Source organism: Arvicola amphibius, chromosome 3 (genome assembly GCF_903992535.2).
Source record: "Arvicola amphibius chromosome 3, mArvAmp1.2, whole genome shotgun sequence".
NCBI classification, from domain to species: Eukaryota; Metazoa; Chordata; class Mammalia; order Rodentia; family Cricetidae; genus Arvicola; species Arvicola amphibius.
Genome location: NC_052049.1, coordinates 140,446,218 through 140,997,066, shown reverse-complemented (window position 1 = coordinate 140,997,066; position 550,849 = coordinate 140,446,218). Strand labels below are relative to the sequence as shown.

Sequence of the window (550,849 nt, the reverse complement as noted above, 5' to 3'; positions counted from 1 at the left end):
AGCGAGCTGCCCAACTGTGGGGGCTGGGAGCTGAACTTCCTCTGGAAGGGCAGCAAGGGCTCTTGGGCATCCTGCCATCGCCAAGTCCTGATAAACTCATTTTAAAGATGATATATTTTGAGAATTCAGAAACACGGGTGAGACCTATTTGCTTAGATGGATCAGAAGCCACTGGATAGCGAGGGAAGCTAGTGGGAATACATTTGATTTCGAGACACTGCAAGAGATCAACGTGAGAACCGAGAAAGCGCGGAAAAGCAGAGCAGGTGTGGCTGCCCCCCTGCAATCCTAGTGCTCTGGAAGGCCGAGACAAGTGATCCCTCGAGCAGGCTAGAGAGCTATCCTTCTTCTACAGCCCAGGCCCACCTGCCTATGGATGGCGCCACCCACTATGAGCTAGGCCTGCCTACATCAATTAGCAATTAAGAAAATGCCCTACAGGCCAATCTGATGGAGGCAATTCTTCAACTGAGACTCCCTCTCCCCAGGTGTATAAGGTTGACGACCAAGAGAGGCTATCATGAGTAGTCAGAATATATTGTATAACTCTTTTTTCAAAAAAGAAAAAAAGAGCCGGGCGATGGTGGCGCACGCCTTTAATCCCAGCCCTCGGGAGGCAGAGGCAGGCGGATCTCTGTGAGTTCGAGACCAGCCTGGTCTACAAGAGCTAGTTCCAGGACAGGCTCCAAAGCCACAGAGAAACCCTGTCTCGAAAAACCAAAAAAAAAAAAAAAAAAAAGATTGATCATCATTATTATGTATAAAACTGACTGTGGGGCACATACAATGCAATATGTTTTTGAACTCAGGGTGCAACTAACAATTCCTTGGGAATCTACACCAAAATATTTTTTTAATTTTAAATAATATATAAAAACAAAAAAATGTGTGTGTTATAGAATATCATGTAATGACCTGATGCATGAATGTATTGTGTAATATTTAAATTAATAAACATACATCAAACGTTATCTCCTCGGGGTGAGACTAAAATATTTTTCTCTGGCTTTTTGTAAATGCAGAGCATGTTACCGTTGTACACCTGCCTTGCTGTGCACACCTGTATCTCTGACTGTATCTTAGTAACTGCAGTCCGGCCTTTCCCCATTTCTCCCCGCCCTCCCTCTGCCCAGCCTCTGTTGTCAGTATTCCACTTACGATTTCAACACTTTTTTTAAGACTCTCACAAATCATGCATTATCTTCTTTTTGTCTTGCTAAGAATTTTTTGAGATTTTTTTTATGTGCATGGGTGTTTTCCTTGCATGTGTGTCTCTGCACCACTTGTATGCCTGATGTCCACAGAGACCAGAGGATGGTATCAGGTCTCCTGGGACTGGAGTTGGAATTACTAGAGCTGCCGTATGGGTGCTGGGAACCAAACCCAGGTCCTCTGCAAGAGCAGGAGGTGCTCCAAACCACTGAGCCGTTTCTCCAGGCCCATTCCAGTCATGCAATATCTGTGTCTAGCACCTAGATTATTTCAGCAGACATGTCCAGTTCCATCTACACTGTCATAAATGACAAGGCTTTGTTCTTCTCTGTGACTTTGTCCATCTCTCAGTTGGCACAGGTTGTTACCATGATGTGTGAGTTCAGAGGCCTCTACACATACGGATTCCATTTTCTTTAGATAAATACCTACTAGAGATATGGCTAGATCAGACAGTGGTTCTACTTTTAACTTTGCAGGATCAATACTGTATTCTGCAGTGACCATACTAATTCACATTGCCATCCTGAGTGTACAAGTGTTGCTCTTTCTCTGTGCTCTCAGCAATGTTTATCAGCTTTAGTCTTTTTGAAAACCATTCTTGCTGCGGTGAAGTGACCTCTCATTGCAGGATTGACTTGCTTGTCCCAGATCATTAATCATTAGAGATGTTGGGACAGACACGTTTCCATGGTGGCCTCTTATGTCTTTGTTGTTAGAAATGTCTACTTAGACCCCTTGTCTTTTTTTAAAAATAGGTCTTGTGTGAAGGTGCTATTGATTTTTTTGAGTTCTGTATTATCCAAGTTTGTTTCTGTTGCTGTGATGATCAAAAGCAACCTGGGGAAGAAAAGGGCCACTTGACTTACTTGTTACAATCGGTCATCTAGGAAAGTTAAGGCTGGAACATGAGGCACAAAGGCAGGGACTGAAGCAGAGACCATGGAGGACTGTGGCTTGCTGGCTTACAAGCACTTTTGTTACACATCCCAGGCCCACTTGCTTCAGGATGGTCCCACAGACATGTCCATAGGTAAGTATGACCGATGCAATTGAGATTCCCTCGTGCCAAGTAACTCTAGTTTGTCAAGTGGGAAAAAAAAAAAACATGTTGTATATTCTGGATGTCACCTCCTTGTCAGGTGCGTAATTGGACACTGTCCCCAATAACACACATTTTGCATGTTATATCTATATTCTGATTCTGTTCTTTGTTTCCTTTGCTGGCCAGAAACCTTTTGATTTGACATAAGCAATTCGATTGCTTTTGCTTTGGTTCCCTACATATAACGGAAATCATGCAGTATGTGTCTGCCACCTTTAATTCTTTTTTTCCCCCAGTAGCACCATGGTTTCAAGCACATGTGGTTCTTTAAACCAATTTCAGTTGGTTTTCAAGCCGGTGGGTGACAGCAGTCTAGGCATGTTCTTCTGCACATGAACACCTGGTTTCCCGAGCACCCCTACTGAAAAGACTGCTCTTCAAGCAGTGGATTGGGGTGGGGGCTCTCATGTTGAGCAGCAGTGGCCTGCAGATGGTGGGCTTGCTTCAGGCTCTCTATTCTTTTGCATTGGTCCGTAAAGCCGCGCTGAATGACAGTTCCGTGTCGCTCGATTACAGGAGGTTTTCAGTATGTCATGAAAGCCAGGCGTACGATGCCCCTGCTTTCTTCGTTTTGTTTCTCATGACTTTGGCTTGTGTAGATTCTCATAAAGCAGCTTCTAATTAAACTGTGTTCACTGACCTGTCACCAGCAAACTATCTCTTCAACCCTAACTATTCCAGGCAGTTAAAGCAGTTCCCAGAACTTATCAGTGAACAGATGGTTGAGGTGAGATTCCTGTTTTGCATGTAGAGACAGCACTCCCTCGAAATCACTTTTCAGGGGCAGTGGTCTTTACTAACCTAGTGAGAATTATAAAATTGATAGCAATTTTATGAAGACATACTTTTTGTTTCATTTTTCTATTTCAATTCCGATTTCTCCTTTATCATCAGTATTTCCTTCCTTCTGTTTGCTTTTGGTGTGGTTTTATTTTTACAGTTCCTTAATGTAAAGGCTTAAGTATTTGAAAACATTTATTTTAAAAACAAATATTATTAATTTTTCTCTAAACTTTAGCTACCTCTCATATAGATTTTGGTAGGTTGTGTTTAACACTCATTTGTTTAAAGTATTCAGGCTTCTTAGTTGATCATTTAGTGTCTTAATAACTTTTTTATTGCAATGATAAAACACTCTAATCAAGGTAACTTATAAGAAAAAGTATTGCCAGGTGGCAGTGGTGGCGCACGCCTTTAATCCCAGCACTCGGGAGGCAGAGGCAAGTGGATCTCTGAGTTCAAGGCCAACCTGGTCTACCTGGTCTACATAGAGAGTTCCAGGACAGCCAGGGCTACGCAGAGAAACCCTGTCTCATTAAAATGGGGGGGGGGGAGCATTTAATTTGACCTATAGTACTAGAGGGCTAGAGTCCATGCTTGTGAAGAGAAGGCATAGAGGCAAGAAAGGCTTAGGGCTCACATCAAGATCTGTAAGCAGGAGAAAGAGTGAGCATGCTGGGGATAGTCACACCCCAATGACACACCTCTTCCAGAAAGGCCACACCTCCTAAAAAGATCCTTGCCAAACAGCTACTGACTAAGGACCAAGCATTTAAATGCCTAAGATTTAGGGTGAATACCTCACTCAAATCACAGCACTGAGTTACGTAGACATGTCCACTCTTCCCCTTGGTTTCTATTCAACGGCCAAAGTACACATTTTGTGTGGCTTCCACTCTTCTAAATCTGTGCTGGCTTGTCATGCAGAGTACAGTCCATCCTTGGGTCTGGTTCGTGTGCACTGAAAACTGTATTCTGGATAACAGGATGTTCTGTTGCCGGGTCCAAAAGGTCGAGTTGGTTAAAGACACATTTCAGCATCTTCACAGTGTTTCTGCCTGTCTTTCAGTTACTATGGTGTGTTAAAGCTGTTGGGCGTGGTTCCGGATTGCTTCTCTTCTTGGCTTTTGTTTTGCTTGTTTGTTTCAGCCACAGGTCTTCTGGGAGTCTGTGAGTGCACATATTTTCGGATTATCTTCATGTACTGGTAACATTTTGAAATAGCCTCTCTGGACTTGATAACAATGTTGGCTCTGAAGTCTGTTTGATGCTAGTCATCCAAGTTTTTTTTTTTCATATTTAGATGATATTCCCACGCATAGTTATCTTTACATTTTACTTTGGATCTGTTCCTTTGTTCTTGTTCAATGGGAACAGTGTACACATCTTTGTGGTTAAAGTGACTATGGCCAAGGTTATTTATTTGATCTGACAACCTAGCTTTCAGTTGGTTTGTGTCCGCCATTTACATGGGATGTCATTCTGGGCATACATGGACAGAAGCTACATTGTGATGGTTTTTAGGTATTTGTTGGGTCAGTGTTGGGGAATATTATTTTAAGGTGTGTTACTTTTGTTTATGTTACATTTGTTTGACTCTGTGAAGCTGTTATTTTGCCTGTCTAAAACACCTGATGGTCTTAATAAAGAGCAGAATAGCCAAAAGCAGGGCAGGAGCAAGGAGAGGCAGGGCTGGCAGAAAGAGAGTATAACTAGGAGAGACGAGGAAGAGGAGGAGCAATGAGAGAACAAAGGGAGGAGGACGTCGGGGGCCAGCAGCCCAGCCAGCCACGGCATAAGAGCGAAAGTAAGATGCACAGAAGTAAGAAAAGGAGAAGCCCAGAGGCAAAAGGTAGTCAGGATAATTAAAGTTAAGAAAAGCTGTCAAGAAACTAGCCGGGCAAGGTCGGGCACTCATAACTAAGAATAAGCCTCCGTGTGTGATTTATTTGGGAGCTGGATGGTGGACCCCTCAAACATCCTAAAGAATAAAACATCACACACAGGCCAGTGAAATGCTTCAGTGGGAAAGACACTGGCCACCAAGCCTGATGACCTGAGTTTCAGTCCCAGGACCCACATGGTGGAAGGAGAGACCCACCTCCCATCCTCTGATCTCCACACTCACGTTGAGACACAAGCATGCACATGCACACATAGTGAATGTAAAATAGTTAACCTAAAATAAGGGTATTGTTACATTTATCCTTTGTTCATTTTCTTTATTATTTCTCTGATTCCATTTTATTTTTACTATTGCCTTATCTTACTTCCTTAAATATTTACCGGTAAGTGACATAATTCTACCCTATTTGTCTTCAAAAACCATAAGACAATACACTTCTAGTGCTTCTGAGTCATCTTGGCTTTCGACTGCTGTTCTGCATTTTACTTCTATATATGTTATAATCCACAATATATTTTTCATGTTTCCAAAAATGTTAAATTATTGGGTTTTTCTCAACATCCCCAGGTTATGCATGCATTCAAATGTGTTTGTCTTCTGCCTATGATGAACCATTGCAGGTATTCATCTTTGTTAGTTTTATTTTCAAGATTTATTTTACGTGTATGAGTGTAGAAGGAACTGCGGGACGCTTCCAACAGCCCAGATCCCGGCTGCCGGCTAGCTTTACCCAAAATAATTACACAGAAACTGTATTCATTTAAACACTGCTTGGCCCATTAGCTCTAGCCTCTTATTGGCTAACTCTCACATCTTGATTAACCCATTTCTAAAAGTTTATGTACCACCATAAAGTGGTGGCTTACCAGGAAGATTCTATCCATAGTAGTCTCCTGTAGGAGAAGCATGGAAACTGCCTGAGGTGTCTGCCTGACTCTGCTTTCTTTCTCCCACAATTCTGTTCTGTCTACTCTGCCTACCTAATTTTCTGTTATATTAAAGGGCCAAGGCAGTTTCTTTATTAACCAATGAAAGTAACACATAGACAGATGACCCTCCTCCATCAGTATGAGTATTTTGCCTGCATGTATGTATGTGTGACATGTGTGTGCAGTGCTCACAGAGGCCAGAAGAGGGCACTGGCTCTCCTCAGCTGGAGATATGGACTGGCATGAGCTGCAGTGTGGGTGCTAGGAACCGAACCCAAATCCTCTGCAAGAGTGAGTGCTCTTAACTGCTGCCTCTCTCCATTCCCTAGTTTTGTTTCTTAGCTGACAAGTCCATTTAACCCTTTCTTATGGTTACTGTCTTCTCAGCTGAAATTGCCCATTTTCCCACATAAACTGTCTGCCTTTTCTACCAGATCATTCCTGCATTCTGCAATTAGAATTTTCCTCTATCTGATAATTTTGCTATTTGACTCATATGCTGATCACCCTTTTACATTTTGATTTTTTTGTTGTTGTTGTTGTTTTGTAATTTTGTTTTGTTTTACTGGGGGTTTTTTTGGTTTGGGTTTTGTTTTTTGGGTTTTTTTGTTGTTGTTTTTCAAGACAGGGTTTCTCTGTGTAACAGCCTGGCTGTCCTGGAACTTGCTTTGTAGACCAGGCTGGTCTTGAACTCCCAGAGAGATCCACCTGTCTTTGCCTCCTGAGCTGGGATTAGGGATCTGCACCACCACCACCCAGTTGTTTTATGATTTTGTATTGAATGTTAGACATCACATGTGAGACGGAAGCAGATTACAATAAACCAGAGCCACAGAGGAAATACGCAGCCTCTGGCACTAAAGAGTGCTACTGTAAGAGGCTGTGGCAGTGTAGCCTGGAGTGAGGCTGGATTTGAGTGATGTTGTTGCCATGGTTACCTTCAGCATACTTCTACCTTCCGATTCTCCCGTGTCACCTTCAGCCTACTTCCCAAGTATCCCTTCTCTCCCCGCACCCCCCCCCCACCGCAGTGGTCCTGATCCTGCCTCCACTGTCTGCCTTCCCAGTGCTCCTGCCCCTCAGAGCATCTCTCTCCACCTTGCCGCTTCTCCTTGTAGCAGTAAGCAACACTTTAATTGTGCAGGTTTACAAATAAGGTGGGGGAGGACAATTCTCTATTGTCCTGGCCAAGTCCTGATAGGAGAAAGGCCCTGTCACAGAGTCCTGGAATATATAGAAAACATTAACAAGAATTCCCTGCTCCTAAGAGCCTTCTTTAAAGAAAGTTCAAGATCCTTACCCCAGTTTATAAATATCTGGATAGATCTGTTCAGATTTCTTCTTTGATCTTCAGGATTTCTTTGAGCTCCTGTCAGCCACAAAGCCTTTGCAAGTGTGGGTCTGTCTGCCCAGTAGCTGCTTCCAGCTTCTCTGCCCCCATCCCCATGTTTTTAAAAAAGATAATTTTACAAAATTTACTCTTTTTTAAAGATTTATTTATTAATTATGTATACAGTATTCTCAGTATTCTGTCTGCATGTACGCCTGCAAACCAGAAGAGTGCACCAGATCTCATTACAGATGGTTGTGAGCCACCATGTGGTTCCTGGGAATTGAACTCAGGACCTTTGGAAGAGCAAGCAGTGCTCTTAATTGCCAAGCTATCTCTCTAGCCCACAAAATTTACTCTTATTTTAAATTATGTGTGTGAATGTGTATGAGCGTGTCCTTGAAAGTCAGAAGTTGTCAGATCCTCTGGAGCTGGAGTTATGGGCAGTGATGAGGATTCTGGGAACTCCCGAAAGGCCAAAAATTACCCTTAACTGCAGGGCCACCTCTCTAGGCCTTGTACCCTTCTGTCATGAGAATGTGATGACTAAATCCCAAGTTCATCTGTCCACTAGGTAACTCATACTACCAGACGCAGACTGGAGAAACAGGCATCCACTGTCCAAACCACTCCCGACTTCATGCCACGTGAAAGAAAAACAAACGCTTGATTTACGTAGCATCTTACGTAGCCTCTAAACCATCCTTTCTGTTACTCCAATGCAACCCTGATTTGATACAGCCGCTTTTGCTCCATCTCCTGGGAGAGACAACTGAGAAAAACAAACGTTCTGCGGCGTGGTTTTTCAGCTCAAACTTGAAGATTATTTGTCCATAGAGTGAAAACCTCCAGTTTCCTTTCTCACCTTTTCCCCTTCCTGCTTTCCATTCTGAAGCTACAAGCCAGTTTCCTTCCTTTGGGGGGTGGGTGGGGTGAGACAGGGTTTCTCTGTGTTGCTTTAGAGCCTGTCCTGGAACTAGCTCTTGTAGACCATGCTGGCCGCGAACTCAGAGATCCTCCTGCCTCTGCCTCCTGAGTGCTGAGATTTTAAAGGCGTGTGCCACCACCGCCCGGCTTCCATTTTAACCTGTCTTATAGCAAAAGGCAGACTAGATCTGGAAGAACACAGCTCTGACCTACATCAAGGGGCATCTTTCCCAACAGAAGCAGGCCAGCAGCCTTTGAGTCTGTCCAGCCAGTGGGTGCTTTGACTTCAACAGTGTGCTTCCAGGATGTCTATACAATTTTACTAGGAAAATGTTCTAAAAAGACTTCTCCAAAGCCCAAGTAAGCCATGCTTTCTTAATTCCCTTTATCTAACAAGACTCAATTGATTTCTCAACAAACAATTGATTTGCCATCCTGGCCATGTGCAGTGGAATTGCCACTGTTCCCTTGAACGTCCACAGACCAATATAGATGTCTTTTTAAAAAAAACTGACACTGAGGGAAAGAACTGCAAAGGAGGGTAGGGGATCAAAGAAAATTTTAAAAAATTTAAAAATTGACATTGTATAAATCTTGTCACCACATACTTTAGGGGAACACAGTGCCATGTATTGCTAACTGTAACAAAGAGACGTATGAATGGTACTCGTGCGTTACTTTGGCCAGGAAATAGTTTTAACTTAGAGACCAGATCATTAATCAAATGTACACAGTACTTCACTCATCAATACACAGATATCAGCTCAGTCAGGCAATTAAATATATCCATAACATTCCCTTTGTAAAAATATGTGGCTAATATTTTAGAATACTATCCACAATAGTCAATAGTTTGACTGCATTGCTAATTGTCGGAATTTATCAAAAACATGCTTGGCACAGAGCCTTAGGCATAAAATATCTTGACAAATGTAATTGAAGGATTGACTATATATAATCTGCGTGTTAGGATGATCAGAGGTATAAATTCAGAAGAGGAACCTGTGTGGGAGGAAGGAAGGGCGTCATGTGTAGGGTTATGGAACTGAAGAGCCAGAAGAGCTTTTACAGAGCTGACCTACAGAGGGGATTTACAGTCACAGAGAGAAAAGCCAGAAGACCAGTGGGGTCTGACCAAGTGGCAGTCTCAGAGTGCTCACACGGGTAGCAGCAAAATGAGACAGTGGCCTTACATAAGCAAATGTGAGCCCCGGTAGAAGGCCCACACGTGAGGACTTGAGCTGAATCTCTTGAACCCACGTAAAAGCCAAATGCATTGAGGGAACATCTGGAATCCAGCACTCCTATGGGGAGATGGGGCAGAGCCAGGAGAATCCCTACAAGTTCATGGGTCAACTGGCCTGGTGAACACAATAAAAACACGTAAGAGGGTCTCAAACAAGGTGGAAGCCAAGGACTGACACCTGAGGTTGTCCTCTGACCTCCACACGTGCCCTTGTACTCACACAGTCTGTATACACACACACACACACACACACACACACACACACAACATGTATACAAAAAGAAGGAAGCACTAAAGGTGAGGCCATAGGCAATTGGGAGAGCACATAGATGCACTCGTTAAAGAGCCTTTGGGGTTGGGGATGCACGAAATGTTAAGACAAGTGTGAGAGGAAAAGGCCATAAACAGTTAACAAAGCTAAGCTGAGCTTTCAAACAAGGTCGAGAGCTACAAGTCTCTGGTATCTTATACCTCTGTTCTGAATCCGCTGTTCACCCTCTGTGTAAAAGGATGCAGGGTGGGGTCAGGCACACAGCCTGCTGCATCCTTCTCCCGAAAGGGTCAGAGTCTATAGTGATGAGCCCAGGTTTAGGGACAGCAAGCATAACACAGGCACTTGAGTGTTAATTAGAATTTAATACCCAGCAGCACTGCAAAGCCTTTCAGCAAACACGTACTCTTCCGTCAGTATTTACCTGTCTCACTGAAGACTTTCAGCTCGCAAAAGGATCTTAGTCATGGCTGCTTACTTCTAAACATGCCTGGGTGTTACAGGAGGATTGGAGGCATAGCTGAACCGTCCAAGAAGAGAAACTGGGAAGAGGTCTAAACAATGATTACACTTTCTCGAGTTTGTGGGCTGTTGTGAAGCAGTTTGGAGTTAACAAAAAAAGTGGGAGGTATGTGTGTGAGCCCCCTGTAACCCTACGCCGACACAGTTTCTCCTACCATATGTTAACATTATCAATCTTATAATTAATAAACCATTACTGGTACATGATTGATAATCAAGGCTAGAGCCTGATCTTAGGTTGGCATTGGTCTCCTGGCTGGGACCAAGGCATACAGGTCAAATTCTAGCACCAATAGTATCATGAGCGATAGATTCACTAGCATCTAATTCCTCCGTGCTCCACCTACTCAGCCTCTTTCCCTCCCTGCTGCTGAAGCCCTGGAAACTGCTTGTTTTCTATCTTATCTACTGCTGGCCTTTTCCAGGATGACATCATTGGAATCAAGAGAATGCAGCCTTTCCAACTGGCTTTCCCTTCTAAGCTTTGTGGTAGCTTGAGAGCTCATGTCTTCTTATCCCAGAATAAGATGTCATTGTTTACCATTAAAAATAGTTACTGGCCAGGTAAGGTGGCTCACCAGTAAAGACACGTGCTGCCAAGCCAGATGATCTTAGTTTGCTTTCCCCAATGATGTACATGGAAGAAGGAGAGAATAGAATCCTATAAATTGTCCTTTGATAGGGAAGCTCAGCCAATCACATTTGGCTAGGGTGTGGCCGCCTGGGGCCAGGGAGGAAGAACCTGGGAATCTAGGTGCCCACCCCCTCCCTTGTTCTCTCTCTCTCTCTCTCTCTCTCTCTCTCTCTCTCTCTCTCTCTCTCTCTCTCTCTCTCTGCTGCACGTGGTGCTCGCTGGATCTCGGTCGTGTGAGTTTCTCTGTTTTCCAATTATTAAATTACATTCCTTGTTTTTGAGCTGGTCTGGTTAATTCTAACTACCGGTCGACCACGCCCCTTCAGTCCTTTGACCTCCACATGTGTGCAATGACACACAAACTCACACACATACATACACACAGAGGTCTGATCTCCAAAGTATGCAAAGATCTCAAGAAATTGGTCATAAAAAGAACAAATAATCCAATAAAAAATGGGATACAGACCTAAACAGAGAACTCTCAACAGAGGACTCTAAAATGGCTGAAAGACACTTAAGAAAATGTTCAATATCCTTAGCCATCAGAGAAATACAAATCAAAAGAACTCTGAAATTCCATCTGACACCGGTCAGAATGGCCAAGATCAAAAACACTGATGACAACTTATGCTGGAGAGGTTGTGGAGTAAGGGAACACTCCTGAATTGCTGATGGGAGTGCAAACGGGTATAGTCACTTTGGATATCAGTATGGCGATTTCTCAGAAAATTAGGAAACAACCTACCTCAAGACCCAGCAATACCACTTTTGGGTATATATCCAAAGGATGCTCAATCATGCCACAAGGACATGTGCTCAACTATGTTCATAGCAGCATTGTTTGTCATAGCCAGAACCTGGAAACAACCTAAATAAATGCTAGTTGACCGAAGAATGGATAAGGAAAATGTGATACATTTATACAATGGAGCTAGAAAACATTATTTTGAGTGAGGTAACCCAGACACAGAAAAACAAATATCACATGTACTCACTCATAAGTGGCTTTTAACATATGGTTTTAGACATAAAACAAAGAAAAAACAGCCTACAAATCACAATCCCAGAGATCCTAGACAACAATGAGGACCCCAAGAGAGATATACATGGAACTAATCTACATGGGAAGTAGAAAAAGACAAGATCTCCTGAGTAAATTGGGAGCATGGGGACCATGGAAGAGGGTTCAAGGGGAGGGGGGAGAAAGAGAGGGGAGCAGAGAAAAATATATAGCTCAATAAAAACAATTTAAAAAAGAAAATACGTAAAATAAAAACAAAGTCCATAAACATAAAAAAAAGATAGCTTATGTTCTCCCAGCCTTAACAATAAGCTCTGGTTTGTCTTTGTCAGGAAAATAGCTTTTCACCTACAAACCTGCATGAAAGGTCTAGGCTACTGCAGAGATTTCCCCAATAACAAATGGCAGCTCACACCAATCAACTCTTCCCTATAGTCACAGTGCAGCGGGGCTGCACACGGCAGAGTTACAGGTCTAAGATCAAGCATCCAATAGGTTCTCACTACAAGTTGGTACTACACAGTAGAACTTACTTCCGAAGTTGCATTGCTTTCTCAAACGAAGCAATTAGAATCAAACAACTCTCTTTCATTCAGAAAAATGCCCCAAAATGATCTAATTTGCTGCATCTGGACCCCCACCTGCAGAGGATGGGTAAAGCGCTCTGAACATCACACACTTATCTTCTCAATATTGATAATGCCATTTTTCATTTCCTCGACATGAAATCCCACAGGGAATAATTATGCTAATAAACCTTAATGATTCTTGCAAATAAATGATCAAACCAAATTGCTGCTGCTGATTTATATTAATGGACGCCTTTAGGAAGAGCCTGCCAGCGAGGCGCTGCCTCCTGAATTCTCAATTCATCTTATTTAGCTGAAGAGCATACAGAATTTGTTAAATGGATGAAGTGTTTAAAATATAATGTGTTTGCGCAGATTTCGCACTTCATAATGTTCGCGCATTACCATCGTGCCTTGTGGCAAATTCGCACTTAATGGCTCCGTGGTACATAACTTCCTTTCACACTTTGTCTCCAAGCTGCAGCGACAAAGCAACAACTTTCTGATTGGCTTGGGATGAACCAGCTCTCCCACGCCGAAAGCCGCTACTTCACTCTGCACCTGGGTATTCCGGCCACGGTCTGAGATCAGTTTGGTGACCTAACGATGTCGTGACCCAGCACTAACCATTCTCTTGGAGGGTGAGAGGACACGGGTAAATGCTTCATCCGTCATTAGTGGCCTTCTCTCTCCACCTCTACGCATTCGCACCAAGTCTACAAGACCACGAGGGGCTTCGGGGCCAGTCTGGTCCCCACAGCAAATTCCAGCTCAGCCAGGATTACATAGGGATCTTGTCTACAAAACAATAATAGACAAACACATGGGGATTGTTGACTTTAAATTATAACTGGGGTCTGGAGAGATGGCTCAGTGACTAGGAGTACTGAGTACTCACAGCTCTTGCAGAGGACATGGTTGGATCCCCAGCACCCACGTAAGGCAGTTCATAACCTCCTGCAACCCCAGCTCCAAGAAATTCAACTCTTTCTTCTTACATACATGGGCACCTGCACACATGGGTGTACATGCATGCTCACTCACACACACGCATACACAAGTAAAAAACAAATCTTCTGATTAGAAGTGAATGACAGGATTGCTGGGACCTGGGAACACCATACAGAGTCCTGGCCTCCCACGGATGGGAATATAAATGTATCTGAGAAATTTTGTAAAAAGTCACTTTCATTTAAAATACCAGGCAACTGAGAAAAATGTCCTTGTTCCAGACAACTGCTTCATCTATCCAGACAGCTGCTTCAGCTATTCAGACAGCTGCTTCAGCTATTCAGACAGCTGCTTCAGCTATCCAGACACCTGCTTCAGCTATCCAGACAGCTGCTTCAGCTATCCAGACAGCTGCTTCAGCTATCCAGACAGTCAGCTGCTTCGGCTCTCTTTCTTTGTATGTTCAAAGCCACAGAGGAAAGACACGGAGTGAAGACAGAACAGGTGTAGACAAGGGAGCTGAAAAGCTCCAAGTCGGTAGGACCACTAGGATGGGCACATTCCTCCCTCATGTCCAAATCCAGGCTATGGCCCATGCAATCCAGTGCCAGATGCCGCAGGACTCACTCACTGTGCTCAGAGACTGAAGCAGTGGGGGTGGAGGAGGGGGGTGGTCTGGTTAATCTATTGTTAAAGGCAAAAGTGTTCACCTCAGATTGTGCACATTCTTCAAGCCCCTCTCCTCAGGGCTCACTGTGTAGTCCTGGCTGGCCTAGAGCTCGCAGAGATCCTCCCGCCTCTGCCTCCCATGTGCTGGGAAAATCCTTAACGGTTAAAAAAAATGGATGTTGGGGCTGGAGAGATGGCTCAGAGGTTAAGTGCATTGCCTGCTCTTCCAAAGGTCCTGAGTTCAATTCCCAGCAACCACATGGTGGCTCACAACCACCTGTAATGGGGTCTGGTGCCCTCTTCTGGTCTGCAGGCATACACACAGATAGAATATCGTATACATAATAAATAAATAAATATTAAAAGAATGGATGTTGTATATACTTTCTTTTTTCTTTCAAAGCTAACACCTGAATAAAGAAAAATTTGATCTATTTATGACATTTTTCTCTTATAGAAAAATTAACCTAATCAAAAAAATTTAAACTAGTTAGTGTAAATTTTTATTTATTGTGGAATTTGTTACTTAGCAAAAATGGGAAAGAAGTAAATACTCAGGGAGCAGTTTAGCTAGTTGCAGTAGATGAGCCCTGTGCTAAAACATGCAGCTGCAGGGCCAGAGGAACAGGCCTTGGAGCAGTGCAGGGTGAACACTGTCACGGGAAGCAAGGCTGAGGTTTTTGGGAAGAGAAGGATGCGATCACTCTCTGAGAAGAAGGGCAGATGGGGAAAGTGGTCCTCACTGAGGGGACTGGAAGGTACCAAGCTTGCCAAGAGCACAGAGGCAAGAAAAACATTGACACCAGCTGTTGATGTCACCTTCAGACCCAGCACCGACTTCCATCATTGCTAGATATTGGGGAGAGGGGCCAAGTTAACTAACTACAGCAACAAACAAGAATAGGATGGCAGTACCAGATGTCAAGACCTGTGCAGAAATGAGTGGATGATATCTGGACATTAGAAAGCTAGCATGCTACCTTAGCATTTACTGTGCACTGCCTGCTGGTCACTTTATATATAACGACTACTTTACTCATCAGAACAAACTCACCCACTTTACATGGAGCAAGCTCATTCACAGGGAAAGAACGAGCCAATGGCACACACCAGTCTCTTCAGCTCATAATCCTTCCCAGAGCCCAGGGATTTCCAGAATGGGGATCAGAGCAGAAAATAACGGAGTGTGTCCAACCTCGTAAGTGAGGCATCATTTCCTGAGATGTTTTAGTGAGCCTTAGAACTCAAATATTGCATCGATGGGCTTCTTGCTGCATATCCGATGTGTTTACTATTTTAAGCATGTATGTGTCTGTGTATGGTATGTGCATATGAGCGCAGTACCTGCAAAGGCCAGAAGAGGGCATCAGATCCCCTGGAACTGGAATTACAGATGGTTGTGAGCAATACACGTGGGTGCTGGGAACTGAACTCTGGTTCTCTGTAAGAACAGCAAGTACTCTTAACCTAGGCCTGTGGGGGATAAAGGGCGAGAAGAAGCAGGGGAAGGCAGGAAGAGCCTTCAGCATAACTCAAGTGCTGACACCTGTCACACACAGGAGATGGGAAGAAACAAAGGAGGAGTCTCAGTACAAAGTACAACCCTGAAAAAGTCTCTGCCGGGCCACCAGGAAGTCCCCATTCATGGTTTCCTGGTAGAAGCTCCCATTTAGGGGCACTGATGGTTGTGGGCATGGACTGGCGATCCTCAGGGGGAGGATCGTGGCAATGGACTTAGCAATGAATCAAAGGGGCTCCAGCTAGAGCTTCCTGAAGGAAAGTGGCCATCAGGTTCTTAGGGTAGAGTTGTCTGGGACACCTGTGTGACTGTGGTGTCGGCGTGGATGGCCACCACGCTCTCCTGGGTCCAGCTGCCTCTCCTGTACCAGTCTTATGCGTCACCTCCATTGTCACCGATGCCTCACCGAACGTCTCTCTGAAACAACTGTGTGGGCAGGTTTGCTCTGCTCACAGCACGCAAGCAGGAAGGTGGGATCCCTGGGGGACAGCACAGCCTGCAGCGTGTCACCAGGCTGAGACACCACACCCCCTGTTTCTCTAGGAGTCCGCCCAGAGTTTCCCTTTGGCTGTGCAAATAAGATAATCTCCACCGTCTCCCTCTCCCCTCTTGTGACCCTGGCTGCACAGGGAGTATGGAAAAGCCTTCAGAATTTGAAAATGGAGGCTTGAATCCTGCAAAGCAGCAGTCATGAGATAACTCCCAGGTGACTTTTCTGGAAGGCTGTCACACAAGGACTGAGTCTTAGCCAGGTGTGGGTGTGCACACGGTTAGTCCATGTAGGTGTGTGGGTGCACATGGTTAGTCCATGTGCCAGGGAGCCTAAGGCAGCAGATCTCTGTGAGTTTGAATCCAGCCTGGTTTATATACAGAGTTCCAAGGCCAGCCAGAGCTACATAGTAAGATCCTGTCTTATGAAAGAAAAAACAGTAACAACAAAGACATCCAGCAGTATTTCACAACGGAACACAGACAGACACTCACAAGGGCCCTAGGATGCAATGCTGAATCAACTTGCGGGGAACAGCGGCAAGGGTAGAAGTAGCTTTGACCTTCAACAAGTCATTTAACCTTTCTGACATCTGCTTCCTCCTCTCTGAAATGGAGAGGCTGAGCTACGCGATCCTTGAGGCCTCTTCGAGCACTAACATTCTTTGAAATAAAAGTCAGCTCACAGATTAATTGGGTTTCTGAACCTCAAGCAATTAATTCCGCCGCGGCTGCCCTTTAGCAGCCCCATCGCAGGAGAAAATGAGATCAGCCGGCAGAATGTAATCTACACCAACTCGCCTTCGTTTTAAGTTCAACGCTGTTTTTAAAATCTGTAAATTAACATGTTGGCAAGGACTTCCAGGCAAGGAGTCGGGCCTGGTGGATAAATGGTGACGGCGAGTCCTCAGATCTTTCTGTTGAAACAGCGACTGTGCAGACACAGTGTTCCAGACCTGGGAAGGCACTTGAGAGGTCTGTAAGAAACCATACGGTAGCCTCCTGTAATTCTTCACCAGTTTCTCCAGTGCTCGGGGCTACGGGTGCCCCAGGAGGCCAGTCCTCCTACGCCTGCCTTACTATGCTTTCCTTATTCTTTGCTTTTCTGTGTTGTCTGTGTGTGTGCTGTGTGTATTGTACACAAGTGTGAGTGTGCAAGTAGCTGTCACTCCACACACAAGTGGAGGCCAGGATAACCGATATCTTCCTTTACCATACTCTGACCCAGCTGCAGGCTTCCTGTCTAGGCGAGGCTAGACGGCCAGTAAACTCTCAGGATCTGCCAATGTCTTGGCTCCTCAGTGCAGGGGTTCCAGACACAACCAACTGTGCCCAACTTTCATGAGGTGCTGGGGATTCAAACTCAGGGCCTCATTTCACAACCCGCACTCTGTGAAGACCCAAAAATGTGAGCCTGATTCCATCCTGATAGATGGTCAGAATACGCAAACGTGCTCCTGCTCCTTCTTTTGTAATGTGAGGTTGCCTGGGGAGTGACTGCCTTCAGGGTACTTGGTCTAGGGTAGCTTCATGGCCTAAACAACATAATGATGATGACTTGAAGTCTCAAAGTGTTAAAGCAATTAACCGTTAGAGTTGTCCTTTGTATCACGTTAAAGAAGTCTTTTGATGCCTTCTTCCCCTTTTGTACTGAAGTATAAAAGTGTATGGAAAATTAAACACGGATGATTTCATTACTCACTTATTGTTTTGGTTTTTTGAGACAGGGTTTCTCTGTAGCTTTGGAGCCTGTCCTGGAACTAGCTCTTGTAGACCAGGCTGGCCTCAAACTCACAGAGATCCGCCTGTCTCTGTCTCCTGAGTGCTGGAATTAAAGGTGTGCACCACTGCTGCCCGGCCCTAAATCTTTTCTTTCCTTCTTATTCCATGTCTGGCTGGGTGGCTAGCCCCTTTTTTTCTCACTCTTTGATCTTTTCCTCCCAGATCTTCTATTTATTCTCTCTGCCTGCCATCCCTGTCTATCCTTCCTCCTGCCTTGCTACTGTCCGTTCAGCTTTTTATTAGCCCAATCAGGTGTTTTAGACAGGCACAGTAACCCAGCTTCAAAGAGTTAAACAAATGCAACATAAAAAAATGTAATACATCTTTGCATCATTAAAACAAATGTTCCACAGCATAGACAGATGTAACACGTCTTAAAATAATATTCCACAACAGACTGGTATCATCAGTAAGCCGCTCTCAGCTTTGCTTCCTAGAGGAGATCAAAGTCATTCGTGCTCCATGTGAAATACGACTCCCTTGCATGTAATAACAGGTAATAACAGCCTAGCATGGTGGTGCACACCTTTAATCCCAGCACTCAGGAGGCAGAGGCAGGCAGATATATGAGTTCACGGTCAGCTTGGTCCACAATGTAAGTTCTAGACCATCCAGGGGTATACAGTTGCCCCTGATTTAAACACACACACACACACACACACACACACACACGCACGCACTTTATTAAATAAAAATGTGCTATCATCAATACTTTTACCATATTGTTTCTTTTTGATGGCGGACAGTCTTGTCTTAGTGTTGATAGCTACAGACTTGAAGGCTGGGATTGTCAGTGGCATCCTCACAGGCAAGAGGGAATTACCACTCGTTTCAACTCACATAAAATCTGTCGTCAATTACTATTTTAGTAACTTAGTTGTATAAATTCAAAGTGCTTTCAGACTAGCCAAGGCTGGATGGATGCTCCACCCTTACCCCAGAAATGGTACAAGTGTCTCTTGACATCGTCCTATTCTTCTAAACTCGGTCTTAGCAAATAGCGACCCGTGTTTACTGGTTTTACTACTTGCTACCAGCACTCCATCTTTATTATCTAATTTTACCCCCTAGCCAGGCTGCGAATAGGTAGCGTGGTTGTTGTCAGTTTAGAGCTGCAAAGAAAGGCTGCAGATTTAGCATGTCTACGCTTACTCACCCGTGAGGTGATAACGCTAGATCTGAGGGTCCGCATGTCAAGCCAGTGGACCACACTGCCATCTAACAAAACACTGACGGCAGCCTGGACAGGAGTTGGAGGGAAGCAGATTAACCACTAACCTCATCTCCAAAAGCTTGGGGCGGTTCAGAGAGAGGAGCTTGGGATGAGGAAATGCTAGCCCAGATCAGAATTAGCTTTTTCTGGCAAGTAGATCATATCTTCATTGATTCTAGGTCAAAAGGAGCAGAAGTTACTAAATGAAGCCACACAGGACTGTGTCAACAACCAATATGGAGTGTCAATACAGAAACCCTGGGTGGCTTAGGTCTGAGGACTACCCTCCCTGTACTGAAAGTGCTGTTGCTGTCAGCTGCCTCCAGACACTACCCTTGTTCCTGGGTGCTCTCTCACTGGGGGTCGGTCAGCTTACATCCAGTGTTGGTTGTAGAAGAATGATCACCCAGACAGAACCAGTTCTGAGGGGCTGCTCGACTTTGGGGCTCCCACAGAGATGGCCTGAGGCCTTCAGTGAGGCTGCACCGAGCCCAGTGAGCCTCCTTCCCATCCATGGATGCCCCATATTGCACATGTTCTGCGTAGTCAGCTTTTTTCAGGGGTTATGAATGAATGAGTTTGGGTTTGGATTGAGCCCAGATGTTCAGATTTCAACTCCTCAGTAATTCTACCCTCTCTCCTTCAGGATGGACTCACGTAGCCCAGGCTAGTCTCAGACTTACTACAGAGCAGGGAATGTATTTGAACTTCCGACACTCCTGTCTGCATCTCCTGGCTGCTGTCGTAGCAGAACACGCCACCACCTGTGTTGTGCTGGGACTCAAACCCAGGGTGTCACAGATGCTAAGCAAGAATTCTGCCTGTTAAGCCATATCCCCAGCCCCAGCACGTCCCTGTCAGAATTCTCCAGTGCAGCCAAGGAGGAAGACCACTGGTCTGTAGAGGGGTGATGAAGCCCGAATGGTTAGAACAGGAAAGATCCTTGAAGAGACAGAAAGAAAATGAGTTCAGCTGTGTCCTGAGACTTTAAGAGGCCCGTGGAGACCCAAAAATGTAAGCCTATTTCCACCTTGACCAAAGGTCGGCGAGTTGGAACTTACCTCTATTCCTGCAAGGCTACTGTGTTCCTACCTCAAACAAAGGTCCCACCTAGGTTCAGATCAGAGAGTTCCGCTCGCTCAAGGTTATTGTCAACAGATGTGACTAATAGCCAGACCTTGTATTTCAGGAATTGAGAAGTAGATATAGTTCTACCTCAAACAAAAGTCTAAAGATTCAACTAAAGTTCCAGTTCCTTAAGAAGATAACACTGGATTCCACCCAGGAAGTGGTTTGCCTAGGGTGTGAATGTGACTTGTTTTGTCCTAGCAACAGAATATTTAACTATGGATGTAGCCTGCAACTTTCAAGTGGTCTATTCAAGTGGTCTATCCATTTCCTTGTATTATGTTAATTCAGTTTTTTTTATCTTACTCCTGCCTCTTGGTTTCAGGGTATTTTAAGCAATTGAAAATTAAATGTGGGCGATTTCAGTATTCACTGGAACTCCCACCCGGTACTATTCTATATTTTTCTGTTTTATTATTTTTCGTGTCTTCATATTCTTTACTACTATTTCTAAATCCCCTATGCCTCTACCCTTTGAAAGTGGTATTTTTGTTGAGGCTGGTTTACAACAGAGGTCTTTTCCATGGATAAAATGGTAAACAGAGCCAGACAGATGTTGAGGAGATGCTAAATACAGCAAGGAGGTCAGGTGTTGTGGACACAGACATGCTTGCCCGACGTGAGCGCAGATCCCCTTTGGATCTGATAACAAAACTCAAGACAGATACTGCTGCTGAAGCAGGCTCTGCATCCTCCCGTCAGTAGGGCACAGACTCTGAATGCTTTAATCCTGAGGAACAGAGGCTGAGCCAAGGACACTAGAGGGAGCCAGGGTACGCGAGCTGGAGAGAAGGCTTCCAGCTCCGTGAGCCTCAGGTTCACTGACTCCAAAACATCCACTTAGATTGGCCAGGAAAACCCTCATTGTACATTCAAATGCTTGTTATTTGGGTCATTTTTATTTTCACTGGTCCTGAACCTCTTATGAGGAGACAAATGTTAACTATTTGATGACTGTGCTGTTCATGATGGTTTGACCAATAGCTAAACCATCCTCCTGAATCTTAACCATTAACTAATCAGACATTAAACAACACCCTGCTAGGGGTTGTGAGGACTGGGAGCAGTCACTGTACCTCCCCATATAGACTAGCCCAGAGCTGGGCTATCCCAGTGTGCCTAAATCCTGGATGGCTGTACCCTATCAGGCCGGGAGTCCAGGATGCGTTCTGAAATAAAGCTTGCAAGACTAATGGCATGTCACCTGCAGGACTGATGGCGTGTCACCTTGTAGGACTGATGGCGTGCCACCTTGCAGTACTGACGGCATGTCACCTTGCAGGACTCTCCACACTACCCAAGCCCACAGACAGCCCTAGGCTGTCAATGTTTCTAAGGACCTGGGCAGCAGATAAGGTCAGCCTGTCCATCAGCACCAGACAACTCTAGTTCCAAGTCTTAATGGACAGCTGAGACCAAGGTTGAGGCTCCTATTCATGGTCAAGTAACGTAAGTAAAGAGCACTTGGAAGGGGAGGAAAATAATTGAGCAAATTATTGCCCTCCTTCAGAGAGCCGCCTTAAGCAACAGAAAACTGTACATCTGCTAGAGCCTTCGATCATTATTTTTCCAACTGTATAATAAAGGTGGATTTGTCCTAAACCTTGAGACATAAAATAAAATATAACATGGTACTCGGAGCCAAAGTCCAGCTTCTTAAACTGTGGGTTATGACCGCCCACACGAGCGTAACTGAATGTGGGTGATTGTGAACAATGAGAGGTTTCTCTTATGCAGCCGTCAAAAAATAACTCACAGGTAAACATGTATTGCATCCACCTGTTTCTGGCAGTGATTGCCTTTGTTGCTTCATGCAACTTTGTCATAGCCTCAGATCTGAACACACAGGGTGCCAGTCTACCAGGTGAACTTTATGCGTCACCTGTAATTTCTGTCTGAGTCACCTCAGCTCAGGTTAGAACTGTTGTATGTTCTGAGTTCTGTTTTTTCTGTACCCATACAAGGTACCCATAAAGGTCTCTTACAGAGACATAATGGTTTGATTATAGGAAACAAGGACATTTAATATTTTTGGTCCATAATTCCTTACCATGCGAGTATCAAATTAGCATGCTGTTAGACAATATTGTGTCAGAATGCTTGACTTTAAAACCTATTCGTATCAATTGCTGGATTGAGTCTCATAAAAGAAACTGACAAAGAAATTTTGGCTTCAACAACTTCTGAAATGGCTCTAACGATGCGTCTAACATTTTGGGCTACACATTTATGCAAAGTGACATTCTCAGCTTTTGACAACGATGAAATCAAAGGATTCACTTCACAGAGCAAAGCCTTCGTGACAGAGTTCAGATACCACTGTCCCCATAAAATCAACCAAGTCCCTCGGCTGATCTGTCATTCCCCTGCCTGAGCGCTCTCTGGCTGTCTTTGCCTTCCCTAGAGGGTTTCTCCTGTGGTTACTACATCCTCTTTGTCAAGCCTCAGAGAAAGGCCTGAGACCTTGGCTCACCTCTCAGGTACCTCTGTATCCCAGCAGCACCCAGCAGAGAAACGGTTCCTCATGCTGCTAAAGGGAAAAGCTGCATAAACACTTCCACAAATGCTTGTGGAATGAGCACCAACCATATATTGGCCCCGTGTGTTTCTGATGTCAAACAAGGGACAATTCGATATTAAGACTGAGAAGAGTAAAGGACAACCCTAAAAGGAGACAAGAAACAGGAGCAAAGCAAGTGGTCCAAGGGAAGAGCCAGGTGCTGAGAGAAAGAGCCGTGAGCTGAGCTTTGGGTGTGGGAGCTGCGGCAGCCCTTGCCTCTGCTGAGCTACCAGTCCAGTGCTTCCTTGATCACTGATGCCCTTACCACTGAGAAAGTCGAAGGGCAGCCGGGAGCCCAGGGCAGCCCCTGGCAGAACAAGACCCACATCCTCGGGCTGGGTAGTAAGCCCAGTTGAACTTTTAGCAGTTATTGGAGGGGTCCAGCCTCCGAGGCTTTCTTGATTTCTCACATTGAGATCTTGAGGAAACTGGCAGGGTCTGATACTCGGTCAGCGCGATGAGAAAGAACCCAGTACAGGCAGCATCTTCGTCTGCAGTTTCTAGCAGGAAGCCTAGTCTTCAGGAAACAGCTTCTAGATGATACTGAATCCCAACGAAAATGCCTGGCAGGTGAATGACACCAACCAACGCAACCTGAAAGGCCTTGCACCACGCAATGATAAAAGTAAGTATCCTCTGCCTCACTTCAGACATTTAATCTGAAGCCTGTCTTCTGGAAAAGCATCATCTCCATTGAGAGGGTACCAACGCTCCTCTTTAACAGATTCTGCTGTGCGGGTGTGGGACGGGCACCTCCAGGTCACCTGTTTTCCCAAAGGAGTTCAGTCACATTCAGTCACGTGCTCGGCTTGCAGCCTGTTTATCAGGATGAAGCCTGCTCTCTGGAGAGGGCCCGACAGCAGGATGGGCCAAGCTCGAATGACAGTTTGCCCTGTGGAGATTGACTTTAATGAAGCAAGAATAAACAGGAAGATTAAGTACAAGCAGAAACCAGCGACACGCTCTGAGCTCACCTCTCTGCTGGAATTGAAGGGCTTTCTGCAGCTGAGCTTAGTCTCTGCTGGAGGGAGGCATCGTGTGATGGGCACTAATGATCCCCTTATCCACATCGGCCCCTGTGCGAGCAAAGAGAAGTTTTCTTTCAAACATTTGCCGACTCTTTTATAAACGCCGGTGTGGACAGCCCTACGGTGCCCACATTTAGCAAGGTAACCAGAAGGCCAGAAACCAGGACCCCACTGTTTCTGGCTCTTCATTTCATGTATGATTTTTGAAAAATAAACTTTTAAAAAGCTGTTTCCAAACAGCCAGTGGGCAAGTCCAAGATTCCCACCCACCTTTTTGAGCTTGAGGTTTCATTTACCTCCCGAGTGGAGGAGGCCCCTGAGCTGGCACTGCTTGGCGTTGGTGCCAGTAGATGGCACTCCAATCCAGACTGATGCTCTAACCTCCCACTTAGGGTGTTCAGGGATGGTAGCTAAGCAGGACTCTGTTAGTCTGTCAGAGTGGACCTAAGTGAACACATGTGGCAATCCCTACGCAAATCAAACATTTGCCGACTCTTTTATTAACGCCGGTGTGGACAGCCCTACGGTGCCCACATTTAGCAAGGTAACCAGAATGCCAGAAACCAGATGGGACCGGCCAGTATGCCTTTCCCGAAGGGCTTGGCTAACCAGCCTTCTCTGGATAGAACAGAAGGGACGTGAGACTTCAAGGCAGACATTCTGGGTAGTCAGGGCTTCTAACAAGGTTCCGTGAAAGCCAGAGAAGTACATGTGAGGAAGATGGAACAATTCGGGCCTGCTCTGAGCAAGCCACAGGGGACTGCTCACAGTAGCTACGCTTCCACTAGAGAGAAATGCGTGGAGAAGGGAAGGGAAATACACTCGGATAAAGTTTTGTCTTTCATTTTCGTTTTTGATTAGGAGAAAATAAAATTGAAATTAGCCAAAAGTACTTATATTTTTACTTTACATTATATAACTGGAATATATACATGTTATATTAAAAATTAAAAAGTCTAATGGATGGCTGGAGATATGTGTGGGGGGGGAAGGTTGTTACCCTAACAAATGATTTCCTTCTAACTGCCTCCTGCAATCTTCACGGGTGCTTTTTTCTGTGTGTGAGAGTATATGCACATACATGTTCATATGTGTTCATATCTGTGTTAAGAAGTAATAATAAAACAGGAGCTGTCAGTCCAGGAAAACGGCAGATAGACAGTTCCCTTCAGAAGACCCGTTCGCTCATTAGGAGAAAGGGCCTAGAAGCCAAGCTCAGATCTAGAGGTGAGGGAAGAGCATCAGCCAGAAACAAGTCAATGTAGAGAGCTCGAAGCGTGATGGAAAGGAGCCTCCCTTTAAAACTGAGAAGGGCAGGCTGGAGGGTTGGGTCAGCACATGGGAGCACCTATTGCATCTGCAGAAGACCCAGGTTCAGTCCCAGCACCCAAATGGTGGTTCTCACCATCCTTAACTCTAATGTCAAGTGGGTACCAGGTGTGTATGCAGTGCCCAGACATACATGCAGGCAAAACATTCACACATATAAAAGAAATGGTTTTAAGGAGCTTCGTTACGAGTTGGGGTGTGTGAGATAGATGGGGTGGGAGGAGGGGGGTAGCCTCACTGGAATGAGTCTCCAGAACGACTCCCCTGAACAAATTCTAAGGAAAAAAATCACGCTTTTACAAGTTAGGGGAGCAGGCAGGAAGTTTCACATCATGTAATTTAGTTCAGCATACTGTATGTGATGGAGACCCTGGAGGAGGTAGTTCTCACAAACTAAATGCTGTCAAGCTACTGCACAGACCTTTGTCACCTCTCCATCCCATGGAGAGAGCCGTAGGGAGGTGTCCCCTGAGCTCTCCAGGCTGTGGATCTGGCCCTTTAAAAGCAGCTATTGTCTCTCAGGGGCAGGCCTGTGTTCTAACAGTGTAGTCAGTGTGTCTGTGTGCACAGGCACCTGTGTGTGTGTGTGGGGGGGGGGGGGGGTGCAGGCCAGAGGTCAGTGCTCAGCATCTTTCTTCTTTTCCACTTGCATTTTTAACACCAAGCTGTCCACGTGGAGTTCAGAAGACAATTTGCAGGAGTCTAGTCTCTCCACCATGTGGGTCCCCAGGGTCACACCCCGGTCATGGCGCTTGGCACTGAATGCCACTACGAGCTGAGTCATCTCACCACGGGTCCACTTTATTTTTTGTGCGAAGGCCTTGCCGGACCTGGAGCTTGCTGATTGACTAGACCGGCTAGCCAGCAAGGCCCAGGGCTCTTCCTGTCTCTGTCTTCTCAGTGCTGAGATTTCAGGTGTGTGCCGCTTACCCCAGCTTTTTACATGGGTGCTAATGTAGGCCTTCACGCTTGCACATGGCAAGTCCTGTATGTGGTTTATTTTACCTAAGCTTGGGACAACAGAAAGGTCACAAGCAAAGACAGGTGCCACATCCAGCATGGGTCGGGGGATTGACCTGACTGGGGTAGCGAGGTAATGAAGATAAGACAAAACACACACAGGCTCACCCAGAAAAGCTGGGATCTGAGGGACTGGGTGCTCTGATGGAGAAGCTGCAGCACACGGTACTCAGCGTGTTTATTATCCGCAGTTGAACAGGAAGGTGGGGCTGTTGCATACAATACAGCTGGACAAGGAAGCAGGTCTGTGGTATGCAGCTGGATCAAGGAGACCAGTTTAGCTAATTGTGGTAGGAACAGTCTCTGTAAGGGAACAGGGTTCAGGCTGCAAACACCTGGGGGAGAAAGCAATGGTGGACACTTTCTGCACATACTATCATTAACATGAATATTAACACTATCAATATTACAGCCCAGAAGAAGGTTTTGCCATTCCTCTGAGCCTCACTGGGTCACAGAGGGGCTTTTCCCATGGGGTTGAAGTGCTGGGGCCCTTAACATGGTCATACTTGTCAATAGAACGTTCACTCAGGACTCCATTCATGCAGGGCTTCATCTGTTCCCCATAGGCATGTGTGTGTGGTTAGGATTAGCCTGCTCTGGTTCTGAGAGCCCTCAGGGACTGAGGAGATCTACTGGTATGGTACTCTCTGATGCAAATTCAAAGCCAAAGCAGGAAGGTGGGGCTCTAAATAATTCAGCAGAAATGACTGGTGAAATTAGCACCGAATGAACTGAAAGGCTAGAGAAATGTCTTTAAGATTTCTAGGGCAGCACAGAGTCAACTTCATCTTCTACAGGAAGGAATTTCTATTCTCTGTGAAACCGAGACTATTGTTAAAGTGGTCACTTGATAGAAGCCTGAAAAACGCTGTGCGGGAGTGGGGTCAAGTTCTAGAACCACTAGCTAGGTCAGCATTTGGCTCATGGTTTTGAGCAGCGTTGTGTTTTTGGTAAAAGAAAAAAAAAATGAAGATCATTAATTTTTGAAGCACCTCCAACTAAGAAATCTGCTATTTACCCTTCCTTTAGAACAGGGGAAAGCACCCTTTAATGGTCATTAGTTAGCCTCAGGAACAGCAGCCCCCTGAGGTCGAAGGGATACTCCATGTTGGTTTGCTGAAGGGAGGGAGAGATTCATACTGCCACACTGTGACCAAGAGTCTGCAAGAAGCAGCAATGTTCGTGGAGTTTGGGAAAGGGGAGAGGAGACAGCTGACACACCCAGGACCTTCAGCCTTGTCAGCCATGCTCCCTTGAGCTCAGGTTCTCCCCGGCTGCCCTTGTCCTGTGTGGTCGCTGCACTAGGCATTCCTCACAGTTACTGTAAAATACCCACAGGCCTACAATATGGAGGTGCAGGATTAACAGATTAACAGAGGTTCCATCCATTATCATCCGAGTGCGAGAAGGCAGCATGCAGGCAGACAAGGTGCTGGAGAAGGAGCTGAGAGTCCTACGTCTTGACCTAAGGCAGCAGGAAATGCACTGAGACCCTGGGCATGGCTTGAGCATACATGAGACGTCAAAGCCTGATTCCACAGTGACACACTTCCTCCAACAAAGCCACACCTCCAATAGTGCCATTTCCCATGAGCTCGTGGGGCCAATTACACTCAAACTACCAAGAACCAAAAGATCATTAAAAATTCTTAAAAAAACACAAAGATGTACTTGCTAATGGGTGGCAGACTTTTGTTTTAAGATGGCAGTTTTCCTCAAGGTAACCATTTTAAAAAAATATCCCATCTAAATTTCAGCAACTGTTTTTGAGGAACTTGAAGAGCATTGCAAAGCGTACAACAAGGCTCTCTTTTGCGTTATTTTATACAGAGCCTCGGTTTGCTTTTCCCTTTCATTATAACACAGGTGATATTTAGAAAAAATGTTAATGTGTTCACATCATTTGCTTTGTAAATATAGACATCTGCCTACCTTGCTTGGGATGCGTGTGCATAGCTCCTGCATGTGTGCTGGGGAGGAGCTGTGGGCACTACAGTCAATGGCGTCCTGTCAGTCCCCCCCCCTCCCCCCGGAACTCCAGCTCAATGCAGATCCTGCCACATGAGTGACACAGAGGGTCCCCTTCACTGCCTCTTTTTTTTTTCTTACTTATCCACTCTGGATTGCTTTTGCATTTTATAAACCCAACTTCCATGTCAAAGTTGCCCAAATCCACTGGGCGGTGGTGGTGCAGGCCTTTAATCCCAGCCTTTGGGAAGCAGAGACAGGTGGACTCTGTGAGTTTGAGGCCAGCCTGGTCTACAGAATGAGTTTCAGGATAGGCTCCAAAGCTACAGGGAAACCCTGTCTTTAAAAAATCAAAATCAAAAAAAAAAAAAAAAGAAAGAAAGAAAGAAAGAAAGGAAGGAAGGAAGGAAGAAAGAAAAGAAAAAAGTTGTCTAGATCCTCCAGGCCTCTCCTTCCTATTGAAATCAGCACAAGGCTCAGCAAGCCCTCACAAGCTGCTGAGATCCATCTTCCTAGTCACCCGTGCACACCATCAGGCCAGCCCCATGAGTTCATACCACGCACCATCTCTCTGCTCACTTCCCTCACAATCACGTCTAGTCCTCCCCCGTTGTCAAGTTCTTTCCACGGGCTGTGGGACATTTGTTCACACTGACACTCTGAGACTGTCAATGAAGTTACCTTCAATCAGAGGGCAACCTTGCGGAGTTGGCAACTAGTTGACCAGAATTAGCCATAGAGGTTTTGGAGGAGCCAGAATACAGATAGACATAGGAAGTAGTAGGGAGGGACTTAGATTCCAGAGCCCTTTGGAAGGAAAGAGGAGGTCACAGGCCACTTCTCTGACACTTCTCTGATCAATGATGTTTTTACCCTGAAATCTGACTCCCAAGTTTTATTTAATAATGGAACAATATAAATAAATGCTTCAATGGGCCAGGTTTTGGGGTCACATGAAGTGTCAAAACAGAAGTATAGCATGGTCTTTTTTCTATGTCGCCTCAGCGTTAAGCAACGACAAGCCAACATCTCCACTCCTTGCTTCCTTTTCTTCCCCTGATGTTGTCATTTCAGGGGACTGGGGAAGGCTTTGTGTCTCTTTCTGTGTTTTATACCAGCAAGACATTTCTAGGCAGACAGCTCAGTCTCAATGGATGTCTTCCTCACAGTGGGTGCAGTGTAATGTCTGTCTGAGCTCCCTGGCAACCTTGCTCCCTACGCTACGTTCAGAAACTACAGTGTACTCTCTGGTCCATCAACTGTTCTCAGGATGGTGAAGCACAGCCATCAAGAACACATAGGTCTTAGAGGAAGATGACCCCACCGAAATTTACCCCATGGACTTCCCATCTTCACTTTCCCTCTGGGAAAGTGGCCTTTTTTGCGTCATAGCACCCAGTCAGGTCAGGGATCAACAGGATTACAGAAAAAGACACTCCATTCCACACTGTGTGGAGGAGGGGAGGATGGTCATGCTGGGATTCCCTCTGTGTATGCTCTACCTTAGCTTAGTTTTAGGGACGTGTCTTATCTCCCACAGCAGGAACAAAGTACCTGCTTTTCCCCAACACATCTGTGGCTCTGTCCTTTCCCTATCTAGGCACCAAGTATTGCATAATCCTGTTCTGGATAGATGTAAAACACTCATTCACCCCAAATATAGGGTACCAGTGACAAACCAAAGGATTCACCCCAAGTCTGGCTTAATGAACCAGTGAGTTTTTTGGGTTTCCTTACAGGAACCGAGTGACCAAAACAACTGCATCACCAATTAACCCAGTATGGATAATGACTTCTCCACAGCTTCAGTAGATGGCATTGTCCCCTCCTCCTAAATTAACTCCCACACTGCGTCAGTGGTCCTCAGCCTTCCTAATGCCGCAACCCTTCAAAACAGCTCCTCATGTTATGGTATGTCCCCTCCAACCACCAAATTATTTTTGTTGCTACCTCATAACTGTAATCCTGCTACTGTTATAAATCACAGTGTAAATATTTTGGGGGATAGAGAGAGTTGGCATAGGGGTCCCGACCCACAGGTTGAGAACCACTGCTCTACATACTGTATAAGCACCTCCCAATACTACCTGTAGCTGGGCCAGAATTACATAGAGCTGGACGCTGGGGAGGGACAGGACAGAGTATCTGGAGTCTCAGTTGAGGGCTTGATGGCCCTCCCCAGACTCTCCTAGGAGGAAATGTCAACAAGTTCAGACGTTGAGGACCGCATGTGGTAGTGGTCACAACTGCTTTGACGACAACAGTAACTGCTGTGCTCAGAGGCCAACATAACACATGATAAGGTATGTAGGACACAGGACACACAACACTCATAACACGTGACAATGTATACAGAACACATGACACACGACACTTATGACACATGACAAGATATATAGAGCACATGACACACAACACTAATGACACAAAACAAGGTACATAGAACCACACAGGGGACTGCTCTTGTTACCATGTGACCTGGCTCTGAGTTGGGGCCCATGAGGATTTACTTTGGAATTTTAGAGGTGAGCCAAGAAGCCTGTAGGGGTAGATGAAATAATGCCTGTGGGTGAGACCCATTTCTGTAAACAAACACCCCTCTTTCCATGCTATGGGCAGCTGCTCTGGAGCTGCAGAATTAGGTGATTTCAGCAGAGACCATATAACCCTCCAATGCATAGAATCTCTCTTCTCTGACCCTTTGTGCCCCAGGCCTTATGAAAGTCAGCAGAACAGACAGACAGGCGAGAGATGGGGCCTTGGAGAGGCAGGAGCCAAAAGACAGAGCAAGCTAAGGAAACTGACATTCTAGTCATGACATCACATAACAGATGTCGGTGCCCTGCTGGGGACACACAAGTCTATGAGGAGAGAAGTCTATGACGAGTGCTGTACCCTAGAGGTCTCAGAAGGGAAGAGGCCGTTTGCACATCACAGAAATGGGGATGTTTATTAGACTCTTTGCAAAGCATACTCAGAGTGGAACTGTGTGCAGGGCGTGCAATAGAGCGGAGTTTTAACATGTTGGGAGCTAAGAAGGGGGCCATTACCCGAGGGGTATGGGGGTACTTAGGAGGGAAGGCCAACAGGAGTAGAAGAGCACAAAGTAACTCATCCACGAGGGAAAAACCAGGTGCGTGTTTGGGGGCTTCGCTCTGTTTACACTCCAACATTCCTGCTGTCTCAGTTTTCGTTAGCTGAATCCAGAATGCGTAGACGCTCTGAAGAGCAGACCACAGAATCCAGCCTCCCTAGATACAAAAGGATGGAGTTGCACCGTGCGTGCTATGGAACCATGCGAGCCGCGACTGCAACGCAAGAGACACGCCACTGAGACACGCCACTGTGTGTTGCGGAGGTGGGGTGGGGGTGGGGGGAGGGGGGAGAAGGGGGGAGAAGGGGGGAGAAGGGGGGGTATTCTACTGATTAGGAGACTCTCGCGAGGTTTTGTGAGATTGTTGCATAGTACAACGTCCAGCAAACAAGCCACTAGTCCCAGAAGCAAAATCCTGGAAAAAGACGTTTCTAATCCTTTTCTTTCCTTCTCTTCCTCTCTTCCTCGTCTCTTTCCTCCTCCATTCTCTGTCCCTTTCTCCCTCCCTAACTTCATTTGCTTTTGTTTGTTTGTTTGTTTTGAGACAGGCTTTTGCTATGTAAGCCTGGTTAGCTTAGCACTACTAGCTAGCTATGTAGCCCAAGCTGGTCTTGAACTCTAGGCAATCTGTTAATCCTAAAAATTTGAGGAGAAAGACTACCGACACAAATCATCATGATCAAATTAATTAAAGCAATCAATTAACTAAAGAAAGAATTTTTCTTATTTGTTCATACGGACTCCTTCCCTTTAAGGTAGGGTTTGAGAGGCCAGCCACGGGTGTGAGGAAGACAAGGTTTTTGTAGCTCAGAGGTAAGGGTTTTCAAGTGGGGAATTTGCGGGTCAAAATAGGCAGAATTAGAGAGGCAGAAGATAACAAGGTAGTCTAACAAGGTGGTGGTAACAATGCTTTGAACAAAGGTCATCGCAACTGTTTGAAACAAAGACACAGTCGCAATTCCCTGGAACAGGAAGTACAGAACCATTTGTAGTTAAGGTTACAGGTGGGACATAGCCCAAACCATGGGGGGTGGGGGAGATTTAATCATCAACAGAAATGAGCCTGGTTTGTCTTTACTATAAGATGACTTTCGAGCCTAAAATGGAGGCAGGCTGGTTCACCAAACCCTCCAGCCTCAGCCTCCTGAGTATTGGGATTATGAGCATGTGCCACCATACCCAGTTTAAGTCACGGGCTTCAGATTCCTGACTGGGTTTTTGTTTTCTGTTGCTGCTGAACAGATGGCCACTAAGGGACTTAGATCAACAAGACTGTGTGGGCTATTGGTTTGTGTGGGTTAGGAATCCAGGCACAGGTTAGCTGTACTGGATTTTTCTGTTCACTGCACAAATCAAGATGCTGACTCCAGTTGGTGGGGGGGGGGGGGATCTCATCTGGATCCCGGGGTCTTCAAGCTGTTGGAGACTTTCATCTCCTTATGGAGAGAGAGCTCTGGAATGGTCACCCAATCCTCCCCTGCAGCTCCTGCGTACCAGGAGAAAGGGCATGGATCAGAAAATGTGGCATTTTCTCTAGTTGCAAAGGATCCATGTTCTGGGTTGTCGTAGGTGTGGCTTCTTCCGCTGCTATGTCTGCAGCTCTCTGCTCAGCTTCTCTGGTATCTCAGGCATGTCACTGGCTCACTACAGAGGGTCCCACCGCATCAGAGTCTAGAAGCTACAAGCGACAGTAAAGAAGTGGTTGTCACAGGATGATGAATAGCTGTCCTCTGACATTTTGATTTGGTTCTGAAATGACAAAGCCGGACCCACCAAGGCAACTTGGTCATTTTCTCCTCGGCTGCAGAGAGGCCTGCTGGTGAATACTGGGACACAGCCACCAACCCTCTGGCGGTGGCTGAAACAGCAGCTGTAATTATAAGAGGCAGAGAGGAGACTCTAAAAATCTCTTTCTGGGTGGCAAGAATTCTGAAAAAAATCAAGATAATTACAAGCCGAGCTTCGCCCTGATTTGCATGGCTATTTATAGCTGGGAAGCGCTGCTGCTGGGGCGCTCTCCCTTCCTCCCGACTTTCCGGTTGCATGAAGTCCTGTGTGGCTCTTCTCTGAAGTGTGTGCATATGCTGAGTCCGTGTGAGATGCCACCACGGGCACTTGTCAGAAGAATTAAATCCCTCTCAAGGTTGTTTACAGCTCAGTGCCTGTCATTCTGCTCCCTGGAGCTTCATGGCTGGCTGGGCTCTCCCCCACCCCCAGCTCTGCGGAAGATTTAATTTCTTTTTTTTTCCTTTTTTTGTTTATGTGTGTACTTACCCCCGCAGGTGCAGGCTAGAAAAAAAATTGCTGTACCCAGATGTTTTGAAGCTGCGGCAGCATACATACAGCTCAGATTAAATAGAAAAATTGCGTAAGATACAGCAGGCATTTCTAGAACAGTAGCCTACAGGGTATTTAATAAACGCATCGTGTTTTCTTGACAATAAGACTCTCAAATATAAGTTCGGCAGCAGAGGAATAGTTTAAGGCGTCATTACTTCTATTCATTTACAGGTGACTTTACAATGAAATTTGTCATTTCTGAGTGGGGCTCATTACACGGACCCCATTTTCACTTTGCAAGTATCTTCCCAGAACAGAACAGCCTGGGAATTGGGTGGAACCGAGGCCCATCAAGCTGTCGCGGTTCATTACTGCATTAGTTAGACCGCAGGGACCCCAGACCAGATTGCACCTTTGCTTTGGAACACAGCAAACATAATCCAAGCTCAAACAGCCCTCTTGCTGCTTGTTGGTATCTGCACTAATATGCGAGAGCCGTGGCCAAGCCGCAGATGGAAAATGCTTCGTGGATCCCGCTTGGCTTTTCAGTCACCCAAGGCGCTGGGTTAACTTACTTTGTACATAGCAACAGTCAGATAAAGGGGGAGACTCGTTCCGGAGAGGAGAGGCAAGTTTAGAATTCTCGAGGCGGTCTGCCAGCTTCCAGAACTGATTTCCCAGGAGGCGTGGAGGAGGGTGGCTTAGCCCCCGCAGCTAGTGGTGGTGAATATTCCCTCACAGCGGAAACCTAAACCACGGGGCTAGTCAGCAGGCCTTTCGGAGAACCCCGCCCCTCCCCCATGACATGCTTCTGTATGGAATTTCTCCAAGGGGACCTGTTTAAGGTGTTAGTTTAAAAGATAGCCCTTTGCTTGTTAAGCAAGGACCTTCAGGAGTACTGGGGAGTGAGAATTTTGGACTTCCATTTCTTTGTAGAAGAAAGGTGGCGGGAAAGGAGGAGAGAGGCGCTCACATTTCAACTTCAGCCTCCGTCCCGAGGCCCAGCTGGAAAATTTGTTATTGTCAGTTCTTGGCCCACAGTTCTGCTTCTGCAAGATCAGAGTTAATTAGCATCATTTCTTACTTGTGCCTCCCAGTTCTGCCAACCAGAGAGCACGCAGGGATCAGACTGCAGACTGAATGTCCCCTCACTGTCACAGAGCGGGTTTCTGCTTGCACTGAGAGATCTGTAGTCTCCACCCCTCGCATCCTAACGACAGTACACACCCAGAATCTCCTCTAGGCATCTTCTAGAACTTCACTTGGGACTCACAGATGTTAGGAATCTACATCTCCTGAGGTGGCCACATGGGGACTATTATTTAGGGTTAGTCAAAGATGGCAGGATGAGCCAGGCGGTGGTGGTGCACACCTTTAATCCCAGCACTCACGATGCAAAGGCAGGAGGATCTCTATGAGTTCCGGGACAGCCAAAGCTGCACAGAGAAGCCCTGTCTTGGAAAAAAACAAAACAAACAAAAATCATCAACAAAAAACCAAGATGGCAGGACATGGGAAGCATCTAAATTCTGGCAAAAATCCTTCTGGCTGAAAACCATGGATCAAATATTGCAACAAACACATCATATACATGTGTATGTTGTGTGCACATGTATGTTCAGATACATGCACCCAAGTTTGCGTGTCCTCAAGAGTTGCTCTCTAAATTGTTTTTGAGGTGGGGATTCCCATACTGAACCCAGGGTTGCCTTTTTAGACTGGCTGGTCAGTAGCCTCCAGTGAGCCTTCTGCCTTTGCATCCCAGAACCGGGCTTACAGATCCACACCCCTGTACTCAGCTTGTTCATGGGTGCTGAGGACCCAACCTCAGGCCCTTATGCTTGCTTAGGAGGCATAATCACCCATGGGGCCATCTCTCCAGAGCTTTACTATAGCCTGAATAGAGCCTATTATAAGGATTTCAGACATAAGAACCTTTTACATCAAAAACCCATTCAAGCATAGCTATTTACTGCCAGACAGGCTACAGGTGACTACAGTCTACAGGTGACTGGCTACAGCCAAATTAGACATCAAGATGGCAGCAGTTAGAAGGCGGCCAGCTCCTCACTGTGGCATGCAAATCCAAGTGATGGATTTAGACCAAGAAGTATCTGTTTCCCTGTCCCCAGAATATCTGCATGGCCACATGCAAAACCTTGCATGCACCTAATTGCTAGATCCAAAGTTCTATGCAAAGCAGCAAAGACTCTGCTAAGATTCAAATGTACTGACTTCAAAGTAGCACGGGGAAGCCACTGTGTTTCTTAATGTGCTTACCAGATTCATTTCTTCCAGAGCAATGGAAGCCAGGAAAAGGGGGGTCTGCAGTTAGCTGACTCAGACCACAGAAGAAAAGGACCAGGAAAGTAAACTGGAGACAGAGGATACGCTTGGGAGGGATGGAAGGAAAGCAGAGTGGGACAGAGGTGTCACTGAGCCGGGCAGGAGCTTGCTGATTTGGCCATCCAGCCCCAGAGACACACCTATCTCACCTCCAGTGTGTTGCAATGAGAGGTGTGCTCTACCAGGCTTTGTGGGCGTGCTGGGAATCTCAAATCTGGTCCTCGTGCCGGCATCATAAGCACTGATCTTACTGACTGAGTCATTGTTCCAGCCCCCACAGTGCCCTTTCTAAGAGACAGAGGATGAGGTATTAACAAGTGAGAAAGCATCGTTAAGGTGCCAATCAAAGCTCCAGCTTCTTTGCTACAGCAGTTCAGTTTTTATCTCCAGACAGGTGATTCTCAACACTTCCTTCCACTTCCATGGCAGAACTCAAACCCTGGCAAGTGCCACACGACCTGTAAAACCAGGGGAAAAGCCTTGAGATCCTAACAGCTTGGAGGTGGACGCAGCAGCATTGCCAGCTCGCGTTGCTTCTTCTTGCATTCGATGGCGTGCCTGCCCCTCACACCTGGCTGCGGCTTCGTCTCAGATCTCCTTCGTCCTTGCCTCAGCACCTGTTAACCACAATGGTGTGGTTCCTGTCTTGGCCTCGTCTTGCTCTCTGACTGTTGTTGCGGTGGTTTAACCACAGCTCTGCAGCTGTGATGCTGGCCGTCATCCCAGGTACAGGGACGCACAGACTTGAGGGCAGTAGATGTCTCCCTTCCTCTTTGATCATCCTTACCCGGGGTGCTCATCGCACCTCATCAGTTAGCGTAAGTAAACCTCCTCCTCCATGATTGTAAATTGTGTGAGGGAAACATCGTAACCTCTCCAGCTTCTTTTTCCTCTCACACGGACTAGTGATAGGAGGAGGAAGGAAGAATGAATGAATGGATGGACGAATGAATGAATGAATGGATGGATGGATGGATGGATGGATGGATGGATGGATGGAAATGTCCTCAGAGACGTTTGTCAAAACTATGATAACTCTTCATTCCTCCCAGCAGAATGCTGTGGCAGATTGTTTTTAGTTGCTTTAGTTTTCCCTTTGCTCTGGGAAACAATTGCTTTGATTATTGACTACTCATACCAATAGAATGAGGACAAAGGCATGTGATTATCTCAGTATAGGCAGAGAAGGCATTTGATAAAAATTGAACATTTCTGTATGATTAAAAAGCGAAGCAAAGCAGGAATGTAGCTCATTGCTTTAAACAAGGCCACCTCCAGTAAGTCAGCATCCTGCTGAATGCAGTGAAAAGCTGAATGCTTTCTTAATAAAGCCTGGACTGGCAAGGATGCTGTTTTCACTGCTAATGCAAAACAGGACTGGAAGTGCAAGCCAGAGCAATCAGCAAAACAGAAAAGAAGGCGTCCAAGGTGGAATATAAGAAGTCAAGCTGTCATACTGCAGTTGACAAGAACTCTGAGAACCCCACCAAAGAATTACAGAACTAATGCATTCACCAACATTGCTGATGGTGAACTATCTGGAAAATAAACAAGAAAAGCAACCCCATTTACATTATCTACAAAATGTATCCAGCTTTAAACTCAGCCAATAAGGTAAAAGACGTCTGGTGTGGGACAATGGTCTGTATTCTGTCAATTATATTTTAAATAAATGCTGATTGGCCAGTAGCCAGGCAGGAAGTATAGGCAGATCAACCAGACAGGATCAACCAGACAGGAAGTAGAGGCAGGCAACAGGAGAATTCTGGGAAGAAGGAAGTTCCTTCTGCAGTCCTGACCCAGCCACAGAAGAAGCAAGATGTGACTGCCTCGCTGAATAAGATACCGAGCCACGTGGCTAACATAGACAAGAATAATGGGCTAATATACATTATAAGAGTTAATAAGAAGGGGCTGGAGAGATGGCTCAGAGGTTAAGAGCACTGATTGCTCTTCCTGAGGTCCTGAGTTCAATTCCCAGAAACCACATGGTGGCTCACAACCATCTATAATGAGATCTGGTGCCCTCTCTGGCGAGTAGGCATATATGCAGACAGAACACTGCATAATATATAATAAATAAAACATAATAAATATATATAATATATAATATATAATAAATAAAACATAATAAATAAAAATCTTTTTAAAAAGTTAATAAGAAGACTGAATTAATGGGCCAATCAGTTTATAACTAATATAGACCTCTGTGTGATTTCTTTGGGACTTAACAACTGTGGGAACCGGGCAGGATAGAAACCCTGACAACAGATGTCTTCAATGAAAACTACAAAAACATTGATGATTATTAGGAATATACATGAAAACATGGAAAGACCTCCTGTGTTCATGGGTTGGCAATGTTGTTAAAATATTCATGCCACTTCAAGTGTGAAGCACAATTAATAAAAACTCAGAGGCAGAAATTGGGGTTCAACCTGAGGGTCAGAAAAACAAAACAGCCAGCCACTGGCTCTTACCTCTACCTCAGTCTGAAAATAGAAATCCTGCCTCCATGAATGATAGAATGAGACTGAGATCTGTCTCCTCCAGTTTTATAATCCTTTCTAGTTCTGGATTAAGGGTGTGCACCACTTCTGTAGCCTGGTTTCTATGGTAAAATAGTGTGGCTTCTGGGATTAGCGGTGTGTGCCGTTGTTGCCTCATCTGTAAGGCTGTCCAGTGTGACTGTTTTACTTTTCTGATCCTCAGACAACCTTTATTTATTAAAATACTAATGAAATGCCACTACACAAGTGATCTATGAATTTAATGAGATCTCTATCAAAATACCAACTACATTCTTCTCAGAGCTAGAAACAACTTGCTAAACATTGTATGACATCACAAAGCACTCAAATAATTAAAGCAATCTGGAGCCAAAACAAAGATGTGCCATTACACTATCTGATTCCATAATATACTTCTTCAAGATATGGAAATCGCAACATCATGGTACTAGTGTGCAAACACTCAGGGCCCAATGGAAGTAAACTCACATCCCTGCCACCCACAGATCTTAAGGAAAGGTGGTAAGAATGTGCACTTAAGAAGGGCAATTTCTTCAAAACGTGTGCTGGAAAATCAGATATCTAATCTACATGGAGAAGAATAAAATTAGGCACCTATCTCTCATCACATGTAAAACTCACCTAAAAAAAGCTTTAAAGACTTAAGACCTAAGTCTATGGAACTACCAGAAAAAAAACAAGGACTGAGTGTTTCAGAACATTGGAATGATTAAGAATTTTTTGCATAAGATTCCATAATCTCAGACAACAAAAATGAAAATACACAAATGAAAATTTTTATCAAGCGGAAACCCTTCTGTATGGCAGAATAGGAGAAAATATATAAACTATAAACTAGATAGAGGGCTAATACATAGCATGAACCATACTCAATAGCAAAAAATAAAAACAACAAATAACCGGAATAAATAATTATGTAGAACTAAATAGGTATTTCTCAAAAAAGTTATGCAAATGACCAGCAGGTCCATGGTAAAACCATGTAAGACCCCCAGTGTCGTCATAGACATGCTGGGCTGGCCAGTGTTAGTGTAGACAGGAGAAATGGGCTCCAGTATTCTGTTGCATGGAGTTACACTGTATATTTAAAATAACAAAACAAAACAAAATAAAAACAACCTAAAAGATGGGGCTGGAGAGACATGTGGTGGTTCAGGGAACTGGTTGCTCCTGCAGAGGACCCAGGGTCAATTCCTAGCACTTACATGGACACTCCCAAGTCTTTAACTCCAGTTCCAAGTGATCCAATGCCATCTTTTGTTCTCTGTGGACACTGGGCACACATGTGATACACATGCAATCATGCAGACAAAACACTCCTCCTATGCATAAAATATGAAACATTAAAGAAAATAAAAAATTGAGTATTTCATCACAAGAGAGCAAGGAGTCCTGGGGACAGATGTGTGCCCTGCTTTGAACATTATACAATGTAGACAAATGTTGAAGCACCATGTGATACCCCATAAATCATATCAATTTTGTATACTCATCAAATTAAAGCCAAGTGTGGTGGCTCATGCTTGTAATCCCATCATGCAAGAGGCTGAGGTAGAAAGATCAGGAGTTCAAGGTTGACTTCAACTACATAGTGAATTCGAGGCCAGCCCTGGCTGTATGAGATACTGGCTCAACACACACACACACACACAAAATAAACACACAAATCAATTACTTAATAGAGAGCTATTGGTTTTCAGTTTGTCTAGATTTTTTTCCTTATGTGAATTGAGTGATATTGTCTAAGATAGTTCATGTCTTGCCAAAATGCTACATCTTGAACATTTTTATGTACTTAGAATCCATTTGCATAGCTTCTTTGCTTACAATTTTTCTATCTATCTATCTATCTATCTATCTATCTATCTATCTATCTATTATGTATACAATATTCTGTCTGTGTGTATATCTGCAGGCCAGAAGAGGGCACCAGACCCCATTACAGATGGTTGTGAGCCACCATGTGGTTGCTGGGAATTGAACTCAGGACCTTTGGAAGAGCAGACAGTGCTCTTAACCTCTGAGCCATCTCTCCAGTCCCTGCTTACATTTTTTCTAATAAATATGTCCATATTGCATTTCACTACTGAATTGTAAAATTTTGCTTATTTTACATGCATTATTTAGAAATATTTTACCAAGCTTGTAGTAAGACTTTTTCTTTTTTAAATATTTCTTAAAGAAGAAGTTTAAAATATTAGCCCACATGACCAGTTTTAAAATGAATTGTGCTTTAACCACCCTTTCTGATAAGTCTTTGCCTAACTCAACATCACAAGAATCCTGCCCGTGCTTCCTTATAGAATTCTATAGCTTTAGTTTTGCATATAGGCCTCTGCCTCTGATTCCTTTGAGATGATTTATGTATGTGGCATGGCTCAAGTTCTTTATCCAGGAAAGGAAATTGATGAATACAGGTTGATATGTAACTAGCTCAACTCCATTTCCTAAGGAAAAAAAGACCACCCTCTCTTCCGAGAACCGTTTTAGAATGCTGCTCAAAACTCAACTGACAACAGATACACATATCTATTTCTGAACTGTCTCTTCCTTTGCCTTGATTTTGGTGTCTGTCTATGCCAATACCACACTGCATTGACATAAATATACAAAAAAGGAAGTGGACCAGACGAACAGCATTCATCTTGTTCACAGTGAAGCATTTTGTTCTCATTCTGAATATTAATTCATGGCAAAGACAACTGTTCAGCCTTATGCAAATTAACAGAAGGGAATGATGTAGCTTTGTCATTTTTCGTCTATCACATTGGAACTACACTGGAAAACGGTAAAAGTCTGCATAACTATACTATTAGGAAAGGTCACATGGACAGACATCACACAGATTGGACCAAGTAGCTGAGTACCCAAGTGTAATTTCCAACTGGTTTCCAGGAGGCTCCCATGGATATTCTTACTAATACCCCAGCCCTTTGAACTTCTTTGATGTTCAAGTCAGCAAGCCTTAGAATGATGTGGGAGGTCCTTCTGTGTGTGTTGCTTTATTGATTGATGAATAAAACTGTTTGGGCCAATGAATTAGCAGAGTAAAGCCATGTGGGGAAATCTGAACAGAGATCTATAAAGAGAGTAGGCAGAGTCAGAGAGATACCACATAGCTGCCAAAGGAAAAAGATGCCACCAGAACCTTACTGGTAGGCCGTAGCCTCGTGGTGATACATAGATTAATAGAAATGGGTTAATTTAAGATGTAAGCGCAAGCTAGGAAAACGCCTAAGCTATTGGCCGGCCAAGCAGTGTTGTAATTAATATTGCTTGTGTGGTTATTCGAGTCTGGGTGGCAGGGAAACAAAAGATCAATCTCTGTTAACACTGGAATCTCCATCAAGCCCTCATGCTCATTCATAGGCCGCAGTGGCGATACTGGGACTCTGAGCCTGCCATGGGGTTGTGTTGTGGAGGCAGAAGGAACACAGTCTTCATTTCTCTAGGATAAAGGTCCAGGACGACAATCACTTAGTTGTATCTCTGTGCATGTTCCATTTGTTGAGATGCTGCCAGGCTGTTTTCCAGTGAGCTCCACCATGCTAACTCCCACCATGCTATTCCCACTAGCAGTGGAGGGGCCAGGGTTCTGGTTGGCATCGGCACTTTTTAGCCAATGATCAGATGCACGGTAATGCTTTATTGCGGCTGGAATGTGCAGTTCACTACCAATGACTGGGGCTGAGCACACTGCCACTTGCTTCTTGTCACCCATGTATGTGACTCTTGAGTGAAACCGTTCTTTACGTAGATATGACAAGGCTGTGGCCTCGCGAATTCACAGCAGCGGCAGTGGCCTATGTAAGAATGAGTCAGTAAACTTTCAGTCCTGCTCTGGGAAGTGTATCAGCTGAGGTGGGCTGCTGGAAAGGGAGGGGGGAGAAAGGGCGTGACCAGAATGTGTTATAGACATGCACTAAAATACTGAAAAATAAACCAATGAGAAAATGAAACAAAAAACTAGAAGTATCCCTTTATGTGCTTGAGCCATTTCTGATTAGACATGTTCGTTGCTGACACTTGAGCATTCTTTATACATTTTAGGCACCGGTACGTTGAGGGAGAAGCCGTCTCCAACACACTCAGCTGCTGTTCTGAGGAGGGTTTCATTGTCCAGGTTTCGGAGTTGTGAAGAAGGCCGCTCAAGACAGGTGTCTCATACACTTGTAATTTTGTTGTTGTTGTTATGACTCTTGCTGACCAAACTTTTCCTTGTGCCTGGAATGCAGCCCTCGCTGTCCCTGTCTGCCTCTGGACATCTGAAATAGTTCCCGCCTTTGAACTGAACTTCGTCCCAGATAGTCAAAGCTGACTGTTGGCTTGAGGTTCTGATTCTTTATTACAGTGGTAAAATCCTTGTGCGCCCTGCCCAGGTGTTGTACCTCAACCTCCTCAGTGTTGACTTTCACACCAAGGTTTGCACTGACTCCCATCACTCTGCTTACCACGGCCTGCAGCTCATCTGGACGTTCAGCAAGCAGTGCTGCATGATCAGCGAAACGCAAGTCATTGATTGGCACGCCACCGAGGTGCACGCCTATCTCCTCATCCTCCAGAGCTGTTGCTGTTATTAATTCCAGGATTATATTAGAGTGTAGTGGCGAGAGGACGCGTCCCTGCAGCACTCCTACGGTTATCTTAAACCCATCACTTATTTCAGGTCTCAGGAGGATTCTGGGCGTCCCACGGAGAGACAGGCTGTGCAATGATGACATTAAGAAACATCTCCATCTACAGAAGGAAGTAAACTACAGGATACGGCAATAGCATTTGAGAGACTTTGGCCATGTCATGAGAATGAGTGACGGCAGATACCTGAAGACAGCACTGCTGGGAGGAGAGCATGGGATAAGGCAAAGAAGAAGGTCCCAAAAATGCTGGATAGACAGCTTGAAGGAAGACTGTGGAACCTTGGGTATGACAATAACACGAGCATCTAGGACTGCCCAGGATGGGAACAACTGGAAAACTGCCATAAATGGGCTGCCCATGCATGCTTAAGCATTGCTGGGTCATAAATAACGCTGAGGGCCTTGAGGTCCGGGAATGACTCTCTTCCATTGTCATTTCTTCCTCAAGAGATTTCTAAGAATAAAACTTTTGCATTTTAATAAAATTAGGCTAATTTTCCCATCATGGATAATACTTTGGGTGGCAAATCTAATAATTCTATCCTACGTGCTGAAGGGTTTCTCTTATTTTTCCTAAAAGTCTTTTAGATTGTGCTTTATATTTACACGTGAGATCCATTCTGCCTTAATTTGCCTGAATTGTGACTTCATCGCTATTTGTTTAAAGGGCTGATGATGTGTTCATTGAGCTGGCTTCACACATTAGTCAGAGCCTCAAGGAAGGCGTGTGGCTCTCTAGCTGGGCGTTCCTTTCTTCCCTCTTAATCTAGGTGACTACCATGCAGCAATGCTATGAAGCCATGATTGTTTTCACTAATCCATCTTTTCATTCCACAGAATTTCAGAAGAATCTTATCTGCTTCTAAAATGCATCTTGCTGAACTGTTGATAAGGACCAGGTACCCCTTCACTCAGACCCTCGGAAGACAGATAAGGACCAGGTATATCTGCACACAGACCCTTAGAGGATGAGTGAGGACCGGGTACACCTGAATGCTGTAAACAGAAGTTTCTGTCCTTCCCAGACTGCAGCTGTTCAGTCCCAAAGAAACACACAGAGGCTTATAGTAATAATAAACTATTTGGTCTATTAGCTCAGGCTTATTGTTAACTATCTCTTACAACTTACATTAACCCATAATAGTTATCTATGGTGAGTCGTGTGGCTTGGAACCTTTATCAGTAAGGTCTTCTCATCTTACTTCTTCTGTGTCTGACTGACAACGGCTCCTCTGCCTTTCCTCTCTCCAGAATTCTCTTAATCTGGTTGCCCTGCCTATTTATTAAACCAATATGAATGACAGTGAACAAGGTGGTGTAAAAGAGCATTATCCCACAGCAGCACGCAGATCCGTGGAACAGATAAGGATTGGATCCACCTGCACTCAGATGCTCAGAGGACAGATAAGGACTGGGTACACCTACATGCGATCCTCGGGGGCTGGATAAGGACCAGGGACACCCACACACAAGCCTTCGGAGAACAGACTGGGTCACCTCTTCAAGTCAGGGGCTGCAGCTTTACTCCTCACTGTTCAGCACTTTCTAATTCTCGGTCCCTAAGTTCTGCGCATACTTTGTTGAGATTCCACATAAGTATTTTTCCTGTGGTTGTAAATAAAACTTTAATTTTTAAATTTGGTGTTTGCATGTTCATCTTTGGAGCATAAAAATAGCTAATTTGTTGATATCCTAAACTTTGTTGATATCACATATTAGCACTTGATGCGATAAAGATACCCTTGCATACATCCCACCAACAATGGATAACTAACGAGGGCATTTGGGGTCCAGTCTCAAGTCCTCTTCAGGGTTCAGATTGGAAGCTACGGGAAGCAAAGGAACTCTTTTCTTACGGCATCTAAGGGCAAATAAAATCTCTCACACCGTGCTTCTCCAAACAAGTCTGTTTATTCTTCTGCCTCTAATGTGATTCACCTGTCCTAACTCTAATTCCTCCCAGCTTCTTCTCCTCTAGCCTAAAAACTCTCTCCTTACAGGAGCCTTGAAGTGATAAAAAAAATTATAAGAGTTACCTCTCATTAGTCAAAAGCACCATTTCTAGGGTAAGCAATAAGGAGTTGAGCCATTTACCATGGCAACATGAAGGTTTCAGGAGTAAGACTGTGACCAGACCAGGGGGCAGGGGCTGCAGTGTCCAGTGACAAACTTGAGGCATAGGGTCTATTCTCAGCAAACTTGGCAAGCAAATCATTGGCTTATTTTCTTAGGGTGCTTTGTGTAGTAACCTTCGTTGGACATCTGCAACTCTGATCTTGTGCATAGCTGTAGTTTTAAAGTCATGATCTATTTACAAAAAGCCTTTATTCTAGTTTGTACTTGATCTGAGGTTAAAGTGAGCAAATTGTGTGCAGTTAGTCTGAGCAGAAGGAACAAAGCAGGCTTTTAAGTGTCCACAGTTCTGGTGGGACAATAGATCTAGTTATAACATGTCCTAGTATATTTTCTATATACCAATATTATACAGATAAATGAGAAGTCATCTTCCTGACCACTCACAGATACATGTGTGCCTAGGAAATGGAATATTTTCATGAGATAAACACAAAAGCAGTGGGAAAACACTGGCTCAAAAAACAAAAACAAAAAAATGATATGTTGGATGAACACATAATTTTATTCATGCCATTTTACATATAAAATATGTTGCTGCCCATATTTCTTTCTTTAAGATTTATTTTATTTCATGTGCATGTCTGTGAACATGTGCATGCCCATGCTTCACAGACAGGAAGAGGACAATGGACCCTGTGTAACTGGAGTTACAATAGCTGCGAGTCACCATGTGGGTACTGAGAACTGAAACCAAGTGCTCTGGAAAAGCAGCCAGAACTCTTAAATGCTGAGTCTTCTCTCCAACCCCAAGGTTTACTTTACTTTTGCTTGTCTGTGGACTCTGGAGGCCAGAGGTGTTAGATACCTCTGGAGCTGGAGTGAAGGCAGCCGTGAGCTGCCCAGCACCGAACCTTCTCTCCAGGGTTACCAGCACTGCTATTGCAAAGACTGCAAAAAAGTGGGTGAGAGCAAGAGTCGCTACTGGCCACAGAAATCTTTAATTAGAGAGGAAAGATTTATACGAGGTGAAGAGAAACCAGAACAAAACTGGGAAGTTCTTATAGGACTTTTTAAACTTTTTTTTACACTTGAATTAATCTTTCTTGTGTAAAATCCTGGTTTATGAAGCACATTAAGATTACTCCAAAACAACATGGAATGAACTGGTTCTTCCTGTACCTATAGAGTTTTTATCTTTATTACGTTTTACCGCATGTATGGTTTACTTTGGCATAGGTTGTCTGGCTTACTGGAGACCCCATCTTTTCCTTATAACCCATACTCATCCTATACTAAATTCCCATATTTGTGGGACCTTATTGAAGGACTTCCTTCAACCCCATTCAAGTGTTGATCAACGAGCATGCCTCTCTATATCTTCTGCTCGTATCTTAGAGACAATGAGGAATTTCTCTAATCTTCTTCCCTCCTTTCTTTTTAAAATTTTGAGACAGGGTCTCACTCTGTAATGCTGGATAGCCTGGAACTCACTGTGCAGACTAGGCTGGACTCGATCTCATAGAGATCTGCCTGCCTTCTCCTCTGGAGCAGCTAGAATTAAAGGCATGGGCCACCAATTTTGTCCTAGCTAAATACTTTAATAAACTCAAAGCAAAACAGCAGCCTTTGAAATGTACTGCTCCATAGCTAATTATAGTCATGTTCACAGTCAATGAAAGTAAAAACTCAACAGCAAAAACTGTAAAAACACACACAGGCAGAGAGAAAGCACTTATTGCCTGACATCAGCAAATGAACTGGTAGCATAGATTATTTGCTAGAGACCTCTAACATAACAAAATCTTTTTGTTGTTTTTAATGGACCCCTCCAGGGGATGAGAGGTGATTATGTTTAGTGCAGCAAATGATGCTTCTCTGCTTTGCCACTCTAATCATTAGCACGGGGTTAGAGCAAGCTTATGTGCTTTGAATTACTCTGGAAACATGCATTCAAGTAAGTGGACCTTGGCAGCTTTTCCAGACTGGTGTGTGAAAACCCCAAGGTGCCTTTATCCAGAACTGTTCCTTTACATACCAAAAACTTAGCCGTCTACCTCTGTCCTTGAGAAAGTGAAGGCATTAAAATAAGGACACAGGAGGAAAGAATCTTTTTTTTTTTGTTTGTTTTTTTGTTTTTCCAGACAGGGTTTCTCTGTAGCTTTGGAGCCTGTCCTGGAACTAGCTCTTGTATGATGGAGGAGAGTTATCTGTCTATGTTTCTTTCATTGGTTAATTAATAAAGAAAACTGCCTTGGCCCTTTTAAGAGACAGAAAATTAGGTAGGTGGAGTAGACAGAACAGAATTGTGGGAACAAGGAAGTAGAGTTGGGGAGACGCTTGAGGCAGTCGCCATAGTGAGGCTCCATGCTTCTCCTCTCCGAGATGGACACAGGTTAAGATCTCTCCTGGTAAGCCACACCTCGTGGTGCTACATAAATTACTAAATATGGGTTAAAGCAAGATATGAGAATTAGCCAATAAGAGGCTGAAACTATGGGCCAGGCAGTGTTTTAAAAGAATACAGTTTCCGTGTAATTATTTCGGGTGTAAAGCTAGCTGGCGGCTGCCACTTCCTTCAACACTTGTAGACCAGTCTGGCCTCGAACTCACAGAGATCTGCCCGCCTCTGCCTCACAAGTGCTGGGATTAAAGGCTTGTGCTACCACCACCCGGCTAAGAATCTTGTTTTTAATAATGGGGTGAAAATATATGAATTCTTTGCCTGAAGAGCTGCCGCTTGGGATTTGTTGTTGAGTTTAATTGTGGTGGTGGTGGTGGGGTTTTTTGTTTGTTTGTTTTGTTTTGTTTTTAAGACAGGTCTCATGTAGTCTTGAACTAGTTGTGGCTCATCTTGGACTACGGATCCTCCTGCCTGCACATCCTAAAAATTGGGATTAAGGCGTCACCTTAATTGTGCCATGCTGGGGATGAAACCCAAGGCTTCATGCTTGCTAGGCAAGTACTTTCCCAAGTGAGTCACGCCCCAGCACCAGCTCTATCACTGAAAGTAGACTGTTTTCCATGGCCTCACCACCATGGTGCCACCGGAGGTAGCCCCAGTATCCACTGGAAGTCCTATTGTGTTGTCATCTTGTGTTCTGTGGATTTTTTTTATAAAATATGTAACTAGACCACATTTTGAAATTCATTTGGCAATCTGTTGTAGAGAGAGAGTGGGACCTTTGTTTGTCCCAGCTGCCCAACTAGCTTACACCCAAAATAATCACACAGAAACTGTATTCATTAAAACATTGCTTGGTCCATTAGCTCTAGTTTCTTATTGGCTAATTCTTATATCTTAATTTAACCCATTTCTACTAATCTGTGTATCGCCACGTGACTGTGGCTTACTGGCAAGATTCTAACCAGTGTCCATCTCAGGCAGAAGATCCATAGCTTCTCTCACTCTGCCCTTCTTCCCAGCATTCAGTTCTGTCTTCTCTGCCTACCTAAGTTCTGCCCTATCAGGCCCAAAGCAGTTTCTTTATTCATTAACCAATGAAAGCAAAACATGAACAGAAGAACCTCTTACACCAGCAATTTTTGTATTTCAAAAATCATTTTAAATCCTCATTTCTTGTGATTATTCATATCTTAAAATTCCCCACCACAATCATACTGGTTTCTATTTTATTGATTTTATTAATCTATTGGTTTGTTTTTTGATGTTTTAATTGATTGAGATTTACTTTTTCTTCTTTTACTGATTTCAACTTCTTGAGTTCCAGGATAGAAAAACTAAAATCAGCCGGGAAGTGGCGGCACATGTCTTTACTCCTGGCACTTGGGAGAAAGAGGCAGGTGTTCTCTGAGTTCATGCCGGGGCTACACAGAGAAACCCTATCATAAAAAAATAAACTAAAAAGAAAAGAAAAGAAAAACTAAAAATCAGTCTTGTTTCTTCTTTTTAAAATTATTTTAGGTTGATTTGAGCTTTTTTGTTTTTGTTTTCTGTTCCCATGAGTATGAATGTCTTGCCTGCATTTATGTTCATGTACTATTTTCCAACCTTGGAGGTCAGAAGAGGGCGTCAGATCCTGGAACTGGAGTTAGGTTGGTTGTGAGCTGCCATGTGGCTCCTGGGAACTGCACCTGGAGGGGCACTGTGCTCCTCACTGCTTAGCATCTCTCCAGCCCCTCACTAGAGCCTCTTAACAATGTAAGCCTCTGTTGCAGTGTAAGTTTGAACAACCCCATATGCTCACTGTTTGCACATCTGGTCACAATCTGTGGAAGGCTGTGAAAACCAGAGGAGTTAGAGCCTTGTTAGAGTACGTTGGTCACTATTGATGGGTCTTAAGCCTTTACAGCTAAAACTACAATTTTTAACATGTGAATACGTTTTTTATTATATTTTTATAATCTATTTCATTGCTGGTTATTAAAATCTTACTGTGCTCAATGTATTAATTAAATTCATCATAGCTATCTATTCATGAGGGAAAGAGGAGAAGGCAGAATCTGGAACTAAACCTTTGTGGCTTCAGGCATCCACTGTGTGACTGAGAATATGTTCCCTGACAATAAGAGAGGACTACTGTCCAGGGAGACATCAGCAGACACAGAGGGAGGATTTACTCAGCACATGATTCCTCTTAGAGATAATGGTTAGGGCAATGGTTATAATCCTAAAAATGTAGTCAACTGCCACTACATTTAACAAGGTTTTGCATACAGTGGTAAAGTTTTTATGGCATATATTTTATCACACACACACACAAAATTATTAAGTTAAAAGCAAATCTGATTAAGGTCTAGACTGCATTGCCAAATTTTAAGAAAAACAAGAAACAGAGTAATGTCTTCATTAACACTACTGGGGATGGAATCATTTGACAGTTGAAAAACCCAGTACAACTCCTCCAACCAATCTGATTTCTTTAAGAATAAAAATCCATGTCAGAAAAAGGAAGTTAAGCAGAAAATGATAATTTTTTAAAAATTGCTTATTTTATTGTATGTGTATGAGTGTTTGCCTGCATGTACATATGTGTGTTGACAGAGGTTTCTGTCCCACCTGGTTCCGCAGTTGTTCAGTCCCAAAGAAACACACAGAGGCCTACATTAATTATAAACTGGTTGGCCTATTAGCTCAGGCTTCTTATGAGCTAATGCTTATATTGTACATTAACCCATTATTTTTGCCTGTGTTAGCCACGTGGTTTGGTACCTTTTATCAGTGAGACATGATCATCTTGTATCCTCTGTGTCTGGGTGACGAAAGTAGACCGAGCCTTTCATCTTCCCAGAATTCTCCTCTTCTGGTTGTCCCACCTATACTTCCTGCCTGGCTACTGTCCAATCAGCATTTTATCAAAGCAATACAAGTGACAAATCTTTACAGGGTATAAGACCACTGTCCCATAGTATATGTATGCCATGTATGAAGTGCCCCAGGAAGCCAAAAGAGTGTCAGATGCTCAGGGAATAGAGTTATAGACATGTGTGTGTCAGCCTGTGGTGCTGGGCACTAAATCAAGATCCTCAGCAAGAGCAGCAAGTGCTCTTAACCACTGAGCCATCTCTCCACCCCCGAGCTAAAACTGTAAAACTCTTAGAAGAAAAAGTTTATGATGCCAGCTTTCACCATAATGACATAATGACAAAACACAGGCAACAGAAATAAAGACAGACAAACTGAACTATCACAGTTTAAATTTTCTAGTCATCCAAATCACAATCAGCAAAGTAAAAAATTAAACAAAACAAAAAAACTCAGCCCATATAATAGGAGAAAATAGTTTAAGTAAGTTATGTGATAAACTAGTAATACCTACAATTCAGAAATAATAAGAATTGAAACAGACTTGAGTAGGGATGTCTCTAACAAAAATATAAAAGTGGTCAGGAGATACTGAAAAGATGCTCAACATCATTAATGATCTGGGAAATCATAAGTGTAGGGTAACATCTGATTCACTAAGGTAACCACTACTGGAAAAACATTAACTGGCTCTTACCTCTACCTCAGTCTGAAATGGCGATCATGCGTGCAGGGATCTCAGGATGAGACCGAGACTGAGTGCTGTCTCCTCCTGTTTTATATTCCTCTCTAGTGCTGGGATTAAAGACATGAACCACCTTATTTCTATGACAAACTAGTGTGGCTACTGTGATTAAAGGCATGTGTGACCACTGCCAAATCTGTAAGGCTGAGCAGTGGGGCTGTTTTACTCTTTGACCTTCAAGCAAGCTTTATTTATTAAAATACAAATGAAATATCACTACAATCATTAACAACCAAAAAGTGGAAACCACTCAAATATCCACATGAGTGAATAAAATAAACAAAATGTAGCATGCCTAAAGGCATTTGTAGTGGTTTGAATGAGCATGTAACCCCATCCCACGTGGGCTCATATATTTGAATGCTTGGTACACAGTTGGTGGAACTGTTTGAGAAGGATTAGGAGGTATGTCTTTGTTGGTTGAGGTGTGTCACAGGGGGTGGGATTTGAGGTTTCAAAAACCCACACTAGGTTATTCTCTCCCTCTCCTCCATAACTTCTCTTTCTCTCTTCTTCCAACTTGTGGATAAGACATAAACTCTCAGCTACTGTCCAGTGCCATGCCTGCCTCTCTGCTGCCATATTCTCTGTCTTCATGATGGTCATGGACTCAACCTCTAAAACTGTTAAGCAAGTCCCCAAATAAATGCTTTCTTTTATGCATAACCTTGGTCATGAAGTTTCTACACATCAGTAGAAAAGTAATTAGGATAGGAAATGAAACAAGCCAGTCTGAAAGACAAATACATGAGGAATTTGGTGAAGTCACTCATAGAATTGTAAAGAGAACAGGATTTGGGGCTGGGAAGATGATAGTTTGATGTGGGATTCCCTTCTGTATGCTATGAATATGTTTTATTACCATTGGTTATTAAAGAAACTGTTTTGGCTAATGGCTTAGTAGAGTAAAGCCAGGCAGGAAATCTGAACAGAGATATAGAGAGAAAGTAGGCAGAGTAAAAGAGACACCATGTGCTGCTGAAGGCGAAAGATGCCAAATGCTTACCAGTAGACCACAGCATAGTGATGATACATAGATTAATAGAAGCGAGTTAATTTAAGATGTAAGAGTTAGCTAGAAATATGCCTAGGCTATTGGCCAAACAGTGTTGTAATTAATATAGTTTCTGTGTGATTATTCACATCTGGGCAGCTGGGAAATGAACAAGCAGTCTCTTACTACAAAATGGTGTGCCAACATGGGGCAACTGCATCCACATAAAACCTGAGAGAGCTGGGGAAGAAATTCTAGACACAAAGAACAGAGTTTAGTGCAGCTTCTTGGTAGTCACATTTTTTTTCAGATGGGTTTTGTTTGCTTGCGGTGAGCAAGGGTGCCATGACTCCTTTAAGAGAGGTCTTCCTGACTCAGTATTGGCAGCAAAGGCTGCATGGTTTCTTTAGGGGAGGGCTTCCTGGTTCTTGCTGGCATGAAAAGCGCTGGCTCTTTTGGGAGGTTCAGCTATGGAGCATTGGGGTTTGTGAGCAGACTTCTACAAGTTGTTTAATGGCAACATAGACCTGCTTTGCCCTTGAAGCTGGGGCGGTGAATATGGTTTGATCAAACAAAGATAGCCCAGATGGACCAAAATACATGACAGCTTCAAGACTGCTAGTTGAGATGGATCTACCACACAGGATACACTGTTGACAGAGATTTCTGTCCCACCCAGTCCCACAGTCATTCAAAATCCCAAAGAAACCTACAGAGGTCTACATTAATTATAAAGTGGCTAGCCTATTAGCTCAGGCTTCTTATTAACTCTTATATCTTACAGTAACCCATAATTCTTGTCTGTGTTAACCATGTGGCTGGGTGCCTTTTATCAGTGAGTCATTCTCATCTTGCTTCCTCTGTGTCTGAGTGATGACAGCTGACTGAAACTTTCCTCTTCCCAGAATTCTCCCATTCTCATCACCCTGCCTCTACTTCCTGCCTGGTTGCCCCACCTATACTTCCTGCCTGGTACTGGCCAATCTGCATTTTATTAAAACAATACAAGATCATTGTCCTGGAGCAATTCCTTTTTTTTTAAAAATCTGATTAATAGTGTCCCAACAGCAGGAAGTAGTCTAGAGAACAATGCCCAAATTCCTTAAATGATTGTTTACAAATGTTTGTTTACATATAAAGGGGGATATGCTATAGAGATGAATACTTTGCATTGATATGGATCTTGGTTTATTGACACAAATTTGAAGTCAATTTTGTTATATGTACATTTCTGCTCTTGATTAAGGTATTGTGTTTGTGCAGCTCATTTAAAAATGTAATGTATAATTAAGAAATACAGATTAATAGATGGTCATCTATAATAGTCAAACTATAGTCATGTTAGTTAGGTTTTCTAGATGTACAGAGATATATTTCAGTTAGATAGGTATTCTTCAAACCTTTTAAAGACTAAAAGAATATGCCATTTAAAATGTTTTAAGAACTTAGGACTTTTCATGACAATGAGACTCATCTGTTCCTGGCAGCACCAATCTACTTCAAGAGGATAATGGGCATCAAAGAGGCTCCTTATGGAGTTTGTTAGCCATTTGGGCAAGAAACTGCTCTTGCCTGGACTGCTTGATGGTACGCTGTATGAACTGGACTTGAAGGACCCACAGAAAATTACTGCTGAATTTTTCTAAAGGTGAGACTATCTTTCAGGGTTCCTGTTTCATCAAAGAGTCTGCTAAACATTCTGCAGGATACAGAAGAAAGTGACTGACAAACTGCCAAAAGAGCCAAAACAGTCTTTCTAATTTCCTGCTTCATGGAAAAGTCTGCTGGAAACTATGGGCCTGTAGGCTGAAGATGCATGCCCCAATGTTACAGAGGAACTTTGGGTTACTGTCCAGGCAGTGAGATGTCTCTGTCAATTCTAAAGTTTTGGAAGTTGCTTACAATGCACTTTCTGTTTATTTAGGTAATATATCCTTCTGGAGTCTTTGATGGAGTTGAAAAATAGTTATAATTATAGTTTTCCTTAGTTATAATAAAAGATAAAGTAGATATAAATATTGTAACTATAATTTGTGCTTGATACCTGTTTTGTTATATGTAATTTTACTATGTTAAAACCTTCCTTTTTATTTAGAAAGAAAAGGGGAGATGATGTGGGATTCCTCTCTATATGCTATGATTGTGTTTTATTACCATTGGTTATTAAAGAAGCTGTTTCGGCCAATGGTTTAGTAGAGTAAAGCCAGGAGGAGGGTCACTCAGGATATATTGGAATTAGGTAATTGGTCATATGGTCTTTAAAATTTCAAATTTTTTTATGTATCACGGATATCTCACCCCAACCCTCCTGCCTTGCTTATTTTGAAAAAACTCAAATTGTCTATAATTTAGCTGTCAAGTATTGTCCCCAGCAGCCACCAAAGCTCCAGACAGAAGAACATTTTTTTAGATGCCTGGGTCCCTCTGGAGTGGTTTCATTGTTAAGGGCGTCAGTAATATGATCACAATGAGAATTTCAGAGCTTTCATTGCCTACAGATCTGGAAACGATGCTGGGGATACAGAAGGGGACGGAAAGAAATCCTCTGTTCTAGGTCCAGTGAAACAAGAGCAGCTGTGTGCAGCTGGGAGAGGACTTTCCCACCAGAGGCTCTATAGACTCTTGGGTTGGGTCTGAATTTCTAAGAATTAATTTCTTTTGGGGAATTCAAATAACTCTGCTCACAAGGGCAGTTGAATAGTTTGTTATAAAACTAAGCTAAAACAATTCCTCCACAAGGGACTTGTATTCCTGGGTCAACCCTGGCCAGGCTAAGGAAGCAGACAATTCTATTTCTCCATTACTCCTAAGAGGTCTCTCATGAGCACCCACAAGGCACCAACCACTCAGTTTTAAGAATTTGGACAGCATGAATCTAAAGTCCTTCTGAATTTACAGACTCCAGCCCTCCTCAGCTTCACTTCCTTTCAATACTAGAATTTGGTTTGGATTATTTTCATCTCCAAAATTTAGTTCAACCTCAGGTTCATACTGGATTACTATCCAGTACTACCCATGCTATAGGTTCAGAAGGTGACAAATTTGGAAAAGTGACCATGACATGAAATTGCCAGCCATATGAAAAAAAAAAAAAACAAGCTGATAACATCTTTAAAGAGGGCTCCACGTGTGGACTACATGTGACCGCTTACCTAATATGCACAAAGTCCTGGGTTCCAGTCACAGTACCACATAAAACTGGGTTTAAGAGATCACACCTTTAAGTCTAGCATTTGGGAAGTGGAGGTGAGAAAGTCAGAAGTTCAAGATCATCTTCAGCTATGCAAACCTACTATGGAATACACAGGTTCTGCCATGTAATATTTGTGATAATCCCATGAGGTTTATACATCTATATAATGTGTATATAATATGTGATTTATACAATTATTTCCTTGGAAAGTTTTAATTATTCTCAGAATTAGTTAATTCACATGGAGTGAGAAAACACTTCAAACTGTACCTGGTTGTTTTGATGCTTCTGTCCTTCCTGGAGCGGTCAAGTCTGAGTGGATGACACCCATCTTAATTGAGCTGAGAATATACTGCCCACAGTTCCCATTTTGTCTTGTACATCTCAGTTAGGGTGGTGAAGAGGGTCTACCCTTGACCAGCAGGAACCAGGACTGGCTCCACAGCTTGGCTTCAGTTCTTGCCTTAACCCAGATGACAAACAGATATAAATTCTGTATTTTGAAATTTAGGGTTGTAGAACAAAACATCACAAATTCAATAACTATGTTTATGTGTTGAGTTTATTTTTGTTGCCAAATGACGAAGAAAATGGTGATGATCATTGAGTTTACACCAAACCAGACTTGGTGCTTACTTATTCATGAATGCTACACTGAGTTTCCCCCAACTCATAAAAGATTTATAAGCATGAAAGCAGGAACATACTGAAATTTTTTAAAATATTTAGTAATCGAATGGCAAGTTTTCAAATTGTGCTGGAAAATTAAAGTCATCTTTCTTGTTTCCTACACCAAACCTGCATTAGGATTCCGAAGTGGTTCTTTTGTTTATGTTTTTAGAATCTTACCTTTCATGAGGATATGCCACTAAATTCAAGAAGAATGAAGCTTCACCAGTTCCCTTCCTCTGATTTCCTCATCCCAAATAATCTGTTCATTCATTCTTTAATTTCTACTTTAAAAACCACCCAATTGGGGCTGGAGAGATGATTTACCAGTTAAAAGTGCACACTGCTCTCCTTGTGAGTTCTGTTCCCAGCACTCGCAGCAGGCAGCTAACTTACAACGCTCCAGTAACTCCGGCTCTGGAGAACCTGAACCCCTCCTCTGGACTCTGCTGGGCACCTGTACTAGATGAACACACCCCATGTGCACATATATACACATTTTAAAAACATGCATCTAGGCCGGGCGGTGGTGGCGCACGCCTTTAATCCCAGCACTCGGGAGGCAGAGGCAGGCGGATCTCTGAGTTCGAGGCCAGCCTGGTCTACAAGAGCTAGCTCCAGGACAGGCTCTAGAAACTACAGGGAAACCCTGTCTCGAAAAAACCAAAAAAAAAAAAAAAAAACAAAAAAACAAAAAAAAAACATGCATCTAAACATTTAGATAAGTATTGGCCCCTTGAAAACAGGTCAGAGTCACGTCCTTGTCAGAGTCTTAATGGTGGTTCTCAGCATGGCTGATGGCAAGAACTAGTAAAGATAACTAGTTAATTTTAGATGTCTGTTTTACTGACCATTAGGTACCAATAGCCTTGGTTACATATTATTTCCGAGTGTGTCTGGATAGGATCAGATTAGAATGAAGAGAGCAGGCTATTCTCTCAAAGGTGGGCAGGCCTCATCCAATCCAGTGAAGGCATGAACAAAAGAAAGTGAGTAAAATAATGCTTTCCCCCTATTGTTCTCATCTCAGATCAGACTGGAATTTTCTCCCTTAGGTACCTGGTTCTCACCCTTCAGATGTATTCTGTATCGTTGCCTCCTGGGGTTCCCCGACTTGTAGATCACAGATCTTACATTTGTCTGCCAACTGTTTCTAGTTTCTCAGTGTATATATGTACAAATGGGTGGTTGGGGTTGGGGTAAGATGAAAGAAATGAGAGAAGAGAGAGATGACAGAAAGTACTATATTCATGGTACCATCCTGGCAGCAGGTGCAGTTTGACAGTGGATTGCTTGTCTAACATGCATCAGGCCAGACCCTGGGTTCAATCCCAAGCATTGAAAAAAATCTGAATTGTGATACTAATATAGGGAGAAACATATAGACCAAAGGAATAGGTTGTAAGTTCAGAAGTAAGCCATATATTTTTGATCATTTTCAAATTCCAAATTGTGATTAAATATATATTTAATATAACATAAATTCAGTCTTAACTGTTTTGAGGTATAAAGGTCACAACATTTGTTGTTGTTAAATTTTCACAAGATTTATCTACAGAATTCCTTTTATCTTATAAAACTAAATCTTTATATCTTTTAAATAATAATTCTAGAGGCTGGGAGATGGTTTAGTGTGTCTACCAAGCATCTTCTGTGCAAACATGAAGAACTGAGTTCAGATCCCCAGAACAGACATAAAGTGTCAGGCACAGTGGTGCTTGCCTGTAACCTTGGGCTGTAACCTCAGGGCGGGACTGTGGAGACAGGCAGAAAAACAGAGGCTCATTGATGAGGCAGTCGAGCTGAACTGCAATCTGTAATTTCAGTAAGTGACATCATCTCAAAACAGATGATGGAAAGGTGGTTAAGGAAAAGCATTGTGATGTCAACCTCTGGCTTCCCCACTTGCATGGGTAAGTGAACACACCCACACACCCACACACCCACACATATTAATTACACAAAATTAATGTTCCTTATTATTCTTTTTCCTGAGTGCCTTGACACCACTGTTTTATTCATGCCCTCTATGAATTTTAGTGCTATGTACCTCATACAAACGGACTCATAGAATATTTGTATCTTTGTGACTGAGTGTCTTAATTACTATCGTTTTGCTGTGAAGAGACACCATGACCAAGGCTACTTATAATAGAAATTATTTAATTGCAGGCTTACTTACAGTTTCAGAGATAGTCCATAATCACCATGGTGGGGAGCATGGTGGCAGGCAGGCATGGCATGATATCGCAGCAGTAGCTGAGAGCGTACATCCTGATTCACAGGCGGGGGGGGGGGGAGGGTGTACAGAGACAAACACTCTGGGCCTAGTGTGGGTTTGTGAAAGCCTGCCCCCAGTGACACATACCGGGATCGCATTTCCTAGTCCTTCCTAAACAGTTCCACTAACTGGGAACCAAACATTTAAATATATAAGCCTATGGGAACCATTTTTTTTCCTTCCTTCCTCCCTTCTTTTTTTCCCTCCCCAAACAGGGTTTCTTTGTGTAACAAACAGCCTTGCCTGGCCTGGAACTAACTGTGTAGACCAGGCTGGCCTCAAACTCACGTAGATACACATGCCTCTGCCTCCGAGTGCTGGGGTTAAGGGCATGCGCCACCACACCTGGCTGTATGGGAGCCGTTTTCATTCAACCACACCTACTTATTTCACTGAGCACAGTATCTTCAAGACTCATCCATGCTGCAACATGTGTCAGAATTTCCTTCTTCAATTCGTTTTTCTTAAAAAGTCCTGTTGTAGGTGCTGGAGAGGGAACAATGACTAAGAATGTTCACTACTGTCTTTGTAGAGGTCTAGAGCTTGGTTCTCAGAACCCATGTGCTCACTGTGTGCAACTCCAGCTCCAGGATCTAACACTCTCTACTGCCCTCTGCAGGCATTGCACTCAAGTGCACACATGCATGTGCACACACGAATGCACGCACACATAATTAAAAGTCAAACATATCTTAAAAAATCACTGTTGATGTAAAATTAACACATACCAAGATATGAAAATGTTTACACTTTAGTGAGGTTGAGGGTGCTTACTCGTGAAACCAGTGTCACAGTGTTACTCTCTTATTGTAATTGGTTTGTATGTGATAAGCATACATTCTAGAAAAACATTGAAGTTTACAACTTGGCATTGCTAGTTATAGGTGTTATTCTGTACAGGTGCTTACTCTATTACTCATCTTAATTCTAGCATTTCTGGAACTTTATACACTTTGGGCAGTATCAACACATTCTGACATCTTTCTATCCACCTGGGAGATCTCTTTTCTTTTTCTACAAATTCCCTTATTTTAGATTCCTTATGAAAGGTATGTTCCATTATCTTAAATGCATGGAACACCGAAAGTTTTCAAAATACTTGTATACACATGAGCTATCTGGAAGATGAGACCAAAGTCTATATATGAAATTCACTGATGTTTTATATATACCTTACATGCACAGGCTGAAGATACACCTTTGCTCACCTATACATTAAACAAACATATATTGCAGTTGATGGGGCCAGGAGGCCTTTTATCCTTTGAGGGTGCTTAGAAAGCCACGCAGTATATTTGTATTTTATCCTGTGAGATCAGGCGTGAGACTGCCCATCTAAAGTGCTCTATCAGTTCGGATGTTTGGTTTTAGACCACGGCTTTGATACGCAACTCCATCTGTATAACTGGAATTGTATTTGTCCTCTGTGACTGGCTTATTTCACTGAACATGTCATTGATGTTTTCACAAGTAACAAGATCACTCCTCCTTTTGAAGTATAATGGATCGAAACCAGAGCACACTCTATGCAGGCGCTCTACCACTGAGTTACTTCTCCAGCCTGAGAGAGTTCTTAAATTTTGTTTTGTTTTGTTTCAGACAAGGTTTCTCTGTTTAACCCTTATCTGGAACTTGTTCTGTAGACCCGGCTGGCCTTAAACTCAGAGATCTGCCTGCCTCTGCCTCCCGAGTGCTGGGATTAAGGGTGTGTGCCACCTGGCTAAATCATTTAATTTTGAAAATGAGTATGCGCACACATGCCATAGTGAGGATGTGGTTTCAGAAGAAAGCTTCTGTAAAGTCAGCTCTTTCCACCATTACATGAGTTGTAGACATGGAACTTGGGTCATCAGGCTTCAAAGCAAATGCCTTTACCTGCTGACATCTCCCTAGCCCGAGAGTTCTTTCTTTGAAAGGCTCAATAATATATCAGTGTATGTATATATCCACATTTCTCACCCATTCATCTGTCAATGGGCATTTAGGTCGCCTCCATGTCTTCAGCACCGTGAACAGTGTTGCAATGAACATGGGGGTGAAATTAGCTCTAAGACCATGGCTTTGAGTGCTTTGTGTATATGCTCAGAGATGAGTGTGGGGTCATGTGGTAGTTATGTTTTTGATGTTTTTAAGAAGCTCCATACTGTTTTCCGTAAAGGTTGTAGAATTCACACCCAACAGTGTACAAGGAACCTTTTTCTTTTCCCTACATCTTTGTATTTACCCCTCCCCCAACAGACATGAGGCACTACCTCCAGTGGCTTTGACTTGCATTTCCCTGATGATATCTTAGTTGTATTTTCTGTTGCATTGATAGCACACTCTGACAAGAGCAACTTGAGGGAGAAATGGCTTTTGTAGCTCACAGTTCAAGGTTACAGTAAATCACTTTAGGTTAGTCAAGATGGCAGGAACTTGAAGCCGTTAGTCAGATTATCATCCCTAGTCAATAGCAGGAAGTGCTTGTGGTCAGCTGGCTTTCTCCAAAAAATAAAATGCAAGATCCCTTGTCCAGGGAACGGTGTCACCCACAGTGAGCAAGTCTGCCCACTAATCAAGACCATTCCCAACAGACATGTCCACAGTCAAAATCTAGACCATCTCTTATGACTCCCTTCCCACAGGCTTCTAGATAATCTCATTGACAAACTAAGCATCACAACCAGTGATGTGCAGAGTATCTTTCCATTCATCTGCTGATGAGTCAGATGTCTTTGTTCACACACTTTCTACACAGCTCCTCTGTGTAATGTCTGGTCACAGGGGGTGACTTCAGGGCACTTGCTACTCTTCCAGAGAACCCAGGTTTGATTCCCAGCACCCACATGGGCGCTTACAGCTGTCTCTAACTCCAGTTTCAGGGGATCTAGTGTCCTCTTCTGACCTCAGTGAGCCCTGCATGGATGTGATACACACACATGCAGACAAAATACCCATACATATAAATAAGACAAAATAATTTCTATCTTCAGTAGATAGTATTGGTGCTTCACTGTTGAGTTGCATCAGCTTTTTATTAGTGTCTTTCATTTTACTGTCTCCTTTGCTGTTTAGGTTCTAGTCTGATGTAAATTCACTTGGTTTTTATTTTGTTGACTGTGCTTTTGGTACCATACCCAAGAAATTCTGTCAAAAACAATGTCAAAATTTTTTTTGCCTTCAATAGTTTCAGATCTTACATTCCTACATTTTTGAATATTTTATTCTCTGAAAATTCTTATAATGTATTTTGGCAAAAGCTACTCCCAACTTCCCCCCTCATCCACCCACTGCCCTACCCACAACAACTCTGCCTTTTTGAAATTTAAAACCTATTAAGCCCAATTTAAGCTGTTCACATACTTCTGGTTGTGGGGCATCCACTAGAGTGTGCTTTACTTGCTAGGGCCTGTACCCTTAAAAAAACCGAAATTCTCATAGAAGCCATCAACTGCCTACAGTTCTTCAGAGAGGGTGGGAACTTGCATTCAGTGAGGTCAGGTCCTGTGTCATGACTTTGCATGCAGATTTTCATCTTCCAAGCATGGTTTACTGAAGACAGCCTTTTTTCCCTTGCATATTCTTGAGAGATCAGTTAACTATACATAGGCACATTTATTTTTGAGTTCTCCATTACTTTGAGTTTACACAGCATATTATTTTGATTACTGTAGCTCTGTAACATTTTGTGAAATTAAAGAATACAATGCTTCTAGCTTTTTTTCTTGCCCAAAACTGCCTTGACTATTCAGTGATATTTGTGGTACTATAGATTTTTTTTAATGTCACTGGGGTTTGGCTAGAGATTTCATTAAATCTGTTTGGGGATTATGAAGGTTTTGATAGCATTAACTACTGATGAACATAAGATACCTTTCCAGTTATTTGTGTTTGCAGGCTGCAGATGTAGCCCAGTGACTCCAAAATGTCACTTCTTGTATGGTTCTAAGACACCAAATATCCAGAAAAGAAAACAACTCTACAGCATGGATACTGGCGGTTTCCAAGATTGTGGAAAGTGGGCAATGGGGAGAAGCTACTTATTTGGTAAGACAGCTTCACTTTGGCTAGAAAGGTTGGGAACTAGGTGACAGGGTTGCACAACCCAGGAAACACAGTATGTGCTATTTCCATGTTTCCACTGCTCACCTTAAAAAGCTTAATTTCCTGTTGTATGGTCTCACCTTAAAAATTTTAAGGACAGCCAGGGCTACCCACAGAAACTCCATCTCAAAGACCAAACAACAACAAAAAGACACTCTGTGTGTATGTGCAGGTGTGTGCAAGTGAGTGTTAAGTGCTCTTGGAGGATGGAGGCATAAGATCCCCTGGAGCTAGAGGTATCAGGCAACTCTAAACCACCCCACGTGACAGAAACAGAACTCAGGTCCTCTGGAGAGCAGCTTATGTGCTGGACCACTAACAAGCTATTTCTTCAGTCTTCACCTTAAATTTTCAGTGCCACTCATTGTTGATGTAAGACAAGAGTTGAGCTTGCAGAGTGTACATAGGCACTGCTACCCCAAAAGAATAATGATGCATCACTGTCAAAAGATTATTGCTTCATTGTTTCTGGCTCATTATCTCAGAGTGATGGAGGAGCACACCTACTTAACTGTCAAATTCAAATGCCCACACATCAATTCAAGGGAGCTGGTGAGGCGAGAAACTCTAATGTTTCTACACACACACACACACATATGTATATATATATGTATATACATGAAGGTAGATAGATAGATAGACAGACAGACAGACAGGCCTTGCAGAAGTCATAGGTCAAAAAAAATTTACAACAGAAGCCTTTCCCTTCACAACAGTAAATGGGCGCCACATGTCCAACTATTTCAGGGAACCCATTTTGATACCTAGCACCCAGTTTATGCAACTTACTATCTGTAAAAATTCTAGATCTATGGATCCAATGCTCCTCTTATAGGCTCTAGGGGCACTCACTCACACACTCACACTCACACACACACACCACCACCACCACCACCACCAACAACAACAACAGTTTCTTCTTCTGAACTTTAGAAATGGGCATTTCATTTTTTAGCTGAACAGGCACTGGCATTGTAATAATCTAGTAAAGTCAGAGATTTATGATCCCTCTTTAAAGCCTTTAATGTTTGATTTATAGTTAATAAAAGTGAATGGTCTTGAAGTTAACGGGTGTGTGGGTGTGTATGTAGTGTGAGTACAAGCACGTGTGCTTGTGGGTGTGTGCATGTGTGAAAGACCAAAGGGCCTTTCAACTGAGCTCAGAGCTTGCCAATTTGGCTAGTCCAACTAGCCAGCTCACTCTGGGGATCCTATCTCTGTCACTCCATTCTGAGAACTAGAATTCCAGGCTGTGACCACACCCACCCTGCATTTATGTAGGTGCGAGAAATCTGTCCTCTGGTCCTCATCCTTGTGCAGCAGACGCTTTACCATGGAGTCCCAGAGGAACAATTTTGATGGGAACAGAAATAATCATGTTAACCACAAAAACTATATAACAGATGGCTATACTAGTGTAATTATGCTAAAATTTCAATAAGCTATTCAAAGTGTATCTTTAAATTACATACTTTCTTTTCTAAATATAAAATTATTTGAGGCAAAGTCCTCAATAGCTAATACAAAGTACCACCCTTTCTTTCATTTTAAGACTTGCTGTTCTTGTTTTGTGAGACAGAGTCTCACTAGAGAATTAGGCTGGCCAAACTTGGATCTTGGTCCTCCTACCTCCTACCTCAGATTTAACCAGCCTCTGCTACCATACACGGCTGTTTAAATCTTTGATTTCATATTTATAACTACTGTAGAATAATAAATGAAGTTGTAATGACTTGCCAGTAAGAGTTATCAGTAAGGAAAGTAACAAGAAAAATAAAAGCTTAATAAGAGAATATTTAGTGCTAGAGATTGTAGGTGTGGTGGAAACACCAGTTTTAGAACCAGGTAAAGTTAGGCCCAAGTCCTAGCATTGTGATTTTATGCAATAATTGCCCGGAGCATTGGTTTCTTCACTTTTGTGTGTATAACCAACATAACATATCTTATTAGCTTCTTTTGCAAATGTTTAGAATAATTCTTTAAATATTCATGGGATAAGAATTGGAGAGATAGCTGGGCGGTGGTGGCGCACGCCTTTAATCCCAGCACTCGGGAGGCAGAGGCAGGCGGATCTCTGTGAGTTCGAGACCAGCCTGATCTACAAGAGCTAGTTCCAGGACAGGCTCCAAAGCTACAGAGAAACCCTGTCTCAAAAAACAAAACAAACACAAAGAAATGGAGAGATGGTTCAGCAAGGAGAGGGCTTGTCGCACAAGCCTGATGACTTGAGTTTATCCCCGAACCCACATAAAGGTAGAGATCTACTTGTTTCCCGACTTCCACACTCCCACCAATACACGAACACCCCTGCAATCCTGCATCATACACACTAAATATCTATCTATTCATATCTATTCTTAAATTCATAGGTGAAAACCTTACAAGGCCTTCTGTAAAACACTGAAAGGACGCAGAGGGGAAGAAACAACACAAAGTGTTCAGTTTTAATAGAAATTTAAAAAACCCACAAAGCAATATAATGCTTCTCAATGTCACTGAACTGTACCCACAAGGTAAATGATCAACTGAACTTGAGTGTATCACTAGCCTTTACCCAAACTCAAAGCAGGTGTAAGTGAACTTATGGCCACATCTATCCGATATCCTTTGCAAAAAAGTTATACTGGCTCACAAACAGGCTCAGTATTTACATACTCTCCACTGCAGTTTCCATGCTGTAAGTCACATAGACTCAATCTTTACTGTGCTTCTTGATTGCTCACCACTACTCAAAGGTTTGTTTTGTGTATCTGAATTGTTAGTTCCTGACTGGGAAGGGGGGAGGTTACAGAAGGATGAACGGTACTTTATTACCAAGTACAAGGCTTTCTGTCATTACCTTCCCTCCCTGGCTGTTTTACTTTCTCCACAAAGAACAGCTCAGCACCAGTCCCTTCTCATCCACGGCAAGCACAAACAGTTCACTCACCAGTGACTTTGAATACTACCCACTCTGTATATGAGACAGAAGTGCAAACTCTACAAGGCTTAAGGGGTTGGGTAATTTGGAGCTTTACTTTGATTCTAAGGGTTTTGTACACCAGAGTTTTATAGCATAGGGAAACAGGTTTGACAACATACTTAGTGCTACTGAGAAAGTGGTCCTCATATAGACAAAACTTCCTTCTATGTCCTGGCTTTTCTATAGGTTTATATTATTTCAAAGCAATTCCCTAAAGATTTGTTCAACTTGTCTGAGAAGCAAGAAAGATGAAAATATTCTCTTCAAATATTCAAGAAAACAATTCTATTATTTTTTTTTCTATTTAACTTCTTTTAAGTTGATGAGACGACAGTGTATAACAATACAGTTTCTCATGATGTGAAGGAATGGCTCTAATGATTAGCAGTGCATCCCTTGTGTTTTAAGTTCTCGCTGTGTGTCAGGACAGCACGCAGAATGGAGCCTGCTGTACAAAGGATTACTGCATGTGACACGCATAACAGCACCAAACACAGGCTGAGCAAGCAAGCATCTGAAAATAAAATTATCCAAAGACAGGTTTTTATTGTAAATACTTATTCAAAAAACTACTATATACAACAGAATTCTAGCAGGCGTTGAAAACATTAAACATTCAGTGAAACAGTTTAAGAATTCAAAGCACATTTTAAGAAGTAAAAATGCAGCATTTAAAATAAAAATTTATTAGTATGTCAAAGCAAATTATTGTTTGCTATATTCATTTCTATATCTTAAAAATAAATTTAGTAGCTGACGTAGGGATAAATTAGGCTAATTTCCGAATCCAATTTTTTTTTTTTTTAAATCTGCTTTAGGATCGCATTTGAATTTCTACTTTTAGAATTAAGGAGTGCATGCCAAGGCATGTTTTCAGTTCAATGCTTTCTCCTATAACATACCATACTTTGGTTTGGCTTCCAGGCCATTTTATGTGTCTACTGCCAAAAATCATTGAAACAATATTAAAAGCATAGTAGCTACAAGAGTTTCAATAACAGATTTCTACTTTATACAACTAGCCCATGGGGGCAAGGTGGGGTTCTGCAGAGCTTATACACTGACTAAAAGCACAAATATAAACTTTATTTTTGTAAGTTCACTTTCACTGAAAGTTTTATAAAGGTAAGCTGACAGCCTGGCAGGCTAATACTTGTATGGAGGTGCAGTTTCTAAAATTCTGTTTGCATGCTTCTGACAGACTGGAATGTTATATTAAATCCAAACTTAAGTTTATATTCATCCAAATTCTCAACAGATCAATTTAGCACTCTAGGCATGCTTCATTACCAGGACTGCATTAAAAAATAAAGCCTTAAAAGAAAAAAAAAAAATAAAGTTTTTTTTCATTAACAGTAACAATTGATAGGTGGTTTAAAGGTATTCCCAAAAAAATGCATGGTTTCAAATCTCTTCCTTTAAGTTTATTAAAAGGAATATACAGGTGATAAGAATTTTAAGTTCAGGACTAATGAAAGTTTGAAAAGTCTGATTAACATAACTAATATATTTATAATAATTTCATATTGGAGAACAAGATTTCTTACAAAGTGCTAAGAGACCTTTGGATGGCAAACTTAGTTTTCACTAAACTTAGTTTTCTGCTCAGGTTTTTAAAAAGTTGGAAATTCATACTAACCATGCTATTACTGGCAAACTGACTGAACAAGATAAAACATACAGGTGAGGTGTATGAAGGCCCTCCCTCAGCTCTCACTGCCGACCTCTGCACTGCGCTACTGTGCTCACCGGACAGCACTGCTCTAAGTGCTTTCTGCTGGGAACCAAACTTGGAATGACTACATTGCTTCAGCTTCTTTCTTTCCATCTGCCAGGTCTACTGCTGTCTCTGCTCTACTTCCTCCAGGACTGCCACCTGTTTGATCAGACATCGCGTCACTGATGTTGGCTGAAGAACCATCCCCCTTATGAAGAATCTCTGTGGCTTCATACTCAAGTACCTCTGATGGCGTTAAAGGTTCCAAACGAACACTGCCTTGCTCACTAGCATCAGAACTCACAGTTTCAGGTTCATCTCTTTGCCGTAGAAACTGATCAATGCCAACATCCCCTGACATTAACTGCAAATCCTGTGCAGACTCTGAAGAAAACTCAGCTGCAGGGGAGTCATGCTCTTCACTCTGATCACACGAATCTGTGTTTTCTGAACTCTGGTGTGCCTTTGGCTCCATGTCCTCACAGGTGTTCTGTGTCTGTTCTTCCTTTTCTGTATTATCTGTTCCAGCATCTGAATCGTGACTGAAGATATTCTTTGAACTGCTTTCCTGTTCTGTATCTGAAACTGTTTCATTTCCTGTACAGTCTACTATTGCTGCAGCTTCACATACACTTGCATCACGCCCAATGTCTTCTTCTGATGAAGGAGCTTTATCCTGCTTACTGAAAAACAAAGCTGCTTATTATCCATTCAATAAAGCAATATAACTCAAAGCTATCAAAACCTAAGCAATCTCTAAGAAGTGAAACAACTTAAAGAGACTGCCTGCCCAAACAGATAGCCCTGGTTGTTCTCTCACAGCTCGGGAGGGAGAGGTTTGCTAGCAAAACTGTAAGAAATGCTGAAGGCACAAATCAAAAGGAACTTGGAACCTGAGTGTCTGCAGCTGCCTTTGTCATAGCTGTGACTGTTGCTGTCTGGTCAAAGCTCTGCCTGTGTCCAGGTCAAATTTAAATGTCCCTAATAGTAAGTAAAAGTATCTAACATAATGAATCTATGGAAAAGTTAATTTCTTTTGTTTTATATATTCTTTGCTTTCCTATATAAAATCAAGTGTCTTTCCTATATAAAAATCAAATCATCACTCACAAACATTTTCCTAATTTTCAATAACCTCATATACTTGAAAACATGCAAATACATACATGCATAAATACATGTCTATCTACATACATATTTAGGTATGTTTTCTCTGAGCTTGGTGTGTAAACTGGAATAATTCAATGAATCATAAAATAGTAGTTACAGCTGTGTGATAAGGATGATTGTTATGGAATATTATTTGAAGATGTACTACATTTGTTTATGCTTTGGAACATTTGTTTAAAGATGCAAAGATATGTTGTATTCTTTTATGTTGGATTTGTTTAACTCTGTGAAGTGGTGTTACTGTGCCTGCCTAAAACACCTGAATTGTCTAATAAAGAGCTGAACGGCCAACAGAGAGTCAGGAGAAAGGGTAATTGGGGCTGGCAGGCAGAGAGAATAGAGGAGGAGGAAAAATCTGGGAAGAAAGACCAAGAAGCAAAAGAAAGAGAAGGAGAAGAGGACATCGGGGGCCAGTCACCCAGCTACACAGCAAGAAGTTAAGAAAGGTATACAGAAATAGAAAAAGATAAAAGCCCAGAGGCAAAGGTAAATGGAAAAATTTAAGAAAAGCTGGCCAGAAACAAGCCAAGCTGAGGCCGGCATTCAAAAGTAAAACTAAGACTCTGTATGTGATTTGAGAGCAGAGTGGCAGGCCCTCAAAGAGCAAAGAGTAAAAAACAACCAATAGCAGATGATCACTGTAATAAAAGTGAGTCAGCACACATTCCTGTTTACAGTAATTAAACTATCTGGAATTGAGACTCTTTCTCAATGTGCTGAGTGTCTAACCCACTGAGGATCTCAGGTGTCATCTATTATGAAACCACTGAGCATAAAAGCTAGTTTCTTTTTTTTTTAATATTTATTTATTTATTATGTGTACAATATTCTGTCTACATGTATGCCTGCAGGCCAGAAGAGGGCACCAGACCTCATTACAGATGGCTGTGAGCCACCATGTGGTTGCTGGGAATTGAACTCAGAACCTTTGGAAGAGCAGGCAATGCTCTTAACCACTGAGCCATCTCTCCAGCCCAAAAGCTAGTTTCTTTACAATTTACTTTGTTCTATTGATCTGCATTTAGACTGATCTCGGGGGGGCAATTCTCTTAGTTTACAAACAACACCCCACTGAGATTTTCAACTAAATATTGATTAAATGAAAACAATTCATTTGGAAAATGGTCGACCATGAAAACTAGCTTAGTAAACATTTGCTGTTCTCCATGAAGTTCTCATTTGTGTTGCTACTGTGAAGGATTTTTTTCTGTCCACATAGCATGCAATTATATGCTATTAGTTTCAGGAAGATTCTGACCTTTACATCCAACCATCTCAATTAAAACCCAATTAACTGCTCTGAGCTCATTTTCTTATATTCACTAGTCATAGATAAAACCCACCCTTTTCCTCTTTTCATATCTGTAAAACTAATTTTTTGTTCAGATTATATGGGACAGACTATAATTCACAGAAAGTCTGAGGAATGTATACATGATGCATTTATTTCACTAACTGCTTAGATGACATTTTGTTTAACTTGTTTGCTCAGAACTTTAGAACAAAGGGGTAAGTAAGGAGGTTAGATCATTTTACTAGTGAAAGTGCAAACACCTTAACAAGGCTTTTACTCGACATTTTACTTTTTTGGGAGGGAGAATGATTATTCATGACAGATTAACAAGTAGTCTACTGCCAGGCGGTGGTGGCGCACACCTTTAATCCCAGCACTTGGGAGGCAGAGGCAGGCGGATCTCTGTGAGTTCGAGGCCAGCCTGGTCTACAGAGCTAGTTCCAGGACAGGCTCTAAAGCTGCAGAGAAACCCTGTCTCAAAAAACCAAAACCAAAACAAAACAAAACAAAAAAAAACAAGTAGCCTACTATAAAATATAAAGATAGAAATGAAAAAACTACATAATCTAACTGTCTAACTCATAATCTGTAGTATCTTGTAACTGTTTTAATGTAACAGGCAATCATTTAACAGATATATCTAAAGGTTAACATTTTACTTACAATAAATACTTTAAGAAATTTAATTAAAACATTACAGATATTTTAAAGATTTAAAGATTTTTAAATGTCTTGCTAAGTTTGAAATTTCAATTAAAAGTCATTACAAAAGCTGTATCATATACAAAAATTCAAATAACTCTTTGCCAGATGTCAGTGAAAGTATTAATTTATTTCAGTAAACTTGATCAAGAGACTCATTTGTCCCTTATTCTTACCCTTCAGAATGTGATGTTCCTGTTTCTCCTTCAGCTGTATTATGTCTTGCTGTTTCCTGAAACAATAACACTTTTACATTCATGGCTAAACTTAAGTAGTATCATAATACTAAACATCCTGGATAGCAGGAACTTATATGTACAAGCTAATAAACTAAAGGAACAGAAAATGACCTTTCTGATCTTAAGTGTAGACTATAGTATTTTTAGAATAGATAATAAGCAATTTTTTTCAAATTCATTAACAATCTCAATATACCAAAAAGTTTTGAGCAAAGTCAAGAAGCAGAATACAATTTTATTAAGAGCTATTTATTTACCAGTTAAATGTACTGGTGTACATTTTTAATCCCAGCATGGGGGAGGCAGAGGCAGGAGGATCTCTGTCAGATCAGACTGACAGAGATCACCTGGTCTACAGAGTGAGGTTGAAGTCACTAAAGACTACATAGTGAGATGGTGCCTATTTTCCTCACCAGGTTTTTTAAATGTGGACCATAGTTACTTGGGCAGAAAACTAGTTGAAACCTGAATATAAATAACAAGCCCCAGAATCTCATATAAAATGCAAATATTTGGAAAAAATACATTTGACATTTTTATTTCATATTTAAGAATTATAAACATTTTGATAATTCTACTGTCAAGTCAAAATTGAAGAAATATTTTGCTTATTTCAAATGCTGAGGCCTTCCTAAAAAACCTCGGTATACTGGAAGCCGCTCGGCATTCCCTAACAACCACCACTTCCCAAGCACATATGCTGTGTGGAGTGTATTAAGCACTTCAATTTCATTTAGCCCATAGTTGAGATCACAAATGATATCTGTACAAATGAGAAGTAACTGGAGGAAGCAGAACATCCAAGCAATACAGCAAGGTGCTGACGAAAGTCTAGGTCTTGGTCTTGCTCTAAACCCACTGCAGATTGACTGTAACATGAGTAGCAGCCTAACTAGTCACACACAATTAAGTTATTCTTCCCTAATTCTGCTAAATAGAGCCAAGAAATAATAGATCTGCACTCATAAAAAACAAACAAACATGTATTTCAAAACTGTTTTTAGAAGACAGAAAGTGGCTCAAGTAGTGGAAAAGACTTAAGGTGGTAGAGGTGACAAGGAGATGTCTGAAGCGGGGCAGTGCAAGGAGTAAGTCACTTTGGACAAAACCTAGTCTAATGCTGAGCACAGCAGAGAAAACTGAAGCTCGGAGTCCAACTGCTCTTTCTCCAGTGCACACAAAGGTAGTGAGTGATTCCTTCCATCCCTTCCCACAGAGACCCAGTCAGCTCTCTGAACCACTAGGAGTACCAGGAGCAGTAAAGGCCAACATGAGGGACTGAGAAAAACAAACAAAAATACAAACAAAAACCAGAAAGATCTGGATTTCTCTTTGTAGAAAATGAGTCCCAAAGAAACATTTCCCATAACACTGTGGAAAAATCTCTTTATAGAATCCCCCAGCTCCAGCACAGCACACCTGACTCACGTCAACAAAGTCTAAATAATACCCATGCATAGTGGAGATTTTCTGCACACAAACTGACATTAAAATTTACATCAGCGGGTCTAAAAGTGTGATTCACAGATACCCAGGGACTCCATATGACTTTTTAGGAAACAAGTTATAACTCTTAGTATAATATAAGAGGAGTGGGGAATAAAAATGCTGGCACCGTAACACAAACCAAGACAAAAGCACAGAACTGTACCAGAAGTCACTGTATTCTCCATTACTGCACACACATAAGCAGAACTTACTATTATTATAATACTATTATTATTACAGTGCTGAGGGGCAACCCATGGCATTGTAGGTTATAGGGTGGTGCTCTACTGAGCTATAGCCAACAGCCTCAGGTTTCAATCTCAATGTTCTGTGTATGTGTTTAAAGCACCAGGGTCCATGACTGACTTGTGGATTTAATATAGAATTTCCCCCATAGAAAATCACTTTTGCTTTTTGTTTGTTGGTTTTCTTGAGACAAGGTTTCCCTGTGTAACAGTTCTGACTGTCCTGGCATTTGTTTTGTAGACCAGGCTGGCCTTGAATTCACTGAGATTTGCCTGCCTCTGTCTCCCAAATGCTGGGATTAACGGCATGCGCCACCACCCAGATATCACTTTTGTTTTGAATGAAAGCCAAACTATGCATATTTTGATTTTGGTATTCAGTAGATATTTTTATAGTAAAGTTTGAGTTTGTCATATGAAGGGAAAAAATCATGTATTTATTGCTAGTCATAAAAAAACAAGCAAAAACCTCCTACTTCTGGAAAACTGTGGATCACAAATAAACTTTGTGCTGGTATTAATGAACGAGACTGACATACAATGGAGCACGTCAACATTCTGTAGGTCTAAGTCAGAGAACAAAAAATTTCCAGTCAGCAGTACAAAATTTACCCATAGATAAAAGATCTATTCAAAATATAATAGGGGATATCTGAACTAAAAATGGCAGTGTTCTTAGAAGCAACCTACATGTGACTTTCTTCTTTTAATTATAAGATAATTTTATAAACTCTGTTGGTTATGATGGCTTGGACATGATTTTGACTCCATAAATGACAAGTAGATTTTATTCTAGAGAGGACGCAAAACATTAGGAATTAAAGATGGATAGCTGTAGAGCTGGTGACACAAAGGCTACATAAATGACAGCAGCCAACATGCCCCAGTGCTAGCACATCCCTCAGGGAAGAGAGCAGAAGCTATATCCTCAAAGCCAGGCAGGCAGGCAGGCAGGCAGGCATCTTGTTAAAGATAGGTTAGCCTAGTCACAGGGTAAACCCACAATTCTCACAGACATTAGTGGAATACAAACTCGAGCAGTAAATGGAGAAAAAAAATCCATTCACTAAACCCCATACTGCATCACAATAGAATAATCTTGAGAGGGAACCTACTTTTGGGGCCTGAACTAGTCTGAGGACCTAAAACAATGGACAATCAATAACAAGTTAGGGCGAGTGGAGACACTACCACAGACAAGAGGATGGACGGTGGACATGTTAAGCAGTTTAGGCAGCAGGTAGCTCATGTTAAGAAGGGCCAAAGGTCAGAGACCACGCCCCCCCCCCAATATCACAAGTTTGGGAACCTGCAATTACTGGGGAGGTGATAGTCCTCCACCTGTGGCTGGCAGACTGCTCAGACTCTAGACATGCCTCCTTGCTATATGATCTAGAAAGAATGAGAAACTTGAAGTTTCCTTTCCCATTCCCAGGGTGGTCCACTGCAGGCTCTTAAACTGTTGGATTCCCTCAGATCTCTTCGGCACAGGTCAGTTTGATTGTTTCCTCTACTTTTCGATGCCCTTGAGAGGACTCCTTTGACATGGATGCTCCTCACCCAAGGGTGCACAGAGCTGGAAATCTCTGGAGAAAGTAAGAACCTGCCTAGCCTTTAGTCCACAAAGCCAAGACAGTGAGAACAGTGGTGATGGAGGATTCTCATTGGTTAATAAAGAAACTGCCTTAGCATGATAGGGCAGGATTTAGATAGGTGGAGTAGACAGAACAGGATGCTGGGAAGAAGGGAAGTTAGTAAAATGCCATGCCTCTCCTCTCTGAGACAGACACCATGGAGCCAGCCGCCAGGTCAGACATGCTGAATCTTTCCTGGTAAGCCACCACCTCGTGGTGCTACCAGATTACTAAATATGGGTTAAAGCAAGATGTGAGAGTTAGCCAGTAAGAGGCTGAAACTAATGGGCCAGGCAGTGTTTAAAAGAATACAATTTGTGTGTTGTTATTTTGGGGCATAAGCTAGCCAGGTGGCTGGGAGCTGGGCGGCAGGAACACAGCCTGCTGCTCCTCACTACACAGTAGTTCCTCATGAACAAAGAAAGGAAGCTTCCGAGGAGAATGATGCACTGCGCAACACTGGGCTCAGGACAGAGCAGTGGAAAAGAGAAGGGACTCCCAGTCCATACCACAGCTACCAGTCTGCAGGGTCAGAGGATCCAGAAGAAAGGCTCTAAAATTCTTCATTCTTTAAAAAACTTGTATTTATTGCACTCTATTGCTCTATTTTTCATTCTTTTCTCATAGCCACTTAATTGTATTCATAGCTTTATTTTTTCCTGTGTAATCAGATTCTCTTATTTTGTGCTCTTTTTGCTTTTATTTACATCATTCCATCATTTGGTATAGGAGTTCCTTCTGTTTATGTGTTGCTTTCATTGGTTAATCAATACTAAATTGCTTGGGCAGAACTTAGGCAGGCGGAGAAGACAGAACTGAATTCTGGGAGGAAGTAAGCTGAGATTGAGAGCTGCCATGGATATGCCAGGCCAGACATGCTAAATCTTTCTGGGTAAGCCACGACCTCGTGGTAAACACAGATTATTAGAAATGAGTTAAATCAAGATGTGAGAATTAGCCAATAAGAGGCTAGAGATAATGGGCCAAGCTGTGTTTAAATTAATACAGTTTCTGTGTGATTATTTTGGGTGTAAACTAGCTGGGAGGCTGGGACGAAAAGCAGGCCCTCCCTCCATCAACAATCATTTTTTTCTTTAACTTAAGCCTACCGCTTAAGTAAAAGGTAAATTTTATTTACACTATTACATGTCCACTTTTTAAAAATTAACCCTTTACTTGCCTGAGTCTTTTACTTCATTTGTTTATTCTTATTAACAGACTATAATTTCTAACTTCAAGACCTACTCAATACTTACCCATGTGTATGTGCATGCATGTGTATACCATGATGCAATACTCAATATTTATCCACATGATGCATGCATGTGTGTATCATGATGCATGTGTTGAAGTCAAGAGGACAATCTGCAGGAGTCTGACCAAGGACAAAACTCACTTGTTATTTGTGCTTGGTGGGCAAGCACCTTTACCTCCTAAGCCACCTTGCTGGCCTGTGCCATTTTATTTTCTATTTAGTTAACTGGTGGCATAGTATTTGGCTTTAATTAATCTAAATTATATTTTCAGGAGGCCTGGTTTTGTTTGCTGTTTGTTTTCTTGGAGTTGTACTACATACTGAGCCTTCAAAGAGAAGACACCCATCCCAATGGCTACACAAGCCACAACTGAGAAACACAAGAAACATTAAAGAGCAAGGGAACATTAGAAATGCAAAACATAATAAAATAAGAAACACAATGCAACTTATCACAAATAGACTAGATCCAACAGAGGAAAGAATAGAAGGGATGAAAAACAAGACTTAGTAAATATTACAGTCAGTTATCATTAAGAAAGAAAATGAACAAACAAAAAAAAAATAAAAAGCTTTATCACAATTTTCAGTAACTCCGGGACATGAACAAAAGACCAAACCTAAGAATCCATAGGTTAGAAGTAACTGAGATATAAACAAAAGACACAGAAAACTAGTCAATGAATTTATAGCAGAAAAAGCCACAACTGGAACATTCCCGTGTAAGACAAGTTTAGAATTCCAACAGACAAGACCAGAAAAAAAAACAAACAACTTTGTCACATTATAGTTGAAATGCCTTCACTACAGAACACATAAATAACATTAAATAACTACTAAGAGAAAAATCAACTAACAAGGTTAAACACACAAGAATCTCTCAGTAGAAATTCTGAAAGCTAGGAAAGCATGACACATTATGCTAAACCCTGAGAAAAAATGACTGCTAGCAAAGATTACCATGCTTAACAAAGTTACTGCATAAAATTAATAGGGGTAACAAGACCCTCCAAGAAATTCACATGCTCAGCAGTCAAGAGAGCTTGCTGTTCTAGCAGGACTGGGGTTCTGATTGCGGCACCCACAATGAGTGACTCTTAAATGCCTCTAAGTAGCTCCACGGATTCTGAATCTGCCTTCTGGCCTCTGTGGGTACCCACGCATGTGAGTACACACAGACACAAACACACATAAATAAAATAAAACATGACAAAACATTCAATATTCATATATAATTTAAGAATATTTAAGAAATATTATTTGTATATTTCAAAAGTGACTTCCCTGACACCAAAAGCAAGGAAATCAAATAAAATTTTAAAGTTGATGATTTATTCAAATTAAATATGAATGCTAGCAGGATTGGATTGATGGAGTTTCTTCATATTTACACCTTCACATGTTTGGAAAGCAAAGGAACAAAGCCTGTTGCCCTTGAAGGACAGGGACTAACTACAGCTATGGAAAAGAAGAAAAGAAATCCCAATCCTCAAGGCCTCAAGACCCAGAGTTAATTTAAGAACTCAAGCCAAAATCCTTACCATCCATCACCAAGCTAACGAAAGTGGTAGGTACTGCTATAAACAAGTAATAGAATATAGAAAGACACTCCAGGAGGCTCAGCTCACAGAAGCAAAGAGCTGAGTACGTGAGCAAAGAAAGTCTACAGCAGTATAACCCTTACCCTCAATGTATGGACTTACTAATAAATTGAATCTAATATGGCGTTGCAGTAATCATAGCAATGAAAAAACTCAAAAGGTCAATCCCTGACTAGATGGACACAAGTCTCACACGAAAGGCATAAAACAGGAAAAGAAAGATATGTAATACACAGACTGTTTTCTTTAGTCCTAAACTTGTCTTTTAACCAAATATGTTATCAGAAAACAAGGGAAAGGTGCACAATCCAGATACAGGAATTACCAGAAGGACGAATTTCACTTTTGTGCATGAGAACGTTCATGGATGAAGGTATATATGTATGAGCAAACATGTGGAGGCTAGAGTCAATATCAAGTGTTTTCTTCAAATGTTCTCTATTTTTTGAGACAGAGTCTCTCTTTGTGACCTGGGGCTTACTGATGAGGCTCAAAGCAAGTCCCAGGAATTTATCTGTCCCTGCCTACCTTGAGCTGAGATTAGAAGTATGCAATACCATGACTGGCTCTTTATGAGGCTGCTGGGATTAAACTCTTAATTCTCATGCAAACCTGACAAACACTACACTACCAGGCGAGCTATCTTCCCAGTACTTCAGACAGAAAATATATTCATTCAAGATTTATTTATCTTTTATGTGCATGAATGTTTTGCCTACATGTATGCATATATACCACATGCATGCTTAGTATCCAGAGATGTCAGAAAAGAGGGTTGGATACCCTGGAACTAGAGTTATAGATGGTTGTGAACTGCCAGGTGGGTACTGGGCAACAAACGCAGATCTTCTGCAAGAGCAGTAAGTGTTTTCAAGCGCTAAGTCATCTCTCCATTCGTTACCACCTCCTTGAAAACTTTTAAAACTTTTTAAAACTTTTAAAAATGTGTATAGGTATTTTACCTGATTGTATGTCTGTGTACTATGTGCATGCCTGGTACCCATAAAGGCCAGAAGAGAACATCAGATTCCCTAAAACTAGAGTCACAGATGATTGCAAGACACCGTGTGGCTGCTGGGAAGTGAATGTAGGTCCTCTCCAAGAATAGCAAGTGCTCTTAACAAGAGCTGAGTCATCTTTCCAGCCAAGGAAAGTTTAAAATACTACAATTAATAGGCTAAATGCTTAGCTAAGAAGGCCACAGTATGCATGAGCAGAATGTAAATTTCAGTAGAGAATCATAAATGACAATGAGAAAATACTCAAGTCAAACATTGCAAGTTTTTACAGATAATGGCACAAGTGAAAATTCAGTTGCGATTGTGGGCGGTCAGGACACAGACAATATCCAAACTGAAGAACAAAGAAAATTAAAAAGAATGGATTGAGTAATAGAAACCAGAACAAGACTTTTAAGAATAGGGGCTAACATCAAATGGCTTTAATAAATAAAGCTGGAAGCCAGCATGTAAGGACAGTTGAAAAAAATATCAGTTAACATAAATGCCAAAAATAATTGAAGATATGAATCAGCCCATAAATAAGCAAATACATCGAACAGACTCAGGCACCTGAAATTCTAACGGTATAAATAAAGATAAAATTATGAGGGAAACAAAAGAAAAATGCCAAGTTACATATGCAGAAATAATCAGGCATCTTGTCAAGAACCAGGAAGTAAGAAATTCTTTAAACAACTGAAGAAAATGACGAAACATTCCATTCAGAAATCTATACCCAAGCCGGGTGGTGGTGGCACACACCTTTAATCCCAGCACTCTGGGAGGCAGGGGTAGACGTATCTCTGGAGTTCGAGGCCAGGCTGGTCTACAAAAGCTAGTTCCAGGACAGTCTCGAAAGCTACAGAGAAATGTTCGTGAAAAACGGAACAAAACAAAACAAACAAAACAAAAAGGAAATCTATACCCAACAAAAGTATCTTCCAAAATGAAAACTTTTTTATTAGCAAAAAGCTATTTAACGAGATATATGAAAGGAAGAAAGGTCTTCAAGTAAAAAAGAGGGGAGAAAAGGTTTACAAAGAAATGAAAAGCATTAGAAATGGTAAAATAAATAACAAATTATTTTTAAATTTTTAATAACTAAAAGATTAGCCACGTCAAGTGCAAAATTTCATCCTTTGCATTTATAGTGGGTAAAATATAAATATGGCAATACAAGGTTAAATTTTACTACTAAGAGCAAAAGAACCATCACACCACATAGGTATTAAAAAAGACAAAACAGAAACACCGCAAGCAACACTGCATTCAACATAGCTCAGCATTTTAGGGAAAAATGTACTTATTCCTTGAAAATCACCATACAGAAAGTCATTCAAGATGAAGCCAACTTAAAAAATCCTATCTAATAAAGAAACATATTTGTAGCAAAAATCTTTTAAATCAAAGAGCATTTTCTATAGTTTAAAAAAATGCTATTCAAACCTTAAAACCCGACTCTCTTCATTCCACTCATAAAGAGGTAAAAACATTCAAGGATTAAAAACAAATCACCATTAAGAAAGCAAAGGCTAGCTCAAAACTACTTCTATATTTCTGGTTGTGAGCCTAGCTAGCCCCATTAACGGCTGAGTCATCTCTCCAGCCCCAAAACTACTTCTAGATGATCAGGAAGATCCAGACTGTCTAGCAAAGATGCTTACATGATGACTCTAGGCGTCTATCCATACTGAAAACATAATCTACATGCAAGATACTTTTATTCTAAAAATGTTATATGCTCTTGCCGATTTAAACGTCCCAAAATATTAACTCATCTGGAAATACTAATTTCTCATGGTGTCAAATGTCTGAGGTTCTCCTGATGCTGGGATTCCACTCACAAATTTATTACCATCACTTTACAGTTAAGCTAAGCAATAGACAAATCAAAATAGATGATCTCTTTGTCAAAACAGAAACATCTTACAATTTACTTTAAATGAGACACTTTCAGTCTCAATTATTTTCATCCTACTAACAGCAATAATTGTTACTGATATCCATTTGCAGTTGAAGTTTTTGAAAAATTGTGGCAATAATTCTTTCAAATGAAAAAATTATGAAGTTATAAAATAAAACAAACTTTACCTTAGACACAGATTCTTGTCCCTTAGTGGGAGCTTCAGTTTTTAATCTTGAAAACAAAATAAGTATTGATTATTTTATATTATACTTACAATTAGAAAATATGAAATCGGTTTTTGGCATGCTTAATTAAAATGTAAAATCTAAAGCAACATACAATCTATAGTAGAATGAATGGCATTGTAAATACTTAATGTAAAAATAAAATACTTAGAACAAACAACAGGCTGAATGGGTATGTAAAGTAAATGAATGACATGTACTTCAGGATAGGACCCTGGCCAGGGGTAGAGTGCCTGCCAAGCCTAGTGTGAGGCCTTTGGTGTTATTCCCAGAACAAGAAAAAAAAGACATGTATTTAGACATCTCTTTAGTAACAACAGAATTTAAGAAACTGTCTCTCTGATAAGTATGGTTACCAAAAGAAAGAAAATAAAATATTAGTAAAACAATTTCAAAAAAGTAAGAATGAAAAACAAGCAAAAGACCTGGATGTGCAATTTGCACTAACGTTTACTGATCTTAGGATTAAAAAGTGAGAGATGATTTTGATTTATTGAAAAAAATCAACGTGACAAACCTTCTGCAATATATATTAATTACAATAACTTACTCTGAAGGCAGTAAAAAAAAGTCAAAGAAAAATAATTTTGAAGGTAAATCCTCACAAAATTGCTATTAAAAACACATTTTAAAACTTCTTGAGTGCCAAAAACACTTTAACATTCTAATTTTAACAAAGGCATGTGTTATTTCTATCATTTTTTTAAAAAAATTGACTTATTGGTAGGCTGAGGCAGGCAGATCTTTGTGAGTTCAAGGCCAGCCTCCTCTACAGAACAAGTTCTAGGACAACCAGTGCTGCACAAAGAAAGCTTGCTCGAAAACAAACAAACAAAATCAATTTAATATAAATTAAATTTTTCTTAAGGACCTTTGTTTCAGAAACTTGAGAACATTGAATTTGATTTTAAAATAAGTCGGGTACCTGACTGACCTGAAATATATTATTAAGAGTTAACTGATTTGTAATTTTAAAAAGACAAGCTACATACAATGAATAATATACTTAACCTAAAGCTATTGTAAAAAAAATTCATGTGTAAACATGAAAATATCTAACAGAACTATCAACTACCCTAATGATCTTTGGCATGGTTAGTCAATGAAGCATGGAGTTAGCATACACCTTCCTTTGTAAGGATGCAAGTTAAAAACCAGGGTATATGCAGAAAGCTACAGTTAAGTGCTAAAGAATCTGCTTCAGATACACAATTTCTGCACTTAGTCCATAGTGCAAAAAAAGAGAAAGTTTTAATAGGTTTCCTAGATATTAGTAGTGAAGTATAGAAATTACTTATCTATATTGTATTTATTAAGTAAAATTGTAACAAGATGGATAAAGAACTCTTTATGTACCACCATGTTAGAAGTATATTATAACAAATTATAATTAGCTTTAAATTGAAAAAAAAAATTGCAAAAAAAATTGAAAAACTTAAATTTCTATTGCTTTTTTGGGTTAATAATTGTTTTAAATACTTAAATGTGAGCAACAACATGCATAAAGATATTGTGTAAATTATATATAGTATAACTACATTGTTTTAATGAAGTACATAGGAAAATATAGGTTTTATGAAAACTATATAAAGATAAGAAAATGAAACAGTTACCTGAAAAAAGCAAAAAATTATATTTATGAAGTTTTGAAATTAAATATATCTATTGTAACTGGTTTCCATTTCTAAGCATTTAAACACTTTAAATTCAGTCTGCAAAACTTAATCTGTTCAGAGAATATTTAAAAATATTAAGGTTTTTTCCATTTTACTCTATTATTGAAAATGCTAGCAAATATCATTGTTAATCACCTTGACAGGTCTCTAGCATTATACTAGGTCAAAATGAGTCCTCTCATAACTTTTGCAACAAAGGCTGGTGAAAGACTATTCATTTTACTAAGAGACTACGAGGTCAGAATATAAGAAGATATTGAAATAACTGGCACTAAGAGGCTTATTATCTCAATCTTGTTTTGTACCTTTACCAAACTAGCTAGTGGTCTCTTTACAGGACAAAATTGCAACAATTATTAGGATTCAGAAAAGAACTTTAAAATAATTAGAAATGTACACTGTAAATTTCATCACTATAAACTTATCAGTGAAAATACACTATAATTTTACAACAAAAGAATACTTTAAGATTCATAAACTTAAATATACATACTAATATATTATTCACATTTATAGAAAAAGAATTATACCTAAATTAAATATATTAAAGATACTTGCTGAAATAGTTGTAATTTGAAATGTAGTCATTTTCCTAAGCTCAAAGTTCTGAGCTAATGACCTGCTACTAGGCAATTACATGGCTCAAATGTAAATGTGCACTGTTTTTAGAGAATGTAGTACAGTGTTTTAAAAAAAAATTAAGCCTTCACTACAAGGAACAGAAGCACTGATTTCATTATTAGTAACCAGATTTGCAAATAAGTAATATTTATTCTCCATGGAAACACATTGAAATAGATCTTGTAATTTCTACAGGTTAACCTCCTTTCTCTATTTTCTGCTCAACACAAAGGTACACATAAAGTGAATATTCTGGATCAATTTACTGTGTTACGCTCTTCCGAGATTTCATTCATATTATAAATATGCCATGATGGAAGGGAGAACCCACAACAAAAACACTCAGGTTTATTCTAGTTGTGTCACACTCTTTGTTTCTAAAGTATTTTAAAACTCAATACTTTTATGCTAGTTTTATAAAATGTAAATTTCAATGTGAGGATTTTTGCTAAAAGAGGGCTGTGGCTCAGCGGGAAGATGCTTATGCACAAGCAAGAGAGAACTGAACTCAAGACTCCCAGCACTATGTTAAAAACAAAGAAACACACATCGGTAGTAAAGTGAACCAAGTCAGTCAGGACTAAATAGGACAGCAGCAGACTATGGAATAACACTATAAGAACATCTTTCTGGTCATTTTCTCTAAGATGTGTCAACAAACAGATGTATGAACTAAATGTCTTAACATGACATTTACCATCTTGTGCATAAACCTGTGTGGTTCTAAGGGTTCTGGTCACAAGAAACAGTCTCTCCTCTTGAGGAGGCCATTGTCAAGGAAACTACTGAAACAAATACTTTGAAAAATGCAAAGCATTAGAAAAGAAACATCTATGTGATATACGGCTTCTAGCAAAGCAGAAGACCAATTCAAAAGAGAAGGGGAAAATAAAAGTAACATAAAGCAGACACCAGTGACATAACTCCAACAGTGAGAGAAAAACATAGGACAGAACGTAAATAAAACAGTGGGTAAAGGACAAAACCGAACAAAGAGCAGAGCTTACTCACTTCAGGGAAGAAGACCATGATGGTTAAGTGTATGCACTAAACCTAAGATTTTGGGATCCAATAAGTAAATTGGAAACAACAGAATTTAAGTTAACCAGACAAAGGTATATCAGGAGTAAGAAACACAACCCAACATAAATGTCTGCCTTGACTAATCAGAATAATAATAGAGGGATTAACTAAGATAAGAAATTCAGAGGGTATGAGTCATTTCTGCCAAAGATAAATTCAGTTTTGGGCACAAAGATATGATGCCTACAGAACATCCACATGCAGGCACTAATCACACTACCAAGGTTATTTCTATCCAGGTAACTTCAAAATCAACACCCAGAGCAAGATGTCTCCATTTTTCTTAGTTTTCTAATCACCTGATAATTCAAATTAAAAATATAGAATATTACCCTGGAGTCCTAAGATTTCATTATACAACTGCCTTAATCTTACAGATGAAAGAATCGGAAGCTTAACATGCTAAAGCTGCAAAGCCACAAAATCAGGTTAAACACATGGGCTGCACATCACACTCTACAGCACTGCTTCCCAACAATCCTCCCTACCCTAGTTAAGTAGGCTCTCTTATGGCCACACCAGGAAAAATGAAAAAATTTCTCAGCCTCAAACATTTTTGACTCTAAAACATGAGTGTGGCTGTCAGATTAATCTTGCCCAAAGACTGGTTCTGTGTGGCTCTTTGCTCTATTTTGTTGTCATGCATCAGAAGTGCTGCCCTTGACATGGGGGGGGGGGGAGATTATTGTCCAAGTGCCACAAATTTGTCACTTGTCACCTGCCCTTCTGTTGAAAGAGAAACTTCTTATCTAAGAAGTTTCCTTGGCTAATCAACCAAGACAGAAGAAATGCATAATCATAAGTACAACCAAATAAACAACAGTACCTAATAGTTAAAAGACTGTCTGGCATAGTTAAGGCCATCAATAAATAAATGTTACCTATTATTACCACCATGGAGAAAGTCTAAAACCAATTTTATGGCTCAGAACATGAGAGTGTACAACAAAGGCTACTTGAGTATCTTCACTGCTTGATTCTTTGGCAATGCTTCCATCACACCCTCAAACATATTAGGCATTTATTTTGATTGATACTCCTTAGGACTAGTCTTATTTTCTCTAGTACAAAATGATCTACCCGTGTTCAACATGAGGGTTGATCTGACCATATAAAGCTAGACCATCCCCTCAGCTACCCAGTAGGTGGGAACATGACCAATGGTGGAGCACTTTCTCTAGCATATGATGCATTGGGGCTACTGCTCAGTGGTAGAGACATGGCTCTGGTACTTGACTGGGAAAAGTTGGCAGTGTAGCCAGCATGTTCCAAACTCTAGATTTGACCTCCAGCACAGAAATAAATACATGTTAAGGAGCAGAGCTATCATTCTATGTAAGATTTTTTTTAAAAGTAAGTGACATAAGGAACAAACAAAAGAAAACGGGCAAACAAATGTAAAAAATTAACATCACCAATGTAGGCACAGTTAATGCCAGGGCATAACTCCAAATTACTTTCCCCACTAAGTGAAATCCCATTTACCATCTATAACAAAGTCTTCTACCAGATGGCTAAGAGTGGACTGACCTCAGAATCAATGGTAGAAATGGGAAAGATTGTCTAGTGGCTTGATTACAAGGAAGTTCATTTATCTTTCCATTTAACATGGTCTCTCATTCTTCCCTGCTTATCACAAGATGCCAAGGCAGAAAACTGAGCTGCAGAAATCATTTTACAATTATGTACATTTCATACTATTTCACCAAAGCCCATATGCATTATATCTACTTTGATTAGGAAACATAGCTTGAGTTTCTCAAGATTTTGTTTCAGATTGAGAGCCGGAAGGAAGATCTTACAGTATCTCCAATCACAGTCACCACAAAGAGGTACACAGAAGAGAAGAACCCCAAATGACCTCATAGATCATCCTGGTTTGCTTTTTACCCCACACTAATTTAAATACATGAAGTGAATATGACATTAAAACTCTACAATTTAGATTATGACTAGAGTCAGAAACTTCTAACCTCCAACCGAGGTTAACATTAATAAGAAATAATGGACTAGCTTCATACATATTATTCACCAACCACAGACTCAGAAAGACTGCTTTTAACCAACTCTGTGTTTTCAAATCTAAGTCTTAAAGAAAAAGGTTGCCTCTACCAATAAAAGTTCACTATTTGCACACATGAAAAATGATGATTACTGATTTAGTTGACAGTAGTATAACAAAATAGCATTTCACTTTGGGTTCCTGATGTAATATTACACAGAAATCATACATGTAACTTACATGTGGTATGAAATATTTAAATCAAGTGCAAATGAATCAAAGACCTTAACATAAAGCCAGCCACACTGAACCTTATAGAAGAGAAAGTAGGAAGTACACTTGAACACATTGGCACAGGGAACCACTTCCTAAATATAACCCAAGCGCACAGATACTGAGAGAAACAATTAATAAATGGGACCTCCTGAAACTGAAAAGCTTCTGTAAAGTAAAGGACACAGTCAACAAGACAAAACGACAGCTTACAGAATGAGAAAAGATCTTCACTAACCCCACATCAGACAGAGGTCTGATCACCAAAATATACAAAGAATTCAAGAAATTGGACACCAAAAGATCATATAATCCAATTTTAAAAAAAATTGGAGTACATACCTAAACAGAGAGCTCTCAACAGAGGAATCTAAAATGACTGAGCGACACTTTAGGAAATGCTTAACATCCTTAGTCATCAGAGAAATGCAAATCAAAACAACTCTGAGATTCTATCTTACACCTGTAAGAATGGTCAAGATCAAAAACACTGATGACAACTTATGCTGGAGAGGTTGTGGGGAAAAGGGAACACTTCTGCATTGCTGGTGGGGAATGCAAGCTAGTACAACCCCTTTGGATGTCAGTATGGCGATTTCTCAGAAAATTAGGAAACAACCTTCCTCAAGACCGTGTGTGTGTGTGTGTGTGTGTGTGTGTGTGTGTGTGTGTGTTTATCCAAAGGATGCTCAATTGTGCCACAAGGACATGTGCTCAACTATGTTCATAGCAGCTTTGTTTGTCGTAGCCAGAACCTGAAAACAACCTAAATGCCCCTTGATCGAAGAATGGATTTAAAAAAATGTGGTATATTTACACAATGGAGTACTACACAGTAGAAAAAAATAACAGCATCTTGAATTTTGCAGGGAAATGGATGGAGCTAAAAAATATTATTTTGAGTTAGATAACCCAGACACAGAAAGATAATTATCACATGTACTCACTCATAGGTGGGTTTTAAACACAAAGCAAAGAAAGCCAGCCTACAAACCACAATGCCAGAGAACTTAGACAACAATGCGGACACCAAGAGTGACTTACATAGATATAATCTACATGAGAAATAGAATGTAGAAAAAGATCTGAGTAAATTGGGAGCATGGGGACCTTGGGGGAGGATTGAAGGGGGAGGGGAAAGGCAGGGAGGGGAGCAGAGAAAAATGTAGCGCTCAATAAATATCAATAAAAAATTTTATAAAAGAAATATTTGAATAATTATGAAATCAGCTGACCATGGGTCCCTGTGAGGACATGAATTCAGTGTAGACTTCCTGTTGACTGTTCTGGCTTCCTTTTTCTATATTACCTTGTGACACAGTATAACCTTCAGTTATATTTCCAATTCCAATTCCTGACGGTCTTGTGCACAGAAGGTGGGCCACTAGTAGTGCCATGAGTATACTACCTGTATCAGCCCATGAAAGAGCTACTGAGTACCACTAGTCCTAAGCATAAAACTTAGCACTCAGTAATTCTAAAATTAGAGAAAGGAATTCAAGAAAAGTCAGTTTTCAATTTTGATTTCTTTCTAGTAGTAATTACATTTGAGGGGTTAATAAAGTATAATAAACATATTTGTATCTGCAAGTGCATTTTACTTCATTTAAATCGTCAAAACGAAAACAACTTTCAATATAATTTGGTTTTTTTTTTTTTTTTTTTTTTTTTGGGTTTTTCGAGACAGGGTTTCTCTGTGGCTTTGGAGCCTGTCCTGGAACTAGCTCTTGTAGACCAGGCTGGTCTCGAACTCACAGAGATCCGCCTGCCTCTGCCTCCCGAGTGCTGGGATTAAAGGCGTGCGCCACCACCGCCCGGCCAACTTTCAATATAATTTGAAGAAACTAAAGTAGCCTTCCAACAGCAGGAAGACAGTGGGGTTTCTGCTTAACACAGACTTAGTAACCACACTCACAACTAAGCAAGCCTAGAAAACTATTTCAAAATGTATTTTATAGGGCATTTTATTCAATGAACTAGACTCTCTTTATAAGTTTGAGTTATAGACAATATTTTACTGTGGGTTCCTCTGCTATGAAGAAGGTTAAGAGACTTTCTTTCTCCCTTCCTTCCTTTTTCTATTTTTGAGAAAGAAAACCATTTAACAGTCCTGGCTTCTCTGGAACTCGCTACGTAGACCAGACTGCCCTCAAACTCACAGAGATCCACATGCCTCTGCCTCCTGCCTCCTGTGTACTGGAATTAAAGCTGTGCACAACCATACCAGGTGAGACTCATCTTTCTATTATTTTTTTAAACATTTATTTATTTATTATGTATACAATATTCTGTCTGTGTGTATGCCTGCAGGCCAGAAGAGGGCACCAGACCTCATTACAGATGGTTGTGAACCACCATGTGGTTGCCGGGAATTGAACTCAGGACCTTTGGAAGAGCAGGCAATGTTCTTAACCACTGAGCCATCTCTCCAGCCCTCATCTTTCTATTCTTAATTTTTTAGTAAGGACAAACATCTTAGGAAACAACAGTTGACATCAGTTCTGTTTTATAGTTAGCCTATATAGGCACACTGGAGAATACAGGAGGAGGAGACAGAAAATGGGTAAACAGCAGCAACTTCATCCCTAAGTTCAGTATTGACCTAACACAGGAAAAACATGTACTACATTTCAAAATCACTTCAGTGCTACATAAGAAAGAACAACACAACTACTGCAAACTAATACAATAAATGTATTTTAATAAAATTGGGTTGTATAAGCAGCTAGGAAATCTTGAAAATGCCTACTTGAAGTCAATTAATAAAAAAGGCTATCTTTAAGGACGGAAATGTCAGTTTAAAAGGACTGTTGTCCTAAGCAGAGAGGTGCTGTACTAGATTTCAATGAGGCAGTGTTGTTCCACAGTCTTCAGAAAAAAACAGGAAGAATCACACTCAAGTCCGGTGTTAGATAATCCCACGATATTTCATTAAACACTGTGATGCCACTGAGAAGAAGATATTGTAAGAATGAATTATGAGTTAAAACTGTAAATAACTACAGTACAGGTGGACTGTCACTAGAACTCTCAACCATGAGATTACACAGATAACCAGTCACCAGGGTCTCCTGTCATCAAGAGATAACAGCAACAGCGGCAATAACAGCTGGAGCAGGAGAAGCAGAAGTAGAGACAGCCGCAAAGGCAGCAATGTACATTTACTAAGTGCCTAGTCTCTCCAACCTGTACCTAATAATTTACATGCTTAAGTAAAAATTAGTAACAGGACCCACTGACTTCCATACATTGTTTCCACTTGTTATAGAATTAGTGTTTCTTTTAGTGATAAGAAACCTGAGACTTAGCAAGGGTTAAATTTTATTGGAGCTCTAGAGTATTTAACTTGGATCTCAGTCTGTATCTGTCTACTTTTATTCAGGCAGACATTCCTTTCATAGCACCATCTGTCACAGTGGTGTGCATAAACAGATTTGCAGTGTGGGGGATTAAGATCACTAGGGTTTCATATTTCAGTCAGATACAAAGAGGAGCAGTAAGCCTCTCCAAGGAGTCAAATACTAAGCTGGTAAGAGTAAGGCTGAAGAAGGCTCTCAAAAATCACAAGTGCACTGAAAGTATGATATAGGCCATAAAGTATCAAGAACAAGGCAGCACAGTTTAGAAGACTGTGATCAAATTTAAAAAGATAGTATTATCAAAAATTACCCTAGGATATTCATAAATATTCCCTCAAAATATAATGTAGTGTGCTTAAACACCAAGGTTTAATGATGTGACACAATAACACATTCTGCAACACTAACTTGGTACAAAAGGAAGAAAAGAGAATTAACAGCAATGGCTTGTGAAATGATATGGGTGGGCTAGAATGAAAAAATGAGTTGAAAATCAGGGTGATTATCTTTCAGTAAAATGTAGACAAATCAAACCATGTGTGCTAACGTAAGAACAGTAACAATCGCACAGCCATTTTCACACTGTCTCCTATCCTTTCAGAGACCATAAACCTAGACTAATTCCTTTAATTCCCTCAACCTTTGTAACTAGGCTCTTTTGTGTTTTACATTTTAAGAATGGGAATTGGGGCAGAGAGGTCAGGTAACCTGACCAAATCACTCATATCTAGTAACCAAGGCACAAATCCAAACTCTGCAGTCTACTACAAAGTCTGTATTCTTCCCACATGATACAATCTGTTCAACAGTCAAAGTTTAATGTGGAGTTGTGCACCAACTTTGGAAGCCACTTAGGGAAGAAGCAGGACTTTATAAAGTTTAAAAAAAAGGAAACCTCTTAATAGATGATGTAAATCTAGAAATAATAGTCTCAAAAGGTTACTAAAATAACCATGCCCTTGAATAACAGCATCTTTTGTACCTACAATCAGAGGCAGAATTAGCTAATACTTGGTCTGCCTCTGTTACGTACTACTTTGATTTTATAAATGAGAATAATTTTCCTGATATAAGTGGGAGCGTGCAAGTGTACTTGTTAGCAGTTAATTATACAATATACCTTATGGGATTCAGGAACATTTTTTAGGAATCCTAAGCCAATTATTTAAACAAAATTATTTTTAAGATGAAATTAACAAAAATGATAAATCTATATTAGGATTTTACATGACTTATTAGATTTTAATATCTGGAGATTAACGTCAAATAAATATTGATGGAAAAGTGGGTCAATATTCTCTAACATTCACTATAGAATTAAAAACATTACATTAATTAATCTTTTTGCCCTTTTTTCTTTCATTTCTTGGAGACAAGGTCTTGCGATGTAGCCTTAGAACTCAGAGATCTACTTACCTCTATTTTCCAAGGAATGGTATTAAGGATATATGGCACTATACTAAGCTAAGTTTAACCTACATTTCCTTGATTTATTTGACTTAGGCAGATTTTCCCCCAGACCATGTATAAATTATGGACAATTAATTATACAGTACAGATATGGAACTAGTCACCTTTCATAAATATATAAGAAGATACTTTCTATAATATATATTGGATCAGTAGTATTGAACTGATCCAAGACTAAAGCGGGCATTTAATTTCTCAACATCAAGCATCCTGTTAACTATTCTTGGGAAAGGGGATTCCAGATGCTGAGTTCAACTCCTCTGAAGACAAAAAAGACACAAGACATCACCAAGTTAGTGCCCAGACTTATGCTTGCTCACCTCTGTGTCTTTACTCAAATACTGTCTCAGTGAGGCCTTTTCTGATAGTCAAAACTAAAATGGCAACCCATTTGAAATGCCACTTCATATTTCCTTTATCGCCCTTACCCTAGTTCATTCTCTTCCTATTACCGAGCACATTCTAACATGCTGTTTTTCTTTTTCACTGCCCGATCTCACCACTGAAGTGTGAACTCCATGAGGACAGCAGCTCCAGTCTATACTCTGAGCACACAGAACAGAGACAGGCATAAAGTACATGTTCAATAAGTATTTTATGAATGAATGAATAAAGTCGAGATATGCTGTTCCAGAAACGTTGAGAATCCAAAGCTATACAAATCTAGGAGTGGCAATGGATTCCAAGTGTACAAACCACCTTTTATTCAGTAGTAACCCAAAAGCACACGGGCATGAGATGGCTTTATGTGACCAGTATATAAACTACTTTAAAAAACTTAACAGTAGGGGCTGGAGAGATGGCTCAGAGGTTAAGAGCACTGGCTGCTCTTCCAGAGGTCCTGAGTTCAATACCCAGCAACCACATGGTGGCTCACAACCATCTGTAATGAGATCTGGCGCCCTCCGCTGGCGTGTGGGCATACACAGAGTCAGAATGTTGTATACATAATAAATAAATAAACCTTTAAAAAAAAAACTTAACAGTAAAAACAGGTAAGAATTAAGAAACAGCTGACTAGAACTAAACAAATTTGACTGTCTGTAATGAAGTTTTATGTTGCCTTAAACATTTTTTTTTTAAAAAACAAAGTTACAGTTGTCAGAACTTTGAGAAAAAGTTCTGGGTATCATGGCCATGCTTATAATCCCAGCACTTGGAAAGTTGAGGCAGGACCATGAGTTCCAATTAAGCTACATAGCAAGACTGTCTTATTTAAATTGAGAGAGAGAGAGAGAGAGAGAGAGAGAGAGAGAGAGAGAGAGAGAGAGAGAGAGAGAGAGAGAGAGAGAGAGAGAGAAAGAGAGAGAGGCAGATAAAATGAACTTGGTGAACATTAAGAAAACCAGTTCTGTGAAAGAGGAGATAATATGCAAATACTCAACCATGACTAAGGAAGAACAGATTATCTTGTCTGTGAATGATAGAGAATTATTGTTAAAAATAGGAACAAGTTATTTTAAAAGTAATTATAAAGTAATAGAAACTAGTGTATCAAATTCATGACAACACAACAAGCTGTTATTAGGGATTTTACAAATGCTTTTATGTATAGTATAGAACTAATAAAGTTTTAATAAGAAGCTTAAAACTAATGGAATCCTCTTTTTTTATTGTTAATTCCAAGGAAAACAATAAAACAAAAGGCAGACATCTGAAAATGGCTTTATCTCTGCTCCAAAAGCAAACACGAAGCTCTGATATTGGGATGGATAAATAAATATTTTTAAGATGCAAGAAAAATAGGTTTTAACTATAATTTAGAGCCTGCAGACTCTGTTAAAATCATAAAAAGCACTTCATTTGTCTTCAGAATCCACGAAATCAGTGCTGTAAGAACAGAGACATTTTAGCTAGGCTAAGGGGAACACAAATGTACTAAGTGGAAATATTCTCAGTAGACATGTCAATCCACCAGACTCCATACAAACAGTTAATGTTCCTATTTGCAGATAAATTTAGTTTTATATAAAATTATTTATTAGGAAATAATTTCTAAGGCAAATACAAAATTTACTAAATAATAGAGCAGAGCAATTTATTTGAATTTAATGTAGCTAAGATAAGAAGTGACAAGTGTTAATATTTAAGTAGAAAGAAGCTCATGCATTACTGGTTCATACTGTATAAATAATATTACCTTTATCCAAAGGGATGATATTAATGACTTATCAGAGCTTACATATCAATTAAATGTTACTTTAAAACTTGTTTTTAGAATCTTAAAAAAGTCTCGCTAGTTTGTTATACCTTAAAACACCATTACTTAGATTAATAATCCTCAAATAGAGACAGAGGGCATAGTGTTGTAAGCAAGACCTTAATTAAAAAGGTACAAACAGGCAGCCTACATGAGCTTTGGAAGTTCTTGACAAAAATGAATCAAACATTAAAATTTTAGAGAATAGAAAAATAGACATCAATGAATTCAGAACAGAAAATCAAGCTATGAGAAGTAACTTAAATTTTATCTTAATTAAGATATATTAAAATTATAGTTAGTATGGGACAATATATTTCAATGAGAGTGTAACTTTAGAACATGGCACTGGGGATGAGACTCTCCCAGCACAGTGTCTTCGTGTCCTGCACTGCCTGCCTGGCTTTCTGCTGAAGCAACATTAAGGACAGCAGTCAAAATGGCTACATTTTAATTTGGCTATCAAAAGCACTGATTTGATGGGCTTTTCTTGTTCACAATTGGCCCATAAGATTAAGATCAAGAGCCAAAGCCACCAATGGGAGCCATGCTCAGTTTGGTGGACTTTGAGGCTGCCTCTGGCCAAATCAGTCAGCCTCAGCCTGATGTAGGCCAGAACCTAAAGCAGGTCCCACAGTCAGTTCATTCTCATTTCTGGGGAAGAGAGAACAGGCAGCACTTGTGTCCATCGAAGGGGACACTGTCCAGGTACACCCTGGACATGTTTTGAAATCTCTGGGCTGCTTCTGCATCTGAAAAATAAGAAAAATAGCACAATGACAGACAACGAATGAGGAAAAAGACAACCATCTGACCTAAAAACTCAAGGCATAAGGTATGAAGAAAGCAGACAAAACAAAAAAATAAACAGCTATATTATTTGGAATACACTATTCTGGAGGCAAGAATAGCAGAGAAAACAAATTGTTTTAAGCAAAGAAAAGACCACGGCAATAAAAAGTTATTTTTAGAGAGCCAACTGGAGGGGGAAGAAATATATGTTAAGACACGTGAGTCTGACACAAAGATAAGGCAGAGCAAGAATCTAGATGCATGCGAAAGCTGAAAAGAGCTGAGCAACGAGCACTGGTATCATGGACTTGTGAAACTGCCTTTGTGTAAGAAACATCTCAGAACTCTGAACTTAGGAAATCCCAACTTCTCTTGCACCAGGTCATGAGCTCCACAGAGCAGGAACCTATTTCAACAAGCAGCTTAAAAATAAAAACAAAAGACTTCAGTACTTTTTCACTCCTATTAAAGGCACACTTAAGAATGCAATTGTGCTAAAAATCCAAAGAAAAACACACTTAATAAAAATTAGACTTACTCAGAAAGACGTTCAGAAGTTGGGATACAAACAGAAACTGAAATTAGAAGAAAAGTTTCTCATTTACAAGAGTATATAAACAATGCTGAGTGAAATAAAATGACTTAGTAAAGAGTCCATATTTTGGCTGACCAAAAATTAATGATAAATACAATATCTGAAACAGTAGTTACGTATACGTACCTTTCTCTATTAAAACTTGACAAGTATGAGTTTCATGTTGATTTAAGTGTGTGGCCATATTATCTAAGCCAGAAACATCAGTTAGGAAATCACAATTAAGGCACACTAGAGAAATGCCCCTATTAAAAAAAAATAGCAATAAAAGGTTTTATTTTTTATGAAACTATACACAGATACTATACTATTTTTCCATGTTTTTTGTCATAACTTACATTTTGTTATATAAATTGAACATAACTTTTAGAAAATGGTGTAGCCATATCCAAATTATGATGTCATTTAAAGTATTCGTGTTTAAAAGATATGGGGAAAGCTTAGTGGTAGTAAAGGCCTAGAATACTCAGTCTTGAGTTCATTCTCAGTCCCTACTCCCCCCAAAAGTATTTTTTAGGAGCATTCACCTTTTGTACCAGCTGGAAAAAAGTCTACTGCTAGATAGTCTTGGCTCTGCTAAGCGCTTGCATTAATACAGGTAAGCAGCACTGTTCCTCCATCATCAAAAGTGAGGATATAGCATTCATTTACTTAATATGTATTTAATAAGGCTCTCTTTATACATCATCCAATAGGTGTTATGAATATAACAGTGAAAAAAGTGTAGTCCACGTTCTAATGAAATTTATAATATATGGTTTCATTTAGTCAAAGATAAAGTCAGAAAAACGATGTAAAGTCTCTAAGAATGGATCACGTGACAGCTACTACCAAGTGCATGGTATGCTTAAAGTTCTCACAATTGGTGCTATCTTCACTTAATACTGAATTAGCTAAAGTAACTAATTAGACCCTAAATCATACATGCCTGAATATCTCAAGTCTTAATGAAATGTGATTACAATTTATTAATGTATAAACAAATTTCTTGATTTGGCAAAGCATGGGAGGTTTGAAATGTTATATCTGGGTCTTAGATAAAGTTGGTATGCTGAAGGTAAGAAAATCTAGGCAAAGAGAAAGTAAGACAATGCTCAAAGGTCAAATTACAGACTTTGTTTCCCTTATTATATCTTGGTTTGGGAGAATCGTCTGTATTCTGTCAATTATATTTTATATAAACGCTGATTGGCCAGTAGTCAGGCAAGAAGTGAGGCGGGTCAATGAGAAAAGGAGAATTCTGGGAAAGAAGCAGCCCATTCCTTGGCAGTCGTGAGTCCACCACAGAAGATGTGACTGCCTCACTGACAAAGGTACCGAGCCATATGGCTAACATATACTAGAATAATGGGCTAATATAAGTTACAAGAGTTAATAAGAAGCATGAGCTAATGGGCCAATCTACTAATGTAGGCCTCTGTGTGATTTCTTTGGGGCTAAACGGCTGTGGGACCTGGTGGGAGGCCAGAAACCAGGCAGGACAGAAACACAGACAACAAGATCTGGCTGTAACTATGCTATGAGGGGGACAGTAACACAAGATTTTTTTTCAAAACCCCCCCCCCCTTTTTTCTTTTTTTGATTTTTGAAACAAGGTTTCTCTGTGTAACAGCCTTGACTGCCTGGAACTCATTCTGTAGAGCAGGTCTGCCTCTGTCTCCTAGGGTGCTAGGACTAAAGGCATGTGCCACCATGCCCATCCTGACTGTAAGATTCTTAAAGAATCTCATTATTTTTGCTTAAGTGAAAAAAAATGATCACGCAATGTGATTGATCATTGTTACTGTCATTTTTTTTTTAAAATAACAAAAACAAAAAAGCGTGAAACTAGTGGCAGCAGAGATAGCTCAGCAAAGGCATTGGCTACTCTTCTAAAGGACCTGAATTCAATTCCCAACACCCATATGGAACAGACACCATCTTCTGGCCTCTGTAAGAACCAGGCATGAACATGGTGCATAGACATACATGAAGGTAAAATATCTATACACATAGTAAAGTATTAATTATTGGAATGTGAAAATAGGTCAAACTATTTTCCCTGAAATTCTAATAGACTATGCATTACATCTACAGGTTACTCTGGTCAAACAAACTGAAATCCCCAAATTAGTTCATCCTGGCTGATCTTTTTTTAATGATATTTTATATGACAATAAGGCTCCAACTAGACTCTGACTCTCTGCTTTCCTAAAATATTTACTGTGAAGCACTTCATGATATTAGTAGTGGTATGCTCTATGTACAATTGGTTTTAGACATCATCTCATCAAAATTTTACAACAACTTTAAGAAGCAGATGCAATAATTACCATCTCTTTAGCTAGTATTAGCTTAAATACTTGATCTTAGCTGAAAGGCCAAGAAGTGGTATTACTGGCATTTTAATAGAAAGAAAATGCTTTGTCACTGTGGTTTGCTTTATCTTTTTAATTAACTCAATGCCAGTGTGTCTGTCAGTTGGCTGCTTGTGACTGGATGTTACAGGGTACTGTAACTATCATTAGATCATAATCTACCAAAGACAAAGCTGGTGAGGATAATTAGGTTTGAACTAAAGCACAAATTCAGTCCATTAATTCATATCATTACAAACTTGGTCCTAACTAGTTGACAGTCCTAAATTACATTACTGATGCACCTACAACTAACCTCAAATACAGCTGAACTCAACCGTATTTGAGTAAGAAAAGTAAAAAGACTATATATTGATGCAAGCATTCCAGTGCTTTAAATTTACTAAAAACTGAAGGTTGATGAGATAGTTTGGCAAATAAGAGCATTTGCCATGCAAAACCAATGACCTGGAAACCATCACAGAAGGAGAAAATCAACTTTTGAAAGGTGTCTTCTGACCTCTGTGTATGTGTGCATGTGTGTTTTTATGCAAACACACACAAAAATATATAAAATAAAAAACATTATTTACTTTCATGTATCTTTTTGTTTTGCATTTTTTTGAGTCGGGATTTCTTTGGGTAATGTGGAAAGGCTTTATTTTTGTTCTCACCATAAAATGAAAATGTACTTTATATGGTCCCCCTCTCAAACTACTACAATGAATTTACCACGGGACTATGACATACCTATGATCTAATGATAGTTAACACAATCCTGTAACATCTAGTCACAAGCACTAAACTGACACACTGGCATTGGGTTAATTAAAAAGATACAGCAAACACAATGGCAAAGCATTTTGTACCTATTAAAATGACTGTAGTACCATTTCTTGGCCTTTTGGCTAAGAACAACTACAGAATGCCTATAATAAAAAAAACAAGTAGCAAGTGCTAGAAAAGATGCAAGAATTTGTGACTCTTACACAGCACTAGTTGAGTATGTAAAATAGTGAAACTATGGTGGAAAACAGTCCATCAGTTTCTAAATATGCTTAAGAGGGAATCAGAATTTAACCAGCAAACCTAATCCTAATTACACACAAGAGAAATGGGTCTTTGAAAGAACTTATACAAGTGTTCATATCAGCATTATCTATAATGACCTCAAAATGCAAAACTAACCAAATGAATAATCTACGGTATATCCATAAAGTAAAATAGTGTTCATCAATTTAAATAAGTATCGCTATATTCCACACCATGAATAAACCTTGGAAGTCACTAAGGCCCAAGAGAATACCATCCCATTTATTGACAAAACACCCAGAATGTACTAGTCTACACAAACACAAAGTACATTTATAGCTACTTGGGGATGGGCAGAGTTGAAAGGAAATGGGAATGATTCCTAAAAAATGGGATTACTTTTTAGGGACTGAAAATGTACACATACTATGACTGATACACAATTGAACATTCTAAAATTAAGATTACATGTTAAACACGTGAGGAATATGGCATGTGTAATGGTTAATCTTGATTATTAATCTGAGGGGTTTAAAAAACCTCCAGCATTTCTATGAGGGAGTTTCTAGGTTAAGTGAACCAGAAAGTTCCCCCACCCCCTAAATAGAGCTGTGCCATCCCACAGATTGGGTCTTGAATAGAGTGAACAAAACAAAGGGAATCAAGTGGCAGGATTCAGCAGGCTCTGCACCCTGACTGCAGACACAATGACACCGGTACTCCAATCGCTTGTCACCTGACATCCCTAAAACAGACTATACCCTTGAATTGAGCCAAAATAAACTCTTCCTTCCTTAGTTGCCTGTCAGGTATTTATATCATAGCAACAGGAAAAGTAACTAACACAGTATGTGAATTCTAGCTTTAAAAGGTTATCACTTAGAAAAAAAATTACAATCACTATTCAACAGAAAGATTTTACAGAAATCACTCATTTACCTGAGATTTTCCGAATGCTTCTTAAATATACAAAACCTTTTACTTGGACGGTTACTATGAAAGCTGGAAAGACAAAAATGATTACAATATTTTTATTGGACAGAAAGTCACACTGATTTATAAACGCATTTAAAGCCTATATTTAAGTTTCTAACAAAATAGCATGATGAGAATACTACTCTCGTTTCTGTTTAACTCATTGTGTTCCCCCCTTTTTACACACTGGTCTCAAACTTATGAGCCAAGGGGGTCTCCTACTTTGACTTCTGAGTAGCTGAAACTAAAGGTTTGTACCACCATGTGTGACTATATCCTTTGCTTCATTTTAAGTTTTTTAGTTTATACACATGGACGTTTTGCCTGTATGTATGTCTGTTAACCATATGTGTGCCTGTTGCCCATGGAGGGCACTGAGTCTCCTGGGAAGGAAGGTACAGATGGATGACTGTGACTGCCATGGATGCTGAGATCACAACCTAATAGTATGAAAGAGCAGTGGGTGCTCTTAACTGCTGAGACATCTTTCCAGTCCTGTGGGTATCATCTTTGTATTTTCTCTATTAACATCTATTTTCCCAATCAAAAGCTCAAGGTTACATAAAAAGGGAAATAAAAAAAATACAGAGCAATAAACTCAAGTTTTATCTATTAAACATTGAAAACGAATTTGAATTTCTGCAAATGGTATTTTTACTATAATATGAACTGTTACCAGTCATAATTTACCACTTTTTAGTCTAAGCAAGCTTACATAAATGGAGGGGATTCAAACAAATTTCAAAAAATTTAAATGGTATAGATGGTAATTACTGTTTACATTTTAAAAGCCAAATATTTCAATAGGTTTTGAGATTACCAGCAGCAGTTTAAAAAACAAAATGAAAATAAGGACTCCTAGATTAAAATGATGCCATGCCCCTCTTAACACAGAACAGAAAAATCCCTAACCATACTTTCAGCCACATGAACAGAGGTCTTCTATGCCCTTTATCTCTTTCTTGTACTAGAAGCCAGGACTGGTTTAGCACAGTTATTTCTAAAAGTGAAATCACACAGAATAGTCCCAGTATCAACTGAGAACTTACTTAAAAACGTAAAGTCTTAAAGTTACCCCCAAACCTACTTAATTCATCTCTGGCAATGAAGTTTTAACATACTTTGTCAGTGATTATAATGCATGCTCAGGTAAATTTAATACAGGCTGTGAAAACAGATAACTATTCTGAGTAGCTGCAAACTTAGGAAATATTCTTCAAATATGCAAAGATTTCATATCTTCAGAAGAGATCAAATGGTTAATTCTTCAATTTGGGAGTAAGTATTACTAAAGAATTTACATGTATATGTATGATGGTATCACAAAAATTGTGTTTTTAACATCAACAAGTTGAGAATACTCATAACTACTTACAAAAATTTGTACACATGATTGTTCCCTTGAGAAACTAGTCTAAGATTCCGTCTGATTCATAAATTATATGAATCAAATATTACCTTAAAAATAAAATTCATAAATAAAAAATAATAAAATAAAGTGATATTAAAATAACATTATACAGTCTTTCTGATGCTTTCAAATGTCTACAATTTGTACCATTAAAATATTGATAACAATTTTGGAATTATCTGAGCCCTAGCGATAAATAAAAATTTCTATTTCTTCTCTTTGTATTATCTAAATTTAAAACACAAATTCTGGTGCTGGTGATAGCTCAGAGGTTAAGAGCACTGACTGTTCTTCCAGAGGTCCTGAGTTTAATTCCCAGCAGCTACATGGTGGTTCACAACCATCTATAATAAAATCTGATGCTCTATTCTGGCCTGCAGGCATACATGCAGACAGAACACTATATACATAATAAATAAATCTTTAAAAAATGATGAAAAGGGGCTGGAGAGATGGCTCAGAGGTTAAGAGCATTGCCTGCTCTTCCAAAGGTCCTGAGTTCAATTCCCAACAACCACATGGTGGCTCACAACCATCTGTAATGGGGTCTGGTGCCCTCTTCTGGCCTGCAGGCATACACACGGACAGAATATTGTATACACAATAAATAAATTTTAAAAAATGATGAAAAAATAAAACACAGATTCCATGATTTTATAATTAACAAAAAGTGGGGAAAGCCAGATGTGGTGACATACACCTATAATTCTATTACTTGGGAGGCTGAAACAAGGGAATTCAAGTTCAAGGCCCATCTGGGCTACACAGTAAAACACATGCCTTATTTAAAAAAAATAATAATAAGAAGAAGAATGAAAAATGTGCTTGGAAAGAAAGAAATCAAGCACAGAAACACTTTTCCTAAAAGCCTTAAAGAAACAAACAAAAATTTTAAAATGACCTAACAAAGGAACTGCCAAGACCTCTCCAATAAAAACTTGCAAACACAGAAGAAACGGAGGAAGAAACCTGAAGATGGAAAGGTTTTCCATGCTAATGAACTGGAAAAATTAATATTGTGAAATGGCCAATTTTACCAAAAGCAATATACAGACTGAATGCAATCCCAATAAAAATTCCAATATCATTCTTCAGAGAAGCAAAAAAAAAAAAATCTTAAGATACATTTGGAAGCACAAATAATCTCAGATAGAGAAATAATTCAACAAAAATAGAAACGCTGACTGTATGACTACACCTTAACCCATGCTCCCGTGAGCAACCTTAGTAAAACTCCCTGGTGCACCCATGCATGTGTGTGTACATACACACACAAGACAATAATTAAAATTTTATATTATGAAGTGAAACTAATATGAATGTCACATACATTTCAGAACTGAACATAATACAAAGAAAGGGAAAAGGAGAACAGTTTCAAAGTTATGCTGGCCTTTATGACATGTGAATATGACTAAAGAGTAAATGAGAAAAAAAACAGCATTGAAAATAATGACCTTGATGACCAGTGACAACAGAGCTCAGGATACTTAACATCATAGACGGAAAGGATTTCATAGCAATGAAGCACAGACAGGTATTGAAATGGTCCTATTAGGTAAGAAATAGGACAAACACGATGGAAGTGCTGAAACTGAATATGACAGGGTACCAGGAGGCCAGGCTGAAACCTACTGAAACCACCTTAAAGGCAGGATGACCTTTGAAAGTAGCATCTGGCAATAATCAAAAAGCAACAAGACAGGCTATGACCTAAAAGGAACTCAGTTACACATGAATTTTATCCAAAAAAACTCAAAACAAAACAAACAAATAAACAAAAACTCACAACAGCATCATTCCGAATAGGCAATATCAGGTTTATTTATACAAGGACAACTTTGGTTCTTGCTTCTCTCCAGAGAACCCAGGTTAAGTTCCCAGCACCCATAAAGACAGCCACAACTGCCTCTTATAACTCTAGTCCAGACACCCCCTTCTGGTCTCCACAGGCACCCACATACATGTTGCATACACTTACAAAGACAAACACACATATGCATAAATAAAAACAAAATCTTTAAATTTTTTTCTTTTAAAAATCAACCCTGGAAGAGTAATGTGTTCGGTAACAGTAATATCCCAATGTAGTTCATGAGAATCTAGAATCTATTATAGAGCAAATGACAGGTACTCAATGTAGAATGAATGCATTATTGGGAAAATTTCCGACGGTGGCATCATGACATTCATTGAATAGGTCTAAGCACATACAGTTTCAAGATGGACAGACACATGGCAAACAAAAGGATGGATTACAGAGAAAGACGTGGGGGAAACAAACCCAATAAAGTTCCTAGCATAACTGGAAATCTTCAAGACTCTGAATGCTTTGAAGAGAATGACAGTCATGGGAGTGCATGGAGTTGTTAGTTAAAACATTTAGATTTGTTGGGAAATAACCATTTTAAAACATTTTTGGGGAAGAAGAATAAATCTGACACAATAATTACTCCTTTAACAAGTATCTTAATTTCATTAGCTTAATTAACCATTTCACACAGTAATTTCTTGATTTGCTTTATTCTAACAGAAAAGACTACTAGGCTTCTAATACAATTTGTTTTCAAAACAAAAGCTTTTTCAATTATAATTATAATAGGCAAAACACTGAACTCATCTTACCTCATCATATGATTTACATAGGCTTTGCTACAGCTAGTGTTGTATCTGCAAAAACTACAGTGGACATATGTAGGAAAATGGTTTGCAAAATCTTTTATTTCAGAACAACACTCAATACACTGGTGAACACCTCGACGTAACCTTGTGGAGACATAAAAAAGATATTTAAAACAAAAGCAATCAGAGAGGGCTATTAGTAAACATAACGCTGCTAGGCTTGAGTTTGATTGGGAGTGTGCGTCAGAAGCAAAGCATACCTTAGGTTCCTCAATGCTGTGTTCACCTTACTTTTCTTATTACTATTAGCAAGTGTGCTTTGTTTCTTCTGAGTAGTACAGACTTTTGACCTGATTTTAGATTTATTTCCATTAGACTTGCTTTCATTAGGTTGACTGGGATCAGATACGGTTGTATTCGGTGTACTTGTATTCAATTTAGTGGGATTTTTAGGAGTTGTATTTTCAGTCCTTGGAGGTGAGAGCTGGAGGGTAGAAGTGCTTGCACTGATGGAAGGTACAGCTGAAGATCCTGGTTGAAGAGGTCCAACTGAAGCTCGAATAGTAACCTACAAAAATGAAGGAAATACTTACTTAAAAATTAACCACTGTATAAAATAAGATAAATCTTAAGTATTCTTTCAAAACCACAGATAACTAACTAGGTTTAGTCATCTATTTGTGTTAAATAGTCAACCAATTAAATTCAAGTCACATAAAATATCTATTCATATATTTCATATTATAATTTACTGTAGGTTAACATCATTATTAATAAATAAGATTAATACAAATTGTATGACTCTAAGAAGATCACATTTCATAGCTACTTTTATGATCTGATATAACTAAATGTAATTTCTGAATACAAGAAACCAAAGCTTACACAATAAAGACTGGAAAAAAAAAAACTCTAAAAAGGCCTGTTACCCTTTAAAATTACTAGCAATAAACAAATATTGGCAGCAAGAGTGACTTGTTCTTTTTGGATCACACTGCCTAGGATTTATGCAAGTGGTTTTACCAATTCATTATACTATAAGGAGATTATAACATTTAAAATTCTTGCTCGGCAGTGGTGGTTGCACACCTTTAATCCCTGCACTCGGAAGGCAGAGGCAGTGGATCTGTGTGAGTTCATGGCCAGGCTAATCTACAGAGCAAGTTCCAGGACAAGCACCAAAGCAACACAGAGAAACCCTGTCTCAAAAAAACAGGGTGGAAATAAAAGAACTAATAAGGTTTATTATTTACTATTCATAAAACATTTTACTGTATTTGTTGGTTGACAATGAAAATGTCACCTACCAACATCTGCTTTAATCATTTGACTATACTCTCCTTACATCTCAAAGACAGCCAATGCTGAGTCCTAACATGTGCTTGCTTATATGATGTACATAAACACTGGACCAAGTATCCAAAGACCTGAAGTTAATCTGCCTTCCTAACTATGTGACCTTGCAAAAGTAAATGAATCTTAAGCCATTTCATATCTTTCACACAGGGTAATGCTAGCTTTATGTACATAATTTATGTTGTATGGATTAAGCTAAAGAATACATGAAAAAGCACATTTAGAAATAGGTAATTCTAAGGTGCTAGAAAAACATTTAGTATCATTAATATTATTACTATTAACATGGGAAGAAAGGAGAGGACTGCACTGCTTACATTAGTATCTGCATGTGTAGTCCCAGCATGAAAGGAATGGTGTGCAGGGAAGGATGTTGGCTAGCTCCTCTCGCTCTAAGTCTTCAGAGCAGGGCTTTATATTATTTAGTCAATTCAAATAAAAGACATACCCACATTCAAAGGTAAGTACCCAAAGGCAAATATAAATGTTTTGGGGATTGTTTCACTTTGGATTATCCATGCCTCTGTTTTCCCTCCACTGGAGCAAATATTCAAGAGCTGACTGTATATAAAGAAGTCAGAGAAAACAGATGTATATAAGGCAAAAGGGGAACAGTAAATTACAATCATCAATTTACAGTCAGACAAGTGCTTGCTCACAATGCTGTCCAGCAGTAGAATTTGCTTCTTTGAGAGTAGACACAGCATTAATAACTTCAACAAACATCTGAGCACCTGTATCATTAGGCACTCTAAAAAGACACTAGAGATACAAAGATAATGAAAGAATATGATTCCTGATATCAAATGCCTTAGTGTACAGCTATTAAAACTAATAATACATATGCTACTAACTAGGAAAGTTGAAACCGTCATACAGAATTGAAATAACCCACTGATCAAGGGAGCAGTTTATTCAATTGTACTTTTTATGAAGGAATATACCCACAAAGGAACTCAAAACAATGGTTAGATATTTCTTTCTAAGCATAAAAGCAGTAAAACCTAAAATTAGTCTTAATAAAAATCAGAAGTCATTTTCTAACATATTTTGTTTCAAAGATAAAACAAGGCAGGAGTTAGTTTTTAGTATACAAATCAAATAATGCCATACACTTGAACGTACTTTTGTTCCAGGGGGCAGTCCTTCTAGCTGCTTGGGTTTTACAAATGTTCGATGATGTTGAGTCTTGTGATCCATTTTTTCCTTGCATGTCAAAAACTGCAATCTGCATTTGGTACAACGATGTATTCCCTTTTTCTATTAGAAAAAAGGAAAATAATTTCTATAGCTATAAATTCTGTTCTGAAGCCCTTAGTTTTAATGATATTTTATAATAAACACTATCAAAGAATCATTTCATTTTAAAAACTTGTATTAATTAGTACTATATCTCAAGAGTATATCTGTTATGTGGCAATCAAACACAAGGGTTGAAGAAATGGCTCAGTGGTTAAGAGCTCGGTCTGTTCTTCCAGAGAACCTGGGTTTAATTGCTACCACCCAAAGCTACAGAGAAACCCTGTCTCGGAAATAAATAGATAGATAGATAAATAAATAAATAAAATTATGATATGAAATGTCTTTTAGTCATAAGCCAACCATTTAACCTGACACTGTAAAATTTAGTTACTATATGTTTTTATGTAGAAAAAATGTTATTTAGAGGTTAAGTGTTCATACTTCTCTTCCAAAGAACCCAAGTTCAATACCTACCATATGCACATATCCACACACATACATATAATTTTTTAACTGTTATTTTTTAAATTTTGCTATTTCTGGACTGGAGAGATGGCTCAGTGGTTAAGTGCATTGCCTGCTCTTCCAAAGGTCCTGAGTTCAATTCCCAGCAACCACATGGTGGCTCACAAGCATCTGTAAAGAGGTCTAGTGACCTCTTCTGGCCTGCAGTTATACATGCAGACAGGATATAATATACACACTCACAGATACACAGAAATACACAAATATTATTATTACTTGATATAATGCAATCTTCAAGAAAAAAAATATAAGGTCCTCAAAAATACTAAATTAAGACACAGAACTTGCAACTGTTCTTAGTATCCAATAAGGCATTAGAAATGTCAACTCAATTTTAAGTTTATCATCTCTCCTGGCTATAACTTCCAGTTTTTCATAACTTTACAACTTTTAAATACACTGAAGGACTATTAACCCTTCAGATTAACAGCCTATTTACTACTATTTACTATTTACTACTGTCTACCCCATAGGTACTACAAGCAAACAAACAAAAGACCCATCACCTGCAACAAGTTAAGACAACTCTAGTTACAAAGACTTAATAAATTACACAGCATACAAACAGGGTCCATGTCATCCTGATCCTAATTACCTCTAGAACTAGGTGAAGTATTTGAGCGGATAAGATTAAAAGCCTTATAATGACTTCTTTACACCTATTCTCCTTTTTAAAAGTAAAACCCAAAGATGAAACAGAGTAACAAGAATAGTGTCTCCTGAACTCTGTTTATGAGGATTCACTAACAGCTATTCCTCAAATAAAGGGTCTGGTGGTCAGGTAAATTGGAAAATTATACATACCATACATTTTTTTAAGTTCTTGGAAATCCTATTTTAAAAGGATTTTAAAAATCTTTAATTTTATAAACCTGGTATTATCAGTGATAATATCTGAGGAAAAGCCAATGGAACAATGTGAGAGTCTAGACTAGGAGAACTTCCTGGGCTTTTCAATGATGTACAATCTCAGCCACAACACAGCTGCATGCCCCAAAGTGTTTTTTTTATTTATTTATTTATTTATTTATTTATTTATTTATTTATTTATTTATTTTTTAACAAAATTTATTGGAAATTCTACTTTTATATTCTCTACCAAGTAAAAACACAAGGTAATTTCCTGATTTTCTAACCGAACCCAATAGACAAGTACACGACAATGGGAAATACCTGGTGGGCAGACTTTAAAAACTACAAATACACTGAGCTTTGCAGTGAGCTGACAAAACCTGACCACACCATCAGATCCAGTGTAGACATGGGTTTCTGATTCCAACAAAGGCATTGTTGCTAAGGCAGGTTTCAGAGTTTCAGCAACATTTTTAGCTCAAAAGATGGTTTAATTGCTCCAGGAAAAGAACCACTAAGTATCACATCAGAGAAGTAAGGAACAACTAATGATGAGTTCCAGACATTACATAGCTAAAGCTAGCAGGAGTCACTCAGGAAACAAGCTATGCTCTGGCAGAGTTCCAATGCTGAGGGAGCACTTGTTTCTTTTGTCGTGTAACTGTGAAATGTTACCCTAGGTCTGTAATGACAACACCTCTTATCATAACACCAGGGTCTGGACAATGGGGTGAAAACATAAGACAAAGAAACAAACAAGATTAAGAATTCTCTATCTTGATTCTTTCAATTCTAACTCACTTATTTTTCCTCTTGAGAGGGTACTTCAAAATCATTCCCACATCTACTGAGACCCTGAAGTAGAAAATCTTTCCCCATATTCCATTTGCCTTTTGTTTTGTCTAAATTCTAGGCTTCCTATTCCTTGTCATCGTTGAGACTCATCACTATTTATAGGCCGTAAGAAAATTAGAAAAGAAGGAAAGAAATGGAAACTTTACAAGTGATTCTATACATAATTTAAATCACTTGTATACGCGGAACAACTTTATTTCCTTTAAAGAACAAACTGAATATTCTGAGTGATAATCAGGTAATATGAAAAAGTAAAAATTACTAAACTCACCTGATGCTTCATGTAATGATGCATATAGGGTGTGGCAATTTTAATAACTTTGAGGCAAAATGGACATAGCAAATTCTTAGTGTTTTCGTGGGATGTTCTAAAATGAGATTCTACATCAGAAAATAATGATGATCTGTAATTGCAAACCTAGAAATAAAAAACATTAAGTTGAAATGGAACGTTTGTAACTGATCTGAAAGTACAAAGTGACAAAGAATCACTTGTTAGATTATATACTACCAATCCAGCTCTGACGCTTATCCATGCAAGAAGCTCACTAACAAAAAGCACTAAATGTCAGAATAGGATGATCCTTCAGAACTCAAGACTGCTTCCCAAATATAATAGATACCTTCATTTTTATCACATCACTTCCCTGCCACCCCGTCTTCCCTTGAATTTTGAAGCTTTGGAACCTTCTGGAGGTTGTGGAGTCCTATAAAATACTTTATCTCTGCATAAAACAGTACTTGCCATCAGATTATAAATACAGCCTCCAAGCTGTGAAAGTGGCAATTCATCTCCCTCCAGCTTTCCTATTCCTTCAAATTCTGAAGAAATACTTGCACCAAAGCACATGACAGAGCTCTGTATAACTAAGCATTTTCACATTGGTCATATGGATGCACTATTCCCTGTAGGGTAAAGTAAACCGTAAATCCAATCTATTTTTCTGACCAGGCTCCTCTCTTTCTAGTGCTTAGGAGCAAACAGCAGCCTCTGGGCCAAATAAAGTTCTCTATCTTCCCTCATGTAATGTATGAAATATGCAAGAGACTTTACATAAGTAAACTAAGTAGGAGGGACTTTAATTGTAGCTACCCTTTTTACCTAAATGGTAAAAAAAAAAAAGACCAATGTATTTCACCACACATGAAAATTAGCTAAAATTCAAAAATCGTAGTCCTTAAAGTTTTATTAGGACATGAACACATCCATTCATTCTCCTACTCTCATTGCTGACTTGTCACATGGGAGAGTTGACTGGCTGTGAGAGACTGTAATCTCTCTAAAATTAAATGTTTGCTGTTGATGCCTTAACTAAAAAGATTTCTAACAATTTATCTAACAACTACAAATCTTAACACCAAAACAACAAATAGTTAAGAACACTATAAAACATGGATGGATGTACCTGGCAGATATACGGCATTTCACCAGGTTTATGATTATCCTTCATATGTTGTAAAAGAATCTGTTCAGTTTCAAACGATAGTTCACAGATTTTACAAATGGCTATAAATAGAAGGAATAAAGTTATTACAACATTTTAATACATAAATATAAAGGTTCATTTCATTTTGGGTAATAGTAAATGGAGCAGTAGTGAGAGGTCATGAGCAATCATACACACAAAAAAAAACCTCAGTGCAGTCCTCTAATTCCTCTTTTAGCACTACTGCAATGCATGTTCATCATCCTATTGTCTCAGTACCAAATAACCTGCCTGAGTTCATGTAGCAATACCTGACACACATCTGGGATTTCAACTGAAGCTGTTGAAGTAAGTTAACTTTTTCAATTTTGCCCCCAAAATTCAAAGTCTGTTTCTTGTTTCTACTTCTGCAATAGTTTTCTCAAGACTGCGTAGCTTCAACAGTAAAGAATCACTCGACACTGAAAGGCAGCTTTAACTCACTAGAAAACTCATGAAGCGTGTGTGTGCTCTCAATGTGGCACTGCAGCTGGAAGGGCGTGGGAAACTGGCGGTAGCAGTGCTGGCAAGTGGTGTGCTTCTCCCAGCTCTCACTGCTCTGCTTCTCAAGTTCCAAGTGGTGCTTCATGTGGTTCATAAACCTGTAAAAGATTGTCAACATGTGCAAAGATTCAAATTAAAACACTCAAAAGAAAATCTCAAACCCCATTATAAATAAAACTGTGAATACTATTCAAAATCTAGAATCTTCAATTTCTCTAGAAAAGTGCATGTCTTAAATAATGACCTCAAGTGGACACTTTTTCATCTTTGTTCTCAAATGTCACTAGTTTCAGATGACTGTTTTTAGATAAAATGGCAGGCTTGTCTACACTGCTAAGGACTTCACACTGTAAAATTTAATGGTGGAAGAGAATCCTATCAGCAAAAGCAGCTAGAGTCATGGGGAAAATCCTTTAAGACCTTGAAGATACACAATAAATTCCAGCTACTAGTATTTTTTTACTTGTATCTTTGTTTTAAAATGCATAAGAGCAGTTTTAACGCCTGCAATTGTAACTTTTCATTTTCTTTAGTGACATTGTTTATCGTTCACACAAACTGTTTATTTTGCATACTGTGCCCTTTGTAAGATAATCTCCATTTTGTAGTTTTACACTTTGCTATTTCAGCATCCCTACAAGGCTTCTTATGAGCAGAACTATGACCCTAAGTGCAGAGTATGGTATACTTATTTAAAGGTACTTACTTCTTAAGCTTTTGGCTGAATTAGAAAGTAATATTACTTGATCAAAATAATTTTCAGAATGGGTCAACTACTAGTAAATTATTCAGTTGGAGGCTTCAAAAGAAATGATCATTAAATTATATGAGAATGTTATCAATCCAGAGAACAGCCATCATAAAGCCTGTGACATCCTTTTTTTCCCCCTATCTCTAAAACACAGTATCTCTTCAAAGCAGGTTGAATTACACTTTGAGTCCAAAGTGATTCCCTCTCTAAAGGGCTGATTAGTGCCCCTCTCAGGAACGTAACAACTTGGAAGAAAACCTGGCATGCCTGAGGTCTGGGGAACAAGGGTTGCTTGTTGCCTTTGTCTGCCTACATGTACGCCTAGTCAATCTGGGTAGATTATCTTCTGACAGCTCTATCATCTTTCTTGACCTAGGCCAGAGGCACTGATGTGCAGCAGGTCTCCCTAGTCATCAATTATGACCTTCCCACCAACAGGGAAAACTACATCCACAGAACTGGCCACGGCGGTCGCTTTGACCATAAAGGTGTGGCCATTAACATGGTGACAGAAGAAGACAAGAGGACTCTTCGAGACACTGAGACATTCTACAGCACCACCATTGAAGAAATGCCCCTCAATGTTGCTGACCTCATTTGAGGGGCTGTCCTGCTACCTGGCTGTAGCCAGGGTTCCATCCTGGGTAGCTGAGGAACAGCTGGAAAGGGGGAGAGAAGGGAGCCAAGGGATGGACATCTTATTTTTTTTTTCCTCTCCCTCTTTAAATAAATACCACTTTTTGAGGCAAAAAAGGAAAAAAAAAAGAAATACACTTTGAAATACCTTTTTCCTTTGGTTTTACAGAAAACCCTAGTCTTGGTTAAATATTATATATAGGAAAAAGACCACAAACTAGTAAATTTTCAGCTAACACCTTGAAGCTAAATATACTAAAGTATATTTATATGAAGTAATGCTGGTTAATTTCTCATATGTTTACAGAAGAGCTAAATGGAATGTATAGTTCTCAAGTCAATATATGGAAACAGTAAAAAAGGAAAAATTCTTACAGTGACCTGCTTTTAATGACACCCAAACAGTAAAGAAAAACCTGTAATAACAACTCAGAACAGAAACCATTACATAAATTATAAACAGCTGCAAGGTTATAGGCATGGTGTCACATACCTTTCCTAGAACTTGGGAGCCGAAAAAAAGGCAGATCTCTGTGAGTTTTGGACTTGCCAGAGCTATATATGAGATTTTTATCTCAAAAACAAATGCAAAATTACAAAAAAAACAAAAAGCCATTTCATCTTACCACATTTTACTGAGAAAAATTCAATTCCTTTGGTCATGAGTTATTTACCATTAAGGTTACATTTCCCAGGTAATAGTTTTCAATATTCAGTTCCTGTATATTACTAAAGGTAATAGGTTTACATTTTATAAATATTCTAATAACATAAACATACAGAACTAATGTCCTAAAATAATTCCTAGAAAGTTACTTTTCAAATTGACTATTAAATAAGATAATCTTAAAAGATAAAAATACTTCTCCTAAAATCAATTGCAATACATACCATATTTAACAGGGAATGAAGACAGTGAATCACTCCTGTACAGTTTATACCTTATCTCCTGACAGAAACTTGTAATAGCAAGAATACGGAACTCGGTGGAGGTCTACTTCAATACTGCTTCAGTATTACATCCAAAGCACAATTTCTCTGCTAAACTACTGGGACTACTAGCTCTTGAAGAAGGTGAAGTAGTGTAAGAGCTTGGGGAATATACAAAATCACACATACACACAAAAAGCCTGTGAGCATCATTGTATCAGCGAGCCACAGAAGCATAAAAATGAATGAACCCTGGAGCTGAAAAGGTAACTGTTGGTGTATAAAATGCTAATTCACAAAAATTTTTAATAAATGTAAAAGATATGGTAAATGTATGTGTATTTGTATACAATAATCTTTTCATTTGTTTTTGAGAATTGAGTTTTGTATATGTTATTATGTTCTCATCTCTCTCCAAATTTGTCCCATATCTACTCCTGAAGTACAACTTATCTAAAATAAGTATACTCAGGTCTGTATCTTATTGTGAAATGTACATAAAAGAAAAATCAGTTTTCATCAACAGCTTAATTTATAGAAAATAAGATTGCTTAAAAGAAAGATAAAGGAAAACAATAAAACAACTATAATAAGGGTAGAAGCAAGGTAGTAAGTGTCCAATGTAAAAATTTAAAATTCATGATGAATATTTGAAAGTTTTTATGAAAGAGTAGAAAAAAGTCTTACCTAATAAAAAATTTAGACTATATAATAAATAAAACCATCATTCAACATTTCTCTTTGCCACTTTCTTTTTTTTCCTCCTTCTTTTTGCTTTTTCAAAAGGGTTTCTTTATGTAGTTCTGGCTGTCCTGAAACTCACTCTGTAGACAAGGCAGACAACGAATTTACAAAGATCCACCTGCCTTTGCCTCCCAAGAGCTATGATTAAAGATGTGTACCATCAATGCATGGTGACTTCTTGTTATTCTTAAAAGTTTTTTTGGTTTTGTTTTCTGTTTTTTGAGACAAAGTTTCTCTCTGTAGACCTGCGGTTGTCCAGGAATTCATTCTACAGACCATGCTAGCCTTGAACTCACAGAGATGTGCCTGCCTGGCAAAGGTTATATTTTTATAACATAGGCCACTCAAAGAATACAAGTATAAATTCCTAAAACTTAAAAACATTTGTATGTAAAATTTTTAAATCCCATTGGGAATGATATATCTAATTTTTATTTAAATTTTAAAATTAAGAGACATGTCTTCTAGTAGGACTTCTCTAAAGCGGTCACAATTCCTATAAGATATATACAATAAAGATGACAAACATAAAGTGGGAGGTTTGAGCATCAAATCAGTAAGGAGAAAGTCAATCTGAAACCTTCTGAAGAAGTACTTCTTGTATTGTGAAGAAATTATACTATTCAAAGACATTAGAAAATTCAAAACACAATAAATTCCTAGATCACTAATAAGTTCATTTTGATTCAAATTATAATAATCTTTGTCCTTTCTTAAGCCATGTGAAAGAAAGACAAAAATAGCAGGATTTAAGAGGAGAATCTGAAAATACAACAAAGGAGAACATACTGAAACTGCTATGTAGAATGGCAAGACAGTGTATGATAAAGACACAAAGGTAACATCTTTAACATTTCAACTTTCCTTAAATAGAAATTCCTATTTACATACCTAATATTATTTTTGAGAACTTTTAAACAACTGAAGCATTTAAAGGTTGTGTGAGTCTTCAGTTCTTCTTGGACATCTCCTTCATGTTTTCCATAATAAAAGTCATTAACTAACATGATCAATTTTCCTTTCTCTGAATCAAGAGCTTTAGTGTCATTTGTTGTATTTGAAATTTCTTTTTTAGTCAATCCCAAAAAGTTATTTATCATGTCTGGACAACAATACTAGAAGAGGAAAAAAAAGATGCAAATTATTAATTACAAAATTATAGCAAAAACAATTATGTTTTCAACTAAGGGTAAACCACATAAAACTATGCTTGATAAGATATCTGGAAGAAACAGTAAAATTCTGTGGTGGATATTCTAAAACGTTTAGAAAAGTAAACATCTTTTTTTTTTTAGAGTAGACTATTTGTTTAGTGTGTGCATTATGTATATGGATATGTGAGTGCCACAGTGCACTTGTGGAGGTCAGAGGACAACCTGCGGACGTCGGTTCTTTCCTTCCACCATGTGGGTTCCAGGGATCAAACTCAAGTCGTCAGGTTTGGCGGCAAGCACCTTTAACAGCTGAGCCATCTCGCCAGCCCATAAACATTATCTTAACAAAACAAAAATTTAAAAAGAGATGAAAAAAACCTTAACACTAAGACTTGGCTATAGCTTTTAAACTTTTCCCATGCAATATGCCTGCTTAGATACATGTTTAATAGTCATTTGTTTCTTCAACCAAAATTCATTCATTTCATAACCATGTCAGTAATACAGGAGGAAGGTTAGTGATACATGCTTTGATGTATCCGGTTATATGAAATCTTCCTGCTGGACAGTGGTGGTGTATCCCAGCACTCAGGAGGCAGAGGCAAGCCTAGTGAGTTCCAGAAGAGCCAAGACAGCCAAGGATACACAGAAAAACCTATCTCAAAAAAAAAAAAAAAAAAAAAACAAAACAAAAAAAAAAACAAAAAAAAAAACCCTAGGCTGCAACTTCATAAACTAGCCAAAACTAGACTTTTACAGAGTTCAAATGCCATTCCCTAATTTCATGGGTACTAGAAATGGTTTGGGACACAAAGACAAATGCATCTGGTACATCTTGGAACCCAGAATGCTCAAATATTTGAAGGTGAAATTTACTTCTCAGTAATAAAATCAAGTTATCACATAAATAGTTATAATATGAAAATTTCCATATATGCACATTTTAGTAAGTTACTTATTGTATATAATTTTCAGTTGTAGGGCTTTTTCAGTATTTTTTCTTCAAGGGCAAACCTAGAAAAATCTGTATCAGAAAATTCAGAGGTGCTCATTAAAATGGTAATTCCTGCCTGATGGTGGAACACGCCATTAATCTCTACACTTGAGAGGCCTTTACTCTCTACACTTGGAAGGCAGAGGCAGGCGTTCAAGGCTAGCCTGGTCTAGAGTTCCAGGTCAGGCAGGAACCCTGCCTCAAAAATCCAATTAATAAATAAATAGAAATTCCTAGGACCGCAATGTCTACAGGAGAAGCCTAAGAAGTTGTTTTTGCTTTTTGTTTTTTAAGAAACACAGGTAATTGTTTTATAACACAAAGCTTCTTAAGTGTGTTATTAAATCAGCATCTGAAAATCTTAGCACAATTATTCTGTCCTATGGTTACAACATCCACTTCCTCTTTTGTCACATGTATGTCTTTAGATCATTATCATTCATGAAACATTCAGTCTAACATGAGGATCCAGGCTTGTAATAGACAGATGTACAGCATCTTTGGCAAGGTTACATTATTCCTGCTTCATTTCATGGTCAACATTTATGCTGTGTATGTAAATGCAGGTGTGCACATGAAGGTGTGAGCATTTATACATTCACATGTATATGCAGGCCAGACAACAAGCTTGCTGCCATTCCTCAAGCACCAGCTATCTAGCTTGGCACCTCAACATGAACACCACCTACATCTTTTAGAAACTCCTGTAAGGAACAGATTGCTTGAACTATCTTCACATATCATAACTTTTGAATTTCTATACCTACAAAAGTAAAAACATAAAAAAAATTTAAAATATATCTAGGAAGTAGGAAAAATACTGAATAAAACTGACTCAGCGAGGAACATAACTAATTTATACTCACGAGTTAAGGTTGTACTCATAAACAAAATTAAAATAAGTACATTAGCTGAGCACGGAGGCTTACACCTTTAATCCCAGCACTCCCGGGCAGAAGCAGGTGGATTTATGTGAGTTCAAGGCCAGCCTGGTCTATACAGAGAGTCCCAGTTCAGACAGGGCTATATAGTCTTGAAGGATAAGTATATTAGTATCCTAAAAGATGATCTTTTTTCCGCTGATAAAATGGAAGCACAACCCCCTGCCCCAATTTCTTTTAATTTACAAAGAGAGGCAAGAAGGGTTTTGTTATGTTTCTGTATTTCTTTTGAGACAGAACTGGCAATTTACTAAATCAACCAGTCTGGCCTTGATTTCACAAAGATTTGCCTGCCTCTGCTTCTGAGTGCTGAGTCTAAAGTTCCAGCCTTATTTCTAGATTTTTCCTGAGGTACATGTTAACATATATGAACTCAAAATTAGGAATATCAAGCTATTTCTAAGGACTTTCATAAGACTAGTAGAATAATGCTACTTTTAATCTTAAAGAAAAGAAGCACGATATGGAGCAATCTGACTCTACTATAGAAAATCACTAAAGAGCTGTGACTGAAGTCAATGGTAGAGAACTTGCCCAGCATGCACAAGGCTCTGGATTCAGTCACAAAAAGACAAGTGTCACGAGGCAGATTAAAAGAATAAACTTACTTAAAATTTATATATTATAAATATGTATCAATGGCATTATTTGGACAAACAAAGCACTATCTTATTTAAAACTCTCCTATGGGGAAAGAAAATCACAAATAACACAGGAAAATTGGATACAGAGTCTTCTAATTACTAATGGGTTAATGTTATGCCCTACTGTGCTACATTCTGAAAAAACGTAAGAACTTACCCCGTTAGAACTACAACAGAGTGTTAGCTGTTAATCTCTTCAATCCCATCTTTAACCTCCTTAGACTCAAAGAGTTCTACTTCTGAGATAACTTTTTTAGATCATGTAGTTTTTGTCTTTCTATCTAACTAAAATATTGCCCCATGGTTTTAAATTTACCCTTCCTAGATTTGATGACTGTATATATGCCCATTATGAAATAAAGAATATATACAAGAATAAAATATACAAGAAAATACATACATACACATTGTATGAATTATGTTACTTTCATAAAATGCTCTGGTGTTCTACTATTTGATTACATGGCATTTGGCAATTTCCAATAAAAGTAATCATAAATAATTCTAAAAAACACACACACACATTTAGGACAGAGGTCATCAATCTTTCCAAGTGCAGGATTAGCTTTTTGTAAACTTGACAAAAACTAGAGTTATCTGGAAAATGGAAACGTCAATTGAGAAAATGCCTCCATGACACTGGACTGTAGAAGTCTGGGAGGCAATTTTCTTTTTTTGTTAATGACTGATGTGGGCGTGTCTAGCCTAGTAGGGGCAGTGCCAAGTGCCATACCTGTGCAAGTAGTCCTGTGTTGGATAATAAGGTCAACTGAGCAAGCCAAGGGAGGCAAGCCAGTAGGCAACACTCTTCCAAGGTCTCTGCTTCAGTTCCTGCCCTAACTTCTCTTCATGATAGACTGAATGTAAGCTGACAGACAACCTTTCTTTTCTATATTACTTTTGATCATGATGTTTCCCTCACAGCAACAGAAAGCTAATTAGGCCAAGAAGATTATACATTATAATATAATCTGTACATATAATAGGGGAAAATAAAAACATTTTATATTTACCTGTAAACACAAAAAGAAAACCAGAATACATAAAGCAAACTAATATGAAGTTATTTTCTTTAAGGACTACCTTATGAATCAGGCAGATGTGAATTGGGGCTGGATTCCTCACTAGTATCCCTGTGTAGGCTTTTATAAATCATGATTATAATACCTGGTCAAAAATGAGTAAGCAGAACTAATGTACTCCCTTTTGCCCCTCTATCTCTAACATCAAACATATAAACTGTCGTTAAGTCTCATCAAAACATCACAAAGAACGTGGAAATTACATGAGCAGGACAATGTTCCTGTGTGAGTGGAGCACGAAGGACAGTCCACATCTGGGGGCTGGAAGTAGGGTAAATAAAATATAATTCTGAATAAAAGAGACCAGGTTTGGAATTTTTAAAGTTTTTTTGTCTATTAATCGTTCATAAGCATGGATTTCACTTCGACATTTTCAATATATTTTGATCACATTCAACCCTCATTATCCTCTCTTGTCCTTTGCCTGTTCCCAATAAGTTGTAAGTCGTCCTCCTGTCTTCAGCTTTCTTTCTGCTTACTTTTTCAAGCTCAATAAGTTTGATTAGGATTACTTTCATGAGGAAAGGGTTCTATACAGTAGTATGGGCAATTTAACCAGTGATGACACCACCGACAAAAATGTCTCCCCTTTACCCATGAACTGCCAGTGAGTTCCTCCTGGTTTTGTTTGTTTTTGAAAATGATGAATAAAAAAATTGTCAACAGGTACTTAATTCTTTCTCTCATTCACGTCCTTTCGTACTCTATATTGCTGTTCTTCTTATCTTCTTTTGCCTTCCAGTCATTTATAGTAGGAACAAGATTACATAACATTTTTTATAAAGGCACAAAAGAGCATAGTAAAAGCTAATATTTGAAGGAAGTCTTTTTTTCCCACACCACAAGAGGGCGTGGGAAACCTCACACACGGGACACAGGCGGCCCACGCCGCTCTGTGACAGAATCGTTCTGTAACAGAATCGAACATCGGGACCAGACCCGGGGTTCGAACTCGGGCCCTCAGACTCGCAAGCGCCGCGCTTAACAGGCTGAGCTACTGCTCAGCTTGCTTGAAGGAAGTCTTAATTAAGTTTATACTTCATAAATACTTTCAAATTTCCTTAAAATCGAAATCAAAAGCTTCCCATTAAACTTGAAACAAATCTGTAATAATTGTGCAAACTATATTCTGAACTTTATCAAAACAATATTTCAAGTAAAAACATGAGCATTTGAAGTTTATATCTAAATACTGACAATAAATGTGTATCTTAGATCTTCATCATCTAATGCAGAATATACACATTAGCGTATATACATACACACAGTATAGAATTTTTAAATTATAAAAAGTTTTTTACAAATCTGAATGACTTAATATATTGTGCTTAAAATCAGAATACAATAAGCAAATATTATAAATATATGAAATAAGGAATTTCACTATCTCTGTTTTTTTTGTTTGTTTGTTTTTTGAAACAGGGTTTCTCTGTGTAGCTCTAACTGTCCTGTAGACCAGGCTGGCCTTGAATTCAGAGATTCATCTGCCTCTGCTTCACAAATACTGGGATTAAAGGCATGTGCCACCATGACTGGCAGAATTTTATTATCTTATAGAATTATTTTGAATATAAAGTTTTACCTAAGCACTCACTAAGAATATATCCAATTTTTAAGATTTCATACCTAAAGTGTTTGAACAAACCGAAATTTACTATAAATTGGTCATTAACATTTTTAGAGATTTTCAAACTTTTTCAAATTAGAATCTAAAAAATTTTACCGTCATGTGATTTTTCAGAGGATCCAAAAGATTGAAGTGAATATTACACTTAGGACATGCTCTTGGAAAAGTTGTTCCATTTTTAGATTGATTTGATGAGCAATTTGCACCTAAAATGAATTCAGATCAATTATGAAATAAAACGCATCACTTTTCAGGGTTTTTTTCCGAACTATTTTTAATTATTTCTGGGTACACACGCACGTGTACATGAATGTCACATTTGTGTTGATGGCTGTGGGGTGGCCAGAGGACAATGTTTGGCACCCTGAAGCTCCATGGAATTAGCTGATGGTTGTAAGCCACTCAATGTGGATGCTGGGATTCAAACCCAGGTTTTCTGCAAGAGTTGTAAGTGCTCATATCCAATAAGCCATCTCTCCAGGCCCCAAATTCAGCACTTTTTAACTTTAAATAACCACTATTACGTCTCTGAATTTGTAACAGTTGCAAAACTTACCTTTAAATATTACAGTAAATTCATTCTCATTTACCTTGTGATGGTGTCACCTGCAGAGACATCACTGAAGGAGGCTTTTCTAAAGAGACTATAGAAGAGGAATCTGCTCCAGAAATATTGTCACTGGGTTTAGGCTTTTTTGGGTTAACACTGCTTATGTCAGAACCAGGACGTTTTGATGAAAATGAACTTTCATTCAAACCTAAAATGATTTAAACAGTAGAAAAAGATTCTAAAATATTGTAAAATACTGCTCATAACTAGTTAAGTTTATATGTGGGAACTAATATATATGATATAATGGAACTATACTATATCAATGATAAAAATTAAATGATATTTCTAGGCACAGTGGCACACACACCTTTAATTCCAATTCTTGGGAGGCAGAAGTAGGCAGAGGTCTGTTAATTTGAGGCCAGTCTGATCTACCTAACCAGTTCCAAGCCAATCAGGGCTACATAATAATACCTTGTCCTTAAAGAACAAATTATATGATACAAACTTAGAGAGTATAAGGAAGAAGAATAAAAACTTATTAAGGACTGCATTTATTCAATCAGTTTGTGAAACTGCCTTCCTATGCAAGTGTATTCTCATACGGCTTGAAAAAATAGTGACACTGAGGAAAGACATTCTGATTCTGAAGTTCCTAAGAACCAATCATCTTCAGATGCTTAAATACATTCAAGTTTGTACTACACACACACACACACAGAGAGAGAGAGAGAGAGAGAGAGAGAGAGAGACAGAGACAGAGAGAGAGAGACAGAGAGACAGAGAGAGAGAGAGATAGAGAGAGAGAGAGAGAGAGAGAGAGAAGCATACACAATAATTTGCTCCAAACATTTACAGATCCTATAATTTCTTTCATTTTTTTTCCAAGAAAGAGTTTTTCTCTGTGCAACCTGGAATGCCCCAGAACTCACTCTGTAGACCAGGCTGGCCTTGAACTCAGGGATCTGCCTGTCTCTGCCTCCTGAGTGCTGGGATTAAAGGGGTGCACCACCATGCCCAGATAAAATTTTGTAACTACCTAAAATGCCTAATGTGATTAGTCCTTTCCCACCTAACAAAGTGATCTCATAGCTTATGACATTACACGCTTATTGCTATATACAAAGTAGGAACTTCTATACTTGAATAATATTTTACTCACTCAAAAGAAAGGGCATAAGAGACGGGGAGCTGTGTCTCTTTTAAGGGACTATATTAAGGAGTGTCTGATCAAAAGTAAAACAAAAAAAAAAACCTCTTCCATTTGATTTATTAGAGTTCTGCATGAATCTTTCTTTACATGGATATTTCATTATTAAAAATAATTTTCCATTTAGCTAAATCACTGTAACACTAAAAGATTAAACCTTAAGAGTATCAGCAAGAGAAAGAGGGACAGTTAGACTCTAACTAGGCCAAACAAAGTCCTTTTTAAAAATAAAACATAATGTACATTGTAGCAAAGACTCTCAAACAGCACATTAAGTAGGCCTGTCTGTACACTAACTGTAGAAACAAACCCAGAATCTGTCAGTCTCTACTTATGCACTCTTATTTAACTTCTGAGTTTCAATTTCCATTTTTGCTACCTTATTTTACAGTTACTTTAAGGTCAAACAATGCATTCAAAGAACCTTAAAATACTTGAGACATAAAGAAAAAAAACAATTATCATTACTAACAAGACACTTTATACCTTAACTTGTTTTAAAGGATAAAATTATTCCAAAAGATCTGCTTATCAGTGTTTTTAATGAGGACAAACTTGCCAAGAAAATAAGAATATTATACTAGTTCATTTCACTGTTTCATCTTTTTTTAGTTTTTTAAATTTTTTTTAAAAGAAAACAAACTAACTTTTGGCATTTTACACACCAATTTCACTTCCCACTCCCTCCCCTCCTCCCATCCCTTCCACTTTTTCCCCTACCCCAACCCACATCCACTCTTCAGAGAGGGTAAGGCACATTGCTTTGAGGAAGGACCAAGGCCCTCCCTATATATCTAGGCTGAGCAAGGTATCCATCCAAAGAGAATGGGTTCCAAAAAGCCAGTACAAGCAGTAGGGATAAATCCTGGGGCCATTGCCAGTGGCCCCACGTCTGCCCCAGGCACTGCTTCATCTTTTAAGACAAAGTAATAATGGTTTCTCTCACAATCTTCAAAACACTTGATCAGAGACAGACAAACTGCACATATATGAACAAGATCTCTGGTAGTGTAATCATACAAACATGCTTATGTTACTTGGAAAACATATAGGTGATAGCATTTTTAATTAATCAACTAATTATAAAATAGATTATAACGTAAAAATAGACTTCTTCAATGTAAGAATTTAACATGAGAAATCTCAACAACATTAAATAAAACCACTGCATTCATTCCAATCTTTTTTACATTTATTCATTTATCTCTGTGAATGAGTGAGGGTATGCACAAGTCATTGTATTTGGGTGAAACTCAGAACAATTTGTGAGTCTGTTCTCTCCTTCCACCATGTAGGTTCCAGGAATCAAACTCAAGTTGTCAAGACTTGGAAGTAGATGCTTTTACCAACTGAGCCATGTCAATTGGTCCTGCTTGTGTTTTATATTCTGACCCTTTATCTGTTTTGCTAGGCTTGTGCTATTCTCTATCCCCAAATAATTCTAGCTCTGCCAGTAAAAATCCTACTTTCTTTCATAGTCAAACTCAAGCCCAATAATCTCCACAGACAGTAGTCTGTCAGTCAATCGTGCTACTGAAAGATCAACACTGACTGATACTGATACTTGTTATGAATATAATTCACATTTCACTTATCTTGTTTGGGCATTTAAAAAGCCCTGTGTGAACGAGAGCAAGAATCAAAATGCTATCTTCAGGTGCCTTGCTCCATGTGGAGAACTGAATGAATTATAGAAGAAAAATGAGTAGCCCCATCTCTTAATATGAAAAATCGAAACTATGAAGAGGTCGGCTGCTCTGATTAAAAGCTAAGTCTTAAGAGCAGAGGTTCAAACCTAAAACTTCCTAGTTATCCCACTTAATGAAGTTTCACTCACTGTAGCAGAAAGCTGAGAGGGAGAATAGGAGTCTTTATTGGTTCTTTCTTCCCAGAAATTTCAAGACTGTAGACTTTTTCTATGAGTAAAGTCTATGAGCTTCCTAATGCCAGATTTAATACAAATATTTTTTCTTCGTTTCTTTTCGCTTGTACCTATTTTATTAACAAGATATTAGTAAACAATTTAGTAAACTATGTATGTGACATTCAGAGATGTGTTTATCAAATAAGGTATTATTAAAAGGGAAAAGAACCTTAAGCCCTATTATGAAAAAAAAAGTGCAGGAAAGTCTGTTAAACACCTCATTAATCTATTTATTAAATAATCTAAACATTCCAAAAAATCTTATACATCTTAGTTAAAATATTTCAATAAATACAAATAGCTATTTGTCTAAGAACTAACTTGCCTTGATGAGGAGGAATTTTCACAAAGACAAAAATTCCTCCATGGTATGCTAATATATTTCAAATTAATAAAGAATGTTTATCATATGCACTAAAGGAACTTTATATCATCAATAGATAAATTTTATTACTCTTCTAAAGACCATTTTTTACCATGTCTAAGTCTTTGTCTTTCTGTTTTTGAGACACAGTTCCACTATGTAGCACAGGATGGCTGTGAAATCATTACATAGTCCAGCTTGACCTCAAACTGATAATAATTATCTGCCACAGCCTCTCAAATGCTGAGATTATAGATGTACACCACCACATTCAAAAACTAGTTTTTTAAATTACCTTTTAGTTACGAGAGGGGGGGAGGGAAAGGAGAACATGGTAAATACACCCATGCCACAGCACACATGTGGAGCTCAGAAAACAACTTGCTAGAAATCAGTTCTCTCGTCCCACTATGTTGAGTCCCAGGCATGGAACTCAGGTCAATATGCTTGGAAGCGAGTGCCTTTGCCTGCTGAGTCATGTCACTAGTCCAAAATCTATTTCTTTATTATAGCTACTTTACAGCACCATAAAAATCATACTTAACTATATAATGAAATCACTTACTGAACTAGAAAGACGCTAACATAATTAAGAATTCAATTACAACCATATACTTTTTTATACTAGGGGCAACATAAACTAAATTTTCTTAACAATGTTTATATTATCTGAAGCCTTCATTGATGTTTTTAAAGAATTTTTAAGGTTAAATTCATAGGAAAAATGAGTACAATGTGACTTTGTGAAATTTTACATAAAACCTCAAAAAGACACTTAAAAGCTATTTACAGCAGTCTTATACTTTCACATAAAGATGAGTTCCAAAACAAAAGTGATTCCATATGATTATGCATCAAGTTTAAGGAAAGAAAATAGTGACACCAACCTGCGATGGAAGGCGATGGTCCTGTCTCCTGGGTCAGGTCAAACAGTAACTCTGAAGAGTTACCAGACACAACTCGTGGAGAGTTTGTTATATAACCCTGTTAAATTCCAAGAAAGAATATGATGTGTACTGGATATAATTATAATTATTGTTCTAAACATATGTATAAAAGCAATTTAATGGAATATCTACATCATTTAAATAAAAATCTTTGATGGTTCAACAAGTTAAAAAAGCACAAAAGTAGTTACTAGCTGGGCAAAATTGTCAACTATCAAAATTGAAAACAATAAAGCTCATTTATTCCTGTCTGCCCAGCTAAAAATTGATCACCTAACCTGATTGGCAAACTCTAATCCTGTGTTTTTAAAGTAAAAGAAATGCAAGCTTACTTTATATCTGTAAGACCAATACATGCTTAGAGGTTCTAAAACAGCAATATTATCAAGAAGTAAATAGCAGAACTCAGTAAAAACACTGCATAAATAATAAACAAAAAAGAAAATATAGCAAATAAGAATGTGGGGTTTTTTGTTTGTTTGTTTTGTTTTTTAAGACAGGGTTACACAGTGTAGTTCTGGTTGTCCTGGAACTCATTCTCGAGACCAGACTGGATTCGAATTCACAAAGATCCACCTGCCTCTGCCTCTGCCTCTGCCTCTCTCTATAAATTCAAGGCCAGCCAGGTTTATAAAGTGAGTTCTAAGAAATCTATGACTACACAGAGAAACCCTGTCTCAAAAAACTAAATAAGTAAATTTATAAATGAAATAATTCATATTCATTAGTCATGACTCATATTGATTTTATTGATATTATCAGCAATATATCCCAATCTTGCCTGAAAAAAGTGCTGAGACACAAAGCTATTCTACGAAAAATTAAACAAACAAACCATGACATTAAATGTAAACTATAATTCAATAAATTAAAATTAAATCAATAAAAATAATTAAAACCAGTAATAGTTTCCAATATTCATGGTGAAAGCCCCTAAAATAAGACCATTCATTCCAGAACACAAGTCTGTGATTTTAGTTTTGACCAAAGATAGCTGAGATTTAAATGTATGATTTCTAGGCTCCCATACAAACAGACAAACTGGCTTTTTTCAAGTAAGATTCCAGGACTACAAACCATCGATTGAAGTGGTTTATGTCCACAGAAATAAAATATTCTTAACTGAAAAGATTCTAGTTTCTAATTTTTATAAAAGTTAAGACACCATCCCTTTGCTTTCTTCTTGAGACTGTGAGATTTATTTATCTAACTATATTAGTCAACTTTTTTCTCCAGTTTTCTACTCTAAGTGCCGAACAACTAACGACAAGTATAAGAAAACAAGTTAACTGTAACATTTCCTGTATTTAAGAACATGAATAATAATAGCCTTTGGAACCTTACAGGATCCAAGATAGAAAGTCAGTAGTCTCTTAACTGTTTTTTGTCTAAAGAAATATTTTAAGGATATTTACTATTCGCTAAGGCAATACTCACCTAACTTTCCAAAATCAAAATGATCTTACATATTCATTTTTGCTATTTGATTAGATTTAAGGTCCACACCTTTAGATGGAACCTATGCCTGACACTTATTCAGGGAGTCAAGAACCAGTTACCTTGTTTTGCTTTGTTTTTTTGGTCTTTTTGCTATTTTGTCTTTTTTTTTTCCCCTCGGAGCTGAGGACAGAACTCAGGGCCTTAGCAAGGACTCTACACCACTGAGTTAAATCCCCAATGATCTCACACATTTAAAAATAACTAACCCCCAAAACACTTTTTACAGTTACAAACTAGAAATTAAAACAGAAATATTAAATATTAGTTTATTTTTTAATTACATTAAATCCATTATGGAGCAGCATGAGGAATTTATAAAAAATTATTTGCAGATACATAAAAAGCAGTATTGGTTTTTATTTTTGTTATTTTTATTTTCATTTTGAGAGCCAGGGCCGCCAGTATCCCAGGTTAGCCTCGTAAAGTGATGATCCTGACAGTGACGATTTTTGTACTAAGCTGAGGACTGAATAACTGAATTCTAAAGTGGACTCCGTGATACCATCTCCTGCATGGATTCCCTTCCTTTTAATGTGGCTCGGACAGCTGACTTGATTCTTAACAAAATACCATGGTAAAGATGACAAGGTATATAACATCATTTCATGAACAGAATTATTTCTTTTTTTTTTTCTTGGTTTTTCGAGACAGGGTTTCTCTGTGGCTTTGGAGCCTGTCCTGGAACTAGCTCTGTGGCTGGTCTCGAACTCACAGAGATCCGCCTGCCTCTGCCTCCCGAGTGCTGGGATTAAAAGCGTGCGCCACCACCGCCCGGCCAGAATTATTTCTTAAGACTAATAAATCATGTCGGGCAGTAGTCCCAGCACCTGGGAGGCAGAGGCAGGCAGATCTCTGAGTTGAGGCCAGCCTGAACTAGACTGAGTTCCAGAACAGCCAGGGTTACACAGAGAAAAGCTGACTAAAAACCAAACAAAAAACACCATCACCTCCACCAACAAAGAACTCTCCTTTTCTTTAAGGAGGCAAGCAGTCATTTGGGGAAGACCCATATGGCAAGGAATTAGCCAAAACCCAGGATACTGAGACTCAGTCTGATAACCTTTTAGGAAACCAATGCTACCAATAAGCATCTGAAACTTGGGAGATACTTCCCAGTAATGCTCCTGATGAAACTGCTTTGAGAAGCACATCCTGAATGGTAGTCCTATTAAAAACTAAAGCAGAGGATCCAGTTAAGCTACGATCTGCCTCCTACCAACAGAAACTATAAGACTATAAGATAATATATGTTGTTGTGTTTAAGTCATATAGCTTATGGCAATAATGATGAAGAAATAATGTACTACAGCTTGTCAGCCATAATTTCAAGTAAAATGCAGAGGGTATTTCAGCTTACTAATCATGCTAATGCTTTTCCTAAAGACAATCATCAAGATAGTTCAGACATAGAAATGTTGTATGTATACTACCTACTTTGCCACACAGAACATTTAAAAGATACATATTTAAGGGTATAGTTAACAAAATAACATTAATGGAAGTTTATGTTTAATGTATTGAAAAATTTCATTGTGACACCGCCTGTAAGTGAAGTACTTCATTGAGAGTACATGGTAGGTGATTAATCTGCAAACACTGTGCAGACAAGTCCTGGCTATGACTCACACTAAGCCATCAGTGGCTTGGTCAATGTTATTTATTTCATCAACACTAATGTCAAACAGTGAAAAAGAACAAAGGTGTTGAATCCCAAACACTTGAAAGTGTCTCGAGAAACTCTCCAGGATTGTACGCCATCCTTAGAACTTCTAAATTGAGGCAGTATTTCCATTTTGCAAGCAATACACTCATATACAACATACACACATGCATATATGTATGTGTATATATGTATATGTATGTGTATAGCATATATATAATGAATTAGTCTATCCTGAGATCTGAGATCCACCCAGTTACGGGTCCTCAGTGAATCACTCAATCACTGTAAACCTCAGTATTTATTCAACTATAAAAATGGGGTAACAATGCCTACTTTCTAGGTATATTTAAGAATTAAATGAGATTAATTTATGCACAGCACTTAGTACAAATATTTATATCCATTATTAGCTTAATAAATTTTAATTATCACTGCTTATTACTTTTTACTAAAAATTTTTAACTAAAGTATGAAGGTATATTTCTCAGAATAAAATGCTATCAAGGCTTCTCAATTTCGAAATTAAAAATACCTGGCCGAGTTTGCAAACATATTTTTCTATCACATGACATTCATTATAATCCTTTTATTTACACTTTGACAGTCTTGGTTTTCAAAGCTATACCTAATCAGTTTAAACATATTCCCCATCTTACTAAGGTCATAAAGATGGTGACGTTAAGATACCCATTATGCTAACTAATAGGTGCTACTTGTTGATAATTGGTAATTTTACTTGAGTATTGTTAATATTTCCTGAGCTGGCTAAGGAGCTTCAAAAACACTTACAGGTTTAGAAAATGGTTGAACAATAACAGAGCTATCTGAAGATCTAGATTCAGGATGAAAATTTACTGGCAAGGCAGCCACAGGATTTGATGCTGGATTTGAGAAGCGTTGTTGACTTGTAGGCTTGAATGAAGTAGTAAAACCTGTATTTTAAAATTACACAACACATTGAATACATTTCTATATAATGAACTTTTCAAAATATTTTAGCTTAAAATTAAAGTAATACAATAATATTGTACCTCGGTTAAGTGCACCATTCTTTATTCCTCGTGAATGTGAGCTGGGGTTAACTCTGTTCAAAATATCTAAAAAAAATATAGAGATATTTTAAATTTGTTTGAATGAAATTTATACTGATACTAAAAATTATGAACTGAAAGTAGATATTAGGAATATTACCACTAATTTAAAAAGTTTCAGTATTAACTGTTTTATAGAATAAGCACAATCTTTCTTATTATAGCTAAATGTTCAAAGGCCAGAATTATATTAATAAACCCAAATGCATATAAGCCAAACATTCTGCAAAGCAAATGCAAAAATAGTTTTGTCCCTATAAAACCTTCCAAAAGTCAGACAAGGTGGTGCATGCCTTTACTCCCAAACTCAGAAGACAAAAGCAGGCAAATCTTTGTGAATTTGAGGTCAGCCTGATCTAGAACCCTAGGAAAGCCAGGGATGTTACACAGAAAAAAAAAAAAAACCTGTCTCAAAAAAGATAATAACCAAAAAACAAAACAAAACAAAAACCTTCTAAAAACACATTTAAATGAGGGTGCATGTGCTTTCCTTGGGAAGGTGACAAAACTGTACATACAGATTCTTATGACTTATAGTTAAACCCTGATCTAGCCTTCATAGTCCATTCACAATCCTAAAAGCCCTGACATTGTATAAAGGAGAATCTCCATGGACTATTTATCTTTATCTCTGAGTTTCAAAAGGGAAAACTAATAGAAGCTATAGTTTACTAGTATTCTTTAATAATATAGTATAATACTGGAATCTAAAGTTACCTGAATATCTTCTAAGTTAAGAGGATTCAGAGCCACTATCACATCAGAAGATTGGTATGACTTTGAGGGGATAATTTAAAGTTCTTACTCTTATATACATATGAATGTGTAAAGTTTTGTTTTTCTTTTGCGAGACGTTTCTCTGTGTATCCCTGGCTGTCCTGAACCTCTCTCTCTCTGCAGACCAGGCTGGCCTCGAACTCACAGAGATTTGCCTGCCCCAGCCTTCGGAGTGCTGGGAATAAAGGTGTGTACTACCTCTGCCTGGCTCATTTCAATTTTTCACAGTTCAGGGAAAAACAAAGACTCTAACGTCAATCTCTTTCTAACAGAATTATTTTAAAACTAGTATACATTGTTGTTCATCTATATTCGGTATAAATTCAACTAGAATCCTGTCATATTTTCATTGAAAGAATTTGAATAATAATGTTGCATATAATAACATTCAAGGGTAAGATAATCAATACCTAGGAAACAATAAATGAGAAAACAGACCATTTTGTTATTAGCCACATGTACACTAAACTCATCTTATAATCCAAATAGCATACCACTTAGCATTGCATGGGAAATTACCTATCTATCACAGGAAATGATACTGACATTTCAGTTGGTTAAATTATTCTCTCCATAAAAAACTGTATAAAGGTGCCATTCCAATACTACAGACAAGAAAAGCAAGAAGGAGGCTTTCAGAAAATTCCATAGTACTCTCTGTTAACCAAGGTAAATAAGAAATACTAATATGCTGGACACATTAACATTCATTGATAAATTTTTCTGGCTTAAAACAAACATACAATTAAAATGAGAAAGAATCTTTTTGTCTTTGAAATTGTACACTTTTTGATTTTTTTCCATCAAGACCAGGTCTCACCATCTAGCCCTGGCTGGCCTGGAACCCAGAGATTACACCTGCCTGTCTCCCCAGTGTCTCCCTAGTATTGTGAATAATGGTGTGTGCTATGATGCCTGGTTCCAGTTTAGACATCTTTGAATAGACAGCTTAACAACTATCAGTTTTCTTATCTTAACACTCTGACAATGTAAGTTCAAGCACTCTAACTCAAAGTTAACAATCCCAAGGCTGTTCTACTAAAAAGCCTGAGATGTGAGTGTACTAACTGTGACATGGTAAAAATACAATGGCTAGAGACAACACCCGCCATATCACATATGTAACTAGCTGCTGAAAGACAGCTGTGGTCAGAAGCTATAAGCCACTGTCACACATTCTACATTTTGTAGCCAGGTGGAGATTGGAGATGACACTACAGTAGGGCCTGGATATGAGAATCTCATCTCAGACTAACATAAAATATATTTAGTACATCTCAAAAGTTAAAACTAAGCATTCTAAATTTTTCCTTTAAGCTATTCTGGGTTTAAGAAAGAAGAAAAAAAAGAATCAGATAAACTGAGTTTTCAGTACCACTAAAATTAATTTAATTCCTGCTCTCAGAAGATCTCCAATGACACCAGCAAATCACTTGCATTTCCCAGTTTGCTCTGCTGATATTTGGTGTCTACCCCTTCTTAAAGCTCCAGTCAATCAACCCTAATCAGTCTCCCCAGGTAGTATCTCATTCCTAACTTCTTATGGTAGAATAGGGACATTTTCATAACAACCCTAAGAAATAACCTTATCCTACTGCTGTTTTACTTTAAGTAAATAGTAAATGCTTACTTGAAATTGCTGGTTTTGAACTTGCTATCTCTGCAACAAAGATGGGCTCATCATCATCCTCATCCTCTTCAACTTCTTTCACTTTCTTCTGCCATGGCTCTAGTTCCTCTTCTTCACATTCCATAAAGAGTTCTGCCATTTTTAAATTATCTAATTTTTAAAAGAAGCAACATTCTTTTAATTAAAAAATTATTTGCTATATATATTTTGAATCTACTTTAATAATCCTAGTAACAATTTCTGAATTGATGTTTATGGTGAGTACATGAGAACAGTAAGAAACTAGGATCTTACTTTCTAAGCTATAATAAACCAAAAGACTTCAGACAAGCAAAGGTAATTTACGGTACCTAGAAAATCCAGTCAAAATGAGTTTCAGTCATACATCTAGGATGATTATATCCACAGAAAGGATTATATCCTATCCACTGTCCAAAATAAAAAAAAAAAAAGACGTAATTAATAGGGAGGGGAACTATAGCAAGAGCCATAGGTGGGAAACAAATTAGAATGAACCAGATTTAGAAATGCAAGGCAAAAGAGCAAAAAAGAGAGAAGTAGTACTAGAGAAAAATATAGGAAAGCACTGGGGATTATCTCAAGTAGAACAAACTACACATTTCTCCCTAAAGAAACTGAATTAAAGCAATGCATATAGTAAAAACTACTTAGAAATTCTGACCAAGTAACACTTCTCTCTTAAGCATGAATGGATAAGCACCAGGAATGTTAGGAAGGAAAGTGTCCTATCTAAAGTTCAAAAGACAGGAAAAAAAAAATAAAAGGATTCTAGGGAAAAGATGACACAAAGCAAGAAAAGTAGAAAAGAAACTGGTATATTCAGAGGCATCAAGCAAAAAAATTAATGTTTGAATAAGAATGAAACAGGGTTCAGTGGGTGGGTAAAGGTACTCGCTGCCAAGTCTGATGATCTGAGTTAGATCCCTAGTCCTTAAGTGGTAGAAGAAAACCAACTCCCATAAACTGTCTTCTGATTTCCCATATATTTTTGTACATATGCACACTTATGGACATGCATGCACACATGCACACACACACACACACACACAGCCTAATAAACAAAAGGTGAGACATAGGGAGCAAAGGACATGGCATTCAATATAAAATAAAGTCCCAGAAAAGCATAAGTAAGTAGGTCTAGAGAACAACCAGATGTTCTTTCTAGTTGATGGCTGAAGGATAGCAACACTTCAAAAGGATAAAGATAAATTTAAGATCACCTCACAGGCCAAGAAATAGTGGAGCACACCTTTAAAGGTGATCTCAGAGTTCAAGGCCAGCCTGGTCTAGAAAGCAAGTTTCACAACAGGCAGGTCTACACATAGAAACCCTGTCTCTCGAAAAACAAAACAAAACAACATACAAAAAATAAAATGGGCTGAAGAAGTTGTTCAGCAGTTAGGAGCATGTACTGCTCTTGCATATGACCCAACAGATCTGGCACCCTCCCCTGGAATTTGTGAGCACCTCATTCATACATGAACATAACCACCTTCCCATACACACACTACACATAATTAAAATAATAAAATAAGCCGGGCGGTGGTGGCGCACTCCTTTAATCCCAGCACTCGGGAGGCAGAGGCAGGCGGATCTCTGTGAGTTCGAGGCCAGCCTGGTCTACAAGAGCTAGTTCCAGGACAGGCTCTAAAAAAAAAAGCTGCAGAGAAACCCTGTCTCGAAAAACCAAAAAAAAAAAAAAAAAAAAAAAAAAGAAGAAAATAATAAAATAAGAACATATATAAAAAGAAAGCTAAAACAGGGCTAGAAATATGGCTCAACAGTTAAGAGCACTTGCTGCTCTATCAGAGGATCCCAAGCTCTATTCTGGATATCCATACTGGGTGGCTCACGGTCCCCTTTAACTCCAGCTCCAGAAAGAAAATGTCAATGCCCTCTTTTGGTCTCTGCAAGCACCACATACACAAGACAAAAACTCAGACACACACATACACATAAATTAAAAATTGTGAAGAACACATTTTTTAAAAGAAAGCAAAAATATCCATCTTTAATTATATAACATTCTTAGTAAAATTGATGCAATATTATACATACATACACACACACAAACAAAACTTAAAAAAATTTTGACAGAGCCAATTAAAACCTTATGGTCTGATTCTTTAAACTACATGCATATATTGGTTCACACTGTAATGCAGAAAGAAGAAATACAAGAACAGAGGGAGGTAAGGTGGGGAAAGAAAACATGTAAGGTCCTCAACTAATATAAAAGGTATGTATATGAACATAATTGTAGCTTGTCCAGACATGAAGATAGTAAGACTACCAAAGAAATAATCTGAGGTTCTAGTTTTAATAATATCTTTAATTTATAATTTCTAAGTATTTTTTGTATTATACCAAAGAGCGCCATTTCTGCTTTTAAGCCAAAATTAAGACAACATTCTACCATGTTCTTAATATGCTCATAATTAATCACAGATGTAACATGGGCTAGAGCATTTCTTTCAGCATTCACAAAAAACATCAAGCCTAGCAATACTTTGGTCCTGACTTTCTACCCTCAAAAATTATCCAAAAATAAATTTCTACCAAATTAAACTAGCTAGTCTGTAACAGTTTGTTGTGGCAACCCTTGTAAACTAATATAGTTTATAGCACATGCACGCATATATATGTTTATGTGTGTGCGTGTGTATTTAATGAGGCTAAGCCATTGTTAATATATCAAAGACTATTTAAAAAGCTATAATTCTTTTATATAATTTTTATAAATGCTTGTACAAGCATAGAAAAATATGTAATAATGTATACCACAGTGATAAATAGTAGCCATCTCTATTAGTAGAGATTAAATACTTCATTTCTACTTGACTTGTTAGTTATCTGTTACCTCAGCAATACCAAAGTTTAAGGCATGCCCCACCTCTCACCCTTCACCACAGTGTCTAAGAGTGCCCACCTCACCCTTCACCATAGTGTCTAAGAGTGCCCACCTCACCCTTCACCACAGTGTCTAAGAGTGCCCACCTCACCCTTCACCACAGTGTCTAAGAGTGCCCACCTCACCCTTCACCACAGTGTCTAAGAGTGCCCACCTCACCCTTCACCACAGTGTCTAAGAGTGCCCACCTCACCCTTCACCACAGTGTCTAAGAGTGCCCACCTCACCCTTCACCACAGTGTCTAAGAGTGCCCACCTCACCCTTCACCACAGTGTCTAAGAGTGCCCACCTCACCCTTCACCACAGTGTCTAAGAGTGCCCACCTCACCCTTCACCAAACAGTGTCTAAGAGTGCCCACCTCACCCTTCACCCGTTGCCTATGACCATCAGTCATTGAAGAAGCACTCACCTTTCTGTTGAGAGGAACTGTCACCCATCAAGTTGCAGATCTGACGTTCTATAAGTTGTCACCTAAGTATTGACATACGACATCAGTCAATTTTGAGTCATTTTAACTGCAAATATTGATATGTAAAGCTTGCGATCAAGAAATTCTCAGCCGGGGGCTGGAGAGATGGCTCAGGTTAAGAGCACTGTCTGTTCTTCCAAAGGTACAACATTCAATTCCCAGCAACCACATGGTGGCTCACAACCATCCGTAATGAGATCTGGTGCCCTCTTCTGGCATGTAGGCAGAACACTGTATACATAATAAATAAATAAATCTTGAAAGAAAGAAAGAAAGAAAGAAAGAAAGAAAGAAAGAAAGAAAGAAAGAAAGAAAGAAAGAAAAGAAATTCTCAGCCTGGCAATAATGGTGCACACCTTTAATTCCAGCAATAGGGAGGGCAGATCTCTGAGTTCCAGAACAGCCTGGTCTACAGAGTGAATCCAAAGCCACCCCCACATTGCCAAAAGAAGTAGAAGAAGAGGAGGAAGAGGAGGAATAGACAAATTCTTGATGAAGAAGTTGGGGAAATGGAACAATAGCTAAGAACATTTGTTGTGCAAACAGGAAGAATTCAGTCTGAATCCCCAACACCTACATAAGCCAAGAACAGAAACATGTGCCTGGTGCCTGTACCCTCAGTGCTGGGGGACAAAGGCAGGTATATCCCAGTAGCTTGCTTCCCAGACAGTCTAGCCCAAACAGTAAGCTTCAGGGCCAGTATGGTACTGTATAAAGGGAGTAAGGCAGAGAGTAATAGAACAGGGACCCCATGTCACTCTTTGACCTTTGGCCAAACACACAGAGCATGCACCTGCACTCACACTCCATAAACAAATACATAAGAAAGAAGAAACTGTTAGCTCTAATTGAAATATTTAAACTTACCATGTGACCACAAAAGGCAGCAAGTTATCTCAATTTGCCTTTCTAGAAAATAAAGATATCTACCATTAGGGCATATTACATAAAAGTATATACCATTTACCCTTTATATAAAAATCTGTTAGACTTGGACGTTTGTTATACACATAATTTATTTAAAATAACTGGTTCATTCCTGAATAATTCCAAATTTCAGAAATAAAATATATCGAGTACTTCCAGTTTCAATAAATCGGATAAATTAGTAAATTAAAGCTATTTGTGACAAGCATGTGAAACATATCTATAATTGTGACTGAGGCAACATTTGATGCCTGGACCACACAGTGAGACACTGTCTCAAACAAACTCACAACAAAATATAGGCATAAAAAGGAATAATTTCCTCATAATCAGTAATCAGTTTTAGTAAATGTTACTTCCCAAATGCTGACGCTAATCTGTTCCTATTCAAAAATATATTTCAATAACAAGACATAATTTTAAATATATTTTAGTGTTGTGAAATATTTGCGCACTGTGTGAAGATGTGTTGCTCTGATTGGTTTAATAAAGAGATGAACAGCAATAGCCTGGAAGCCAGAGATAGGAATGCTGGGAGGAAGAGAAGAGACACCAGCAAGACATGGAGGAAATCGGACATACAGAATGGAAGAGAGGTTAAAAAAGTCACGGATCGCCAGGCGGTGGTGGCGCACGCCTTTAATCCCAGCACTCGGGAGGCAGAGGCAGACGGATCTCTGAGTTCGAGGCCAGCCTGGTCTACAAGAGCTAGTTCCAGGACAGGCTCCAAAGCCACAGAGAAACCCTGTCTCGAAAAACCAAAAAAAAAAAAAAAAAAAAAAAAAAAAAAAAGTCACAATCATAATGTAGATTGATAGAATCAGGTTAATTTAAGTTACAAGAGCTAGTTGGAAAGAAGCTAAGCTAAAGGTCAAACTTTCATAATTAAGTCTCCGTGTCATTATTTGGAGGCCAGCAGTCTAAAGAAAGTCCAACAAGAAAGATCTGCTACATCTGGTACCCTACTTTGGGCACCAAATGATGTTTTTGTTGGCTTAGAAAGGCTGTGCATGAACTTACTGGTACTTTAGCATCTGTGGGCCCATGGCCACTCAGGCTGTGCCCTGGAAGGCCTTCCAGTCTCACAGCCCTACTAAGTCTCTATCATTTTATTTACCAATAAAGACTTCAGAGTTAGATGTTGGGGTGGAAACCTGCTAAATCAGAGAAGCTGAAAAGCAACCAGCTAAGCACGCTCTTGAGCCAGAAAAATAGCAAGAGACACGTCTCTTCACTCATTCCCAACAACTAAAGGAGCATTGGATGGTAGTAGTACAAGCCTTTAATTCCAGCACTCGACAGAGGACAGTGTATCTCTGTGAGTTCGAGGCCAGCATGGTTTACAGAGTGAGTTCCAGGACAACCTGGGCTGTTTCACAGAGAAACTCTGTCTCAAAAAAATAATAACAACGACAAATCACAATTATACTATCTGCTGTGGAATATTACTTTAAGTAGGCAAAAATATATTACATTCATTTATGCTGTATTTGAAAAAAATAACAACGAATCACAATTATACATTCTGTTGTGGAGTATTACTTTAACTAGGCAAAAAATATATTACATTCGTTTATGCTGCATTTGTTTAACGATGTAAAAATGTGTTGCTTTGCCTGCCAAAGGCACCTGACTAGCCCAATATAAAGCTTGAATGGCCAATAGCTAGGCAGTAGAGGGCTAGGCAGGGCTGGCAGGTAGAGAATAAGTAGGAGGAATCAAAAACGAGAACAAGAGAATGAGGGAGAAAGAAAAGAGAAATTCTCAGACCCAGTCAAGCAGCCACTAGCCAGTCAGACACAGAATAGGACATAAAGAATGAAAGAAAGGTAGAAAGTCCTGATGCAAATGTAGACAAAGAGAAACAGGTTAAGTTATAAGAGCTAGTGGTACAAGCCTAAGCTAAGGCTAAGCATTCATAACTAATAGTAAGTCTCCGTGTCATGAGTTGGGGGATGGTTGGGAGCCCAAAAGAAAGTATGCTACAACTATAAGACTCATATAATTCTATTAAGTGGTTATATGAATTCCATGAAATATGCTTCACAATTTAGGAGTGAAGGCATTTATTTCAATGAATAAGTCACCTGAAAGAAAAATAGAATATCCAGCAGAGGCATCAGCTTGGATTTTACAGCTCCAAAAGTTTTCTTGCCTCTTCAAGTTGCTTCTGAAATAGCCAGAAAAAGATTGCTCTACTTCAGCTACAGATTTCATGCTCATGTTGAAAAAATGAATTCCAAGTAACTGATTTAGTGAGGATCTCTCAGAGGCATAATGGTTCGGTACAGAAAGGGGCTTGGAGCAAACCTAAAATCTTCAACTCGATTCCTGGAATCCAGATGGCCAAAGAAAAGAACTGACTCATGCAAGCTGTCCTCCTACTTCCACAACATGTGTGTACAAGCAGGCAGGCAGGCAGGCACGTGCGCAAACACAAGCACACACGAAAGAAAGGAAGGAAAGGAGGGAGGGAGGGAAAGAAGAAAGAAAAGGAAGGGTAAAAAAGGTTAAGATTTGGGGGCTGGAGAGATGGCTCAGAGGTTAAGAGCATTGCCTGCTCTTCCAAAGGTCCTGAGTTCAATTGCCAGCAACCACATGGTGGCTCACAACCATCTGTATTGAGGTCTGGTGCCCTCTTCTGGCCTGCAGACATACACAGACAGAATATTGTATACGTAATAAATAAAAAAAATAAAAGGTTAAGACTTCAAAATACAACCTAACCTTTTGTAGATAAAAATAATTATGTCTATTTTATTAATTTTTCAGCTTTTACATAAATAAGATTAAACTATGCCTTAAAATTGTTTTTATTAGAAGTCAAGGGAAAATTTAAATACACTTAATTTCTTAATGTTTGGCAATTTATGAACTTCTGGCCTAGAGATACAGCTCAGGGGTAGAATGCTGGCCTAACATGCAGAGGGGACTGAATTCAATCAAACCAAAAAAACCTAAATCTCTTAACTATGAAAAAATACTAAACACTGAGTTCTGAAAAATGTGATTTACTGTGGCTGAGAGTAAAGCAGGAAGAGTGCTTGCTTAGCATATTTAACACCTTGTGTTGGATCTCCTACATCCCCCTTCCTTCTCAGCTTTTAATAGTAAGGTAAACTCTGAAATCAGTACACTTCAATACAGTTTTGTACTATCAAGGTGCCTCAGAAAGCAGAGTGCTTGCTATGTAATACTGGTAGCATGAGTTAAAACTCTAGAGGCCATATAAAGGTAGAAAGAGAGAACTGACTCTGCAAGTATATACATGCCATGGCACACAGGCACACATGGTACATACACAACAAATAAAAAAGAATGTCACAGTTTTAATTTTTAAACAAACCAAAAACACCAAGTGTAATTTTTAAAAAGTATACATTTGGAGATCTTAGCAGCAATAAGCAAACAGAAGAAAAGAGGAAAAGTTGGGACTCAGTCCTGACAAAATTATAATTATAATCCATTTGCCTCTGTCAAGTGCTAGGATTAAAGGCATGCGCCACCACCACCTGGCCATGATTATAATATATCATTACTTGGGAGGTTGAGGAAGAGGGATTTTAAATTCAGTGCCAAGCCTGAGCTACAGAGGAAGGCCTTGTCTCAATCATTATCATCTTTGAGTAAACTATACAATTTCATTCTTTTGTTTGGCTGGTTTTTGGTTTTTTGAGATAGGTTTCTCAGTATAACCTTCGCTGTAATGGAACTTATTATGTAGACCAGGCTGGCCTAAAACTCAGAGATATTCCTGCCTCTGCCTCGCGAGTGCTTGGACTAAAGGTGTGTGCCACCACCACCCGGCTACAAATTCATTCTCAATGTCAAGTTTTAACACAACTACTTCCATTCATTATATTTTTACTACAAATTATCGTTGTAATTTGTAGTCATAAAATAATTATAATCATTATACAATTATAGTTGCCCTAATTAAAAAAATTATTTCATCTAATGCTCAAACCATATCATTGTGAAAAGTGAGTTATAGAGGCAGGTAAGTACTTTCTCTATAGAAATACAACTAAGTGATGATGGGAGGAGATTCAAAGGTCGGGGAGACTGTTCGGCAGTTAAGGTACTTGTCTCGCAATTGAGACCTGAATTCCAGTCCCCAGAACCCACACCAGTATTTCCTGAGTAAACTGACAATGGAGTACTAGACTAGCTTATCAGTGAGCTCTTGGTTTGGTTGGAAGATTCTTCCTCAGAAAATAAGGTAGATGAGCAATTTAGAAGATTCCCAACATTAACCTTAGGCCTACACACGAGTGCACATAGAACTCTCTCTCTCACACACACACACACAAATATACAAAATTCAAGCACATTTATTTCAAAGGCCAGAGATTTCAGAAACAGCACTATTTCAGTATTTATAAGAAATAAGAGACAAAAATTACAGGGAGGGGGCAGATTTCATTGTAATAGAGCAATTAAAAGGTTTCAAAAGATGAATTCTAAAGAACACATATCACCAAATGGAAAAATATGGAAAATTCCACCATTATGAAATTGACAATGTCCACTTTCAAGATAGGATCCCCTCAAGGTCCATGCCAATTTTAATCTAGTACAGGAATATAAATTTTTGCCTAAACTGACAAATGAGGATCTTTCACTTGATCACTTTTAAAATGCCATACTTAGGACTTAAACATTTGGTTATCAAGCTATTACTTTTGTTTTTCTTCTAGAAGCTTCTAGGTAAAACATAATGAATGAAGAGGTAGAGTTGAAATCCAACACTATACCTAAATCTATTCAAAACAAGCAAATTCCTGAAGAGGAAAACAGATAATTCATAATCTTAAGTAAGCAATACAAATTTCATTTTAGCAAAGCTGTGATAGTTTAAAATACAACTATCAAAAGATACAGATATAGAACACAGAATTTCTCCATCAGGCATATGGCTAGGGTTAATGGCTTTATTAAATACTGTTCAGAGTATTAAGAGTGTTCCAAGTTCCACTTAGGAATTAGAAGTAGGGGTTTTGAGTAGAACTGTTAGCTGTTAAGCCCTTAGAATGACACCATCAGATCCTTTATGCTTCTCTACTGCCACCCATCCCCCTTTTTCATTAAGTGCAAGACCCTTCTAAGGGCTGTGAACCTTTTTGAACCTGAATCACTCTAAAGAAACCATTCTAGCAGCAACAATCAAGGTCTCAATGTTGCTGAAGCCACATCTGTTTCATGTCCAGACTTGCTGCAGCCATGACTACGTAATCTGCTCTAGAGTTAGAATTTCCCACTGCAGAAAAGAGAAAACTCGGCGAGCTTTTGAAGACCTTGCTCATTCTGCAGTTATCATTTGGGATGGGAGATGTACTACTCCAGTGATTCAATAAAAAAAAAAAAAAAAAGTCTATCATTGGTGCACCAAGAAGCTTGTGCCTGGTGGAACTGGCATCCATCCATGCACATGCAAGACTGTATTTGATGAAATTACAATCTGAGTACAAACATGTAACTATATAAACTGCTTTATCTAACAATATAAGCAGGCTATGTCTTAGTTTGACAGGCTGGTCTGGTCTGGGAGATGTCTACTCCAGTGTTCTAACATTAGACCCAATGATCTTTTTTTTTTTTTTTTTTTTTTTTTAATCAAGAGTAGATCAGGCCAGCACATGGCAGCACACACCTTTAATCCCAGCACTCAGGAGGCAAAAGTTGGTGATCTCTATGAGTTAGTTCAAGACCAGCTAGGTCTGTCTTCAGGACAGCCAGGACTATAGAGAAACCCTGCCTGGAAAAAAACAAAAACAAAACAAAACTTTTTATGAAGGAACTTCTTCACAAAAGAACAGGAAATCCCTTTGTATCAACTCATAAATAAGAAAAATCTTACAAACTTGATCTAGCCTATAAGCCATTTGTTCTTTATTGCTACTCATCAACCAGAATTGAACTGAGCAAGGCAGCCCAGCTACAATCCTTTCTACTGCACACTACTCGGCTAAAAGTATCCACCTGAAGACTCCCCCAAAACTCTTAACAGCCAAACTGTTACCTTTTAATGTTCATGTCTTATCTGTAGCTATTTTGTGAACTCCATTTCTTGAAAATAGTGCACTCAACTCTCAATCAGCTACTCCTTTGAACCCTTTACAGATTCTCCATATCTTTTCCCCCTGAAATCATGTAGAAATGGATTTTCTGTAGCATTTGAGACCTCAGACTGATACCCAAAAGACAGTGAATAAATTCCATAGCTCCAGCTGTAGAATTATCAAGTATGAGCCTCTAGCCCTGTCATCTCACCTGTGGTTTAGTCCCTACTGAAAACTGTCATCTGGATTTTATTTATTTATTTGAGACAAGGTTTCTCTGTCTAGTTCTGGCTGTCAGGGAACTTACTCTGTAGACCATGCTGGCCTTGAACTCAGCTCTACTTGCCTCTGCCTAAAGTGCTGGGATTAAAGGCATATGCTACTACCTTCACATTTGCCATTTGGATATTTAAATTCACCTGAATTCTGTTTTTCTCAATCCTTCCCTCATAATTGAGGTTTGAAGTCTACTATGTATTATTCATTCACAATAATCAAATAAGTGGTAACGACTCCAATGTTCAACTGCTGGATTTTTAAAACTGTGGTGTTCCATACAGTTTATTATTACTCAGCAATTCTTTTAAAAAGTACTGGTATATGTTACATGAGACGTTGAAAACATGTTAAATAATGAAACAATTCTTAAGAGCATATATTGCTATATGCATAGATCAGTGCATTACTCAACACTCAGAGAAGCTTCTTGTAGTAGATGATAATTAAACCCATAACTGACATTGTGTAGTATGAGACTTTTGAAACCGTCAGCCCTCAATGGGGTATCTTTATCACAACTCTCCCCTCAAGGCTCACCGATCTATGTAGAAGAGGAAATGAGGTAGAAAGACTATAAAAGGCAAAGACTATGTCAGGAAACAGCATTTTCCAGAAACAATTTGCACAAGATCTGCACAAACTCAAGCACAACAAAATCCTAGCTTGGAGAAGGAAAAATAAAGACTGAGTCCTGCCTGAACCAAGAAACCATTTGCAATTGATAGCTGCTAGGAGAGAGAAAATTCGTTTTTATCAATGGAGTGATACTAAGTATATCAACAACCCCCCTGGGCAGACCCCATAATCAGCAGTTAACCAACAAAAATCAGACTCCATGTGGGTTTTTTTTTTTTTAAAGTAATTTTTGTTTTGTTTTTTTCCCTAGAGAAAGAACATGAAGGTGGTTGGGTAGGGTCTTGGTGAAGAATCTGGGAGAAATTGGAGGGAAAGAATATGATCAAAATATAGTATATGGAATTCTGAAAGTCTCTTTTATGCCTATCTAGTCAATTTATTTAGTTTATTTTTTGAGACAGTTTCTCTGTGTAGGCCTGGCTGTTCTCAAACTCAGAGATCCACCCTGCCTGAGTGCTGGGATTAAAGGAGTACACCATCACCGCCCAGCATCTATTTGTCAATCTTACAGCTGCCCTTCAAATATGTATTCACTCAGCCATTTTTAAGTGCTTAGAATCTTTATATCAAAAGTAAACAGATTTACTTTCTAAGATTCAGTTTATACTCTGTCTCTTAACATACAGATCACACTGTGTGGATTTCAGTCATTTAGTACAGAATCTCAACTGGTATCAAACATGGATAACTTTATACCAACCCAGGCACAGCTGGGCTGTCTTACTGCTAAAGTTTCCAGTGTGCAGTGACAACAGACCACACACTCCAAGGGACCAGACTTTCAAAAGTGACTCATACTACTAGACCACTGTTCAGATGAAATGAAGAAAACCCAGCCTCACAAAACAGACGGAGGGCATGACAGTTAATGTTCACTGTCAGTTTGAGTGGATTCAAAATCTCCAAGTGTGTCTGGTGTCTGACAGGACTAGCGGAATAGGGAAGACCTATCCAAGATGCGAGTGGCAACATTCCAGGTGCTGGGAGTAAAAGGGAAAACAGAGCAAGCGAACTTGAACAAAGCATAGTAGTCAATTTCCTGACCTGCCATGAAGTGAAATGTTGTGTGCTCTGCTACACTCCCTCGGCCATGAAGGACTCAACACTCTGAAATCATAAGCCAAAATAAACCTTTCCTTTCTTGTTCTTGTAGAGTATTTGGTTATAGCTACACAGAACTACAAGTAGTAAAGGAACAAAGTCAATTCCTTCTAAGTGCCTCAAGCTTCAGAATCCTGGCACTCCTTGTTCCATGTAAACACAAGTCACAGACTTTGTGAGGGAGTTGGGGCTAAATCTATTATAGTGGTCAAAAATCCAAGGAATTGAAACAATAATGTTGTAAAACATTAGAAGAATACATAAATTTAGTTAATTCTCAAATAAACAAAGACATCCAAGTGGTAAAAGCAACACTCTACTATTATTGGTGTAAAAGCATAGTGTGAGTGTTTAAGTGTATATCCAAAATCATTTGTGTTCATCATTATAAGTTAAGTCAAAGCACAGTATTGTTTAAACTAAAAATGACTTTAAAAAAATATTTTGGCTTAGTCTCATTAATCAAAAAGCCTAAATATAACATCTTGATTCTAAGATTTCAGTTTATCATCTTTCACTACGGAAGACTTTTGAAAGGAAAGTCCATTTATCTTCAGAGGTAATAAATGAAGGGAAGGAAGTACTGCTAACAAGAAAAATATTTTGGAACAGATCTCTCAAGAACAACTTTCTAATACTGCCTGAATTTATTAGAGATGTAAACAAATTAGAAAAAAAAGCTAACATAGAAGGTCAGACAGACAGGTTTAAGTCATGCATTAGAGAGGTAGAACTCTGTACAATTAACTACTAATCATCCCCACACTATTAAGTGTCCACAGAACACTCTAATTTTTTTTCCTTCTTCAAGTATTTCAATTCATGACTTTTGTTGTTTCCTAGAGATTTTCAAACAAGAAGGGGATTTGCCAACTGATTTAAAATAAAATTTATGGCATTTGTTTGTGTATGCACATGCATCACAACATACACAGAGGTCAGAAGACAACATACAGGGTCAGATCTCTCCTTCCACCATGTAGGTCTAGGGAATCAAACTAACATCAACAGGCATGGCAGCAAATACTTTTACCCACTGAGCCATCTCACCAGGCTTTACTGATCTTAAATAGAATCAAACTCACTCTATCTTACATTGTTCTACAGAAGTATCTTTTTACATATTAAAGTACATTGTGGGACCTTACTGATTTGTATTTTTCCTACATCTTGAAATGTTTTTGCTACTTCCACCATTCTAGGTTACCACTGCTCAATCTTAACTATGCTAAAAACAAAGAAAACAAAAATTGAAGAATGATTCAACTGCCTAGAAAAAGGACAAGCCAGGCGGTGGTGCCACACGCCTTTAATCCCAGCACTTGTGAGGCAGAGGCAGGTGGAACACTGCAAGTTCGAGGCCAGCCTGGTCTACAGAACTAGTTCCAAGACAGGGAGGGCTGTTATACAGAGAAACCCTGTCTAAAAACAAACAAACAAACAAACACAAAATGAACAACAACAACAAAAAGTATTAGAAAAAAGACACAAGAGTGAACTAAATCTGACATGCAAGATCTTTCACTTTTTTCTCAGTTTTCTTATTGGTTTTCACAAAACATTACATTGCTTCTCTTCTCAGTAGGTATAGAGACTGACATGATGATCATTCTTGTAGTCAGTGTCTGAGAACTCAAACTTTTCTTCTAGTCATACACAGACTCAGTACCTAAAGGCCTGCAAATTAAACTTAACGAAAAATTAGGAAAAGGTACACAAACTTCATGCTCAAGAATTCACAGAGGATTGAAACTCACAGAAATGGCTAGATTTGGAGGATTATTTATTATCTTAACAGAAAAGTTTAGGATCTGAGCAAGAATAATTCACTGGGAAGCTGGATAAGGTATCACATGTCTCAAATTTCAGAACTCAGAAAGCAAGGTCATCTTGGGACATACTACCAGTACCAGGCCAGCCTGAGCTACATAAAACTCTGCCAAACAAAATAAAAAAACGAAAAACAAAAAGACTGGAAAGAGACTAACAAAGAAAAAAGCTATTTTAGCAAGGTATGTTTATGCAAATTAACCTCCTTCAGCTATAGGAGAGATATTTAAGTCCTGCCCTTAGCCAAAGAGAGCAGAATTCTTCATACATCTTTTCATTCTCAATTGCCTTTTATCTCAAAATACTCTCTACACCAAAGTGACATTATTTTGTGATAGTATGTCCTGGTCCGCATCTGTTGTTAGTTTTCACTGAATGTGGTTAAAATTTCTGGTTTACTACTCTTTGCCTATATAATGGGAAAAAACTGACAATTCACAATGAGATAAACCAGAAGAAAAGAGAGCAGCAACAGACTCTGACCGTGATACGTAAGTGTACCGTATAAAGGAAATCTTGGAGGCTTCCTAAGAGGTACCCAAGACAGATTTTCTCAAACTTAACAATCAATAAATAAGTAATATTTGTTTTAAGAAAGAGAGACTATGCCAGGCAGTGGTTGTGCACAGCTTTAACCCCAGCACTCAGGATCAGGAGGCAGTGGCAGGTGGATCTCTGGTCTACAGGGTGAGTTCCTAGACAGCCACGGTTGTTTCAGAGTAACCCCCATTTCAAAAAAACAAACAATTCTTCTATTGAATAAATACAACAGGTATGTTAAATATTTATTGTATTACTCTTTTCTACTTTTGGTCTTTCGAGGCAGTGTTTCTCTGTGTAGCTTTGTTGCCTGTCCTGGAACTCCCTCTGTGATCCCTTCGACTCTGCTGGGATTAAAAGTGTACTCCACCACCACCTAGTTTACTCTTCTCTACTAAAAAAGGAAATGTTGAGAAGAAAAAAACTCAGCTGAAGGAATACATACTAGGCTTAACTAGAGAGAAGTGAGATACTAAGATTTATAGTTCTCCCACAGCAAGCTACCTTAGATCTAACTCCAAACTTTCCAAGGCAAAATGTTTTCCAACTATTCTCTCTTTACCTCTTACTGGGTAGAAACAATTCCAAGGGTTTTGGTTTGAGGCAAGGTTTCACTACCCCACCCTGTTGGCCTAATCACACAGGAAGATCCACTTGCCTCTACCTTCCAAAGCACCACACCTGGCCAATTCCAAGTTTCTTAAATTGAGCACATTCTACTCTCCAAAACTGTTCTTCTTCCTAATTCTACTCATTTCTAGAGAAAGAATGTCTCCCTCTAAATACCAGACAGATGCAGGTAAATTCATACTAAGCACTAAAAGCAAGCAAACTGCAAAAGGAGGTTTCAAAAGTCAACATTTGAACTAAGAGACCAAAGCTATGATTACTAAGTCGTCTCACACTTTATGATATGAATTATATATCTGCATGATTTAAAAAATAGTGGAAAAAATATGTAACACATATAAATAGTCTTGATCTTCTTTGGTGTGACCACTGTAATGTGCTATAGTATAGAAGAAAATGGCCTCATCGTTTATTTACCGATGTATATATCCAGTACTTAGGTGCGAACTGTCACATCTGCAACAAACACATGTTCAGTACGCTGAGACAAAGCAAATGTGGCAAGATGTTTACAAAATCTCACACTAGGGAGACATCTGGATGTGCTATACTCAAGTTACCAATATGATCAAAAAACATGACCACTAATAACATCCAAAGAGAACATGATCTCAAAAATTAAAATGTACGAGTATGGAAAATTGAAGGATGTTCCTTTAATATGGAGGCCTATGCCTCCTTCCTACTCTAACCCATCTCACTTTAATGAAAATGGGGCACACAATGGTGAGGTGAGTGCTGAATGAGGAGTCAGAACACGCCAGGCTCCGTAATTGGCCCTGGAAGCCCAGGGTTCTCACTGAAGCCATCTCTGAGGCTGACCCTCCAGACAGCCCTCCCCTTTGGAAAGGGGCCCAAAGGAATACATTAAGTGACATCAGTGACAGATACAAATACAAAAATTAAAAAAAAAAAAAATGAATTACAACAGCGTTAGTGCGATTGTTGGACAATCAAAAGCACAAGGTCCTCAAACCAAAGCCTTCGCCGTCATATTATTTACATCCAAACAGCCAGAGTTGGTTCAGTCACCTCCCAGAGCAGGAGACCTTACAAATGCCCAAGAGGGGCTTTTGTACTTTCTACTCCCCTCGTGTGGTTATGCTTAAGGGCACTAAGAGACGTCCAATTATTTAGACGATTCAGTCCAAATTTGGGAACAATAAAGTCGAGTATCTAACTATGGCAGACTTAATAGAAAAACAGATCTTCGCCAAGCCAAAGGCCTGCATGCTGGCAGCAGGTTGCCGTCCATTTTTCTCTCTAGAATGCTTCCTAATGCTTTTCCAACGGCAGGTGAGTCGTGAAAGCACCATCTCTTGAGCAACCTAAAACCTCAAAGGGCAATCACTCGCTTGTGGTTTATTAAGTGAAACCTGCAAAGCTCGCTGGAAAATCTGTCCGACTCGACTCGCTTCTGCTCAAAGCCCTTCTCGTGTAGACAATAACGGGACTCGAATGACAGAGTGGGGACATCCCTTGGACAAGAGAGAAGGCTGTGAGCCTGCAAAGGAGCGGTCGTCTAGCAAAGGCAGGGCCTCTGTGGCTGTTACAGCGGACGCCATTGGGGTTCGGCTCTTGCTTGAAGAGTAGAGTGTGTTGTGTTGTGAGGAGATCGGGTCTCCGCCACACACCCGCGGACAGGGTACAAAGGACCGAGGGGGAGTCGCCTCCTGAGAGCGCAGCCCGGCCGAGGACAGCGCGACGCTCGGACGAGCCTGCGCTGCCGTGTGGCGGCGAGCCGAGGCGGAGGCCCGGCGGCCTGGACCGTGGGGGCCGCCGCTCTGCCGTCCACCTCGCCTCGTCGCGCCGGGATCCCTCCCGCGCCAGGCCCGGCAAGATGGCGGGCCAGTCACACGCACAGCCGGCCCGTGCCCGGCCCGGGCGCTCCTGCCGACGCGCCGCGGCCCGAGACCCCCACCCTGCGCCCCCGGAGTGCGGCGGCGCGGCCGCGCGGGAGGGCCTTCGCGGGCGGGCGGGCGGGCGGCCGCGCGGGGCGGGGGGCGCTTACCGTGAGCGGAGCGGCTCGGCCTGACTGGAGCCCTGAGGAGGAGGAGAAAGAGGAGGAGGCGAGGGAGGAGCGCGGGCCGTGCGCCGCAACCGCCGCGGCTCCCATCGCGGAGCGGGCTGCCGAACACCGCGATGGGGGAGGGGGCGTCGCGAGCCGCGGCGCGCTGCCTCATGGGTAGGCTCCGAGGCGGCCTCACGCGTCCGCGCTCCCCCGTCTTCCCGCCAACGCGGGAGGCGAGCACGGGCATGTGCGTCGCGTCGTGGGCCCTCGAAGGCCACGGGCCGACGGTGCCCTGGCAGCCCGAGAGGCCACTCGGGGACCGGGCTGAGGTAGGCCGTGCTGCCCTTGGGCCACCTCAGGCCTGGGAACCCGTGGGCACTCAGCCGTGGGTTCCGGGCTCCAGAAAGAGTGAAGAGGAATTCGGTTTCCATGTTACCGGATTTTTTTTTTTTTAGCATAACTCTTTTGTTTGGATTTATCTTTCATTCCTGTCGTCTAAATAGTAGCCCGTAATTGGAGAAAGAAAGAAAAATATCCAGTGCAGTTATAAGAACATTTTGCGAGTCAGATCTGTAAAGAAACTGCCCCGCGCTTGTCAGAAACGTAGATCGACGTTTGGGTGTTTTCACAATGTCAGTTTTTTAAAATAACGATAAATTCACGAGAGATGAAGAGATGCTCAAGGATTAAAATCCTTGCTGCTGCTCTTCCAGAGGGCCCAGGTTGGGGGTCTCAGCACCCGCATGGCTGCTCACAATGGCTTCTAACTCCAGTTCCGGAGGATCTGCCTCCCTCTTCTGGCCTAAGTAGGCCCCAGGCACTAAAGTGACGCACAGACAATTATGCAGGCAAAACACTAATGCATATAAAAATAAATTATAATACTATGAGACTTTCATTAGTTACTTTCTACCAAGTAGCCTATATATTACCATAGATAGCGGTCTGTTGGCATTTACAACTTCTTTTATTCTTTTATCACACAATATATTTCACACATAGAGAATGGCTACTAAAGGTTGAGAGGCCACAACAGATTTCAGAGAGAAGAGCAGAAAGCCGGTATCTATGCAAAGCGAGTCGCTGCAGGTGGTAAGGAAAGGTGTCTAGAAACCCAGCAGGATGACCACAGAGCTGGGGCTGCAGAGCCGGTCCACTGAGGCAAAGAAGGAAGCAAGGAGCAAGACCCATCGGAAAGACGGAAGGAGGGCACTTCAAGTGGGCTGAATGCAGCAGGTGAGAATAGTTATAAACAGTTAGGAGCTGCCTGCCTGGCACACCAAGTTGTCACTTGACAGGTGGACGGACAATCCAGTCCCGGGCTCCGTGTTAGGTACCTGTATTCATCAAGGTTCCCTAGAGTAACAGAAATTATAGAACGAATCTCTCTATGTGCAAAGAAAGGAGTTTATAGAATGGCTATGTACACAAAGGTCAAGAATCCAGGCCGGGTGGCTCAGCTCGTCTGTAGTATGCCCTGGAATTCCGCAGAAGCAGGCTGTAATGCAGTGAAGGAATGGGATTGCTGGAAGGGAAGGGCAAGCAGGCAGAGAGCCAAAGCTTTTTTCTTCCCTGTTCTTGGTATAGGCTTCCAGCAGAAGGTGCGCTCAGGGTAGAGGTGGGGTTTCCCACCCCAAATGGTCAGGATTAAAGGTGTGTCTTCCTATCTCAAAGATAAAGATTAGAAGTGGATCTTCTTACTTCAGATTAAGCAAAAGTCCCTCACAGGTGTGCCCTCCATTTCTACATTTTAGTTAACTCCAGTTGACAACCAAGGTAAGAACCAGCACCATGCCCTCCTTTTATAATCCAGGTGAGACTGTTGCTGCCTATTGACCTGGTGTGTTCTATAAATTCTCAGGACTGCTATTTTTTTATTGACTTTTAATTGTTTTAATATATGCAGACAAAACACCAATGCACATGAAATAAAAATACTAAAAAACAGACAAACAAACAAACAAACAAACAAAAACCCTGATTTCACTGTCTAAATATGGCAGCCAGGGCTACACAGAGAAACCCTGTTAGCATTCACCCATTATGCTGACCTGCATCCTATCAGCTGCCACTCAGGCAGTATTCTAGCCAGCCCAGGGTCCTACAACTGCTAAGTCACTATGGAGTCTAGCGCATGCGCTATACGTCCTTCCGCCCCTCTCTTTCCCTGCAGCTCCTCTGAGCAGGCCTTTTCGCCTGCTCCCGCACCCCGCACCCGAGTCTCTGCCTCCCTCTCTCTCTCCTTCCCCCTTCAACCTCCCTTGTCTCTCAGAGGTTGGTCTCTCACCTCCCCGCCCCCTTTTCCATCCCTTTCCCAATAAAAACTTCCATGCGATCTGTCGCTTGATGGCATCTCTTTCTCCAGTCCTTTTTGAAATTCTAACAAACCCTGTCTCAAAAAAAAAAAACATAATAAATGATAAAAAAATAAGTTTAAAATATCGGTCAGCCTCCCAACAATGTCTACCTATATGTGCAAATAAAACGTGGTGTCATTCTGCTGCTACATTCGTACTCAAGACGGAGCCAGTCAGGGCCGGGACAACGGGATGAGAACTGCAGTTTCCCTACACTGATAGTGCTGGATGCTCAATGACTTTAGTGGCCCAGGGTTCACGCTTGAATTTACATTCTAGCCTCCCACGTGTTCAGGCGGAAGTTCCATCCCAAGCCCCCTCCCCTGGGAGTTGCCTCAGTCCAGACTCCACCTCCGAGAAAGCCCGCCGATTACCCCTCCCCCCAGATGCTCGAGACCACGCCCACAGGGTATTTAAATTGTACTCCATTGAAGAAACGCGTAGTTTTCCGGTCTTCCTTCCTGGCTCCTTTCTCTGGGGATGGAAGCATTGTTATCCATTAAACCTGGGCTTTTACTGATTTGGTTTGACTGGGTCTGACTTGAATTATTGTGTCGGCAGAGAGGTTTATCAGGGTGCAGACACTCTTCACCCCATATTTAATTTCCACACCTATCAAACACCAGATCTTACAAACCTGTCTTCCTATGTTAGCTTTCTTCTCCAGCTCCAAACTTTTGGCTAGTAGTCCTCATTCCTGTAGCCAACATGCTGATCACCTTCCCATATTAACCTTCCCAAGAAACATTCAAATAATTTTGATTTCTGCATCCTTAAAATTCCCTCTTGGCTTCTAGTGACAGTAACAAGGGGGCACTGGGGATACAGGCAGGTGAAGGTGTGATTTTTCTATTTGCCCCCGAAAAAAATTCAGTCTGGACCAGTATAAAACAAATGAAGTTTTTTGGAAGAAAGTTTATCACACATTCAATCATGGGGGCGGGGTATTAAGAGAAAGAGGAGGACTTGGGGGCAAATGGCACTAATGTTAGTATTCAGGCATTGTACTGGCCTGCCCCTGGGGTCCCAACTGAGTATGTCCTCAGCTGCAGTCACTAGGAGCCCCTCCTGTGCATGTTCACTTTGTTCCTTTTACCTGCCTACCTCCTGTCGCTTTCTCTGTCTGTTTCTCCCCCCCCCATCCTTCTCCCTCTCTCTCTTCCTCTTCCGCCTCTCTTGTCCCCAGGGATGGGTCTCAACCCCCTTCTCTGCGGCTTCTCTCTCCTCTACCAATAAGCCTACCCTCTGAGCGCTGTTGCATGGCATGACTTCTCTTTGCGGCGTTTTTTAAATTACAGCTAGTATTGGAAATAACATAATAACAAGCTTAAGAGACTAGTGGAAAAGAAGCCATTTTTTAACAGACGATTATGCAGAAGGGATGTTGGTTTAGAGAAAAGGGCAAAAAATGGCTACTAGATTACGAATTTGGAAGAAGACCGTGGTTTTTAAAATCCTCCAATCATGAGAAATTCCTGTTCTCTTCTCCAATCCTGAACTGTTGTTTGTAATTTTATATTTATTATTTGTTCCTATTGAATATAGTTGTATTTGGTTTGGTTCTGTCTTATTTAGACAAAAGGGGGAGATGAAGGGGAAGCCTAGCCAAAAACCTTGTTTTGTAAGGCGTGTCCCCCCCTTAGGCGTGTCCCCCTTAGGCTAATATTGACTTATAAAATCTTGCGGGCCCGCCTGCTCTTTGTTTTCCTGCACTCCTTGCTGGAACCTTGGATTTGTAAGTTCCCTTTCCTTTCCTTTATTAAAACTGAATTATATATATTAAAGCTTGTCTGGTGAATCATAACTGCCGATCAACCACGCACCTTCACTGAACTTGCTCTTTTTCCAAACTCCCCATCTCATTGGCCCAGAACACAAAACCTTATTCAATGAACAGTTCGAAGTTTAGACTGCACTCCTCTAATCCTGGTTCAATTACAGAACTTTCTAATCAAGTTCTTCCATAGTCAGACACAGCTATGGAAGGAAAGTTCTATTGAAAATGGACTATAACAATTTATTTCTTACAGTAATATGTACTATGAGCCCCACACTCCAATGCCAGAAAAGGAAGGGTGTTATTTGAAACTGGAAGGTTAAAAAGAATTCAAGGAGTTGCAAGCAGAAAAGACAATTTATTGCTGGGTGGTGGTGGGACACACCTTAATCCCAGAACTCAGGAGGCAGAGATTCCTGTTATTCTCCGTAGTCCCCTAAAGAACACTGAAGTAGCTGGATGGTGGTGGTGCACACTTGTAATCCCAACACTCCAGAGGCGGATCTCTGTGAGTTCAAGGCCAGCCTGGTCTACACTGCAAGTTCCAGAACAGGCTCCAAAGCTACCAGAGAATCTAACCCGTCTCAGAAAAACAAATAATAATAATAATAATAATAATAATAATAAAATTTACTTACCAGCACACAGGTCTCTAGACACGCAGCTACATCAGGCACTCAGGCACACACAAGCACACAGGACAAGCACAGGCAGACATACACAGAGAGAGAGAGAGAGTCTTACACGAAGTCCTACAGGCAGGCTGGTCAAGGCAAAGGTCAATGCTCAGACATGAAGACATTTATACAGAATCACACAGATGCGCACACCAAGCGGCATCCTGCCAGGACTAGTTATGACAGATGGCATGCCTTCAGCACTGTTTGCACCCCATATGTGTCATCTCGCGCTGACTCCCTCCACTAACACCTCACACCCTTGCTACAGTGTAGCGCCCACCATTTTGGCCCACACTGAATATCTACACCAGTTCTGTGTGGTCTAAACCAGACTGGACAGACCTCTGTTAGTAGCACACAGACAAGAGCAAAAGCCAGGAAAGTCATGATTGAGTGTTTTACAGAAGCCATATGTACCAGTTTGGTGAAATTGCATCTGGAGAGCTTGCTAAGGAGCCTTTTCTTCTTTGGGCAAGTGAGCTCATAGGGTGTTTCTGATAGGAGTTGATAGGATCACAGCTTGATAAGGTGACCAGGTCGATCAGGTCACCTGGTTTGTGGGGGGGGGGTGGTAAACTGAACTAGTTTTACTGTAAACAAAGGATTAAACTTGTTTGTGGGATTCCTGGAAGGTCACACAGCCTTGGACCTTGAGTATGGCTCCTCCCTAGTTCAACATTCCTAGTCTTCCTTTAAAAGGAATGTGCAGTGGGGCACTGGTGGCTCAGTGTCTTCAATCCCAGCACTCAGGGAGGTAAGGGCAGGAGGATGTCCGTGAGTTCAAGGCAGGCCTGGTCTACAAAGTGAGTTCCAGGACAGCGAGAGATACAGAGAAACCCTGTCTTGAGAAACCAATAAATAAATAAAATAAATAAATAAGAGAGGGTGGTGGTGGAAATGTTGTATTTATGTGACCAGCCTTCCCAGAAGAAGCTGTTGCTGTTATGGAATTCTCGATTTTCAGCTGGTGAGAAGCTCCAGGCGACGAAGCCCTTTTCCCTCCCCTGCCCCCATCTTGCTTCACTAAAAAACCTCTCTCACTTCCCACACCTTTTCCTTTCTAAGGGCTCTGCTTCCTCTAACCACTACATTCACGCGCTGTGTAGTCAACTCTGGGTACCCAAACAGTACTCTCTCCTTTTGTGACGTCATGCTGCACCCCTTTCTCTAATCAATTGTGACAGATAGTTTTCTTCAGCCCATGAAGTTTTGGGGTGGAATTAATGCTATTCTCCTAAAACAAGCTTGCAGATGGTCCTGCTGTTTTTAGGGTAAAAACCTGGGATCCAGCAACACCAACAAGGTAGGTGTTTAGGTGGAAGCTCCACCTGACCTCACTCCTCCCATTCCAGACTGCTGCCCCAAGAAAGCCCACCAATGGTCAGCTTTTCCCCCTTAGATGCTCAAGACCACACCTACGGGCTATTTGAGATGTGGTCTCCCAACCTACCGCATGGTTTTTCCTCCCCTTCCCCAGACCACCTGGGAGTTGTTTTGCTCATTAAAACTGGACTTTTAATTCGGCCTGATCTAATTTTTTTAAAGATTTATTTATTATGTATAAAACATTCTGCCTCAGAGGAGGGTGCCAGATCTCATTACAGATGGTTGTGAGCCACCATGTGGTTGCTGGGAATTGAACTCAGGACCTTTGGAAGAGCAGCCAGTGCTCTTAACCACTGAGCCATCTCTCCATCCCGGCCTGATCTAATTTATTGCATCGGCGGAAAGACTTAATATTGGGTACAGAAACCTTTCACTAGGCTGACCCAACCACCCTAGAATGCAAATCAGAGAGATGAGTAATGATTTAAGAGAAAGAGAGAGATTTGTTGTGTGGCCACATTGGGAGGAGGAACAGAACAAGGAGTCCAGTGACCTCCCCCCATCCAAGTCCATCTTTGTAGAACTGAAATGAGCTCTACACTCTTAAATAACTGTGGCAGGACAAGGTGTATACATAATTATTCAGTCCTAGGAATGGTCTTACCGGTTCTTGTTTGCATCTAGCTCAATGAGTCTCAACCTTCCTAATGCTGTGACCATTTGATACAGTTCCTCACTTCGTCATGACCCCTATATTAGCCAGGGTTCCCTAGAGTTACAGAATTCACAGAATGAACACACACACATACATATATATACATATACACACACATATACATACACACATACAATATGGATTTTTTTTAGAAATGACTTACAGGTTGCTGTCCAACAAGGGCAAGTTGTGAATGGAAAATACAAAAATCTAGTAGTTTCTTAGTGCCACAAGGCTGGGTGTCTCGGCTGGTCTTCTGTACATGCTGGAGTCCCAAAGAAGCAGTCTCCAATGCCCGTGAAGGAAAAGACTTCAGACAAGGCGAGGGGAAGCAGGTAAAAGACAATCCCTTCCCTCTACTGTCCTTTTATAGGCTTCCAGCAAAAGGTGTGGCCCAGTTAAAGGTGTGCCTTCCAGTCTCAAGAGGGTATATCTGAGGCTTTGTTGTCCCTAAAATTCAACGATAATGACTTACACCTCTGCCTTCAACAATCAGGAGAGTGAGAAATGTTAAACATTAGGCTTTTTTCTGTCTCTGTCAAACACTACAAAACTTTTCAAATTCAAATCTTTTCATCTCCCCCCCACCTAGTAAAACGTTTATGCAAATGCATGAATTCTGCTCCACCCACTAAAACCTTTGTTTGCACTAAAACCCTACTGAATTCAGCAAACAAAAAGCGAAGACAATCTATTTTCCTCTTCTGACGCTTTTGAAGATCTATTTTTCTCTTCTGATGCTATTGACGATATATTTTCTTCTTCCGATGCTTTGACTATCTGTTTTCTTCCTTCCATCCATGAAACGCACATTTCCTACCACTCTCAATCCATCTCAGGCTCTTTGACTTCCAGTAGCTAGCAAAAAATGTAGGGATCACCCAACATAAACCTATTCAGAGTTGCGTTTTGTTTTTCAGCGTAAACCAGAATATAAAAGCATGCGAAGCTAGGGGGATGGCAGCAACACTAAGTGTAAGGACATTAGGTCTCTGAATGATTACACTGAACGTATCACTTACTCTCATTGGACTGACTACAGGAAAAAATAGTCCTTTATTGGTTTATAACGTTAATCCCACTGGCAAGAATAAGACCACTACCACAGTTTAAAGCCAAATTTGAGGGTAGTGGTGGTTCTCACGCCATTAATCTCAGTAGACAGGTTGATCTCTATGAGTTCAAGGCCAGGCTGGTCTACAGACCAAGTTCCAGAACTAGCTCCACAGCTACTGAGAAATCCTGTCTTAAAAAAACAAACAAAAAACCCGAAGATATCCAAGTTATGGGTTGGAGAGATAACTCAGAGGTTAAGAGCACTGACTGCTCTCCCAGAGGTCCTAAGTTCAATTCCCAGCAACCACATGGTGGCTCACAACCATCTGTAATGAGATCTGGTGCCCTCTTCTGGTGGGCAGGGATTCATGCAGGCAGAATACTGCATACAATAGATAGATAGATAGATAGATAGATAGATAGATAGATAGATAGATAGATAATCTTAAAAAAATAAAACAAAAGCCACATTTGAAGCAAGTTTTGATTAAATACTGGTCAGGTTGGGTGGACTTTGGACAGGTCCACACCCAGGATCCTAGGAAAATGGCCCAGAATCAAGTGTGACAAGGCCTTTAGAAGGAAAACCCATAATTCATTGTATTTCCCATTAGGTCTAATCAGGAGCAACCATACATCCTGAAGTACTTCCAGCCTGTGAACCTCTTGCCCACATATGATCAAGCATATCTAGTGTATATGGGTCAAGCAAATTTGTTTAGGGGGAGGAAAAACACATGGCTTGTTATCTCCCATAAACAATAGCGCCCTGAATTTCAGGAACTGTCCTTGGTCAAGGGGCTTGCAAATCAAAGGCATTTTTGCTTCATGGATCTCTTGGGCATAGTAATTAAAACTACTCACAATTTAAGACTGAGATTTAAACTGGGTAGTGCTGGCGCAGGCCTTTAAACTCAGAACTCTGGAGGCAGAAGCAGGTGGATCTCTCTGAGTACAAGGTCATCCTGCTCTACAGAGCTAGTCCCAGGACAGCTAAGGCTGTACACAGAGACCTCCTGTCTCAAACAAACAAACAAGCAAGCAAACAAATTTATAAGGCTGAGATTTAAGAGATATTGGCTATGATAGGCACAACGACTAATCCTGGTAAGTCATAGACGTGGTGGCGTACCGTGCACACTTGCATACACAACATACACACAGCATCGCAGCCCACTGACTACAAGCAGGTATTGCAGACGGGGCAACTGAAGACTGGTGTTGAGCAGTGGCTAACCTGTTACATTACATTACTTCAGAAGGCAGATACCCCACTTGATAAAGTATAACTCCAAAGGAAACACTAAAAGCAGCAGACGCTGGTGTTCTGCACAACAGCACATGTACTGAAATTGAAATGCCAGAGATGAGCCTAGCCCTTGTATAAGGCTGAAAGTCGAATTTGCAAACCATTCCGTATATTTTAGAAATGTATTTATGTTGCGTATGGCAGGGTTGGGGAAAGTGTATATATATATATATATATATATATATATATATATATATATATATATATATATATATATATATATATATATAGTGTGTGTGTGTGTGTGTGTGTGTGTCCAAGTCTGGAGGCCAGAGAACGACACTCATGATATCTCAAGACCAGCTATAACACCAGTTCTGGAGGATCCAACGCCTTCTTCTGGTGTCCACAGGTGGTGCACACATGTGTTGCAAAGACAGGCTGGCAAATCATCCAAACACATAAAATAAAAATTAAGCAAATCTTTTAAAAAAACAGAATGAAAGCTATGCCTACATCCTACTTCCCTGAGTAAAATACCACCTGAAGCAGGTGCAGGTATTGGGTTATAAATACAGGCCTACGGTCTATTTCCTAGGGGAGTTCAGCTGTTTGAATGTGAGTCTTTCTAGGGAAGTCTCCATGTGGCTTCTTCACATAGGGGTAGATTTCAGTGTACCAGGGAAATGGATGATGTAACCCTGCAGGCAGCTCGCCTCAGTGTTACTTTCAAATGAGTGTTGAGAAAATACTGTCAACTCTGAATTTGAAAATCACACCCAAGAAAAATCTAGACTACCAAGGTTCATTATTGTTAATTGAATATAGTGTTTTATGTTTTAATAATCACCAGGACTAGAGGAAGGATTAACATTTTCTACTGAATATTAAAACATGCAAAAAGCTAACTGGAGGGGCTGGAGAGATGGCTCAGAGGTTAAGAGCATTGCCTGCTCTACCAAAGGTCCTGAGTTCAATTCCCAGCAACCACATGGTGGCTCACAACCATCTGTAATGGGGTCTGGTGTCCTCTTCTGGCCTGCAAGCATACACACATACAGAATATTGTATACATAATAAATAAATATTTTTTTTTTAAAAAAAAAAAAGCTAACTGGATAGAAATCACTCCACCAGGTACCTGGAGTCATGCCAGGGTAATCAGTGCTAGGAATAAGGATGAGGTTGTCTTCAGAAAGTAATTTGTGTACCATTGTAAACTATAAATGGGCTGCCAATGTTCTAGAGTTCAATACCATAAACCATAACTATTGTAGGAGGTTGTTTGTTTGTTCCCGGCTGCTCAGCCCCGAAATAACCACACAAAATCTGTATTAATTAAGTCACTGCTTGGCCCATTAGCTCTAGCTTCTTACTGGTTAACTCTTACATATTAATTTAACCCATTTCTAGTAATCTGTATATTGTCATGTGGCTGTGGCTTACCAGGTAAATTTCAGTCTGGCTCCAGTGGGGCTACATGGCTTTTCACTGACTCCACCTTCTTTCTCCCAGCATTCAGTTTAATTTTCCCTACCTAGCTCTGTTTTACCCTATTAGACCAGGTCAGTTTCTTTATTCATTAACCAATAAAAGCAACACATAGAAGGACCTCCCACACCACATAACAGCAATAATTTAGCTTAGAAAATATTAAATAACACCTTTTCATTAAAATCTCCATGCCAGAAGTATCTGTGGAACATCAAGATCCTAATTTCTTTTTTTGGAGTGACCCACCTAAAACCAATGACAACTTTGGATACAATTTAGCTATGTTAAAGTATCCCCACATACACACCCATTTTGAGCCAAGGGTTGAGCCCAGTGCTCAGAGTTAAACTTGCCCAGAGTTAAGCTTATACTTAACTCTCTGTATACACTGTATGTCTGACCCAAAGGTGACTCAAAGGTAATATTTTTTTTGTTTTTTTGTTTTTTGTTTTTGTTTTTGTTTTGTTTTGTTTTGTTTTTTTGAGACAGGGTTTCTTTGTAGCTTTGGAGCCTGTCCTGGAACCAGCTCTTGTAGACCAGGCTGGCCTTGAACTCACAGAGATCCACCTGCCTCTGCCTCCCGAGTGCTGAGATTAAAGGCTTGCGCCACCACCACCCGCCCCAAAGGTAACATTTTTAATAGCAGGTAACAACATATAAATGAAGTGTATTTTCAGAGTGTGAGGATATTAGGATTTGAGGGTTTTATTTGTTTGTTTTTTTGTTTTGTTATTTAGAGACAAAATTTCTCTGTGTAGCTTTGGAGCCTAGAACTCCCTCTTGACCAGGCTGGTCTTGAACTCACAGAGATCCTCCTGCCTCTGCCTCCCTAGTACTGGGATTAAAGGCATGATCCACCACTGCCTGGCAGGATATCAGTATTTTAAAAATATAATAGCCTATGCCTGATAGATATTAGTAATTAATAGCATGACTAACCTTGCAGAGGACCTGAATTTCCTTCCCAGTATCCATATTTAGTAGCTCATAACACCTGTAACTCAAGCAGAAGGAAATCCAACACCTTCCTCTGGCCTAGGAGGATACCCACCCACAGACATGAATACATATATATAACTAAAGCACAAAGAAAGTCTTTAAATATATATAATTGTACACACATGTATATATGTGTGTGTGTGTGTGTGTATATATATATATATACATATATATATATACATATATATACATATATATATATATGTATATATATATATAAAATAGCCTGGGCCATAAATATTTGAGTGTTGTCATGAATGACCAAGTTGTTCTTCATTTAGAATATTCTTAGGTATTAAGGTATTTTCCTCATAGTATTGTTGTGGGACAATGGTCTTGTATTGATTTAATAAAATGCTGATTGACCAGTAGCCAGGCAGGAAGAAGTACAGGTGGGGTGACCAGAATAGGAGAATTCTAGGAAGAAGGAATCACCCAGATGCAGAGGACGCAAGATGAGAATGCCTCACTGATAAAAGGTACCAAGCCACATGGCTAACACAGAGAATTATGGGTTAAGATACAAGAGTTAATTAACAAGAAGCCTGAGCTAATAGGTCAACCAATTTATATTAATGTAGGCCTCTGTGTGTTTTTTTGGGACTGAACAGCTGCAGGACTGGACGGGAGAGAAACCTCTTTCAAAAGAGTATTGGCTCTGTGCTATTCCCTCCTACTCTTCCTTTACCATCTGGTTAAATAATTATAAGATCCCTCAGACTCCTCTTTATCTGTTGAAGGGGTGTGGTTGATCGGCAGTTATGATTAACCAGACTAGCTTTAATATATAATATTCAGCTTTAATAAAGGAAAGAAAAGGGAACTTACAAATCCAAGGTTCCAGCGAGGAGTGCAGGAAAACAAAGAGAAGGTGGGCGCACGCCCGCAAGATTTTATAAGTAAATATTAGCCTAAGGGGGACATGCCTTACAAACAAGGTGATTGGCTGAGCTTCCCCTTCAATCTGTGGTTCCCCCCCCATATGAGTGCCTGTGTTATGTTCTGCATAATTTTTAATGTTGCATCTTCGAATTGGCTGTTTCTTTATCCACCGAAAAGTTGAACAGAAAATACAGAGAGTCCCCTCACATTTCCCCGTATTCTCTCATTATTAACAGTTGGCTTCAGTGTATGGTACATTTGTGACAGTTATCCACAGTTTTCATCAGGATTCCTTCCATGTTGTGCAAGTCGATGGGCTTGACAAGGTCCCATATGTAACACAGTGTCAGCAGCAGTGGTTTCTACTAAGACCTCCCTCTCCTCTGCCTACCCATCCCTCCCTCCTACCAGGTAAACTTCTGCAACCCGCTGATCTTATTGTCTACATAGTCCTGCCTTCTCAGAACATGATATACACAGGATCATGTGCACTGTAGCCTTCCAGGCCAGTGTACTTCCGTGTGGTAGTGTCCATGAGAAATGTCCCCTGCAGTGTATTTGAACACTGAGTCCCCAGTTAATGGAAGCTTTAGGACAGCGTTTCTCAACTTGTGGGTCACGACCCCTTTGGGAGTCAAACAACATCTCCATAGGGGTCATGTAAGACCATTGCAAAACACTGATATTATGTTATGATTCAAAACAGTAGCAAAATTGCAGTTATGAAGTAACAATAAGGATAATTTTATGGTTGGGGGTCACCACAACACGAAGAACACTCTTAAAGGGTCGCAGCATCGGGAAGGCTGAGGACCACTGCTCTAGAAAGTAGCCTAGCCTTACTGAAAGACTGCTTCACAGCAGGGCAGGCTTTGAGGGGCGATAGCTTCATGTGACTTCCCCCTCAGGCTCCATTTCCTGTGCACAAATGAAAGTGTGACAGGCCAGCTTCCTGTTCCTGCTGCCATCATGGACCTGCCTGCTGCAATGGTAAGCCAAAATAATCCCTGTCTTTAAACTGATTTTGGTCATGGTATTTTATCAAGAGTCGTAAGCAGAAGTTGTGAGAAAATGTCAACCTGTGTTATGGCAAAATGTTGCTTGGAAGAGAGGGATGATGGTCACATGACGACACGTGTGTTATTAGCTAAGGTTGCTGAATTGTGAACTAACAGGAGTTAAAATGGTAACTGACATATTTCACTTTCATTAAAAAGCAAGATATTATGCCTGCTGATTTGTGGGTAGGGAAGTAAATTAATCTTACTAAAGCTAAAACTTTATTATGAGAAGGAGCTGAATATGGAAATTTAAAGCAAAATTGATATTAAATTTTATATTCCAAGGTCTTGAAGAATCACTGCAAAGTTGCAAGGTGAAAGACTGGTGAAACCTGTGATTTCAAGCAATGGAACTGCCGGGTGGTGGTGGCTCACGCCTTTAATCCCAGCACGCAGGAGGCAGAGACAGGCAGATCTCTGTGAGTTCGAGGCCAGCCTGGTCTACAAGAGCTAGCTCCAGGACAGGCTCCAAAGCTACAGAGAAACCCTGTCTCGAAAAACCAAAAAAAAAAAACCCAACCAACCAAACAAACAAACAAACAAACAACAACAACAAAAAAAACGGAACTGCGCTGCATCAAATTTGTTGGCGTGTGAACCGGCAGGAAGCTGCAAAGAGCTCAGCTGGGCCGGGGGAGCCCTTGCCCACATCTTCTCGTGCCTTCCAGCAGAAGGTGGGACAGTAGCTCTCCTGTCGGCATCATATCCATAAGAAAGCAAAGACTCGGGCTGGAGAGATGGCTCAGCGGTTAAGAGCATTGCCTGCTCTTCCAAAGGTCCTGAGTTCAATTCCCAGCAACCACATGGTGGCTCACAACCATCTGAAATGAGATCTGATGCCCTCTTCTGGCCTGCAGGCAGACACACAAGACAGAATATTGTATACATAATAAATAAATAAGTAAATAAATAAATACTTAAAAAAAAAAGAAAGCAAAGACTCACTCACTCTGTGTCACTAGTATCATGTAACAAACCGTTTTAAACTAGGTCTTTTAATTTCCAATTCAGTGGGATTTATAAGGAGGCAGAAACAATTCGGACTTAAGAAACAAAATGATCCTTAATTCTGACTCTGTCAGTAAGCTGTGTGACTTCAAGAAAATCCTTGAGTTTGTCTGAGCCTCAATTTCTCTTCTATGAAAATGTAGTTCAAAAGACATACCCATCCTCTAATAGTGAATCCTCCATAGATGGAGAACAAAGCCCAGCATGTGATCTCCGAGATGTGCTCAGCAAACGAATTTCTTTCTTCCTAAAAGAAATTGTGTTGTTAGTTCTGGTGGAACAGCTCAGCAGTTAGCTGAGTTTCTGCCCTTGTTGTACAAGACATGGATTCCATTCCAGATCTATGCCTGGTGACCATCAAGTAGGTTTAACTCCAGTTCCAGGGCATCTGGCGCACTCTTGTGGTCTCCACAGGCACCCGCACTCTCATGCACATACAGGCTGCCAGCTGCACATCCACACACATAAAAATAAGATCTTTTTTAAAACTGTGATGCTTCCCTGTCGTTTACTTTGCAGCACATACACAAATAGAATTGTTGATGGTATTTTTGATTTCTTATATATTAAATTTAGATTTTTCTTGCATTGACAAATGCTAATTTTCACACGTTAATCTTTTTCTGGCTAAGAGAAACGCACATCTTACTAATTAAAGGCACAGACTTCTAAAGAAAAATTATGAACATGATTTGGAAACTCGTGTACATATTTATTTAACACCATTTCATATCTTTAAGAATCCTTTTGGAAACTTATTTAGAAAACTGAAAAGTCCTTGAATACCAAATGGTTTAGCAGGAATTTTTTAATGAGTTAAGTGTAAATGAATCAAAAGCACAAGAATTCTATTTTCTGTAAATAACACATGGTTTAGAAAAGGGAAAACGCAGTTGGAAAAACGTGTCTCCTGTATACTGTTGACTCAGAACACAGAAGTGGCACCTCCTAAACTGAGGCAGGTCCTATTTAGAAGGCAGAGGACGATCTGTTGAGTCCCCTGGGTGATCACAGGAGTTCTTGTGAGACTGACTTCTTTTTCTGGGTATAACTTTAGGATGGTGTCCAAGGCTGCATCTAATGAGACTTCGGGCATTCCCATTTGAAAAGGGTAGGATTAATCATGCTCTTTGGATAAAAGAGCAATCAATTGTTTTCATCACCATAAATTGTTCATTTGGGGCAATCATAGCACCTTAGACATGAGAATAGTCGGAGGTGCAGGGAGAGGCAGAGGGAAGTGCGCGGGAAATGGGCATGGCAGTCCCCAGGAAGAAGTATTCTGTAGGAAAGGCAGGAAGATAAGCTGGATTCTCACCAACGTATTACAGCCTTTCACTAATACTTCCAAGTAATATGTCTCTAAATACTTCAGTTGTATTGTACCTGTGACCTCCTCCTCCTTGGGTCCCGTTTCTGTCTCACTTTCCCCGTTCTCTCCCTCATGGGAGATCTGAGATCCACATGAAGCACTTGTAATTTCAGTATTACTCTTCCTCTGGTTTGAAGCCACCCAGTTTTTTTTCTTTTGGTATTCAGAAGAGTTTCATTTGCTTGAAGTAGCAGACGTTCTCTTTCCTCATTTAAAATGGAGAAACTGACTATATTTTGTTAGTTTTAGAATAAAAAGAAGACCTTGCCAATAAAATGGCTTTGGGTGAAACATGAGTCTGTGCAGTGAAATTAATCCTGCACTATGAATAAGGAACTCTGGTGGGAAACAGACGTGTAGATCAAAGGATCAGAATTAAGAGTCTAGATTAAACCTTCAGGCTGGGTGGGCCCAAAATTCCAGTACTCAGGAATGGAGGGGTCAAAGCAAGCCCCTACTACATCCTGAGTTTAAGGCCAGCCTGGGCTGTAAGAGACCTTGACTCAAGAAAAAATGAAACAAGGCCAGAGGAGAAAGCCCAGCAGGTAAAGGCACTTGCCTCCAAGGCCTGAGTATGATTTTTGGAATGCACAAGGAGACATAGGCAGTTGGATTTTAGTGAGTTCAAGGCCACACTGGGCTATATGAGATTAAATCTGTCTAAAAGAGAAACAGAGCTCACACAAAGGTGACCCCAGTTCTTGGGATCCCATGCCTTTAATCCCAGCACTAGGGTGGTGGAGACGGGAGTGTTATGGCTGGGTGGAGAGAGGAATATAAGGCTGGAGGAGAAAGGAGCTCAGAGGCAGTCTGAGGGTGTGTAGAGACATGTGTAGTCTGAGGTTTCATAGAGAGGACGCGGTCTGAGGATTTGTAGAGACAGGATCACCACTTTGCTCTGAGCATTGGTAGAGGTAAGAACTCTCTAGTAGTTGGCTGCTCTGTTTCTCTGAGTCTTAAGCTTTCACCCTCTGATAGCTGACTCCCAATTCTTATTATAAAGACCAATGGCTACACCCCACCATCCTGAAACAGTGGGCCTGACAGAAAAATGGAATGGCCTTGTGACAACAATTACCATGCTAATTAGGAGGGCTGTGGGGAGGCTCTCTAGAAAGCAGTTTATCTTTGAACCGGTATCCAGTATATGATATGATTTCTCTCATAGCCAGGATTCACAGGTCCAGGAATCAAAGGGTGGACAGGTGAATGGTTCTACTCGCCATTACCTCTAGTGACCCACTAGGAAAAATTTTTGCTCCCTGTTCCCATGACCTTAAATTCGGCTCTCCTAGAAGTTTTGGTTCCAGAGTGGGGAGTGCTCTTGCCAGAAGACACAACAAACATCCCATTGACCTGGAAGCTCAGGCTCCCCCCTTAACACATTGAGCTTCTGAAGCCCTTAAACCAACAGGCTAAGAAAGGAATAACAGGCTAGGCGATGGTGGCACATGCCTTTAATCCCAGCATGCCTGAGGCAAAGGCAGGCAGATCTTTGTGAGTTCGAGGCCAGCCTGGTCTACAGGAGCTAGTTACAGGACAGGCTCCAAAACTACAGAGAAACCCTGTCTTGAAAAACAAAACAAAGCAAAGAAAGGAGTCTTAGGAGGTAATTGATCCAGATTACTAAGGGGAAATTTGATTGTTTTTCTGCAATAGAGATAAGAAAGTTTATGTCTGGAGTGCAGGAGATCTCTTAGGGTGTCTCTTGGTGCTACCATGTCCTATAATTAAAGTCGGTGGGAGCTACAACAAACTAATACAGGCAGGATGGCAAAAGAACACAGACCCTTCAGGAATGAAAATATGGTTCACTCCTCTGGGAAAAGAGCCAAGACCTTGTGCTTGCTGAGTAGAGGAATATAGAATGGGTAGTAAAGGAAATAAATACCAGCTAAGGTCATGTGATCAATTGCAGACAGGTAGATTATAATTGACATGAGTGTTTCTGCGGTGGTTTGAATAAGAATGACCTCCCCCTCCCAGATTTGAATGCCTAGCCCCTAGGGAGTAGGAACTGTTTGCAGGGATTAGAAGGTGTGGCCTTGTTGGAGGAAGTGTGTCACTGGGGGTGGTCATTGAGATTTCAAAAGCCTATGCAGACTCAGGAACTTTCGTTCTTCCTGCTGCATGCAGGTAAGGATGTAGAACTCTCAACTGCTCCAGCACCATGTCTCTCTGCCTGTGTGCCACCATGCTCCCCACCATGATGATAACAGACTAACTTCTGAAACTGCCAGCAGCCCCCAATTAAATGCTTTCTTTCGTAAGAGTTGCCTTGGTCATGGTGTCTCTTCACAGCAATAGAACACTGACTAAGACAGTTTCTGTTGTATTTTGTTAAGAATGTATTTGTGCAAGTATTTGTTTTATTTCTTTATCATGTAATATAACATCAATTGAGACAATATTAGTGATTATCATATTTAAGTTCTGAAATACTGAAAGAATGTCCCCAAAGGGACGTTGCAATACATTCTAAAATATATAATGCACTTGAGGTTACGTAAGGCGTAATTATATCATGTTAAGCATAATTTTGACCTGGTTATTCGTTTAGAAGTCAAGCCTGACATAAGAAGATATGATTGTGTGTCAGGTTGACAAGGGGTTGTCTTGTGATAGCTCTGCCTGGTTGTCAGCCTGGCTACATCTGGAATTAACTGAGAACCCAAACAGCTGGGCACACCCATGAATGCTTTTTCTTGAGTGGATCATGTGAGGCCTGAAGACCCACCCTAAATCTGGCCACACTTTCTGGACATGCAAGAAAGAAACTTTTGCCTTTTGTCTGCTTGCCCTCCTTCTCACTAGTGAGTTCATCGGGTCTGCTGCTGAGTAGACCTTCACTGGTCTTAGAGGCTACTTCTTCAGGACTCTGATGGATACTGAAGACCAGCTGAGAAGCCGTGTTGGTGACTGGACAGCTATTGGATTCCTGAACTTTCCATTGGGAGACAGCCATGGTTGGACGAGCAGGACCACATTCAAATAAATCATATTTGTATCCATATATAATATTCTAGTATATAATATATATTCTATTAGTTCTGTTCCTTTAGATTCTGAAATTTGATAATTCTTTTTGTTTTACTTATTTATTTATTTATTTATTTATTGTATCACAGTCATTTTTCAACCTGTGGGTTAATACTTCTTTGAGGCTCATATATCAGTTATCTTGCATATCAGATATTTACATCACAATGACAGTAGCAAACTTACAGTTATGAAGTAGCAACTAAATAATTTTTTGGTTTGGAGTCTCCACAACATGAGGAACTATATTAAAGAGTTGCAGCATTAGTAAAATTGAGAACCATTGCTTTAGAAAATTCTGACTAGGGCTGGAGAGATGGCTCAGTGGTTAAGAGCATTGCCTGCTCTTCCAAAGGTCCTGAGTCAATTCCCGGCAACCACATGGTGGCTCACAACCATCTGTAATGAGGTCTGGTGTCCTCTTCTGGCCTGCAGACATACAGACAGAATATTGTATACATAATAAATAAATAAATAAATAAATAAATAAATATTTTTTTAAAAAAAGAAAATCCTGACTAATACAATCATACTATCTAGACATTCAGTTCATGCCAAGCGACATGTCCCTTTTAAGATAGGTTCTCAGATGAGATTACCATTAAAATCAGTGGCCTTTGTCTTTCATAATATGAGTGAGCTGATGGGGGAAGAGAGAAAGAATATACAGAATATGCACATGGTAGATATATACTGTATATATATACATGGACATATACAAATGGTATGTGTATATATACATAGATGTGCGTAGTAGATTATATATATGTATATATTACACATGGAGAGAAAGAATATTCACCAATATGCACAGTCATACACATGCTTCTCTAGGTTCTGTTTCTCTGAAGATTTGCACCAACAACTTGGGAAGCACCAAGCCAAGCATTAATGTAGCAAAATCATTTTGTCCAGTTAAAAACTTATAGACCTTGTAATGACTATAGCATATTATATTCTCTATCAAATGCCATCAGATTTTTCCCTGTAGATATTGTCTCAAAAATGTGACTAATACTTTTTTTCCCTGTGTCTTTTTTAATGTCTTTAATTCTTATTTCTTTAGGATCTGGGAATTGAATCAAAGTTTCGCATGTGCTAACCAATACTCTGTCACAGAGCCACATCCTCCCCTGATTAATGGCTTTATTTAGGTACAGTTCACATGCCACAACAGTCATCTGCCCAAAGTATAAAACTGAATGATTCTTAGTATATTCACAGAGTGAACAACCACTTCGACTATACATAACATTTCTATTAATCCAGAAAGAGAGACACTTCTGCTCTTAGTAGTTCCCCTAGCCCTGCTTCCTCTGCTTACATTGAGGAAATCATAGAACCCTATATCTGTTGACTTACTGATTCCAATAGTCCAATAAAAAAAAGCATATAAGGGCTGGGAGGTGGTGGTGCACGCCTTTTATTCCAGCACTCAGGAGACAGAGGCAGGCGGATCTCTGTGAGTTCGAGACCAGCCTGGTCTACAAGAGCTAGTTCCAGGACAGGCTCCAAAGCTACAGAGAAACCCTGTCTCAAAACACCAAAAAAAGCATATAAGGTGTAGTCTCTCGTTACTTGCTACTTTCATTGAGCACAGTGCTTTCAGAGTTCATCCATGTTGATGCCAATGCTATTGCATCACCTCTTTTTATTGCCAAGTAATATTCCGTTTATGGATGTGCCATTTTAGGATTGTTTTCGCTTGGAGGGCTCTCATTGTTTTCCTTGTGGAGCGTCAGAAAAGTAAGAAAGAATTTTTTAAAAATTGAACCATGAAAAAGTTCTCAAGTGAGTGATTACTGAATCAATCAGTCTTTCAAGTACGAGATTCGTTAGAGGCACCATTCCTATTAGCAAATAATTTCCAAAGTCCTACTGTTGAAAATACGTCCTTATGCAATTATTTGGGTCCAAGTACTTTTGTTTATGGGAGAAGAAACTGAAATGAGTCTCTTGGCAGTGTCGCTGAGGTTGTATAAGCCAAGGGATTAAGAGTACCTTTGAGAAGGGACAGCGTGTGATCACTCTGGCTTTGGAAATAATGACAAATTCATACGTAAAATGTATGGATGATGCTTTTATTGTATCATTTGAGACTCTCAGTCAAAATTAGCCTGTGTTTGTCAGGACACAGTTTTCAGTCCACAAAACGGGTTCCATGTATCAGAATCCTTGCTGGGTTCAGATCATATGCAGTGTCCACAATTCCCAGTCGATTCGTTTTTTTTAAAGATCCTTTCCTAAAATAAAAGATCCATTTCTGCCGGGCGGTGGTGGCGCACGCCTTTAATCCCAGCACTCGGGAGGCAGAGGCAGGCGGATCTCTGTGAGTTCGAGGCCAGCCTGGTCTACAAGAGCTAGTTCCAGGACAGGCTCTAAAAAAGCTGCAGAGAAACCCTGTCTCGAAAAACCAAAAAAAGAGAGAAAAAAAAAAAGATCCATTTCTTAAATAAAATGCAGGCCTGGCACAGAAAAACTCAAATCTAATCCCAACATCATTCTTCATGTAAAATAAGAGCCAAGTGTTGCCAGGTCCCAAGGTAGAGCTCCTTTTGATTTCCTCGGAACGAACTGGTGCCCGTATTGCCTCACAGGGTGTAAACAGAGCAGTAACTGTCCTTCCATGGAGCAGACACATCCTCCAGAAAGAACAGAAGTCACAGGACCTTAGGCAAGCAGAGGCATTCAGGAAGGGCAGCTTAGACCTGCTTCCCTTCCCAACACAAAGAGTGCGCTCACCGGCTTTCGTGTTTGGTTTCCTGTTGGTTTGCTTAAACGATTAGAATGACTAATGACGTTTAAGTCCAGCCGGGCAGAACTGTTCGCTGGGCAGTGTTGGTCTCGGGTGCTGTCTTCGTTTCCTCTCACCACTTCCTTTCTCCGCGTTCCTTCCTCTTGAAACATCTTTCAAGTTTTACAGGAAAATTGCTTATTTTTTTTTCCCAAGAAATAGAGGTATTTAAAAGGTGATCAGAGAAACCCATAGAGGTAAATGCTAGTGATGAAATTTCACATCCTGTTCATGGATCAGAGGTGACCGGCAGGCTCTTCCTGCACCTGCACTTCCTCTTCCCAGGGATAGAGCGCGTCCTACACCCGTAGCCGTATCTCCCCGGGAAGGAGCACAGAGGACGGAGGGACTGGTTCTTAGGTCACAGACCCCGCTATCTGCCAGGAGTCCCTGTTCTCCTCCAAGCCCGAGGCCTGAGAGGAGGAACGTGTGATAGAGAAGACGTGCTGGTTCAGCTCCTGGGATTAAGAATATCAGATGCCGCACACAGAACAGACAACCAGGAATCAAGCAGGTGAAGTCTCTCATGCAGGTTTGTTTCCTGCTCTGCTCTCTTATAATTGTCCCGACAGCCATTGCCAGCCTGGGCATTCTGGCCCACATGTCCATAAGATTTCTCGAAAGGTTCTCTAATCTGAAGGTTTAAATAAGGACAAAGTGCTCATTTGATAGACAGAGGCTGTAGTGCAGTTGGTAGGTTTGACCCCTAGCACCACAGAAATGCAATCTGGGATACCTATGAAAATTTAAGCTACATGAAGGTAAAGGGCTTCCAAAAGCAGCAAAGAACAGACAGGATGTGGAGGAAGAACAGGAATTGCCTGTTAATGCCCCTAAAGAGCCTGCAAAACCAGGAGCACACGCATGGCCCCACCAGTCTTGTGCACCCTAATGGGCAGGGAGATTGTGAGAGACACAGAGGGTAGGACTGTGCTCATGGGAGTAGCTATAGAAAAGCAGTTAGTGGGGAAGAGGATTGAAAAATCGGCCTGATATGAGTCTTCCAGCTGCCCATCTGATATCGGGGAGAGGTGACAGGTTGGGTCTCACCGTTTTTGCTAGCTTTGGGCACAACTCTATTATCTCTCACTATCAACCATTTGTAAACGTTTGCTCAAAATCAGTCCATGGACCCAAAATGAGAAATGAAAAATAAGTGTGTCGTGTGTGTGTGTGTGTGTGTGTGTGTGTGTGTGCGCGCGTGCGCGCGCGCGCACTGATAGAAAGAGGAAAGAATAGAAAAGAAATGCAGGGGAGCACTGATCACAGACGGTTTCCTGGAACAGAAGAAAGCTTGAACCTAAGGTTTTCCCTCAAATTTAACAGTTAATAAAACAACTCACTTATAAAGCAAGAACACATACATACATATATGGATACTGCTCAGCCTTACAAAGAAGGAACTTTTGACACATTACTGAAGAATCGTTGAAACTATTTTATTGAATGAGATGAGATAAACCAGTCACAAAATGGCAAATAGCATAGATAAGGGCTGATCTTGGTTGTTAACTTGACCACATCTGGAGTCAACAAAAACCCAAGCATCTGGGTATACCTGTGAGAGGTTGTCTTGATTGGATCATTTTATATAGGAAGATCCACACTAAATACGGATCATTTAAAGTGGAACAGCCCCCCCCCCCCGCTCCCACAAGTCCACCTCCTGGTGGCAGCCTTTATAAAAGGGCATGGAAGAAGGAAGCTTTTTACCTGCTTGCCTTTACTCTTGATGGCAAGTTTATCTACCCTGCTGCTGAGGCCTTCCTTTGCGGGTACTAGAATCTGTTTCTTTGGGATTCCAGTGTATACTAAAACCCAGGTGAGACATCCAGCCTCACGAGCTGAACAACTGTCTGGTTCTTGGCCTTTCCACTGGGAGACAATCATTGCTAGACTAATTGGACCACAGCCTGTAAGCCACTCTAATAAATCCCCTTCCTGTATGTAAATAGATTCAGTCCATCAGTTCTGTTCCTCTAGAGAACCCTGATTGATGTACCTGGATGATTCCACTTATTAAATTCCTTGAACAGTCAAATACAGAGGCACGGGTGTGGAATGGTGGCTCAGGAACTGAGAAGAGGGAAGAATGGGAGTCTTTAATGAATACAGTTTAAGTTGAGGAGGACAGAAGAGCTCTAAGCTTGATGTTTATACAGTGTGATGTGTGTGCACTTAATTTTCAACCTAAACGAGAACATCAAACAGATACAAGAATCAGGAAGATGGAGAGATACAAGGTGGAAAATCTTTAGAAAGGAGCTGGGTGTGGTGGCACAAGCCTTTAACCCCAGCACTCAGGAGACTTAGTTCCAGGCCAGCCTGGTCTGTATAGTGAGTTCTAGGACAGACAGGGCTAGGTAGGAGATCTTGTCTCAAACACCACATCCCCAAAAAAGCCTCTAGAAAGGAGAGTGTCCTAAAAATGACATGAAAGAGAGTCAGGCCAGCACACACCTTTAATCCCAGCAAAGGCAGGTGGATCTCTGTGAGTTCAAGGCCAGCCTGGTCTCCAGAGCAAGTTCCAGGACAGTTAGGGCTGTTACACATAGAAACCCCATCTCTAAAAACCAAAATAAATAAATAAAAAGATATGAAATGGAATGAAAGTTTGTAACATGAGGGAAACTAGATTCTGATCTATAATAATCATAGCTACTCAGAGTACAAAGAATTAGATATGAGAAAAGCAAGCACAGTGAATGAAAAGAAATATAATTTAAAATAACTACAGATAGTAAGGGGCATAGTGGACATGCCTTTAATTGCATCACTTGGGAGGCAGAGACAGGTGAATTTCTGTGAGTTTGAGGCCTGGTCTACATAGCAAGTTCCAGTCTAGCATAGTAAAACCCTGTCTTAATAAATAGATAGTTACAGGTTAAAAAAATGATATCTATGGAAGATAGAGAAAACAGATCCAACAGACAAATATCTAAAATCTACTTTTAATGAATTAGAGAAAATATTGCAACACAGTTAATGTGACTTAGTCTCCAGTTGGTGGAACTGTTTGGCAAGGATTAAGAGGTGTGGCTTTGTTGGAGGAGGTATGTCAATGGGAGTGGGTTCTGAGGTTCCAAAAGCCCACATCATTTCCAGGAAGCTCTATAAATGGAGTTTCTTGTCCCATCTGCCTGCTCCCAAATACCTGGCAGCCACTTCCCAAATTACCACACAGAAGTTTATAGTAATTATAAATGCTCAGCAATAGCTCAGCCTTATTACTAACTAGCTCTTACATTTTAAGTTAACCCATATTCCTTATTTACTCTCTGTCTTGTGGTGGTACCTTTTTTTTTTTTTTAGCATGGCACATTCATCTCCTGTTCCCTCTTTGTCTGCCAGAAATTCCTGATTCCATTCTTCTCCTTTTCATCATCCTTTGTTTGGTTGCCCCACTTATATTTCCTGCCTGGCTACTGGGCAATCAGTGTTTTATTATGCCAATTGAGGGACAAATCTTTACAGTGTACAAAAGGATTATTCCACAGCGTAGTGCGCTCTCTCTCTCTCTCTCTCTCTCTCTCTCTCTCTCTCTCTCTCTCTCTCTCTCTCTCTCTCTCTCTCTCCTTGTGGGTCAGATATACACTCACAGCTTCTTCTCCAGAACTATGCCTACCTACCTACTACCATGTTCTCTGCCATGACGGTCATGGGCTCTATCCCTCTGGAACTGTGAGGCCCACTAATATTTTTCTTTGATAAATTGCCTTGGTCGTGGTGTCTCTTCACAGCAATAAAGAAGTAATAAAGACAACTGGAGAAAATAGTCCTTTTGGTGGGGCCTTTTGGACTGGCCACAGGTTAGTGGTACATACCCATAATCATAGCTACTCAAGAAGCTGAGGCAGGAAAGTGAGAAGTTCAAGGTCAGGCTCTGCAACTTGGTGAGACCCTGTTGCAAAACAAAAAGGTAAGAAGAAGGCTGGGAACCCAGCTCAGTGTTAGAATACTTGCTTTGAATGTTTGAGGCTCAGGCTTCAACTCCAATTACAACAACAATAATAACAACAAGTCAGGTGGTGGTGGTGCATGCCTTTAATCCCAGCACTCGGGAGGCAAGGAAGAGGCAGGTGGATCTCTGTGAGTTCGAAGCCAGCCTGGTCTACAGAGCAAGTTTCAGGACTGGCTCCATAGCTACAGAGAAACTCTGTCTTTAAAAACAACAACAACAAATAATAATAACAATAATAACAACAACAGAATGTCATATTTCAAGGAAAATTTGACATATAATGATCCACCCTGAAATGTAACCTCCTATAACTCAGGAAATTTGAAATTAAAAAAGAAAAAAAATTCTTTGAATAATAAAGTAAAACAACAACAACAACAACGAAATAAGTCATTTGTAAAATATAAAAACAAAATAGGCTGGTATAAAATTCCTTTACTCCTGCCAGGTGTAGTGGTGCATGCCTTTAATCCAATACTCCTGGAGGCAGAGGCAGGTGGAGATCTATGAGTGCAAGGTAGTCCAGGACCAGCCAAGGCAACATAGAGATACTTTGTCTTAAACAAACAAGCAAAAATATTTCTTTAAAAATACATTGAATTGTCAGGCAGTGATGGTGTTTGTCTTTAATCCCAGCACTGGTGGGGGTCAGAGGCAGGTGGATCTCTGAATTCAAGACCAGCTTCATCTAAAGAGCGAGTTCCAGGACTGGCTCCATAGCTACCGAGAAACCCTGCCTCAGAAAAAAAAAAAAAAAAAAAAACAAGCAGATACATTGAATTTTAGAGGACAGAAGGGAATGTCTCTAAATCCTCAAGAAAAGAAAAAAATATATAGATTTATATCTATATAATCCAATTGTCATTTTAATACACATTTTAAATATCCATAAGCTCTGTGTCAGTATTGGGAAAATACTTGCAATTCCTACTACAGTAAAAGTACGAACTTAAGAAATATTTTACGTGTATGAGTCTTTGCTTGTATGTAGATGCTGTACCTGCAGTGCTCATTCAGGCCAGAAGAGGGCACTAGATCCCCTGGAACTATGGTTACAGATGGATGTGAGCCACCATGTGGGTGCTTGGGAAACGGAGCCTGGTCCTGTGCAAGACCGGCCAGTTTGCTTAACTACAGAGCCATCTCTCTAGTTCCAAGTGCTAACTTTTGAAATGTATAAAGGTTCCTTTAAAAGGTGCTGTACAGCCGGGCGGTGGTGGCGCACGCCTTTAATCCCAGCACTCGGGAGGCAGAGGCAGGCGGATCTCTGAGTTCCAGGCCAGCCTGGTCTACAAGAGCTAGTTCCAGGACAGGCTCTAGAAACTACAGGGAAACCCTGTCTCGACAAACCAAAAAAAAAATAATAATAATAATAATAAAGTGCTGCACATGGTAGTCTTTTTGAGAGCCAAGAAAGGCGGAAGAAGAAATTTGAGGTAAATTTGGGTAACATAGCAAAAGCCTGACTTAAAGATTAAATTTTTTAAAAAAATTAAATTTAATTTTGGTTAGAGAATTAAAAAAACGTGGACTGGAGATGTGACTGCTAGCATGTGTAAGACCCCAGGTTAAACCCCGGCACCACAGAGCTACACACGAAGGTATAAACAAATCAATAACCTAGATGATAAATGTATAAAGAGTGTGAGCTATTTACATAAAAGGAAAAAAGTTCTCTCAGTCATGTTTGAGAGACAATCTCATGATCGTGAGAAATACAAATGAGGCCAAAGCCCAATGACTAGGAAAACAAACAACAAAGCTTATTGATTCTGGGGAGGGAGAGTGTGTGGAAGACATGATCATCCGACAGAGTTACAAGCACTCACCCTTGCATCTGTAATTTTACCTCTGGGAATTTTTCCTATGTCATATAAAATGTTATACATGGAAAGCAAGTCTAAAGAGCACTTAAATGTTCATTAATGTCAGCCTGGTCAAATAAATTATCACGTAGCTAGCCAGCTGCTAAGGAATGGAGATACTTTTCTTTTTTAACTGATAAATAATAATAAGTTCCAATTATTGTTTAGTGAAAAAACCAAACAAGCTCAAGTGTATAGAGCTTAGCATAAAAGTCAAACGCTGTAAGTTCACATTCACGAGTATCGCACCAAGGGATGTATAAGATTTTAGTAGCGTTAGTTGTCTCCGAGGACGTGTCTAGACAGGACCTGAATAGGATTTACCATGATATATTCTTGAGCTGTCCAAATGTGAAGACATGAATGCATTATCTATTCATAACTGAATAAGGAAGCCGTGTGTGGTTCTGTCTGTGGGATCTCTCTTCTAGGAGATCTGTGAGTTCCCTCAGCTGGGAGTGGCTACGAAGAGTCCTTTTCCTGCGCAGCTGTTGCTTTCGTCAGCGCCGTTCCGGGCTATCTGCCACCTTCTTCTGAGCCCTACCCTGTTCATATTACCACGGCAGTCTGAGTCAGGATGGTGCTGCTTGCCGCAAGGCTTTGAAAACTAGTTTCAGAAAATTCCTGGGCTAATTCGCAGGCAATCACTCAGAACTTCATACTTGAAACAGTGGTCTTCATAAAACCTGTTAGCTGCTTTTTTAATTGCATTGAATTTATGGAGGATTCCTTGTTTATCTGAGAACATGCCTAATTAGGAATACTTTCCCCTCTGGGGTAAGCCACATTTCCCTTCTCTTTCTTTCTTCCTGCCTTCCTTCTTTTCTCTTTCTTTCTTTCTTTCTTTCTTTCTTTCTTTCTTTCTTTCCTTCCTTCCTTCCTTCCTTCCTTCTTTCTTTCTTTCTTTCTTTCTTTCTTTCTTTCTTTCTTTCTTTCTTCCCTCTCTTTTTTAAAAGCATTTTTAATTGTTATGTGTGCATTATAGTGAGTTTTTGTAACCGCCACCCTGAATGTACCCGATTTCATCTTTCTTTCTTTTTATCTTATTTATTTATTTTTGATTTTTCAAGTCAGGGTTTCTGACTTGGCTATCCTGGAACTCACCCTGTAGACCAGGCTGGCCCTCAGACTCACAGAAATCTGCTGCCTCTGCCTCTGGAGTACTGGGACTAAAGGCGTTCTCTACCATTGCCTGGGTCCTTCCTCTCTCTCTTTCTCTCTTTCTTTGTTTCTATTTTGTTGTCTGAGCAGAATCTCATTATATAACCCAAGCTCACTGGAAGTCACCACATAACCCAGGCTGGCGTCAAACTCACTCACTGCTCTTCCTAAGCCTCAAAGGTGCTAGGGTGGCAGACACGCACCACCACACCCAGCCCACATCTCACCTCATTCAAAGCAATGAGGTGGACGTTTAGGACTCTAGAATAAACAAACCAACTAGCCAGAGATAATTGGTGTGCCTTTCTAATGTCAACCAGATTTTAGCAATATTCTCCTCAGCTGTTCAGAGACTGGAAAATCTTGATTGTCCAGGCTTCCCGAGCTTACTGGTATTTTCGCAACAAGACACAGGTCATCCCTGCAGGGTATTTTTTTTTTAGGCTATTTTGCGGCAGATTGCAGGGGTACCTTGACCCCATATTTTTAAACACATAATTTTTCATGAGATAGAGATTATGGCATCGTAATGAAATTTACTTGCAATCTCCTGATACCTTATTAAGCTTCCACCAATGACGAGGTCCCTTTAGACCTGCCTGAGCTAAAGCCTATTTGATATTAGAACACAAGGAAAGGTCTCTGCCTAAGTAGATTAAGGACACACAAATCAAGCAAGTCAGATTTCCAAACAAGGGAACCCTACGCACAGAATTTGCATGCATTATTCATCCCTGCTCCATGCAAACACGCAGATATTGCTCCGTGAACTTTGGCCCACCGTGCTTAAGAACAATGGCTAGAACATTAGCACAGGATCCCTCTTTCCATGACTGCTGCCAGAGGACTTTGAGGCTCCGCTGGGGGATTTGCACTGTAATTCCCTCCCAACACCCTCTGGTCTCCCTCGTCTGAAATGTCACTGGGAGCTTTGTGGGCAGGCTGGTTTCTTTACCTCTGTGTGGCAAGTCTCCACTTTGTGCATTCCATTCCGATTTCCTGTTGGCCCTTCTCCTACTGGCCTCTGGCTAAGAGAGTAACGTCTCCAGGTCGTATTTCTCTGATAAATATAAGTCTTTAATTTGCTTGTTATACACTGAAGAAGCAATGTGGTCCGGGCTCAGCAGGACTAAACCCCTCTTTTTCTTGGCCTTAGGCATGTACCTTTGTGATCAATTAAGTCTGTGCACGTTCTATAATGGGATCTGCTCCTTGAGTCACAGCATTCTCCACCTTCCTTGAGTTAGTGTCCTCACTGACCCGTGTCCCTGTCTACATTCTGTTTACAGAAGAAAAAGGATTCTACTATTGTCCTTAAAATTGTTCTCCAGGAAGGTGGGGTGAGAGGCCTGGGCCCACCACCAGGCGAAGCCTCCTTAGAGTTCGGACTACTCCAGGGAGTTAGGAAAACCTGTGTCGTCAGGTCTGGAGCTCATTGGTCGGTTTCAACTAAAGATAGGAGCCTTTGCCTTACAAACAGCGCTGAAAGCCGCAGGGCGGAAGGAGATAACCGAAGGAATGTGAGCAGATAAAGAAGAGCAGAAAACAGCTCCAGAGCCCTTCAGAGATTGCCACAAGAAAGGGCTAGCTAGGATTCCTACTCTGTAAAACTGGAGGAAAGCTGAGAGCGTGTAGCTTCCTTGGAGTCAAGTAAAGAAAGTGGGTTCTTTTTTTGGGGGGGGGAGGGGTAGATGTAATGGGTTTGTAGAGGACTTTCCTAGCATGCCCTGGGCTCAGCTCCAGCATCGTGCAAAACCAGGCCTAGTGGAACACACGTGTAATCCTAGCACTAGGGATGGCAGCAGGATGATCAGAAGTTACGGGTTATCCTCGGCTACACAGAGAATCTGAGGCCAACCTGGGAGACCCGAGACCCTGTCTCAAAAACAAAACTAAAAGAAAGAGGAAAGGAACAGTCTTTCAGGCCATCGGTGCCAACCCTTGATGAGGATGAAACGGTGGAAGAGCGAGGGCTGCTGAGGAATTTGGCAAGATGGGAGCCGCACACAGGAAGGCAGTGTGAGTGGAGGCGTAGGGCCGAAGCCTGAGCGGATAGCCTGGCACCTGTGGCAACACGTCACTCCAACCTCCTGCCACAGGGGGCAGACTTGACTGACAACTCCAGCTGAAGTGCCTGCAGATCCACCGCTAGATCTGTGGTTAAGACCAAGTTTACCCAGACAGCAACCGAACCCGGCTGGAGTGGGTGCAGACTCCTCTAACCGGCAACTTTGGCTTAAAGACTCACCTTGGTCCCCACCCAACCTTAGCACTGTGTGTGGTCTGAGAGGCCTCCTCAGTCTCTTCCCTCTCTCAAACGTCTTCATAGAAGTGTTCTCTTCCTCCATTCCTGCGTCCTTCCTCTCATACAGGCATGCCCTCCTGTAAATATCTTACTCATCTAATTCCTTCCTGATGACTGTTTCTTTGTTTTGATTTATTTCTGTTTAGTTTGGTGTTTCAAGACAGGGTTTCTCTGCATAACAGTCCCAGCTGTCCTGGATCTCGTTTTGTAGACCAGGATGGCCCTCAAACTCACAAGGATCTGCCTGCCTCTCGGTGTGCACCACCGCACCCGCTCCTGGTGGCTGTTTTTTAAGAGTATCTAAACAACAAATGGAACAAAAAGTGGGACATTTCAGCATCTTCTGTATTTCCCCCACAGTCCCACTAGCGCTTCAAAGTAAGAAGGGTGTCTCCCGGATCGTCGTCGGCACGCATTGCTCCGTGTTAGCGGTGTTAGAGTCTCTGTGTAACACATGAGAGAGCTGTTGTTGAGAGCTGGCGAGAATCGTCGGGGTCCCCGTGGTTAGTGGAGGGAAGACTGAAATAAGCGGCATGTGTTCCTTAAGGATGGAGTCCCAGGGGAAAAAAGCGTCATTCTGTTTGTTTCTGTGCAGACTCCATGGAGTGTGCTTACATGAGGCTAGATGGCGTGGGTCGCTTCACACCTCGCAGTATTCCAGTCTTCTGGGATCCTCATCGCGTGAGAAAGCCATCCTTGGCTGGAGTACTATGACACAGTACTGGCTCTAAGCCAGAGTTCTTTCTGTCACAGTATTCTGTAGCCCCTCTTCCTTTCCTATTTCCTTTATCTCGATAAATTCCACTCACAGTCTGCATGGTGTTTTTGTCTTCTACCGTGGTGAGATGGGACCCTTGTACAAATCTATCCATTGTTCCCACCAGTGTATAGGCGGGTCCTCCACAAATCTATCCATTGTTCCCACCAGTGTATAGGCGGGTCCTCCACTCTTCAGGAAGTTCTCACCAGTACTGACAAATCCTTCTCAAATGCCTTTGCTTACAGGACTATTCTCTGAGCCACACTGTCACCAGCCTCAGGAGTCCTGCTGGGTCTGTGCACAAAAGATCATTATAGAACCCTGCTGGCACACGCCTTTAATCCCAGCACTCAGGAGGCAGAGGCAGGCAGATCTCTGTGAGTTAGAGGGCAGCCTGGTCTACAGAGTCAGTTCTAGGGCAGCCAGAGCTACCTGTCTCCAACTGCCCTCCATCCACCCCCCAAAAAACCCATCATAGCTGGTCTTGTTGACTCAAGAGAAAAGACGGGGTGGAGATGGGGGTTCCAGGACTCTCACCTGAGTGTTCAGTCACCCCTTCTAACCAGTTGTGTGCAATTCCGCTTGTGGCCTCAAGTGTATTGTGTGGGCTAGAGAGTGTAGGTGCGAAAGGACTAGAGCCTTCTACACAGCTACGGGGGAGTCATCAACACTGGGTACAGGCCATCCAGTGTGACTGCCTTAAGGCCACCCACACTCCTGCCTGTCACACCTCACCCATTGCTCTGTCAGTAAGCCTAATAAAATCATTGGTTCCCCAAAGTGAACTTTGGTGAAATCCTTCTTCAGACTGTCACCGGGACCTTAGTAGGAGGGGATAGGCAAAGGAATTCTAGCAACATCCACCAACTGCTCCCAGCTCTTTGGCCCTGTTTTCAGGGGCTGCTCTCCAATGCTAGAATAAAATCAAATCTTGTGGAGGCTCAGAACAGGCTACTCTAGAATACAATATGTTCGCGAGTTGTATCAGAGGCAGCATTATTACAGCATAGTAAGGCAATGTGACAGCACAATGGGTCACCATGATGTCATAGTGCACTGAGGTGCTGGGAAAAGGGAGCATTGTGATGAGATCACAAAGCATTGTGATGTCACAAAGGAATACTGTGATGTCAAAAGGCAGCATTGTGATGTCACAGGATAGCAGTATAATCAAACAATGGATCACTGTGATTTACTACACTATGGTGCTGGGAAAAGGGAGTATTGTGATGTCATAGGGGAGCATTGTGATGACAGACAGCAATGCTGAATCACAGTGCAGCATTGTGATGCCACAAAGGGATATTGTGATGTCAAAATGCAGTATCATGACATCACAATATAGCAGTGTGATGGCACAATGGATCATGTGATCTCACAGTGCACAACAGTGATGGGAAAGGCAGTGCTGGCACAATGGACCACTATGACATAACAATGCATCGCTATGAGGACTCAAGGGATCAAAATAGAGTACTGTGATGGTACAGCTTATCAATATGACGTCACAATGCAACATTATAATAACAGAATGTATATTAAACAGGAGCACTGATTTCACTTGAAGAATTGCAACGGCAGTTGCAATGGGACAATGGAAGATTGTGAAGGCACATTAGAGCCCTGTGATGTCATTACTCAGCATTATGATGTCACAATAAAGCAAAATTGGAGAATAAAATATTATGATGACACAGTTCAGTATTGTGATGACATTATGGCACTTTTAATATCACAATACAGCATTGTGATGGCACAAAGGCAATTATTTTAACTGCATGCGCAGGTGCACACACACTGCAGTGTACACGTGGAAGTCAGAGGATATCTGCTCTCTGCTTTTACAGTTTGGGTCCCAGGGATTAAATTGTGGTCATTAGGCTTGGTGGCAAGTGTCTTAATCCATTAAGCCATCTCGCTGGACCCAGGGGAAAAAAATTTAAGAGATATTTCTGAAGGCAAATGAGACTTAAATGTGTTGGTGCTGTAAAAAGGCTGAGTTGAAGTTCTAGAACACTGTTAATAGGAGTCTAAAGAATGGCTAGGACAATTGTCTGGGTGGAACATCCAAAGGTAAGAACAAAATGGAGCCTTTTCTTACCAGATTGTGAATCATGGCTATTTCTAAACAGATGAGTGTCATAAATAGATGTATGTTTAAGGTAGATAATTTAACCTCAATGAGTTGGATGAATTAAAATAATTTGATCTCAATGAGTTGGATAATTAAAATGTGGATATGTAGAGACAGGAATAATGTAACATCTGGGTGCCTTTTAAAGGTGATATTCTCCTGCTTTTAAGCAAATAGCCACTCAATAGAATGGAGAAACTGGGAAAGCGAGCACTCAGTAGCTGAAGGCATTCTCAGCCCGAGCCTCTGACTCTCACACTCTGTGTTAGGGTACAGACTCAAGATCTGTACCCTCAGTTTATGCAATTATCCTCTCCCTTGCATAGTTGCTTCGGGCTTTGGCAAAAGCAGGAAACCTCAGAACATAGTGCCTAACACATGAGTTTGCTCGGTGAATTACTGTGTCTCTTTACTTGACAAGTTCGGAACCTTTAAGTATTTATTTCCACAACTAGCTGTTAATATAAGCTAAATTAGTGAACACTCACACACTCTGTATTTTCCATGGCGCTAAAGTCTGACACAGAAGGAAACATTGTGTCACATTTGCATTTGGGAGAATAAATTTACAGCCAGGAAATTAACAAGAACTTTGAGTTTACATGACAGTCTGAGTTTATTCAACAATCACTTGAACGGTGTCTGAGAAAAGAGATATAAAGACGAACATAACTGTGTTGGTGTCAAGGAGCTCAGAGTTAAGAATCAGAGATCAGTCAACACATGGCCATCAAAATGGTTTACAACAGCCAGGCGGGAGGCAGAGGCAGGCAGAGTTCTGAGTTTAAGGTCAGCCTGGTCTATAAAGTGAGTTCCAGGACAACCAGGGCTGTTACACAGAGAAATCCTGTCTCAAAAAAAAATTTTGGTTTACAACAAACCATAACACTTTATTGAGTGTTACATGGCACAATGGGCAATTAGCTGACTTTACAAATGGAAAGGAGACTTTACAAGGAAGCCACTGCTTTAGATAGTCTCCAAGTGTTGGCTGTAGACCCACAACACACATAAATGCGCGCGCGCGCGCACACACACACACACACACACACACACACACACACACACACACCTCTCATCCTTTTAATTTCCAGAAGATGCTTATAGGCAACAACCAGCTGGTACTTACTCTCTTGACTATTTTTTAAAAAAGATGTGTGGAGTGTTCTGCCTGCATGTATCCCCTCAGGCCAGAAGAGGGCACCAGATGACATTACTGATGGTTGTGAGCCACCATGCGGTTGCTGGGAATTGAACTCAGGACCTTCACCTCTGAGCCATCTCTCACCTCATCTTAACTCTATTTTTAATGTTGCCTACTAATTTACTCTCTGCACACATCTGATCTGTGATTCTACAGAAACCCAGTGGTGTCCTACTTGGGCAACTTCTTGCTGTTCTGTGGCCAATGAATGTTGTGACTGGCTGCTGCCGTCTTTCCTCGTATGTCTATAACGTTTTGTACTTGTTAAAGTAGCTAAGATGAACTTCTAGAAGTTTAATGGATAGAGTTCAGTTTTAATATTTTTATGAATATCATCAAATTACTTTCTTATAAGCTTGTGCCAACATATACTAACAAGACTATGTTTTATATTGATATTCAATCTAGGTTTAATTTTTCAACTTTGCCATATTATTATCCTGGTGGACTTTTTAAAGTATATATAAGCCAAACATGATATCACATGTCTGTGGTCCCTGCGCTCAGGAAGCTGGAGTGAGAGGGTCAGAAGTTTGAGGCTAGCCTGGGCTCAGTAAAGAGACCCTATGGTAAGTTAAACAACATGAATCAGAAAACCCAAAGCAATAGCAACAAAGGTAGATAGAAGCCGGGCAGTGGTGGTGCACGCCTTTAATCCCAGCACTTGGGAGGCAGAGGCAGACGGAACTCTGAGTTCTAGGCCAGCCTGGTCTACAAGAGCTAGTTCCAGGACAGGCTCCAAAGCCACAGCGAAACCCTGTCTCGAAAAACCAAACCAAACCAAACCAAACCAAAACAAAACAAAACCCAAAGGTAGATAGAGTTTTCGATATGAGATTCATTTGTCTGCAAAGTTGAACAAGTTTTTATTATTCATTTGCATTTATTTTGATATAAACCTTCTCTCTAAATGATTTGCCCATTTTTATGCAGAGTGCTTCAGTCTTCTCTGGTTGGTTTTTTCGGTTTTCCTGAACATTAAGGAAATTTGCCTTTTGCCTAATTTTTCACACACTGACATCTTTTCAACTTTTTCTCTGCCCCACCCCTCTCCTTTTGGACTTTTAAACACATTTCTTTACAGCTTGGGCTTGATGTAATACTTAGGTAGGTGTTTTTTACTCCATGGCAACAATATTAAAAGCTTCACTATGTTTCTGTCAAACACCCTGTGTTTTTTTGTTTTGTTTTTTTTTTTTTGTTATACAAAACCACCACAATGTAAACAGCCATTTGCTGTTAGACTCTTATGCTGTCTCTAGCTTTCTGAATGACACATCTTGAACCTTAGGCTTCCCTAAGATGCTAGAGAGCAGCTGATGCTCTGTAGAGCCTCTTCGCCTGTTTTACTTCTCTAGTTCAATAATTTCAACCATTTGAACCACATTTCATTTCTTTTTTTTAAATTCTTACTTCATTTTTGATGCCCCACTCTTAAATGCCCCCTGCCGCTTCATGTGCACCTTAAAAGTCAGTGCCCCAAATTGGCATGATACTTTAAGGCTATGACTAGTTCTAAGTTTAGCAGAGGGATAATTTCCTAGCTCTTGGATGTCATAGACCTATTAATACATCTCACTATCACAGTTAGCTTTATAAAACCACCTGCCTGACTCTGGCAGCTCAGAGGCAGCTGGCGGTCGCTGCCAGCTATTGAACCCATAAAACTAGAAATAACGTCAAATGTATCAGACGACAGGAAAAAAAAGATTTTAAAAAGATCCTGAGAATTTAAAAATTGGGTGAAAATGATCAGTAACAACACTACAAGTCTTGCATTTATACTGCAGAAAGTATAAGACAAATTTCATTTAATACTTAATGAAGCATTTTAGACTATCATAAACTTGAAATTGACCACGACATGAAATCACTGCCAAAAAGTTAATGCATTTTTGACTGGAAAAAGAATTAATAGCTGACTGTTCATAGCCTCTCCCCTCCCTCCTTTAGCCAAGGAAATTTTTTTCTTGGCAAGGTTAGTCACTTGGCCTCATTAAGAGATTAGTGGATTGAGTAAGAGAGAAAAGGTTCAATTGATCTCCTGGAAAAGTCAGAGAGTTGCACAAGAAGAGAGAGTCTGAAGAACGGAAGAGTTCCTAACAAAGGCAAAGCCAGTTAGCACCAGCTAAGAGAATAAGTTGGGGACGTTTACAACAGGAAGAAAGAAATTAGATTAGCAGCTGCCTTGTAGCACGGGAGGCTTTTCAGACGAGCTTTGGGGGCTACGGGAATTCTCGCCAGACATCAGGGATACCGCCCCACGTGGTATGTGTTCTAAGAGACATACGGAAAATTAATCTTCCCCCAGGTATTTTGGAATGTCTGAAATGTGTATCTGAGTGGAACTTTCAGCTGAGTTAAAAGCAGAGGCTCTCTCTACACACAGGTCGTGAAATCTCACGTTACGTCAGCGGAACTATCGTGTTCGCCACAATAAAAATAACAATCACGTCAGTTGGCCAGATGACGTCTGTATGATCTCCGGCTCTGGGCGCCACGTATTTATAAAGTGTGCCAGCTTGCTAGGGCTGCCTTTCTAACAGAGTCTGTAGCCTGGAGAGCTCAAACAAGAACTGATTTCTCAGGGTTCTGAGGGAGAGGAGTCCGGGGCCCAGGTTCAGCAGCGTGGTTTCTTCAGCAGCATTTCTCCTTGGTGCGCTCTGTCTATAATCCCACCAGTCATGTTGGAGTAGACCTTGCCACACCAACTCATTTTAGTACCCCTTTTTAAAAACCCTCTATCCAAATATGGTCTGAGGATTTCAACATGAATTTGGTGGAGAAGACACAATTTAACCCATAACACAGGCTACCCAAAAATTCACTCCGTAGCCTCATTTTATTGAGTTTTATTATTGATCTTTTAGGACTCTCAGCCAAACTCTTGCAATTTGTTAGTAGAATATGTCACTATTTTCATTAAGTAATTGCTCAGAGTAGTACATTAACCTGATTGGTATATGTTATTTTATTTTATCTATCATTTTTTAGTTCAAAGTCTTTAGAAATTAATGATACGTTAGTTACATGAAAATAGTATTCTGTAGGATGGTATTTTGGAAATAAAATATTTGGAGGCACAAAGAAATGAATTGCTTTTCTGTAAGATGAGGCATCTGGACCCAAGTCTCTAAGGCCCCACATAGTTGTAAAGACCTATAATTCTGCTTCAAGCACATAACAAAAGTATAACATGTTGTTAAATATAACTTTAAGTTATTAGATTGGGTTACAAATAAAAAGCAAGAAGGAAAGGCAGAAATCTGGTTAGGGCCTAGGGAAGGTCTTCCTACAATTCAGTTGGATGACACAAAATATCTTGGGAGAAAGTCCTTCCGATCCAACTACTGACCTCACTCAGGCTTTGAAGTCACGATAACTCACATTGGTGGTGTTTCAGATTTCATAACCTTTTCCTTTGATACAGGCTGACCTTCAACCTCCTATGTCTCTAAAGAAACCTTGAACCTGGGATGCTCTTGCCTCACCTTCAGCAAGTTGAGGTTACAGGTGTGCCATCATGTGGTGCTGGGGGTTGGTCACGGACCTCATGCGTGCTATGCAAGTACTCGGCTGAGTAATGGCCACAGCTAGAGTCTTAGTTTTGTATGCTTCAGTAGCCAGCGCCTTCTTTACCACTGCACTGTAAAATAGAATCAGCCATACACCCAAGTGTTGCCCATGAGCCACGCCATGCACCCCAAACCTCTGCACGGCTGCATGAGCAAATGCATCTTTCCTGAGCTCATATTTTATAATTTCTTGCAGAAATAGCACCATTTAATCATTTTTAACTGACTTTCTATTTAGGCAAAGAATAGATAATAAACTATACTGTATAGATAAGTAACTTTGCAGTGTTACACACGTTAAATTGGCTCATATTCTCTAGCTTATGTGGAAGTCGATTCATTACTTTTCAACAAGCCATGATTACACAGTAGATCTGCCAATCCCTATAAATTAGTTTTTAAAAAATACTTTGTATAAGTCAGAAAATATGGCTCATCTCTTTGAAGGTTGAAGACAGGTTTCATATTTTATTTTTTTTCTTGTTTTTTTTTTTTTCCAGGAGAGAAGATAAGACCCAGCTATCAGGAGGAGCTATGAGTATATGGCAGTAACACTCAGAGGCTGCTCTCTGTGGTGAATCAGACTTTGAAAGACCTTCTCAGACTGAGGCTCATTTCTGACATCAAGTTGAAATCACCTTAGCATGGATAATTTTTAAATGAAATAGTTTTTGAGGGTGGAAAAGAGCCATATTGGATTTTATCTGGTTATTAAATTCAAAAAATGTCTTGTATCAAGAAAGTGGATATTGTCCCAGCATTATTAAAATATTCTATTTAGAAAAATGACATTGTTACTCATATGAAACAGATGTTGGTCTAGATAAAGGTAAATGCCTTCATGGGTCTCAAACACATGCACGTGGGATTACAGAAAATAATTATAGCTCAAGCAGGGAATGCTGTGTCTTCGGCTGCGCAGACAGTGTTTGGGTGATCTGCTGCAGTCTGACAAGATACCCCAAAACTTTATGGCTTAAAATAAGGACTGGAAAGCTTTTCCTGAAAAGTAGAACCATTTAAACTCTCTGTGGCACCTGCTCACCCCAGGTGCTGCAAGTCAGAAGCAGTCAGAGACAGTATGTAAACAGGGGGCTTGGCTTCACTCTCCAGAGAGGCAGTGGGCATCAGTCTGTGGGCTATAGCTTCTTGGTTTCTGGTTCTTCAAGACTCATAATTTTATAGGTTGGTGTTGGGGCAGAATATGTGGCTTCTTGAGGTTGACCGTTAACCGGGGCAGGAACACTGGTCTCCATCACACACCTAGCAGTGGACAGGACTGTTGGCTGTGCACGTCAGTGTGCCTACACTAGCCTGTGTTGTTGATTAATTTGGGTTTCCTCCACAGGAGCGAGACTTCTGGGAGACAAAAGCATAAGCTTCAAGGCCCTTCAAGGTTTGGTTAATAAGTCACATTAGTTAAGAGGGCCATGCCTTCCTCATGAAACCCTCTTGGCCTCCCACACACCCAATATGCTTTTTATTCTTTAAACTCTCAGCTCAAAGAGTCCTCAAACAGCCCCAACCCCACTCCACTATTGCTCGCTCAAAAAGCACAGTCAAAATTTCATTTTGATAATGGTAAGTGCCAAACATTTGCATTTTGGGGAGATTATGTCATTTAATGTTTCTGTCACTTATATGAACAAGATGCCCCAAACTGTCTTCTCAATATAGTTCCTGGCATGCAGTAAGTGCTCAATTAATGAATCTGGAAAACAATCGAGAGGAAAAGGTTCTCAACATAACGGATTGATTTTCACACCAAATAACAACTTGCGTTGTATATGAAAGGGAGCAGAAAGCCACATTCAGTGAAAAGCAGGCCAGTGAAATTTATTTTAAAGCCAGAGAGAAGAAATTTTCCTGGTTATATTCAAACAGTTTCTAAAAACAGAAAAAAAAAAAAAACCCTTTACAACAAATGTATCAGACTATCTATTATTTTACCTAGAGATTAGATTAAATAGTTGGATTAATCTTCCCTAAAGGGTGAAAGGTTGAGAGATAAATTTGTTTTTAATACAGTTCAGCTAAAGGGGGGCAGAATACAAGCAATGTATTAATTTGCAAGCAGACGGGGCTGGTGTGAGGCCTGGCGTCTCCCTCTCCTGGTTTAGAGAAGCATGGAGGAGCTGAGGAAAGGCCTGCAATTGCGTCCTCAGTGTTGGACCCCGTCTCCACCTACAGAAGCTCAGCGTCTGCCACCGAGAGCTTGGGATGACTGTCACAGATTGTACGTGCCGTCTTCATCATCGAAAGAGCATCCTAGGTGGATGTCAGTTTTCAAAGGGTCCCATTTCTGCATCAGGATCTCCTTGTATTTTTCTGCTGATCCGTCTTCACACCAGAGAAACCAAAGCTGTGAGAGTGGAGACTGGCGATGTGTAGCGCAGCGAGGCGTTCTTAGACACAAGTCAGAGAAGAGCAGCGCAACCCTTGCTTGTTACTGTTGCCGTTTGCAGTGATGGTTGAACGAAAGTTTAGCAAAACTCCAGTTAGACTTGGAGTGAGTTATTGCAGACACCTGAGAAAGTAGAAGCCACTACTGTATTTAATCTTGTCTTCACCTGAGAACCTGGGACGCCCTCCCTCACACCGGCCTATCTAAACTCTTAGTTTTTAGCATTACACAGAGTTCACACCTTACAACCCTATTATCTATCTGTCTGAGCTGTTTTCCTCTGTACTTCCAGACCCTCACTATCTACCGTCAATGTTCAGTCCAGGGCTGGTGTAGTGGTTTGAATGAGAACGACTCCTCGAGGCTCATATATTTGAATATTTGTCTGCTGGTTAGTGGACTGTTTAGGAAGGATTGGGGACGTGGCCTTGGAGGATGTGTGTCATGGGGGTGGGCTTTCCCCACTCCCACACCTGCTATGCCTACAACTTGCTAATCAGGAAGCTCTCAGCGAGTGCTCTATCGCCATGTCTGCCCACCACTATGCTTCCCACAATGATGACCATGGACTACTAACCCTCTGAAACTGTAAGTAAGGCCCCAATTAAATGCTTTCTTTTGTAAGTTGCCTTGGTCATGGTGTCTCCACAGAAACAGAATGCTAAGACAGTATGTCCAAAAAGACATACTCCCAATCTCCTTCAGAATGCTTAAAATACGCCCCTCAAATTGCTCTCCACTGCTCCTGTTATACTTCCAAGATTTTGGTTCAGTAAATGAGAGAATATAATAAACCTGAAAAAATGTAAAACCTCTGTATGCCTTCATTTATATCAGCATTAGTCATAACAGCTAAAAGTGGAAGCAACTTGGGTAAACACAGATGACTGAGTAGATAAAGAAAATGTGGTGCATGCATGCACAGAATATTATGCATTCCCACAATGAAGGAAATTTCAACTCCTGCTACAACTTGGTCATCCATAATATCTTGGGGGTATTACATTATATCAGAAGTCACACAAGAAGGCTAAATGTCTAAGTCCATCTAAATGAGTTACATTGTATAGTAAGGATTGGGAGGTGTGGTCTTCTTGTTGGGAGTATGTAACGGGGGTGGGCTTTGAGGTTTCAAAAAATCTGTTCCAAACCCAGAGTCTCTTCATAGAACACTGATTAAGACAACAAGCAGGCTGGGCGGTGGTGGCACACACCTTTAATCCTAGCAGAGGCAGGTGGATCTCTGTGAGTTCAAGGCCAGCCTGGTCTACGGAGTGAATTCCAGGACAGGCTCCAAAGCTACACAGAGAAACCCTATCTCGAAAAACAACAACAACAATAAAAACAGAACCGCAACAAAACAACGACAAAAACAAACAAAAACCGATCAGTTGCCAATAAACAAGGAACTATTCTGAATTTACCTAAACGTGATCCCTGTCACCAAGATACCCTAGAACTGGAAGCAGAAATTGGCCAAGAATCTAGAGAAGGAGGGAATTTTAGGATGCAGGTCAGGAAAGAGTCCTACTAACATGGCTGTCACATTGCATGCAAAGGAAGGGAGGGGTGGGTATGGATATGGCTGTTGCATGGTCGGGGGGAGGGGATACACTGAGCAAGGACTAGGCTTTCCTTGCCCAGCACTCCAAGTTCTCATCATGAATGCTTTCTTCCCTTGTACTTGAGTCAAGCTGCTCCAGATGACCCAATGCTACACCCCTCACTCCTCCAAGCTTGGGTGGTTGTAACTCAGGACTGGCGTACAAATTTATCTCCCCAGGTATGTGAATGATTTAGGGAGACTTGGGTGGCCCCAGGCATAACCATAACCAGATCCATAGTTTTGATGGAGTGCCTGGAAGAGAGACACACTCAGCGCAGGGTCTGTTTAGATGGCAGGTGTAAGTTCTCAGGGGAGCATGGCACCCGTGCAGCCGGGAGGTGCTTGGGGATGGAGCCTGTGTGTGCAAAGACAAACAGAAAAGAAGCCAGCATAGGAAGGAGAATGAGAAACAATATCCTTCTTGTTACTCTTTGGGGTTGGTAGATGGGACACTTGTCTGGGGAGCACACCTTGTGAACTTGTTCCTGTTTGGTTAGGGAGTCTCTTTTGTCTTCAAATGAGAAATCAGAGATCACACTTTTCCTAGTCATCAGGCCCCACCAGACGCCCTTGGGAAATCTCCTTTAAGAGAACACGTGACACAGAGATGCCATGTGGAACCTGCTGGTTGGCTTTCTGAGTTGGTGCTTCTGGTTTCTAGTGACAGTTGATAGTAGCACCCGTGTCAGTAAAGGTTCCCGCTGGTGAAGCACAACGTGGCCCTAAGTACCAGGCATGAGAGAGCTTGGAGGCAGAAGCACACTCTTCATGGGAGCTCTGATGGCTGGAAGTTCAGCCTCTTGACCATTCTGTGATCTGCCAAATACGCTTGAATAAATATCTCTTTGGTTTATCAGCTAGTTAGGTTTCTGCTACTTTAAAAATACAGCTTGTGGTACTAATGTAACAATCAGCAAATATTTGATGTCTCGTTGTATACTGTTCTGATACAGGTGTTATTTGTTCCCTTTGTATCAGTCAACTATGCGGGAGATTAAAAAAAATGCCTACGGCAAGCATTAAGTGGAAAATGCTGATTATCTGACACTTGAGGACATTCAAATCCAAGTCAGGTAAGCTGTTGGTTTGGGCCTCCCTCGGGTGATATTGGCACATTATGACCAGAGCACAGCCAAATAAATCATGCACAGCACAAGCCCAGGGCTGCAGATCAAGAAGATGGGACAAGCAAGGCATGGTGGCACACACCTTCGATCCCATGACTTAGGAGGCTGAGCCAGGGGGACCTCTGTGAGTTTAAGGCTTGGTCTATATTACAAGTTCCAGGCCAGCCAAGCCTATCTACTAAGGTTAAAAAAGAAGAGGTGAGTTCCACAATCATCTTTCAATGATCCAAACATCTTTTATAAGACCCCCCTACCCCACTGCAGCTGGGCAGTGGTGGCACACGCCTTTAGTCCCAGCACTTGGGAGGCAGAGGCAGGTGGATCTCTGTGAGTTTGAGGCCAGCCTGGTCTACAAGAGCTAGTTCCAGGACAGGCTCCAAAGCTATAGAAAAACCCTGTCTTGAAAAACAAACAAACAAACAAACAAACAAACAAACAAAAAACACCCCCACTGCATAAATATTCCCCTACTTCCCAGTACTATACCTGGGCCCACGCACTTACATATGGGCCCCTGGAGGACCCTTCATCAAAACCAAAATGCTACTGAACAGGTGAAAAACAGATTTAGCAATATTGAGTACATCCTACTTAATAAGAATGATACTACTTATCAGTAACCGATACTGATAGGCCATGTATCTAATAAATCATAGAGCGGGGATTTGGATTCTCTCTTGTTCAAATCTCCAAAGTACATGGCTTTGCGGTATGTCATTGGAAGCACCTTTTACAACAGCCAGTGTGATTTCAGCTCCACCAGAGGACACACTCGGAGCTGCCACAAGGAGAGAAGGAAGCAACACTGAAGCTTTGACTGTGGTTAAACATCAGGTCCAGCACAGAGGCCAGCAGTGGAGGCTCCAGCTTTCTGCACTGCCGTCCTTAGGGGATGAGATCTTTTTTTTTTTTTTTTTTTTTTTTTTTGTTTTTCGAGACAGGGGGGATGAGATCTTGCAGTCCGCATGTGGCACCTGGTTGTTGCAGGGATGCTATTCTGGACAGCTATGTGACGAAATGCTGGGAGTTTTCCTGCAGGCCTGGCCTAGGTGCCTCCTCAGCCGGTACTTGTCACAAGGATAACCGACTCCCTACACCCATGCATTACTACTCGAAGACTTGGCTGGTTTTTGTGGCCTGCTTCTGAACCCAACCTAACACAAGCATGTGGAAGGGTCAGGCGCCATTTAACCAAGGGCAGAGTCAACAACTGCCAGTGTAACTTGTCGTGAAGAGCCCAGGCTGAAGGGTTTTGTGCGGCTGAATTTTCCCTAATGCTCACAGCCTGAGCTTGTTTGTTCTTTATAAAGCTAGTCAACACCACCTGTTCAAGTGGTGCGAGGGCTTTCAGCTCAGTTTAGCGCAGAGAGCAAGAAGCGGAAGCCCCTCAGAGATCTTGCTGAACAAGTTTGTTTCACAGATGAGGAGGCTCTTAGGAAAATGAAGCAAATTCTTCCAAAGTCACACATCCAAAACAGTTGCGGAACGAGAAGGCACACCCAAGGCTAATGATGCCTGCACCACACCGACTTCCGTGACATCAGCGATCCACACTGGACACAAACTGCTTGCTCCCAAGCGCCCGACCGTGATGCAGCTGCAGCCAGAGTCTTGCACATCCTCTGTCTTGCTTTTATTCTTGTCTTCATCTTAAACATTTGACAGAGAAGCTCAATTCCAAAGACGCCGTCCCTAAAAATAACTAAAAGACACGCTGGAAGAAATTAGCATAATGTATTTTTTTAAAATCTATAATTTACAGTGTAATCTAAAAATGTGTGACAAAGTAATTCTTGTGCCGAGAAAACTCCCCTGGGATGTTTGGTTCCTTTGAAAAGCATCTCCGGATGGGGGCTGAGGGAGCAGCGGCCTGTGGCACTCTTCCGCTAGGGCAAAACGTTCCTGTAATTCACGGCGGGAGGCCTGACAAACGCTGAGTCGAAATAGAGGTTCTTGCCATCAGGATAAAATGAGAATTGCAGTGGGTGGTCCCAGTCTAGCCTTCTGCTTCTGTCCTGGCTCAGGTGGTTGCCCTGGAAACAGTGGGGTGGCAAGCAAATCTATTTGGAACTTTTAAAGAGAGCCTGCCCGTGATTTGCCACTGGCTTTTCTGAAGGCTCTCTTCCTTGGAGAGTGCGTGTCCCTTGGACTACCTTGAAAGCTGGTTCGGTACAGCATCTTTGGCAAGGTCCAGTTGGCTGACTGGTCAGTCTGGCAGACAGCAGCGAAAGGGGCTCTGTCCATCATTATTTAGCCTTGGCTCCTTACACAGATGGTTCTGATTGTCTCCTCCCCCACCTAAGAATTTTTCTAAAATGACACCCAAGTTTTTCTTGGCAGAAGTATCATTCCTGGCAAACAGATCACTGCAGCTCTAATTATGATGACAGCTTTAATGGAGAAGATAATCATATTAAATGGTTCTTATTCCGTTCTGTGTGATGAATTAGTGATTGCCATGAAATGTGTTCAACAGCCAGAAGTAAAGAGGAAGGGTAACATGCCCGTGGGACAAGTTAAGTTTTTAAGGATTCCAGAAATGGGTGGGGGACACACAGAATGATATCTGCATAGTGCTGGATATGAGGGCTTATACCTCCCTCACTGATCCAGAAACCACATTCTTCTTATGAGTCTTTTATAGCAAATGTGATTCTGACACTTGGAAACATAGCAAGGAAGACTTTATTCAAGACAGTCTCAGTAGGGGTGGACTGTGCCCCAGAAGGTGAGAGGGATCAAATGGTGCTCAAATGTTTGGTCAGCATTGTCTTTGTAGGGGTTGATGGCCACTGAACAGAATGGCCAAGAGGGCACACTGGGCTGAGAAGACTCTCTAAATTGATTTACTTGCTTTGCTGGTGAGCACAGCCCACATATCAAAGGGAAGGGATAAGAACCTTACTCAGATTTCAAGAGTATTCAGGAGTCAAACGTCTCAACAAATTGATGGGGGAGTCTTACTAAAACTGGGCTAAGCAAGCCAAAGACAGGCAGATTGGCTAGAGGAAAGGCCCAGTGGAGAAAGGGATTCAGCGGATCCAGTTATGATATGAATCTAGAATGTTTCCCACAGGATTATGCTTGAATACTCAGTCCCCAGTTTGCGGTACTAATTTAAAGGCCACGGGAGTCTTGTGGTGGAGCTTGGCTGACAAAAAAAAGGGCAATCTTTGGAAGCTATACTTGTTTCTGGAGCCAATCCTAAGATCTTTGCTTGCTGGTTTGCATGCTGAGGGAGACTGTCATATGTTCCCACCACCACGAATTCTGCCACACCTTCCCCTAGGGATGCGCTTGACTGATCTGAAACCATGAGCAAAGTAAGACCTTTCTCCCTTCCGCCATCTCTGTAGGGTAATTAGGTCACAGAGAAGCCAAAGTAATTAATGTAGAGGCCAAGGGAAAACAGTTCCTGATACAGGAAGGGCAAGGACTTCCCGAAAAGAATTCCAATAGCATAAAACACAGCCCAAAGAGTTGACAAATGGGACCTCATGAAGCTGAAAGGCTTCTGGGCAGCAAAGGACACAGGAAGAGAGACAATTACCCAATAAGAGAAAACCTTCGCAAAATTCACATCTGACAAACGGTTAGCATATAAAATCTGAAAAGTGCTTCAAAACTTAAATACCACAAAACAATCTAATCAGTGCATGGCTAAAAACACTGCACAGACACGTCTCTGTGACCAGAAGATACCTGAAAAAAATGGCCACTGTTCTTAGCTATTAGGGGAATGCAAATAAAAACATTTAACTGCTTAGTCTTTTCTCCAGCATCCTAATACAGATTTTGAAATAGCCCTATTCATTTAGTCAAAGATTAATTTGGAAAGCTGGGAGTGGTGGCACACACGTTTAATCCCAACACTCAGGAGGCAATGGCAGGCAGATCTCTGTGTGTTTAAGGATAACTTGGTCTGCAAAATGAGTTCCAGGACAGCCAGAGCTGTTACACAGAGAAATGCTGTCTCAAAAATAACAAATAAATAAAAAGTCACTCAGACTCATATTCAGTTAGAAATAACTTTACTTAGATACTTTTATTCAAATACAATAGTGTTCATCCATAGACAGTCTATTTGCTAAAATACTGACGTACAATTATATGTTTTAATTTTAAATTAATGATTGTCTTTATTTTTTTTTCTATGAAATTTATGCTAGGAAAAGAAACAATCTCCTTTGTTGTTTAAGCAATAATTGTAGTTCCTGTGCGTTGTAAGTGAGGGCTTCTTTAGGGTAAGGGAGGGTGGCTCCCATGGTGGAAGCAACCACCTTTAGTCTCATCTTGTCTAAACCCAAATCCATCTGTACTTTCACTCATAGTCCCAAGAAATGCGCTGCTTTAAGAAGATATTTTCCCCACTGGAGTGAAAGAGATGAAGAGGGTTTCTTGTCAGAGTCCTGTTTGAAAAAACATCACAGTGGTTTTAACTCATCAGTTACATCTTAAGGATATATTATTTATCTTTTTATTTATTCATGTCCACGTTTGCGTGAGAACCTGACTCTCAAGAAAGGAATGTGGTAGTGGGAGCCTGGACCAAGTCTGAGTCTGGAGCTTAAGAGGCGGAGAGTCAAGGAGAAGCATCCTTGGAGGAGCTGAATTAATTACCTTTAGTACCAAAGCACTAAGGTGATGAGAAAGAACGAGAGGAGGGTGGGAGAGGAAAAATGGGAAAGGGCAAGGAAAAAGAGATACAGAGGAAGGGGGGAGGGAAGAAGGAGAGCAAATGTGAGGGCAAACATGTCGGACGCCATGACAAGCAGAAACCAAACAGCTGATTTTGTGACTTTTAAAAAATGGCTGCCAGCAGCCCTAGCCTATAAATGGAGACTATGCTTCTGATTGATGACTTTCCCAGGCTGCCCCGCCATTGATGCTCTGGGGAGTTTTCAGGTCCTGGAACACCCAGTCGATCTTTGCTAGTACAAGGCAAAACAGATCCTCAAATTTCCTGCTTCACAGAAAAGTCTGCCAGATGCTCTGGGCCTGCAGACTGAAGATGGATGTCCCAACATTACAGAAGAATTTTGGGTGACTGTCCAGGCAGCAAGATGTCTCTGTAAATTCTGGAGTTTTGGAAGTTGCTTACAATGGACTTCCTGTTTACTTAGGTAATATTATGTCCTTCTGAGGTCTCTGATAAAGTTGAAGACAGAGAGTTATACTTATAGTTTTCCTTGGTTATGATAAAAGATAAATTAGACATGAAACTTTAGACTCACAAAGATAAAATAGATGATAGTATATTTCCTTTAATTTGCCAGATACAAATAGACTAAATATTGTAATTGTAATTCTTGCTTGATACCTGTTTTGTTATATATAATTTTACTATGTTAAAGTTAAAGCCTTCCTTTTTATTTAGACAGAAAAGGGGAGATGATGTGGGATTCCCCTCTGTATGCTATGAATATGTTTTATTACCATTGGTTAATAAAGAAGCTGCTTTGGCCTATGACAGGGCAGAATATAGCGAGGTGGGAAAACTAAACTGAATGTAGGGAGAAAGGCAGAGTCAGGCAGATGCCATGTAGCTGCCCAAGAAGCAAGATGTAAGGTAACAAACCACGAGCCTTGTGGTAAGATATAAAATAATAGAAATAGGTTAAGATGCAAAAGCTTGCTAGAAATATGCCTGAGCCGTTGGCCAAATAGTGTCATAATTAATATAGTTTCTGTGTGATTATTTGGGTCTGGGCAGCTGGGAAATGAAAGTAATCTCCATTTACAAAAGCCGGCGGATGGAAACTCTAACCTGGCTATTCTTCCACTGTCTGTATCCTGTAGTTTGTGCTGCTTGAATGGGTTCTCAGCCCGGGTGGGGACATGTCACATCTCCTCATCCAGTTGGCTTCTTTCTTAAGAGAAGTACCAGAACAGGCTGTGGTAAAGCTGGGGATCCAGAGCTTAGACAACTGGGCTCTTCTAGCCCTGCTTCGGGATAAAGTGGAGGACATTAAGTCTAGGGAAATATCTCAGCACAAGACTAGAAGAATCTGGCAAAAACAAGCTCCATCATCCCTTTTATTACCAAAGCAGAAGCAATTGGAAGATGACTGTGGTGTTTCCCAGCATCACGTTTACTAATGCTTTCTTTTCCGTCCTGTGATGGCAAATCTATTCTGGATGCCAAATCCTCTTAGACCCTGCCACTTATGGCCTGGATTCCCTCTCACCCACGGAAAGACTTTCCAGCACCAATTCTCTCCAGCATCTCAGTATTTCCCTTTCCAGTCATTCATACTGGCAGCTGCCTACCTATCATTTACCCAGCATTTATATATCTGTTCCCCACCCACTATCTATGTATTCATCTGTCTATTCATATATTCATCTATCATATACCTACATTTTGGAGGGTTTTTTTTCTTTTTTGGTTTTTTTCGAGGCAGGGTTTCTCTGTAGCTTTGGAGCCTGTCCTGGAACTAGCTCTTGTAGACCAGGCTGGCCTCAAACTCACAGAGATCTGCCTGCCTCTGCCTCCTGAGTGCTGGGATTAAAGGCATGAGCCACCACTGCCAGGCTTTGTATCTGTGTTTTACTTCATCTTAACTATGTTCTCCTAGAATAGATGCTCTTCTCTATACTTCTCTACACTGCAGCTACTCAGGTTCTCCACATCATATGAGCAAGTCTCTTTCTTGACCTCTTAGTGGTCCTAGACCAGTGCTTCAGTTTTGCTGTACCGCGCTGGCTTCTTTGAAGTCTGCTGCCTCTTTTTCTTTCTTCCCCATTTTTGAGTCATTTAAACTCTTCTTCTTTAGATCCACATGCTCGCTTTGTGGGAGGTCTTATCCCAGGCTTTAGCTTCTATCTCTCTGTCAATAACTCCCATCTATGTTTTCCTGCCCTGACATTTCCCCCGAGCTGTAGACTTAGCAGATCTTTCTACTTGACATTTCCATCAGATAACTAATAAGCATTTCAAATCAAACATCTTCAAAATACAGTCTGATCTTCTCTCCCAAACTTGTTTGTTCCAGTTTTCTCCACTGCAGCGACTGGTTTATTTATCTTGGAGCTCAGCTTAAACCTATGCATACAAGCCCAGATATGGGAGCTCCTGTCGCTGGCCCAATGACCTCTTTGTGAAGACCGGGACAGAGTAACCTGGATATTCCTAGCAGATGATTGCCGAGCATGGTGCTGTAGTCTCTGCTTGAGGTTCTGCAGCATCTGAAACAGTAAATCCAAAGAGCCTGGGGAAGGTGACTGGTTCTGAATTTCTGTACCTAAATAACACTCCAGTCTGGTGGACGAACAGTCTTGTTCTCAAGAGAGTGAGCAGTTAAACTTTTCCAAAAGCCGATTTCCTAGAGAAGGAAACCCACGGGTGAAGTCATCAGGCCTGTCCCCCTGGAGCTGAATGTTCCCACTTCAATGGCTGAAGACATGGACTAGGCTGGGTGAGGCAGATTACGGAAGACTGTAGGAATCACACAGTAATTCTAATTACTTGTCAGAAGGCTTCATTTGTACCAAAACCCCAAGAAAACCCTTTTTCCTACTGAACAAGTCAAAGAGCAGAAACGAGTGAAGAATTATCTACTAAACTCTAGGACCCGAGCCATCTGGTAATGAGCCGTGTGGGCCCTGGCTCCAGGATTCTGAGTAGAGAAGCCCAGTGCAGCTCTTTTGGCTGAGAGTTTGGCCCAGGAACACCGCCATTTTCTTGGACATGTACTTTCAGGGCTGGCCTGCAGGTGGTGGTGCAGCCCACAGAGGACTGCACAAACAAGAGACTGATAGGATGTTAGACCTAGATAAATATCTGTATTAGGATTTCGTCCAAGTGTGTCTTGCCTACTTGCTTCCGGATATGATTCATTAAGCATGAGGGAATGACGATGGAACAGAACGAGACCTTAGCCTGCCAAGTAACTCCTTGCCTATTGATCTCAAAACCTCTTCCGTGTCCAGACCAGTGACAAAAGACGTTCCTCCCAGGATGTGCTTAAAATGTCCTTTCTTGTTAGGTTACAAATATCCACAAGAAGGCATCTGTGGAGGGAGATGACCACTTCTGTCACGATGCTGGTGGAGCTGGTCACTCCTTGTTCTTGCCCAAGCTAGCATCCATATGTCCTGGGGTCTATATGAGTTGAGAAGGCACAGTGCAGTGGAGGTGTCTTTCCTGGATTCTCATTGGTCAGTGATCCAGGGATGAGATTTTCTACTCTCTGAAGTGTTGTTTTCCCAGTCTCGACTTTTGAGGTAACCCCCTCTGACATTCATGGTTCTGGTCATCGGAATGTCCCCCCACCCATTCAGCTAACTCTGGGCTATGGCCACAGCCCACTGATGTATGTCTGTGTTCTCAAAACCACGGCGTCTGTCAGAACACTCAGGACTCACAGGATCTTCTGTGCAACCCCAAGCCATGTGAGCTCAGCAGTGGCGATGGCTCATGCTCATCTGTCACCTTGCCTCCCACTGCCACCTCCTCACCTGCACTCATAGCCAAGAATCTGGACTCTGGCCTTGCATCCTCTTTGTGTTCCTTTTTCCTTCCACTTAGAATCGGGTGGGGCAGCCTTTCGACAGTTTGCTTGCTCCTCATCTCCTTGCAGGCTACAGCAGCGAGCTCCATTACCTTGCATGGGCAGAAAGGCTCTTTTCTATACTTAAGAATAGTCACCAAAAGCCGTATCTCTCCCCATCTTAGTCATTAATAAACTTGAACCTAAGAAACCCTCCGGGACCATGTCGGAATCTTGCTGTGAAAACAATGGAAAATGGAATCAAGGCAGAGGTCAGAACTGGACCGTTCGGAGCTATGCTGTCCATCAAGCCCCAAGTGGGTCTTTACAGTAAAAACAAGCTTGGGGCTGGAGTTAAGAGCTCAGCAGTTAAAACTGAGTTCATGAGTTCGGTTCCCAGCACCCGCATCAGGCAGCTTTCAACTGCCAATAGCTCAGTTCCAGGAGAGTAAGACACCTTCTTCTGGCACCTGTGAGCAATTGCACCCACAAGCACATACCACCTGTGCCCCAGACACAAACACACATACACAAACACACACTTCCAGTAGTCCTCTGGGCAGCAAAGAGGTAGGCCATTACCATGAGAGCTCTTCCAGAGGACAGCTGCTCCCTCTGGAAGCTCTAACAGCCTCTACCTAGACGTGTGGGAAACTCCCTGGAAGAAAAGCTTCTACAGGACACGACACTACATCTGAAAAGATTTTCTCAAACAATTATTCCTGATGTTCTTGCTCTGGACTCCCAAGAGGTCGGCTTAGTTAGCCTCGCCCGCTTTCTCAAGGGCCAGTGTTGTTCTCTGTCCCTCCTCACACGAGGCTACATGAGTTCCGAGGCTTGGGTTAAACCAAGATTTTATACACGAGCTGTTTAGGATTTCAATACAGCAGCATCGGAACATTAATCCCAGAAGAGGGTCCTCTGAGTGTGGGACCTAGTGTGGCTGCCTAGTTTCATACCTACAGAGCTGGCCTTGCTCTAAGATAATCACACCCGAAAGAGAAATCAAGGCAGTCCTGTGGGCTTACTAAGGAATTTACTCACCAGCAGCAATGCCAAAGCCCACAGCTGCACCAATGCTGGCCAAGCTCAGATGTTAATTCAGACAGCTGCTCAGGGAATGTCTGTGGCTACAGCAAGCGGTCCGGCCAGAAAGAAGTGTCAGGAAGCAGGGCCTGAGGATGCATTGGAAGACCTGCTCCTGGAAGGTCTGAGTGTGCCAGGTGCTTCCAGCTGTGTGTTTCCGTCCCAGTCAGGGGTGTGCCCAGCGGGGAAGGCTGAGACTTGTCACATTGTTTCAAAAACTGGAGAACCAGGAAAAGAAAGAGCACCCGGGACCTTCAGCCCTGGGAACCGCATCCTGAGTGTGACAACCGGTGGCATCTAACCTGTCTCCATCTGAGAGGAGAGGTTTCTAGAAGAGAGCAGGACATCAGAGCCTCAAAACAAGTCATCAGTGCAGAAAATCTGCCTGTCTCTCAACCGGAAGGGAACCAGGAAGCCAGACAAAAAACGGAAGGACTGAGGTGGGAGGACATGCTCAGATGTTGCGAACACTTTTTTAAGGTCAGCCAGTTGACCAGACAGTTATTTCCCATAGCTTATTTGAGCGTAGCATATTGGAAGCTACGCATAGAAATGCTGGTGAAAAACAATAAAAAGAAGTTCAAAATGAACAGTTGAGTGCGAAGGATGTGGGAAATGGTTTAGAATATAGAGAGATGAAGCTGGAAAGATGACCCATCCTTAGCACTTGCAGCTCTTTCAGAGGACTGGTGTTGGTTCCCAGCATCCACATGGTAGCTCATCCAACTCCAGGGGATCTGTCACCCCCTCCTGGCCTCCACAGTCACTGTACTCACATGTATGCAAACAGTGTATATGTAATTTAAAATAAACACTTTCTTTTAAAGCATAATATTGGTTGGATGTGGGTGGTGCATGCCTTTAACCCCTGGACTTGGGAGGCAGAGGCAGGTAGTTCTCTGAGTTTGAGGCCAGCCTGGTCTACAGAACGAGTTCCAGGACGGCCAGGCCTACAGAGACATACACCCCATCCCACTCCACCCCGGCGCGGACATCAAAAAAAAAAAAAAAAAAAAAAAAAAAAAAAAAAGAATAACATGATCGAAATGCACTTCAGGAAATTCTCAAAGAATTGATAATAACATCTTAAATAAAAAGGACGAAGAGATAACACAAAAACAATAGGTTTGTTCGTTCTGGTTGACCTGTGGGTGATTTGATGGTCAGGTTGAATGATTACTGTTTCAATGTCTTTGTCTCTGTCTTTGGCCAGATAAAAGCTGACCCAGAGCCCACAGGGGTGAGGGCTGGATGCCTGCTCTGTGAAAGCCCAGAAGCTGCACACGGAACTCTGAGCTCTCTGAGATATGGACTCCAGGGACCCCAGAGAAGCCCTTAAAGGGGACCCTTAAAGTGCAATGCTTTTCATGAAAACAAGAAAACTTGAAGGCCAGACTTTTCTCAGCTCAAGGAGGTAGCATGGAAGCCCGAGACTTTAGTCTCTCTAATGTCTTTCTGTTTCCATCCTGATTTGTAATTCCAGTAGAGAAGAAAGGGAAGAGTAAAGAAGGAAAAAACAAAACAAAAAAACTGATCAATCCAACAGAAAGTAGTAAAGAAAATGATGTTGAAGAACATAAATATAAAACCCAAGATAAGAAATTTTTCAATAATAACAATGCATATTAATATTCCAATACTGAATTTGCCAGCTAAGGACAGAAATCTCAGAATATATATATATATATTTTTTTTTACACAGACATGGTCTTGTTATGTCACCCAGGTAGTCCTTAAACATCTGTGTTCAAGAGATCTTACTAACTCAGCTTTCATAGTAGCTGAAGCTATAGGCATGTGACATTGTGCTCAGCTGAGATTAATAGAGTTTTAAAAAATTAGCTATATACTACTTCTCAGAGATACACCTAAAACATGATAATTCAGAGAGGTCATTATATAAACAAATGGACAAAATTATAACAATATTATCATCAAGTTTTCATATTTTCAAGGAAAAAATATAATGGATAAGGGATGTCATTGCACAGTGTTAAAAAGAGTAAATGAACAATTCACCATGAAAGCATGTCATTTGGAGCCTCAGCATGCCTATGTGTCAGGACAGGGCATGTGTCTGACGTCAAAAATCGCAAAGAGAAGACAACAAATTCATGATCGTGTTGTGGACGGAAATGACAATGTTATACTCCTGAGTCACAGGGAACACATTCTCTCTCGCCCACGGGCAACTTGGACAGGAGCAAATTTCAAACAAATACTGATGACCGAAAAAAACATGACCACAGACATGTTTCAATGACATGTTCAATGAGCTTAAAAATCAACATAATCCTCACATTATTGCCAATCACTTCAGAACTCGTAACTACTAATGGAGAAAATTAATGCAAATTAGCAAATTTTAGTATGCCTCAGACAATGAATACACTAGTACCAAGGTATACAGAGCTTTAAAGGCATATATTGAAAGAAAAGGAAGCATGAGCCCTAAACAGTAAAAAAAAAAAATCTGACCTGGAGGAATAACTCATCAGTAAAGTGCATGCCTGATATATACATAATTCTGGATTCAATCCCTAGCACTGAGAAATAAATAGATAGGTAGACTGATAAATGTTAGATAGACAGACAATAGATAGGTTGAAACTGACCAGAGAAACTAAAAGAAAGAATAAATAACAAAGGAAAAAAGTTTGAAAGGGAAAAAAAGATAAGGATTCAACAGATCTAAAAGCTAACTCTTTTTTTGTTTGTTTGTTTGTTTGTTTGGGTTTTTCGAGACAGGGTTTCTCTGTAGCTTTGGAGCCTGCCCTGTATGTAACTAGCTCTTGTAGACCAGGCTGTCAAACTCACAGAGATCCGCCTGCCTCTGCCTCTGGAGTGCTAGGATTAAAGGCATGCGCCACCACCACCCAGTTAAAGCTAACTCTTTAAAAAGATTAGTAAAAATAGACAAACATAAAGCTGGAGAAGTGGCTCAGCAGTTGAGAGCATTTATGGCTCTTCCAGAAGACCTGAGTTCTGTTCCCAGCAACCACATGGCAGCTCACAACCTCCTGCACCTTTAGCTCTGGGGGATCCATGGCCTCTTCTGGACCCCAGAGGCAGCTGCACTCACCGCCATCCTCCCCCAATTAAAAATAAATCTTTTTTTAAAAAAATGAAATGTAGGCTTCAGATTGGGAAAAGTTAATTATAATAGTTTATACTTCTAATTATAACAATTAAAATGTTACTGAGTATTAGTCTCCAGAAAAATGAAAGTGCTCTACAAATCAACAAAAACAAGCAAATAATGCCATAGAAAAATTGTCATAGGGTCAATATTTGTCAGAGGGAACCTAAGTAGCCAAAATACATAAGAAAAATATTCAACTTCAGTAATTTAAAAATTCAACAACTTAAAACCATAATGAGGTCCTGTTTCTCAGATATCAGATATGCAGCATTAGGATATCTTCAAAGCATATCGTGGTAAGGATGGGGGAGGTACAACACACACACACACACACACACACACAGAGAGAGAGAGAGAGAGAGAGAGAGAGAGAGAGGAGAGAGAGAGAGAGAGAGAGAGAGAGAGAACACATGGCAGAGATGGGGTTAGGAAAGAGGAAAAAAGGAGAAAGAGGAAGAGGAAAGAAAGAAAAAGTTTGTTTAGGTTTATTTTTTTTATTTGTATAAATGTTTTGCCTTTGTGGTATATGTCATCATGGGCGTGCCTGGTTCAGAAGAGGTTGTCAAATGCTCTGGAACTGAATTTACAGATGGTTGTGAGCCACCACGTGGTTGCAAAGGAGTTGGACCTTGGTCTTCTAGCATAGCAACCATCGCTCTTAACGGCTGCACCATCTCTCCAGCCCACCCAAAAGAATGTTTTATACACAGCTGATTTGAAGGTATTATCATCAAAACTGATGTTGGAGACTAGCATTGCAATATCAGTTACAGTCGGGCACACAGTCCGTGCATGACCAGGCAACTCTACTGTGGGAATGTATCATTTAAAGAGTTCTCACCTGTGCTCTCACGAAGGCGTGAACCGCAAAAAGAAAAGCAACCAATTGGAATGCTCGGATATTGAACCGCGGATGCGTGTCATCACAGTCACACGGCAGAGTATCTAATACATACGAACAGACGGGGAGGATGGCTGTCCATTTCAACAGGCATCACCTTTGGGCAGAGGGCAAAGGGCTGACAGGGACAGGTGGGCACTAGTTCAAACAAAAAGCCCTAAAGCTGCTATGACAAGACATGAACCCGAGTGAAGTTTTCTAGAGACGACGGCTGTGGTTCCTACCTACAGACTAGGAAATGATTTCCAGACTTGCTTCGGAAAAGGCTGAGCTGCAGAAGAGGGTGAAGGAACATTGGACTACCATATGTAAACCGTTGTGGAGGGGCCTGGCTGCAGGAGCAATCCCTGCTGAGGAAGGGGAGACTGGAGAGCCAAAGTCAGCAATGGAAAAAAAATATATGTTCTTTGTACATCATCAGGCTGTTTATCATTTGCATGTAGTTTCTCCACAGGAAAGACTTAGCGTAATAATAATAATAATAATAATAATAATAATAATAATAATAATAATAATACATTTTAGTTGTGATTCCTACTACTAAGTAAAGCCAAAATCACTATTCTGAAGAATATTTTCTATAAACTGTAAGCGTAGCTTTATGTCTGCCTCCCTCCCAAGCGACTGCTTTTTGTCACAGGCATTCACTAATAAGTTCCAGTCAGAAGCCTACACCCCGCCTGCTGTGCGTGCCTTAACTGTGCATCTATTTATACGGGATGACGGGTACTTTCCCCAATAAATCTCACCGCTTCGCCTGCTAAGAAACCGAGTGCTAACTAAATGGCTTGGTCGACACATGGAATTGTTCCTCCCTTTCCCCACCAGTAAAGGAATCGACACACGGCAGCATTTGTCTATAAATGTGAACGGTTCTGGAGCATAGCAAAAGGAAGGGCGTGCAACAAAATCCATCTTTCTAAACTTGCCTCCCCAGCAGGCAGCTTGAGGAAAGGCGGGAGGGATCTGGACGGGGGTTGGGGGATGTTATTTCTGTGAGTGAATGATCAAGAAACGTCAAGAAGAGAACCCTGAGTCTGCCAGATCGAGAGCTCAACTACTTCCCACAGCGAGCCTTCCTGTGTTTAATAATACATTTCAAAAGTATTTATGTCTTTGTGAGCCATTTACCTTAGAGGCGTGACTTTAATTCTCATGAAATCGAGGTCCACACCGGGGACAAGGCAATCTAAAAACAACAGAATGTCCCCGCCCTTTGCTAGAACAGCTACACTTCGAGGGCCCCATACCCTCCGGGAATAAAGGGAAAGTTCTGGTTTCTACCAACTTTCAGATGCCGATGGTGAGGAAGCTGGGGAGGTTCAGGGTGAGGCACGCGTGGGGGTGGGGAAGCAGGTGGGTGGCAGGGTGGGGTCAGGGAGAGGAGAGAGGAGCATCATGCTCGCCTCTTTTGCGTGTCTTTCATTTCACAACTTCTTCCTTTCCATGCCTGCTGGTGCGCTTGCTTGCCTTGTGTCGGAGCCAAAAGACAGGTCAACTCCATTGCGTCTTATCCAAGTTAGCAGAGGCTGTGGCAGCAGGGTGGTAACTCTGCCCGATGTTCCCAAGCTGTGGCTGGGACGCTTCCAACAGCAAAGTCACTCAGTAAACAGTTTTCTGTTTCTTCCTTGGGTTGGCGGAGACATCACTAGGCCCTTGTACTACTCACTCCTTACTTTCCAAGAAGCCCCCAGACCAGAAACCCCAGGTGACCCTGTCTTCAAAGAATCTTTGGGTAGGTATGAAACACCTCCAACAAAACCATCACCATACTGGCATTTCAGCTTTAAACCCAATACGTGGCTTCCTGGGGATCTCTCCTTTGGGTCTTATTTCCTGTTACATCACTGAGTTCAATATTCAAAACTTTATTTAATGCCTGTATTAAGCCTAGCTTTGCTCCAGAGTAGGGTGGAGGCAGAGAGACAAATAAACACTGCTCTTATTGCCTTTTATTTTTAAAAGTTTTCAAATGAATTGGAGACAGAAACACCCATGCGGAACTTGTATGAAAAATGTCTATAACCATCAAAAGCGTGGGACTAAAGACGTGAGAGATGACATGGTGACCTCAACTGGAGGTGGGTTTGCAAGAAGGGCAGAGGATGAAGATGGACTTACCTAAAGAGGGGAGAGATGATCAAGGCTTGAGAGATTGACCTCAGTAGAGCAGACCAGGACTATCAGAGACCAGACAAATAAAGCAGCTTGGACCCCAGAAGACAGTAAAGCGCACCAAAGTGAGGAGCCAGCATAGGGCCATTGGCCACCAAAGACTCTGTTGTCTTCATATATGCTGAATCCCAGAGACCAAAGGAGCCTCTTGGGAAGCACACTTTCCATGCCAGGAGTCCACTTCACGGGTGAGAACTGAGGATTAGCGCACGATGCTATTTCACCATCTCGAGCAACAGATCCGAGCCAGAGTGGAAAGTCACCTCCAACACTCTTGACCCCACTGTTCGCACCCCACTTCCACACCACACTGCTCTACCCAGATGACGCAAGCCCTGCCAGGCCAGTGACATGCTAAGGGGAAGGATGTACGTTCTCAGGCAGAAGCATCGAGAAGGGCAAAGCTCATGCTGTGCATGGGTCTCTACTTTCCTTGACTTCCACTTCATGCTGTATCGTATTTCAGTGGCTCTGACTGACACTCGTGATCCTCCATGGTCCCCACCTGGTCTATATGACCTTCATTCCCCAAACTCCCTAACCTCTAGTCTCCAGCCAGATGCATCTAGTCAATGCCCCCAGCTTTTTCTGGGCCTCTGCTTGTGGCTGGGACACTTCCCTGTTACCACCTTCTTCTCCAATCTGTTCCCCCTATTATCACTTAGATGTAGAGCTCGGGGCTAAGGCTGCCTCAAGTCTCTACTACACCATTATTTAATCCTGTGTAACCTGATTTGATTCGTTTCAATAAACCTTACAAAGAGCTATTGTGTGTCAGGCATCCTACTAGGCACTTGAGATTCCAGGATAAGTAAAGCATGGATATAAAGAATCTAGAAAGGGAAGGAAGACACAAAAACAAATCAATCATAGGAATAAGTAAAAGAAATACAGTCTAGAACAGTGGTTCTCACCCCCTTTGGGGATAGAACAACCCTTCCACAGGGGTCACCCAAGACCATCAGAAAACACAGACATTTGCATTACAATCATAACAGTAGCAAAATTACAGTTATGAAGTAGCAACCAAAATTTTATGGTTGGGGGTCACCACAATATGAGGAATTGTACTAAAGGGTCACAGCATTAGGAAGGTTGAGAACCACTGGTGTAGAAGGAGGGGGAAGGGGCTTCATGGACAGAGTGGTATCTGAGGTCAGTTGGAGGAATGGGAACACTCAGGGGCTCAGTTTGTAGGAAGAATGGAAGACAAGGCCAGATGTGATAACTCAGGGCATCGGGTGACTCCGGTTTAGTACGTAACATTTTACCCTGCTAGGACTGGGGTTGGTACCAGGACTGGCTGTGTCTTCGGTGCAGTGTGCAGATACAAGACCTGGAAGAGGAAATGCACGAGAGGTGAGGAGCTTCTCCCCAGGCTTTGGTGAACGGTTGAAGACAGCCTGACTTCAACGTGGAGGAAAGTTCTGAAGACAGAGCTTGAAGCAACACCACCTTAGCGGTGGACACGGAGAGGAAGTCACCTTACCGCTGGAATGAGTGGTGCAGTCGCCTGTTGCATAATTATTTCGGGTACGTGACTTTCTCCTGAGACACCTTTCCTAAATTCTTCAAGGGCAAGAATTACCTTTCAAATGTCCTTTATACAGTTCCACGTCACTGGCACAGCTCCGGGTGCACAGTGGGCGTTTGATCAATCATCCAGCCTCTCTCGGGGCGTGGCAAAATTCTCAAAGGAAGAAAGGAAAGGAGAAAAATCCTCCTATTTGTTCATGAAGGGAACTTGTTTTTATTCCCTAAGTCTGTGACTAAGAATGAAAACTCATAAGCTTTTACAAATCCACATTTGAAGGAAAGATGGTGTGTATAATTAGAAGCTTATGCTCATCTAATAAGGGACAGAAGATTCCAGTTAAAGCCAACACCTCATCTCGGAGCAGCCTTTCTCACTGTGTGGGCACCCCAACTGCTAAGTTTGTTTAATAGATCAAATTAAATGGTTGACTGCTCGTGAAGGGCATCTCGGGGACTTGGGACTTAGCTTGGCTTTGGTGCTTGTTTCCCCAAGCTTGCTACTGACAGAAGTACTCAGTCCTGTAATCTTAAAAACCAAGCCACTTTAAAATCCAAAGCCTCATAGAAGACTGTGTGTACATACTGATTATTTTCCTTGAGGAGAAACAAAAAAGAATTCTATTTATTTATTTTATTTTACTCTACCAGTTCTTACCCCATTCCTCCAAAATCTGATCAGGCTCTGAAAAATGCCTTGACCATACATACATACATGCATGCATGCATACATACATATATACATATATGTTTTAAGTGCAAAAGGTTTTAGTTCCATAAAGACAGGAATCTGTGTGTGCTCATATTACAGCACATACACCGTTATTGTGGGCTGGCAGTGTGGCTCAGGGGTAGCGTACTTGTCTAATGTGTGCAAGACCCTGCAGACCCCAGCACAACGCTTGCTATTTTAAAACCATAGCTAGAGAGACACTGTAGTGTTCAGGTGGCATTCTGAACAGTTGACAATGGTACTGCATGTGCCTCAGCTATTGCGAGTAGACCCCTGAACGACCTGGATGGGACCAGTTGGTTCATAAAACCGACACGTAAGAAGCTCTGTGTCAGCCCTGGTACAGAGTGCTGTTAGCTTCCCTTGTTCAGCCTCTTCTCTCTCAGCAGCACCTACCCGCCTTCCCCTGGAGAGCTGCCTCCTCCTCCAGAGGACAGCGCCCCACACTGAGCCTCTGCTCTCCCAGGCCACAGGCAGAGGCATGGATCCAGAGTCAGTCAATAGGTGTGGTAAGACAAGGGAGGAAGGGATTTGGCCAATTAAAGTGTTCTGTCCTCCTCACCTCAGTAATTAACTGACTGAGGAATGGGTGTGACATTGGCTAAGACAGCACAGTCCTCAGAACCTTTCCTCATCAGTTAATGAGGATGAGTTCTCTCCTTGGGAGATTGCTAAACTTGAAGACTGTGAGCCTGAGGCAGCTGGAGGCCATCTTGCCTTTGTAGAGGAGAAATGGTAACTGAAGGCAGAAGTTGAGAAGAAATAAGTGAGTCTCAAAGAGGAAGAAACAAAAGGGCGTGATATCCCAGCTTGACTCTGGATCTAACTGCAGCCAGCTACAGTCTACTGGACTCTGGTTAATCAAATAGCCTTTTTTCCTTTTCCATTTTTTGCTTACATGAGATTCAATTAAACAATTTCTGACTTTATCATTCAAGTAAAAGCTGATTAATAATTTACCTACATAAGGGGGCTCTATAGAGTTTCTATTACACTGTGCTTATAAAATCTTGGACCTAATTGAAAAGGCTGCTTGTCCTAAGACTCATACAACCAGAAACCATCATGGGTTCTTAATCAGAGAATAACCAAACACAGATGCCGGCAAAAGACATATAGAAATAATCAAAACAACATATGCTCATTCAGAAGTGTGTGTATGTGTGTGTGTATTCTTAATTTTCAAAGATGTCAAATACCATTTCTTTCTGCTAGCATCACAGAAAAGAATTAACCTTAAAATAATTGGAATTATTTTAGTCTGTCTCTTTCTCTAACTATTTACGACACTGAACCATGGATTTAGCTCATTCATTTATTCTATAAGTGCATTTTAAGAAGTTGTACAGGCCAGATGGATGGTGGCGCACGCCTTTAATCTCAACTCTCAGGAGGCAGAGGTAGAAGAGTCTCTGTGAGTTTGAGGCCAGTCTGTACTGGCTACTGTTATAGACACTAGGAATAAAGCAATGCATTGGATAAATGCTCTACCACGCAGGAGCTCACTTTCTGGTAAGAGATGGGAATGCGGACAGATAAATGGCTTAAGAGCTGCTTTTTCCCAAAGAATCTTCCTTTTTCTCTGAGGCAGTTAGACCAGAACTTGCTCGTAATGGAGCCTGAGAGGTGCACACGTACTCAGTGCTCCAGTCAGTAATTTTCTGGCATTTCAGGTACTAGTATGTGTGTGTGTGTGTGTATGTGCGCGCGCATGTGCGTGTGTGTGTGTGTGTGTGTGTGTGTGTGTTGTAACGAACATTCTTACTGTAAAGACATACAGTGGTCGGTGAATAAACCTCTTCATGAGTCCAAATACAATAAGTTTTGGTTGATTCAGATTTCAGATTGAAAAAAAAAACTCTCAACTTTACGTTTCTGCGAGTTTATTTACAAACAGAATAGCTGAGTAAAGAGCAGAGCTGGCATCTGTCTCACGCTCTCCGAGCGCACTGAAGAAGCACTGCACGAAGTCTCAGAGGATCCTTGACCAGGAAGCCGTGGTGGCTGTGCTATTTCCCTCAGTTCCTCCTTGGAATTTCGTGGTATTTTAACACAAGCCAGTAACTGCTTCCTCATCCCCGTCCTTGGGTCTTTCTGTTTGGTTTTGATGGATGAGCCGTGTATCTAGGAAGCGAGAGTGAAGCAAGTCCCTCCTCCCTTTCCATTCTAGCTGGCTTTTTTAACTTTCCTCGTGGAGTCTCAACTTAAATAGAATCCAAAATGGCCTATGCTTTTTTGCTCCATAAACCCCTCTTTTAAGGGGAAAATAAAGTATTTATTGGGTTAGTTGACTTATGAGGGCTTTAGTACTGATTCTAAGGCCAGAGAGCTCTTCAGAAAATTTTAGACCAGATGTTTCATTCCAAAAATATTGGCACAGGTTAAATTACTTGTCCAATTCACAAGTTAGTTAGATGCCTGGCCAAGATGAGGACCCAACATTACTATTAAATCCCCCAAGTCCCAAGATGGCTCATGTACTCCTTTTGTGACCCTTGTAATGCAGCAACACCTCCGGTATCACCAGAGACATTCTTTTATTTTCATCAGGGCCAAACATGAGAGTTTCCATATTCGGCCCTGTTTGATGGTGCACATCTTTTGTTCCAAGAGGTGGAGGCAGGTGGATCTCTATGAGTTTGAGGCCACCCTGGTCTACATAATGACTTCCAGGTCAGCTCCATAGTGAGAACTTGTTTCAAAAATAAATGAATAGGGACCAGAAAGATGACACAACAGTTAAAGGCACAGGCTGTTCTTCCAGAGGACCAGGGTTCAATTCCCAGGACCCATAAACAACTCACAACCATCTGCTTAGCTCCCTACTGATGGATTTGACGCCCTCTTCTGGACACCAAGGACATTACAGGCAAAACACCCATAGATAAAAAATAATAAAATTTCTACACTCAATTGCTATTTACTCCTCCAACTTCAAAAATATGACTTTTTAAACTGTTTGTCAATGAAATATATGAGCCAAGGGCACATATGCTTTTTGAGGACATTTTCTAGTTCTTACCATTTCTTCTCTCTCATCTTCCTTCACCTTCTTTTATTGCTGTCTGTTTCTCTCTCCCTTCCCCACACTCTGTTACTGTTGTTTCCCAAGGTTCCTTTCTCTATGGTGACAGTTTCATTTATGTGCCAGTCCTCACACATAAATCAATACCACACACAGATACCATTTAAAAAAAAGAGTGAAGGTACTTTTATTATAATATCTTTTCCCATCTAGTGTAACTTTCCTTCCTTCCTTCCTTCCTTCCTTCCTTCCTTCCTTCCTTCCTTCCTTCCTTCATTTCTTTCTTTCTTTTCTTTCGACAGGGTAGCCCTGGCTGTCCTGGAACTCTCTTTGTAGACTACACTGACCTCAAACTCAAAGCGATCCGGCCTCTGCCTCCCAAGTGATGAGTTTAAAGGCGTGTACCACCACCACCTGGCTCAAGTGTAAATTTCTTTTTTTAAAAAATTTCTTATACTAATGTCCTACAGCTAAATTTTGTGAAATGGAAGCAAATAAAACTAAAAACTGTATAACTCAGAAAATAGTGCATTAATTTATGTAGCTAAGGTTTTTTTAAATTTTTTTTTTAACTACACTGTCAGTTTGCTTTGGGAACGCGGAAGTGGCTGCGGTCAACAGAGGCTCTTCTTTGAAACAGAGCCTTGTGCCATTTGATGACTCAATTCTCCCACCCCCTTGTCTCCAGCCAACACTGCCATGACACCTTCATTCACAGAAGCAAGCAGGCACACATTGACCCTTGACCAGATTGCATCATTTACATATTAAGCCTGACTCTGTGATACTTGGCACCAGCATGAATGGTAAACAGAAACACAAACGCAGAAACTAGAGGACACTAGCAACACTCATTCATAAGATGGCCATCCTGATAATCCAGGTTATTGCTGAAATCGAGACGTAAGTATAAAATCAATTTAGTGAACGCACAGACTATCAGACACACAGCAGAAGGATTTCAGAGATTTTGGAACCCCATCCATGTGAATTTGAATCTGCAGCCCCCAAGCCCTGAGCCTCTGCTCTGTATTTCCAATTGTCTACCAAAAATGTCTCTACCTACATGACATCTTGCACACAACATGTCCAAACTGAACTTGTTATTGTTCCCCACGCACACACCCACCTTAGCCTCTATTCCCAATCTTAGTTGATGACATCATCCTCTACCCAGATACCTAAGCCAAAAACATAAGTCTCATCCTAGGTCTCATCCTCCCACACGAAAGCCTTGTGGATTCTATTTCCTAAACTTTTTACAATTCAATCATCAAGCTTCTTTGGCCAAGAAACCCTATGAGAAATTACCTCAAAGCAGTAGTTTAAGTATGGCATGACAGCAGCAAAAGAGAAAAATGTCCATTCCACTGAAATACTAAGTATAGAGAAACAGGTTACCGAGGCGGGTGGTGGTGGGAACCGGTCGGTGGTGGATTAAATCTTTAATCCCAGCACTTGGGAGGCAGAAGCAAGTGTATCTCTGTGAGCTGGAGACCAGCTTGGTCTACAGAGTGAGTTTCAGGACAGTCAGGGCTATACAGAGAAACCTTGTCTTGAAAACCAAAAAGAAAGAAAGAAAGAAAGAAAGAAAGAAAGAAAGAAAGAAAGAAAGAAAGAAAGAAAGACAGCTTACCATTCTTGAGGAAAACAGAAAAGTATAATTCTTAGAATGTTGACTATCAAAAGAAATTTTTTGGTGGGGGTTGGGACAGTGAGCTAGCTCAGCAGATAAAGGCGTTTGCCACTAAACCTGATGACCTAAATTTTATCCCTGGAACTCATGGTTGAAGGAGAAAATGAACTTCTGCAATTTGTCCACTGGCATGTACACACACACACACACACACACACACACACACACACAAAGTATAATCAAAGAATTCAGGACCAATGAGATGGCTGAGGGTAAGGGCCCTTGCTGCCAAGCCTGACCACCTGAGCTTAATCCTGGGAACCCATATGGTATAAAGGGAGAACTGATTGACACAAATTGTCCTCTGGCTTCTACATATGCACCATGGCAAGTATACACACACGCACACACACACACACACACACACACATACACACACACACACACAGATATATTAATTTAAAAGATGAATGCTAAATATAAGATGCTTTTAAAATACTGGTTATATTTTTAGATCTGACCTTAGTCAAAAGTGAGTGGTTACTTTTTGTGTTTTTTTGAGACAGGGTTTCTGTGTGTAACAGCCCTAGCTGTCCTGGAACTCACTTTGTAGACCAGGCTGACCAGGCTTTTAGGAAAATGCTTAGATAGATCAAGAGCAGAAAAGAAATTCTCTGGAACTATAATGAAAAGCAAGGAAAACAGGCTCATAAAGAGTTAAAACTCCAGGCCCAGCTTGTGCCTGGGGTAACCAGCAGCCTTCAGTGGCCTGGAACTCTTGTTCTAAAGGCCCTGAGCAGGGAAGACAAGGGCACCTTCAGCCCGCATGTACACTATATGATGCTGGACTTTGCATAAAGCAAGAAAACTCAAAACAATGATGTTCTGGATGAAGGAGAACACAATCTACCCATGAAAAAAGATGGTAAGGAATTGCCCGCCTTGGTCTTGAGAATAAATGGAGACCAAGAAATGGTTTGTTCTTGATAAATCAAAACTATAAGCCCACCCTCAAGTGGCTTTGATAATAGGGTTGGCAAACTCTTTGTTTTGTTTTCTTCGAGACAGGGTTTCTCTGTAACTTTGGAGCCTGCCCTGGAGCTAGCTCTTGTACACCAGGCTGGCCTCGAACTCACAGAGATCCGCCTGCCTCTGCCTCCTGAGTGTTGGGATTAAAGGTGTGCGCCACCACTGCACGGTAGGTTTGCAAACTCTTAATGGTCTGAGAAAATGCAAGCAGAATTTTATATTCTGGTTAATACTAGGTTGGTGTGCTTCACATATTTATAAGAAATGGAACCATACCTCTCAAATTCAGTTTCACCTGATACCAGAAGTGGATAAGGGTACAACAACAGAAAGAAAGCGATAGCCTCATTTCCCCGATGAGTGCGGACACATACGGTTCAATGAAACCGAATTCAGGAACACATTAAGAAGATAATTTACCAGTAACCAAGTTGGCTTCACCTCCAGTGTGCAAGGATGGTTCAGTATCTGCAAATTGATCCATCAGTGTAACGCAGCACATGAATAGACTCAAAGAACAGAATCCCTGGGATCGCCAACTTAGTATTTTTTAAAAATCTATTTATTTATTTATTTATTTATTTATTTATTTATTATGTATACAATATTCTTTCTGCGTGTATGCCTGCAGGCCAGAAGAGGGCACCAGACCTCATTACAGATGGCTGTGAGCCACCATGTGGTTGCTGGGAACTGAACTCAGGACCTTTGGAAGAGCAGGCGGTGCTCTTAACCTCTGAGCCATCTCTCCAGCCCCGCCATCTTAGTTTTGTTCCCTGTTGCTGTGACAGAATACCCTGACAGAAGACTTAGAGGACGAAGGATGCATCTGGCTCAATCCAGGTTAGAGTCCATCCTGTCAGATGTCCAAGTGATGGCAGAGAGCCATTAATGCATGCATGTTTGTGCTCATCTGGCTTGGTTTCTTTTCCAGTCGGTCCAGGGACATGAAACGGCAGGACCCACACGCAGGGGCTTCCCACCTCAATTAATCCAAGCAAGAACATCCCTCAAAATCTCACCAAGACAGTTTTTCCCGGGGGCCCCCTTCCCCCTCCTCCTCCCAGGTGATTACAGATTATGCCAAGTTGGCCGTTAAAACTGACTGCCACAATCATGTCAGTAGTTGCAGAAAAGGCCTTTGAGAAAGAGGAACATCCTCCTTCATAATAAAATCCCAGATGGAACTGGGAACTGAAGGGACATACCTTGACAGAAAACAGACTACCTGGGACAAACCAATTGGGGAAAACAGAACCCATGGAACGAGACAAGGTTATCCACTGTCTACGTTATCCTTCCAATTGCGATTTGAAGTCTTAGTGGGAGCAAGAATCAAGGGAACAAGGTTACAATTAGGAAAGGAAAAAGTCATATTATCCATATGTGCAGATTACATAAGCTTATAAAAGACTGTAAAGACTATATCAGTCAGCCTGGTCTACAGAACCAGCCCCAGCACAGCCTGGGTTACACAGAGAAAGCCTGTCTCAAAAACCCAAAGCAACAACAAAACACAAAAACAAAACAAAAAATCCCCTACACCAGAAAACTCTCAGATAAACTTTTTCAACCAACTATCACTATACAGAATTGACATATAAAAATCAGTAGTTTCCCTTATACCAATAATGAACTTGGCAAGAAAAAAAAAAGGAAAATAAATGTTCATTGATTATAGCTTCAGGTAAATACACGAGGGCAGGGAACGGCTCTGGATGTAGAGCAGCTGCTGTGTTACCATGTACTCACATGAGAACATTTTCAGGCCAGGCGGTGGTGGCGCACACCTTTAATCCCAGCACTCTGGAGGCAGAGGCAGGTGGATCTCTGTGAGTTCGAGGCCAGCCTGCTGTACAAGAGCTAGCTCCAGGACAGGCTCCAAAGTTACAGAAAAATCCTGTCTTGAAAAACCAAAAGACTAAAATGAGAGACTCTAAATTTGTAGATGTATGGATTTTTGATAAGAGTGTCAAGATGATTCAACTGGTGAAATAGTTTCCGTGTTCGTGCTCTCCCCTATTTAAAAAAAAAAGAAAAACAGAAAAACCAAAAACAAAAACAAAAAACAAAACAAAACAAAACAACAACAACAAAAAACCCAAACATTTTTAGAAGCGAGGCATAGTGGGTGTATCTGTGGAGAGAAGAAAGCAGACAGATCGCTGGATCTTGCTGGTCAGCCAGTCTAGCAGAATTGGTGAGTTTATCTCAGGGAGAGACCTTATCTCAGAAAAGAAGATGGAGAGAGATTGCAGAAGACACCTGACTTTTACTTCTGGCCTCCCCACACATGCGCACACAGGCAGATACAGACACACACACAAACACACTCGAACATACACATTCACAACACATACATACCAAATAATAACCGTAAAATAGTACCTAGTAATAAACAGGACGTGTAAAATATCTCTATAATGGGGCTGGAGAGATGGCTCAGCGGTTAAGAGCACTGGCTGCTTTTCCAGAGGACCCAAGTTCAATTCCCAGCACCCACATGGCAGCTAAAAACTGTCTGTAACTCCGGTTCCAGGGCACCTGACACCTTCACACCAATGCACATAAAATGAATTTAAATAAACGATTTAAAAATAAAAAAAACTTGAAAAAATATCTCTATAATGAAACATTTAAAAAATGAAGAAATTAAAGGAGATAGCAGAAGGTGGAAGGCTCATGGGCTGGCAAAACCAATTCTGTAAAACTAGGGCGAGGGAGATAGCTTAGCGGGTAAGGAAACTTGCCACCAAGTCTGAAGATCTGAGTTCAGGCCCCAGAGCCCACGTGATGGAATGAAAGAACTCACTCCTGCAAGTTGTCCTCTGACCTTCAGATGCGTGCTATGTGCGTAGGGCTGCGCGCGTGCACACACACAGGCAGACACTAGATTTATTTTAAAAGACTTTGAAAAATGACTATAGAACCAAAATCAATTTACAGATTCAATGCAATCTCCATAAAAATTCTAGCAACATCCTTTACAGAAAAAAAATTTAAAGTGCTAAGTTTCATATGAAAATACAAAAGGTCCTAACAGCCAGTACAGTTCCAAGGAGAAAGAGCAATGCTGGACCTATCACTTAGATTTGATCCCAAACTATGCTATAAAACCAGCGTAAGAAAAAAAAATATAATAGAGACCAGTGGAGGAGAATGGAGGACTCATAAATAAATACGCCTGCATCGTTAAAGACACCTGATTTTTGACAAAGGTGCTAAAAACATACCCTGGGGAAAAGATGGCCATTTTAATGAATGGTTCTGGGGAAACTTGTATGTCTACCTATAAATTAAAGCAACTAGATACAACCCTACACACACACACATACACACACACATACACACACACACATACACACACACACTCAATTCAAAATGGATCAAAGGCCTAAATTGCTTGAGGAAAACATAAACAAAACACTTGAAGATATAGGCGGAGGCAAGGATTTACTATAAAGGATTCTAAAAGCACAGCTAACACTTCCAAGAGGGGCTGGTGAGATGCTCTGTGGAGAGCTCTCCAGAGGACCCAGGTTTGGCTCCCAGCATCCACATGGTGGCTCACAACCTTCTGCAACTCCAGTTCAGGGGGTTCAATGCCCTCTTCTGGCCTCCACTGGGACCAGTCACAGAAGTGGTGAACAGACATACATGTAGGCAAAGCACCCATATACATGTAATTAATAATAATAGTAATTCTAAAAATTGATGAAGGAAAATGTAAAATATTTCTGCACCTCTAAGTAAACAACAGATCGAAAAGATAGCTTACTGAATGGGAGAAAATCTTTGCCAACCATATAACTGAGAGGGAAGTAAAACTTGGATTTTATAAAGAACTTCAAAAATAAAGAACCAATCATCCTATCAGTAAATGACCTATGAGCTGAATAGACTTTTTCTTTGCAAAAGATGAAATACAAATGACTCATAAATGTGTGAAAAACTGCCCAACATCTTAGCCACCAGGGAATTACAAGTTAACCAACCTGAGATTCCTTCCTACTCCTTCCAGTGTGGCTATTATCAAGAAAACAAAACTGGACTGGGAGAGGTGGTGCATGCCTTAAATCCCAGCTCTCAGAAGAGGCAGGCAGATCTCTGTGAGTCCAAGGCAGTCTGGTCTATATAGAAAGGTCTGTACAGCCAGGACTACACAGAGAGACTGGAAAAAAATGAAAGATGTTGGATATGAGGGACTGCTACAGAGATCAGTATGGAGGTTCCTCAGAAACCCAAACTAGAGCTAGCAATGCTCCATTAGCATCACTCTGGGTAGAGGGCTGAAGGAAACTAAGTCTGCACATCTCTGTATTTTTTTTTTAAAATGAATGTGGGTGTTTTGCCTATATGTATAAATTACACACATATGCATTGCCTGTGGGGGCCAGAAGAGGAAGTCTGATCCCCTGGAGCCTATAAATGGTTGTGAGCCACTACGTGAGTGCTGGGACTCATCGGCTGGAAGGGCCCTTAGCTGCTGAGTCACCACCAGTCCCTGCACACCCACATTTAATTGCTGCACTATTTGAAGTAGCGAGGATATGGAAGCTGCCTAGAATCCACCAACATCTGCTTGGGTAAGAACAATGCCGTAGACAATCACAATGGAAAGCGTCCTTCAGCTGTAAGAAGAATAAAACTGTGTGACCTGCAGGAAAACACATGGAACTGGTGACCGGTATGTTAAGCAAACCAAGTCAGACTTAGAAAGACAGACACATATTGCATGTTTTCTTTTATATGCAAAACCTAGAGTCGAGATTACAGGCAGGCAGGATAAGAAGGGGTAATGGGGGGTTGGAGAGATGGCTCAGAGGTTAAGAGCACTGACTGCTCTTCCAGAGGACCTGAGTTCAATTCCCAGCAACCACATACCACATGGTGGCTCACAACCATCTATAATGAGATCTGGTGTCCTCTTCTGGTGTGTATATACATAATAAATAAATCAGAAGGAGAAGGAGAAGAAGAAGAAGAAGAAGAAGAAGAAGAAGAAGAAGAAGAAGAAGAAGAAGAAGAAGAAGAAGAAGGGGCAATGGGGGAAACTGATCCCAAACTCTGAGAATGCTAGTGGAAAAATATATGCATAGGCCAGGGCTTTCTGTAAAGAATTCCTAAAGCAGCCTGGCAGTGGTAGCGCCCACCTTTAATCCCAGCACTCAGGAGGCAGAGGCAGGAGGTTCTCTGTGAGTTAGAGGCCAACTTGGTCTACAAAGTGAGTTCCAGGACAGCTAGGGCAGTTATACAGAGATAGCCTGTCTCAAAAATAAATAAATAAATAAAATAAAAATAAAAAAGAACTCGAAAGCACAAAAGGGGTGCTTCATGGGATACTTCATGTTTTCACTTAGTGGAGTACGTGTGTGTGTGTGTTTGTGCATATACACACACACATATACAACATGAAAGCACAGGGACTATTTGGGAGAAGGAAAGGGGAGCAGTGGGATTGCTGAGAAGCAAATGTGAGCAAAATGTATTGCTGTATGAATGAAAATGTTAGGATGAAACCCCATTATTTATTTTGTATACTAAAATAATGAAAGAATAAAAAAGTTCAATTTCTAAAAATATTACTAATACTTCAAGGAGTATGAACACTTAATAAGAACAAGACATGAGGAAACATTACACCAAGCATTAGTCTTAAAGATCTTGTTGAGGGGGCTGCAGAATTGGCTCAACCATCAAGAGCACTTGTTGCTAAGAACCAGGGTTCTAGTCCCAGGGCCCACATGGAGGCTCACCCAGGCATGTATGCTGTGCACAGACAGACATACTTGCAGGCAGAGCACTCATCTGAATAAAATAAATCTATGAAAAGAATTTTTAAAAATCTAATTGGAAAGATTCACAAAAGCTTGATGTAGAAAATTATCCTCACACAGACTATAAAATAAGAACGGGGTGTGATGGTGTAGACCTGTAACCTCAGCACGTGGGAGGCTGGGAATGGAGGTTTTTAAATTCAAAAACCGCCCAAGACTACACACACTGAGACATTGTCTCAAAAACAAAAGAAGAAGAGGAGGAGGAGGAGGAAGAAGAAGAAAAGAAGAAAAGAAACAATACGAAAGCCTTTCAGAAAACCTTTTTTTTTTTTTTGGCACAGGGCTTCAGTATGAAGCCTTAAACACGCTATGTATCTCTGGTTGCCTTAAAACACACAATCTTCCTGCCTCGACCTCACAAGTGTTAGCCTTAAAAGTGTGTGCCACCACAGTCCCCCCCCCCGCCCCCCAGGTTTGTATTTACCTGTGCGGTCACCCGGACTAAAGCTCTTTACCGGGGATTGAACTAGGGCCATGTGCAGCGAGGATTGCACTGCACCCGTGAACTGCTTCTTTGGACCCTTGGGCTCGCGCTCCCTGTTTGACATCCCTTTGTTTCAGCCTACAGTACTTCTTTTAGGACAGTTTTCTAGGAATGAACTCTCAGGTTTGTTTAATTATCTGCCAATGTCGTAATATACACCTCGTTATTAAAGAATAGTTTTGTACTTCAAGGATTTTGGTTGATGTGAAGGAAAAGAAAAGATTCAATGAGGAAAAAGAAAGAGCGAAGGGAGGAAAAAAGAAAATCTTTTTTTCTCGCAGTCGTGTAGCCTGCCTAGGTACTGCCATACTTCCTCAGTGCTTAGTCGAGCTGTGATTCCTCTGCCTTAGCTCCTACTTCCTGTTTGCATCCTGCCTAGAGGTCAGCCAGGTGTCCGTCCCAGCGTGGAGTCTTCTCGGATCTTTTCTTCCGCGTGTCCTATTATCACTGGAGAACATAAGCCCCTTTGCAGGTCTTTAGCGTCACAGATAAAATAATCTAAAACCGACCCGGAAGGAAACGAGGACAATTTTATTGGAGTTTGAGCGAAAGACACAATGCAGTGCGACAAGCGGGCTGGGGGTCTCTGCAGAACAGAAGGACTGGATACGAACGGGAGGCGGGGAGGGGAGTTGTCCCTTCTAAGCCAGGGGTCAGGGAAAGCAGGCGGTGTTCAAAAGAGGGAGACAGAGGAGGAAAAAGGGAAAAGGCTGCAGTTTGCGGGTAGTGGGCAGGCTCAGCAGTGAGGGTCTGCACCAACTGCAAGGGATGGGAGTCCCGAGGAGAAGAAAGCACATAGCTCATTAAGGGGGTGGTTACTCCTGTCAGCAGATGTCCTCTCTTTATTGGCAGCTTCTGGCTTCAGGCTGTCCGCCTGAGGGTGTAAAACAGGATTTTTCTCCTTATCCAGGAGGTCTTGGAGGCAACTGCTGCCTTCTTAAGTGGGCGTTATCAACCACTGGCGCCATTTACAAATGGACTACTGACCATCAACTCTCTTATTTAAATTCTGGGGACGAGCAGTTTCCCCCTTCCTTAAAAATTTATGTCTTTCCAGCATATGGGGTCCAATGCTGACTGAAGGAAGAAGGGTCCATCTTTAATGATCTTCAAACCTGTTCATTTCTAACTAGCTATGTAACTTCCCCAGTTTGTATGCTGTGTGTGGCTTTCTAAGATCCTGAGTGGTGTGGCGTGTGTGTGTGTGTGTGTGTGTGTGTGTGTGTGGTGTGTTGCACTTTGGGTTGGCTTGTTTTGTTGCACTGGGGGATGGACCCAAATGCTTCTTGTCCACACAAGCGCTGCCACCAACCTTTAAAATGTCCAAAGAAATTCTCTGTCATTGCCAGGCTTTTGGTGTGTCTGTTTTTATTTATTTTTGCCTCAGGTGAAATCTTGAGTCGCTCATAACAGTAAGAGGCAATTGATCGTACACTGTTTTCAGGGAAAGCTCCTTGCACAACTACCTACCTGACAGGAGTAAGTCTGGGTCTGAGAACAAAGGCAAGTGCTTGTGTTGTCTTTCAGAGGACAGACCCCACTGCTCTTTCTTCTCGGACCCAGAGTCCCACATTGAGAAAGTCACTGATGTCTTCAGGTTTACCAGCAAGCCAGAAAAAGGGTCAAGGGTGAGGAAGAGCCAGGTGAGCAGCCCTATAATGTCTTCCTCCTTCTTTCCCCTCAGCTGTGCATCTGTTTGGTGGTGTGTGTGTGTGGATGCACATGTGCCATGACTTGTGTGCGGAGGGCAGAGAACAACTTCCAGGTCTCTGTAAGGAGGTTAGAGGAGACTTTTTTTTTTTTAAAAATATTTATTTGTTATGTATACAATATTCTGTCTGTGTGTATGACCGCAGGTCAGAAGAGGGCACCAGACCCCGTTACAGATGGTTGTGAGCCACCATGTGGTTGACTGGGAATTGAACTCAGGACCTTTGGAAGAGAAGGCAATGCTCTTAACCTCTGAGCTATCTCTCCAGCCCCTAGAGGAGATGTTTTGGGAGCTGGTCCTGGCCTTTCTTCTTGCACTGGCTGGGTCTCTTGCTTGCACTGCTGCTCGGCGTGCTTCAGGAGAGCCTGTGAGACTTGGTGAAACCTGTGACAATCTTCAGTTTCAAAAAAGCTGGCTTCAACTTTTCTTTCCCTTCATCCGTAGGTTATTTTATAATGGGAGAAGGCAGGCCTTGGCGCTACTGATTCCAGCATGCAGAGTTTGCCAGCCCAGCCCAATCAGCAAGCCACAGGTCCCAAGGAGAGATTCTGGGGCAAAGCACAAGATGGGGCAACTGAGAAATGGCAATTAACAGCACTTGCTGTCTTTCCAAAGGATCCAGGTTAGGTTCCAAAACACACACCAAGAGGTTCACAATAGCCTGTTATTCCAGTTTCAGGGGAATCCAGGACCCTCTTCTAACCTCCACAGGAACCTGCACACACATGGCATTTATACACACACATACTCTCTCTCTCTAATAAATAATAATAATAATAATAATAATAATAATAATAATAAATCTTTTCTTTAAAACAGAATTTTGATGTTGTAGTTCTGGCTGTCCTGGATCTTGGTCTGTAGATCATGTTGGCCTCAAACTCACTGAGATCTGCCTGTCTCTGCCCTGCAAGTGCTGGGATTAAAGGTGTGCACCACCACCACCCGGCCTATAATAAATAAATAAATAAATAAATAAAAAACCATTACGATGTCTAGATCCTGAAAAATGATCTTCAAGGTTGACTTCTGGCTTCAACATGCACAGGCACCCATGTGCACATGCACATATCTACACATACACAAACACACACAACACACACCAAAATAAGAGGGACAAAAACATTGACATAACTGAATAGAGAAATACAGATTTTGTATCGATTTGAAACTATCAAAGATGGTTAGACCATCTAGAGTAAAAATCAATTAGAAAATAAAGTGCTTTTGAGTGGCATAGATCACTTAGTGGTTTATACGCTAATCAGACAGATCTCCAGACACACGTCGAGCATTGCTTGACAACAACAGATTAGCTACTCTTCTTCAGCATGATGGGAACTTTATCTACAACAGATCCTATCCTGAGCCACAGAGCCCAGTCCAGACATTTTTAAAAATTAAAAGCATAGAAAGTTCATTCTCTGCCGTAACTTCACTACTGCGTAAAAATGATTTAAACAAACAAACAAACAAAACCTAACAACAACACTCAAACCATGAAGAGACCAAAGAAGAAATCAGAAGGAACATTTAAAAATAGAGATGGCACCAGGTGGTGGTGGAGCACACTTTTAATCTCATCATATGGGAGGCAGAGGCAGGCTGTGAGTTCGAGGTCAGCCTGGTCTACAAAACAAGTTCCAGGACAGCCAGGACTACACAGAGAAACCCTGTCTTGAAAAACCAATAAATAAATAATAAAGATAGAGATGAATGAAAATGGAAACACAACACAGAACTTATGGGACTCCACAAAAGCGGAAGTAAGAGAGAAACATGCAGGAGTAAAACATCTGTGGAGTCCCCTTGACGTGTCAGGGCCCCACAGAAGACTGAAATCATCACAAATCAAAAGCTTATCAAGCCCAGTGGTGGTGGCACACGCCTTTAATCCCAGCACTTGGGAGGCAGAGACAGGTGGATCTCTGTGAGTTTGAGGTCAACTTGGTCTACAGAGTGAGTTCCAGGACAGGCTTCAAAGCTACAGAGAAACCCTGTCTCAAAAAAACAAAAAAAACAAAAAACAAAACAACAACAACAAAACATCCCCCTAAAAAAAACAGCAAAAAACAAAACCCAAAATAAAAACCCAAACAAAAGAAAAAAAGGCTCTGAGAACTTGGGTAAGTCAAGCTCTCAAAACTTAGCCCAAGTTGTCCTGTTCCAGAGTTTGCAAGGATTCACTATCTTCGTGCTTCCTCCATCATAACAACAAAATAACAACACCCACTTTATAAAAAAATAAAATAAAATAAAAATAAAAGGTATATGGTGAGTAAGTTTGGCATTTGTTCGTTTTTATCCGGACACAGCTGGCTTAGCAGCGGTTTGGGTGGCCCTCTCTCTGATCCCCGTGGCTTTTGCTGAGGGTAGTGGTTAGTCATACAGTTTCAAGTAGCTAATTCTAACATCCTCACATGACATATCCAGATAGGTGATGATCACAGAAGTGCTTCTGTGTACATTTCTCGATTTTTCCTAGCATTGGAATCTCCCCCAAAGCTCCAAGAATGACCTACATGTTTCATGGTCCTGACGTAGACTGGCTGGAACCCTAAACTAAGCAGACCTGGGGTTCCCTTTGTCGCTCTCAAGCCACTCCCCCGACTGCATCTGTGCTCCCTTTCCGCCACCCAGCGCCTGAGAAATGGAGAAAGTGTCTCTTAGGGTGGCAGCCCAAGGAGTTGTCAACAATGAGTTTTGAGTTGTATGTGTGTCCTGTGATTAAGCAATCCTACACCAATAAATTGTTAATTTTCTGAGATTATGAAGCATGCTGAAGTCAACATATTTCTAGCTTTTTCACACTTCCAAATCTTTCCCCAAGACAAATTCCTAGTAGAATTATTTTTTGCATAAAAGCTAATTTTAAGGTTTGAAATCGTCACACATAGATATATATATATATCTAACAAAATTACCATCAAGCATGTTTATGTAAACGCACATGCTCACCAGGAGGAGGGCAGCTCCCTTCACACTTTCAAGGATGTTAATTAGCTTTAGAATTGTTTTAAATATTTGTAAATATAAACAAGAGTTGCCCGGCTGTCTTCCATTCAACAGCGCACTGCAAATGTCTGTCTATATTTTGTACACGTGACCTGCTTTGCTTAAAAGAGCAAATGCCGAGCTATCCTTGCACCATAGTACTGGTCTACCACGCTCCTGCTCAGATGGTTCCAACGTCTCACCTCTGACTCCTTCCTCTTGTCCGCGTCCTTAGGACTCCTCAAGCCTTGCCCCTTCCACTCTTCACGCGGTCATTGCTCTTTGCGGGCTTTCTCACCCGTGGGTGAGTCACTGCCACAGTCTCCTGCGAGCGCTGCCAGGCTCCGGTCTCACTCCCTCTGTGACCGGAGACGCATCTACAAAGCCAAAGCCTGACCATGTGACTACGAGTTTGTAATTCTCCAAAGTGAACTCTGCCCCCTGTATTTGATGACTTTGCCTACTTATCACAGGAGGTTCTGTTCCCCTCCATCCCTATACTTCCTTGGTGAGTCTCTTCCTTTTTCTTTATGGCTCTTCTTACTCTGTAGAGCTGTTTCATTTGCTTCTTCGCCTAATTATCTCTTCCTCCCCTAAACACTCAGCTCAAGCTTCATCTTTCCCATAAGCAGCCTTCTGTGATGGCACATCTAGTGCATATATACATATATTCCTTAATAGCCATCAAACCACTCAATAGCAATTGTCCTCATGCTAATCAAGACAGTTTAAATGTCCATCAAAAATAAGGTCATTTAATAAGGTAGGGCTTTTTCATGCATTGGAATGATAAGCATCAATAAAAGCAAAGAACAAACTACTGAGAAACAAACAAGATAAAAATATATCTTGCAGACATAGTGTTAAGAAAAGGAATAGACTCAAATGAGCATAGTACCATCCCACAGGCTATGCTGGAAAGCTGAATGGATCCTAAGACACCGAGCAGACACAGGAGACACACGCCTCTGAAGTAAGAGGTAATTGTCTGTAGATTGACCCATGTCTCATTCTGTACAACAAATCTTTAAAATAAGACTAGACGGAACCAAACTATTTCACAGTAATTTACTTGTGTTCCTAGACAAAGACAGGAATGTTTGTAGGAATGCAGAAATAGCTAGAACCCAGCAAGATAATACCACAACATCCCAATAGAAAAGTGGTGTCGGATATTCAAAACAGCAGAGAAAACCACTCAAGAATGGCCACTAATGAGAAAATTAAGTCACTAAAACCAATCCCAAAGGTGTGGAGCTGAAAAATTATTACCAGGCATTAAAAGAGCTGAGGGAACTGCGCACAAGATGCTTAGGATAGTAAGTGGAGACACGGATGGGCCTGAAAAATGTCTATAACAGACGAAAACCACGATGGGCAAAGGAAAAACGAACCGGGATGACGCTAACAGCGTGCTGAGCATCGCACATGCGAGATCAGCACACTGGATGCTGAAGAAAAGAATAAACTCGAAGGCAGAGTAATAGAAATAGCAAAATGAGACACAAACATGATGTTTCACCCATCACAACAAAGGTGACCCACAGAATAACTTTAAAAGCTTGACATGTGTGCAGGTTTTCAGAGGAAAGGATAGAGACAGGGTAACTAAAGAAAAATATTTAAAGAAGAAAAGATCTTGAAATCCTAAAAACTTTCAAACCAAATGAAAACTATGAGCCCACGTGGTCAAGACGTTTAGCCAATTCCCCAAAATAAGCAACTTTGGAAGCACTGTGCCAACAAACACTGTAATTTAATTACTCTAAAAACAATGATAATGAGACAAAGTTTAAAAAAAAACAGCTAGAGGAGAACAGACTATCGTGGAGAAAGGAGATAAGGATAATAGTAGGTTTCTTATCAGCAATCTGAGGAAAACGGGAGGAGGAGCGTAGTTAAGGTACTGCAAGAAGGAAAACCCTGTCAACTTACAGCTCCGTATCTAATAAAAATCTTTCCTTAAAAAGGTAAACCAGAGGCTGTTTACAACAAATACGAACGCAGCATTCCTCCTGAGCAGGCTGGGACTGTGAGTAGTGTTACAGGAAGTCCTCTGGGTAAGAGAAAAAGATGGCAGCTGGAAGCCAGAGTCTACATGAAAGAAGGCAAGGGAACAGAAATCTAACTCCCTGGACAAATATTTAGAAGTTAACCTTACTTAATAATTTTAAAAAGCAAGCATTGGAACAAAATAGGAACAATGTATTGTGGAATCTATAACGTGTGTGGATGTGTGCCAGCAACACTAATACTATAAGGCAAAAACAAACAAAGTAAAACCAACCCTCCCCCCCGCCCAAATAAAACAAAAAACAACGAAAACCACCACCACCACCACCACCAACAAAAATGTCCGATGGTGGTGGCAGTGGCACATGCCTTTAATCTCTGCACTCAGGAGGCAGAGGCAGGCGGATCTTTCTGTGAGTTTGAAGTCAGGCTGGTCTACAAGAGCTAGTTCCAGGACAGGCTCCAAAGCTACATAAAAATAGAGGCTGGAAAGATGGCTCAATGGTTAAGAGCACTTGGCTGTTCTTCCAGAAGACCAGAGTTCAGTTTTCAGAACCCACACTGAGCAGCTCCAAACCAAACAGTTCTGATGGATCAATTTCTGGCCTCAACAGGCATCTACATACATTCACATATACATAAAAAAATAAAGGAAATATTTTTAAATGAAAGCATTTATTGATAAATGTATGAAATATTTAGAAGCAAATATGATAATCTTACATACTGGGAGCTATAGATCATTTTTGAGACTAATTAAAGAGAATCTGAGAGAATGAGGAGACATGCTTCATTATTGATCTAGAAGCCTCAATATTGTTAAGATGTCAGTGTTTCCCAATTTGTGTTCTGCCTCCTCACCTAGCTCTTGGTAGGAGTTGGTTATGGTTAAACAGAAATGGAATAAGTCTTTAATATTCAAAAACAATTTTGAAAAAAAACCCAAATCAGTTCAACATATCATTATAAAGATCAATCAATAAGGTCTGGTATTAGTGTAAAGGCTGACAAAGACATTTTTGGAAGAAAGCAGAATGCAAAAAGATACCCATCCTATGTCTATGGAAAAGTGAGAATTTTATGGCTGTGATAAAAACCATGACATTGTTTTTGTAACTTTTAAGTGCAAAGCGTGGTGGTGTTAGAGGTAGAAGCGTAGGTCTGTAGCTCACCATTGGTATAACTCTGAGCCCAACTCTGCACATTCAACTCTGACTTTGCAGGTATCCATTTGGCCATTTGTAATTCTGTTGTTATATTACCCATGATATTGACCCATTTCATACCTGATTCATGTGACTGTCTTCCCAACCAATGTTTAGTGGTCACATTTTAACCACTGACAGCCTTCCAGTAATTATTTGTGTGTAAGAATTTCATCACAGGAGCCGGGCGGCGGTGGCTCATGCCTTTAATCCCAGCACTCGGGAGGCAGAGGCAGGCGGATCTCTGTGAGTTCGAGACCAGCCTGGTCTACAAGAGCTAGTTCCAGGACAGGCTCCAAAGCTACAGAGAAACCCTGTCTCGAAAAACCAAAAAAAAAAAAAAAAAAAAAAAGAATTTCATCACAGGAGAAAAAGACAAGATCTCTTGAGTAAATTGGGAGCGTGGAGGTCACGGTAGAGGGTAGAAGGGGAGAGGAGAGGTAGGGAGAGGAGCAGAGAAAAATGTATAGGGTAAATAAAACTTAAAAGAAGTCTAATAAATGCCGGGCGGCGGTGGCGCACGCCTTTAATCCCAGCACTCGGGAGGCAGAGGCAGGCGGATCTCTGTGAGTTCGAGACCAGCCTGGTCTACAAGAGCTAGTTCCAGGACAGGCTCCAAAGCTACAGAGAAACCCTGTCTCGAAAAACCAAAAAAAAAAAAAAAAAAGAAGAAGTCTAATAAAAAAGAATCTCACCACACCTATTTATTTAATAGATAAAAAATTAGAAAGATGTGCAATATTAAGAGCTGACAAAAAACTACAGGCAGCAGTCTGGTCAGGAAGACAGCATGCCAATGATTATTTAACAGTGCTGTTTAGTCTAGTGATGGCTTTAATCCCAGAACTTGAGATGTAGAAGCAGGACGATCGAGGTTCAAGGCCAACCTCAGCTACATAGCAAGTTTGAGGTCAGCCTGGGCTACGAGTCTAAATAAATATCTATATATTTATAAATAACCAAATAAATAAATACTATGCAGAGTAAGACCCAAGTTAGTTGTGATGGCACACACTTGTAATCTCTGGACGCTAAGGCAGGAGTTACTGGAGTTCAAGGCCAATTTGAGCCTCACAGGACGACCTTAAAAAGGGGGACAAAAAAAGAAAGGAAAGAAAGAAAAGAATAAAATCCAATGTCTTCCTTAGATACAGAGGAATAGTACAGCTCAAAGCCCTCCTCACCTCCCAATGCTTTGGTCCTTTTTGACTTCCTTTCAATTTCTTGAATTGAGAGAAAACCACTTAGAACAAAGTCAGTGTTTTATTATTTTGAATCCCACAAAATAGCATCATAATAGATGTCTGCTGGCATGGACTGAATAATTTTGAGAAAGAAGGCATCATTAAATGCAGAGGAAGCATCATAGTCTTCATTCATTTCCTCTTGCAATTCCTTGGGAAGTAGAGAAATTCTAAGGCAAAGACTGAAGAAATCACATCATTAAGTTGGGCTCAGTTCTGCTCTATCGGCGCTCTTGATCCTCTCTCTTGGCTCTCTCTCTCTCTCTCTCTCCTCTCTCTCTCTCTCTCTCTCTCTCTCTCTCTCTCTCTCTCTCTCTCTCTCTCTCTCTCTCTCTCTCTCTCTCTCTCGTAGCCTGGTCAAACTACTGGCCATATTTAGTCTACTACTTTCTCTCCCTACTCTGGACTCCTCCAGGTGCCTCTGGCGGTACTCTCTTTTATATCTACAATAAAAACCTTCTCCTCGACCATAAAAAAGGTAGGGCTTATTCCACACAGGGCTATGTCGATCTTAGCCCAGGATGCACTGAACTTCGTTGGTCCTGATTCACACACTTCTACTGCAAATATATCAACCCTTTGATTAGTGAAGAGTGAATTATCAAATTCATACCTTGGTTTTTGCTTCCACTCTCTCTAGCTATGGGCACAGACTTGAGGACACCTTCCCCTTCTTCCTTGTGCATGAATGGTAGTGGGACTGACTCATGAATAAAGGAAACCTACGCCTTCCATAAATGGCAAGGAGGAATATGGAGGAATCCAATACCACCTGCGGCTAGTTCTACTGCTGGTCATAAACTGTATTGAAATGAAAGTGTCTTGGGATTTAAAATTCAGGAGTATTTATTGAAGCAGTTCTTCACAGAAGACTCTTTCCTTGTGACAAAAAAAAAACCCTAACTAAATGCAGTCTTCTAGTATCCTATCGCCTTAGATCAGTGTCATTGTCCATAGATTAGACAAAACATAAATGTGACATCACCGAGAGCTGTGGTCAGTCATGCTTGTCCCAGCTTGACCATGCTTTCTTTAATAGCAGGAAATCTACCATCTACCCCTATCACTCATGGTCAGTTAACTGAATGTTTTGATTCTGCTTTGGTACGGCTATAATTACTTCATTAAAGAATGAAAAAAATATATATCCCGTCAAGTGTAATTCAGCCTTTATTTCTCACGCTTTCCATCTCTATAATAATTCACATGTGTGAAAATTTATGCACACAGCACACAGATGAAAGTCAACATCTTTAAAGAGGGTGAAAAGACTCGTAGAGGGAGATGGGTGGGTGATGCTTTAATGTGTGCATGTTGTCTTGGTTGCTTTTGCCAATCTATGTATAAAAAAAAATCACACATTGAAAATAGAGAGGAGAAGAGCAGGCTGGGAGTGAAGGAACGCAGGGCCTGCTGCTGTGGCCACGTGGATAGCGCTGCCATCTCTGGAGCAGCAGACTTTCTGACCATGAGCTGGACGCAGCCTCTAGAGCCATGCAGCGTGGCCCTCCTGTTGGACTTTAGAACTTGCTTCATTCACACTGCTTCCTCTCCCAGTATGCCTAGAAGTGACTTGTTCCCTCGCTAGGAGATGTAGAAAGGAGGAAATAAAGAGAAAGGATGTGAAATGTATATATGGAGCTAATTACAAAACAGTAACAAGCCGGGCGGTGGTGGCGCACACCTTTAATCCCAACACTCGGGAGGCAGAGGCAGGCGGATCTCTGTGAGTTCGAGACCAGCCTGGTCTACAAGAGCTAGCTCCAGGACAGGCTCTAAAGCTGCAGAGAAATCCTGTCTTGAAAAACCAAAAAAAAAAAAACAAAACAAAAAAAACACCAGTAACAGCCCAAACGCTTTTTAAGCTTCTCTATACGTCAGGTATGCCAGAAGGTGCTATCATTGTCTACATTTCACAGATAACAGAACTGAAACCCAGAGATGTTATGTAACTGGGTAACCATACAGCATCGAATGAAGAAGAAAGGAGAAGGAGACTAAGAGGCAAAAGATTCTATTATTTGCAAAACTGTGACCTTTTGTTCTGGTCAGAGACTTCTCTAATTAAAAAAAAAATATTGATTCCTTTCTAAGTATTCTTATGGGGGAAAGCAGTACTCAGGAAAAACTGCCTTCTGTCATGAAATCGGATTTAAGCTGGGCCTGGTCACACAATAGTAATCTCAGCACTTGGAAAGCTGAGGCAGGAGGATCCTGAGCCCTACTCAGCCTGGACTACACGACAAGATACTCCCTCAACATACCAAAGAAGAGTGAAAAAGAGAGAGAAGGAGGAGAAGAAGGAAGAGGAGGAGGAAGAAGGGAGGGAAAAAGGAAGAAAAATAGAAGAAAAAAATCGGATTTTTTAAAATGAAGAAAAACTAAGTTCTAAATATCATATTACCAATACAATAATTATTCACAAGTAACCCACAAATAAAAACATTAAGTGCCTAGGTTACATTTACACTTAGCACAAACGCCAAAGGGGTCAGGAGTAATTCTCTACCAATTATCTAGTGCTTTGTAGATACTTCTATCTTTTACAATGGATAAAGGAATATTAGGAAATGAGAAAACATCATGGAAGCAGGAAGAGGAGGTGGAAGAAGAGGAGGAAGAAGAGAAGCTGGAGGAAGAGGAATAGGTGGAGGAAGAGGAAGAAGTGGAGGTAGAGGAGGAGGAGGAGGAGCCGAGCTGGGGAAGAAACAGTCACAAGAATCTCCTTGAAGGAAACAAACGGGAGTTGACCTAAATATTTTGAGACTGAGTCATCAGCACTCCGGTCCCTCACTGATTTCTTGTGTCCTAACTTTGAGCTATCCAGATTTCTGCACATCCGATTTATTGTGTGGGATCATATTCATGTGGAAATCCCACCAACTTCACCAGAAATTCTAGCTTGAAAACCCCAGATTCCTGAAACGATGGCTTCAAAGGCAAGAAGAAATCATCAACAGCGAGCTCCATGGCCCACTCCAGTGTCACTGTGATACGGTAAATCGTTTGAATGGATGAAATATTCAGTGCTATGGAGGTGTATTCTGAAGGCCAAGATGCAACAGCATTGCTGTTTGACTGCTGATGCTCTGTCCTGCAGACTGCTGCCCGACAGTCTATTCTGCAGCTTGTCAAAACATCCCATTCTCTGAGCATGGCCAAGGCTTGCAAAAGTTCTTCATTTATACTAGAACATTTAGAAAAAACGATCTGCAGTATACATTGTTCTGTAAAATATAGAATCAAAAGGTGGCAACCCATCAAAGTCAAGAAATGTCGCTTGGCTACAATGGGTGGGCTGCAGACATGGCCACCCACTCACCAGCTGCAGGAAATGAATTCAAACTAAGTTGGTCATTTGTCTCAGGACAAAGTACGACTGCCAAATATTTTATCCCCATTTGTCAGCCCTTCTCTATTCCAGTGAATTCCATCAATCGGTGGGTAGCTGCATTGCTTATTCTCTGTAGAACAATAAGCTTAACCCACTAGGTTTATTTGTTTAAGTCATCTGGTGAATTCTTTTAAATTATGCCTTGTTTCTAGTACCGCTTGTGTTTTGCATTCATGTAAGCTTCTGCTGCAGCTGCTCCGGAAGAAAAGAAAAGGCGGCTCTTGCAGAGCAGTGAATAGAGAATGCGATTTTAAACTTTCCTTTCTTTCTCCTAAATTTAGCACCTGGCATATGGAATATTCAGCGGGTGGCTCAGCAGGGACAGGCTTACTGTTTTTCATACCTGCCACTGAGGTGTTTGACATTTTGGCTTGCTAAAGAACAAATTTGTGAGCACATTATTGTGCCCACCTGCCCGTGTGTGTGTGTGTGTGTGTGTGTGTGTGTGGTTTGCATGCACCTTCTTATGGGTATGGAGAGTGACCACTCAGGTCTCTAGAGAAATCTAAGAGATATTGGCCACTAATAGACTACAGCTAGGAAATACAGTGAATGATTTAAATGCCTCTAATGGTGGAGGAGAAGGGTTTGTTTCTAACTCAAGAACCGCACTTACAATTTGATAAGAATCTGTGACTGGTTTTTGAAGATCCCAGTTTAGTGCTCACAGAGGTAACGTCTCCATTGTCTGAAAGGCAGCTACAGAATCAAAATTCCAAGCACACTTATAAACATGGTATGCAATCTGTACTAGTCTAAAAAGACATGGACAGAGAGAGGGTAGAAAAGCCCCAGGAAATCCCAGTTTCTGGATGGTGAGGCAAAGTACAGACTCATTAATGTTCTGATGAGAGGTCACTCATTGCCTAATCGTTCTAGTCTGGATGTGAAGCTGTTCTGCACCACCACCACCACCACCAGCACCACCACCACCACCATCACCACCACCACCACCACCACCATCACCACCACCACCACCATCACCACCACCATCACCACCACTACCACCACCATCACCACCATCATCACCACCACCACCATCACCACCACCATCACCACCATCATCACCACCACCATCACCACCACCACCACCATCACCACCACCACCATCACCACCACCACCACCATCACCACCACCACCATCACCACCACCATCACCACCACCAACCACCATCACCACCACCACCACCATCACCACCCACCACCACCATCACTATCACCACCACCATCACCACCACCATCACCACCATCACCACCACCACCACCACCACCCCCACCCTCCCCTCACCCCCCACCCCCCCCCACCCCACCCCCCCCCCCTCCCCCCCTCACCCCCTCCCCCCCTCCCCTCACCCCCCACCCCCCCCTCCCCCCCCCTCCCCCCCCCCCTCACCCCCCCTCCCCCCCCCCACACCCCCCCCCCCCCCCACCCCCCCCCCCCCTCCCCCCCCCACCCACCCTCCCACCCCCACCCCTCCCCCCCCCCCCCCTCCACCCCCCCCCCCCCCCCCCACCCCCACCCCCCTCACCCCCCACCCACCCTCCCCCCCACCCCACCCCCCCTCCCTCCCCCACCCCCCCCCCCCCCATCCCCCCCCCCCCCCCCCGCTCCCCCCCCCCCCCCCCTCCCCACCCCCCCCCACCCCCCCCCCCCCCCCCCCCACCACCCCCCCCCCCCCCCCCCCACCCCCCCTCCCCCCCCCCACTCACCCCCCCCACCCCCCCTCCTCCCCCCACCACCCCTCCCCCCCCCCCCCCGGCCCCCCCCCCCACCCCCCCCCCCACCACCACCATCACCACCACCACCACCCCCCACCCTCCCCCACCCCCTCCCCACCCCACTCCCCCACCACCACACCCCACCACCCCCACACCCACCCCATCCCCACCACCATCACCAACACCACCACCATTACCACCACCACTACCACCACCATCACCACAATCACCACCATCACCAGAAGGCTCATGTGTTGAAGGCTTGATCCAAGTAATGGCACTATAGAGGTGACTGGATCCTGACGACACTGACTTCATCAGTGAATTAACCTGCTGATGAGTTGGTAGCTGGAAGGGTGATTAGGAGAAGGGCCTGGTTGTAGGAGGGTCATGGGAGAGGGCCTTGTGACTTTGAGGGACAGATCTTGCTCTCAACACTTCCTCTTTCTGTTTCCTGACTGAGCAGCTGAGCCCAGAGTTCTTTGGAAACAAAAGCTAATGAAAGATCCAGCTTTGGGACTGACCTTAGTGGTAAGCTATCACCACCTCCAGCCGGGGACTCTGGCCTTTTTATCAGATGATGGTGACTGAAGGAAATCCTATGCTGCATTTGGGACACTTAATTTGCATTTTCCTTTGCATCCAGGCAGTCTAAAACTATAAAAATGAGGCTGCGAACTGGGATAGTGCCGAGCAATCTAAATATCACCAGGAGAATTGGGACTATCCCATGATCTTTACAAGTGGTTTTTTTTTTTTTTAAGAAAAAGATATATAGGACTGGAGAGATGGCTCAGCAGTTAGGAGCTGACTGCTAGCCCAGAGGACCCGTGTTCGATTCTCAGCACCCACATGGATGCTTGCAACTGTCTGTAGCTACAGTTCAGAGGATCTGATGCTCTCTTCTGACCTCCATGGGCAGCAGATAGGCATGTAGTATAAAATTATATATGCAGTCAAAATACCCATACACATAAAATTAAAAACAAATAAGTCTCAATTTTTGAACATTTATTTTTATTACTTTTAATTTTTTTATTTATTGAGGCTTTCATAGGAGTACTATTTTTACATCATTTCCATCTCTTCATCTCCCCCTCCAACACCTCTCAAACTCCCCCAACTCCCTCTCAAATTCATGCCCTCCTACTTTTGTTACACACACATATGTATGTATGTAAATAACTTAAAGAATACATGTAATGCTGCTCATATGCACGTGTGTTGAGGCCTGATCACTTGAGGACGGATAACCTATCAAGGCAGCTTGTCCCTAGAAAAAACTGATTCTCCCCTCTCAGCAGAGTAGTTCTTCATCTAAGGTAGGACCTCGTGAAATTTTCCCCCTCCAAATCGGCATGTCAACTGGTGTTGCCATGATGCAGGTGGTGAGGCACACACTTCAGATTTCATACGTGAAGCGTCCTTGTCATTCTTGAAAACACTAGCAGAAGGCATCCTAGATGCATCTGGGTGTCTGCATGTGGTTTTCTGCATGTGAGGACAGGTTTTCTTAGAGGCCAGAAGGGGGAGTTAGATTCCCTGGGGCTAGTGTTACAAGTGTTTGTGAGCTGCCCAACATGGGTGCTGGGAACCAAACTGGGGTCCTCAGGAAGAGCCGTAAACACTCTGAACCGTTGATCTGTCTTTGCCGGCTGACATTTCAAAACCTTAAAACGGTTACTATTAATTATAAATGTATAGAGGAATGGAAGAAGATAGTAAAGCTGTTGTTCGTTTAGTCCACTGGCATGTAAGGTATTAGAAACACTGCGAACAGGGGTATTTCAGTTCTTTGTTGGACAAGCAGGCAGAGCTGTTTGAACCTTGCCCTCCTTTGTATAGTGTACTATTTAGAGGGATAACCTGTTGGCGAAGTGTTTAGTGGCTTCCCCAGTCTTGATCGGAGTCTAATATTTTACCCTTCGCGTAATCACATGAAGTATTTCTGAGAGTTTAACATGAAGCTTTTACTGTATCATTTTGGGGTTATTTGCTGCAATTTCTTGCTGATTAGCCAAGTCTGTTCACTTTCACAAACCGTCCTTTGAAGGTGTCACCAAGATGTGCCTCATATCTAGAGATAGCATACTGTTTCTGCCTGCCTGTGGCTGAGCAGAAGATACAGTGTGACCAATCACTGACAGTCACTGAATGAACTCAAGTGACTGGTCCTTGAGCATAGTATGTTTCTATCCTTTACTTCATGATTTTGGACTTAAGAGCTATCAACAAAAATTTCAACCCTGAACTGAAATGAACTATAGCAAATAAATAAATAAATAAATAAATAAATAAATAAATAAATAAATGAAAGTTGAGCTGGGTATGGTGGTGTGCGCCTTTAATCCCAGCATTTGGGAGGCAGAGGCAGGCAGATCTCTGTGAATTCAAAGTCAGCCTGGTCTACAGAGTGAATTCCAGGACAGCCAGGATTATTATATAGAGAAACCTGTCTCAACAAACAAACAAACAAACAAACAACAAACAAGTTGAGCCATTAAAGTTCCTGCATCTCCAGCAGGGATACATTGTATCTTTCTCACTCTGCCCTTCTTCCTCCCAGCCTTCAGCTTCATTTTCTCCACCTACCTAAGTTCTGCCCTGCTACAGGTCCAAAGCAGTTTCTTTATTCCGTAATGGTATTCAAGCATACAGAGGGAACTCCCACATCGAAGTCTTACGAATGTGAGGTAAAATAAGTAGCTATAAAAATGTACATAAATAGTTCCTGAAACAACATTCAGCAAGCAAACAAAAATCTTTAAATGTGTGGCATTTGTTTTTCCTAAAGAAGAAAGTCACTAACAATCAGTCACAAAAGAAAAAGACCAAGAGGGTCGAGAGAACGTTACATGATGAATCAGTGGATGGCTCTGCACCTTTGTTCATTATAAAATAGTTTAAGTATACCACTATACTACTGAAAGCCCGGTAGTTTTGTTATGGGAAAGCTCTGGAAGAAGGTAATGTTAAATGTTGTGAAGCCTCACCTCAAAATGTCAAGATACACTTCCTACCGCTCTTCACAAAGACAATGTAGAACTCAGGAGAACAGCAAGGAGAAGACTACTGGACCTAGCCTCATGTATGAGCTATGATTAGTCTATTGACCAGGGTCTAGTACTGAACTAAACAGACAGTAATGAGTCTCCAGGATGACTCATAGGAATGTCTGGGGACAGAACAACCTCACTTGTTTTTTTTTTTCTTTTCTATGAGGTTCATATAACCTCATAGAAATGAACTTCTGTTTTCTTGGGAAATCCCTACTGCAACAGAATGGTTTTTAAATAATTAAAATTCAGTACATATATATGACTTTTAGAATAGAAGGATATCAGTTTTCTCACTATCTTTTTGTTCTGTTTGGAACACTAATTTTAAAACACATTTTAGAAGAAACTTTTGCTCTTGGCCTGCTTGTCCTCATCTTGCTAGCAAATCCATTCACTGGCGTTAGAATCTACTTCTTCAGAATCGGCTGAAGCACAGCTGAGGCATCCAGTCTTGTGAACTGAGTAACTACTGGATTCTTGAAATTCCTGTTCATAGTTAGCCATTGTGGGATCAGCTGGATTACAGCCTGTAAACCATTCTAATGAGCCCCCTTTCTATATACATATAAAGAGATTTGTTCTGTAAGTCCTGTTACTTTAGAGGACCCTCACTAATACGTTTTCACTTCTACTAAAATTCTTTATCTTGGGGATACATGATCAACATCAACTTTTCATACATAAACCAGTGATGTTTACAGATGTGTCCTCTGGTAAAATAGTGGCAAGTGGGGTTAATCCAACACTCTAGAAATTGGCTTTGAGACCTGCCCTAGAGAGGGTCTTGTCTGGTATTGTAAAAGTGTCTAAAATTCATGGTTAGGGAAATCATACTCAACAGAGGAAAATCTATGGATGTTGTTTCTCTAAAATGCCATGTCTTCTGTCTTTTAAATATGCTGTGTTTATATCCAAAAATAAAAATAAAAATAAAAAAGAAGAAGTTGCGCCATAGTGTTGGAGGAGAGTTAGTTCCCAGGAGGGCTGCGATGATGTCTCTCAGAGTCCTTCAGAGTGGAGCTGTCTGTGAACAACCCCAGTTCAGAGCTGGCGAGAAAAGTCTAAGGATGCTCATGAGACTCTTATTCCCCCCCCCCCCAATTTTTAGCCATTTCATTTATATTCTTCCATCTCCAAACAGAGACAAGGAGAATTTGTTCTGTAACCGTATCAGTCAATGTTGCTATTGATGATTTGTGTCAAATATATTGGCTAAGACGGGATGTTGAAGTTATACGTAATTGCATTTTTCCATGTAGTTCTCACATCCTATAACCATAGATATTTGCATTGCTTAAATAATGTCCTGTCATAAAACTGATATTTATTTTAATACCTTTACTCTAATAAATTCTGTGATACCCAACATTCCACTCATAAGAACCTGTTCCGCCTTTGACCCAGCATCCAGGCGCTGTAGCACACACTTGGAGTAGGTTATGTATATTCCTGTTTAAAACAAACAGCTATCTTGCCTCTGTGGAACTACAGTTTAATTGGTAGTTGGGGCATGAGGTAATAAACATGAAGCCGATTATATTATTTGGGGCAATTAATAATAATGAGAAAAATATAGAAACATCTGAACGCACATAAAAAATGATTCCCAGCTTTGGCCAGATGATGAAGCAGACAGGATGTGCCTCTGGGCACAATGTTCTAAGAATGATGTCATGCACATGTAGTACTCTGGACAGATGTGCAGATCTTGAATTTACCCAAGAGGAGACACCAGGCAGGACAACCAGGAGCAGACATGTTTCATTGTCATAAAAAAAGAAAAAGAATCTAGGTAATTAAAATATCTTAAATGCCATATTCTATAGATCTTTGAAGTGTTTGAAGATAACCTATCTATCTAAAATATATCTTTATTTGACATTTAAAACATACCTAATATGACTAAAAGTTTTATTATTACAATAGGTGACTAATTACTAACCTGCATTTCTTTATTATCCTAAACAGTGGTAAAAATAATTTTCAAGGACTAAAAATTTGCATTACATTGTTAAATGAGAAGTATAGGTACAATACCTTGAACAAGATTAGAAATGAATGTACAGTATATTCTAACAAAATTAATCTCAAATTTGTATCAATATACAAAATTTATGTACAATATATAAAAGTAAAATCCAATGTAAAATATTTAAAACTAGTAGTTGCTTTTTAAAAGTAGATTCCATAATCTACCTTTTTATCTTATCATATCTATGATATCCATAATCCATTGAACAACCAAAAACCACCCACACCACCTTCTGAAAATGTGGGCATTGTATTCTTAAATTTAATGAAAATCCTCTGAAAGAGTAGTCAGTGCTCTTAACCACTGAGCCATGTTTCTAGACCTCCAATGTCTTTAGTACTTTTTGGGGGAGGATAGATGGGTCTCATGTATGTAGCCTAGGCAGGCCTTGAACTTGCTGTGCTGCCAGGGATGATACCTTCGAATTCTGGGATCATAGGCATGCACTAACCCCCAGATCTAGTTTGTTTAAGGACAGGACTCATGTTAGCCAAGCACTCTACTAACTGAGCTGCAGCCCCAGCTCATAAGCTTAAGTACTCCACGTGCTTCATTCTTTCATTCATTAGCTTTACTGAGCACCTGCTGGCTCAGTTCCAGAATTACTACCGAGAGTGCATTCCTAAATTATCGAACTCATGGCCTCATGGACATCTCTGCAGCTTGTGCTGACTTCTTCCAGAGACAAGAACTTTCTTTTCTTCTTCTCTTTTCTCTTTTGGCTTTTAAGGCAGGGTTTCTCTGTGTAACAGCCTGGCTTTTCTAGAACTGGTTTTGTAGACCAGGCTGGCCTTGAACTCACAGAGATCTGCCTGCCTCTACCTCCCCAGTGCTGGAATTGAAGGCATGCGCCACCACTGGTTAGCTAAAAACTTTCAAACATGAATAACTACCTGATTTCTTCTTTACTGAGGAGACCTGAGAACATGGTTAAGGTTCTGGTTCTATATAGGGAGACTTCCTGGCCATAGAAGTAGGTTTTAGAGCCCGCTCTCTCAATAATAACAGGAAGCATTTTCTTCACTTCTCTGAGTTAAGCCTCCATGACATTCATGAAGGCTGGAACTGTAATGAAGCAGAAACAGAGCTTGCCTAGCGTGGGTGAGTCCTCTTCATTCAAGGAAAGTACAACAAAACAAAATAAATCATTAAAGCTCCTTTTAAGTAATATTCAGATGGAAAATCATTTCTACCCAAGTAGAAAAATATGTATTAATTTTTTTCATATGGTTCCATTTCCTTCCATTGCTGGAAAGGTCAAGTCTATAAAAAGGAGTGATATAACCAAAGGGGTTTGGTTTTAGCTCCCTCCACCCTCCTCCTTTTCTTTGTCCCTTCCACTTCAAGTATTTTGAGAACCCTCACAGAGTTTTGTCTGCCCCAGCACTTCCCTGAGTTTGCCTTTCCCACACAACACCACATTTAATAGCTGTGTACTCTTACCTCTGTCCTAAATCTCCTCTCCAACCTTTCCTGCCCCTAGCATAACCCTCAGGACCTTCTCTTTGCTAGGTAGCTGTTGTGGTTAATTAGCCTGAGCCAGCAGGCTGCTTTATTCTTTCAGGGTGGTTTGTGAGCAGTAGAGCACTTGCCTAGGATGTGCGTTTGAATCTTAGTACAACGCAAATAAAGAACTAAATCAGTTGGGTTTTTTTTTTTTTAAAGACTGTTTTGCACAGGTGAGTTCAGAGAGTGTTATCCCTTGCAGAGGTGAGTTTGAGGACTGTTATCCCTTGCAGAGGTAGTTCAGAGAGTATTATCCCTTGTACAGGAAGTGTGAGTTTGAAAATAGCATTTGATGAATTTGTCTAACTATCATTGCTGTCCAGATTCAGCAGCTCCCTGCTCTGTGTATTTGTAAGATGTGTCCTTTGTAACTCACAAGTTGAGCGCCTGAGCATTTTTTATCTATCTATCTATCTATCTATCTATCTATCTATCTATCTATCTATCTATCTATCTATTATGTATACAGTGTTCTGCCTGCATGCATGCAAGCATGCCTGCAGGCCAGAAGAGGACACCAGGTAAGTCTCTTTACAGATGGTTGCTGGGAATTGAACTCAGGACCTTTGGAAGAACAGGCAGTGCTCTTAACCTCTGAGCCATCTCTCCAGCCCCACCTGAGTGTTTCTGACAAGTACTGTTTTAGTTTGTTTCATTTTTTAGTTTTTTGAGGCAATGCCACATGCTGTGTAGCCAAACTCACCTCCAGTTCATGACAACCAGCTACTTAGTTTCCAAGCATTAGGATTTCTGGTGAGTCCCCAATCCAATTAGGCTTTTGTCTCTTGATAGGGTCTGAGTATGTGACCCAAGCTAGCTTTGAACTCTGAGACTCCAGTGATCACCTCACTCCAGCCCCCAGAATCAGACATGTGCCACTACAAAACAGCTGGAGTGGTCATGCCTCACCTAGAACCTCTTCATTGAACTCAGGGCCTGGGACATGCTAGGCAAATGCTTTGCCATTGAGCTATACCCACAGCATCTGGCTAGAACACCAATGATATCCACAGAAGAAACTTCAAGATAGGATAAGATAACACATGAGCATTATAAATTCTTCTTTTAAATGGTAATTTTGGTGAGTCAGCTAGGAATGAAGATCATAATGTCTGACGCTCACACTTCGTGAAAACATATCCATTGCTCTGAAAGACACCGAGCCTGTTGTCAGGATGGTCACTCGGCTCTATGTTCATTCCTCATTACTTGCTCTGCAGCATCTCCGTATCCGTGGGCACAGTGTCAAGACCTGTCTTACCTGTCCATAGAGTGCTAAAAGGATGTCGAGGGAGGAGTGGTTTCCTCCTAGGTTCCTAGTGTCCATGCTGGCCTTTTCTAGTTCCTGTTATGCTATCCATCAAGACAGCAAGAGACAGGGATGACCTTTCCTGCTGACCCAACTGTACCCCCAAAGTGCACAGTCTCTCAGTGACTGTACAGTTTTGAGGCCAAGCCCAGTGACCTTGTTACTGTCATTTCCCATGTGGCCTCAGCCTGTGCTCATAACTGGACCTCCACTCCTAAGTTCTCTAGCTTTGGGTCCCCTACACTGGTGAGGGAGAACAGGCAGGGTGACTTCCTTCAGCATCCCAGGCAGGTCATAATGATAATTGTTGTCATTTTGAGACAGGGTCTCCTGCAGCCTAACCTGGCCTTGAACTTTCTAAAAGCCAAGAATGATCTTAAAATTCTTGTGATCTTTTTCTCTAGTCTCCTGAGGGCTGGATAATGACAATTTTAAATCAACGCTATTGTATAAAACCTATAGATAGATGGGACATGGAATTGGCATTCAAGTGAGAAATCAAGATAATTATACCAAGCAATAGAATAAATGACAGTGACCGGTGTTGGGACAGAAAAGAATTAGGGAGGCCTATATTAGGAAAAGGGGGAAGGCAGATGGAAGTCAAGTTTTAACCATGGTTGATTTGAGTACCCATTAAACATAAAAAAATGAACATAGCACTTTGGAAGCTATTTTTACTAACTTAGAAGAGAAAATAAGAATGTATGCACATATGTATTCTTACATATATATGATATATATGAAAAAATATATACCAGTGTAGAGATGTTTATTAAGTCATGGTTCTGGATGAAACTGTCTAAATCGCCACAGAGGAAGAGGAAAAAAGAAAGAAAAGAAAAGAAAGAGAAGAAAAAAGAAAGGAGGGAAGGCAGAAAAAGGAGGAAGAGCACTGAGAAAGAAAGTAGCAGAAGAGGGAGGACTGCCTTCAACCTTAGCATGCCATTGGTGATCTTGATAAGAAACTCTTCAGGGCACCAGGCTAAACAAAACCAGCTGCACAGTCCTGCCGCTCAGTGTCCTGAGGGCTCATTTTCTGACTCTACTGTTTAGATAAATGTCTTCTATTCCTCCAAACACCTCACGGCTACACACCTTTTGGGTCTGATCCCCCCCCCTTTTACTTTGAATATTGGTTCATTAACAAATTGAAAAATCTAAGTGGAACCCAGTGACACCGTATTTTAGCATCTGCACACATCCCATCTAATCTCCAGGTTTTGCCCTCACAAGTCCAGTTTTGCCTGAGCACTGATTACATAAAAATCCATCTGGGAACTGTGAAGATGGATATAGCACCGAGTCCTCAGGGCAATGATGTTTTGGGCTTCGGGTGAGAGCTACCCATCATCCTTTAGCTCACCTTTCTTGCCCTGGTAAATGGGGCATTTCTCAAGTCTACTTTCTGGGTCTATTTTTCTTAATAATATTCATCATGACCTGATAATGTGTTGTGTAATTTCTATCTATCTGTTTCCAGTCTATCCTACCCAACTCCCATAGAATGGAAACTCTGTAAGGTCAATTGTGTGTGTGTGTCCACCTCTGATTCCTCTGTCAATGACATGCATGTGCATAGACACAGGTTGAAGGTACCATCTACAGAAGAGATGCCTCACATTTATTCAGAAAAAACCCCCACAAAAACCAGGCTTGATAAAAGTGAGGAGAAAAAAAAATCATGTAGAGAAAAACAAGTTGCTGGAAAATGGTGGCACATGCCTTTAATACCAACACTGGGAAGGCAGAGGCAGGAGGATCTCTGAGTTTGAGGCCAACCTGGTCTACAGAGTGAGTTCCAGGACAGCCAGGGCTAAAACAAAACAAAACAAAACAAAAAAGAGTTAACTTCTTCCTCAAAAGTAAGAATGACCTACTATATAATAAATAAGATTACTGCAATAAACTCAGTACAGGTTTTGATAAAAGTTTCAAAAGGATGGACTGTACTTTAAGTGCCATCACTAATCAGGACGATCACGCAGGCTTTCTTACTTCAGTGTGAAGTCAACAGACTGGGAGGGATGCACCTTTTTCCATCTATATCTCTGCCTTCCTCCTGAGAGCAGACAAAGAAGGAACATATTAAAGAAATATCCGAAGGTCAATGTTAGGGCCATCAGCTCAGGAACAATTGATATTTGAAGTTAAGTACCCAGTACTATTTAAAAAGGCAGCCTCCAAAATATAGTACTTAGATATAAATCTAAAAATATGTAAAAGATAATATGAGGAAACCCTGTGCTTAAACAAAGTCTGACTAAACAAACAGCAGATAGTAGTATGGGTAGTTATGCCAGTTCTAGGCTGGGGGTGCAGCTCAGAGACAGAGTATTTTCCTAGCCTAGCTTGTATATGTGAAGCCTTGGGTTTGATCTCCAGTCCCAAAAGAACAAAAGAAAAGAAAATAGGAGCATCTGGGAAGGAAAAGAGAGGAGAAAGAGCTGCTCATCAAAATCCCAGCAAGTTGTTTCATGGACATTGACTTCCTGGTTCCAGAATTACAGGGAGAGGCAAAAGATATGGAGTAGCCAAGATGTTTAAGAACAAAGTTGGAGGACTAATATTATCCAACTTCAAGAACTGTATAAAGCTATTGTAATCAAGACAACGTCTTCCTTTTCTGGTCCTATTTAGAAGGCTAGCACAAGTATTACCAGAAAAAGAAAGAACCTTCCCAAACTGTCTGCCTCAAACTCCATGAGGGCCTTAGCAACCTTTCAGCGATGGCATCCTGAAGGGCAGAGTTTTTGTTGTTGTTTAGTTTTTTGTTTTGTTTTGAGGCAGGGTTTCTCTATATAGTCCTGCTGGCTGTCCTGGAAGTGTTCTGTAGACCAAGCTGGACTTGAACTCAGAGATCCACCTGGCTCTGCCTCCCAAGTATTAAAGATGTGTGCGACTATTGCCTGGCAAGTCTATCTTTTAAAGATTTTTGTCAAAGTCTGTATTTTATTGGTGAATGAATAACAAAACAGAACAGTGTAACAGAACAGAGGGCCTGGAAATCGACACCACACAATACAGTCAAGTGATCTTTACAGAGAAATAGAGATGGCACATTGGAAAGGTAGCTACTTAACAGATAATGAAGGAAAACAAAATACATACAGAATTTATATACAATTTGTATACAAATCTCCCACGACCTTCACAAAAGGTGACTCAAAATGGACTCCAGATCTGAATGTAAAATCCAAAGCTAGGGGCTGGTGAGAGAACTCAGTAGTTATGAGTACTTCCTGCTCTTGAGGAGGACCCAGGTTTGGTTCCTAGCACCCACACTGTGGCTCACAGTTATCTGTTAACTCCAGTTCCAGAAGAAACGATGCCCTCTTCCAGCCTCTTCAGACACCAGGCACACACGGTGCACAAACATACATCCTAGCAAACAATCATACGTATAAAATAAAGATAAACAAATCTTTAAAATGCAAAGTTGTAACTCTTCTACCAGGTAACGCAGGAGAAGATGTAGACGACCTTAGGTTTCCTGATGACTGTTTGGATAAAACACCAAAGGTACAGCCCATAAGAAAAAGAACTAATAAGCTAAGTGTCAGCAAAATGAAACATTTCTAAAGCCAGGCGAGGTGGCGCACGCCTTTAATTCCAGCACTCGGGAGGCAGAGGCAGACGGATCTCAGTGAGTTTGAGGCCAGCCTGGTCTACAGAGTGAGTGCCAGGACAGGCTCCAAAGCTACACAGAGAAACCCTGTCTCAAAAAAAGAAGAACGAAAGAAATATTTCTGCTCTGTGAGTGACACGTGGAGAGAATGAAGACAAGCTATGAGAGAAAATATTTATCAAACCTGATGACTGATAAGGGAATGTTGTTGAAACATTACAAAGCTTCTTAAAACCCAGCAATGCAAGCAAAAAGCATTCTGATTAAAGATGGACCAGCACCTGAGCAGACACGTCAGTAAAGCTAGAAAGATGCCTCAGCAGGACACAAGAGATGCTGACACGGTGTGTTAAGAGAAACGTAAACTGAGCAACAAAGCGATACTGCTTTCCAGCTACTGAGGTGGCCAAAGTCTAGACCCAACACCAGCACTGAGGAGGCTTTGGAACAACAGAAATCCTCACTGCTGCTGCTGGGAACACAGAATGGAGCAGCTCCTTTAAATGGTAGTTTCTTATGAAAGAACTGTCTTCCTTTTTCCTGCCTCTCTCTCTCTTTCTTCTTTCTGTCTTTATCTCTCTTTCTTTTTTCTTTTCTTCTTTTTTCTCCCTTCTTTCATTCCTTCCTTCCTTCTTTCTTCCCTTCCTTCCTTCCTTCCTTCCTTCCTTCCTTCCTTCCTTTCTTCTTTCATTCTTTACTTTTTAGACAGGGCCTCTCTATAAGTCCTAGACTTACTATACAGCCAAGACCCAGACTCAAACTTGCAACTTTCCTGCCTCTGCTTCCTGAGTGCTGGGATAACTCGAATGCACTGTACCTGGCCTAAACATAATCTTACCATACAATCCAGCAGTTATGCTGGATTCTACCTAAGGAAGATGAAAACTTGAATGTGTGCGCGCACACACACACACACACACACACACACACACACACACACACACTTTAATACAAATGTTTACAGCAGCTTTTTCTGAGTCAGAAGAAACCTCCTTCAGTAGGTGGATAAATATACAACCTATGATACATACTGTGAAACATTAGTCAGTGCTAAAAAGAAATAAATTAACTGAGTCATGAAAAGAAAAAAAAGTTAAATGTGTGTACTAACAGAAAGAAGCTGATATGAAAAGTGAACATATTAAATTATTGCAATGTTATGACAGTCTTGAGAAGGTAAAAATTTTAAGAGTAAAAAGATCAGTGTTTACAGAGAGCGGCTAGGTAGAGCATAGGGTTTCTGAACATATGAGGGCAGCAGTCACGTGGAAATATGGGTGCTTAACTCTTAGTTATACTAAAAGCCTAAAATTGTTTTAAGAAATTAAGTTCATTAAAAGTTACATCTGACGAGTTTATTGGTGCAATATTGGCCTTCACTATTACAGCAGTAACTAACTACTCTCTGGCTTTGAGGCCTGCCTCACAGGAGAACATTCAGGCCTGGTACTGTAAACACTCCCAAAACCCCACATCTGAGGAGGCCACAGGAGTTAGGGGAATTTACTGTATGTAGCTGGCTAGCTAAACTGACATGCCACCAAATTGCCTTCTCAATACTGATGTGCAAACCCGTAGACAAAAGCTTAGACAGCCTTAATCAGAGAAGCTTCCATTTGCGACAGACTACACTGAACAAAGAGCCATGGAGAATAAGCAATGGCTGGGTGCTCAGTCCCAGGCAGGACTTTTATTTCACGCATTGTAAGGCTCAGGGGACACTCCAGAGGAGGAGACAAAAAGAATGTGAGAGCCAGAAGGTAGGGAGAAGGGCTTGGACGTGTTACCCTCTGGGCATGACTTAGCCGTTGCAAACATTCTCCCGCAGCAGCTGCAGCAGCCTGCAGAAGACTGGGTTTGCTGTGGGCCACAGAGGTGCTCACAAGGCCATACTTTACCCTGCTGAACTATTACCTACTGAGGAATTCTGGGCCAAGGATTCTGCCTACGAATGTGTTGTTTCGGTTAATGTACCGACCACCATTGCCTTTAATTTGTACCCATGGATGAGCGTATCAGTGCCAGTGAATAGTTCAAAACCCACAAGAGAAAAGACGAAAAGATATGAGTGTAAGACTTGAAGGGAGGAAGGGGATTGATGGGGTGAAAGGGAGAGAGGAGAGGATGGGTATGTGTGAGTGAATATCTTATACACATGTATGAGCTGCAGAGAACAAATTTACCAAAAACAAATTTAAAAAATCAAGTTACATTGCTTTCAATTTTTCCTTTTTTTTTTTTTTAAAAAAAAAACAAGATTTGTTTATTTTTATGTGCATTGGTGTTTTGCCTCAGTGTATGTCTGTACATGGGGGCCAGATCCCCTGGAACTGGAGTCACAGACAGTTGTGAACTACCGTGTGGATGCTGGGAATTGAACCCCTGGTCCTCTGGAAGAGCAGACAGTGCTCTTAACATCTGAGCCATCTCTCTAGCTCTTACATTCAATTTTTTATTGACTTATTTTTTTAAAGGTTTATTTTTATTTTATGTGTATTGGTATTTTGTCTGCATGTATGTCTGTGTGAGGGTGCCAGATCCCTTGGAACTGGAGTTACAGATGGCTGTGAGCAGCCATGTGAGTGCTAGGAATTGAACTGGGGCCTCTGGAAGAGCAGCCTGTAATCTTAACTACTGAGCCATCTCTCCAGCCCCTTATTTGTTGCTGTTGTTTGTTCTTGTTGTTTTCAAGGCAGGGTTTCTCTGTGTACCCCTGGCTGTCCTAGAACTCACTCTGTAGAACAAGCTGGCCTCGAACTTAGAGATCCACCTGCCTCTAAAGGCATGTACCACCACATCTGGCTGTTTATTTTTTAAATAAGAATAACAATATGGATAAACCTTAATAGCATACACACAGTGAAACAAGTCAGACAGACGCATGATTCTATTTGTTCCTCCCAGAATGGTTGAACTCACCAGGAAAGCAGAATGCTGGTTGTCAGGCACTAGGGAGGGAAGGGAAAAGAGGATTATGGCTTCATGGGCGCAAAGTTCAGTTTGGGAAGATGGAAACATTTAACAGATGGATTATGGTATAAAACATATATCACAGAAGGTCACTAAATTAGACATCTAGAGGTGATTAAAATGGTAGATTTTGTGTATGCATAATTTTCCACAATAAAAATATTTTTAAAAATATATTACTCCATTTTAACATATGTATTTTTACACTTGGCTATGTTTTCCAATCAAAACTATTAGTAAGAGAAATGGCATTATTTTATATTTGCAAGCCTCTTGAACGTTTGGTCTACTAGAAGATAACTTGATTCTGTATCTGTTTCCAGCCCATCACAATGTGTTGTTTTTGCTGATGTATGAGATCATTTAAACCACCCTTCCAGCAATTGTGAGCACTTTAATGCTTCCTTAATGGTACTGCAAAACTTGACAAGTGGGAGTTTCATAAAATGTAGGCTCACTCAGTAATTCAGATCTTCCAAATGTCACATTTCAAAGTATGTCAGAAAAAAACATTTGTCGATATCACCACCAGCCTCAAAGAAAAGACTTACTTAAAGTACTGGGAAGATGCTAAACTCTGAGATGGTAAATGTGTTTTCCAAAAATTTGGATTCTTTTGCAAGTGCAGATTTTAGCAGTATTAACAAATATATCCAGTTGTTTCTCTCGGAGTGACAGTCTCACACATATTGTTTTAGAAGGTATCTGTCAGAAACCTAAGTCTCAGTGATCACAGCTGGCCTTTGGGTCCTTCAGGTAACAAAAGCCACTAATTCAGTTCACTGCACAAGCGTGCTTTCTTAAGACTTTTATATGAGCAGTCTTTATATGTACTGCCTATTTGTAATACAACATGTTAAGAATGCATGTACTAATTTTAATAACCTAAGTCACAGAGGGGAGCCTCTATTATCTGATGAAACACTAGGCAATACCTATTTCTACTGTATTAATAAACCATAGGGGACTAAATGTTTCCTCTTTTGAGACTGAACGTAAGGCAAAAAGGTCAGCTTTTGTCACTTCTATCCAACAAACAAAGAAACCACCAGCCCTGTTTTCAGTAGTTATACCTTTTGAAGATGTGAGGATTGAACCCAGGACTTCACAAATGCTAGGCAAATGCTCTATCTTTGAATCACACTCCAGCTCCACTCACAGCCATTTTAATGAATATAAGAAAGAGGGAGAAGAAATCAAGATTTGGAACGAGGCATAGTAGCCTAGGCCGTTAATCCCAGCACTTGGGAGAAAGAGGCGGGTGGATCTCTGTGAGTTCAAGGTTGGGCTGGTCGGCAGAGGGAGTTCCAGGGCAGCCAGGTCTGTATGGTAAAACATAATTTCAAGCCATTTTGGGAAAAGATCAAATGGTGGAGCACCATTTAGTGGGTGCTAACACCCACTTAGCACCTTATTTGCTAAGCATCCTCCTGCCTCTTTTTTTATCCATGTATGTCTTGTTTTCTAATCCATCCCCTAAGGTTCACAGGGCTGGATACATGTTGGTCCTTTGAGTTCCTCCATTCATGTAATAATGGTTGCCTGAGCATGTATGTGTAAGGAAGGCACCTGGTAGGGCCTGGACATCTGATGCTAGAGTCAGGACTCGGCAGATTTTTGTTGATAGTTGACAATTGTCAGCTGAGCTTCTGAGAGACCGTGGTTTTCTTTTCTCTTGAGTGCCATGCGCATGCGCAGGGTCCTATGGACAATGCTGGGAAAACGAGGACATCAAGACCCAGAGATTGATGCAAATGACTTGCTCAGGGCTGCGTGCTTCTTCACAAGCTGGGTGAGGCTTCAGATCCCCTCTGGCTTCCGTCCTGCATGGAGAAGCCAGAGGGACTCATTCAGATTGACTGGATTTCATATTTCATTTCTACGCTCTCATCTCACTGCCGCGACATTCACCTTCTCCGGCTCGTATTTCAGGACCCGGAGTCTGAATTGGTTTACTTCCACTTCAGCCACTGTCAGGATAAATTAGACACCAAGGGCCCATGACACCGTCTGAAGCAGATCTGCTATTAGCAGAAAATATGTAAGCAGTTTTGTATTTCAGTATAGCATAGCACTGTTCGGGAAGACATATTTTCTACTAAAAATAAAAGTGGGAATAATAAAACTGAATGAGTTTTGAATATTAAAGAGATCAAAATTTGGTTTCACTACATCTGTAAGCAAGCATAGCCAAAGGAAGGGAGGCAACAGTAAATATTTTTCTCGCCTTTCGGAGCATCTACAAACCGTTCTTCTGAATAAGATCTGACAGGCTCCTGACTGTGAGCAGAGATAGGGTAACAACTCTGATGATACATAAACTTGCATCAGATACAGGCTCCGGTTTTGCTGTATTCATCCATCCATAGCCGAGCCTGCTCAGCTGACAAGGCGTGTTATTAATACAGCATATTGTACCCCGAGTGCATTGCCCTACATGGTGTTTATCTTGTTGGGAACTGTAATCGCCTGAAACAATGGCCTCAGCAAGAAGATGTGAAATGTTATGATCTGTGGAGAGATCAAAATAATTTGTAGTTGTTGGAGAAGCACTGAAACAGGAGCAGAGAGTTGCGCTACACAGTTAGTGCTGCTTGGAGTTAAGGGTTTGGTCTTGATTTTAATTCTTATTTCTTTTCTGGTCCTTGTAAGATAAGTGAATTCTGAACCAAGCCTTGTGGAGAAACAAAGGTCCCCTCCAGAAAGTGAGTTCCACTTTTGTGTCTCCACCAATGTCTCCCAAGCAAATGGCAAGCTACTTGAAAGGGGGTGAATATATAGTTGTTGTTTAATAATAAAAGTAGAAGAAGAAAAATTGAGGGTTAGGGGTATAACCAAGCTATTATCAGAGTTTTCTTTAGATGTATTTGAATTGAAAAAGAAAAGGAAGGAAGGGAGGGAGGGAGGGAGGGAGGGAGGGAGGGAGGGAGGGAGGGAGGGAGGAAGGAAGGATGGAAAGGACCCAATTCCCTGAGAATTGGATTAGTATTAAAGGAGCCAGCAAAATGGAAATAGACACCACATGGCTCCCACACTGTTGAACCAAAGGAGGATCCCATGTACACTGAAGAGCACGAGAATGAAGCATATCCTTGGTCCTGCTTCCTCACCCTGCCCGTAGTCTTGTGCCTTGCAGCCTGGCTCTTGGAGAACAACAACAGGGACTTTGGTGATCCTTGGATTCTAGAAAATGGAGGAGGAAGTAGAAGAGAGTGGGCTGGAAATGCAGTGAGTGACTGGGATGAAAACAGAGTCAAGAAGACAGACAAGAAGACAGACAGACGGCCACAGACAAAAAGACAGACAGAGGGCCACAGCTTGAAATGGCTTTGGGCTACCTGTCAATTGAAACAGTGAAAAGGGAATCTGGGAGAGGGCAGAACAATTTAGAGGCAACGGAGGAGACAAAAACAAATATTCTGAGGTACAGGAAAAAAGCCTATGGAAATCTAAGCCAAAGTCTTTTTGCCATAGGGTTTTGTCTTTTTTTTTTTTTTCCCCTGGAAAAATTTGATGCTCTTTGGATTACACCTTTTTTGAGCAGCATGATGGATAGATTATAATTTTGTTTTGTTTTGTTTTTCAAGACAGGGATTTCTCTAAATAGCCCTGGCTGTTCTGGAACTTGTTCTGTAGATTGGGCTGTCCTCAAACTCAGAGTGCAAGGATTAAAGGCATGTGCTACCACACCTGGCACACAAAGAGATTACACATGGCGTTCCTCTTACAAGTAATCAGTTTAGGATAGTATGTCAAATAATGCTGCACGATAGGATCCAGTTCTGCTAGAAGTTTCTAGAAAGAGCTTTGTTCCAGAGAGGGAGAGAAACACATTCCTTTCGCATATGTTGCCAAGTCTTCCTGAAGCTGTGGTACAGCAGTGAAGGCCCTGTCCTCTGAAGAGGGTACAGCAGGAAGAAGCACCCTGAGGACCTGGATAATGTCTGTGAATGACTCCTAACCTCCCCTAGGCTTCTGTACAATGGCCCAGGAGATGATAAAGTCCTCATTTTTTAAAGCCACCTCTACTCAGGACTTTGTTGCTAGCTCCATTGTTTCTTCTAATGCCGCAGGTGAGAGCATGCGTTACAAATGTGAATGGTTGGGTTTAAAACACCTGAAAGGGAGACTTGCGCTCCTTCCCTACCCTCCTGGATCCAGACAAAAGCATGTCTCTCTTCCCCAGGGTCTTTCACCCCTGCTCAAGCTCAGTATAGAGGCTTCCTCCTCCCTGGGTCCTATTCTGTCCCAGGAGATGCACCACTTAGCCAGTACACAGGTTTCTGGAACCTTGCCTCATAGGTTCTGTCTTAGGGTCTCTATTGCTGTGAAGAGACACCATGACTTTGACAACTCTTATAAAGGAAAGCATTTTATTGGGCTGGCTTACATTTTCAGAGCTTTAGTCCATTATCATCATGGTGTGACAGTGGCATGCAGGCAGACATGGTGCTGGAGAAGGAGCTGATAGTCCTACATCTGGACTCATAGGCAACAGGAAGTAGTCTGAGATACTGGGCATGGCTTGAGCATATATGAGACCTCAAAGACCACCTCCACAGTGACACACTTCCTTGAACAAGGCACACTCCCTAATTGTGCCACTCCCTTTGGGGCCATTTCTTTCAAACCACCACAGGACCCATAGGCATCCAAGTCTGAAACCTGAAGTCACAGTTTAGCGGGAGCTCATCCACAGCACTATTCTGTACCTTGTGGTGGTTTTGCAGCCCTGGGGAAGAACACGGGGACGTGTAGTCAGAGGATGTGGAAATGGCTAGAACATAGGCATGGGAAGGTATGAGAACGCAATTAGGTTCGACTGACGAGTTATAGTTCTTAGAATCCCCACATAGCATCTAACAGGAGTCTACCTAGTTTCTCTGTGTGTACACAGGAGATGAGACTATAGGCAGATGGCCAAGTCGTTTTTCTCTCACAGAATTTTCCTTTCAGTGTCTTTCAATGGTATCACTTCCCCCCTAAAAACTAAACCTTCAATATTCTCAGTTGGTTAAGTTTATTTTTATAACACACTTTGTGACAGGGAGTGGCAGGATAGTTTTATTTAACTTGCCAAGAAGCAAGACACAAAGAGATGATCTGACTTGGCCGCCATCCCAGAGGGCATCTACAGCGGAGCCTGGATGGTCCTTTAGTCCCCAGGGTTCTCAGGCTTTTGTTCTGATGTCCCTGTATATAATTGTTTTGATAGCAATTTCTCTGGTTCTCTCTCACTAGCCTGTTAATCACTCATGTCAATCACATTCAAGAACATCATGGGCCTAAGGGTCAGCCACAGTCTCAGTAGAACGGAATCCAAAAGAAGAAATTAAGGAATAATATATATATATATAGCATTTTTCTCCTTCGAGCGTGTATGTCAGTTGTGGCCTCATAAATCTGACAGCGTGTGCAGGAGGAAGTTGAGGACCTCCGCCCTGGGCTGCAGAAAGAACAGGGTCTATGAAGCTCTGACTGGAGCTTAAATCAAGTGAACAAGAACCCTCAAGGGGATCGATGGGTTCTCCACCCAGTCTCTAAAGAACCAGGAAGGAAGTCCTCCTTTCCTTCCTCTTCAAAGAGTCACCCCTGTAGCGCCCCTGTGCTGTCTCCGGACATGGGACTGTGGTGGAGCGCACGTGCAAACCTCCCTCTCGACCCTTGGCCATCTTGCTCCAGTTCACTTTCACTTTAGAGAGCTCAGTATCGGAGCCCGAAAAAGGGGCGCCCAGGGAAAAAAAGGCCACAAGATTCAGGGCGACCCCGGGGCTCGGACCCCGAAGAGCGCGTGCGCGCGTGCGCGGGGAAGCCCCGGGCTAATCCCCTGCCACTCATCCCTGAGGACGCTGGCGTGCGGGCCGCAGCGCCTGGAGCCTCGCGCCGGGGCCCAGCTGGGCCGCGCGCGGAAGGACAAATAGTCCCGTCGGCTGCTCCGCGCGCCCCTCCGAGACCGCGCTCGCCCCGCCCGAGCGGCCCGGCCTCGGCCTCGGGCGGCGGGAAGTGGGCGGCCGCTCGACCCCCGCTTCTCCCTCTGGGGCCTGGCGGGTGTGCGAAGCTCCTCAGGGAAAAGTAATTGGATTCCGGGCTCGGCGCAGCCGAGAACAGCGGAAAGCCGCAGCTGAGGCTGTAGCGCGTGGGCGGAGGAGAGCGAGGCGGGGGAGGGACGGCGGAGACGCCGCCGGCTCTCCCGCGCCTAGGCGACCTGGCCAGGGCAGGCCGCAGCTGAAAGCTGGCCGCCGCGGGGGGGAGGGCCAGCGCGCTTGCCCCGGGGGGCTCCGAGTGCGACGCTCCGCACTCCTTTCCCGTTGCCATCTAGTCTCTGGAGCTCACCTGGCTGACGACACCCGCCCCAAGAAACGTTTGGGAGAGCTCGAGTCTGTCAGCATCCCCCAGGGATTCTCTCAAAGCTCCATGTGCAGCTGAGGTGGAAAAATAACCCTTCATCCAGTGTGCAAGTGGAGATGTCTCTCCTTCAAGAAAGTCACAGAGAACACTAGCAAAGTACCTCAAGTCCTTGCTTTGGTGACAGACTCCCCCTAAGTTCCCTGTCCTCTGAGACTGATCTCAAGTGGAAGCCTTAAGCAGGGTTTGTTTTTTTTCGCCCCAGCTGAATTGGTAGGAATGTTCTAGAACTTTTAAACGACTCAGTAGCCTTTTTGTGGCATGTATTTTTCCTTCTTTCATTTCCTTTATTACATTTCACATACTGCTTTTATCGAGGAATTTCTTCTGTATCAGGCTCTATCCTGCTTATCAGGAATGTATCAGGGAATAAGCCAAAACTGAACTCTTGGACTTCGGTATAGTAGATGAGATACAGTAGGTGTGACGGTAAGTGCTGTGAAAAAATAAGACTGCGGGGCAAAGAAGGATGCTGGTAGAAGGGATGCGCAGTTTAGAAAGATCTTCCCGGAGCAGTTACGTTTAAAACTGAGGTCTGAGTTAGAAAGCCAAGCAAAACAGATCTGGACAGGTAACCTTACAGATGGAAGGGAGAGCAAATCCAAAGGCTTCGAAACCGGAAGAAGTCTACTGAGTGGTTTAGCAATAAGTGAGGCCAATGTGGATACTACTCAGTGGGCAAGAGCAGTTGGAAACGAGCGTGGAGGTGGGCTGAGAGGTCCGGGGCCGTGTGAACCCATGGTGGTAAGAGCTTCAAGTCACTTTTAGATTTTTAAAAATTCTATGTGAATGAGTGTTTTGCCTGCAGGTAATATGTAAACCGTGTGCAAGCAGGTCAAAAAGGAGTGTTGGATCCCTTGAAACTGGAGTTCCTGATAGCTGAATCAGCATGTGGGTGCTGGGAGCTGAACCCAGGTCCTCTGCGAGAGCAACGAGTGTTTTTTAATTGCCAAACCATTTCCCCCGACCTGTACACTTTTAATGTGAGACTTTTGTATAGTTTTATGCTCCTATTTGCCAAGCTGTCTCCTGTAGTGATATTTTGTTTGTGTTTTAGCTAATAAAGCTTGCCTGAAGATCAGACTGCAGAGCTAAGCCATTAGAGGCCAAGAAGTGGTGGCAGGATTCGGGAGACAGAGGCAGAGAGAGCTCTGTTGGTTCAAGGCCACCCTGGGCTACAATAGATTGAATCAGTCTAAAAGAGAAACAGAGCTCACACAGAGGTGATCCCAGCTCTTGGGATCCCATGCCTTTAATCCTAGTACTAGGGAGGTGGAGGCAGAAGGGATATGGCTGGGTAGAGAGGAATATAAAGCAGGAGGAGACAGCTGAGGGCAGTCTGAGTATGGCCCCTGTAGTCTTGAGTATGCAGTCTGAGGTGACAGTCTAAGGACAGGATTGTCCCTTCGGCCCCTTGGTAGATGTAAAAGGTTTCTCTAGTGGCTGGCCATACTGCTTTTTGGATCCTTCAGCTTTTACTCCCCCCTCCCCATATCTGACTCTGGGTTTTATTTATTAAGGCCAATTAGAAATCGTGCTAGAGGCTCCTCCTCCTCCATCAGACACTAGATCTGTTTGGTTCTGATGTCCCCCTTTCTCTCCTGGTCTCCAACAGTAAATGCAAGTTTCTGCTTTTCCCCTCACCCTCCGGCACTCATTCATGAGCAGTGTAGCTTCAGGTGGTTCTTACATGCAGCCCCTACTTCAGCCTCGTCTTTATTCCTGGTGGTATAAACTTTGTTTCTTGCTATATAGCCTTCGCTGGTCTGAAACTTGGTAACCCAGGCTGGCCTCGATCTCACAGAGATCCACTTGCCTCTGCCTCCTGAGTGCTGGGGTTAAACGTGTGCTTCTACCAGGTTTCCTGCCATCTTCCTGATTGCAACAGCTTAATAACTAATCTTGCTGTCTTCGCAAAACCTGTAACACACTCCTTTTAATACCACTTCCCTCTCTGCCACCCACACTTGTCATTGTCAACACAATAGTTCTTATTTATTTTACCTGGCCTGTTACCAGGACCTTTAGTGTCTGATTTGAAGTACCTCATATCAAATTTCTTCCTCTATCTCTGCTTCATGGTTTTTGCCTAAGACCTTGAACATTGCCAGCCAGGATCAGTTCAGCAGTCTTTTTATGGTCTCTCTGACTTCCTTTTCTATCTGTTCCAATGGAACTTGCCAGAATAATTGCTCACTTTTAGCACATCTCTTCATGCCCAGATAGCTTTATGGTTATATTTTCTCTTGCATTAAATTTAAACTCTAGCGATTGACTTTCAAGCTCAGTTTCCTTCTGTCTTTTGACCCACTCTGCTGTTACCCCCCCCCCCCACCCTGCCCCAATTTTGGTTAGCTCTGTCCAACAAGCACCTTCCTATTCATTTATTTCCTTGAGTATGCTTATATATCCACGCTCATATAACCTAGTATTTGACTCATTTGGATAAGTGACAAAAATATAACTTAAATGCGCTTAAATAGAAAGGGGGATCCCGTTAGCTTTCGTTCCTACGGGGCGACACCCGAGACTGTCTGACTGCTTACGAGCAGAAGCTGCGGAGGTTCAAGTCATGGCACCTGCACCAGCTCAGCCCTGGTAAGGGCTCTCCCTCAGCTGTCAGTTCACAGCCATGGCAACAGTGGAAGTGTGTGCAGAAACAGTGGCTACACCTCAGTATAGGAAGCCAGAGAGGCTGGGTGGGGCCGGGCTCCTGCTTTCATAGGAAACCTTTCCAGAAACCTAACCAAGGCCTAATGAAAAACACTTTAATCTCTTTCAGGCAAGGGCACACCCTCAGTTGCCTCAAGAACCTTTCACTTGGCCTCACCTCCTGAAAAGTTCTGTAGTGCTTCCTGAAACCACTACTCTGAGGCAGAGCTTTCCAGTACACAAACCGTTAGGGAACATACAAACCAAAGCAGGGAATTTATTGGCTTATATCACTGAAATATTCAAGTGTGTTAGACATGGCGTACTAAAGAGTTCCCATTATGTCACTGAGGTTCAGTGTCCCCTTTGTATCAGTTCTCTCTGTTGTCAGCATCACCCTGAATCCTCACAGATGAGTACCAGCAGATCTAGATTGACACCAGCCTCACCAACAGCAGGGATGTTCCTTCCTAACTCAGTCACTGCTGCCTAAAGAACGCCGTGCTTAGACTGGTCTAGAGTGACGGACATGTGAGTTTATCGAGTACACAGATGACACAAGATGATATGACTAGAAATAGCAGGAGGATGGCTATGGGAGAAAGGGGGATGTGTTTAGGTAACAAAACAGCAGGCATATTATATATAAAGCCCTGTATAGGCCTCATAAATAAATGTATCAACAACATTTTCTACCACCAAAAATATACTCACTCACTTTTGTAGAGATAACTCTCAAGTGCCTAGAGCTAGGTGTTATGGTTTGAATGTGAAATGTATCTCCTAGACTCATATTTTTGAACACCTGGTCCCCGGCTGGTGGCTCTGTGTGGAAAAGTTGTGGAGTCTTTAGGAGGTGGATCCTCATAAGAGGTGTGGGTCACTGGAAGCTTTATAGGGAGCCCCCGCCACCGCTCCCCAACTGCTTGTTTACTTTCTGCTTCCTGACTCTAGATGTAACTGGACCAACCTGTTCCTGCCTGTTGCCATGTCAATCCCTGCCATCCCTGCCATCCCTGCCATGGTGGACTGTATTCCTCTGGAAATGGTAAGCCAAAATAAGTCCTTTCTCTCTTAAGTTGCTTTTGTTAAGGTGTTTTATCACACTGATGGGGAGGGAAGCTAAGCCGCAAGATATACAGTCTTCCCCGTTATCCAGCAGCGGAGTTCTTCCGTCTCATCACCTGAGGATACATGATCCAGTTACCTACAAAGTACTAACGTATGATAACAAAAAAGAAATGATACTACACTGGAAACCACTGTTTGAAAAATTAATAGTGGTAAATCCACAGCGGCCTACAAGTCCCAGCTTGTATCATATTCTGCTAGACAGTAAAGCAGCAATTTCCTGATGTGAGAAGGGAGGAAGCTCTTTGATCATCTGGATGCCCTGTGCTCTCTTCTTGGAGGAGCTCTCTTCTGGTCTTCCATAGTCACAGCTAGTGAGTAACAGGAAGACACTCCTCTAGGATCACACTCTTCAGCATTCTTTTTCCTTATACATTGGAGTCAGAAAACAAAAACAAAAAACCAGCCAGGCAGTGGTGACGCATGCCTGTAATCCCAGCACTCAGGAGACAGAGATAGGCAGATCTCTGTGAGTTCGAGGCCAGCCTGGTCTATAGAGCAAGTTCCAGGACCGTGAGAGCTGTTACAGAGAAACCCTGTCTACAAAAACAAAAACAAAGTAAAACCCAGTGCCCACTTTGGCAAAAATAACTAGATTTTACCAAAAACAGTTGTGATCTTCTTTTGTTGTATAGAATTGTTGCTATTAACCTGAGGTTAATCTTAATAAAGTCATGTGATTATCTCCATTGGAAGTGATGTTTCTCACTTACCCAATGCATTTAAGAATCAGAGTCAGTGAGTCAAGGTCCTGCCAAGACGGATGACCTGGTAGAAGGAGAGAACTGATTCCTACAAGTTCTCCTCCAGCCCCCATCAAGTGTCTCTCACACACAAATGTATAACAATAGTTAAGTTAGCCTTTTCTTTTTTTTTTTTTTTTTTTTTTTTTTTTTTTTTTTTTTTTTTTTTTGGATTTTATTTTATTTTATTTTTTTTTTTAATTTTTTTTTCTCATGGTTTATTTTTTTTTATATTTAAAAATTTCCATCTCCTTCCCTCCTCCTCCCCCCCCCTCCCCTCCCTCCCCTCCTTCTCCCCCTTCCCTCCCCTCCCCTCCACCCATACCTCCCCTCCCTCCCTCTCAAGGCCAAGGAGCCATCAGGGTTCCCCACTCTATGCTAAGACCAAGGTCCTCCCAACTCCCCCCAGGTCCAGGAAGGTGATCGACCAAGCTGAGAAGGCTCCCACAGAGCCCGTCCATGAAGAACAATCAGAGCCCAGAGCCATTGTCCTTTGCTTCTCAGTCAGCCCCCGCTGTTGGCCACACTCAGAGAGACGGGTTTGGTCGCATGATCCATCAGTCCCATTCCAACTGGAGTTGGTGATCTCCCATTAGTTCTGTCCCACCGTTTCCATGAGTGAACGCACCCCTCTCGTTCCTGACTTTCTCCCTCATGTTCTCGCTCCTTCTGCTCCTCATCGGGACCTTGGGAGCTCAGTCCAGTGCTCCAATGTGGGGCTCAGTCACCTTCCCCATCTGTCGCCAGCTGGAGGTTCCCTCACGGTCCTGACTTTCTTTCTCATGTTCTCTCTCCTTCTGCTCCTCATCAGGACCTTGGGAGCTCAGTCCGGTGCTCCAAGGTGGGGCTCTGTCATTTTCTTCATCTATCGTCAGGTGGAGATTCTATGGTGATATGCAAGAAATTCATCAGTATGGCTATAGGAACTGGCCTTTTCAGGCTCCCTCTCCTCAGCTGCCCAAGGAACTAACTGGGGGCGTCTCCCTGGACACCTGGGAACCCCTCTAGGGTCAAGTCTCTTGATAACCCTCAGGTAGCTCCTTAAATTAAGATATATGCTTCCCTGCTCTCATATCCACCCTTCCTATATCCCAAGCACCCCATTCCTCCGAGCTCCCCCCGCTCTCCCCTTCACACTTTTCTCTCCCCATCTTCCCTTGGCCCAGTCTTGCCCAACCCTCAATTTCCCAATTTTGCCTGGCGATCGTGTCTACTTCCAATATCCAGGAGGATTACTATATCTTTTTTGGGAGTTCACCTTCTTATTATCTTCTCAAGGATCCCAAACTTATAGGCTCGATGTCCTTTAATCATGGCTAGAAACCGAATATGAGTGAGTACATCCCATGTTCATCTTTATGGGTCTGGGTTACCTCACTCAGAATAGTGTTTTCTATTTCCATCCATTTGCCTGCAAAATTCAAGATGTCATTGTTTTTTACCGCTGAGTAGTATTCTAGCATGTATATATTCCACAGTTTCTTCATCCATTCTTCCACTGAAGGGCATCTAGGCTGTCTCCAGGATCTGGCTATTACAAATAATGCTGCTATGAACATAGATGAGCATATGCTTTTGTTGTATGATTGGGCATCTCTTGGGTAGATTCCCAATAGTGGAATTGCTGGGTCCTGGGGTAGGTTGATCCCGAATTTCCTGAGAAACCGCCACACTGCTTTCCAAAGTGGTTGCACAAGTTTGCATTCCCACCAGCAATGGATGAGTGTGCCCCTTACCCCACAACCTCTCCAGCAAAGGTTATTATTGGTGTTTTGGATTTTAGCCAATCTGACAGGTGTAAGATGATATCTCAAAGTTGTTTTGATTTGCATTTCCCTGATAGCTAGGGAGGTTGAGCATGACCTTAAGTGTCTTTTGGCCATTCGAACTTCTTCTGTTGAGAATTCTCTGTTCAGTTCATCGCCCCATTTTTTAATTGGGTTAATTGGCATTTTACCGTCTAGTCTCTTGAGTTCCTTATATATTTTAGAGATCAGACCTTTGTCAGTTGCAGGGTTGGTGAAGATCTTTTCCCAGTCAGTAGGCTGCCTTTGTGTCTTAGTGACAATGTCCTTTGCTTTACAGAAGCTGCTCAACTTCAGGAGGTCCCATTTATTCAATGTTGCCCTTAAAGTCTGTGCAGCTGGGGTTATGCATAGGAAACGGTTCCCTGTGCCCATTTGTTGTAGAGTACTTCCCACTTTCTCCTCTATCAATCTCAATGTGTTCAAATTAATATTGAGGTCTTTAATCCATTTGGACTTGAGTTTTGTGCATGGTGATAGATATGGATCTACTTTCATTCTTCTACAGGTTGACATCCAGTTATGCCAGCACCATTTGTTGAAGATGCCCTCTTTTTTCCATTGTGTACTTTTGGCTCCTTTATCAAAAATCAGGTGTTCATAGGTTTGTGGTTTAAGATCCGGGTCTTCTATACGATTCCATTGGTCAACTTCTCTGTTCTTATGCCAATACCAAGCCGTTTTCAATACTGTAGCTCTGTAATAGAGTTTGAAGTCAGGGATGGTAATGCCTCCAGAAGTACCTTTATTGTATAAGATTTTTTTGGCTATCCTGGGTTTCTTGTTTTTCCATATAAAGTTGATTATTGTCCTCTCAATCTCTGTGAAGAATTTTAATGGGACCTTGATTGGGATTGCATTGAATCTATAGATTGCTTTTGGTAGAATTGCCATTTTTACTATGTTGATCCTCCCAATCCACGAGCAGGGGAGATCCTTCCATTTTCTGGTATCCTCTTCAATTTCTTTCTTCAAAGACTTAAAGTTCTTGTCAAATAAATCCTTCACTTCCTTGGTTAGCGATACTCCCAGATAAGTTAGCCTTTTCTAATCTTTTCCTAGCCTCTGGCTGTAGCAAAAGTAATTTTGAAGAAAACCTGCTGATTAAGAGTTCTGTTATTAAACTTTTATTTTTATTCTGTTTCATAAGTATGAGGTTTTTTGGCTGCATGTATGTCTGTGGACCACTTGGCATGCCTGATGCCTGTGGAGGCCAGAAGAGGAGTCACGGATGGTGGTTAACTGCCGTGTGGGTGCTGGGAAACAAACCTTAGTCCTCTGCAAGAGCAGCGAGTGCTCTTAACCTCTGACCATCTCTCCATCCAGATATCAGACTTTTTCAAGTGAGGAATATGTGTCTGCCACACTCTACTCCTCAACCATCCGCATGCCCCGTTCTGGTACTTATGCTGAGTGTAAGTAGCCTGGCCTTTGCTGTCTAGATTTAGTGCACCTTTTACAGTACACTTTTAATTCTTTGTAAGCCTCCAGTGTTTGCATCTGACCAGTTCCACAAGGGGAAGAACCCAAAGCTGAATGTTTGCTGTTGTTTAAACCGCAATCTTGACTCTAATGCTATTAGTACTTTTGTCTTTTAGTGATAGACCTTGCTAGTCTCCTGGCTTCTAATTTGCTTTCTGCCTGAGGACAATTTGGCAGTGTTCTCTCAGGGCGTCTCCAATCCTTTATGGCCCCAGATTATTAAAATTTTTGTCATTTTTTATTTTACTCTGTAAGCAAAAAATAGTCACTCATTACAAAGTGATTCTTTTCTGCCTTAGATAAATCAACCTCAGTCTTAAATTTAACTCTCTCATAGGGCCTTATTAAAAGCTAGGAAGTAATACTTGATGTTTTCTAGAATCTAAGCTTTAAATAACAATCTCTTTTATATTTAATGCTTGATAGGCACATGTTCTGAATACCAGTATACAGTAAGTACTGATTTAGCCAAGCTCAGGATAGATGAAGTCTTTTCTGGATCAACCAGTTCAGTAGTGTGGATTTTTCTCTAGCAATTTCCCACTCTTGATACTAATTTATGAATCATTAGAAATATCTTAATTGCAGATGACAAAATAAAAGGACACAATACAAACTGATTTATTGGGGTGGGGGAATTGAACATTGGCTCACATAACTAAAAAAAAAATCCAGTGATATATTTAACTTAAGGCGTAGCTTGCTTCAAGGGCATAAGCAATGCCATTAGAATTTTATTCCTTTTCATCTCTTGGCACTGTGCTCTGAGTTGGCTTCCTTCTCAGGCTCCATGTGGTGGCTCCTGGCAGCTCCAGTTCACATAATCCTTACTGTTAGCAATCTCAGTGGAAGAGTACATATCACTTTGCTGTGTGTGCCAGCAATGGTCTTCTTACATTTGCTGGCTCTGATTAGGACACACAGAACAATACAGTGTATCAGACCTGATTTGCATGGCTACTCACGTTGTTGAGGGAGGACTCAACACCACCTAAAAGACACTGAGAGAAACATCAGATCATGATTATCAGGAAAAGGGTGAATAGATACTGAGTGGCAGCACAGAAACAAACAAAAAACCAGATGTGTCTCATTAGACACCAATGTCTGTTTCCAATGTGTTGGTTTTATCTCCTTCTCTGGACTGTCAGTGTCCCAGGAGCAGGATCTCACACTATTCTGTCTTCCTAGTGCCAACCCAGGAGGCAGTCCTTAGAGACTAGATGCTTGCTGTTCTCTCCTCCTGTTACTAGAGAGGACACACTAAAAGAGGACCAGTTTACAGAGGTGTGGGAAGGGCTAAAAGAATCAACAAGGAATGATAAAGCTCTGAAAGACTGGCAGTCTGGGAGGCATAAAGCCTAAAGGAATGGGGAAGAGAGCTTTAAGTGGAATCTGGGAGAAGCTGTAGCTGGGAAGGAGATGTCTGACAAGAGCTGTGACTATAAATAGAGAAATGTAGCCAACTGCCAAATGTGGTCCAGTAAAGGACTGGGGAAAACACATTTGTCTTCTTTCTATCCTCTAAACTTCTGTTGGAACCTCCCGTGAGCTAAACCCAATCAGAAACCAGAGGGCTTAAGGGATAGAATCTGCAGAACGCAGCTTCCAGCATAAAGCAAGGCAAATAGGATGAAAAGTGGGCCTGGAAGAACAGGGAAAATGATCAATATGTCTCTACCTTGTCCCACAGAACAACTCCCAGTAAAAGGAACCCCTATTATATGCTGATGATATAGAATGGATATATCAGGAGAATACAGTTTTATCCTTTTCAACAAGTTTGTTAGACATGTGGTTTAATTTTATTAACATTAGATTTTAACATTCATGAATTCATATAACAGAAGAAGTCTTTTGTGAGCCAGTGTAGTTAGAAAGCTATTATTGTTCTGATATGAAACTCCTTGAGAATATTATACCTGGCAATCCATCAGGAAGCAGTAGCTCAGCGCTTGTCAAGGAGTGACAAATTTGATAAATGTTTGATGATTTTTAAAACTGATTGAATGCATAAATTAAAATATCTGAAGCCAGAGACTGTAAAGAGACCAATAGTTGTGTTCTACTTATTGGAGCTTGATGCCGTAGAACTCTACAGTTCTCCTGTCCTGTCTCTTGGCATCAAAGTTGCTAATGGAGGTTTGATCTCTTAGAAGAGATCAAACTGCAATAAATTATCAATCTCTAGTAGTAACATGTTCCATAATTAATTTTCATGCTAATAAATCCACCATGAAGTATTTCAGTTAATGATCCATTATGTTTTTAGTCTGGAGGTAGGTTTTCTTCATGGATGTGCTCTTCAGGTTTAAAAAAATAAATATACTTTCCTCATTATATAAGCTAGTATTATGAAGTCCCAGTCCAAATTGTTTTTTTTTTTTTTTTTAGTGGAATTCATGTCACAGTCAAGCCGAAAGTGCATATTCTTGTTCTTTGGCAATCTTGTACATGTGGGCTCCTGCTTTCATGGGTATCACCATTCATTTATTTATTCAGCAAACATTATAATGTAGGTACCATGTGTCACCATAGCCCATGCCCTTACGGTGCTTATTTTCAGAGTTAAATGAAAACCATAATTTTCAGCAATTCTTTCAGAATTAAATGAGACCCTGAATTAATTGTCTAAATAGCTGTAAAAAATAAATATTCTGATTTACAAAGTCTGGGGTGTCACTAGAATACATTTCTAACCATGCCCTAAGTTAAGACAATGTTGATCTGCAGACCACACTGGGAGAGTAAGGGTGCATTTATTCAACCGTCATAACAATACCCTTATCAATATTGGATTTTTGTTATTGTTGCTATCTGATTCTATTTTCATATACTTACTGTGTGCAAAATACTGTTCTATATATTGCAGAAATTTTGGAGAAGTCACTACACAACAGAAAAAGCTAGTTTGGTACATACTATGGTTATATGAATCTATTTAAACGAAATATCCAGAAATGGCAAAACTATCATGACAAAATTAGATAGTTGGTTACTCTGGCTAGAGAGGGGTGCAGGGGTTAACTGTAAATCGTTAAAAGGGGTCCTATTGAACCGATAATATTTTTTTTTTTAAAAAAGAGACCACTGTAATGGCTGTATAACTTGGTAAACATACTAAAATTCATTGAGATGAATAAAATTTGTATGTAAACACCTCAATAAATCTCAGATAATTTTGATACAACGTGAACAAATGCAGTAGAAACATGTAGTCTTGGCTTCCATTGACAGGGTACTAGAGCTGATAAAAGCGATTTGCCCAAAGTCACGTAAGTAATTGGTTGCAGCATATTAATCTGTTTTATTGAGGCAGAAGTCTTAGTCAGAAATTTAGCTGCCAAGGAGAGGTATGTCAGCAAATTGATCCCCTTTCACCAAGATGTTACCCTTCTCTCAGAATTGCCACCTTCCCAGAGACAGAGCTCATCCTAAGTGTTGACCTCCTGGAACTGAAGTACCCCAACTGCCAGATGCAAGTCACAAGTGGGGTGGCTTCTGGCAGATCCTTTGGCTTCATCAGAATTTCTAGTTTGCAGCAGCAGCAGCAGCAGCAGCAAACAGCCCTATTTTGTCAGTAGCTAAGGGGTCGGGCAGGCCACACCAACATGAAGACTGGGAATCAAGCTCAAATCTGGGCATCTAAGAACAATCCCCATAAACCATGAATAGCAGGAACCCAATGAGGGCACTGCTGAACATGGTAGAATCCAGCATGACTCTGGGAACTCAATCTGGGCATACATGCACTGTTGCAAGAGAAGACTGGCTAATCTCCTTGTTTTTCCTTTGTGTTACTGTTCTGGGCAAGGTCATGCAGCTGCTCCTGACTAGGGAAAGGCAGACTGTTCACCCAAGTCTCAGCTGCAAGGAAGGATGAAGGGAGTAAATAGGCAACAAATAAAATCTCCCCACCCCTAAACTGGTATGTACTATAGCCATTCACAAATAGAGGTCCAGGGACCAGTCCCATCAAAATCACCTGAAGGCTTGTCAGAAGTGGAGAGTCTGGGCTGGGGAGTCAGTGTGAGCAGGAAGACCTGTGTTAAATCCACAGAACCTACATAGAAAAGAAGTCAGGCATAGTGACACATGTATGTAATCACAGCACTGGCCAGGCAGAGACCGGTAGATCCCGGGGACTCTTTGCTAGCCAGACTAGCCTACTTAGCTAGTTTCAGGTCAGTAAGAGACCCTGTCCTAAATAATAATAATAATAATAATAATAATAATAATAATAATAATGTAAAATAAAATAAAAACCCATACCCCCAAGACAAAAAAACAAAACAAAAAGCTCAAGGGGATGGCATCTTAGGATCGAAGCCTGAGGTAGTAGCACTTGTGAATGTGTGTGTGTGTGTGTGTTGTGTTCATACACACAAACAGAGGGAGGACAGGATTTTGAGGGGGGGGCTGTTCCAGAGCTTCAGAAGTGGGACCTGCTAGCTAATAATGTCCTAAGAAGTTTGAGAAATGTCGTTCTGTTATGGAACATGCAGTTCTTTTTAACTCTCAAAAATCAGTTATCCTTGTATTCTACTCATCCACAGAACTCTGTGTATGGTTTTTCCTTTTTCCTTTTTCCTTTTTTCTTTCTTTCTTTTTTTTTTTTTCGAGACAGGATTTCTCTGTAGCTTTTGGAGCCTGTCCTGGAGCTAGCTCTTGTAGACCAGCCTGGCCTCAAACTCACAGAGATCTGCCTGTCTCTGCCTCCCGAGTGTTGGGATTAAAGGTGTGCACCACCACAGCCCGGCAGAACTGTGTTTAATAGAGTTAAATTTGAAATAAACGACAAGTAATTTTTCTCTTTTTGTTTGTTTGTTTGTTTTTTGAGACAAGGTTTCTCTGTAGCTTTGGTGCCTGTCCCAGAACTAGCTCTTGTAGACCAGGCTCGCCTCGAACGCACAGAGATCCACCTGCCTCTGCCTCCCGAGTGCTGGGATTAAAGGTGTGTGCCACCACGGCCCACCAAATAATTTTTGAGAATAGGAATATTCCTTGGATCTGGGCAGTGGTGACACATACCTTTAATCCCACCTCTTGGGAGGTAGAGGCAGTAGGATCTTTGTGAGTTTGAGGCCAGCCTGGTCTACAGAGCTAGTTCTAGTACAGCCAGGGATACACATAGAAACCCTGTCTCGAAAAATAAAAAAAAAAAAAGGAATGTTTCACGGAAGCCGGGTATGCTGGTACATGCCTTTAATCCTAGCACTTGAGAGTCAGGACCAAGTAGATCTCTGGGAGTTCAAGAGCAGCTTGAGTTTATAGTGAGTTCTAGGTCAGCCAGGGCTACCTACTGACATTGTCTACAAACAAACAAACAAACAAATTAAAATAAATAAAGAAAAATGTTCCTTGGAGTATTGGGAGACATTTTTATACTAAAATTTAGATTGAAAATTAAGCCAGCATCCTCTATTTTATCCCTATAGTTAACATAAATGAATAAAAGGAAAGGGATGTTAATTGGCTACAAGACTGTGTTGGAGCCGGGCGGTGGTGGCGCACGCCTTTAATCCCAGCACTCGGGAGGCAGAAGCAGGCAGATCTCTGTGAGTTCGAGACCAGCCTGGTCTACAAGAGCTAGTTCCAGGACAGGCTCTAAAGCTGCAGAGAAACCCTGTCTCGAAAAAAAAAATAAAAGACTGTGTTGGTACCAGTGTTCTGTTTTGAACCAGAAAACGCAAAGTTTCGTGAAAGCTGAGCATGGAAACGGCAGTTTCAAGCCCACTTTGAATTCCACTCAAGTATTTTATGCTTGTGACTCCTTTTAATTTGAAGAATGAATGCAAAGTAAGGCAAGCTGTGTGTGTGAGTGTGTGTGTGTGTGTCCAGAGGACAGCCTTCTGGGTTGTTCTTTAGGGACTGTCCACCATTTTGTTGCTGTTGTTTTGAGCCAGCGTCTCTCCCCAGCCTGAAACTCACCAAGTATGCTAAGAAGGCTGGCCGGCAAGCGCCAGGGACCTGCCTGTCTCCATCTTCCCAGGGTTGGGAGTTACAATCATACCAACCTTCTGCGTGTGTGTTCTGGAGATCTGATTCTGGGCCTCAGGCTTGCAAGGCAAACCCCTTCATTGATTGAGCTAACCCCTAGCTCAGGTTTTTAAAACATACACATGGTGCAAACAGAATGATGCCGAGAAGTGCCATGTGGCCCCTGCACGTAAGAGACATGCAAATTCATAAAGTCTTCCATATTTGTTGTAGGTGCTACCTCCTCCCCGTTTTGCCAGGGAGAGAGCATGGCCGTTATTTGTCTCAGTCTTTCCCTTCTGGTTTTCTCTTGGCAGTCACTTGGGTTTTTTTTTTTTTTTGTTGTTGTTTGTTTGTTTTAGAATTCCTGTTCTGGAAAATAAAATATATCCATGAATTGCAAGTCATTTAACGTGAATGGTTTTGATTAATAACATGTTTATTTTTACAGAATTAGACTGTGAACTAGTAAGTAAAGGAAATGATGGCAGGCATTCCTGGCTTAAGTCTTGAGACTATTAGAATTTCATTTTCTCCTAAAGAAAGGAGTTGCTTAGGGGCTGAAGAGGAGTTGGCTCAGTGGTTAAGAGCACTGATTGCTCTTGCAGATGACTGCAGTTCGATTCCCAGCGCCCATGTGGCAGTTCACCAAGTGTACCTCCAGCTCCAGGGATCCAACACTGCCTTCTGGTTTCCAAGAACACTGCGTGCACTTGTTACATGAACATATGTGCAAAGAACCTATACACACAGAATAAAAATAAATTTCTTAAATATGTTGTTGTCTATGCCCAAGAGTTTTAGAAAACAGTGGCTTACAATTCTCTGGGAAAGAGACAGATTGTGTGATATATCAATCACATTAGAAATAGCACGCCCGAGGGGACTGGAGTGATGTCTCAGTGGTTAAAAGCACTTGCTGCTCTTGCAGAGGATCCAGGTTCGGTTCCCAGAACCCACCTTGGGTGTCTCATGCCTGCAACAACTCCAGCTGCAGGGGATCTGATGCTTCTGGCCCCTGCAGGCCCTGGCATTCACATGCACATTCCCACACGTGACACACACACACAAAATTAAGAAATAAGTACATAAAAGGAGCATCACATTAAATTATAGAAAACTACTATAAAAATATACACCAGTTGCATCAATTTAGAAGGTAGTTTAATTCGCTTTAATGTTTAGTCATCCAATTCAACCAGCCAAATAGGACATTTGGGGTAGTTTCAGGAGTGACTTCCATTTCATCACTTTTCGTGTAGTTATAAGAGTGGCTGGCCATACACTTCAGCATCCTTTCACCAAGGTTTACAGTTCCCAGAAATAGATTAGCTTTAGGGACTGGTAAGCGTTAGGGACTAAACATAAGGACCTTCTCTTCTCCCTAGCCACCGGAGGTTTTAAAGTGGGCTTATTGCCACTGTTTAATGTATTATTTGCAAAGTGCCATCCTAGATAGGCGAAGGATGGATTTGCTCTTGGAGAGACTGGAATTCAATTCCCAGCACCCATGTCAAGCAGTTCAAAACTACTTGTAACACTACCTCCAGGGGAATCTGATGCCTCTGGCCTCCACAAGCACTTTCACTTTCACACGCGTATCCACACACATACACATAATTAAAAAAATCTTTAATGTACAAATATGTATATAGTTTCATCGTGTATTTTACTAATTCTTTATCTCCATCCAATTGAGCAATGTTCATACATATCTTTCATTGCATATCCTTGGCATTGATCATTCTGTTTCCTGTTATTTATTTATTTATTTATTTATATTATTATTATTATTTGTAGGGCTAGGGATTCACCCAGTGCTCTCTCAGTAAGCGCTACTCACTTCATTATGTTTTAAAAATATTCTTCTATTTTAAGGTTTATTTTATTTTCATTTATGTGCATGTGTGTGCATATATCTGATATGAATATGTGGATATACATGTGGGTGCCTGAAAAAAGCATTCGATCACTTGGAGATGGAGCTATAGGCAGCTGTGAGGCTTTCCCTATAGGTGATGAGAACCGAACTCTGGCAAGTGCTCTTAATTGCTGTGCCGTCTTCTCTAGCCTCTTAAAAACATTCTTATTGTTGTTGTTTTATTGTTTTTTGTTTGTTTTTCTGAGACAGGGTTTCTCTCCAGGGCGGTGGTGGCGCACACCTGCCTTTAATTCCAGCACTTGGAAGGCAGAGGCAGGCAGACCTCTGTGAGTTCGAGGAAAGCCTGGTCTACAGAGTGAGTTCCAGGACAGGCTCCAAAAGTTACAGAGAAAAACCCTGTCTCCAAAAACCAAAACCAACAACTACAACAAAACCCCCAAAACTTATTAACATGTTTCTCATTTCTCATGTTGCCTTTGTTTTTTTGATAGCTAAATATGCATATTAGCCATTGTAAATCTTTTTCATGAATATTCTATTGTATGCTTTGTCATTTGAACAGTCTGTCCACTGTGTTTAAATTTTTGTATCTGTTTAATTAAGAGAATAACCAAGCATCATGGGCCCATTTAGACACTGAGTGAGTCAGCTTTAAGGAGATCGCACTGCAGTGCCGACAGCTACCTCTCACTAGAGCATAAGTCCTCTTCCCCTCCCCCAGAGTCTCCTGTCTTACCTATTAGCTCATACTAGTCAGCCCTGTATTTCAAACAGCTCTGGTTCTCTTTGTGTACCTATCCATAAATCAGCTCAATTCTACAGATGGCGCTAAAAGCAACACAGTTGGTATTATTGATGGGCCAGCACCATTCTTGTGCTCTGTCCTTCTGGGACCAGTAGTCTTTGAGGTGGCCAGGAACAGAAGACTGATATGTGGTGAAGAGACCCCTGTTTCTCAGAGAGAAGTTAACAGATCCTTTGGGGATATGTGTATGATTTTGACTTCTCATTAGCATTGTGAGCTCCAATGAAGTGTGACTGACAGTTACATAAGTCAATACAAGAGCACTTTGGGAGAGCCGAGTTTCAAATTTTTTTTCTTATAGATTAGGGCTTCTGCTCTTTCAGAACTCACTGGGAAAACAAATCAGAGCACTCTTGATTCAAGGAATGAATGCAACGAAGCTGCATCTCTAGGAAAACTGTCGTGGCTAAAAGGGAAATAAAATGCTACATTTGTTGATCAAGTAAAGCATAACTGGAGGAAAAGAAAGCCCATCCTAGACACTTGTCAATGCTTTCATTTTCCCTTCATCTGGAGTTTGTGTTTTTATAAAGACAAAGGCAGCTTTACAGATTTACAACGCAAAGAACATTTAATACCACAAAGCATTTTTCATGAGATGTTGGGAAATATCAGTATGGACTGCACCAGACAAACAGAAGTAAGAGGAAGAGAGTGACCAAATGAATCACTTCCATCCTCTATTACCGGGCTTTCATTCCCAACTTAGTGGAAGTTGGTGTCTTCCTTGGAAGATGGGTCAGTCAGTTTTTGCCAAACAAGCATGAGAACTTAAATTTGAATCCCAGATTCCACATAATATGCCAGGTGGTGGCTGGGTGGTGGCAGCACATGCCTTTAATCCCAGCACTTGGGAGGCAGAGGCAGGTGGATTTCTGTGAGTTTGAGGCCAGCGTGTTTTACATAGTGAGTTTCAGGACAGCCAGGACTGTTTCAGAGAAACCCTGTCTCGAAGAACAAACAAACAAACAAAAGCCATGTATGGTGGTGGTCCATGTCTGTTGTCCCAGCACTGGGAGGTGGAGACAGGCAGATTCCTGGGGCACATTGACTGACCAGCCTACGTGAATCAGTGAACCCCAGATTTAGGTGAGAGATGCTGTCCCAGAGGAGGTGCATGGTATGTAAGGAGCAACAGCCAAGGTTGACCTCTGGGCTCCACATATGCATTCACAAACATGCCATTGCACCCACATGAATGTACACATATACCCCAAAATAATAATAGCAAAATAAAATATGACCTATATTCTAAAAAGATAGGTAAAATTTCTCTAGTGTTCTTTTTTATCATACTACTGAATATAGTTCAAGGGCTTAAGGTGATATATTGAAAGATTAGAAACAATAAAAAAATCCTGTAGGCTTATAATGCAGATAAAACAGGAAAAATTATAGTCGATACTTGGATTTGGAGATGTATGTGCCAGTCACCAAGGTTTCCTTTGTAATTGCACTAAGATGCTGGTGTGGTGAAATTAGAAATGCAATGAGCAGTTCCAAGATGGAACATTTCTGAGGACTGTGAGGACAGTTGTGCCTTCACTTCCCTAAAAAAAAAAAATGGATTATTTCAGTAGTTCTCAACCTTTGGGTCATGACCCCCTCAGAGCCGCATGTCAGATATGTACATTATGATTCATAATGGTAGTAAAATTACAGTTATGAAGTAGCCATGAGATAATCTTATGGTTGGGAGAATTAAAAGGTCGCAGTATTAGGAAGGTTGAAGACCACTGGATTATTAACTGAAATTTAAATCAATAAAACCAGTTCAGATGACTCAGTGAAATGAACTTCAAGAGAGTGTATACTTGCATTGAAAATATAATTTTTATTTAATTATTAAATAATGCTAAGTGACTGTTGACTAGAAAGGATTTTTTTATTTACTTGTTTTGAGAGAGTCTCATGATGTAGCCCTGGCTATCCTGGAACTCCCTATGGAGACCAGACCAGGCTCCCTTTAAACATTCACACACAAATGAATACTGGTGCGTGAGGAGGCCAGAGGTATGGCATCCCCTGGGAGCTGACATTACGGATGGTTGTGAGCCAACTCATACGGGTGCTGGGAACCAGACTCAGGTTCTTTGCAAGAGCAGTACATAACTGCTAAACCACCTTTCCAAAGCCACAAGATATGTTATTAATATAAAAAACAGCCTTTCCCCTTGAAGACTTCTTAGCTGAGGGAGATGAATATACATATTGAGAGTGCTGATTATGTATTTTGATAGTGAATGTTAAAATAAACAGAAAATTAACTTGAATAGACTGATTGTAAAGTAGCAATGACTTGTAAAAGAAAAAAAAGCATTATGTGATCTCAGACATCCATGAGGGCTGAACTATTGCCCTTTTTCTTCCCAGCAGCAATGACTTTGGCATCTACCAGCACTTTGGCTATTCTGAATGCATGTGTATTCGCTTCTGCACTGTAGGATCTTGTTAAGTGCTCTTGCTGGTGGCCTCTATCTACTTAAGGTAAATACGACCTGGTGGTCCAAATCCTATGCACCCTCATTATTGACTCCTACCGTAGAGTCCCCAGCTCTAGCATACACCAGAGTCACAGGGAGCCTCAGACGCAGTTGGCGCTCAAGAACCTGCATCTCTAATTAGTTGCCAGGTGACAGGGATGCTATGTGTCCAGATTTTTACTTTAATTTACCTTGAGTACATGCTTTTTGTTTCTTTGTTTTGTTTTTATTTTTTGAGACAGGGTTTCTCTGTGTAACCATCCTGGCTGTCCTGGAACTCGCTCTGTATGTAGACCAGGCTAGCCTTGATCTCACTGAGATCCTCCTGCCTCTGCCCCCCAAGTGCTGGGATTAAAGGTGTGCACCACCAATTGCCTGGTCATCCCCCCTCCCATGGCATGCTTTTCTGTTTATCTGTCTTCATATATTATGGACATTTTACAATTTTTAAATTTTATGTGTATAGGGTTTTGCTTGGATGTATATGTCTGTGTACTCCTTCCTTGCCTCTCAGTGGAGGCCAGAAAATGGGGGAACAAATCCCCCGGAATTTGTTGTATATGGCTCTGAATCACCATGTGTATGCTGGGAATTGAGCCCTGGTCCAGAGCAGCCAGTGCTCTTAACTCTGGAGTCATTTCTCCAGCCCTGCACTGTAGTGGACATTTGATGAACAAGTTCACTCTGATAACTCACAGTTTCTTAGATTATTTCATGGGTGGTGATTCCTTTTTTTCCTTTCCACTTTATTTTATTTTTTTGGATTTAAACATCCTGTAGTAATCTTCTCTTTTTTTCTGTGGAATTTCCTTAACTTCTTTTCCAATACCTCTAAGTCCTCACCTCTACTATTGTAAACTCTTGTTTACTTTTCTTTTTTCCTTCCTTCCTTCCTTCCTTCCTTCCTTCCTTCCTTCCTTCCTTCCTTCCTTCCTTCCTTCCTGTCTGTCTTTTTTTCTTTTTTGTTTCTTGAGACAGGGTTTCTCTGTACTTTTTGGAGCCTGTCCTGGAACTAGCTCTTGTAGATCAGACTGGCCTTGAACTCACAGAGATCCACCTGACTCTGCCTCCCAAGTGCTGGGATTAAAGGTGTATTTGAGTGTCAATGGAGGCCTGAAGAGATCCCCTAGAACTAGAGTGACAGGTGTTTGTGAGCTCTCTAATATGGGTCCTGTGAATCAAACTCGGCTCTTCTGGAGAATCCATATTCTCAATACTTTTTGCTTTCTTGTTTTCCTAAAGAAAAAAGTTCAGTCTAATTTTGTTTCATGACTGCAATTCTCTTGAACACTCATAAAGCATGACCTCCCCACACCTCTTTTTCCTTGTGCTGTCTATTTCTACCACCCTTGGTCACTTCTTTGTTTTCTGTCTTCCATGAGAAAGGCTTCCCTCAGAAGTGTGATAGCCTTTGGGTATCTGCTCATATTGAAGAAAAAGGCTCCAGTATTTCTGATAATCAGAAACTGAGTGAGAAGATAGGAGACACGTAAGGGCAAACTTACCTCAGAATGATCTGTTTAGGACTTGGAGGTGGGATCAGTGGCAGAGTACTTGGCTTGCATGTGTGAGTTCAATCTCCAGTATTGACAAAAAGAGAAAGGAAAGTAAGAGAATAAAACATATAATGGTTTGGCTTTGAGCTTATAGTTCAGGAATTTTCCATGTCCTCATCTTATTTGTTTATAGCCTAAGGGCAATTTTTCCTTCTTTCCTTTCTGAAATATGCTTTTCTTTTCTTCTTTTCTTTCTTTTTTGTCTTTTTTTTTGGTTTTGTTTTTTGAGGCAGGGTTTTTCTCTGTCACCCTGGTTGTCCTGGAACTTGCTGGAGATCCACCTGCCTCTGCCTCCCTAGTGTTGGGCTCAAAGGTGTGAGCCACCACCTCCCAGCTAGTTTAAGGACAACTTTATTAGTGTTTGAGAGAAAAACAACGGGGCAGGCAAGCTGTAAATCTTCACAGCTGCTAGAGAGGAAGGAGTTGGAGACAGGGAAGAATCTTGCTTTTAAGAAAGTAGGTAGGGTGAAAATCCAGTCAGGTCAGCAAGCAGCTCCATGGCAGTAGGGGAGCGAAGCATCAGAGAAAGTGAGAGAACCTGAAATGTCTAGAAAGCACTCTTAGGTTTTGGGCTAGTGTAGAAGTTAGCTCTATTTGGGAAATAACCAGGCTAGCTAAAGGATAAGACAATTATATTTTTATTTATTATAAGGGGAAAACTCACGAAACAGGAACAAGAAGTCCAAGCTCAGCTGTGCTGCGAGGGAACCACACAGAGAGAGGGCACCTTGGCTGCACACCATTTTTCTCTGGGTCCCAGAAAGCCACACCCTAACTTGGTCCCACCTCTTAAAGATAATTGGTTGGCAAAGATTCTCCATCACCTCCCCCTTTTGTCTAAACAAGCACAATCCAAACCCAATACAAAACTGTATACAATAGAAACAGACATCAAGTATAAAATTACAATCAACATAAATAATATTAAGCAAGGTACACATGATAAATGTTTAATTCTATTCAAAAAGTCTTGCATCAGAAATAGGCTTGGCTAAATCATAAGAGGATGATAACTACAACTATCTAATCTTCAACCCCATTGAAGGCCTGAGAAGGGAGAAAATATTACTTGAGTAGGCAGGAAGTACAATAAAGCAGCTTCCAAAGCGAGCAGTATATGATGGAGACAATTGGCTACCTGAGCAATCACCCAAAGTCTCATTTGCAACGTTGAAGCAACCAACTTTGGCTAAGGTCTAGAGTAACTGATAGACCATTTTCAGAGGCAGGGAATTTTTTCAGAGCTGTCTTACCCTGTCTTGGCAAGGTTTGCCAGTCCTTTTCCTTGTGTCCTTCTTATCCAGTCTGGATACCATGTACTTTGTCAGTGGTTGAGGCATGGACAGTTCCTTGCCCAAAGGCCAATTGTGCCAAGAAGAAAACAAACTCTGAGTGGAGTATCTTTGGTGCTCAATATTCTCTCGGGAATAGATTGGTGCTGTCAGGAGCAATCATGTCTCATGTCAACAGAACCCTAAGTTATTTAAATGCCATGTTCTACAGATCCTTTAAATGGTTGAAGATTACCTGTCTAGGCAAAATACAATCTCTATGTATCTAAAGGACCTAATTAATCTGACTATATGTATAACAAACATGAACAACTGTTGACCTATAATATTTAATACCTATATAACTTAAAGAGTAAGACTTCATGTTAGAATACTAAATAATCTGTAAACAAATGTGCAGCAAATGTGGACACTGACCTCAAAATGTAAACAATGTATAAGTATCTTGATCAGAGGTAAGAATAATATATAATGCAATATGAAAATATATCTCAAAAGTTATATCAATATACAAAATATCTTAACAGAGGTAGAAACATGCATGTATACAATCTGACAGAATAACTTTGCATAGGTGTACAAATATTGTAAACAGAAATAACAAATATTTGAACTTGTATTAATATACAAAAACTATACCAATGTAAATTATCCATAAATAAGAGCTCACATTTCCCACTATTATTATTAGTGTGAATAAGTTCACACTAAATCATTTACTATCCCATTCGATCCTCTCCCCCCTTTTCTTTGGGCCTACATAGCTTCCACCCCAACCCTCTACCTTATACAAGTAATAATCAACAACCCTTAAATGGTGTTCCCAACCCTGAGTACAAACTTTGGTGGGAGAGAGGATGTCATCTTCTAGAATTGCTTCTAGCTGTCATGGTGATGTGGGATTTCCCTCTGTATGCTGTGATTACTGTTGGTTAATAAAGGAACTGCTTTGGGCCTATAGCAGAGCTATAGAAGAATAGAGGTAGGCAAGAAAACTAAATTGAATGCTGGGAAAAAGGAGGTGGAGTCAGAGAGAAGCCATGTAGCCCCTTCTGAGATGGAGCTTTACCTTGTAAGCTACAGTCATGTGGCGATACACAGATTAATGGAGATGGGTCAAATTAATATGTAAGAGTTAGCCAATAAAAAGCTAGAGCTAATGGGTCAAGCAGTGATTTAATTAATAAGTTTCTGTGTGATTATTTCAGGTTTAAGTGGCCGGGAACTAACTAGAAGTCTCCTCCAACTAACTAATGTCTGAAAAGAGATAGAAGAGAAGGGAAAAGGAAAGTCCAGAGAAGCCGAGGGGCTGAGTGGCAGAGACTCTATAAACAGTGGCCACAGGCAGTGTCTTCAGGTTTTTTCTTTTGGGTTGATCAACATACAACGCAAAGGATCTTCTGATCGTGAGAAAAATGGAAAGGTGGTGCAGGATTCTGGAAGTCAAACTGGTTGCTGGGAGCATTAGCATTCCATTCAATATGTAAACGTTGACTTTACTAGATCTATTCTCACTCTTTCCCTGGAACCTGTCATCTTTGTAGGAAATATATGTGTAGTCTTTTGCTTTGATAGAACGAGGTATTTGCATGAGTGCAGGAAGTAGGGAAGGGACTGTGGAGACCAGAACCCACGTCTTATGCAGGAACAGTAAGCACTCTCAAGTGCGGAGCTATCCTTTCTGCCCTAACCACTCACTTTTCAACAAGTGTTCATTGATACTGAAATGTATGGCTAAGTATAATAGAGCATTTAGTTTATTTTTCTTTTCTGATATTTGAATTTGTTTTGATTTTGATTGGAATGGATGTTTTATGAAATATAGAAGAAAGAACCTCGTGGGAATAAAGGCACTGAGAATAAGATGGAGCACTAGGGACTATCTCCTCAAATCTGGTGCTTGGCCTGTGTGGGGACATATGCCTGCAAACCTAGTAGTTGGGAGGAAGAGGCAGGAGGAATGGGAGTTTTGAGGCCAGTGTATACTGTATACCCAGTCTCAAAAAAACAAAACTAAGCAAGTAACTCTATCTTACCTCTCCCCTTGTGATTTGGGGTCTTTAGCTCAGGCTGGCCTCCTCCAGCCTCAGTTTCTCATATATGGTCTTTCTACTCACCGCCCCCCCCCACTTCCTCCTTCAGTCTGAAAACATTTGTATCAGGCATCCAAATGGTTTAAATAATGAGTAGAAATGATACTAGTAAGGATTAGACAACTATTTTAACTTCCTGGCATTCAGGGAGAAGGTACATTTTTATTACATTCAGGAAAGTGGGAGATTCTGATAGGAAAAAAAAAATGAGTGCATTGGTGGTGATTTGTATAATCCATATTACAGTAGCTTGAAGAATCTCAGTTTTTAGTTGGCCTGGGTAGGAGTGCCATGAAGTGAAGGTATTACTAAATTGTTACATAAAATTGTTTCCATTTGTTCATGGGGTCAGTGCTCCCCCTTGGAGCAGACAGCAACAAGAGTTCATGATCCTAAAACCTGCATCTAAGAAACACTAGGAGGCCCATCACTTTGTCCAATAGCATTTTGTTATACCTACTTATAGCTTGACTGTGAGGACTCCCTTCTCTCTCTTCTCCTCTGAACTTTATAGAGCAATCCTCTTCTAAAAAGGGCCAAGGCCAAGTTAATCTCCCAAGGAAACAAAAGCCCATTGCTTTAGCTGCCTTTTCTCTTGATCATTAATGTTTCTTGGGATAACTCCAGTCTTGTTTATAAAATGTACATGTGTTTGTGTGCACAGCTGGGACTGAAGTCATTCTGATAGAATTCCTGTGTCTGCTCATGGCAGTGAGGTAAAAAGCTGTTGAATTATAATCTTGTTGAGGACAGGGTAGAGTTTGGACTTTTGGCTCCAAAAGCGTTTATTTAGCACCATGCCTTGGATGTATGAAATGTGTATTAAGTATTTTTTTCATATTCATTTGTTGATATTAACCTGTCAGTACTATTAATTAACATGGAATTTGTGCTGCCAGTTCTTTCTCAGATTCTCAACAGAATTCTAGTTTTATCTGACACAGTCAATAAATAGTGTAATAAATGATGTGAAATTCTAATTAAATCATTTTTTAACACTTATTGTGTGCGTGCATGAATATACCATAGAGTGCATGTGGAGGTCAGAGGACAGCTTTGGGAGTTGGCTCTCTCCTTCTGCCATGTGGTTTCTAGGGATAGAACTCAGGTGGTCAGAAAAGACAAAACAAAACAAAAACCAGCTCAGGTTATGCAACAAACACCTTACCCACTGAGCCATCTCTCCAGCCCTAAAGCTCCACTTTAATATTGGTCTTCTGTATTTGTCAGGAATAGCATTGGCTATTCATTGATGGGAATATTATTACTTTATTTAAAAACATACATACAGAGACCATATGAAAGCATGAAGATAATTTCATCTTTTAATTTCAATATTCCAGCTTTTCTTTAAAAAAATTAAAGCCACATGCTCAGCAACACATTGACATATTAAATAACTTTTTTTTTTTTTTTTTTTTTTTGGTTTTTCGAGACAGGGTTTCCCTGTAGTTTCTAGAGCCTGTCCTGGAGCTAGCTCTTGTAGACCAGGCTGTTAAATAACTTTTTAAACAGAAGAAATAAATTCAGGTTACCATCCAACCTCTGTACCAGGTATAATGTTAGGTGCATGGCATGACAGTCCCAACCCTTAAAAAACTCCCAATCTAGTGACAGAATCAACACACAAATTTGTACTTGCCATAATAGATATGAAAACCTTCCCCAAGTGTAGCATTAACTCTAATTGTTATTAATAATAAAAACTTGGAGTCAGCTATCCAGGCGAATGCTGAAGATCAGAGAAGCAGAGTGGCCTGCCATTAGAGTTCTTACCTCTACCAGTGCTCAGACCAAAGGGACAGACTGATCCTGTCCTCAGAATGCTGCCTCACACTGAGTCCTCAAACTGTATCTGAGCTCCTGTCTCCTCTCACCTTTTATTCCTCTCTCTGCCCAGCCATATCCCTTCCTGTCTCCACCTCTCTAATGCTGGGATTAAAGACGTCTGACTCCCAAGTACTGGGATTAAACATGTGATCTGCCAGCACCCGGCTGTTTCTCTTTTAGACTGGATCCATTTCGTGTAGCAGGTGGGCTTGGACTCACAAGCGATAGTCTGCCTCTGTCTTTGGAGTGCTGGGATTAAAGGTGTGTGCCACCACTGCTTGACCTCTATGGTTAGCTAGTGGTTTATTGCCACACTCTATTCCCAGACAAGCTTTGTTAGATTACAAACAAAATATCACCACACCCATCAGTTTTTCATAGAAATGAGGGAGTCCTGTGACTTTCTCTGAAATAGTTTCATGGGAAGTATAAGAAGCCGTCCCTTCTTTCATCCCACATGGCTCCATGGCATCTCCTTCTGTCAAGATTTTTTTCCCCAGTTTTACTCGGTCAGTCTTACCACAGAAATATGGCTTTACAAGTTACCTAGCAAACTTCCTATTTGATAGTTAAATCTTTGTTATGGAGGCAGATTTGTGATTGCTGTTTGTCTCACTTAGAACACACCCAGTTCCAAAGAACAGACACCCAAACTCTGTTCATTTAATCAATGATGATGGACCTGGCTCAGAACTGTTTGGTTTAGACTGGAAACATCACCAAATATCAGCTCTCTCTTTGGGAAGGCTTTCTTGTGCGTTCCATTTATTCTGGATAGACTGTTTTGTGTTTGGAAGATTTTATTTACTTATTTTGAGCATATGCAAAAAAGTTCTCAAAGGCTTCTGTAAATTTGCTTATTTTTATTCCAATTAACCAGCCAGTCACTGTAGCAGGAAACGGGATTGTGCTGATATTTTTCGGTGAAATTATGATACTTTAAGAAGGAAGCGCGCGCGCGCACACACACCAGTTGCTTGAGCATGTATGGACACATGGGGGAATGGAGTTGGGGGAGGGTAGACTACGATCGGATTTGGAATAAAGTCTAGATGTAGGCCCCACATCCAAACTTCATTCTCCTCTTGTCGACAGCTTTGGTTAAGCACAGTAATGGCCCACTTAACGACTCTATCTTCTTTACATGAAGTTCAGAGGCCAACGGCTTCTTCTTGCAGTCATGATCCTCAAGAGTTGGCCACTCTCTTCAGTTTGTTCCTGTGGAGGCTCCTTCGTCTTCAGTGTTTCTTCTGCTGAGGCCTGGCTGGTCTTCTCTGCACCCGCCGACCCCAACACAATCACCGCCCTGGCTTCCCCTCAGGAAAACCTTCCTTCCTAGGCCGAATCTTTCTTTTGTGGGGATTCTTCAGGCCAAGTTCGGAACTTGCTCATCAAGACTTAACTTCCCGAGGCTGTCTCTGGTTCCACCAAGGGCCGGGCTCAAGCCTCTCGCAGAACTCGTTGTCCCCCGTGCGGGGCTCAGGTGGGACGGTGCGCTCAGGTGAGCGAGCTGATTTGCGCGGCGTGAGGGGCTTCGTGCTTTTCCCAGAGTCCGCCCAGCACAGCTGCGGCTCCACTGCCTCCCGCGTCCGGCGTGGCTGAGCTCGGGAATGGCTGCGGGTGGCGAGTCCAGATGCTACCCAGCTGCGTCCCCGCCGCTGCACTTCAGGGCGCCGCCAGCGTGAGGAGACGCCCGCTGCCGGCCGCGGGCTTTGTCCGTCCGCCGCCCCGCCCCGCCCCGCCTCGCGCCTCCCCGCCCCCTCCGCGGTCCCACTTCCTCGGCGCGGGAGGCGGGAGCGCGCCGGGCAGCGAGGGGTTAAGCCGACGCGCTTGAGGCGCGGAGGGATCCGGAGGCGAGCGGAGCTCGGTGCTGAGGCCGCCTCAGCGAAAAAAAAAATGTCCGCCTGAGGAGACCCATAAGTTCTATCGGGGGGACCGCCAGCCCGCCCGGGGAGCCACGGGCGGCTAAGCCCGAGAGCCGCCCGAGCCGCGCGGAGCCAAGCGCTCGCGCGGGCCCGAGGCCACCGAGCCGCCGGCGGCGCGAAGAGAAGGGGGAGAAGCCTGAGCCCGCGCTCCCGGCCAAAGTGAACTTTAATCGGGGAGGTTGGATGCAGAGCCCGGGCGGCAGGTAACCGCGGGCGGCGGGCGGGACGCGCGGAACTCGGGTCCCTTTGTACCGCGCGGAGCCCGGGGCCGCGTCCAAGTTGCGGCGCGCGGCGGGGCGGAGGCGCGAGCCTTGGGGTCCAGGCCCGGGCAGCGGCGGTCGGCCTGCGCGGCGCTCGGGGCTCGGCGCTCGGGGCCCGGGAGCCGCCGAGCCCGTCTCATTGTTCCGCGAGTCCGGGGCAGGGCGGCCCAAGTGGGAGGAGGAGGCCGGGCGGGAGTTTGCGGTGCGCGGACCCGCGTGGGGCGCTCTTCGCCACCCCGGGGACCCCCGCTGGGGACGTCCGGGCCGCAGACGCGGGCCTGTGAGCGGCGCGCTCCCCGCAACTTGTCAGCTCTATTGTTGCCGAGCGAGTGAGTCACTTGGTCTCCGGGTCGCCGCCGCTCTCTTGCTCCCTCGCTGGGCGCGGGCTCGTTCGTACTCCGCCTCTGGGGACCACGAAGCCGAGCCACCTCGGAAACTTGCGGGAGCCATCGAGCCACGCGTGGGTTCCCGCAGCTGAGCGGTAGCGGGGCTCACCCGTCTCTGCCCTTCCCTCCCTCGGTTGGGGATGGATGCGTGGGGGTCTGGCGTATCGGCCGGCGCCCCCCGACCCCGAGCGCTGCCCCTGTCCTTCTCATGTCGGGCCCCCGGGTCTCCGCGACTCAGCTTGTCTCCTCCGCCCGTAGGACCTGCTAGAAGTGGCTGAAGATGAATCCCCAGCAGCAGCGCATGGCCGCGATAGGGACCGACAAGGAGCTGAGCGACCTGCTGGACTTCAGTGCGGTAGGAGAGCTTTCCTCCGCATCTTGGGGTTCTGCTGCGGTTTCCCGAGATAGCGAGCTAGGGAGGAAAGGGGGAAAGCGACAGCGGCCAACTCCATCTGCTTTTCAGCGATACTCGGGAGGGCTGGAGTCCAGCTCCCCCAAGTTGGACACCTGAACTTTGATGTAATGTCTAGACTTGCAGATTTCAAACTTTAATGCCAGAGGGGTCATTGGATTTAACCAGTTGAGGGAAGAACGGTGCAATCATGAGCTTTGGTTGAGCCTAGCCTTGATGATTATTAGGGATTTTAGACTTTGTATGAATGATTTCTTTCCCCCTGAAACTCTTCTCAGTATCTCCCTCCCTAAGACTTCATGTGGCTTGTGGTACCTGAAAATGTGTCAGCTTCAGAGAAGTCGACCTAGCGCTAGAATTCCAGGCCTTCTGAGCTGAGTACTTTATGCGTATGCAGTGTGCATACGTAACGTGGAAAATGATTTAAAAGTAAAAGATGAAGCCACAGAGCCCATTGCCCTTATTTTTTGCTAATGGTTTGAATTTCAACGTTAACTGTGCCTCGAAGGTGGGACCGATACCTGCTATATTAGAACTGATATTTATTATCTTTCCGGTGTGTGGTAATTTCATCGGACGCGATTCTGATTACAAATGCTATAAGTAATGTTAATGCAATGGGAATCACTTAGGGCCAAAGTGAAGATCATGGGTAAAAATTTACTGTTTAGACTTAATTATCTTGGAATCTTGCCTGTGGCCGGGTTTTGATAGCAAATGTCACCAGATTTCCCAAGCAGTATTAGTAAGTAATATCACTTGTTATTGCCATGCTTGGTCTGAATGTATCTTCCATTTTTATTTCAAACTCTATGAAAATTAAGGAGCTAATTGATGACACTTGGTGAACTTTTCTTTGCAAGGAGTCTAGAAGAATTTCAGGATTAACAGATGCATTTGGCTTATTTTGCAGATGTTTTCCCCACCTGTTAATAGTGGGAAAACAAGACCGACGACCCTGGGAAGCAGTCAGTTCAGCGGGTCAGGTAAGACGACTCTGAAAATCAGAAATTTATGTTTTAGTGCTCTGGCACATTTTAATAGAAAGCATAAAGCATTTTAGTGCCTGTCACACATTTTGTACCATGTCTAGTTAAAATTACAAACTGAAAAAAGTCTCAAACTTGGAGCCTTGTCTTAAAGATTCCTGATATGTTTTAAAGAATTTCAACATAGATTTCAAGTTGCTCTCTTGTTGTGACTGTCAAGGTTGAAAATTGTCTTGAACATGGTTGATTGGGTCATGATTGTGTTTAGAAAAATGCCTGAAGAAGGTGCTCTGCGGTTTATGGGTGTTCCTTTTATATGCAGACATTTAATATATTTTCAGCTCATTAGCATTATTAAATCCCAGCTTCTAAAATGGATAAAAGTATTACTGATATATGTGCATAAAAGGTAGAATTGAGACAAATAATAATTAGTAAGTTGTATTTATTTAAAAATGGCTCTTGCATTGGAAATCTTTAGAAAATCAGTAATTTTGTGGACATTAATTTAAAATGTTAATTTTATGTTAGAAATAAATAAAAACTTAGATTTTAAATGATATATGTTCAGTGACTGAATTTTTGTCTTGTAATCATTATATTAGGATATTTTTTTAAAGTTAGATTCCTAAGCCAATACTACTAATGTTAAATTTGTTTGCTTTTGGTATACTGTTTTGTCATCTTACTAAGCTTAGAATTTAGAAATGAATATTTCAGAGCAGGGTATATTCTAGTTCATAGAAGCTGTAACTTCTGTTTCACTTAAATTTATTCTTCAGTGTCCAAAGAGCTGGGGAGAAAAGAAAAGAGAGCATCATCCTGAGAAAACCGGCTGTTAGGTTTCTGGGCAGAAGCTCAGTCAGTGCTTTTTGTTTACCCTAGTAAAATCATACCTGGTTTCCAAATGCTGGGAGAGCAGAACACCTGGAAATGCGGCTAATTTTATAACCAGGTTTAATGTTTTATTCTATTTCTACTTTATATTTAAAAAACGTTTGTTTAAAATCACACATTACACCATTACGTGCTGACATTACATACGTGCTGACATTACACCACGTGTGAAAACTATAGGATGCCTATCATTTAATGTATTGAATAGGAAAGCATTTTTGGATTTCATATAACCTAAAGGATAGGATTCTTGATTATAAAGGTATGAAATATTAGCCAACTTCCAACCCTTCTCCCACCTCTTTCCTTTCGCTAGTAAGCACTGGAGCATTTTCTGCTTTTTGGCCTAGACGTAGAAAATAAGTAGCTGTGTTGCAGACCTCTAGTATTTAGAGGACATCTTAATTTTTATAGCTAAGAGTTCAATGTTAAGAACTTTCAGATTTACTTTTTGTAAGACAGGGTAGGTGCTTGGTATGCCCTCCTGTGGGTCCTGATTTGCTGTTTCATACTGTTAGCTTCAGTTCAGGTTGTGGAAAATGTTTAACTGGGCATTGATTAGGATAGGAACATTAGAAACTTTTATGAGAGTGCAGTTATACTGAAGAATTGAGAATGGCTTCTGATTTGAAAATGTCTGGTGGATTGCAAGCATGGCACTGGCATTTGCCACCACTCTTCAGGGCGTCACACAAATATTTGTGATAGAAGACACACTCATTTCTCTGGATTAAGATGTTATTTGGGAATTTCTATATTCTGTGGATATAGCAATATTTAGCTGTGAGGTTTATTTTTAGAGAATTATAATAAAAGATATGCCCGTGAGTAATTAGTGAGATCTAAATTTTGAAATGAGAAAATTGTGTGAGGTTATTTTACAAGATATCTGGTGGATACAATTTCTCTGTAGCCTTTCTTATCTCAAAGTGAATGTTTAAAAGAAATCGGCACAGGAATGTCCTGTGTATGTACTGTACATGTATCCTACTGACATTTGATTAACCTGTGCTGATTTCAAAGGATGTGTGTGACACACTATAGTTTCCATTGATGTGCAGCACACAGGACGTGAAGATCTCATGGTCCTTTTGAAGAGCTGCTTGTAAAGACTAGAGGTTTTTGTCTTTGGAGTAACATTTGTGACACTCAACCTTTTGCTTTGTGAGAGCTGCAGTTTATAATGTGCAGTATTACGACCTCTTCTTTATTCATCCCTTTAAAGAATGACTTAATTTTGTAGTTGTTTTTTTTTTTTGAGATACCATTTAAATTTGTACAATACTTTTGCCTGAAGTACCCAGTATAATCTATAGAATGAGATGTTGCTTTTATCTTGTTTCTGAAGCAAAACAATAATGTGCATAGTAGCTGGCACTAGAAAGTCATTATAGAGAAGATGAACGTGTATTTATTACTTGAATCTGTACAGTGTCGTTTCTTCCTCAAGATGTTATTTCCTTTACATTATAGTTAGACTGTAAATTAGTCCACTTGGTGTGATAGACTTTGAGATGTTCTGTAGTGACCTTGTGATAAGTGTTTCTTTGGAGATGAAGGGTGGGGTACACCAGCTTCAAATATAGTTATAGGAAACAATATATGCATCTGAGTATATTGTCTCATACTTGTAATCTCAGCTCAGAGGCAAAGGCAGGAGGAACAGGAATTCAAGGTCACAATTGGATACATAGTTAAAGGCCAGTGTGGGCTACATGAGACTATAGAAACAAACCAATACCACAGACAACAAAAGGGAAACTATCCACAGACTCAGTGTTGCTTTCTCCATTTTCCTCCAGTGGTAACGGCTTCCTTAAGTGTAGCATGGTGTCACAATAGGGTAATGATAGTGGTAAGGTAGATAGCCTTATGCTGCCCTTTTACAATTGCATACACTTTCCTACTAATTAAAAAATCCATAGCTTTATTAAGTATTTACTCTCTCCATTATGTATGCTAAGATTATTAAGTGTGGACCCATCATATAGCTTTTCAAATTACTATAATGAAATTTGAATGCATCTAGTGAAAAAGAAATGAAGACAGAAAACCAAGATTTTATTAATGTATTTTAAAAGTGAGTTATAGTACAAACAGAAATGGTGATTTTTAAATAAAATGGAGACTAAGTTTACCTATCACCCAAGGTGTTTTCAGGTTATGAGTGGAGTGTGGGCCTCAGTGTATACCAGTTAGAGTTGAGATTTAGGATAACTGCGTTTTATTAATATGTATATGATAAGATTCAACATTTTAGATACTGCTTTACTGATGAATAGTAACGACAGAGTAAGCAATTGTTTGGGGACACCTAGTATTTTAAGTTAAAATGGTTTATTAATGTAAATGATAAGTAGCAAAGAGGTCTTTTTGGAAAACCTTGTAAGTACAAACATGGAAGACAGAAAACTGAAACACAGGATTGTAACTGTGAGCACGGTGCCCTTCATCTCAGACCACAGTGCTTGAGACTTGCTGCACTTAGTGAAATGTGCTTATAATCGATCATTTTTATCTTTTCATCAACAGCTTAAATATAAATTTATATTTCTGTCTTTAAACTATCTTTTGGCATATTGTTTTCCCTGAGTTTCACAATGTTTTTTTTTGGATAGGAAAATAAAAACATTCAGCTTTAATTATAATCAAAGTTGTTTCTACATTTTGATTTATCAGAATCATAGAGCATACACAATTATTAAAACCAGATAGTCTTTTCTGTTCTTAAACAGTTGGTAACCATTCTTGAAATTCACTGCCTGCTTTATATTGTTGAAGACTTGGGCATCTTGTTACAAGAGAGTGCTTGTAGATAGAGGTGCTTATTAGGATGCCGTTAGGTGGGAACTGAGGAAGGAAAGAAAATCCTGTTTCTGCACAGTGCATAAGCTACCTTAAAACAAAACCAAACCAAGAAAAAGAAAAGAAAAGAACCAAAAACTAAAAAAAACCAACAAAATACCGAACAGTTCAAGATTGCTTTTGGGTGTCACCTGAATGTTTCCTTTTAGTTGGGAATGTTGAAATTACAGATCTAAAGTGTTTAAGGACTAAAGTGAGAAAACCAACATATCACCACAGAAGACTAGAGATTGGTATCCTGCTTTGTTAAATAGTTGAGCCATATGATTGTCAGTTAGATAACCATTTATTAATTACTACTTTATGCAGCCTGGTCTTGTGGTACTAGCATTTGGGAAGATGGGAAATAGAGAAGGTCATAGACTGGAAGTGGAGACATTTCATTGTTTATGTATAAAGACAAAATATAAAACTGGATGGTAAACTTCTGTATGTACAGAATATCAAGAACTGTATATTAATGTAATTTATGCTGAGTCCATAAGAGGGTTGTGCTATAGAGTGAGGGAACTAGCTTAACTTAAAAGGTTTGATTTAGTGTTCACTTGTGAAGGCAATATGCAGGATTATTCATGGAGGAGAAAAATTCAACTTCCCAGAAGTTGGGATAGTATAAAATAGTAATTTGATGTAACTGAAGAAGAGTCTGTACAGTTTGAGAAAAGAGAACTTGGCTTTAACCAGTTGCCATTCCAGAATTCATGTTTGCAAACTTATCTAGAGCTGCATTGTTGGGGTCACATTCAGATATCATCACTTACTAGCTTACTATAGGCTACTGTTCTTAATCTGTTCGGTAATAGCTACTGGTAAGTTTGTTTTAGGATCAGAGGAGCTAATAAATGGGAAACCCCAAGAACAGCACTTGGTATGCAGTAAGTTGTGGCGGAATGAATTGTTCTTGGGAAGGCACTGGAATAAGGAAGGTTTAAGAAGTTGTACTAATCTAGAGATGGAATACTAAGGTTTGGATTTAGTCACAGTATGTATGGGAAGTAGAAGGAAAGAAAATAGTAGGAGTAAAGGATTCACAGAATCTGAAGAGTCAGAATTCTGTGGCTAAGAGAGACGACAACTCAGGGTTACAGTTCTGGCACGATTTAGAGGGTGGTGGTTCTGAAAATAATGAAAGTGAATTGTTTTGAGTCTTAAATTGAATACAGCCTACTTGGGGGAGTAGTTAGCAGTGGAACAGTTACCTAGAGTGATAAATCATGGCATTTGATTCCTTGTGTTGTGAAAAACCAAACCAAATAAAAAACAAGGAGCATCCCCTACACATTCCCCCACCCCAGTAACAGAAGACACATGGAAATTTAAAGGACTGGAAACACTGGTGGCTAATTTGGAGATTTTTGAGGGGAAAATGCTGGGAAATGAGTTAAAGTTTTAGAAAAAAACAAAAGCAAATAACTCACACTTATATCTGCCTGTAAGTGTAGTTGTCAATGGTCAAAATTGGAGAATAGGAAAAAAATTCACCCTTACTTCACTGTCGAGAGAAAACTGTTAAGTTTTTGATTTATTTCTTTTAGTCTTTTGTTCCCTACCTAGAAGTGCTTTATTTGTATTCCAAGGTGAAATCTTAATGGTAGTTCTACTTTTTATCACCCACTAAAAATTTCACTACATATTCTTTCATGAGCCTTTTCTCTTGTTTATCCTCTACCAACTTGGTTTAAAAAATATTTGCATCTCTTGCATGGAATAGATACAGTAATACTTCAGTTTTCTGATTGTTTGAATATAGGGGTTTTGTTAATTTTCCTTTTGATATAAATAATGTGATAATTAACACTTCTTTGTACCTATTTGTACCCATATATATTTTTTTCTTTGATAAAGGATACAGATTTTTTTTCCCATACCCTGTAAGTTATAATTAAGGAGTTAATGAATTCTTTAGGGAAATGAACTCAGTGAGATAAATGATGAGGCTAAGAATTGATGTTAATGGTGGATTTAGATGAATATAATCTGACTGGTTAATTATTTAAGGTAAAAGTACAGTGCTTATAAAGCATGAATGGAGTGGTGGTGACATTTCACTGCACCAGTATTGTATATAAAGGGTTAATGCATTTACTGGGGAGAATTACCTGCTGTCTTTGACTTGTGCTTATTGAGGGAGAGGAACCAATTGAATTAGTGAGAAAGTCTTTGAATTCTGGCTTTTCAGGAAAGAGGCAGAGTCCTGTAGTGGGTGGAGTTGCCTTCAGAGCCATGCTGTAGGCCTCAAATCAGTGCTTTCAATTTACTAGCAATGTGGCCCTAAGCACATCATTCAAATCCCCTGAGCACACTTTTCTTATTTGTGTAAAGTAGATTATACCTGTTTTCAGAATTGTAGTGAGGATCAGATAAAGTTGTTTATTGTGTATTTTGCATACCATAAAGCTAACTCAGATGGTTACAGTTACTAATGTGGCATCCACCCTCCCCCACTTTTCAACAGAATCTCACTTTGCCGTCCTAGAACTCACTGTGGAGTCCATAGCAGACTTGAATTTATGGTAATCCTCCTGCCTCAGCCTCCAAAATGATGGGATTACAGGCATGAACTACTATATTCACGATGCAGTTTCTTCTTAACTAGAATTTATGGGTATATTAACAGTAATAATTATCAGTATTATAGGCAGTGTTTATTAATTTTTATGATAGGCATTGTCCTAAGTAGTTTACAGTATTATCTTTGTGGTGGTGGAGTTGAATAAATGCTTCATGAGGGCAACATATCAAGCTGCTCTTTTTTTTTTTTTTTTTTTTTTTTTTTTTTTTTTTTTTTTTTGGTTTTTCGAGACAGGGTTTCTCTGTGGCTTTGGAGCCTGTCCTGGAACTAGCTCTTGTAGACCAGGCTGGTCTCGAACTCACAGAGATCCGCCTGCCTCTGCCTCCCGAGTGCTGGGATTAAAGGCGTGCGCCACCACCGCCCGGCTTCAAGCTGCTCTTTGATGTGATAAAGTTATATGTGTTTTTATATGTTACATGTATAAGATGTAAAAAAGTTCAAGAATAGTTTTGAAAGATCATCTGGTTATTAAGGAACTAAACTGCTGTATACTTTCTTCTCTTTCTCTTCCTCCTCCTTTTTTTCTTAGATTATTTCTTCTTAATGATATTTTGTAGACCTCTAGGTACTGTAGGGTACAGAATAGTGGAATGAGTATACTTTCTGCAGACCTTCCATGCTTAGGTATTATCATTCCTTTGATGTAGGTAATGTTTTCTCCATATTTTCTCTACCTGCTTGAAATTCTTAAAGGAATAAAAATGACATAACCTGAGAGGATAACTGGGAGACAGGCTTGGAGGAACTGCAGGAGGTGTTGGATTAGAACAGTGGTTCTCAACATATAGCTTGTGACCTCTTTTTGTTGGGAGATTGAATGACCCTTTCATGGGGTCACCTAAGACCATCATAAAATATAGATATTCACACTACAGTTAATAACTAGAAAAATTACAGTTATGAAATATTAATGAAAATAATTTTTTGGTTGGGGTCACCACAACATTTGGAACTGTATTAAAGGGTCGAGGAACTGTATTAAAAGGTTGCAACTTAGGAAGGTTGAGGACCACTGGGTTGAACTTCTCTACTTTTCTCAATGTTAGAGAAAGGATGCACTGCAAATTACCAGAAGTAGTCTTAACTAAATTTCCTGTAGTTCACTTCCTAATGCCTAGCACATATATGCTTGTTATAAAACTGAGGCTCTGAAGGTTACCATGCTTAGCACATGGCCCTGCTTGTCTCCTGCTCTGCTTTGTGTCTGGAGATAGGGCCAGGGATGGGTTACCATCTCTGGGATGAGACTGGCCTGCCCTCAGCTAGGCTCAGTTCTAGAGCACATTATTTAGCTGTCTTTTCTTCTTACAGAAGGCTATGTTTAAAGCAAGAATGGCTTTGTAGGTAGAAAACTGTTCATAAACTAAAGCTTAGGTAGATAAGTACATTGTATGACTGCTATTTGAACCTGCTTTCTGTTTCCAGTCAGGTCATTCTATAATTTAAAAAAAAAAAGATTTATTATTTTTATTTTATGTGTATAGGCATTTGCCTTCATGAGCCTGCCTGGTGACCATGGAGGCCAGAAAAGGATGTTGGATCCCTTGGAACTAAAGTTACAGATGGTTGTAAGCCATCGTTGAGTGCTGAGAGTTAAGTCCTCTGCAAAAACGGCTGGTGCTTTTGACCACTGAGCTGTTCCTCTAGTCCCCATCCTGTAATATTTAAATATACATTTTAAATGGGAAAAAATTATATTTTTGTAAAAATACCTTAATTTCTGTTCTGTGTTTAAAATGTGCTCTCATGTGTTGCAGTTTAATATTGTGGTCTTGGGGCTGGAGAGATGTCTCAGAGGTTAAGAGCATTGCCTGCTCTTCCAAAGGTCCTGAGTTCAATTCCCAGCAACCACATGGTGGCTTACAACCATCTATAATGGGGTCTGGTGCCCTCTTCAGGCCTGCAGGCATACACAGAAAGAATATTGTATACATAATAAATAAATAAAAAAATAAAATTGTGGTCTTAGAGTGGCCATGATGAGTCATTTAAGCTCTTCGAGGCTGCTTGGGGATGTAAAGATCACACAGAAATGAAAACAGATTAAGGATTGGTGACTAGTCTTTATTCTAGCCAATCATGAGTCAGAGATTTTACTTTAGAGTAATATAATAAAACAATAATACTTTTTTGTTTGTTAATAGGCATGGTAGTTTATACCTATAATCATAGAGTGTAGAAGGCTAAAGCTGGAGGATTGTGAATTTGAGGTTAGCCTGGGTTTTTAGCGAAATCCAGGTCAGCCTAGTCTAAAGAATGCCAAACCAAAAGAATCAAAAGGTAAAGTTTGTCCAAGATGTCATTTTGTCTACTGCTTTTGGGGTTAAGAGAGCATCTAGTTTGGAACTGGGAGGTTTTCAGAATTGTGATAATTAGATGGAGGAAGCATCCTTCTTGGAACCAGGTGGAAGTCCTGGTTTGGCTGTGTCTTTGCTTCTGGTGACCTAGTGTGAGCTGGATCACTTCAAATTAGTGGCTGTAGCACCATTTCATTGGTGACTGACAGAGTATAGGTTGGACACAATGTGACTGACTTTTCACTCTAAACAGAGTTGTATTTGTGAGCATGGCAGGATTTGTGTTTGGAGCTACCACTCTTTAGTTCTGGAGACATACCTTGTTTTGAAGTTTTTGGAGACAGATAAAGTTTGCTTGTGCTATTGGACAGGAGAAAACACTAACCTCACTTTGTAGTTACTGTAGAAACATGGTGTGGTCAATATTTAGGTTCTGCATTGACCAATGTTAAGCCAGCTTGACATTTCTGATCTCTCCTGATTTTTAAGTTTCTCTGAGGCTAAATTTGGAAGCTCTACTAAGTGAAGCTGCTGTTGTTATCTGGTCAGAGGCTCATATGTACTTTTCTGGTTGCTGTTGTCATCTCTGGTTTTTGTAAATCCCCCCCCCCCCCCCCCCCCGGGTTTCGCTGTCGCTTTGGAGCCTGTCCTGGAACTAGCTCTTGTAGACCAGACTGGCCTCGAACTCACAGAGATCCACCTGCCTCTGCCTCCTGAGCGCTGGGATTAAAGGCGTGTGTCACCACTTCCTGGCTTTTGTAAACTGTTTTGCACTGTTCCAGTATGGAATAAAACTAAAGAGAAGGGTTTTCTTTCTTTTTTGTCTTTTTTTTTTTCCCATATTGACTCTCTTGGGACTGTCAAGATAGGTCAGTGGTAACGGCACTTACTGCCAAGCCTGACGACCTGAGTTTGATCCCTGCAACTCACTTGGTGGGAGGAGAGAACTGACTCTCACAAGCTATTTTCTGACCTCTACATGTGCTTTGTGACATATTTGCATGTCCCTCCCCCATAAACAGGACAAAAAAGCCACCTCTTATGTCAAATCTCTTGGTGAGAACATAGAACAGCTTGGATGGATTAAAACTTTCCAATTAGGCTTGTTTCTGGAGGTATTTCAAGACTCTCCAGGTGTCCTTAGTGTCTCTTACCTGAGTGTCAGCTGTCTGTTTCTAGTCCAGGTTAAGTATGTTTTGTTTGCTGTAACTCCCATTTTTGGGCTGTAGGTGCATAGTCATTCAGTTGTAATTTTGAAACCCAGAAAAGTCTAAAATTTTTACCTACAAATTTAGTAGATAACTATTTTGCTGGTAATGTGTGGTTTAATATTAAGGGAGGACATTGATACTGTTTATGTTCCCAGTTTTTGTATGTTTATCAGATGTTGGAGCAATTTATAACATAGTTTATGTACTATATATATTTTTTTAAATTGGAAAATCCCTACCTATCTAAACTTTTTTACCTTCTCAAAAAAATTTCTTTATATTAAAGTGTAGAATGGAAACTTGAAATACAGGAAAAAAAATGTGGTAAGTTAGTTCAGTAACAGGTTCTTGGGCTAGAGGATTTTTAGGCTGAGTTTTGTTCTTTGAGCGTCTTCTTTAATAGATTGATTAGGGACTTAGATTCTACTTTAAGGATAAACTAGCTGTCTTGTCTTTGGGCCAAGGAATACTCACACTTCTGTTCAGTTAAATCATGCAGGAAAGCATTCAAGGTACTCTTGGTGTGATACTTATATAACCAGCATTAGATGATCCTTTCAAAAGGAAACCTCATTCTTTACCATTCTTTCTGAATTTTGTCAGTTGTCTGGTAGCAGATAGAGAAGAAAATCCTCCCAACTTTACAAAGAAAATGTCGAGCCATGATACTTACTTACAGGTTATAGACAAAAATCGTTCTTTGACTTTTTTTATTTTTGGAAAAGTTTTTAGATGAGTGGCATAATTGTTATTCCTATGATACACTCATGGCAGTATTTTTTATTTTTTAAAGTCATGATTTTAGTGAGTGAAATCTTTAGAGCCTATGATTGGTTCTGTGCCACTACTATTAATACAGCTATGGAAGTAACGAAACTTCCATAGTATAGTGAATTGGGCTTTTGTAGAGTCTGCTCTGACTTCCATTTACTTTGCAAACCTGTGTCTTTCACTGCTCCTAGTGTTAACTGTCTGAAGAACCATGATACAGTAGTGGATAATTAGCTTAGCTGGTAACTGTATGGTAAGAACACAAAGCAGGCTCTATAGCTAAGGTTTCTCTTGCTTTCATATTAGCCTCTCTTTTCTAGCCTATGAGCAGTGCTGCAGTGGGCAGACTTCATTTACATCAAGATAGTTAAACTCTGGAGACTCACTCAACAAGTTGTAATAGCAGTTGGTTCTGCCCAGTGACTGCCGGAAGGGGCAGTCTCAATCATTATAAAATTACTTCATAAATATTTGCTCAGATGCTGCTTACTTCATGATTCCTGTAAGAGCTTGGTAACTGTTCATTTCACAAAAGAAACAGAAATCAAGAGGGATGCATGTTTGGTGTGGTTTCTGAATGTCCCTCTGGCAGCAAGCTGATGAACTAGCGGTAGTCGCACCTGCACTGATACCAATCTGCAGTAGGCATAGTTTGTTTAAAGGAGGAACTTACTGTCTCTAGAAATCGTTAGAATTTGTTGTTAAAACAAGGAGTCTAATGTAGGGTAAGGTTTATATTCTCCAAAGTAAAGTGCTTCAAGACTTGTTTTTATTAAAAAGAAAACAATATAGTTATGAGTTTACATAAAACAGGTAAGCATTTAAAAAAGTATTGAAGATGTTAATTGTAAACAGCTACAGTCTGAATCATCTCTGGGGGAATGGGACTTTTATGTTTTACTGTTTAGTTGTCTTTGTGTTTTTGGAAGAATAGGAAATTTTATAGTTGTTATGTATTGGGAAATTCACATCTATTTTCAGTTGTGATGATAGAAGAGATTACATCTCCCACTGGCTTTTCTGATGGTTTGGTTGTAAATGTCAGTGAAAAGCACAGGCAAGTGATGTACAAAACTAAAAACTATTGGAATTTGCATGAGGGCTCTTAAATTCACCATAACCTACTTTAGAGTAAACTGCTTTTATCTATTTATTTGCTGTGATTGGTTGTTATTGTTATCTGGTCTATAAAGTCCTTGAAAATGTGGTGTTTTACCCTTGTGATTCAGCAAAATACCCCCTTTTAAAGTTCATAAACTCTTGATTTAGGTTTGGTCTTATGTGATAATTTGGAAAGAGATTAAATACCCCAGTATTTATTTTGTTTTTTTTCCTTAGTATAGTTTGCCTGGTAAGAGAAATCATTAAGATTTTATGAAGATTAACTGACTAAGACTTGAAGTATGGACTGTTTAGTAGAATACTGTTTAGTAGAATGTTTTACCTGTCCTCTCATTTCTTCCGCAAAACTCGTAGCCCATTCAGGACTCCACATTTAAGTATCAACGATAAGCAGGAAGTGGCCAAGTGGTAAAGCCATTGAGGTTTTAACATGAGTACAGCTGGCTCTGCAGAACCTGGCTCTAAGCAATGAGAAGTGATACTTTGATGGTGGTGGTGGTGGTGGTGGTGGTGGGGGTGTGTGCGTGCATGCACATGTGTGTGTTCTGTCCCCACCCTCTCTGAAAAGAGCATGTGGTACATTTGTTCTGTAATGTCACACTGTGGAGAGAAGGCATAACTTGTTTGGTTCTTGCCTTAGCTGGTCATAGGAACTCAGTTTTGTAAGAGCTGTAGGAACTATTTTACTACCATATGGAACTGTTAAATGCCCAGGCCGGGACTTTGAAAGTTAGGCTTCTTCTTAAACATCCTTGATTTTTGCCAGTTGATTTGGGCTTTGGTTTGGAAATGAGGTTGTGCAGTTTGCAGTACAGTAGATGTGGAGAAGAATTCTGAAGAGCAGCGAAAAGACAAGTCAGGTTGAATTGGGATGTCTGGTCCCTGCTTAACTTGTGACAAAATAAATATTTTACTTAGTACTCTGAGTCACCTTTGGTTAGATTTTTGGGGACAAGACTAGTTTTGTTGATTATAGAAATATGTTGTCTGCATGTGTTCATGTATAATTTTGGTCAGTGCTACTCTATTTCAGGGCCTCATGTATACCACTGAGGTATACACCTAATTCCCTGAGAGATTGTACAGCTAGATATATCTTTAGCAAGTATTTCATTCTCCTCTTCCTCCCCTCTTCATTATTTACTTTTATAAAAAGTTAGGTTGGCCACTCTGATGTAATTACTCTGAAGTTAAAATGTTATCAATGTGTATGTGATTTGGAAAAATATTGTTTCCTCTTCTGTTGAATGATAAGACACCATGGCCAAAGTAACTTATAACAAAAGTTTATTTGGGGCTCACAGTTTCATGGCATGGGGCATGGCAGCAGGCAGGCTTCAGGGTATGGCTCTGAAGCAGTAGCTGAAAGCTTAGGTCTTGAGACATAACTCTTGATGCAGAGATGTTGTAAGAGGCTGCTTGTTTGTTTCAGGCTACCCAGACTCCCAAAATAACCACTCAGAAACTTTATTAATTAAATCACTGCTTGGCCTATTAGCTCAAGCTTCTTATTGGCTAGCTCTTACATCGTAATTTAACCCATTTCTATTAATCTGTGTATTGCCATGTGGCCGTGGCTTACCAGGTAAAGTTACATCCATTATCCTGCGTCTGTCTCCAGCCAAGCAAGCTACATGGCTTCTCTCTCCTACTCTGCTTACTCTTTTTATACAGCATGGCTACATTCTGTTAAGCCATTGGCTGAAAGCAGCTTTTTTATTCATTAACCAATAAAAGCAGCACATATACAAAAGGACTTCCCACACCACAGAGAGAGCTAACTGGGAATGGTTTTCGTAAAACCTTGACGTGTGCCGGGCGGTGGTGGCGCACACCTTTAATCCCAGCACTCGGGAGGCAGAGGCAGGCGGATCTCTGTGAGTTCGAGGCCAGCCTGGTCTACAAGAGCTAGTTCCAGGACAGGCTTTAAAAAAAAAAGCTGCAGAGAAACCCTGTCTCGAAACCCCCCCCCCCCCCCCCAAAAAAAAAACCCTTGACGCGTGCCCCTGTGACACACCTCCTCCAGCAAGGCCTTTCCTCCTAATCTTTCCCACACAGTCTACCAACTGGAGACCAGCTATTCAACTGTATGAGCCTATGGTGGCCCTCATTCAAATCATTGAACCTCAGTTGAAGTAGTATATCAGGGGACTTCTTGTTTTATATCAATCTGGAGCTGTGATAAGATAATAAAAATCTCATTTCTATGGTCTTCCATTTTCTACTACTGGAGCTACTCACTGATTTAAGACCACTTTATCTGAGCCATCAGCTGTTGGGATATTCGCTTCTGCATCTCAGCACTCACAGCTTTCCTCTGCAGCAGTTTTATTTTCTTACATAGCCTGATAGAGTAGATACTATTTTTCAGAATCTCAGTGACTTCCATTGCTTGTAAAACCTTTCACATTTCTGAGAATACCTTGGTAGACTCAGTGTTGATGGATTTAGTTTCTGAAAAATGCCCATTTGCTCCCTGTGAAAAGAGCAGGTTTGTGTTTATTCAGTGGCTCTGAGATGAGATAATTGGTATTTTTATGATATAAATGGAGCCTTTGTGTTTTTGAATGTTGTAAAACAAAGCTGTATTTATAAACACATTTCAAAAAATATAAATGACACTTTTTGGTGAAGATGTTCACTGAATAGCAAGAAAGTTCAGAAAAGGGAGCTTTGTTAGCAATTAATAATAACCTAACTGTTTCTACTAACTGTCTCATTGATGTTTAGAGTACCTGATTTTAGAAACTTGCGTTAAAAATAATCTTCAGATGGTGTTATAGTTCAAAAATACTTTGAGATGAAATGTTCCTTTTTACAAATTAAGAGTTTTAAAATTATTGTCTTTGTTTATAATGCATTCCAAATAAAAATAGTCACAAAAATATCTCTAGGAAGGCCTTGCTTGGTCTAGTTGATTTAGTGTAAATAAGCAATATCAAAGTCTTCAGACAAAATCTAAAGTTAGTCTTTAGGTTTTGAAAATTAAAGTGACTAATTTTTTCTTGTCATTCCCCCTTTTCAAGATTTAAAACAAAGATTTTACTTCACTTTTATGTGTATGAATATTTTGCTTGCATGTATATAAATGCATCCACCGTGTGTGCAGTGCCTGAGGAGGCCAGAAGAGGGTGTCTGATACCCTGGAACCACAGTTACATATGCAACTGAACCAGGGTTCTCCGCTCTTTTCTTTTCCTTTTCTTTCCTCTCCTTTTTTTTTTTTCCTTTCCTTTCCTTTTTTTTTTTTTTTTTTTTTTTTTTTTAGCTTTGGAGCCTGTCCTGGAACTAGCTCTTGTAGACCAGGCTGGCCTCGAACTCACAGAGATCCGCCTGCCTCTGCCTCCCGAGTGCTGGGATTAAAGGCGTGCGCCACCGCCGACCGGCTCTTTCCTTTCTTTTTATTTAATTTTTTTTCATTTTGCATACCAACCCCAGTTCCTGCTCCCTCCTCTTCTCCCGCCCCCCCACCTAACCCCTATCCCACCCCCATCCACTCCTCAGAGGGGGTAAGGCCTACTTTGGGGAGTCAAGGAAGTCTGAGCAAAGTATCCCACCATAAGGAATGGGCTCCAAAAAGCCAGTTCATATACTTGGGATAAGTCCTGGTCCCATTGCCAGTATCCACCCCCGCCAACAGATCAAGCCACATAATTATCACTCACATTCAGAGGTCCTAGTTCAGTCCAGAACTGATTCCCCCTCACCCCCTTGCTCATATGATCCTTCTTCCCTCAGCTGAAATCCAGGAGCTCAGCCCAGTGCTTGTCTGTGGATCTTTGCGTTTGCTTCTGTCTGTTACTGGATGTAGGTTCTATGATGACAATTAAGGTAATCATTAATCTTATTATAGAGGAAGGCCAGTTCAGGCACCCCTCTCTATTGTTTCTAGAAGTCATCTGGTGAATTTCTGGAAATTTACCTAGCACCAGGTTTCTTCCTAATCCCATAATGGTTCCCTCTCATTGCTCTCCCTCTCCATTCCTCCCCCAACTAGGACATCTCTATTCCTCATGTTCTCATCCCCATCCCTCCTTTCTACTCCCCCTTCCAGTTTACCCAGGAGATCTTAACTATTTCCCCTTCCTGGTGTCCTTCATGTGTGTCCCTCTTATGGACCTCCTTTTTTACCTAGCTTCTCTGGGCTGTGAATTATAGCCTGGTTATCTTCTGCTTTACACCTAATATCCACTTAGGAGTAAGTACACACCATGTTTATCTTTCTGGGTTTGGGCTACCTCACTTAGGATGGCTTTTTCTAGTTCCATCCATTTGAGTGCAAACTTGTACAGCCACTTTGGAAATCAGTATGTAAGTTTCTCAGAAAATTGGAAATGAATCTACCTCAGGACCTAGCCATACCACTTTTGGGCATATACCCAAAGGATGCACAATCATACCACAAGGACATTTGCTCAGCCATGTTCATACAACCTAGATGCACCTCAACCGAAGAATGGATAAAGAAAATGTAGTACGTTTACACAGTGGAATACTACTCAACGGTAAGAAAAAAATGGTATCTTAAAATTTGCAGGGCTTACTGCTCTTAACTGCTGAGCCATTTCTCCAGCCCCCTTTTCAAGATGTTTGTAGGCTTTTTAACAGTTACCCGTTTAATAGAAAAGAATTATTTTAGAAGAAGTGCATTTTATCTGTTGGTAGTGTTTTTTCTTTTACCAATTTTTTAGATGACAGGAAGAAAATGCCAAGTTTTAAATTCATTTTAAGTGCTTACATGTGAGTTATAGAGCTTTTTTTTTTTTTTTTTTTTTTTTTTTTTTTTTAATGAACTACCTTTAAAAGCTTAGGAGACTACAAATTAGTGCTAAAACAATCTTAATGGTTTGGAAGGGCAGAAGCAGAAGTTGTGTTTCTTCCTGTACCCTTTCTTCTCCCTTGCTATAGATTCATGCTTTTGTACATTTTATAGTTTTCATGTATATGCAAATGATGCATAACTCTGATTACTAGAAAACAGTAGTTCTACAGCTTAGCTTTTCCAGTTAACAGGAAACCGCCAAGAAGGGAGGGGTACTGTTGAATCTATACTGAGTTTAGTAGGTTATTTGGTTTCATCAGTTACTTACAATATTTGGCATATTGTAGAAAGTGATATAATTTTCCAATACATACTACTTAATGAAGTCCTTAATGGCCAAAAGCCAAACCTAAACCTGGAAGCATTAGCAGTTCTTCCTAGTGTTAGGATTTCAGTTTCACCAACTTAATTATCCTCTTTCTTTAGAAAAGAAATGTGTCAAGAAAGGGAGCTGACTCTTGCCTGATCACAAAGTCCGGAGTTCTATTTTGGCAAGTTCATATTACTGGATTCTATCCCCAGATATTCTAACTACTCAGTTTATAATAAACAGAAATTTATCTAGTTACTTCAAGGTTATGTCCAGCATCAAGCATATAGCAAAGGCCTCCTTCCTGTGTTATCACCAAAAGCACGGAGTGGTAAGAGACTAGTATCTGCATTAATGAACTTAATCAATTCCTGACCTCTCTCCTTGAACTCTGCCTTTCAATGTGGAAGATTACGTTTTCTACACAGGCTTTTACAGGGAACACATTAAAATCACAATATTCTGCTTCTGATCCACCCATTTTTATCCTCACATGGGAAATAAAATAGAGTTCTAACATGTAAAATAAATAAGAGTTCATAACAGTAGTCTCTAAAGTCTTAAATCTTTCTAATATCAACTTTAAAGTCTTAGTTTAAGTACAGTCTCATTTAAATCTATTGAAATTGGACTTATCCTGCGACAAATAATTCTTTTTTAACTGTGAGCTTGTGAAATCAAAACAAGTTATGTGTGGCCAGTATATAATTGTGGGGCAGACATTTTTTACTCATGAAGGAAGAGATAGAAAAAAGTACCTGGCCCCAAATAAGTTCAAAACTCAACAGAAAGAACAACATTAAATCTTTTAATGTTAAAAGAAATTTCTTTCTTGTGAGCATGCATATGTGTTCCCTCCCTCCCTCTGTGTGTGTGTGTGTGTGTGTGTGTGTGTGTGTGTGTGTGTGTGTGTTGCCAGGATAGAACTCAGGTGGCAAGACTTGCTCAGCAAGCTCTTTTATTCACTGAGCCATTTTTCCTGGCTCAGAGTGTTAAATCTTAAAGATGAAGAGAATATTCTGTCCTCTGAAGTCTCAGGAAGTTCCTTCTCTGTGGCCATGCTCGATTTAGCAAATGCATGTAGCAGCTTTCACAGGTTGGAGTCTCAAGCCTGCAGTTTTTCCAGCATGATGTTGTGGTAGGGTTCCTGGCTGCACATTTTACTGGTCATTGCCCTAATAGTGACTCTGCAGTGTTTTTACCCTTGCTATAAGTCTCTGAAATCTCATGTTGTCTGCAGTTATTTTTGTTTGTTAACATTTAGTTGGAGATAGGAAATCAGGCCCTTAGCAAATCTGTTGTCTATGGATGGTGCTGGTATTTGATGCTTGTGCCTCTCCAAACTGTAGCCCAAGCCATGTTTAGGCTCTCTTGAGCCTTACCTAGGGGATCCAAGGAGAGTTGTTGTACCAGAGTCCAGGGAGTGGACTTGAGGTAGCCTTGTGGGAACCTTGCTTCTTATTTCAGTCTGAGACCCTATCAGAATTTCTACATTTCTACCAACTTTCTGGTCACAAACATTTCTAGCATCTCAAAGAGATTTTCCTCTGTTGCTTTCTTCATCTTACAGCCCTTTACCAGAATCACCCATCACTAACATCTTGTCCAATATTCACTTCAGAACTCATTCTTAGCTTTTATTCAGTCTCCAGTTCTAAAACTGCCCCTCATTTTAAGTTAGTTATTGTATTAAATTCTTCACTCTCAGGTACCATATTCTTTTCTCAGCTTTGCTGCTTCTGTAGCTGACTGCCCGAGACTAAACAGTTTATGAACAGAAGTTATTATCCCATAGTCTGGAGGTTGAGAAGTCACATGTCAAAGTTCCAGTGTGTGGCAAGAGCCTTTCTACATCATCGGGTGCCTGGGTGCAAGGACAGTGTGGGTAGGGGACCAGATCCTTTTAGACATTAATTCTTTCAAATGAGTGAAGCCCTCATGACCTGAACATTTCTACATAGACCTCAACTCCCAAAACTGTTGCATGGGCCTTGGTGGATGCAGCCAGCTCAGACTAGCTAAATAATAGGATTCACTAGTGAAGCCTTTTATGTCACTTTTTTTTGTGAAATAACAAGAATTTTAATTTAGTTTCATTTATATAAAGCTAGTCAAAGTTTATATTTTTAGAATCATTTGATAATGGGTTAGAGCACTTAGGTCTTTGCTTCTGTTAGACAAGCACTCAACTACTGTGTCAGCTTTCTAGCTCAGGTTTGTTATCCATGGTCCTCTAAGCAATTTGTTTTAATTTATTGTCATGAAATTATTATAATATTATTTTATGTTTTTATTGGGTTTAAGATATGTAGTCATGTTTTCCTCCTAGTGTTGATAATTGTGTTTGTCTGTGATATTTTTTGTTTGTTTTGAAATAGGGTCTCATATATCCCAGGGTGGCTTTAAGTTCATACTTACTGTGTTACTAAAGATGGGCTTGAACTTTTGCTTTGCTACCTCTGCCTCCCAAGTGGTGGGATTATAGGCTTACACAGTCATGCCTTAAAGAAAGTTGCATTTGTGTGTGTATTTTCCATTTCTAACATTGCTCATTCCTTGGTGTTTACATGCTTCTCTAATCTCATTTTCCTTCTACCCCCCAAATTTCCTTTTTAATGTTAGTAATGATTGTCTTTATTTCTGTTGCTCTAATAAAAGTTTAGCCTTTACTTTTTTTTTTTTTTTTTTTTTTTTTTTTTTTTTTTTTTTTTTTTTTTTTTGAGACAGGCTTTCTATGTGTAACAGTCCTGGCTGTCTTGGAACTCACTCTGTAGGCTAGGCTGGCCTTGAACTCACAGAGATCCTCCTGCGTCTGACTCCTGAATGCTGGGATTAAAGGCATGTACCATACAACCGCTGACCAGCCTTTACATTTAAAGGATAGTTTTGTTGGGTTTACAATTCTAGACTAATTTTTTTCTTTGTTGGCAATTTATAAGATTTCTAAAAACACTGTATTTTGGCTTACTTATAGTAAGTCAGTAGTGATTCTACAACATATAAGTCTTTTCTATATAAGGAACAATTTTTCTTCCTGTGGCTTTTAAAAGATTTCCTAGTTTTCTGTAAATTATGAGTTTCTTGAGTATATTTGATGTTTATACTTATACAACATTTTATATAATTTGAAAACATTTTATCTTGGTATTTTTTTTTTTTTTAAGACATGGTTCCTCATGTGGTTTTGACTGTCCTGGAACTTACTTTGCAAACCAGACTGACCTCAAACTCATAGAGTTCCACCTGCTTCTACCTCCTGAGTGCCGGGACTAAAGGCCTGTATCTCAGTTGGCCAAGGGATTTGGGAGGGGGAGGAGGGTGTCTCGGTATCTTCCTATCCTTGTTGCTAGAACATAGAGATTAATACTGTCACAGTTGTTACTGAGGTAACAAAACCTTTTTTTCCCAATGTTTTGTTCTACAATTCAGTTTTAACATTTTCTAATATTCTATCTTTTGTTTTTATTGAAGACAAGCTCTCTTTCTCAGAGTGAGTGCTTTGAATTACTTACTATTATTTATGTGCATGTGTTCCAAAATCCTACACCAGGTCTAAGCTAATTTGTATATATCTCCCCCTGCCCTCTGAACTAAAGCTCACTGTGCAGAACAATTTCATACTTGTAGCTATTCTCTTGCTTCTGTGTCTTGGGCGTTGGGATTGTGAGTGTGTCAGCTGCTGGTTATTTTCTTCCACCTTGTCTAATATAGAAGGTTTGTATTTTAGATTATGACATTTTATGTCTCGAAGCTTGTGTTATTTTGGTCATTTTAAAATCCTTTCCCATTTTTCCTTTTGTTTTTCTTAAATGAGTTGTTTGTAATAGTTGTTTTCAAGTCTTTGTTTTGTAATACCATTGTTTTATTCTGGAATATTTCTGTTGACAGGTTTTTTTTTGTTTTTGTTTTGTTTTTCTGTTTGTCTGGCTGTGGGTCACATTTTCCTGCTAATTTACATAGCTGGTAAATTTTTATTTCCTTGCCTTTGAATTTTTTTGCTTCATTATAAAATTTGGTTTCAGACTGCTGGTGTGCAAAACCAGCCTTTACTTTTCTGCTTCGTGGTAAGGAAAGCCTGCCTGATCCTATCACAGACGCCTTCAGCACACATGGACCCACTGTAGACACTGCTGATTCATTGTTGTTTTCATTTTAGAGCATATCATAAGGTCTCTCTGCATAATTTTCTTCAGGTCTTCCTGGGCCCATGTTAAATGGCAATTGTGGTGCTTTTCTTCTGACTGTCTTGGTCTAAAGGGAAAACTTCTTTTAACCAAGAAGGATAGTAGCCAGAAGGACAGCTCATTTTTGTTGGAGGCTGTGTTGCAGGAAAGTCTATGATGGTATGTCTAAAACCAAACCGTAGAACTTTGATTGGATTTTAGGCACTGTGAATGTTATACTATTGAATATTTAGATTTTTTTTAATTTTTATTTTTTTTCTCATTTTTTATTAAAAATTGCCATCTCCTCCCCTCCTCCTCCCCCTTCCCTCCCCTCCCTTCTACCCATACCCCCACTCCCTCCCTCTCCAAGCCAAAGAGCCATCAGGGTTCCCTTCACTATGTTAAGTCCAAGGTCCTCCCAACTCCCCCTAAGTCCAGGAAGGTGAGCAACCAAACTGACAAGGCTCACAGTGAGCCCGTCCATGCTGTAGAGTCCAAGCTCATCGCCGTTGTCCTTGGTTTCTCAGTCCTCCTCCACCATCAGCCACATTCAGAGAGTCCGGTTTGGTCCCCTGTTCCATCAGTCCCATTCCAACTGGACTTGGTGGTCTCCTGTTAGTTCTGTCGCACCGTCTCAATGGGTGAATGCACCCCTCAGGGTCCTGACTTCCTTGCTCATGATCTCCCTCCTTTTGCTCCTCATCAGAACCTTGGGAGCTCAGTCTGGTGCTCCTATGTGGGGCTCTGTCATTTTCTCCATCCAACGCCAGGTGAAGGTTCTATGGTGATATGCAAGATATTGATGAGTATGGCAATAGGATCTGGACATTTCTGGCTCCCTCTCCTCAGCTGCCCAAGGAACTAGCTGGGGGCGTCTTCCTGGACACCTGGGAACCCCTCTAGAGTCAAGTCTCTGCCAACCCTAGAATGGCTCCCTTAATTAAGATATATAATTCCTTGTTCCCATATCCACCCTTCCTATATCCCAACCATCCTATTCCCCCAAGCTCTCCCCATCCTCCCCTTCACACTTTTCTCTCCCCATCCTCCCATCCCACCCCACCCCCAAGTTCCCATTTTTTGTCCGGCAATCTTGTCTACTTCCAATATCCAGGAGGATAACTATATGTTTTTCTTTGGATTCACCTTATTTAGCTTCTCTAGGATCACGAATTATAGGCTCGATGTCCTTTATTTATGGCTAGAAACCAATTATGAGTGAGTACATCCCATGTTCATCTTTTTGGTCCTGGGTTACCTCACTCAGGATGGTGTTTTCTATTTCCATCCATTTGCATGCAAAATTCAAGATGTCATTGTTTTTTTACCGCCGAGTAGTACTCTTAATATGTATATATTCCACACTTTCTTCATCCATTCTTCCACTCAAGGACATCTAGGTTGTTTCCAGGTTCTGGCTATTACAAATAATGCTGCTATAAACATAGTTGAACAAATGCTTTTGTAATATGATTGGGCATCTCTTGGGTAAATTCCCAAGAGTGGGATTGCTGGGTCCTGGGGTAGGTTGATCCCGAATTTCCTGAGAAACTTCCACACTGCTTTCCAAAGCGGTTGCACAAGTTTGCATTCCCACCAGCAATGGATGAGTGTACCCCTTACTCCACAACCTCTCCAGCAAAGGCTATCATTGGTGTTTTTGATTTTAGCCAATCTGACAGGTGTAAGATGGTATCTCAACGTTGTTTTGATTTGCATTTCCCTGATTGCTAAGGAGGTTGAGCATGCCCTTAAGTGTCTTTCTTCTGTTGAGAATTCTCTGTTCAGTTCAGTGCCCCATTTTTTAATTGGGTTAATTAGCATTTTAAAGTCTAGTCTCTTGAGTTCCTTATATATTTTGGAGATCAGACCTTTGTCTGTTGCGGGGTTGGTGAAGATCTTTTCCCAGTCAGTAGGCTGCCTTTTTGTCTTAGTGACAGTGTCCTTTGCTTTACAGAAGCTGCTCAGCTTCAGGAGGTCCCATTTATTCAATGTTGCCCTTAATGTCTGTGCTGCTGGGGCTATACGTAGGAAGCGGTCTCCTGTGCCCAAATGTTGTAGAGTACTTCCCACTTTCTCCTCTAACAGGTTCAGTGTGTTCAGATTGATATTGAGGTCTTTAATCCATTTGGACTTGAGTTTTGTGCATGGTGATAGATACGGATCTACTTTCATTCTTCTACAGGTTGACATCCAGTTATGCCAGCACCATTTGTTGAAGATGCTTTCTTTCTTCCATTGTGTGCTTTTAGCTCCTTTATCGAAAATCAGGTGTTCATAGGTTTGTGGGTTAAGATCTGGGTCTTCTATTCGATTCCATTGGTTGACTTCTCTGTTTTTATGCCAGTACCAAGCTGTTTTCAATACTGTAGCTCTGTAATAGAGTTTGAAGTCAGGGATGGTAATGCCTCCAGAAGTTCCTTTATTGTATAATAAGATTGTTTTGGCTATCCTGGGTTTCTTGTTCTTCCATATAAAGTTGATTATTGTCCTCTCAAGATCTGTGAAGAATTTTGATGGGATCTTTAAAGGGATTGCATTAAATCTATAGATTGCCTTTGGTAGAATTGCCATTTTTACTATGTTGATCCAATCCAAGAGCAAGGGAGATCCTTCCATTTTCTGGTATCCTCTTCAATTTCTTTCTTCAAAGACTTAAAGTTCTTGTCAAATAGGTCTTTCACTTCCTTGGTTAGAGTTACCCCAGGATATTTTATGCTATTTGTGGCTATCGTGAAAGGTGACGCTTCTCTGATTTCTTTCTTTCTCTGCTTCCTTATCCTTTGTATATAGGAGGGCAACTGATTTTTTGGAGTTGATCTTGTATCCGGCCACGATACTAAAGGAGTTTATCAGCTGTAGGAGTTCTTTGGTGGAGTTTTTGGGGTCGCTTATGTACACTATCATATCATCTGCAAATAACGAAAGTTTAACTTCTTCCTTTCCAATTCGAATCCCCTTGATCCCCTTGTGTTGTTTTATTGCTATTGCTAGAACTTCAAGCACTATATTGAAGAGATAAGGAGAGAGTGGACAGCCTTGTCGTGTTCCTGAATTTCGTGGGATGGCCTTGAGTTTCTCTCCATTTAATTTGATGTTAGCTGTCAGCTTGCTGTAAATAGCCTTTATTATATTTAGGAATGACCCTTGTATCCCTAATCTTTCCAAGACCTTTATTATAAAGGGGTGTTGAATTTTGTCAAATGCTTTTTCAGCATCTAATGAGATGATCATATGGTTTTTATCCTTCAGTTTATTTATATGATGGATTACATTGATAGATTTTCGTATGTTGAACCAGCCCTGCATCTCTGGTATGAAGCCTACTTGATCATAGTGGATAATTTTTCTAATGTGTTCTTGGATTCTGTTTGCCAGTATTTTATTGAGGTTTTTTTTTTTTTGTTTGTTTGTTTTTTTTTTTTTTTTTTGAGACAGGGTTTCTCTGTATAGACCTGGCTGTCTTGGAACTCATTCTGTAGACCAGGATGGCCTTGAACTCACAGAAATCTGCCTGCCTGTTTCCTGAGTTCAGGGATAACAGGTGTGCATTACCACAACCTGGTGATTTTTGTCCCTTTTTAGACTCTAGAGCTTTGTTCTGGGAGGAAATTACAAGAGATCATCTGTATCCCTGTATATTTGTTTTTAAGCATTTCTCAGGGGAAGGGTAGGTCGAAGGTAGTGGTTCTCATCCTATGGGTCTCACCCCCTTTTCGGGGGGTGTCAAACAACCCTTTCATAGGTGTTGCCTGAGACCATGAAAAAAAAACAGGTATTTATATTTTGATTCATAACAGTAGCAAAGTTACAGTTACAAAGTAGCAAGTAAAATAATTTTATGGTTGGGGTTATCACATCATGAGAAACTATTCAAATTGGGGTTACAGCATTAGGAAGGCTGAGAACCACTGGTTTAGGGTAACTTTTTTGCTTAGGATAGGTCAGCCATCTTAGTTACTCAGAGTACTTTGGATTTTCAACATTTGCTCCATGTATGTACTGCTTCAGACTTAAAATATCTCACAGCTCCTTTTTTGTTTTAGCCTGCTGTTGTGGAATGTCACCATATACTTGTAGGGTTTACCATTAGTAACATACTTGTGGGTTAGCCTAGAACGTTTCTAGAGATAACTTCTCTAAATAGCTCCCTCCTCTCAACCAGTGCCTTAGGAGTTGCAGCTGCTGTTGCCTCCTGGAGCTGCAGTCTGTTGTGTTCCCTCAGGTCAGGAAGAGCACTTTCTGCATACTGATCCGCAGATTATCTCCACACGGGAAATGAAAATGATGGTAGGGCTCACATTGTTTTTCTTTTTTAGGGATTTTAGTTTATAGTTTGTTTTCTAATGTTGGAAAACAGACATTTGATAGATGTTTTCCACTTTTCTAATTGCTTTGTAGGGGAAGGTTAATTACTGCCAGTTACTGAAATTGGCTTAACGCAGAAATCTGTATTTCTTGTTATTAGAAAGGTAAAAGTAGCTGAAAGAAAATATATAATAGGAAGAGAGAAATAATGATACCTGAATGTGGGCAGTATTGATGAAACCACGACAGTTGCATCCATCTCGTTACACTGCCGTGTAAATTACACTTTTGGGTTGTATGGTGAAAGCATGTAGAGACTGCATAGAACCTCGTCCTGATTGATCAGATAAGGTGAGGCAGAGTAACTCATTGAAGATGATGTCATGGTTTTTATATGACTTACCATTTTAGTAGGGTTAGTAAGTCCCTTTCATTAGGATTTGGTAAGACCTGACATGCATGAGAAGATGCTTTTGTGATGTCAATCTGAAGTACTGTTCACTGCAGAAGTCCACACTCGATCGTTTGTAAACGTTTCTAAAAAGTGTATGTTTGCCATCAGGACCTGTAAAGGCACTGTAACTTCTAAACACCAGAATAAATGTCAGGGGGAACCTTTCCACTCTCTTAAGAATACAAAGCCTAGTGTATGGGAATTCCTTAACTTCATGGCAGTCTTTGTATAAGATAGTCATTACAAAATAATAATAATAATAAAAAAAAACAAGCTGGGCGGTGGTGGCACACACCTTTAATCCCAGCACTCAGTGAGGCAGAGGCAGTCAGATCTCTGTTTGTTCTAGGCTATCTACAGAGTGAGTGAGTTCCAGGACAGTCAAGGATACAGAGAGAAACCCTGTCTTGGAAAACCAAAAACCAACCAAACAAACAAAATACCAAACAAACCAGAGTTCTAGCTATTCAGATAAACAGGAGTGATTACCAGTTGCATAGTGTGCTTTGTGTGTGTGTGTGTGTGTGTGTGCACGCACGCACGCACACACGCACACACACACACACACACACACACACACACATATTCAGGAAAGTAAAACCTATTTACTATGGTGCAGACTCTTTAGGTTGAAATCAGTCCTGAAATGGTAGCAGGAAAGATAACAATACTTTTTAGGCTATAGAGCATCAACATATTTCATCATTGCTGTTCATTCGCCTTCCTATATTGTTCACTTGTGCTCAGTTTCCTATATCATTAGAGAAAGTGTTTGTACTTTTAACTATTAATGGTAGTCTTCCCACGGAGAAACCACAACCTGTAAGACACAGACTAAGCCAAAAGTGGCTTACCTTTAACTGATTTTCTGTGCTTGATTCCCTTGAATTCAGCAAGGTTTTAGAAGAGAAAAATAATTTTATGATTTCTTTTTCTTCTTTGAGACACAGAGTCTCATGTATCTCAATTGGCTTCAAAATTACTATGTGACCAAGGATGACCTTGAAGTTCTCTTTTCTATACATCTCAAGTGTTTGAATTACAAGCCTGATTTAAGCAGTTCTAAAGTTCAAACCCAGAGCCTTTTGTATAGTAGGCAAGCATTCTAGCAAGTGAGTTACACCCAAGAGATCATTTTCATAGCACTTTAAAAAGGCAAAACACAATAATTAACTTCGAGTAATATGGTTGAAATTCCACATTATCTCTATTCATTTCATTAAAGTGCTTTAAATGTTTCCTTATGAGACTGGAGAGATGGCTTAGATGTTAAGAGCATGGAATGCTCTTCCTGAGATCCTGAGTTCAGTTCCCAGCAATCACCTGGTGGCTCACAACCATCTATAATGAGATTTGGTGCCTTTTTCTGGCATGCAAGCATATATGCCAGAGCACTGTATCTTAAAAAAAAGTTTCCTTATATTTTCAAGTGTTCACAACTGCTTGTCTTATTGGATTTTGCTTTATCTTATACCCTAATTAAATGTACTTTATACGTTTCTATATTTCTTGATATTATAAATATGTATTAATATACAATTTTTATCTATTAATTTAAATAGAATTTTTACCAAGAAAAATTAAGTTCCGGTCTTTTATTTGTCGCTAAAACGTAAACTCCTCTTTTATCTTTTTTTTAATCAGTAATTATCCCAGAAATAGACTATTCAGTAGGCCTTTGTAGGTTTATATTTTTATTTTATTTATTTTCTTTTAAAAAAATATTTATTTATTTATTATGTATACAATATTCTCTGTGTGTGTATGTCTGCAGGCCAGAAGAGGGCAGCAGACCTCATTACAGATGGTTGTGAGCAACTATGTGGTTGCCGGGAATTGAACTCAGGACCTTTGGAAGAGCAGGCAATGATCTTAACCACTGAGCCATCTCTCCAGCCCCCTTATTTATTTTCTTAACTATAAATATTAGATGTAAAATTCATTCTGCATGATGGAATAAAAGGGTTTGAAAGTCATGCTTGAATGAATTAAAAGTGCTTTAAAATATTTATATTTTATGTGTTTTGAGTGATTTGCCTGCATGTGTGTTTGTGCACCATATGTGTGCCTGATGCCTGTGGAGGCCAAAAAGGGTGGCAGATTCTGGAGTTACACACAGTGGTAAGCTGCCATGTGGATGCTGGAAGCTTAACCTGGGTCTGTTAAGACCCAGCTCTCTAGCCTTAAAAGTGCTGTATTTAGACAAGGATCGTTTAATAATTTCTGTATCATATGTACATAGTTGATTGTCACAGTGTGTGTGCGCGCGCGCGCTGGTGTTTTGCCTGCTTGTCGGTCTGTATGAGGGTTTCCAGTACCCAGGATCTGGAGTCACAGTTGTGAGCTGCCATGTGAGTGCTGGGAATTGAACTCAGGTCCTCTGGAAGAACAGCTGGTGCTTTTAATTGCCGAGCCATCTCTCTAGCCCTTGTTATAGCATTTCTTGGTAAAGAAACTAAGATAAACCATTTTGTGGAAAAGTTTATAGGAGTTATAGGCTTCATGCAGTCAGTGTTCATTCCACATAGGTTTTGTGATAGCAGATTCTCTACTTGGTATTAGTATGCAAAGGTGACAGGAACACGGTCTTTTGGAGGATTATTTTTAGGAGATTTTAGGTAAATTATCTGTACCCTGGATGGTGGTATAAAATACATTCAGTGGTGGATCTTGGCTAAAAAGAAAGCAGAAACAAAACCTAGAAAGTTTGGAGAACTTCAACTTTAGTAGTTAATTTTAGGTGCTTTTAGAGTGTCAGTTTCTTTTTTTGACTTTGTATGTTGTGAAAATGTTTGAATTTGTACATTGGATTTGTGATGTTATTGATAAAGTTGTTCGCTATGGTTTAAACACTGGTCTAAGTTTTCCCATATTAGATAAAAGGCCAATTATACCTCATTTTTGACGTTTGTAGTCTTTACTCTTTAGAGTCACTGGCCTTTAATTTTTATTAGACAGCCTCTTTTAAAGAAAGCCATATTAGGAATGGAGGTAATGTATCAAACTTTCTAAACAAAGTAAAGAAGATATTTCAGAAACATGATTAAAAGCTTTGGAGTATTGTTAATAACATTTCAGTTATTAAACCTCTAATGTTCACAAAGGAGAAATACTTCCCAGTTTTTCCTGGTTGTGTCCGATGCAGATGTAGACCTCAGATAGTTTCCCCTTTCTTTCTCTGTGGCATTCCAGTCATTGTGCAGAATGGTACTATGAACAGCTTGACTCAGGAGTTAAGCTCTATGGTCATTTCTAATGAAGAGGAAATTAACTGTGAAAGGTATGTGTCCAAATGACTTGCAATGTCCTGTTTGCCACTTAATGGTTTTTACAGAACTAAATGTTCACAGTTTGCACACTGTGAGAACATTCCTTAAAGGAAGGAAAATTTTTTGAAGCAAATTTAATATATAATGATGTATCATGGCTAAGTTTTTTCATTGTACATTTGTTGTCTGAAATGAAAGTAAATATTAATTACAAAAGATAATGCATCATTTAGGTAACTTTTTACTTTAGCTTTCATTTTCTAGGCACACGGGATTCATAAAATGGCTTATCTGACTCTTAAGGAGTCTTTTATTTATTTTAATGGTACTTGGTTTTTTTATTTTATTGTTATGATATTTACTGTTAACTCAGAGACTTTGAATACACAGAAAGCACACCTTGCTTTTAGAATGTGGGATGGTATAGATTGAACAGAGATGAAAAGTTTACTTACATTAGAGGTTTTATATATATATATGTATATATATATTTATTATATATAATATATATTATATATAAATATATAAATATAAATATAAAATCTGGAAAGGTACCCTTTGTATATGCCAGTTGCTCACTCATATACATTTATCTTTTGCATCTTTGTTGCTGTGTATAGAATCTAGGGCCTTCTGCATTCTAGGCAAGTGCTACCTGTCATTGTATCTCTGAGGCATGAGCCCTACCTCCCCTCCTACTTTATTTTTGTATTTGGAAACAGGGTCTTAAAGTTACTCAAGTTGATCTTGATATCAGTTTAACCTGGCAGGTCTTGAACTTGGGGTTCTCTTGCTTAACCTCCTGTGGTTTATAGCTAGATTATAGGCATGTATCACCAGGCCTGTCTCATTCATGTATTCCTTTCATATTTTGTTCTTGGGAAAACTAGTTTAGATAGAATTTTGCTTTGTTGCTTTTGACTAGGGTATTGAATCTTTAGTGCTTTTTTTTCAAGTGAATATAAAAGGGTAGGGAGCATTTAAAATCAAGGTACGGCCTTCATTTTTATTTTGTAGAAAGAATATTTTGATATCTGGAAAAGGAAAAAATGTCTTTTCTTAAGTTTGTTGATCTTTGTGTTTTATGACATTGGCCTTCGTAGCCTAAAAACATCTGGTTTGTAACATGAAAGATTACTACCCATAATCTTCCCTTACTCTTTCTGGATGCAGCTTTTTCAATAATCTTTGCTCTGAATTGTCAGATTTAATTTTATATTTTGTATTATAGCAAGTAAAAATTGGTATGCTTATGACAGGATATGACCTGTACCTCAGAGGAATTGGAGTTTGGACAACCTTCATGGATGCTATCAAAGGGTGCTGCTGATTTGGTTTCCAGGAGAACATGAGATTGCCATGGCAACATAGGCTCTTTGAAGGTAGAAATCCCGGCAGAGTGGTTGGAGCTTTTGAAGTGCTGGTTGTATTGATAGGAAAGGGTCCAGACAGCAGTAAGCACACAAATGTAGGCCAGCATTCAAGGAAAATAACCATTTGGTTTTTAGCTTTAACTCGAGGACAAGTACCTTTTAAGTTTGCCTCTTAATTCTGGTATTCCGTCAAAACAAATATTTGTATGAGATTTTCCACATGTACACTGTTTCAGGAACAAGTTTCTACGTATATACCATATGTATAAACTAGTGTGGTAGTGTACATCCTAATATTGTTGGCTTCTGATATTAAAATATAAAAAAATTACAAGTTCCCCTAGTGGTAAAAATACACTCTTAAGCTCTGATCTTTGTGTAGTTGTTACCATCCTTGTACTAGTATATTAGTAACCTTACGTTCCGCACTGAATTTTAGCTTTAATTTGCATTTTTGCTTTGTGGCTCTTCATACCTGTTTCTGGGCCCTTACTCAAATGAGCCTTCTGAGTATGGTTTCATTTTTACTGTGTCTTTAAATGCTGTTTGGGTTTCATTTTTGCTACTAAGCTTTGCTTCAGGAAGTCTCTTGCTCAATTTTTTTTTTTTTTTTTTTGTGCTAGGAACTGAACTCAGGCCTCGCAAGAGCAGCAAGTTCTCTCAACCACTGAGCCATCTCTCCAGCTCTCCTTACCTTATTTTCATACTGAATCACTTAGAACTTTCCATTATTTTATGCTTTTAAAAATATGTTATATGTTTGTCTTAAATTACTTAGAAATTTACACACTCTGACCTTTTAATAAGTTCATGTGTAGTTAATATGTGGTAAAACTAGTTGATTGATGGTTCAGTTTTAAGTATGTTACCGATAAAAACATCGTATTCAAACAGTAGATTATTTTACCTTTAGTAAGGTCTGTAGGCAATCTCCATAGTGAACTCGGTTAAGTATGCTTTTAACACTTAGTCCTAGGATTGATAACTTGTGTACAGTTTCAGCTTCTTGTCTATGCTTGACTACCATTTGTTTTGTTTTGTTTTGTTTGTTTTTTGAGACAGGGTTTCTCTGTAGCTTGGGAGCCTGTCCTGGAACTAGCTCTTGTGGATCAGGCTGACCTCGAACTCACAGAGATCCGCCTGCCTCTGCCTCCCGAATGCCGGGATTAAACGCGTGTGTCACCTCTGCCTGGTTTGACACTGCCATTCTTGAGAATGAGTATTTTGTCAGTTCTCACTGTTCTGTGTTCCACATATTTCAGTAGCTGGACTGATAAGCTCTTTTGATTAGTTGATTTTATTATTATCATCATCTTTTAAATTTATTTTTTAAAGAAATAAATGCTAGGACAATGATTTCTAGAATTTTTCACCCAGTGTAAAATTTAGTGTATAAATTTCATGATGACATAGTACATATATATATCTATATATCATTGCACGTTACTTATATTTATTATTTACTACTCTTTCTTGTTTCTCTCCCAGTTTTCACTGGTTATCTTCCTCTTTACCATGTTCATGTTCTGTGTATAAATCTAGATTCTTTGAGAGAAAAGGTATTTCTCTTTCTTTCCTTAGAGTCCCAATACCTTTTTTAAAGTTAGGTCTTATACATGAGAGTATGTTCATCCCTATAATGAAGTCAACTTGATCATAGTGTGTGACTTTTTGAGTGTTACTAATTCAGTTTGCTTTATTTTATTGAGATTTTTTTGTATGTATGTCCAAAATGATCTATAATCTTTTTTTTTTAAAGATTTATTTCTTTATTATGTATACAGTGTTCTGTCTCCATGTATGCCTGCATACCAGAAGAGGGCGCCCGATCTCATTACAGATGGTTGAGAGCCATCATGTGGGTGCTGGAAATTGAACTCAGGACCTCTGGAAAGAGCAGCCTGTGTTCTTAACCACTGAGCCATCTCTCCAGCCCCCCGCCTTTTTTAAAGTCATGTCCTTTTGTGGTTTTTTTGTTGTTTTGTTTTGTTTTTTTGTTTTTTTTTTATCAGTACAATACTGGTGTTAGAACCATTCTATAGAATAAAGAGAAAGGTGAAAACCAGCAGCGAAGTTTAATCTTTACTTTCTAAAAGTTATTTGTGTGTATTTTATTTATAGAAACGTTAAACTTCACATTTTAGTTTTTAAAGTAATTAAGCTTGAAAAAGTATTTAAAATAAGAATTAACATCAGATCTCTGGTTATGTTAGTTGGAAGGTACAGTGACTGCCTGGTCCCTAGGAAACTGCCATGATCTTTATTTGTTTATTTTTATTTTTTATTTTTCTTTTTGGGACAATGTCTTACTGTGTAACTCTGGTTGTCCTTGAACTTGCAGAGATCTGCCTACCTCTGCCTACTGAGTTCTGGGATTAAAGGCACGTACTACTGCACCTTACTGTAACTGCATTATTTTTATAAGTATTGTGCTTTTTGTTTCATTTTTATTTATTGTGTTATTTTCTTTGGTTATTTTTTGATTTTTAGAGAAAGGATCTCATGTAACTCAAGTTAGTCTTGAATTCACTAGGTAGCAAAGGATGATCTTGAACTCGTGATCCTCCTGTTCCCAATTCCTGGATATGCAGTATTATAAGTGTGCATCACCATGCCTGATCGATGATGTTGGGGATCAAACCCAGAATCTAGAATGCTAGAAGCACTCTGCCAGCTGAACCCATCCCCATGAATTTTTTCTTAGTTTGCCAGTTTTTAGTAATTCTCCCCTACTTTTTGAACATTTAATTTTTTAAAAAATACTTATTTATTATGTTTACAATATTCTGTCTGTGTGTATGCCTGCAGGCCAGAAGAGGGCACCAGACCCCATTACAGATGGTTGTGAGCCACCATGTGGTTGCTGGGAATTGAACTCAGGACCTTTGGAAGAGCAGGCAATGCTCTTAACCTCTGAGCCATCTCTCCAGCCCTGAACATTTAATTTTTGTGGTGTAATCTAGCATTCTAAAAACTGACCTTAGACTAATTAACTATCTCAGATTTATTAAAAATCAGACAATGGGCACTTAAGCGATGTCTCAATGGCTAAGAGCACTGGCTGCTTTTACAGAGGACACAGGTTTGGTTTATAGCACCTTCATGGTGTCTAACAACTGTAACTCCACTTCTAGAGGATCTGACATCTTCTGTCTGGTCTAAAATTATTATTGTTGTTGTTGTTGTTGTTATTACTTTATTTTGATTTTTCCAGACAGTGTTTCTCTGTGTAGCCTGTCTATCCTGGAACTCACTGTATAGATCAGGCTGTCCTCAAACTCAGAGATTAGCTTGCCTCTGCATCCTTAGTGTTAGAATTAAAGGTGTATGCCACCATGCCAATCCATACATTTTTCAAAAATTATTTAAAAATATGTCAAAGACTGTATGTAAGAATCTTGGATGTATTTCTCACCTGTGCTGTGGAGGACAGTTCCTAGGTTTGTCAGAGCTCCCTTTCTAAGTCATTTCTTTGTTTATGGGTATGAATATAGTAACTTAATTCTCTTTCAGGTGAGTTCATATTAAAAAAAAAAAAGAAAATTTTAAACCTTTTAATTCATGTACTAGTAATATTTATTTGAAAAAAATATAAAAAATGGTCTATGTAATCTTTGAGTATTAATGTCAATGACTGCACTAAAGGAATTTCAGGTAATTAAGTAATAGAAGTAATTTTTATATAAAATGCATTTAGTTTTGAGTTAAAATTGATAGTGATTATAAAATATTTAAATGAACTGAATTATGTCTCATATACCAGCATAATGAATATTCTTCTAGCCTGTACTACTGTGAAAATATTATGTTAGAAAATGCAAAAGGAATATTTAAAGTCTCCTGTTTGATTTTTGATTGTAGGGTAAGATTGGTCAGTGAAGAAATATTCATGAAATAATATTTGGTGTTGGACAGAGCACAGCTTCCTAATTTAATGATTTCTATGAAGTTCTTTAAATTCTTGGTTCTTGTTTGAGCTTTTCTTTAATGAGCTACTTCTCCTTCGGTGTTTGTAGTTCTGTCTAGTTTATTGAGTAAGTTGGTCTAGTTTATTAAGAGAGCTTGTCTGCTAAGAACCATATGTGCCACTTTCCCAATTATATCCTTTTAGTTTGAACGTGAACTGTTCCCTGGAAGCTCACTTGTATGAACACGTGGAAACCAGGTGGTGGTTCTGCTTGGGAGGTTGTGGCGCATTTAAGATATGGAGCCTGGCTGGCAGAAATAGGTCCTTGAGGGAGTGCCATTGAAAGTTGTAGTTGCTTCTGGTTTTGGCTTACATAGTCTGCTTTTTGTTTTCTATGATGTGAAGAGACATATGCTGCTTTACTGCCTTGACCTTCATTTTACCTCCTCTCATGATAGATGAATTGTCTCTGAAACTGTGAGTCAAAATAAGTCTTACTCTACCAAATAGGTAATATCATGAGAAGTAATTTAAGCATCCTGGGTTTTTGTTAGCTCATACATGCAACCATTGGTCTAGAAGTAGGGAATCAGCTTGCTAGAATTTGGTGTCGCTTCATGAAAATTTATCAAAGGAGAGAGAGAGTATATGCCATAGTAAAGATAGGATGTAAATTAAAAGAAATTTAGTTTTAAAAGAAATTTAGGGATAAAGCATCAATTATTTTTGTTTCTCTGTGATAACTGTTGACTAAATTTAGGGATAGGAAAAGCACAGAGTTATATGCCTATCCCTTTTTCTGCCCTAGGAATTTTCTGTACTAGGCGTTGAATCCAGGAATTTGTTCATGGTAGGGTAGTGCTCTCTAAGTGAGGCACAGTCGTAGCCCAAACATCAGAATTTCATTCTTTGGAGGTTTGCTTTCTATGGGAACTTGAATTTTTCAACCATGATGGAATTGCTGAAAAAGTGGGAGTGTTTTACTTTATGCCAGTGTAATGGAGAAAATTGTTAAATAAATTGTCAATCAGTTCAACTACTAACTGGCTACTAATTGGTTATAGTTTTGATCTATTTCTTGTTTTGATTTTACTTGGAGACAGTGGAAAAACATGACTCTTGTTATTTTCATTTGGGTCTGTTTACATTATCCTTATAGAACCATCTTGAGAGGAATAAAATTGCTTTTCAGTCACTTTGATACAGGTGGGAACTCTGGACATTCACTGATATTATGACTATGCCCTTTTCTTGGAGTGGGGGCATTTACAGAGATCTTTACCAGAATCCCAAACTGACCTTGAACTTTTAAGTGATCTTCCTGCAGCTTCTTGAGTGCTGGGATTACAGGTGTGAGCTACCATGTCCGACAAATTTTCTTTTTACTATTGGCAATGGGAAGGTGTTGGATTGGATGGCATCTAATTTATGTCTTGTGATAACTACAATTCTATGATTGAAGAATAGGGGGAAAAGAGACCTGATAAGCTGTAGGAAGATATGATTTGATTTTGGATATTGAAGTTAGTGTTGATGGATATTGGGCCCACACAGAAAAATAATGGTGTTACCATTAATTGAGAATAAGGACAACTGAAGTATGAGCATGATCTGTTTTGAGCTTTGAGAAATAAGATATAGAGAATACACTCTGACTTGGGATTTATCTGGAGATAGTTGCCAAGAATTGGAATTATACTCTTTTATTTTTTAAGATTTGTTTATATATTTTATGCATATGAGTGCTATATGTGCATATAAATCTGCATGCTAGAAGAGGGCATTGGATTCTATTATAGATGGTATGAACTACCATGTGGTTGCTGGGAATTGAACTCAGGGCCTCTAGAGGAGCAGCCAGTGCTCTTGACCACTGAACCATCTCTCTAGGCCCTTGTATTATACTCTTATTTGAGATGCCCATGAAGATGTGAACTGAAAATAGCCATTTGAAAGCTACTTGATGATGTTCGGATCTAAATCGGTGATTGGATTGACTTTAGGTGAAGAAAAGATTAAAAATTCTTTGTAGGAAGATAAGGTTTACAAGACCAAAGAGATGAGACAATCCCGGAGTCTGCCCGAGGGCCTAGCAACAGGCGCTGTCCGAGGTCCTGATTTTGCTTAGCCAATGGGGGGCGACCACGCAACATCAACAGATCTCAGCACAGCTTGTGTGCTGGGAGGAGAGTATACAAGGCTTTCTTTTTTCTCCATTGCTGAATAACGAGTCTGCTTTGTCACTTGCTTGACTGCCAGAGTCTGTGCCATTGACTCTGTACCTTCTTACCTCCTTCCTCTGAGGGAGTCAGTAGGACCCAGCTACAACTATTGTCCTTCAACATTCTCTCTGTCCCTCACCTCTAAGCAGGCTCTCATACTATTTTCTATACTATTTTGAAACCAACTTTTAGTTTCCACACTTAAATGAGAATTATGTGGTACTTCTCTTCATATTTGATTAATAAATCTTCTGATTTTGTTCATGTCTCAGATTTTGGACTCATTTTTTATGGCTGAAGAATATTTTATTGTATATATAGGCCATGTTTTCTTTGTTAGGTGAATAATATCCTTTGTATATATAAAGCATTTCATTAACTATTTATTGTTGGAGACATAGATTGACTGAATATTTACTTTCTGTAACAGTGCTCTAATTTAAAAGGCACAGTAGGCAGTGACAGGATCTTGTCTTTATTTCGGTCTTGTTGTGAACTAATAGGTTGTAAGATGAAAACGTTCTGAGATGCTATGCATGTGAACGCTGGATATGTAGTAAAGTGTAAACTCTTTTCATTGTGGTGTTTTTTATATAAAGAGTTGTAGGTAAGCAGTGTTTGCAGTTGTTGTATGGTGATTTATTGGAGGGTCTTCAAAAGAGGTCCTAGACAATAGCCCATCCAAATTTTTTCTGTAAGTGAAGTTTTACTGAATCATAGCCATGCTTACTTGTTTATATATAGCTTGTGGTTTTTTCCCCCCTAAATAAAAAGACTGGGATAAGTAACTGTGGTATGAACACTTGGGCCTTACAAAAAGACCTACAATAGTACTTTCTAGATCTTTACAGAAAGTTAGCTGGCCTCTGAAACAGATAAAATGTGGTACTACAAGTTGACAATAGTTAAAGCTGTCTGATTTTTTTCCCATCAAATATTAAAGTTTAAACTAGGAAAATCTAAATAACAATATGAACAGAGTTTTCTCCATATAAATTATTCTGTTCTATCAGGAACAATTTGTTTCTTATAAATCTGAAACTAATAATGATGAGATACTAACAGTTTTTAAGTCAGGGTAATGAGTTCATAAAGTTCCTTATTTTGTTTTTACCTATTGTCTGAAGTGTTTGTAATTTTATAAAGCTAATCTGTACTGTGCTGTGAATTACTGTACAAGTGGAAAAGCTTTTGCAATATGACAGCAAAGTGCAAGCTTTGATACTTTAACCATAAGAAATTTAACTTCTTAATTTTTTTTTTTATTTTTTGAAGACAGGGTTTCTCTATGTAGCCCTGGCTCTCTTGGAACTTGCTCTGTAGAGCAGGCTGACCTCAAGCTCACAGAGATCTTCCCGCCTCTGCCTCCCAAGTGCTGGGAATAAAGGTGTGCACCACCACTGCCCCAATAAGAAACATATAAATCATCAAAAATATGCCTGTTAGAAAAATTTGAAAAGGATAGACGATATTTGTCATGGCAAGCCAGCAAGCCAACCATGACAACTAGGTGTGAATAGGAAAAACATGGTTAAAAGTTATTGCTATTAAAAATTGTTAATTAAAAACTTGAACACTCATGGATATACAGTTTGTGGCTGTGGTACTTGGCAGCTATAGTTGTTTGAATAATTGAAGTTGTAGTTTGTAAAATTCAATAATAGGAAGTAGTAAGCAAGTTTATTGGTAACTGTGAATGAAGTTTCTGTCATGTGTGTTTACTCTCTTAATGCTTGCCAGTTGTTGGATGCTTGTGTAGAGGCTCTCAAATTCTGTCGTGCATCAGGGTTACTTTGAGGCTGCTGCATCCTATCCTTAGGGTTTTTGGAGTTTCAGATGAGGCAGAGAAATGTATTTTTTGACACATTTCCTCATGATCTCCTATTACTGTCTGAAAGGACACCACTTTGATAATCACTGCCTAATAATTAGGAGACAGACGAGCTAAGTCCTTTGTATCCTGATGTCACTGTGTTTGGTGTGTAGACACACTTTACCATTTGGGTTATGATCACTTGGAAGTGTGTTTAAAGAAGACATTTGTTTCATAGAGGCACATTGAGAACCTCTGTTTTTTGTTTGTTAAACAACATTAACTCATATTCTGAATAAAAGTAGCTTGTTTGTATACTATACCATTAATATAGATCAAAATAAACTTAACAGTACTTAAGGTATAAAAATAGGTAATATAAAAGTAACTTTACTAATATAGATTGAATACAAGAAACTGATTTTGGTAAAATGTATTTAAAAAGCAATTAATTTAATCTAAAGTTCAATACTGTGGTTCAGGAATATTATAATCCTTGCTTATTTAAGTAAGTAATCTTTCCTGTTTAGTCTCCTACAATACTAATTAAATATTAAAAACAAAATATCTTGTCTATTCCGATAAAGAATAGTGTTCCCTTAGGCTTCTGTGGGCCTGCAGGAAACACAGGCCACACGGCCTGGTAGACATTCAGCAGTGGTGAAGAGCTGCTTTAAAATCTGTTCTGTCAGATCAATGTTGCTGTTGAGTGCATGCAATGCCACTAATGTGACTGAATTGAATTTTAATTATTTAAAATTTATGTTTGAGTAGGCACACTTGGCTGGAGGCCACCTCATTTGACAGCTAGGCAGTTTACAATGACTTATCTCTTGAGTTATTAATATATTAATACTTTTCCAAAAGAATATGTAGTGTTTAGTTTGCTGACATTTTGCTGACTCAGTTTTGATTGTTGATTTGTTTACTTTGAGTAACATTTTTATTAACCATAGCATTTTACTTTCTTGTGTTTTATATACTAAAATGTCTTTAGGATCAGCTGATAACTAGATTAAAGTTTGTTGTCAGGAATGCTAATATTTTACTCATTTTTTTAAATTGTTATGTAATTCTTTCGTATATCAGTTTTATTTCATTTTTGTTGAATTTTTAAAAAACAGTTTTTACACTGACCTACAGTTTTTGTCTTTCTTCCTTTCTTCTATCTCTCTGCTCCTCTCCCTTTTCCTTTCCACCTCCCCACTTCCTCTTCTCCCTCTCCCTCATCCCGTGCTAGTTACATGTTACTCCCTTTACCATCATGTCATAGGTGACATTACTTACCGTGTCATAGGCATGTACCACCATGCTATCAGGTTTTTACATGTGTCTTGGGGCTTTGAACTTGGTTCCTCATGCTTATGTAGCAGTCAGTTCACCAGCTCAGCCATCTCTCAAGTTCCAGGTTCCTGTAGTCTCTTGATTCAATTTCTTAAGTGAATGTTGCCTTTTATTCTTGCTCTCTCTTTGCAACTTTTTTTCTTAAATGTATTAGTTTGCCAAGTACACAGATTCTCCTATTTAAGCAGCATTTCTAGGTTAGCTTTCTGACTGTAACATTCAAGGTAGAAAACATCTGGTGATTAACGACTTAATAAATGACTAGTCTTGGGTTGACCACCTAAGCACATCTCATCCCGTTGGTGGGGTTATGAAAAGTATTCATGTGTAACTGGTATGAAACATGGCTGCTTAGGTGTGCTCATTCAACAGCACTGTGAGTGATATTTGTACGAGGGGACAGACTTCAGAAGTAACTAAATGGGTTCTCAGTGCCATCAACAGTTCCATTACTTTGTTTCATTAATAGCCATTTTTTTGAGCACTTATAAGAATAAATATGTAGTATTGCACAGCAATGCTTTGTAGGTGACTAGAAGCAGGTATAATGTTGTCTCCGAGGAGTTCATAGTCTGAGCAGTAGGAGCCATATACCAGCAGCAATGGATTACAGTGATAAGTAGTTCTAGTATAAGCAAATGGCTTAATAGTCATACCAATTAAAGGTTCAGAGCTGTATTTCTGTTCTTAAGACAGACTCTGTGACTTTGAGTCATTTTCATAAAATACATAAATACCATTCCTTAAAAGGAGAATGGTATGGAACTTTATAGTATAACCCAAGTAATGTATACAAACAAGTCTGGAATAAAAATTTGAATAGGTAACAAAAAACTGCAGTTGTAGTGGTGATGATTTAGTCATATTTTACAGTATGGCAAACCCATATGTTATGAAGATTGTTTTCCTATTCTTTCACCTAAAATATCTTTTAAGATCTGACCTTTGTTTTCTTTTTATGTAAATGTGAATTTTGTTTTCTACTGTATTGTCCTTTAATAATAACTACTGCTCTTTTAGTCCTTGTCATAGAATCCTTGACATTTTAGGTGGTTCTTCCCTTGTATTATTCATTCTTTTGTTTTTCTGTACTTTAAACTTTCTCTTGGAATTTAATTACAATTGGACTTTGTTGCAGATATTTGAAGCAAGGTTTTATCTGTACATTCCTTACATAAGTTTTTAGAATTGAGTTTATTTTAGAGTCTTATTTTGTTGAAAAAAATCTGTGCTAAAAAGCTTTATATCAATAATATTTAAATGATCAATCTGGAGATTAAGAATGTTAATTGTGTGAATATGAACAAAATATTTTAAACTCATTTCAACTATATATTTTGTGTGGAAGGTTATAGTTACTTTGCTTCCACGAAATTAATTTTGTTGGTAAATCTGAAAATATTGGCTCTTTTGTTTCCTAGTTGAAACAGACTCATGTCTTTTGCCAGCAGTTCTGTCATATTAAATACTCAGTCACATTGGGCCATCGGGATGAGTGAGTGCCCACTTATTTTTTTTATTGCCACTTTCATTAAGATAGCCATCATCCAAGGCAGCTCTTCAGAAAGGCAGTTGAGAAGTGCATACTAATGTGGTTCTAGGTGTAGTTAAAGGTTGGTATTCATGTAGTGATTTTGGAAGACAGCATTTTGGATTCAGATTTTATTTTCACTATTATAAAAACAACGTAAGCATGCAGAAAGGAACAGGACCACACACACATATCCCTCAAATTAAAAATATCAAAAGTAAGATAAAACTGCTGTGTTCCTGCTTATTTTAAGATGGTATCACTAATTCTTTAGTGTGTATTTTTTTTAAAGTTTATTTTTATGAATGTTTTGCCTGCCTGTATGACTATGAACCATGTACATATAGTGCCCACAGAGAGGAGAGGAAGATGTCAGATCCTCTAGAACTGGAGTTACAGATGGTGGTTGTAAGCCACCATCTGGGTGCTAGCAATTGAACCCAGGTCAGCGCTCTTAACGGCTGAGCCATCTCTCCAGTCCAGTGCATATCTTTTCAAATACATATACATGCATACTTACATTTCTTTACTAGAATTGTAACATACTATTGTATATAGTATTTCAGTTCCTGTTTTTTGTTTTGTTTTGTTTTTCTTTTCTTTTTAAAAGTTAGGATCTCACTATGCTTTGGTTGGCCTGGAACTCACAGAGATCCACCTGTCTCTGTTTTCTAGGTGCTAGGATTAAAGGTATGCATCACCTCACCCGTTTTATCTGTTGATTTTTTTTTAGGCTATCAATTTCTTCTCTTCCATGCCAGTAGATTTTCCTTTTATGTAATACCTCTGCCAAAACGTATACATTAGTATTAGTTGTAGCATGAATAGTAAAAACCTGGAGACAGATTGAAGCATGATTAATATTCAGGGACTGAAATTTGGGTTCAGCCTGAAGATATGAAAAGCAAAATAGCCAGCCACTGGCTCTTACCTTGACCTCAGTCTGAAATCCTCAGAGATTTCAGTCTGAGAGCTGACTGTTTTATAACCCTCTCTAGTTCTGGGATTAAAGGTGTGCACTACTGGGATTAAAGGCATATACTACCTGGTTTCTGTATCAAACTAGTGTAGCTTCTGGTGATTAAAGGTGTGTGTTATCGACTGGCCAGTGTAGCAGATTTACACTTTGAACTTTAAGCAAGCTTTATTAAAATAACAATGAAATATCGCTACAGCAGATATTGGTGATCAAGCTGAAAGATCAGAGAAGCAAAGCAGCCAAGCTACTAGAGATCTCTACGAAATCTTCAGACTGAAAAGAGTGCGAGTTCCTTTCTTATCCTGCCTTATATTCTTCTCTAGTGCTGGTATTAAAGGCATGTACCACCACTGCTTGACCTCTATGGCTAACTAGTGTGGCTGCAGGGATTAAAGGTGTGTGCCACCACTGCTTGGCCTGTATGGCTGAGTAGTGTGGCTGGCTTTGCACTCTGATCTTCAGGCAAGCTTTATTTATTAAAACACAAAATATCACTATAATTAGTCATGTTTCTCATTGCTGTAACAGAATTTCCTAAGAGAAGCAAATTAAGGTAGGGAGGATTTATTTGGCTCATTTTGGAGGGTCCTTTCTCTTAAAGTGGAGAAATCTTGGCAGAATCCTTGGCTACAGGCTGGGTCTATCACACCTTGGCTTACTAGGAAGCTGAGACCCACAGGCCCAGCTCTTCAAGGTCTGTCCCACAGTGGCCCACTTCACCAGCTAAGTTCCACCTCCTCAGGCTCCACAAACCTCCCCAAATGGTGCCACTTTAGATCAGCTATTCAAACACATGAGTATAAGGGAGATGTTTACATTTATGTCTTCAGTTTTTTCAAGATGTGTATTTGCAGTTCTGTTTAAGTCAGTCCATTTTAGGATAACTCGTGGCATTTAAGAATATTACTCTTAAAACCTTTTATATATGACATGTCCTTGCCCCTGCCCGTGGCATTGATTTTTTTTCTTTTGCTGTATAGTCTGTTTTGGAGATGTTGGAAGAAGCAGAAACAGATTTGTTCAGTTGCTTACCACTGGTGGGTGCCATTTAGTTCATTCATGTATGTCTTAGATGTTCAGTAGCAGTTAAAATATATATATTCTCCCTGCTATAGTTCCTCTCAACTTAATGTGATAATTGTAAATGTTAAATGATTTTAGCCTACATTTTCTTATTTAATGACTGCAAGAGAAATAAAAAGAGCATGTATGTTTAGATATGTTTGTGTGTTTACATTTGTGTGGAGATCAGAGGACAATCTTGAGTGTCATTCCCCAGTGCCACCCATATCTTGCTTCTGAGGCAGATCTCCCATTGGCTTGGATCTTTACCAAGTAGTCTAGGCAGGAATGATTGGGATTAAAAATTTGTGAGCTTGTGTCACCATGCCATCATTTTTAAAATATGTTTGGATTGAATTCATATCTTTTCCTAAATTATTTTTTGAGGAGATAAAATGGTACATCTAGATATAATTGTATTGTTTAAATATGAACTTTGATGGATTATGGTTTGAAATTTACATCATCATGTGTTTCAGTTTTGAATACTTATAGTTGGTAGTGTAAAGCATTTTAGTAATTAATCAAAGGTAAATTTGGACTTTTTTCTATTAATATTTCCTACTTGCATTTCATTGCTTATGTGTTTTTTATTTTTGTAATTGGAAATGTGTAAACAGAGACTGAGCTTTCATTTCCCAGCTTCCCAGACCCAAATAATCGCACAGAAACTATTTTAGTTTAAACAGCATGGTTTGGCTAACAGCTCAGATGTGTTCCTAGCTACCTCTTACATTTAAATTAATCTATTTCTTTTAATCTATATATTGCCACGAGGCTCTAATTTTTATTTTTTTAAATATTTATTTAAATATTTAAATATTTATTTATCTATTTATTTATTTATTATGTATACAATATTCTGTCTGTATGCCTGCAGGCCAGAAGAGGGCACCAGACCTCATTACAGATGGTTGTGAGCCACCATGTGGTTGCCGGGAATTGAACTCAGGACCTTTGGAAGAGCAGGCAATGCTCTTAACCTCTGAGCCATCTCTCCAGCCCCCACGAGGCTCTAATTTACCTGTAATGTTCTAACATCTTTCTCTTTCGGCAGCTAAATGGCATCTCCTTTACCCCACCTTCATTCTTCCTCTATTCCCACTTGGATTTCCCACCTTGCTGTATTCTCTCTCTCCTGCCATAGTCCAAAAGCACCTTCTTTATTATTTACAGAGGTGAATCCCACATCGGGAATGTACTTGTAGTCTCTGTCATACAAGTTTTTTTTTTTAATGCAGATAATTCACAAACTACCAAAACATAGAAATACGAATGTATTTATCTAAAATCATACATATATAAAGATTTGTGTAAACGTCAATGTTTATATTTCTAGAAATCTTATTGGAGAATTACAGTTGTAGAATTTGATTTTTATAAGAAAAATGAGTCAGATGAGATAATTAAAATTGTAAAGAAATTTCTAAACAAGGGGCTAAAGAGATATAGTTCATTGGTTAAGGGTATTTGTTGGTCATGGTTGGTATTTGTTGATCATGGTTTGATTTCCAGCACCCACATGGTGGTTCACAACTATCTATAACTCCAGTTCCAGGGGATCTGATACCCTCTTCTGGTCTCTGGGGTCACTCCATGCACATGGTACACAGAATATATCCAGGCAATCACTCATATAATAAATCAAAAAATTAAAAGAAATTTTAAACAGATGTCATTGATCCCTCCAAATCCATAGAATATAGAATATTTCATTGTTTTATAAAGTGAGGGGTAAAAGAACAGCTTGATGGGAGAATACTTTCTGTTGCTTTATAACCTTTCAGCCATGTCCAATTATGCTACATTTATTGATCATCATCATTCATTTGCATTTGAACATCCTTAGTGATTTGTATTGACTTCAAGTTTTACAATGTTTATATAGTATGAGAGTAATTTTTTTAAAAAGACATTCTATAGGCTAGACTGGCTTTAACTTGTAATTTTATGTCTCAGCATCCCACCCAAATACTGGTTTTAAAGGCATGTACTATAATGATTGGTATGTATCTCTAATATATATCAAAATTAAAAGTCTAAATAATCAATAGAAAACTTCCCGCTTCTGTGACAGCATGGATGAACTCAGAGGGTATCATCTTAGGTGAAATACACCTGATATTGAAGAAGAAATGCCATATAGTTTCATATGTAGACACAAAAAAGTCGAATTCACAGTCTCAAGTAGAATAGCAGTTATTAGTAAAGAGAGTAGAGGTTGGGGAAAATATTAGTGGTCAAAGATTAAAAATTTTCTTATTATGTAACATTTGTATGCTAATAGCAATAAATACAATTATGTTTTTAAAAATTGACTGTTGTGTAAGTTTTAACCTTAATATGTTAAATAGGTAAGGTAAAGACTGTGTTAATAATTCTATTTAATTTTGTACTGTATATAATACATATTTAAAAACATCGTAAATGCCCTAACACTTGAGAGGTAGCGAATGGGGGATTGGGACTTCAGTGCCAGCCTTGGCTACATGATACCCTGTTTCAAATAATGCTCCTCCATCATTTCCCTCAAGCCAAACCAGAATAAAAAGACTCAACCATGTTGTTTGTAATAATTGTATATAGTTTTTATTGGTCATTGTTAACAGATAGAGCTTTCTTTTTCTACAGAAATTTTTTCATAGTAGTTTTACTGTGGAACTTTATTGATTTTCTTTAACATTGTCTCAAATTCGTCTTAAATAAAGTTTTTAAAAAATTAATGAGAAGTTACTAAAATTACTAGTTAGACAAATTTTTAAGAAAATCTGTATCTAAAATAAGACAATATATGACGTACAATAAAACCCTTAACTTTGTGTATGTGCTATATGTATGTGTCTGTACATGTACATTGGTTGTCTACCAAATTGATCTGTACTTTATTTTTTGAAACATGACTTCTCACTGAGCCTGGAACCCACTGCTTTGTCTAGACTGCCTGGTCAGCAAGCTCTAGGATTTCACTCGTCTCCTCCTCGCTCCTGCTGAAGTCCAGACATGTGCCTCAGACATAGGTTCTGTGGCTCAGATTCAGGTCCTTTGGTTTATGTGGCAGGCATTTTACTGACTGAGTCATCTTTCTAGCCTTGAAATCAGTTTAATAAGTAAGTTTATTTTCTGCTCCGGAAATGTTCTTGATTTCATAATTTTAAAATTTATAGTAGTTTATCTTACTATTCCAATAAAACACTTAAGTACAATCTTTGTCTGGTACCCAGTGTTCTGAACATAACCACCTCACAGTTACACATTCATCATTCATTTGTAATAGGAGTTTTTTTTTTTTAATTACTGGTGCTCACCAAAAGCTTTTTCCCCCAAGAAGTTTTTTAAAAAGTGATCATTATCAAATGCCTTAATGCTTTTTAGATTTGAGTTACATTTACCTTATTTATTCATTAAATAAATATGTGTGGAATATTCTTTTTTAAACATCTTAGATTTTCCTTAGTTTTATGATAGTATCAACATTGTAAAGTATAAAAAATCTCTAAACTTTAGACCGGCATGGCTTTATTTTAAATGTTGGCTTAATAGCAATAGTTTCAGTGGATGAGATAATTGGTGGATACTTAGAAGTTTCTCAACAGAGATAAGGTATCAGCAAACCCAAGGCCGGAGTGTGATGGCCAGGTGCAAATCAAAGTTTGGAAAGACCAGTTGTTTCTGTCTCCCCGACCCTTAATTAAATGTCATCAACTAGGATGAAAACCTCTGAAGCTTCTGTCTGATGCATTTCAAAGTAATCCCTGTTCTGACAAGATAACCCCCAACTCAGTAAGCACTTTGTCAGTACTTATGCAGTTGAAAATTTTTATTTCCAGAGCTATGGGGTTTTTCTCTTTTTGAGAGCATTTAGTTAACTCCGCCCCCCCACCCCCCGCTAAAGGAAGTAGTGTTTCATTTCAAAGGGACAAGATTTAGTTATGGGAGAAAAATCAAGATTCAGAAGTTTTAGAGTGACTGGTCCATGATTACAGAGGTGGTGAAAGGAATGTAAACACGTGCAATTATTACGTAGTTTTGAGTTAAAGCTTCGAGGGAAATGATACATTATTCTTGTTTTTTAAAATTATACTTATTTTTGGTAATAGCTGATTAACTCACTTTTTTTTTTAGAATTTCATGCTAGTTCTAGAAATTAAGATTCCCAGAATAAAATTATTTTTAAAAGCTGTTATTTTGTGAGAAAGAACTATCCCAAATATGGCTTAATATATTTCATTGTACTGGAAATGTAGCTCAGTAATACATCATTGTACAAGGTCCTGGGTTCAAACCATAGTGCTCTAGTCAGTGTTCTTTAAGAGGAGATACTGTGACCACAGCAACTCATACAATATTTAATTGGAGCTTGCCTACAGTTTCAGAGGTTTAGTCTTTTATTGTCATTGCAGGAAGCATGGTGGCACACAGGCAAAACTGGTGCTGGAGTAGTAGCTGAGAGTTGTATATCCAGATCAGCAGGCAGCAGTAAGGAACTGCCTTGAGCTTTTGAAACCCCAAACCCATTTCCAAGTGACACACTTCCTGATCCCTCTCAAGTAGGGCCACTCCCTGGGGACCAAGCATTCAAATATATAAACCTATGGGGGCCATTCTTATTCAAACCACCACACATAATATAAAAACAAACCAAAACCAATTTGTAGCTTTACCTTTTGCATGCACTTATGTATGTGTGTGGATGTCTTATACATACCTGCACACACAGACACACACACTATGGCTTCAATTTATTTGAAATTTAACAGCCATCAAAGATTAAGGTGAAAGGATCTTTTTAGGCATTTGAAGGGATTAATCCCATTGTAAAGGGTGTTTGACTCCCCTTTGCCTTTTCCACTTCTTTTTGTGGGACACAGTGTAACGTGCCATCTTGGAAAAGAGAGTAAGGTCTCACCAGACTGGAACCTGTGGTGTATTGGCTTTTATACTTCCCAATCTGCAGAAATGTGAGCAAATGAGTTTCTGTTTATAAATATCCAATCTGATACCCTTTTACAGAAGCACCAAACCAGCTAGGGCATTCTTTGCATTCTGTGCTTGTTGTCCCTTGTCCCTCAACTTCCATGCCAGCTTCCATCACTGTGGTAAGCTGATGGAACTCTTAGTGGAGTTGTCTCCAGTTTCATGTTTTATTTACTCTAGTGGCTGTTTGTCATCTCACTGTCCTTTCACATTATGCTTTTCTTGAAGATGGATGCATTCATGCATATATGTAAATGTATCACTTCATGTTAGTTGGTGGGTAAATTATTAAATTACCTAGATTTTCATACTTAGGAATAGAAATTTGTTTTTGACATTTGTGAAATGTTACATTCTCATTATGAAAGAGTTATTTAGATTTGGTGCTGCATTTACTTTTCTATATTTTCAGGAATAAATAAAAATTGAATGATTATTTAGAAAATTAATTTATAAAATCTCCTAAGGATAGGAGTATAGTTCATTTGGTAGAGTACCTGTGTAGCCTGTCATCCCCAGGACTGTATAAACTGGGTGTGGTGTGCATACCTGTAATTCCAGTAATAGGGAAGTAGAGGCAGGAACAACAAATGTTCAAGGTTATCCTCACCTATATTTTGAGTTTGAGGCCAGCCTGGGCTACAGCAAGAGACCCTGCTTAACTTAAATAAGAGAAAACAACCCTGAAAAATCACTTGCTATGACAGAGTTTATTGAAGTAATGAACTTGGATCACGAGCTTCTTTGCAGAAAGATTGTGCCTTAACCCATTTTATGTGCTGCAACAGAACATTTTAGACCAATAATTGATAAAAGGGCAGAGGGCTCTAGGCATTCTGGGTAGCAGCATTTGATTGCTCATTCTGAGATGATGGTTCTTTTAGATGGAGATGAGCAGCATCGTGTTCTCACCTGACACAAGAGGAAAAAAGAATGGGCCTACCCTGCCTTTAGACCTCTGTGTACAGCAACTACAATCCATTCCCGGCACTTGGGGAGCCCTCACAACCTAATGGCTTCTATTTTGGCCTTACTTTTTGACCTATTGCTTGGAGGATTAAGCTTCAGCAAGAGTCTTGGATGGTACAAAATATCATTTTATATATACAGGTTTATTGATGCTATATTTAGATAAAATTTTTAACTTTATATAACAGATATTTGTTGAATAACTGTTTAACTGAAGAACTGAAATGAATTTGGATGAGCAAGACATTATTAGCACATTGAACTGTTAATTTAAAAGATTAAATAGGGTAAAGTGAATATGTTGAATAGAAAATTTATTTCTTCAGTTGATAAAACAACTTATTAGAGAATGAATTTTTATGTCTAATGTAGTTTTATTGTTAAAAACAAGGTTTAGAATACATCTGCTATAAAAAATAATAGGTAGGTCCAGACTTCTGTTGATTTTATAAATATAGAAGAGCTTATAAAACCAGCAGTTCATTGAGGTGGAACTGGGTTACTTACTGTCAGTGAGTTTGTAACTATCTGTTATCTGCTTTACTGACTGTTGTGAAGGAAGTAGTTAATCATTCAGCTTTGAGGTAGATTTGCAAAATTAATCTTAGTAAATATTGAATATACAAACTTTACTTATCTGTACTTGGATCATATAGAGAATACTTTGAATAATGAGTTCTTTGTTGAAAACAAATGGAATCTTGACTAGTGATTTAAATTGGTTTAATTTAAAATCACATTTTATATCTATTTGTAGGAAAGAGTTTCTCATCAAATTTAAAAAGCAGATGCAATTAAAAAGTAGCTGTTGGCATCTAAATGGTAGATTTAGAGTGGGATCAGTATTTGCAATAGTTCTTCATGAGTTACCTGAAATACCCAGCTAAAGGAGTATATAGTGTATAAAGGTCACATGACCTATCTTAAAGAACAGTGGGAAAAATACACATGGTTAATATTAGAAGTAGTAGTAGTAGCATTTGTAGTATAGAGTGATTTTTAAGGTTCAAGATTGCTGGCTTTAGTATTCTTTGAACCTTGATATATTTTCAGCTTTGTCCTATTACCACTGGGCAGATTAAACTTTCTTTGGAAAAGAGATTAAGAAGCTTAAAAGAGAGAAGTTGAAGGCATGAACATTATTGTGAGTCTTTGTTGTATGATTGAATGATATTATATTAGGAACCTGTAGAGGGGAAAAGAATAAAGAAGTATAGTTTGAGCCAAACCTTGGTTGTTGGATGAATTCTAACTGGTATTAATAATAAAAACTCAGAGTCAGATATAGGTGATAATGCTGAAATTCAAGAGAAGCAGAGTGGCAGCCACTGTACAGGTCTTTGACCTCTACCAATGTTCAGACCAACAGGGTTATCTTGTCCGCAGACTGTCTCCTCAGACTTCATCAGACTGTAACGGCCTCAACCAAACCTCAGACTACACTGAGCTCCTGTCTCCTCCCACTTTATATTCCTCTCTGTGCCCAGCCATATCATTCCTGTCTTTACCTCCCTAGTGCTGGGATTAAAGGCACGTGATCTCAAGTGCTGGGATCACCTTTGTGTGAGCTGTTCCTCTTTTAGACAGATTCAGTCTTATGTAGCCACAGGTGTTCTTGAACTCACAGAGATCTGTCTGCTTCTGTCTCCTGAGTGCTGGGATTAAAGGTGTGTGCCACCACTCCCTGGCCTCTAGTGGTTTAGCTCTGCACTATGATCTTCAAACAAGCTTTATTTGTTAAAACACAAACAAAATATCACTACACTTTGTATTTGATTTGTTTTAATTTTTTTTATTTTAGAAGCTGTGTTAATGATGTATACTACCTAGTATATAGTATTCCCTATAGCACAATGTCAGTACCCTGAAATTAAGGGCATCAATATTTATGAGTTGAAATATTGACACACACACACACACACTCACACTCAGTAGGATAAATGAAGAGTATAATTTTCATTTCGGTTTAAATCAGATTTTACTGCCAAATAAGTCATGTAAAACTTTTCTATTTATGTTTATAATTTTAGATTTCTTTGAGATTTTTGTTATGTAATCTAGTCTGGATTTGAACTCATGATCCTCCTGTTTTAACTTCTAAAGTATGGGATTACAGGTGTATAGCACACTTGCTTATACACACAGATTGACACACATGTAAATATATACACATTTAGGAAAATAATGTTCATAAATAAAATAAATAAAACAAAATAAAATTCCTGTTGAGAATACAGACAGAAGTGATGGGCCTATTGGCAGCATCCTTGTACTAGTTCAGGTTTGGTTTAACCTAGTGTGATATAAATCTTAATTGAAGTTTGGCAGCGATGTTAGCACTTTAGCTGATCACTAACACATTCTCTTAACATATATAAAACTTAAACCCTCTAGGACTATTTAAAATCATAAACAGGATATACTGGGTGCCATATAAAGTATTCTAAATAAGCACAGTAAAATAATAGCTTAAACTACTGCTTTACTAATCCTAGCAGTGAAAAGTGTTGACTGTTATGTAGGCACCCAAAGAAGTCATTTCATTTTGCCTGCTTAATAATTAGCACACAGATTGTGTTTTGAGATAGGAAATGGAGAATCTCTGAGTCAATTGAAAAGGTAATAGGAATTTGGGGAGGGAGGAACTGATGATCCATGTTGGAAAAAGGCCAGCCACAGGGAATTAACACCCTGATATTATGAACAATCTACGAGATCTCAGGTGACCTCAAGAGACTTGCACTTTTTGTTTGTTAAGAGCCTTTGTGAGACGTGTTATGATGTACACTGTGAAAAGCACTGGGGCTCTATTGCTTATCTCCATGCATGCCAGTAAATGTCATAGAAAAATACATTTACTTTGTGCAACCATGCTACAGTGCATGTGTGTCTGTGGGTGTGGGTATGTATGTATGTGTGTGTTGTGTATGTATGTGCGAGCGCGAGTGTGTAGGTTAGAGAATTATTTGGAGATTCTGCTTTTACCATGTGGATGCAGGAGATGGGTCTTAGGTGATCAGGCTTGGCAGTGAATGTCTTATTAACTAAGCCATCTCCTGAGTTTTTTAAAGTTTAAAGTTTCGGATGTGGAGAAACATTATGTGAGAATGAATAATTTATTATTTTTTATGCTTTTCTTCAGCCTCTGTCTCTTTCTGAAAACAGCAAGTGTCTACTCTGTGAGCTCATTTGTTGAGTGCTGACTGTTGCAAGAAGAAAACTTAGGAAGTGTTTGTAGATATTGTCATGAGGAAGCATAAGGAATGAGGCAATTTAGTGAGTCCTGCAAAGATGCTTTCAAAGTGCACCCTAAAGTCAGATTTTACTTTCTTCAGATTGCCAGTTTTCACATAATATTATAGTTTATTCTATGCATTTAATTTATTATTCAGATATAGAAGGGAACATGCTGGTATTATCAAATTATCTCCCTTTTTAAATGCAAGGTAAATATTCATATAACTATTATTACTATCTTTAAGAAATGATATTAATGAATTTGAAACATATTGTTTAAGGTTATAGACTGAATAGTATTAATGAAAACAATATGGTCTTTATCTCATGGATGAAACTTATTGTGAACACCCCCCCTTTTTTAAAAAGTTTTTTAAGGTTTCTCTGTTGTAGTGTGAATCTGCGGGGCTGCGTCCCGCCGCCCAGTTCCCAGCAACCGGCTAACTTTCCGCCAATCTGTAGTGTGAAGCGGCGGGGCTGTGTCCCGCCACCCGGCTAGCTTTACCCAAAATAATTACACGGAAACTGTATTCTTTTAAAACACTGCCTGGCCCATAGTTTCAGCCTCTTATTGGTTAACTCTCACATCTTCCTTTAACCCATATTTAGTAATTTGGGTAGCACCACAAGGTGTGGCTTACCAGGAGAGATCTTAACCTGCGTCCATCTCGGAGAGGAGCAGCATGGAGCCTCACCACGCGACTGCCTGAAGCGTCTCCCCCTAACTCTACTTCCTTGTTCCCACAATTCTGTTCTGTCTACTCCACCTACCTAATTTTCTGTTCTTAAAGGGCCAAGGCAGTTTTCTTTATTAATTAACCAATGAAAGAAACATAGACAGATAACTCTCCTCCATCATTTCCCCTTTTTCTGTTTAAACAAAAAAGAAAGGCTTCAACTTTAACATAGCAAAATTACATATAACAAAACAGTTATCAAGCAAGTATTACAGTTACAATATTTAAATCTATTTTATCTTTTATCATAACTAAGGAAAGCTATAACTATCTATTTATTCTTCAACTCCATCAAAGACTCCAGAAGGATATAATGCTACCTAAGTAAATAAGAAATAAGTAACTTATAAAACTCTAGAAATGACAGAGACAACTCGCTGCCTGGACAGTCACCCAAAGTTCCTCTGTACCGTTGAGGCATCCATCTTCAGCCTTCAGGCCCATAGTGTCCAGCAGACTTTTTCATGAAGCAGGAAATTCCAAAGACAGTTCAGTCACTTTCTACTGTGTCCTGCAGAACGTCTCGCAGACTCTTTCATGAATCAGGAACCCCGAAAGACCATCTCACCTTTAGGCAAGTTCAGCAGTCCTCTCTCTGTGGGTTCTTTGTGTCCAGTTTATGGAACAGTCCAGCCAAGAGCAGTTTCTTGCCCAAATGGCTAACAAACTCCATAAGTAGCCTCTTCGATGCCCATCTTCCTCTTGAAGTAGATTGGTGCTGCCAGGAGCAGACGTGTCTCATTGTCATGAAAAACCCTAAGTTATTAAAACATTAAATGCCATATTCTGCAGTCTTTGAAAGATATGAAGAATGTCTATCTAACTGAAATATATCTCTACATATCTAGAAAATCTAATAACATTACTACAAGCTTAACTATTATCAATGATTATCCATTAACAATCTATATTTCCTAATTATACATTACAGTTTTTAAAATGAACTACAATCACAATAGCTTAATCAAGATCAGAAATACATATACATATAACAAAATTGACCTTAAAATCTATACCAATGCAAATTCATATCTATATCATCTCCCCCTTTAAATGTAAAAGAACATTTATAAGCAATATTTGGGAAAATGGGCGCAGTTTTTTCTCTCCAAACTGCTTCCTGCTGAATGGGGGCGCTGTTATTTAGGTCTTTCATGGTGTAACCTGTGTGCTAGGTTCCTCTCAGTTGGCAGTTGAGTGAAGTAATTTTTTGAAGATGTTCATAGCAACCTTTCAGGAGGGCGTGGTCTATCATACCATATTGGGATAGAAGCAATCCACAGAGTCTCATCCTCTGTGAAAACAAAAGAAGAAACTCTTTTCCAAAGCATCATGTTCTTAGATCCAAATCCTGAAGTCATACCATTAAGATGTCCATTTTGGTCTAGCCTGGCAGCCCATATAATGAAATGTCTCTCTGTATTTAGCTCCTTTACAGTCAAAAAAATCAAAGAAAACACAACAAAATACATAATCCAGACTCTCTGTGAATTTTCCATTTTTACGTGGCTTATTTTTACTCTATCACTTTACTTCTTTTAATCTATAACTATCTGTACTCTGTCTCTTTAAAGACTTTAACCTTTTTTTTTTTTAAGGCATTAACTTTATTCTCTATATTTTCTTTTTCTCTCTTTTAAGCCTACGTGAGCCATTTAAAGGCCTTCTATGTCTGAATCTTTTCTATTGTGAATCTGTAATTTTTTACTATCCAGGAGCATTTCTTAAAAGGTTAACCACTTCTTAAAATAATACGGTACTGCCTGTTTATAGCCAAGTCTAAACCTTAACTGCGCTGTTATCATGGTAATTACGATAGTTCCTGCCTGAGGTCAGCACAATTCAGCATGGCGGAGCAGAGCCAAAGCCGCTCCTGCCTCAGTCATTTGGTGCCCCTGGGCCGCACACAGTTCCAGGCACACAGCAGTCGACATTGGAGCCGCACTCAGCAGTTTAATTCTGAGACTGAGCGTGCAGCACAGAAACTCTCTTAATCCAAGTCACAGCCGAATCTGAAGCGCAGAGCACCGTGCAGTCTGAAAACATCTCTCTCTCTATGGCGGCAGGAATCCGCAAATGCTGTCCCGCTCGCCTAAGCCTGATTCCGCCATCTGCCCAGGTGCAGGCAGGGAGCAGTGAGCCATTGGCATGGTCTCAGAGAACTTTCTTTCCGATCCCAAGCGGGCAAGGTTTTTAAGTGGATTTAGTCACCACGTTGGAGCGCCAATCTGTAGTGTGAAAGCGGCGGGGCTGCGTCCTGCCGCCCGGCCAGCGGCTAGCTTTATCCGAAATAATTACACGGAAACTGTATTCTTTTAAAACACTGCCTGGCCCATAGTTTCAGCCTCTTATTGGTTAACTCTCACATCTTCCTTTAACCCATATTTAGTAATTTGGGTAGCACCACAAGGTGTGGCTTACCAGGAGAGATCTTAACCTGCGTCCATCTCGGAGAGGAGCAGCATGGAGCCTCACCACGCGACTGCCTGAAGCGTCTCCCCCTAACTCTACTTCCTTGTTCCCACAATTCTGTTCTGTCTACTCCACCTACCTAATTTTCTGTTCTTAAAGGGCCAAGGCAGTTTTCTTTATTAATTAACCAATGAAAGAAACATAGACAGATAACTCTCCTCCATCACTCTGTGTACTCCTGGCTGTCCTGGAACTCACTATGTAGACCAGCTGGCCTCAATTGCAACAGAAATCCACTTGCCTTTCTCTGCCTCATGAATGCTGGGATTATGGCAGTGGTAAAATCTACTTTTCATTCTTTTAGGGAAATGTGCTTATGAATTCTTCTGTAATAGTCTGTTTAGTTCAGAGCAAATCTTTTATTTTTCTACTTAAATAAAGAGGTTAGTTTACTAAAACTTAAAATTTGGGAGTTTTTAAAGTTTGTGTTTTTATTAACATACTCCATGTATTTTGGAGAGAAAGCAGGAAGAGAAGAGCATTTTATAGTCATGCCCAGCATTTAAAAATAGATCTTTGTTCTTTTGAGATGGGGGAATGACTGTAGTCTGAAACCTCAAGTCAGAAAGATTGTGTCCTGGGTGCGTCACCCTGAGTGTCTTGAGTCTTTTATAGAAATTGTTTAAAAATACACAGCATGAAGAGCAGTCTACAGGACTCAAAAGGAGAGTAGGGTTTTATTTACCATTATTAACAAATGATTTACATTGCTGCTAACAATTTTGGATTTGGATGTGTACTGTTTCACTAAGTGCATATGATAGAAGATTGGCGGTGGGGGTGGGGTGGGCTACAAGCTGCTCTGTATGATCTGTTTTCACGAGGAAATGTTGATTAAGTAGTTTCCATTTTGGTATTACAGTATGTCCTGTTGTAACTTGCTGAGTATGTAAAAATCTGTTAAGTCAGAAAAGCAGCTCCAGCTTTAGCCTCTACTATTTATTATGGGAGAAACCAGAAATAGAAATCTACTGAGTTTTACAGTGTATTAAATTCCTGCACATCTCTCAGAGTAAGTAAAACTTTTCTAAAAAAGCTGAGATTTTAGAACCAAGTCAGTTATTTTCTATGTTACCACAGAATGTCTTTTTTGCATGAGTTTTTTTTACATACATGTTTGATATTTAAAAAATGTTTTATATTTGAGTCTTGGTATTACTATGTAGTCAGGGCTGGTTTAGAAGTCACTTACATCTTCCTCCATGCTTGTAGATTTGTGAAGTACACTAACTTGCATAATGGGCTTGTTGAGTACAAAACGGTTCATATGAAGCACTAAAGAAATGTATTTTTTGGTTTTTTTTCCAACATATTCTTCTAATTTATTCAAGAAATTTGATTGTCAAGATTCTTTCTAGGGCATGACCAATACCTGACTTTTGGTATCTGCCTGCAAAATGTAGTAGTTAAGTATTAACTACTTAATTGAATTCTTAACCTTTAAATGTTGCTAGCAAGGTGTATTTAGTGTAATTTCTGAATAAATGTTTATTTCTACCAGTATTTCCTTCTATCAGGGGTAAGAGGGAGAGGAGGGAAATTCAGATCTACTTTTTTTTTTTAATGAATTTGTACTCTGGTCAGTGTTTCCCTCCCTCCTTCCCTTTCTTTTTGAGACAGGGTCTCTTGTAGCCCAGCTTTCCTTTCTGATCCTCCTGTCTTCATCTCCCAGGTGTGATGTGTTCCACCATATCCAACTCATGTGCTGCTGGGGATTAGACACAGGGACTTGTGCATGCTATACAAGTACTCTTGACTGGTCTGTATCCTAGCCCTTCTAGTCAGTGTTAGCTACAGAGTTTGTTACTTTGTAGTTTTTGCTTTGTGTCATGGTCAAAAAAGTTTTTTTTAAATATACAATCTTTTATTTTTTTGTAAATTTATTTTATGAGCATTGTGTTTTACTTGCATGTATGTGTGAGGGTATCAGATCTTGGAGATACAGACACTTGTAAGCTGCCATGTGGGTACTGGGAATTGAACCCATGTCCTCTGGAAGACCAGTCTTAACTGCCGAGCCATCTCTCCAGTGCCTGACTTTTTCTTTTTTAACTGTGTAATTAGTTTTGCATAATAATGAGGTTAAATTGTTTATCACTTAAAATTATACTGTAGAGGGAACAGAAATATCAGTGACACATGAAAAGAAAAGCTGTCAACTACAGTCTTGTGTGTGGTATTTATTAAACTTGTGATTTGAGAGAATTTAGTTTGGATTATTTTTGTGTTTTTGTTTTTCAACACAAGGTCTCATGAATCTCTGGTTGTCCTGGAACTCATTCTATAGACCGGGCTGGCTTTGGATTCACAACGATCTGCCTGCCTCTGCCTCCTAAATGCTGGGATTAAAGATGTGCACCACTAAATATCATTAACAACTAGATGTAAACTCACTTTCAGAATAGACTCAGGAAACAAACTGCAAGGCAAAAATTGTTTGCCCCAGACCACAGTAAAGAGTAACTTTGATTGATGATTGTTTTGACAGGATCTCATTTAGCTCAGACTGGCCTTAAAGTTACCCTCATGCATCCACCTCCAGAGTGCTCAATTTACAGGCGTGTGGCTCTGTGCAAACAACTACAATTCTTTAACTATATCTCAATTTTACCAGGATACCTGTCTTGTATAAAAAGTATTTTATTTTATTTTTTGGCCAGGAAAGATATATTTTTCTTTGAACAAGAAACAAGAATTATCCTATTCAGTATGACTTTAAGTGTTAATTGATGTAGCCATAAAGAGTATGCAGACTTTTAGGGGTTTGGTCAGTGTACTTTGAAAGAAACTTTGGTGGAAACATGAATGTATTGAATAATTATTTTTTAAATTGTAAAGATACTTTATAGTGTGTCAGAACTGCTAATTCCAAAATAGTAACCTGAGTCCAGATCAACAACTCTTTCTGAAGGCATTCAATATAGAGGATAGTCTCTTTTTTGTGTGTTGTAAAAATACTGTTTTAATTATGTTACATGCATATGAGGTGCACACGTACATAGTTCAGAGAAGGATGTTCTTCTATTGCTCTCTATTATATTCTTTTGAGAGAGGGTCTGTCATTGAACCAGAAGCCAACATTTTGACTAGGTTGGCTGCCCAGCAAATGTCAGGAATCTCTTTGCTGCTATGTCCCAGTGTTGATGTTACAGCCACATCTTGCCATGCATAACTTTTTTTACATGGATATTGAACATTCATACTTTGATCTTCATGTATGCTCAGTAAGTGCTCTTAGCCATTGAGCGATAACCTGGCCTCCATTTTAATTCTTAGCAATATGAATTATAATGGTGAATAGTAATGTTGAACCTGTGTGCAAGTAACTATTTAAATTCAAGTGGTTAACATTTTTTGGCTGTATATTTTCTTGTAAAGATATTCTGTAGTGTGTTTAAAGTATATAGTGATTATAAGATGATTACCCATTGTAGAACTTTTATAAAGCACAGAAAATAACTGCTTATCAATAGTTAAACAGCTTATTGACACTTTCATGTTGATTTCTTTCCTCTCCTTTTTTCTTTTGTTCTTAAATTGTTTTTATTGAGCTATATATTTTTCTTCACTCACCTTCTAATCTCTCCCATGATCCCCATGCCCCCAGTTTACTCAGATCTTTTTATACTTCCCATGTACGTTAGACCATGGATGTCTCTTTTAGGGTCCTCTTTGTTGTCTGGGATTTTGAATTGTAGGCTATTTCTTTTTTTTGCCTTATGTCTAAAAGCCACTTATGAATGAGTACATATGATATTTGTCTTTCTGGGTCTGGGTTACCTCTCTCAATATGATGTTTTCTAGATTCATCCATTTGCCTGCAAATCTCAAGATGTCATTATTTTTTTCTGCTATGTTGTACTCCATTGTATAAATGTACCATATCCATTCTTCAGCCAAGGGGCATTTAGGTTGTTTCCAGGTTCTGGCTATGACAAATAATGCTGCTTTGAACATAGTTAAGCACATATCCTTGTGGTACAATTGAGCAGCCTTTGGGTGTGTACCCAAAGATGGTATTGCTGGGTCTTAGAGGTAGATTGTTTTCTAATTTTCTGAGAAATCGCCATACTGATATCCAAAGTGGTTGTATCAGTTTGTACTCCCACCAGCAGTGCAGAAGTGTTCCCTTTTCCCCACAACCTCTCCAGCATAAGTTGTCATCAGTGTTGTTGATCTTGGCCATTCTTACAGGTGTAAGATGGAATCTCAGAGTTGTTCTGATTTGTAATCCTCTGATGGCTAAGGATGTTGAGCATTTTTTAAAGTGTCTTTCAGCCATTTTAGATTTCATCTGTTGAGAGTTCTCTGTTTAGGTCTGTACCTCATTTTTTAAATTGGATTATTTGTTCTTTTGGTGATCAATTTCTTGGATTCTTTGTATATTTTGGAGACCAGCCCTCTGTCTGATGTGGGGTTGGTGAAGATATTTTCCCATTCTTTAGGCTGCCATTTTGTCTTGTTGATATGTTCTTTGCTTTACAGAAGCTTTTCAGTTTCAGGAGGTAACATTTATTATCTGTGCTACTGGGGTTATATTTAGAAGTGGTCTCTTCTGTCACTGTGTTCAAGTGTACTTCCCACTTTCTCATCTATGTCCTCTTTTTTTCTTATGTGTGTCTATTTAAGTTCATATCATACTGCTTCTGTATAGGGGTTAGATGCTAACATTCAAAGCATTATAATGATATTTATATTATAGCTAGCATTTTCATGGAGCAAGGCATTTGTGTTAGGTTTCAATTAATTTTATCTGAAAAATTCATAATAGTATTTTATTACATATTTTCAGACTGACAAAATTGTACATTTTCCTGTTTAAACTATAGCCATTTAAAACTTTATTATTGTTTTATTATTTTGTGTATATGGGTGTTTGTCTACAGGTATATCTGTGCATCACATGTGTGCAGTACTCTTGGATGCCAGAAGAAAGGATACTCTGGACTCTGGACAGGTGGTTCTGAGCCTCTATATGGTGCTAAAGATAGAACCCAGGTTATCTGCAAGAGCAGCCAGTGCTCTTAACTATTGAGCCATCCCTCCAGCCCCTAAACTATAATTTAAATGTGAAAACACTCAGGTCATGGGTCTTCCTGAAGAAAAGCAAAAGTAAAATCTAAACAAAGTCAGCAGTTGGCTAGATTTGGCTGATGGCTTATTTGTCACCTCCATCTTTGGAATATAATTTATTTTTTAAATATATTTCTGTGTGTGGGTATGCGTGCTCATGTGCCATAATTCCTAATGTTTTTTTTGACATCATTACTTCAAAGACAAGGAGCTAGCCTGTTTTTAAAGCCCACTGATCGTGACTGATTTAGCCTTGTTATTGTTGGAATCACCTAGCTCCTCAGAGGGAGGACTGACCTTGGTTAGTAAGATAGGGTACTTAAAATTTCCTGGTAGAAATACTGAGCTTTCCTATGAAGGCTAGTGAGCTTCATCCAGTCTTCGTTTGAAAGAGGTATAGTGTGGAGTGTGGGGCCTTTTGGTGTCTGGGCTGCTCTCATTAGCTGGATTTTTCTTTACTTTGCTGCTGCATTTTAGAATCAATTTTTGTAACTTCAGAGATGAACTTAAATAATAAATTTATATGTTAGTATAGAAAAATGAAGATTAAAAATGCAGAAACAATGAAGTAACCAAAAATAACTATCATGAAGTTCCTATTTTGTGGTAGGGTAAAAATTATGTCTTGAAATTTATCTATTGTATAAAAACAACCATAGTTTTGACATTGTTATGTTTCTGTTTGTTTTTGGATCATAGTTTATTTCTTTGGGGGGTGTTTGTATAAATGCCATAATTCTTACTTTCAACTTAAATTCAGGACTTTCTAGCTGACCTAATGTGTTGGAGGCAGAAATAGAGAGTAAAATAATATCATATATACTCTTATTTCATTGCCTCTAATGATAATACAAAGTTAAAGTATTAGACTTTGAGGGGGGGCAGATTTACACATTCAATTTAGAGATTTATTGTTACTGGACAAAAAAAAAATACCACTTTTTTTCCAGCAGTGCTCAGATGGATTTTGGTTATAGTACTGTGTTTCATAAGAACATTTAAAAGGAACACGGTAACTGTATTTGCCTTTCATCTTTTAATCAGCAGTTAAACAGTGGATTTGGGGTTAAGAAGTAAATTCTAGATTGTCGTTCATAGTGTGTGCTCCCTTTAAAATGTAAGTGCTTAGTTTAAAAAAAGGAAGGAGTGGTAATGAGGTTTTAAGTTCTTAAATTAAATTTATTTTGTATGTACATTTTGGCACAAATAGGAGGTCAGAAGACAACTCTTCTACTATGTTGAGTTCAGGGGTCAAACTCAGGCTGTCAGTACTTGACAGCATGTCTCTTTATCTGTTGAACCATCTTTTCAGCCCAGGTAAAAAGATTTTGTTTTAAATGGGTTTTCTGTACCTTGATAATAGGTTTCTCTGCTGATGCAGTAAGCCAGATCAAGCCAAATCAAACTAAATTGGAAAAGTAAAAGAATAGTTTGATTTGAGCAAAGCAACTCCCCAGTGAATTCTCCAGTCTCAGAGATTGAGGCAGGAGAAGTCACAGGCCCAAACTAAAGCAGGAAGCTTATATAGTTTGTAGGCCAGGGGTGATTATATGTCTGCCATTAGCTGTGTTTATGCCCAAGTATGGTAAAAAACAAACAAACAAACAACAAAACAAAAAAAACCTGACCACTTTAGTCAGGTACTTGGGTGGCTGGCAACTTCAGGGAGGAAGCTGCAGTAGCCTCCAAGAATGCAGAACTGTACTTTTTGGTCTCTTGCTTTTGTTAGGAGATTCTCTTGAGTGGGCAGGGTTTGGAGAGACAGGATTGGAATTTTCTAGATTATGCAGGGGCCAGCTGGAGGTTCCAACTGAACAGTTTTTGTTTTTCCAGAACTTTTCGTTTTTCTCTGTGTAGCTCTGACTGTATTTGAACTTGATTTGTAGACCATGCTGGCCTCAAAACTAATGGAAATCTACCTGCTTCTGCCTCCCAAGTGCTAGGATTTAAAGAAAGGCATACGTCACTACTGCCTGGCTCTTGGTAAAAGTATTTTTTAAATGAGATGGTTTTCTGTTGTTATTTCCATTACAAAGTTTTGCAACATACGAAAAAGTTCAGTCTTATTTAAGTATCCGTTTGAGAACATCATACAAAAAGGCATATAAGAGAATCATTGCTCTAGAGTACTGGACCTATGCACAATATTTAATGAGTATTTTAGCCACAGTTTTGAGGAGGTGGGAACCTGCTGCTAAGATCTAAGGCAAATGTGTTGAGTTCTTGGTCCTCTTCCAGAGAATATAGTGTTTTCTATGTTTGTAGTTCAGATTGGCATTATTGATAAGAATCTTTTTAAAAGGATACTTTATTATCCCTATGGAAAATATGCTGAAACCCTGAGAGGGTTACCTCTTTTAACTTGTTGCCTATTTTCTTAGTATAGTTTAATTTCTTCAGATGTTCAGGGTGCATACAAGATATAAAAATATGAAGAACCATTGTATCCTTCCAAAGCTAAAGCTAATACAAGCAGCTACATGTATTATAATATATGGAAATTTGTCCAGTTAAAAATACATTGTTTAAGTGGTTTATTTATCTATGTGAGCAATTAAGTAAGCATGTTATTTCAGGTGGAAGTCTTGGGGACTGTATGTAGGTGGAACAATACTAAGCTTGCTTTTGTTAGGAGGGAAGACTTCATGGAAGAAGATGAGTAAGTGGGTAAGAAGCTAAGGATGGTATAGTTCTTTGTAAATAAAGGGGACCAACAAACCTGTATTTGAAACCAAGGGTAGGATGTAGATGGAGGGGAAACATTGCCTGTAGTTTGTATTGTCAGTTTATACCTCTTTAAATTTCAGTGAAATAAAAAACATTTTGAATGTGAAAATTTTCTTTGCTCTGCCATATATATAGCAAAACAATGTACTAAAAAATCTAAGTTAGAAGAAAAATTACAGTTTCAAATAAGGAAGGTGTAAGAACAGTTTGTTAGCTATTGAGGTAGAATGTGTCAATAAAGGGCTTGCAACCAAGAAGTAGGAAGGACCCTGATAGTACTAGGTTTGAGGGCTAGACTGAGTTAAAGTTTTATATTGAAACAGGAAGACTTAAGGTAAACTGCCAAGGTTCAGAAGGAGGCAGATGAATGAGACTGGAAGTAGAACTTCAACAGTGGCTTAGCTTCCAGTTGTGGGCTCTGGCTTTCTCCAGTTATGAGGAAGCAGTTTGGGGAATGCTATTTAGAATGAACTACTTCCTTAGAGCAGCAGTTCTCAACCTGTGGGTCCCAATCTCCAAAGACCATCAGGAAACACAGATGTTTACATTACAATTCACAACAGTAACAAATCACAGTTATGAAGTAGCAACAAAATGATTTTATGGTTGGAGTCACCACACAAGGAATAACTTGACACATGAGGGTGAGTAAAGGTGAGTGTGTGGCTCATTCAGCTTATTAGCACAATAATATGACTTTCAATATTTATAATTTACATAATGTTCATATAAAATATTGGTTTTTTTCATATAAAATATTGTTAAAAATTATATTTGCTAGAAGGGAACAAAACCAAATTCAACTTAATCCTATCTGATTTATAAGTCTGCCCTTTGAACCAAATTATATTTGGTGACATTTGTTTCAATTTTCTGCATACTTTACAAATCTAGTTTTTTAAAAACATGTATGTGCAACTGTATACATGCCTGTGTGGAGGGCTAGAGGTCATATCAGGTGCCTTCCTTAGTTCTTGCCTAACTTATTTATTAAGACGATGTCTCTTTTGCCACCCCCCATTTCCTCTTTTCAAACACCTTAACTATACAGCTGAATTATCCCCTTGCAACTTAAGGCTACTGAACCTGTTTTGTTTCAGTCAGCAAAATAATTCTCAAACTGTAAGTCTTATATCAAGCAACATAATGGAATAGAATTATAGTGTAGAATAAGGGATGAGAAAGATAATTGCTAGATCAGAGCTTTAAATTCTTGGAATGCACATATATAGTTTTAAAAGCGAATTTCTCTATAAAAGTTATCACCAGTATGAAGAACATTTAATGAAACCTTAAGCTGCAGTAATGGAAATACGATGTCAGTGTCATAGATGCTAATGTTCCTATCTAATCTTAGGTGGAGAGAAATTCATTTTTGAACTTTTAAAGGTTACTTATCAACTATAGTGTCTATGGAAACATGTTTAGTTGTGCTACTCAAAATGCTTTGGTAGTAAGAATGGTTAAGAAAACGGGATGGAAGAAAGGACAATTGGAAAGAATGTCCAGATTTTTTTTTTATGCTGTCATTTAAGAGAGAATATAGGCTTCTCTGTTGTTCCTTTGAAATACGAGGAAAACTTTTTTGAGGAATGGGGATACAGGACCAGAATGACACTTGTGGGTAGTGGGTATTACAACCATTGATCCCTGGCAGTCATCATAATGTGAATAACGAATGTACCAAATGTATATAGCTTTGTTTGCACAAAATATTAGCAGTGAGCACAAGTAGTAGGCAGAGTTTACCCACAGGGGATAGGTAGTGAGTGTGTCAGCTTCTGCTCTGAAAGAGCGCTGTTATCTCAGTTAAGAACAAGAAATGAGTTTCATTGGGAAAAGCTTGTCTAGAAAGGTCTGAATGTCCCATGACTGAATCCTGGTAGCCACCCACCACCTGCTGTTAGAAGAAGTCATCTACTAACTGGAAAGGACCTTTGCCAACTTTTCCCCACCATATTTCCCATGCCTCCCTATTGCTTTTCTCAGTATTGTGATCAGATACCTAACAAGTAGTAGCTTAAAAGAGAGGTATGATTTATTTTGACTTACAATTTAAGAACATAAAGTTCACTTCTGTGGGGAAGACATGGTGGTCATAGTGAGTTTGTGGGTCATCCTACATCCATAGTCAGAAAGCAAAACATGGACAGGAAGTGAGTCTGTGTTGAGAAACCACAAGGCCTGCTTCTCACTTCCTTCAGCCAACTCACATCAGGAACAAAGTGTTCACACACCTGAGTCTTTGGGAGGCAATGTACATTTAAACTACAGCATTCCTTAATTGATAAAGTTATAAGAAGAGCTATTTGAATTCAGTCTAGTGGAACAAAGATTCAGTACAGAAGATAAAATATGTATTCAACTTTGCTTTGTTTGAGTTTACTGAATTTCAGTTCTTTTGGAACTCATCCAGTATTTCATTATAATAGTTTTATTGTATGTTTGCATTTCTCTGTATGTAATTAATAAAGCACTGTTTTTGTTGCTATAAAAATTATAGTTTTCACATAGTCAATAAAATAAGCATTTTTTGCTTGTTTTACACTCTATAATCAAGAACATACCCATCCTTCCCAGAAGTTTCCTTCTACCCTTTTCAGTCAATATCCTTTAACAAGCCTCTCTTGAAGCCACTCATTTGATTTCTATCACTGGAAATTGGTTTATTTAGCTTGTCCTAGAAGTGATTCCATGGTAATGGACTTGTACAGGATGGCCTTGCTTCTGGCTTCTTTGACTTATAATGACCTTGGATAGTTATCCAGCTTTTTGGATGTGTTTGAAGTATTTGACTTTTAGTCCTGAACCACAATTTTTTATTTCTGAGTGTTTATTCATTTATTTCTTGATGTATATTTGTGTTTCTTACAGTTTTTTTCTATTATGAGTAAACTGGTGTAGAGTTTCTGTATAAGCATTTTTAGTTGTTTGAAATTTATTGTTTTTCTTGGGTGAAAATTTTGGGGTTGGGGCTGGAGATAATGGCTCAGTAGTTAAGAGCACTGGCTGCTCTTCCAGAGGTCCTGAGTACAATTCCCAGCGACCACATGGTGGCTCACAACCATCTGTAATGATATCTGATGCCCTCTTCTGGCATGCGGGCATACATGGAGGCAGAATGTTTTATACATAATAAATAAATTTTTACAAAAAATTCTTTTGGGTTGTAGTAGAAGTATCTGGCTAATATTGTAAGAAAACGGAAAACTACTTTTCCATGTGGTAGTACAGGTTTGCACTCCTATAAGAAGTGTCTGGTGTTGCTTGGCCTTGTCTTTAACACTTGGTATTGCCTGTCTCCAAACACCCCCTGAGTGTGTTCACAACACATTGTGGCTTTAATCACATTTCTCTGGGGATTGATGATGTTGACTACCTTTTCCTGCACTCATTATTCATCCACACAATTGTTTTTTGTGTATGCTTATTTTTAAACTGACTTGTTAGCATTTTACTTTAAGGCTTTCTGTAATATTGGCTACAAATCCTTTGTCAGTTATTCTCCTAGCCTTACCTTTTTGTTTTCCTAACAGTTCTTTGATGAAATAAATATTTTAAGTATTCATTTCTGTGATGAAAGCATCTTCAGTCTTTACCAAAAACATTTTTGTCTACTTAAAAAAGATCAGTTCTATTGTGCTGAGAAATTTTGTAGTTTTAGATTTTCCCTGTAGTTCAAAACTTGAAATACTTAAAAAGTTGAAAATCTTAAAAAAAAGTTTCCTATGAAATATTGAGTAATAGCACTGGGAACATAGGTCAGTGGTAGAGCACTTGCCTAGCATGTGTAACATCCTGAGTTCAATTCCCAGCACAATTAAAAAAAAATGTCCAGCTGCTCAGTGCTCTTTATAGCTGCTCTTGATCTACTGATGTAGTTGAAAATCATTTCAGCACTTTTGATTATGTATTTTTGTTCCATGCCTCTTAAATTTTTCCTACTTGACTATGTTTTAGTTATTCCATGTTTATGTCATGAAATTAGATTGTCTTAGTTCATTTTTTAAAGAAAATTTCTTCTCCCATTCCCTGTGGAGGGATACCTTGCTCAGTAGATATAGGGGAGGGCCTTGGCCCTGCCTCAAGTGATGTGACAGACTTTGTTGATTCCCCATGGGAGGCCTCACCCTCTCTGAGGAGTGAGTGGATGGTGGTGGGGTAGGGAGAAGTTGTGGGAAGCGGGAGATAATTTCTTCTTAAAAAATTATTTTGCTTTTTCTAGGTGTTTGCATTTTTGTGTGCCTGTTAACTCATTAATTTTTACGTCAAAGCAGTTTGGTAGCACTTTGGTTGATGCTTATTTTATTGTATTAAAGTTTTTTTCATTAAGGAAAATGTATTTTGTAACACGTATTGTCTCATGAAGTTATTTTTGTTACTTTGTGTTTGTTCAATTTTTAAATTAACATACAGTAAAATTGGCTTCCTTTTGCTTACAACATCTTAATATCTGTGTTACTCTTACCACACTCGAGATGCCTGTAGTCCTTGTCCTAAACAAATGTACTGGTCTATTCTCTGATGCTGTGATCTTCTCTTTTGGAAACTACGTTTAAATGTAATAACAACAGTGTGAATGCTGCCTCTCCCTAGGCATGTACCTTTGAGGGTTGACTCAATGATGTATTATTATAGTATATGTATTATTTGTTCATCTTGTTATTTGGTCCGTAGCATTATATTATATGTTTAAACACACATTCAATTCATTTGTGTTCTTTGTATTTATTGGAAAATAATCATTACAATGGTTATGAATGTTTTTGTAAGAATATTTTCATTTTTGCAGGGTGATAGGTCATGGTACCTTCCCCCATTCCTCTTGTCATGCTGTATTACCCATGTTGTCCCTCATACTATTTGCTGGGATTATAGACATGCCAAAAAATGTTTTATATTCTCTTCTCCCGATGTGAAGATTCATCACACGACTTCACTCTTGCTGGTCAAGAAGAGTTCCACTGAGCTACATCCCTGACCTTTCCTTTTTTTTTTTTTTTTTAAAGAAATAATGCTTATTTTTAAAATAATTAAATTTAGAATATATAGACAGGAATAAAAATGGAAAACCTTGTCCATTGTTTTTTGTTTAAACCAAATCAAATACTGAGGCTTTTAGTGCTCCTTTACCCATCCTTGCTATTGCCTCCTCCTCAGCGTCATTTTCCTCTTCCTCCTTCTTCATTTGTATTCAGTGTTAATCATTTTGAAAGAACAGTTAGTACCTCTTTTTTCCCTTGTTAAATAATCATTTAAAAAATTTGTGTGGGTGTTTTGCCAGCATATATCTGTGTACCACTTTTGTGCCTAGTGCCTGTATATGGCAGAAAAGGGCATAGGATCTTAAAACTGGAGCTTCCAAATGGTTGTAAGCTGCTATGCTAGGAATCTGCCTGGGTCCTCTAGAAGAGCAGCCAGTGCTCTTAACTACTGTCATCTCTGGTACGGTATTTGCCACAGGCACCAAATTTATGGACATAGGTTGCTGTCGCGGGACCTTAGGAAATGTGGCTTACTATCTTGAGATCCTTTGCACTAACATTTGTTTATTCATTCAGTCCAACCACTTGCTTATCCTCCTGGGACTACTAGCCACTGACTTGCTTAGGCTAGTAAGAGGCACCCGCTTATTTGGCTTTTAAAAACTGTGATTATATTTGAAGTCTAATAGACTGACTTTTAGACCTAAGTAAAGCACTGTTGTCACTTAATAGTAATGGAACATCAATGAACCATTTCATGAAGTCTTAGAAATTAGCTGCCCCTCCCTCCCTCCCTCCCTCCCTCCCTCCCTCCCTCCCTCCCTCCCTCCCTCCCTCCCTCCCTCCCTTTTTCCTTCCCTTCTTCCCTCCCTCCCCTCTTCCCCCACCCCAAGACAGGGTTTCTCTGTGTAGCAGTTGTAACTTGCTTTGTAGACCAGGCTATTCTTAAACTTAGAGATTTGCCTGCCTCTGCCTCCAAGTGCTGGGATTAAAGGCGTGTGCCACCACTGCCCAGCCAGTTTCATGTATATTTATTTTTAACTTTGCTTTTAAATTCTTGACTACTTCTGCCAGGTTATGGGTGAGGCATTCATGTGGCCTTGAGGAACTTGGATAAATGCTGGTTTGTGGAAAGAAGTGCTAACCAAAGTGTTTGGCAATGATGTTTTTGTTATGTTTGAGATAGGAACTGTATTAAGGCATAATAAAATACTTTAAAGACAGTGTGAAAGGGAAATTATTTTGTTGTAGTAAATCTTGAGCTTTTTTGGTTTTGGGGACTACACACACACACACACACACACACACACACACACACACACTTTAACTATATAGGACAGAAAGCCAATATTTGTCATTGAGGAAGGGTTTCATTTTTAGTGCTATACATACATGAATATTGAACTAAATTATGTAACCTATTAATAGCTACCACTATAATTAATGTGAAATAAACTATCCCTCAGACAGCTTGATGGATTTCTAGGGAAAAGTTTCAGTTACAAAGTAAAACCATCTTTTAAATAAACTGATATAAAAGAAAAACAATCTAAATAATTTCTGTTCTAACTTTTAGAAAGATTGCTAACTATAAATTCATGAAGCTGGGATGGATCTGTCAGTAATGGAGGTGTCTCTGGATCCTTTGTGCCCTGTCACAGGTCTGGCTTTCAGGGTCTTCTATTTTAGATTTCTAGAGATAAACTACCTAATGGAAAAATATGCTATTTATTTCTGTATTATTGCCAAAGCATGTCCTTCCTTCGAGAAGACAGTAAAATATAATTTTTCTTTCTTTCTTTCTTTTTTTTTTTTTTTTTTTTTTTTTTTTCCAAGACAGGGTTTCTCTGCAGCTTTTTTAGAGCCTGTCCTGGAACTAGCTCTTGTAGACCAGGCTGGCCTCGAACTCACAGAGATCCGCCTGCCTCTGCCTTCCGAGTGCTGGGATTAAAGGCGTGCGCCACCACCGCCCGGCTCAGTAAAATATAATTTTATGGAAAAAAGAAAAAGAAACAAGTAGGAATATATTTTTAGAAAGATAATATATTTTTGTTATTTAAAAAAATATTTTTCTTCTCTCTGTTAATAGGCTGTTAATTTGGGAACAGAATAAAGGGAGGTTGTGGAGAGCTGTATTTTTCTTTGGTTCTTGTTCAGATGTATTAGTAGACATGGGAATAAATTTTATATCACATGTGCACATGTCACATGTTAGATATGTGGCTTGGCCCTTTTTGGCACACATTCCCCCAAATGAAGTACATTGTTCTCCAAATGCTGTGGTTACATTTCTAAATTTTTAAATGTCAGGTGGTTCTCTTCCCTTCACTTTCTGTGTACTAACACACACACAGACTTTCAAACTTTCAGGACCACCCTAGCACAAAGACCTTACGCTTTTTTTGTGTGTGCTTCTTTTCTTTTCGTTTTTAATTTGTATGATTTCTGGGAGTACATCGATGGTTGTCTTTTACTTCTAGTGTACTAAAAAACTTGAGCAAGAATACCCATATTCAGCTCTGTAAGTGATGATTTAATCAAGAGTTCATTACTGCCAATTGTGTAAAGAAAACTTTGGTTGTTTTCAATGCTTGCAAATGACTGAACAAATAAACATGATCAAGCATACAGAAAAAGTTCATGGGAATAAGTTCTGCACTTTTCACATTCACAAGGAACTAATCATGTAAAACCAAGAACATATGAAATAGTATGTGTCCTTGTGTAGGTCAAGGAGTTCAAGGCTTTGGGGAGACACAGTCTTACAAACATGGTTGCAAGCAGCCTCGCCACATGTCAGGACTACAGAGCAGAACGAAGGCTTTATATACTTTTTTTTTTTTTAACAGCTCAGTACCTGTGGAGAACCAGAAATGATGTGTAGTTGTTAACACATGTTGCATTAGGTATATGGTTATGTTGGTGAAAGAACTACCAGCATGGAGAAGGTGGATCACTGTAATAGCAAGTGCTGAGAAAGGGTCTCCCACACCTACTTCTAGAAAAGAGGAACCTAATGCTGGGGAAATGTAATAGGTTTGTCCATAGAATGGAAGGTTTATATTTACAACTAAATACTGTGCAGCAACTTTTGTTCTGTAGCAGAACTTTAATGAGGTTTTATGCTGGAGCAGTTTCCTCCTATAAGATTCAATATTCTTTTGGTCTTTATCCTGTAAACACTAAAGAGAATTTCACAGGTTCTAGCACATTTTGTCTCAAATGAACTACACACACACACACACACACACACACACACACACACAATATGTATACACATATATATTTAAAATTTAAACGCACTATTTTTCTTATATCTGTCACGTCTATTACTTCAAGAAAATCATGCATCTTTCTGTCTCTCTCTTTGCCTGAACTTGACGTATTCATTCTGAGTAAGCTGTTGTTTCTACTGCCCAGACAGAGTTGAGTTGATTCTTTTGATACTTCTTTCTAGTCAGGATCCAGCTGTGTTCCTTTCTTCCTTCATTTTCAATTCTGGGTGCAGACAATTTTTTTTTTAACCAGAAGATCTTCCTTATGACTATGTCTGTACACATCACACACAGAAGTCCTCATTGTTTCAACAAGCCTTCTTGTTTTGGGACAAAATGAGTTGATTCTGATTCTACTCTTCCATCCAGCCTTTGATCTTTAGTGTGGCCATCTGACTTTGTTGAAAACTGTAATGTATGAAGCTATAGGAGGGGTAGAATTTTTTTTGACCGTCTCTTTAAGTCATGTCAGTACCTTCAGTACTTCTTCCTCTATTTGACCTTATGCTTGGAGAGTCTACAAAAGAGGTTTTCTTTCTTCGCTCAGAGACACTTTTAGATATGTCCCAAACTGAAGTCATCATCATCCACTTATCCATTGTGTAATGGGGATGCCTTACTTCCTTGATGCTCTTTTTAAAAATTTTATTGATATTTATTGAGCTCTACATTTTTCTCTGCTTCCCTCCCTGCCTCTTCTCTCCCTCCTTCAATCTTCCCCCAAGGTCCCCATGCTCCAAATTTACTCAGGAGATCTTGTCTTTTTCTACTTCCCATGTAGATTAGATCCATGTATGTCTCTCTTAGGGTCCTCATTGTTGTCTAAGTTCTCTGGGATTGTGGTTTGTAGACTGGCTTTCTTTGCTTTATGTTTAAAAACCACCTATGAGTGAGTACACGTGATAATTGCCTTTCTGTGTCTGGGTTACCTTACTCAAAATAATGTTTTCTAGCTCCATCCATTTTCCTGCAAAATTTAAGCTATCATTATTTTTTTCTGCTGTGTAGTATTCCATTGTGTAAATGTACCACATTTTTTTTTATCCATTCTTCGATCGAGGGTAGGTTGTTTCCAGGTTCTGGCTATGACAAACAAAGCTGCTATGAACGTAGTTGTGCACATGTCCTTGTGGCACGATTGAGCATCCTTTGGATATATACCCAAAAGTGGTATTACTGGGTCTTGAGGAAGGTTGTTTCCTAATTTTCTGAGAAATCGCCACACTGATATCCAAAGGGGCTGTACCAGCTTGCATTCCCCTCCTGCAATGCAGAAGTGTTCCCTTTTCCCCACAACCTCTCCAGCATAAGTTGTCATCAGTGTTTTTGATCTTAACCATTCTTACAGGTGTAAGATGGAATCTCAGAGTTGTTTTGATTTGCATTTCTCTGATGACTAAGGATGTTGAAAATTTCCTTAAGTGGTCATCTTATAGGTCATTTCTATTAGTTTCTGTTCTTGAAGTTTCCACATTAAGGAATTGTCTAGATTGTCTTTACTGTGATGATAGCCACTTGGTTTCTGTCATAGCTTTATCATTCGAGTAAAAGCAATGGAAGGCTGATATCAGTTCATTCTGGTCCTTGGGTAATCAACTTTTTGAAGAGATTTATTACCCAGTTTTAGCATGTCATTCAAGGACCCAGAGTCTGTTAAATTGATATGATGAAGAGTTTATGTTCAGGCAGAAGTCATCATTGGCTTTGAAGACAGGTAATTTTTATCCTTTGCTGGTATTTCATCACTGTCCCCTATATAAAACAGGCCTCAGCCTGGTGTGATAGCACACACCTTTAATCCCATCACTTGGGAGGAGCAGAGTAAGATCTCCTTAAGTTCAGGATCAGCCTGGTCTATATAAATTGAGTTCTTAGGACAACCTGGTCTATATAGTGAGACTTTGTTTTTCGCCCTCCTCCCCCCTAAAGAGAAAGAAAACAGCACTGTTAGAGTGCTACTTACCTCTCCAGGAGAGCCCAGACGCAGGAAATCACCAGAAGCAAAAATCTTGATCTGCCATCCCTATACACCAGGCCCCAGCAGAAGTTGAGGCCCCCGTATACCTTAAAACTCAGACTTCACCCCTGGCTCCGCTGCTGCTGCTTTTCTCACTTCAGCTGCCATCACTGATAGAATGAATTTTTATTGCAACAAATTAGCAAAGAATTCTGCTATATTAATTTGTGGTTCAGTCTAGATTACTGATGTTGTTTATAACAGGCTGTGTGCTTGAATATGGAGTCTTTTGACATTATGAATGACAGCATTACATTCTTTAAACTAATGTTCTTTGGTTTAAAAATGAGTAAACTGATTTTTGAAAAATTCCGTTTATTTTCACCAGTGGATTTTGAATCCAAAGAAAACTTTTGGCAAGTGTGTAACCTGACAGAAATGTCAGTGAACAGATGGAACGGAGTTCCATAAGAATTGGCTGAAAAGTAGAAGTTTGATTTCCTGAAAAATAGCTCTAGTACCTTTTTTCTTCCCTATAAGTGATTTGAAGAAGAAACAACCGTTTTTAGGTTGATACTTGGTAGCAGATAAATACCCTTTAAAATAAGGTACTAAGTGTATAGTTCATTTTTCAGAGCAATAACATTCTATTATGAGCAGATATAAATATAAAATAGTTCAAAGCCAATAGGAATAGTTTTTGATATTTTCTTAATGATACTGCTGCTTTGGTTGAATAAAAAATGAAATTAAGGTAATTGACCTACAGTATGAGAATTAGGACAGTTGAGTTTATTCTTGATTCTATAGTTTTTGCAGTCATAACCTTTGCTATGTGCGATAGGCTCCTCATACATTTTAACATGTCACTAAAGGGCATAGATTCAACTTATAAACTTCTTTTTCATATTGATCTATTGCATGATCATTTATGCAAACCTATAATGAGCCTGTGTCATTAACATAGCAAGCTCTTAACTTTCATAATAAGAGAAGAGATTTGAGACAGAACATCCTCACTGACATTAGATATTTCTGTATTAGATAAAAATGAAAATATACTAGAAGGCAGATATGATATATTGAGAAATATAAATGTACAATAGAGACAGAGAGAAAGATGGTATTTTGATAGCCGAAAGAGTAGTCAGACAGCTAGAGTTCTCTCATTTCTAGTTATTCAGCTCTTTACCTTAAGATTTGATGTCAACTTGTGAAATCTGTTGTGTAGATTTACTGAATTAGTAATTAGTCACTACTTGTCTTTTATGTGTTCAGGTAGAAAAGTCGCATGCAGATTATCTCAGTTGCCTGAAGATCAGAAGGCAAAGCAGCCAAATTCTAGTCAGTCACACAGGCCAAGGAGTGGTGGCACACACCTTTAATCCTAGCACTAGGGACTAATCTTGTGAGACAGAGGCAGATGGATTTCTGAGTTAAAGGCCACTCTGGCTACACAAGATTAAATCTGTCTAAAAGAGAAACAGAGGTCATACAAAGGTGATCGCAGCACTTGCTTTTAATTCTAAGTGAAGACGGACACTTAAAAGAAATCCCACACTAGCTCAGAATTGACTATAATAGAGTTATTTATTTAGAGTTAGACTCAAAGATTGCAGTCCTCTTCATGAATGGTGAACAGGAACTGAATCATGCCACCGGGAGAGAGGTCGGACATGCGCTTTACATCGGTATATATTGTATAAGAGGCCACACCCAAGTGGGCAGGTAACTTAAAGGCTACGGGCTGCAAAAATTCCTACAGCACCTCCCCGTTTTGTTTAAATAAGAAAGTTTTAAGCTTAATACAAAATTATATACAATAAGAACAAATATCAGGTATAAAAATTAGAATTACAACCAGCAGAAACAATATTAAGCAAGAAACCTGTGATAAATGTTTCAATAATTATCTTATCCTAATGAGTTTAAGTCTTGTATAATAAATAACTTGGCCAAGTCATGAGAGGAAAGTAACTACAACTATCTAGTCTTCAACCCCAACAAAGACCCTAGAAGGGAAATAATATTACTTGAGTAAGCAGGACGTGCAGTCAAGCAACTTCCCAAATGTACAACAAATGACAGAAACAATTGGTTACCTGGGCAATCACCCAAAGTCTTATTTGGAACATTAGAGCAACCAACTTTGGCTAAGGCCTACATTAACTGACAGACCATTTTCAGAGGCAGGGAAAATTTCAAAAACCATCTTACCCTCTTGGCAAGATTTGACAGTCTTTTTTCTTGTATCCTGCTTGTCCTGTCCGGACATAGTGCGTTTTTTTCAGTGGTCAATGCATGGGCAGTTCCTTGTCCAAAGGCCGGTTTTGCCAAGAAGAAAACAAGCTCCACATGGAGTGTCTTCAGTGCTCAACAATCTCTCAGGAATAGATTGTTACTGCCAGGAGCAGTCGTGTCTCAAGTCAACAGAACCCTAAGTTATTTAAATGCTGTATTTAAGCTTTTATATATATATGTATATATATATATATATACATATATATATATATGTATATATATGTATATATATGCTTTTTATATATATCTACAGCTCTTTGAAGTGGTTAAAGATTATCTATGCAGAATATAATCTCTATGTATCTAAAGAACCTGATTAGTCTAACTATGACAAACATGGATGACTATCAATGAAACTATGAATCTTAATACCTATATAACTTATATAACTTAAAGACTAAGGCTTCATTTTAGAATATTAAACAGTCTTTAAATAACTGCAACAAATGAGGACAATGATCTCAAAATATAAACAGTGTATATCTTGATCACAAGGTAAAAATGTATATTGTAATATGATACATATATCCTAATATTTTATCAATATACAAAATGTCTTAAGCAGAGGTAGTAGCATGCATGCATACAATATGACAAAATAACTTTGCCTAGGTATACAAATATTGTAGATGAAAATAGGAACATATTAAATGTAATTTAAGTTTGTATCAAAATATAAGAATCTATACGAATGTAAATTCCTATAAATAATAGCTCACAAGTATTTACTCCATTACTCACTATTATTATAACTGTGATTAAGCTCACACTAATCTATTATCCCATCCAGTTTCCTGTTTTTTTTTTTTTTTTTTTTTTTAAAAAGAAGATCTCTGAGCTTACCTTATTTTCCCAATCCTCGAATCCTGTAACAATTATAATCAACCCCTAAATGATGTCCCTAACCCTAAGGACAAACTTTGTTTGGAGAGGGGACATCTTCTAAAATTACTTCCAGCTGTCATGGGGGTGATGTTCTTTCTATTGGATCCTGTGAAAAAAAATGATGGTTAACTTCCAAGGTTACTGTCTGGTATAATTGCAAATAGTCTCTGAGTATTTGGTAGCATTTTTTTGAGGTTTCTGTTTGGCGTTCTGGACAGAACATTGTAAAAAATGCACCATTTCAGCTAACCAAGTTATAACCATCTTGAGCATCTGATACCCCAAAACAGGTCTTTAGTAGTCCTATCAGCATTATGACGTCATATCAACCAGGTGGAGTTGTTTTGTGGGGCCCCATCTTCTCTGGAATCTTCAAAGATTACTGCAGGAAAATTCATTGTGGAAAACTTAAATATTATTTATACAAACATATATTTAATGACAGGTATGATAGAGACAAAAATAGCTATGAAGAAATATAATACTTTTTAAAAATTCTTTTTTCTTTCTGTCCCATATCATGGCTGCTCACCTGAGACAGGAAGTCTGAATTTTTATTTTAACAACATGCTTGGATTTAGACAAGGGCAGAGCCATTGTCCTACTCCAAAGGCAGCTTTGATTTTTAAGTGAGTCATGATTATTATTTTATTTAGTATTCAGAGATTCTTACTCTCAGATGTCCTCACAAGTGTTAATTCTCTTTGCTGGGTGATCCTATCTGGATAATTACCTTTTCCTCTTTAGGCATCTAGATGTCCATGGTCCCTTGACTTTTTGAAGGTGAGTATTTTCCTGCAAAGACAAGAAACGAACCCTACCCCAATCCTTATGAGGTTTCCTTACCACTTCTGTGTTGTCACCTCTGTGGATGAGCCGTCATTTCTCTTTCTCAAGAGATTTCTCTTTTTCAAATCAAATATTTATTAATTTTGATGGCAGCCATAACTTTTCTTCTCCTATTGAAGCAAGAGCAAAACCACTTCCCCAATGTGGCACATCTCCTGGCTTCTATTGTGAGGTCAACACATCCTTGAAATACACTGGCTGATTTAATTCAGAAAACTTTTCTATTATCCAGTGTCTTTCTGATGCTGTTGTCCCTTTCTCATTAGCATTAAGGAAATTCAAGGTTAATAAAGCATTATATTATCTATTTCTGGTCGTACTTTTCACCCCTTTCTGTTTGTTTAACATATCCTTTATAGTTCAATTTTATCTTTCTATGACTGCCTGACTTGTAGGATTGTGTGGTATACCTGTAAAATGTTTTATATTATAATAAGCAAAAAAGTGTTTCATTTTCTTAGAGACATATGCTGGATCATTATCTGTCTTCATTTGTGCAGGTATACTAATGATGGCCATAACTTCTAATATATGCGTGATTACTGAATCAGCCTTTTCTGAGCTCAAAGCAGTTGCCCATTGAAAACCTGAATAAGTGTCAATGGTGTGGTGTACATATTTTAATTTTTTACATTCTACAAAGTGGAACACATCCATCTGCCAGATTTCATCCCTTTGAGTACCCATTAGGTTAGTCCCTGCAGGTAGTGGTGTTTGGTTATGGAAAGAGCAAATAGGACATATCTTTATAATCTTCTTACCTTGTTGCCATGTAATAAAAAGCTCTCTTTAAACCTTTGCTATTGACCTGATGTTTCTTATGGAATTCTGCGGCTTTCAACACACTTCTAATCAGTAATCGATTAATATCTGCATTACCTTGTGCTAGAGAATCTGGAAGACCTGTATAGGATTTGGTGTGTGTTATGTATATGGGACAAAGCCTATTCATGGTTATATCTTGAAACCTGTGTGAATAATTAAGTCAATTCTGTATCTAGTATAATTCAGCGGTTTCAATATGCATGACAACTTTATGCACATTGTGAATCAATAACTATATTAAGAGATTCTTTAAAATCACTCAGTAACATCAGAATAGTATATAAGTCTGCCTTTTGGACAGAATTATAATGGTTTTGTTCTACCTTACTTAAAATTTCTGATTTGTAATCTGCCTTTTTTATTTTATTTATTTTTTTTTTGCATCAGTATAGAATGTACAGGCTCCAGTTATTGGTTTGTACCATTCAATGTGGGGAAGGATCCAAAGAGTTCTCTTTATAAGGTTAATTTTATCACTTTTGGGATAATTGCAATTAATCTCTCAAAAATATCAGCACAAGATCTTTGTCAAGGTTCCATGTCTTACCATAAGTTTTTAATTTCATCAGTAATAAAAGGCTTTCTAATCTCTGCTGGGTCTATACCTGCTAGTTGATGAAGTCTCATTTACCTTTTATAATTAGAGACTTTATCCACATAAGTTTTTTTTATTTTTTACTTAGTTTATGTGGTAAAAATATCAATTCTAAGATAATATCTTTTCTTTATATTAAAATTCCTGTAGAGGAAATTCTGGAAGGCAATATGACTAAAATGCAGTTAAGATTTGGATTCACTCTGTCCACATCTATCTCCTGTAATTTTTCTTCAGCAACAGTCAGTTCCTTTTCCACTTCATCTGTTAATTCTCTGGGACTATTGTCTTTTTTTTTTTTTAACCATCTAAGATTTTGTTTAAATGAACTATTATATCAGGCATTATCCCAACAGCTGGTCAAAGACTGGAAATGTCTCCTAATAATCTTTGAAAGTCATTCAGAGACCACAATCTCTTAATTTGTGCCTTTTTTTATTCTGTTTTTCTGTAATCCTATTTTATATTGTGTGTAATCTCTCTCCTCTCTATATCTTCTCAGGAGCAATTTGTAATCCCTATTTTGGCAAAACTTTCTTTACTTCAAACATTCTTTCTAAAGTATGTATGTTTGAATCAGATAGCAAAATGTCATCAATGTAATGGTAAATTATAGATTTAGGAAATTTTTTTATGTATTATTTCCAATGGCTGACTTACAAAGTATTACTATTGGTTGGGGCTATTGAGCATTCCCTGTAGAAGGACGTTCCATTGGCATCTCTTAGTAGGCTGAAAATTATTATAAGTAGGCACAGTGAAGGCAAATTTTTCTCTGTCCTTTCTTGTATAGGTATAGTGAAGAAACAATCTTTTAAGTCAATAACTATAAGACACTATCCTTTTGGTAATAGAGAAGGCAGAGGAATTCCAGATTTTAGAGGGCCCATAGGTTAAATAACCTTGTTGATAGCTCTTAGATCTGTCACCATTCTCCGTTTACCAGATTTCTTTTTATCAAAAAATACAGGAGAATTCCAAGGGCTGTTTGATTCTTCAATATGGTGAGCAACTGGTTGCTCCTGTACCAGCTGTTCTAAAGCCTGCAGTTTGTCTTTTGTTAATGGCCACTGTTTAACCCATATTGGGTTTTCAGTTAATATTTTAAAAGTAGGGTCTTTGGTACCTCTAAAGGTTTGCTAATTGCTTTGTGTTCTTGTACAGCCTAAATGGCTGGTGACCTTAGTGTATCCTTCCCAAAAATTACGAGTTTCTGGGACTACAAGAATGTTAATCTGGGTATTCCATTGTTGCAGCAGGTCACAACCCCAGAAATTCACTGCAATATTAGCCACATACGGCTTCAACCTTCCTTTCTGTTTTTCTTGCCCTATGCATTCAACCCATTTCGTGCTTTGTTTCAGTTGATATAGGGTTCCTATTCCTAGGAATTGAGCATCTGCCTCTTGAAGAGGCCAAATTGGATGCCACGATTCTGGAGTAATGATACTTGCACGTCGGCACCCATGTCTATCTTACCCACAATTGTAATGCCATTTATATGCACTCTTACCTTTGGTCTTTGATCATTTATAGGAGTCTGCCAGAATATACTTTTCCTATTTCTTATTGGAATTTTCCTTTTATCCTCCAACTTTATTCCATCACCCAGAACAGTATGGTCTTTAACAAAAGGCTCTGGATTTTTAAATTTTCCTGGTGAGACATGTCTTTCACAGTGACTGGGAATGACTAGGGATACCTTTGGTTTGGGGTCTTGCGAGAGGCTACCCAAGGAGTTTCCTGATGGTATTGGGTTTCATTGTCTGTCTTTTGTTGATCTGAATTCATTGGTCCAAAATGTCAGCCTTTGCCATGCCTTCTACATATCCTGAAGGTTAAGTCCTCCTATTCTTGGCATTCCCAGAGAGATATTATTCCTAAAAATTCTTTGTCTACAGTCCCTTCTCAGATGTCCTATTCTACCACTATTAAACCACTTAGCATTTTGATGGTTCCTCATTCCTTTGGAAATTGCTTCTCCTACCCAAGATTCAGTATTATAGTAAAACGTCTCAATGTTCATTGCATGCAGGATCCATTTATCCATTGGTGCTGATCTAACTTTTAATGGCTCAATTATCTTTTTGCATTTTAAGTTGGCATTTTCAAAAGCTAGAGATTCAATAAGTACTCTTCTAGCATTTGGGTCTGTTACTCCTATTTGTACAGCCTTAATCTTTGTAAAAAATCACCAAAGGGTTCTCTCTGGCCCTTTTTAACCTTGGTATTTGATTCAGTTCGTTTTCTTAGTTCTTGAATCCTGTCCCAAGCGTTTAAGGCTGCTTTGTGGTATAGGGACAAGATTTGTTCATTGTAAATAGCTTGAACCTGTGGGTCACATAAGTGCCTTCACCAAGAATTTCATCTTGGGAAGTCTCTAGTCCTTTTGCTTTTCCATGTTGTTCCAAAATTTTAGTGTCCTCTCTGAAATAACCTTTAAACATCAGTTGAGGCCCATTATCCAAGACTGCTGAAACTAACTGAAGCCAGTTGTGTGGCCTTGTTTTAAGGCTAGAGGCCCACGTCTTTACCATCTCCCTAACAAATGTGGAATGAAGCTGTAAGTTACCATTGCTTGCTTAATTTCTTTTAGATCGTTCATTCCAATAGGTATCCATCTATCTTCTTTGGATCCTTTAGGCTGTTTAGAACTTGATGTTTTGTCAGAGTAGATTACTGGATAAGAAGCTAAATCCCTGGGTAAGTCATCTCTGACAATTACTGGCAATGTTAAATCCTGTCCTTGTGCCTTCTTTTCCTGCTCGTCAGCTCAAATAATTTCCTCAATTGTTTAAAATCTTTTTACTACTGTCTTTTGTAAAGCCTGAATCTCCTGGCCTGTATATATTTCTAGTGATTTCATTGAGGCATATAGCCTCTGGTCCTCATTCTGTACATGTGATTCCAAGGTCTGAAGTTTTTCCTTTAAAGATAATATCTCATCCTTGGATAATATTTGGATAGCATGCAGATTGCCTTCCTGGAGAAATACTTTATCTGCTAACCTATCAAAACTTTTTAACAAATTTTGATTGTCCAGTTCACAGTATGAATTCTTTCAGATACTTTCTCAGTATCCGTTGACATGGATTCAATTTTGTTTGTCAAATTAATGTTACCCTTTTCAATAGTATTAATTTTTTCAGGTAACTTTTGATTTTCCATGGTATTAATCCTGTCAGTTAGCTGTTTGTTATTAGTCTGTAAAGACTGTACCATTTCTAAAAGTGCCTCATTCTAGGCTCTGTTATCAAACCATTTTCTTAAGGATATAATATGAAGAAAAATATCTGAGTTTCACTAATCAATAAATGGGTGTATCACAAGAGCCATAAGCCTTGCAGAATACAAATCATAGTAGTAGCAAAAAAGTTACTAACATTTTCTATGTTAATGTTGTCTGCAATTATATAACTTTAAAGTTTATTGATTTATTAATTACCTGTTATGAGGTCTGGTAAATTGTTTTAGGCATAATAATCTTTATTGTCCAGCAGATGTCGTGGTTTCAGAGTCACTATTAGCCCCATAACCTGGTGCCATGAACAGTCCTGAGACACTTTGGTTTTTTTCACCTTGGTGCTGGTTAAATACTGAGAAATTTTTTTTTTGCTTGACAAATTAAAAGCAATTAAGTTAATTCCATACGTGGAGCAAGAAGCCCAGAACACAGGAGCCAATAGTACAAATCGGAAACATCACAAGTTGCCATGAACTTGGCAGTGGGGGTGTGTGTGTGTGCACGAGCTTGGCAAACTTCCAAGTTGTCTCATGCAGTTACCTTTACTGTGGTTGGGGTTTTACAGAAAACTGCTTAGGTAAAAGCAAGCCAGGCAGTGGGGGGTGGGGGACTTTCTGGGTTTGGACCGATTAGGCCTTTAAGCTGGTCCACCTGGCGCCAGATGAAGCCAGATGCTTAAAATCCCACACTAGCTCAGAATTGACTATAATAGAGGGTTATTTATTTAAGAGTAGACTCACAGATTATAGCCTTCTTCATGAATGGGGAACAGGAACCAAACAGGAACCAAATCATGCCTCCAGAAGAGAGGCCGGGCACACACTTTATATAGGCATAAGAGGCTACGCCCAAGTGGGCAGGTAACATACAAACTACTGGTCATAGGAATTCCTACAGCAGTAGGGAGGTGGAGACAGGCGCTCTACGGCTGGGTGGAATATAAAGGGGAAAAGATAGGAACTCAGTGGAATGTGGAGTCTGAGGTTGGTGAAGAGCATTGCAGGATCACCCTTCGTTTTTCTAAGCCTTGGTAGAGATTTCTCCAGTGACTTGGCTTCTTTGCTTTTCTTATCTTCAGGTTGAACCCTAATATCTGTCTCTGGGTTTTTATTATTCGTGTAGCACTTAGTTCCTTCCCTCCTGCCACCTTTTGATCACCTTAAGTATAATTCACAGGCTTTTATCACATTGAGAATTTATTGTGGTGGAAGCTAATCTGTTGCCTCATGCTAATTTTATAATGCATATGTATACACACACACACATACACACACAGTATATATCAACAAATGAACCAAGTTAAGCCAAGATCTAGAGCTGCTGCCAAATGTGAAAACAACAATGGCACAGAGAAGAAAACAGAATGCAGGGTCCAAAGCCAACAAAACCCAAAATAAATTTGCCACTATACTTGGGCTTGTTTTGGCAGCTTTTGGAGTTAAAAATACAAAAGGCATCATTTACACAAAAGCAAAAGTAATTCAAGTGTGAATGTGGGGCAGAATGGGCAGGACATTTACAGTAGCTGTTTCATTTGAATGAAGAATGCTGCTGTTAGCTTTTGTTTCATTTATTATTTACTTAATTTCATCACTGGTATGCTGTCTTTCTTCATATTCATTGTTGTTATTTTGGGCGACAGAAGACACAACCGTTACATTCAAAACTCATCAGACACATTTTTTTTTTTTTCCTGAGCCTTTCATTGCGGTCTGTAGGGTAGAACCCTTTCTGGGTGTGTTTGCAGCTCGTTTCATATTGTCAGTGTAGTTACCATCTCCCAGCTCTTTCCTCTATGGCTCTTTACACAGTATAAGTACAAAAATACCTTTTGTTTTGTCTTAGGGGAAAGAATAAAACAAAGTGACTTCATACATAGTTATGAGGCTGGTATATGTGCAGATCATCTGGTGGCTGTGGTTAAAGAAAACAAGAATAGATCTTTTTGAAAGACAAAGGAAAAAGAAACCATGATACAAAAACAAACAAACAAAAAAGCCCCTTGGTAAAAGGCATGGACATCTCTGTGTGGATGAAATATATTCAAAACAGCAATTCCCGTCTTCCATTGGATAATATTGTGTACATCTGAGTATTTTCATTTTTGAATTCCTAATTGTACTTCTTTATTATGATAAAAATCCATATAATACAAGATCTATCCAGTTAACAAATTTTGAATGTGCAGTATAGTATATTTGGTACAGTTGTTGTAACTAGGTCTTATCTTGCATAACTGACAGTGGGAGTCATTGAACAGTAGCCTCCCCACAAACCACCTCCCCTAGTCCCTGACAACTTCTGTTTTACTTGATGCTTCTGTTAATTTGGCTTCCTCTAAAATAAGGATTCTTTCAGGATTTATTGTCTGTAACTGTCTTGTTTTACTTAACATACTGACCTCCAGGTCCATCAGTGTTGCATATGACAGGATTCCTATGTTTTTCTATCCGAAATAATACATTGTACTGTCTATATCACATTTTCCATATTCATTCATCACCCACATGGTTAAGTTGTTGTGCTAATGCTACAGTGGACATGGAAGTGTGGTTTCATTGCTTTAGTATTATGACTTCATTCGTTCTGGACAGTTGTCCAGATAGATTTTTGGATCATAGGGTAGTTCTGTGTTTGGCTTTAGGGTATGTGTGTGGTGGCTGCATGTCTTGTATGTTCATGCTAGATGCGAGTATATTATCTATGTGTACTCGTATAGGCCAGAGGAAAATAATCTGCTGTCCTGTTCTGTTGCTCTCTGTCTTATTCTCTTGATATCCAGTCTCCTACTGCCAGCAATCCCTGAATCTAAGCTCCTCAGCAGTGTTGAAGTTACACGTTTGTGTGACTACACATGACTTTGTACTTGTCTTTTGGAGGATTTCAACTCAAGTCTCATGATTGTGCACCAATGGGCTATAGCCCCATTTTTAATAGTTCTAATTTTAATTGTTTAATGAATCTTTGTAATGTTATCCCTAAAGGCAGTACCATTATACTTCTGTCAATAGTGCAGAAGAATTTTAAAGATTTATTTTTAGCCAGACATAGTGGCCTGTGTCTTTAATCTCAGCACTTGGGAGATAGAGGCATGCAGAGCTTTGAGAGTTTGTCTCCAGCCTAATTTACATAGAGTTTTTTAGACAGGCAGGACTACAAAAGAGACCCTGTCTCAAAAGTGTGTGTGTGTGTGTGTGTGTGTGTGTGTGTGTGTGTGTGTGTGTGTTCGTGTATTCTGGGTGTACAGATATGTTTGAGTGTCTGTAAAGGCCATAAAGTAGCATTAGATCCCCTGGAGCTTGAAAATTATATATGATTTTGAGCTGTCTACCCAATATGGGTGTTTGGAATTGAATTCTGGTCAGAATTGGTAAAAGTAGCAAGCACTCCTAACCATTGAGCCATCTCTAGCCTATAGGAAGATTTTACTTTCTCCTCAATAAAGCATTTTATGTGTAGTATATGTGTGCATACATACATGTTCATGTATGTGCAGGCGTCTGTGTCATGTATGTGCCCATGTTATAGGTGTGGATAGCAGAGGTTGACTACAGTATCTTCTTCTGTCTCTCTTCACTGAACTAGGACATAGCCAGCCAGTGACCTCTGCAGACCCATATCTCTCTGCTTGCTTTCTGGAATTACAGATATTGAATTGATTTTATCACGTTTTATGTTTCTCCCCACCAGGCATGAGTGCAGTTGCTCTACATTCTTCTTAATGTCCTGGTTATTATGCAGTCTTGTACTTAATATACTTTGCTACGTTAATATAAGAATCTAGAAGAGTATTATTCCTTACGATTTGTCATAAAAATGTCATAAAGGCCTTCTGTGTGAATCCTTATTCTTTCTTTCTTTCTTTCTTTCTTTCTTTCTTTTCTTTTCTTTCTTTATTCCTTTTATTGTCTGTTATTTTCCTTCATCTTAAAACCTTCAGTAGTAGTTTTGGACTTGTGGTCTTTTAGTCCAGGATGATGGTTGTTTTTCATCTTGCTCTTATAGGATGTTACTTGATTGTCATCTGACACTCACTACTTCTCATGAGAAATTCATATTTCCTTGAATCATTTTCTTCTTATATATTTTTTTCTCTGCCTTAACTAAAGTTTTCTATTTTGCTTTTTAATTGTCATAGTCATATGAGTAATTGGTTTGTAGTTCTGCATAGAGATTGCTGAACTCGCTTTGCTTGTAAGGTGATGTTTTTCACTAATTTGGAGAAAATCCTGTCAGTTGTGCCCTCCCCCCACCATGATCTACTTGGATGAATTTTAGATCTGTTAGTATTACCAAACAGGAATTTTTGCGTTTTCTCTTTTAGTTTTTAGTTTTATTTTTGTTGAGTTTTACTTATAACTTCTTTTGATATTCTAGTCATCATTAAATTACCTCATGGAGATTTCTTTTCATATAACATATTATTAAATTCTTAAATTCCATTTTAGATAATTCTTCCCGCAAAGAATATGCCCATTTATTGTAACTATATTTCTTAAAAAGTGTTTGAATGTTTATACTAGCTGCTTTAAAGTCCCTTTCTGCTTATTCAGTTTACAGTGTGGGACACTTCTTTTCTTTACTTTGATGTTAATTCTCATTTCTCTACATAGATAGCTATTTTTTCATGCCTTTTTTGAAAGTGTTGAAAGGTAGAAATTTTTATTTTTGTCAGTTTCTGTAGTTGTTTTGCTCTGGTAAGTGGTTGCCTTTATTGCTTGGCCATCTTAAGGCTGAACTCATGCTTTATTAAAACACTTTGTGGAAGCCCAAATTATGACCCATTCCACTTTAATTAGCGTCTTCATAATTCCTGGTTACTGATATCTATACTTGGCTGTTTTAGTCTTTGAGCTGGTGCTTTCTTTTGGGCTTCTTGATATGTTTTCTATGCTTAGTTCTTCAGAGATTAGACAAAGGCTTCAGGGGGAGATAAATGTAAACTTTTGGACCTTTTGTTACTTTGTGCTTTTTATTTATCTCAATTTTTAGCCATATTCTATCCTCCAATTTTCTTGTTCTGTAATCCAACAAAATGAAAAAAATTTAAAAAATTTAATGTTTTCATTGAACAAAACCTCTAGATTAGGATCTCATTCCCTGACTGACGTTGTTCCTTGTTTTCTTTTGGCTTTTCCCCATTATAAGATCCTTTCCAGTTTCTAGTATTTTTTGATTCTCTTTTTGTTTTTAAATTGATCTCATTTTTTTACCCAATTATTTATAATTGCTGTTTTCAAAAAAATTGCTCTAATATGTTAGTGTGCCATTACTTAAAAATAGAAGCCACCTTTTCTTTGTGTAATACTTACAGGTTTCCATTTGCTATTCAGTTTTTTTATGGCAGCTTTTAACTATACCAGTTCTTCTCTACTCTGGTTTAGTTTATGCATCAATATATCTTTTTAATGAGTCTCTCAGTTTCACAGATTTGCAGATTGATGACTTCTTAAAGCAGTAAATTAGACGCAATGCTCAATAACCTAATCCATAAGTAGCCTGATTATAGTTCTTCAGATTATAGAAACTGCAAAGGAACTTATAGAAAACTTCATCTTTTTGTGTTTCCTAATTTAATGTTTCAGATGCTACTAATGTTTTTAAAAGTTGTATGAACATTTATCATGATTTACCTTTTTAAGTTTTGAAATGTACAGCACAGTGTAGCTCTGACTTGTGGTGTGAACTTGGGAAAGCAGGGCCTAAACATGAAGGGGACTAAAGTGTCCATCAATAACCTATTTTATATAGAGCATCAGACAGTTTATACTTAAGGGTTAAGAAATGTCACATGAGTAAAGCTTACAGTCACAAGGACAAGCCAGACATGGCAAAAAAAATTTCCATAGAGTCATATGAATAGCAACAGCTGAAGTAACCCTACTCCTATCTGCTATACGTAGAGGAGCATGAAAAAACATTCTCAGAAAAGTTCTGTGTTTTAAAGAAATTGAGATCTCAAGACCTTTTTTTTTTTGGCATGTTCTCACAAGACCCCAGAATTTTCACACTACTCCATTACTGGACTGTGTTCCAACAGTAGTGTACTGTCTAGAATCCCATTTATCTTATATAAAGGTTCCCTTTCTCATTCCTCCAATTCCTTAGCTTCTGCTTTGTGCTTCTGTGAGTTTTACTCTTTCTGACACTTAAAATAAGCAATTTCATGTACTATTTATGTTTTGGTGGTAGGCTTATTTCACTTAGCAACATGTCTTCTAGCTTTATCCCTGTTGCCTCCTGTGGCAGAATTTCTTTCTTGTCAATGGTTTACGTCTAATTAATCCCCTATGTGTATTAAACTTTTTAAAAAATTTACTTATCTATTTATTAATAGGTGCACGTTTTCACCTTCCCCATCCACTAGTGCTGGAATTTAACCCAGCAAGTACTCATCGAATGCTCTACACTGAGCTACAATCTATGTTGATTTATATCTTGGCTGTTGTAATAACTTTGCAGTGAATCTGGGAAAGTAAATTCATTCATCACAGTTTTGTTATGTATAAATAGTTAAATTTTAATCATGTAAATGTATATATGTCTGTACGTGAGTATGTACTTGTGAGTTAAGTGAAGGTTTTTATGCCAGAGGAACTGAAGTTACAGGTGGTTGAAAGCTGCTTAACATGGGATCTGGATTGATCTTGGGTCCTCTAGAAAAGCAAGTACATGCTAGTAATGAAGAGCCATCTCTGTAACCTGGTTTTCATTTATTTTAGGAGTTTTATAGTTTTTCATCTCCATGTAGGTCTTTTATCAATTTTGACTTAAATTTTGCATATGGTGAGATTGGAGTCTACTTTCTTTCATACAAGCAGCCAGTCTTCTAATTATTGAGATCATTGTTTTTAACAGTAGCATTCACTTCCATAAATTCCTTCCTTATACAACTTTTGCTGCATCTCATAGGTTTGATGTACTTTTCTCTGGATGGTTTCTCATTTTCACTTCACTGGGTTTTCTACTTTCTTTTCAATTTCTGAGTTTAGTTTTAATGGTTAGACTTGTTTGTATCACACGTCCGTTCCGTTCTGTTCTAGAAAATACCCCAAAAGCAGCATTTGAGAAGAATACATGTTGTGTGCTGCTGTTGCGTAGGCTATGGCATGTGTATGCAAAGTGTGTTTTGTTTGTAGTTGTGTTTACATTGAAACAACTTTGATGATGTTAATTCTTGGACCATTTCACAATTCTTAGGGTTTTGATAGGAAAGTAACTCATATATATGTAGCTAAAAAAGCCACAGGAAAATGGTTTTAGAACCCATCAATAGTCTTTTAATTTTTTCATTTAAAAATAATAATTTTGAGACAGGATCTCACTGCATAGTTCTGATTTATCTGGAGCAAATATATATACCAGGCTGACATTGAAGTCAGATATCTGCCTGCCTCTGCCTCCCTAGTGCTGAAAATTAAAGGTGTATCACCATTTTTATATGTTTATATGATTATGTATTTTATAAAATGTTTTACTTACCCTGTAAAAGATTTTCATACTTTTTCTTAGATAGCTAAATGAGAAGCAAATAGAATGATTTTTAAATTATATTTATGTTTAAATTGTATGTCTTTTGTTTGTTTGTTTGTTTTTCTAGACAGGGTTGCTCTGGTAACAACCTGGCTGTCCTGGAACTCTTTTTGGACGAGGCTGGCCTCCAACTCAAAAAGACCTGCCTGCCTCTGCCTCCTATCTGCTGGGATTAAAGGTGTGTGACACTACTGCCCAGCAAAGAGTGATTTTTTTTAAATCATCATACTTTTGATGTTTTTAGATTGATCCATGTATTCCTGTTATCACCTGGCTTGGTGATTTTTGAGTTAGGCCGTTTATTATGTCTGTTACCTGCCCATGTCTTTGTATTAATGAGTATCATAGGTCCTTAATACATTTTCTCATCGATGATCTTCTGGATTGTTTCCAGTTTAGCTATTATGGTAAAACTGCTCTTCACATTTCTTTGTGTAGAATACTCCTTTAGGGTATATTTTCTTTTCTATTTTATTTTATTGTAGGTAAAAACTTGGAGGTAAAATTAGGTTTAGGATATATGAATATTTTTAAGAAATTACCAGTTTTCCAGAATGTATTGTTTTATGCCTCCACAGGCAATGCTTAGGATTTGAGTTGCAGATTATAGTTTTGTCATAAATAAGTTGCTTTAACATAGCCTTTTCACTGGACTTAACTTTGTTCTGTTCATCGATTGTCTTCTTTATTAACACTGCCTTTAGAATCATGATGTTCACCAGAGTTGGTGAAAGTGTATGTGCATGGATAAGTAAAAAGATGAGCAGCGTTGTTGTTTTGTATGTAAAATTTTTTTGTGTTGCCAGGCGGTGGTGGCACACCCCTTTATTCCCAGCACTTGGGAGGCAGAGGCAAGCAAATCTCAGTGAATTCTAGGCCAGCTTGATCTACAAAGCAAATTCCAGGATAGCCAGGATTGTAACACAGAGAAACCCTGACTCAGAAAAGAAAAACAAACAAAACCCTTTGTGTTAAGTCACTTTATGTATTCAGCTTTGAGGTTCTAAAATTGGAGACATGTTAGATGGCTTTTTCTTAAGAATTGTGTAGCTTCTCTATTGTGACATAGATTTGTAATTGTCATACTTCTATTAAGGAGAAGCAATTAGGTTAGTAATGGAGGGTGCATCTGCATCTTGGAGGAGTTGGGAGCAGTGGGTGAATATATTGCAATTCACTGTAGGAAATTTTCAAAGAATAAAAGTATTATATTCAAAAGAGTAGGATACTATTATCCATTGTGCTTTATAAATACTGCTTTAAAATGAAAAAAGTTTTGCAGAGCAAGTTGTACAGGAGAACACTGAGTCTGTGGGAGAAGGTAAAAGTGCTGAAGAATAATAAAGGACATAGAAGTAGTCATGGCATGCTGTGTATCCTACAGTGTGAAGGTGCTTTATGGTTACAGTTGGCTGCAATCAAATATACCACAATGATACTCCCTGACTCTGGTGTTAGTGCTATAGTAAGATATTATTGGTGTGTGTGTGTGTGTGTGTGTTATAGTTAGAAGAAGATGAGCAATTACCAGTGGATTTTCAAAGATGTTTAACACACAAGGGACAGAATTTAGCATTTTTCACTACAAACATTTGTGGAAAAGATTAGAATAAACATTTCATTTCAAGTTAAAGAATTTCACTCTGCTGGCAGTGAAGCACTTGAAAATGCAGCTTCTAAATCTGGGAGGAATGTGTATGAGAAGTGTTTTAGCAAGATTGTGCTGGCAGGACTTCTTAAAGCAGGTGATTTATTATAAAATAGTGCTTTAGGAAGAGCAAATGAGATGCAGGAATATGAGTCTAAAGAGATACATTATGAAATCTAGAAGAGAGAAGGTGAGTAACGAAAACTCACTGTGGAGGTAATACAAAGAAGCAAGGGAGAAAATCAAAGATTTTGCCAGTTTCCAAGTCTCTTTGACTTAGACTATTACACTATTACCTGTGGTACTAGAAATAGTAACAGTTAAGTGTGGGATCTCATATAGAGGCATGGGGGAAGAGATGAAAAGCATAGAGAGTGTGGCTGACATACAATGAGGTGATGGCGAGGTACTCAAGAACACTTTCAGCAGGAATGTGGAGATGGTTGTTCCACAGTCAACACTGGATTAAGATTGGGAATGTGGGGCTGATGAAATGGTCCTGTGGGGAAAGGAGCTTGCTGCCAAGCTGACAACTTAAAACATATCCCCAGTGACCCATGTGATGGAAGTAGAGAACCAGCTTCTGCAGTTTGTCCTCTGACCTCTACAAGTGTGCCATAGTGTGCATACAAGGTAAATAAGCAAGTAAAAATGTTTTTAAAAAATGGCAGGAAATGCATGTTTATAAATTGATAATATGAAAACAAAAATTGTAAAGCAAAATGACCAGCCTGGGGTGGGACAAACATTGGCAAAGTGGGATAAGGACAGGCCCTTTCAGCACCTGCCCCAATATCAGAGCAAAACAAAAACCCAGAGGACTTCATAAGAAATGGGGGTGGGAGGTATCATTAAAACCTAAATCAGTAAATCTCATAGAAGAGGAAGATGTGACTGAGGGCTGATGATATAGAAACTAGGGTGGGCAAAACATAGCCTATGGCTAATGGTTTTGCACTGTAAATATACCTCTTTTTTTTAACTTAGCTATTACTTTGTTTACATATTACCTGTGGCTGCCGGCTGCTTTTGTGCTTTGGTAATAAAGTTGAGTGGTTGGTGTAGAGAACAGTTAGTTGGTCTCCTGCCATCTAAAATACTTACTATTTGGCTTCAAAGCAAAAGTTTGTTGAAGTCTGTTACGGAGACCTAAGAAATTAAGAAAAGAATAAGAGATTAGCTTGCCTCTTTGATGACTATGTAGAATTCAAGGGGTTTTATATGTTTTTTTTAGTTGTTGTTTTCTGTTAGCAAATATTTGTGGACAGACTTGTGTGTCTGGCGTTTGGTTTTGCGATGTGGTCTAGGAATGGGCTAAGTAGCAAGAGATTATTAATATGTAAATGGTTAGCAATGAAAGTGGTAAATACAAAATTTTCTTTTGTGTGAATGGAAAGAAATATATGAGAGTTTGAGGGATAGAAGAAGAGAATTTTCGATACAAGGAAAATATGGAAAAGATTTTATGGCACTCTTGTAGAGAGGCAATGTGATGCCATTACAGGAATTAATGGTCTAAGACTTGAATGCAGGGAGTGCATGGGCCTCATTACAGGAAATGAATAGAATTGTTTGTGGAATTGAGTTAAGAATAGTAATTGCTCACACAGCTGTTTTTAAATAGCAAATGTGTTAGGTAATCAGCAAAAATTCACGAAGATGTACTTGATAGTTATGCAGAAATCGCTGTGTTCCTACAGACTTATGATCCTGATGGGAGCCATAAAAAAAAAAACTAGCTAAAAACCTGTGCATGCAGTTTTCACGTTGGTTTAATATTGTAGTTTTTGTTAAAGTGTAAGCATAGTTTTATTTTCATCTTCTTTTTCTAACCACGTAATCTAAATGTACTTACTGTGTTCAAGAACAGCAGTGGTATGAAATGATGGGTGTACAGAGCACTGTGGTGTGTGCTTGCTGAAAGGAATGTCTACTTGCTTGCTACTCTGCTTTCCTTCCTAGGCAGAAGTATTGAATTGTGTTGTTTGTTTCTGTTTGTTTCATCTATATTTGTTTCATTTTATCATTTAGTTTTATTTTATTATTAGGCACTGCCTCTGCTCATTTTTCCCCTTCCCTTGTACCTTCCCAAGGATGTTGAAATACATCATTAGCGTCTTAGAGACTACGTTGAGTTAATACAGTACAACATCAGGTAAAATGCAGCAGTCTTTCAAACTTTTAGGTCTATTTATGTCGGGGTGGGGGGTTCTATTTGCTGCCTTCTCTCATGCTGTAGTTGTGTTGGCATTACTTCTAAATGCATGCATTGCAGCTCCTAGAAAGATTGTTTTGTTTTAAATAGCTGTGTGTTTTGCAAACATTAAAAAGAGTGCTGTCTTATCCATACTTTCCCTTTATTTCCTCTGGTAACATTTTTCATCAGCCTGAAGAACTACTTTTAGTCTTTGTTTTGTTTTAACCAATGTTGTATCCTTAATTCTCTTTCATGTGAAAATGTTGTGATTTCATTCATATTTAGTATTGAAGGATATTTTGGTTAGATATAGAATTTTGGATAAGAGTAGGTATGTTAAAAAAATCTTTTTCTGTATCTGCCGTGATCCAGTTTTTGAAAGCAAGCATGTAGTGATTTGAATTTTTCCTTTCTAGGTAATATGTCTCTTGCTGGCTGTTTTTTGAAATTTTAAAATTTTGGCTGTCAGCTTGATTTTGATGTAGGTAGATAAACTTTCTTTGCATTTTTACTGTTGGCATTACCACAGTCTTATTTGATAGATGTAACCTTTACCCATCTGTGCATTCTCTTTTGCTCATTGTTTCTTTGGGTAAATTTTCCATCTTGTTCTCTTTGTGCTCTCATCATATTCTAATTGATCCTGTATCACAGTGAATTCCTGAGAAAACGCATTGGTAGATTTATTTCATGTGTATATAAAACCTGAAAAAAGTATGAAAAACTGTTGGTATTCAGATGCTTATTAATTTAAAATTGATTGCATCCTTTGAACTTATATAAAACAGTATCATTACTTCACAAATAAAAATTGAAGAAACTATTGAAGTAAGACATTCATTGTGTTGGTTATTTAATAGTTATTTCCAATTAGCTTTTCCTTACAAATCACTTATTGAATCCTCCTGATAGCAGATGACAGTCCTACAAAGTATACTAGGTTTAGACTTGCTGGAATAAAGAACTTCTTTCAGGGTTAGAAACGACTCTGTTGGCAGGGAAGTGTGCAGTTTCCTGACTTGCCCTCCTAACCTGACAGATACCTGCTTTCTCTGTGCAAATGTTGATGTATAAACATGTCTGTATTGAATTGCCATTTCGACATCTTTGCTATGAGCTGTCTCCATCTTTTTTTTTTTTTTACATTCTTTTTATTTCCTTCTTTTATTTATTGTTTTGGAGCTTGGTCTTTGTTGCCAGCAGTCTTGCATGATACCATCCTTTTTATCTTAGGCAGATCTTTCCTGAGATTCACCAAATATTGAAACATATTGTTAATAATCCTTGTTTTCAGCACCTTCATGGGAAAAACCAGGTTGTTAGGGCATGGGAAAGTCTCTTCCCCTCAAATACAATATGTTTTCAGGCTGGGCAGCAGTGGCACACACCTTTAATCCTAGCACTCGGGAGGCAGAGGTAAGCGGGTCTCTGTGAGTTCGAGGCCAGCCTGGTCTACAGCGCTAGTTCCAGGACAGCTAGGGCTGTTATACAGAAAAACCCTGTCTCGGGGAAAAAAACGTTTTCAATTTTTACTGGTGGATAAAATCCTAAAGAAACCCATAGGTCCATATGCTAGCATGCTAAGGGGGAATGAATGGGATGGAAACTGAGGAATAGGATTTTAGAGAGCATTCAGAATAAAATATTTATGGTGGAGGCAATGAGATAAATGGGCAGACTGTATTTGAGTTTTTCATGGAAAAGAGAGTAATGCCAGACAGACATTGGACTTGGCCAAAAGTTTGCCTGGTCCTCCAAGAGTTTTATACATTTGATTTCCATCATATTTCGTTTATTCCTTCTTGAAGCTCCCAACCTTGCAGGAAGCTGCCTGTACATACAGTAATTTCAGATGTATTTTTAGTGACTTGCCTTATTTCTTTTCTTTTTTACTTTTTTTTTTTTGGAGATAGGGTCTTGCTTTGTAGCGCTGGCTCACCTGGAACTCACCATGTAGGCCAGGCTAGCCTCAAACTCAAAAAGACACCTCTGCCTTCCAAGTGCTGAAGTGAAGGTGTGTGCCACCACACCCAGCTGTGACTTTTCTTACTAAATGTTTTTATAAGGGAAAAAAAGGCCAACTTCTTTCATTCAATCTGCACCATTGCTTTTAGAAACAAAGCCTTAAGTTTAATGTTTGTTCTTAAATGTGGTATTAATGAGGTATTCCCTATAATCTAGATCATTTGAACACTTACTTGATTCCTGTCTGTGGTGCTGTTTATTCACATGTTTTAGTTTAAAAGACCTTGTTGGAGGAATTATGTCACCAAGAAGGTGGGCTTTGAGAGTGTAACGATTCCTATTTGCTCTCTCAGCTTCCTGCTTAGCATTCAAGATGTGAGCTCAGCTTGGAATTCTAGCCTTCATGCCCGCTGCTCCACCATCATAAACTCTTATTCCTTTTGATCCATAAACTCAAATAAACCCTTCTTTCTGTAAGTTTCATTGGTCATAGTGTTTTACCACAACAATAGAAAAGTAACAGTACAGTATACTCTTATTACAGCAATGAAAAAATAACAGTACACTTACTAGATAGAAATAAAAAATAACAAGCTAGTCACAGTGGCACATGCCTGTAATCCCAGCACTTAAGAGGCTGAGCTAGGACTTTCATACTGAGTTTGAGTTACACAGCAAGAAAATAAAACAAAACAAACTATGCTATTAAAAGTTGGGCACTTGAAACAAATAGTTAAAGTATATTTTATGTAATTGATCCCATTCAGAAAAGCAGGCTCTAGGGCATACTTTGTGTATATATGAAAGGTTAAAAGAACAAAATGAAAGGAATGCTTCAGTGTTAATGTGAGTTTACTTATTGCTTACCCATTTTAATTCAGCTGAACAGAAACATAGTTATGCTTTTGAAAATCAAATAGTCAAAAATACTTCAATCTTTTAATCATTGCTTAGCATTCTCATAACAGTCATTTAGATCTGTGGATGACAGAATTGCTGTAAAGTTGTTGATTGCTATGTAGCTACTAAAAACGGAAAGGTAAAAAATATATGGGAATGATTTTTTTCAGATATTTAAAAACGTTTGCTTCCCCCTCCATTCTGTTGTAATTCTTGTCATTTGCTTGTTTTCCACATTTTTATCAGTTTGTTTAATATCCTTATAAAGTTTATCTTCAGGTGTCATTTTTTTTTGTTGTGGTTGAAGCTTTGGAAGTTTTATCATTGCGGTTTGTATCTTTGTGTTTGTATAGCCATTGTCTTGAGCAGAAAGGAGTCATTGATACAAGATGATTACTTTTGTCTGTGCCAGCCACGACCTTTAGTCAGTCTGGCTATGTTGACAATAAAACCACAGAGTTCAGAGTTGAAAACCTAAGCCAGATCCTTATTACTCTGAAATAGCCTGTGTGCCTCTTTCCTTGTCCAGTAGCAGTGGTATTAGTGTTTAACTGGTGGCTAAATTGCTTAATAAATTACTATTTTATTAATAAATTAATCTTTGCCCTGTATTCCATCTTGTGGAAGGAATTTAGTCTTTTTCTCAAAGTTGGACATTAGGTTTCTTTATCTAGCATTGTCTTTTCTGTTTTTTTTAAATAAACATATTTAAAATAACATAGAAATCTCATATTAATTGTTCTCTATAAATACATTAAGGTAAGTTTTGGTCTTATTTTCCTCAGCAGAAGAGATTTTCCATTTATAATCAATGAGAATACCTTTTGTATACAAATTATATAATTACTTGCAGTTTTATATCATATTAGTATATTCTGTGGGTTGAATCATAAATCCTATGGGCTACTTTATATTGATGATTTCAAAGAAAATGAGTAGAAAGTAGCTTTCAGCCGGGCTTTGGTGGCGCACGCCTTTAATCCCAGCACTCGGGAGGCAGAAGCAGGCAGATCTCTGTGAGTTCGAGACCAGCCTGGTCTACAAGAGCTAGTTCCAGGACAGACTCCAAAGCCACAGAGAAACCCTGTATCGAAAAACCAAAAAAAAAAAAAAAAAAAGAAAGAAAGAAAGAAAGTAGCTTTCAGGTAACACATGGTGCCGGAAAGGCGCCAACTGTATGCTTTTCCATGATGCATTATATGTGTAGTCTCTATTAAATTAAGAATTTAATAGGATTTTTCTAAGAGAAAATAAAACTCTCTCTCTCTCTCTCTCTCTCTCTCTCTCTCTCTCTCTCTCTCTCTCTCTCTCTCTCTCTCTCTCTCTCTCTGTGTGTGTGTGTGTGTGTGTGTGTGTATTTTGAAAGCTGGTTCCCTATAAATTGTGCTTGGACTATTCTCTATACAGCAGTTCCTCTTTACCTGTGGGAATAAATTCCAGACTCCCAGCAGATACCTAAAATTAAAGATTTATCCACTCTTATCCCATATATCTGTATCTATACATAAACGTTTTCCTATACCATACATGCTAGAGATAAACTTGAATTGCTAAAATTAGGCAGAAGGATTAACATAACTAATGTGTAAATAGAACAGTTATAATAACATGCTATAATAAGTGCTATTAAATTTTATTTGTAGAACATTCTCTTGAATATTTTTCTGCAGGGTTAATTAAAAACTACTGTTCTTAGTATTATCTTCATGTTAATTTTTTCATTTTCCTCCTTTTCGGTTTTTTGAAACAGGGTTTCTCTGTAACGCAGGCTAGGCTGGAACTCAGAAATCTTCCTGCGTCTGCCTCTCGAGTGCTGGGATTAAAGGCGTGTACCACTATGCTCAGAATTTTTTTTTTATGAAGACAGTTAAGTTCTAATAACTGAGTTAGTGAGGAGGACATCCTGCTGTGGGACCTATTGCCTTTCTTTTGTTTGTTCAGTTTTCCATACCTTCAGCTGGTTTCTATTAAGACTTAGACACCCACAAATTATCACAGAGGTTGTGTCATTTTATGACTGAACACTGCATTTTCACCTACATCACAGAGGATTTCAAAGAACAGTCTGAGAGAATTCCTAAACTTAGTAGTTTCTAACATCTATGTTTTTCTCATATACAAATGAAAGAAAACCAACATTCTCTTCCATCATAGAAAACAGCTCACAATGGGCTAGGGAACACATACTGTTCCTAGGAATCAAAGATGAATAAAACTGGATTTTTTAATTTAGAAAATGTAGAAATAACTTGATTGAATCAGAAAAATACAAATGACTGGATTGAGAAATTTCCAGTTTTTCTAGGACTGAAGGTGAAAGTATAGAATCATGGGAAGAGCATGGTGGTGACTGAGTCTTTGCCCTTGTAACACAGATCTTTAGTTTGCAGTCACATCGTGGATAAGAGCTTTGAAGAGATTGAAGTGCATTCTCACGTCACAACAGTTAGCTCTGTATAGCTAGTTTGAGATTTTTCTGTCCTCAGTTAAGAATATTAAATATCTCTAGTCTGATAGAAACAAGTTTATTAAGCTGAATAGTTTCTTGGCTAGATTTATTTTTATGGTAGAGGAGCTAAATTCTTCATATTTTCATAGAAAGAAAGTTTGAGAGGAGTAGAAAAATGGAGACACTTATATTAATCCATCTGAAAGTTTCCAAGGAAATATTTTAATTCTGAAATTTCATGATATATAGTGGAATAATAGTGAGAGTATCTGAAGAAACTAACTTGCTATATGTTACTGAGGCAAGGAGTGAGGTAAATCCAGTTCCATAATGATGCTCACACCACCATGTGGACTGTACTATCTTACGTACTATTCCAAACATCCCGAGAGTGTTTTTATATTTTATATTGTCCGCTGTCTTCTTTCCTTAGGCATGGATGAACGTGGAGGAACAACATCTTGGGGCACAAGTGGTCAACCAAGCCCTTCCTATGATTCATCAAGAGTAAGATTTTTAAAGTCTTATTTTAAGTCTTATTTAAGTCTTTATTTAAGTCCTATGATTCATCTAGAGTTTGTTTTTTTTTTTTTAAGTCAATTAATTGAGCTGAATTTCTGGTTATCTTGTATTGCCACATGGCTGTTACATATGGTGTCTGTTTCTGGCAGGACTACATGGTTTCTCTCTGACTCTGTCTCCTTTCTCCCAGCATTCAGTTTACTTACCCCCACCCCAACCATCTATGTTGTAGAAGGAGGCCACTTGTTTGTCTTGGCCTCCTAGAATGAAAATAACCACACAGAAACTATATTAATTAAATCACTGCTTGGCCCGTTAGCTCTAGCTTTTTATTGGCTAACTCTTACATTTTAATTTAATCCATCTTCATTATCATGAGGTCATGGCCTACCAGCAAAGTTTCAACACATCTCCAGTGGTGGATCCATGGTGTCTCTCTCTGCCTTCCTTCTCCCAGTATTCAGTCCAGTCTGTCCGTCCGTCTGTCGTCCCGTGTCCTCTACCCCCCCCCCCCCTCTACTTCAGTTCTGCCCTAATCTACAGGCCAAGGCAGTTTCTTTATTCTTTAATGGTAATCACAGAACACAGAGGAGAGTTCCACGTGATATCTAAGTTCTGCCCTATCAACAGGCCAAGGCAGTTTCTTTAGTTAACAATGGTATTCACAGCATACAGAGGACTCCCACATCAGTTATTTCTTGTTGCCAGGACAAAAATAGATGACAGAAGCAATCCTAGGTGAGGAAAAATTTATTTTGTCTCATAGTTTAATGGTGGGGGTAGGTTTCCTGGTGTTAATGCTATATGGTTGGCTCCTGTCATTGTGGGGCAGATTGCTGACATCTTAGCTCATCAGAAAACAGACTTTGGTCAGGATGGGGCTGGATTACTTAACTCATAAAACTTGCTTTTCTTTGTCTACTTCCTGTGGTGAGGCCCCATCTCCTAGAGGTTCCAAATTTTTCTTTTAATTTTAAAAGATTATTTATTTATATATTTCATGCATACAATTACTTTACCTGCATGTAAGCCTGCACACCAGATGAGGGCATCCAGTCTCACTACAGATCATTGTGAGCCACCATGTGGTTTCTGGGGATTGAATTTAGGTCCTCTGGAAGACCCGCCAGTGCTCTTAACCTCTGAGCCATTTCTCCAGTCCCTGGAGGTTGTAATTTCTAGAAACTGTGATCAGATTAGACCACAGTGCTCAAACCTATGAATCAGTCGGTCAGGGACATTTCACATTCAATGTATGTAAGTGAATAATGGTTCAATTCTTATTTCTCTCATAGTAAACTAAGAAAAGATAGATAAACGTTAACAAAGTTTATGGACATTTAACCCTTGAAGCAAAGTTTCTTATGTAATAGAAAGGAGCATGAAGTTGGAGCTGTAGTCTTGGCATGGACTCCTTGCTTTTACACTGAAAAAATTTTATCAATGTCAGAGCACTTCTGAAAACAAGATATTTTGTATTTGGGTCATGATCTAGTTGATTTTTAAAATTTGTTAGAAAGAACTGTGATTGTTATTTGGAGGGAAACAGGTGCTGACTGACTATTAACATAGTGGGAATCAGTGCCCAAGAAAGAGCCATGTTATGAGGTGAAGTACCTTGTCAATTGTCTCAGGATTTAGACTTTACTATTATTGATTTCTGGATACATTGTTGTTCTTTCTTTTTAAAATCTTACTTACTTTTATTTTATGTGGGTTGTTTTGCCTGGGAGTTAGTTTGTGTGAGAGTATCAGATCTTGGAGTTACAGATGAGCTGTGTGTGGGTCTGGGTTTTGAACTCAGATTCTCTGGAAGAACAATCAGTGGCTTTAACTGCTGAATCATCTCTCCAGCTCATGGCTATATTATTGTGTCTTGGGAATTTTAAACTTGTAGACATTCAATATTGTCTGCATTCTTAAGAGAGTTTCTGATTCTGAAAAATATATTTTTGAGTGTGGAGGTGTGTTTTCTGTAGTTTTGAAATAGCAGTTTTATATAGCAGCAATTTATAATATAGTTTTTATAAATATTCTTAAAATTCCTTCAGAAGCTCAAGTTACTGTCTTAGCATGCATTAAGTGGTTCTTTTGTAGTTTATATTCACTTCACTTTCAAGCTCTCTGGGTTTTTCCTACTTGAGTATTAGATGGGATTTTAGGAGAAGAACATATAATAATCTATTCAAGCACTTACACAAAATAGATGATTCTGAAGTTTTTTACTTCCAGTGATTGGACTCAGAGAAAGTCCTGTTGTTTTAGTTATAGGTTAGGTCTTTTACTTGTAATGTATTTATTAGCTTATTTTTAATGTAGGTTGTGGTTGGGAAAGTTAAACTGATTCTGTTAGTGTCATCCAACTTCCTATTTAACCCAGGCACATTCCTACACACCCATCTCACTGCTTTTGGTCATCTTCTCCAGAAGTAGGCAACGTTTTTATTATATGTGATCTCTCCAGGTCTTATCAGATCTGAAAAGTAGCCTCATAGTACAGAGGTGGTTAAGTTTCTGGTTGGGTGTTAGAGTTACTCATAGAAACCCAGCTAGCAAAGATATTTTTGTGAGGAAGATACTGGAGTAGATATGATACTTAATGGTGATGTTAGAGGGAATGATAGATAGACATATGTAGTGTTCTTAGGCTCGAGATATTCTTGGACGGAGCCCTGCTTTTGTGGAAGCCCTTGTGCCCTCTGTCTTGTCTGTGCACTCTTGATAGTTTGACTATTACTGAAGAACAAACATAAAAATGAAAGGAGTACCATATTATGAAAGACATAGTTTTAAAAATCTGTCAAACTTAAAGCACCAGAGATGAATAAGATTTAAATATTGCGTAATGAAGACCTATAAAAAGTGTAGGCGATATGATTTTATACCTCCTTTTATCTCCTTTAGTGCAAGAAATGTTTTTCTGTTTAAGGTTGAGCTAGGTGTAAAGGTCAGGAAATTGGATTGTTCTTGTTGATTGCCATGTTAATGATGTGTGTCTGTCTGTCTATCCCCTTCTTACTATCGGTGTTATTCTGGACAGGTTATTTAAATTTACTCTACTTCAGTCATTTGTAAAATGATAGCTACTTCATGAAGTTGTAACAAAGATTAAATGGAATGGTCAGGGTCTGATTTGCACTGTTCTGTATCTTTAGAATTTGCTTTGTAGATGTTTTTGTCTAATCAAACTAGCTACAAATGAATGACTACATTCACAAGAGATGCTGCTTCATAAATATAATAAATGATAATTATTTACTTACTCAGTAATTAAAATTCTTTTTTCTGTTGGATCTGTAAGAAATATAAATAAAATCAGTTTCCCTTGCAATTATGCATTTCTTTCTTGGTTTAAAAACAGGTCTTTTTTGTCAAATGATGATTTAAAAATATTAAAACAAAACAAAAAACAAAAAATGGGACCAGAGAGATGGCCCAGTGCGTAAGAGTACTGACTTCAATTCCTAGCAACCACATGGTGGCTCACAACTACCTGCAATGAGATCTGGTGCCATCTCCTGGTCTGCAAGGATACATTCAGGCAGAACACTGTATAATAAGTAAATAAATATAAAAACAAAAACAAAACAACAAAGACAACCAAACAAAAAATGAGTGTCAGGCAGTGATGATGCTTTCCTTTAATCCCAGCACTTTGGAGGCTGAGGCAGGCTGGTCTCTCTGAGTTTAAGGCCATCCCGGTCTACAGAGCGAGTTCCAGGACAGTCAGAGCTACAGAGAGGCATCCTATCTCAAAAAACGGTTGTTTTCTAAAGTAATGTTTTATCCATAGAAGGCTTGGTGTGCTGTACTTATTTGTCAAATATAATCAAAATTTCGGAAATCACCAGATATATTAGGTTAATGGAATTTAGTGGTTGAGGGAGAAAATCCCACAATGCCTTAACTCTATACAAAGAACTACAGACAACTAAGGAATGCTGAGAGTAGTACAAAAATTCTTTTCCAGGGAAGAGCACTCCAATAGCCACCCAGTATTAAACAGTCATACCTGAAGAACTACATACAGATAATATTCTACAATCTGAGCAGGCCGTATTTAGGGATGTATATATAGATACATATTTGCATATAACAGCAATTAATGAAAAAAGAGGCCATGCATTTGAAAGAGCAAGAAGGACGATATGTGAGAGTTTAGAGGGAGGAAAGGGAAGGGTGGAAATGATGTAATTATAATTTCAAAACCAAAAAATGTTAGAAAGTGAATGAACAATTTTTTTTAAAGGAAAGAACAATGATGGAAGACTGGGGTTTACAGTAGACAGTAGTCTTAATAATAGGGGACAGGCCCTGTATTTTTACAGACTCAAATCCCTGATAGAGAAGAACCTAATTCAGGCATTTTATATGAGGTCGGACTTGAAAACTTGTACATATGACCTTAGAGAAGACAACTTTGTTTTAGATTCTTTTTATCTTCAAAATTATGTAATTTTACACAGACCTTAAAGGGCTTAGATAAAAGTGGATATTACAGCTGCGAAATATTTCACTTATTGATACAACAAATAGAAACTATTACTGTTCCCAGTGATTTATCTCAATATCAAATAATTCAGTATGCATTTTCATCATATATTTCCTGAATATAGATTCTGTTTCTGAGATGTGACTGATACCATACCTGGTCCTGTTGCTCTTACAAGTGACCATGTTGTTTGGTTTTGTCTGTTCTTTTGCACAATGGTACTTAGCCTTGCCCAGACACTACTATGTACCATTAAGGTGGTCTATACTTCACAGCCTGCATGAGATGCAGAACTCACCTGCTGATATATAGTCCAAATACTTTACTGCTTCTTTGTAAAAGTCTATATAGGCTCACTGCTAGCAAACCACAAATAGGAAATTAATTTCTACATGTCATTAGTGACTATGAGGTTTTTTCTTTTTTTTAAAGTTATTATTATTTTCCATAACATGTGGCTGTTAAGGAGGGTATTTATTCATCTTTCTTGTTGCTATTTTTTAAGAACTTGAATTGTCTTGAACAGAATTTGAGTGCTTCCAAATTTCACGTACGTTTTTCCCCTTCTTCTTTTTTGTATTGTGCTTTGCAGAACAAAACAATCATTTGCAATTTTGCTTTTTTCTTTCCTCATCATTTGCTGTCTCATAGAATTTTCTCAACTGAAAAATGTTTAGCTATCATTTGCCTCCGTTCTTTTGTTTTCCAGAGGAGAAGCCAGATTTGGAGAGTGTGAGTTTGGTCAGTTAACTCCGTTATTCACATGAGGAGGGTTGCACTTAACTCATCAGTCCTTTCCTCTGGCCTGTGACTATATTACACGTTGCCAATGTGTTTTAAGTCCCCTTGCCTTGCCATAGCAGTTCCTACTTCAAAGAATAGGCCTAAATTTTCTGTCATACTTTTCAGGGAAAGTAGAAAGTTAGAACAAGAATGGGAACCTGCAGCTGGTGAAAGAAAATTTGGAACATGATGCCACTTAACCATCTGGAGATGTGCTCAGTCTATAGAGTACTTTCCTATCTTCCATGAGGTTCTGGCTTCGGTCCCTAGCACCACACAAACTGGATGTGGTGGCACACTCTTATGATTACAGCTCTTGGGAAGTAGAGGTTGGAGGTTCAAATGTTCAAGGTTCCCTTGGACTACTTAGCAAGCTTGAGCCCATTTGGAGTGAAAGGAGGGAAGAGGAGAAAGGAGATAGGGTTATTTATATAGCAAGAGTAGTGTGCAATGAGGCAGAATCATAGAATTAGCTGTTGAATATCAAACTTGATCCAGTTGATAAATGATACTGTCAGTGTCTATTTCTGACACCCCTCACACCTTGCTTTGTGGTACTGAATAATTTGATTTTCTTTACATCAAACTCTTTATCCCTTTTTTATTCATTAATACAAATGGAATGCACACTATTAATGGCTACATCAGCAGCCTTCAAGCCTTTGCCAATAAGTGGAGAGGGGAAAAGCAGCTATTTGTTGATGGGTTGGCCTTTAAATAAAGTCCTTCAGTTATCAGTTGTGTGTGACTCAGCACAGAATGATTTCAAGAATTTGTTACTTTTCTTTTTAGGTTGTGAGCCTAGCCTCTAATGGCTGAACAGTTTCTCCCAAGAGCCCCAGGGGCTTTTTCCTAAGGGATGAGTAGTAGACACATTTTGAGTTCTGTAGTACTTGTTCTGACTTTTGCTTCCTTCAGTGGGTTCACACGGAGTTGAGTGCTCAGAGTATTAGCAGTGTTTTGACCACACTAAGGGATTATACTGGCTGTAGTTTCGAATTGACCTGGTTAGGTTTACATGTCATATCAGAAGCCTTAGTAGTTGCTAATAGAACAGAGAGACTTTCTCTGCTTCTTTTCCCACTGGGAACTCAGTGTTATGAGGAAACACCATTGCAAATAAGAATATTAGTACAGTCTGTTCCTCAGTACTGGGAATTGAACCCAGGGCTACACACATACTAGGTAAGTGCTCTACCATGGAGCTGTATTACGAGCCTCTTATTTTCAAAATCATTATTTTGAAACTGGAGAGAAATGGTTAAAACACTTGACTGCTATTGCAGGAACCTGAATTCAGTTCCCAGCAGCCACATTGGGTGGCTCAAAGCACCTGTAATTTGAGCATCGGGATCTTACAGTCTTTTCTGATGCCTGAGAGCACCTAAACATATATGTGTGACATATACTCAGACAGACACATAAACTTATTTTTATTTTTTTAATAATCTTATTTTGAGGTAGACTATTTCTAAGTTGCCCATTCTGGCCTTTTACCTATTTGTAGCCCAAAGTTATAATCATCCAGTCTCACCTTCCTGAGTAGCTGGGATTGTAGGGCTGTACCCCAGGCTTCACTTAGTTTTCTTGCCTTTAAGGGCTTTTTCTGGCATGGCCCCCACTTTGAATATTCTGCAGTTTGTAAATGCATCAAGTTTTTGAAATGCTCAAAGTAAATAATTGCATATTTAAGAGTTTAGAAAGTATGCTTAGAAGTATGCCACATTTGCCTAAACAGTTGCATTTTTGAAAAATACTTTTAACTCTTTTAGGTAGTAAGATAGGAAGTATAATTAGGTAGCCAATAATTTCAAAGTAATTTTATTGCTCACTTTAAATATTTATCACAATAATTTTATTGGTTAGGAAAGATATAATTGAGAGGAAGTGTTAAGTAGGTTGAACAGGCATTTGTATGAATAGAATAGAAAGAGAAACAACTTTCTTGAAATCTATCTTTACTTAGTAGGTGAATAGTATGAAATAAGAGGGGTAACTTTTCATTAGGGAAAAAGTAGTCTATACTTTTGGGACTAGACTCAATTTCAAATAGACTTGTTGATAGGGAATGGCCTAAAGCTTTACAAGGACTGGTTTATTGTGGTGTGAAAGGTGGGTCCAGCATGAAATATTGAAAAGAAATAGGATGCTCTGGGAAGATTAATTACATAGATCTGCTTAGGATGAAATCACACTTGGTTTAGGGCAATAGGAGCCAGACTGCAGAGTAATGGAAAGAAAAGAAATTTCACTAAAGGTTTTTGTGGGGCAGCTGGCAGGACTAGGTGGCTGGGGAAGTGAATCCTACAGGCTCTTCCCTGCTACAGAATGATAACCCTGGAATTCAATTTTCTGTGGTTTTGGGATGTGACAAGTTTGCTTTTGTTGTGTTAAACAACTACCTGATGGCTGGATTTAAAAAACACTTTTGTGAGAATGAAAAGCTGAAAATAGCTTTTCTTCCTTGTGCCCGTTTTTCAGGACTCAGACGGTAAAGCTTAGTGTTAACCATATTTCCTATAGAACAAGAGATATAGTCTCTAAGCTGTTTATTATTTGTTCTTTTTTTACTTTTCTGAGGGGGAAAGGCACAGATTTTATGGTTAGGAAGTTCAAATGCACTAATTAGAAAGGACACACAAATTTTGAAATAGTATTTTATGCCTCTTGATCTCAGGTACAAAACAGGAGATGAAGCAGTTAAATAGCAAAGCAAGACAGAAGGGACAGAGAATTAAAGTAAGTGCTTTCTATGTATTGCATCTATGTTCCCATTAATCTCTGTTTTGTTATGTAACTGCTCCTTCAGCATGTTTTAGATGTGAAGAAAGCTATGGGTGAGAAAGTGTATATTTTAAGGTTAGGTTTAAATGAGTCTAGAGAGTAATTGTGATTCTTAGACACATTCAAGACAGCATCAGCCTGAATTGAATCTATTCTTTCTTAAGAGAAGGTGGATTATGAGATGTATGTAAGCATTTAAATCTCTGCCAGCACAGATTTAAGGTAAAAGAAATCATATAACTTTAAATTACCTACTATTCAGTTTTAGGACAGCCAAAGTTTCTTTTTCCAGTCAAATCTTAGAGCAAACCTGTTGAGACTTGAAGTCTATATGCCTATACGCCTTACTAGGACAGACTGACCTTGACAGTTCTCTCTTTGTTTCTTTAGACTTCACAGCATATCAGTGAATGACTGAGGTCTAGCTCATTATACAGTAGCACAGATATACTAGCTACTAGGCTGGCTACTAGACATCTGTTCAGTCTTCCAGAACACCCACTTAGCAAAAGTTACCAGGCAGCGCTCAAGTATATTTAATTTTTAATCTTTAATATTCTTTTTATAATTGTTGAGCTGGATCTTGGTAGTAGTCTCTTTAGTATTTCCTGAGTTTAGAGCTTTCTTATTTATGAAAAAAAAAACAATGTAGGATAGATTCTAACTGAACAAATTTTCATAACTAACTAGCTTACTTTTGTTAATAACTTAGAGTTCCCATTTATCACAGTTAATACTTTATAGATTTAGCTTTGATGTGCATGAAACTGCTTTGATCTTCAGACTATTCGGCCAATAAGCCATTTTAAATTCTTTTCATTTTGAAGATGAGGACATCAAGGTTTTGAGTAGGTCTAGTAATGGTAACCAGTCTTGATGACTAACTGTCCCCTTTACTATGCTGACTTGTCAAGAGTGTATAAGAAGTCTAAAAACCCTTCCCATTCTTATTGTCCAGGACTTTAAGGAACAGTACTCTAGAAAATTTAAGGTTATGCTACCATCAGCATTTCTTTTTTTTCTTGTTTCATTTTCCTCCTCCTCCTCCTCCTTCCTCTTCCTCCTCCTCCTCCTCCTCTTCCTCCTTCCTCCTCCTCTCATTGTTATTATATATATGTATATATGCATATATATATATATATATTGTGTGTGTGTGTGTCTGTCTATCTGTCTGTCTGTGTAGAACAACTGTTTGTTTCGTTCTCCCACTATGTCGACCTGAGTCGGTCGGAGCTCAGGTCATCAGGCTTAGTGGCAAGCACCTTTACCTACTAACCCTTATCACCAGCCTCATTATATTATTTTCTTACAAAATTTTATTTAATATGTTATAAAAAATGAGCTGTAGTACCAATCAGTCAGTCAGTCTAAACAAACTGACTTCTTTTTTTTTTTTTTTTTAAATTTCCTATCTGGAAAGAGATTCTTTTCCTTCTAATCGATAATTAAATAGAGGGAGTTTTATTATAGGTAGACTGATTTGAAAATTTGTTAGTGTTTATTCCTGTTTTTATGTCTAGTCCTATGAGAAGTTATATATCCAGTCTGATCTGATGCCAAATCCTGTCAGGAACTTTGAAATTCTATATGTTTCCTTAGTAAGGCAGCTATTTTGAATTCCTAGAGTATGTCCCAGACACGATGGTGGGCTACTGTGATTTTTAAATGTCCAACAAGAAATTCTGTAAATCATGAAATACAAATTTTGATATTTTTTTGGTGGGTTTTTTTTTTTTTTTTTTTTTTTTTTTTTTGAGACAGGGTTTCTCTGTGGCTTTGGAGCCTGTGCCTGTCCTGGAACTAGCTCTTGTAGACCAGGCTGGTCTCGAACTCACAGAGATCTGCCTGCCTCTGCCTCCCAAGTGCTGGGATTAAAGGCGTGTGCCACCACCCCCTGGCTTTTGTTTTTTTTTGTTTGTTTGTTTGTTTTTTGTTTTTGTTTTTGTTTTTTTTTTGGAGACAGTTTCTCTGTCGCTTTGAAGCCTGTCCTAGAACTCACTCTGTAGACCAGGCTGGCCTTGAGTTCACAGAGATCCTTCTGCCTCTGCCTCCCAAGTGATAGGATTAAAGGCATTTGCCACCACTCACCCAACAATTTTGAATTACTGAAAATCGGAAAAATTTATTGTTACATATCTTGGTACTTAGAGATTATTGAGGAGACAATGCTGTAATCCAATTCTTAGACCTACATTCTTATAACAAATTGTAGATTTGTACATTCTAAAAAAAGAAGCCCCATTTCTTTAAATCTTTGAAACATGTGCACCCTTTACAAAGTAAGAGTCCCAAAGGAAATTTTGAATGCTGGAGGACTTAGCTTTATCCTTTTGTATTCCTTTTGTGACATACTTATGTTTTCCCATGTTCTAATGATTATTCTAAAATGTTCCCCTTCAATACATTAAACTTTCTACTGTCAAGTGAACCCATTATTTCCATGATTTTACATGACATTCAGCTTTGTAATACCTGAGAAAATAAAGGAGCAAAGATGTTTTTGGCTCCACAATTCCTTGATGGGAACTGGAACAAGATATAGCACCCAAAGGGCACTTCCCAAGAATCCACTTCTTTCACTTGGGTCCTATCTATTAGGTTTCTACCCTTCAGTAGCTCAGCAAACATTGAGCCCATTAGTCTAGTCAATCCTCTAAAGCCCCACCTTTGAACATGGCTGATGCAGCAGGCCATCAAGTGATCACCCTCTGCAAGACACTTCAGACTTGTACTCAAATATGTTATTGATCAGTGTGATGCTTTGTAGAGAAGAGAATATATCTTTGGTGTTAGAAACTTATTTTGTTGTCAAACAATAAAGTCTCACCTGTCCTGGTAGGTGAAGAATGTCTGAAGTATGCATGTCATTAGGGGCAAACATCACAGAGTTCCTTACACCTCTTTCTGTACCCTATTTAATAAATGTGGACATTGGAGTTTTTCTGCTCCCGTTCTTATGGTTTTTCTTTATAGTGTGTTCTTATGGCAAAAATGAATACTATTGTTTTCTAATGTTAAAGTAACCTTATACTTGTAGGTAGACAGCATTGAGTGTTGTGGAGTGTCATTTTTGTATTTATGTATTCAGTTTGTTACAGTGTTGCAGGTGTTCATGCGTGAGAAATTGATCTCCAATTGGTTTTGCTTTTTTCATTGCCTTTGTCAAAATTAGGTAGAACAATAATGCTAGCCTTAAGTGGAAAATTACTTATTTATATTTCTGTAAGAATTCGTGTAGTATTGATATTATTTTTGTTTTTGATAGAATTGCTACCAAAGATACTATTGACCTTAATTCTCTTTCAGATGATTTCTTAAAAAATACTCTTTTTGTATGTGGTATGGAGGTCAATGGGCATCTTGTGGGTTTTGAGGATCAGACTCAGATCATCAGACTTGACCAAGCATTTTGACCTATAATTTTAAATAAATTTGCCTATAAAGGGCTATTCAAGTTTTTTGTTTCTGTTTTTTAGAGGTTTTATTTATTTGTTTGTTTGTTTGTTCGTTTGTTTGTTTATTGTGTATACAATATTCTGTCTCTGTGTATATGCCTGCAGGCCAGAAGAGGGCACCAGACCTCAGTACAGATGGTTGTGAGCCACCATGTGGTTGCTGGGAATTGAACTCAGGACCTTTGGAAGAGCAGGCAATGCTCTTAACCTCTGAGCCATCTCTCCAGCCCTTCAAATTAAAAAAAAAACAAAACAAAACAAAACAAAAGATTGACTTGAACAACTTAACAAATGTGCCATTTGTCCATTTCATCTGAGTTGCATTTGCACATTATAGTTCTTTCTTATCTTTTTTTTATTTGAGTCAGTTGTCCCTTATGTTGTTAAATGACCACAAACTTAGTAGTTTAAAATGATACATTTATTTCTAATAGTTTCTGTAGTTTAGAAATCTGGTATAGTTTGGCCTGGTCCTTGGCTTGAGTGTTTCCTGCTAGGCTGTAGGTAAGGTGTTAGTCAGGACTGGGGGTTTATGTGAAGGGGTAGTTGGACAAGGATCTGCTGTGAAGATGTAGATTGTTTTGTTTTGTTTACATGAAGGGATTCTAAGTGCTAAGATATTCTGATAACATGAGAGTAGCTTAACCAGTGGAAATGATACTGCATCAACATGCTTACTACCCTTTATCAGATTTCTTGATACTAAAGTTTTTTTTGTTTTGTGTTTTTTTAAAGTGGCTAACATTAATTAACATCCTGTCAGGCTGTCTGGATACATGTAATCCCTTAAAAGCTAGTCACAGAAGACACTCGATAAAAATTAACTGTTATGAACATGGCCAGAGCTTTGCTTATATTCTCATTATCTAATTGTTTTCAATTATCAGTATGCTTCATTTGCTTTAAGTGTCCTGTAGCAAGTTGTGATGCCGTCTACCTGCCTGGAAGTTATTTTCTGCCTTGATGTTCCCTTTTGAAGCTGTGCTGACATTGGTCATCTATGCTATTTATGTTTTTGTACGGGGAGTTTACTTTGAAATTTGGTAGGATGATTGTCCTCAGTTTAAAATTTACAGGTCCTGTTTTCCTGTCCTTTGTACTAATGAAAATTTAGTAATACTAATAAAACCTTGTATACCGTGATGTATCATAGTTTAGTTTTCCTGAGAGAGAGAGAGAGAGAGAGAGAGAGAGAGAGAGAGAGAGAGACAGACAGAGACAGAGACAGACAGAGAGAGATCCTTCTTTTCCAAACTGTGAGCTGTTTAAACACAAGTATTACTTTATTCATTTTGTAGCCTACAATAGTGGATTGTTTAATATGATAGAAACAATAGTACATACAATATATTATGTGCATATATTCCACATGTAACCTAAAATGACATGATAAGACAGATAAAATATACAGGAGCTAAGGGATAGGTAAGAAGAAAATGAAAGGAAACATCAAGAGAAGGAAAGAGATTGACAGTGTTGACAAGCATTTATGTTGACATCTGAGATAGAGATTGGCAGTACACATTGAAAAAATTAGAACAGACGGGCAGTAAAAGAGAGAATGCACTTGTTCTCTTTAATGTTGAGAACTGCCATGTTGATCATACACACACACACACACACACACACACACACACACACATTTCAGTTTGTGCTGCTATTAGTCCTAATGTTAAAGAGGTACACTTTCCAATCTCTTAGGAAGTACATAAAAATGAAAAAACAAAAAGGTACTACTGTGAGCTGTTGAATATCAAAGGAAGGCTAGCCTGTTTGTTCTGAAAACTTTATACTATGTGCATTCATTCATTTTTGTAATTTCTGAATCTTTCATTGACAACTTATAAGGCAGTACTAATTTGGACTAAATTTAGCCTGAATTAGAAAATATTTTTAAAACACAATTACCATTTTACTTGTACTTTAAATCTTACACTCATTCTTTTAATGCAGTGCCCTTAAACTAGTTGACAGTTTGATTGAACTAAGCAGAATTCACATGTACATATAGGTTATCATTTTCTTCTGGTAGTGGATTAGGTTGCAGTTTCTTTTTGTACTAGATGCAATTTCTTTTGTGTTTTCATAATTGCTGAACTATCCTGCGAGCTCCACACAATATTTTTTTTAAATTAAAAGGAGGGAGTAGGGAGAAATGTGCATATGCATTAAGATGTGGAGGGGTGGACACTGGGTGCTCAGCTCCATCACTCTCTGCCCTATTACTTTGTGTCAGGATCTCTCACTGAACCTCAGCAGCCCTAGGGATCTTGTATCTCCGGTAGTACTAAGGTTACAGGTGTGCACAGCTACTATTCATGGCTTTGTTTATATGAGTGCTGAAAACTCACCCCTCTCACTCCTCTCCCCATCCCTGGACAGGTTTTATCTGTGTAGCCCCTGGCTGTTCTGGACTTGAACTCTAAACCAGGCTGGCCTCGAACTCTGAAATCCATCCGACTCTGCCTCCTGAGATGCCTCCTCAGATGGATTATGGCCATTTCCTGGCTCAGGTTCTCTTTTTTAAACATCAAGTGTTCTTATTTACTGAGCTCTTTTCCGCAAGCCTGTAAAAATTAAGATTTTAAATGTTTTTCAACAATGAGACCAGGATTTATCCTGGGTGCATGAACTGGTGTTTTGGAGCTCATTCTCTAAGATGGCATACCTTGCTCACTCTTGACACAGCGGGGAGGGCCTTGATCCTGCCTCAACTTTGTATGCCAGACTTTGTTGATTCCACAAGAGAGGCCTTACCTCCTCTGAGGAGTGGATAGAAGGGTGGAATAGGGAGGATGTCAGGGAGGGCAGGAGAAGGGGAGGGAGGGGGAATTGGGGTTGCTATGTAAAATGCAACAAAAAATACATATATATATATGTATGTACACACACACACACACGTATGTATGTATGTAGTGAGGAGCTGCGGGCAGGCCTGCTTTTCGTCCTGCCCGGCTCCCAGCCTCCTGGCTAGCTTATGCCCCGAAATAACAACACACAAACTGTATTCATTTAAACACTGCCTGGCCCATTAGTTTCAGCCTCTTATTAGCTAATTCTCACATATCTTGCTTTAACCCATATCTAATAATCTATGTAGCACCACGAGGTCGTGGCTTGCCGGGAAGATTCTATCATGCGTCCATCTTGGGCTGGTGCTTCATCGCATCTGACCCAGAGAGCAAAGGCATGGTGATTACCTGAGGCATCTGCCTCACTTCCTTCTTCCTGTTCTGTCTACAACACCCACCTAAATCCTGCCCTATCAAAAAGCCAAGGCAGTTTCTTTATTAACCAATGAGAGTCCTCCATCATATATATATATATATATATATTTGGCTAAAAGGTGATAAGCACATACCTATAAAAGTCCCAATTATTCAGGCTGAGATAGGAAAACCACTTGAGTTTAGGAAAAGAAAGACTTTGTTGATTGATTAATTGATTGATTGATTGATTGATATATCAACTTTTGTGTGCTAGGGCGTATGTATAAAAATTTTAAGTGATTATGTATGGCTTAAATTTGTTAATATTGAAGCAGCTTTGATTTATCATTTCAAGTCCATTTTCTTATTACAGCAAAGGCTAACCTTTCTAAGTTTATGCAACATAAAGTGAGCAAACTAGGAAGTGAATCTTATAGAATACATTGTATTTATTGAGCTGTGCTGCTCACTGTTTACTTTGAAATATATAGGTAAATACAGACATTGAAAATATTTTAATTGCTTTGAGTTTTAACTGGAATTCTTAATTTTCATATATTCATTTTATTAATTTGTTATGGAATAATATGACTGAACATTAGCCTGTTTCTTGAGTCATACTGCTTTATAGCCTCAGCAGATCTCAGTGAGTATATAGGCTGTAATGTCTTGTTTTCACACTAAGAATGGCAGTGAGAAGGGGGTGACGGAAAGAATACTGAGGTATATTGGATCATGGTATGTTAGTTAGTACTTGTACAGTGTTTTTTTTTTTCGAGACAGGGTTTCCCTGCAGCTTTAGAGCCTGTCCTGGAACTAGCTCTTGTAGACCAGGCTGGTTTCGAACTCACAGAGATCCGCCTGCCTCTGCCTCCTGAGTGCTGGGATTAAAAGCGTGTGCCACCACCATCCGGCTCCAGTGTTTGTTTTTAAAATAAAAGTAAACTCCAAGAAATGACTCGTCAAGACCATCCTATTTTGTACATCTCCTTGGGTATGGCAGATTGGATTATGATTGTGGTCACTAGAGTACATTCTTACATCCATTACCATGTTGAAAATATCTGACACATGTATCACCAATTCTGTAGTAGACAAAAACGAAACCCATTCAGTTTGAAGTTACTGAACAGTGAAAGTCATATGTGCCATCTGTAAGCAGTTATAATGATGCAACAGTTAGTTAACCCTTGGAATTAATACCTCTTTCCACAGAGATAGTGAAGTCTATTTCTGCTCCTTTAATGTTTTCTTGAATGCTAAGGTACACTCGGTAGAATGATAAATTGTTCAGTGATACAGCCCAGGAAATGCTGAGTGGTCAGGCAGGCACGTTCTGTCTTTTCTGGTTTCTCTTTAGTTTTCATCATCTTTGCTGTCATAATTTTAAGTTATCGGAGGGCTGGTTATCACCTGAAGTTTTAAAAAATTAACTAGAAACACTCCAAATTTGGAGGCAGTGCTGTGTTGTGTGTGGGAACCTGAGAACCTGAATAGTTGTAACCCTCTGAGACTTTTGGAAAGTTTCTTCTGTTCTGTCCTTGCCTTTAAGAAAATGTATTAGAAGGTAAAAGAAATAAAATAGCTGCCATGAAATATTCTTAGCATTATTATTTTATGGTATTTATAATTTCCTTTTCAGGCTTACAGATTTAATGAACTATTTTGTTATTTTCCTTTTTATATGGTCCAGATTCCATAAGAGTCAATCTTATCATATTAATTTTGTTCTGTATTTGTTCTCCATTTAAGAATGGATCTATTTCCAGTTTATTGATTGTGAATAATTTAAAGCATTTTAGGTTCAGCCTGTAATTACCTGCCTTTGTAAGAATGGTAACTAAGGAGGAATAGGTGGAGATAAGCATTTTTCTAATTCATTACAGCTTGGTAGTATGTTTTCTGTTTTGCTTTTTCTTCATTTTTTTTTAATTGTAGTGGCATTTTGTTTGTATTTTAATAAATAAAACTTGCCTGAGGATCAGAAAAGTAAAACAGCCATCCTGGCCAGCCTTACAGACCAGGCAGCAATGACACACACTTTTAACCCTATTAGCGACACTAGTTTGCCATAGAAACCAGGTGGTAGTCGTGCCCTCTGATAACTTTAAATAATGACACCCTTAATTACAGCTAGAGAGGATCATAAGATGGGAGAGGCAGCTCTCAGTTTCAGTCTGATTCTGAGGTGTCCTGGAGGCAGGATCACTGTTTTCAGACTGAGGTGGAGGTAAGAGCCAGTGACTGGCTGCTTTGCATTTCTGATCTTTAAGGTGAACCCCAATGTCTGTCTCTGAGGTTTTTATGAATTGTGCTTTATTTGGGCACTCAACATGTGGCTCAAACCCACGACCCTGAGATTCCAGTCTCATGCTCTACTGATGAGCTAGAACTGTCCTTCTGGATGCAATGGGAGCATGTCCAAAGATTTTCCCTTTGCATGAGTTGAAGTCTTAGATGATCTCAGTGATGGTCTGTAGAATATTTATAGCCTTTTTTTTTTTTTTTTTTTTTTTTTTTTTTTTTTTACTGGAAGCATTGAGAACTTTGAAGACTGGGCTAATGTTTGTGTTTGCTTTCAAAACTCGTTTTCCTTTAAAAGCATAAGGATTTTTTTAAAGTAAATTTTGTTTATAGATTCATTTTTGTGAGTGGAGGGTGTTGAGTTGCTGAGGTTAGCACATGGAAGTCAGAGAATAACTTTTTTTGTTTTCTGTAATGCAGATTCCAGGGATTGAACTTGGGCCATTAGGCTTGGAGGCAGGTGCTATTCGGTGCTGTGAATGACAAATGAAGAGCTCAGTTTGGAGACCCTGTATAAACCTGTGCATTCATAAGGTAAGTGCTATTGTTCTCCCTTTAACATTGTTGTCTTTTCTCCCCTTAGGGTTTCACAGACAGCCCTCATTACAGCGATCACTTGAGTGACAGTCGATTAGGAGCCCATGAAGGCTTGTCCCCAACACCTTTTATGAACTCAAATCTGATAGGTAAGTTGGTGACTCTATGTAAGTGTCTGTGCTCAGAGACCCTTTCTGTTACCATGTCCTACATAAATATATAAAGTTCCCTTGTTGCTAGAGGAATCCAAGTTCTCCTTGCTTACTTCAACTCAAGGAACTAGCATCTGGAATTTGGGGTCTTTCCTTTAGAACAGTACTAAGAGTGGATAAAGGGAAGTAGCTGTGTTCTGTTAGTTTAGGACATGTTTCTGTGATGTTTTTCTGCCGGTTTTCTGGGCCAGAGAAGCATTCTTTCAAGGACATTTGTGGTTTACTGTTTGTTGTATTATAAATATTTATGTATTAATTAAAAATACAACAGAATAGTGACTTCCACAAATTTAACTAACATTGGATCTTTATTCTTTAGGTACTATTTGATAAGAAATATTTCATTTATACACCATATAGGGTCTGTTTAAGCATGTAGATTCTTATTGAGCTTTGTGTAAAAGTTTGTCTGCAAGTGAAGTGAAATTTAAAGGGTGTGATTTCTTACCTATACCTGATCTCTATGTTCTATCACCACTCTTCTTGTTGGTCATTCCTTCTGTCTCTCCCTGTCACATGCAGAGCACTTCTCCTTTTATATATCTTTCTTAAGTGATAATTTGACGTTGTACAGTCTGTTTTATGCCAGTCAAACCTTTTGGTTTGGTTACCATTCCTTTTTAAAAGGCAGTATTCTTACAAAATCTGTTTGAAAAAAAAATCTATGCCTTGTAACAGCTTTTTTTTTTGTCTTATGCTGTAGCTGAACACATTCTGAAGGCTTTATGTAATCTCTTGTATTAACTGTCATTGACATCAGATAAATACACATGGTTTGTGTCATGGACGTTGATTTCGCCATTCTACCTCTACAGGGTTGGTTACACAGTGATCTTCGAATTGACCTTTTGCATCACAGTCATGTCAATTTAGGTAGAGTGCTCCCACCAAAGTGCTGGCGGTCTGGTCTATAGATGCTTTGTAAGGGATCTTGCTGTGTGCAGTCTTTGTTTTCTCTTCTTCTCTAGTTTTGAGTGAGAGTCTGGTATTCTAGTTTGGATTTTGCCTATGGCAACTGACAGTCTAAAGCCAGAGTCATTGAGTGTGACACAAGACCTGTATAAGCAGTAAAACGTGTGCTGAAAACCACTGGCTTTCAACATAAGTGCAAATAAAAGTTATGCTGGTAAGTGGGTTACTCCAGTTAAAACCCATAATTACATTTAAAATAAAACAATAGTTTCATCAAGAAAACTTCTACATTTTTGTTTTGATTTTCTGTTGAATCTTCCATCAAGATAAAATGTTACTCATTTTAAAAATTGCTTTTTTATTTTAATTTTTCCCTCAAGCAGATTTTATTTATACTGTGTGTAACAGGGCAAGTGAAATGAAAATTGATGTTAACTGAGGCTGTTAATTTGAACTGTAGGAATTCATGGCCCCTCTAGAATGTATCCTTACCTTCAGACTTACTTATAGAGATGGCGCACACCTAAAGATGGAGTTACATCTTTAGCACAGTTTTGGGCCAAGGTAACTGTTAAAATTGTGAGAGACAAATGAAGTTTCTAGTAGATACATGTTTCAGTCACTTCTGAGCAGCTGTTAACCAAAAAATATTCCCACAATTCAGTTTGAACTTCTATTTCCTCATTTGTGGCCTTTATGAACATACACTTACTGTTTTTCCCCCAAAATTGGAGAATTATTGGAATACCGTTAAAAGTTATCCCTACTTGGTAAGTCTATATCTAAAGTAAGTCTGTAAGTAAGACTTGTAAACAGACTGATCTTTTTCACTGTTCAAATGGGAAAAGAATTTATTGAACTACATAGTATATATAATAGTGAGTTCAGTGCAGTTGTTCAGATCATATGTTATTCACTATATCTTAAGTGCCTAATTGTAGTGTGGAGCTGCGGGCCGGCTTCCCGGCTCCCGGCCACCGGCTAGCTTATGCCTCGAAATAACAACACACAGATTGTATTCTTTTAAACACTGCCTGGCCCATTAGTTTCAGCCTCTTACTCACATCTTGGCTAACCCATATTGAATAATCTGTGTAACACCACGAGTGGTGTCTTACCGGGAAAGATTCAGCATGTCTGACCCGGTGGCTGGCCTCATTGCATCTCTCTCCCTGAGGAGAGGCATGGCAGTCTGGCTCAGAGATCAGAGGCATGGCAATTCATCTCACTTAGGAGAGCCGTAGCATCTGACTGAGCCATCTACCTCACTTCCTTCTTCCTGTTCTGTCTACTCCACCCACCTAAGGGCTGGCCAAGGCAGTTTATTAGCCAATGAGAATCCTCCATCACCTAATTTTAAAGTATTCTTTTTACATTTAAAGGGGAAGGGGAGTAATAATTCTTCAGTCATTAATTAGGTAAATATAGTCAGAGGATTTGCCAGCTATTGGCATTGTCCCATTTACCCCTCTTTACCATTTTCCCCCCAGTAAAATGATTAGATGAGTACCTCAGTATAGCACCTTAAAAGAGTGATGTGCATAGTAGTAACTTGCTTTGGATATGAGCATTACTTAAATTAGTCAGTTTCATAGAGCAGCAGGCAATTCAGCAAGGTGTGAGATGCAGTAAATGAACTGTCAAGACACCCAGATATATTGAGTGATCATACTAGATGAATTACAAGAGAGTCTCTTTTGTACATGTGTAATAGTATAGGAGAGTTAGTGTATCTTTTTATGAATTTCAGAATTATCCTGTTGATTCGTCAGTATGCAGTAGTGGAGTACTTTTGTTATGTTTCAAGATAAATAACTATATTCTTTTGGCACATAAGCAATTAGTAGCAAACAGTTCTGCTAAAGCTGTGAACAGAGTCTTGACCATAGCCTTGTGTTGCAGTGATATCATCATACAGTTTTGTCTATTGTAGTCTCCAAAGCTTTGGCTTATCATTTCACTCTTGATTCCCTCAATAATTTTCATACAGTTTGTTTTCTGGGGCTAGAAGGAGAACTCAGCAGTAAAAGAGCACTTGCTACTCTTGCATAGGACATTGAGTTTGGTTCCTGTCATCCATATAGCATCTCCGGGGACTAACAAACAGCCTTCTCTGGCCTCTGGTCCACATGTATGTAGCCAGAACATTCACTCACATAAAGAACTCTTTTAGAACCCAATCTTGGAAAACAAAAACAGAAAAAAACAGTTGTTTATTGATTGGTGATATTTTGGGTGAAGAGAGGACCAATAACTTGAACTGAGAAGTGGATTATTCCTCAGGTGATGTGTAATGATATCTGCAGCCCTTTCTTTTCCTCCATGCTCACTTTGCTCATTTAAGAGGACATGTGCATGTGTGTCATAAATAGAAGACAAGGCTTCAGGTCATTTTGCATTTTCTTTTTTCTAAGACATTCATTTCTGTTCCTCTAGATTTGCTTTGTTAGTGTTCTGTGGAAGAGTGATGTTAACATTTGGTAGAATAGGGGCACTGGAGAGCTGAAAACCAGGACCTGTGAGCCGCCTCTGTTTCAGTCAGGGTGTGCTTGGGTGCTTAGAGGCATTCAGTAGCTCTTGAGTTTTAAGATTCAATAATGTTATCCTGGAAAAGACTGAAATTAGAATTATAATCTCTATCTTGCAAATGTTGAAACAGAGTTAGAGGGAAATTACATGTGTATTTGAGGCCACAGAGCCAGTAAATGGCAAAACTGAAAGTAAGAAAGCCAGTCTCCCAGTTGACTTAAGCTGCCGTTTATATTGGTGCTTGTTTTTTCGTTACAGTGTTTCTAGGATTTGACTAGGCCAGCAGTTCCTAGCCATAATTGCCTGCATTTTGAACTTGACAAGTAATCATGAACAAAGGTTCCATAGTCAAATAACCTCAGACAGTATTTTCTGTCATTTTTTTTAAGAGGCTCAGCTTGTTCTTTTGTTTGTTAAAACTTTCAGAATAACAAAAGCCTATTTTTCCTTGGTTAGCCAACTACACCCAGATTTATATGATGTGTTCAAGACTTTTAATAAATAAAAAACACCATTAAGTTTTGGAAACTATAGTTTTCTATAGAACACATGCCAGAAAGTACTTTCTAGCTGTATAAAGAAAAATAAGTGCAAAGTAAAGTAGCACAGTGTTTACTGTGCAGTGGTGGCGCTTACCTTTAACCTGGAGGCAGGGACAGGCAGATCTCTGTGAGTTTGAGGCTAGCCTCATCTACAGAGTGAGTTCCAGAAACAGCCAGGGCTACTCAGAAGAAACCCTCTCTCAAAAAAACCTGAAGAAAAGGTGGCACAGTGTCCACCAGATTGCTCTGGGTGTTTCTCTAGCCCAGTCTCGGCTCCAGCAGTGCAGTGCACTGGTGTCTCTGCTCCAGCCGGGGTGGCCACTGCTTTGTTTCACTGACGTAATTCAGTAGATTGGGGGAGGGCAGGGGTACTCTTTCTATGCATTGTATATTGCAGAGAACCAACTTTCAAGAAAAACTTTGTACAGTTGATATCGCTCACACTGAAATTAATAATAAACCCAGAAGTATTATATAACCTTAATAAATGTAGTATCATCAAAATATTGCACTACAACAGAACTCTTACCCTAATGATTTGATACATGAGAAATTTCTTTGCTGGTATAATGAAAATGAAAATAATTTTTTTTAGAGGAATCAGAATGACTTAACATCTGACTTCATATTGTTTCAGAAGATGACTCTTTTATGCTTTCTCAGTGTTTATTCACTCCAGATTTTTGAAAGGATATGATCTTATGACCTGCATTGTCACACCCTTTTCTATAAATACGAAAAATAGCAGAGTCTGTGCCTAATCCCAGTCCAGTGAATATGAGCTCAAAAACTAAGGCTCTTCTGGGTTCTACCTGTAATAGGGTGAATGGCAGTTGCTGTGGCTATTTGATTACTGAAGAACAAAATCTTAAAGGATTGTTGAATTTTTTTTTTTTTTAGACAACCTTTGCAAGTTACCTAAATGCATTGAATTGGAGGGAAGCAATTTAGCACACAATTGAGTATTTTGGCGACCATTTAGATTTGAAAAAGTTATAGGGTAGCATTATCAGATCATACCTCTTCCACTATAATGATTCATACTTACTGCTTAGAGTTGTAATGATGATTCCTGAATTTTTAAATAAAGGTTATTTAGTATTTTATTGAAAATTGTATTCTAACCTTCAGTTTAACTTTTTTGTTTTATTAAATAAATTCCTTATTACTGTAGCCATGAACTTGATGTGATCCCTGACACACATTCTTCTTTCCCTATGAAGTAAAAAGATAGATGGCCTAACACACACACACACACACACACACACACACACACACACAGAGAGAGAGAGAGAGAGAGAGAGAGAGAGAGAGAGAGAGAGAGAGAGAGAGAGCAGAAAGTTGCAAAAAAAATTTTGTTTATGTCTGCCTTTTACTTGGTAAGAGACAAGATTTGAAGATTAGGTTGGCTGTAAAGAATTATCTATCTTCCCTTAAAATTCTACTCATAGTTAGTAAGCTCCAAAGCAGTTGTCAGGTTTTTACCAGCTGCAGGAAGCTGTCTCCAAAGGAATAGTGTAAAGTTCTGGGTGAAGCTGTTCTGGGTCCCTAGGGCTAGGTATTTTAGGCAAACAACCTCTTCAAGCCTCTTGAGCTAACCAAAGGGAAAAATAGGGAATGTGTTCTTGGAAATTAAGTTGAGAAAAACACCATTAAGCTAATGCATAACTTCCCTTGATTTCTTTTAAGGGTTCTGCTGAGTTTATTAAAACACCTTGGATTTGCTTAGAAGTATTTATACTTTATACTTTGAATTTATAAAAAAAGCTAGTAGTAAATACAAATTTTTGTTTTGGAAAAAACAAAGACTAGTTCTTTGGTTGCATCATAATTAATGTGTGCATAACAAGTTGAAATTAAAAGTATTTTTTATATCATAGCAATATGGAGGAGTCCTTAGGGTCATGCTTTTTTTAAAAAAATTATGAAATCTAAAGCAGAACAAATCAGTCTTTGCTTAAAAACAGGCTGAACATGAAGTATCCACATCTTGACTTTTTTTACTTTGCTTCAGTGTGTCATTTAATGTGACTGTAGGGTACATGTGTCTGTTGTGAAGTCACTGATGCATGCAAACTGAGCTCGCCCAGTGGGCACTCTTTCTTGGGGCATTTGTAACTGTGGCAGTCTGTAGGGCCAGCGGAGAAAGTTAGATGGGCTAAGATGTCAGCTGGTATAAAGGCAGTAAGATTCTGTTTTAAGAAAAGATAGGGATATTTTGCTTTTAATGAAAAGAATAGTCATTTTAAAGTAATCTATAAGGCAATTTGGTGAATACACCTTGATAATTTATTGATATTGTATACAGAGTGATCTTTTAAAATTTGTGATCTTTAATTCTATTATTTTTTTTAACTTCAATTGCATTGTAAGAATATTTGAATTTGTTTCTCTTTCTTGATAATTAACTTGTTCTTATATTTAGTAACTTAAACCTATGGCATGGTGAACTATTAAGTAATTAGACAGACTAGTTGAAATCATTTATCATAACCAGTTATTCATATATTATTCATATTTATATTGAGATAAGTTCTTAAATATTACTGTGTAACCTATATGAACAGAAATTATTCTCACCAACTTCATTTGGCTTTCAATTTTCTATGAAAATTTTCCAGTGCTTATTTTCTGTGATTCAGTATTCTCACTGAGATTATTTTCACATCATCATAAGTCAGGGTTACCTATCGACATGGTGATTTCCTATTCAGTGAAAATAAACGTGTCTGCATTGAACTCTAGAAGTAACAGGATAGAATAGCCACCAAACTGTTGATAGAGAAATTCACTCAAGAAAAATAATAGTGAAAATATCTCAACTCTGTAATAGGCCACGTCTATACATTGGAAAAAGTGAAAATCACTTCTGAGTTGTCCAGCAGATTGTAAAGCTACATCTCTCTGAGTGTGCCTTCATGGTAAACAGAAGTGTCTAATAGTGTGCTTGAAAGCAATGTTTCTAAGAGTTGGTAGTGCACACAGCAGGAAAAAAGTAAACAGTATAAGAAAACAGTGGTAGTTTTTGTTGAGCGATTTATGAAGATGTTTTTACTCCACAGAATTCTATTTGCAGATGTTTAATATCTGGATAGCTGGTAAGAGGACCATGCTCTTGCTTTGAGCACATAGGCATGGTCAGGTAGTGTAAAGATGACACACATGGAGTCATCCTGGCTTTTGTTAGCAGGCTCTAACCTTGTGTATCAAATTTTAATTTTAATGTAGAAACTAAGCAAATGCTGTCCTACTGGAGAAACTTAACTTGTCTTTTCATAACTGAAAGTTTTTTCAGTTGGGGAAATTAAAACTGTAGTGTTCAGTAAAGAAAATAATGCATGAGTTTTAATGTAGTCTGCAGCTTTTGTCCAGTGTGACAAAAATTTGTAAGTTTGGGATTTGTGTCAGGTGTGAAGAAATGTAAAGGAACTTGGTTCATTTTACTGTTAAAACAAGGAACCAGAAAATAAGCCCCAATGTGTAGTTACAATTACAGTTGATTTCTTGGAAGCATTCTTTTCATAATATTCTCATTTTTGTAAGCACTAGAGTCATTTAGCAATTGTATGCTTAACAGCTCCAACTGTATCATTTTATGCAATGAAGAACACACTTTGGATGCATGCAAAAACACTATCCTGGTATAAATGCCACATGTGAGATATTGAAACAGGACATCTTTCCAGTGCTCCTGTTCCTGGCTATTCTGATCTCACTCTGGTTTTTTGTGTTTTTACAGTGGAGTTCACTCACTACAGAGGTGGCTAGCTGAATAGGCATCTGGTTGGTTTCTAAGTGGAATGTGGTTTTTTTTACCCTAAAAAACATGGAAAAACTGAAAACTACTTAGTTTCAAGCTAGACTTGCCTCTGGATCTTCTTAGAGATTTGTTGTGAGGCTTAGAAAGATGTTTTGGATTAATTGGGAGAGTGTGGTGACAAGTGCATTTGGTGGAAGATTACACTAAAAGCAGTTCAAGGATTTCTTACTTTGGCATTTTGTCTGTATGGAGTAGTGGTATAGGTTGGTGGTTTTGCTTATTTTTCTTGAAAATAATAAAACACTTTGTTTTAGTTTTTGTTTTTTTTTCCAAGACAGGGTTTCCCTGCAGCTTTAGAGCCTGTCCTGGAGCTAGCTCTTGTAGACCAGGCTGGTCTCGAACTCACAGAGATCCTCCTGCCAATGCCTCCCGAGTGCTGGGATTAAAGGCGTGCGCCACCACCGCCCAGCAATAAAACACTTTGTAAGTAGGAGAGGGCCAAAGAATCACCCCAAAGGGCCACTTGAACAAGTCACTCCTTTACTTTCCATGCCATAGAAGAATAAAATCCTGTGTAATTAAGCAACACACCTGTAGTTTGTAGCTTATGCTTTCCTAATGGAATTGTAAAGAAAGGAGTTGCACTGATGCTCTAACTCTTCAAAGCTGAGAATGAGAATTGTTCTGGAAGTTTCCTGTCCAGAAACACAGGTTTCTGACATCTAAGGACTCAGCTCTCTAGAGAAGGATAGGGAACCATGGGACTAGAAAGTTCTCAGTATCACACTAGCCCTGTGCTCTGGCAATACTTCAGTTTCCTGGATCTGACTTTGTAGCCATCTGGGTAACTGCAGTGTAAAAGAACTATGCCTCAAGTATCATTTTCAGACTCTGAGTTGGCCCTGCTTGTAGGTAGATAGTCCTGCTTTGGCTCATAATTAGGGGAATGAACAGGTTTCTATGGAATGCCCACAGCTGTTGTCAAGCTTGGAACTTGATCTCAGTATCTGTTTGAATGAAGGAACTGCAGTGGACAGTTTGGCGCACTCACATTGCTATACTTTAGGAGTGTAGCAGTTGAGCTTCCATCCTTTAAGAAAGTTCAGGTGGACTTGATTTTCTGAGAAAATTGTGTGGGTAGACAATTCATTTTTTTTCCTTAAGATTAATTTGGTGTTGCATAGACTAATATTTGTCTTCTAAGAGTTGAAGTATTACCTATCTTCATATTTTATTGATTGCTTTCTGTGTACTAAACACTATGGTTAGGAGTGTCAGATGTTATCACTGAAATTTCACAGTTTGGACAAAATAAATTCCTTATGTGTAGTGGTGCACACTTTAATCCCAGTACTCAGTAGATAGAGACAGATAGGTCTCTGTGAGTTTAAGGCCAGCTTTATTTTCATAATATGTTCTAGATTATCCTGTGCTATATAGTGGGACCCTGTCTCAAGAATAAAAATGATACAGTTCACAATTTATGTTCTGTTACATTTATGTTGAGTAAGAAAAGAAAGCAATAAGAGCTTGTTATAATAGCACAGGTGCTCAGAAAGATGACTTATGTAAGATGAGTGGGCTAAGAAGGTAAAGCTGACTCCTTATAGACCTGTTCAAGTCTCAGGTTATCATTTACGTAGTATTTTCCTGTATCAGTTCTACACTGATTATTGCTATAAACTTGTCTAATTATAATTCTATATTTTTATGTATGTATGCTTGTACATGCTTCTCCCCAATAAACAAATAAATGTTAAAATAAAATACATGTATAATTTTAGAACTGAATTTACAGATCACAAACAAAAGAAAACTTACAAATATTTGAAAAGGGATTATGTTTAAATAATCTATTTACAAAAAGTAGTGGGAGTATTTAAAGGTTTATTGATGAATTTGAGTCTTTTTTTCTTTACTTTTTTGGACCATCTTTATTCTAGTGAGTCCTTAATAATGTAGAAAGCTTATCAAGTATTTAGTAAATGATCGATTTAATCGATCTTTCAGTGTTGGGAAGAGGTTAGTTGGCCAGGATATATTTGGCACAAGAAAGACAAACTCCAGTGTTGATTGCTACTTTGCCTTGTCTCCCTCCATTCTGTTGTTTGTAAGCACAGACAGCCCGATCCTTTGGCACTGACATATAACAAACATCAATAACAATCTTTCTAAATGTTAAATAAAAAACAAATTGAAGTTGGGTTTTTTATTTGTAGGTGGGCGGAGAGGGTTTCTTTGGTCTGAGCAAATTAACTTCTGTTCCCCTTGATCCATGCTGGAGAATCATTGGCTGTCTCTTGAGCAGGAAATGATTGTGTTAGAGACTGTGTGGAGAGTGACTTCTTTCCTGTAATGGATATTTTGGATATAGGATTTGTGCTTATTGTTTAAAAAGTTTTAAAAAATTGCCAGGTGGTGGAGGTGACACACTCTTTTTAATTCCAGCAGGTGGTAGAGGCAGGCAGATCTCTGGGCTTGAGGCCAGCCTGGTCTACAGAGTGAGTTCTAGGACAGCCAGGGCTACACAGAGAAACCCTGTCTGGAAAAACCAAAACAAACATGTGAAATTTTTTTTTTAAACTTTATCTGGCCAATTGTATTAAACTTAGTTTGAGTATATTAACTGTAGTTTATGTAGCACAATTATGGAAAACCTGAACTTCTAATCTGTGGAGAAATTGTTGCAGTTGATTTTTGGTTAGCCTACAACAGTGATGTATGTGTGTGTCACTTCCTCAGTGTTCTACGTTTGGACCACATTCCTAATCATCCAACAGCTTTGCCAGGCAGACACTACACAATCAATGTGTTTTCAGGCTTTTGTGTCTATTGTCTTTTCCATTTAATTTCCAGTTTTCCTTCTCTTGTGTAACTAGTACAGACACATTCTGTATAGTTGAAAGTTGCTTTCTCTTGGGAAGCGAGGTTTTAATGCTTCTTGCATTTGCCACAACTTGAACTTAACCTTGTTGTTTATGCACATAATACTTACTTAAAGATATTACTGTCTTTTCCTTTAGGTATGCTTAAAAAGAAATTCTGCCGGTTTTCAAAACTAGCTTCCACTTAATGCTTTTTAAAGGAACTGTCACTATTACCTACCAGCGATTTCAGAATAACTCATTTGTTATACTGTATACTGGGATTTATTGTTTGCATTTGTTTTTAATGAGGGGCTATTTGCATCATGTATAGTTTTTTTTTAAGTTATTTAAAAATAACTATATGCCTCTTTTCCATCTTCCTCTTGGAGAGGCAGCTTCGCTTCTGCCTCTCTCCCCACTTCTCTGCTTCCCTCTTCCCCCCTGTTTCCCCCCCCTCTCTCTCACCTTCCCCCTTTATAACTCCCTGAATAAATCTTCAACCTCAAAAAAAAAAATAACTATATGCTAGACATTGTATGTTATTTCTAAGACTCCATAATCAAGTACAACTGTAAACTAGCTCGTAAAACTTAAGTTCCTTATTTTGTCTTTGTATTATTTGGACATAGAATCAGAAAGAGATTTCTTTTTTTTTCAAGTTTATCCAATAACCCTCAATCCAGGAAAGTATTATGTATTTTGGATTTTTGACACTATAAAAGAATGGGCTGTGTGTACACAGCATCATTGACTTAGCAAGTATTTAACAAAAACTTGGTACTTTTTTTCCCTGGCAGTTCTAATTAAAAATTGATCTAGTCCTCGTCTGCTTTATTATGATCCTTTGTATTTCTTGGGGAGAAAAAAGTCAGCCAGTGTTTACATTACTACTTCAAACTTTCCTCTCTTTTTATCCTCCTTCCTTCCCCTTTCTTGCTGCCAACTTTGTATGTTTGTTTGTCTCAGTACCTGAGTAAATACAGTCTATTCATATATCTCATTTTTCTTACTCTTATTGTCTCCCTTGGTCATAATACTAACTTGTGTAAAATGACCTAAGCTTGTGTTCTTTCATGCTTTGTATCATTTTTCAAGAATATTTCCTTTAATTACAATGTTCTTTGCATCTGTTTTCTTGATAATTTTGGCGGTTACTTGTCAGTACTGTCTTCCCACTTCTTAGAGACTAATGAAGCCACAGCGACCGAGTCATCCCAGTCTCACCCTAACCTTCACCTTTGTAAGAAGCCCAGCCCAGGTTTCATCTTGTATCCAGTGCTGCCTTTTCTGTGTTCACGGCTTTCTGTACATACTAGTGCAGTTCCCACTAATACACAGCTTTGTTTTCTATGGTGTCTGTTACTCACAGCTTAAAAAATAGAAAGTTACAGAAATAAACAGTGCACCAGTTGTAAATTTCTGAGGGACACATTGCAGTCTCTCATCAGGATGTGAATAATCTCTTTGTTCAGTGTATCCTCCACAGGTTACTTGTTTAGTCACTAAGTAGCCATCTTGGTTATTATATCAATAATTGTGGTTTTTTTATGATCATAGAGCTCATGTAGACTAATGCTGCATTATGGTGCCAGTATCATTCACACAATTCACCTCTCTATAGAGGCATTGTACAGTCTCATATCATCACAAAGAGGGAGGTATGGTACAGAAACATTTGAGAATGTGAGAAAGACCATATTCAAAAACTTAATATATTGGTATATATTCAATTAGGTATTGTTAATTTTATTAAACTGGTAAGAATAGATACTATCCTTGATTTTGGCCAAAACACCAGAAGCGACTATGCCTAACTTACAAGTCATACTTATCACAAGTAGGTAGGTAAGTGTAGGAAAAAGAGTAGAAATATATAAGTTGAGTATACATAATCCAGAAAATCCAGAAATATTTCAAAATGTGAAACATATCTCGAGCAGCAATATGGCACTTTAAATGGAAAAGTTTATTCTAGGCTTCCTCTAGTGGGTCACAATCAGAACACATCCTATCCAATACATTTCTTTAGATTACCTTCAGGCTTTGTATTTGTAAGTAATATACGATTCCATAAATATGTTTCATGTTTATGCTTATGTTCCAGCACTAAGATATTTCATTATATATTCTGTGGCAAACACTATAAAATTCAAAAGTTAGTTTTTAAATCTAGAACATTTTTTTTTATTTCAGAAATTTTGGATATTTAGTCTGAATAGGGCTCCTTGGTTTTCTAGTTTCAAATTTTCATGAAACATACCCTGCAATTGAGGTATAGCTACTGTATACTCAGATTTGCTATTTTTGTAGACTTGCTTTAGATAGCAGATTTCTTGGGAATATGATACTTTCACATTCCCCCCACCCCATACTCTATTCATTTCCCGGTGTACGCTGGCTATTTAGTAATTGTTCATTAAGTTACAGGTAAATTTGTGATCCCTACCTTTAGTGCCATCTGAGAACTTAAAACTCTGCATGAGTATATTTGTGCCCGCATCTTTTCATTAAATTGCCGACTTCTTGAAGAATATCATTTTATCATGTATATATATTATTGTGCCCTATTCTACCTAATGCCAAGACAAGGGAGTGTGAGACTGCCCCTTTCCTTGAGCCACTCAAGTGAGCTCATAGATTTGAGGAACTGTTAAAGAGAGTATGGAAGAGTGTGATTAGTAATTGGCCTCAGCAAATACCTGTTATTCTGCCTTATAAATAATACTGAAAAATAATCTTGAATAGGAGTTTAGTGCATTTCAGTTTTGGAAACTACAAGCAATGGCAAAGTTCTTAAGACCCAGTCTATAGGTGATATGCAGTTTAGAAGCTTTGATGACATCTCCTAATGAGGTATTCTCAGATCAAGACTTTGACCTTACTGATTGGAGGAGCCAGGCTTCATCACAAAGAATGCTATTTTTGGTAACTAAATACAAATTAATTACATTTTGAATTAGAAATTAATAAATTCATTTACAAAGTAGTATTTGCTGTGGTTTGAATGCTATGGTTTGTTTCCTCCAAGATTCATGTTGAAACTTAATCCTCATTGCAGTAATATAAAGAACAGTCTTTGAGGGCTGGTTGAGTTATGGGGAGGTACTGATCTCTATATAGAGTAAACATTCTAATCTGGGACCTGACATTGAAGGTAGCATCTTTTGCCACTATATTTTTCTATTCTTTAAGTGCAGTTCTCCTTCCCTTCCCTCCTCTGTACTTCCTGTTATGTGAAGCAGTATTCTTTCCAGAAGTTACAGCCATCTTAGAAGCAGAGAGCAGCCTTTATCACACTGTTCCTACCCCTTTGGTCTTGGACTTCCCAGGCTTTGCATGAGAAACTGATTCTTATTATTTATAAATTACCCAGTCTGTGATACTTTGTTATAACTGGACAGATGGAATAAGAAGGTTTTAGTTGTTTTTGAGAGTTGGGGTTAGGATTGAATCCAGGACCTTGTACAGGCTAAGTAAGTACTCTTCCATAAAACTGTATCCTCAGTTCAAGACAGGCCCTCACTTTTGTTATTTCTTGCTTACAAAAAAGAAATAATATTTATGAATAAAACTACTTTTCCTAGCATGACCTGTGGAGAGTTTCTTGGAGTTTTATGGACCAGCTGTAAGCTATTAGATTGTCTTCAGTGTGTTTTCATTATATATCCATGGGTAAATTCAGAATAAAACAACTTTTGTTCATGCATTGCATAATTAGTCAACATTTACAATCTGAAATATTTAGTATTTCTGCTTCTCATTTCTCTTTCCTGCTATCAGAAATAGAAACAGCAGACAAACCAAAACAAACAAACAAAACAGCCTATGTTTATAGTGCAGCCCAAATGTCACTTGTTTTGTTTTTCCCTCCGAGTAATTTTTTTCTTTTCTGTGGTGTCTTTAAGGCAGTGTGAAATTTGTTTATACCACATAGCTTAAGTCCCCTTAATCTTATCTTAACAGAGAAGAGTTGCTTATTTGATTTACTCAGTCACCATTACAGAATTTTTAGTGTATTTATGGCCAAAACAATAAAGAAAAAAGTGCTTTTCATGATAATGATGGTATTATAGTTGATGCCCGTGTGTCAGATTCTATAAGAAGTGCCTCAGCACTACTTCCTTCAGTTCCTACTGCAGCCTTGTTTTGTGTGTAAAGTAAGGAACTTGGGGCCACCACTGGCCGACTTGTCTCAGTAGGTGTTGAGTTGTGAATAAGGAGTTAGAACTCATCTGTCCTCGGGGTCCATACTCTTTATATACAGTTTATCTGCGTTTTCTCTCTTCAGATAGAAGTACCAAAAGAGCTAGTTCATTCTCACATTGCCATTTCCTGTTTTCACTCGTATTAGTGGCCTTGGAAAATCTGAAATGAATTAATTGTGGAATGTAATTTTTTAAATGTACATTTAGTAGGCCTCGTGTAAATAAGCTAGTCATAAACTAAGCCTGGTTAAAAAAATAAGGTTTATAAATTTGAGGATTTGTTTATGAACTGTGGAAAAATGGCTTAATGGGACTTATTTTTAAAACATAAAAATGGTTATTTGGGAGAATCTCAAGATTCATAAAAGCATTATTGTTGTATAAATTAAGCAGGCAGCACAGTAACTAAAATGGCTCTAGAGAATGATTTAATGGAAACAAGTAGTAATGCTTGTACTCAGGAGTCTGAAGTATGAGAATTGCTGGTAGTTTGAGACCAGCTTTGGGGACCATGTGAGATACCTTAAAAAAAATAAAACCTGAAAAAACCTTCTTCAAGAGGATTGGAGGGGGTTAAGAACTATTTATTGGCCTTGTTGGAGTAGGTGTGGAATTAATTCTTGGAGGAAGTGTGTTAGTCACTGGGATGGACTTAAGGTTTCAAAAGCCCATGCCAGGCCCAGTCTCTCTTTGCCTGCTGAAGAGGATGAAACGCTCAGCTGCTGCTCCAGCACCGTGAATGCCACTATGCCCTCACCATGATGATAATGGACAAGGCCTCTGAAATACCAAGCAAGCCCCCAGTTAAATGTTTTCTTTTATAAATAGTTACCTTCATCATGGTTTCTCTTAATTGCTATAGAATAGTAACAAAGACAGCTAATGAAATGAAGTGAATGTATGGCTGGCTGGCTTTAGAGGTGCTAGGACTGAAACCCAGGGTCTCAAGCATGCTAAGCAAGTGCTTTACCATTGAGCTGAAGCCACCTAAGGGAATTCTTGAGTTCAGGAATGCCTGAGGCTTTGGCAGTAGCAAGTATGTAGTTGGTATTTTTGTTAATGGGCTTTATTTGAAGCTAAAATCATTGGTTAACATTTTATTTATTTATTAAAATTTAGGATCTAGAAACAGAGTCCTGTCGTGAGAATCATTTTTAGTACTCTTCTAATATCTCCCTTCTGATTAGGTACACAGTTCCCACTAGCTGGTAATGAAAAACACACTACTTAATTTGGAGTCTCCTGTTGACTGGAAAAGAAGCAGGTGTTAGACTCAGAGTGTGGAGCAGAAAGCTTTTATTTACAGCAGGAAAGCCTTTTCATCATGTTTTAAGCTTTTCACATGCTTCTGTCTCTGTTTCTACTTTCTTCCATGTGGACATATTTTAGTTTTCAGTGATTTGATTTAAAAAACATCAAGAAAATATTAATTAGTAAGTATACCTATAAATAATACTCTAAATGGTCTGAGACTGAGGGTGTGTGTGTGTGATGATTGGGAACTAGCATTCCTAGGGTATCTTTGGTTATGTTTGCTTCTCTGGAATCCTTAGCTGTCTGGCAGATTTCTAAAATGGATTACTAGTGAGTTTTTCATGGACTGGGTCAGATTGCTATGTTGTTTCCTGGTTGTTGGCAGGTAACAGATTTGTTTCCTTGACAAAAGAAGGAACAAGCAGCTTTGTCCAGAAAGGTAGTCCTTTGTATTTGCCTCCAACTGCTATGTCTTTAATGTGTTGACAAATCCTGGCTCTCAGAATTATTCAGTTTTTTTCTTCAATTGGTCACAGCATAGTGTTTTATTTATGTTTTGTAATGGGTGTGCATTGCCTTACCAGGAATGAAGTGATTACACATATTCCACTGGGAACAAGGAAGTGAGCTCGTGAGCCTTGGATCAGTGAACCTTTTTAGGTCTAAGTATGCAGGGAAACCTAAGAAGCTAAGTGTGACGTGAGGTTCTGTTCTTTCTTGGTAAGATTGTCTAGAAGTCACAGAGGCTGAATACAGCTATGAGTTTTATTTTCCTGGTTTTAAAAGTATGACCTACCTAGTGAAGTTACAACAAACAGCACATGAATTTCTATTGTATTGCTACACTGGACCAACCTGCAGTATAATGAGTATGGGACTCAAGAAAATACAAAATTATTATATAGTAGCCTTTAAACCCCCAGACAGCAAACTAGCTAACAGTTAGCTTCTGATCATCCCTGATGGTAGCTAAGTTTTAGTCTATTACTTTTTAAATCATAATTTCTAGGAAGTAAGATCTCTCTTTCCGGTGGTGAATTTAATATTTGTGGTGTTTGTAATAAATACAGAATATTCTGTACTTAAAAATACTTTCCTACATGATACAGTTTAAAAATTTATTGTATAGCACTTTAGATTAATGCTATGTATTATCTGTAATACGCTATAACTATAAGCTGGTCTTAGATTACATGTTTTATTTAAACAAGGCTAGAGCTGGAGAAAATATATTAAAGCAACTAATAATTCCATTGAGCTTGAGGATAAAATTTTATTCATGTTCTTAACTCTGGTTTTTAAAATCAGGACCTGAATTGTACTTAGTTTTTCTTTACTGTGATGTCTGCTTTTCATGGAAGTTGTGGCAGAAAGATCAGAAGTTTGAGGTCATCCTCACCTGTATAGCCAGTTTCAGTTTGAGGCCAGGCTGAGCTACATAAAACCCTGTGTCAAATAAACAAGCAAAGAATGCTTTCTGTGTTGCCATACTTAATATTGTTATAAGTAAATACGTAGTTAATCTCTGCGTTCTTTTCAGGTGTATTGGAAGACCTTTGAGTTTCTACATAGTGTCTAGTATAGCATGTTCTAACTCAATGTTGCTCGAGAATATTGCTCATTTAGTTTAAAAACCAAACTCTCCAAACTGCCCCTAACCTTTATCCACTTACTAGAAAAGTTCGGTTGCTGGAAGTTAGAAATATCTCTGATAATGCTAGTGCCCTGGTCAGATTCCATCTTTCTTAACTAATGTACCTTAAACCAGGCAGCATCTCCCGGTCTTTATTTATCTGATCATCTTTCTCATTTCCCTTTTGAGTCCAAAAGGGCCACAAACTAAGCTCCAGTCCGTATTTGTTCATGTTTAATGGAAGTTTCCCTTGATAAGGCCCCCACTAGGTGACCATTATGGAGATTATGGAGATTCTCTGTAATTTTCTTTAATTAAGTTAGTCCAACATTGTAGTCTATTTGGAGGAGATGTGTAGGACTTTTTTGATTCTCCCCTCTCCAAACAGGGTTTCTGTGTGTAAAAGTCCTGACTGTCTTGGAACTCACTTTGTAGACCAGGCTGGCCTGGAACTCCTAAAGATCTGCCTATGCCTGCCTCCCAAGTGCTGGGATTAAAGGCATGTGGCACTATACCTGGCTGTAGGACCTTTTTCTAATGGAAACAGATCAATAAATATATTCTTTCCTACTCTTCTCCTCTTCTCATTTTTTATTCATGTACTTATTAAATATTTACAAAATACCTAGAATATGCAAATTCTGATAAACTTTGAGGAGAAAAGAGTGATTAATAAACATTTTCAGTGTTATTCGTTGTTGGTCATCCAGAGTTTAAACAAATGCAACCTGTAAGGGAGGCACTTGCATAAATACTATCATAGTTTAATGTATGAAGTTTTATATTTCCATAGATTTGCTCTCCTTAAGGTTATCTTACCAGTGCTTCACACAGTGGTTTAAGCAAACTAAACTTCCCTGTTGAGTTTGAGGAGTATTTGTAGTGTGATACATAAGACTATACTTAGAAGTAAGGTCAGTTTTCTGCTTATTCAGTGATCATACTGAATAAGGAGTAAGAACAAATGTAAAGAACTTCCTGAGTGATGTCTCCCTTGCATTATTCACTGTCACTGGGGTGATCAATTGATTGGCATAGAAGATTCTGTTTTAATCAGTGATACCAATTCTTTAGAGAGCCATGTGTTAGGATGGCCTTAAGTTTGTTTGTTTTTTTGTGACAGGTTTTCTTTTTATCTTTTATTTTTGATATAGGATCTCTCTGTTTAGCACAAGCTTATTTGGTGCATCCTCTTGCTTCTGCTTCCTAAATATTTTGATTAAAGTTCTGTACCACTATACCTGGTCAGAGGAAATTTTTGTTTGCTTATTTGGAGATTTTTTTAAATTAAGTACTTTACCTTAACATCAAATTATCTAACTGATATTAGAGCAATTAAATGAGCTTATTAATGTCAGCAGTGTTCTGTTTTCAGAAGAATATAGTGTTCATAGCCAAACTGTTCTAGAATGATTAGGTTTATTTCTCGGGGACTCTGGAGTTCTGTTGCATTGTGTACAACTCATTTGGTTGTCTTCGGTATATTTTAATTGCTTTTAAGTCAACTTCAGATGCAGGTTCTTAGTACATTTTCATTCATGTTAGTAGTAGGTAGACACTGATGTTTATAACAGTACTGTACACCTGTAAGCTTGCAGTTTTATATTAGCTGCCTGCTGTTTAGGTGTGAAGAAATGGGTAGTTTCATATAGCCATTAGATTACAGTCAAAGTCATATTTAGCCTGAAGTGTTTGTTCATTTGAGTTAGGAGAAAGGAGGTGGAATTTCATGAAGAACCGTCAATGTGCCCTGATCACCTGCATGGTGCTTTACCTTTATTAATTAAATTTGATGGCTCTATAGAAGTATTATTTCTTAAATCTTTGAAACTCAGAGAGTTTATTATATATTCTTGTTCTGTGGTAATTGCCATTACATTTCTCTGCTTTAGTATTTTGAATAATAACTTTTGTTGTTTTTTTGTTTGTTTTTTGAAGACTGAGTTTTTCTGTGTAACAGTCCTGGTTGTCCTGGAACTTGCTATGTAGACCAGGCTATACTTGAACTCATGGAGATCCACCTGCCTCTGCTTTGAATAGTTTTATAGAGATATGATGATACGCTAGTATCTTCAGACTTGTGCAACCATTTCCTCTGTCTGGTTTCAAAACACTGCATACCCCATTCATGAAGAAATATCATTCCTATTAGAACTGAGGCTCCCTTCTCCCTTCTATTCAGCCCCTGGCAACAGCTCGTCTGTTTCCATGGATTTGTCTGTTTTGGACATTACTTATAAACAAATCATAAAATAAGTATTTTTTGATTAGCTCTTTTTACTTAGCATATTTTCAAGGTTCATCCATGGTGTAGCTTATGTCAATACTTAGTTCCTTTGTGACTGAAAAATATTCTTTTATTTGGTTGTACTATTTATCTTTCCATTATTTAATTAAGTTTTGTTTTGTTTTACCTTCTGAGGGGTTGATGCCAGTGTGGTGTACACTTTTGTCAATGATTTTCCAATTTTCTTGTATATAATCAAGTATCATTTATGAGGTTTATTCTTAGAAATATATCCTTATATATAAACATAGAATGTACTTGTACAAGTGTTGGTTAATCTAACAATGTGGCCTCATAATGTATTTTAAAGATGTGGTAAATGGAAGATGAATAAAACTGCTGCCAGTTTAACAGTGCACTTTCAAAATACAAGTATAAGGAATACACCCAAATATGGTGGCGTGTACCACACTTGTGGTCATAGCACTTAGGAGGCAAAGGTTGAGAATCTTTTGAGCCCAGGAATATAGGAGCTGCACAATGAGACCCCAACCTTTAAAGCAAAATTATAGTAAAAATTACATAAACAGGTAACACAGCTGTTACCATTGTTGCATATAATGAACTTTTCCTAATGGTGTGTGTTGTACTTCTATATAATGGCAGCACAGTATGTATGCTGTTCCAGCATCACATTAAGCATGTGAATATCACATTCCTTTAAGATATTAAGCTGGTACTTAAGTCCTAGTTGTTGTCTGACTCATCAGTGTGTATCTTACGATTGTACCTAGGACAATTCTATTGGACCAGTTGAGGAACTGGCAGACTTCTCCAAACTCCGTTCAGTTCTTGATTTTTTTTTGTCTTTAATTTTAGACATAATAGTAAGTATGAAGCCCTCACTGAAAACTTGATGTATATTTTTTTAATGATTAATGATGTTGAACAACATGTCATGCACTTGCCGACTATGTACCTTTACAGTTTGGAGAAATGTCTGCTTGGGACCAGTGCTTTAACTCTCTAAATGGAAATGGCAGGTCTGGCCTGTTTTCTTGAGGTCATTGTGATGAAATGTGATGAGAAGGTATGTCTCATGCTTGGCATGGTTCTAGCACTTAGAAGAAATTTTTCATTAATTCTTTCCCATTCCATCTTAAATCTCACAGATGAAAAGTCTGAAGTTTAGAGGAAGAAGCCACATAATTCACCAGAGTTCACTGGATAGTTGTGAACACTAGTTGCAAATCTACATTTTCCCAGTTGCTAGTAGATTTTACAGTGTTCTTGCCATAGCTCTGCCTTTTGCCTATGATGAAACTCTTCTCTGTTAAACTGTTAGTAGTCAGCTTAGTTATACAGCTGTTTTTTTTCTAAAAGAAAAAAAAACAAATATAGATGATTTAATTCAAAGTTTAATAAAGTCTTTCTTTGGATTGACTTGGAATGTCCTGTACCTAAGTAAACACAAGACTGTCTTTTTCATACATTCTCACATCTCTGAGATAAAATGCCGTTAACAGATGAAAGGCTCAATTTGGATGTATTTCTTACATGACCACAAGTGCTGTCTCAGCAAAAATGATTGAAGAGCTCCGTTTTCCAGATGATGGTATCACTGTTAGGCTAGCCTGCTTTAAGATCTAGTTTATAGTATACAGAATAGTTGGCATATTTTATTGACCATTTGGGCCTTTTGTGGAATCTAGAGACACAGCATCTCTAAATCATATGCAAATTGACTTTTTCTTATGTGTTGTACAACTAGCTATTGAAAAAGGAAAGGACAAAATGAATCATTCTAAACAGAAGAGAAACTAATGTTCTTTGGTTGGATTAGTTGGGTATATTGATCAATATGTGTATTTCTTTTTTCTATAAGATAGCCATCAGTTCTGAAATACTCATATGAATTATTGATCTTTTAAAGCAACAGTTGAGATAAGTAATGTCTGCAAATCAAGGTAAGATCGTTAGAAATTGTTCTAATTCGTGTACTTTCAACTGGAATGTTTTTTATTTAATACAAAATGATTTTGAAAAATATAGTGCTTGTGATTAGCCACATTTGTAGATACGTCTTACAAATTCAGTCTTCAGATGCATGAGGTGTGTCTTTCAAATCAAGAAACCAAAGCTTAGAAAGCTTAGGTTATTGATTCCAAAGTCATAAAGTTAATGTCACTGAATTCTGCCTGATTCTAGAGCTCTTCTGTTGTCTTTTTTATGTTCCCTTTGAATAGCATTTTGTATTCATACCAGCTAAACAAATGAAAATTCAGTTTTGTATTTCACTTTCCAAAGCATCATTAACAGGCAGATTTTGAAAAATATATTTTGGTGGCCAGACAGGAAATGCCCTCAAGCCATAGCTGTGGATTCTGTTGAATCATGCCTTCTGTCTTGCATGAGTCCAGTGACCATTCTTTCTTTTATTTTCCCTTCTCTGGTCAATCAGTTAACCTACAGCATCCTTAGTGTTGTTACAGTAGCTGTAACACAGTACTGCATGTGTAAATGTGTAAATGATGTGTAAATCATTTCAAAAATTTATTTTCTTGTTATTTTAGAATGATAATATATTACTTCAAATGCTATTATTGTATTTGTGAAACAACGTGACTTCAGTTCAAATATTATTTTTACGTATCCTTTTGGTGTTGGGTATTAAATATAGTGTATCTTAAGCACTTCCCCCTACCATTGCGCTTCAACTGTTAGCTCCTTACTCATACTAATGTTAAGAGGAAGCAATGTTTTTTCTTTACCTCCTCATGAAAAGAACTACAAAGTATCCATTCGTTTTTGCCTAGCTATCTGTGATAATGGCTGAGCACATATTAGTATGCTCCTTGCTAGATTTTGGAATTGGCACATCCAGTTGCTGGTCACCTCCCGAATACTTGGAAAACAGCTATACACTGCTGTTAGTGTAAGCTGTGCTGGAGCACAGAAGAGGGTCATGAATTAAGAGAAGCCCGAATGTTCTTTCTAGTCACTGGCTTTATCTAACCTGATAAAATCTACATGATTACAAGCTGTCCTTGACTTAGAATGATTGATTTACCATTTTTGACTTTGTAAAGGTTCATTATGCATTCAGATAAACTGTTTTGAGTTTTGAATTTGGTGTTTTCCTAGGCTAGTGGTATATACTGACATTACTCTGGTGGAGCTGAGCAGAGGTAGCAAGGTGTGAACACATTACCACAACAGTTGCTAACCTAAGGGTAAAGTGTCACCAGGATTTTTTTGTTGACAGATAATACTGTGAGATATACCTTTGTTATGAAATAGGCTTTGTGCTAGGTGATTTTTGTCCAGTGATAGGCTAATATGAATGATTTAAGACAACCTAAAATGCGTTTACTAGACTAGATGTTAAAATGCATGTTATCTACTAATTTTATTTACAATGGGGTTGCCAAAATATAAACTCGTAAATCAGGAACACCTGTAATAATTAAAGACCTAACATAAAATCTTAAGTAATCTGTCCAAAATTTTGTATCATTTTCTAATTAATATCTCCATTTGAAGAGAAGTTAGATTACTTTCAATAAATGGTAAGTAATAATCTACCAGTGAAGTTCTTTTTCTGGTTGTCTCTGTGTAGTAATCATTGTATCTTCCTTTTGCTAATCACCAGACTCCTTTTCCACAAGGACTCTCTGTTAAGTATATTTTATTGTATGCATATATTTTTTTCCTTTTGGGCTGCAGAATATATTATCACTATAGCCTTATGTGGACAAAGTATGGTATTCATATCTTTAAGAAAGTAAATTCATATATGTTTAGAATCCAAATCTCAAATATAAACTAACGAGGTTGTTATGGACTTCCTTAATGAGAGATAAAATATCCATGGTATTAGCATAAAAATCACAAGTCAACTTTTAGGATTGTCAGAATGTCAGTTTATATTCTTCTACATGTCTGCATGAACCCTGGCGTGGTAATTGATGTTCCTAATGTGTTTTAAGCCCCCTGAATTATCAAAGAAATCTGTTAAGAGCAGATGTATACCCAGCCTTGTTCCACCAAGGATTTCAACTGACTTGTTTGCTTTTTAAGGTTGAAACATGTAAAATTTTTTTGCTTTTCTTTTTTAATTAGGTCATCTGTAATGTTATACCATGATTAGCTTATTCAGATTAGTTATCCCAGAGTCTCTGCCAGCATACTCTCTGAGTAAGAAGAACAAACTGGAGCTCTGTTCATGCTACGTAACAGACTAAGGAATTCTGAGCTAGTAGAATTAAAGCAGTGTTTACTGAAAATTAACCTATTTATCTTCTTATGTAATTATGAACTATACAAAGTCACCCCTCAAGCACTAGAACCATAGGCGGCAAACAAAGCCCATCAATACACATTTACGTTTTCTTCCTGCTCTCCTACTTTCATTTGCAGTTTATTTTTGTTTAGATTGTTTTAGAGAGATGCAGAGCCTTTTTATTCCCATACAGAATTACCAATTGCCCTTTTATTTTCATTCTCTTTTGTCTTTTATCTCTCCAAGTATACTATTGTTTAACAGTTGCTTTGTGTACAATACCAGCCTTGCTTGCCAACTTTAATATTGCAGAATGAGTCATATAGCCATTGATCTTACCCCCAAACAAAATAGCCATTTTTAAATAGGAAGAAGTTTCTAGCTTCGGGTTGCTTCAGTTCTGCATACCTTGCCTAGCCTGCTGTGTAAAGTCAGTTGCTTCATTCCAAACAGCACTGTATTAATATGCACAACATGACCATTTTCGCTAGAAGGTTATTAGAATGCTAGTTTGTATCCTCTAGTGAATGAAATGATGTGTGATTATGAAGTCATCAGGCATGGACCAGTAAGACTCCAGAGAGCCTGCCCCCTCCGAGGTCCTCAGGGTGCCATTGATTGGTGGCCATGTGTTTGTGCCCGATAGACTGTGAAATGGTGTGTTGCTACACGGCTGTGTTGCACCTGCGCCCCACTGAGGTGATTGATTGGTTTGGTCATGTGGAATGTTCCCATCTGGTCTGCAGTAATGTGTTTTCTTTCTTTTCTTTTCTTTTTTTTTTGAACTGTGAATAGCAAGTACTGGCTGGATAGTTATAGAAAACTGTTTCAGGAGCTAAATAATCCTTTTCCTCTGAGCACAAGTCAGAATGTGAAGGAGTTTGTTTTGCTAGCATTGTTTTATGAATAGTAATTCTCCATCAGGTTCTTGCCCCTTTCCATAGGCTGTTACATGCCTCTCTCTTAATGGACTTCTCGCTCCTCCTCATACAAGATTAAGATATACTTTATAGATTTCTAATTTGTGCAAGCTTAAAGCAGATTCAGGTCTCCTTTGCTGCTTGTTTTTCTGACAATGCTACTTGAGGTGGCTTTCATTTTTTTTTCTTCCCAGAGATGGTTTTTGTGATCGTAATTGGATTATCAAAGTACTGATGTATTTTTAAGCCTTCATTTAACCTCACAAAAGTAGTGCTTTATTTATTGAAAGCTACTGATGTTGCAGTTTAAATGTCAAGAAATTATTTATTAGGTTCTTTAAAAAAAAGATTCTATAGCTACGTTGGGCGGTCTTGTTTGATATTTCTTAATCTTAGTCCTTTTTCATAATTGATCTATTCATTCCACCTAATGACTAATTACATATCAGAGCACATCATCAGCCACATTCATCATAGTAGAATGTAATAATCAATGACATTTCAACAAAGGAAAAAATAAATATGCAAATAAGACCTCATTAACATTTGCATGAGTTGTTTGAATAATCACGTTGCTGACAAGGCTGTAATTAACAGAAATTGATGCTGAGTTCAGTATTTGATAGTGTGTTTTCTCAGCGTTTTATTGTTGTCACTGCGGGGGCTGAAATGAAGTTCTGCTCTACTTGTACCTTTCTGGAATTGATTTGCTGGGCTGTGCCGGGTACCAAAGGCTTCTGGGAGCCCTTGGTTCTCTGTGACCTGCACTTACTGCATATAAAGATACTTTATTTAAACTATCATTATTTTTTGTTTTAAGTAAAGCTCAGTTGCATTTTAGCAATTATGAAACAAATGTAGGAAGAAAACAAATATGAGAATTCAGATTTTGTTATTTTTCCAGAACTGATTTTTCTGAATCAGATTCCATTAAAATTTTAAGGTTTAGATTTGCTCATACCATGGAAAATTGTTGCCATTAAATTTTTTTCCCGTCTGCCCTAACAGATCACTCTGGAGAGGTTGGTGTGCTTGCTGTAATTGAAAATCACTTGCTTAGGGCCAACAACACCAATGACAAAAGCCTAATTATAAAATGTACAGTTTGAGGGTGTGTGTGTGTGGGGTGATTTTTTTTTTAAATAGCACTGCTCCCCACATTCCTCCTCCTTTTCCTGTACTGTTTCCTGTTTTTGTCATGGATATTAACTGAAATGTGCTAAACACAATAAAGCTGTTTATGTCAGTTTTTTGGATGACTGCAAGTGCTGATTATAACAAGTTTAAGGAATTTCCTTTGTTGAATGTGTACCCCGTGCCATATGGCTCAACATGGAACATTAACTTGACAGGGATAATGGATTGTGGTGTATGGAGACAATTTTGCCTGCAGCTTTACTATAACTCATTCTGGTTGGGGATCACAAGTTTCTAGTATGGTGTGGAGCAAACATCCAGATGGATTTACTTTACATAAAAGAGTTGCATTTCTTTTTATTTCCTCTCTGTAATTGGAAAAGGGAGGTTTATTTTTAAAGAAGCAAAAATATTAAAATGAATGAAAGATTTTAAAAAAGAGAAGATCCTGGATTTTGTGTAATCTTTTTGTAAAGTGCTTTGAAAGAAGATTATTTCTGTGTGTTTGGTGTGGAGGGTTTTTAAATCAGGTTTACATAAGCTTGTGACACTATCTTTTGGGCAGTATCTAAAGTTCCTCCCCTTCATGTTGAATTTCAGGACTGGGAACACGAGAATCAGCGTCTTTTCTGACGTTCTTTAGCAATGATTTTCCTAAAATGAGGGTTTGTAAGTCTTTAGAAATTCTCTCCTTTTTTTGTACTGATATTTTAAAAATCCCAACAAAGTTTATTGGTTTTGTTAACAGTAACAGAACAGAATTGCTAACAGTTGGCTCCTTGGTTCTTTTCTGTATCCCTATGAGAGTCAATTTAATTTATCTACTGAGAATAGGAAAACCAAAAGCAACTCCAGAAAACAATAAATGTAACCACATATTAATTGCTGGGCTACTAGGAATACTGAGTTTAGGTCAGGGAAAGAAATGCAGAACATATTCTTCATGGTATGCTCATCTGCTAAGAAACTGTAAACTTTAGGTGAGATGTAGAACTGACATTATCCATTAAACTCTGTGCATTTCTACACTTTCTGTGTGAATTACATCTTGATGCTGTGTGTGTGTGTGTGCGCGCGCGCTTTCATTTGCAGTGTTGCAGGTTGAACATACGCATTTTGTGCTTTAACCAAGTAATCTACTCTGTCAGTGAGCCCCAACCTTGGTTTTTGGAGCCAGAACCTTGTGCTCATATTTCTTTTGCTTTAGCTTATTAAGTGCTGAAATTTCAGCTATGTGCCTACATGTCTTACTGATTTTGTATCAGACTCTCTTGATACAAAGTTAATCTTTTTCCATTATCTTACTAAACTTTAGCTGTCAAATCACTGCTGTTTTTAAAGTTCTACTTTAAGTTCCTGAGACATTCCCTGAAGTCAGAGGCCATACCATAGACACTGAAACTTCATAGGAAACTGGCCTGTGAGCTGTGTGGAAATCCACACTTTGCCTCTTCTCTTTCTTGTTTTTCGTAGCATTTTTTTATGTCTCTTATGAAGTCATAGTGACCAAATAGAATGCAATGCCCTTAGGGCATATTTAGGACATACCTGTAAACATTTACTCATATTTTTTGGATTCAAAGTAAATAAATCCATCATGGTTTCCTATGTACTACCTCACTAATATATAAAAGTACAATACAGAACTGGCCCTCAAAGAAACAGTAACATTTCCAGACATGATTTTTATATTCATTTCCTTAATTTTATAGAATTTTCTGTAAGTCCTAGCATGTCCTCAGCAACAAAATGGTCTTTGTATTTTTTAGTGCTTATGTGCATGCATTTACATGTGTGCATGTGTGCGTCCATACATGTGTGTGCTTGCATGTTTGCACACATACATAGACCACAGTACATGTATGGAGACCACAGAACAACTTTATGGTGTCAGTTCTCTTCTTTACCTTTTCGTGAGTTCCAGGTCATTATTTTCACAGTAAGTGCTCGTATCCACTGAGCCATCTTGCTGGCCCATATTTTTTAAATACTGTAATTTTCATACTGTATGACTGAATAATGAGATAATGGTTTTTCTACTGTTATAAAAGTTTGGTACTAAACAAAAGTATCTCTGCACTTTGGAAGCAGAGGCAGGTGGATCTCTGGTCTACAGATCAAGTTCCAGGACACAGAGAAACCCTGTCTTGGGGGGAAACGTTTGGTAACTTAGATATAAAAGGCCTGTATTGTTTGGAAGTACAGTGTACAAAATCCTGTGAAAATTTTTTTTTTGTTTGTTTGTTTTTTATTGGCAAAGCTTGTAGTTCTGAGACACTGTTTCTCCCATAATAAGGAAGATCTGACTTAAAGATAATACCACCTGTTCTGATTTTTCTTCCCTTTTTCTGACCTGGCCTTTGTCGGCACTCTCCTTTATAGGCCTTTATCAAAGATAACACAAATAGACAATTTAGTACTTTTCAGTTTTATTTTTACTTATTAGCATCAGAGTGTTGTGAAACTTTTTCATAAGATTTGGCTTTGCTATCTATATCAGAAGTGAGGCGAATATGATCTGAAGAGCACAGCTTTTCATGGTTGTTGTGACATTGTTTCTCTGCAGTCAGAACTGGCTCTTTAAATCAGATCCAGCAAGGATCTTTCCTTAACTTGGAACGGACCTTCAATTTTCTAACCTTTTCTACCATAAAAAAGCCTTTGAAAGGTAGTGCAAGCAGGATTGCCTGGGAGTCTGCTACTTTGCATTTGGGCCTCTCTGTTAACCAGGTCTGTTTACATCTGTTTCAGAAGCTTTGTTGTTTTACGTAACTATTTTCACAGCCAGTTGTAGGATAAGGACATCCATCATCTTCCTTTAGAAATGACTTCCTGTCAAAGAATTGATTTAAGACTTGGGATAGAGGACTAGGCAATAATCTGAGGTAGATTTAGAAAAGAGTGTGGGAGAAGGAAAAGAGGGTATATATGATAATCATAATATAATTTATTCATGTGTATAATTGCTTTAAAAAACTTGAAAATAATGGTTTGAAGTTTTTATGTGCATTCATAGAGAAAAATATACTTGTATTCAGAGGATAGATATTTAAAAGACTTTGCTGAGGCTCACTGACAAGGATCAAGTGATGGCATCCAAGAGTGTTTTTTTAATTTGTTTTCATTGAGTACCTTAGTAATGTTTACTGTAGAAACTGCAAATTACAGTAAACCAAATGGAGACTGTACACTTTATTCACCTATCATCAAATCACAGCCAGCAGTAACATTCACAAGAACATTTCTGCAGGTCCTGTGTCTTTGAATTCAATCAGCTGTATGTTTAAAAATACTCTGAAAAAAAAAAAGTAGCAACAGAAAATTACAGTTAAACAGTATAACTGTTTTTATAGTCCTTACATATTATTTGGTAATATAAGGAGTCTAGAAATTATTATTTAAATATAGGCCGATGTGGGTCGAGTCTTTGTAAATACTGTACTGAGGTTTATAAGGTATTTGCATATTTTGGTTTCCCTGGGTGGTGTTGGAGCCAGGACATAGGGTCACCTGCATAGTAGAAACCAAGGCCCCATAGAAATAGAGCAAGTAGCCTGTCATTTAACTAAAAGCAGTTCATCCCTCCAAAAGTTGAACAAAATTGTTATATCGTTCACCAGTTGTACCTTATACTCGAGTTAAACAGGGCCAGGAATAAACTTTCATAGTCTGAAATTCTTGGTATTCTTCATGGCTGTAATAAAATTGCTATTCATAAATAACCAAATGATTGAAAAAGTATTCACTGATGGTAAATAAACATAAAATGAAATACTCATGCAAAGGAATGTTTGTGTGCCTTACGTCTGCTTCAGTATGGAAGGACCTTGTGCTGATTGAACGTGTATGCTTGAAACAAACCTGTGAAGTTCCATGTGTAATGATGCTCATCTCCAGAGAGGTAGGAAGTACAGAGGTTGTCATTTAAATCATTTATTAGCAATTTAGTATTGAATATTTTGTGTATAAAGTTTTATCTGTCTTAACTTGATTGTTTTCTACTAATTTCTAATAATTACATTGTTTGGTTCAAATTATTGAGGCTTTTTTTTTTAAGATTCCCTAATATGTACAGTGGTATTTATTGATTTTGACACATAACATTATTCATTATTTTCTCCTAGGAAATGGGTTTGGGAAGTACTCAGTGCCTAACATGTGCAATGGATTCTAAGCTGATACATTTTGAACAGATATAGTGCTGTCTGTTTTCAGTCCTGACACTCAATATTTTTTGTACCTTCTTTGTTGTTGTTGTTTTTCAAGACAGGGTTCCCAGTAGCTATGAAACCAGCCCTGGAACTTACTCTGTAGACCAGGCTAGCCTTGAACTCAAAAGAGACTTGCCTGCCTCTGCCTCCAGGCTTTATTACACATTTATTGAAATGCTACTATCCTCCCTCCCTCCCTCCCTCCCTCCCTCCCTCCCTCCCTCCCTCCCTCCCTCCCTCCCTCCCTCCCTTCCTCTCTCCCTCCCTCCCCTTCCCTTCCCTTCCCTTTTCCTTTTCCTTTTCCTTTTCCTTTTCCTTTCCCTTTTCCTTTTCCTTTTCATGGCTTTTTGAGACAGGATTTCTTTGTGTAGCCTTGTCTGTCCTGGAACTCACTCTGTAGGCCAGACTGGCTTTGAAATGACAGATATTCAACTGCCTCTGTTTCCTGAATGTTGGAATTAAGGGTATGAACAGGTATTTTAATCTTCTATTCAATAAGTATTTATACATCATGTGTAGTATGTTAAGTCATGGGAACCGAAAGGGGATAAAGTGGATTGGATAAGTTTTTGCATGCATATATGGAATGTCTAATACCAGCTGCTTTCATTATTTTGGACTTGCTTATCTCAGTGTGATACATAACTATAACAGCATATATTAGTCATATTTTAAGGACAAATATCGGGTTCTGTCTTGTATATACTAAGTTCACACAGTTCAGTGACGTGGACTTGTTTTCATTTTACAGTTTTGGCATCTGAAGCTGAAGTAATGAATTTACACAGAACTGAACAGTTTACATTCTAACTTCATTTTTTGTGGTTCTTCATTGTAATTTAAGTCAGTATTTTGTCACTTCTGACTCCAAGTCCAGTATTTTCCTCTTTGTTCTTCTCTGTACCTATATGTAATGTGTCTGTCTGTGCTGTGCTCAGAAGTGGCTTTTCTCTTTTGTGGGAACTAGTCAGCCTGTGGTTATCTCTGCTGGAATGTTTTTTATGATAGGCTTTTAAAACAAAAAAATTCTTTCCCCCTAGAATTTTCCTATTTCTGCCTAAATAATTTAGATCTCTCTCTCTCTCTCTCTCTCTCTCTCTCTCTCTCTCTCTCTCTCTCTCATATCTTTAAGGTATTGAAACTGTTAACATCCCCACCACCACCAAATCTTCGCTGGTAGACACATCCCATTAATTTTAGATGTTTCTAACATCTTTAATGACTCAGTCACGACTGATAAAGTTTAGGTTGCTCATAGGTTTTTTGGGTGTGTGTGTGTGTGTGTGTTCGCATGTGCTGTGACCCCAGAAAATGCTGTGCTTTCTCAAGGTAGAAAGGGGTTGGGGAGTTGTTTAGCCATTAAAGATGCTTACATGTTAGGATCAGTTTTCAGATTCCAGAAGCCACATAAATGTAAGACATGGTGGACCTCCTGTATTTTCAACCTTAGAAAGTGAAGATTGAAAGTCCTCAGAATGAGCGTAGCAACTAACAATTTATTATATGCAAAGGAGTTGATCAAGTAAGTAAAATATATTACAGCTAGATGGTCAGTATTTTACTTTGGAGAAGAAAATTATAAATATGGAAGAAAGAAAACATGAAGAACTCTTACAGTGTTGGGTGACAATATTGGTTTGAATTCATAGTTCAAATTGCATGGTAAGAAACAGCAATACAGATTTAAATGTGGCTTGTATGTATGTATATATGCCATATGCCACCCACACTTTCTGCTCAGGGAGCCTCTGAGCAGTAGAACCCCAATATCATTCCTTGTTTCTAGATTTTGACTTCTACGTACCAGCACTCATTAGGAACCAGCAGTCCTCAGAAAGGCCTAGTTCTAGGGCTATTGCAGAAGAGTACAAGGTGAATAAGGAGCACCCTTTGCTGTGAGGTAAGGATGTTACTGAAGAATGATGGCCGCTTATTAGAAAGCTGGGGAAGTCACTGGCCTAATCTTACATCCACTTTTTGAGGCAAAATAAGTAATAGTAGCTATAAAGTTATATAATCCCTTGTATAAAATAGCTAACTCATGTTGATGTAAATTCAGAGCTTTATGAGAAACCGGATTCTTACCTTACCTTGAAATACTTTGAAGTTATAATTGGATAAGGTAGTTTTTCAGTTGGGAAGTACTGCATTTACCATCTTGATGCAATGGCTGCTGATAATTCAAATTCATGTGTCACCTGAAAAGATAGAGCAAGTCACATCACTTCTGTGATGTACCTCAAATATGCGTAGCCTGAGACATAGCCTCTGGCAAATTAAGAGCTGTTTTGGTCTGTGACAACAAGGACCTAACAGTTAAGAAAGCTAAAAGTCTAAAGGATGTATGCTGTAGAACATACTGTTTCCTAAAGAGTTATCCAGGCAGCGTTGAGGGATGAAAATAGTAAATGTGTAAAGATTAACTAGGTCATTTTGGTCTGTTATGTACATAGTAGGTATTTGTACATAGTAGAACTTAATCTATAGCTGACTTTAAATAGTCCCAAAAGAAAAACTTCCCTTCAATTATAACCTTTTTTGTAAGTTTAGGACTTTCCAAAATTAAAACAGCAACCAAAAAGATTGTTTAGAACCTGAATGTGGAAATCTTTGGGTTTTTAAGATAGATGTTATGAACTGGAGCATTAAGAGCTAGCCCAAAACATGATGGCTAAGTGCAGATCCCTAGGACCAATAGAAAATCTTCGTGTAGTGGTATGTTGTGGAGGTCTCCTTAGCACTTGGAGGTAGGAGAATCTCTGCAGTGCACTGGCTTGCCAATGTAGCTGCCTTGTGACCTTCCATATTTTAGTGTGTGTCCTTACCTCAAAAAAATAAGATGGAAGGTGATAAGGGAAGATACCTGGCATGAACCTTGGCCTCTGTACACATATATACACATATGTATATAACGCACAGACACCATCAGATATTTAACAAATTTAACAAAAACCAATTTTGTGTCCTCTTTACCTATGTTAGATTCTTCTTCTAGAGACTGGCTAAAGACAGGATAACAAGAGAAACACAAGTTTACTGATGTGTATCACACTACCATGTGTGCATCCAGAGACCAGTAATTCAAAGGGATGACTAGAGCTGACTTTCTAGAGGGAAGAAAAGACACTTATGGAAGATGACTTTTTTAGTGACAATGTTTATCTGGATGTGGTGCTGAATCCTATCTGTGAGAAGAGATTAGGGTTTTTTCTATAGAGATTTTTTTTTTTTTGAGAGAATTTGCTTTTAAAGAGATAAAAGGATTTTAAGAACTCATACTTTCAACACAAAATGATTGTGACAGAATCTCACAGTAACTCAGACTGACCTCAAACACTGAATCCCTGCTTCAACTTCTCAAGTGCTAGGGTTACATGTGTACATCCTTCTCCAGTAAAATATGATTCTTAAGACCTGCTTTGATGCTGTATTCCAGTACACTTTCATTGCTCTGGGAAGTTGTCCTTAAGTGTCTGAACAGTTGACTATAGTGGTGATGGTGCTCTCAGAATCGTGGAATTGTCTGAATGGATAGTTACTGTCAGAGACTAGGTGATAGCTTACATTCTGGGACACAGTCAAACTGAGGTAGTGGCAGTTGTTGGTGAAAAGGAAGGGATGGTATATGAGACATGCCTTAAGGGTTGTCTTTTGGGTATGTAAACATCTAAGTGTAAACTACATGGCTAAGTGGGTGGTATTTGGTTCAGATAAACTCAGATTCTGGCCAGTGTTATTGGAGTTCCTGAGCTTATTTGCAGATAATGACATAATTCTACTTTATTTTTTAATATATATTTATTTGAAAAAAGAGGATTTAGCGTGTGCTCTGTGCATTATTGTTTGTTTCACGGCTCCATATGCTTATTTTTTTGTAAACAAATGATACCAACTACACAGGGAACTGAAACTCTTTACCATAGATGCTCTTATGGTGTCTGTTTTGTATTGTAGTGATGATGTGGCATTATCTTTAAGGGATATATTATGTGTGTTTTAAAAATTGCCTTTTCTTTATTAGGTATAAAACATCAAAATATAAATGATTTTAAAGAAAATAAGAACATTTCTGTAGTATCACCAAAGATAGACTGTTCCTTACTTTTCAACATTCAAAGTTTAGAGATGAGAGATACCACACAATGGAGTTAGATTTCAGCCTGTGTCTGTTTCATTCTGAGTCTATCACTTCTTCCATTTGAAAGTCTGCCTATTCAGTGTTTTAACCATGTATCACCCATTCCTCATACTGATACTTCTCTAATTGACAAGGAGGTTTGTCACTTCATGTGGACGTATGAACTGCCATGTGAATATGTGTGTTCTTAAAGCAGTTTGCTGGTCGTTGGAAGCTTGTACTTTTGCCCCTGTGAATTGCAGTGTTAGAAGTAGTAAATAGTCAGAACTGGTTAACATGTGACACAAATAGATATGAATTTAAGTCCAGCAGGAGGAGTGTTGCAATACAGGGCCAAAAGGAAAAGTACTCAAAAGAAAGGATTTGTTGTCTTATGCCTCACCCAGTCAGCAATAAGTGGAGTTTGTCTTTGGAACCTCCCTGCCCTAGTGACTGCAGCCTTTGGCCATGCTGCACTAAGTGCATCCCAGCTTGTTTCCTCTGTACTTAGCTTTTTCTCCAGTTGTTTCTCCAATGAATTAGCCTCAGTTTCCCAAGAGTGCCACTACAGAAATGAGCAGTGGGACATTGGGGTAGTGCAAGGAATCAGTACCCCAGTCTTAGTCATCCGCTCAGCCTCTACAACCCATGGGAAACTGGGTCATTTAGTGACCTAAATGATTCTTAGTCACTTCCTTTTCTGTTTTTTTTTTTTTTCCTTTTCTTTACCCCTTTCCCTTTGAGACAGGCTCTCTTTATGAGTCCTGGATATCCTGGAACTTGCTGAGTAGACCAGGTTTGCCTTAAACACATAGAGATCTGCCTGCCTCTGCTTCCTAGTGGTAGGATTAAAGAGGTGTGCCACCACACCTGGTATAGTAATTTTATTTTCAAAATGAGCTTAGTTAAACTGTGGTATCAGTTGAAATAATGTATTTGTGTGCTAAGTACATATCTATGTAGGCTTCAAAATTTTTGTATTTTAAAAAGTTTCTTGATTATCAAATTAGTGATTATTTCAGAGATAGAATAAAAAGAGCTTGAATAGAGTAGGGCTTACATAGTATCAAGAGAACTGTTCAGAGATACTTCCCAAAGCTATGAGTATTCTTTAAGTCCACCTGCTTGGGGAACTGAGGCAGGAGAACCACAGGCTTAAGTGCTGTCTGTGGTGCGGAGTGAGTTTGGCTGGAGTGATTAATAACGCCATTTCTTAAAATAGTAACAAGAAATCTGTGGATATAGCTCAGTATAGGGTACTTACCTAGCATGTGCGAGACTAGGAGTGGGGGTGCTGGTAATAGTAGTAGCAGTAGTGACCAATGTGCTTAGACCCCTTCTCTGGCTCCACCATGTCTGATGCATGGTGTGCACCATGAGGTCACTGAGTTCAGAGGACTGCTTCTCCAGTTTTTGTTTGTATTTTGGTTTTTTGAGACAGGGTTTCTCTGTATAACAGTTCTGACTTTAGTGATCACAAAACATCTAAGAAAATGCAGTTCTAATTCAGCTCTTCTGAAATAGCACTGGGATTCTGGTAGTTTCACAAACTTTAGTATGAGTGCTACACTTAGAATAAGGTTGAAACATGAGAATACCTTTCTATAATTTCTAAAACTATTTGTAACTTAAAGAATTATTTGTTATTATGGATACTTCTTACATTTATATCCTCCACTTGGTATGAATTGTTCTTCCTAAAAGTAAAGTGTGGAGCTTTTTGTTGCCCATATATTACAGTGAAGAAAACCTGTATATAGTGTGACACAGTTACAGAAAAACCAGTACCAAAGGAGAATGTAGCTGTAGTTTTAGGTTTCCCTTTTTATTCTTAAAGCTTAGTTAGTGTGTCTTACTATTAAATGAAATTTAAATAAAATTCACTACTGAATCTGTAGATTTATTGCATAATATCAGTATTACAGAGAACTCTTATTAAAACCATACTTATAGCTATTGTACTTACAATGTATTTAATAATTTGGTATTTTAACTTAGAATTGATTATCAAGTTCTCTTAATTTATATGATATTAAAAAAATTAAGTCAAAGTTTAGAGCCCTAAGCAGTACAGAATTTAATTGAGAAAAAGTACCAAGACACAAGGGGGCACTGTCCTCCCATAATCTGAATGAATTTTACCTAGCTTTTTGCTCACTGTAAATGTTCTTCTTTCCCAAATTTTGTATTCTTGATAATCATGTAAGCTAAAATATTGAGTGTTTGTCTAAACCTACAATATATATAGCTTTCCTAGTTTAAAATCAACCAAGACTATAGCAAAATGCTGAACCTTTCTATATACATGAATTTGGGAAAGGCAGGTGATTTTTTTTTTTTAAAGAGTGGAGGTAGTTAGCACGCTCAGCTGTTGCTGTTGGGTTTGGGTAGGAACCACTGGAGAAGCAGTTGGGCTGCTCCGAGGAAATAGAGTGCCCTTGCCTCCAGAGAGGAGCAGGGTAAAGACTGAGCTGCTCTGAGCTGCAGCTGCATTTTCCATCAGATACCAAGTTGGTCCTGATGACTGTTTTGTTTCTATTGTCATGGAAACTTGGATCTGTAGAATGGATATTCTATTCATCTGGGAAAATAGCAGTTCCTTGCATAAAATATAGGGCCTTCCAGAGCAGTTCCTAAAATAGATATTGTCTGAGTATGATCCAAAAATTTGAGGAAGAGTGGAAGAAAGCAGTTATATCTGATCAGAATTAACAGGTAATTCCATTAAACTCATTACTTTCTATTAGAAAGTTGAAAAGCATGGCATTTATTTAAAACCAATGTAATCGCAATCCTATATCTAGGCATTTCTTCCTAATATTAAGATCTGCTGGTAATCTGAGCATATGTACTATGAAGCAAGTGCTCATAACCCCCAAACAGCACTTTAATTTCATAGCTTCATACTGCTTATCTGTTAAAATCTCCCACTCAAACATACTAAGTCATTTAAAAGTTTTTTTTTTTTTAAGAATCTTTACCCAAAATGAAGAAACGCTACTAGAAATTATTGTTTGGTTTGGGAATAAAAAGAAAGGACAAATTTAACAGTGAGGTAAAAAGGTATAGTGTGTCCTTATACCTAGTTTTATAGAGTTGTGATTGGAAAGTAATAATCATGGAGCCGTTTTTTATGCAGTCCACGGGAGTTCTAATTTCAGTTAAAATAAATGTGATTTAGAAAATGCAAATGTTAGTAAGTGATAGTAAGATGTAGATAATGTGGCAATATGAGTTAAAAAGAATTCTCAGACTTGTGTTAAGAAAGGGGATAAGTATGTTATGATAGTTTATTGAAAGATACTGGTGAGACTTTCTACAGGGTAAAAAAATGACAGAAAAATCAGAGTGCTTTACATAGGGGAATCAATGGTCACCTCTAAGAGGAAGTATCATTTGAACAGGGACCACCATGCTCTTCCAACGAATAGTTTGTACCAAAGGGCTATTGAGCCCACTGGGCTTTTGTAGGATTTGAAATGTTGAAGGGGAAAAAAAAAATGACAGAATGCAGTCTAGAAAAATGTTCAAATTGAAGGACAGGAGAGGTGGTTCAGTTGAAAAAGTACTTTTAATATAGGCATGAGAACTTGTGGGCAGTGCTTGTAGCTCCAATCCTGGGGAGGTAAAGACTAAAGATTCCTGGCGTTCACTGGCAGTCATTCTAGCACAGAGGCCTATCTCAGACTCCTGGTGGGGCCTCAGTCTATGAGTGATGAGATCGCAAGTATATTGGTTCACACTGGCTCTAAGATTAATTTTTTTAAATATAAGGGTTTTTTTTAATGTGTATGTTTATGTGTGGTGAAGTAGTTGTGTGGGGTAATTGAATGTGAGTTCAGGTGTTTTTAGGAGTCCAGCAGCCTCAGACCCTTCTAGAGCTGAAGTTAGAGGCAGTTGTGAGCCATTCAATATGAGTGCTAGGAATTGAACTCAAGTTCTCTACAAGAGCAGTATGTAGAACTCTTACCCACTGAGCCTGCTCAGCAGCACCTTAAATATTAGTTTTAGTGTTGGTTTTAAAAAGTATTTTACAGAGATTAGTCGATTTGTTGATTATATACAGTCTGATTTAGAATTTTAAAATCAAGTGTAATTCTGATTTAATATGGAGACAGATGTTCTAAGAAATAATGACTTCTAAATAGTATAACTTAATAACAGTTTATACAAATACTTATGCCAAGAATTTTTAAAGCTTACACAACCATATGACATTGAAGTTAACTAGCCAACAGCTGATGGCAGACAACTAAGAGCTGGACGTTATATTCTGTGACTGAAATGATGGGAGAGAGCTGGACTGTCTCCAGCTTTGTAACCTTTGATAAATAACTACATGGTTCGCAGGAGATAATACTCAAAGCAGTTGGTTGCTGTGAAATTTAAGGTGCTTTAGAAAGTGTCTCATGTTAGAAACAAGGCACTCTCTACCACCTTGTAGAAGCGGCTAAATACAATTTTAGATTTTTGAAGAGGGTTTGTTTGCTTGTGTGTTTTTGGCATCCACTATGAATTATGATAAAATATAGCTGAATAGGTTGCTTTTTATTTAGGTCATTTCAAAATGTAATGGTGTTAACAAATTTTGAACATGGTGTTTTAGGTTATTTTCTAGTGTTTTCTTTATCAGAGGGTGATCTACAAGATTCAAATTTTACCATATTCTAGATAATTTATCTGTACAAATGGGTTCACTAAGAAAGTCCAGAGGAAAACTGCTTCCATCTTCTCTGCCATACCCTGCTTTGGGCTTTGTGTGGAACAATTGTAAAGAGAAAGAAACAGTACAGGAATTTCATAACAGTCCTGGATTCTTGAGTGACGAGCAGTTGGCAGTCTTTCAGAGGAGGGAAACAAAACCAGATGGAGTACTACAGCTGCCCTCACACACTACCAAGATTTCAAGCAGCACTATGTCGAAGAGGAGATAGTCGAACATAACTTGACAGTCTTCCCTGAAGTAAAGAGTTGAAGACCAGAATTCAGGAAAAACAGGTAGGTAGGATTTGGAAAACTGCAGGTGAGGAAGGGAGAGAAAAGACAGAGGAGGGAACTCAATATTCACATTGTTTCGTGAGTACTGCTCTATGTGTGCATGGGAAGCAGTTTTAACTTGAGACCAGAAAAAGATTCCCCAAAAGGAATAGATTGAGTAATTCCTACAACACAGATGAAGCTGAAAATGATTTTTTCATCCAACCAAAGTAGAAAAGCTCCTATTTAGCAGGTGTTTTAGAACCCTTAGTAAATTAGTAGTGTTCTGGATGCACTGCTACATACTTAAAGGCAAACCTGGGAAGGACTAAACTAATTCCAAGTGCTTGACTATTGCCAGAGCAATGCCTTGGCATTTTTAAATGAATACAACAAAACCTAGCAACACCCCCCAAAAAATTCAGATTTTCTAATATCTGGCTATGACTTATTCACCACTGAGACATGAAATGGAGCAAGAAAATTTCCTAGCAGCAGTAATTTGGAGAAACATTAATCAGTAGAAATAGTAAACCCAGAAATTATGGGGATATGGTATCAGCAAAGAAGGATATTGAAGTATCTGTTAGAAATGTGCTTACAAGCTCAGGTGTGTGTGTGTACGAGAGATGGGAGAGTATAATGTAGAGTAAAATGAAATTACAAAAGGAGAGAGAGCTCCTGGAATTCTGAGTAAGTATATTACCTGGAATGAAATGTGGAGTGTGAGATTAACTACTTGATACTTGAAGCAACATAAGTTGTTAAGATCTGAGTTGTAGTCATATGACTTAAAACACCAAGGAGAAGATAAATTTGGTAGCAAATGTCTATTTACGATCTCAGTATTCAGGAAGCTGAGGCAGAATTGCTACAAGTTTGAGGCCAGTTTAGGTTACAAAGTAAAACTATGTCTCAACACACACACACACATGCACACCTCAGAACCCAAGGGCATATGGACATGATGCTCAAACTATCTTAACAGTGACAGCCTAGAAAGAGCAAGCATCACACCACTCCCAAAAATCCAAGTAGGTAAAGAAGCAGGGTTTTACAGGACTGTGATGTTTAGTGCTGATTATCAACTTTTATAGATAGGGTCTAGACTTTCTAGCAGACAACCCTCCAGAATAAGCATGCCTGAGAGGAAGGGATTATGTTGATTAGGTTCTATCAATGGAAAGAAAGATCCACATTAAAAGTAGGTAGCACCGTTTTCTCACCTTGAGTCCTGGATTATATAAAAAGGAAAAAAGTTGAACACAAGTATTTGTTCCTCCCTGCTTCCTGACTGAGAATGTGATGTAACTAGCTGCCTTGAACTCTTGCCACCAGGGCAACACTGCAATGGACTGTATCCTTAAACTGTGAACAAAATTAAAGCCTTCTTATCTTAAGGTTTTTTGTTGTTCTTTTAGACAGAGTCTCTGTGTAGCTTTGAGTGTCCTGGAACCCATAGATCAGGCTGGCCTCAAACTCACAGGGATCCCTCTACTTCTGCATCCCAAGTTATGGGATTAAAGGTATATGCTGCCATGGATGGCTTTCTCTGAAGTTTTTGTCTTGTCAGGTATTTAGCCACAACAACAGGACAAGTAACTAAGACAAGGACGTATGGGTAGTTGAGCCTGAACAAAAACAGGAGAGATGTACCCCAGCAGAAGCCTAAAAAGTACAAACAAAGAACAGAGTGTGACTTGGGCAGTACAAGAGAATGGAAGGAGAACTCACTGCCTACAATTAATGCCTTGTATAGGAAGAGACATGTCCATTTCTTGGACTGGGCTTTCTTTTCTAAACACAATATCTTGAATTTAATCAAAATTATAAGCCAAATACATTAATTAAGAAACAAACATTGTCAGGAGACAAGACAGTAGAACAAGACTTTTGGCAACTCTGACATTAGAACTACTAGACAGATTTAAAAGTAACTGAAGGATCTAGTGGCAAAGATATACATCATGCATTTATAAGTGAGTTTTTTAGCAGACAGAAATAATGAAGAATCAGTTGGAAACAAGGAGCATGCTATCAAAAGTGAATAATCCCATCAGGATCATTAGTAGGTAATACAGTTGCTACAGTGATAAAACCTGAATATAGGCTGGTGAGAATTATCTACATTATAACACAAAGAAGAATAAGAGTTGAAAAGGAACAGCTACAGGATAGTGATTGGTATGTGGAGGCTTGTACCTACAATCTCAGAGCTCAGGGGGTCACACCAGCAGAATTGCCATTAGTTTGAGATGAGTCTGGACTGTTAAGTAGTAAGTTCACAGCCAGCTTGGGTGATAAAGTGAGACCCTGTCTCAAACCCAAACAAACAAAACCCAGGTGGAAGAGAGACAAATTAAAAGATCTCAAAATGGTAGACCTCTATTACCCTGATCAGTAACACAGCATTAATTGTAAGTTACCTAAGTAATACTCAGGTTAAAACCAAGAATTGGAAGGGAGGAGCTTGTTCATTCTTTTTTCTATGCTTCATGTACACATTTTAAGAATAGCTTCTTCCCTAAGATGAAAACAAAGTTAATATTGCATTTCTCTATACACTGCTCACTAACATCAGTCCTCCTTTGTATCTGATGAAGGTGGTCTGTACATCTTTTTCCTATAAACTATAGGCAGCAGCCATAGGAAACCTCAAAGCCCACTCCCACAGTGATATACTTCCAACAAGTTCATATCCACTCCAACAAAGCCTCACCTCCTAATAGTATCACTCCTGATGAGATTATTGGGGCTAGTTGCGTTCAAACTACCACAGGGTGTGCACGTACCCGTTTGTCAGTGCTAAGGAATTCAGAAGTTTTTTGGTCTTAATGAATTTTTGTGAAGTGAAAGACATAATGAATCACCACATTTGCCAGATGTGGTGGTACACTGCTTTAGTTCCAGCATTTCAGAGGCAGAGGTAGGTGGATCTCTTACGTGCTCGAGGCCAGCCTGATATACGGAGCTAGTTCCAGACCAGCCAAGCTACATAGTGAGACCCTGTCAAAACAAAACAAAACAAAATCTTAAAACTTTTGGCAAGCCGGGCGGTGGTGGCGCACGCCTTTAATCCCAGCACTCGGGAGGCAGAGGCAGGCGGATCTCTGAGTTCGAGGCCAGCCTGGTCTACAAGAGCTAGCTCCAGGACAGGCTCTAGAAACTACAGGGAAACCCTGTCTCGAAAAACCAAAAAAAAAAAAAAAAAAAAAAAAAAAACTTTTGGCAAGAAGTATCCAGAAATTCCCTTTAAATTCTTTTCATACAATTAACTTTATTTTTCACCTGTAATTGCCTTTTTCTCAGGTACTAATATTTATGGTACTTATTTCTTTTTTTTCTAGTCAGTGTATTTTGTTGAAAAGTAATTAAGGGGTTTAATCTATAGTAGCCCCATTGAAATGGTGTTCACTCATCTAACCTGCATGCATCAGGCTCTAGATTTGATTCCCAACACCATAAACATAGGTCATGGTAATGCCCACTCATGATCAAGCATTCAGGAGCTTGGGACCAGAGGATCCAAAGTTTAAGGCCATCCTAGTCTACATAAAACCATGTCAGAAAGAAAAGTAGTGATATTTGAGTACCTTTTCTTAAACCATTGTTCTAAGCGTTTTATATGTCAGTGCATTTTATCCTCGCAAAACAGTGAGGAAACTGTCTTTATTCCCAGTTCACAGTTGCAGCAGCTGAGGAATAGAGAGGTTCCATCTTACAAATAATCTGCTACAGAGTTACAATTTAAAATGAAGGTAGTCAACATCCAGTGTCCCCTTCTGAGCATTGTATGTCTCATTATCAGTTTCTTTCCCTTTCTGCCTTCCTTCCTGTCCCTCGAAAACTAATACGCTTAGATATACCATTTTCACTTGAGTAGCCATTTATATGGCTTTTTCTTCACCTTTTTTATATTTTGCCTAGCCAGGCCTCAAATGCATGATCCTCTTATATCTACTTGTCCAGTGGTGGAATTACATACAGGTACCAATACATCTTTTTGTTTTGTTTTGTTTTGAGACAGTTTGTGTGTGAGTTTAGCCCTGGCTATCCTGGAACTGACTTTGTAGACAAGGCTGGCCTCAAACTCAGAGATACCTGCTTTTGGCTCTACCTCCAGAGTGCTGGGATTAAAGGTACCACCAGCTACCACCACACCTTTTATATCTCTGTGTAGGTCTCTGTGTCTCTCTCTCTCTCTCTCTCTCTCTCTCTCTCTCTCTCTCTCTCTCTCTCTCTCTCTCTCTCTCTCTCTGTGTGTGTGTGTGTGTATGAGTGTGTGAGCATGCACACACACCAGGAGACACTAAACCTTCAATCATTTTTTCCAGCTCTTTACCACACTCTTTTATTTAGCCATTTTCATTAGTATTTAAACTTTTATTTTGTCAGATGTCTTGAGCTTTGAATTTTGATCCATTGAAAAATTGAAACTAGTTTTTACTCATTTTCAGTTTGCACAGTTAGTATGACAGTAAGTTGCAATACTTGGTGAAAATAGCATGTGGCATAAGTTATCCTCAGAGTACTTATCCTGTAACAGCACCTCTAATTAATGTTTAGCAGACCGTAAAAGGGATTTACTGCTTTATTCTGGGCTTTCACCATCTGTTTCAAAAGAATGGGATGGTCTGCTTTGATGGTTCTGTATCTGTTTTTCTATTCAAAGTGCATTGTATTGGTAGAGGATACATTAAATAGACAGGGTGTTAAACCAAAGTGAGAAAATACATGAACATGCAGAGCTTTTCCTCATGAGTACAGTGAAGCCTTGGTGATTTCAGTTAATTTTTTTGAAAGTAATTTATTAATGGGTGGGCATTGCTGATTCCCCAGAACTGGAGTTACAGGAAGGTATGCATTGCCATGTGTGCACTGTAAACTGAACCTAGGTCCTCTGCAAGCTCAGCCAGTGTGCTCATACCTATCTGCTGAGCGATCTCTCCAGGCCTCGTGGTTTGGGCTATATTGACACGGAGTTAGCCATATTTGCAGATATCACAGGATATGTAGAATAGGCAGTTGATGCTCTGCTTACATGCTCCATTTTTGTAACTGCTTATCATCCAAGTCCCTTTGTTTCTTTACAGCTTGTTCTTCCCTTCTACTGCATGCTGTACCTAAGTTTACATCTCAGAAGAAGGAGAGAGCCAGACTCATAGTTGATAGTGTTATTAATTTTAGGTGCAATTAAATAGAAACCATTGTAGTTCAGATTTGCTGTATTAAGCAAGAAGAGAAACTGAGGATTAGAGAGCTTCAGTAACTTGCTCGTGGCACCACAGCAAGTGCAGCAGAGATTTTATTCTCACTATGACCAGATAATGATGAATATAGTAACAGTTCTATTGAGTTCTTTGTCTTCTACTTCAATTCTCACTGTCAAGAGGATTTGCTAATTACCAATCATTTATTGGCCACTATTTTACAACATAATTCTTTATGCTGTTTTGTTCCCATGTGACTATATAACTTTTAAAAGCCTTGGAATACTGGCACACAAAAGTCTAGAATTCAAGACCAGTGTTCCCTGAACAAGTGGCATCTGATGCCTTCTGGCTCTAGGGTGCCATAAAAATCAGACTTCCACACTGACCTTGCCTAATTAAAGCACCAGAATGCAGAAAGTTTGAGAATATTATTGAACAAACAATACTGACTTAATATTCTGCTCATTTTTATAATACAAGACGTTTCCGAGAAGATTATTGGTAATGACTTTGTTGAAACAAAGTCAGTCTGTGACAAGGGTTATGTAAGTGTGTGGCTACCAAGATATGCTAATGCCAGAAAGGAAACGCAGTGCCAAAAGTAGATGCATTTGAGAATTTGCTGTTTTTAGCCTCCAGGTAGGTTATTTGTTGATGAAGTGTTAGTAATATTTTGTATTACTTTCTTGATTTGTGGGTTGTGAGACTAGCCCTCTCTCCAGCCCTGTATTTATTTCTTTTCTTGTGGATATGGGTAAGAGGCTGGGTAACTTTGATTTACTTAATCACTTGGAAGCCACTAATTTTAAAATACTTTAAGATACAAATGTTATTTTATTATTTTAACATATTACACATTTATGACATTTTCTCCTGAAATGTAGCCAAAAGACAAAGTCTTAATCCTCTAATCTGTTGGATTGCTATAAAGATGAAACTGTCTTTTCTAAAGTAAATTAGACATGTGGTTGAACAAATACAGAGACATCAAGTCAGAAAGCACACAGGCATTCTACTAACGGGACAGTCACAGTGCAACACTAGCAGTGCATAATTGACTGGAGTGTTTTTAAAGAAAGCTTAAGGATTACAGTTATTGAGTTGGGGTGATAGCTCCATGGTAGAGTGAGGAATGAGGGTAAGCAGAAAATCCAGTTATTCAGTAAAACATTTTAGAGAAATGAAGTTTAAGTTCTGCTCCACATATAATGAGCACCTTGTTATCTGTTTTATACATGAGACATTGGAACATAAGATAGCCCACAATTTTGTTAATAACAAAAATTGCTAGTTTGTCTCAGTGCTAATTTCTTATTGTCTACCCACCTCACCTTTCTGTCTGTGACTAAAGACAAATTATTCGGTATAAATCTGCTCTTCCTCAACTGTTTGATTATACTGAATTCATAAATCTGATGTGGGAAGAGAGAGCATGAAAAATAGAACCAGAACATCCTGGATGACTTCATCTTGGGGTTAAATGTCACAAGAAACCATGTCTAAGGAACTTTCAAATTATTCTACCTTGGCAGTTCTGCTGAACTCTGGCTAAGAAGCTGTTTGTAGCTCTGATGCTTTTAACAGCAAGTTGGTATGAGCTGGTTAAAACAGTAACTACACCTGGGTCTTTGTTAATCACTGGCCTTTGTAGGGATCCTCGTTGTTTATCTGAACTCATTTGACTTAACCATTTGCTTTGCTGCAGGCCTCCTCTTTACTACTGTGTAATTTGACATGGAGTGAACAAACAGGACAGAGTCCAGCAGCTGTGCTGTTGGCACTAGGTATTTAAGTATCTTAAGTGTAGCCAATGGTGTGCCTGGCACAAATACTCACCAGTAATACTTGAAACAAGTTGTTGTGAAGAAAATATGTAGACATTTATTTGAAAACCCTCCTCAGTTTTTTTTTTTTAAGAAACTGATTAAAACCATTTTCTCCATAATTGTGAGCAGGTGACTACCCAAATGAAGTTTTGATGGTAGATAGCACTGGCTTTAGTTTCTTTCAGACAAGAAATTCCAGATACTTTATAAATGTCAATTAAACTGAGCATGCCTACGTGAAGTATGTGTTACTGAGTTGATTATCCTAGTGGAATAAGTGATGTCATTGATGGTAAATGACTTGTATCTTAGTTCACTTAGTAAAAGAGAAGCAAGAGTTAAGAGATAAATTTAATAATCAAATTTCTCAAGTCTCATACTGGGTGTGTGACTCAGTGATAGAGCACTTACCTAGCAATTTTAGAGCCATCTGATAGAATCCCTAGTAGTGCTGACAGTATGTTTTGCTTTGTTTTGATTTTACTTTACAAATTCTCAAATGTATCTCCTTTGGCACTTTTTTTCCTTTCTGACGTTAGCGTATCTTGGTAGCGACACACTTGCATACCCCCTCCTCTCACAGACTGACTTTGTTCCTATCAAATCATTACCAGTAATTTTCTCAGAAATGTCTTGTACTAAAATGAACAGACTTTTAAGTCACTGTTTCTTGTATTGTACAATTGCTTACATTAAGACAGCATCTTATGTTTCATCAGATAGTTAATATGAACATATAACATGGAATTGGCAATAGGGTTTATCCATAAGAGTGGAGGAGCAGCCTCTCCATGCACAAGTGTTAGGTAAATGACATTTTATATGTACCAACAGTGGTTGGCTCAGAAGACTGTTACCAAAATTAGAGGTGTCTCCAAATGTTTGGATTTGCATGTGTCAAGATTGCATATTGTTTCTCTGAAAAGCAAGTATAAGAAAAACTCAACATAATTCATGCATTAAGATATTTAGGTTTGAACATAGTAATGTTAATAATAGCAAATTTTTTGTTGTGATTCTAGCGTTTTAACGGCTGAGCCATCTCTCCAGACCAGAAGGATTCTTGTTTCTTTTTTTTCTAGGTTAAGATTTTTTATCAGGATTTGTTCTCTCTCTCTCTCTCTCTCTCTCTCTCTCTCTCTCTCTCTCTCTCTCTCTCTCTCTCTCTCTCTCTCTCTCTCTCTCTCTCTCTCTCTCTGTGTGTGTGTGTGTCTTTAAGATTTTACTACTCTTAGGACATGAAATGATGAATGTACTGATGAATTTAAATTTGTGGTTACAAAGGTTTGGGCTTTGAACTTTCTCAGTCTCTCACTCAAGTGCTGGAATCACATACATGTTACACCCAACCAGCTTTAACTGTTTGAAGTTTATACACAAAGCAAATATTTGCATTGACCACAGGAATACCTTCCAAGGTTGCCATAGTGCAACTTCTCCTCCTGTTCAATTTAATTCATTTTTAAAGATAAGGGTGCAGCTTGTGGTGTTTAAAAAAATGTTATGTAAACTATAAACTGTATCCAATGAAAACAGCAGTACTTACATGATTTATCACCTCCCCCAGTTAATTGTATCATTTTCTGTAAGTTAGTACTAAGAATCTCATAATCTCCTGTTTCTCATTTTTCAGTGAATTGTAGCATTTTCTGTAAGTTGGCATTAAAAATCTCATTATCCACTGTTTCTCAGAGTCAGGAATCCAGCTAGTACGTTTTCAAGGGATAGTGTCCTCTACAGACTCTTGTGTTTAGAATCTTGGTGCTCAGATAGTGACATTGTTTTGGGAGACTCTGGACTCTTTGGGATATATAGAGCTATCCTAGCAGATAGAAGATGCCAATAGTAAAGCATTGAAGGATAAACCACCCTAGGTTCCAGTCTGGCATCTGTTTATGGATCTGCCAGGAGCTAAGACACTAATCCATGCCTTACACTTCAACCACTGCTGAAAGAGCAGCTCCAGCTTCCTTGCCTTCCCGGCCATACTGCACTGCATTTACAGAAATTGGATGCCAGAATGATCTTTCCTCTCTGATGTTTCTCAAGTCAGGAATTTGTCACAGCAACAAGAGCAGTAACTACAGTACAGAATCAGGCTCCTCTATCCAGAGAATTTGCAATAGAGCTATATCTCACTACTGCCAGAGGTCCACCTACATCTACATCCTGAAGGACGGGGCTAGAGCATACGCTACCACACCCAGCTCCAAACTTTTTTTCCTTTTTTTTTAAAATGGAAAGACAAGTTTATTAACCTTCTATTTTTATGTGAATAGATGTTCTGCGGTCCACCTACATCTACATCCTGAAGGACGGGGCTAGAGCATACGCTACCACACCCAGCTCCAAACTTTTTTTCCTTTTTTTTTAAAATGGAAAGACAAGTTTATTAACCTTCTATTTTTATGTGAATAGATGTTCTGCCTATATGTTTGTCTGTCTGTACATCATGTGTATGTTGACTCTCCTGGGACTGGAGTTACAGACAGTTGTGAGCTGCAATGTGGGTGCTGGGAATTGATCCCAGGTCCTCTGGAAGAGCAACAAGTGCTCTTAACCCCTAAGCCATCTCCCCAACCCCCAGCTCCAAACTTTCAAGTCCTTGGAAAAATCACTAGTTCCACATGGTGAAAGATGAAATGAAAGCATACTTACATTTCAAAATCCTTATTTGAATAAATATTTTTATAACAAGCCATTTATTGTATTAAATGAGACTCATAATGTGTAATACTTTCATCTTTTGTTAATTTTCATCTCCTCTGAGCTGAATATATCTGTAAAAGGAAGATAGTTTAGAAATATTTATACACAGAGTTTTAAAAGTTAAAATACTTGAACTTTTTTGTTATTATTGTGGGGATGGATACACCCATGCCACCATTACACATATGGAGGTCAGAGGACAACTTGGTGTACTTGGGTGTCTCCATCCCTCTTACATGGGTACTGGGCATCACACTCAGGTCATTAGAATTGCATGGTAAGTACCCTTCCCTGCTAAGCCATCCGCAAGATCAGTTTTATCTCAAAGTCAGCCTCTCTACAAATCACTAACAGTCTAAAGGGCTTTATTGATGCTCAAGTTAACATTACATGTTCTATTGTTTCCTTTTGTACCTTGACTTTTTAATTTCTTACTAGTATATTTGAGTCTGAGTACAATACAGTTTAGGTTGTTGGTTTACTTTGAAGTCTTTCAAAGCTTGTTTTTAATTGACAAGTAATTGTATTTATGGCTTGTAATGTAATATGTTTTGTAAATGATTGTATCAGCTTTGTCTACTGATAACTGATATTTGATAATGAGAAATTTCTAGGGTACAAAGGGCTTGGTGAGTATTTCAGCAATGAAGTTGATATTATACTGTGTTACGTGATTGTCTGCACAGGTGTAGTGTCTGTTTACAGTGCTAACATAGTCTCCCAATTCTTTCTTGCTAAATATATGAGGTTTGAGCTTGTTTACAGTGACAGCTATTTCTTAAAGATAGTAACTATGCAAGTTTTCTTGTTTTTGTTTGTTTGTTTGAGACAGGGTTTATCTGTAGCTTCAGAGCCTATCCTGGAACTCGCTCTGTAGATCAGGCTATCCTTAACTCATAGAGATCTGCTTCGAGTGCTGGGATTAAAGGCATGCACCATCACTGCCTGAACTATGAAAGATATTTAATATTTCACAAACTGACTTATCTTGTTTTTTTAAAGAATACCTGTAAATATAGATGTGAACCTTTTACATTTTTCCCCCCACTGAACTCTACAAGTCATTCTTTATGTGAAAAAAAATATCGTAATAATGGAGCTGTAACTGCGTGTGGTGGTACACACCTTTAATTCCAATACTCGGGAAGCAAAGGCAGGAAGATCTCTTGAGTTTGAGGCTAGCCAGTGAACTTCAGGAAAGCCAGGACTACACAGAGAAGAATGGAACTATGAGTCATAGTGCATGCCTGTAGTGAAGTCATGCTTGGGAGACTGAGCCAGAGGAATTGCCATGAATCTGAGACTAGCCTGGGCTCTTTAGCAAAACCCCATCTTAAAAAAGAAAAGGAAAAAGAAGACAAAGGATGAGAATGTGAAACAAATAGACCACATTTATTATCAGTCTTTTTTTTCTATTCTAAATTTGTTTTTGTGTGTTGCCTCTACTTCACCAGAAATATGTATTGTGTCCCAGTAGCTAACAGGCTCAGAGATACTATTCTTGGCTGTTTGGTAATAGCTAGACTCCTGTGTATCTGTGGTGTTAGTTGATGGGAGGTTTAAGTGCATCTGATCTGTGTGAAAACTTTTAAAATTAACAGATTGTCCAATTTTATTCAGCTACAATCTAATAACTCAAAGTATAACATATAATTGTAATAATGTTCACATAATCTCCAAATAATTGGATGAATTTTCATCATATTTAATTACATGATGATTTTTTTACCTTGAAATGGAGGAAAATATCTTGGCATTGTTTTTCTTCCATTTTTCGTGTCATCATCAAATGGTGTTATGTTTGCTGAAGTCTTAAGCAGTATGTTGTTGTGATGAACTATATTGTATTTGCAAGCTTATTTTACTGAATATACTTAAACTATTATAAACAAATGAGTGGGTGCTAGAGAGATGAGTCAGAGGTTAAGTGCATAGCTGCTCTTCCAGAGGACCAGGGTTTGATTTGAAGCCATGTGGAGTATCACAATTGTCTTTTTACTCCAGTTCTTGGGGATCCAATGTCCTCTTCTGACCTTTGTGAACACCAGGCACTCATGTGATGCACAGACATACATGTAGGCAAAATCTTCATAAAATGCATAAAATAAAATGAAATTGAAGATATTGTAAGAAAAAGAAAGATTGTCTGAATGTTCTGTTTACAAATTAGTACAGTGGCTAGAGAGATGATCACTGGGTGAGATGTCTGTATATTCCATCTCCAGTACCCACATCAAAGTTGGACATGCTTGGAATGCAGTGGCGGTGGGGTAAGAGGCAAGAACATCTCAGAATTATTGGGTAGCCAGCCTATACAAAACAGAAAGGTCCATGTTCAGTGAAAGACTCAGAAAGTAAGCTGGAGAGCAGACGATATCTGGCATTGACCTCTGGTCAGCATACTTGTACAGACAGATGGATTCACCCACACACATAGGTGCATTCATGTATATATCATAAGCAAAAGCACACATACACACTCAAATGATGTGCACACATAGGCATAAAAATTGCTGTTGTCAGTTCCTGGTCCTGTGAGGTACCTCCTGTCCTTCCCCGCAACAACTGCCAGGACTGGTCCTAACTGGCTGGCTAACTTCTGAACTGTGACTATGGGACATTTTGAGAAATTCTAAAGGAGAGTCAGTATTACCAGAGACTGCAGCAAGGAGTAAGGCAATGCCTTTTTAACTAAGTATGACCTGTAACTAGCCACCCGCCATGTGTACAACCTGGAAAAAGCTGCATATCAATACATTCAATATTTGCTTGTGGCTCTCTGCCCATAAAATTGGAAACTTTCAGCAGACAAGCAGATAAACTGTGCTTTTATGTCCATAAGGAGACAGCAATAGAATTCATCAAACTAGGTATCAGTTTATCTTAAATATACAATATTATATAAAAATGCAAATTTCAAAAGGGTATATACCATATAATTCCATCTTTTTCAGTATATTCAAACTGTTATGTGTATTGTTTGAGTGCATGAATGTACACTCATTCACAAACTGTACATGAGACTAACAGGCAATAGCTTTCTAAAAGAACTGCATACATGCATGCTCAATCAGCTTTGCCTGTACTGTTTTCATTTTTGAGAGAATAAAATGTCCAGTTTGAAACAAATATGTGTAAATATTCTGAGTCATGTTAACTATTTAGGTGTCAAATATTTATTGAGTCTAAATTGAATAGTTTTGAAGCTGAACTGATTATCCAGTGAAATTTTAATACAAAGTTGTTTTCTTGGTTTTATAGGAAAAACATCAGAAAGAGGCTCATTTTCCCTGTACAGCAGAGACTCCGGTTTATCAGGCTGTCAGGTAAGTTTAGTAAGACTTATATGTACAGAACGATAGAGAAGATAGAAATTTATACGCATAATTTCACCATTGTATATTCATATAATCTTGTGACTTCATGTAGTGAGGTTGTTTTGTTTTTAGCAGCTTAACATACCTTCTTTTCCATTGTCCTCCTCTTGAAATGGGTTCCCTTCCCCAATTTATATTTTTTTAGCTTCTGTTTAATTGGAGACAAAGTAGACAAATTTTCTACTGCTTTCTAAATACATCTCTCTTCTGGAAATGATTGTTTTTTTCCAGTATTCACCTTAGGAAAAGCAAATCGTTGGTACATGCAGCAAAGAGCTTGTGATGTAGCATATGTTAACTTTAATGTGCTGTACTGGTGACTGTGTTGTGGTTATGAGAAGTGCTTTTCATTGCCATTGTACAGCTACCAAGTGTTTCAGGCCTTAGCTGGCTTTGACCTTGTTCTACTGACCTGGTTCCTGAGCATATCTTGGGAAATTCAAGAGTTAGAAAAAATAAAGGTGTTGTGGGCATGGTGGTCTTCCCCTGTAGTTGTGGCACTCCAGAGCCTGAAACAGGAAGGCCCTCAAGTTCTAAGGGCTGCATGCAAGACCCTGTCTGATAATAATGATGTTGGTAGTCATGATGAGAAAAAACCAAAGCATATTAACTTTCGTTCAAAGAAAAATCTGTATTCTAGATAACACGTATTTTAATGGATTAGCAAAAACTATGCTTAACAAACTGAAACATTGTCATATATATTCACAAATGACAAAAATACAAGCAAATATATAAATGCCAACTACAGAATTATATCTAAAGCCCCCCCCCCATACTTTTTTTCTTCAGTAGCATCCCTCAAGGAACATTAACTCTGCTGTTAATACATATAAAATGCTGCTGACATTCTGCAGGATTCAGGGTAATGTAATAATGCTTGATGGGCCTTACTTCAGGTTAAGATGATATAACAATACATTGCTAAGTGAGTCTTCTTATATTACCTTCAATTGTAAAACTGATAGGCCATTAAATGGAAGGGATATAGTAGTTTTACTGGAAGCACTGATAGATTATTGTGCAATTGAGTTTTTAATTGATCCTGCACAGAGGATAATTATGCCATTTTTAATTAATAATAAGCACAGTAACTTTTAAACTACCTAGTAATTTGAGCATTCTTTTATCATTATGATAGTTTTTCTCTTGATACTTATACAAATATTTGTTTGCACAGCTTAAATAAATTATTCAGAACCTGAAAAGTTAGCAGTGTTAGTTTTTTCCCCAGAAGTTTAAAGTTTTTTCTAAGTTCATTATTAAGCCCTTAGGAACAAGAACTTTAAAAATTCAGTTAACTCGTGTGTGTGTGTGTGTGTGTGTGTGTGTGTGTGTGTGTGTGTGTGTGCATTTGTATTGAAAATTATTATGAGTGAAATTATTAAGAAAATTTAGGGGCTGGAGAGATGGCTCAGTGATTAAGAGCCTGCTGCTCTTTCATAGGTTGCAAGTTCAATTCTCAACAACCATATGGTGGCTAACAACCATCCATATTGAGATCTGGTGCCCTCTTCTGGCCTGCAGGCAGACATACAGGCAGAATACGCTATACAAAATAAATAATTTTTTAAAAAAGAAAATGTAAGTGATAAATGTGTTTACACCTGTTGAGAACTTAAAAATAAGCTAAGCAAAATAGTGTGTAAAGTTAGTAATAAATTTATATAAATGAAAATTTGAAGATACTAGGTGCTGGAGAGATAGCTCGGCCATTAAAGGCAGTGTCTGCTCCTCCAGAAATGACTGGCTTGATCCCCAGGACTTACACAACAACTCACATCCAGCACCCTCTTCTGGCTGCTATGGTCACCAGGCACTCAAATATTACACAGATATTTGTGCAGATGAATACCTGATGCATGTTAAAAACAAAAAAGAGAGAAAGAAAACAAGATTTGAAGATCTTTTTCTCAGTAATTGTGACAGTAACCATACAGAATCTTAATAATAGAGCTGATTTAACTCTCAACAACTTGGCCTTATTGGTGCTTACAAATCTCTACATCCAACAGTTGAAGAGTTTTTCTTTCAAGGACACATGTTACTACAGTCAAAAGGTATGAATTATATACCAGCTCCCCCAAAAGAACACCACCAAGAAAAAATAAAGGTCGCACAGTGACTGGCATAGGCCTGTAATCCCAGATACTCAGGAGCCTGAAGCAGAACCACTCTTAAATCATATGAGTCCAGGAGATTGAGGCTAGCCCTGTGCAACACACAGCCAAATTCCATCTCCATGCTGAGGGAGGAAGTGAACGAACATACACATATAATCTATTCTAATCATACACCCCATTACTTTCTTCTCCTCTCCTGCAGAACCCCTTCCTAACAAATTCCCTTCCTATTTTCATGTCTATTCCCCCACCACCACCAAAAAAGAAGAAAGGGAGGGAAGGAAGGAGGGAGGGAGATAGAAAGCCTGCTGAGTTTAATTAGGTCTGGTTGCATGAGGGTAGATAGGAGTTACTTACTATGTACTTACTATGTTACTTACTATGGGCCACTTACAAGTAGGTACAGCACTGAAGAAAGTGATTTCCTATCTTTACCTACTTGGGGAGGAATGGGACTCCCGTGAGACTCTCTTCCATTCTTGATGGAATATTGACAGGCCTGATCTTGTATGAGTAACCACAGCTATTGTGAGCCTTCCTTAGGAAACTTGTTTTAGTGGTGGGTGCAGATAATGCAGAAACTCTTTTTAACTAGTCAAAGTTTGGAGAGAAAAATGACTGCTGAGTGTTTAGCCCTTAAGCAAGACATCTATATCACTTCTTCTAGGGACTATGGTAGAGGAATGCTGTAAGCACTCGAATATGAGGTGTACTAATAAACTCATAGCACCTATGGTTACCTAGATGGGGTTTTTATTTTTATTTTCTCTAAACAAAGAGAAGCCAAAATTTAGAACATCATATATATTTTCTAAAATTATAATTTATCTTCTAATTTTAAATTTATAAATAAAATATATAGCACATATATCTAATAGATCTTATGTATAAAGTATATGAAAGTTCATGATATTGTAATATGAAAAGTTAACCCAATTTTTTTAAATGGACTTGAGCACTTAAACATTTTATAAAAAAAGAAATATAGTAGGCTCATTCACATGTGCACACCACATTATAGCTATCTGGTGCATATGAATTAAAACTGTCTTGGCATATCACTACATATCCACCCAAATAACTAAATTTAAGATAATGAACACATCAAATATGGAGCAACCTCAGTTCTTTCATGTTGATAGTGGGACTATTATATGACACAGTGACTTCAGAGAACTATTACTAATTGATTTTCAAACTTAAAATATTCAACTACACCATATCCTACAATATTATTCATGAATATTTTTCAAAGGAAGATGAAATTATTCATAAAAAGATTAAGTAAAAAAGGTGCATAGCAGTTGTATACATATTATCTTAAAACTGGAAGCAACCCAGATGTTCAGTAACATAATGGATAAAAAACATCTTGTTCTGTGTTCATCCATTGAATATTGCTCAAAGAATGAGATGAGTTGATAACACAGGTGGAAGGACATTTGAATCTCATTACAGCATGTGAGAGTGACCAAATCTTGAAATGCTTTATGTATGAGTTTATATGCAAACGTCTATAAAATGGCAAACCTGTCTATTGATAACTTAATCTCTGGTTACCTCTGGGAGGAATGTTTTACTCTGTAAAGCGTGGGAATGATTGATGTTTTAATATGTATTCATCAAAACTGATGAATAAACTGAATGCTCAAACATTTTATTGAACATAAGAATATATACTTGGAATCTGGGTGGTGCTGGCGCACGTCTTTAATCCCAGTACTTGGGAGGCAGAAGCAAGTGGATCTCTGAGTTTGAGACCAGCCTGGTTTACAGAGTGAGTTCCAGTTCAGCCAAGGCTACCTAGAGAAACCCTGTCTTGAAAGCCAAAAAACAACAACGAAAAGAATATATGCATTAAAAAAAATTAAAGTGGAACTGAGAGTGATGGAAATTACCTAAAATCCCCAGACCTGGGGATTCAGGTGGATTCAGAAGGGTTAGGAGTTCAAGTCCTGCTTCAAATATTTTGTGAATTGTGAGTTCGGGCCTGAATGACACACTGTCTAATATGTTTGAGGGGGGGGAGGATATTTATTATAGCTTCTAAAACTAAAGTGGTAATAAATAATTTTTAATAATTTATTTGTATTTTATGTACATTGATGTTTTGCCTACATGTATATCTATGTGAGGGTGTCAGATCCCCTGAAATAGGAGTTGTAGACAGTTGTGAGCTTCCATGTGGGCGCTAGGAATTGAATCCAGGTCCTCTAGGAGAGTAGCCAGTGGTGCTCTTAACCACTGAACCATCTCTGCAGCCCCATAAGTAAGGAATAAATTTTAACAACAACCAAAAATATCTTTAAAACCTACACTGAAAACTAGCCAGTGCTTCAAAATGTAGGTCATCTCAGCAAATGGGTAGCTGCACTACTATCCCATCTTGATAATATTCTAATATTATAATTTCTTTCCAAATGGCTCTAAAGGTTTTAAGGCAACCTCAGTTATTGTCCTGTCAGGGATTACTTTGTGTGAGAATTAACAACTCATTATAAATACAAACGGCCTGGACTATGACAGGCACTGTTTTTGGTTTTTTGTTTTGTTTTGTTTTGTTTTGAGTTGAGCAGAGTCAAAGAATTTATCAACTTAACTACATGACTTAGTAAAAAAAAAAAAAGCTATAGTAACTAAGCAGTATGACACTAACATGATTAAAAACCATTAGCCAGGCCAAGATGTCCAGCACAATAGGGTCCAGAACTTACAAACCCTTGACTGATCTTTTGATTTTCAGTTGTATTTTTCCAAAGAAAAGATGTGCGTATCTATATGGGCAAATGTGAGCATCATTCTTTCTTTACACTAAACACCAAAAGTGATGATTCCTGGGCTTGAATATAGAACCTAAAACTGTTTTTAGATTTTTAAGAAAGAAAATGCAAGAATGTCTCACCAATGTGATAGTAAGCAAGGATAAAACCAAGAGAAATAAATTCAATTAGACTTGATCAAAACTAAGGGATTTTACTAATCAAAAGTTAATACTGGGATACAAAAGAACTGTGAGGCTTCTATGGTTTTAGTTGGAGTTTTTGCTTTGATATACGGTTTCTCTGTATAACAGTCCTGGTTCTGTTATTATCTGTGATGCTGGCTGGGTAGAGTCTGTTGCCTCTTTTTTGCTTTGGTTTGGTTTTTGGATTTTTTTTCTTCTTCTTCTGGTTTTTCAAGACAGGGTTTCTCTGTGCAACAGCCTAGGCTGGGCTTGAACCCACAGAGATCCATCTGCCTTTGCCTCCTGAGTCCTGAAACTAAAGGCATGGCACCACCACTGCCTGGGCAGTTACAAGTTTGCAGTCCCTTTCTAGGCTGTTTTCTGTGATAATTTCAAAACATGGTCATCTTTATTTGGAAACAGATTCATAGCTATAAATTATTTCAGTAACCTAAGTAATTAATTGTTTTGACTTCTAGGTAGACTTTTACTTAAGGTCATTCATTCTCATAAATTTCTGCAGATTTTAATAAATTCTTTAAGAATTTTGAGATGATGATTCTTTTGTTGTTCTTTTGTTGAGTGGAAAATGTCAAGGAAACAAGTCCATGTATATTATAAGACTGTTTAGACCATAAAGAAATGAATTAAGTATTTTTTTATTTTGCTTTATAAATAAAGAATTGATCCAAGCAACCAACTAAAAGATCTGCCCTCCACAGGCTGGGGGAATCAAGCTATGTATGTGTAGAAGGTAATAAAAAATTATTGAATAATTTATAATAAATCTCAAATTGTGTCACTATAATTTGACACTCAGAAAGAATTAGCATAATCTTTATATAACGAGAAGTTTTTTAAAGATGTAAAATTTGAAGGCCATACATGACAGATTGCTGGGGAAAGACAGCATAGCCTACTACATCCTGGGTTTTTCTGGTTCCTTTCTCATAACCCAGCAAAACAACAAATATTATGAAGGTGGTTATATATTTCTGCTGCTTTATTTATTTCATAACAAGCAGAAGGTATCAGTCAGTAATCTATTATGCATAAAAATCACCTTAATGTGTGTTCTAACAATAACCGCATTTTTGTTTGGGTTGGATGGAATATTTACTTAATATTGTGAGATGGCTGGATGATCAGAGTTTATTATTTATCCAGCAAGAGTTTTGCTGTTAGTGGAGGCATGGTTTTGGTTGGTTTTGTTTTTGTTTTGGGGTTTTTTTTTTGTTGTTGTTGTTTTTTGGGGGTTTTCTGTTTGTTTTGTTTTGTTTTGTTTTGTTTTTTTTAAGCAAAGTGAGACTCCGGTATGGATGTGTGGGAAATTGACCACAGACATGAAAACTGTTTTGAAAATAGCATTGTTTCCAGTCCGTATGAAAAGAACAATGAGATGAAAAATGTGTTAACGCATCTTGGGTATATAATACTGTGTTATGAATAATTTAAAAATTCTCAACAAATAATTTGTTTAAAGAAAAGGTTAAATTTACACACAGTGTAATTCCAACACTTGATAGTCAGAGGTAAGAAGATCAGCATTTGAAGCCAGCCCTGATGTCTTAGTGATTCCATCAGGATCATTAGTAGGTAATACAATTGCTACAGCGATATAAACCTGAATATTGGCTGGTGAGAATTATCTACACTATAACACAAAGAAAATTCATCTTACCAGTAAACAGATGTGTTAAGATATGTTACAGAACTAATTTAAAGGAGAATCCAAACTGTGATTCTCATTGAGCAAAATACAGACCTGAATGCTCATTTTTCCTGGGAGTATGGGAAGTGGATGTGTTGAAGATGGTATAGGTTGTTCATTACTCTACTAGACAGAACTATTTTTCAAGTCATGACAGTTATTTTGCATTACTACTAGTAATTTATAACTTGAGGAATTAAAATTGCTATTAGAGTAAGAACAGATAACTTGCAGGAGAATGCCGTAGACTAAGTTAGCATGCTGCCAGCCAACTCCACCTACTTTCTAATTGGAAAGTTGTAGTGAGGTGCTGCGGGCTGCGTTCCCGCCGCCCGGCTCCCAGCCACCGGCTAGCTTAAAACCCGAAATAACAACACACAAATTGTATTCTTTTAAATACTGCCTGGCCCATTATTTTCAGCCTCTTACTCACATCTTGATTAACCCATATCTAATAATCTGTGTAGCACCACAAAGTGGTGCCTTACCGTTTAGTTTCTAGCATACATCCATCTTGGGCTGGAGCTTCATCGTATCTGGCTGCAGAGGCAGGGCAATTGTCTGAGCCATCTACCTCACTTCCTTCTTCCTGTTCTGTCTATTCCACCCACCTATTTTCTAACCTATTAGGCCAAGCAGTTTTCTTTATTAATTAACCAATGAAATCAACAGATTGATAGAAGACCCGCCTCCATCAGAAAGTGGCTATTTCCATTAATTACAGGTTAGCAGAATCTTTCTGCTTCAGTGTTAGAGTTGTGTAGTAGTAGCAGACATGGTGAGGCCAGCTAGGTTTGTCCATTTTCTGTCTGCTTCTTTACAGAACCCCTTCTGCTCTTGATACTAATTTTCTATCAAAATATTGTTTTTCCCAAGCAGTTATATGTTTTAATAATTTTTATAATCAGCACCTGTCATTTGTGACCAGTGTTATACTAGCCTGTTCTTTTCCCAAGAGGCTAAAGCTAAAGGTGTTAAAGGAACACTCCACTTTTTTCTTTGTATAACAACAAACCTACAGTGGTTTGAGTGAAGTGTCTTCATATTCTCAAACATGTGAAATTTGGTCCCCAGGTGGTAGTGCTACTTGGAAGGTTTAGGAGTTGTGCCCTCCTGGAGGAATTTTGTTACTGGGGTCAGGCTTTAAGAGTTTAAATACTTGAACCACTCTCAGTTTGTTATCTCTGCTTCATACTTGTGTTTCAAGATGTGAGTACTTGATTTCTGCTTAGTCAGCATGCCTGTTGCTTACTGCCATGCTTCCCCACCTTTAGAAGACTCTTATCTCTCTGCAACAGTAAGCTAAACAAACTTTTCTATAAATTTTTTTATCATAGCAATTGTATAATAACTAATACAAAACCCACTGTATGTATCTTGCCTTAAAATTTCCAAACAGACATCAGTTAATCAAAACTCACTCAGTGAAGAAATTACAAATTGTAATGTAAATTGCAAATTCTACCATATGGAGAATATAAAGAATTTAGGGTGTTTAATTTTAAGAAGCAATAGGAGAGGTTGGGGTTTAATCAATAAAGTGCCTGCCCCACATGCTTAAAGACCTGAATTTGGATTCCCCAGGAACCAAGTAAATAATGGTGTAAGGCATCATGTATCTAGATCAGGGAAAGGGAGATCAGCAATAGGTGCCTGGAGTTCACTTTCCAGGTACCCTAGTTAGATAAGTTCCAAGGTTCATGAAAAGTCCTTGTCTCAAAAAGTGAGTTTAAGAGCAGTAGAAGACATCTGACTTCTGAACTGGACACATAGCACAGATATACACACCTGCCTGCATACTTGCATACCCACACATAAACATGTACATGTTCAGTCCTCACAACCTACATGGAAAAAACTGACTCCAGCAAGTTTTACACACATGCACGCACACCTACTTTCTCTCTTCCTTCCTCTCTCTCACACATGCACAAATAAATAAAAACGTAAAGATTTTTAAAGTAAGAAATACAGTTTTTTAAAAAATAAATTCTGTGATCATCCATAGTGACAAACAAAAGGCTTTCTAATTGGTATTGGTGATCCTTCTAAGGCAGGAACCAGAAATTATTATTGACACTAAATTATATATACAAATATTCTTACTATATTTGCAACCGGCAGAGTAAATGCCTAATTTGCTAAAAACTTCTTCCTAGAGAGAGATGCAAGCAACATTATTTTTTTCTCCAAAAATCAAGACATAATTCCACTGAAGTTCACCCTGGGAAACCAATAAGTTCATGAGACTTCCTTACAGAGCATAGGTAAGGGTTTTCTTATAAGAGTGTAGGTGGTGTTTCTCCCCTCAGCAGGCCATAGCTGGAAAACCTTTATCCAGCAGGGATGAGAGCTTCCCTGTAACATAGAGATGGAACTTTTTGTCTCCCCATTCTGTATACTCCAGTGCCTCCCCCAGGCCACATGCAATTAAGGGAGAATTACATTCAGCAGGTAGTATCTGCAGGTTATTCAGATGAGGGTCTTATGACCCTTTCCACTCCTTCATAAGAAAGTGTAAATTGTCAGCGATCCCGATTGAATACTCCTTTTTGTAAGAGAATGCAGCTGAACTCCCAGGATGGTGGTTGGTTGGCTTGAGTGACTCACATCACAAAATAGCAGGTGATTAAATTTGATAGAGTGATTCGATTTGCAGGTGTTTGGACAGGTTGCTGTGGGAGATGCATAGTGGCCTTTATTTTTTAACCTTATGATCATTATTTAGTTTGGTCACTGAAATACTCTATGAAAAAGCATTGGCTGATGCTGGTTGCTATCTAAGGAACTTGAAGCCCCAAGTTCTATTATCTACCTAAGATAAAATAGCTTATAAAAGTCAGTGCTTAGGAGAGAGTGGCTAAAGTAATACACTTCATGTTCTAGGTTTCAAAGTAAGAAAGTGAAATCATGATTAAACTTTAGAACTAGACAGGAGCACGAGGGGCAGGTTAAGATAGGCCAGCAACTCGTGTGTGTTCCCTCCAAGAAGTTTTTCTTAATTGATCTATAACTTACATCTCTTACTCTGATAACTTTTCTTTAGCAGGTATAAAATTTGGGAGAAAGGCTGAAAGTTTTCTTTAAAAATTAACTATTAAGATAAAATTTCTCATAGGGTGGTGGTGGAACATGCCTTTACCCCAGCACTCAGGAGGCAGAGGCAGGCAGATCTCTGTGAGTTTGAGGCCAGCCTGGTCTACAGAGTGAGTTCCAGAACAGCTAGGGCTGTTATACAGAGAAACCCTTTCTCAAAAAAACCATAAATAGGGCTGGAGAGATGGCTCAGTGGTTAAGAGCATTGCCTGCTCTTCCAGAGGTCTTGAGTTCAATTCCCAGCAACCACATGGTGGCTCACAACCATCTGTAATGAGGTCTGGTGCCCTCTTATGGCCTTCAGGCATACACACAGAATATTGTATCCATAATGAATAAATAAATAAATATAAAAAACATAAATATATTAAAAGAGTAAAATTTCTCTTTTAATACTAAAAAAAGTTAAAATGTAAGCTATTCTGTTGATATGCTTTTGAAACTTAATCACACATAGGTAGTTTATTTTCTGTTTTAAGTCAAAAATTGGACAGATTGCTTATTGGTAGGATGCATGTAATGGATGATCGTCATTATCTTCTCAAACCTGCATGATATTTAAAAACATAGACAATGATAATTAAATATTCAAGAATTAATGTTGAGATGATATGATTTGTAATATGTTAGAAAACCTGGCTAATTGTGGCTAGTTACTGATCTAGGAAGGCATTCAGAGCAGTTTGTGTTCTTTTACAGTATCCCTGAACATGCTCCCTTCCAACTCCTACCCTGAATTAATATAGTGTCCAAAGTGTTGGTAATGATTTGAAACTATGCAGGTTACACAAAGCGTTTAATGAAATCTTGTCTTAGACAAAACATTTGTGAGGGTTGTAATTAACAACTCGTTTTCTGCAGTTCTATTGATTACTCATTCATGATCCTTTGTTCTCAGAGTGATAACCACCAGCATGAATGCCGCTATCTGATGAGATTGTCAGGACAGAATTTTTCAATAGCTTGTAGATAATTGCTGACACCCCTGAAATTTCAATGTAAATGAATTAGCATCACAATACAATTATTTTATGAATGTCGGTATTTGCCAAAGTTAAAATTTATTGCACTCTGTTTTTTTAGCTATTTGTAGAAAATTAACTGACTGATATATTAAAGCCCATTTATTGTTTGCCTTGAGTTCTCATCATTTCAGAGTTTGCATTGAGTGCAACTTGAAGTGAAGGACTTCTTGGTCACCCTGCAGTTGCCTGTCATAATCTCTGAAACTTCAAGTTGTACTACAGTCAAACTGCTGTAATTTTCTTCCGAAAATGAAAGAAGTGCACATAAAAGAAAAATTGCTGTAACATTTTCCTAATTTGCTCTGAGAACAGTTTTGTGTCTTGATCATTAGCAGGAGAGCTTGAGAGCCAAGAATGGAGCTGTGGCCATGGTAGGGCTTTGTTCTTTGTTTAGTTTAAGCATGTTCCCTTCTTGAATAGACAAATCTTTGAACAGCTGCCTGCCTTTATATTGTAAGACTGTGTACTGTTTCATGAATGTAAAGGAGGCATGAAATTAGCCACTGCATAGGCAATATGCAGCAGGTATATTTTTGAGATACATAATTCTAGTATCCCCAGATCTTAATTTCCTCGAAAGCAAATTAATGATAAGGACTCAGTACATCAAGCTTTTAATCATAAAATAATGCTTACTTAAAAAAAAAAGACAAAAGGAAAAAGATGGACTCTTACTCCATAGACCAGACTGACCTCAGTCTTTCAGTCCTTCCATCTTCAGCTTTCCAAATGCCAGGACTAGAGGTCTGAGTCACCACTTCTAGCCTCGTGCGTACGGTTTTTGACATCGGGTTAATTAGACCCTTATTTAACCTGAAGCTAGAAATAGTATATTTATTTAGTATTCACACCAATTCATTTTATGGTAAAAACAAGTAATCTGAAAAAGCAAGAATACATTTGCCATCTGCTTATATTTTTTCTTGTAAAGATAACTAATACCCTTATTATTGCTGTCTGACTCTGAATCCTTTTAGCTACTGTTTTGCATAAATGTTCTTCTTTCTTCCTATAAAATTACATTTATAATCTTTTCAAATCTAACAGTTCACTTTAATAAATGATATTGACCAAGCTCATCACTTTATTGCTTTATTTCACTTTCAGGGCATATGTAAACTAGGGAGCTTTCTTGAGCTCACATTTAAGAGCCCAGGTAACTCTTGCCCATGAAGAGGGAGAAAGACCTTAAAGATGAATCTCACACAGATTACTAAAGTTCTTTATAGAGAAGTTAGTCTTTTTGGTTTCTGGTGTGTCATATATAATTCACAATGTTAGATCCTAGAGGCTTTTTATACGGCATAGTTACTAATTCATTGAGTATTACTCATTGTTTAATATCTTTTTTACAGATGAAGTTCTAGAAGACTATGAGAAAGATTTTTTTTCTAGTGGTGTACTAAGAAATGAGTGCCATCTTGTTTCAGAGTATTAGTTTTGTCCTGAGTAAGACAGCTTGTATGAACAAAACTGGTTTGCCTGGTTCTCTATCCTCTGGGACATTAGTATTCTTTCTGCTTAAGATACCTCCAGGCCAAGATCAGTGGTAATCAATATTGCTTCTCTTTTATTTTAAAGCAGGCAGAAAAGTCAATAATATGAGCTAAGATCTAATTTTAGGAGAATAAAAGTAAAATAGCTCATTATGTGTGTTTGGTGTTAAGTATTTGTTTAAGGAAACAAATAAGAGAAATTCTATGATTTTTTTATTGGTATATCAAAATTTAAGGCTTTTATAATTTTGCTTTATTTTTTGGTACATTTTCCATTGATTTATTGGGCATGGTTTTATTTATTTTCAGGTCCTTTCAGATGACATTGTGTCCTAAACTTGGTCTTTATTTCTTTCAGTGCTGAATTGGGTTTATTTAGTTAACAGGATAATTAAGGATCTGAAGTATTAAAAAAAAAAAAAACCTTCACTGTGTTTACTTGCATTACTCATTGAGTCATGAGATTTTAAAAACGGAGAAATAATTATTGCTCTGATTTAGACAGTGAAGTAAAGTAACAGCCTCTGCATGTTTTTGTCATCAATAATAATAGTAAAATAAGAAGATTGGGCATTTCCTTTCAAGGTTTGTCTATAGTGGAAGAAAAGGCTTATCAACACTAGTTAGTAACAAGCATTCATATTTCCCCTTTAGTTTATTTTGTCTTTTTCATCCTATAGTCAATACACATTTCCAAGTCTCCCAGTTTGTCCTCTGCAGATACCTCAGCTTTAGGATTTAGACTACAGAGTCATTTAGAAATTACTCCTAGGTTTTTCAAGTTAACATCTTTGTGTATGCTAGTGAGATTCCTGGACTTGTGAAGAGAGTCTTGTGTTAAGGAGAAGGCTCTCTTAACTGGCCTAGATAGGATGCTGTAAGTGGTAACTGAGATGATAAATTGGAAATGCCACTGGTGAGTCTTTGGTAGTGTTTATTATTATTTCCTCCAGGCTTCTATTTTAAAAAGTTAAGACCCAAAGAAAAGGTAGATAAGAGTACACTTCATGTTATATATTCTTCATCAAGATTTATCAGTTAACATTTCACTTTTCAGTGTGTGCAGACTCTGTACACACAAAATCATGGGGAAACATGTGATATTTTTCTGTTCTTGATTGGGCTAATACAGCTTGAGTATATTCTTTGACTTTGAACTCTTAATTGTTACCTCTCCCTCCAATGGTTTGCTACTTCTGTCTCTTCTCTCTTCATCTAGCCTTACATTAGCCATTGGGAGTTACACCCAACAAGCTTGAGTTTAGGGAAAACCAGGTCTTTTGAAACCTCACACTGTTACATGGGACAAAAAGTATTGTGCCTAAGAAATAGAAAATTAAGTACTGTTTACCTTATTTCTTCATACACACAGAGATTTACCAAGCAAAGAGAAAAGTGAAAGGAATGTTCTGTGATAATGAAGTCACCGTCCATACTCACACTGTTAAACCTTACCCTTCCTAGGGCATGCATGGAGAGAAGAAGGAAGACTTATTAATGGAAACCATTTGCTCAGTGTCATAATTATGTTTTGAACATAGGTGGCTATTTGCCTTTACTTTTTCTAGGTCATTAGTATGTTTATTTGGTCTTCTTATACAGACATAAAATGCACTTTTCATCATTTCGGTCATTTTGTGCTTCTTTACTGTAATCATCTTGACATTGGAAGATGGCCAAGTTTTACTTATGTGCAAGTTTGTCCTTTGTGTATGTGTGCATGCGTATTATTACCTAAGCAAATAAATATTTCTGAACCGAGCTCTTTAACCCACCATTGAGGTCTCCAATTAGGGGTTAAAAAGCATGTTCTGTAAAGGGCTAGAGAGCTGGATTCTAGGCTTGCCCCCCTGATTATCTATTATGATATTCAACTCTTCCACTGTAACCTGAAAGGTTATAGCTGTTACAGAAATCAGTAGCAGCACTGTGTTTCATTGAAAGTAATTTCAGAAAGAAGTCCAGTTTGATTGACAGAATGTCACTTGTTATATTAAACAGTTTATATAGCATGAGGACAGGGAGATGGTTCAGTAAGTATAAAGTACATGCCAAGCAAGCCTGGTAACCCTACTCAAGTTCATTCCATGGAATCCATATAGAGATGGAAGGAGAAAACCAACTCCACAAGTTGTCTTCTGACATCTAGACATGCACCATGGCATTTGCAGGCTCACACACACCACACACACACAAAATTACATATATATGTCATTAGTTGTTTTTTTTTTTTTAAATTTAAGGCTCCGTATGTGGTTCAACAATTAAGAGCACTTGTTGCTCTTATAGAGGACCTGAATTCATTTTCCAAGCACCCACGTGATGGCTCACAACACCTTTAACTCTCCAATTCCCGGGGATATGACACTCCCTTCTGAGTTTCTAAACACTAGGGATGCTTATGGTGCACATACAAACATGCAGGCAAAGCACTCACACACATGAATTTTTTAACTAATAAAAGATTGTTTCAGTAAGAATTTGTATAGCAAGAACAGTATAAAAGGTCTGATAAGAAAAATATTCATGTTTGTCTCTTATGTATTCGTTTTATATGTTCAATGAATTGCTTCTTCTGTCTTCCATGTGAAAAAATACTGATAAAATTATCAATGGTAATCAGTCTGACATTGAGCAAAGAACACTTCTACTAAAAGAAATTCTCAAGGTGCATAACTTGTACTTTCAAGCATGTGGAGATCGTATGTTCCCTGTATTTTGATATCACTATTTGCCATTTAGAGAATGCTGCATCTGCTTGTCAAAGGAAAAATTAAAAAAAAAACAAATGTAGTGACTAAAATTTATATATAACATCTGTGGGAGACAATGACTTCTAGGTCCCTGTTCTCAAACAGAGCATCATTGGAAGATCCATAACTAAGGGTTTGTTGTGTGAATAGGAGATAAATACATGTGTGATTTTACATTAAAATACTCATTTTCTCTCTTTTCATCATGACTTTTGGAACTTTTTAATTTAATTTTGTTTTGTTTTAGACTGAGTTTCTCTGTGTAACAGCCCTGGTTGTCCTGGAACTAGCTCTTGTAGATCAGCCTGGCCTCAAACTCACAGAGACCCACCTGCCTCTGCCTCCCGAGTGCTGGGATTGAAGGGGTGCGCCACCACCACCTGGCAACACTGTGTTTTTAAAACTATTTCTGAAGGCTGTACAGACAGCTTTTGGATGATATAGCACTTTGTTTCATGTATGCTTGTAGCATCATCACATGAGCTATAAGAAGTTAATATATCTGAAGACAGCTTTGCAAATATAGGAGATAAAGCAAAGGTGATAACAGAAGGGACAGTCACAGCAGAAGCAGTTGCACAGAAAGGAAGTAGGTTAGCCTTGCACAGCTGCATGCAAAGCTGTGCATTCCTCCTAGGGTCTGAGGCAGAACTGTGACAAGCTCAAGGCTACCTTTGACACATAGAAATATCAAATGTTGAAAACTACAGAAGCAAACCCTGAAATAAGAACCCTCAGTTTGCAATTTTATAAACTAGAAAAGAAAAAGGAGCCTGGAATAGTTCAGTGGTTAACAGTACCAGTTGGTCTTGCAAAAGAACCCTCGTTTGAGTTCCAGTACTCAGTGTCTCAAAACCACTGTAGCTTTAGTCCCAGGGCATCTGATGTCCTCTGCTGGCCTCCCTAGGTACAAGGCACACTTGTGGTACACAAACATACATGCAGGCCAAATACCCATACTCATAATATAACTTAATTAAAAAGAAACTAGAAAGAAAAACAGACTAAACTGAAAGGCGGGGATGGGGGTGGGATGTAAAGATAAGAGCAGAAATAAACACAACAGACTAAGACAACAAAGTCAAAAAATTGGTACTTAGTAAGATAGGATGATCAGCATTTGGGAGGCTGAGCAGAATTGCAGATTTGTGTCCTGCCTGCATTTAGTAAGTTCTAGACCAGCATCGGTTATATGTAATACCTTATTTTTAAAAATATTAAAAGTTGGCTCCTTGAAAAGATGAACAAAAATGGAAAACATATCTGGATTGGTAAATAATAACTTAAGTCAGAAGCAAAAGGGTCACATTGCTACTGACTTCATAAAATTAAAAAGAAGTAAATACCACAAGCAGTTACATGCTAGTACATATTTTAGATGAAATGAACAAATTCCTAGAAACATATTGTCAAGACGGACTCAGACTTAAATAGTGAGAAACAAGAATCAGTAATAGAAGTCTTTGCAGTTTAGGAAGGCCCAGAGCCAAATGGCTTTTCCAGTAAAGTGTAGAATCCTTCAAAGAAGAAACAAGGCTACTGCTTTTGAAACACTCCCTCCCTTCTTTAGGGGCAGATTTGTACTGATACCAAAGCCACAGATACCACAAGGAAAATGAACTTGAAGAGCATTATCCATTTCAAATATCAATACAGAATTCATCCATAGAATGCTAACACACTGAAGACAGCAGTATAAAGATTAGACACTATGACCAAGTAAGTATGTCCAAAAAAATGAAAAATAGCTTAACAGGAAAATTGATCAATGTAATAAATAACATGAAGGGGGGAAAAGGCAAAAAGTCAAAAATCAAATCAAGCAACTGATGGAATGGGAGTATGCATCAAAAAACAAAACAACAACAAAAAAAAGAAACTAGTACCTCTGCCATGTAGAGCACAGACCTTTAATCCCAGCACTTGGATAGCCGAGGCAGGCATCTTGACCTATCTAGCAAGTTTCAGACCAGCTGGGACTGCATTGTGAGACTGTTCCACACCCACACAAAAACAAATGAAAAACTAGTATCATGATACTAGGGAACTAGAGAGAAGGCTCAGTGATTAAAAACATATGTTGTTCTTCCTAAGGACCTGAGTCCAGTTCCTAGAACTCATACCAAGTAGCTCACAACTGCTTATAATTCTGTCTTCAGGGGATCTGGTGCACTTATATGCATGTATGAACTCACATATATATAAACGCATAAATCTTAAGAAAAAAAAAAAAAAAAACAAGCACTCGGGAGTCAGAGGCTGGAGGCTCTCTGTGAGTTTGAGGCCATCCTGGTCAACAGAGCTAGTTCCAGGACAGACTCTAAAGTTACAGAGAAACCCTGTGTCAAAAAACCAAAAATGAAAAAAAGAAAGAAAAGAAAAAAGCTTTTCCTCAACTTGGGAAAGGTATTTTTTTATGAAAAACAACTAATCACATATTCAAAATTAATATTGAAAGCATTTCCCTAAAATAAGTCTATTTTTACGAACTCTTATATTCATCAATGTATTGGAAATTCTAGGAGAGTTTAAAGACATAAAATTACCCTCATTTGCAGATAATTTGGCCTTTTCTCTAGAAATGCTTACGGGATTCACCATAAACCTATTAAAGCTAAAAGCTCTAAACTTTTAGAGATGGCTCAGTGGTTAAGTGAACATTCTGCTCTTTCAGAGACCCAGCTTTTGTTCCTGGCACCCAAATCAGGTAGCTCATGACTACCTTTAACTCCAGCTGCAGGGGATTCAGTACCCTCTTCAGGACTCCACTAGCATCAACATTTACCCCTCTCCCCACAACACACACAAGATGAATGAACTTCAAAACTATCATACTAAGTAAAATAAGTCATGTGTAGAAGGTTATATTTACATGGAATAGCCAGGATACGTAAATCCACAGAAGCAGAAGGCAGAGTAGTGGTTGCCATAGGCTAAGGAAAGTAAGATAACTAGTTACTGCTTAGTATGTGTGGGCAGTCGAGAGGAATGACTGCTGTAGGGCCGCGGAACTTCCCTCAGACAAGTCGTGGTACTTAGTTTTTCTTGACTATTAGAATGGGAGCAGTGGCTAGAATACAATGGCTGCTCTTCCCAGGTTCTGCTCACTCTGAGTGGAGTTTGTTCTTTTAGCATGTCATAATGCTCAGTACTAAGAACATGAAGATGACAGTAAGGGTATTAATTATATAGCGGGAGAGTAGCAATAAGCTGGAGGATTCATGTTTTCATGCCTGAAAGCATCCTCTGAGCTCCTTTTTCACCACCCTTCCCCAGTAAAGTCATTTTCTCTTTCTTGTCTCGCATTGGTATGATACTTTTTCATTTCACCTGCCAGAAATCTCAGACCCAAATTCTGCCAACTATAACCTCATTTTGTTTGTGATGAGATCCCAAAATCAGTGATTTAGGTTAGGACTGTTGAATCTATAAATTTTCAGTGATAATAGACCCATGTTTTTATCCCTAACTTTTATCCTCTTGATTGATTTTTCACTCACATTTTGGATACCTACACATTAGGAAACCTAGCATATGTTAGCAGACTCCAAATATAAAGAGAGCAGGAGGGTATAGATAGTTAATATGGGTCAAATAGAATAAGATACAGTTTTATCAGGGAATCTGGTACATGTGACAGATCTTGGGTCTTGTACTTGAGTCCAAGAAGCATAAACTGAACAAGTCTGATCTAAGGGGGCAAACCAGCACATGGAGCAGAGTGAAGAGCCATGAAACTGGACTACTTTTAACCTACAGTTCACATGGTGGGTGGTATATCATCTAAAGCATCTGAGGCATTGTGCTCTCTGCCATTTATAAGAAACTAAAGAGAGTCTAGAGGACCATGTCGGGGATAAGGAGGAAGGACACCTCCCGCCCTCAAAACAAATGAAGAAAGCCAGAGCGATTAGTCTTATAAATATGGGCTCTCTTCAAATGGTAAGAATATCCAAAAAGCAAAAGGAAGAAAACATAGTCAGCCGCCCGTGTGATCATGAAAGCAAAGTCCAGGTGACTGCTTTCAAAAGTATTCCTATAATTAAAGGATCTAATCACAAAGTCACCAAAATTAATGAGTCTACACAATTACTAAAAAGTAGACAAGTGACCTGGGTATAGTGGCATACGCCCTTAATCCAAGCACTTGGGAGACTGGCAAGTGGATCTCTGAGTTTGAGGACAGCCAAGGCTACACAGAGAAACTGCTGCAAAACGAAACAAAAAAACAACAAAATACAGGCAAGAGAAGAGTAAAGAAAAAGGATGGAGTTTAAAACTAGTGACCTAATTGAATTTAAAAAGTAATTATTGGTTACTTCTAAATTTTAAGACATTGATAAAGGTACTGTCAGTAATTCAAAAGCGATGTGCTTAGTCTGTAGTAGCAAGATGACTTGTTTCCTTGGCCTTGTTTTATAGTCTAGTCTCCTGAGACAAGATCTAGGACTTGGGAGCCCAGCACAGCTGTCTTCTTCAGGAAAACCTGCAACACCGTACTACTCATTCTCCGCCACAAGTTCTAGGAGAAGACCGCTCCATGACTCTGTAGCTCTAGGTGAGTCTTTGACATGTCACTCTTAATCTGTACTTGCGACTGTGCTTTTAATGAGAAGAAATTTACTTTCTTGGCCGTTATTTGTATGTCAAGGTATATGTACATATAAATAATATACAGACTGAGTATTCCTAATCTAAAATCCAAAGTGCTCTAAAATGTGAAACCTATTAAATACTGACATTAGAAATGTCAGAATACTGACCATAGAAAATTTTATACCTGACTTCTTGATATGGGTCACAGCCATATAAAGCACACTAAAGTATGTATGAAATTACCCTTGGACTACATATATATGAAACATAAATGAACTTAACCTTTATGTGTGGGTTCTCCAGGATGCTGCATTATGTTTATACAGATAGTCCAGATCTGAAGACTAAAACATATCTGGCCACAGCATTTCAGATAAGGGATACTCATCTTGTATGCATTAGATATACAATAAATGGAGTTGTCAAGAGTTCCCACTGTTGTAAAGAACTCTTCCACTTTATATTAAAGGTTTAACTAACTATACGTAGTCTTGATTGATAATTTTCAGCAATATGAGCACAGTGAGGTATAAACATATACACCTTACTTTTAGATTCCCCTTGAAGCCATGGTTTTTTATTTATAAATTTTTTTACTTTTTGAAATTACAATTATATTCCCCTTCCCTTTTCTCCCTCCACCCCATCCCTTGCAACCCAAACTTGCTGTCAAGTTTATGGCCTCCTTTAATTGTTGTTTTATAAAAACGATTATTCCTAAATATATGAATATAATCTATTCAATCTGTATAATATTACCTTTATGTGTATAATCTCATAGCTGACCCCTTAGTATTTCATTAACTGATTGAGGAGTTCTTCCAAGGGAGAGACCATTTCTCTTGCTGTCAGCATTACCCAGTTCTTTGTAGACACCCTCAAGTTTTTCCCTTCCTTGTTAGCATGTCTATTGATGTTGTCATGTTTTTCATGTCTTGTTTAGGCAGTCATATGAAACCATAATTTTAACAGATTTTAAACAGACAATTTAATATTTTGCTTCATGAAAGGATTTAGCCAATTTTTCTTTTTCTAAGTAGCAAGTGTTTTCTTCTTAAAAGGAAATTTTATATTCTATTGTTAATACCTAGTTTTATACTAAAATGAAAATAGTACTGAAAGGTTTACAAAATGGTTTTATAAATTTCTGTCTCAACAGTAAAATAATCTTGTTAGTCCATGATTTTTAATCCTGAATATAGCATAAAAGCTAAGGTTCAAAAGATGTCACATACATAATAGTAGGTTGCTCAAATGAGACAAATTTAAGGTTTTTGTGAGTTTGAGTTCAGTAAGTTTGTTGTTATTTGTTTGTTTGCATACTAGTTCCTCCTTTTCTCTACTTTTCCTTTGAAATTGAGATAAAATTAACAAGCACTTAACTTACTTACATGAAAGTATACAAGGGAATCATATATAGTGCATTCACAGAGTTGTTTAGTCAGAGAAGCATGCAGAAAGAACCCCTGATATGTAGTAGACATTTGTACTCCTCCTTTACAGCTTTGGATTTTTATGTCAGCTATGTGTATGCGAATGTATTTCTTCATTCTTCCATTTGTCCTGACAAAGCTTTTTTCTGCTGCTGGAAATTCTTTCTATCTAATCAGTGTTTAAAGTAAAAATTTTGTGTGTTTATTTAATATAAGATATTTAAAGTTATAAAACATGTTTATAATAAAATAGGCCAGCTGCTAAAGAAATATAAACCAAAGTAAAATGTGTTATAGTTCCTGATTACACAAATATTTGTTGACTGCCTCCAGCTAATATATCAACCTCCTATCTAATCATGTATTTTGATGAGCTATTTCTAATCTCTAGGTCTAAAATATGAACGAGGTACATAGAAAGAATACAGTGATGGATTGCTACATTCAGAAGAGAATTCTGATGTCTTTATTTCATGGGAGCATGGTCATGTGATATGTATGGGTGCTATTAGAGTCAGCCCTGATGGTTTAGACCAGTATTCTTTTTGTTAGTAAAGAAATGACAGCTTACAAAATGTTGTCCATATATGCTCTGCTTGTCTGCCTGATGAAGTTAACCCAGTAGAGGCCTCAATTGAGTCTGTAATTTTTCAAAGACTCCATGCACATATGTAGCAACCAGTAATTCCTGCCAGTGTGCTGCTACCAAAAGAAAACCACTGAGTAACTAGAAAAGAATAGGGAAATGTTCCATTAAAATCCAGACTTAATATTCAGGTTTTCCATGGATTCAAATTTCATTTCTTTTCGATTATGTTATACTTGCTGTTGCTTATCTAGTGCATCTTTCCAAAACTCTGTGAGGTTGTAATGTTAACATTAGAGTATAAATGAGGAGACCAAATGAAATGCAGCATAAAGTATTACATTTAATACTTGGAGGAATTCTATCCATTTCCTGTTTGGATACCAACTAGTAGATATTATTATGCTGCCCATTGCTGTTCCCTGTCTTAGCCTTTCCTTGGCATTGCATTATCTGGTAAAATGTTAGCACTTAGAAGAACTGTAGAGAGCTACAATATTAGTGTTTTCTGAACTATTTAGGTACTTTAAGAAACTATTCTGGAGAGCAGTAACTATCTAATTTATAATTGTTTTAATCTACATTAATAAGGGCTGAAAGTTATTAAGTGTGGTACAGGAGCAATTACTCGGCAGTTTAGAGCTCTGGTTGTTCTTCTAGATGACCTAGGTCCATTTCCAGCACCCGTAGGATGGCTCACAACTGTCTAGCTCCAGTCCCAGAGGATCTAACATTCTCTTCTGGCCTCCATGGGCAAAGTATACATGTGGTCCACAGACATTGAAGGTAAAACATTGAAGTGTCACAATTGTTAGGCAATGGAATGAGCATATTTCACGTATTATCACAGAACATGAAACTCACAGGAGAGGTGGGGCCCATCGTTTTATGCATCTAAAGGAGATGAAGCACAAAGAGATTAAAGTAACCTTCCCAGGATCATATGGCTGCTGTACTGAATATACCCAGCTTACTCTCCATCACAATTTGCAGCTTCCCCAAACTAGACTATGAATCCCAAATGGTGATAGTACAGTATCTTGCTAATAATGAGATACAAAGAAATATCTTTATTCTGATAACTACAAGCCATAGGAGCCATTTCCTTGAGTGATTTGTATAATGTGTAGCTTTTGCTAAAGGAATAAGTTGTAAGGAAAAGCCGGGCGATGGTGGTGTACGCCTTTAATCCCAGCACTCGGGAGGCAGAGGCAGGCGGATCTCTGTGAGTTCGAGACCAGCCTGGTCTACAAGAGCTAGTTCCAGGACAGGCTCCAAAGCTACAGAAAAACCCTGTCTCAAAAAACAAAAACAACAAAAAAAAAAGTTGTAAGGAAGTAGACTGCTGAAACATTTCACCAAGAAAAAAAGGTTTTGTTGTAAGTATTACAGAATATGCCAGCTGTTGTTTATCTTTGGTATTTATGTTTTCGGAAATGTGGGCTACCTCTTGGGGAAGGGATATCCATGCTGATATCCCTTCCCCAAGAGTGCTTTTTGACCCTTTTATTGTGTAATATTTTCCACATGATGCTTATAAAGTTGCTTTCTTAGCTTTACAGCTGTGATGTTACCTGTAGAGAATCTACAGACCAAATTTAAATGTTTCAATCTTTATAAAATCACATATTTTATTGTGTAGTATCATTTACAGCCTAGGAAAATGCTTTTCTTATTTAATTCTCATTTTTACAGTTTTTTATAGTTTTTTCACATCAGTCTTCCTTATAACAAATCCCTCTGAAAATCCTGAATTTGATTGTTATTTGCATGTGATTTGAAAGTTATGCATTTCACTTTTCAAAAAATACAATGGAAAAGTTATAAGTTTTGTATATGAGGGAAATTAGAATACTAAGTTAAGTATATGAAAATAGTCATATTTTCATTTATATTAATTTATCTTAGACATACACTTTTTGGATCTGGAGCTATAGTTGAACAATTATAAGTATGTACTGCAAGTTTAGTCCCACACCCATATGGCAGCTTGTAACTCTCTGTATGGAATTCCAGCTCCAGAAAGGCCAGTCCTGGACTTGGACTCCAAGGGTACCTGTACTTAAACATTCACCTATACTCAAATATATGTGCGCACATGCACACACAGATACACACATGTAGACAGACGTTTCTCTCCTGCCCGCCTATTCCTAAATATCTGGTGGCCACTTCCCAAATAATTGACTCAGAGGCTTAATATTACTTATAAATGTTTGGTTGATAGCTCAGACTTGTTACTAGCTAGGTCTTACTTTTTTTTTTTTTTTTTTGGTTTTTCGAGACAGGGTTTCTCTGTAGCTTTGGAGCCTGTCCTGGAACTAGCTCTTGTAGACCAGGCTGGTCTCGAACTCACAGAGATCCGCCTGCCTCTGCCTCCCGAGTGCTGGGATTAAAGGCGTGCGCCACCACTGCCCGGCTTAGGTCTTACATTTTTAAGTTAGCCCATATTCTTTATTTATGCTCTGCCATAGAGAACTTTTATTAACATGGCAGGTTCATCTCCTTCTCCCTCTGCACCTGACTGGTGACTCCTCTCTCTGCCCTTCTCCTTTCCAGCGTTCTTAGTTTGATTAACCCACCTATACTTCTTGCCTAGCTATTGGCCAATCAACATTTTATTAAACCAATGCGAGTGACTTTACAGTGTTCAAGAGGATGCTTTATGGCACACACATACACAAACACACATACAAATGCGCATAATTTAAAATAAGAGATAAACTTTATCTCTGTCTTCATTTCCTTAAAAGTGTTTGCAAACTTTTAATAATCTGAATTATACTGTAGTGCTGAAGTTTCAGTTTTACTCACACATTACCAAAGTAAATGCTCATAATACTAGATGTGTATATTGCCTGTATTTCATAGCATATGGAACATGTCTTGATGTTATTATGTTCTTAGTTTTTCATTCATTCCTTCAGTTTTATTTCAAATTTTCAGCATAGTAAGTTAGTTGTACTGTAGTATTTGCTGTGTGATATTAATTTTTAAAATGTGCCTTTCAGGCTCATTCATTCTCTCTCTCTCTCTCTCTCTCTCTCTCTCTCTCTCTCTCTCTCTCTCTCTCTCTCTCTCCTCGCTCTCTCACACACACCCCTTCCCCAATTCTTTTGGTTTTTCCAGATAGGGTTTCTCTGTAGCTTTAGAGCCCGTCCTGTTACTCGCTTTGTACACCAGGTTGGTCTCGAACTCCCAGAGCTCCATCTGCCTCTGCCTCCCATGTGCTGGGATTAGACGTGCGCCACCACTGCCCAGCTCTTCCCAATTCTTGATATGATGTTGTGTCTTTGTTAGGGAAGTGTTAGGGAAGTTAGGAAGACCTGTTGCACAGAGTTCATTTCCAGTGGACTGACACACGTGTGAAATACTCAGACTTATGGCGTAGCAGGGTCTTAAGATACGTTTGTTCTCCCTCCTTATTAATGCTATTGTCGTGTTTTCTTGTTTTACTATACCTTTCCAAACTTACTAGAAGAACCAGTGCTGCCATTCTTGAATTCCCTTTCTTAACATGCAATATTAGAAAAAAATAGAAATCATGATGGGTATGCAGCAGAGCATGAAGCGTGGCAACACGATGGGTGACTTATGGTACCTGTTTACTATTCATTTGAAGTCTTTTTTTCTCTTCATAATGTAAATGCTAATGAAACATTTTGTTTTCCATGTGCAGATCCTTTGCAAGCCAAGAAAGTAAGAAAGGTGCCTCCTGGCCTGCCTTCTTCTGTAAGTACTTTCTTTTTTAAAACAACTTGATGTTAAATAAATTGATGTCAAGTATTCAGTATTTACTTGCTGCAAGGATGGATTCTATTGATGCCAGTGGGCATACTTTACATAGTAACTGTTCATTGCTTAACAAAATCATTGATTGAGATAAATCCACACTTAATGTTAGGCTTTTCGTTTTCTGTGCAATGATTTGTAGCTTTCTCTTATGCTGTCACTCCCTGTCCCTGTCATTTGAATTCCCCTCTTGGGAAGAAGACTAGGCCTGTAGCTGTCAAAAAAGATCTCCTGTGCAGGTCTTTTGATGTTTAATTAGTCATTATGTTGCTGAACAGGAGGACAGACAGAGATTAATAGCTGAGAATCTTAGAAATTTACATTTGTAATAATCCCAATGGAGCTAAAGACATTAAGATTCGGAGGACATGTTCGGCTCAGCTTGCCTCAGTAGGACTGAGGTTATTAATATGCATAAATCACCAAGTCAGATGTTCATTGTGAAGCCCTTGTGGATTTTAAAGCCTTCATTAAGCCTTCCCCAACTTCAGTCTAGCATCAGGAAAGCTTTCACGCAACTAGTTTGTTGATCCTTCCATGCTCAAAAATGTATCCTTTGAGAATAAAGATCTTTGATGCAGGAGGTTGGGAGTGGTTCATAAAACAATCATTAATGGCTGTAGTAACCAATACTGTAGGAGTGTTTGTGCTGTTAATATACTTATTCTTTGAAGCAGTAGAAGTATTTGTAGATGAACGTACATTATAAATCCACCCACAGTTTAAAAACCTGTGGTGAGAAGGGAAAGGCTTTTTCTCTGTATGTAGAATAAATGGACAGTGATGCTGTTAGATTGAGGCCCTGTGCCTTGAAGGGTACATTCTTTGTTGTGTAAATGGGTGTTGGGCTTTTATTGGGCAATACTTAACACATGGGCGCAGGTGCTGCCAGATGAGTCATGGCTCATCCCAGTTTAGACTGAACGGAATATCCTGCTTGACAAGTAGCAATCTAGAAGGGGCAGCATGGGCCAGAGCTTTTTATTTCTTGTGAAGGGTAAAGTAGAGAAATCATTTTGGTTGTTTGCATTTCTTCTCTCCTGTGCCGCCACCCCCCCCCCTTCTCTTCTGTGTGATTCATGAAAAGTCGAATTGAAATCTCTGAAACTAAATTCCAGATGGATCTGAGTTTTGAGAAGCATAGGGCAGCTGTGCTCTGAACCTTCAGCATACCTGGAAGGCTGGATTGCTGCAACAAGCATCCTAAAAGCTTTTGCTTGCATAAGCACTTGGATCCACTAGAGGCTGAATAGCTGTTTGGTAAACAAAATGAACAATGCCTCAAATCCTTATTCCCAAAGACAGGAATTTCAACAGTAGCTAAAAATAGTTGTGTGATTTACATTTTAACAGTAAGTAGGTAGTATAGTCTAACAGAAATCATACTTAGGCAGAACTGCTAAAACATGGAGCAGTGTGATTTCTTGTAATTTATTATTATTATTCTATGAAAGTAATAAAAGTCAAATTGCATATTAATATTAGTAAAACCCCACATTGCTTTTTAAAAGATTAGTAAGTAAAAAGTCTGCCATATTTATTCTTGACATAACATTAGATATAAGCAAAAAGATAATTGTTCATGTTTCATAGTTATTTCATTTTTAAACAAATGAGCAAAATGGACAAAGGAGCCTGGTGAAAGGCTTTGCGGACCCCTTTGTCCTTACATTTTTAATTATGAGAGCATTCACTACTTTGAGATAGTTCTCTGTATTGGTCTATGTTCAGGAAAGGAAACTACATCAAACTACTGAGTTTTGATGAACTTTTGAGAACAATTAGGAAATTTTGTAAGCCAAACATATTTTTCTAGCTCCTTTGGTACATACCTTTAATCTAAACTTGGAGTCAGAAACAGTCAGATCTAGAAATTGGAGGCCAGCTTAGTCTCCATAGGGAGTTCCAGGCCAACCAGGATTGTATAGTGAAACCATGTGCCAAAAATACACTCATGTGTATATGTTCATGTATAGCACTGAGCATGGTGGTGTACGTGTCCATGTATAGCAATGAGCATGGTGGTGTACATGTCCATGTATAGCACTGAGCATGGTGATGTACGTGTTCATGTATAGCACTGAGCATAGTGGTGTACATGCTGTAGTCTCAGCAGCAGTGCAACTGAAGTGGGAGGATCACTGCATATTCTAGGCTCTATAGCAAGACTCTGTCTAACCAAAACAAAATAAAGAAAATTAATTTTTTTTCTGTTTGATTGCTTATAATGAATATTCAGTTTTTTACACAGTGAATTGTAAAAGAAATAGGTACAAAAATAAACATGAAGTGTGCATATTTTGTTTCATGATTATTTGAATAATGAGTATCATACTTCCAAAATGAAAAATTTAGCCAAATGTTCAGATTTCAAATGGGCTAGAAGGTAAAAAAATGTGGAAAACATGTTTTGCCTAAATTTAGAAGTAAAACATGCCTAGATTTTATGGTAGCTTTAACTTTTGTCATTTTACTGGAGTAGGAGAACACTACTGAGCCTAGGGTAGGGTCTGCTTTGAGTACAGACTCCTAACTTTGGTGATAGGAATCTGTTGGAACTGTGCAGAGTTCAAAATATGTGCGTGCTACTGCAGCACGACAGTGATTTATTTTCCCTTTGAGGGGTCCTTAGCCTCCCTTCCCTCTTATCTGAACACCAGATATGTCCACCTGGTTTTTCTGTATCAGATCATTGCTAAGATAAAAAGTAAAAGACGGAGTCTTGGGCATTGCGTAGGGATTCCCTAGCAACCTTTCTGTAATCTACAAAAGGAAGTACATTCAGTAGCATCTCAGCCTCAGTGCCATTTTGTTAGACATGCAGGACTTTGGAAGTGTGAGATTCTCTTTAGTCTTTATCACTAATCTACCCTGGTTCATATACAGTTTAATTTTTTGCAGATTTGTGTGATTGGTTTTGTTGTTTTAAGGACTCACACTATCTAAGTAAGCATTGTGTGGTAGTAGATAGAGATACACAGAATTTCCCTATATGTAGATAATGAGTTTTATCTGGCTTCTAGCCTCTTTTCATTTTTATGACCTGAGAGGGGTTGCTTGTGACTCTCTGAACCCTAGGGATTTTTGTTTCTGTGGTGCAAAGGATTGTGCTAAGGGCCTCCTGCATGCTACGCAATTGTTCTACCACTGACACATCCTTGGACTTTAATCTAAGGTTGCTTGGCTGCTTTATCCATTTTTATGGTATTGGGAATTGAGCATATAGGCCTTAATACATGCTGAACAAGGACTCCTTCCTCCAAGCTGCATGTCACAGGCTATTATGAAAGTATCCAGTACCAGACATTTATCTGGTATATCAGATATAATCCAGAATTCCTCCTTCATTTTTTTTTCTAATTTCTATCACTGTAGCCTAAATTTATTTTTTAAGTCATTTTACCATATTTGTTTGAAAAAACAGAAAAAGTTTGACAGTGAAAGAATGAATGTCGCAGTGAAAAAAATGTATTGCTGCACTTCTGTGTGTGAGTCAGAGCTCAGCACACAGTAACTATTGGCTAAATTATAGTTGCTGTTGTTCAAAAAGCATAGCTTTGTGGAAAAAGAACCTTCAAAGAGAAGGTGGATTTGCTGGATCACAGTCTGCTGCCTAGATATACTCTGTTCATTATTATTTTCTCAAGTCTCAGGGGTATTTTTTTTCTTTTGGTTGAACATCATTATAGCTCACATAATGCAGTCTCAGACATAGGGTGAATTTCTGTCTCTTCACTTGATATTGTACTTACAAGTATAGATTATATTTTTTATATATTACAGAAGGTGCAGAATTTGAAAGTAAGAAAAGAAGCAAGATTTCGTTATAAATCTGTCCCAGAGTAATGAACCATTTATATAAATTCTGGAATACCTTCGTATGTAGTAGAAGGCATATGATAGATTGATGGCACTTTTTTTTCCTTAATCAAATATATTGCTATCCTTTGTCTTATCGCTTAAAGTGTGCATTTATTTTCCCACAAAAACTGTTCATATCATTTCTTAGAAAATAGCAAGAAGTGCAGTAACTGGCATTCTCCCAAAGGACTCTCCATTGGGGGTCACCAGGAAGCCATGGAAACAGTGTCATAGACAGTTGCTTGACACCTCTAAGAATAGCAAGAAATAAAATATTTTTACAAGCCAGTGTCAGTTTCAGTGTAACTTTACAGATGAGCTCTGCAGTTCTTGAATGTGGATTGAACAGGGTGTTTGCTCATTCCTTGGGCCAACAAACATAGAGGGTATATCTCAACTGATGTGCAAAAGAGATTCTTATTTCTGCCTGTTACAGAGGATATTTCTATTCAAAAACTGTTCCAATACAAACTTTCCAAAGTGGCTAGTTCATTCTCTTGACTGTACAGTTAGGTCTTTGAAGCATAGATCTAATTTACAAATGTCAGTAAGAAAAGAACAACCTCTATTGAGGTTGATGGTACCTACTGTTGAAACGGTGTCAGAATTGTATCAGTGTGAATGATAAGGTTTTGTTTGATTTTTGGTTTATCGAGACAGGGTTTTTCTGTATAGCCCTGGCTGTCCTGGAACTCACTCTATAGACTGGGAATGGCTTTTGTCCAGTGTCACTGATTAGTATTATCTTGTCACAGATCCCTACTTTGTTCAGCTATCACTGATTATATTTGGAAAGCTATTTGTTCCCCCGTGTGTATTTTGTTTCAGGGATTATAATGTATGCCATACAGATTTTTGTGTAATCTTCAACCATTTTCAAAACACTGCAAGTTCTTAAATTGTTTCTAGTTTTTTTTCCACATGTATAGTCATGAATCAGATTTAAAAATTTTTAAACTACTGACTGGTCAAAAAAATTAAACTTTTTTTTTTTTTTAGTATCTAACCCAATATATCTGTAATGTTGCCAGTGTTTTATTAGTTTTCAAAAAAAAATTAATTTGGTTCTGGCTGGGCATAGTAGCACATGCCTATAATTCCAACACTGAAGAGATGGAGGCAGGAGGAAAATCAGGAGCTAGGGGTTTTACTTCTGTATTCCTCCTCAGTATTATTATATCAAGGTTATTTTTTTTGTGGGGAGGAATGGACAGGGTCTCGCTGGGTAGTCTATGCTGGCCTCAGACTCACAGAGTTCTGTCTGCCTCTTTGAAGTGTTGGGATTAAAGACTTACCTTACTAGCTCAACTTTTTCTATAAAGAGGTTGTATAGTAAATACGGGGATGAGAGGACAGATGTTTTCTACAAGCTACAAGACACTGCTGTGTTAATAGCCTTGAAAATAGCTACAGGTGAGCTGAGCAGTGGTGGTTCACACCTTTCATCCCAGCATTCGGCAAGCAGCGGCAGAAGGATCTTTGTGAGTTTGAGGACAAACTGGTCTACAAAGTGAGCTCCAGGACATGCTCGAAAGCTACACAGAAAACTCTGTCTCAAAAAAACGAATGGAAGGAAGGAAAAAACTAAGGTGATACCTAAATGAACAGACACAGTTGTTTTCCAGTAAAACTTGATAAGATAGTTGGTAGATCAGATTTAAGCTCACTAGGCTTAAGTTTTCGCCTACAGTAGACTCAAAGAATGCAAGTGTACCCCTATGTCATCAAGGCCCTGGATACAGAGCCATTTTTATTGTATTAACATCATATGCTCTCCAAGATCATTTGCCATATTAAAAAATGTTCCCGCTAATACAGTCAAGTGAACCAGTGCTTTAGTGTTCTATTTTCTGGTGTGTAAGTGTTATATTAGGTAATGATCCTGCTGATACCGTAGATGTGTGTGTACTCAAGTCATCATCTTTGTCTTAGCCCAACTTTGCGATAAAACAAAGTTTTCTGTGTTCTGTTTTCTCTGTAAGTATGACAGTGTAACATGTACTCATTTAGGTGCCAATTAACGTGAAGGCTTCACTGAGAACTAAGATAGTTGCTCATGCCTTGAAATTTCATTTTCTCAATGTTAATCTTTATGAATGTAGGTGAATTTTTTATGGTTCTTGCACAGTTCCTTTTTAACTTTGAAAACTTTGATTAGTAAGTAAAAGCTCAAGTTTTGATTTGTATTTGAGATCTTTTTTATTAAATATTGTTTGAAATCAGAAGCAGCTGTTTTCTCCTAGCATCATTAAAAATATGTAAGATTTTCAAAAACTAAGGCTAGGGGTACCCAGTCCTTAAGAAGAATAGCAGCTTGAAAATTAGCAACTCTCTGCTATTAGGTTCTAGTGAGACCCCTCTGTTAAAATCATTGAGAGTGTTATGTATACTTACAGTAAGTAAAGAATTCTCTTAAGGGACTGGAGAGATGGCTCAGAGGTTAAGAGCATTGCCTGCTCTTCCAAAGGTCCTGAGTTCAATTCCCAGCAACCACATGGTGGCTCATAACCATCTGTAATGAGGTCTGGTGCCCTCTTCTGGCCAGCAGGCATACACACAGAAAGAATATTGTATATATAATAAATGAATATTTAAAAATAAATATTAAAAAAAGAATTCTTTTAAGCATTAGGGATTTAAACACAAGGAAAACATAGACCTGTCTTCAAGGTGATTATAGTTAAAAGATAAAGATTATCTTCTGCCTGTGAAGAGAAGAAACTTTTAAAATTTTTTCTGTTGAGTAATATCCCTCCAGTCATAGAGTATACTACCCACGAAATTATTTTAGCCAAGTGGAGTGGAAATGATGTCTGTATAACTATTACCTTCCTCGTCTAGAAAGGAACACTCGTTGATTTCCTGTTGAAAACAGTACTTTTAAGTTTCCGTCTCTGGTTGTTCAGTAGTGAAAAATATGCCAACTTGCTTTCTTTTTTTTTTCTTTTTTTTTTTTGAGACAGGGTTTCTCTGTTGTTTTTTGTTGTTGTTGTTGTTGTTTGGGGTTTTTTTGTTGTTTTTTTGGGGGGGGTGGGAGAGCCAGTACTAGATAGCTCTTGTAAACAAGGCTATCCTCAAAGTCACAGAGATCTGTCTGTTTCTGACTCCCAAATGCTGGAATTAAAGACGTGCGCCGCCACCACCTGGCTTGCTTTCTTTATATAAATAAAGAACATTTGTTCCCATTTGTTTTCTAAAATACACTGTTAAATTATATGCAAAATAAAGAGTATTTTTACAACAGAAAATAATTTAGCCATCATCATCAGCTCTATATTGATCAGGATTGACATCATTAGACTTGTAAGGACTAGACCAACGATGCTTTCACACACTTTTTATCTTAGCACGCAGGAGACAGAGGCAGGCAGATCTCTGTGAATTTGAAGCCAGTCTGTTCTACAGAATGAGTTTCTGGACAGCCAGCACTACATAGAGAAATACTGTCTGGAAAATATATATATATATAAGGACTTTCTCATAAAACAACATTAGCGTGGAAACCAGATTATAAGAGACAGATCATTTTTTCCCTAAAGAAGTTACAGTTTTATTGACTACAAGTGTAATCTGGTCCTCCTATGTTGTATTTTTTATACTAAAACCCCCTCAAGAATTTAGCCATCTGTTAGCACCTGTGTTACTGTCATCTTTGTCTAAGCTCCTTTCTCTTTCAGACTACTGCACTATTTCCCCAGCTAGTCTTATTTTCCTTCAGCAGTGTCTTTCATGAAGGAAGACTACTTAACAGTTTAGGTCAGATCATATCACTCCATGTCATTCATTCCTCCACTTCAAATCCTGAAGTAGCTTTTGTTATCAGTGTTAAGCCAGAATCCTTACTGTAGTTTACCAGACCCTTATGACCTAGCTCCTCCCTCACAGATCCTCTTCTTCCATCTTCCCCTCCCTCAGTCCAGTCTCAGTTTCCTCTGTGTATGTACTGTTCTTTCTGCTAGACCCCACTCCTTTGTACCTGAATGACTAGTTTTCTCTCTGATCAATGGTGATCTCTCATGGCCATCCTGTATAAAATGGCAACATAACACTCAACCACCCCTTCCTTTCTTGCTGTAATTTTCTTTGTAACTTACCTGGTTTATTCTTTAACTTGATCACTTTATATAGCAGGGATATGGTTTATGCTGGGGGGTTTTTTCTGTCCCCAGTTGCTAATTTATGATAAATTAATAAATTCATCTATTGGCACTATAGCTGTAGCTGTCTTTGCCTTCTGTACCTTGCCTAATTGGCATAAAGATGGTCTGAACTACAAAAGATTATCTGAGTTATCTTCAGAGAAGGAAAACTGTAGCTATATTTTAGTTTTTACATTATAGAACATTAACTATGCTTAAACTTTATAAATACTTGAAGATGGGAGTAGCAAGAGCTCCAGTTTTTCATTAGAAAAGTAAAAATCTTTTGGGTGATAAAGTTGACCAGTGTTATTTGCATTCTTGTGAGCATAGACTCTCAGTTTAGATATATGAGAACTAGGAGACATGCATTTCATTTCCATCAAGGAGTCCTAGTATTAGAAAATGGGTGTTTTCAAGTCATATATGATCTTTATGCAAGTTTAGCTGTGATAACACAAATTGAGTCTTTCAAGGTTAGGGAAGCAAAAAGCCTCAAAGTCACATTCTAAAGATAGTATGGTAGTATGGTGTTGTTGCCTGGTTTTTATTCTGTGAGTTCCTTGGGCTGTCTGCTCCTTGCAGCTATTTTTGTTTATAATCCATTTTATAGTCCCTTTTACTGCTCTACTAAATTTTCCAACCAGAACATGTAAAGAAACATGCCATAGTCCCTGCACTATAGTTGAAGGATGGTGTAGGAGCCACAGCCCGCTCCTTTGACAGGCTGTATTGTCACTTTGGTTTCTCGTTGCCCTCTCTATAGAGAATTCTGTAGTTATTTCAAGGCTTTGACTACAAATCTTTCATTTTCCAGAGGAGCCAAATTAATTTAGGTGTCTCACCTATGTATAAATACACATTGTTAAGATGTCAAAAATGGTTATTGAGTAAGTAATGACAGAGTTGGATAAATTTTTAACTATTGGTAACCTGGCAGCCTTTGTTGTTGCTGCCATTGTTCTAGATACTTCATAGCTTTTAAGATTGCTTTAATTAAGCATCACACCAGGCAATAGCCATATATACTTCACTTGCCAGCATACATGAGAGTTTGAAGCTTTTGGATGCTTATCTTAGTGCTCAGAAGTTGTGATGTGGTTTTCAGGGATCTTTTCCTGGATCTAACTTTCATTTCATGTAAAACTTTAAGCTTTTCATTAGGTGTGATTGTGAAAATATGATCTAAAGTTGCTGTGGACACTGGATGTAAAATGCAACAGAGTATATGTATGACAAGATCTAAGATATTTCAGAATAACCATTATGGAGCTCACTAGAATGAAATAAGGCACGCTAACAACTATGAAAATAGACCCTTATCTCCCATACATCTCATACATGGATAGTTTACTTCAACACAGCAGCACTTCACTGCTTTTAATTTCTTTCCTTTTAACAGTTAAATCAACAAGTATAAGATATGTCAGACTTTATGAGTATGCATTGGCCTGCTGGCCTGAAATCATGGTAATCTTCCTTCCTCTTCCTCTTGAGTGCTGGGATTACAGTATGAGCTTATGAAAGACTTTGTTAGTAATGAAGTTGCTTGAAAATCTTCAGTATAATTTGATGGGTACCTGTATATGGAAGAAATAATTGAATATCATGATCTGAAATCTCATTTTCGGAAAAGGCAGAGCTAAAATCTGAGTCCTGGCTCCTAATCCAGTGCTCTTTTGCATCACATGCTAGTTCTCTGTGACATGAGCATCCTGGTAGGGAGAATGTAATGCTCTTGTACATATGTATCTAGAGAGTCTAGACCAAGCAGCATAACAGATTCCTATCAGATTTTGTGTCTGTCCCACAGTGTATCTGTAGGGACAGGGACAGTTGTCATTGTTATAGTGACATACCACCTTTCCTAGTAACTTGTAAATAGTAAACAATGTTTGAAATACATTTTTAAAAGATTTACTTATGGGTATCTTGTCTACATGCATGTCTGTGCAATGTGTGTACAATGTCTGTGGAGGGCAGAAGAGGGTGCAGATCCCCAGGAACTAGAGTTACAGAGGACTGTGAGCTGTCATGTGGGTCCTGGGTATCAAACCTGGGACCTATGGAAGAGCAGCAAGTACTCTTAACCACTGAGCCATCTCTGCAGCTCCTTGATTTTTTTTCTCTCATATTGAAAAAGCAGCATTGACATTCTCTTCATCGCCTTCCCTTTTTATTACACCTTTCTCAGATATGTATTCAAAATGAAGTATTATCTGGATTTTATTAAGAGTGGTCGTCAGAATTTAGAATTAAGAAATGCTTCTTAAGATGAGACATAAGTTTAGAATCTTCATGATTTCTTTTGGTAAGTATGGCAGAAGCTAGTCTTGCTTTATTCCTTGAGTGTTTAAGTGTGAGGCAGGTGTTTTGAAGTCTTAGTGTCAATTGTTCAGAGATAAGAAGTCTTTTAAATCACTGCAACTAGCAAGAATTTTTATTGAAACAAAAATAGATTGTCAACCAGAAATAACTTAATGTCTATAGATTTGGAGCTTTGGATTGCGTGTTCATGGATGGTTCTAAGCAAAGATGTGGAAATGACAGTATCTTTACATGCTTTACTTCTGTTAGACTTTTGCCAGCCCAGAAGAAAAAGAGTATGTCTAGCAAAGAAATCAAAAACTGTAACATGGTGAAAGAAAAAACTCCGTTTAAAGCCTTGTCTACATTCACCCTTATAGATGATTTAATAGAAAAAAGAAGTTTTTTGCTTGCAGTTTTTGTTAGGTTGCTTAAAAAGTTCAAAGCCTGTGCCAGTCTGGAACACTTTTCAGAAATGCTCGTGTATTTGTGGAAGTTAAGACCTGTGAATCTTTGTCATTTTGTTGTTTTATGTGTGTGTACATGCACTGGTAGTCAATCCTATTATTATAGAGCCATCTGCAGGAAAAGCATCAAGTTGCAGCACAGTTAATAACTGTTACCAGATTGTTTTATGTAATAAATGAGAAGTGGCAAACCACAGTTCATGGGGTGAAAAATGAGCAGTCAAGAGTTGCAGGAACTGTTAGTACTGGGGGAATCCAGCAACGCCCCCCCCCCCATTTAACCTTTTAAAGAAAACTGCTTTGCCATGGTAGTGTGTGATCAAAGGAAGTATATTCCCTTTGCTTTGGCACTTAGAGATTTCAGTAGCGGCAGGTCTGCCTCATTGGAGGAATTGTGAATGGAGTACCATAGGAGTGACCTGACAGTTCTGTTGGTATCTTGTCAGACAGTGCTGTTTGTTTATCTGCTTGCTTCTCCAGGAGATTGGGCTGCTTTTAACACATCCTCAGTATAGTCTTGGGACTGGTTGGTTGGTTGGTTGGTTGGTTGGTTGGTTGGTTGATTGATTGATTGATTGATTGATTTTGTTTTGGGGGGGACAAAGGTTCTCTGTACTTTAACTCACTTTGTTGACCAGGTTGACCTGGAATTCACAGAGATCCACCTGCCTCTGCCTACATGAGTGCTGGGATTAAAGGCCACCAAACCCGACTAGACTTGGGCTTTTCAAAAAAGGAATTACACTTGTATTCTTGCCCCACCCCAAAAAATTCAGGTCATGTACTTGGTTTCCATTAGCTATACAGATGGATATTTTCTGTTTTGTTAATCGTGAAGCATTTCTAGGCCTCAAATTAGATTTTGAGATATTTTTAAAGAAGCAATAAGAAACTTGCTATCCTGTGATACATGAATTTTATCATGGGTCTTTGCTCTGTGCTGAGTAATGGTGTTAAGAGAGAGTCAGTCACTTTTTTGTTGTTTGTTTTGCTGATAATATCAGAGGTCAAACCAGGACTATGGAACACTAGCACAATAGCACTGAGCCTCATCTTCAGCATCCAAATGATGTGTACTAGTGGTTAAAAATGTGTACTAGTGGTTAAAAATGTATGTCTTCACAATTAAGACTTAGATGGAATTTTTTTACATGATCACAAATTAGGTCATTGAGATATATAGATTGAGATATATATACGGATATATATATATATATATATAGAGAGAGAGAGAGAGAGAGAGAGAGAGAGAGAGAGAGAGAGAGAGAGTTTTAATAGCGTGGTTGCAAGATCACTGATTTCATGTCAGTAGCTGTTACCTTTAAGTGGAGCAGACATCAGAGGTTGGGTTAAGGGATGAATGATTTCGCTAGTTTTCTATTGTTTTCTTTGTTGTAAAATTTTAGAATATGAAAGTATTGGAGCTGGGGGACAGCCTCTTCAACACTCAGAAATTACTTTCTTTTTTAAAACTAAAGTAGCACATACTACAAAAAAATGATCAGATATAGAATTTGGAATTTGGGTGTCTTTATTTGGGCCTGACTTAGCAGTATTGCCCCAAATTCTGCAGATTTAGGAGACTGGGTCTCATAAATCATTTCAGGCTAAATTGAGAAGGAGAAGCCTTAGGGGAAAGTGTCTTTCTTTTGAATTTGCATTTGCACATTCCATTCCTTCCTTGTTTTTGAGACAAGATCAGGCTGGTCTCAAACTCACAGCATTCCTTTGGCCTCAAGGTGTTTCAGTTCTTAACCCTCTAGCATCTCTCTTCACCCTGACCGCCCTTGGATTCAATGATTTTTTAAGTTTTATCCTTCAAGGATTGTGGACTTAATTTTATGTGAACTTTTAAATTTGGCTTCATTACTCTTAAAGTCTACCTTCTAGGAACTACTTTTCTTAGAAATAATGTCAACTTTTCATGAGAAATTATTTGTGTTTTGATTTACTTTTCTAGCCAGGAGGTCTGGTTTTTGGGGCGGGGGGGGGGGGAATGGAATGTGGCTTATGTAGAAGAATGTACAGTAAGATTAACTGTTTACTGTCTTTGATTAATTCAATATATATGATTCTATTCAATTTTCCTCAGAAAATTGTCACTTTTATGTCACTTGAAACATTATTGCTTAAGGCTAATTTAACAAGCATGTTTTAAAACAAGATATAACCTTTGCCTTGATCCAAATATCAGGAATAAAGATGAACATATAAAAAACTAGAAAATGCAAAACGGATAGTTCCAATTAGTTTTGCCTGTCTCTCCAAGGAAGATCTATTTTCAGTCAACAGAAAATGAAAAAGAGCAAAAAGACTTGTAGAGAAGCCTGGATTTGAAAGTTTCCGGAAAAGTTCTTAGCCTACTTGACTTTCTTGAAAATATTTTTTTTTCAAGAATCTTCCATAAAGAAGTATAGCATTTACTTACCTAGATTAGGTCTCTGCCTCATGATTATTGTAATAACAAGAAAAAAGAAAGAAAGGCTATAAACCTTTCAAGCCAGAAATCTTGGATTTGGGTGGCTCCAAATCATTTTCTTCAGGGTCTCTGGGATTTCATTCATCTCATTGCCTGCATGCAAGGGGAATATTAAGTCTGATCATGACATAAGTTCTTCTGCAGCATTGTGGGTGGAAACCAGTCAGGATGAAGAATGCCTGGTAGCACAGAGCTCCTGTGCAGACTACAGGCCTGCCTGGAATCAGATTTGAAAACCCGTGTCTCCAGCTGACTCATTTTGTCAGACTGAGTCAGGAGATTAACCCTTGACTTGTTCCTTTGGAAAAAAAAAAAGCAGAGATTAAACAACTGCTTTGACTAGGGTAGCACTTGACCAGCTAGACGCATTCCCTGTAAAATGAGCCGCCCAGGGAGAGGAACTGCAGCTGTTTCATAGTTTGGGGATTTTTTTGTTTTGTTTTGTTTTTTCCTAGAAGAGAAATAAAAACCTTGTCATAGAAGAAGATAATTGTTAATTGTGGTAAAGAAAATGACTTCATATTAACCAGTTGCAGTTTTCCTTGGGTTATACACACTTCCAGAAGATAGTCCTTGAGAAGAGCAAACTTAACAGCCTTCGCTGTACCTAGCAGGTAGAATTTGGAAGAAAATATATAAATTCTCATAAATTTTCTCAATGATTTTATGGTTTTCAGGAAGAATTTTTAACAGTATTATACGGACATGTCTAGGTGTGATTTGTGGAGTTCCTGAACCTCCTCTCAATTTAAGTAGTAGTGCGTATACTGTGGTCGGTGCACTATGGGAGAAGGGATCTGGAGTGAATGAGAGGCTTTATACCATTTTCAAAATTGTTTATTTTATGTGTATGGGTGTTTCGCCTACGTGTTTATCTGTACACCACATGTGTGTCTGGTGCCCCAAGAGGTAAAAAGAGGGTGTTGGATCCTCTGGGACTGGAGCTACAGATGGTTGTGAGCCACCGTGTGGGCACTAGAAAATAGAAACTATTCCTCTGAATGAGCAGCCAGTGCTCCTAACTGCTGAGCGTCTCTCTAGCTCTCCCTACTACATTTCAGCTGAACAGTAATCGTAACCAGGTGTTGATTCTGTAGCACACACACACACCCCCAAGTTTGTTTGGTTTGACTTTGACTTTTTATTGAACTGATTGTTTTTCCACCTCATTATTGCTTTTAAAGTAAAAACTGGGGAGGAAATTCTAAATGTTTCATATGTTGTAAAAGCCATGGTTGCATAGAGGATTACATTATACTGCTTGTTTTACCAGTTAGCAAGCACTTTCCCTGTTGAACTTAAACCCCTGCAGGCTTCTCCTTTCTTACCCATTGTAAAAGTTATTCCAGGTAGAAAGAAAAATACTGAATGTTGCCAATGCTTTGATGCTTCCCTCTTCTTGTTCCCCCATGTTTGCTATTGAAAGGTGAGATTTTTCTTTAGTAATTTATAAAGAGAAATTTTATCTTAGATAATTGATTTCTTTTCAGTTATTTTGTCAAAAGAGAGCAGCTTGTCTATGAATGACTAAAATTTACTTAAAAGGTTTTAAGACATGGCATTGTTAATTGTAAATCAAAGCTTTTCATGCAGTTCTCCATGGGCTGAAGCAGGCCTTTGTGGTCTCTCAGGAGGGAGGAAGTTGCCTGCGCTCTGCAGACTGGCATTTAATAGCTGCTGTGCAGTGATGTTCTTTTGCAGCTGCTGCTAGACCTTTTCTCTGTCTGGGGAGAGTGGGGAGCTTGCATTGTTGGCCGATGCTGTCAGCTTTTGAATCCTGTGTTAGTCGGCCTTATTGCCTGGTGCTGTTTTATTACTGTGACTCAATCAGTATGTTTTCTAAGAATGGTGTTTGTTTGGGGTTTTTGTTTGTTTGATTGGTTTGGTTTCTGTCTCTTATAGACTTTTCCTCAAATATTTCACTGGTTTTCTACCTCTCAAAAAGTGTCTTTTTAAAAAGTAATGTGTCCCTCTGCACAGTCTGGTTGTTATCTTTGAATCACAGAGGAAAGGAATAGTACAAAGAGAGTTTGGGGGGAGTAAAAATAATAAAGGTTGTTATTCTATTTTTCTGGCTTAGAATCTACACAAAAGTATAAAGTGTAAGACTTTTTAAATAGTAAATGTGTCTGTTTTAGAGACAAAATTTCAAATCTTTTGGCTTTGTAGTATTATGATAATCTAGAAAAATCAGAGACATTCATTATTTTTTTTCTAAGAAATGAGATTTTTTTAAACTCGAGTATATAACCATTTCATAGGAATAAGGAGGGAATTCTAGTAATCCATATTTAGTTTGCTACCTAGAATTCATGTTTCTACACACCCAGTCTTTTATTCTTTATATTGAAATAAACCCTTTTTTTTATTTCATCACCAAATTGTTTACTGCATACTAGATGTTCCAAAGGGCTGCATTCTTTTGTAAACTTTTCATTAGTGTTGTGAATGATAAATCCAAGGAACTTTATAAACAAAAGTCTGTATTATTAAACATTTCCTTTTTAAGAATATTTTAAACACAGGTAACTCATTTTTAAGATAATTTCCAAATTTAAATTTTTTTTTCACAAAACAGCAAAAATTTCTAAAGCACAGTATGTTTTAGCCTATGAAATGGTACTTAAATGATGGTCCACTTTCTCCAGGAAGTGATTTTGTATAAGGCTTAACTGTCTGGATCCTCCTTATCCCACATGATTCAGTGTTTCCAGTTCCTGATTGCTTGATCATGTGTTTATCAGACTTGAAAGCAACTTTAGGCCATGCCAGATGGTAATGTTGCTGGAGGTGTAGCAGCAAGGCTTTCTTTCACAAATGCTCTAATTTAATTCAAACTAAGAACAGATTAGTAGAAGATTGTTCTCTCTCTCTCTCTCTCTCTCTCTCTCTCTCTCTCTATATATATATATATATATATCTATATCTATCTCTGTGTGTGTGTGTGTGTGTGTGTAAATTTGTTATTCTTTGGCACAGTTAACTTTAGGATGCAGTATCTCTTTTTACTTAGAGTGTATGACTTAGATATTTATTTTAGCACCCAAAAGTTTGTGTATTTGGTATCCTCCACCATTGCGAGGACTTGGTGGAAATTGAAAGAGGTTGATTACAGCATAAACCCTCCCTCTATGCTCTGTGAGTTGGTTCAGTCCTATTTTGCATAAGTTCCTTTTGAGTAGTTCCATGTGTGAATGCATAGTACTAAGGACTTCTACTGCTTGTGTGGATATATGTCTTAGAGAGACACTGTGTGCGTCAGCTGCAAATAGCATTTTCAAAATCAACATGTATTGTGCTTATCCCGTCCCTGGGATGGGCAGCAATTCTTTGATGTATTACTACAATGGAAAAACGGTAAGCCGTTTTCTTTCTTCATATAATGCTTTACTGACTTGTTTAATGGAGAGCGGTACAGTCTAATTACATTTTAGTAAAACCTGTGGGTTTTTTTAAAATTATTTTACCATAGATTTATACAATTTATTGTATAAATTTATACAATTATTTGTGTCGTAAACTGTCTGCAACAGTTACTTGGAAATAGTAACTCCTGCATCTCAGTAGTTGTTTGCTTTTATTTTTAAGTATAGAAGATAAACTTGAATTTGAGTTCTTCTTAATTTTAATAGTAATATCTCTCATAGCATAAGTTTGAAAGTACATTTTGAAATATTGTAATTTATACATAAGAACATAAACATTAAATATTGTATGATGCTTTGTAAATGGATGGGAAAGATGAAAGTCATCTTGTGTATTCATAAAAAGAACAAGTATGAAGCTCTGGGAATGATTAGGGAAGCAGTCAGCCAGCGAGGGCCGTGTTTCCTGTTTGGAGTTTCAGGTCCAAAGCCTTTCCTGGGATACCATCTGCTTCTAATCATACTAGAATCTGACCCTGTGCAGATTCATAACATAAATCACTATTTCAAAAAATACATTTTTACATTTCTAGATAATATATTCCTGGTGAATTTATAGTCTATTTTTAGGCATTCTAAAATAGTTTTTTGTATTGCTAAGCAAAACTTTTCTGTAGTTACTTAATATTAACTACTTTGTATATTTCTGCAACTGTGTCTTTAAAAGCCATAGGACTTTTGTGTACAGTAAAAAGTATCCTTAGAGATTTGGAGTTACCATTGTGAAATATTTGATATGCGTTACAAAGCATTACCTTAATGCCCACTTAGTATTCACCTGAAGCTTGTTAGCCACCTTCTCAACAATGTTTTAATTCTCTCACATTTTATAAAAAATTCATTTGTTGTAGCATCAGTGATTTTAGAGGAAGGCATTTAAAATGTATTTTAAGTTTTGAAAAACTAATTCCATTTTCCTAAAGTAGCATAAAGTTTGGTATGTTTACTCTTTCCTTTTTGCCAATTGAAACGTGCTGTTGAAAGACCTCTGAGAACTGGTAGATGGGCTTTTTCATCTGTCGGTTGCTTTGGTGCCTTTGGATCCGTCCAGTGTTTTATATGTGGGTTTTTTGAGTAAGTGTTCTTAGTAGATAACAATCAGCCGAAAAAATATTTAAGCTCATTGAAAGTATGTGTTTACGCTTCCTGTATTCAAGACCTTTGGAGAATGTTAGAGGTGGATTTAAGAGAGTAAGTGAAATTACTTTCTCTCTAATAATCTTTGCCAGCTGCCTTTCAAATGTAAAAGTATTTTTCATTTTTGTCCAATTCCAAGTAAAACAGTCTGTTTAAAAGTGGCATGCAGCTATGTGAGCATGCACACATGTATGTTCAACAAAGTTTACTTGTCAGATCCCTAGAGCATGAGACTGTAGCTCAGCTCACTCCACCACAGCCTTTGTTCTGCACTGAGATGGGTGATGGGGCAGTTTGATAGTATTGAGCATTTTCAGGTTTATGGTGCATGGCATAACTGCTATGATAAAGATGTGTAGTTTGAAAATTGATAGCCCTGTGCATAACATAGGTCAAAGGTGACTTACATGTTCTTGAAAAATACATAAAGCAGTCATGCATTGTCTCAGTCCTGTGTCGTGAAAGTCTACACATCTTAGTGTTTTATACATGGTTCTCTAATGATTATGAGAATTTTATTTAAATTATAAGAAACATTCTCTTAAACTTCAGTTTTCTTCAGTAAGAATATTATGAATTGTGTAATTATGCTATCTAAAGAATATGTAAATAACAATCATCTTTGTCGTTTGAAAATGCTAGTCTACCAAGCTTTCATGTGAAAAGTAAAACTTTATTAATATTTTGACTCTAAAATGAAGTGTCCTTCAAATGTGTACTGTGTTATAGAATTTTGGTGGTGAATGGATTAAGTTTGAGGTTATTCTTTTGGTCCCTTTTACTGATTTAAGATGTTATGTAGAACATTAATATTTTAAATGCTAGCAAGTTCCCATTGATTTCATTGTTAATACGGCATAGCAGGTGTTCTGAGAGAGTAAGTAGTTCTGGTCTAAAACAATGCCCCCCCCAAGCATTTGTTTTTTAAGTTTTCAGTTTTGTTCCATGTTCCTTAAGAGTTTGAGATCTTTTTATAAAACCAATCAATGCTAAAACAAGTGAAATTAACCAGAGAGGAAGAGCCTGTGTTACTACGAGTGTGTGATTAGTGTTATATTGTTGGGATCCTAACAGACTTCTGTTTTCCCACTATTTGAAAACAGATGTCTGTGTCACTGTGTGACTATACTGTGCTTTGCACTGTCATTAGTAATCTTTGTGATAGGCTGGGGAAATAGAACTACTTTTGAACAATTATGTCTTTTTTAGGATTTTAAGAAATATCAAGGAATAGTAAATTTCCGAGGCTTTATTTTAAGAATTTAGCTGGCATTCGGTCCTCTTCTTGACACAAGTGATGTTATTCAAGTAAAAATGTAGAAAGTCTTGTAGGAACGTTTATGGCTGGCATTTCCACCTGTCTGTAATCTGAGTGACCTCTTTTATTAATTTTTTTATTATTAGCTAGTTAATTGGTTCAAGGTGCCTTAAACTAAAGATACCTCGAACTTTCTAGGTATTTTCACCAATGAGAAACAGGACAAAAGTCAAAGTTATAAACTTAAGCTGGAATCATATTTTGAACGAAAAACTTCTTTGGATGGTATCTGGGTAAGAAAGACAGAAACCAATGTTATTATAAAGGCCATGAACCATGTGGAAAACTTTATGTCTGATTCCTTTAAGTCAGAAAGCTGTCTTCATGTTAAATGCTGTGAGCCTCACTTCATAAATAAAGACAGTAAGATTGAGAGGCATGAAGTAATTTGTTTAAACCCCACCTAGATAAGTTCTGAAATTGAGTCTAGTTTCATCTCCAAGATAGGTCTTTTCCTTTATATAATCTTACAAGTAAATTTGTCTCTACAGTAAACTGAATCAGTACTTGTTACCACTTGTGCTAAAAAATAGTCCATATTGCATAGCAAATGTAACTGGGAAAAGCACTAGAGTACCTTTACAGATAAATTGTGGAAGCCTGATCATAATGCTAATTGTCTCAATGTGGGGTGGCTTGTCAGGCTTTGGGTGCATGTGTGCACATCTTTGTCTTTGTGTGTATGTGTTGTGTGTGCATGCACATCTATCTATGTATGACTGGTGTTAGAACGCAGGGCCTCACACATGGGTAACAAATACTTTACCACTGACACATCTTCAGCCAAGTCAAGTAGGAATTTTCAATTTTTGAATAAGACACCTGTTAATTGTTATAGGTGTTTAAAAAACTTAAACTATCTGATTCCTTCTAATATAATTCATTACATTAAAAATTGGTTTAGCCTTTCTGTCCCCACATAATTTCTTTTTTTTTGTAAGAATTAGAATAGCCGTGAACTCAAATTATATTGTAAATTGTTATAAGACTTATTTTTCAAGTGCATATTTTAATAATCATTGAAAGCATATACTTACCCCCACAAATGTGAAAATATATAGAATTGAAGTTTTGTTCTTTTTGGGGGGTTAGTGTACTTTGGGAGAAGAAAGTATAATGAATTCAAATGTGTAGACCATCTGTGGACCCAGCATATTAAGTGTAATGTTATTATGATAGGAAGCACGAAGTCATGCAGAAATTCTCTGAACAAGACACTGAATGATAAGAACATTTGCATAAATCTGTAGAGGGGGCTGAAGCTAATCTGAGAACTCAGGGAAGCTGTCTTTTTTCATGTAGATAACTCAAAGGTGATGTTACACTGTTCAGCATTACCTTAAGAAGGAAGGTCCAGTCTGCTCCTTAGAAATGCCATTTTCTGGAAAAAAAAAAGATTATTTGTAAAAACCTTTGCATTTATAAGACCAATGAAATATACTAAGTGATGTTAATTTTTAAGATATGCCTCATTTAATGTGGGAGAAATTTCTACAGAGTTAAAAATTGTAATATTAAGATGCTTGATCCTCAACGAACCAGCAGTTAATTTTAAGATACTTTGCACAGAAAACTGTAAATACCAATTGTCCTAGAGAGTAAAGCTTTTACCATCTAGACATGTTCCTGGAAATTTGGTGAAAAGAGAAGAGAAACCTACTGAATTAAGCATATTTCTCCCACTTACAGAGGCCCAGTGTGCCTTACCAACTGGTTTGAAGAGGAGGACCTCAAATAGAGCTAACTTGTGTCTCTGCACTCAGTTCACTCTGCTTGGTGGTGCCTGTGAGCTCAGCACCTTTGCAACTTGGTGGGAACTCTCTAAATCTTAACTGATTACATGTGAAATTACCGTAAAAACTCTAGTAACAGATTGGATTTTATGGCAGTGTTATATTAATATACTGAAAGCATTAAGATACTTATTTGTCAAATCCAATTAAACTGCTGGTTGTAAATTGAGCTTAACATTTTTATGTAATTTCCTTTGAAGTTGTGTTTAACTTTACTTAGAGAGGAGACTAAATTTCAGTCTTCAAATCAACTAAAGTTTCATTTGTTTGTATGTGTCCTAGTGTATGTATAGATCTATATATTTACAAATACTGGACACAAAGGAGTTAGATGAACATGTAGGAAATTATTTTCAGAACTGTCTGAAGTCCTCTACTGACTCTCTGGCACTTGTCAGAGCATAATTTTTAATGCCAAAATTTTCATTTTTCTTTAACAACCTTGTTTTTTAAAAATTCAGATCTTAGAAATTCAAAAATAGAAACTACTCTGTTGTTTACTATTGTGAGTTAGCTTAATATATGTAATCAGCAATAACTTAATTGAAACTAAATTTGTTTAAGAATTACTTCATTTTTGTATAATTGCATAAGCCATGAGATAATTCAAGTGGTTATTTCTGAATATAATATGTTTTTGTTTTCAAACTGTAATGATTAGGTAAATTAGCCAAGTGATATATATTTTTGGAAGTTGTCATAAATGATATTGAGTATATTGATTCAAACTTAAAGAGGACTGTTATTAAAACCATTCTGACAGAGGAGCCAGTAAAATTCTACACATGGAATGTTCAAAAAATAAAAGGTGTCTACTTTTCCTTTTTCCCATGCTGGAAGTGTTGTTCCAACCCAGGACTTAGGTATGGTAGGCAAGTGCCCTACCACCTAGCCAAACACCCAGTCATCCATGTTTCTTTATTCCTAATTAGATGATAGTTTTCAAAATGGTTTAAGAATTTGGGTTGCTTTTTCATAGGCCCTGGAGTGTGTGAGATTTCAAAATTCTTCTTTCAAAGTATTTTGTATAGCCTGAACTTCCAGATAAAGGACCATTTACTCATATGTGGTAGTTTAAGAAAATGAAATGAAAAATTCCATTTTTTCTTTATACCATCTACAATCTCAGGTGACCACTGAATAATGGCTGCTGCATTGCGTGGCACATAGTATAGAATTTCCTTATCATCTGAAGGTCTTCTCATGTTCTGGGAAAGGGCCCTTAAATTAATAGTCACACATCCTAAAGAACACAACCCCTCCTTGTCATTTAAGCTAATACTTTGCATCTTTCCTCAGTAGTTACCAAACTCTCTATGCTTCTTTGTTGTACAGGGCTGTTTCCAATATTAATTACAAATGGGTGCATTGAAAAGAGATGTAGTGCACATTGCCAATCTCTAGAGCTCCAGAATGTTCTCCCCCAAATTTGGAGGTCATTCCTATGTCTCAACTGAATCATCCAAGGTGGGGAGGAATCTGTCTTTGACAACTTGACTCCAGTTGGGTGCATGAACTAAAGTACCCTGAGCATAATTGTATAGTCACTGTTGGAGACAGTGCTGTGCTGTCTTTTTTAAACCTACCCTGGGGTAAATGGGATGAGAACATTCAAGATATTGGTAAGAGTTTGTTCTCTTCAACCAGACTTAATGATGATGGAAAAGAAGTGTGGGTTTTGACTCACATGTGTTCTGAGTTAAGAGTATCTATCTGTTCAGAAGATACCAAAAATGTGCCTTAACACCTTAAAAAGCAAAATGGCACCTCTGCAATATCTGCCTGTGCTTAACTTTCTGAAACCAAAGCTGGAATTCTAAGCAAATTCCTGTCTAGAAATTAGAACACCTTAAAATACTTAGTTGTCCCTTTCTCTAATATCTTAAAATTGTTTGACTCCTGGTAGATTGTAATCATCTTAAATCATGACTACTCCTCTTTCTTATTTTTTTTAAAAAACTCCAGCCCTCCCTTCTTTTTTATATTTATTTATTTATTATGTATACAATATACACCAGACCTCATTACAGATGGTTGTGAGCCACCATGTGGTTGCCGGAAATTGAACTCAGGACCTTTGGAAGAGCAGGCAATGCTCTTAAACCACTGCGCCATCTCTCCAGCCCCCCTCTTTCTTATTTTTAAGATTGTTTGTTGTGCTACAGAATCATCCTTGAGATTTAAATATATCGTTAGCTAGAATTTAAAAAACTAGCATCTGTGTACAGGTGATCAGATGACATAAGCGGTCTGGTTTTAATTTGTGGCCAGTACTGATTGTAACAAGGAAAGACTTGCTCTTTTTGTGGAACTGGCTGACTGTTTCCCCACATCTGGAGCTAATAAACTCCCTGACCACATCAGTTGTGCTTTGATCTGAACTCGAGACTGGCACAACTGCTATTCCATAGCTCTGCATCTGTGTTTTGCAGGTCATGGCTGAGATACCAAAAGCAAAGTTAGAACAGTGCCAGGGGTCCTCTGAGAACCACAAACTGCAAAGTATTTCTATTATGATGAAAATTTGAAATTGTACTAGTGTGTAAACAATAAAGTTGTTTAGGGTTTTATTTGCCATCTTCATTTGTACGATCTGTCTTTTTTTCATGGTGTTCAGGGGGTTGTTTTGTTGGGGTTTTTTGTTTGTTTGTTTGTTTGTTCTCTGGTTTTTTAAGACAGGGTTTCTCTGTATAGCCCTGGCTATATTGGAACTTGTTCTGTAAATCAGGCCTGGAATTCAGAGTTGGGATTAAAGGCATGCATCACTGTGTACTGTTTTATCTCGTAAAAGTCCTTTTTATTCCCAAAACCTATATTGTACAGAGATTATCTCTAAAAACTAACTTTGCCTCTAACATGAGGCCTCATTTTCCTGTTCATCTTCAGTCTTCAAGTACAAGTGAGTGAGTGAGTCTTTTCTAATTTGTTCTGTTTACCTTAGTTTCCTCACTTTGTGTGATGGCCATCATTCTCTATTTAGTAACACTTTATGACTCAAAGTAGACATATCTCTTTTGTCATGATGGCAAACTTCTAAAAAGTTCTGAATCATAAATCCATATTTGGCATACAAGGAACTGAAGGTACCAAAGACAGCTATAAATCAAGAAATTATTTTGAAATTTAAGATGAAAAATTATATAGGTCTTTTTGTTGCATGAAATGATGCATCAAAACTGGAACTTTTTTATAATTCTCATGTATGAGTTTCAAATATTTTGGACTATAACTTGAATATATTGGATAAATTATAGTTATTTCTGATAAAGTGTGTGTGTAGTAAGAATAGATTTGTAATGAAAAGCACATGTTCTGATACTATCTTCTACATTTGATTCTGATTTGTATTTCCTAGCAAAGGCTAGAAACTTCCTCTACTTTCTGTTTTTATGGTGTCCCTTGTCTTGGAGAATTCTGTATAGAAAAAGGCAAAAGACTCCCAGTTTTGCTAAGATTAGAAACTGAAGCTTTGTTGATTTTGTTTGCTTGCTTGTTTATTTACTTATTTAACATAGGACCTCACTCTGCCGCCTAAACTACTCTGGAATTTGCTGTGTTGCTGAGGCTAGCCTTGAATTTATGGGAGTCCTCCTGCTTTAGCCCCCTGAATTTTGAGGTGACAGTTGTGAACCACCATGCCAGGCTTTGGAAAGGGAAATTTAAGAAAAAATATATAGTCAAATTCCTTTCCTAAAAAAATTATAAGACACAAACACAATTACACAAATCTGCCATGGTGTTTCTCTTTTTTTTTTTACACTAATAAAGCTAATTTTTTATTGTATGTGTATGGGTGTTTTGGCTATGTGTACATTTGTACGCCACTTGCATGCCTATTACCCTTGGAGGCCAGAAGAGAGTATGGGATCCCCTGGAACTGGAATTATGGGTGGTTATGAACCTCCATGTGATGCTGGGGATAGAGCCTGGGTTCTCCACAAGAACAGCCAGTGTTTTTGACTGTTGAGCCAGCCCCTCCATCCCACTAATGCAATCTTGTATGAGATAGGTTTAAAATAGAAAAGTGTGCTAATACATGTATGTATCACACTCTCCTGTCAGGAGAGTTAGTTAATTTTAGTTAATTTCTAAGAACATAGCTTTTCCAAACATCTCAGGTACCATAGGTATACATTTTACTTTGAAGAGGTGACAGGAAACAAACATGAAAACCAAGTCAAATGAAAATACATGTGTATGCTAATATTATCAGGACTAGAAAGAAGAGATGAAAAGGACTTTCTAACCTTTATGTACAATGGGCTGTGCTTATATAAATAGAGTCATATCTCACAAAACCTGTGACAGATAGCATCAAAACTGATTAGTGGCAATACTGAACAGTATAATTTCTTCTGTTGTCATGGTAGAAATATGGTATATTAGCTAATTCTTACTCGCTATTTCCTGCACTATCAGAAGCACTGTGCTAAATATTTGATACCTCATCTCATCTGCCCCGTGAGGTACAGGATCAGGCTACCTTACAGATAAGAAATTTGAGCTTCAGGAAGATTGAGAACTCTGTATGGTTAGTACCTTTTAGGAAGAGTAAATTTTGATAGCTTGTGAATTTATAATTAATAGTTTTTGTAAAAAAAAATTTAATTGCTCCCATTTAACCTTGGTGTAAGAACCGGCACACACACACACACACACACACACACACCCCTTAGGGTCTTGTTTGCTTGGCTCATTGTGCCAGTGAGCTGTGTCCTTTGAATGTTATTTCTCTTACCACTGCTTAAAAGCATTTGGTTGGGTTAAAAATGCCACATTATATACTAACAGTCCTTTCCCCCACTTCTTTTTTTTTGCTTGGGGGGGGGGGGTCGAGATAGGGTTTCTCTGTGGCTTTGGAGCCTGTCCTGGTCTACAAGACTAGGCTGGCCTCGAACTCACAAAGATCCGCCTGCCTCTGCCTCCCAAGTGCTGGGTTTAAAGGCGTGTGCCACCACTGCCTGGCCCTTTCCCCCACTTGTAAGATGTAACTGTTACAAAGTTTTTTCTATATAATTCCAGAAAATCACAATGATTATACAAAGAATGTGTGTTTTTTATATGTCTCCATAATGATAATGCTAACTTTTGCTAGTTAAGTGAAATTTAAATTTCTTTACTTTATAGTGAAATTTACTGGATGTACTCCTAACAAATTAAAACAGAATTAATTTCCTATGCCACTGAGATTAGCCACTTCTTCTCCTTCCTTCCTTCTGATTCACTGTGCAGTCTATAAGTAGTCTTGTTTTCTTGTAAGACATTTTGATGGCAGGGTTGGTGTTAAGACAGTCTCACTCTTGCCAAAGTTGGTGTTGAACTTGAAGCCATCCGTCCTCCTTGGAGTGCAGGCGTTAGCCACTATGCCAAGCTTCATGTAAAGCTTTATTTGTTACTTGTTTTGTTTTCTAAAGTTCAGTAATTCTGAGAATACTGTGGTCATATTTCATTCACTGTTCATTTGGCTGCCCATTTAGTTTTCTCAAGGATTTTGAATGTTGGCCGTTTGACATTTCAAAATGTTCATAATTTCCTTATCTGGAGCAAATGTTCACTAAAAGAAAGCATTACTGCCCTAACAAATAATCTTTTTGTTTAATTTATGTCAAACTTGGAAGTATACCTGAAATTTAGGAACTGAGACTTCTCAGCAGAATTTGATTTGATTTCCTAAGGAAGTTGCTGTGCCTTTCATGCATGCCTTTTACCAGGATCATTTCATCTCATTCTCTTTGTTTGAACTGCTATAGTTTACAACAGTGGAAAGTTTGTGTGCTGCTTAATATTCAAAAACATTTGTTTGCCCCATCAGATTTCAAAACACATGCTGCTAAGAAAATTATATTTTTCTGTCTGAGTTTCTTAGGCCTTTTTCAGCCATCTCTTATAATTGTCATAACAAGATGGAATACATGAATATCTGAAGTAATTTATTTTCTAGTAACCAGCTAAAAAGCAACATATAGTTAGTAACCAAATTTGATGTCAACTGTGTAGCAATCTTTCTGTTTGTGATATGTACTAATGGAGATTACTAAATGAGCCTTTTAGGTTCTTTGTGAAACATAGAACTCATGTAAATAATATAATCATTTACATTTTAATTAACTCTCCTGTTTTATTTTAAGGTATATGCACCATCCCCAAATTCTGACGATTTCAACCGTGAATCTCCTAGTTATCCATCTCCCAAGCCACCAACCAGTATGTTCGCTAGCACTTTCTTTATGCAAGGTAAGCACTACTAGCATTTGTGAGAGCCAGCCAGAACTGTCAGTGTGTTAGCATTAAATGTGAGAAAAAAGATAGCTGTGCAGAAATTCAGACAATACTTTTCTAAGTATTTTTTATGAAATCAGTTAAAATTTAGCCATACAATAATCTAGGGGCATTTATTGCTAATTGTAATTTAATTAAATTATCCAACAGACCTTTGAAATGATCATCTACTTCTAACAGAAAAGTGATCAAAGCTGCCGTGGTTTGTTATAGAATGTTGAAATATGAAGGCTAGAAAGAGTAGTAGTTTATGGTTTGCATAACAGTCCCATAAAGAGTAAATATAAGGAACTGAGACATGTTAGAAAAGGTGTTGCATTTCTTCTAATTCCTGTTTGACGAATAATTTTTACTTGGTCTCCTGTGGTTTGGTATTGTGGTAAGTATATATGTGGGATGTGTACATCACTACATAAATGGTTCCTCGAATGTGCTATAGATGAAGTCATTGCTGACATCTCATTTGAAACCTCACTATATAATGTGGTCACTTTTTACCCCATCTTGCTGTAATAGAAACTTCTTCATTCCAAATTTTCAGAATGTCTGATATGATGTGTGTTGCCTATTATGGATTAAGGTCTTTGGTTGAATATTTAGTTAAGAATTAAATCCAGCTTGCCCCCAGATTTCACCTTTTTTGGTGTGAAGTATATGTTTTTTGAGAATTGTTTTAATAATCTACCTATTACAGCTTATACTGTTTGTTCTTGTTTGTTTATTTTACTATAAAAATCACTTCTTTTTAAATAGTAATTATGGGGGCTAAGAGGGAAGAAAACCTGAAAGAATACTAAGTGGGAAGGGGGAATGGTATCTGCAGGCATTGTCTCTGTTGCTGTGATAAAGTACCCTGACAAAAAGCAGCTTAAAGAAGGGTGACGATCCATCATAGCAGGGAAGTCAAGGCAGTGGGAATTACACAGATAAACACATCAGAGTCAAGAGCAGAGAAAAGCTAATGCATGTACACTCACCTTTTTTCACCCTTAAATAGGTCAGGGCACAGACAACAAAATGGTACCATTCACATTTGTTAACCCAGTTAAGAAAACCTCTTACAGACATGCCCTCAGCCAGTCTGATCTAGACAGTCCCTCGCCGAATTACTTTTCCAGGATGATTCTAGATTGTAGTAACTGGACAGTTGAACTCAATTGTCATTATACCCTTTGTATTTTTTTGTACACAGTCAAAAGAAAAAATTCTGGCTAGGAAAAACTTTGTTTTACTTTTCTTTTTATTTTAGATGGGACCCACAGTTCTTCTGACCTTTGGAGTTCATCAAACGGGATGAGCCAGCCTGGTTTTAGTGGAATTCTGGGAACCTCAACTTCCCACATGTCTCAGTCCAGTAGTTATGGCAGCCTTCATTCACATGACCGCTTGGTAGGCTATCAGACAACATTTTGTTCTTACCTCTTTTTTGTGTAAAAAATAATTAACAAAAACTTGTGAACCTGGAAGTATTTATAGGCTTACTATACCATAACTTTTTTCAGTGGGAGTGCCCTGTCACACAGTACTAACTTGTCATATGTCATACTCATTTTAACCTGTTATACAGATTGTCAAGTGTATATTCCTGTTTAGAAAACATGTGCTTTAATTTTTTATTTATTTGTGTGTGTGTGTGTGTGAGAGAGAGAGAGAGAGAGAGAGAGAGAGAGAGAGAGAGAGACAGAGAGAGAGACAGAGAGAGAGAGAGAAGGAGGGGGGAATAAAACCTTCATGCATGCTAAGCAAGTGCTCTACTACTAAGCAATAGCCCCAGCCTTCAGAAAACATGTAATATATCATGTCTCTTTTTCCCTTTCCTAGAGTTATCCTCCACATTCAGTGTCACCTACAGACATAAACACGAGTCTTCCGCCAATGTCCAGCTTCCACCGTGGCAGTACCAGCAGCTCACCATATGTTGCCACCTCCCATACTCCTCCCATCAATGGGTCAGATAGCATTCTAGGTGAGCTTCTGGGTTGGGATAGCTTCCTAATCCTAATTTGAGATTTTTATTGAAACCCATATTGTTCAATAAAATTTTTAGTAGTTAGTTTAAATAAAAATGAAAGAAGATAATTAACCTGTAAGTTTCACTAATCCAAAAACCAATAAGGAACTCATCTTTATTTTTATAGCTTGTTAAAGCACATAGTGTTTCCTGATTCACTGTGACATGTGAGATCACAAGCCAGGATACCCTTGAAGTAATAGGTACATGCTTAAGAAAAAGTAGCATTCCTGCTAGTCTTCTTGATTTGTTTACCTGTTTGAATCATCCAGGAGCCAGAGGGAATGCTGCTGGAAGCTCACAGACGGGTGATGCACTTGGAAAGGCTTTGGCATCTGTAAGTATTGGGTACACATTTACTGATGAACTAGGGTTAAGATTTTTGTGGACAGTAAATGGCATAGTCACAACACTTTTAACATAATTATGCATTTAAGAACTGTTTTCTGAGCCGGGCGGTGGTGGTGCACGCTTTTAATCCCAGCACTCGAGAGACAGAAGCAGGTGGATCTCTGTGAGTTCAAGGCCAGCCTGGTCTACAGGACCTAGTTCCAGGAACTGTTTTCTGTTTCTACCATTAAATTAATTTATAACACCACCTACTCCATACCTACAATAGCTGTATTTGTGGTTTCATTTTAATATGTATTTAATATGTATTTTAATAGGTAAAACAAAGGAATTTGGGGAAATATATGTATTTTAAATACTCAAGTGGCCCATTTAAATAAATCAAGAAGAGCCAAGAAAGAAAACCCAACTCATCTAATATGAAGGAAATGCCTTTATAAGGGTTTTCACAAGATGGAAAATACTGTTTGTTTGTTTGTTTGTTTGTTTGTTTGTTTGTTTGTTTGTGGAAAAAAGCAGTCAGCTACAGCTGGTTCACTCAGACCAGAGGGTGGGGCTCAGAATCCTTGAAAGACTTGTGCTAAAATGAACAAAATGGATTCAAAGAGATTTTATAATATGGTACAGGTAGTCTTTATCACTTCAAAACAATAGGGACAACAGTGATCACCATTTAATATATAACTCTTAAAATGTTAAAATTAGTTTGGAATGCTAAAGCCAGAAAGGAGAGAAGGGTGTTTGTTAATAATCTATTAGACTCAAATATACTTATTCAGCTTCAAATTATGCTTTCTGCCTTGTGAAGTTTCTCTTTAGACTTGTATTTTTTTCCTCATCCTTTTGTCTTAAGCAGTATGCTTTTTAGAATTCCAGAGTTGTCTTATATTTTGTCTGCAATACAATGAACTTTCTCAAACATTTGCTGTTGATAGGGAAAGTAGAACTCTGATATGTGAGCAGCTGTTGAGCTCTTGAAGAAAGAAACTTCTTTATGTATTGTTTGAGTAAATAAACCTTTCTCTATAGCTGTAAGTCTGAGTTTTTTAAGAAATGAAGCCAAGTCAAACTCTTCTACCACATATTGAAACCCTGTACACAGTGGAGTCCAGTAAATGTTTATTGGATTTAATCTTGGAACATACGTAATAATGGTGGTGGTACAAACCCACAGAAATGATCAGCTGTGGTCTGAGTGCTCTCTGTTTGCTTGGCACTGCACTAACCATTTCCATGCCGTTTCACTTAGTCCTCAGGAACACCCTGTAAGACTGGCGGGGCATTATTACCCCCATGTTATAGATGGGGGAACTGAGGTTTAAAGGTTAAGGAATTGGGCTCAAAAGATGAAGTACTTTGCCCTGGGGATCAGTAGCTAGTAAGAGTAGAGCTCATATGCAATACAATCCCCCCTATCTAGCCTCAGAGTGCTCCTTTCCACTGCTTTGGGTATCTATGAAGCTGTGCTATAGGAACTGTATTAGAAGTATTCAGGGTGGTTAAAGGGAGTTGTCCTACTTTTTTTTCTGAATTTATTCCCTGAAGAAAACTTTTGTAGAAGAAAATTGCTCTTGGGTATTTGATTAGCATGCCATGTTCCTCATTTTAGAAGAACTAGTAGCAGATAGTTTATTCATTTGTAAAAGGACATTTACATTTGACTCTTACTATTAAGCAAAATTTAAAAATAAAACCACCATTTGGGAATCTTTTTTTTCACTTAAGGTTTTGTTTTGTTTTTCTAAGGAAAATGTATATGAAGAAACCATTGTAGGGGCAGACAAGACTTTGTGATATTCTCAGTGATCCTTCAAGCTTACTTTAGTTATCCTGACATCCTTGATTTTCCTTCCATATTATGAACAGCATACTAGCCAAAACAGGATGATATATGGAGAAAAAATAATTCAAATTTACTCAGAATGGAAGCCAGGAAAAAAAATGTTTAATCTAGCTACTGGGTGGGCTTTAGTTGCTATGGAAACTCAACTCTGGATTGAATGAAACTCAGTCCTGTGTTGTTACTAGGCAGGAACAGCCAGGTCATTCCATAAATCATTTCTGTCATAGCTAAGAGTGATGTATTCCATCTGCCCCATCATTGCAGACCCTCACGTGCCCGCTTCCTATCCCTTTCTTCAGACTCCCTTTATCTCCCCAAACAACATTGTTTCTCCAGTTTGTCTTGTAGATTCCCATTCTCATAAGTAATGTTTAAGTGTTTAAAATGTGTTAAAAAGCAAAAACAGTGAGTTGTTTGGTGATTTGAAGAATTAGGAGAGATAAGAGGAAGAAACTTAATGAGGATTACATCGGAGAACCTGACATGCATATCAGAATTTTATGTTAAATATTCCTCGAGAAACCCTGTCTCGAAAAACCAAAAAAAAAAAAAAAAAAAAATATTTCAGATGGCTAGAATATGGTATCTTTAATATAATATAGCTTCTACTTTTCATGAGAAAACACTGCTGTTGTCATTAGAGGTTAATTCTAGTTCCCCAATTGCTTTAGAAGGCCTTTCATGTGTGAAACACCGGAGGGTACAATCTTTGTTCTTCAGTTTAGGTATTAAAGAACACACAGAATACTGCGTGATTAAACATGTAAGGCCAGATAATGCATTTGCAAAGGTTCCTTTATTTTAGGTTTAAGCCTGGATAATTGTGGCCTTAATCTCAGGATAGCAAGAAAGAGAATTGTACATGAAGGTATTTACACAAAGTCCCCAAAGCCCTATGGATTGTGCACTAGTTTAGATAATACACATGAGTAGATAGAAGGAAAGGAAAAATCTGTGTGTCCCTGAACGTTTGCCAGACAATCACCCTTTAAGACTGTGCCCATGGAGAGTTATATGGAGGAAGAAACATCTGGTTTATTTCAGTGCTTAATACCATATCAAAACATTCAGTCTTTAATTTAGAAGAGATCAAACGAGAGGACTGTTTAACTTTGTTGATTATATCAGACTTCTTTGTGATAATTTATGTTTTGATTTCAATGAGCTAGGGAGGGAAGAAGAGGGAGAAATGTGCATGCTTTAATCTAGATAGTTAAATGGTCAGTAGTCTCTAACAAAAGAATAGAAAATCTAGGGAAGTTGACAGTTTAGAAGTAATTCATGAAATAAGTTTCTTTGTTCCTTAGACTCAATAACATTAGCATAATAAAGATTAACTGAAATGTGCAAAAGCTTCAGTGTTTAAAACCGTAGACTCTCAGTTCCAGGGTTGGGCCTGGAGCTCCCCATTGTTTCTTTTTGTTTGAGGCCCTTTTCATTAGCCTCTGGCTTTATTGGCACCCTACTGATTGGAATGGACCATGACTGATAGGAGGAGGAGCCTCATTTGTTGCAGTAAAATGAGAAATATTACCGTTTAAGCCTGGCAGAAGGTACTGGGAGTTATTCATCATTGGCCATTTAACCATAGGTGCCTGTGGGCTGCATGTAGAATGAGCTCTGACTTTGTTTCTGCCCTAGACTCTTAAGTCACTGCCACCTCCATTTTTAAAGTGACTTTTTTCTTCTTTAAATACCAATATTGGAATTCTTTAAGGTCAGAAAGGTAAAGAAAGAAATCTTCATTTAGAATTTTCATTGCCAGAAAAGCCTGGTGTTTAGGATTTCTAAAAGAATAATGAATTTTATGAAATCATTTAATTAAGTTGTGATTTGATGTGCCATCTGAAGGGCTTAAGTATATACTGGTAGTGCTGCACTACTCTTCCTCCCTATGTGAATGTTCTCTATATGAGAGTAAAACGCTGTTTGTTTTGTTTGGGGGGCACAAACAAGCATGGAGGTCGGGGACAGCTTTTAGGAATCTGATTTCTTTCCAGGTGGATCTTGGGGAGCAAACTGAGCCATCTCATCTGCCATGCCCATGAATAACTTTTTTATTTTCTATGCATTGGTGTTTGCCTGCCTGTATGTCTATATGAAGGTACTGCATCCTCGGAACTAGAGTTACAGATAGGTGTGAACTGTCATATGGGTGCTGGCAATTGAACCCAGGTCCTCTGGAAGAACAGCCAGTGCTGAGCCATCTCTTTAACTACCCCACCCCACCCCCCAGTTTTTAAGTGTAGATAATGAATGAATAGCAGCACTTCTGTCCGATATCACATCAAACTGCAAGTGTAATGAATGGGTAAATGGTAAAAATGGCTTCTATTATACAAATGGAGAAGCTTCTTTTGGAGAAGATAGATTTTAGTATAGTTTCTCCTATTTCCACAGTGATTCCCAAAAGCTCACTGCTGCTTTGAGTATAGGATCAGAACCATGTCCTGTCCCTCCAATATCATGACTCCATATATCATATGATCATATATAACTATATGACTTTAAACGTATAGCCCCTGTTTTCTTTGACTTACAGGGACTCTCACCAGCATTTGACATACTTAGGGATTGCTTCACTGAAAAAGCAGAGCTGAAAGACTTGGCAGTTCATTCACACCTGAGAAAGCCTATGTCTACCTAAGTGTGAGATACATATAGCCTAGAAGATTAACACCAATTCTCACCAAACAGAACCTCACCACATAATTGTTCTCAGTTATGCCATGCTGCCTCTATAACAAACTTTCACTTTCTTCTGTTACTGATACTCATTACTTATATACTAAGATACATCTCACCATTTAAAGAATTCTCTTATTAATATGTATTATAGCAGATTTTATCACTCATAATCCCAACACTGGAGCCAGGTGGTGGTTGTGCATGCCTTTAAAAAGTTACTTCTTTTGCCGGGCAGTGATGGCACATGCCTTTAATCCTAGCTCTTGGGAGGCAGAAGCAGGCAGATCTCTGTGAGTTTGAGGCCAGCCTGGTTTACAAAGCCAGTCCCAAGACAGCTCGGGCTGTCAACACAGAGAAACTCTGTCTTGGAAAAAACAAACAAGTCTCAACACTGGGAAGACAAGTAGATCCCCAGGGCTTGGCCAGCCAGAGGTCCAGGCCAATGAGAGATCTTGTGTCAAAAAATAAGGTGAACAACTTGTGAGGAAGAACACCTGAGGTTGCAGACACAGGTTTAAAGTGGTGTGAGAATGATGTGTACCTATCCCAGAAACAGAATTTGTGAGTATTGGTATCTACAAAGAGAAGAGCCAGGCCAAAGAAAATGGAGAGCACAAACCAAAATAGAGGAAAAGAAAGGAAAAGGTGGGAAGGATAGGAAGAAAAGTGGTGACTCAAAGTTAGGTGTGTCCTACTCAGTCCGTCCAGGTGGAGAAGTTAGTTCAGGAGTCATTCGCCGGGATGTGTAAACATGGCACAAAGAATATTATTAACCAGGTGACTAGAGAAGAAAAGGGTACTTGGACTCTATGGAAACCTTTAAGAGAACTGGAAAGTAGAAGAGGTGTAACCTTCAGGTAAACCTGAAGCCCAAAAGTCACCCCAGTGAGAATTCCTAGCACAGGCCCTGCCATTTCTATCATCCCTCATCTCTTGTCAGCACAGCAGTGACTAGGCAAGCATCGAGAGTAGGAGACAGATAATGGATAGCTTGGAAGCACTGTAAGCACCAGCACAGAACTGGGAGCTGCCAGCTACTACAGAAGGTGGGGTTTCTCCAGGGCTTTCACAGTTGGTTCTCACAGGTGAGGAGTAATGGTCAGCAAGGCAAACTAATCTTTGAATGCAGCTGTGTGAATATTTTCTGACTTATCTGTTCAGCATCAGTGAAATTATTCTTTCTTCCCTCATCAATATTGTATTACATACTTTATGAAGTTAGCATTGGTTGCTCATAAAAGGTGTATAACTGACTTCTGAACATAAGAAACAGTGAGTCACGATGATAAAGATCTTGAAATATGTTTGTAGAAGTTTAGTTTCCTTTAGAGAAAGCTTAATTTAATACACTGTCATTGGAACTAAAACAAATAAGTAACTTTTTAAAGGGGTAAGTGGTAACTGTTAATCTTTAGTTGGCTTTTTAGAAGGGGAACACATTTAAAAAAAAAAAAAAAAAGTCTTTGTAGCCCTGGCTGTTTTAAAACTCTCTCTGTAAACAGGCTGATCTCAAACTCAAGAGACCCACCAGCCTCTGCCTCCGAATGCTGGGATTCAAGGTGTGCACCACCACACCTGACTTAAAGACCATTTTAATGCATAGTAACCAGGCTTTCTGTGACACACCTGCAATTCCAGACCTTGCAGGCCGAGTCGGGAGGATCACAAATACAAGGTCTGTCGAGACCCTGGTTATGTAACCTAGACTCTGACTCAAACCACCAATAACCAAATAGCCTAAAAGGCTCTATCTTTTTATTTTTAAGTTTTTTTGTGGAATTATCACTTTTATATTACTTAAATGGTATATTTTTAAAGATTATTTACTTTCCAGACGTTTTAACTTTACAATAGCTTGCTTTATTTTGAGACAAAGACGCAGCTCAAATATGGGACCTTAAAGTTAAGTCTCACCTCTGCGCCTTGTACTAGTCACAGGTGTGGACTACGCTCCGTGGCCTGTTACTGCTGTTTAGCCCAGGCTGACTTTGAACTTGTCGATAATTGCAGAGGTGCACCCATACCCAAACTCATGTCTTGATTTTTCTGCTGATAATTAGAAACTTTCCAACAACAATAATTAAGAAATATGTATTTCTGTTATTCCTCTCACATTTGAAATTGTGTAATATTTTTTGTCCTAGTTTGAAAACTGAAGCTACTTTGGTTCTAGTGAGAAAATAGTATACAGCTGGATGAAAGTGTTTTCATTGTGAGCCTTGGAGTGAGTGAGCAGTGTGACCAAGATCACAGAAACAGCTCCATGGATGGATTTGTATTTTTGCTGCTGTCTGACTCATATGTATCTCTTATTTTCCTGATTAGATTTATTCTCCTGACCATACAAGCAGTAGTTTTCCATCAAACCCATCAACACCGGTGGGATCCCCTTCACCTCTCACAGGTGAGTTTTTCTTTTATTCATAGCACATACAAGTCTGCTTGAAAATAATTCTGATTCAACAAAATTTCAGTAAAGTCCTATTTAAATTATGAAACAATCATTTTGACAGTAAATATCTAATCAGAAACTGCCTGGAGTTCATTTTGAAGAAATACTGAAATAATTGCTCATCTTTAATTGTTTATGAATAATCTTCCTAGGTTTCCAATGCAAATTGTAAAATTGTAACTTCTTTGAGACTACTAGGTTATAATTACACATTTTTAAATGAAAACTTACCAGGGATTGTGTAGTTTTTCTGTTGAGAAAAGGACTATGCTGTGGATGAGCAGCAGTAGTGGAGCTGCCTAAATGGTTGTTTGTTTTTCTATTTCCTGATTTTGAACATTAATTTTGACAAGTTCTGAAACTATCCTCTGAAATGAATTTATTGAGATAATATAATTATAAATGGTAATTTTTATTAGTATTAAGAAAAATTATGAAAATACTTTTATAGCAATAGTTTTAAAACCTTACCCATATTTTTGCTAAGCAACATTTAGAGGGGAGGTACTTGCTGACAAAAAAATGTGTTTGTTTTGAAGAAGAGCCATTGTTAGACAACTGAATGAAATCACCCCATCCCCCCACAGCGGTCAGCCTCAACGGCTCTGCTTTCCCATCTAGCCACACTTAGACAGTGTGGTAGTTTTCACTAAGCTTTGTTGTGTTGTGCAGGGTTTCAGGAAGTCAGGGTTCTTGTTGTCTGTCACCTGTGCTTTGTTAGTCCTGTGTCTCTACTCAGCCACATTCCAAGATGGACATGTTGAGCTGCAGCAGCTGCTCTTCGCTAGTAGCAGGCTAGGCCACTTTTTCAGAGATCATGGCTTCAGCTGTCTAGTAAATGTGAAGCAGCTGTTGCCCACATAAGCAAGATGATGAAAGACCCATTGACTTAAAGTTTTTTAACAGAGTTAAAATTACAGGGAGAATGATGTAACTTACCCTTGCTCATTATCTTGGCACTGTTTTACCAAAATCTTTGGCATAATTTTTTGCCACAGCCTGTTTTTGCTCTTTGTCATTGGATGTGTCCATGTCTGCTTTTACTGTGCGTACTAATCATGTGAGAGGAGCCTGGTGCTCAGCACCTAGGAAGGCATGAGTGAAATTTAGACTGATACAAGTCAACTCTGAGGTCTCCTGCATTGTTAAGAAGTGAGGTTTGACTAGTGATAGTCTTTTCCCTATAACTCAGATAGCTGATCAAAATGTAGGCTACTGATTATATATGTTTAGTGAGCCTGCTTTGAATTCAGTAGTCCTCATTTCCACATAATGCTACTGAAACACCAAGTAAAGTGTATTTAGAAAAGCACATTTCTCCTGTCTTTGTTGTCTCTACCTCCCTTGCATATATGAATACCCACACTATGACAGAACAGAGATGGGGAGGAAAGAAGGAAAAGCACTGTGTGATAAAGGAAACAGCGAACCAGAACTACTGTTTGTACAGATTGCTTTGTACCTTATATGACCTTGTTCTGTTATCTGGAATAAGTGGGTCATCCATAGTTAGCCATGTTCCCTATGCCTGACCATTGGTCTGACTCAGCACAGGATAAACACACAGGCAACAGATCCTTACAGGCAGCTTCATGACTGTCATTCTTGGATAAATAGATCTCATTTTCCTCCAGAACTTTCCAAGCCATTAGAATACATTTTTATCTTAAGCACTTGTGAGGACACTTCTAAGACATTGTACTTATTAAGAAGTTTAGGATGAAAGGAAAAGGAACTCTGGTCTCTCCTAGCTTGAACATTAAGGAACCATTTGTTCTTAGAGTATTGGGGGTAGGGGCATGGAGACGGAGTGCTACTATATATGTAGCCTTGGTTGGTCTGGAACTTGGCTGTGTTGACCAAGATGGCCTTGAACTCAGAGATCTGTCTGCCTCTCCCTCCCAAGTGCTGGGATTAATGGTGTGTGAGCATTTGTTCTTAAGTAACAAGAAGCCCAATGCAAGCTAACTGTAAATCTGCATGTCAGAATCCCTGTTCTACCTCCTAGCAGTTCTTTGCAAGTATTTGAGACACTACAAACAGTATCCAGTAGAAGAAAAAAGGATCATTTTTCCCATGTCTCTTTAAAAAATCTTTTCTAGAAGCCTCCCTTACAGAATTATCCTCATATTTCATTGACCAGCACTGGGCCTGCCTCAGTTACCTGCATCTGAAGGGGACCTGCCATGTTTATTTTAGTTATTGGGATCTAGCCAAAGTTGGTATAGAATATAGTCGCTCATGGTGAAAGAGAAATGGCTATGCCTACTATAGTTTAGAAAATGACACACATTTGTGTTAGATGTTAGAATATGTTCAATATGGGAGCCTGGGAAGCAGACAAGCTAACCATTCCTTGACTGACTGACTGACTTTCTTTCTTTCTTTCTTTCTTCCTTCCTTCCTTCCTTGAGGATGGAGGTCTTTTTCTTCTTCGTTCTTGAGGAGTTTCGTCTGGGGATACCTTCGGCGAATAAGCACTCCTGGGGCTTTCTTCTCTTCTGGCTTAGATTGCCATCTCTCCTCCTCCTCCTCCTCCTCCTCCTCTTCCTCCTCTTCCTCCTCCTCCTCCTCCTCCTTCTTTCTTCTTCTGTTGTTTTGTTTTTGTTTTGTCTTTCAAGACAGGGTCTCTGTGTAGCTTTGGAGCCTGTCCTGGAACTCACTCTGTAGAACAGGCTGGCCTCGAACTCACAAAGATCTGCCTGTCTCTGCCTCCCAAGTACTGAGATTAAAGGCATGTACCACCACCCCCTGGCCATTCCTTGACTTTCTTTACCTTCATTTGGGATATAGATGAGGAAAGTCTGTAATTTTAGGGCCTGGTGGCAGCCCTCAGAACATCCGAGTAAAAATTGAGTTTAGGTTTATGTCAGTTTAATCAAAACATTCATGTATGTCATCTAGGAGCATGCCCAGTATTAAATCGCTTGCCTGACTTCATCAAGTTTCCAGATGCGTTGAGAAAATAAAACCACAGGATTGACACGGAGTTGTGATCAGGTTAGGGCACAGATTTTATGAAGAGGATTTTAATAGGAGGAGAGCAGCTTTTGTGAGTATAAAGGAAGTGCAGCCCAAATCTGGACATGAGAAAGTGCCTGCCCCCTCATCTAGTCATGTGTGGAAAGGGTGACTGGGGTATATTGTGGCAAACTGTAAGGATTAGGACTTCAGTGGAGGGCAGGATTCCTGAAGGCTTGAGTTTAAGGTGAGGTTACAAAGAAACTACTGGAGGTCTGGAATAAGAAATAACTGGGAACCAAGCATTGTGGTACATACCTTTAATCCCAACACAGGGGTGAGGAGGACAGAAGGCAAATAGATCTCCAGCTTGGTCTGTAAAGCAATTCCTAAGCTGCCCAATAGTACATAGTAAGACTCTGTCCCAGAAACGAGAACTAACAAATGAACTAAGGCCTAGAAATGTTCTTAGCTATACAGGAGGCAGTATCCATTCTCTTAACTTATGAACCAGTTCTACTGAGTGAAGTACTTGCTAAGCACTGATCAGAATAAGAGCAAATCAGAAATACTGAAATAAATTTAGATATGACCAAAGTCTTCCTAGAAATAATAAATAATTCAGCTCTAACCCTATTCACCACCTAGCTTGCTTCCTATAAATATGTTCAATAAATTTTACTAAGTAAATTTGCTATAATTCTTCTAAACTAAGAGCCACATTTCTAGAGTGGATAGTTAGTTTAAAAAAAAAAAAAAAAGACCACAGGACAGTTAAAGAAATTGTTTCCCAGCCAGGCAGTGGTGGCGCACGCCTTTAATCCCAGCACTAGGGAGGCAGAGGCAGGTGGATCTCTTGTGAGTTCGAGACCAGCCTGGTCTACAAGAGCTAGTTCCAGGACAGGCTCTAAAGCTGCAGAGAAACCCTGTCTCGAAAAACCCAAAAAAAAAAAAAATTGTTTCCCACAAAGTATATGTTCTCCCTGTGGGCGTGTCCAGCCCCAAACAACAAGTGATGGGCTGGGGAGGGAAAGCAGTCTGTTCTAAGTTGCACCAAGACTTCCAGCCTTTGCACTATTCCTTTTCTCTATTCTCCAGCATGCAATAGTTGGTAATTACATGCAAGAGGCACCAGTATGATTCTAAATTTAACCTGTGTATTTTCTTCTCATGCTAATTTTACGAAGAGATGAAGCTATAGCTCTGTCTAGTATCAGATGCATGCTAGCTAGTGTTATGGTCTGTGTCTAGAATCTGATCCTACCCCCACTCAGGTCTCATCCATAGCTAATAAGACACCAGTACTCTAAGACTGCCAATATTTTGGTATATTTACCATTTTTTTAAATTTATTACATTAGAATCTATACGCGGAAGGGAATGGTATTAGTGTTCCATTATCAGAAATACATTTATTTAGCTTGGTGGCATGCTTTCATCTCTCTTAATATCATTTTTATAAGGCAGATTAAAATAAAATGGGGTTTTTTTTGTTGTTTTATTTTTGTGTGTACCACATGCTAGGGACTTAACACATTCTAAGCAAACATTGTACCACTGAGCTACACTCCCAGCTTCCACTAAATGCTTGTACCTGAACTTTACCAGATGATGGTGCTAACTTCTGAGCTAGCTGTCTTGTGTAACTGTTCATCAACCCCTTTATGATCAACAACATAGTACAGTCAGAGGACCCTTGTCCATGAAGTGTAGCTCAGAATTTGTGTGACGTTCATAGAGATATCTATCACTGATTTAACCCTGCTAATATTCTGCTTTAACCTTGTGTTGTATCAGTGGGTAGACCAATCAATAATAAAACAACAACAAAGTTTAACTATGTGTCTTTTTAAAAATTATTTTTATTATTATTTTTTACATCCTGATCACAGTTTTTCCAACCTCCTCTCCTAGCCTTTTCCCCATCTTTTTTTAATATATGGTTAAATGGGTGGTATTTTATATCTTTGTGTGGTTTCTTTGTATGTGTGTGGTGGGAGGGGAACACCTTCTATAATTTATACATCTGGAAGTCAGGACAACTAGCAAGAGTCAGTTCTCTTCTTCTGTTATGTGAGTTCCAGGTATAAAACCCAGTTGTGAGGCTTGACAACAAGCATCTTTACCCACTGAGTAAAGATGACCCATTGCATGGTTTCTTTATATTACTATCCAGAAAGCTATAAATATAAGGCTGGGGAGTATAGCTTAATGAGTTGTAGAACATTTATCTAACATGTATGAGGCCCTGGGTTAAGTCCCCAACATAAATGCACAGTCTTCTGTGTGCAGATTTCTCATGTGAGTGGTGCAGTGCATCCTTCTACACCCTCAACACTAAGCTCACGAGGAACCACAGAAACTACCTACTTTGCAAAGCATTTGTATGCCTCCTGACTGTCCTGTCTTCAGACATTTCAGAACACCTGTCACAGCCTGATTACACAGGGGTTTGGAGGAAGATTGGACCAAAATGGTTGAAATGATTTTCCCTCCACTGGTTGGTTTTTCAAGATAGGATTTCTCAGTGTTGCTCTAGTTGTCCTGGAACTAGCTCTTTAAACCAGGTTGGCCTCGAACTCAGAGATCTACCTGCCTCTGCCTCTACCTCTGCCTCTGCCTCTGCCTCCTGAGTGCTGGATTTAAAGGTTTGCATTACCACCCCATCTTGCTGAATTGAAATTTTTGTTTGAATAATTTGGAGTCTTTAGCTTGTGATCAACTTCCCACCTAAACATTTTTTTTTAACTGATACACTTTAGCCTTTGAAACAACTTCATCCGTTCATTGCTGGGGTACTGTCAGAAGATGCACGTGAATGTGTGTACACTGTTTAAATTGAGAAATACACATTAAACTATAAATTGAAAATTGCTAGTGATGAGATATGGGTAATTAAGAAAATTATGGTACAGAGAAACAGATATGTATTAATGTTATCATTAATAGATTATCAAACACTGTAAAGCCATTGTGGGGAAGCAAACATTTTAAAAGGATATATATTTTCAAAGATGCACTTGTGTGTAGACAAAGTCTAAAGAATATACAAACATAATGCTAGCTAGCTGTGTTTTACAGGCTTTTTCCTGTTTAATCAACATACTAAATTGGTTAATTAATAATGAAAAAGTTTTTCAATGTTTTGTGCTTATAGGTTGCTAATATTATGCTGAATGATAAACAAGCTTTCCATTATTTGTTTATTATTACTGAGTTTCTTTACCTTTTCCTTAACATTACCAAGACACCGAGTTCATCCATACATGTGAATGCTTTTTCGGTTTAACAGGTACCAGTCAGTGGCCCAGAGCTGGAGGGCAAGCTCCTTCATCCCCCAGCTATGAAAACTCACTTCACTCCCTGGTAAGAGCCTTCTGCTGTCTTTACATGTGTTAATAGAATTTTGCTTTATGGTTCGGAGGGGTTTTTTGTTAGGAGTGATTTTGGTTTTTTTTTTCTTCTAAAATCTTATATAACAGTGAAGAAATAGTAGGATAGTGTTACACATTCTTTGCTAACAGATGACCTGATTTATTAGACAGTATGACACTTTAGGTGTCTTTATTGTCATCTGTTTTATATAGACATATGGAATTAAAAGAGTACTGAAGGATTTTTGTTTTTTTTTTTTGAAAAATATAAGACTTAATTTTTCTGTATGTCAATATGAATTTATTTTTAAAAGGACAAGAAATCAAATCCATTGATTCAGAATCATGTGTTATATTTATATTAGACTTTTACATATGTCAATTTATTATAAAAGTATTTCTGATATCTTCTTGTAATAAAGTACATACCACACAAGCACAACATTGCTTGCCAGACAGATAGGACTAGTACTCCAAGGTGAAGAATTTGTGGTAGAATGTTCTCTACAGTTACGTTTGTGTGCTTACCTATGACCCAGAATCACAAAGTGTAATAAAAATAAATGAGCGTGATCCTGGTGATATGCTAAGTCATGTAATCATTCAGTAATTCTAGTTTGCAATCAGAAGCCCTCTTTTTCTGTGCCTAACAAAATATTTCAAGTTGGAGGAAAGTTGTCTTCTCACATATTTTGCAAGCAAACTCAAGCAGTGTGTGCTTAGTTACATGCTAACCTTGTGAGTCCCTGTTAAAGCCCAGCCTTTTCAGAGCTTAATACAAGTAGATCTTGCAGAACTCCACATTAACTTTACTAACAGGTTGTGCCAACAAGCACATCAGCTATTTCCTCATCTCTTTTGGAGTTAATCTTAACCTGTGCTTTGCCTCCTGTTCTGTCTTGACTTTGCCAGAAAAATCGAGTTGAGCAGCAACTTCACGAGCATTTGCAAGATGCAATGTCCTTCTTAAAGGATGTCTGTGAGGTACTATTTCTTTTAGATGGTGCCTTTTTGTGTGTTTAAATTATACGTCCCTTATCCATTTAAAATTATTAAGCTGTACAGACTCCAGAGTCTTTTAAAAATCAGACAGATGCGCATTACAGCTCTTGTAGCAGTAGTAGAAGTAGACGTGTCTGTTAAGAATGGCTTCTTTTAAGAGCTCTACTGGCATGTGCTTTTGGTTTTCAGAATTGTGTTTGTGTATAAGGCATGTGTTTCCCATGGGCAGTAGATGTCTTTCTTTCAGTTTTGTTAAAGAGCGTATCTGAATGTGTACACCATTGAAGATAGGTGTGTTCTGCTCACCTAAAACTTAAATGGATTTGAGAGCCTTTCCCCAAATTGACATCTTTCAGAGATCATCTTAAAGTACAGTTTATTCCATCAACTATAATTGAGTATTGATATAATAGCCTTCATTTATTATTGAAACTAAAAGAAATAACCTCATGATAGATAGGTAAATTCATCTTATTAAGCAGTTGACTTGTGTCCGCACTTTTGAAAATGTAGTCTGAAGATAGCTGCCTGTTTTGTTGTTGATTTGAAATGCGGCTAGTCGCCTTTAAAGCTAGTAGATAGTGCATTGCATTTGCTGTCTTCTTTATATCCCTGAATAAGATGTAGACGCTTAGTAAATTGAGTTGATATCCACAGTAACCACCCTACCCCATGTTGTTTTTGATCCTTACAGCAGTCTCGAATGGAGGACCGTTTAGACAGACTGGATGATGCTATCCATGTGCTGCGGAACCATGCAGTTGGACCTTCTACCAGTCTGCCTACTAGTCACAGTGATATACACAGTTTATTGGGACCATCCCATAATGCACCAATTGGAAACCTGAATTCAAACTATGGAGGATCAAGCCTTGTTACAAACAGTCGATCAGCTTCAATGGTAAATCATGCTCCTCTTATGTGCAATAACCCCTCTTATCCTAATTATTTTTTATGAAATTTTGGAGGAAAGGTTGAATGGGATGTTAAAAGGAACCTTTTAAATTTTCCTTTATTGACTACCATCTGGTTCATCCAATTCTGCTATGGCCACATATAAAAAGAAAAACTTTTGCCAGGCAGTGGTGGTGCACACCTTTAATCCCAGCATTCCGGAGGCAGAGGCTGGCGGATCTCTGTGAGTTCAAGGCTAGCCTGGTCTACAAGAGCTAGCTCCAGGACAGGCTCCAAAGCTACAGAGAAATCCTGGCTCGAAAAACAAAAAAGAAGAAGAAGAAACTTTCCACAGAGACCTATTAGCTTCAGCCTGGTCTTTTTTCCAGATCCATAGTCATTGGAATGACAGTGTATGCCTTGGATAGTGAGTAGGAAAGGAAAGGATGGATAGCATAGCCTGTAAAGCAAGACTGAGTTTTAAAGACCCTATTCTAGCTGGGACCAATGTCATAGGCCAGTCATCTCAGATGTTCCAGAGGCTGTGCCAGGAGTAGAACAACTTCAAGGCCAGCTTAGGGAACTTAGTAAGACCCTGTTTCAAAGTAGAAAGAAGGCTGGGGCTGTAGCTCAATGGTAGAGCACTTCTGTAGCATGTATAAGGATCTAGATTCAGTCTTAGTACCACAGTTTAGAAAGACATTTTTCTGATTCAGAAAACTTTTCTAGACTGGAAAAGTTGTTTCTTATGATTTAGAACTTGCCTTCAATAGCAAAAATTTAACAAGTGACACTCAATTTTTGCGGGTCTAAATTTAGCTTTTTTCCCAAATTAAAAAAAAATTTTTTTTACCCAGGCGGTGGTGGTGCATGCTTTAATTCTAGTACTCAGGAGGCAGAGGCAGGCGGATCTCTGAATTTGAGACCAGCCTGGTCTACAAGTGAGTTCCAGAACAACCAGAGCTAAACAATGAAACTCTGTCTCTAAAAACCAAAAGAAAAATGAAAAAAAAAAAATGAGATAAAGGAGCAGCTAAATTGATTGTTAGGTAACAAACAAAGGAAACTATTTTAGATTAATCCCCTCAGAGGATAAAATAATTTAATAAATCTTTTAAAAACATGGTAATTCTTAACGGGGTGGTGGTAGTGTATACCTTTAATTCCGGTACTTGGGAGGCAGAGGCAGGTGGAGGTCTGTGAATTCAAGGCCAGACTGGTCTACTAAGCAAGTTCTAGGACAGCCAGAACTGCTACACAGAGAAACCCCATCTCAGGAAAGGAAAAACAAACAAAAATAAATAAATAAATAAATAAATAAATAAATAAATAAATAAATAACATGCTAATTCTTTAGAAAAGAAAAAGAATAGACTTCTAAATTATGTACATCAAAAAATTCTGTGTTGAATGGCTTGAATTATTTTTCATCCAGATTGTCTTTTAAAGATTCATTTGAGGGCTGGAGAGATGGCTCAGTGGTTAAGAGCATTGCCTGCTCTTCCAAAGGTCCTGAGTTCAATTCCCAGCAACCACATGGTGGCTCACAACCATCTGTAATGAGATCTGGTGCCCTCTTCTAGCCTTCAGGCATACACACAGACAGAACACTGTATACATAATAAATAAATAAATAAATAAATAAATAAATATATTTTTTAAAAAGATTCATTTGAAGCCGGGCGGTGGTGGCGCACGCCTTTAATCCCAGCACTCGGGAGGCAGAGGCAGGCGGATCTCTGAGTTCGAGACCAGCCTGGTCTACAAGAGCTAGTTCCAGGACAGGCTCCAAAGCCACAGAGAAACCCTGTCTCGAAAAACAAAAAAAAAAAAAAAACAAAAAAAAAAAAAAAAAAGATTCATTTGAACCTGCTGTGTAACTGATAACACGTGTTTGCATGTTTATTGCATGGTTTTTAAAGTTCACTGCATGCTTCAAAATACTTTCCCGTGAAACAGATTTCAAGCTATAAGCCATGTGATCAAGGCTAAAACTCGCCTATTGCCATAGCAATTGAGTGCCCCAATGCTGAGGGTTGATTTCTATAAAAATTCCAGGTCTCCACACAATGGCCTCCTGGTTTCTAATCTCAGTATTTCCACCTCATGTCTTGGCATTAGGGATGTTTCTGTTTACTCCATCTTTTGGTCATAACTCAGATTCAGTCTCTTTTTATTGTCCTTCATGACCATAAAGCCTAATTGACTGAGAAGAAAATAGTTTTATATTCTAAAACTACTTTCCCTTTTTATCAGAAACGTAAATACTTTAACATTAGTTAATATCTGTGTTTGACCTATAAAAATAGTTGTTTATAGCCAGGCAGTGGCGGTGCACGCCTTTAATCCCAGCACTAGGGAGGCAGAGGCAGTCGGGTCTGTCTGAGGCCAGCCTGGTCTACTAGAGCTAGTTCCAGGACAGGCTCTAAAGCTACAGAGAAACCCTCTGTGTAACTCTGGCTGTCCTAGAACTACTCTGTAGACCAGGCTGTCCTGAAACTCTCAGAGATCCACCTGTTCCTACCTCCCAATTAAAGGTGTGTACCACTACCGCCTGACCATCATTCCAGAAAAGAATAAAGTTATTCTATTAGACACAGATATCTTCAGAAACTCACCAAGAACATTCAAGTAGTATTTTGTTTTTCAGTGAGTTTATTCTAAGAACATTACTATATATGAGTATCCAAACTGTAGGTTTAATTATGATACTAATCTCTTTCCTAGCATTTGGAAAAGAAAACACAAGTCATTGTGTTTCTGTGAAGGAAAAGATAGAAGGAACAGCAGTTATCTCAGCTTTGCCTACTGTATGATCTGTCACACTACTTGATTCCAGTGAGAATAAAGATCGAGTCTAGAGCATGCTTGATGGGAAAGTACTACTGAGGCTCCACCCCTATCCCTACTTAATCTAATGTAAAATAAAGCAGCCTTTGACATATGGGGGTGGGGGATGAACACGGCTAAATTTCATTATCATTTATTTACAGAAATAGGTTCCTTTATGTTAAAAAAAAAGAGAGAGAGAGAGAGAAAGACAAGATTTATCCACAGACCTACTTTATTAGTTCCTTACTTTGATCATAAATTGGCTTATCAGTATATAAAATGGAGGTTGGCTTGATTTTTTTAAATTGTGTTTTGTTCATCTTTGTTGTCCTTTTTCTTGGAGTGTTTTGTTTTCTTTGTTTTTTAGGTGGGGGCTCACTATGTAGCCTTGGCTACCCTGAAATTCACTGGTGTAGACTGAACTGGAGCTGGCTTTGAACTCAGAGATTCTGCTTCTGCCTCACAAGTGCTGGAATTAAAGACGTGTGCCACCATGATAAGCTATTTTAATAACTACTTTAGAAGTTTTGTTTAAGTACTTTAAGGATTTAAGATGCACTGAAATGGATAAAAAAGTTGATGTGAATATGCATCTCAAAAAGTGGTAACAGTAGCTCATCTCAGGCCTTCAAAGCAAATAGATGAGTGAACAAGATTACCATTAGTATAAAATGTGTAGGGATAGTTTAGCCAAGCCATTGTTCTTTATCAAGAAAACAGAATAGATGATTGTTAAGAACCTTTCCCTTCTATATACCTAGTGGTGGTGATGGTAGCGCATACCTTTAATCCCAGCACTCAGAAGGCAGAGGCAGGCAAATATCTGAGTTCAAGGCCAGCCTGGTCTACAAAGCATGTTCCAGGACAGCCTGGACTGTTTCACAGAGAGACACTTATCTCAACCCCTTATCCCCCCAAAAAAAGAACCTTTCATCTTTTTCATTTCCGGAGTGGAACCCATTACCCTTACACAGCAGTCAGGTGCTCTTCCATCAATCCATACCCCAAGCCCTCTGGATTATTTTTAATTACCAGGAAGATTATGTCGTTAAATACCTATAGTTTGTAAGAGATCCATTTTACTTTAAATTGTTCCAGAAAAATATTTATTTTATACCAAGATTATAAGATCATCATTTGCCAAAATATATGTTAGTGGGAATCAGTATCAAGAGACTTTAGTTAGCAATTGTTTCAGTTGGGTATGCTTCGCCAGCATCAAAGTTTAGAATGAAAGAAATTTCAGAAATTGTATTAGAAAAGAACTAGGAATGGGGGAATCCCTCTTGTTTAAGAAATTGGGGTAGCCCTCAGATATCCTTTTAATGCTTGCTTTTTTTTTTTTTTTTTTTTTTTTTTTTTTTGGTTTGGTTTGGTTTGGTTTTTTGAGACAGCGTTTCTCTGTGGCTTTAGTGCCTGTCCTGGAACTAGCTCTTGTAGACCAGGCTGGCCTCAAACTCACAGAGATCTGCCTGCCTCTGCCTCCCAAGTGCTGGGATTAAAGGCATGTGCCACCTCCGCCCAGCTTTAATGCTTGCTTTTAATTTTGGATGAAATCATTGTTTTCATTTGCTTAATTTACTACTCCCCATTTATATATTTTTATTTCTCCACATCTGCATAAATTAATATAAAACATGTCTCCCAAGCACATTAGTATGTGAGATTGTTATTTCATGTTTTTTAAATATTTATTTTTTATGTATACACTGTACTGCCTGCATGTATGCTTGCACACCACAAGAGGGCAGCATAAATGGTTGTGAGCCACAATGTGGTTGCTGGGAATTGAACTCAGAACCTTTGGAAGAGCAATCAGTGCTCTTAATCTCTGAGCCATCTCTACAGCCAGAGATTGATATTTTATTTTAAAATAGTGTCTAGAACTATTGAAATATCAGAATTTCATCTTAGTTTTTTTTCATTCATTTACTCTAGAAATAAACTACTAGCAAGAATTTAAACAAAAACGTAAAAAAAGATTAAACAAAAAATGAATGGAATCATCGATTTCATTTGGCTGTTACACAGGTCCTTTAGCAGGGTAAGGTTACTGCTTATGGCTGTGTGTATAAATACCTGTGTCCACCAGGTGATGTTGGCACATGCCTTTAATCCCAGTATTTGGGAGGCAGAGTCAGGTGATCTCTGTAAGTTCAATGCCAACCTAGTCTACAGAGTTCTAGGACAGCTAAGGCTACATAGAGAAACCCTGGTGATGGTGAGGAAAAGGGCGAAGGCAGTAGGAGGGGGACCAGGGGGAGGAATGACGACAAACAAACCTGTGCCCAAACAGGTAGCATCTTGCCAGTGCCTATGCCTTTCACAAAATGTCAGACAGTGATTTCAACTGCAGACCATGCCAAGGGAGTTTGAGATTGTTTGTTTACCAGGGAAGCTTGATGCCAATCCGAAAAAAATTACTGAAATTAGCAAGGTGCTTCTGTGGCATTTGTCATCAGACAATGCAAGCCTGAAGACTTGTGTTCAATTCTGTGAGCCCACATAGAAATGAAAGGAGAGAAATTATTTCACAATGTTGTCCTCTGACCTCTGCCCGTGTACTGTAATAATAAACAACATTTTTAAAATTTCTTAAAAGGTCTTGATGGTATGAAATGAAATTCTCTCTATGGATCTCTTACTTTCATTGTTAGAAGATTTATGGAAATCTAATGCAGACTTTTAAAAATTATTTTTTGGTAATGCTTGAGGGTTTTGGTGTTAAATAGAATAACATTTTATTCAGAGTTTTCTTCACCTTTTGTTACTTAACTAAAATAAACTTGAAATCTTTGTATGGGACAAATTGGCCACACATGTGTGCACATTCATGTATATATAAATCAAATACAACCTAGACAACAACCTTGGGTATCTTTTATTTAGTTAGTAAGTTGTTTTTGTTTCTTTTTGTTTATTTTGTTGTTGTTTTGGTGTTGGTGTTTTTATTGTTTTTGTTGTTGTTTTGGTTTTGTTTTTTTGTTTTTGAGACAGGGGTTCTCTGCAGCTTTGGAGCCTGACCTGGAACTTGCTCTGTAGACCAGGCTGGCCTCAGACTCAGGGAGATCCATCTATCTTTGCCTTCCAAATGCTGGGATTAAAGGTTTGTGCCACCATGCCTGACTTTCTTAATCAACAACCACGTTTTGTTTGAGAAAGGTCTCTCATTGGCGTGGAACTTCACTAGATAGGTCAGGCTATATATAGCCAGCAAACTCCAGGGATCCTCCTGTCTTTGCCTCCTATCCGTAGGATTGTATGTATGTCCTGCCACAACCAGCTTCCTATGTGTGTTTTGGGAATCTAACCCCAGGTCCTCAAATTTGCAAGGCCAGAGCAATCTTCCCAGCCCTTCTAACTTTAAATATTCTTACTTTCTTTTTGGGCAGGAGTTAATTCTAGTATGGGTTTCCATACTATAGAAAATTATGTGTCTAGATTTCAACTGAATAAAAGAATTATACTTATTTCTACTGTTTTAATCCATTTTCCCCTAAATGGAAACTTCTGACATTTTTTGTTTTCAGTTTTTAAATTTAAAAATACTTGAAAATAATAGTGCTTATGCACTTAAGGAAATATAAGGATTAAAGAGACATCAAATGGGTTAGAATAACAATATTTTTAGACAGTGTTTAAAGATCATTTAATTAGTCCATATTAATAATGGTCAAAGGAAAAGCAATAATATTCAGCAAATAATACAAATGAACAAGTTATTAGAATGGAATCAGAAGACTTAATTCTAAGAAATTTAAAGTCTGTTCTTTAATTCATCAACTAATTAGATTTAACTTTTTCCTATTATGGGTACAGATTAAATGAAAAGAAGTTGCTTGTTGGTAATTCTACAAAGTACACAGATTGTGAAGGTTCGGTGTGTAAAACTAAGTCATTTAGTGAGTTGCACCTTTTATTTTGAAGTGAGGTTCTTATAAGAATTGCAATTTAGAGCATAGCAGGCCTAGGGATTTTCCTTCTCTGTTACTCCCCCAATAGTAGCAGCCAGTCAGCTGTATGCTAACGAGATGAGCAATTAAAATAGTCCTATCTGTCTGGCCCACAGGCTGTGGGTACAGACAAAGAACTGTTTATACACCTGTTGTTCATGTAGACAGCCATGTCAGTGTGGAGCCACAGATTAAAGGAAGGATATGGGAGCCAGGGTTGGCAAGGGTTAAAGAGAACTGTTAAAACTGTGGAAGTCAAATTCTTGAGAAAATATATGAGGGCCATTTGCGAGGGGAATCAAGTTACAAAGAAAAAGTTTCTGCTGACGGCATTAACATGGGAAGGTCCAGACTTCAAGCTTTGTGCTAGTCTGAAACCATATTTTAAAGGTTTATATTTTTACCACAGATGCCAACTGAAAGTAATGTGAGTTCCTGTAAGAAAATAATCTTGGACTCTTCCGTTGAGGCAAAAATACTTGCTAGCATTTATATTCCAAAATAAGTAAGACACCCTTCCTCTCAGTTCCTTAAGGAAAAAAGTAATGGCTCTTTGCTAGAGAGCCGTTTGTCGGGAAGAACGTCAGTACAGTACATTTTATTAAGGTGCAGAAAGCTTCTTTTCTTTTAATGGTGCTGTTGAAGTAAAAGGAAATGGGAATTCAACAGATGCATCGTCTCTGCACAGCTCAGCTATTGCTGCTCATGCTGGGTTCTGCTTGTATAATGCAGAGTTAATATTTGTGTATTTTGAAGTTTATAAGGCCATTTCCTTTGGTGTTTTGTTTTTGCTTTTGATAATTCAGACTATTAGATAAAAACAGAATTAGCCTCTCTTACCAAAATCTTGTGAAGTTTTAGTGCACATACTTACAGAAAGTTCAGCTTCTGCTTTATCTCACAGAGATTTCCTGAGACAAATTTTCTCTATGGTATTTCGCCTTTAAAATAGGTTCACACTTCAAATTAGCAGCTGTATGTTGTGTTTATCCCATGTCTTTTCATAAAATGGGGTTTGTTTGGTGTGTATTCATGGAGTACATGCATGTGGGGTGGGGAGTTAACGTCTATTGTCTTCCTCCCTGCCTCCCCACCTTATATATAGAGTCAAGGTTTCTCACTTGAACCCAGAGCTTGCCGGTTAAGCTCCTCTAGCTAGCCAGCTTGCTCTGGGGATCTTCTGCCTCTATCTTCTTTACGCTGAGATTGAAAGCTGCTATCACTCCCACCCTGCTCATATGTGGGTACTGGGGATCTGAATACCTGTCCTCAGGTTTGTGACTCAGCCCCTAGAATAGGATTTCCGAGTGGCCTTCCTTTCCTCTTAGGCCACTTGTCAGTTGGAAGAAGGCACTAGTATGTGTTAAGGACAGACATGACCAGGATGCCTTATGTCAGAGTCCCATGACACTGCTGAAGGTTTCTCCTTTAGTCTTCTTTCTTTACTGACTGTTAGGTTAGGTTCTTCAGGGGGTTTTTGGTTTTGGGTTTTTGTTTGTTTGTTTGCTTGGGTTTTTTTTTTTTTTTTTTTTTTTTTGAACCTAAAGTCAAAATTTTCAATGGTTGGAAGATGTTGGAAATCTTCCATCTTTTTTATGGTCCCTCTCTGTTTTAAGGTATGATTCTAATGCATGATGAAATCTACATGGTTTAGGGGGAAAAGTACAGACTTGAATATCCAAATGGAACAGTAATAGAATACTCCTCATTGGTGGCTAATTCTCAGATAATTTTGAAAGTAGCTATAGAGCACATTAAAGATGAGAATAAGGATAAAAGACTAGTATTTCTTTTAAAAATGTGGACAGCTGATATATTTTAATTTAATTAAACTCTGCTTTGGGTCCTTTTATTTAGCTCATAAGAAATCAAAGGATAAACCCACATAAGGATATTTATACCTCTTAGGATAAAATCCACAGTCATAAACGATACAAAGGTACACTAATTACTTGAGGTGTTCAATGCTTGATAACTTGTTAAGGCTGAAGTATCTGTTGAAAAACAAATCTCCTGTATTATCCAGGCAGTAAACTATTTAATTAAAGGCTTAATATTCTAGTTGACAAGTCTGCTTCTGTTCCTATAAAAAGCTTTGTTTGTAGCATGTTTCTCTTAAAGTAGTGCAGTCTCTAATGGTTAGTGTTAGTGTGCTTTACCTTCTCATTTGGATCAGCTACAGCTTGGGTTAAGTTTGTTTAAAGCTTAAGAATAAATATGGGGATTTTATTGCCCAAGAATTCAAAGCCTTTAGTTTGCTTTAGGTTTGCATTACAGGTGAGAGGGAGGAAAAATAAGCTGCTGTACATGTGGGAAGATACCAGTTAGATGAATACCATTAGTACCTTCCATGTGGGGCTATTTTGCAGGTATGTAGCGTAGGTTTTGGGGTTTATGGGACTCTCCCGTGCTGTCCCTTTTAGATTGCCTTATCTAGCTAGGATGTGGCATTTATTGGCAGCCCTTTTGGCCTTTTTGGTTTTTCAAGACAGGGTTTCTCTGTAGCTTTGAAGCCTGTCCTGGAACTAGCTCTTGTAGACCAGGCTGGCCTCGAACTCACAGAGATCCACCTGCCACTGCCTCCCGAGTGCTGGAATTAAAGGCATTTGCCACCACCACCCGGCCCTTTGGGCTTTTACTAACAACTCTCCATGGAATTTTAAATTTTGAAACTATTTTTTTAAGTAACATTTGGATTCAAAAATACTTTACTACTGTCAAGTATTTAAAAATGTTCACTAAATAGGCATGGCAGTGGTGGCGCACGCCTTTAATCCCAGCACTCGGGAGGCAGAGGCAGGCGGATCTCTGAGTTCAAAGCCAGCCTGGTCTACAAGAGCTAGTTCCAGGACAGGCTCTAGAAACTACAGGGAAACCCTGTCTCAAAAAACCAAAAAAAAAAAAAAAAAAAAAATTCAATAAAATTCAGAAAAAGTAGCACCCAAAAAGAGTTGTAGTGAGAGCTGCGGGCAGTCCTGCTTTTCATCCCGCCGGGCTCCCAGCTGCCTGGCTAGCTTATGTCCCGAAATAACAACACACAAATTTTATTCTTTTACACACTGCCTTGCCCATTAGTTCCAGCCTCTTATTGTCTAATTCTCACATCTTGATTAACCCATTTCTAATAATCTGTGTAACACCACAAAGTGGTGTCTTACCGGGAAAGATTCAGCATGTCTGACCTGACGACTGGCTCCATGGCATCTGACCCAAAGAGGAGAGGCATGACGACTGCCTGAGGCATCTGCCTCACTCCCAGCATCCTGTTCTGTCTACTACACCCACCTATGTTCTAACCTATCAGCCCAAGCAGTTCCTTTATTAATTAACCAATGAAATCATCAGATAGATAGAAGATACACCTACATCAAGTTGTTAAATTCAGATGAATAGTACTGTAGTCTCTATAAAATCCTCTATGAGACTTACACAAAGCTAAGTGGAGTGGTACATGCCTGTAATCCTGGCTATTCAGAAGACTAAGACAGGAGAGTCACTTTAATTAAGGAGTTTGGGGTCAGACTTTTAGCTGACCTATCAGAAAAAAATTAAAAATGGCCACTTAGTGACTTCTTTTTGTTGTTGTTTTGTTTTTTGTTTTTCACTTTAGGTTGGAACTCACCGGGAAGATTCCGTCAGTCTCAATGGCAATCATTCGGTCCTGTCTAGTACTGTTCCTGCCTCAAACACAGACCTGAACCATAAAACACCAGAAAATTACAGAGGTAGCTTTTGTCATTTTTCAAGCAGTACTGTAGAAACTTGGTATTCTGTCCATTTGAACCGACGTCTGTGGATCAGATTCTCCCATAGTCGTGTTACCCGGTGGATGCAGAGTGTCACTGTCTACTGTTTAGCCATCTTGACTGAACCATGTTAACTTTAAACTATGATCCTTGTAACACTGGCTCCAAGTGCCTGTCCTGGAACTAGCTCTTGTAGACCAGGCTGGCCTCGAACTCAAAAAGATCTGTCTGCCTCTGCCTCCTGAGTGCTGGGATTGAAGGTGTGTACCCGGCTTCATTGTAGATTTATAAATAAATACAAATATCTAGGTAAAATTAGGACTGCTGACTTCTTGACCATTAGTTTCTGACAAGTTGTTTCTGTCTCTAAATTATGTGCATTCCTTTACCTCCAGAATGTTTTTCATACAGCTCAAACCCTAAGTATTTTATCCACCTGAAAGCTTTGAACCATCTTGATTGGAACATGTGAATCTAGATTTATATTTTATGTTTCCTTTCCATTTTGTTAGGTGGCTTGCAAAATCAGTCTGGAAATGTTGTTCCAACAGAAATCAAGACTGAAAACAAAGAAAAAGATGAGAACCTTCATGAGCCTCCTTCATCAGATGACATGAAGTCAGATGATGAGTCTTCCCAAAAAGACATCAAGGTCTCATCTCGAGGCAGAACAAGGTATGTTGGTGTTCAGCCCTTAAATCTCACACATTTGCCTTGGAGGGGAAAAAAAAAAAACTTTGGGACAGCAAAGGGTGCTATGCATCAGTAACAGCCAACTACATTCCAGGTGCCAGGCTGTGATTTTTTTTTAAAATCTGTATTTACCTATTTCATCCTCGCATCTCTAAAGAGAAGGCATGTGAATGTCTTGACTGAAGGCATTATTTCACACCCCTTTATGTCTTCATATAGATATAGAAAGGAGCTGCCTCCCTTGTCTCAGTTGCTCATAGTTTATATATATGTATGTATACATACATACAGTGAGAGAACAGGTTAAACTATTTGTTGTTTGTCAGCCAGTAAGTATTTGATCTATTACAGAACTAAGTATATGGTCGAAGCTAAATGTGGTTCATACAAGCACCAGCCTGTTGCTTATGTGGTATTACTGGAAACCACCATATGCTTTGGTTTTGTGTCATCTGTGGCTCTGTTTGCTTTGCATTGGCAGATTTGAGTAGTTGCCATAGACACCATTTGGCTCACAAAACAGGAAACATTTATCATTTTGCTCTTCATAGAGAAGGTTTGCTATTCCATGATTTCAGCAGTAATTTGAGAAAAATGTAAAAAAAGAAAGTTCCAGATAGAGTGATACTCTCGGGAAGAGTTTTAAGTCAGTTAAAATTGACTTGCTTTCAAACGTGAATTTGGACACATTAATACATGAGTTTCAAATGATTTGTGTCTTCCTTCAGATTTTTTTTAAGTTTTTATATTAAAATTAGGTGGTTTAGGTACTGGGGGCTGGAGAGATGGCTCAGTGTTTAAGAGCACTGATTGCTCTTCCAGAGGACCTGAGTTTAATTCCCATCACCCACATCACAGCTCACAACTTTCTGTAACTTCAGTTCCAGAGGATCCAACACATTCACACAGACATCATGCAGGCAAAACACCAATGCACGTAAAATAAATAAATCTTTATTTAAAAAAGAAAACAAAATATTGCAAAATAAATTAGGTGATTTTTGTGTCCATGCACATATATGTGGTTTTGTTTTTCAGACATTGTAGCTTAGGTTAGTCTTGAACTCATGATCCTCCTGCTTCAACCTTCCAAGTTGCTGGATTACACAAATGATTAGCCAAGCCCAGCATGACTTAATGTATTTTCAGTGCATCTTATTTTATGAATTGTTTGTCATCAACGTATCTATCACATGCAGGTATTGATATTTAATATGTTTTTGTGTGTTACATTATATTACAAGGGAGACTGCAATGGTGGAACTGAAAAAGCCATGACCCACCCTTTCTTCCATTTACACAACTAACAAAGAGCTCCTTTGCCTTTGACATTCTCACTGCTTTCAAAGCGTAAATGTTTCTCTTAAGAAAAATGAATTTTTGCAATGCTATGGTTTTAATATACGCCTTACTCATGTGAAGAATATAAGTGAGAAAGTAAATTCAGTCGGAGAATTCTTAGACCACTTCTAGTCATCTTATAGTTTTATTATTCTGAACACATTTTTTTATTTTTTTTCCTGAACACATTTAAAGAGATAATTTATATCCTTTCTTCTCTCCATGTCCATTAGGAATCAATAAACTTTCTACTCTAAAGATCCAGATCATTGATACTTACACTTTATGGGTCATGTTGTCCTTGTAACATCTACTCAATTGTTTGTAGCAATAAATAGGCAGACGTGTGTGTGTGTGTGTGTGTGTGTGTGTGTGTGTGTGTGTGTGTGTGTGTTTGAAAAAAAATTCCAAATTTTTTCGTCATCAGCATCAGAACTGTTTTGAGACCATCTGTGTCTTGTCTTCTGTCCCTTGTGCTCCAGGTGATTGCCAGAGTGCTTCTAAGCAGGCATGTTGTGCTCATGCTCAGAGACAGGACCCTCAGCACTCAGTGCAGTTGAATCAGTGGGGACTCCTAAGATGCAGCTTCTGGGTCTGTAGATTGGGTGTAGACTTGAAAGTCTTTGTTGTGGTGGTCCTGGTAACACTGAGGCTGCTGCTGTGTGGGTCCTATCTGTATAAAAAGGTGGTAGAATTTAGTTATATTTCTTGTTTATGAATAATTTGCTTTCATGGAAAGGTCTTTATGCTAAAATGTATGGAAAAGAATGTATTAAAATCATGATACAACTTTATTCAGGCACAGTGAAGAGAGAAAAGTCATAGCTAAGTACAGCTGTTGCTCTGGTCTGGTAGGAGTTATAATTTCCATTTCACCTTTATACTTTATAATTTGGCACAGTCAGCATTTCTCAGGAAGCGCATAGACACTGTTTCTACTGTTTTCCAGCAGTACAAATGAAGATGAAGATCTGAATCCAGAACAGAAAATCGAAAGGGAGAAGGAAAGGCGGATGGCTAACAATGCCAGAGAGCGCCTGCGCGTGCGGGATATTAATGAGGCATTCAAGGAGCTTGGCCGAATGTGTCAGCTTCATTTGAAGAGTGAAAAACCTCAGACAAAACTACTCATTCTTCATCAGGCTGTGGCAGTCATCCTTAGTCTAGAACAGCAAGTCAGAGGTAAGTCAGTCCAGCAGAGACAGACAGGCAAACATTCATTAACTATGCTTTGCTTAGGCAAGTTGTCTGAAAGCTGTCTGTGCCATCAGGACCCAGCTCTCCTGTACTTCTTAGACTCAATATCTATAGACTGGGAGCTTCCCACAAACAAAAGCATCAGCCTGCTTTTCAGCTTGGAGCCCATTTCCTCCTGTGGACTCAGTGTCTATCTTTCACTGTTGAATTTATTTGTCCCAACCTGCCCTCCTCTCTGCACCATGCTGTATTTCTTCCTTAGCACTGGATTTCCTCACATGCTTACCCTGGGGCTTCTACAAATACTGCTGGTTAGTAGGGTGACTAAGCATGGCTCCTCCCTGTCTTTACCACACTGGTGTCCTTTATTCCCATTTTAGATCTCAGAGCTGCTTTATTCATCTCTGTTAGAAATGACATAAACTTCTAAGGCATACCTTTGTGTCACATATGTGTGGTTTGAAAGCTTCATTTGTTTAGTTAGTATTTGTCATAGCACCTCTCTGTGCTGGGCAGCTATCAAATAGTAGACACTTCTGCCCTTAAGGTTCCACTGTCTAGCTTGTGTTCCAGCAGTCGCCTATATAGTCTGTCAGTTGCTAATGTTTTATTTACAACCTTTTTGCAAGGAATTAATACACGTTGCTCTGGACCCCAAGCCTTATACAAGTCTCTTTGCTTATGAGCAACTTTCTTTCCTACTTGTGTTGGATTATCTAGATGTTTGTATTGGGTTTAAATAGAGTAGGGTAGGCAAGTGCTTGAAAACTACAACCATGATCCATCAACATCACTAAAAATAACGACACAGAGAATCACTGGAACAAACCTTCATAAAAACCGGTCATCGATGCAGATTCTTCATTTCTATGTCCTTCCAATATGTTTTATGTGTAGGAATAGTGTATAGTCACCCTTTTCCTAACACCAGAAAGGTGCTCATCTTGATTAAAACCCTAGATATGTATGTAGAGGATAAGTGTTCATGAAACCAGATCTTGAAGAATTACAGCCTCCTGTGTAATGCACCAAGACTGACGGTTGCTCACATGATAGTAACAGGAACATTGTTCTTTCCTTAGTCAGCCATTATCATGTTCAGTTATTACCACCCACTTATTTCTTGAACTGTATCTGAATGAACACTTGGCCCCACTCTGAAATCAACAGGGTCTGAGGAAGCCCCAGATGCATTCTCCCTTTTCTTTAACTCTTGATTTCACCAGCAATTTACTCTTAAAGCTGTCTTCTCTGTCTGTGTGATCAGCAAAGCTGCCAGAATTTATTCTTATTTAGCACCTTTTCATTCCCACCATGTATTAGAGCTAAAAAAGACCTTTTTTTTTTAACTTTTGCGTGGAGATACCTATTCTCAAATCCAAGCCATTAAAATAAGAAATGTTTTATTTGAAAAAAGCTAGAAACCCTGCCTTTCACAGGTGGACCTTGTTCATTTGTAACGTGACTGAACAGAAAAACCAAGTCATAGAGAACATCCAGGCTTGTCCAGCTACCTCATAACTGTACTGTTCTGAGTGTAGCTCTGACTTTTTCACATTTTCTGAGCTGTCTATGGAATTCTTTACTGATTAGAAATGAATGAGCTTCAGATACACTGAACTGCAACTGTCCTAGGGATTTTGCTTTAATCTCAGGAAGGCCTTTTCTTCTATTTTCATACTGTAAGCCTGAAGTCCAGAGCCTTTATCTTACAGCTCCGTTTCATGACTCCTTGAAAAGCATTCAGATGCCTCTGTCCAGTATCTCATTAGCTCCCAGTGCCTGGTCCTTGGCAGTGTCTTCTAAGCTTGGTGTAGTTGTCATTGCCTGAACTGTAGCTCCAGCAATTGAAACTTGTAATAATGTTCATTTAGGAAGACTTGGTATACTGTAGTCCTGAGCCCAGCAGTTTACATAAGACATGTTTTGTTACTTGGTTTAGTAGGGCCTAGTCTGGCTCCTTTGGTTTGCAGTGTGTTCCACACTGCATCTGACCAATCCTAACCTTGAGTCTGTAGTGGTATATTATTTGTATTTTGATGAATAAATTTTTCCTGAAGACCAGAGGCAAATCTAAAGCCATTAGAGGTTAGGTAATGGTGGCACACACCTTTAATGCCAGGATTTGGGAGACAGAGTCAGATGGGTCCCTGTAAATTCAAGGCCACCTTGGGCTACACAAGATCAATGCAGAAACAAATCCAGGTGGTGGTGGCTCACACTTTTAATCCCAGTCCTAGGGAGTCGGACACCTTTAATCCCAGGACTAGAGGGAATATAAAATTGGAGGAGAGAGAGGCTTAGTCTGTTTAGTCTGCTGTCGCCCAATCAGCCTTTTTTGGTTTTCAGGTTGAACCCCAATTTCTGTCTCTGGGTTTTTATTATTCATGTTACCAGTAGTCTCCTAAAGCAGACATGTTTAGGGCTTTTGGTTGGTTGGTTTGGTTTTTACCCACTGTGGTGCACACCTTTTTATCCCAGCACTTAGGAGCCAGAGGCAGGTGGATCTCTGAGTTTGAAACCAGCTTGGGCTACATAGTGAGACCCTGTCTCTCAAAAAAAAAAAAATGCCATTTCTGTGAATAATATGCTCATTACAGTTTAGTTTTAAATGATCTCTTTGTATCCATTAAGGTATTTTGAATCAGTTTATAAACTGATGTGCATGACACTTGGCCTCGTATAGCATATGCTTATAATAGAAACAAAAATAAACTGTCATAAGCAAGCTACCTATGCTTACCTTTCCATTTTTTAAAAGATGTATTTATGCATTTTATATATATGTATGTGCATTTACATCTGCACACCAAAAGAGGGCATCAGACCACATGAGTCTACAGTTATAGACAGTTTTGCGCCATCACGTGGGTCCTGAGGTTTGAACTCAGGGCCTCAAGAAGGCCAAACAGTGCTTTTAACTGCTGAACTATCTTTGAGACCCCACATTTTCATTTCTCATGGTAGCCCCTATTCTTTTTACTTCTCAGAGACACCTGCATCACACATCATATCTTGTCATCTTGGCTGTCTTTTTAAAAAGTTTTAGCATCTTCCTTGCTATACCACAGCCACAGAAAGAACTCTGTCATCTTATTCTATGTGTACATTAAGGTAGGGAAGGAAAGAATGCCATGGTCTTCTGCTTCCCTTGTACTCATGTGTTTCCTACAAAGGCATAGTTTTCTGGACAGGTAAATGTGCAGCACAGATGTCTTTCCATTAAGGATGTACCCAGCCTACATATTAATTCACTGTATCCTATCATAGCAGGACCCATAAAGAGAACTTGATTGACAAATAATAGCAATTACCAACATTTGTTTAAATATTAACATGTGGATTTCAAACAAACTAAACCCTAGAAGACTAAATAATAATCAAAAATAAAGAAAATACAAAATGATCATTAAGAATTCTTGTGTCTCGTTTAATACTGAAGGTTTAGTTCAAGCATATCATGGTTGCCTCTGTAAATTAGAAAATTTAATATGTAAAAATGAAATTACAGAGCTTGATCATCCTCACAGAAAGAACAATAGCAGTTTGTTCAACTTAAAACTCAGCAGACTTTATCCTTGGCAGGAAGATCACCACAAGTTAAAGGCTATCCTGGGTAACAGAGACCAGTCAGGCCTGGAGATCCAATCTCAGTGTCACTTGCCCAACCCCTGTCCTCAGCCCCTTTTTCTGCCCTCTTACATACTGATAACAATTCTCTCCTGCTATAGAGAGGAACCTCAACCCCAAAGCAGCCTGCCTTAAGAGAAGAGAAGAAGAAAAGGTCTCTGCTGCGTCAGCAGAGCCACCAACCACACTGCCAGGAACCCATCCTGGGCTTAGTGAAACTACCAACCCTATGGGTCATCTGTAAACATCAGCCAGGTACGTATGGGTCTGGGAAGGAAGTACAAAGACACCGCTTCATTTTAAAGTGGTTAGAACTGTGGAGCTACCTTCTGACAGGCACCGGTGATTGCAAAGGTCAGTTAGAATTTGGAATACTGTGATCTGTTTGCTTTCCTGTTGTCTCATCAAAACCAGTATCATTTTAGACCAAATTACTATTCAGATCATTTGAATAGCTTGTGGCTCATAAAGAGATGCCAGGTCTTCTTAGTCAGCACGTTTGCTCATTCTCCAAGAAGACAATGTCATAGTGACTCCTTTCTCAAACGGTCACTGCTTCTTTCCTTGCTCCACATTCTTCTGTTCACAAGTACTGGGCCATACCATGGAGTAGTCTTCCGCCAGCCATCTGCATGTGGCTCCTCTCTATAAGGTCATTACGGCACACTTGTGCTTGGATTCCTGACACAGTGTCAGATGCAGTTGCTGTGCTCTTTTAGTCATGATCTTCACACCCCCAGAACCCACTGGTGGATGAATGTAAAGACATTAGGTGATACACCCAAAGTAGCCCTCTTTCTGGTGGAGTATTATGTATTGAAGACTTCAAAGTTAATATTTTGGAAGCTGTGTGAACTATTAATTATTTTTAACAGTAGTATTTTAGCTAGCAGCATGGATTAAGAATAGAACTGATAACTTCATTTTGGGGATTTTTGGTTTTAGCTTTTGGTTTTTTTGAGACAGGGCCTTACTATGTAACCCTCACTGGCTTAGAACTCACTATGTAGACCAGTTTGCCCTTGAACTCAAAAATATCTGCTTGCCTCTACCTCCCAAGTTCTAAATTGAGGGTATGTGTTACCACTCACAGCCATAACTCCATTTTCCTAACCTGCCTTCAGTATTGCATATAGTAATTTTCTTTTCTTTTCTTTTTTTTAATTTTTTGGTTTTCCGAGACAGGGTTTCTCTGCAGCTTTAGAGCCTGTCCTGGAGCTAGCTCTTGTAGACCAGGCTGGTCTTGAACTCACAGAGATCCGCCTGCCTCTGCCTCCCGAGTGCTGGGATTAGAGGCGTGCACCACCACCGCCCGGCTGCATATAGTAATTTTTTAAAGTTTGTTGGCAGATATAAAATAGTAGGGACAAATGGATGAAAACAGGAATAATATCAAGTATAGTTTCTTTTGGTTAGCTTTGTGACTATCTTGGGATAAAAATTTGGAATTTGATAGAATAGTGAGTAAGTAAACTGCTCTTTCAGTGTAGGATTTGGTTTATGCCAACACTACCAGAATCAAATTAGATTGCAGTTAAAAATGCATAATGGGAAAAAAAGGAAGAAAGGTCAGTATACTGTTAGTTATCATTGTAACATTAGCACCCTGAAGGTGCTCTATAAACACTTCCCCACAAATATCTACAGCATGGCTAGGTTTTCATGTCACAGAGTCCTCAGGCAAGAGCTTGCTGATTTACACAGTTTCTAAGAGGCAAGCCTTGCATTCCATGGAAAACAAAATGTTGTAGGAAAGTAACTGGTCTGTTTCATAAATACATATTGGTGTCTTCAGATAAAAGCATGCCATTGTTTCTCAGTGCAGAGGCGACATTTTAAGTTGACAGGTCTAGAAGAGCTGTAATAAGAAGTAAATTCATACAAAGCTCAAGTCATGGGTTTCCCTTGGACTGTAAAAAGAACATTGACTAGACTCAGAGCCTGTCTTGTCTCCTGTCTGCTGTTGTTGTTCTCCCCTCAGTTTGTTCTTGATTTTTTTCCTGTTTTGTTTTCTGCTGCTTTGGAATCTCTAGCCTTATCTTTCTCTACAATGTGGAAATACTCTCACTGAGGGGCCCCTGAGGGGCTCAGTGACCATATAAGCCTGTTCAATCCCCAGAATCCACATAGTTGGCCTTAGACCACCATAGGCTCACAGTGGCAAAAGTGCTTCTGTGCTTATTAATAGTAATAGTAATAATTCAGGAAACATACAAAAAGTTTCCAACAGTTTGCCACCATTGTAAAACCAAGTAGCTTTTAATAGTTTTCTATCCCAGGAGTATCATTGTTAGCAAACAGTATTGTCTTTGATTCTTCCTAAACTGTTCTATTACAAGTAATTTTAATAGAATTTTTCAGGGTTACTAATAACATGCATTGTATTGGAAACATATGCATGTATAAAATTTGAACTAATAAGATAATTTCTTAAATTCCTTAGACAAATATTTAGTGAGGACCTAACCTTAGACCAGCAACTGGGGCTTCAGAACTTTCTGTTTAGAATTGAATATAAACAATCAACCCAATATGGTGGACTGGGAGCAGCAGTGAGGGAGTGTTGTGGTTACAATGCTGAGCAGTCAGTGGGTAGAATCTGAGGTCAGTTATTACCAACTTACCTGTTCCCAAAATGGAGGTTAGCATAATTTTCTCACTAAACTCTGTGTAAATTCTTAATCATAAGCTCTCCTTTACACACACACATCAGGTAAAACTCTTATAGTCACAAGTTAGCTTCACTTTCCAAGATTCCAGTTACTTATAGCTGGTGTGACTCTTTGTGCTCTAACAAATAAAGCTTGCCTAAAGATCAGAGGGCAGAGCTTGCCACTTGTTAACCATAGAGGCCAGGCAGTGGCAGCACACACCTTTTAATCTTAGCACTTGGTTAGCACTTGGGAGGTGGAAGAAGGAAAATCAGGACTTCAAGGCCACACTGGGTTACATGAGATTCAACCAGTCTAAAAGAGTAATAATAGCTCACATCTTTGATCCCAGAATTTGGGATCCCATGCCTTTAATCCCAGCACTAGGGAGGTGGAGACAGGAAGTGATATGGCTGGGTGGAGAGAGGAATATAAGGCTGGAGGAGATGGGCTCAGTCCCATTCAGTCTAAGAATTTAGTAGAGGTAAGAAGTCTCTCTAGTGGCTGGCTCCTTCTTTGATTTTTCAGCATTTACCCTGATACCTGACTCCAGGTTTTTTTTATTAAGATCAATTAGAATTCTCACTACACAACAGTAGTCTATAAACAGTTTGTAATGCAGGCTGGGTGTGGTGGCACATCTTTTTAACCCCAATACTTCAAGGCAGAAACAGGTGGGTTTCTATAAGTTCTAAGCTTGCCTGATTTTCATAGCAAATTCCAAGCCAGCAAGGATACACAGTAAGACCCAGTCTCCAAAAAACATGGGTGGTTTTGATATGCATATATATATATATAATGAAATTTCATTCAGTCCTTTTGCTCTGTCTAATGTATCTACTCTATATGCAGTGCTTACCTGATGCTCGCTAAGTAGCCATTTTGGTTATTATACCCAATGCCATAAGTACTTGTTGAAGCAGTCCCTCTGTCCCTATCGTACTTACTAATGGCCCCAAAGCATAAACTTAAATTACAATATATTGTTTAAAGTGTTCTATTTTATTGTTTATTTGCCCATATTTCTCTTTGCCTAACTTGTAAACTTTATCCTAAGCATTTATGTATAGGAAAAAAAATCGTAGTGCAAGTAAGATTCAGTACTTTACAGATTTCAGGCATCCAATGAGGATAGTGGGTCACAGCTCCCTCAGATGAGGAGGAACTTCTGATACCTTAAAAGAAAGAGACTCTTGTATAAGTCACTTGAACCGCCTTAGTGCAAACCTAGGTATAATGAACAGCAATTGGGATTTGGGGGAGTGGTATTATTTTTGATAATTGTATACTAACTGCCCTCTCCCTGCCTCAGTTCCAGCGTTATCAGTAGGCTAGATAGAAGGTGACCTCTCCTCATAAAGACTTGGAAAACTCAGATTATCTGAAGACACAAACGTGACAGGAGAAGAAAAACAAAACACTTGAAGCAAGAAACTCAAATGTAATCCTATGATCAAAGCAGCTGGTCAACACTTCCATCAGAAGTGAGGATAGGAAGCTCATCAGAGAACGCCGGCCCATGAGGTGTTTGCAGTGTATCATTCTGCTGTAAGCAATGTGTCGCTTCTGCACAATCAGAGACTGTCTCATCTCTCCACTCAACGTGGAAGTTGCCTTGTGCCTAAACTGAATTGACAAATGCATTGTAACTACAAATTTTATTTATTGTTATGGAACTGTGAGGTCTACATATAAAGGGAAAAAGTTCATGTGGGAAGCTGATGTACACTCAGCTGATGCCAGCATTGTTAAAGCTGTTCACAAAGCAGTGGCAACCATTGGCCCTTAGCATTCCCGGCATACCTGTTAGTGTCTTAAAAAGGAAGGGAATCCTTTGTTGCCCTCTCCGACCTTCGCCATATGAATAGTGTTTTCCATGAAATAGGAAAATATTACTTGGTATATAGCATTCTCTCTTGTTTTTTCACTCATTTTTATTTTCTCTTTGTGGGTGTTATATTTGATCTGAGTCTGCATAGTTTATGGTCACAGTCCAGAACCCTCCTCCAGCCCTGTGTGCTTTGTTCATGTCTTTGCAGTGATAAGCAGACACCGTCTGTGACCATAGCCTAGCTAAGATTTTGAAAGGGGAAATTTTGTCCCCTGGATTTGCCCCCCAAATAAACATTGCTTTATTTCTAATAATCACTAAGACTTTTCAGGCTTCTAGGTTTCATAGTAAAGCTATAATAGCAAGAAATGTAACTTACAAGGGAGAGTCTACTTTTTAGAAATTGCTTTGTTTTCCAAGCAGTAAGTACTACATTATATGGTACTTGTAAAGTGTTAGCTGTAAGTAAGCACAAAATGCATTCAATACAATACAAAGATGACTTTTCAGGCCATGATCATGGTGAGCGTAACAGAACCCGGGAGTCCCCGGGACAGGCAGTCTGAACGCACACAACCACTCCAGGCTAATTACCTATGGAATCCAAGAGCAATGGTCACATTTCCTTACCCTGGCCTTTACTTCTCTGTCCTTTGGTTGACTGATCAGTGCAGTTGGGGCAGGGTGTGATTTAATCACCTACAAACCACCTGCCTTTGCCCTAGGGAGAGCTAGATTAGTGCGGAGCTGTACCTGTCAGTCCATTTTAGCATTACTCATTAAAGCCCCTCTGTCTAATCCTTCATACTTGTATTTAGGATTGTATTTAAGACACGGTAATCACTTTGAACTTCCATGAAATCTGTCTTCCACCACAGCAGCCCTAGGAGAGAAAAACATGCTGAACATGATGGTCTTGGCTAAGTAACTCCTTAGAGCCAGTATCAGTGGCAGTCTGCACACAGAAGAAAAATCCCAAGTCATTCTGTAACTTAAAACAACGGAGAATTTGAAAGAACAAAAGCTATTAAGACAGTACTTCAGATCCTCCATCAGGACTATTTCTAACAAGTCAGTCTTTGGTGAATTTAGTGGACTTAGGTTGCATATGTTCTCCAGTTATATCAGACTCTACCTGTGGCCTTGTTCTTCATTTCAGTGTTAATCGGCTCAAACAGAAGTTGTTGCTTATGATGTGTGAGTGAACATAAGCCACTGCCTGGCCTTTTTCTTCAGAGCTTGTTGTCTTTTTCGCTATATTAGACTTTGCAGTATGCCCAGAAGCTTTCCTTCATAAAATAGAAAGAAAAAAAAACATTTGGCTTATTTTTCACTGTAGCTAGTCTTTTATACAATAATCTTGTAAGAAAATTTCTTGAATTCTAAATATTACTCTTTCTAGATTTTTGAAATCAAAAATTTTCAGTAAAAAGTTTCTTACTTTATTTTATTATATTAGGTAGTTAAAGAAAATGTAGGGTTATTTACCATAACCTGTTCATTAATATCAGAAATTTACAATAGCATTTTAAGAGCATAGTAGGTTCTAGCATACCGTGTAGTTCCTATGGAGTATTGTGAGAGCGAATTGTTGGGAGATGAGCTGCTTTTCATCTTGTTCTCCAGTTTCCATTGTCGATTTATTGCAGATTTGTATCCTGTGTCAAATTCAAGGTATTATTGATAAACCTTTTCAACCAGCAGCAAGAAGTTCAAATTTTTTTTCTGTCACTGTAACAGAAAACACAGTATGTATATAACATTTATGTAGCAATAAATGTGCCATCCTTTTTTTAACATAGTAAACTAGTGAGTTTTTTACACTCTTGTTTCCCACAGAATAATGTATTTTGTTTTCTTTTCTCTACCTCCTTCCTCCTAGAAAGTCTCAAACTGCTTTTCCTGTCTGCACTAACTGTGCTTCACGGGTGACCCCGCAGGACAGATGGGCCTGAGAGAGCTAAGATGACACATCCCAACCGCACAGTTCTCTTGCCCTCTCTACCTGAAGGTGGGACAAACAGAAGTCTGTAGGAGAGAAATCTCCTCTTGCAGATGTAGAGAAGAATGAAGATGA

The 550,849-nt window shown here is 39.1% G+C and overlaps 2 protein-coding genes and 1 non-coding gene across 10 annotated transcripts; 2 read left to right on the top strand and 1 right to left on the bottom strand.

Moving 5' to 3' along the window:
* Positions 1-65,789: 65,789 nt before the first annotated feature.
* Positions 65,790-147,732, bottom strand: Znf280d (zinc finger protein 280D). Of its 3 annotated transcripts, none has more exons than XM_038321742.2 (22): positions 147,594-147,732; positions 134,445-134,486; positions 133,518-133,579; positions 130,175-130,324; positions 127,708-127,773; positions 127,466-127,608; positions 123,454-123,550; positions 119,106-119,273; positions 118,612-118,721; positions 112,965-113,188; positions 108,953-109,110; positions 108,449-108,549; positions 107,314-107,460; positions 104,694-104,828; positions 102,473-102,780; positions 102,216-102,356; positions 98,144-98,206; positions 93,963-94,081; positions 93,780-93,816; positions 79,706-79,751; positions 70,328-70,383; positions 65,790-67,668 (listed from the first exon to the last, which is right to left on the bottom strand). In XM_038321742.2, exons 3-22 carry the CDS (start codon positions 133,543-133,545, stop codon positions 67,068-67,070), a joined length of 2,898 nt encoding a protein of 965 aa, XP_038177670.1. In that variant the 5' UTR covers positions 133,546-133,579; positions 134,445-134,486; positions 147,594-147,732; the 3' UTR covers positions 65,790-67,067. The 3 variants fall into 3 exon arrangements, with proteins under 3 accessions (XP_038177670.1, XP_038177671.1, XP_038177672.1); XM_038321743.2 differs by lacking the exon at positions 147,594-147,732 and adding an exon at positions 140,158-140,217; XM_038321744.1 differs by lacking the exons at positions 65,790-67,668; positions 70,328-70,383; positions 79,706-79,751 and adding an exon at positions 91,842-93,201.
* Positions 109,951-110,080, top strand: LOC119810916. The gene has a single exon (XR_005284854.1). It is a non-coding gene; the product is annotated as a small nucleolar RNA SNORA67 (small nucleolar RNA).
* A 136,633-nt stretch (positions 147,733-284,365) lies between the features above and the next one.
* On the top strand, positions 284,366-550,573 carry Tcf12 (transcription factor 12). Of its 6 annotated transcripts, none has more exons than XM_038322504.2 (21): positions 284,366-284,630; positions 285,332-285,428; positions 286,399-286,471; positions 386,000-386,073; positions 403,699-403,801; positions 456,447-456,511; positions 476,133-476,268; positions 482,005-482,057; positions 509,172-509,277; positions 510,572-510,711; positions 511,144-511,288; positions 511,606-511,670; positions 518,541-518,619; positions 524,921-524,994; positions 525,915-525,986; positions 526,699-526,905; positions 537,294-537,408; positions 537,942-538,104; positions 540,416-540,645; positions 544,392-544,545; positions 548,254-550,573. In XM_038322504.2, the coding sequence occupies exons 2-20, from the start codon at positions 285,354-285,356 to the stop codon at positions 544,532-544,534; spliced, it is 2,118 nt and encodes a 705-aa protein (XP_038178432.1). In that variant the 5' UTR covers positions 284,366-284,630; positions 285,332-285,353; the 3' UTR covers positions 544,535-544,545; positions 548,254-550,573. The 6 variants fall into 6 exon arrangements, with proteins under 6 accessions (XP_038178432.1, XP_038178437.1, XP_038178431.1 ...); XM_038322503.2 differs by having other exon boundaries at positions 284,367-284,630; positions 540,413-540,645; XM_038322509.2 differs by lacking the exon at positions 525,915-525,986.
* The last annotated feature ends 276 nt before the right edge of the window (positions 550,574-550,849 follow it).

What these genes read in the sequence shown, in the direction of transcription:
- Tcf12 (XM_038322503.2), top strand. Translation starts at nt 285,354, where the DNA reads ATGAATCCCCAGCAGCAGCGCATGGCCGCGATAGGGACCGACAAGGAG. An exon ending in CCATGACTCTGTAGCTCTAG is followed by an intron (nt 476,269 to 482,004) that starts GTGAGTCTTTGA and finishes TTCCATGTGCAG; the next exon opens with ATCCTTTGCAAGCCAAGAAA. An exon ending in TTCATTCACATGACCGCTTG is followed by an intron (nt 510,712 to 511,143) that starts GTAGGCTATCAG and finishes TCCCTTTCCTAG; the next exon opens with AGTTATCCTCCACATTCAGT.
- Znf280d (XM_038321742.2), bottom strand. Translation starts at nt 133,545, where the DNA reads ATGGGTGACAGTTCCTCTCAACAGAAAG. An exon ending in AAATGCCGTATATCTGCCAG is followed by an intron (nt 107,461 to 108,448) that starts GTACATCCATCC and finishes TTTTATTTCTAG; the next exon opens with GTTTGCAATTACAGATCATC. An exon ending in ATCATTACATGAAGCATCAG is followed by an intron (nt 104,829 to 107,313) that starts GTGAGTTTAGTA and finishes TTTTTCTAATAG; the next exon opens with AAAAAGGGAATACATCGTTG.